The 490880-nt window shown below is 36.8% G+C and overlaps 1 protein-coding gene across 1 annotated transcript; it reads left to right on the top strand.

Moving 5' to 3' along the window:
* The first annotated feature begins 25940 nt into the window (after positions 1–25940).
* Positions 25941–483123, top strand: KCND2 (potassium voltage-gated channel subfamily D member 2). The gene is made up of 6 exons (XM_006202227.4): positions 25941–28540; positions 469616–469778; positions 476071–476166; positions 477056–477148; positions 480062–480309; positions 482514–483123. Exons 1-6 carry the CDS (start codon positions 27426–27428, stop codon positions 482689–482691), a joined length of 1893 nt encoding a protein of 630 aa, XP_006202289.1. The 5' UTR covers positions 25941–27425; the 3' UTR covers positions 482692–483123.
* Positions 483124–490880: the final 7757 nt, after the last annotated feature.

Below are 490880 nucleotides of genomic sequence, written 5' to 3'. Positions count from 1 at the left end.
CTAGCAGTCATGCATGGAAGGAGAAAAAAAGGTAAAAACAAAACAAAACAAAAAAAAAACTATACATAATCTCATCAAATGGTTGCATTATTTTAAGAAAGATTAAATAAATTCTCAGTGTTGAGACAGCTAGAGGGAGAATTTCAACCTTGAGCTCTTTGACTTACCATTTGTCTCTCCACTGTGCATCGCCGCCTTTCCATATTTACACCAAAATCAAAGGACTGAACAAAGAGGCAGGACAGCAGAGAAACAGCGTAAAACATCGACCAGCTTAAACTGGTTTTGTTTCCTTAAAACGGGCTGTTGATTAATCAAACCTGGAGTTAGTTTACACCCACAGCACTGCGCATGTGCAAGGCGGGGACCCAGGCCTCCAGGGTGACCCGGGGAACAAGAATCTTCAGAATGTGAAACTCAGGGGTGTTGCCACCTGAGCCCTTTATAAAGCGGGAAGTCCCTCAGTAAGGAAAATCCAGTTCCCAGCAGCTTGATACCCACACAGGGGCTGATTTCAGACTACCCAGTCAGCTTCTGCTAAGTTTGAAACTCCCTTAGCCCCTTAAATTTTACCTCAACCCTGGATGGAGGAGACAGATTTGAATCCTGCCTCCCGACTAGCTGACCTCACAGTAAAGCTCTTTTTTTTTCTCAAAAGCCTGTGCCATAGAATTGGGCTTCCGGCAGAGAGTCCTTTCTCGATATCAGCAGAAGTAGCCTCTCAGGGATAGATGACCCAGGTTGCACGTTAGGGCCTCATTTATATACAACAATGTTCACATTTGTTTTAATATTGATAAACTGGAATCAACATAAACATCCATCGATAGGGACATTCGTTATATAAAATATGGTCTATACATATGATGGATGAGCATGCAACCATTTAAAATCGTATTTTTTTATTGATTGATTTACCCAGATTGTAATTAGTGGTCGCACCTTGCCTAGAATACAGGATGTTTTGGGTCTAATCCAGTGAGCTATTGACTGCATATTATTGGATTGGTCTTGATTTCCTTAGACATAACACACAAGCACCATCTCTCTGCCATCCCCAATCCACTACCCATCCTTCCAAATTATATGTTTTAGGTTGACGAATGTAATCAAGTCCTGATTCGTAATTATTATGTGTGTCTATAACTCACAAATAAATTTCACATCTGCTATTATTAAAAACTAATATATTTTATCTTGTTTTTAAAGTACATAATGGTATAAGATAATTATCACTATGTAACATTTTAAAAATAAGAATAAATGTAAAATGTATAGCATGATCTCATAAACATTGGTTATTAACCATAATATAAAATTTGGTGCAAATGTATTTCCTTCTTGTACTTTTCCATATTTTTCAAATAAATGTACAATTTTGTAATCTGAAAATAAGAGCTATATTAAGGCAAAAATATGGAGAAGTAAGCAAGAAAAAAAGCAAAAAGAACATGTTAAATGATATAAATCTCTACCCAAGATCTCTTGTGTACCTGATTTGAAACAGTTCAAAAATATTTTTGGAAGCAGTGTTTCTTTGTTGAGCATATTTTCATAATCTCTAACTACATTGAAGTAAATAACATTTCTCTTAAATGAATGCTGGCAAAGTTGCTCTCCAGAGAACAAAGTTTGCTTGAAGAAAAACAGGGTCCATTAGGATTTAGGAAGAACACAGAAGTTAGTACACAAGGTCAAATATAAGCAGGAATGGCTTCTAAGGTCTGGTATTGCCTCCTTCAATCTCACACCTCCTAATTCTTCAATATTAGTTTACCAATGAAGTGGCGGTGAATATTTTCACATTCTTTCTCAGTTAACAAGAATTAAAGCTCCACCCTGATGTATGTAAAAAAGAAATAAGGATAAATCAGGCAATTTATTACTTAGAAAGCCACTTTCCACCTTTTTGTCTGTGTTCTCTCCAAGTGATACAGTTACATTGAAGACAGCTATTCTCTCCAGTTTTATAACAATTGGCATAAATAAATAAATAAAGCCTTGGACATGATGCATGGTATTAAATGCCTCCTCTTTTCATGCAATGCTACTTTGTAGTGGCTGTATCAGAGTCCTATCATTTCTTTTCTTTTTTATTTTAATTGAAGTATAGTCAGTTATACTTCAATGTGTCAGCTTCTGGTGTACAGCATAATGTCCCAGTCAATCATTTCCTATTTTACCTCACCACTTACAGGTGGTAAACTATTGTGGTTTCTTTGTTCATTTATATGGTTGACAAATTAATAGATACTGTTTGTTACCTGAATAGCCACATTAAAGTTCAAAATCGCTTTGAAATTACTACCCATACTAAAGTAAGCTGTACAATCAGAAGGCAAGGAAGGGGTTATTTAATGTCTAGCATATTTAACCATATTTGAAGTGATTAAATTCCCAACAGGAATCCATTTGCGCACTCAAAATAGGATCTACTTCAAGGACTGTTTGTTTATAGAGGGGTTATTTACAAAGAGTGGGAGTAGGGGAGAAAAGGATAGTGCAGCAAGCTGGAGTGACCTGAAGATCAAAGGGAAAAGGACAGACTAGTTCCTAGAATCTGAGAGGGAAGTGTCCTAAAGAATCAGTAGTCTTGGGAGAAGCAGGAATCTTCAGTTGGGAGGCACAGCCAACCCAAGGCATCCTAGCAGGGGCAAAGCTGGGTTAATCCCCCAGTCTCACTTTCCCCCTTCCCTCTGACTTCCTGCTTTGCTTGCCCATTTTCAAAATCCAATCTGAAACAGAAGGCAGGGACACTCCAAAATACAACCTATAAATTTCAGCTTCTCAGGAGGGCAGAGAGCAGGGGAACAGCATAAAATGTGTAACTGGAGGGACAAAAAGAAAATATCCCACGCCATCAGTGAATTTTTTCTCTTTCAACTTGAACATTAAAAAAAATAACAATAATGATAATAGTTTATATTTGGGTAGATCTTTAGTTAATATTTTTGTAATTTTAGAGAGTCAGACTACCTTGGTATGATTTCTTCATCTAATACAATCTGAGATGATATCCAGAGGAGAATTTTGCTATCTGAGGGCTCCTAGATATCCAATAATAGAAGTCTGAAAAAAAAAAAATTGACTGGTTAACATTGGTTAACCAGTGAAGAAAAGTCTCTATTTTTAAGGTGTAGTTTGAATTGCTGTCAAAATTATTCATGTTCCTATTGAACAAGTCAGTTCTATAAAGTTTGCTGTGAGAAATAATAGTTCCCACCTCCACTGTGCTCAATTATCCCTCTCTTTTAGAATTTTATTTATCTCCCTTGCTCTACATAACATTCTTGTGACTTCTTGATTGTCCAATTTCAGGTATTTATTAGTTTGCTAGGGCTGCCATAACAAAATATCACTGACCTGGTAGTGTCAACAAAGAAATTTATTTTCTCACAGTCCAGAGGGCAGAAGCCTGACTGTCGGGATTATAGGAGACAGATTATAGGAGTTGGGGGAAGAACGGGATGAGGACTGGTTTGTTATGTAGGTATTTGCTTAGCTCTCTTGTTCTCATTTATCCCCATGTGCTCCATCCCAAAGGCCCTGCTATTATATCTGCTCTCCTGCTCTTCTGGGGGGCTGGGAAGTCGCCCCAGCTGTGATGAGAGGGGAGGAGGTCTATGGATCCGACTGCTTGTGAAACAGACTTTAAGTCATCCTCCTTTCAAACTCCTCCCACCTTCAGAGACACCTGATCTGACAACTCCCAGGAGTTTGGGGGGGATTATGTGATATAAATGGGATTACTTTTTGGTATTTACCCATTGCTGGATTAATTCTCACTTTTGACAGTATGCTGAGTAATTTACCATTTGTCTTTCGGCATTTCAGCTTTGAAAATTGTGTTGCTCAAGTTTATTTTCCTTTTCTCCTGACTTTATGAATCTGCATCTTAACAAATATTTCCTTTTATTGTTTTAATGGGTTCTCTGGAGAAGGCAAAAGTGTATGAGATTAATCTGCCAACTTTAACTGAGTGTCCAATTTTTTTGCTGTTTTTTTAAGAACTAAATAAATTCATAGTTGGCAAAAATTCTAAAACAGTACTGCAGTCCACTCAGCAACTACCATCAATGTTTTATTTTATTACTAATGTAACAAAGACCTTTTTTAAAAGGGGGGTTAAAATACTCTCAAGCTCATCCTGCCTTTTTTTCTTACTTCATTCTTAATATGGGGCAACTCTTATATTTCCTAATAAAGTAATGAAACCATTCAGAATTATTGACCTAAAGCTTAGTAAACTGTGACTCAGTTCTTTTTTGCTAGTACCCCTTCGTCCTTCCCTCTGCAAAAATAAACTTCCACCCTGACCTCTGCCTTATAGGATCTCAGATTTTTAGTCTCATTATAGTTATTTCTTTGAAAACTTGCCACTTCCTTGTGTTTGATTTTCACTTAAGTACTGATGATGTCATCACATATATACGCTTGCCCACTCATTGGTCATTCAACTTTATATTCACAAGGCTTACGTGGTATGGTGTTGCCATATTCAAAATAAGCTATTGAACATGCTATTTCAGAATAAGCATGTCTATACGTTAACTCTTCTTCTTCCTAGGATATGTATCTTTTCCCTAGTCCTCAATTTTCTTTTAAGAAAGTATCATTCTTCTGATGACTGAGGTTAGACAGTAGACATTTTCCTGTCTCCATCATCTTGCTACATCTAATATGCCAATCAATCCTACCGTATCTTTCTTTAAATAATCTCTCAAAATTTCCACTTCCTCTGCTTTCCTGGTGTCTCTATTGTGGCTCATCTTCATGTCGCTGAAATCCCCACTCAGTAAGTACGAGACTATTCAACAAATTTGTGTTATATTATCGAAATGATAGATTTTGCACACATCTTAATCTGAAATGAATGTTGGAAATGTTTCAACCCCAAATTAAGGTAAAACTTGCTTCTATTAATTTAATCCACATGAGTATCACAATTTATTGATATCTGAAAGTGGAAGGAGAATAAACAAGAACAAAGTGAATAAGTAGTCAGTGTTTTATTATTATTACATCATCGATTTAATTCATGTGGACTTTGGAAAACACTTTCCCCCATATCTATTAAGGTAAAAGCATATTAATATTTATTAAACATTGACTAGTTTATTCACTACCTACTATGTGTCAGTTATTGTGCTGGGGTTTAGTTATACTTGGTTAAGGATACACATTTAAATAATGAAATTGGAATGTGACCTCCCATGTTCCAAGACTAGCAGGAATGACAAGCTTTTATACAACAGGATGTGATATGATGTGCTAAGTGCTAAAATAGAGGTAGGGAAAAGGCAGATGGGGACAGAAAGAGTGTCATTTTAAACTCCAACCAACAAATTCCTGGTGTTAAGGAAGGCTTCTCAGAGGAGGAAGCACTTGGAATGAGCATGGATTATTGTGGGGGATGGCATTCCAAAGTGAAGGCATCAAAGAGACAGGATGATGTGTTCAAGCAACAGTGTATTAATTATTTTTTCACAATTCATCTTTGTATTTCTATCACCTGGGATATATCACACCTCATACTATGTACTGATTAAAATGGTTTTGAAAATTCATTACATTTTATTAACTTAAATGGATGCACCATACATATTAATTAAAAAAAAAAACATACACCACAGGGTAATGCCCTTGGTTTTTTAATAGGTATAATTTTTCTGTGCTCCTGGAACTATGTTCTATATGCCTTGGTTCCTTCCTTCTGAGTGATGAATAGCTGTGTTGAAAATGGCTGAGACTCATGCAAACAGCACAAAATGAACAATCTGTACAGTATGTATGCAAAGTAGGAGGTTTTGTAGAAAGGGCGCTGAACCAGAAATCAAGAAACCAAGGTTCTATTCCCAGACTTGTCTCTAATTAGCTGTGTGACCTTTTTAGAATCAATTATCATTCCTGTGTCCTATGTTCTTAATTTAAAGAGTGACTGCACTAGATAGCGACCGTGTTTCTTTTCAGTTCCTAAGTTATATGTGTCAGTAAAATGACAAATGAACAATTTCCCTTGCCTCTATTCCTTCATACTTGTGTCTGGCAAGATTTGACCTTTGTTTCTAAGGTCAGCACAGAAGCTGGAGTGTCTCTTTTCTGAACTCCCAGAGAATTGGATTTCTAGCTCTCTTAGGCTTTAGTGTAGAATGAGATTTAGAGAATGAGCTCTGGTGCCAGACTACCTGGTTTTACAATCCAGCTTTGCCACTTACTTGCTGTATGATCTTGAAAAGTTTTCTTAATCTCTCTATTTATCTTCTCAACTATTTATGGGGATTCTGATAATACCTAGCTCATAAAGATGTGACTGAAATGGGTTAATGCTCTCAAAGGGTTTAGAAGAGGAATTGGCACAGAGTTCAACAGGTAATAAATTATTATTACTTAAGATATTTACATTCCCAATGACACCCAGAACATGCCCTGCAGAAAGAATTGGGAAGATACAGGATGGATAAATAGCTGACCTCTTTTGCAGGTGTATATTTTTGAATGCTATTTTTAAGTGTTTTTAAAAAGTTTTTCAATCTTACAATTTTTATAATTGTTCCTTGTCAGTTATAGGAACACAATCTGACTAGCATTGACTTTGTGTCATGCAACCTTGCTAAGCTAATTAGTCTAGTGGCTTTTTTGTACCTTGCTTACTGGACTGATTGGATGATTGTTTCAGGTTTTCAATGCACGTGTAGCTGTGGTCTGCATAGAAAGGTGACTTGAATTCTCTTCCAATTGGCAAGGCTGTTTTTCTTACCTTACTGCAGTGGCGTGGGTCTCTAACACGATGTTCAGTTGAAGTGGTAAAAATGGACACTCTTGCCTTGATGCTGATCTTAGAGAAAAAGCAGTCAATCTTTTACCTTGATGGATATGTTAGCAGTGTATTTTTCCTAGATTACTATTACCATGAAATACTTGCAACACCCCAAAATGTTTTCCAAATATAAAGTAATTAGGCATGAATTCACAAAATACAAGTTATAAAACACTGCTGAGAGAAATTAAAGGAGGCCTAAATCAATGGAGAGCTATACTATATTCATGCATTATAAATTGACAATTATTCTCAATTGACCTATAAATTCATTGCAAATTCAATAAAACTTCCACAGGCTTTTTAATGTAGAAATTGACAAGATGATTCTAAAATTTATGCCAGTATACAACAGATCTGGTAGAGGCAAAGCAATTTTGAAATTTATGAACACAGTAGGAGGACTGTGACCACCTACTTTTGAGACTTATAAACTACCTATTATAAAGCTACTACCACAGTCAAAGAAGTATAGTGCTGATGTAAGGAGGCAGTTATAGGTAAGTGGAACAGAACACAGACTCCAGAGACAGACTCACACAGTTATGACCAATTAATTTTCAAAAGTTACCAAGGTGCTTCAATGGGAAAAAAACAAGTCTTCAAAAATAGTCCTGAACAAAGTACATATTCTTAAAGTAAATAATAAACTTTGACCATTATTTTATGTAACACACACAAATTGACTGAAAATGAGTCACATACCTAAATATAAAAGCTAAAACTAAACTGAACTAAAATCTTTAGAACAAAATATAGGAGAAAAGTACAAGGGTTCTTGATAGGCAAAAATTTTTAGGGCACAAAAAGCAGTAATATGAAAAATAATTGATAAATTGAATTGCAACAAAATGACAAACTCTTCAAAACAGTCTACAAAGAAAATGAAAAGGCAAGTCACAGAGAAGGAGAAAATATGTACAATACATGTGTCAAACTTTGAATCTGCGTAATTTATTTTTTATTAAACTCAAAAATGAGGAAATAATCCGATTAAAATAGGCAAAAGATTTAAACAGATGCCTTGCAAAAATAAGTGAGATAAGTGGATAAAATGTACATGAACATGCTCTACATCATTTGTTGTTAGAGAAATGCAAATTAAACCCAAAATTAGATAACGGCTGGTTAAAATGTCCAAAATTCAAAAGATTTACCATGCCTCCTGTTGGTGAGGTTATGGAGCAACTAGAACTCTCATTCCTCACTGAAGGGAATCTAAATTCTATCACCCCTTTGCAAAATAATTTTGGCAGTTTATTAAGTAACTAAACATATGTATAATAAAACCTAGCAATTCCTATCCTAGGTATTTATGCAAGAGAAATGAAAATACATATCCCCAAAATACTTATAAACAAATCTTCCTTGAACATTTATTCAGACGTCAGGGGCATACCCTATGACTGCTTTTACATGAAACTTTAGAAAAGAGAAATTTAATTTATAGTGAAAAAAAAGGAGATTAGTGATTTCCTGGCATTGATTGTAGGGGTTTGAATTGACTAAGAAGGGACATGGAAAACATTTTTGGGTAATGCAAGTGTTCATAGTTTAATTGTGGTTACTCATTAAAATATACACTTAAATGGGAAATTTTATTGTATGTAAATCAAACTGAGTTCATTTTATTGCAAAAAGGCTTCCGGGTGTGTTTTTTGCATAGGATCTTAAATGAAGGGAACTATTCATCTGCAGATTTATCACATCCTTTCATATCCTGTGGTGCGAATTACCTAGGCAAGCCCCGAAGCTGAGCTAGTCTACTTAACCTCATTCTCAAGTAATCCTTCTCTTTACTGAGATTCTAAGATGCCTAGTTGTGGGAGCCTCAAACTTGTGGAGGAAAATAAACCCATGTCCTCACACGTAGCAGCATTTCTGCTGTCATATCTCCTCTGGAAATAAATTTGCTGATGTTAAAGTTTGTATTTAGAAGATACACTCTGTTTAAGCCCTTCATGCACTCCACTGTATTTCAAATGAGAATTATCTGATTGAACATTAAAAAAATTTAAAGTGCCTACAACTCTAGAAATAACCTGTGATTATATTCTATACAACCTGACATATATTTTCAAGGGGATTTAGAGAGATTTAGAAAGAAATTCTATCAAAAATATAAATTTAAATTAGAATTATTTCCAAATGTTTGCCCTTCCTTCTTTCTGTTCCCAGAAATTACCCCCTTTGCTGGGTCCATAAGCATAGAATTAATCACAAGGCAGTGAGTATGACAGTATAGTTTAGACTAGACAAGTCACATAATCATTCATCAACTTCCTATATAAAACATTAACTTTTACTTTATTTCCATCAAGTTAAAATTATCATAGTACTTTTTAAAATGATCACATTTGCCCTTATTACAAGTGTTTGCACTTTACTGTAAAAGTCAAAACTCAGGCAAAGTTTACTGATACTCCATCAGAAAATGATGTAGGGATTAAAGTAGAATATATCCAGTTTTCCATCCCATAAAAGTGAGAACCACGTGATACAGGATGCCGGCTGACTTGACTTTTCAACGTGTTATCTAGACAATTTATTTGGTGCCCAGCTGAATGATACACATATTAAAGTGACCTTGTTGGACTGGATGGCTTACAATCTACTGTATCTGTTTATATATCCACTTAAAAACCTTTGGTAAATTAAGAATTGATTATGATTTTCTTGCCACATATTCTTAAAATCTACATTTATGACTTAGTATAATATCCATTTGTTCAATTATTCAAACTCTAACATTGCTATTTTGGGTGTTGTAAATTGTCTGCAGATTTTTATTTTATTCAAATAAGTATAAAATCGCATGTAGCTGGAGATATCCCTATTGACTATACATATGAACAAGCTCAAAAGCTTGATGTAATCCCTCTGAAGATTATAAGACTCTGCCTAGACATAAGAATTCAATAATGAGCATGTTTTATAAACTGAAATTGATGAGAGAATAGTTCTATGTAGAATTTAGATACTTTGCAGTTTGTGACTTGAAGTCAAATTGTTTTTCCTTTCATAACATATATTTCCTGACTACAAGTGTCGATTAGATATTCTATGCATGGATAAGAATAATGCCACCAAAGTTTTGAGGGAAGAGAAGTATGTAACAGTCTAATGAATTTGGGAGCATACACCATCACTATTTACCATCCCTAATTCCATGTCCAAGTAATACAGCTCATTATATAGCAGAAATCCATATACAAACAATGTTTTAAATTTATACTGGTAAACTATTTTTATAGTGCCATTTGGGTCTCTCAATCAATTCTGAAATCTTTCATTAATATCTATGCCTATAAACATGCCTCTACAATGATGGATAAAGTCAAAGTTCTTTTAAGATGATGTTTTATTACCTTTCTGTAACTTAGCTTGTTTTAAATTATGTTTAGTCACTTGATAAATGTTTCTTGTGTATTCCTTTTCTCAAGGAGTAATGCAGGACGGAGCAGTAAAAGGCATTGTATTTAGGGGCAGAAGATGGTGCCTACTATGGGTCTATGAAGTGAGACGCAAAGGGAAATTGAATACTATTCCATCTTTGCAGAATTTGAAACACGGTGAATACTATTATACAGGTATCAGGTTCTGTGGGAGTAAAGAGGAGAAAGCATGGAGCTTACGGTTCTGAAGAAAACTATTCAAGAGTAGGGTGCGTTTGAGCAAGGAGTTGCCAGGTAGAGAAGGGGAGGAATGGCATTTAGATCAGAGGATAAGGACACAACAAGAGAGAAATACAAAGAAAATTAGGAAATATTCTGACAACACAGATGTATGTTGGTGGTTGTTTTATGGTTATGGGGAGGGAAGAGATGTGCAAAGATTGGAGGAAATGAAATGGAACCATTGCAGGGAGCATTGTAATTTTATGTTCCAGATAATGATGAACTCTTTAAGAAACCAGCAGAGGAGTGAAGTAAATCTGTATTTTGAAAATCTTTTCATTTCCAATATATCCCCATGTACTGTAGACTTTATCTTGGTGGAAAGAGAACTTGTTGCAGGGAGGCCAGTTAGGAGACCACGGCCTTGGGCCACATGGAAAAAGAGAGTATTTAGAAAGAAGACGAAGGAAAAGGAATGCATAGATTTGAGAGTCACTTTATACCTTGTTACAAGCACTTTACCTTTGCTTACAAAAGGAGTTAGTAAACTTTTCATTGACACAACACAGAGATGCTACAAGTATTTCACTTCAAATTCTTACTTTACCCTATTCAATTAAACGTTCTCCTGCAGCCAAGGGCCGTACTGTTACTTCAGGAAGAACTGCCGTAGTTTTTCTTCATCCAGGCTTTCCACCTCATTATCTAAAAAATGACTCATCTTGTTAGGAACACTCACATCCTAGTATATCATTATGCTTCTCTGCATTTTCCTGCCTATGTCAGACTTCATTTCTCCTTTTTCTTTGCTCCCATGTTACATTACTTAAACCTTCTGTTCTATCTTTTTTTTCTCTCTCTCTCTCTTCTACCTTTACTATCTTATAGGATCCTTGAGGGTGGGGATCCTCGAGGGTGGGGATCCTCCTGTGTTTGATAGTCTCTGACACATTTCTTTGATCATAAACACTCGATAAATGTATGCTGAAAAGAAAGATAATTGACTCAAACTCAACACTAATTAATTTCACAATATTATCTTCAAGTGATAAGAAACTGCCAGCTGATATCTGTCACAACACAGAATCTCTACTCTATGATTTTTATGGGTATATTTATCTTTATTCATGCTTACATGCAAAAGATAAGCATACCTTTAAATTCCATCTGTAAATGTGAGAGTTAACTCATGTTCTCAAAGATATTGTGCAATCTTTCATATTTACTACAATTTTGATTATGAAGAGGTTTATCATAATATCTAAGCTTTGGATTGACTTATTCAGTATACCATTGTTCCTAATAGCAACCTATTGGTCATATCGAGTTTTACTAGATTTAAACAACATCATTTCAATGATTAAAACAGAACACTAGATGGAAGTTTATACTTAATTGCACCATAGTTTATTAATAAGACTTTGAGTAATGAGTCTTGACACGTTACTCTAACTGTACCTTCATTATAAAGGCTATTTTGATATAAGAACTTGATTGTAAAAAAAAAACCAAAAATTAAGTCTTTAACACGTGGTTACCCATTACTTCATGAACACTACACCACTTTATACCTCAAAAATATGGTAATATTTTCCCATACATTACAGTTGTGATAGATTGTACTTTTCAAAAATGGCTACAACAGTATTTTTAACTCCATATGATCTTCTAAAATCTTGCCCTCCTCCATCAAAGGTTGGAGGCTATGTCTCCTCCCCTTGACCTTGGAAGAGCCTGCTGAGGCAATGATAAAGTGGAAGTGGCACTATGTGACAGCCAAGGTTAGACACAAAAACAATAAAGCTTCTGTCTGGGTTTTGTTCTGGATGTCTGCCCGGCGAATCCAGCCATCATGCTGTGAGGAAGACCTGGCCACATGGGGAGGCCTGCATGCCTGAGCCCCACCCAACAACTGGCACCGACTGTCAGCTACACGAGTGTATGTCACACGGCTCAGAGGCAAGCCTTCCTCGCCAAGCCCTAACCACGTTACAGATTAATGAGCAAAATAAAATGACTGTTGTTGTTTGAAGCCACGTGGGATTGATAAAAAGCAATAGTAACATGAACAAAAGTAAACAAAATGTTCATAAGAGGTCCAGCTTGCATTTTAGAGCATCTCCTTGTAATGTGAATGTGACCTCCAGAACAGCAGGGCTCGCTCTGTTTGGTTGGCTTCTATATTCTTGGTGCTTAGAACAGGACTTGGCTCAGCATACCCGGTACATAAAGTAATAATAAATTTATGATGAGATTGATATAAATCAAGGATGATAAAGGCTTTTGAAAAAACATGCAATCAAAAATATTTGCAAAGTGACATTTGTCAGAATGTTCCTCAAATTTATGGAAGTGGTAGTATACTTAAGTATTAGCAAAAAAAAAAATTTGTACATTTAGAGCTATCAGAATCTCAAACTATAGCACATACCCCCTTTTTCACATTCAATTCATATTTTGTTTCAAATATACATTACTTATGTTGACCCTCAACAGTACTTCTAAGTTTGCACACCAATTTTTGATTTAGTTGTCTGTATTTAATCATTTAATATTTTACTAGTACCTGAGATACAGGAATTTACTTAAATATCTCAAAAGTGTATATTCATGCATTCTTTCAAATATTGCATAATACTTGTAATTTTGATTCAAAATGTGTTATTTTCCCCAAAGCAACTATATTTCTGAGTTCTTGATTTTTAATGTAGGTTGCAAAGTAGGTATGTCTTTCTTAATGTTTTCTCCTAGATGAAAAAGTCCCTACAGACATTATCCAGACAAAGATTCAGATTCAGTCATGTGTTTTTCGCTTTACTGCCCCTTTTTTGATGCAAAGCATATCTTCTCTAAGCAACACATAAGGCTTTAGGGAAAAATTCCATAACTATGAAAAATGTTTTATTATTTACTCTGCATTGTGATGCAGAACTCATTCCAAGTGTGACTGACAAGGAGGAGCATTAACTAAATAGGCAGAGGCACATAAAAATCAGTGTGAGAAAAATGGAGTAAAAAGTCACCGAGTATGATATTATTAGCCAATTCATATTTCTGTAATATAAATTTATCTATGATGAATCTTAAAAACCTCCCACAAAGATAATCAACATGTTCTCAAAAATAGCAAAACTAGTCATTTATAAGCATTGGGCTCAGTAAATTCAGAGGAAATTTTGAAATTTAAACGTTTTTAAACTGAAATTTATTAAAATCTCAGAAACACCATCCAACTTATGGAAATTCTATGCTGGACAAAAAATTATGAAATAAAATAAAATGTCTTATTAAAATATTTTTGTTATTTATTTTACTCAAATAATTATCTAGCTATAGTAAGTACCTTAACATTTGTCAAATGACAAGATTCGTGTTTTAAAAACGAGAAATACTCTATGGTTAATGTTAAATTGCAGAATTCACACTGTTTCACTGTGAAATTATCTCCTTTGGGAAGCTTTTGGAATTAAAAAAAAACAAAAACAAAATAAAATAACAACATCAGAAATCTACCAAGAATGGATTTTGTTCTAACCTGCTGCTCTTTGTATTTTTTCCCAAGGTGGTCTAGCAAAGAATGAAGATGAACAGCTCTGTTTTTCAAAGGCAAATGTTTAAGAGCCTTACCCATGCAGACACTCTATTTTACAGACACTATATTTTAAGTTGTTGACACAGTATTTCACACTGCATACAACACATAAGTGATGAACTTCATTTTGTAGGTGCATTACATTCTGAAACTTATAGGGTGGTTCTTAAACTGACAAACACCCCAAAACATACAGAACAAAATGCTAATATCACTGAATAAAAAATGCCAAATTCATTGTCTCTTCTAATATTTATCAGAATTTATGAACAGGATAAAAATGTACCACAGTCTATTTCAAGGAGCTATTAAGTTGAAGAGAATTTCAATATGATTCTCTTCTAGAAAATGAAGAATGCCAAATAGCTAATTTTTCTACTTTCCAGACTAACTTTCCAGACTAACAATTTACAAATAATGTAAATAATGTTACTCCAAAGGGTGAATAATGAGGATAAAAATCTATCTTATTTTTTCACGGTCCCAAACATCTATTGAATCCTTCAATTTTATTTAATCTTCTTCTTGAACACTTCCTAAAGTATTAAGAAGTGATACATAATAGAAGGGCTTCTGAGGTCTGCCCTCTACTTCTGTGTTCTGACTCTGCCTAGGAAACAATGAATGAGCTGTAGATCCCCATTTGATTCCCATTTCCATACTTTTTTTTTTTTTTTTTTTGCTGCTGTACCTTCTGTCCAGAAATGATCTGAATGCCATCTTCATTTGACAGAATCTGGCTTGAAGAACTTAAAATTCAGTTCAGGAGTCTGCTGGGTGACCCCAAAACTGCCCTCACTTTCAGGGCTTCGCTCGAGAGACTCACGGGATACACCGCAAAGATTTACTACAGCAATAGAGTGAGACTACGTACGTGGCTGGATCACATGAGGAAAAGGCATAGTGCTTGGAGGAATCCACGTGGTGGTTTTCTTATGTCTCTCCATCCCATCCAGTGTCACACAGAGTCCACTTCCTCCAGGCACAAAATACAGCAACATGTGTCGATGCTTCTGCCCAGAGAAGCCCATGAGAGACCTAACTGGGAGCTGGTCAGGCAGGCACACTCTGCCCAGCACCTACTAACATTCCAGACGCCCAGAAGGAAAAGAAGTGTTCAGCATAAACCATACTGGTTGTGCCGTCTGGGCTGAGGGAACCTTCATCTGCTAATTATTGACTGGGGGCCAGGTTTCCAGGTGCCAATCAAGGGCCAGTCTTCCAAGCAGGCCTTCCTAAAGAGAGCAATGTCAGGCCGGCTATAGTAACTCTTTTCTGCATAGGAAGTAATCCCCTAAGGATTTAACTCTGATTCCTGGAGAGGGAGATGCTGCTCTTCAGTGCTCCCAGGCCTGGATATCTCCTCGTATTTCCTACTTTGGCACCAACACTAGTACCTTGAGCCTTTTCTCCCACGTTGCCCCTGAAATATATAGGAGTTTAGCAAATAGTAATTTAGCAGATAGTAAGCACTTAGAAAAAGCTTGTTGAAATTGTAAATAATAGATTATCAAGTCTCCTTACTTTAAGGTTAAAAATCTATAGAGTTCATCCCCTTTCTGTCCTGAACAATTCGTTCCTCATATCACTGAAGTGGCTGAACAAATACATGTCCATGTGAGACCTATTTTGGAAAGGTGGGAAGGAGGCTGGTTGAGCTGTGATGACCCCATGCAGGGTGTTGGAGCTGCATGAGGTAATGAGGGATTCCATAGGGTAGGGGAACCTGCATAGGATGTTGGAGCCCAAATATGATGAGGAAGGTGTCCCGATGAGGAGATAAACCAGAATGTTCTGTCAGAGCCTAAGGGGTGAGGAGGGCAGCCAAGCAGGAGGAGGTCGAAGGGAGGATTTGGGATCTTGGGGCAGGGAGGGGAGGGGGACCACACAGTGGTGGGCAGTGTCTGGTGGAGAGTCCTGGAAGCGAAGTATGGGGAAGAGTGGCAGCAATGAGTGACTGGCTCCACAAAGGCGGATCAATGAAACAAATAAACATATATAGGGTAATGAGAGATAGGACTCTCATTGTCAGAGAAAGGCACTCCAACCATGAGAAGGTTGGGCTGGGAGTACTGAGGTGAACTAGTGGTTTTTTAAGCTGGAGAGAGGCAGAGACAGAGAACAATTTACATGTATATATTTAAATTATTTATAATTAACAGGCTACATATTTGTTGCTATTCTCTGTGATCCTACTGTATGAATATGAGAGAATTTTAAATACTCTTTAATGTTCTTTAACCAAATAGCCCACTGGTTATTTTCATGAAAATATATTCCATTGTTAGGGAGAGAGAAGTTATTAAGGAAACAGAATATGAGCACCAGTGAAATGTATTATGCCTCTTGATCGCTAATAGGTTCTTAAAGTGTTTTATTTTTTCCATTTCAATATTTACTCACTGCATCTGAGAGAACTAGAAGTGGAACTGGAGATCTTGAACAGGATACTAATGTCCAAGTGTTTAACATCAAAAAATAAATCTGGAGAACAGGAACCATAAACTCAGGTCTTCCATTAAGCCATACTGGCCTCTGCATATAAAGTGCACTGCAACCTCTGTCTTAACTTGCCGTATGGAAGACAGTTCTTATTTTCCTAAAGAATTTTTCCTTCTGTTTTCCCATTTCTCATACTTACTCTCCAGTCGCTGGGCTCACCATCAGTGTCCTGTATCTTTTTCTACTTAGTCTTCCATGCCCAACATTCAACAATCGTACACGCTACATTTTTTTCTCATAACTTGTCTGACGTCCATCCTTCATGTACTTTTTTATTGTACCCTTTATTTGGAGTAGCTGGGTTGGTTGGTTGGTTTTTTCTCAGTCTCCTCTCTTTTAGCTTTCTCCTGTATGTGGCTATAATCAAATAAACATAGTTATTTTGTCTTTAAATCAGTTACAGAAATAGACACAACTGAGAAGTGTCGAGATATCTTTTTGAATTCTTTTCTCCTCTAACTTCGCAGCTTCTTTTCCTTGGAAGTCACACCTGCCTCCCCTACAGTACACTCACCTCACATCATGCATCACCCACCTTCCTGTTTCTATACTGCATGTTTGGAATGTGTTTATACATTGTAAAGTATGGTTTAAATATTTATTAAGTGCTTTATGTTTCCTTCTCACTGTGAAATCTGTTGCTAGGTTAGAAAAGCTGAGCTTTCCAAATTTTGCTATTCAGGATACAATTCACGCTTCCGAAAAATGGTGTTGAAAAGTAGACACCTATAGACCAAAACATCAAAGACAATTACTTAATGCGTATTCCACACTTGCTGCCTTCCCCAAATCTATGTGCACAGAACTCTTTTTAAAGTCAGTAGGAGTTCTGCCCCAACAAAGGCTTCACACAAGGGGAAAAGAAAAAGAATTCAAACATACATAAGTAGAACAAAGCTTAATAAGCTCTCTCAATAAGTATTTACCTGAGGGACTAGAACAGCTGCAATATGTAAACCTGTTTAATAACCCTCTATTAAGCAATTTTCTCTATTTAAATTAAAATCCAACGCAGGCTAGGCTGTAAACAAACAACATTTACATAATATCAATTTCTAAAAGTACAGCAAGGCAGGGATTTTTCTATGAACTAAATATTTTTAAGCATTGCATTGTTCTGCTTTTATTTACACACTACTATTTCGAGTGATTTATTAAAGCCAACTATTGTAATTGTGTATAGAAATAATGAAGCAAATATACTTTTGTGTAGCAAAGTGGCTTGCTAGAGCATGTCAAGTAGTTTTAAAGAAAGTAAACCAATTAATTGTCAGTTTTCTCACAGAATGTGGCTTCGTAAATGATGAAAACCTTATAAAACTTCTTTAAGGTTTTCCACAGCCATAAACTACTGAGGAGTAATTTATCTGCTTTGCCAACGTTAGTAACATATGCAAGAATTCACTTTTCTCTGGTTTCAGAAAAATAAGGCTTTTGTTTCTTCAGAACTCTCGCTGCTTCTTTCTCATTTGTAGTCAGAATTCTCAGTTTATGGCACTGGAATTATTCCACAGCAATTAATCCCAAAGTTATAGATATGATAATGAGTCCAAGAAGCAAATTTATATGTTCCCTCTTATCTTTCCTCTTTCCCCATCTTTAACAAATAAACAGTTTCTCAGAATAAAACACTTAGGGAAAATATTCTGAAGTGAAACGCACAAGCAAGGTTACCTTTCAGTTAAAAGAGATTTCCATGCTTTTTTTTTTGTTTTTTCCATCTCAGACGTCAAGCTCCCTTAGGACAGGTTGACCTTGAACACCTTGGGCCATGCTAATGTCCAACTTGGTGCCACATCATAAGTGATCAATAATAACAATACGTTAAAGACTGATTTTTCCCTCGAATTTGCCCCTGCTTTCTTAGACCGTAGCACCAACATGTGCATCACCATTCATGAGGTCATGAATATTTTAACAACTAAAGTGCATTCTTTATATTAAAACAACCACTGTGATTTCTCCTAATGACAGCCAGTCATGGGGCAGAATTGAAGCTGTAACACGAGGGTAAGACTGTACATCTATTTACAAAACTTGCTCGCCTTTCCAGAGCTCCAATCACACACAGAATGTGACAGGGTCTCCGAGTAGCACTGTGGGAACTTTCAAAGTCTAGTCCGTTTCATTATATAAAATATATTTAAGATTTTCTGTATATGAGAAATAAAGCTCCTGGAAATGGGTTATTTTTAACAGGAGATGTTCAAAGTCTAAAACCTAAAAAGGGGACGATCCTTTGAAAAGGACTCTGAAAAGAACTTTGACAGCACTAATAAAGGGAAAAAGAAGTTAAGCTCAGGTTGCCAACTTATCTTTTTATGAGTGGCCCAAAAAAAGACACAGGGTCACTGCCCTTTTCCTTGATGACCGTATTCTAGGGACACTGTGAGGTATTTGAAATCTCAAGTATATTTTAGGCATTTAACTAGCCTTACCTGTGACTTTCTCATGTCCCCTGTATCTTACTAGTATGTCAGATTTTATTTCTCTCGGGAACAAAGGCCAAAAAAAAAAAAAAAAAAAAGAAAAGAAAAGAAAAGAAGAAAGATAGCTTCTGTATATCTTCCAATGAATGAAGAATCTAAACCAAAATTAACATTGTATAAAGTCCATTTGCTAAACACAAAATAATATGGGACCTAAAATGTTAAAGAAAATAAGATATATATTTTCCTATAGAATCACAGCTTTTGTGAAATGTTTGCAATTTATGATCAAATATTTGAGGGTAAAAATGTTGATTTCTTTTCTTGAAACTTAACACTAAACAAATGTGTTATTTTAAGAAAATGTCAATGTATAAAATTTGAAGTTGCTGGACCTTAAGATTTAACTCACGGAATTTCAATTGCTGACTAAAGCTTTTGCTTATTTTACCTGTTGATTGAATTTCTTTATTTAATTCAAGATTTGTCTTTCTAATGAGATAATACTATGTTAAAATAACCTAATACAGGGTTATTAGGAAATGGGTGAAGATAGTCAAAAGGTACAAACTTCCAATTATAAATAAGTCCTGGGGATATAATATATGCATAATGACTATAATTAACAACCCTGTATTGTATATTTGAAAGCTGCAAAACTACAAATATTGTCTATTGCAGAGTAGATCTTAAATGTTCTCATCACAAAAAAAAATTATAACTACGTGTGGTGATAGATGTTAACTAAACTTACAAATTTATCATGGAGATCATTTCATAATATATACAGATATCATATTACATATCAATCATGTTGTACACTTAAAACTAATGCAATGTTATGTCAATTATATCTCAATTAAAAAAATTAAATAAAGTAAAATAACCTAGTATAGACTATTAAAAATTGTAGTCTAAGAAGAGGTTCTAAGAATGTGGTCAGAAATACTAAATGTATATATTTATAATCTATATATATATATAAAATTATATATATATAAAATCTAGGCATTAAAATTTGCTCATCCTTCTGGAAAGTTAGCAACCCTGGATAAAATATGGGATGGAAAGTTGTAGTGCTCCCCTTCTACATGGTCACAGACTGATCTCCTGTCCTGCCCAGAGATCTCACAGAGATGAGCAATGGAGGATGGATAAGACAGTATGTGCCTGTCTGTGCAAATTCATCATCAGTACTAAAAACAATAACAAATCGGCAAAGAGAATTAATTCTTGCATATATCGGTGTGTTTATAGACCTAAAGGGATATGTGATTTAGGGTCAGAAGTCCTTGGGATGAGTCAGCTTCTGTGACTTAGATGTACCATATAATCTTGGAAAATCATTTAACCTCCTTGAGCTTTGTTCTCTTTTGGCTAAAATAAACATACAAAAAAACACCCACCTCCCAAGGCCTTTTTGAGAATCAACTGTAGTAAGCACATTGAGAAAGCACTTTTTGCATAGCTGTACACATGTTCATTTGTCTCACTGCTAATGTGTTTTCCTTTGTACATCTTGGTATTAGATCGGCTTGATTCTTTATGAATCGTTTGGAGAGTTATTATAATAATCTAAAATGAAAAAAGTACATATTAATTATCCAATTATTCATTCACTCACTCAACAAACATCCAGTGTATTTCTACTGTGTGGTAAATACGATGGCAAATACAGAGGACACAAAGATAAAAGACAATTGTCTTCCTTCGAGAGGTTAGAGTCTAGTGGCTGAGAAAAAGAAGGAAGGACACAAGTCTCATCTAAGCTCTTACAGTCGCTGATGGAGCACTTGAGGTGGGCATCATTTTGAAGAGATTAGGAAATGGTTCCTGGAGGATGTGACTCTTGAGCTGAGTCCTTGAGATCTGTGTGAAAGAGATGCATGAATCAAGATGCAGAATCAAGATAAAATACACCCAGTTCTGGAAACGAAAAATAGCTGAGCAAGACTATGACTAAGCTAATATTAAGATAGCATGAGATGAGGCTTAAAGGGTAGAGGAGGTTGACATCCTGAAGGGTTCTATGTTCTCTGCTAAGGACTGGTTTCTAAACAAGATGGAAGACTATTGAAAAGGGTACTGACATGATCACAAGTGCATTGAGAAAACACTCTAAATAAAAGTCATAGAAGACTGCAAAGGAAGAAATTAAATTGATCCTATCTTCAGGTGGCATGATTGTCCAAATAGAAAACCCAAGAACTAATAAGGAAGTGCAACAAAATTACAGCTACAAGATCAATACACGAAGACCAACTGCATTTCTATATACTAACAATGAACATATAGAAACCAAAATTTTAAAAAATGTACAATACTATTTACAGTTGCTACAAAGAAAGTGAAATACTTAGTTATAAATATAATAAAAAATGTATAGGCTCTGAATATGCTGATGAAATAAATTTTAAAGAGACCTAAATAGAGAGACATTCTGTGCTTATGGATTGAAAGATTCAACATAGTGAACACGTCCATTCTCCCAAATTGATTTATAGTTGTAATGCAACACCTATTCAAATCCCAGAAAGGTTTTTTGTAAACTTAGACAAGTTAATTCTAAAATTTATATAGAAAAGCAGGGACTGAGAATAGTTGAATCAATTTTGAAAAAGTATAATTACATGGAGGGAATAACTTTACTTGATGTTAAGAGTTATGATACAGCTGCAGTAATCAAGAAAGTGTGGTATTAGTGAGGGGATAGATACATATCAATGGAAGAAAATAAAGAACCTAAAAATAGACTACTCACAAAAATATATCCAACAGATTTTTGACCAAGTTGCAAAAGCCATTTGATAAAGGAAGGACAGACTTTTCAAGAAATGGTGCTGAGTCAACCTGATATACATAGGCAAAAAAACCAAAAAAACAAAACTGTCCTAAACTTTATATTGTATACAAAAATTAACTCAAAACAGATCATGGACTTAAATTTAAAATGTAAAATTATAAAGACATTTAGGGAAAAAACAGAGAAAATCTTTTGAACATAGTACTGGGCAGAATTGTTACACTTGATACCAACAGCATGATCCACAAAAGAAAAACTCATTTTACCATTCTCTCTGTTTTTTATGTATGTTCCCAATTTTCCATAATTTTTGCTGTTTTTTGTTTGTTTTAGAAAAGGAAAATTTGATAAATTGGACTTCAACAGAGTTTAAAAAAGTTTTGCTTTGCAAAACATCATGTGAGGAAGATGAAAAGGCAAGCTATGGACTAGGAGATAATATTTGCAAACAACACATGTGATGAAGAACAATTATTTAGAATACATAAGGAGCTCTCAAAAATAAACAGTAAAAACAAACAAACAACCAACCAAAACAAATCAAAATGAGCAATCCAATTAAAAAATGGGCAAAACCCAGGAATAGTTTGCTGATGAATATACAGATGGTAAATATGCATATAAAAATATGTTCAGCAAAATCAGCCATTAGAGAAATGCAAATTAAAACCACAATAAGATGTTCCTACACACTATCAGAATGGCTAAAACAAAAAATAGTGATATACCAAATGTTGGTGAAAATGCTGAGAAACCCTACTGGTGGGATATAAAATGGTACAGCCACTCTGGAAAAGATTACAGCAGCTTCTTACAAACTAAACAAATACTTATCATACCACCCAGCAATTGCACTCTTGTGCATATATCCCAAAGAAATGAAAACTTATGTTCACACAATAACTTGCACATGAATGTTCACAGCAGCTTTATTCATAATAGCCCAAAACTGGAACCAACCCAAGTGTCCTCCAGTGGGTAAATGTTTCATGGAAGTGTGGTACCAGTCAGCAATAAAAAAACAATGAGCTATTGATACATGCAACAACTTGGATAGATCTCAACATACCTCTACTGAGTACAAGACAATCTCAAAAGATTACATATTACATGATTTCTTGCATATAACATTCTTGAACTGATACATAACAGAGGAGAACAGATTGACAAGCAGGAAGAGGGAGTGAGGGAGAGAGTTGTGGCTATAAAAGGGATTCTTGTAATGGAAGTCTTCTATATGTTTACTGTGATGGGGGTCACACAAATCTACACGGATGACACTTAGACAGAACTAAGTATAAACACACAAAAATTAGTGTATGCAAACCTGGCAAAATCTTAGTAAGTTCAGTGGATTCTATCAATGTCAATTTCCTGGTTGTGAAATTGTACTATAATAAGCAAGAGGTCACCTCTGGGGGAAACTAGGTGATAGATATAAGGGATCCTTGTTATTTCTCACAACTGCATGTGCATCTATATCAAAGTAGTTTTTAAAAATCACTCTAGGTGCAGTATAAGGATAGAATGGTAATGAGGGTGGAATACATGAGGGCCATTGGACTAGTGTGTGCATTTATTGGGGGGAAGCAGTGAAGAACAGGACATGGTCTATATGACCACCGATTTTCTTCCTTGGGATTTATTCATCCTAAGGAGAGAAAACAGAATGGATAGATAATTGGAGAAGAGACGGGATGAATTCAACCTTGATTCTGCTGAGTTTGTTTTCTGTCAGCCAAGCAGAGTATATAAAATGATAATACAAGAAGGAAAAACAGGAATTTCTGGATGAGGGAAGGATATAGTGTTCTGCTGGATTTTGTATGCATACTCTTCATGGAGCATTTTAACACAGGAAAGAATATTAAAATATCAGGTACCTGCATATCACCACAGGAGAATTTTTGAACTGAGAGGCAAGAGTAAATGTATAAAAATATCTATGGCAATTTCAAATACAACTGGATCAGTGAATTGCATTTCCGTTTTGCATTAAAATAAAAAGAAATTGCGTTACCTTCCCTGTGTGCCAAGCTCTGCATTACTGTTCAGAAGTATTATTCTGCTTAAGGCTCACAATAGGCCTAAAAATTTAAGTTTTATTATCTCTAATTTCTAAACAGAGAAGTTAAGTAATTTGCCAAATGAAACAAAGCCAATGAGTAAATAAGTTAGTGGGCTAGAATCTCTATCTAAATGTTTAATTTCTAAGCCCATATCTTCCCACTATCTCAAGAAGTTTGTGGAGAGTGGGGGAGAGCAGACCATAAAGACTTCTTAAAAATTGCGGACTCTATATTCTTGCTTATTTAGGGGTTTGTGGGCTTAAACATCTATGCTTATATTTGTAAGTGTTCAGTCTCCTACTGGGAAATTTTAAAGGTTCTGTTTAGGTCACTTGCCTCATCTCTACAAGATGTCATATTAGTTTGGCATCAACTTGATTACTCATGGCTTTCCATTCTCTGGATGCACCTGTCATGTCTGGGTTAGGAAGGAGTTAATTTTTTTACACTGATTTGTAAGTAGTCCCCTTCTTTTTATTTTCCAGCTAACAGGTTGTTGTTGTTTTCAGGTATGCAGGCTACATAGATTCGTTAACAAGCATGTTTCAGTTCAACTAACACAAACATATAAACAGCAGGTGTCTTCAGTTCTGTGTTCCTAAACTTACATGGTGCATTAGCTCTGACTTCATTAACTATTAACTTGGGATTCCCTAAGCCTCTACATCAGGAAACAAGAAAACAAACAAAAAATATCTTTATCTCTACAGAAATTCTGTGCTTAATAAGGTTTGTTTTCCTCCTTCTTTGGTGATTTTCTGTATACTCTGTTTTTTAGTTCACATCTCTTCTTTGAGGTATTCTCTTTCAAAATTTTAAGGTTGACACATCATGCCTAACATCCCTAGGGCTTGAAAGTTGGTTCATTTTAAGACTATACATCACAGTCCGTTTATTTTACAAACCAAGAACAGTTAAACCTTGAAAAGGTTTCAAGCCTTGAACAGGTAACTTTCAGGTAGAAATTGGGCTTCTCTCCTTAATTAACATAGGTGAAGCACGACTGTTTCCAAACACTTTATTATTATTATTATTAATTATTACTCCTCCTCCTCAGTAATCTAGATTTAATTTTGAAAGGCATTTCAACAGGAAACTTTCCACATCTCATATCGATCAAAATACTGACTCAGGTGTGAGTAGTAAACCTCCTATAAACACTAAAAAGGTGGGTGGGGATTGGATTTGAAGATATTTATTTGACCTGATGCTCCGTTGGGTCAGTTCATTTTGATCCTTCACCTTTGCAAAGCATCCAAACCTGAGGTGACGATTTAACTTCTCGCCACTCACGCCATCTAGTGGTTATGAACGTTCTATGTTTGGTTTTAAGGAAGATTCCTAATGACTCGGGGGCGGGGTACACGAAAAACAAAACGGTTGGCCGCGACAATTTCCTAGTCTCTCACATCATTTAGCCCTCACAGGGACACCTTTATCCACTTTAACCATTTAAGATGCGCGCAGAGATGCGCGGAGAGAATGAAGGGGACGCACACTTAGAGAGACGCACGCCCCTCGACGCTGACATTTAGAAAACGGTTTTAAATCCTTCCTGTCATTTGCAAAGGACGGGAAAAGGAGTTGTGGCAAGACCCAGACTGAGGAGACTGACTTTTCGGCAAGTTGGACAGATGACATATTAACTCCTGCAACGTTAGCATCTGGGTTGAACAAATAAAAAGAAAGAGAAAGAGGAAAAAACACTTAAAAATTCCGCCGCGGGGCTTTGCAGGTCTTGCCACCCGGTGGCCCCCAGAAGACAGCCAATTCCTGCGCGTTCCGCTCCGCTCACCCTCTTCCCAGCTTCTCTCTTTCTCTCCCCCTCCCCCCTTTTTTCCCACGCTCGCCTTGAACCGGGACCCAGGGAGGCAGAAGCAAGACATCGGTCCCCTTCCTCCTCTCCTCCACCAAAACCACCGCAGCCGAGCGCGTGAAGCTTCCCTTTGTTCAACGAGGCTCGCTCTCCTCCCCGGCAGATCCACCTGGATGCTCTCCCTCGGTGACATTTTGCGCCGGGGCTGGTGGGTGGCTGGGGTGGAGCGAGAGGAGCCCGAGGGGGCGGGGGCGGAGAAAGGTCAAGCCGAGGGAAAGGCAGGAGACGCCTTTCATAACCTGCGTGGCGGGGCGTGCGCGCGGTTATTTATTTATTTTCTCCTTGTTTATTGATCGCACGGGCAGAGCGGCGCGGGGAGCCCGGGGAGATGCAGGACCACCCACTGGCGGGGAAGCAGCCAGAAGCCCTCCCGCGCCCCCGCCCTGCCGAGCGCCTCTTGCCTCAGCGCTCCGGCGACTGCCCGCGTCGGCCCCAGCCCCAGCCCCGGCCCCGCCGCGCCGCCACCGCCGCCCGCCCGGCCGCCCCGCAGCCCCGCCGCCCCGCAGCCCCGCACCGCGCCGCTCCGGCCACGGCGACAGCCGCGGCGCAGTAAGTTGGCAGGAGCGAGTCCCCCGGGTGCTCGCCTCCCCCGCACCTTTTGAACTTGTTGCTGCTGCTCGGCTCGCCTGCGCCTGGCTTTTGGAAGGTGAAAAGGAGGAGGGAGGCACGGAGGGATGGGGGAAGGGGAAGAAGAGCTCGCTTGAGCTTTATTTATGCTCCCTCGGCGCATCGGATTCGGCTGCTCGCGAGCTGCTGTCTCGGCTTTTCCCTTTCCGGGTGCACGGCGAGGAGAAAGTCTCTATGCAACTCAGCCCCGGCGCGCACTCTGCCAGGTATGTACCGCGGGCGAGGCGCGTTCTGCGCGGAAGCAGATGCCGCGGCGGCGGCGGCGGCGGCTGCCAGCTCCCGGGCTCTGTAACTGTCATACTGTACCTGAGCTGAACTTGAAAAGAGAGTGACGGGGCGATTGGGCGAACGCTTTTGGCAGACACAGGGGGTGCTGGTAGACGTGGGGGAGGAGGGTCTCTATTAACGCCCCCCACCCCCGCCCCCAGCCGTTCCTGTCGCTCAGCACCTCAGTCTCCGCAAATACGGCGGGAGGAGTGGAGGCGGCGACCGGACTCCCCAAGAGACGCGGGGCAGCGGCTGTGACCGCATTTCGGAAGCTACAACAACAGGTCGCCTTTCTGAGACTCCTTTGGCGGGAAGGGCCACTTGGAAGGGGAAGGCTTGAAAGAGCTAAAAGGGAAGGTGGAAGGATTCCCTAATTCATCAAAAGAATACCACTGAGTGACTGTCCTTCCTCTCCTCTACCCTACACGTCACATACTGACCCCACAGTATCCAGACTATGTCAGGGGAGAACTCAAAGACACCTGTTTGAAGAAACTGCAGCATCTAAAGTCACCTGTATACTTCTTTGTGCCAGGGGTGGCCTGGTCCCACTGCTGGAAGAGGTTTGGTTCAGTTCTGTTCGGTGTGATTGTTAAGACATTGTATTTTTTTCCCTTCATACTCCAAATACCTGCCTGGGAGGGAAACCTGCCCTCCTGAGAACTGTGACTTAACCAGGAGTCCTACCTTGGAATAAGGGCGATACCTCTGGACCACGTTTCCCAGTTGTCTTTTGTTGGCGGAGCGAAGTGGGTGATTGTGGCTATTCTGACTGACCCACTGTAGAGTTACTGACTTGCCCTTCTCGCCCTCACTTCAAGGAACCATGGCGGCGGGTGTAGCAGCGTGGCTGCCCTTTGCAAGGGCAGCGGCCATTGGGTGGATGCCTGTGGCCTCGGGGCCCATGCCAGCCCCCCCGAGGCAGGAGAGAAAAAGGACTCAAGATGCCCTAATTGTGCTGAATGTGAGTGGCACCCGTTTCCAGACGTGGCAGGACACCTTGGAACGTTACCCAGACACTCTGCTGGGCAGTTCGGAGAGGGACTTTTTCTACCATCCAGAGACTCAGCAGTATTTCTTTGACCGTGACCCGGACATCTTCCGCCACATCCTGAATTTCTACCGCACTGGGAAGCTCCACTATCCTCGCCATGAGTGCATCTCCGCTTATGATGAAGAATTGGCCTTCTTTGGCCTCATCCCAGAAATTATTGGCGACTGCTGTTATGAGGAGTACAAGGATCGCCGGCGAGAGAACGCGGAGCGCCTTCAGGACGATGCCGACACCGACAACACCGGCGAGAGCGCGCTGCCCACCATGACCGCTCGGCAGCGGGTCTGGCGGGCCTTTGAGAACCCCCACACCAGCACCATGGCCCTTGTGTTCTACTATGTTACGGGGTTCTTCATTGCCGTCTCAGTCATCGCTAATGTGGTGGAAACAGTGCCATGTGGGTCTAGCCCGGGTCACATTAAAGAACTGCCCTGTGGCGAGCGGTACGCCGTGGCCTTCTTTTGCTTGGACACAGCCTGCGTCATGATCTTCACAGTTGAGTATTTGCTTCGCCTGGCGGCGGCACCCAGTCGCTACCGTTTTGTGCGTAGTGTCATGAGTATCATCGACGTGGTGGCCATCCTGCCTTATTACATTGGGCTGGTGATGACAGACAATGAGGATGTCAGCGGAGCCTTTGTCACGCTCCGAGTCTTCCGGGTCTTCCGGATCTTTAAGTTTTCCCGCCACTCTCAAGGCCTGCGCATCCTGGGCTACACGCTGAAGAGCTGTGCCTCGGAATTGGGCTTCTTGCTCTTCTCGCTCACCATGGCTATCATCATTTTCGCTACAGTTATGTTCTACGCAGAGAAGGGGTCTTCGGCCAGCAAGTTCACCAGCATCCCTGCTGCCTTCTGGTACACCATCGTCACCATGACAACACTAGGGTAGGTGCCAACAAGGGAAAGGGGATGGAGGTTGAATATGTATGAAGTGGTTGTGGATCCATTAAAGTTACATAATTAATCAGAAGAAATAATGTTTCTCTTTCCTAAATGAGTTTAGGAGAGTATTATCTAAATGGTTTTGAACAACTCTTTTGATCTATGAAATGGGTATGATATAGTGAGTGAAGTATTTAGGGAGTTGCCAGCAGATGTTGAGTATTGGTGCCTGAAAGTAATAAATACACAAAGAAATTTTAGAATTCTTGAATATTGGGAAAGGTCATCGGTATTATATATCTGAATACATGCAGTTATAACGACAATGAAAACCACAAAATTTGTGTCCAAGGAAAGGTATGAAAATGCATACTCTATTCTGAAATGCCTAGAAAGTGCTTCAGTGTGTTGAAATGAAAAGTTTCCATGTGTCTTTGAAGTATTATTTTCAGATGAATACTTTTGGCATGCGTTTTCCCTCTAAGAACCATAATTCTCATTTTACAACATTATAAAACATATATTATAGATATTACCAAAGGATTTTGTAATATATATGCACATATTCATATATGCATTTTTATTATGGCTGGTAAGTTATGCAGTGTTTTAGATTATCAGGGCTGAAACTGATCAACCCTACAAAATGCAGTGGAATGATAATTAAGATTCTAGGTTCATAGTTTCAAATAAAGAAGCAAATGACTGTCATCCACACTTTTTTTTTTTAAAAGAAACTACAGATCCCATCAGGCAATGGGCCCATGACCATTAATTAAATAGAAGATAGAGCAGTATCTGGTGAAATTGATGGTCATCAAGGGCTGATTGCATTATAGAATTTGGGGTCTTGATTTCCTCGTAGAATTCTTTTCTTCCTGATTTTGTTTGATGGTAATGGTGTTTTGCAAGCACAGGGACATATTCTGAATTAATAGGTTTTTAAAATAAAATCTAAGCTAGAGTTAAGACTTTTTGGATGACTGAAGAAAGGTATGAATTTATTAATACTGTTAATTAAACTGCAGGAAAGTAGAAGCATTTATATATTAGAGGATCTAATAAAATGAAATGGGAAGAACCTTTTAGTTTTATGAGTTCTTAGATAAGCCAAGTGGTGATGTTAGTGTCCTTTCTTCAGCTTTATGCTGCTTTTCTTGCATAGTTAATCAGTTCAATAAGGATTTGTTAATGGCTGTAAGAAAAAAGTTATTCCCAAGGCTGCTTTTTAAATTCTGTGTTTCTGGCTAATTTAATTGCCTTCTTTAAATGACAGTGTGGTTAAAGTCAACTTAAGTTTATTAGACATATTGTGTTGAACAGAATTTCTCATGTTGTCATATGGCCAACTAATGGAGTATTTTATATATGAAGAATTTCAGGCTAATTAAGAAATGATGGTTAAGTAAAATATAATGATTTGTTATTTTGATTTAGTCTCACATACTTTTGAAGATGTACTGGTGGGTTTTCCAAAATGAATTAGTGAAAATCTTGTATCCTACTGGTTATATTTTCCTTTATATCCTGTTGGTAATTTTGTGACTCGTTTTGAAGAAGATGCAGACTACCTTAGCAACGTAGGTGCTTAGTTCTAACCGAGAGGTTTGTGTATATATATTTGGTCTTGTTGCCTTTACGTCATTTGAAGTCTTTATTGAGGACTATTAGATAGTACAAGTCACTAGACTTCAGATTAGCAGTACACACGAATAAAAAGAGGACTCTGTGTTAAGAGTAAATAAAGGAAGCAATATTAAAAGGAAATGTATTTCAACAAATGTGGTGTCCGTGACAGTGTCTTTCACAAAGTATCAGTAAGTCATTTCAAAACTCTATACCGTCTATAATGATCTGAATATAGGCATTATAATGAATGTTGATGAGGTGCTGGTTCCATCTGAGTAGAAAGTTCTATTCTAGACACGAGAAGTTAATGTTATTTTAAAACTTGTTTTCTGAAATGACTTCCAATTTTTTATTTTATTTTGAAATTTATTTTTGTTTTCGGGAAAAAGATGAGGAAATGTTAATCATTGAGGACAATTTTTATTACATAAATAAAATGCTTAGAAGCACCTACTTTTTGAAATGAGTTAAGAAATGGAATCATAATGCTTGAGTAAAATCTATGAAATAGTTTTAGTTTACATGTTCTGTATATAAGCATGTAAGAAAAATTAAATACTCATACTTTCTCAGAACTTGGAAGCAAAATAGAAGTTACTCTTAAGACTTAAGTTCCACTAAGGTGGAAAATGTTAATTTTCAGTAAATTGAGCTAATTAATAATGTTGATGAAAAATAGCAGTCATACTTTTAAGATGTAGAAATGTTAATGCAATCAAGATACAATCCATTTATTGGGGAATATATATGAACATTTAACAAAGCACAAGTTGTATGATACAGTAAGATTTCTCTGGAAAATGTCTTCTGTTTCTCATCCAAATATAAAGTATTTTACTTTTCTGAAGAATTAAGAGTTTTTAAAAATCCTGCCTTTTTGTGCCTTAACTTTGGTTATATTGTTACTCAAGAGCTTTATTTAAGAATAGGAAATTTTCAACAAAAGCCATGGCTTGAATTTATGTTTTACACTGTAGTCTTATATGTTGAAGTATATAAGATAGAAACTTTCTGGAAATTATGCCATAGTTGAAGCTAAAACCAAGCTGTGTCTGATAGATGACCAGGAATTTCCCATTACACCCTCTGAGCTCTTTTTATGTGGCTGTTATTTTTAATGGAGCCGATGTTCATCAATTAATGATAATAGAAGTGAAAATGGAATCCTAGACAGTGGTTATCACAGAAGTTCCAGCTCATACAAACATTATCTACATGAGAAGAAAGAGTCAACAATTTTGTAATTTAAGACTGGCAGAATTATCTGCTACCTCGCAGGTCATTTTAGACAGTATTCATTGGCTTTCTAGTCTGAAGAAATGAGTGAGTTTGTCTCTGCCTTACTGTTGCCTATTCATCTAATCATTTTTGTGCTCCCTGAAATAGCAAATGTATCATTATTCTATATCTTAACCATGCTTGTTATGTAAGTCATTATTTAATTTGCCAGTAAAATGAAGGCTTTAAAATATACCTTTCAGGCTACCCTTTCCTATTAATTAAAGTAGGAAATGTCAAAAGCACAACTTAAAAAATCAGTGAAAGAATGTCAGAAAGATTTTTTAAAACAATGTTTACAGTGAGTGGGACATATCCGTCCCTCCATTCCATCCTTTCTTTCTGGGCAGATTTATTGACCTGCACAGGTCCCTGATTATCCTTTCTACACCCCTGCCTCCCTCCTTACCATGATACATACTTTGATTACCACCTTAAACTGCCTTGGGAGAACAAGAACCTGGAACTTCTCTTTTGGTTAATGACCTTCGGACGATAACATCATGTCATTATTTTTCATTCAGATGGTAGTACTTAAATGTTGTCAAATTTAGGAAATTTCTAAATTTTCACCAATCAAAAACGATTTTACAAACATATTTAATAAGGTGTCACTTCTGTTTACCATCGTACCTTAGGCTCACGACTTGTGAGTTAGAAGTGGTACCAGGTGGCACATTAAATATTTGAGGAGCTATTATTTTAGGCAATACCTGCATTCTTGGTTGTGATCACTAACCATTTCGACCCTTTTAAAAATAGAGATTGTGTTGTTACTCATGACATAAAACTTGAGAACTTGAGATGTATTATTTCTGTGGTCCACACCACTTCTTTAATTTTAAAATGAAGTTGCTTTCATCAAGGTTTTCCAAATGGGAAAGAAAGCTACTACATGGCATTCTGTAAAGTTTCATGTTCAGAATGAAACTTTATGATTTAGACTATGTGACTCATATTCTGATTTCTGAACAAATCTAGGAAAACAAAAAATTTGTAGTGTACATTCATCAGAAACAAATATGGTAGAATTACATCTATGTTCTTAGAAAAGTTAGTGTGGTTGTCTAGTTGTAAGACTTCTCAGACTAAATCAATATTTTAATTTTAACATGTTTGGTAAATTGCTATTTTAAGAAATAGAAAAGCAAGTTAGTTTATCATTGTAATTTTCCTAACAAAGTCTCAGGGAAATGCCTCTTTTTAGAATGGCATAATTGGAGGGAGATTATATATTTATATAAAATATTTCATATATATTCTATTTTATATAACAATTATGTTATATATCATACATCGTAGGCATATGTTAACCATGTTATATATGTTATCTATTTTATATAGCATATGTTGCAAAGTATGTATTATTATAAGAAGAACAAACTTGTAAATATCTTCCTGCTATTCATCACTGTTCTGACTACATAGCTTCAGGGAATGCTGGGAGTACAATCTTGCAGAATCATTTTGTACAGACTTCTGGTTTGCCTAGCAATACCTATAATAGATGGAATTATACTTTGGTCTGTGCCAGCACCTGTGCATAAATGTGGCTTAGGTGTCAATCCAATATGCCTTTACAAGGTGGGAAGTACCAAAATTTATCTTTTTGGTGAACAGCCATGCTACGAGTAACATCCGTTTTTATTTTGGCGTACTACAATGTATTTTTACGAAGTTCTTTATAGAGCATGTCAATTGATGGGAGTTGAAAATGAATTTGAAAGAGGTGTAGAAAATGTGATGTGTATTCCTCTTTTAGTATTACAGGTGACCAAATCTTCATTTTGTTGTCGTTACCATTTAAATTAGAGAGAATATTCGGCGCGACGATTTTTTGGAAATGTGTATTTTTTTCTACAAGTGTTTGCTTGGTTGCCCAGCAGGTATGTCAGGAAGGGATAGTATGTGTTCTCTTGGCACAGAACCCTAGAAGAGGGGCCATTTTCCAATATTCAGTGGGTCTGCTATGATTTTTTTTTCTTTCCAGGGTTTCCCTTTAGACTACAGATTGACGTGGCCTTATACATGTTTATTTCATTTAATTCTCAGGTCATGTATTTTGTATTTGTGTAGCATTCTGTCCCCATTAACTCATCTTTAAAAATGAATTAATGAAGTTCAAATTTTGTATTACCTAATCTCTTAATTTCCTGGTGAAAGGAAACTTACCTGTTATTTATTCAAAATCCATCAGTTTACACATACAAGATGTTTTTGTGGCTTGCTCATAGTCACACAATTAAATATCAGCAGTACTTTTTTTGTGAAATTTTATTTATTTTTTACTAATTTTTTTTGAAAACCTTTAAACATCTAGGAATGTTCAATAATAATTATGTGAGGATTACTGCTGATGCTGTAGGGATAAGAAAAGGAATACATTTGTTCTTTATTCTATTATTATAATGCATTTCCCTCCCAGTTCTACTCTCTGTGACTCACTCTTCCCACATTCCTCAGTATCACTGCTGGCTCTGCACTTGTTCACACAGTACTGGGGTTTATTATGAGGTGCCCAGTTGATATAACACAGTCATGTGTTCTCGTACAGCGAACTGTTTGGTTCCGCAAACTACTTGATGGTGATGGTGAATATTGTACCTGGCCTGATGGAGAAGAAAGTAAATCAATTATTTTGTCAGAATTACCTCAAAAAGGGATCTTTAGAACTGTACAATTTAACCTCTCTTTCATGGAAAGAATGGGAATGGTGAAAAGAACTTTCACTGAAAAGGAGGTTTTATTCTTCCTTCAGAGCTGTAGCAATGAGTTCAGTCTTTTCTTCCCCTCGACTCTCCATATGGCTTATATTGTTTTCTGAGCAAGACTGTATATATAGAAGCAGGCATTGTTCTCCCACAAGCTTCAGCAGCAAGATTTGACGGTGTGGGATATGATCTGGTATTGAAAAGAAACCCAGGAATGAAACGCTGTCTCTGTATTTCTGTGCACATTTGCATTTCTCCTTTTGCGTTAGTAGACGCCGTGGAATTTTTTGCTCTTTAGTTTTCTCCTCTGAGAGCCAGTCTTTACACTAACCTTCTCCATGAAGCCCTCCCAACTCCCAAGCCTTCATCATCTGTATTTGGAATTACCTTGACATTAGTTAAGTGCTATTTTTCATATAATGTATGGTTTTACTTCTTGTCTGCCTAACTAGACTGAAAGGCTTTTGAGTTTTGAGTCTATACTTTTGGGGGACTTATTACCTAGTTAATGTGTTGCTGCTCATGGTGTGAGAAGATAGTGCATACCATGGAGAGCTTCCTTAGCCACGGGCCAAGTGCCATCTCAACATTAGCAAGAATTGAATAATCTAATCTTATGCTTTGTTCAATGTTTAAAAAAAATTGAAATTTATTATTTGAACACTTTATCTTTGAATGTATTCCAATCCATCCTTTTTAATTTTTCTCTTTTAATTAAGGAGGGCTGTAACTAATTCTTCTCTGCAAAGGTTAGAATTAATGGCTGTCGATGGCTACTTCCTTAATCAGTTTGCTTTTCGGTGAAGGCTGGGTAAATTGCAGATGCTTCTGGGAAGCATGTGGAGATATCTTATGATGTAAGTGAATCTGCACAGGAATGTACTGCCTTCTCTTTCAAGCTCCTTCCCCCATCTAAATATGAGTAGCTCAAGGGGCCCGTGGGTCAAAAAGATACTAGAATGACACTTAGTCACTGGAAAGGTGTTCTATCTCTTACTCAGTAAACACAAATTGGCACTTTTCCCTTTTATTCAGGTCCACTCATTAATGCATAACATAGAACTGTTTAAAAATAGAGAACTATTATATGTTAATGACATGAGGTAAGTGTATTCTCTGTTCAGGAAGAAGTGCTCATTCTGAGCAATTAAAAGACAGGTATAGAAAATGTAACTATACATGTAGATCCATCTCCTGGCATGGTGCAGTCCATTTTGCATTGGAAATTTTGGCAAGTCTGTTCTGTGAAGAAGATCTGAATCATTAAAAGTGTGGGGAGGATAGGGAGTGAGTAATCAGAAGTTAATAATGAGAAGAAAAATGCCATGAAAGAGTAGGATGACAGTTGAACTGATGTCGATTAGGAAAGGAAGGTTTTGTTCTAAAAGCAAAAGGCCTTGTCCTTTTTGCTCTCACGTGGGCCTGATTCTTCCACCTTCCTCATTTTCTTCACTTTGAAGAATGCCAGTAGTAGTGCTTTTGGAAACCCGAAGTCTTACCAGTAGCTTGAACGGACTCACAGAGTTCAGTTCAGTTTAGCAGACGCTTGTCGATCCCTTGCTGGCTGTCATTGACCGCAGCAGCAAACGTTAACTCTCGACGTCTAGGCCTTAAGCACTGTGTATTCTGGTAAGAGAGGCCGCAAATGAACATGAGTATGTAGTATAATTCCAGGTAGCAGTGCATGCTGTGAACAAAATGAATCAGGGTAAGAAGTGTGCCATTTTGGATAGGGAACAGACAAAGCCTTTCCAAGGGGAATATTCGAGCTGGTGGCCAACTGAAGGAGTGAAGGGAGTCCTGTAAATATCTGAGTAAAGCGTTTAGAAGAGAGAAAAGAAGTACCAAGACTGTAAGGTGAGCCGGGGCTTGGTGTAGCCCCCCTAAGACAACTGCAATTGAAGCAAAGTGAGGGAGGGGCTTAGGAGCACCTGTTACCTGAAAGGTGATTGGGATGAAGTGATGCAGGACATTGCAGACCAAAGTAAAGTCCTTTGGTTTCATTTGAGACAGAATGGGGAGACATGAGAGAGTTGTGAGCATGGTAGGGACAGGATATTGCTTCTGTGTTAAAATGAGCACAAGCCCTGAAACATTTAAATTTTTAAACACTCATTTTAACATTAATTTCTTTACCATGTATAAATTCTCATTCTTTGCTAGATTTATTATACTTCCCTTAACTTAAAATTTGTATCCAATTATTCATGAGATTTTCCAGAAAAATAGAGTATTTTGTAAGAGTACAAGATTAAATTCTTCCCAGCTGACAAAAATAAATCTAGTTCAAATGAAAAAGTTGAATTCCACATCTTAGCTGAAAAGGCAAAACTGGTTCTCAGTAGAAATGGAGCTATCTGGGAAATGACTGAGGATAATTCTTTATTTTGAATATGGATTTGCAGACTTACAATTGTCAATTCTAATGTCGGTGTTCAAGGATATCAGTGTTCAAAGCATATCAAGGATATGCTTTGGATTCTATTTAAAGAAATTTGATTCCTTTTTTCCCCCTCATTTTGCAGTAGGCACATATATATCTTCTTCAGGTGTGTTGTTATTTCAGTGAGTTTGAAAGTAAAATGGATTTACGTGTCTTGAAATCTGTGAAAATTGCTAGAGGATCTATATTTTTAAACCCAAATTAAATAGAGACCATGCATGTAACAAATGTATAATGAAAAGTAACAGAGGCGTTACTTTGGTAATGATCACTGTGCTAGAGAGTAAAACATATTCATGATAATTGGAGAAAACTTGAGTTTGGAAGAACAAGATTGGATAAACAGCATTAAAGTTAAAAAAAAATGTTATATAAGTTTCCCAGATGAGCAACTTGTGAAAATAATTCCTATTTCTAAGGGAAATCAGTGTGGCATCTCACGTAGTCATGCTGTTGTCATGAAAGCGTCTGCCCTCAGATAATTCTGCATCCTGCCTGAAAGTTCAGTTCAGAGGCTTGATTCCTGATGGAATCAGCTAGGATTCATGGGGGCCATCCGAAAGGAAAAAGCCCCTGTATTCCCTGTCCTTTGCATGTGATGAATTTGATAATGACAGTCAGACTCTCATAATTACTATCTTTTGTATATTTTGGATGGGGAAGTGGTTTCATTTCATTGTGCTACAGAAATTAAGCTATTTAACCCTATCCTAATATTAATGCATTTGGGGCAAAAATCCTTATGCATATTGTTTAGTTAACATTTTGGAACTTACAAAAATGTTTCCAGTTATTACCAAAGGTGGCGTTTTTGGAATGAAATAAGAGCACATCTGTTTGTATTCTTCTTAAATTAGATGAACCCAGTAATGCACGTTAGACACTTTATGGGGATCAGAAAAGAATTATTGTGGACTATCCCTAATGGCTGATTTTTCTTAGTCTAATGGTACTAAAATCATGGAATTTTGATGTGCAGAGCTATTTAGGAATTATCTTATAGAAACTTCTTAATTTATACTTGGAGAAATAGGAAACATAAAATCACACAGCTAGTTAGTGGAAGGACATAAGCTAGATTTCTGGGGGATCTTTTGAGGTCTAATGCTCTGTCGAGCTCAATACACCAGAAGTCTGTGTTCCTCCATATTTCTTTCTGTACTTTGCATCTATTTTTAACATTAAACAAAATATTACAAACAAAACCAAGCAGTGTATATGCAGGCCTAAAAACGTCTGTAGATGATTATGGAGTTTCCTTATAATATAAATAAAACTCTATAATGACTTCATATTTTATATGTGTATATACATATATTAATATTTATAGATATTTCATAGTCCCCCATTAGATTATACATTATATATATATGTATATTATGAGTGAAGGAATAGTGAACTAGTAACATAGGTAAACAAATTTGTGTATAAATAATTCTTCCTTTTTTACTCTGGTAATTGTTATATCTTGTTGAAACTAAAGAGATTTCATTATTGAAGTTTCAACTCTGTATTTTAGACCATTATCTAAAGTTATGATTTTATTATTTTTAATATCAACAATTTTGAAAGCGGGCTGTGAAATCAGTGTCAAATAATTTGACTTGTTTTGGCCTGAAAAGCAGAAATTCAAAACCTGGGCTATCAGATACATTCATATTTTCCTCCCAAAATATTATGTTGTGTTTTATTCATTAAATGAAAAAATACATATTAAGGTTCAAATAAAGTATATTTTAAAATATTTTTCAATTAAACATTATAACATGGAGTATATTGTGAGGTGATATTCTGAAGCATGTTTAAATAGTACATTTCTATTCTGAAAAACATACACAATTTTGTTTTAATCCTAGAAATATTAAGGAGAAAACAACTCCTTTAATTCCCTCAAAGTTTTTGAAAGTTAATATTCTGGAAAGTTAGATGGTGGGCAGATACTTCTGACTCTTTACAAGAAATCTTCACGATGAAGCTAAATTTGATAAGTTATAAGGGAAGATCTTACATTTCAATAGAATATATTTAAAAGAGCTAAGCCTTTGATACTAACAGTTTAAAAAGCTAAGCCAAGATACATTGCTTTTATTTTACTGCAGGTACACAGAATTTAGCTAATTATTATCCGTTTTCATGACACACTTCTATCATTCATCCATTCATGGTCCTCTTTATCATTTTATTTATTTAGTTACTTTTAATAGTGCACAGGTGAACCCACCACCAAACTAAGGCTATGGCACTGATATTTACCTATAGCTAACTGTCAGCACCTCCTCTCCCCATTTTGTCCCACTGTCTTTCTGTGCTATATAGATAGCCATCATCCTGGATCCTGTATTTATCATTCTGAAAGCTGTAGCTTTAGTTGGGGGATTTTGTTAGCTTTATAAAAAGACATGCTGCATGCAATCTTTTTTGCCCTTACATGTAATATTATATTACCAAGGTTCAGCTATATAATTGCCATGCATTGTGATTCAGTTTTTTTGGCTGCTATATAATATTTCATTCCACTATGTGAATATACCACAATTTTTTCAACCACTCTCTTGATGACATTCAGTTTGATTCTAGTTGTCTCAGAAGAGGGCTGGTATGCAAATTGTTGACATGTGCAGAGGCTTCCTCTTGTGTATGTAACTTGGAGTGAAATTGGTAGGTCACAGATCTGAATGTTCAACTTTGGGGGGTAAAGCCAGATTTTTCCAAAGTTGCTGCATCAATTGATATTTGAACTAGCTAAGGATAAACAAACAAACCAATAAAATTTTAAAAAAGATGATTTCTATGAGGCAGTGGGATGCATTGAGAAGAGGAAGGGCATATGGTTAGATGTAGGTTAAAAGGATGACATTAAGCCTCTTTTTTCCATTGGTATTGCTTTTACCTTGATCTTCTTGAGATGAGAAATTAATATAATTGTAGCAATCGTCTCTTGCATTTTATTTAACTCCATGACTTGTATTTGGAGTCTTCGTATTTTTCCAGCCCCAAATGATTTACTCTGATATATATTGCATTCATATTTTCAAGTGTGAAAATATTTTGTTAAGTTCAACTATATATCTGAACTCAAGGCCAATCCTATCCAAGTCAGTGATATGAAAAACATCAAACCTGAATATATCTCACTTGACTTTGTTTTACTAATTCTTGTGAAATTAAAAAATGAGGATTGAACTTGATATTCAGTTGATGTTTCTGATATTTCATAGTATTTTGTAAAGTGTTACATGTGACTTTGCAAGCATGTACAACCAAGAAAGTATTCACATCTTCTCCATTCATATTGTTTAATTTATCAGAACATTACTGTAATAAGAAAAAATGTGCTAATTTCAAGGCATCTCATGGGCATTCAGAGGGGATACATCACTGTGAAATAGGATATAAGGATAAATGTCAAGAGGAAATTACTTCCACTCCAGGAAATTCTTAATTATGGAAATCAAAATGAACATTATTTCCAATCCTTCATAGGTAACCTTGCAATTTTTTTCATGTTTGCAATAAAAGGCAATTGTTTTGAAAAGTATAATGAATTTACAGTGTATACATGTTGATCTGTTATCGTTTTTAAATATAGCATTGTGCTTTTGTCTTTAAAAATTACATGAATTTGATATAAAATGTCAGAAGACATTATAGTAAATATTCTAATTAAAGAAGAATGTAATTTAGAAAACGAGTATAAACTCTTCTTCATGGAAATAGGGTACTTTATTCAGGATGGGCATGGTCCAAGAGTAGTAAAAAGCACCTATTAATTTTGCAAAGAACTTTATTATTTTTGTACAGAGTACAAATAACTTTATAATCACCTAAACGAAAAGTAAGATAAGTTTATTTAAAAAAATTGAAAGGAGGTTTTACATCTTTTAGTCAAGTAGCAAATTTTGGCACTGTGTTCTGAAATATACTATATTAAGCCAAACTTTGAATAAATTAAGAAATCATTTTACAGACCACTCATCTCTTTTACTTTATCTCTTCATTATTACCCACATTATTCAGTGCCCAGTTTATGGATCTATACCTGTTGTTCTAAATATTGGTAAAATATATGTGAACACATAATACTCTTGTATACATGTAAGAAAACAAACATATACATCAATACAAAATGTATAAGATATGTAAGTAAGTATTATACACACATGCATATGTTGATATACATGTACCTTCTCCTTTTATTTTTCTGGGAGGACACAGAATGAACTATTGATAATACTTTTAAGAAGTCTGGACATGTAGGATATGGCAAGAATTATTTTATATTTCAGTTTGTACCTTTTTGTGTTAAATATATTTTTCCATTAGGCTATAGAATTTCTTTTAGAAGAAGGCTCTCTGGTGATGTTTGGAGCCTTTTATTTTCATATTTTTCTATATAAAAACATTATCATTGTTATTTAAAGTTAAGTCCCTTCTCTTACAATGACCCTTTGATAATTCACTCAAAAATGATCTTAAATATATAGAGTGATAGATTAGAGATAGCCTGGATTTAAGTACCAGCTCAGAGTGGGAGGGGATAGCTCAAATAGTAAAGCACATGCTTAGCATGCATGAGGTCCTGGGTTCAATCCCCAGTACTTCTAAAAAATAAATAAGCCTGACTACCTTCTCCCCAGGAGAAAAAAAAAATTAAAAAAAAACCCAAACAAATAAATACCAGCTCAGTGACATTGGTCAATTTACTTAAACTCTACCTGAGATTCCCCATCTATAAAAATAGGTTAGTAATGCCTACCTCATAGGACTTTTGCAGAAATTAAATGTAAGTACGTACAGTTCTTAAAGCATTACATTCTACATAGGTGCTATACAGGAGTTGCAATTATATTATTATTAATGATATGATATTAAATATAAGATTAAATATAGTACATATTTTTCTTGCATAAGAAAAAGTAGTAAAGGAGCAGGAGGAAACTGTGGGAGGTTTTGCATGTGTCTGTGGCCTTGATGTTGGTGATGGTTTCACGGGTGTGGGCTTATCCCCCAGACCCATCAGATTGTATACATGAAATATGTACAGCTGTAAAGAGAGAGAGAGAGAGAGAGAAGAGAGAGAGAGAGGAAGAAAGGAAGGAAGACAGAAACAAGGAAAGAAAGAAAAAGTCAATGAAAGTAAAGGAAAAGTCTCTAGTGGGTTACCCAATACACAATTAGGCAGGAAATGATTGTTGAAGATGAGGAGTCATTGACTGAGGACTTACATTGAATCCTATTCAGAAACTGGAATTTTGAGTCACCATAGAAAACTTTTTGTTGTTGAAAATTCAACAGCCAATAAATTTGAGTTATCAAAGTATAAAAATGCTATGTTTCCAGCAAACTGGTTTTGAAATTATATACTGAGTCAATCATACCTGTGTAATTTTTTTACACTGCCAATTTTTGAAGATGATTTGAAACAATTTACTGTCAAATGAACAAAAAAGATTAGATAAATAAGTGCGAAGGATTAAAGATGAAGGGGAAGTGACGGAGAACAAAAAACTATGTTAAATAAAACTTTACTAAGCATAAATTCAGTGCTGAATTTCCTGGCAGCCAAAGAGAAGAAGGAAACTATAGCATGTTTCATAGCTCTATTTAGCCAAAAAAGGAAAGTATTTCACTGCATGAAGAGCTTTTTTTTTTTTTTTTATGACCAGAGTCTAAGAGGGATTTATCATGTGAATCTTTATAAACAGAGTATATAACAACATAATGGACAGTCTCTGCACCAGTAGTTTCACAAAATATTTAGAACTGTCTTTTAGGACTATTTTTGATTTGATCATATAGTATACACATTTTATAATGCAAAATATAAAATAATATTGTAAGAATAGAAAGGTTTTTCATAGGAAAAATAAATTATTTGATCAAAATATATAACTTCCAGATAACTACAGGAGTCACATGTACAATTTAGAAAATTCTGAGTGATGTTACTTAGTGTGGATGGGAGACCATCAGAATTAGGACCACATGGGACACATACTAAAAATGTGGATTCTTAGCATTCACCTAAAACAATTTACATAGTGTCTGGAGGTGGGAACCATGACAACTACATTTTCCCTTCTCACATAAAGTTTTAAGAACCACTGATCTGGAAGAATATATGCTGAGGATATCTCTAACATTCTCCTCCTGGAATATTACTGACCTTGAGCTGGTATTTGGAAAGGAGGTAAAAAACACACCATTTAAAACAATGATCTAGACAAAATAGCAAAAGTGCTAGTTTTCAATACTACCTAATGAATATATATAGAAATATAGATAGAAATTCAGTAATCTTGAATATAGGTGATAAACTGATTCTTGATTGCAAAAGCCCTATCCTGTCTTGTGCTAAGAAACAAGGTTTCATGGATAATGGCCATTGGTCCTAGTGTTCTGCAGAGCAGCTGGAATACTGTTTTCCTAAACGGTCAGTCAGGAGAGGGCTGAGCTTTCCTTAGCAGGGGCACAAGTTAACTGATGAGTTGACTGCGATGAAAAATAAAGAACATGAAGTCTTCGATCGGAGTCTCGGAGGAAGAGTTTATGAGAAGCAGAGCAGCACCAAGTAGGAAGTCAGTCTAAATCTCGTGAGACCAGAATCTTTTTAGGTACATTTTTTTCTCCTTTTCCTCTTTGTTTCTTTCTTTTATACAAGCAGAAAATTGATTGGAAAGGATTTACTTTCCAAAGAGGGTAGTTTTTAATCACATGTTAGGGATTTCAACTGTGGAAGACCTAAAGATAGAAAACAAATTACTAGTGCATTCTTAGATTATACCGGAGCATAAGGGAAGTTTTATGTAGACATCTACAGAATGGCTGATTTGATGTTGAGCTTTTTAATTGGCTTTCCGTGGTTGTTAGCCTGTCCAAAATGCCTTCATATTCTTTCCTGGTAAATATAGAGAAGCGTGTAGTAAACCTTTTCCCATGAGGTCTAGGTGCAAAGAGAACGGTCTTGTGCAAAGTTGATTGAAGATTCATAGGGCCAGAAATTGAAATTCGCCTCCTGCCTTAGAGGATGCTGCCTGATCAGCTGTGGTTACAGGGTTTCTGGCTATTAACTTTGGTAAAAGGAGGAAACCTATGGTCAAAAGTTATGTTATTCAATCATAAAAGTCCTGATAAATGTAATCTCATGGAAACTTAACTGTTCTTTAGTGTCCAGGTCAAGAGACCTGGCATGACATTTTGAAATCTTGGTTTGAAGTGAGATTAGTTAGATGATGCAGGTTTATTCCAAGTCAGATAAACAGGAAAGACAATCTTATAAACCCTCTGTAATGCCTCCTTTCCTGAATAGAATATATAAGGAGAGAGAGAGGAAGAGCGAGGGAGAGGGAGAGAAAGAGATGGGGAAGGAGGGAATATGAATGAATGAATGAATGAATGTGTGTGTAAGGAGATAATCTGACTTTTATAATGGGGCAGAAGAGTCTAAGTTTACGGGTCTCCTAGTCCCTGGCAGGCACCACCTCCATAGACACAAGCGATGATATTTTTCATACCCGGCATCAGCTGTCTTCCTTGTTTTGTGACATTAACAATAATTATTCATAAAGCTAAATATTCGAAAAGCTAAATAATTATTCAGTAAAGTGGAAGAGATGAAACCAAAATAAGGCCACTCTTTTAAAAACATGTTGAAGTTCAAACAGCTAGAACTAATACTAAAAAAAAGAAAATCAGACATATTCTTTTAGTTAAAACAGGAAGCTGGAAGCCACAACAGCAGAATGTGTTCTGGGAAGCAAGTCTGAGTTTGGATATGAACTTCTTCTAGGAAAATGTCAGAGAATATTCAACAAAAGAGTTCATGTTCCTGATCGGGTGTCCCAGTAGAAGAACCGTATGCTTCTCACAAAGGTTTGAGGCTGGAGCCACAAAATGAACAAGGCCTCTTCTCTTCCTGCAGAAAAGATCGGTGGGTTGGCTGAAGGCAGCAGCTGTCCTTTCTCTGCACCTTCGGCCAGGTGTAAACTATCAACCACACACCATGCACACCACGCTTCAAATTTCTGACCTGCTATGGCAATCTGAAACACATACGTGTGTGTGTGTGTGTGTGTGTAACGGAATTGCTTTGCTGTACACCTGAAACCAGCATTGTAAATCAATGCCACCGCAATAAAAAAACCAAAACAGAATAACGGGTTTTTAAACTTTTGATCGAGAATATATTTTAATTGGGTCTATAACTTTTGCTCACCTTTATTTCAGGTAATTCAGAAGAATCTGTTTTATGGAAGAGCCACACGCCAAATTTATTTTCAGTATTTTTTTCCTAAGCTCACATTGTATTTCTGTTTATTTGCAGTATCCCTAGGAACCAATTAAGAAAAAAAGAGTCCGTGAATTTATAATGGTCTCCCTGTAGCCTTGTGGTGTTTAAGATGCCTTAATATGCCTGCTGACAAAAGCTCTCTCTTCAAAGAACCTCAAACGTTAGTTGAAATCTCCCCTGCAGGGTTTATAGCAATGCCTAGAACATTGCTGTGCAGGCCATAGATGCTGAATGCAGACTCTTTTTCTTTTTCCCTTCTTACTGTGGAATTAAATGTTCAACCCACTTTAGATACTTACATCACTCACAGTACTTTCTAGCTACTTCTCTCTCAGCTACGCTTTCTCTGACACACACGTCTACGTACAGAAATAAAATTCCCACAGATGCGAAGTCTTCGGCTCAATGTATGTTTAAAAATTATACATGAAATAAATGTCTAGAGTTTTAACACTTTTTATCATGCTCATTTATTCCTCTGTAAAATTGTTTTCAAAATCCTTATTCATTTTCCTTAACCTTTTAAGGAAACCCTCTACATTTCTGTTCTACGTCTTTCCTCTCTGTGTTGTTGGTTCATTGCTGTATGTATCTATGCTGGGCCATTCTTCTGCGCTTCAGACAATGATTTTCAGATTCATGCCATCAGGAGACAGTATAGCCTTGGCTTTTGTAGACAGTAAGCATAAGAAATGGCCATATAGAGATTATTTCCAAATCTAATGGAAACCATTAGACATAGAGTATTGTCTAGCTAGCATATTACCCACTATCCCATATACTAAGAGCTAAGGAAAAAAGATATTTTTCTTGTATGCTAACTCCATTAGAATTTGGGTGTTTCCTGTGTGACCGATGAGAGGAATTCTCACGCATATCCAGGGTCCAGTAATGGCGCCATGGCCAGTCAGTTATATCAGCCGTAGATGGGGAACAGGGGAGAGTTTCCTTACTTGGCGTAAGCAAAGTCTCAGTGGCAGAAAAATGCAGAGTGTATTCTGGGCACTGTGCATAGATTCATTTGGCAGTCAGATATCTGTTGAATGTTGACTGAACGAAAATCTGGAATCACTTGTCACTTTTTGAATCTTAATAAATTCTGCTGTGAATGTATTTAAAAGTAATTATTGTAACACGAATAACAATCCCCTCACTTATCTGTTATACTTGTTCTCACATTTGTATTTTGATTTTTCGTATGTGCTTTGACCCTTGTAAGTGATCAGTAAATATCCATGGAATAAATGAATGAATAAATTAAAAATGTCTTTCTGAATGCATAAAAATTCGGCTCATATTTATGAAATCAGAGAAATAGTTCTAGCAGGAGGATGGAATACAGATTGAATTAAGTGACATTTGAATTTTATGGTCTTAACACTTGAGCCCCCCAAATAATCTGTGATACATGAAGTATTACTTTACCTCTCTGTAATATTGTTCTCTATAACTATCTCTCAGCATCACCTTAAGATTGGTATTTGATAATAATCTGTGAAGTTGATGTTCATCAGGTGTTGCATGTACATCATAGTGCGTGTACAGTTGAACGTGCTGGAACATTACTGTCTAACAGAAACAAATATGATGCCCAGAAACACAGAAAAACAAATGCACAGTCATATACAAAACCTAGCAAACAAAGGCAGAATTCAGATTTCATTTAACTCAGCTTATTGACTATTCCTATGTGCCAGACAATATACTTGGCACTGTGAAGAAAAGATAAAGGTACGAGAAAATAATTTCTGTGCAGAACTAGGATTTTAATTCCTGGCTCTTCTCACTGGCTGGCTCATCTACAGAGCCTGGATTCGGTTTAAAGATATATTTGTGTTTGCACGATGTAAAATGTGTAAGGAACTTTTAATGCTCTGAAATGAGCGACTGTTTGCCTGGGTCGGAAAGAACAAGAGTCAGCCATCAATTCTTGTAGTCAAGTTAGTCTGGGGCATATGACATCTTGCTAGGACATTTGAACGTGGTCATTCTCCTATCAGTGCCTCCCTCCTTGGAGGGCTGTCCTAGTAAGTAGGAAAGGATGACGAGGATGCATATAACATAACTTTTGAGCTGATTTCTATAGCTGTTGTTTTTCTCCTAAATTTTTGGTGGTAAAACGTAATTGATATTTGCCTCTTCTCAAATAGTTTAAGATTGCCTACATCCATTGTAGTTTTAAATGATGCAAAACGTGAATTGATAAATAATGCAGCATTACCGTTAAGAGTATTACTCTTACTACATTTGCTCTCTTCTATAAATATGTTGTTTCAGAGATCAGAATGCTGAAATATATTAAATGTCTTTACTGTAATTGTTCCAGTTATATTTTGAAAGACACATTTCTATGATAAGAAAGCAATTCGTTTAAATGTTAAATATTCTCAGTTTTCTTAGTGCTTCTGCTCCCTTTGTCCTGATTAACTTTCACTCATTTGCAGTGGTATCCAAATCCCGTTTGACTTCATACTGGTTGTTTAAGCCGTCATATTCCCTGATACTTACATAAATTCAGTGACATATTCATAGATATAGACATTTACGTCAGATTTTTTCAAATAGTAGTTCTTTGTAATTCTTAGAGTCATAGAAAGTTGAAACAAAATCTCCTTGTAGGTCACCTGGCTCAAACTTCTGCCAATTGAAAGCCTTTCTATCTAATATATTTTGTATATCTATATAGTCTTCTAAGAATTTTTTGGAATATTCTGGGTAATTGGAAGTTAAAGGCAGCCCATTTCTTTGGAGCACAACTCAATTTTTTACCAGGTTTTTGGGAATTGAGCTGACTTGCAGCATCTTCCTCTATCACTCATTTGTCCAAGTTAGGTTTTAGAGATGGAGCAGGTGATGCTTTCTTTTTCACATTCCTTCCAGGCCTGTATTTGAAGAAATATACCATAACCCTACTTCGGCTTTTCTCTGCTGGGGTGAACTTCCTTAAACCAATCAAACTTTGTCATGTAATGTAGTTTCCAGACCCCCTCATTGCCTTGATCTCAGATCCTCTGAAGTTGGTCTGACTGGAAGGAAGTACACCGAGATCGTGACCCACAGTGACACTAACACTGAGTCTCTCTGAATAGGTCCCACATGTGATGACTTGTACTGATCTTGCGGTAAAATGACAGATCTTTTAGTTTTCCTTGAAATACTATGAACCTTTCTTTCTTCTCTTTCCTTCTACTGTTTACTACTTGAGGATAAATTCTACCAGATTCCTTTTTTAATCCTTGCTAAATTTCATTCTGTGAGCTAATAAAAAAAGCGTTGTTTGAGCGTTACCTAGCTACATGGCTCAAACTTCTCTGTGAGTCTGTTTAATTGTATTATAAAAGTGAAACAGAACACACAATAGACAGTGTTCTTCTGGAAAAGCTATAAAGGAGCCCTTCTCGTCAATGGGAAGTGCTTATCCATATCATGGTATCCGAAAGCATCTGTCCAGTGCAAACAGACATTTAAAATCTGGTAGGGAGGGAGAAGAGAAGGAGACAGTGTATTAAAACCGCTAATTGAATTGTTCCTGCACCCACAGGCTATTCTGGTTTTGTTTGACCAGAGGCTCAGGTTCATTCAGGTTTCTGATGATTTTTCCTTTCACTCCCTAAGAGGATCATTAATAATGAGCCTAGTAAGACAATTGGGATGGAGAGAGGAAAAGGGTCAGACATGTGCAGCTTTCCTGTTCCTCCTTATTTGATCAAATTCATTCCAGGGGATTAAAAAAATGGCGATCATCATCATCATCATCATCTTCATCATCATCTTCATCATCATCATGACAGAAGCTCTCATTTAATGAGTAGTCACCCTGGGTCAGGTCCTACATTCAGCTCTGCTTTACACACATTGTTTCTTATCACACGTGATGCTGCAACATAGACTTTACTTTTATTTCACAGGTAAACAAAATGTGACTTGATATTAGTCCTGTCTCCAAAATGTGTACACTATCCACAGAAACACGTAGGTCTAGGAATTATTTATACTTGTCAAATAAATAGTAGTAGGAATGTAAATTCTTTTTCTAGAGGTGGAAATGCTGTAGAAAAGGCTTGGTTCAAGGTGTGTCATGACCAGCAGTGACAAAACGAAATTTCCTGCTCCAGAAGTGTATTTACAAAGACTCTTGTAATGGAATGTTCTAGGCATTTGTGACTTGCAGTTTTCCTAATTGAAGTCACTCAAGATGAAACACCATGCTTAAAAGAGCCATTCTAAAATACTGAAGTGAGAAGATGGATTGGCTCTGGGTGTCTTGTTTATTTTGTCTCAATTGCAGAAGGAAAAAAACTTCTGGGACGTTTTCGCACATCTTCCGTTTGAAGTTATCATCCAGGCAGCTTTGAAATAATACATGACTAGATAAAATATACGTTCAGGATAGCAGAGGATTGATCGTGTCACTGCTTTAGAAATAGACTTTATACTGACTACAAGGAGAATTTAGTTGTACAGTCTTACCTGACTTGCTTATTAGTCTGTCATATCAACAATAGTGAATGTATATTAAGTCAGAAAATGATGTCAGCTCACCCTTGATAAATGGGCAAACAATATTTTTAATAATCTGAATCTTTTGGAAGTAATTTTATTTATTACATTATCTCATTTATAAAATCAGTAGATAATTTGCCATATAAAATAAAGATATTATTACAAAGTATATATTTATGAAGACATTTTCATGTAACTCAAAATTTAAGAGACAACATACATTTAGGTTATAATAGGTATCTTAAGATGGTTTCAAAGTTTACTAAAAATTAATTAGGACTTGATTAAAAGCCATTCCTATGATAAAGAATTTTTAAAAATAATTAATGTGGTTAAGATTTGCAAGTAATGTATGCTTGTTAGGGAAACACTTTGGCCTGTACATTTAACTTCTTTACATTTCTATTCTATACGTTGTAGCTATATACATAGATATGCACATACGTATAAAATATATTTGAAAGTATCTATGTTTATTTATCTTCTACTCTCTCTGTCTTGTATTAAAACTCTTAGAGGTTGGGACCTGTATCTAACCTAATTTGATCTAATATTCCAGGCATGGAATACATTCTTTTCCTGATTTTTATGTTGGTTTTGATTAAAATATGCAGTATACTATTTATAAAGGGAAATTATCTCAGCTTGGAGATAAAGATTTTCAATATGTAACACTAAGAATTCCTATTGATGCCAAGGAAGCATACTTGATAAAACATCAGTTTAGTTCGGCTTTGGCTGCAAGAATAGTAAAATGTTCTGTTTCAGTAGTTATTAGAAAATATCAAGATTCTATCCTTTCCTTTATTCAGCAAATATTTGAGTGCCTGCTCTGGGCATGCTCATACCGTGTTAAAGATACAAAGATTAATAAGGCATAGTTTCTACCTTGAAGCCATATGCCATAGTGTAGTCTCTCTCTCTCTCACAGACGCACGCACACACACACACACACACACACACACACACACACGTGCGTGTGCGCACACAACCCTCCCCCTCAGAAGATAATTGTACATTACAGTGTGAAGAGTACAGTAATAAAATTATGCCCGGGAACTGTAGGAGCCTTGGAGAGGGACACCTAATCTAGCTGGGAGTCTCATAGAAGGCTTGCTGCTAGTGAGTCTTGAATTAAATATTTAAGGATGAATACGGGCTATTAAATGAGGATGGAGAACGGGAAGATCATTGTAGATGGAGGGAATAACAGAAGCAAAGGCATAGGTAGGGTATTTTAGAAATAATACGAACATTGGAGGTAATGTGTTTAATATTTACCATATACTAGTAACTGTGGTGACGGTTTTACATGGATCCTCTAGTTTTTGTCTTACTGTAGCTTTATAGAAATTTGTAGTTTTTAATCACTGTTTTACAGATGAGGTCATGCAAACTCAAAAGAGTCCAAATGTAGGAAAGCTAGGATTCAAGTGCAGGCATTCTTGTTCCAAAATCCCTGCTAGCAAGCACCTTCATACAATCTGGACTTTTGTGTTGGGACACTCCCAAAGATGTAGAGTGGCTATAAACTGTTTCCCAAGGAAGGATTTACAAAATAGGTGGGCCAGACCACCCCCCCAACCCCCATAGCAAGTGTTCATGGACATTTTCGAGATAAACACTGAATTCTTAAGTAGAACATAAAACAATTTGACTTTTTTCTAAAGTATAGTACTAAAGATTTAATTTAATTCTGTTTTTCACACACTGAAAAAGTTGGCATAACTCTTTCTAGTGCTGGAGTATTTATATATAGTCATTCGGTCTCCTTTTGGCAGGTCAGGATTGCATTCATGTACAGGATTTAAGAAGTTTAAGTGTTGCGTTTGAGGCTGACATTTCTTCCAGTCGTGGTAAGCCACGTTCAGCAAACCATGTTCTCCCAACTGAAGGGTTTGAGGTCGTACATCTAATTGTGACTGTTGTCCCACAAATTTTCTTACAGATTCAAAGTGCTTGATCTCATTAAGTTTAATTCCTAGGACCATGGGGACAGGCAATCTCTCTCTCATTTTAATCTCTTACAAGTGAATATCTGCTTTCAAACAATTCTCCTGAGAAACACTTTGTCCTAATAACTAGCTCAATATTATCCTTCAATTTTACAAAAGCAGAACTCAAGATGTGCCTACAGTGTGATCGTACGGGAATATTAATTGTTTATTTGAAAAAGCCTCTTTGGGTCCATCGCAGTCCAAGGATGAATTCTGTGTAGCCATCCTAATTATCTGAGTGGTGCTCATCACATAAATTTAGAAGAATACTTTAAACGCAACGCTTTAAATACACAGTTACTGAGAGAAGCAGTTTTCTAATACTTAAAAAAATGGAGACTGAAACATTTGAAGGAGTCTAGATCGGTTGGCTAAGGTAGAAGAAACCAGAGCCAGAAGCGGAAAGGAGACTTCAAACAAGGAGCCAAGAAAGGACGATTAGAATTCCCAAACACTAAACCTTTCATCCAGTTAGCAGTTTTTTCTAAGAATTTTTTTAAGCTGTTGGTTTTTAAGAATTATAATTTTGATATGATAAGGAGACACGATGCCATTGTTCTTTGTATTAGTTGAAAGCTCTTACTTGACATTTATATTTCCACGATGCCTCTTTTAAATCAGGTTAATAGCTTCTCAGTATCAATGTTATTTTTTAGAAACTCTATTTTTTAAACATTTCTACTCACAGCTGTTTTTATGAATAGCTATCATTTCTCATGGAATTTCAAGCCTCCTGTTCTCTAACTGAAACATTTTGGAGACTTAATTTTTTTTGTATTTTCTGTTTGCTCTGTTGAGCAAAAGCCACTGTAAGCATGCTAACTTTCGGTTTTTCAATTAATACTCCTATCTAGTTCAGCACTGTCCAGTAGAACTTTCTGTGATGATGGAAATGTTCTATATCTTTTTTGTTTAATACAGTGGCCACTAACCACATGAGGCTGTTAGACACGTGCAGTGTGGCTAGAGTGACCAAGGAATTCAATTTTTAATATTATTTAATATTAATTATTTAAAATTTAAATAGTCACATGTGGCTAGTAGTGACCTTGTTGTGCAGAGCAGTTCTAGTTATTATATTTTTAACTGTGTGGCTAGTGAAATTTTGTATTTCCAATGATGTGTAGTTGAGATATTAATTTAGACTGGCAAGCACATCATAAAAGATCTCTACACATAGGTGATACAGGCTTCTACAAGGGCTGTCCTCTCCTTAGGTAATTTCATTGTAAGATTGGAACAATCACCACAAAGGGAAACTCATTTAACTAGAACACGCCAATCAAGCCACTGTACTACGTTGTTAATGAAAACAAAAATAAGTCTTCACATTGAGGACAACCAGAAGTGTAAAATAGACCCGTCCACTGACTAAAATTTTCTGGCCATTTAGACTTTGCAGTCTAGCTATTTAGTGATTGATGAGTTCGTGATTTTAAATTGAATATTCAGTGTGATTCAGATGATGGATGAGAGCACTTTCTCATTCAGCCATACATCCCTAGTGCTCCTGCTAATAAACTCTAAAAATAAGTGTTCAAAACCTGTCACAAGAAAGTTTTCTGAGATGAAGACATTGATTTAAGCATTTCTTTTAATGTCTACTTTAATGAATTCAAAACAACATATGTTAGAGCTAAGTAAGAAATGTTTCTCTCAAAGCCTTGGAGATACCACACAGAACATTAAGATCCATTTTTATTCTGCTCATGCACATCAATAATAATTGAACACTGCTATTAGAAAGTGTAGCTCTTAAGCTATGTCCGATATGACTGTTGGCTCTTGATCCAAGTAAAAGGGTTGAGGACAGCTTTGCCCCTTACTGCAGTATGTTTTGTTTAGCCTTCCTTGTTACTATGGTTTGGTTCTCTTTCATCTTGTTTTCTTAGTAATAATTTGTGAAGATGGTAAAAGACACAGTCAGGCAAATGTGATTCATAAACATAAATAAATAAATGAGTCACAGTCAGTGAGTTAAGAGCTTGGTAAGGAGTGAGACTGTCATCGCTATTACACTTTCACTCTTCTCTGTATATGTGTGTGTGTGTGTGAGAGAGAGAGAGAGACAGAGAGAGGGCGAGAGAGAGAAACTGGTGTGTGATAATTCTCCTGGATACCTGAGGATTTCAGTATCTTGTTATTTTATTAATATTCACTCATTTTCAAGCACCACATTTATGTAGTTGAGACTTAGATTTAACTATGAGTAACAGAAATCCTGAAATAAAAATGGCTTAAACAAGAATGACATTTCCTTATTTCCCAAATAAATGAAGTCAATATTCCAGAGCTGTTTTGGTTATTTCTTCATCAGAGACACAAGCTTCTTATATCAAGTTCTCTACCAAATTCAACACATGGCTTCTACCTTATGGTCAAGATGGTTAATTGAACTCAAGATATCACGTCTGCATTCCAGAGAGTAAGAAGACAAGGGAAAAAAAGAAGGAGGCAAAGTCCTTACATTAGATGTCTTTGAAGAGATTTCCTGGCAGTTTCCACAGGTAATTTTTGTTTCCAGGGCTGAATATGGCCATGCCTGCCTGGGAGGTAACAGATCCCAGGGGTTTTTGACAGAACAGATGAAACATTTAGGTCTGATAATAAGATTCTCTTCTGAAGATTAATGTTGAGCTAGAATGATTTTGCTGCCTTATTGTGGCAATAGATGATTATTCTGGCACATACTAGAACTACTTACAATACATACAAAGCTGTGCAGGTGAAAAAACAGAACTGGCCCTCTGTCGTAGCAAAGTTGACGTTAAGAAAGAACCACATAAAAGAGGTTGGTCCCACTGAAGAAAACAATAAGCCCAGGCCCTGATGAAAATATAATGATAAGGGACCAACTTTTTTTCAGAACAATTGGAAAAGATTCACTACTCTAGATTTAATTAACTTAGAATGGGCTGATTCATGTTAGTAGGATATTTGTAATTTTATAATTCCATTGTGATTTGTCCAGAAAATAAGAGGCAGGTGATGGACGTTAGTAATGAACTCCTCGTAACAAATAAATAAAATAACTAAATTGTGTTTGCACAACAAGGAATCATATATTCATGTAATATCCTTGAGTACATAAGGCAGAAAATCTTAGAGCATAAACTAAGAGCATTTGGCTTGCTATTTAAGAATCCTAGTATATGTTATTTTCCTGTCAAAATTATCTGAAGCATATTGTTTATCTTTAAAATATATAATGAACGTGGATATTACTCAGTGGAAAAAAAAACAATGAGTGGTAAACATATGCTAAAATTCTGTTTTCTTTTTGATTATTTGTATAGGGACTAATGTATTGTAAAATATTCTAATAAGTTTAACGGAACAATTATGGTTAAGGAAAGTCCGCACTATCATCCAGAAACTTAACAGTTAAAAACTATTCTCCCCCATAAACTCCAAGTTCACTAGGATTCCGGTATCCACAGGCCACCTTCACATTAAGCACGGTAGACGGTTTCTATGGCCCACATTATTTTTAGAGGGTCCATGAGAATGGTTTACTTTTAAAATGAGAAGGAAAAATAAATGTTAGGTCAAAAATTTAGTATTTAATATTATTATATTCATATTTATAACAACACAGTGGTAAAATAGAAAAAAATTTCTGGGGCCCAGGGAAGTTACAATGTCCCCTTGGATGGCCAAATAGGAATTTGAAGAAATACTTCCATTGGACATGATGAATTGCATGTAACGATCACATAGTAACACATAACAGACAATAACTAAGGCTTCTATAATATTAACCATGGAGCAATTGCTGTTGTGTTTTCTATTAATTAAGTCATTCAATCCTTAGAACAAGCTTCTGAAGCAAGTATTGTTATTATAATCATTCCCATTTCATGTGGTCCACGCCACTTGCCACTCTTTTACGTCTAGCTGAGATCTGGAAATATCTGCTTCCGAGCAGTAAGCATAAAAATGCTGCAACCACTGCGTTGTTATCTGCTCAGTAAAGCAATGAAGCAGAGTTAGTCATCGGCTGAACGTTGAATTTCTCCTGCCACATTTACCAAAGATCTCCTCATTTTGGGGGGACATCGCCGTCCCAAAGCTTGAACAGGCTTTAAAGTTTTTTTTCTGCTGTTGTTGTTTCTAAGCTTAATGAAATGTTAGAATTATCTCTGCCAATTTGTTAAATCCTGGAATCCCTTACTTTCTTTATAAATAAGTACTATGAAAGGGTTCAGATAAGTACTATGTTGGGTTCAGATCCATGGCAGCCCAGTTTCTTCAGAGGAATAAAATATGGCAACCTCTGAAAATTTATCATTCTGCTCTTATCTTTACTGGCTACCTTATATGACGTTTTTCAAGTTAGAAATTTTGCTTGAGTTATGCACTTAAAGGTAGCATTTGTATAAGCTAAGATTCAAACTGAGATTACAAATTGAATGTATTTTAATTAATTAACAAAAGTGACAAAAATTGTGCTGCCATCGTATTCTGCAGAACTCCCATAATGCTTACTTGAATAAGAAAACACAGTGAATTGAAACAGGTAACCAGATTTTTTACTAAATTTTTGCCTAAAATGCATACTTGCTAGAATCATACGTATAATTTCAGTGTACCTGCATTACTTGTTTCATCTCCATATACAGCTTTCATTTACTTGTTGGGAGAACAAGCTCCATGGGTTAGTATTTTGGCAGGTTGCTGTAAGAGTCCACCCATGTCTTACATATTTATATATATGATATTTATGATACAGAGAACTAGTTAATTCATCTGCAGTAAACCTGGATCACTAGTGAAGACTCCCTAAAAGTTCAAACCAATTCTCTAACAACTTATCTAGCTGCATTATTACTATAATAGAATGAATGAATTATTGCATATGCTATGCACTTTAAATAATATTGATACACTAAACACACTATTGAAAAGGATCTTAAAATGTTTTATGTATGGTCAAAATGTTTGAATCTGAAAGAGTGATACAAAACCAGCTAATTAATTTTATTCTACCAGAGACGATAATGTCTTCTTGTTAGAACTCATGTACAAACTGTATTTAGAAGCAGTTTTCTGAACTAAGAACTTTACCTATGATCTTATCTGGAATGCCTTTTAACCGGAAACCATTCCAGGACCATGGCCAGTTTATCAGAATAAATCTTATATTTGGAGAGCTTGAGTAGATTTTAGAGGTTATCAAGACTAACACTCTCATTTTACAAGGGAGAAAAATGAGATGCATAAAGATGAAGTGATCTTTACAAGGTTGCACAGCTGTTTGGAGGCAGAGAATGGAAGAAGTGAAAACAAGACATTAGAATTTGTCTCTTCAGGCCCATCCTTTACCATACACTTTGTTACCTCTGCTGCATGTGACACAATTCAAAGTTCTGTTGCTAATATATTTTACATTGTTTGGCAAAAACGTGTTATAAAGAAAAGAGGTGGGTATTACAAGTCAAAATGACATAAGCGCTGTCTTGTAGCAGTAAGATTTCCATAGATTATAGCAAGGAGAAATGGGGCAGTTACTTCATAAAAGGAGACACTGTAGTTTTCGAGAAAGAGTAGATAATGAGGTTTATTCCCATGATCTGTGATCAAACTCACCTGTAATTGTTAAAAACACAGCCAGTCTTATCTCTATGGAGTATCAAACAACAAAACTGGTGATCTTTTCCTCTATGAATAGAGAACTGCATTTCCAAACAGAGCTATTATTTACTCTTTTGGAAGAACAGATTTTAGAGTTTAAAGAAAAGATCATTAAATACTTGTCCTTGAAAACTCAGAAAAGACATTGCAGTCAGGCTTTCATATCCATGGGTTCCCTTTCATATCCATGGGTTCCCCATCTGACTGTACTACGCCTTTTTATATAAGGGACTTAGCATCCTGGGATTTCAGTATCCGCCAGGGTCCTGGAACAAGTTCCCCAGGGATACTTAATATAAGTTTGCTTATTGCTTCTCAATATTCTGCCAAGGACAAAGTTTTGATTTTGGCAGGATTAGAGGAAATGCCTTTTATGACTTCAGCCTTTCTTTGGACATTCCAAGATTTAGAACTGTTTTCATGAAGATTCCCCTGGAGCAAGAGAAAATTAGTCCCTGTCCTCCTAACCATCTGGAGATGGGTGAAATCATAGAGTATGCACCTTTCTCCTCTCATTCCGAATAATTATACACATACATCTTTCTTCTGTGTGTCAATGTGTCTTTTAAAATAATGCCTGCACAAGTGAATATAACCATGAAAAATTGATCTGACCAAGAAAAAGCACAGTGGGATCCTTTTTTTTTTTTTCCTCTTACAGCTGTTGGGAGGATTAAATACCATAATGTATGTAAAGCACTTAGTCAAATGCCTGGCACAGAATAAGTGCTCGATTACTGTTATTAATTGTGGTTGCAATGGTACCTTTAGCTGTTGAGTTAATAAGGCTTTTTTCATATGGCACCAAAAGATATTCTGAAACAAGTGGGTCAAATTATACTTGCACCAGCAATGAATGAGAATGCTCGTTTTCCCCATTGGCATAATTGTGCACTGCTTTCTTGGGCTTTTTTTTTTTTTCACATCGGATATATAGTGAAATATAAATTAAATTCATTTAATCATAGCACAACATAAGCAATAATGATTCTATCATATGCATAGGTAGGAGAAGTTCAATGTCTTGAAACAAAAATAATACAACACATAGAAAGAATAATGACTTTGAGAAAGATGGCTATGGAGACAAATTTTCATAATAATGTGAAGTGCAAACTGAATTCCTCCTGTTTTTTTCGTGGTAAGACTCCTCATAGATGGAGACCTAAAATAGTGTTCTCCAGTGTGGTCCCCAGACCACACTGGCATCACCTGGGAACGTTTTAGAAATGCAAAGTCAGTGCCCCTCCCCAGGCAGCATGCTTTAAAAACTCTGAGGGTGGGGCCCATCAATCTGTGTTTTAAAAAGCCCTCCAGCTTATTCTGATGCCCGTTAAAGTCAAGAACCACTAATACATAAACTGGCCTCTCTCTCTTCTTCTTTCCCTGTCTCCCTTTCAGTCTTTCTTCCCTTTACTGCCATCTCTTCTCTCTCTACCCATCTCCCTCTTTCTCTCTCCATTTTTCCCTTTCTTTTCTTCCTGTCCTTCCTCCACTGTGAACTGGTGGTTGAAACGAGGCAGTGTATTATTGTTAAACTAGAGAAGTTGACTAATTTGACCTAAATACTCAGCTGATAATTAAAAACGCCTGGGGTGGAGTGCCTGCCTCTTTGCCTTCAGCCTGACATTCTTTTCTCTTCACCACAATTTGCTAATAGGGTGAAATGTTCTTGAAGAAACCTCCTTCTATTGTCAATATTACTGTCCTTGGAGACATTGTCTCTCAGAATGTAATAGGATTTCAAAGCTTACTGATTTAATCTTTCAGGCTTCAGATCCAGACACTGTGCTATACTCTAGGTGAAAGATGGCTATTTCTTTATTATTAAAGGAGGAATTGTGTCTTCCTAGCTATAATTAGTTACATCAGCATTCACATCAAAAGGGTAGTAATTTTCTGAACCAGAGCTTTGAAAAGTAGCAAGAAAATAATTTTACAAGTGTCTTTTTCAAGAGCATGAAAATTATGAGGCTGTAGGTTCAAACTGTTCAGTTGAAAATGTGTCCAAGTTAAGCCAGACATATATTTGTATTCTTTCTATCTTTTCTTTTCTTGTGGTCCTTACTATGTTGCTATGACATTTTATCTTACCCTGAAGGCATCATGAGGAGTTGGCTGGATAATCAAAAAGGTAGACAACCTGTAATAAAGGAAGTTAAGTAGGTGACATCCTCAACCCAGAGACAAAAGGAATATTTTTTCTCAAATCTTAATGAAGCAATAATGAAGCGTTACCAGATTTTTTGCTTCCTACTTTAGTCTTCTTTATACTCAACCATGAGCTCGTTTTTCTCAAAACAGTTCCACTTACATTTTCCTGCTCAAAATCCTCAGTGGCTTTTCGGGTTCAAGACTACGGGTTCATCACTCTGTCCTCAACTCTCCAAAATATTTCCTCCCTAGATTTCTATCTTTAAATTCTGTTCCTCTAAATGAAGCCAAACTCGTCCATATCAAGTTTAGCCCAGGTTTTCCTGGAGGCGTCTCAAAGAATTAAACTCATTAAAAGCTCTTAGTAATAAATGTTGTTCCTGATAACGTTGATTTCGTGAGCAGGGTCTTCAATTCTGAATGTGAATGCTGTTTAAGGACCTGACCGCTGGCGGCAGACCAGTTTCTCAGACTATTCAGACTTACCTGGCTTCCACCTTTAGCAAGTTTCTTAACATCTGTAAAAATGGTACCAATCTTAATAAGGCAACAAACATGCTTTTAGGTAGAGAAATTTGAGGATTTGTTGACATGACGTAGGAAAAGTGACTGGCAGGTAGTGGACCCAGACTTGTTTCTCCACCAAGAATCTTGTAACCCTTCCCTTAGCGTTAGAAATCCTGTGTTGCTTTATGGTCCATCTCAAATGCCTCTCCATAAAATATCCCTTAGACATTGCCTCACAAAAATTACGGATCTTTTATAACCATACTACACTCTATTTATTAGCAGTCAACTATGTTCTGTTCTCAAACCCAACCATGATTTTTTGTTAGAAATTAATATTTTTGAACAGTTGTTTAGTCATTGTTTTGAGCTCTTTGTGGTACCCTGTTTATAGAAAATGTTCATTAAGATTTGATGAATTGAGTTCTAAATTTTAAAAAAGTAAAAATATAGCAAAGTTTAGAAGACGGTGAAACAAAACAAATTGGAACATGACTTGTTGCACTGTATATAAATAATATGAAGCTTAAGTCCATTACTTATGTTTCTTACTGCTATTATAACAAACAAATGTTTTTGCAAAAAAGCATCCCTAACTTTATGAGGCCATGTTCTTCATCCACTAATAATTGCCAGATTCCTCAAAAACCTCTATAAAACTCCAGGTTTCTGTATGTGAGTGTAGGGGAGGGGGTTGCATGTACAGAACTTCTCCAAATACTGACTTCTGTGTCTTCTGCATATTTCCTCTCTCCTTCAACCCAAATATTTTATATTTCCTATAACTAAAAAAAATATGATAAGACATGCAAACTCATCAGGGCTAGCTAGAGACTGGGGAAGGAAGAGATACGTGTAGGAGTAGGATAAAGCAGAGAAATAGAGAATATTTACACCACTTTTTAGATTAGTAGCTTGACACTTTACCTTCCAGGATACTGTATTATCATAGAGTAATCTTTGGTTTAATAAAAGTGACTAGAAAGTGAAAATTGCAAAGACTGATAAAAATAGTAAATCGCAAATCATACATGAGTAACAACTATTAAAATTAGGGATGTGTATATATATACACATACACACATTTTTAAATAATCTTATTTTATGAACTTAATTTTTTGTATAAAATTGGCAATAACTCCAGGAAATGGGGAAGACTAAATATTCACAGTAGAAAGCGCCTATTTTCCTCCCAGGCAAGTGCACGCTGGAGTAGCTGCAGGTGATTCCCGGGCTTGGAACACCTCTCAGGTGTTTCTGCCCCAAACTAAGACCTTAAGGCCCCTGGTATTTCTGGGTATCAGAAATAGAGTACACAGAAGAGAATTTTGTAAAACAGCGACTTCAGCAATAATTTTTAAATGTATTAAGGGAATTTAATTGTGCTTAGCTATCAATGATTTAAATTGGGGACACTCTGAAGAGCATATTGTAATGTAACATGTTGTAATATATAAGCCATTCTATATTAAATTGTGAGGCAGTTTAGCTGATTTTTGAAATGAGTTAGGTAAAATGTTACTAGCCAGTTTCATGGTAGAAATTGTACAATAATATTAATTAGCACCCTGATGGAAGTCTTAGTCAAAACAACCTTTTATGTTAAGGGCTATTATATCCATTGGTAAGAAGTACCTATTTTTAACAATTGCCTAAATGTGTGTCTACTACTATTTAAATAAAGGTGGTAAATAGACATTTCTTACATAATTGACTAAAGTTTTTTTTAGAGGTTTGAACATTACCTAACTATAATACAATTGAATATTTAGAAAAATCCAAGGTAATGTTATTAGTTTACAAATAATATTTAGTATCAAAATTATTGAAACATGGATGTACTGAGTATCTGCCACAGTTTTGCACTGTGGTCTTTCCTACGAATTGTGAATCTGGGCCAATACCCTATCCTAACCCTTGAAAAAATAAGATATTTATTCTTAGGGGAAATTAAATTGCAATTTAAATGGTAAAAAATACTCAGATCTAAACAGCATTTGGTCACTCTAAGGTTTTGATTAAAGTCAAAGTTTATTCAGAGGTTCACTTTATAAGTTCATGGTGTGTTTAAGATTAGAAATTTTCATTTCTTACATGTTTCTTTCCTCCACTAGACCGCCCCCCCCAATCTGATGTCATCAGATAAACAAACAGGCATCTATCCTTTTTGGGCAGCTTCATTTTTACAGGGAAAGTAAAACTTCCACAGCAAATAAGGGGTTTGTACATTACATAACTAGTCTTTTCCTTGTCTTTATTTCTCCATTCAACATGGGGAATTGTCATTTTTAGAAGATAGCGTATGAGAACTTCTGCTGTCGCTCTTTTACAAGGTTGTAAAGAAATGCATATGGGAGTCGAGATGTAGCTCTGTACTCCGTGCCTCTCTCTCAGGTTCCCTGTAACTTGTACCAAAATAGTATTATGTCTTGAACATAATACATTCATAACGTCATGGTATTTGGATAAAACTACAATAAGCATGATTTCTTTCTCTCCTTTTCTTGAAAATTGTTCCAAGAACCAGGAATTCTACATCTATCTCATTTCTGAAGTGAGACAGTCTTCCCAGTAATGGAAGAAGGTTGAACAGGGAGAGAGAAATGCTTAAACATGCCTGTGTGGTCAGATATCTGTTGTATCACAGCACGCACGACTCGTGTTGCATAATTGACTCAGGAAGCATGCCTCAGCCGTCTGAGTGCAGCATATCAATGTGTAAAAATTGGAGTTACTCTGTAGAATAGAAGCAAGCTTTAATAGACGCTGCACAAGCTTCTGAGACTAGACACCGTGAAGATTCTCTGGGCTATTTCATTAACAAATTGTATCTCAGCAGCCTGCATTTCTCTACTTATTTATTGAAGAGATAATAGGAAATAACTACTTTCTTTGTGAAGTCGTAAATAATATGGCAGAAGGATATTAAGTGCACTGAGATGTGACAGAAGAGCTAAAACTTGTGGGTTTTAGAATTTTATGATGCAAGCCTTTTTTTTTTTTTCCGTGAGTACATGTAAAGTAAACAGATATATTTGAGTTGTTTATGTGGGCAATTACCAACCTAACATTGCAGCTGCTGAAATGCAACTATCTCAAACCCAGAACTTCTTCTTAGACTTTTTTCCTGGAATCTCACTTGCTGAAGGATTTTACTAAAGAGTAAAAAAAGAAGTTATCTCTTAGACTTATTCATAGTCCAGCTTCAAATGATGGCAAACCTTTTATGATTATAAAGGTGATTTTATGTCCATGCTTCTCATAATCACTGTATGGCTCCTACAAAGGTGATAGGAGGGCACGAGCTCTTCTGGTCTAACATGGCTTTATCCTGTTTACTGAAATAGTTCCAAGCAGTACCACGCCGAGATGATACATTACCATTCTTACTGCTATCAGCACGAGAGCGCTTTTGGTTTGTCTTTTGAGGGCTTGGTAGGATTTTACAATTATTTTTTTAACAGTAAGTGAACAAAACCCCAAATAAAGATAAATTATAGAATTCAGGTTTCACGGGGCATAGACAGTGTATATTTTTATCATCAGGATTATCTCAGATTATATTGATCCATGTAGTTTGTGGACCCAAGCATTGGTTTCAATTGTTTCTGATTACTGAAGTGTGTGTTTTAAATATGATCATTTAGGTTTCCTTATCAAGAAGTCATATTTGTTCTGTTCAAAGAAGTGGGAGGTAGGAGAAAGTGACCTTGGAGGCAGGTACATCTAGAATTAATTTTGGGCCAGGTATCAGCTGTGTAAATGACTTCCCCGAGCCTCAGTTTCCCTACCTGAATGCAGCAAATAAAGGTTTCTAGTTCACAAGTTAACCTGAACATGTTTATCTCTATTCCTTTCTGAGACCTTGTTAAACTGCAAGTAAAGGCTAGAAGAGGAGGTGACGACAAATGAATGTTTATGGTAAATTTTTAAGGGATGGGAGAAGTGTGGACCTTGGTAAATGACTCAGTAGATCAGATAAGCTAAGACCTAAGTGTTTTCTCCAGGGAGCACCAGCAGGAAACAAGCCTGTGTGTGCTTTAGGAAACTGTGCAGCTCAGGAGGTGGAAGAAATGGGGAGTGAGTTAAAGGTCTTTATTGGAAAGAGTTGTGAAGTACTTAGAACAGAGTTTGAGACATAATGAGCTGTGTAATAAACAAACAAACAAATATTTAGTGTTATAGTTTAACTTTTCACTAGAGACACTCTCTTATTCATGTGCATGTTACTTTCTTTTTTCCCTGGGGCTCTATCCAGGTGCGTATAGCAGAGTATGTCGACCTTCCGTAAATTCTCTCATTAATGTGGTGCATCGCCTCTATTCTCTGTTGCACCATACTTCTCTTTCTAAGAGTTTTCTGTTAGAATTTCCATGAAGAATAATTATCTTACCTTTTACCAGGGTCAGGGAAGAGTAGCAGCTTGGATGCACAGAGTGAAACACTGGGATCCAGGTCTAACTACTCCTGTAATCCCCATTTCAGCCCTATGGGGTGATGTGACTGATTGATCCCCAGCATTCAGATCAACCTAGCCCCTCTAACCCAGTCTCTGAGCTTGTCACTGTCGAACTTCAAATTGGTGAATAACAACTCTCCGGAGATAAAAATCCAGATTTTTAGTTTGGCCTCCAAGAAAGGCTCTTCATTGTCTGCACACCAGTCAGGGGGAATTACATGCAAAATTCTCTTGTACTTTTTTTACCTTTACACATGCTATCCTTTCTGCCTTTCACTCTTTAAACCCTTGTGTCTTTGAAGGATTTCTACAATATCTTCAAATTTTATTTCAGTTGTTACTTCTTCTGTGACTCCTTTCCCGACTTTTCTAAGAGGAACTTCTGGATACTCCCCCTCCAGCATGTTTGCAGAACACATAGAACATGTCAGGGCAAGGGAGAGAGAGAAAATGAGAAAAGGAATAACACTAACAATGCACAGTGTTGACTTTAGGATTAAGAAGACCTTTAAAATATGTAAATAAAGAATAAATGATCCATCAGAAGCTAGGTCACCTGCATTAACCTAAAATTTTAAAAATTACTTATCTTTTATCATAACAAATAAATAAATTCATAGAACTTGTAATTATCTTTAGTTAGTAGCACATCGTATACTATTTACAGTTTCTAAGGACAATGAAGAACAATTTAACTTGATGTATCCGCCATTATATTTTTCTTTAAAAGGTTCTCTTATATATGGATAATTGACAGCTGTCAACTATTATTTGCAAAACGTTCACGTTGATCTCTGGCTTAAAACATGCAGAATGACACAATCAGAGGATTGAGTCTGTTTCTGTGTCTTTATTTCCCACTATAGAATTACTAGTAAATATAATTGTGTTTAAATACTGTGAGTGAAGAAATACTAAAGTATATTATATGAAGTGAAAGTACATATACTGCAGTTGATATTTTGCTTGGTTGGTGGGTATCTTAGATTCATTGCATTCTTACTTTCATAGCATGTACAGTTTTTTCTTTTTTCTCTTCTTTATTTAGGTTTCTGAGATACAGAGCATAGAGGCATGCCACATCCTCTTGCTAGAATAACTGTGCTCTTTGGGAATTTTTGCCAACATATCCATAATTTTTAGTAGAAGTTTCAAGAAACTGAGATCAGAATGCACATTTTAAAGATCTTTTCAGGGTTTTGTAGATAATTATTCAAGTGGCCTTTCTTACAAGAAAAAAAATCAGAGAGAATAATATAAATGTTTTAAATATGTCAGAATTTCCCATTACAATGATAGTAGGGATTTTAATTAATTATAGAGACAATTGGGATAGAATGGGACATTTTAATGTAAGGAAGACTTGGGAATGAGCCCAACATTTCTAAACTGCCTTTTTTTAGTAATAGCAACACTAATGTTAGTGGAGCACCTACAGTATTACGGTAACTATCCTGAATGGATTCTCTCCCTATATTCTTAGAACTCTTAAGTGGCAGGGAATTCTTTTACCCACATTTTTTTAGATGAGTAAACTGATACAGAATTGTAAAAAAATTCTAAGTTCATGCAGATGGAACATGACTGTGTAGAAGATATTTAATTGTGGACATTTAAAAAGTGACATTCCCACGTATGGCAACAAACATCTTTACATTCAACTTCAAAGAATTACAGAAAAGCTTAGCTAATTTCCCCAGGTATCGTCGTATATTACCTAATTATTAAATGATAGTTCTAGCTTAGTCTTGAATGGATGAGCATGAAGAAGCATTATCATTATTGGAATTACAGAAAATACACTCAAATAAATGGATGTTAATAGCAGTAAGAATAATAATCACAGACCAAAGTTGGATAAGTGGATATGTAAATGGGTAGGCGGATGGATCTCCATCAACTGTTTCAAGAAGATCCAAAAGGAGATCTTTTGGTATTTTTTTGAAGTCTGATGGGATCCTTCCCAACATTTTTTCTCAAATGTTGGGCTTCCACCTCGGACAGCATTACCTGGTCTAGAAGGATCTAACATGACACAAGGCATTTGAAGACATTCTGAGGGCTTTACCATTGCAGGAATTTGAAAAAGGGAATTTACTGATGGTAGTTGGTTGATCTATATGGAACTTAAAACCGACTTTGCACCCATGAAGCCAGGAATGATCTGCTTACCCACACATTTCTATTTTTCTTTGTGATCGCATGAGAAATATTCAGTATCTGATTCAGAAGAAGGTTGGATTGAAGCATACATAGATAGAGATACTTGTAGAATAGAAATTTAACCTCTGTTACAGCTGACTAGGAGAATTATCTTAAACGAATCAATAAAGATAATTGTTCATCTTATGATTCTAATGGGTACAGTATTTCTATTGTATGTATATGTAAATATGTGCATGAAAATTAGATAGTGGATAGCTTATTTCATTATTAAGGTAAGGGCTTTTGGGGACTGAATGCATTGTTGTTAAATGTTTTCTTGTGAAAAGAAATGATGTTACTAAAATTTTAAAAAGTACATTGTAATAATATTAAATCTAAAAAGCATAGCCATAGTTGACTGAACTCAAACCACATTTTCTGTCCCTTCTGTTTTTTTCTTTCAGTAGTAATTACAAGATGTGGATGGCAAAGATAGCAAGACTTCTTGAAGTGGTAGCAGCTGGGGCTTTGTTGAATGTCTTGTTGGCTTCCAAATTGCTTCTAGATCTGTCCCTGCTGGTGGATTGCCTAAGCTTTGTTGTTTTTTAGAAAACTCTGCTCAAGATGTCTCCAGGGAATTTTTTTTTTTTTGTAAATTTAAAGAACAGTGTCCTTCTTTGGAAACATGCAATATTTTTAGAATCCTGTGATATTATACTGTAAGACATAAGCCAACAGTTTACACATCCCTGTCCAGGAAGCTGAATAATAAGTAATCCTGGGAATTTAAATCTCTATTTTAAGCCTCTGTAAGGACACCCTCATTTCTTTTGTATAAATACAAAAAAAGCATAGTCTGATCTTTGACTCACTTCTAAAAGAGCCCTATACTAAGGGCAGAAAAAATGAACAATTGTAGGTCAAAAGAGCACTGTCTAGATAGAGTGAATTTACTTCCTATTTTTTTAATTGAAGTATTGTCAGTTTACAATGTGTCAGTTTCTGGTGTACAGCATATTTGTTCTCATATTTTTTTCATTACAGGTTACTACAATATAGTGAATATAGTTCCCTGTGCTGTTCAGAAGAAACTTGTTTATTTATCCATTTTATATATAGTAGTCAATATTTGCAAACCTTGAACTCCTAGTGATCTCTTCCCAATACCCTTGCTGCATCCCCAGTAACCATAAACTTGTTTACTATGTCTGTGAGTCTGTTTCTATTTTGTAAATAAGTTCATTAGTGTCTTCTTTTTTCTTTTTTTTTAGATTTCATGTATGAGTGATATCATATGGTATTTTTCTTTCTCTTTCTGGCTTACTTCATTTAGAATGATGATCTCCAGATCCATCCATGTTGCTGCAAAGGGCATTATTTTGTTATTATTTTTAATGGCTAAGTAGTATTCCATTGTATAAATATACCACAGTTTCCTTATCCTCTGTCCTCTGTCAATGAACATTTAGGTTGTTTCCATGTCTTGGCTATTGTATATAGTGCTGCTATGAATATGAGGTTCATGCATCTTTTGGAATTAGAGTTCCCTCCAGATATATGCCCAGGAGTGGGATTGCTGGATCATATGGTAAGTCTATTTTTAGTTTTTTGAGGCATCTCCATGCTGTTTTCCATAATGGCTGCACCAAATTATATTTCCAGCAACAGTGTAGGAGGGTTCATTTTTCTCCACACCCTCTCCAGCATTTATCACTTAGGGACTTTTTAATGATGGTCATTATGACTGGTGTGAGGTGATACCTCATTGTAGTTTTGATTTGCATTTCTCCAAATAATTAGTGATATTGAGCACTTTTTCATGTGTGTATTGGCCATTTGTATGTCTTAATTGGAAAATTGCTTGTTTAGGTCTTCTGCCCATTTTTGGATTAGGTTGTTTTCTTTTTTATGATTAAGTTGTATGAGTATTTATATAGTCTAGAAATTAAACCTTTGTCTGTTGCATCATTTGCAAAGATTTTCTCCCATTCTGTAGGTTGTCATTTTGTTCTGCTTATGGTTTCCTTTGCTGTGCAAAAGCTTGTAAGTTTAATTAGGTCCCATTTGTTTATTTTGGAAACGTTATGAAGGAGAACATTGCTAAGATTTATGTAAGAAAATCTTCTGCCTATGCTTTCTTCCAGGAGGATTATAGTGTCTTGTCCTATATTTAAGTCTTTAAGCCATTTTGAGTTTATTTTTGTGTGTGGTGTGAGGGAGCATTCTGACTTCATTGGTTTACATGCTGCTGCCAGTATCCCCATCACTACTTGCTGAAGAGACTGTCTTTTTTCCACTGTATATTCTTGCCTCCTTTGTCAAAGATTAATTGACTGTAAGTCTGTGGGTTTATTTCCAGGCCCTCTATTCTGTTCCATTGATCCATATGTCTGTTTTTGTATTTCCTATTTTTTTAAATTACTTTTGTGAAAGCAGATTATGGATAATGTGGGAGATAGATTTATTTATATATTTATTTATTTATTTTGCAAATGCATTTTTTGCGTTATTTGATTATTTAAGGTCAGACAAATAAGAACAACAACCATCTGGACCTCTTTTTTTCCCTAACTCTTGGTTTAACATGCTAATTAGTAAGATGGGTAATTTATAGACAGTATGAGGGAATAAATGCATAATCAAATTAGTACTTAGTAATTCTTTGGCATTTCATATATTTTATTCTGATTATCCCACAGTACCATAAAGAAGAAATTATAAATCCCATTTTATGCATAAGGAAACAGACTTTAGAGACTTGACTGGTCATTCATTCAGCCAATATGTGTCAGAGCTGGGATAAGCAATAGATCTATAAATAACATAAAGAAAGCCAGAATAATTACAAATTTGTTGCCTGTATACATTACAATGCAAACCAGTACATAATTATAGCCCATCACTAAGATATATGTTTTATGGCTTGAAATTCATAATAGTTTCTACATAGAACACAAGCAGAGAAATCTACACTAAATATGGAAAAAAATGAAATGTTATTATAAAAAGTTGAGTGTATTAAAATTGCACCTGCCCATTAGCTACAGTGGAAGCTTAAGTCATAGAGTTCTTTCCTAAAATACCTACAGTATCATCACTGAAAATCTCCACCTGAAGGGAAACACACACATACACACACACACACACAATGTGCAGAAAATATGAAAAGTATGATTATTGAAAAATACATTTAAATTATCAACCCACTAATTGATTAAATCTTAGTTCAATGTGAATTGCTTTGTAAAGGGGGGATAAAGCATCAATAAGATTTATTTCGGATCCATGCAAGCTTGAAAGACTTGAACCTTGCTCAGCATTTCATTAGGGCTTCTGCCACTACCTCCCTTCCTGTCCCCCACAATCCATACATACTTGATTTCCACTCACAAAAGTGAAGTTGAGCAGATCCAGAATTTTCAGTGGAAATTGGTGCATTCACAGGAAACAGTGTTTGAGTTAATAATTATCATGCTTTAATCTGAAAAATCCTGGTTATGTGTGGCATGGGATGCTTCTCAGGGTCTCTCGGTTATTTTAGGGTGACACAGCAAAACCAGAAACAGTGGAAACCTATGATACTTGAATTTTCCACAACAGAATGGAAGACTCAGAACCCAAATGGTACCTAAAATTGTCTACTCCTGCAGTGAAGCTTGGTATCAATTACTTAGCTAGACATAGAAAATAGCCCACTTATTGACAATGGAATATTTGACACAGTCTGCTGACACTCTTCTGGCACATTCTATTCTGCAATAGTCCCAAAGCCCCAGAGTGTGGGAGTCACTCTGAGTCTGATAATGTCCTCTAGATCACCTTGTTGTAAACGTCATGGTCCTCAACCACTTTCGTAAATTTAGGGAAAGTCAAGCGGTGAGACATCGAGTACCTTGTGGTTTTTCCTTGAACTGTTTTTTTTTTGTTGTTGTTCTTTTCTAATACTTAATATTTTTAGAATTAGTGCCTGGCTTCAACTCTGGAGTAAGCAGATTACTAAGATCCAGTGATGGTATACAGTTTAGAGTGCACAGATCTTTAAATCAAAGGTAAATGCGTGCAATAAACAATGGGTCTTTAGCATCTCTTGACTGTTTAGTTTATACTGAACCAACAGCTTTTGTATATTTGTTATATACATGTTTACACATACGGTGTTTAACTCTGGAAGGAGTATTTCTAGACATGAAGGTCCAATTATAAGATGTAATTTTGATGATATTTTAAATGACAGTGACTATATTTTACATGATATTTATAATTCCCTTTTCCCTTACATATTCACATAAACTACCTTGTTAGGTAAATTATTAGGTAAAATTTAAAATTACATTATACTCACCTTAAAATTAGATAATTATCGTTTTATTATGTGTTTTAGGTGAATAAACAAGTTTAAACTAAGACCTTTGGGGTAAATTTCCAAGACTAAAGGATCTTATCAATGACTGCTTAAAAATTATGTTTCAATAGTGATTAAAAGTATAAATGAATGGAACTTCAGTTTTCTTCCAAAATAATAGTTGTTGGGCTTATTATCATCAGTAACATGTGGGTTCTAGCACTGCCCAATTTAAAAGGTATAGCAGTAAGTTCTGATTATGTGATGTAGTACCTAAATGGAAAACAAATGGATTTGTCAGTCAAAACTAACTTTTTAAAAAATCTTCCAGACTCTGAGAATTCTGACACTTTACCTTCTTTGAGTTTTTCACCACTAAGTGGCATTTATAACCAATAAGAGCCTATTCTAATTTGTAACTAAATGAGAAATGGCAAATTTTGGTGAAGAGCTCAGAAGTAAATATGTTATTGAGATCCCTGTGACCAATGAATTTCATGATGCTGTCTCCCCAATTAATTAGGAGAAAAAGGTTCTCCAGATGGTAACTTAGATATTGTTATCTGGGCTTTCGTATCTAAGAAGAATGAATATGGAGATAGGTGATGCTGGGACATACTCTTAGATAAGACTTTTCCCTCAAAGTACACATCAAATCAATAGGAGAAAGAGAAGGTGTCAGGACAAATGTAGTTTTAAAAATAAAACACAGGTAAGTTACTTTCTCTGGATGTTACATCATTGTACTTCTTTATAATGGCAACAATTTTGATCTATTTTTGACTTTTGATGTTATAAAAAGTGGTTTCAATGGGACTGCAAAAAGTGTGTCAGAGCTCAAGACATTGTTACTAAAACTTCCTAGGTTGAAGACTAGCAATTTATTACTGAGAAATGACCATAGCATAGATGAAATTTTGACCTCTCATTGTTGGAGAAAGTGAATTTTGTGAATTAGTGTCACACTTAAAAATTTTATATGGCAATTTTTTTTTTACCTTTAGGGGAACTTCAACAGTAGTGTTTGCTAGGCTCTACCTGTTAATGTAGAATTCAGGAGGGATGATAGATTAGCAAATATTGGGATTTTATTATCGTGGATTTCTGAAGCTTTCCTCAACATATTGGGAATTAGATGGTTCAACAAGACCTGGAAAATTAGTAAGATTTAGGGCTGCAAAATCATTAGTAGGTGAGATGAAGAAAGCCAACTAGAGAAGTCAGCAGACTGCTTGATAATTAAAGACGAAGAAAGTGCATTAGGGTGTGAACAGATTTCAGCAGCCATAAGACTTCCTTGCAAACTATTAATCAGAAGAGAATGTATGAATTCGCCTAATTCTGGGCAGGTTCATTATAGGAAGAGGAGGAGCCCAAGTACATAGCACAGAATCTGTTAAAAAGATCTTCTAGGATAGTTTGGAAGAAATAATAGCAGCATAGATTTTTTTTCCAGAACTGTCCAGAGTTCTGGCCGCTACTCGAGCCCTTTAGACTTTCAGTCTTTCACGTCATCATGCATAATGCATGTGTGCTTGATGACATGAGCATAGCCAATTTTTCTAGTCAATTACTCTCTGTGTCTCTTTTTCTTAAGTACTTTTCACTTAAGCTCTGATGACAACACTAAATGCTTATATTAGCTTTCTTAAACCCAAGGAAACCTAGCAGGTATCACACAGCCTTGCTGTTATTTCGTGTCACTTTATACACAGTAACTGTGTCCACTGCTGCTACAGTTATTATAGTTGGTGTCCCATCAGTTGTTCAGTAGCAGATTAAGAAATGCATCCTTTGCAAACGGATGAAAATTGAAGATGATTAAATTGTTAGATAAAAAAGCAGAGTTTTCATAGATGTATCAAAATCCCAGACATCGAAATCGATACATTGTAACTGACTGTACTTCACTTTAAAAAATAATATTTTATGGAATCAATAAAGGAATTATCAAAAAATAAATAAACTATATGTAAGTACAAAAAAAATCCCAGACATCTGGAAGGAGTAGGCACACCTTGAAACACAAAGAAGAAAAATATAAAGAAATAAATGCATAAATACATAAGTAATTGATTTATGCAGCTCTGAGGGGGAGAAGTTGGAAATATTATTTGTTTACTCCAAAAACTTAAATATATCCATGGTTGATAAAGTCCTAGTACATTATAAAAGACAACTAAAAGTATCTCCAGTTTTAGAAATTTACAGGATAAAATCATATTCTTTTTCTTCCACCTTAATGTGTCTCACAAGAGATGGAAATTCTGATGCTCCTGGTTTCTATACCACTTTTCTTTGCACCTATTAAAATTCCAATTTTGCTTTGAGAGAAAGAAAAATGATTCCACTTCTAGGATTATTTAGCTCTCTATGTGATGCAAAGGCAATTTTCAGATTTACATTCTTATCACTGCTTCTGTAAGCTCAATTATTTTAACAAGGTCTTTCCAATTTCCCCTAATGTTTTCCATAACTACCTCAAGCTTACATTTAAATCAAAACTCATTTTTGAAATATAACTTATTTCTCCTAGACTTCTGAAGCTTTCAGAGTTGTATTGGTATGAAGTTTCTGCTTCTGCATGTGAAGTCTGGTATAAAGATTCTTTCTCTTCCAATGGGTTTATTGAGCTATAGTCAAAGTTATTAATGTAAATTTTAGCTTTACATTTAACAGGATATTTTTAAATCATGTTGCCTGTGGGTAAAGCTTTTTATTTGGCAAAGAAATGGTATAGCTTTTTATTGTACTGAATTATTGTGCTTTATGTCCAAGATTTAAAAAATCAAATTATGACATACAAATTGCAGATCATTTTTGTAAATCATTTGTATATCCGATGCTTTATTGAGCAGAAATAGTATAGATCTCAAACTTCTGAAAGAAACTTAGGAATATTTTTACATCAATCTGTTCTATGATGAATGGTAAATGTTCTGAGAAAAATAAAACCATCAAAACAAGGCATCACATCCTCTAAAAAATGCATTAATTGTAAATTAGATTACTTTTACACTATTTCACTAACCTTTAAGATACTTCACCCACAGTGTGTATATGTCATGCCTACCTAGCACAGAGCAAGTTTGTGTCCGTACTTGTAATTACATTCTTCTCCAAAAAAAGGGATGTGTTATGTTTTCTGCATTCAGCTGTGCACAGTGTGAACTAGGTGTCTTTTATTGAGAAAATCTCACCCTAATTAAAAATACTCATTTATATTTGGTCTTAATATGACTTGCAAGTTATAAGTTACCAGAGATTTCAAGACAGGTTTCAAGTACTGCAAAGTGAGACAGATTGGTTTCCATCCTTAAACTTCATCCCAATTGGATCTGTGAGAATGTATGATTTGGCTGAGATTACAGTACATGGCTTAGAAATAAAATTGCCTTTGCAGATTCTTGCCACTGTGCATGTGTAATTAAGTGTTCTCATTATTGTCTATAAAGCTGTACAAACCTGCAGTTTTATGGGGAGAATGTAAAGCCAACGACTTCAAATCAATCAGCTGGAGAGAGTTCTGAGATGTTCCAACCATTAGTTTTGTGAAAAACTTTAAGAAACACAATCTTGCTGCAGTCGGCCTAGATGGATAAAGTAATAAAAGCTATGCTATATTAATTAAACAAGAATTCATTAAGGACCTGCTATGTGTTTGCCACTGTTTACTCTAAGGTGCAAGGGCTGTGGTGAGAGATGTAAGACAGGGAATGTTAGATCTGGGAAGAACTTTAGAGAAAATCTTGGCCCAGTTTTCCTATTTTATTGTTGAGACCTGGAAAATGTGAGTGACTTAAGTTCTCATAGCTAAAATTAGTGCCAGTACTAGAATTAGATAGGACATGCAAGAGAGAACACCTAAAACAAGTGAACCTAAGAACTCAGTGGGTGTTGACTAAGGATGGTGAAGTGTAACTGTACAAATTACATAGTGATGCCACAGGAAAGTTAAGGAATGATTCAATATAAAATTTGATTTTATTGTTATATCTAGATCATAATCCTCATCTTTTTCAGAAATAATGTCATTCATGACCACTGATTCCAGATGAATCTCTGTTGATTATGGTCATTCATAATGACCGAGATGTGCTGAATTCATTAAAACTTTTATGATGCTTTAAATTTCATCATAGCATCAACACAGTTCTTACTTGTTTCTGCAGCATATCTATTTGTTCTAACGACTGTGCTCACTGCCCAGTTGGTTTGAAAATACCATGAAATCACTCCCTTGTGGTGTAAATCCAGAGATTTACAATAAAAGCTGATGAGGAAGTTCTTCCTTCAGGGATGTGTGCAATATCAGGGCTCTCTTCTAAGCCTCACATCGTGAAGAGCAAGGAAACACTTTTTATCAGTCTAAACAAATAAAATTCATAGCCCATACTAAACTGCCAGATTCAAAAGATGGCTTTCAAAAATTTGTATTGCTCTTTGAGAAAATGCTTTAGATGTTTATAAACAGATCACCATTAATATAGCTCAGAGCAATTTGGAAATTAACAAACTAGCATTATGTCAACAAATGGTAGACTTCGAATTTTGTAAAGATTATTTGTATTTTAAATTATTCACTTATAATTTAGAGGCAGTTTAATGCTATTATCATCTCTGTTAGATAGCTTAACTCAGTTTTCCTTTCACCTACTATTTTTTACCCTTTGTGTTCCCCATGGCGTTACCACATGGAAGCAGCAGAACATTTAGTTTTATATTTTCTGAGCCATGATTCCCTTCCATTAACCTAGTTAATAGAGATGATTCGAATTCCTTCCTTCCTGAATGGACCCTAAGTTTGCTGTTTTGTCTTTTTCTTCTTTTTTTATGGGGCTCTAATGATAATCTTTGGCATTCCTCCACAATCACCATAGAGTAACAAGGGACTGGCTTTAGAGCTATTCTTATTTTTAAAGAATACATTGGAGAATAGTAATACACTGTAACCAAATTACACTTCTCTCAAACAAAAATGTAAGCCAAAAATAGGACACGGAACTTACATTCCCTATTCTATAAACTTCATATATTACAATAGACTTTTTTTTTTATTAACGTCAGGCACAGGTTCTGGGCATTTAAATTTCTTCATAAGGTAGAAAGCTTTTCAAAATATTGGTTATGAAATTGAAGGAGAATGGAATATAGAAGCAAATTCCTTCTTTGCTTCTAAAAGTAGGTCACAATACGTAACACTATAGTTAATTCACCTAAGTGTGCCATGTTTTTGTACCTTCTCACTTTAAGCCATTGAAACAGCAAAATCGTGTCAAAATCACTTTGTAATCATTTAAAAAATATCCATTAGATAACTGTATTGCTAAGTCAATACTTTAAATATTTCAAGGAACTAGAGGTAAGATTTAGGATAATTATATTCTTTATTCCGTGAAGTCTTGCTGTATAAGCATTCTTGCCCTCCATTTAATGTAGAAGTCATATAGTCAATATTATACTTCGTGTTTCTATCTGTATATTCTAATTAGTATCATGTTATGTTTTAAGCAATGAAATATTTCCCTAACATTCCGATTTTAGTTGGTCGGCATTTAAATGGTCCTGACACCGATTCGAATGTGTGGGGAGGGGCCTTTCCCCACCTGTGCATCAAACAATGCTCCAGACACCAGCCGGGTGTCCTACAGTCAAATTCCACAGGTTCAGGGAGAAATCGTTCAGGACCTGCCCCGCCCCCTACTTCTTTTGATGCCAGGCGCAAGCATAGATTGCTTCCTGTATTTCTGTTCAGCTAGCTTTAAATCAGAGGTTTCCACAACCTGTTCTTTTGGTTTGATTAATTTCCTGGAATGGGTCACAGAACTTCGAGAACTTAGGGAAACATTTTACTTACTAGATCACCAGTTTATTATAAAAGAATATAATTCAGGAACAGGCAGAGGGAAGAGATGCATAGGGCAAGGTGTGGGGAGAGGACGCTGAGCTTCCAAGCCCTCCAGGTGCACCACTCTCCCTACATCTCCTCTGCTTACCACCTGGGAAGCTCTTCAACCCTAGTCCTTTTGGGGTTTTGTGGAAGCCTCATTACAGAGGTATAATTGATTAAAAAGGACTATCAGATACAAAACCTAGAAGTCTGAGAATTTGGTATGTCTGTGTGGTTCGGTGCGTGTGTGAAGCTTACAGTGCAGCCAGGGTGAGGTCATGCAGACTGCAAATTAAGGAAATGCCTCTCCACTCTACGAAAGGACGTGCACATTATCCTGTGTAAGACGGGCTCACTAAGGAATTTCAAGTCAAGAAGTAACAATGCGGCTGCACTTTGGAAAATTGATTGAATTGGGTGGAAGCTGAAAGCAGAAAAGCCAATTAAGAGTTTATCGTAATAGCTGAAAAGGAAGAAAATGAGAGTGAGAACTGTAGTAAAGGAGAGAGACACATTCAGAACGTAGAAGCAAAGGGATAAAGTGACGACCTGAAAACCAGAGTTGGAAGGAGGGAGATGCTTGCTCTGCCTCTAACGTGGGGGAGAACTAGACAAAGAATGCAAGGGCAGCAGGTTTGTTGAGGAAGAGAAGTTCAGTTTGGGATATATTAAGGCCAGGGGTTGTGGAGATGTTTGGTACCTATGACAAAATACTTAATGAATAAATGAAGGAGTGTTCAGTGAGCTTGTGTTGCTGTGCTTAGAAACTATGTCCAAAGTGTAGTGTTTGGGAGTGTCCAATCCACACTACCTTATAGTGTTAATTACTGTCATTTCCACCCATATATTCATACGTTCATTATTTAGCTCATTCAAGAGATATCAGTAGATTTCACTAGGTTGGCATGTGAATGCGTCATTAAAGACCACCATCCAGCCTTCCACTACTTTAATTAATCAGGGAATACCAATAGGTAAACTAACAATTACAGGACTGTGTGACGTACTACATTGGAAAATGATAGTTTGTTGTTTAATTTGCCTTTAAGTGATTGTTAGAACAGACATTCAAATAATTATTATGTAGCTCTATTTCTATCTATGGCTTTTCTGTGTACATTTTTGGACCATCTATTTGTTAAAAAGTAATGAGTTTTAACATAATATGTCTAAGGCCTTTATTTTCTGTAATGTTAATAAGCTTTGCTTATTAAAAATTTTATTGTCCACATTTTAATATTTGATTATTATTTGTTCATATTATTCTATTTATTAAAACTAAGAGAATGTGTTTAAACTTTAGATTAAAAAATATTTCAGATAGAGATGGAGATTACATACGTGAAAGCGTGTTGCGTTGTGCTTCGCAGAGAATATGCATACCAACATTTTTTCTTCCATTCTCTGACTTTTCTTTTTAATCCCTTCCTTCACATATACTGTCTAATGTTCCAGTTATGTCCAACACTCTCGCTTTTCCATACTTCATTATTATGTCTTTGAAAGAAGACACCAAATTTTGGATGTCTTTCTGTGCTCACCAATCCCTGACACAACTAATCACTCACACAGTAAGCATTTATTGAGTCCCCAGAGTATAACATTCTGGAGATGTTAAGATACGTGAAGGATGCCTGAAGTGTATGACAGAATCTCCAAAGAGGTGACGGTTATAGTAATGAGAAAATGTAAGTAGGAAATAGCCCCCAAAATACCCAGAAAAAATAGATCAGGCTATTACAAGTAGACAGAATACGTTCAAAGATTCATAGGCATTAAATGATAAGTATATTGAAGGCAATAGATGGTTCTGTTTGGCCAGAGAACTGTACACATAGAATAAAGTCACGTAGGGTGGGGAAGGTAACCTGTTTTTTATGCCTAAGAAACTTAAGGTTCTTTGAGATTTTTGTTTGTTTGTTAGACATTGAGAGATGCCAGTCATTTAAATCAGGAGAGTGATATGGATGCACATTAAATGTTAAAAAAGGTGCCTCTTTTCATATTAGAGAGGATGACTGAAGAGGAGAGATGCTGAACATAGTAATACATAGTGATTTTACTGCTCAATGGAGTTTTTAACTATTTGTGCAAGTATTTTGTGTGTGTGTGTCATGCTCATGTGCTGGTGTGTGATTTTTTTTGAAAAATGCATGTTGACTATGTGTGTTTTGTAGGGAGGGATAAAGGGTGTATGGTAAAAATACAGAGCTTTTTATAGAAAGTATATTGAATTTAGACAGTTTAGTGTCCATCCATGTTGATGAAAAATGATTATTGAGTATTGAGCCTGGAACATCTGCTGGAGGAAAGGGAAGATTAGAGTCATTTTTCTCCTCCAAATTTCTATCCTTGATTCTAACAACCATGTTTTGTTCTGTTTTGTTCTGTTTTTCAGTATTATCAGTACTGTCAAAAGATAATTACTAGTAACAGGGAGAAGTTTGTGTAAAGTAGATCATTGAAGTGTAGGTTTCAAAAATTGAAACATACTAAAGTTAATAAAATGCACACTGGCTAGAAATCTAAAAATTAACAATGATTGAAATTAAAAAAAAACCCAGTATTTGTCAAGCAACGCAGCTGTAGGATTTTATATTTTTATTTTGGGCATGCCAAATATGCATTTTTTGGTGTGATTTTATAGTTTCAGAACTACAAAAGACAAGTTGAGTTTGAACAAATGAGTACAAGAGACATTTTAAGAATATCTTTTGAGCTGAAGAAAGATACAGATATGGGGCAAGAGAGTAAAAAATAGAAAAAGGCAATTTGGACAATAAAACGGGAAGAAAAAAGGAAGGCTGATGGAATAATTTAATCCACACTATAAAGATTTGGGGACCTAATTTATTATATGACATTTCTAAAAGGTCCTAAAGAGAAGCTATCATAAAACATCTTGAGTATCTGCGAGGTAATCATTTACTGGAAAGGAACTGGAAGCGGAAGGAGGTGGTTCATGGTTAAGGTTGATGCTCTGATTAATTGTTCTTATTTTATTTATTTGGTCATTCTTAAATTTTGTGATGTAATAACTTGGCAAAGAATCTTTACTTCTTTGAGAAACAACTCCAGTTTTTATTGTAAACCTAGGTGAAAATCTAAAATCTCCATTTTACCATTAATTGGTTTTTGTTACTAAGTAAAACCTCAATTTTCAGTGAAATGAATCAGTATTGCAGGAAAAAAATTGTTTTAAAAAAGCTTAATTGAAATCAATGAGGTATATAAATGGGTCTAGTTTGTAACACTTTTTATGTCAAATATAAGCTACCTTTATAGGCTTATATAAGTTTTGGAAGTATAAGAAAATTCAACACTTAATTGTTCTAGATACCTTACTTTGTAGTCAAGGAAACTAAGACCCAGGGGTATTTTAACAGCACCTCCAGTGACAGGATTAGGAGAAAGTCCAAGTCCCTTCCCTTGTCCATGGCTCTTCTGCTGAACATCATGGATATGTATATCATACATTAAAGTTTAGAGTATTTTATTTATTAAGAATTTTTTAAATTGTAGTATAGTCATTTTATAATGTTGTGTCAATTTCTGGTATGCAGCATAATGTTTCCATCATACATGTAAATACATATATTCCTTTTCATTTTCTTTTTCACCGTGGGTTACTACAAGATACTGAGTGTGGTTCCCTGTGCTATACAGAAGAAACTTCTTGTTTGTCTACTTTATATATTGTAGTATGTGCAAATCTTGGACTCCCAGTTTGTACCGTCCCACCCTCTTCCCCCACTAGTAACCATACATTTGCTTTCTATGTCTGTGAGTCTATTTCTGTTTTGTAAATAAGTTCATTTGTGTCTTGTTTTTTTTTTTTTTAAGATTCCACATATGAGTGATATCGTATGGTATTTTTCTTTCTCTCTCTGGTTTCACTTTGAATGACCATCTCCAGGTTGCTGCAAAGGGCATTATTTTATTATTTTTATGGCTGAGTAGTATTCCATTGTATGAATATACCACAACTTCTTTATCCAGTCATCTGTCTGTGAACATTTAGGCTGTTTCCACACAGAGTATTTTAAAGGAGACAGTTCATAAGGCAAACAAAATTATTTCTAGTTATTATAATGTAACTTATTGGTCTTGAGATTGTTGGTCTAGTCTTACACAGCTTAAATAAGATGTGTATACTTCAATTTCCCATTTGAGGAAAATACTTATTTTTAATTTTGCCACTGACTTCATCTAACATTTAGAAAGTAACACAACATTGTAAACTGACTATACTTCAATTAAAAAAAGAGAAAATTTCCATATCCTGTTCTCTGGATGTTAGGTCTCTGTAAGAATGAAAAATGGCATTTTTTTCACTTGGAGTATAAATGCTTTATTGTCACCTTAGGGTTCTCAGGCAGTTGAGGCTGTTGCATGTCATGGGTGGGCAGGTACATTGAGTTGATTGGCCAGCCTTCAATGTGCCCTCTGTCCTCCCAACCATCCCCGCCTTCTGTGGCTGGATAGGGTGCAAGTAGTCATTCATAGGCTGTCCTCTCTTTGTTGGTTAGTTAGTTATTATTATTTTCTATGACTCAAGTGGAACTCAGTATTATCGGCAAGATGTATAATGGCTTTCTCTTTTGATGGCAGATAATTTGTTCCAATAAATGACTCTTAGGTGTTGGATCAATAAATACTTGGCTTTTTATCTTGTGCCATTAAACTGAAAGTTTTAAGCTAAAACTAGATATTACTAAAAGTAATTTTTACTATAAATGCAATTGTCTGATTTATAATTAAAAAACAGTTCTGAAACAAAGTCATTGATCAGCACAATGGCTTTAATTAGTAGCTTCAAATAACAACCTGGAAGGAAAATTGTTAGTATTTAAAAGTAGAGTCAGTCCTTTGAGAATAACAATGTCAGCTGGGAGGGAGGTCATTGGAGGTTAGTATCAACGCGATGGGGTTGACTTGACATGTGCCGCGATGTGGTCAACCCTTGATCATAAAGGAGCCCAGTACTCACAGCAGAAAAAGAAAGCTGACCTCAAAGGGAAAACAGGAGAATAATAGTTCAATTATCAGTGAAATTAGGAAGTTGGTTTTCAAAGTTTTTCTTAGTTGCACAAACTGATTTCTCTAAAAACACAAGTTTGATGAATGACACGTGGTTGGGCCCATATAAAAACTTATTAATGAAAGCCTGTCGGGGCACATTCTATTCTCTTAATATACTACTAAAATATTATTTTTGTATAATTGAAATAGTTTCATAGAGTAAATATATGATGGTTTATTCATATGTTACATATGTACTTCCTTGATTGGGAGAGGCTGACACAGCACATTTGTGCACAGCTGCTACCTTCTCTCTGAGCTGTCTGAGAGGAGCACTCTGATACACTGAATGTAGCCTTTTTAGGATAGTTCATTAGTAAATGTTTCATTACTTTATGACAGGGGGGAATAGAAAAATGACACTTGTTTTATACTTCGATCATGGCCATCTGATCAAAAAAAAAAAAGAGTGGAAATTTCTGATGGAAACTAAAAGGTTCAAAAGGAAAGTGGTTACATGGAATGTTCCCATAATTTGTTTCTTTAACTAACTTGTTCAGTAACAATAAATAAAGATGTGCATAAACATCCATGCCTTTATTTATAGATATGGAAGCAAAATCAAGAATCATTGGTTGCCTACTCTTGTCAGAAAAATGTGTTTTATTCTGTGAATTAAATGGTGAATTAGAAGAATTCTTAAAGAATGTTTTACAGATAATTATAATCAGATTCCACCAGAATAGGATTGTGAAATCATAAATCAAAATAAATATTTATTCATTTTGTTCTTTTCACATGTTCTACAAATATGTACTCAGAGCCTGTTTGCTCATCGTCTGTCTTGCCCACAGGATGTAATCTGCAGGAGAGCAGTGACATGGTCTGGATTATGCCGCTCCCCTATCTACCTAGACGGGAATAGGCATTCAGGAAACATAGATGAGTGGATGAGTGCTGGATACTGAGCTGCATGACAGACGTATACTGGTGACCAAAACAGGCAGAGTCAGGTCAGCTGCCCCAATGTCTAGCTGAGGGAGTGAGGTCAGATAAAAATATCAAATACTTACATCAATAAATGTTTAGTGACAGTTGTGCTAAACACTATGAAGAAACAAATGACATTTTTTTCAGGTTTGAAAATGTTGATAATAAATGTCTCTTTGTTGTCATAAAATACTCAATCTACAAGGATTGCTAAATTAAGTTCAGGCTCAAAAGAAGAAGAGAGAGAAAACGGAATCCATGACTTTTCCTGCAACAGTTTACATTCTAGAATTAAGGGTGTGAATCTGAATGTTGTTACCATGGTGACCTATTAGCATAAAAGGTCTTCAGAGGTTGCAGGTGGTATTACACGGGAGCTACATCAAACCTTTAAGATGTAGACGTCCCAGTGTGAGTTTTCACACTCTGGGAGGAAACGTTAATGATCACTAAATTCAGAATGTGTTGGTAAACGTTTTTTCTCCACATTTATCTAAAATGTTTCTTATCTAGACTAGTTAATGTTTAGAACTCTATCTCCGTCTCTTTCTATATAAAGAGTTACTCCCCTAAAACTTCCGATAAGAGGATTTACTATTTCAAGACTATAGACAAAACTTTGCTAGAATGAATCCCAAATACAGCATCTAAATAAATGCATGAATTAGTTAGAATATAGGAATAATCAATTTTAAGATGAGGCACATAATACACTATTTGACACCTTTATAGCCTTCCTTGATGTTGACTGAAAAAAATGCACAGCCTGAAAATTGAGGATTCTGTTTTTCAGTAGACTTGTTGAGGACTTAAGCCTGGGGGACAGCCTCTCAGATAGCTCAGAGGGATTGTTCCCTAGGGGTAAAGGAAGAGCTAGAATATATAGGAGTTTAACAACAACAAAAAAACCCAGGTAATCAGAACATCAAAAGATTACTGTTAATTAAAGGAAAATTAGACATCTCAAGTTAATGAATTTAGCACTTTTCCACTTATGGGAAGATACAAGGGTCTGGGCGCCTTGAAATTATCCCTTTGATATGCACCTTAACGATCTAGCACCGGTATCCTGTTTTTTTCTGAATCCTGAATCCCCTCAGGGTGCACAGTGGGAGGTGTCTGCAGTGGCTGATGGCTTGATGGCTGCAACATCCTTTGTTTCCAGGTATGGCAGGTGACTTTCTCCCTCCACATTGCAATTATTCAACTCTGTTTCATCATAAAGAAATGGAAAATAAGCAAGATCAGATTTTTGAAAAAAATAAAATTGCAGAAATGTCCCCTCTCGTTGTAGAAGATGTCCTTGTTTAGGAAGTTTTAATCATAACCTTTTAGGTTTTTTTTTAAATCGAATCTTCTATTTAAGAATGTGGTATAACTCTTCACTTATTGAAGTCTTTATTATTCTGAGTGAAGTTTATAGATTCCATAAAAAAAAAAACAACTAAGAGCTAGACATGTGTTGCTATTTCCTAATTATATTTGTTATTATTAATGTAGGATTTTTAATTATCTTGTACATAATCCCTTCAAAAGCAAACTGTCCCAGGTCATTTTAAAGTTTCTGGCATTTATTTTTAATTAAGTTATATATAAAACTTTGTGAAAATATCTATAACATGATCAAATTCCCACTGAGTCCCTTCTTTGATGGTTCAGTTTGACAGAATGCCACAGGAACCACGTCCCTAAATCTTCAGATTCAGTGTTGTTCCCGATCTCACTGAGCACCAACTAAGATCTATCACACATTAATCACCTGCTAAGATATACATCTTAATTTTGCCTAACTACTTCCTATAATTATTCTGCCTGCTACAGTCCTTGTATTATATTTGTATTTCATGATGTAATATTATGGCATTCCCAGCTGGACCTGGTGGTACCATCTTGTGATAGCTCAGTCTCTGTTGATAGAGTTTTCATTGTTTAGTTCCATGGAATACTACACAGCTCTTATGAGGTGTTGTTACAAAAAGATTTCCTAAGTTCTTTGGCAGTCAAATTCATTATCAACTTTTTACTCAATATTTGATTTTTTTTTAATATTAACTTTGTGCTAGGCTCTGTACATTATCTCTTTTAATTTTGATAACCACCCTATTGAGTAGATACTATCATTATTCTCATTTTCTAGGTGAGAAAGCTGGTGCTTGAAGAGAGAAAGTGATTTGCAGGAATCTTTAGGATTGTCTGTTTCCTAAGTTAAGTGTGTGAAGGACTGTGCTAGGAATAGACGGATCTGTTCAATTACAATATTAAGAGGAGACATTTTATCTTAAATAGTGAATGAATGAATGAATGAGTCAGTAAGAATTAGTGCTTAAAATGTATCTCAACACTAAAGAAAGGCAGGAAAATATTATCAAGAAATGTGGTAAAATTTTAATCCATAGATAGCTTACCCTCATTTTCAGATTTCGGTTCTTAACTTCAAAATAGGAAAATAATTTTCTGAGCTTTTATGTAAGATGCACAGGCATACTGTAGCCTTAATTTTCCCTCAAGTACTGAGTCTAATACATTCAAATGTGTTTCAGTTATATATTATCATTTAAATTACGTGGGTTAGCAGATATTTCAATAAGCATGTACTTAATGTTTGTGAAACTCAGCTTTCAGTACATTTAAACGCATCATGTTTTTATCTCACTAAAGTCATCTAGGAAATACCATAAAAATATCTCACTATAAATTGTTCAATTGGTTACTTATTTGTCCTGTCTTAATTCAGTTATGAATCCCCTTAATCTTGCTAACGGGCAGCTACTGCAATCTGCTGTCATGGAAATAAAATAATATCACGTGCTAAGATGAAAATACAAGATAATGAAAATATAACCAGCTTAGTATGTCTTTATACCCACGCATACTTTCTGATTCAGAACCTTAATATGAATTTTCCTTGCCATTTCAAAATTAAGTTAAATCTCCCAAGAGTTCATTTCTGATGCTATTTTCATGAAAATTTCAAAAAATCAATGAATTTTAAAGGAAAGATTCTTGCTTTTCCCAGTAGAAAATGGAGGATTTTTGTCTAATAAAATGAGGACATGTATCTCTTAATTGTCATTTTGTCTGTTCTGAACTAACCTCCTACTTTCTCAAGTCCCTTTTAACAATGACAATTATTCTGAGCTCCAGAATTTGCAGTGATTTGATAGAATCTTTCAGATTATCCTTAAACTGGCCACTCTGGGTGCCAAATAACTGATTCTGGGTAGGGAGTGAAGAAGTTCCGTCTGCCATTATCCACACAATTAAGAATTTTTTTTTAAAGAGTCCAGAGAATTGCAGAATTTAGAAAAATGTGGAAAATGCTTGCTGATTGTGTTGCAAGTTTGTCCTGGACTCATGCTGTTTAATTATTCATAACTTTTAAAGTAGTATATATTACAATTTACTTTACATCCTAAATTACTAAATAAAGCGCTCTGTTAATATTCACCACTGAGAAGTGCTTTTCATTTGTTAGTTTCTTTTGTTTTACTGTAACTAAAACAAGAGCTGCCGAGGGAGTATATTGAACCAGTCTCTAGAAACCCCGGCTCCCCACTCACCAGATGTATAAATCTCCGTCAAGCTGCTTAAAGTTTGTACGTATTACTTTCTTCTTTAAAGTGAGCATCACAAAATACCTACTCTGGATGGATGTTGAAAGGACAAAATGAGTCCATTTCAAATATGCCCAAGGGTGCCTGGCATATTGAAAAAAAATCTGTAAGCATTCGCTAATATGACTATCCTCCATATAGACTTTTTCATTAAACTCAAACACAAAAGATGCTGAAATAAGCAAAAAGGCATGAGAAGCTGTGGTCGTACACTCGTATCAAAAATGATGGATGAGTCCCATTTTAGAACGTGAAAAATGATAGAACAATCATGCAGGTGCAGAGAAATTAATGTATGTAGATGTTTGGCTATTGCATTATTTCTATGCTGCTATTTCTAAATAAAGCATGAGACTTTCAGCACCTCAGAAAGGATCTTAAAAATAGATTATAAAGCATCAGTGTTGTTAGCTATGTAAAGTAAAATCCACATATGAACCTAACTGAAATTGAAGGGAGGAATGAAACAGGTTCCAAACTGATCTGAATATTTAAAAAAAAAGAATATTAAATTGAAAATAACTTTTTAATGAAAACTACATTGTGTGACTGTTTTTCTTCTTTCTTAATCAGTTTTTTAACATTTCAAAACAATATTTTTTTGTGTGTTTTAGCTTTTTACACTATTAAACAGCCATATAGCATGAAACATTTAAGGAAATAACATTTTTCCTGATTTAAATTTTAATCACGTCTTACTGAACTTTCTCCTTTAGTATTAGAGATAGATGGTAATATTCAAGTAAATTAATGTTTTAATTATAATTTATTTTTTACGATTCAAATTTTTAATGAAAGAGGATCAAGGTAAAGCTCCTTTGCTTTTCCTTTTTTTATGTTATCCTTTTTTTTTAAATCTATTTTAATGGTTGAATACTTTTATCTTTATAGTTTTCAAAATTGTTTTGTCCTTGTCCTCAGACCTCGGGAGTGCTTTTTCATTGTGAAAAAGAAAAAAATAGAGAGAGAAGGAGAAAAATCTGTGTGTAGTCGAGGGAGGGATTAAAAAGGTAGATTTTGCTGGTGTTTACCATAATCGCAGAAATAACAAAAAAGTGTTTTTGCTTTGTTTTAGCTTTTATAACACTGCAAGTAATTGAACAAATTAACAATGATTATAAAGTAGAAACTATGCTTATAATTTATCTTCTGGGACAACGTATACGAATTTGTCCTATTAAAAGAAAAATAAAAAACCACCATAATAGATTATCTTGTGGTTCTTCTCAAGTAAGTAAAAGAATCCATAGAACTCAACGGTCATCCTGAGGCTTTGGCTGCACGATCACGCACTGTATTCTAAGATTTTAAAATACCTTGCTTTTATCCCACTCTCTCCATCTGTAGCCCCCTCTTCTGTCGTGTCCCTGTTTTTCAATTTTGTTTGTGTCCCAGTCTCCTCCTCTGCTTGCAGTCTTCCCCCGCTATCGCCCCCTCTTTGGGGCGGGGACGTTGTGAAGGTTTTCTTCTGTTTCTTCCTCCTACCTGATCCTTCTGTTGCTTTTTAACATTTTAGGTACCAACACCCCCTCCACCTGCAGTCCTATTCAATTAAAATTGATAGCATTGTCTCCAAAACCTACTGCAGTAGTATCAGTAAAATGTAAAACAGTAAGCAAGTTATATTTGATATAGCTGATATTTCAGAAGTAGCTCTTTATCTTCCACCAAATTAAAACAATAATAATATAATTACCCTTTAAAATACCAGAGGAAGGCAAATATCCACTGTGGAATCATCTTTGAAACGTTCCTATGGCTACCAGGGGGCAAAAGTGGTGGGAGGAATAAACTGGGAGTTTGGGATTTGTAGATACTAACAACTATATATAAACAGATAAACCACAAGGCACAGGGAACTATATTCAATACCTTGTAATGGCCCATAGTGAAAAAGAATATGAAATATATATATAACTGAATCACTATGCTGTACACCAGAAATTAACACAACATTGTAAATGGACTATACTTCAATAAAAAAAAGAAGAAAAAACCCCACAAATTCCCCACAGGCTATTAAAAAAAAGATTCCTGACTTTCAGCCAATTATCAACTCCTATTGCAGTGTGTCAAAACTGAGTTTTCAGCACTGCCTAATGTGAGACATAAGGCGATTTGCACATATATTTTATTCATGCTTAGAAATCAGTGATACATTTATGAAAAAAGTTTGAGGGGACTAATTATGTCAAGGAAAGAAAGTAGGTAGATGTGGCTGACATTTCTTAGAAGGTTCTTTATTAAATGTAAGGAACCCAAATGCAGTTAGCTTTTCATTTAATCAAGTGGCATTTCCAGTGTAAATGAATGGCTATTGAAACCTTTACATCCCGTACTTTTTCTTAAATGCTTCACTAAATGTTTAATACCCTGGCATCCCAGTTTGGAGCTTCTTTTAAAGGAGTCTTTCATAAAACTTGGGACAGAAACCTGCTCTAGCCGCCCACATGGAGAGTTGTACAAAAGAGAGACAAATTATAAAAGCTCAGTGTTACTTGGTTACTTAAAATTTCACTCTACCCTCTTTCGTTTTACCAAAAAAAAAAAAAAAAAGATACTAATCACTGACCCACTTTAGTTTATAGAGCCTAAATAGTTCACAACTTTATATAAAGGTTCACAGAAAATCATTTTATAAGTAAGAAGAGAACTAGACAAGTCTTTTGAAGTTAAGCAAAGGAATTTAGCCAAGATAATAAAGACAACTTATTTAGCAGATTTAAAATCATTTCACTTCACATAGTATTTTTAAATGATGTAAACCAGTACACCCATCCAGGTTTGTGATGAATAGTCTTTGGTGTTTTTGGTGTCTTCTAGACTTTATCTTCATAACAAGCATTCCATACACTATTGTCTTGACAATTGAGAAGAGCGTGGGACTGGAGAACAGATACCTGGGTCTGATTCTGTTCCAGGCACTTACTTATGTTATTCTGACGTGTTCAGAAAATTGAGGTTCAGCAGGATTAAATTATCTGTAAAAGAGGGTTATTAATAATTCATTCCTTGAATTCTTCATAGGCTTATTGCAAGAATTAATTGAAATATTATTTATTTTCAAATTATAAAGCATTTACAGTAATCAGAGGTTTATAAGCTACCAAGTAATTGATGTAATTATGTTCAACTGTATTCTCACTGTTTGGCTGGGTCACATGATGGCTGAGTTTCTTTCTATACTCAGACCAGCCACCCTGCAGATGGTTGCTGTCAATCACCAGAAGAAAAAGATAATAAAACATGGACAGATTCTTAGAAATTCAAACCCACTTGTTGAAAAGCAGCCCAAACTTTACTGAAACCAACAAATGAAGTTTCTAATAAAGCACTTTGGGACCTTTGCCATAATGACATGGTTTGCAGGCTAAGAAAAATACAATTTAAAAGTTGTGGAAAGAATTTAAATATACATTCTTTCCAGGATACAATCCACTCATTGCATAAATTTTGACTATGAAATTTAACTGATTATATTATAATTATTCTTTTATTTTGATCAATATAGCTATTTTAACTAGTCAGTTCCATCCATAATGACCTTTGGTACTGGATTCAATAGAATAGCCATTAGCATTAATAGAAATAAATTCTTGTTGCCAAAATTCTATGTCATTTCATGTATTTGTGGACAACTTTGAGGATCATTTTCCAAAATACTTTTCAGAACATCTCTTGGAATCTTAGATCTTAACAACTTGTTAGTAATTTTAAAAATTTTCAGTTTAAAATGTCATCTAAATATACTTATTTTTATTTTATGTAAATTAATTATAATCAGACTTTTTGTCTGCTGCAGTACAAGAGTGGAAAGAAGGTAGATTCTTGAGATAATATATCTGTTTAACATTTTAAGCTACTTTTACTTTGGTTTTCTGTTGCGATGGACAGTTCTTTAAGAGGAGCGGAGGAAAACTTAAGTTTAGAAGGAGAAACAGGAGGTCTTAAATCCATATCACACTAGCATTGGAAGAGGTAAAATAGCCATGGCAGATTAGCCTGAAGAGTAGAATATTTAAGCATCAAAATGGAAGTTTTGGCGTAGTTGAATGGACGCCATTTTGAAGACATTGTATCTATTCAACCTATTTACAAAGGCTGGAACCAACAGTACTTCGTGGTGGCTCCACGGTCCCTTATTTTATGTTGTCTCTTTGACAAAATGATGGATTTTTCTAATCATTTTAATCACATATCTGTAGAATTGGTTGCTTTATTCTTCTGCCTGTTCTTACTTGTTTGAACTGGGTCCAGTAAGTTTCTGCCGTAACTTATGTGTCCTCATCAGAGTAGAAGTTAACCTTCTGAGAGCCTGCAAACAAACCAATCAGCGACACGCAGTAAAACTGTACTTTCCGCATTTTAGGGTTTGTCCTAAGAGTCCAGGCAGCGTAACTCAGGTGTAAAAGGTGGGCAGAGGTTCCACTGTGAAAACTGTCCTTCCAGTAGTGAAAACAGAACATGCATCTCACTTCATTTTCAAATTTTGACAGGTCCTAGGGTCAGCGAGGGTCCGCGAGGGTCAGCGGTAGAAGCAGTTTGTTTGTGTCACCCCCAGAGTCCACTGTGCTAAAATATCAGGAGTCTTTCTAGTAAGTAAGTTTTTTAGGAATGAGATCTTAATCTGCACTGCAGTAAGTAAACAAAGACTGGCTTTTCCCCTTTCCCCAACTCTTTTCCCCAGAGTAGGATGCAGTCGTGGTTCAGGAACCTATTCTCCCGGATGGATGTGTTGAGCACCAGACCTGGCGATGACTCCTTGAAGACTACAGCTTGACTGGGCTACCTCCCTCTCAAGTCACAGCCTTCCTTCCCCTGAGGAGGCGCAGGCTGGGAGAGTAGGGCTGGGTTTCAAGAAATCGTACAGATAGGACACATAAATGACACTGACAGCAAGCCAGGATGTGTCTGTGCCTTTTTTTGCCCCTTTAATTTACTTCTTTCTTCCTATCCCTGTGGCAGCAATAGTATGGGGATTGCCATTTAATAGTAAAACTTCTCTAAAGTTACTGCATTAGAAGCGCAATTTAATTACTACATTCATTTTAATCATGGGTATTTCCTATTTGGCTCAAATACTTAGTCAAACTTAGGGAAGCCCAGAAAACCTATATTGCTTAGAAGTAAAAACTTACCCAAATGTAAAAATTCAAAACCATATATTCTAATTATTTTTTTGCTAACCTTATTGTTTAAGATGGAATAAACATAGTTACTTTAAAAAAAAAACTCCATCTTATGTGTTTATCACAGGAAATATTCAATAGGAAACCATCAAAAACTTTGTCAAGAATTTATATGATTTATTTAAGGACAGGTTGGACAACTGTACTGGTTAGTGCCTATAGATAGTTCAAAACCAGGTTCGATGTGTGGTAAAGGTTTATATATCTATTTCCTACAGTTTAGTTGCATAGGGGTATACTTAGTGGCAATAATATTCATGTTAGAATGGACACATAGTTACACAGGTCACTTGGTTTCTGAGTTTTGATCAAGTCAATAAAACCCTCTCTCTATATAAAATGCCCCTATATAGAGGCATTTAGCATTATTCCAGTTCTGAGATTAAATACTTTCCTGAAACACTCAGTGTGCTAACAGTAGAACACAGGCAGGATGAGAAGAATGTTTCTCCTAAATGTACAGATACAGCCAGGGCATTAGTATCAGACAGGGTGCTTGTTAAAATAAGTAAGTGGAGGTAGAGGTAGGATTGACAAGACAGCCCAGATAAATATATTTTTTAAAAGGATTACTGGACGATTCCCTTGGACACTAAAGTAGAAAAAAATAAAACAAACACTGATCTAAAAAATTATTTTTTCTCCAGCAAGGATTTGCTTACAATCTCAAATTCTGTGTTCCCACATGAACAGGCATGATTGACTATGCATCTCAAGTAATTTTGTCAGCTCTAGTTTGGTCTGCTTTTTTGTTGTTGTTTTCTCTGTGAAACTCAGATGATAAGGGAAAGAAAGAAAAATAATAGATGTCCTCACAAATGTACATACTTACCACACTGCAGGGTGTGACCCATATCTTTAAAATAGTATCTTTAGAAAGGGAAGGGCAAGTATATAATATGATTTTTCTTCACCTGGCAAATCAACTACAGTTCTTTTATTTATTTAACCTTTGCAGGTGGGTAATTTAAAACATGAAGGATATTGTGAATAAATTTCCATGCAGGTAGTAATTTTTGCAATTGAAGTTCTTTTTTTTTTCTTTTTGCAGGGCAGGGCTAGATGGTTTGGCTTTTATATTTATTTAATTTTTTTATAATGGAGGTACTGGGGATTGAACCCAGGATCTCCTGCATGCTAAGCATGTGCTCTACCACTGAGCTATACCCTCCCTCTGATGTTAGTTTTTAATCTATTCAAGCAAAGATCTTCAAGCCTAATATGCATAGGACATAAAGCACAAGGGTCTATCAGTGATTCTCTTTAGTGTGGCTCTGTCAGCTTCACGTATATAGTGAAGCAGGTAGAGTACTAGAAAGAACACTGCAGTGAGAGTCAGGAGACTTGGGTTCTGTCGATGAGTTGGTTTTGGAATTTCCTTCACTTCTTTTTCTCCATCAGTAAAATCAGCAGGTTGGAATAGCTTCCCAGTAAATTCCCTTCCCTTTCTAAAGTTGGATTTCCATAACTTTAACCTTCTAGACCCAAGAAACTAACATGTATATGTGTATAAAGTATGTATAAGCAAATACATGTATATTAAGTATGAATAGAATGACCAGAACTAGAGCACAGGTAGGTGTAGAGAGTCTTCGAAGGAAAAATACTCGAGAGAATCAGTTTACAAAAATTTTATGAGGTGTGTTTTTCATTTTGAAAGCAGTGTTTCTGTTTTCTAACATGGTATCAAGAACTTGCTCCTTCTGAGAAGTGATTCTGAGACACTGTGTCCTTCTGAAGTTTTTGTTGAGCTGCACAGAATAAAGTCTATTTGAACATGATACGCTATGACATGGTACATCAAAAACGTCAAGCTGTTTTACATTTCAGAGTCTCACAGTCATAAAAATTGTCCTTTATCCATTAAATATAACATCTTTACAGAAGATCTTCAGAAATTTGAACAGTTTAACGATACCACTGAGCACTTTGAGTTTGTTTTTCATGACGGCGGTGTTGTCTTTAGGCACCCTAGTGAGGACTATTTCATTTTCTCTTGTAAGTTTATCACTTTTTCGGTCGTTTGTATCATAGTGTGCTAGAGTGAGCAGAAGTCCAAAACATAACTAAAACATGAAGAACTTTCACAATCCAGACATATTGTGTGTGGGTTTTGTTTCTTTTTAGTACCTCTTTCTACTCACCTACTAGTAGAAAGTACAGGACTTTTCTAAACAGTCAGCCTTTGCTTGAATTATTTTGGGAGGGAAACTTTCACAGGCTTTATTTTATCTACATTATGTCTGTTCTTGTTTTCGTTCTTGCCTTCATCTTTCCACTGTGAAGGTGGATTTCTTAGAGTGTGATATAACAGTGTTTTCCAGTTACCAGTGGAATTCTCTACCTCAGATTTTTTTGTGAATTCTTTTTCTCTAGGCTTAGTATCTCTTGATGGTACTATGTTATCAACCTCATTGCCTTATTATGAAAAAACTGACAAAATTCAGTTTTAAAGTAATGAGTGTTTTTCAATCTTTTGAGGGTTGTCTGCATACACAGACTCTTGATAATGTTTTTAAATTGACTTAGTTATATAAATATGTCATAACTGTCAGTTTTAAAGAAGTCATTTGGTTTATTCAGCAAACATATATTTAAATGCACTAAAGGTTTTCTATACAAAGTCGAGTGTGGTGAAGGGCACTGCTCTATTAGGCAAGAGACCTGGTTTCTGATTCTGGCATTCCTACTTTCTTTAATTGTTGTAAAATATTAGGCAACATTAACTAACCTTGACTTTCAATTTTCTCATTGCAAACTATGTAAAAGGTCCTTCATAACTGTGGTATTCAGGACTAGACTAGAAAACTACGTGGGAAAACATACAGAAGAAACATAAACGTCCCATGCATGTTGGATTATATGACTTTTAAGGTTCTTCACAATTCTGAGTCTATAATTCTATATACAGAATTATTAATTATCCTTTAGCTATAGATTATCATCATATTTCTATTATCAGATATAAGTTTCCAATTCTCTTTAGAGCTGTGTGTGTGTGTGTGTGTGTGTGTGTGTGTGTGTAGGTTTGACCAAGCTTATACTTCATTATTTGATACATTTATTATTATATATATTTATTGAGCATATACCATGTGTCTGCACTGTTCTAGGCACTAGGGTTACATCATTAGGGGAACACACATACACACACCAAATATTTAGGTAACAGAAAGTGGTAAGTGCTATGGAAAATATGAAGCAGAGGTATGGAGAACGGGGTCAGGTTGCATTTTTCACTTAAATGGTCAAAGTTGGTGTCAGTGAGAAGGTGTTATCTGAGCAAAGACCTGAAGTAGTTCAGGGGACTAGGCAAGCAGAGATCTGGAGGACAGCATCCCAAGAAAGGGCTATATACTAGTGCAAGCCTTTAAAGCATTAAGTATGTCCAGTGTGTTCATTGAATAGTAAGGAGGTCAGGTAGCTGGAGGTGAGTGAGTAAGGGAACAATTAGATCAGAAAGGAAGTGAAGCCTGATCTTGTAGTCACTGTAGTGCCTTGTTGGTGCTTGTACTGACTTGAGTTTCGCTCTAAGCAGAGGAACTAGTAGAGGGTTTGGAGGAGCGAAAGGATTTGATCTGATTTAGATTTTACACGGGTCACTCTGGCTGTTGCATTGAAATCATGTGCACATAGGTAGAAGCTGTAAAACCATTTAAGAGATGATTACAGTAATTATTGGAGTAATAATGATGGCTTGGTATCAAGGTGGTAAGCAATGAAAAATTTGAGAAGTGATTGGGTTCTGGGTATATTTTAAGATATTACAACAGCATTTCCAAAAATATTGGCTATGGATGTGAGAAGGGAAAAATCTGGAATGAAGCCAAGATTTTTGTCTGAGCAACTGGAAGGATGAGCTGTCCATTTAAACAACAAATAATAAAACTGAGTGGAATAGGTTTGCGAGGGCAAGGGAGTGAGAACTTTAGTTTTGGACATGTCAGTTTGGAGATATCTCTTTGACAACTCAGTGGATCTGTCAGGTAGGCAGTTGCACATATGAGTTTGAAGTTTAGAAGACATATTTGAGCAATAAGTATAAAGTTGGGTGACATGAACATCTTGCTGTTATTCAAAGTTATATGCTGATTGAGGTCACAGTGTGTAATGGATACAGACAGAACAGGATGAAGAACTGAGATTTAGGGAACTCCAACATGAAGAGGTCTGGGGGAGGAGAAACCAACAAAGAAGTCTGAGATGTAAAAATGATATTGTCAGAAGAGAGCCACGAGTGTGGTATCATGGAAGCCAAGTGAAGAAAATGTGTCAAGGGCAATATACTTGATAAGTATGATAAGAACTGAGAAGTGACCACTGAATTTAGCAACTTGGAGGTAACTGGTGATCTTGACAAGAACAGTTTTGATGTAATGATCGGGGGAATATCTGACTGGAGAGAATTAAGGAGGATTAGGTGAAATGGAATTGGTATTACTGAGTATTAACAAATATCTCAAGATATTTTGCTGTAAAAGGGAGAAGATAATCTGTTATAACTGGTAGGTGAAATGAGGTTTAAAGGAGGATTCTTTTAAAATGGGAGAAAAATACCATTTTTGCTGGTGGTGATTTTTCTCTACTACATAAGAAAAAATTAATAATGCAGACAACAAGGAATCAATTTCATTGTACAGTTCTTGAATAGATGATGGGAATTGCATTTAGTGCACAAGGGACAGCTTTAGAGAGGAGTAAATATCATTTATCCCCAGAAACTTGAGAGGGTGCAAAGTATTTGAGTTCAGTTCTGGATGGATCTCCACAATTGGCTGTGAGAGTTTCTTGAGGTTCTTCCTAGTTGCTACAATTTCCTCAGTGGAGAAAGAAGCAAAGCCATCAGCTGGAGTGAGTATTAGGATGGAGGTGTTGGAAATTTAAGAACAGAAGGGGAGGTATGATATAGTTGTCTAGGAGAGTAGAAAGTACATGTACTGGTTAAATATAATACAATTATGGGTAGCCTTCAGGGCCTACGACCCTTTTTCAAACTGAATTTGAAGTGAGATCACTCAGAGTTGTGTGTTTCTGCATGCGTATTTAGCTGCACAGGTGTAGGTTCTGAAGAGGCAGAGAGTTAAATTCAGGCAGGATTGTTAGTTTGCCTAGTGGAGGGAATTGAGGGACATTGAGAGATACGTGTAGTTCAACTGATTGAAGGTCCCAGGGGCATCAGATGACAGAGTTGAGATACTAGAGTAAATGAGCTGGAAAGATAGGAGATGATGGTCAGAGAACTGGATGCGTGAAACAGAGTGAGAGTATGGACATTACTTGTAATGACTAGGTCTAGAAATGGCCAGGGAGTGAAATGGCTGAGATAACAGGGAGGACAGGATATTTAGAGGAAAGAAGATTAAGCAATCAAGAGGCCAGATTTCAGGAAGGATCATATATGTTTATGTTCAAGTTGTCCGTAAATCAAGAGTCATGTTGGAGAGAGTGATGGGCAGGCAGGAGCTAAAATGGTTGGGAGACAGGGAGGAGTTAACGGCTAGGTCATTAAGTGACTACAACCGTGAAGGGAATGAGCAACATAATCTGACGACAGGAGATTGAAAGCTAGAATTTACTGGGAGGAGGGGAAAAAATGGTATAGAAATTGTCATCACAATGGAAGTGACCATCTTTTAATGTGACCTCTCATAAAAGGCAATTGCTGGTGTGATGTTTAAAACTTTATTCTGTCTAGCATTTTGTTTATGTGCATTAAATAATTATAATTATCTGACATGTGCATTGATATTTATGATAGAGAAGTAGAGTACTTCAAACAAAAAGTGTCATGAAAAAATATGTAGATGAGAGGCGCTAGAGGGAATTCTGTGTTAGAGGGAAAAAGTATGAGAGAATAAGGTGGATGTGGGTTCCAGTCATGGCTCTGCCATTTGTGAACCAAGTTCTTCATTAAGGTGTTTCATCTCTGCAAGGGGGATAAAGATAACTACCTCACAGTGATGTTGTGAGGGGTAAGTTCAATGATTTGTGTAAAGCACCTGGCCAGGATAAGTATTCAATTAATGTTAGTTTCCTCCCTCAAAGTAGAGATTCAAATATTGAACATATTTACAGGGTACTGTAACAAAGATAGACTTCTGAGGGAAATAATTTCTGTTTCTGTCATGACTGATAAATGATTCATGAACTCATTCATGCACCAACTGTGCATTATTTCAGTGACTTGAGAATGTGTTCATGGACTCTGAGATTTTCTTTTTTCAATTTCTAGCTTTCTATTACTTATTATAGCACCTACAGAAAACAACAATCAGAGGAAAATCTGGCCACTATCATTCTTTTTTATTGTGAATGCTAAAGAAAATGTTAATCTTTCTTTTACTTTGTAAAATTATGTGGATATACAATTAGCATAATCATTGGACAGCATATGAATATATAAAATGATTAAATTTTATAATATTTTATGAATAATGGCTTGCATGTAATTGAATGAAGATAATGTAAGTTTAAAGACAATTGTATTTTCTATTAAAAATATGCTCATGTTGAATGAATGTTATTAAATAATTGTAGTTGTTTATATACAGGATTGTAAAAAGCATTGAGACAGATTCCCAGTCTTTTATGATCAACGAGGGAAGTAAAAAAATGACTCAAGAAAAGCAAGGATACCATATGAAGCTGTATATTGGGGCGGGGAGGAGCTTCATTTGGAGCCTTCATTCATGAAGTACATAGGACCTTTGTCATCGCCTAGAAGCTTATCGTCCTTGTTAAATCCTCTACATGAAGCCAGTAGAAAAGTACAAAGAAGGAGAGCGAATGAAAGATTTTAAGAGCTTTATAGGTCAGACTTCAAAGTCGTTGAACATCATTTTTGTCCACATGGCGTTGGCCACCACTAGTCTACGGTCCACCCAGATTCAAAGAGGTTGGGCAATGTGGTCTACATGTGTGCGGAGAAGAATAGGTGCTTATGGAGGGACTAGCAAGTCTATTCCAGAGTTGATGTATTGCTAGATGTTAAATTAGAAGTTAGGTATGACCTCTGTGGTACTACTAAAATGTAGAAAATGGACAGATCATTGTAAGCTATCTGGGCACTAGATAGCCAGGTAATGCTTTGCAGAAGATATGGACGACAGGTAGGCTTTGCAAAACACAGGAAATTTGGTTTGTCAGGAAAGAGTCTGGTATGTTTTTCAAGGAGCAAATAAGTGAGAGTAGGAATGAACTTGCAGTGTATTTCAGCAGTGAATTTAGTCTGAGAGTGAAATTGACTTTAATGACTAATGCATAAAAAATTGTCAGATATGGATAGGATAGGTAAGTTGGACCAGACTATTGTCTATATTGGACACCAGGTTGAGAAATTGTGTGATCCTTGAGAAGCTATATTTGCAGCGATGTTATTTAAAACCGTAAGTAATATAATGTTGACAATACATTTAATTAAGAAGTCTATAGTAAATGCAAGTATAATCCTGAGTTCTACAGTTTGAATTTTTTATTTTGTATTAATCTGAATGGAGAACTACTTTAACATCATATTCAGGGCAGCTTTAATTATATAGAAACAATGTATAAACATGTGCATGTGCACATGCAAAGGAGTATTTGTGCTTATTGCCAGGTGAGGGTTTAGCACCTCAGCTATCATTCTAGATGTTACTGATAGATTCATAATTTTAGACTTGGGAAGAACTTTGGAGGTAATCTAGTCCTAAGGACTCAAATGACTTTTCTAAAGAATCAGTTTATCCTAGATCTAAATCTATATATAGGTCTCCTAAATTCTGCAGTTTTAGGTTGTTATAATGGAAAACATATTCTCTATTGTCTTAATTATACCAGTGAAAGTGTGCATGTCTTACGTAGAAAGGGTCTTGACTAGATTGTCTTATTACTTTGAAAAATAGCTTAATTTAGCTGCAGTTTCAGGAAAAATAGAATAACTAATAGGACACACAAGTGGATATCTATTAGAAAACAAATTATGGAGAACAGACTACACCGCCTACTCGGAACTGAACCAGACAAGATAAAGCGTAGAAGAACAGATACTGCAGTAATGAGAGCACAGCTGTTTAGGATTCTGCGGAAATGTAGGAGACATTATTCGTGGAACAAAGGAAAGAAACTAGAGAACAGCTTTAAAGCAGTATCTTCATATTTTGCCTCGTATTGCATATTTTACATATTTTAATCATATCTCACTTCCTTCCAAAATAGACTTGAGATTGTTTATAACAAGATAATGTTGCGATGGCATGGATGCAAGGGTAAGACAGGATGGGGTGTTGGTGTAATAATACCAGATTACTCATACTAGACTACTAACACTAGAGATGAGCTTGTATTTAGGACAAACTTTTGTCATTCAGCTTTTTGACATTCAAATCAAAAAGAAATTTTTGTATTTTTTGGTAAAATAATATATTATTTAGCAAAAGAAAGAGCAAGTGAGCTTTTATCCACCCATAGTTTTGATCTCTAAGAGGAACTTATTTTGCAGTTACTTAATAAGACAGCTTTACAAGAGATAGCTTGAACATCATCTCATAAATAAGTACTAAACGTCTATTTCTCACCTAGTTCTCTGCTGGGTTCATGGGACACAGATGAGCATGAAGCTTTCTTAGGCTTAAGGACCTCACAGCTACTATAAAGGTAATTGAGCTGTAAACACAATAAATGAGTTACCAGTAAGACATAATGGTGGCACAGAGGAAGGAGTGGTCAGCACAGTCAAAGAGAGGAGACCTCCTGGGGAAGAGATGTTGAATCAGTCTTAAAGTGTGAATAGGTCAAAGATTAAGGGAGAAATGAGCAGAACTTTCTCTTACCTTAAAAAATGAATAATTTTAGGCAAATATTTGTGAGAGAATCTTTGGAGAACCAAAACAATATAGCTTAAAATTTAGGAGAATTTAGGAGATGCCTTGGATAAAAAGTACTAAAATTTGAAGAATGAGTGTTTGATTGGTCCCTTCAGCCCTATTTGGACATAATTGGTTATATATTTTTCACTGTGCAGTATGCTTTTCCACCGCATAAGTAGTAAGACTGATTCATTTCAAAAATTTTTATTTACTAAAAGCTGTATTATTTTTAATTGCAGTAAAATAATGTTAATTAAATTTCTTCTTAACCATTTTAAGTATATAATTCAGTGTTGTTAAATATATTTATATTGTTGTGTAGCCAATATCCAGAGTCTTTTCATCTTGCAAAACAAACTCTATACCCAATTTAAACAACTCCCCATTCCCCCCCCCACCCCTGGCAACCACCTTTCTACTTTCTGTTTCTGTGAGATTGACTACTGTAGATCTCTCATATGAGTGGAACCATACAATACTTTTTGATTGGCTTATTTCACTTGGTGTAATGTCCTCAACGTTCAGCCATATGGTCAGAATGTCCTTCCTTTTAAGGGATGAATAATATTCTATTGTATGTGTATACCACAATTTATTTAACCATTCATCCATTGATGGATATTTCCACCTTTTAACTATTGTGAATAGTGTTGCTGTGAGCATAGGTGTACAAATATCCCTTTCGGACTCTACTTTCAGTTCATTTGGATTTATACCCAGAAGTGGAATTGCTAAATATATGGTACATCTATTTTTAATTTTTGGAAGAATCACTTCACAGTTTTCCATAGCAGCTGCACCATTTTGCATTTCAGAGGAGTTTCAATTTCTCCACATTCTCCCTAGCACTGGTTATTTTATGTTTTTCTGTTAGTAGCTGGTTATTTTATGTTTTTCTGTTAGTAGCTGGTTATTTTATGTTTTTCTGTTAATAGGGTATAAGTGACATCTCATTGTGGTGTTGATGTGAACTTACCTAATAATTAGAGATGTTGAGCATCTTTTCATATGCTTCTTGGCTGTTTGTAATCTTCTATGAAAAAAAATCTATTCAAGTTCTTTGCCCATTTTTAATTAAGTTATTTGAGTTGTTTGGTTGTTGAGTTTTAGTCTAGATATTAACAGCTTATTAGATATGTGATTTGTAAATATTTCCCCTCATTCTTTAGATCAGCATTTTACTCTGTTGATTGTGTCACTCAAAATGCTCTTTGAATAACCTCAAAGGAAATCCAGCAGTCGAGATTCATGAAATAGGGAAAATAAATCTTTGTCCTGGAAGGACAATTAGAGCATGAGTTACTAATTATTTTTATTTAAAATATTAGTTGTTAATGCTCAGCTTAACAAGGATGAGGTTCTGACATTTGAGTCCCTACACCCAGAACAGATTACGTTGCCCCAAGCCATATTTAATAAAAATAAAAAGACAATTTAAACTGTAAAATTTAACTTTTCCGAAGATGAGAAAAATGTATTTATTATGAAAGGAAGTAGTTTCTTAAAGATTTCTGCTTTTATCTCCCTTTTTCTCTTCTCTCTCTCCTGCTTTGTTTTTGTCTCTCTCTAGATTGCCTTGTATTGCGCCTGCCTTAGTGGTACCTTGGTCTCTGTATTATGTAATCTAGCACCCTGTCTTAAAAATGTGAAAGAACCTTCTTTTAGATATTTCACTGACTGATATGAGCAGTATTATTAACGAGAGCTGTCATTTCTGCAGTACATACTAAGTGCTATTTTGTGCTCTGCTCGGAGAAGGAAGAGGATATGAGAGGTTATTTCCCACATAGTTCTTTCCGTTTTAAGGCTTATTAGTTCAATGGGGAAATGTGAGGCCATCAAACTGGATGAAATGTGTTTGTGGCCTTCAATGTCCCACAGCTGTTTTAGCATAAAGCTATAGTATGAGCGATATTCACCCTAATCGTTAAGTCCAGATCTTTACACTGTTTTGAGTAAGTTGTTTCTAACAGGGTTTTAGTTAAAAAATGTTAACTTGCACCTGCATGGTATGGTGCTTGGATGATTTTCCAAGTCTTTTTTTTTTTTTTTGTTTTCCGGTGAATAGTTATTAAACTTATAATAGGGGTCTCTAGCTCTTAAAGACTCAAGTAGTCGTAACAGGTTTTGGGCTGTTGTGTATACAGTTATGAGAACGAGGAGGCCTTATTCTCACCCAGCTTTTTAACTTCTGCATCTGGGCCCTTTACTTATATGGATTTGCAAACTCAGTGGCAACTGCCTTAAGGAGCTGAGTAACCTCAAAAAGGAGCACTCATATTTGACGCTGAAAGGTCACTTTCTAGATGAAGATAAATAGGCAGTTATTGAACACTGTAACGTTGCCTCTTTGATTTCAAATATGGTGAAGATTTCTCTTAAGTGTCCCACAAACCAGCATTTAACAGAGTGAAGTGATTGTTGTAGGTGAGTCTGGCCACAGTTCTCCTGTCATAACAGGAGGAGGACTGAATGTTTGTGTCCCCACAGAATTCCTACCTTGAATTCCTAACTCGTGACGGGATGATATGAGTAGTGATTAGCGTTTGGGAGGTGATTAGGTCATGACAGCAGGACCCTCATGATTGATATTAGTGCCCTTATAAAAAGCTACTCCGAAAAGCTAGTTCAGCCCTTACACCTTGTGAGGTCACATCCACAATGTGCCATCTATGAACCAGGAAGCAGGCTCTCACCCGACTAGTGTGCCTAGACCTTGATCTTGGGCTTTCCAGCCTTCAGAACAGTGAGAAATAAATTTTTGTTATTATAAGCCATCCAGTCTGCGGTATTTTGCTGTAGCAGCCCGAACAGACTAAGACGCTTCCCCAAGAAGGCCAGTGGGGACCTGGCTTCCGGGGACGCTGGCTTCCTTTGGAGGTCTTTCTCGATCGTACTTTAGGAAGCCGTTTCTGCTCCTGTTACTAAAGCCTCTCATGATTATTTTGTTGTTCAAAAGATAGTAAAAGACTGAAAAGGCTGTCACTTTAAAACCCAACAAGGTGGCTCCTGTGCCTTGGCAAAGATAATACATGCTTTGCGAGGTCAAGGTCAGGTCTTCTTACTGGAGTCAGGAGGTTAGCGCTAACCATTTTTGTACCTGCAAGGGAACTGAGAAATAGGGCTTCTGATACAAACAGAGATCAGGGCAGCCAGCCTGCTCTCTCCTCCTTAAAACCTGATCAGAACATACCTTATAACCTCACTGTGAGTAAATGCACTCTCCTAGATCCAGCATTCTTTCTAACAGAGAGTATGAAAGACCAAAGTGAAAGGGGGTCCTATCTTGCTATACCTTAAGCGACGCTGCTTCAGCCGTTGTCAAAGACGTGTTTAGGGATTAATCATATCTCTACTTCTAGAAATATAAAATTATGTATTTATAATTTTATATGTATTTATTTAACTTCTGCTACTTAATTCCCACAGTTTAATATGATGTCCTTCGTAGGCAGATGCCATGCCTACCTCATCAGCATATCACTGGAACAGAGCAGGATTTGAACATGAATAGCCTACCTACACAGCCCATAATTATATACCAGATACTCGATAAATATTTGTTGAATATGTGAATAAACATGTTGACACGTGTATTTGTGCTATAGGTTCCAAAGAATAATTTTAACTGACCCTGTCTAGAATGGGTGTCATTTCACTCTGTTGACACCTCACCATATCTCCCATTTATGAGAGACTTACACTATTCACCCAGGCCTCTTTCTCAATCCTCTTAAGAAATTTAATTTTGTTCCTTGACCTCCACCATGCTTTCCTGATGCCTCTCATGTGTTACTTAGATGAACATCTCAAGTAATGTGAGAAATATGAGATCATTGCCATCACCACCCCCAGTACCGCCATCAGCACCACGTGGCATCATCACTGTATCTGAGCTACCACACGTGCGTGTGGGCAAACATACATAATGGTTTCCTAGGGAAGGTGGACATTTCAAAAATGTCCTTCTATAATTAATACATCCATCTTTTGATGTTTAGCCCAGTGAGGTAACTATGACTAAAGTAGCCTAAAGAGCAACCAGTAGCCTCAGATAATATCCTTGGATAGATTTTCTTTGCAGAAATACTTAATTTTTTTTTTTCTGGACTGTGTAGTTACTATGCTGGTTACTTAAATTTGCCCTGTGCTAATCCTTTCTCAGAAAATCTCAGTATCCATAAAGAGAAGCTTTTGAACATCTATATTATTGAAAATAACCATGCAAGTTCATTTATTCAACTGATGTTTTTGAGTAGCTGCTATAGCTCAGATACTGTTTTATGTACTTTTAATGGACCACTAAACAAAACGTACAAAGACTCTGGCCCCCTTGCGGCTTCAATTTTACTTATATTTATCATTTATGTTGTTGTTTTGCTGTCTTTTACTTCTTTTAGTGTGTTGTTCATTGCATATGTTGTAAGAACAATGGAATCTTAATATTATTTATTATTTCTACCATACAGTGCTTTTTCAGTTCCTTTACAAATGCAGTAGACACTAATTGAATTAATTGTATATTTGACATGTAGATACACTATATAGTATATGAATTTGTCTCCATTATTTAATGGATAAGAATTTTGATAACATTATATGACATTATATGAATGTTGTACAGATTTTGCAGGCATATATAATAAAATCATTTTATGAAATAGCTTTATCAGTGTTTATAAAAACTACTAAATTATTAATGTTTTCATCTGTTGCCTTTACTGCACAGGTACTCTAAGTATTCCATTCAAGAAAACAGGCATCATTTTTACTGAGTGTAGTTCATTTTCTCAACCAGTTTATCTTATTAAATTGCAGAATCCCATGCTAATATAATGTTAGAATTGGGGATTTCAACAGTCATAACTCAGGAAAGTGAAAAGTTAGTTTTCATAACAGCATTAATTTCCTTACATTTCTTATGCCTTACAATAAAATGTACATTTAGAACACTAACCAGCAATTCAGAAATTATATATAATCAGTGTTGGACAAGTTAATGTTACTAAGAGGATCTTAAGTTTCATATTCTGTGATTTGTTTTTAAATTTACAGCTTTCACAGTGCACTAATGGAAAGATTTCGCATTTAATTTTCTAATTTTTATGAAGTAGACAAGAACAGATAATAAAGGTAGAAAAGTTGATAATGACTATTGCAGCATGATGACTATTTTATTAGATAATTTAGAGGCAACCCTGTGAATTTTTAATCAGTGTGTTTGATTTCAGAACGTTTATGCTTATAACATATCCATGTTTTTTTCTACCTCATCTCCTTAGAAATTCTCAGCTGAGGAACAGATTTCTATTCACATGATAGCCTGTAACTGAACGCCTTTTAATATGTACTGCAGGTAAAATTAATTGCCAAGTCTTAAATTATGGTTCCAGTCACGCTTCTGTTTTGACAAAGATTGATTTAACTGATATATACCCAGGTCCACTATATATATTTAAATGTTAAACCACTGATAAGCTACAACAACAGAAATATGAATCCAAAGAAATATCCACCTTAAACTATTAAATGTTGTTGTTAAGATATTCAAATGTAGTTATTAAAATACAAAGAGCCTTTAATTATTGATAGAGTAGTGGCTTCAATTAAATTAATATTTTTTATAAAAATTTTGTAGAACTACCTACATTAAATATGTAAATTATTCTACTACAGTGGAAAAGCCATAATTTTATGAGAACATTTTTATGTATTATAAGTTGTATATAGCCTATAAACTTTATTTTATATCACATATTATAGTTTACATTTTATATTACATATGTTGTTTATGCTGTATATTTATAGTATATATCATATCATATGTTATGTATCATATGTATCATATGTATGCTTTTTAAAGTTTACCCTTTCTTTTAAATTGGATCCCCTAAAAATATCTGGGAGAATTCACACACCGACACCCACACACACATGCGCATGCGCGCGCGCACACACACACACACACACACACACACACACACACACAGACAAACAAAATCCAAGATTAAAATCATCCCAGACTCTCTCTAAGCCCCGAGCAGTGTTGGCAACAAACACAAGGTACATGGTGAAAAAGCATACAGCAAAACTGACACTGTGATTTAATGAGTTTGTTCATTGGCTTTTGTTCAGAAGTCAGATGCTTGGATTCAGGGTTGTGGTTTTGATATGGTTTTTATTTTTAAATGAAGTTCAGATAAATGTGAGCCTGGTAGACAGTTGCCTTCATTATGTGATTTGACATATTCCAAAAAGTTTCATGCTGAAAAATTTATCTACACCTGTCCGCTGTGGACCCTGCCAATTCCTGGTACCAAATTCTTGGCCTTCTTCTGTAACACAGGTTATTAACCTTGTCTGGGTCACAGACTTCTTTTGAGAACATGAAGAAAACAATAGACATTGTTCTATCCAAAACATACATGACATTCACTAAAAATTACATGTAGTTTAATGAGTTTTACAGACCCACCTAACCTTCCTCAGGCCAACCCATGGACATGTTAAGACTTTGGCTCTTACGAGTCTTCAGAAGAAATGTGTTTTAAAAATGGCTTAGAATTTTGCCAATTGGGGAGAATATGTTAGCAGGTTAATCCTAGCATATGGTTTAGCGTATAGGTGTTTGTATATTACAGTATACTTTCTAGTAATTAGGTAGAATCTTCAAGCATTGAGGCATATGACAAAAAAATCAAAGTCTACCTTTGTAGATAATCCAGAGAATCATTAACTGATAATTATTAACCATCAGCTGTGTTTCAAATGCTGTGCTGTGCCTTGGGATAAAGTGAAGATAAATAAAAATCTCTAACTTCAAGGAAATCATAGTCTAGGAGTCAGAAAGATCTGTCAGATAGTGTTTACAATAAACTAGGGAGAATTCTAAGGAGAGAATTGACAAAATAATAATCCTTAACATTTATTAACAGCTTGCTGGATGTCAGACTATGTGATAACATTCTTATGAATTCATCTGGGTAACACTCTGTGTGAATTTTCTCATTCTGTCTTTGCAACCATATGTGATAAATACTTCTACTCATTTTTTTCTTTTCCAAAGGCGAAAGTATAACACAGAGAGCCTGAGTAATTCGCCAGGATCACTCAGCTGAGAAGCAGCAGAAGAGGGAATTGAGGCCAGTGTGTGTCACTCAGAGCCTCTTTTTTCTAAATTTGCTTTTTCAAAAGCTAGCTTTAGTAGGGGAGTAGAGGGTGAATGGGAAGAGAAGGATATTAGGGGAAGAAAACTAGTTATGGGGCAGTTTTTTTGAGATGTTGAAGGCTTGACCTAACCCAATCTTAATAGTGTTGGACAGAAATCAGTAAATGTAAGACACTGGACTTAGTGACTAATTAGATATAAGAAGTCAAGGAGGAAAAAAAAAAAAAAGAATGACTCCTAGGTTTCTGTCCTGAGTGACTTGTGTAATGATGGTGTCAAAGATAAGAAGTGAAAGAGGAACAGCTTGGGGGAAAGGGAAGAAATATGACCAATAATCAATTAAGATTCTTGAAATAGCAGAGCTCATAGATATCCAGTAGACCCTTGAATGTACATGTTTACAGCTCAAGAAAGGGTTTTGAGCTTGTGCTGGAGGCTCAAATTGTGCTCCACATCCCCCTGGGGCTCTCTGAGACCATGGGGTCAAACCTTCTAAATAATGTTCTAAGACTTCGCTTTTTTCATTGATTTCACATTTGCACTGATGCTGCAAAAGCAGTAATGAGTAGAGATGCCTTAACACAAATGAAGGCAGGGTCACCACATTTTCATATTCTTCTTCATCACCACCTTTTCATGGTTAAAAATAAAAAGCCAATTTCACTTAAGAATTTGGAAGTGACAAAAGTTATTAATTTTTATTAAATTTCAACCTTTGATATTTGTAATATTTAAATATTTTGTGTGATGAAATGGTAGGTATTCATAGAGCTCTTCTGCTTCAAACAAAATGTTCTGCTTGTCTCAGCAAGAATCACTTGTGCACTTGTTCAAGTGGCAAACTGAAGTAACCACTTTTTTCATGGAGTATTATTATTTTTTTCAAAAGAGCAATGGACATGCCTCCCATGGGTACTCAGATGTGGGTATTTGGGAGACATTTTCTCCACAGTAAGTGAGGTGAGCCTGTCGTAACCACTGCCATGAGTTTTGCAGCTTCCTGGTACTTAAAGACTTTTCTGATAAGATTGGTGGTGATATTGAAAATGTGGTTTTGAAAATAGATATTACATAATAAAATGTGGCAACATTTGAAAAATGAGTGCAACTCAGGAAACTAATGTTTTACAAATGTCCAGTGCAAGAGGTTACAAAATTATGCATGGGCAGATTATTCAGAGTGCAAGGTAGAAGAATGGATTTTAATGTAAGAGAACATGGAAAGTTCATTGACGGGCTTTCAGATTCCATCTTGCAGCTGCTCTTTTAGAAACTGCTGCTTGTCAAGATTGGTATGGTATCAAAGAAGAATAGCCAGAGTTATCTGAGAATGCTGGTAACATGCACCGCCCTTTCCCAAATATGTATCTTTGTGAGGCAGAATTGTCTTCATATATTTCAATCAAAAGAACATATCTGAACAGATTGAATACAGAGACAGATATGAGAATCCAGCTGTCTTCTTTCTTTCTTTTTCCAGCTGTCTTCTATTAACCTGTTCACTAAAGAGATTTGCAAAAATGCAAAAAAAAGCCACTATTTTAATTCATTTAGAAAGTATAGTTATTTTTAATGATAGAGATGTTATTTATGTGAACAAATGAGTTTATTATTGCTTTTTTAAAGTAATAAAATGTTTAAATTAATAAGTCAGATTGTATTGGTTGATTTGAAAGTGGCTTCACTCTCAATTCTAAGGGAAAAAGGTAAAGCTTAGCCACTCACCCTTCACTAACATTTATTTCAGATAATCTTGTGGTCCTTCACATACGATGTCCAGTGGATAAATGTGTGCACACACACATATACACATAAAGAATCAGGTGACTGAGGAGATGCTTACTTGATAGAGGCTAATAAGGTTTAGGAGACTTTTTATTTTGCTTTAGTAACTTTAATTTAGAAATGCTCTAGAGGGAACTCAAACATTTCATATGGGAGTCATACTTACGTAAACTATAATATACTTCAGTTTTTTTAAATATCCAAAAATATGTTCAAACAAATAATATCAAGACAGATTTTTAGAAGGAATGGAGAAATCATCAAGTCAATATCCTGGTAAACAGTCATTCTTTTTAAACTTTATCCATCAGAACAACCAAGAAGGGACCCTCTCTGCCTTGCTTGCTTGTCTTTTGAAGCTCCCTAGCACACATGCGTCTTCTAGGAGGAAATTCATGCCGTAGGAATCACATCTACATCAATTTTTATCGTTACTCATAATTTCTGAGGAATTTCTACTTGATAGTATTTCTAAATTCTCCATGAAAATTCCTTAGAGTAAATTAAAATATCTCCATCACTTGAGCAGATTTACATGATTTGTACTTAGATACGCAAAGAGCATTGCGTTTTTGTTTTTCCTGAATTCTCATAATAAGGAGCATTTAAAGTGCTATATTTTAGAGGTAAGAGCTTCTAGGATATCAAATAACTCATTTAGATGAGGAAGATTCTAAGGAAGGGCAAACCAGTCTCTGGGGAGATATGAATTCTGTAATTCCTATGTGTTAACCTTGAACTGAGAGAGGGCACCTAATTCTTTGTCAGTAATGCTCTAATGGAAAACTACTGCGATGTTATACACTCCCTGAGCAGACGGAATGTCATCCCTGGTGATCATATAATTACAACATTTTTTACAAAGTCATGAAATAATATGTGCTCCCGGAGGTATGCTGTTAGCATCATATAAACTATAATTACACGGCTGAGAGTGTAGCTTCTTTAAGGGGTAACAGCTTCTTTAGGGGTGATTCTGTGTTTATAAACAAAATCGTAGGATATTATAATGGGCATTCTAAATCACAGATAAGTGTTTTGAAGGACCACCGGTCCTACGGCAGTGAATCGTAACAATAGGTAAGAAATGAAATGATCACAGAATTAACACCAGGTTGCATGACATAATTGAAAACGTAGGTGATCAGCATAAAGGATCCCAGTTTGGTTCCCCATTTGTGTGTAACCAAGTGTGGAATTTTGAAAAGCCGTAGTATAGATGAAGTCAAGAAATAACTGAAATGGGAGCAGGAAAAAAATCCCGTCTTCCATTTCATGGCCCTCCCTTGCTGTCAGCTCCTTCTTGACGTGCCGTATTTTCTTATCCAGCGTGGACTAAGACTAATATTGCACAGTGCTCCCATTCTCTCTGTGGACTCTCTTATTTTGGCCACACTCTCCAGACTGATCTCAAGCCCCAGGTGAATCCAGTCTGTCTCTTTTATGTTATTTCCAGGCTTGTTAGCATTTCTGGAAAGAACTGTGTGGACCTGTGGATGGATATCTTTAAAAAGTTAGGGTAACAGACTGAGCTGTACTTTGCAGTCCTGCTTTGCCCCTCATTAGCTCTTTATTTATTGATTTTTATTTTGTTCTCTCTGTTTCAGCAGCATCTATCAGACATCTCATAATACTTTTACCCCTTTTTGGCAGGTTTATTGTTTCCCTAAGTTATTCTTTTTCCAGTTGTACTATGTGAAATTGTCAAAATAGCCAATATTTATTAAGCAAGTGTCACCAGAAATTAGTCAGTCTTAACAATTTCTTTTAATTCTGTTATTGCTGAAAGTTAAGTATTATTATTATCCAAATTTTTAAATGATGAAATCTACACAGTTACTAATCAGAGGAGCCAGGATTCAAAGTTAGGGTTTTAATGACTCCCAAGTCACAGTCATTTCCATTACAATGTGCTCTTCCTGTTTGATACTGGGATTCTTAAGTGATTTTCACTCTCCTATCCTAGCAGTAGTTTAAATCTTCCTTCAAGAGTATTTTCCTCTGTAAGATTCTGAAATTCACTCATTCGTGTGTGCAAACATTTAATCATCTAACATTATTGCGACAAATCAAATACCCCAAGTAGTATGAGATTTTTTGAAAAATTGAATCATTTTATTTCCTGCCCTGCAGAGGATCAAAGTCAAATAAGGGAGATATGAGAAGTATTCAGTAAATACAAGCAGTATATTAGGTTTCCAGGGCTGCCATAACAAAATACTGCAAATTGGGTGCCTTGAACAACAGAGATTTCTCGCTCACAGTTCTGCGGGTTATTGTCCAAGATCAAGGCATATGTGGGTTTGGTTTCACCTGAGGCCTCTCTCCTTGGCTTGCAGACAGTCAGTTGCCTTCATGCCGGGTCCTCACAGGGACTTGCTTCTATGCCTGTGCACTCCTGGTGTCTCTTACTCTTATCAGGACACAAGTTCTAGTACTCGGGCCCCACCCTTTGGACCTCATTTAACTTTAATTACCTTTTTAAAGGCCCTATGTCTAAATTACAGTCACACTGTTGGGAAGGGACTTCAACATAGGGATTTGGGGAGGATGTAATTCAGAGTATAACAGGCAACAAATAGAGTCATTGTCTCCAGTGAGTTTTAGGAAACATCCTATGGATGTTTAGAAGATTGAGAGTTAAGTATAGTAGAGGTGGAGGTGATTCTGAAACACATCCTGGAGAAAAGGAGACAAAAACTAGACTTTAATGGATAATTATAATCTGAATAAAATTTGGCACAGGAGAAACAAAACTTCTTATGATGGAAACTGACTCTAAGAGCAAAGGTACTTCTATAGGAGTTAGCAAGGGATGTATACCTGGTGTGTGCAACAGGCTTTAGAAGACGTGCTAGCTCAGATGGTGATGGCTTTGAAAAATCCTCTCCAAGTTGGCGTTAGGATCGTCCTTCATCCATAGCAAAATCTAGCTGAGATTTAAGCTGCTTTGTTTCAAATATGAATGCATAATCTAAATTGGATTGATTCAAAGCTAAAATGATCTGTTGGTGGTAGACGAGGTAAATGATTACCATTCTTGCACTGAGTTCAAGCTTTGCATTTTAGTGTTGGAATGCCAGCAATGTAGGGTTTCATCTTGTCTTTCCTACATTATCTTTTTCCCATCACGAGCCGTGTGTTTCCACTAGCTCGATATCGGCAGTATCCATAGTGTATCTAAGTCTACCCTGATGCATTTGCTCATGAATTTATCTTGCCTAAAGTGCTCCACCCAACTCCTCTTCATTGTTTGGATTGTTTCGTAAAGGCTGCCTTTAAGTTCAGCTTCATATGGGTAAGCCTTGCCTGAGGTTTGTAATTGGTGAATTCCTAAACTATATGCAGCGAAGTATTTGATAATATGCTATTTTGCATATGTCTTTGGATATTCCATGCAGGTAAATGTTGTCTCCCAATTAGAAGCAAGGATCTCATTTGCTCCCTCTATGTTCTGTTGTATCTACAATAGATATACTGTAAACTTTTTTGATTGCAATAGCAGGGGCTATTCTGTGGCAAAGGTCAGATACTTAAAAAGAGAGAAAAAGAGACCCTCGCAAGCCACAGATGGCATTCAGTCTTGTTCCATAGTGTTTTATCTTTCCCATGGTGCTTCGTGAGGGATTAGTAGTTGTGGAATAAATTGTACAAACTGGAATAGATCAGGTTATGATATTTGGTGCTTTCTTATAATGGAATAGACTGAGCTCTGTCTGAAGCCTGCCTTATAAATGACAACTTTGAGAAAGATTTTATACCCTGTGCTTAAGTAATTTCTTGGACTTTCTGCCAATAAAGGTGCTCCTCCTCTCTTCATAATCACATACATTCCGTATATTACAAGGAAAGGTATGCAGACCATATGTGGTAGGAAGGGAAACTGTTTTACATTTGCCTCTCTGGTGACCTTGTGAACACACCATGTAAGCCACAAAATGCGTGACATCTCCAAACATTTCAGATATTCTAAGACCTCATGATATTTTAAGATCTTATGTATCTTCACCTTGTTGAGTACCCATACAACAAAAACAAAAACAAGAACAAGAACAAAAACAAAACCAATGAGTTACATCTATTTTGTATAAATGGTAAGGTAAATTTTAATTCTCATTGTTCCCGTCTCTTTTCCATAAAAATAATTGCTAGTGTAAATAAGAGAGGTAGACTTTAAGAACGTCTTCTTTGCTGATGAAAAGTGTTTAATTTGGGAAAAGTTCAGCATCATAAAAGCTTTAACCAGAGGATCTGAGAGCAGAAATTATGTCAGTATGGCCTTTCCCTTTGCGGGCAGTTCTGCTCCCCAAGCAAAACGCTGGTTAGGTTACTGAGGGAGAGGGTACCGATTCTTACCACAAACTCATTTTCCCTATGTCAGTTTGATACCATGTATTTTTACTGACCTTTATTGTATATCAAATCTCTGATAGGTTTTGCAGGGAGAGGGCAAAGAGGTACCTGTCTTGATTTCAAAGAGCTATGTAAGGTTATTGTTTGACCTAATAATTTTTCTGACCAAAGATTTCCAGGGATCTTTTAATAGTGATAAGGTCTTATCAAAGCCACCTCCATCTGCCCTTCATCTTACTGCACCTGCCATACTCTTTTCACATCTTATCATACTTTAACCTCTGATCCGGAAGCCTTGGAAAGTTATCAGGTTTAAAAGCTACAAGCATTTAACAGAATATCCTCAAACTCTGTACAGAGATGATGCTTTGTGCCAATATCATTTGGCTCTATATGACATTCACTTTGAAAGTAGACTGAGTGGCTCTAAATAAATTTTTAATTAAACATCTGATTTAGATGATTTGGGACAGAGTGAAGCTTAATTTCTTTTCCCTGTCTCATTAACCTTTTCCCCCATATCCTTTCTTCATTAAAGGAAATGTGATTTGGTCTTTACCACTAAATACTGATGCTTTTATTGCATATATATTAATTTAAACAAAATTTAAGTTTTAGATCCAAGAAGACAATGAATGGAAGTTTTAAATAAATTCACAGCTTTCAAAAAAATGGAAATGGCTTTTTGTCCATTTTACTTCATCAGACTTAAAATGATGTGTTCATTTTTGTTTTCTTTCTCTTTTTCTACTTTGCATTATTTATGAGCCTGTTGCCTGTAAACAACAGGTAAGATTCTTCTAAAACATTTGTGCAGGCAATATCATATATCTTTATTTAAATAAAATTAAGTTCAGCTCAAATATTCACCTTTCCCTATAGACGGACATATCTATGGTAGGACTTTCAATACTGGTCATTCACTGTGGCAAGAAAATCCATGCTTGTTTGTGTGACTGCATACAGGCTTGGCAGTGCTTACACTATCCCCAAAGTGGTCCTTCTGTGTTGACTGTCACAGCAGCCTTTATTCCAATACAGTAACCCACATCTACAGTGAATACCTGACCTAAACCTTGAAAGCAAGGGCTGCTTAATGAGTTGCCTTTAGCCCATTCTATCCTAAAAATTTTCCTTTCAAGCTCTGGAAAAACAAAATAAAAATCAATTCCTCACCCCTTGGTATATGCAGAGCTTAGTCCCTGGATAATTTCTTACTGCATTCTTGAAGATGAGACAGTTTCCCTTCTTCTTTCCCTAATGAATATAGCTTAGGAATAAAACATAAGTTAATTTCTCAGTAGATTATCTGCCTACATTAAATTTTCAATAAATCACCTTCCTGTGCTTAAAAGGACAATTTGTAAAAGCCATTGATTCAGGGCTGGAGACTTGGGATTTGCGGCGTTCAGGACAGATGAGAAGAATGAGAAACACCACTGCATGGTGAGTGAGTTGCATGTTAAGCATGTGTGTGAAAAGGAGACAGTCATGATCGAAGACTGAAAAGCAGAAAGGCAAAAGTAAAAGTGCTTGAAAACACAACTTCGACAATTGCACATGCTGATTTGCTCTAATCACATTAATCCCTATTTGGCTCATTAATGTAATGAGAGGACCCGGTTGAAAGGAAGTTCCAAAGTAAGTTCTAATTCTATTGTAAACATTATTGGGCAGCTGACTATTCAATTACCTTAAAGAAGTCTAATCCACTTCTATACTGTCAGAAGTAAGTAGAAGGTATACAGTTCCCAAAAAATCTAGTACCTTCTTTGTGAATCCAGTAAATGTTGCGGCTGTGTGAGGATTTCCTGAAAAAGATATAGCAAGTACAGCTAAAAAATGATAACCAAACCAATAACCTTCCATTGTATGTAACTATAGAAGGTTGTAATTAAAGCCTACCTGGGTAGGTATTGAATCTATCATTTATTTTCATTTGATCTCAAATTCTTCAGTATGAAATTACAACTCAACCTGTAGTAGAAGAAGGTGCTGCTGTAAAATCTTAAGAAAAAATTTTTTTTTGAAATTATGATAGTCCAGCACTCTTTCCATAAATAATTTTTGGAACTATTGTAATGTCATGGTTTTTATACAGCCCAACTCTACTCATTTCAATGTCTTAAACGTTAAAAGTTGCATTTTCTCTGGTTTAAATCCCAGACCATCTTATTGGTGCAAATCATGTATCTGCTTGACATTTTACAGTCCATAGCCCTATTCATCCTGAGGTTAACTGAAGGTCTCAAAAGGCATTTAATTAGAAAAGGAAGGAAAAGAAAAAGTTTTGTTTTCAAGGCCAGGAAAGTGGTGACCCTATGGTAATAGCCTGGTATTTAATTATATTTCCAAATAAAAATATGTAAATAGAATGTGAATGCTGCAGCATGTGAATAATGGCAAAAGCAGGAAGTGAGCTGAGAGGCTGTGTGCTCTAATAGCTTGCAGGATCTCTGGGCGCTCGCTCTAGCTCTGTAATAACTAGATGACTGACCTTTTGAAAGTCATTTATCCTCCCTGGGCTTCAGTTTCCTCAAGTATAAAATAAGAGGTTGCTGTAGATTCTGTGTAAGTTTCCTAAAAGTCTTTAATTCTCTGACATAGGCTGTATATTGTGGCTTCCTGTTAGAATCAGTTCAACAATGAAATATATTTTATCTTTGGAAATTATACAGTACATTTTCAGCTTTTCTGTTGAACACTACTATATACTGGACCAATGGTGACCAGAAGCAGGAAAGGTCCAGGCAGAATGTTTCTCAATAAATGATTAATTCAGAGATAAGGAGGGGAGGAGTGAAAGGGGAGAAGAGAGAGAGTTGTCTTTCAGGGTGACTCTGGTATCAATCCTTGGGTGCCTAGTAAATCTCTCAAACTACATACGCCCAAACTTAAACTTCTTATTTTCTGCGCAAAATCTCCTCTGACTATATCTTAGCTATCTCAGGTGATGGAAAGCATGTCCTTCCAATTTCCAGGTGAAACACCTTGGAGTTCTTCTTGATTCCAAGCTCTTTCTCACAAGCCACATGTACATCCAGAAAACAACCACTTCAAATTGCTACCACACTGGTCAGAACCATTCCCCTCGCTTACCTGCATCATTGCACCATCCACTTCACCAGAATCTCTGCTCAATCCTTGCCCCATTTCAGCGGCCAGAGTTATCTGGTCAAAACCTGAGTCTGATCATATTATTTCTCTACTCAAAGATGTGCAATAGCTTCCCATCTGACATCTCAGCCATCCCTGCCGTAGTCTTCTCTGACATCCCCTTCCTTTTCTGCTGTTTTTATGTCTCCTCCAGCTGTTCCTCTTGCTCGCTATGCCCCAGCCTCACTGGCCTTCTTACTGCTTTTCTTAACTCTGAAGCACGTGAGCGGCCTTTGTACTCACTGTTCCTTTGTCTGGAACACCTTTTCCCAGGTATCCACTTGGCTAACTGCATCCCCGCCTTCAAGATTCTACAGTATCGTGTGATTGAATCCTGCACTTCTGTCTGGTTTGTTCACTGAGCATCCCAAGCATCTAGAACAGTGCCCAGCACAGAGTAGATACTCAGTGAATATTTGTTGAATATGTTAATCTTAGGTGCTATGTTTCTGCCACTGGGACTTGTCTTCCTTTCTCAGTTGCTAATCTCATCCAGTGTCTGGTTTATAAACTCAGCCCTGACATCAGCTTTGTGCTTTGTGCTGCCAAGTTCTCTTGGGGAGACTTTACCATTGCCCAGTGTGCCTTCTGCCACTAAACGCGCTGAACGTTCTCCAGAAGGAAGCTTCGTTTAGTAAATGTGCGTTTATGATACCCAGATTTCTCTGGAGAAAAACAGTGAGGAGAGTAGATCAACTTGCAGCACGGAACCATCCACAGACTAGGAGACACACCTGAAGGGTGAGATCAGCTGAGATGATGACAGGAGGTGAACAAAGACTGTAAGAAGCAAAATAGAAAAGTTAGAAACTACTCAAAGACTGTCTTGGAATACACAATTGATATTGTGGACAAAGGTATAAAAAGAGGCATTTAAAGATATAGCAAGATAGTGATGTTATGACTAAGCTAAGGAAAAATTCACAACTGTTAACTTCCCTCTTCTGTATTTTACTTTGAGATAGGGAGGAGGGAGGAAGGGAGGGATGGAAGGAAGGAAGAAAGGAAGGAAAGAAGGAGGGTGTTAATTCAAGAGTACTAATTGACAATGCCTGCTTTTGAGAGGTATCCTGAGTCAAGGAGTCACTTTTAGACGTGGGTAGTAAGAGCTCAAGGCCAGGTCGATGAGTCAAGACCAGGTGTCATGTCAGACAGTCGCAATCCAGCGTCTTTCATATTTGATCAACTCAAGGGACCAAGAAGTCTGAAAGGCCGGTACAACACAGGCAGAAGTTCAGTGTGTCTGCTGGAGAGCCTGCTCCTCTTTTCAATCTCTGCTCAGAGAGCACAGAAGATACAGATATGTTTTTGCCTTTATTGCCGCCATGGGTTCAGTCAGTGCCCTAAACAATCCTACCTTCTCCTGAAGAAGGTAAGGGCAGTGGTACTGGGAGCATGGTGGATGAATGCAGAGATGAGAAAAATACTGTCAGTTGTGCGATTACATAATACCTTTCGATGTGCATGGTTAAGGCCATAGAAAAAGAGGGAAATGGAAAATGCACCTGCAAGAAAAGATAAATGAGTTTTTTTTCAAACTGAATGCATATATTCTAAATAGAAGCTCTGTGTATTAATGTAAATTTCTGTAGGTATGAAGAACAGATATTTAGGTAAAGCATCATACATGTGTTAAAAATAACTTGTAACTAAGACAGTCATGTGATCATCACTGTGCTAGTTAACATCTCCTTCTAAAGTGCCTCTGGGACACCCGGCCTGGGAGAATTTGCAGGCTGCAGGCAGATCCTCACATGGCTGCATGGTGAGTGACGCATCAGGAACCTAGGCAGGCAGGGGCAGAAAGGACTGAACTAACCACTGTTACCAAGCCGCAGACAGGGTAAACTGCGAAAAGCTGCCTTTGGCCCTATAACCAGGGCTGAAAAAAAATCAGGCAGCAGACATGGGAGAATTCAATAGTGGACCTGTTGTCAAAAGGGTTATCACCTGGGCTGCTTCTCTCAGTCTGTTTTGGTTGGCTTTCCTGGCAGATAACTGTGCGAAGAGGATGAGTTGTGAAGGTGGCCTCACCTGCTTCTCCCTACAGCCAGCCCCTCAGCACCTTGCACAGGTTCTGGACTCTGTCTCCATCCTAATGGAACACGGTCCTTAAAGCACGCACTGGCATCCATGCAGATTCTAGACACCTCCCAGGGGAGGCAGGCCGGCTCTGCTTGCTTCTATGTGACCTTGTGTCTACATGAAAGAGGAAGTGTCAGAGAGTCCAGAAACCCGTCCTGGCTCCTCACATCTTTTAGATGGTAAACTAAGTCAGTGGAGGCCAGCTAGTGGAGGGGGTAACCCTTAGAAATATTGGTAGCTTTTGGGCTCATACTATAGCCTGGGCAGAACTTCATTGATTTAATTTCCATGCAAACTGGTCCTCAGACTCTGCCTATTGAGATGGACTGATGGATCCTCATGGAACATTTCTCCTAGGACTCTCTACCATCATCTATCTGCTGAATTCTTCCGTCCTTGAAAGCCCAGCTCAGTTCTCACCTATCTAGTTAAGCCTCCTCCAAAACCCATTTCATTCTAGAGACCATAGCTGTCCCATTCCCTTGGCAATAGTCACATAACGCTTTCAGAAGAAGTATTATGACCTTTGTTCTTTCTCCCAGTACAATGCACTGCACATAGTAGGGGCTCAAGAAGTATCTGTTAAACTATTTATTTTTGTTTTGGGGATATTTTTGGGTTTTGGCATTAATATTCAATAATACCACATTGATTTAGCCCCTAAAATGTCAGAAAAATCAGATGTGGTTTGTGGTATAAAGTGATTGCTATTTGATACAAATTAGTTTTGTTCTAATTCCAGTAAATAGGGCTTGTGTGTTTAAAAAATATTTTTAGTCTGCAATGTGTGATTACATAATGGGGGCCTAGTAATTTTTCTTTCCATTAACATCCATTTTACTTAGCAGTTCCTTTTTGTGCCTTGGTTTTTGGTTCAGGCTGTGGATCAGTGTGTTAAAATGACATTTCTTAAAAAGAAGATCTATAGCAGACTTTTAAACTGATATTCCCCACCCCTGTATTTCTGACTGGCCTGTGCCTGGGGCAGCTCACCTGGTGTGGAGTCAGTGGGTTGGTCTCTCGTTTTATAGGTGTGTTAACAAAGCTCTGTTATCAAGCAGATGCCACAGCCCAAGGCGTCAGCCCTTTGTAGGGAGCCAGTCAGCTGCAGAAGGCTCAACAGCATGAGTGAGGTGTCTGTGATGAAGGTGTCTGTGCCAGAACTAGAGATGTGAACTCAGACAATTTAACCTCCTCTGAGCCTCAGTTCCCCCATCTGTAAAATGGGAATGCTAAGCCCTAGATTAGAAACAGCACCTGGCAACGTGGCAGCCGCTCAGTAACTCATCTTACCACGCATGGGGGCCCATGTGAAAATCTGTTGAATGCTTTGCTGCTTCTTCAGCTGACTTCATTCCGAGCGCTAAGCCATATCTAGCAAAGCCAGAACCCCGAGCTCTGAGCAAAGACAAGCCCCCAATATATAAGTCCAGGGAGACACAGCAGGAGCTAATGCAGTCCACAGAGAAGGTAATGACAAACAATAGGAAATGCACCAGAGGGACGCATTGCGAAAGGTGAAAATGCTAGAAAGAATGCCTGCTGGGGAAACGGTGAATACGCTCAGCCATATTTGTGGCCAGAACAACCGCACCCTAGAAATAAATGACCCAGTCCTTAGTAAATGCGGAGTCAAGCTACAGCAAGACACCAAGAGGGAACAGAAAAGCCCAATCGATCATGATCAAGAACAAGAAATCACATGGTGACCAAGCCCCCGCCAGCCAGAGAAGATTTGCCGTCTCTGTCCCTGGGGAGGGACCCGTGGTCAAAGGTAAACTTGCATTTTTACAGTATATGTGCAATTAGTTGAAAAGCTTAATTTAGCAGATTGGTAAATTCCATTAGCAGCTTATTGATGGTATGCAATTAAGCTATTTTCAAGCAAACCCTTTTTGGCTAGAGGCTCTAGTTGAGAATCCTGATGGAAGATGGTTCATATAATACATACCCCAATCCATGCAGATTCTAGAAACTTGCTAGAGCAGGCACTAGTGTAAGCGTCAGGGCTGGCTGTACTTGATTCTGTAGGACGTTCCTATCTAGATGAAGGAGGAAAGATCAGAGGGCCCAGAATCAAATCCTGGCTCTGAAATTACTATGACCTTGGGTATGTTACATCTCTAGTGCTGCTTCCTCCTCTGGGAAGGGTGGACGATAATCACTGCCTTATAGGACCTTTGGGAGAAACAGACGAGGTGCTGTATAAATGGCTTAGCATGGAGTCCTGTCCAGAGGAGTGTGGTCTCACAGTAGCTTGTTGGCTGAAATAGAGAATTAAACCAGAAAAGAGTAAGAAACAGCAGCAGAAATGCTGCCCAGGTGGAGAGGGCATCTGATGGCAAGGCCACTGCAAAACACGGACAGAGCAAGACCGTGGGACTCTCTGGAGCCAGGGTTAATACCAAACCCTGTCAGTTGGGCAGATGAAAAAAGTCCGGGTGGTGGGCGTGGTTGCACAGCACTGTGGCTGTTCTTAACTGCCACCGAACTCTACTCTTAAACATGGTTAAAACTGTAAATTTTGTATCGTGTCTTTTTTACTCCAATCAAAAAAATAAAATGTAGAACTTTATACTAATTTAAGTTGAAGTTAAATAAGAATGTTTAATGGAAGTTTAAAATTATTTTTCCAATACATATTTAAAATGTCCAAGTGGAGAAAGAATGATGATCTTGAAAAAGGCTGGTAGGGCTTGACAACTGTGCCCTTGCTCGTAAGTGATTTTAGACAACTGTTAATTAAAGCAGAGATGATTCCAATTAGCAAACAGCGTCACAGTGAATCACACAGTCCCATGGAAAAGCAAGCTGTGTCTTGACAGATGGGAAAACCTTGAGTTGTGATGACTAAACAGAAGCAGGGAGATGTGTACGAGGAACAGTAGGTTAGGCGACAAGGAGATTTCCATTTGGTGTCCACAATTTTTGAGGGAGGAAGGCCAGGGATGATGATCTATTGAATGTATCTCCATCTAACTGACTTTTATATTCTTTTCTAGTGGCATTTTCTGCACTGCATCCAAACTTCCAAAACCAAGAGTTCACTTGGTGTCCTGAAGTTCATCTTTGCTACTGAGGATTTACACTATAATAACTCCAGTAACTCAGACATAATATTTCGATGCGCTATAGATAACTTCATGCCTTTGATATTTTTATCTTTAGAAATCCTCTTTCCATGAGGCAGCAAGTTCATCAAGCTGGATATAGGCCTGGGACTGGAAGGGTGAGGAGTCTTTATCTCCGTGGAATCAGAGGCAGAAAGTGTAAATGGAACAAATAGTGGGGCTAAAGAAAGCAAAGGTAGAAGAGAAGGGACTTAGCTCTAGTCCGCACTGCATGGCCAGGGTGCTCAGGGTGTTCAGGAGGACAAATGTGTGGGCAGTGCTGGATTGTCCAGATGGCCAACTGGGTGTGTGATTAGGGCACCAGTAAGGCAGAGATTATTAGAAAAAACTAAATTAATTTTGTATTTAAAATTTCTAAATAAGTGTTAAAAGGGTCCCATGGGTAGAGTTCTAACTGTGTTGGGCTTCTTGGCTTAATTTTAGGGCTTAGTACCGTTTTGTCACGTTGAATTATGTAACATAATTACGTGTGTTGGGGGATTATTCACGTAATCGTTTTTTCAGTTCTTAGGGCTGGGTAATACAGCTCTGGGTGTGGACATGGAAAGTAAAGAGGCCTTGGGATTTGGGGAGAATCTCCTGACTACTCCAGAATAATGTACCTACTTTTTTGTGCCAAGCTCATGCTTCCTCCTTCCCTGCTCCTTGGCCGGAACCCAGCACATAAGCAAACGGTGGGTTGTAGGTAGAAGACAGCTGTCCTAGGAAACAGCACACCATTTGGGTTCTGAGCTTCTCATTTGAAGTTCTCTAAACTTTAATCTATACATTTGTTGAAAGCACAGATTGAGCCAAATTATTTCCAGAATCTGAATCGTTGTCATACCTGTGTGACCTTGGGTAGATTACCAAGTTTTTGGTCATGTTTGCTCTTCATAAAACTAAGCAGGATACTAGTTGTTAGCCTCATCCATCTCTTCCTCCCTCGACCTTCCTTCTTTCTTTCTTCTAAGAAGTGAATGAGACAATACATGGGAAAGCACTGTAAGAATTCAAAATGTGGTATATAACCTCAAGGCATTGTTTCAGTTTGTAAGGGAGTCTAGGTTAACAACTATTGAATGCATGTTCTGTGCCTGACACGTAACATGTGCTTATAGAATACATGTGCTTATGGCATTATATGCTATAATAAATAATTTGTAATATATTATCTCACCCAAGCTTACTACATTGACAAGGTGGTTTTGCTACCTGGGGTTCATGGAAGTAAAGGGATGTATTTAAGGTCAAAACATAAACAGCAGAATAAATAGCAAACCCAGGTCTGCCTGACGCCGCTCTACCAAGCTTGTGGCCTGTGGCTTTCAGAGAAGGAGATTCATGAGGTGAACCAAAGGCATCAAGGCAGCTGGGGTTTTCCTGTTCTGTTCTGACGGAATATAATGGCTACTCTTCTGTTTCTTTTGAAAATAGACAAAGGGGGACTGAATAGCTTCTTCTGTGGGGTAGAGCTGGGAGATGGTTTTGAAAATTGGTTCTTTCCCCTTCTGATATTGGCATCGCTGCAACACCTCACCACTAGAATCCTGAAGTTTTAATAATTGTCCTAAAGTAGGTACTAAAGAGGATGTGCCTCTATGGGGAATTTCAGGACATGCATAACTTTTAAAAGCCCCAAAGATGATTCAAACAGACCTTCTTTCCAATGAGAACTTCTATTCAATGGTTTAAAGCACTTAGATAAAGCAGGAGGGACAGCAAGTCCTTGCAAAATTTTAGGAGTGTTATTATAGTTACGAAATAGCTAGAGGTTTGCTTCTCAGAAGAAAGCCAGAGACTCAGCTTGTGGGGTCAATGAGTTTCAGAAAATAGCGACCGATTAATTTTATAATCCTTTTGAAAAGGAACACGTAGCAGTAAGGACACAGCTGTTACCAGCTAAATCTTTCTCATTCACTGTCCTATCAAGGTGACCAGGAAAGGTCTGCATCAATCCTGACAAATATCTGCTTTAACAGTTTAAGTTCCTTTGGGATCTTTGTTGCCAGAGTATAAAAAGGCCTGGGATAGTTGTTTTATTTGATACTAATTCAGCCCGGCAAGCCATAACCAGGAATGTCACATCTAAACATCTGAACACACTGAGCATCTTCCACCGTGATTGGTCCCAGATTATAGTACTATGTCAAGGTTCATTTGATCCAAAGCATTTCAGCTTTGGCTTTTACCTCTCACTGGCTTCAAAGAAAGAAATTTCCCAGAATGTAAAGGTCAAGGGTTTCTTAACCTTTAGTAATTTTATTATATTACTCTTCAGATTTTTCTTGTAGATCCAGAGAGAATTTTTTCTCGTTAGTGGTGAAGCTGCTAATTGCTAGTTGAGAATAGGGTAAAGAATTTTTATTTTTAGTGTAAATTTCTTGGGTTTCTAGGTATTTCCTGACAGTTTAAGTGTGTGTGTGTATTTCTTTTTTTTTTGGTATGGACACCAAACTACTATATTGAAAGAAACCAATTCATGTACCCTTGATGTAAATTTTAAAAGTCTACTTAAAGTGCTTCTTAGTAAACATGGAAATGACCAATTATCTTTGTCATTCTAAAAGTTAACTTTGTCTGCTAGAGGAAATCTGATTGTAACGTAAGAGTATTTGACAGCATTTTTATTTCTAATAAAATTTACAAATTTTGTTTATCCCACAGTGCATAAGCTCTCTATCCATTCCATTTACATTTTCAGGAGCAATCATTTTGGCTGATTCTCCTTTATCATTTTTATTTTGGTTAATAATATGAAGGTGGTTATAGGAAATCTGACCCTAAGTCAAATCTCTTGGAAGTAATTATTGGTTTTCATTGAAAATTGAAAAGGGAAAGAAGACGATAATGAAGACATAGAATGCTTTCCTGGAAGATAGGGGACAGGACTGAATTAAAGAAGGCATTGAGGAGAAACTGAACCACTAAATTTCTCCTCAAATATTTTTACTTCATCAGATTTCAGTTATTCATTGTCCTCATGTTGCCGGAGAATAGGTTCTTGTCTTGTGCAGGAAAGAATTCAAGAGCAAGGCATAGTTAAGGAAAAGTAAGTTTATTCAGGGAGATACATACCCCACAGACAGAGTGTGGTCCATCTCACTTAGAAAGGAGAGTGGCTTAGGAGATACACATTCCATAGACAGAGTGCAGGCCATCTCAGAAGGCAAGAGAGAGAGCAACTGTGAGGTGTGGAGTTGTTCATTTTTATGGGCTCAGTAATCTCATATGCTAATGAGTAAGTGGACTATTCCAACTATTTGGGGGAAGGGGTGGGATTTCCAGGAATTGGGCCTTTCTGATCTTTTATGGTCAGTCTAGGAACTGTCATGGTGCCTGTGGGTGTGCCATGAGGCTCAAGGTCCACTGGAAGTTGCTCTTCCACCATCTTGGTTCTAACCAGTTTGTCTTGTCCTGAATTGCTGTGCCATTCCTTCAGTGGTTGTGCCCTGCCCCCTTCCCTTCTGTCTACCTTAAAAGATTATACTTTCTATGAATAACCCGCAGCTGCTTATTGCCCAGACAAAACTGGAGTTCCTGATTGGACACACCTACCTATGTTGATGGGCTGCTGCAGTAGAGATGGTATTTGTTGATGGTTTTATTGTTTTTGTTCCTTATTCTTTAATGAATGTACCTGAGCTCGAGTTTCAGAGTTGACAGTATTTTGGGGTTGAGGTAAACTGATTAAAATAGAAAGGAATTTTGAAAAGCATAATAATTTCCAATTAATATTTCATTAAGGTCAACTCAGACTCTCCAAATGTGCTGCAATCCACTTCGTGGTTTTCTCGAGAAAAAAGAAAGAAAGAAAAAAACCCATAAACAACCTGCAAAGCATGTGGTTAATTAGTTATCTCATATTTTGCTTCAGTTTATTTTCAGCTCTGTGAAGTTAGAAAGATGTCACACCAGTGACTTGCTTTATAAGAAAAAAGGCCCTATTTTGATCTTCAAAACACAGCAGCTTGCGGGGGTCAATCTTTTAAAGTATATGCTTCCCTGGTTGCAATTATTAATCAGTTTCCTTCAGGAAGTATATGAAATTAAATATCAAAGTACGGATCTAAACAGGGCTGCCGTCTCAGGGCTTCTGAGAGCATGGTTTTCTTATTAGCCTGAAATAACTGGCCTCCCTCAATCTAAATGTAGAATCTGCATGAATATGAAATCCCTCATTCTGCCTCGATACCTCGTCATTTGGACTTTGTTTACCTGGTAGCGCTTCCTCTCTTTGAACAGGCACAGTTTTCTTAGAAGTTAACTTTCCATGACGGCATAGTTAACTGCTAAATAAAGGTTTTGTTTACAGAAAGGAAACTTTCACATGATGCCCACCTCGTTGTTGGTTCACTCAGCTACCAGGATTTATTTACCACCTGTCCTGTGCCAGGCCCTGCTCTGACTGCTTAGAATTGGTGGACAGAACAAGGAGCCTACCCTCATGAAGCTTCCATTTTTATGGAAGATAAAATATGTGAATAATAAACACACATCATCAGCAAATCACATGATGTGGTAGAAGGTGGTAAGTGCTGTGGCAAAACTGAAAAAGAAAATGTAGGTAGGCATAAGCGGAGTCATGTGTGCCAAGTGCATGTGGGGGTGGGGAGGAGAGTTGCAGTTTTAAAGAAGGGTGATCTGTTTGCCTTATTAGGAAGGTGGCATTTGGGCACAGACTTGAAGGAAGTGGGGCACTTGAGGAAGTGGGATAACTTGAGGAAGAACTTCCAAGCAGAAGGAGGAGCTAGAGCAAAGACTCAAGAGCAGGAAGTGTTTCCTAGAGTGTTTAAGGACGTGCAGAAGACTGTTTGCCCGGAGTAGAGTGACTGGGGGGCAGGCAGTAGTAGGAGACGAGATTGGGGAGGGCTGGAGGGCTGTGACCCTATGCAGATCTTGGAGGGCATCACTAGCTTTGTGAGGACCCAGTGTTTACTCTGAGAAAAATGGGTAGCTCCTGCCAAGTTTTGAGCATAAAGTAATATCATCTGATTTATTTGGATTCTGGATACATTTTGAACCTTGAGTCAACAGGAATTTCTGTGGATTAGAACTGAGTTCAGAAAGATGCACAATTACATGCATTACCTATGGAAACTGTAGATTTCTTGGTAACTAATAGTAATGGCAAATAATAACAGTCATTGTCACAGTAAATATTAATAGCCAAAGCATTGCTGGATGTCAGATACTTCCTCTGTTCTCCATGTGCAAACTCCATCAATCCTCATGACATCCCACTGGGGATAGAGCATTATTCCCATTTTACAGAAGAAGACTGTGAGGGACAGAAAACCTTGCCCAAAAACACACAGCCAAAAAGGGACAGAGTTGGAGTACATAGGGCATTACACAGGGCCCTGCTCATAACCTGAACTACTTTTAGGTTAAAGCAAAGATTATTTATAAGAAACGCCCCAAATAGGAAAAGGTAATGAATGCCTCTTATTTTAGGATGAATATTCTTCTGCTTCTTTACAAGGAAAAGATTACAAAGCTGGGAAGAATTGACAGCGCTGAAGAGGACTGATTACATGACTTCAGATAGTAATATCTTGTTTATGTTGTGGGAACAACCACAGTCTCTCAACAAAGGCTTTTTCTCCCGGTTGTTATAAGTCTCTCAAGAGCCTGCTCCAGCTTCACTTCTTAGTATCTTCACTCTGGGAGTCAGGCTGAAGGAGCAGCCCTTAATCCGGGACGTGTCTGTATCACAAATGATGGCAAGTAGAATGTACCAGGTCATAGGCTGCCTCTTAAATCTGTCGGGTAGAGACACACATGGCCTCGCCCACTTTTCATTGGCTGCAGCAAGTCACATGACCAGTCCTAAGCACAACAGAGCAGTGCTATACACACATCCTATGGGGACAGGCCCCCACAGAGAGGGACAAGGAATTATGAGTAGATTGCAATCTACAACAGTGGCACTGCCTTCATTTAATCACACTTACAAACTTTGTAGCTGCTTATCTGCTGGTGTTTTCCAAGGCTGGACTAGCCTATAAATAAGGCAACACGCTGCACAGCTAATGGATTCCTTGAGTTGGGCGATCTCTTAGACTAAATCAGTGCCTAGGCAGAGAACCCTTGTGAAGAACTTTGACAGATTTCCTGATTGAAGCTCAGTGCGGGAAAGGAGGGACGAGGTGTTCTGGACTTTTCTCAGCAAATGGATTATAAGATTCCATTCTTCAGAAGAGACTCATTTCTTCTGAAGAAAAATAAAAATATCATTTTCTAAAATGTTGGTGGTTAATGTGAACTTCAGCCAGCTGTATATATCTCATGAAGGGAGAGAATTAGTAGGACTTAGATAAACTATTATTTCACTATTATATCTTTTTGCTTTTATTTAGAAGACACGTAATATCATAATGTTTCACTATGTGCATTTCTCCCATGAAATGTGAACTCCTTGAAAACAAGTCCTGTGTTATGATCAGCTTTCTCTCTTAAGAGAAAAAGCTGTGTGTACTGTCTGTCATAGCACTTGGAAAAGAGAAAATTGTCAGAATTCATGGAATGGATGAGTGAATGAATGAATGAAAGGTCTAACTTGAAGCCAGATGACTTTTTTTGATCAAAATTTTCCTGAAAGCAAGTGATCTGCCAGTGGTTTTAACAGTTTAACTTTTGCTCTTTGTGTTTCACTCCATGAAATCTTTTTCTTTAAATTTTTTTTCCATTGAACAAAAGATTCTTTAAATTCTATAGTATTTTAAAATTTTTAAAAGTTTCACACTCATGACTTCATATAATCCCAAATAACCCTCTTTTCTCCCCACCGCTATATTGCCTCTCCCCACTTCCCTCCAGCCACTAGTTCTCTGTATCTGTGAGTTGGCTTCTTTTTTTGTTTTATTCACTGGTTTGTTGTATTTTTAAAATTCTACATATAAATAATATCATACAGTATTTGTCTTTCTCTATCTGACATACTTCACTTAGCATAATGCCCTTGTCCAAGTCCATCCATATTGCTGCAGATGGTAAAATTGTATTTTTTATGGCTGAGTAGTATTCCATTGTATATATGTATGTATATGTGTGTAGACACACACACACACACACACACACACACACACACATATAACATATCTTTATCCAGTCATCTGTTGATGGACACTAAAGTTCCTTCCATACTTGGCTATTGTAAATAGTGCTGCTGTGAATATGAGGGTACATGTATCTTTTCAAATTAGTGTTTTTGTTCTTTTTTTGGAGGGGGGGTATACACCCAGGAGTAGAATTGCTGGGTCATATGGTAGTTCTGCTTTTAGTTTTTTGAGAAACATCCATAATGTTTTCCACAGTGGCTGCACCAATTTACATTTCTAACAACAGGGTAGGAGGGTTCCTTTTTCTTCAATTCCTCACCAGCATTTGTTATTTGTGTTCTTTTTGATGATAGCCATCTCACAAATGTGAGGTGATATCTCATTGTGGTTTTGATTTGCATTTCCTTAATGATTTGTAGTGTTAAGCATACAACTAAACAACAAATAAACAAGCCGATTAAAAAATGGGCGGAAGAACTGAATAGACATTTTTCCAAAGAGGAAATACAGACAGCCACTCCATGAAATCTTTATGAATGGCTCTACAGGATTGATTTTTTCTCCACTGAGTTGGACTGTGTGCTAGGCCTTCCATAGCAATGGGCTGCTCAAGGGGGAAGTGGCCACTCTTGAATGTCATTAAAAAAAGGTCTTTTTTATGTCAGAGAACATGTGTTTTTTTTTGTTTGTTTGTTTTGCTTTGTCTTCTCTTCAATCTCTGGTGTTGTTTTAGATAGGAATTACAAGCTGTTTCATAGCAATTTTCTTGAGATTGAGGATAATTTTATGATCCTTTTAGGGACTAACTTACCCTGTTTATTTCTTGAAGTACTTGTTTTGCTAAAGATTCTTCAGTGTCCAAGATATTCATTCTAATTTCTCTTTAAACTTCATACTTCCCCACCCTTTCATTTCTTATACATCTAGAATTGCTCTAAATCACATTGATCTGAAAAGGGAAAATTGTGGAATTCTCTCAGGAACGGTTACTTTCAAAATCTAATATCACTATTATTATTCCACTATGCAATGAATAAAGGCTAATATTTAAAATTTTGAATTTATTTTAATTCTGTAAAATAAATTACTTCATGTATATGAATTAAATTGATTTGCTTTGTTTTATTTCATTTTTTAAGATGAAAACATCCTCTTAATTTGTAGCCCTAGGGGAAGAAACTGGAAAATTTGCAATGGTTTTCAATTTTTTGCAAAGCAAAACTACCTTATTGAATTGTAGACCCATTATATAACAACCCTCATTTCTTTTCCTTTTTTGAAATTATAATTCTAGAACTTTTGCCCAAATAGTCAAAACTATGAATAGAAATTTATCTCCTTGTTTTACTGGTAAACTTCTTTCCTGATAACGTAACTTTTTCTGTAGAGGAACAGGACTGCTAAGTTTGGTGCTGTCAAATACTCCAGGATCAAAGCTCTCTGCTCAGTCTCCAAAATGGAAAAGCTGCCACCAGCCTTTCAACTAGAAGTCTTTATGAACTTGGACTTTTTGGACCCAAGTTAGAAGTCTGTCAATTGAATTTCCTTTATAAAGTTTTACTTCAGTTAGGTGTCCTTAGCTTCATTTGCCCTCAGGGATCCTGTAACTTCACAAAAATATTCTCTGAAAAAAAAAAAAAAACAACAAAACACCTTTCAGTGACTTGTGCCTGAGTCCTCTTGGAATTCTCATATTAGTTGCCAGTGCTTGAGTATTTTCTTCCTTCCGCATCCAATTAGTTATTAAATTCAAGGTGTAATTTACTTGATTTTTATAGAGATGATTTCTATCCTGGCAATTTTTCATCATATTTTTGCTTTCCTCTGCTCTAGTCTGATGCTTTTTAAGTATCACATTGATTTACTTCCTCTTTTTTCCTATAAAGAAGGTAGGAAAAAATACAATAAGCCCATCTTTCTGCTAGGTCGAGAGCAGAACTTGCATCTAGATCCTGCTCTCATTTCTGAACTGGTGTTATCCAGCACACTTCAATCCAGAATAACCAGCATACATTTATCATCTCAAATTAGAAAGCAGGAAACTCTTTTGTAAGTAATGATTTATGTGCAAATCTAAAAAGCTCGTTACCTCCTCCTTCGACTAGCTTTGAGTTGCTTCTTCATTTTTTTAAAGTGATAATGAACTTTATTGTTCTTCCGGCATATCTGTGCTACTCAGAAGGGACCTTCCATAGGTTTTAGGTTTAGTCAAGAGCTGTCTCCACACAGGGAAGAAGTGATCATGAATACGAACACTTAACAGCTTTAAATATCGAATACCTTCATAATTTGAACATTTAGATCCATGGATAGATTAGGTAGTAGACAAAATTAAAATGTCTGTATGTTAACAAACCTGTTTGGCTTTTTCTTTAAACATTTATTTTATTCGTGTGGGTATTGGAGGGAAGAAAAAAAAAATTTTCTTTCTATATTCTAGGTTCTTGGCTGGGAACTCCCCCTGCCTCCCATAATAAAAGACAGATTAACAGGACAAAAACCAACAGAATTTTAATAATATGTATACCTCCTATGTATACATGGGAGATATCCAGGAAAACCAAGTAGCTCTCCAAATGGTCTAAGCCAACACCTAAAAGGCTAAGGACAAAAGAAGATGGTTGGAGGATGGAGAGCCATTTATAGAAGGTTTTCAGACCTTAGCACAGTAAACAAGGGTGTGGTTGTTATGTAGATTTAAGTCTATGCCTTCTTCATTGATAAATTTCTAGACATGTAGTCATCTGCCTCTTCCAGTATAGAAAGGAAGACACCCTTATACACTGAGATTTCCCTTATAAACTTGCATGTCTTTTACAAAAGTGTTACTTCTACTTGGTGTTCAGAGTGTCTTCCATCTACTGTTTCTTAAGAAATAACCAGCTCAAAGAGGCGTATTTTGAGGTGACAGATTGTGCTCCCCTTCAATAGCAAGTTTGAGCTTGGAAAAATACCAGGAGAAATTTGCTGACGAATTTTCCTACCCACTATTGAAAAATTAAGGGCATCTCATTCAACTTAAACAACTCTGAAGTTTTTCTCCCTCAAATATGAATTTTTCAGAAAGATTTGAAATCATATGAAAATTAAATATAGACAGCAATTTTGTATTCTATAGCTCTATTTTCTGGTTAGTTAGTAAACCCAGAAGGATAAATAATTGAAATCATTGATCCTACTACTAGTTTTTTTGTGCTTAAAAAAGTTTGTTTCATAATTAGCATAATTTTGTTGAAAATGCAGATTGAAAGTATTTTAAAAGGTTGCCCAAAATTGCCTTTTTAAGTAGGTTTTTACCTTATTTCATCTATTCTGAGGAGAAACTTGTCTGTTTTAGCCTGGGATTACATTGTTTATACTTTGATAAAGTATAATTTTTGCAGTTATCTTCATGATTATCATATACTTGTTTGAACTTTATATTTGTTTATTCAAACTGCAATGGTTTACTCCTTAGTAGATATTCAAGTAGCAAATATTTCAACAAAATTTTAAAGGAAAACTTGAAGTTATGCATTGGTGACCAAAAAAATTTTTTTTTAATTGAAGTATAGTCAGTTACAATGTGTCAATTTCTGGTGTACAGCATAATGTCCCAGTCATGCATATATAGACATATATTTGTTTTCATATTTTTTATTAAAGATTGCTATAAGATACTGAATACAGTTCCTTGTGCTCTACAGAAGAAATCTGTTTTTTTTTAATCTATTTTTATATATATAGTGGCTAACATTTGCAAATCTCAAACTCCGAAATTTATCCCTTCTCACCCCCTTTCCCCTGGTAACCTTAAGATTGTTTACTATGTCTGCGAGTCTGTTTCTGTTGTGTAGATGAGTTCACTAGTGTCCTCTTTTTTTCTTTTTCTTTTTCTTTTTTAGATTCCACATCCGAGTGCTATTATATGGTCTTTTTCTTTCTCTTTCTGTCTTACTTCAGTTAGAATGATGATATCTAGGTCCATCCATGTTGCTGCAAATGGCATTATTTTATTCTTTTTTATGGCTGATTAGTGTTCTATTGTATAAATATACCACAACTTCTTTATCCAGTCATCTGTAGAATATGCAATGAAGAAAAGACAGTCTCTTTAGCAAATGGTGTTGGAAAAACTGGACAGCAGTGTGTAAGCCAATGAAGTTGGAACACTCCCTCACACCATACACAAAAATAAACTCAAAATGGCTTAAACACTTAAATATAAGACATGATAAACCTCCTAGGAGAAAACATAGACAAAACATTCTCTGACATAAATCTTAGCAGTGTTCTCCTAGGGCAGTCTACCCAAGCAATAGAAATAAAAGCAAAAATAAACAAATGGACCTAATTGAACTTATAAACTTTTGCACAGCAAAGGAAACCATAAGCAAAACAAAATGACAACCTACAGAATGGGAGAACATTTTTGCAAATGATGCAACAGACAAAGGTTTAATTTCTACAATATATAAACAGCTCATACAAGTTAACAACAAAAAACAAACAGCCCAATCCAAAAATGGGCAGAAGACCCAAAGAAGCAATTCCTCAGTGAAGACATACAAATGGCCAATAGGCACATGAAAAATGCTCAGTATCACTAATTATCAGAGAAATGCGAATCAAAACTACAATGAAGTATCACCTCACACCAGTCAGAATGGCCGTCATTCAAAAATCCACAAATGACAAATGCTGGAGAGGCTGTGGAGAAAAGAGAACCCTCCTACACTCTTGGTGGGAATGTAGTTTGGTAAAGCCGTTATGGAAAACAGTATGGAGATTCCTCAAAGGACTGAAAATAGACTTACCATATGATCCAGCAATCCGACTCCTGGGCATATATCCAGAGGGAACTCTAATTTGAAAAGATATGTGCACCCTGGTGTTCATAGCAGCACTGTATACAATACCCAAGACATGGAAAGATATTGTTTTAAATGAGCATTTTATAATTCTTCTTAGCTACTTTATTTCCTTCTACAATACAGTTTGGTGTGGGTGGTGAAAAGAAGGTAGCTTTAGACTAAAGGTTAGTATAATTAATTATATTTTCTATTACTATTTTGAGATACTTCTTCGTTGAATTACTGCAAGTTCCTCCATATAGTTCTGTCTCTGCTTTGCCGTGTGTCAGTTTCATTTTCCAAATTGCCAACAAGTTAAGCTTCTTAATATAAACTCTGATCTTAATTAAGAAACTTTCTTTAAAGATCACACACTGCTTTTCAGATAAAATTTAGAATGTTTAATGAGCAACCTCAGTCCTTTCTCACATGGCCCTACCTTATCTTTCAGCCTCAAAACCTGTAGGGCATGTTCTAAATTACTGAAGCACTTTTCCCAAAAGCACTTTACCCTTTGACATTTTAGTTCTTTTACATGTTGTGTTTCTTTTGCCTGAGTGAACACCTTTCCTTTCACCGGCCTTAGTATATTTTAGTAGTCCTTTAAGATATAAGTCCGATAGTTGAGTCTGCACTCCATATCCCCAGATGGGAAACCTGTGGATAAGGAGAGTCAACTGTACTGTGCCATTTAAACCAGGGATTTGAGCATCCTTGAATTTTGGTATCCACAGGGATCCTGGAATGCTCTTTGTGGTCCAGGAGCCAATTACATACCTCCAGTGTCTTTGTTCTGATGAGCTTCAACAATCCGTATCTATTCAGGCCAGAATAGTAGCCCTTTTCAGTCTTTATGGGGCCTTGGCCTTCCTGGAAAAGGAACTTACATCTCTGCCTTGTAATCACCTCTCACTGTGATAAAGAACCTGAGCTTCTTTAGAAGAGAGGTCACTTCTGTAACAGTTGGCATAGTGCTGGGAACCTATGAGATGTATAATACATGGCTTTGTTTTGGTTTTCATTTTTTATTTTGTTGTTTTTTGAATATTCCACAACCTCTAAATTAGAATCTCAGAAGTCTCTTGGACTGTGGTGTTTATGATTTGTGTAGATATTGTTCCAGTGGAACGTACATTTTTGAAGGAATACGTAAAACAGCTATCTTTTTCTTCACAAACACTATTAATAATAATAGCTTATTAAGAATTATTAACTGAGGACTCTGTCCATGCCATTTCTAATCAGAATATTCTTGGAAATTCAGATTCCTTTCAGTCTCCTATATGTAGGTGCTGTGTGGTGCAATGCTTATCACATATCATAGGAAGTCTTTTCAGATTGAAGAATCATTGTTCAGTTCCATTCCTTGTCAGGTTAAATGTACCGTAACAGTGGAAATACGCATTTTCAATATGCTACGTGAATTTATATCAAGGCTTGATAGCTGAACTGTCAGAAATCCTAAATTCATCAGAGACTACATTATTTTTACACAGATAAAAAGATACGGTTCTCCATTCTATTACATGAGTTGTCATCGTAATATTACAGTTAAAGCTAATGAACCATTCTCTGGCATTTGAAAAGCCAGTTAACGTGAAGTTTTCCTGACGAAGCTCAAGTTTATAAATGAATTAAGTCTGTTCGTGTGGGTGTTGTAATGATCATGGAATTATTTCTGAACATTATAAAATAACCCCTTTCTGCCCTCAGTTAAGGCTGGCATGACCTACAAAAAGTAACAAGTCATATTTATTTAATCAAAAAAAGACATGTAGGGCTTTAAGGGAAAAATAATTCTGTAAGAAAAGTTATTGTCATAGCAAATGTTTCGTATTGAAATCTGAGTATTTGGCTTAAAACAAAGTTTTGTTTTGTATTGTTTTGTTTCTAATTATTCAGTTCCAACCAATTACTACCACACCCTTGTGTATTTCTACTTTAAGTAGAAATACATTCACATTTGATATGCCTTTCTTTCTCTCAAACAAGAAACTATTTTTTAAAGTATCAAATAAAAATTCCCAGTGAGTTTTTATCTGTATTCTGCTCCCTCTTGAAATTCCATTGAGTTTTACATGAATTTTAATTATCACAAGAAGGGTGCTATTGACTAGGGGAGAGGTCACACTTACGTTCTGAGCCAAGAACCCACTTACAAATAGACAATCCTTTGCAAAAATCTTTTAACAACTTTTGAGGAAATAATTTCAGATTTTCTTTGCCTTATGAAAGAGAAAGCTATAAAAACTCTCACCAAAGTGGGTATAGAGGGAACATATCTCAACATCATAATAGCTATATATGACAAACCTACAGCCAGCATAGTAGTCAATGGTGAAAAACTCAAAAGCTTCTCACTAAAATCTGGGACAAGACAAGGATGCCCACTATCACCACTCTTATTCAACATAGTCTTAGAAGTCCTAGCCACAGCAATCAGACAAAAGAGAGAAATAAAAGGGATCCAAATTGGAAAAGAAGAGGTAAAAGGGTCACTATATACCAATGACATGTTACTATATATAGAAAACCCCAAAAGGTCCACACAAAAACTACTAGAGCTGATCGAAGAATTCAGCAAGGTAGCAGGTTACAAAATTAACATTCAAAAATCAGTGGCATTTCTGTACACTAATGATGAATCAACAGAAAAAGAAAGTAAAGAAACAATCCCCTTTAAAATAGCACCCAAAGTAATAAAATACCTAGGAATAAATCTAACAAGGAGGTGAAAGAATTATACACAGAGAACTATAAACCATTGATGAAGGAAATTAAAGAAGACTTCAAAAAATGGAAAGATATCCCATGCTCTTGGATTGGAAGAATCAATATTGTTAACATGGTCACACTGCCCAAGGCAATCTACAGATTTAATGCAATCCCTATCCAATTACCCAGGACATATTTCACAGAACTAGAACAAATCATAATAAAATTTATATGGAACCATCAAAGACCTAGAATTGCCAAAGCATTACTGAAGAGAAAGAAAGAGGCTGGAGGAATAACTCTCCCAGACTTCAGACAATACTATAGAGCTACAGTCATCAAGACAGCATGTTATTGGTACATAAACAGATATATAGACCAATGGAACAGAATAGAGAGCCCAGAAATGAACCCACAAACTTTTGGTCAACTCATCTTCGACAAAGGAGGCAAGAATATACAATGGAATCAAGGTAGTCTCTTCAGCAAATGGTGTTGGGAAAACTGGACAGCAGCATGTAAAACAATGAAGTTAGTACACTCCCTTACACCATACACAAAAATCAACTCAAGATGGATCAAAGACTTAAACATAAGACAAGATACAATAAACCTCCTAGAGGAAAATATAGGCAAAACATTATCTGACATACATTTCAAAAATTTTCTCCTAGTAGAAATAAAAGCAAGAATAAACAAATGAGACCTAATGAAACTTACAAGCTTCTGCACAGCAAAGGAAACCAGAAGTAAAACAAAAAGACAACCTATGGAATGGGAGAAAATTTTTGCAAATGAAACTGACAAAGGCTTGATCTCCAGAATATATAAGCAGCTCATATGACTCAATAAGAAAAAAATAAACAACCCAATCCAAAAATGAGCAGAAGACCCAAACAAGCAATTTTTTAAGGAAGACATACAAATGATCAATAGGCACATGAAAAAATGCTCAATATCACTAATTATCAGAGAAATGCAAATCAAAACTACAATGAGGTATCACCTCACACCAATCAGAATGGCCATCATTCAAAAATCCACAAATGACAAATGCTGGAGAGGCTGTGGAGAAAGGGGAACCCTCCTACACTGCTGGTGGGAATGCAGTTTGGTGCAGCCACTGTGGAAAACAGTATGGAGATTCCTCAAAAGACTAGGAATAGACTTACCATATGACCCAGGAATCCCACTCCTGGGCATATATCCAGAAGGAACCCTATTTCAGGATGACACCTGCACCCCAATGTTCATAGCAACACTATTTACAATAGCCAAAACATGGAAACAGCCTAGATGTCCATCAACAGATGACTGGATAAAGAAGAAGTGTATATTTATACCATGGAATACTACTCAGCCATAAAAACCGACAACATAACGCCATTTGCGGCAACATGGATGCCCTTGGAGAATGTCATTCTAAGTGAAGTAAGCTAGAAAGGAAGAGAAAAATACCATATGAGATTGCTTATATGTGGAATCTAAAACAAACAAACAAACAAACAAAGCATAGATACAAAACAGAAATAGACTCACAAATATAGAATATAAACTTGTGATTGCCAAGGGGGCAGGGGGTGGGAAGAGACAGATTGGAATTTCAAAATTGCAGAATAGATAAACAAGATTATACTATATAGCACAGGGAAATATACACAATATCTTATGGTAGCTCACAGAGAAAAAAATGTGATAATGAATATATATAGGTTCATGTATAACTGAAAAATTGTGCTCTACACTGGAATTTGACACAACATTGTAAAATGATTATAAATCAGTTAAAAAAAAAAGGTTAAAAAAAAGAAAGAGAAAGTTATTTGAAAACCTCACATATGTTCACTTAATGGTAATTGACATCTCTTACTGTTATTTTTTAAAGACTTTCTCTCATTTTCTTTTTATATAAAAATTAAAAAATAAATATATTTAAATATAAATAGAAAATAATTTATAACATGAATATGAATATATGATATTACATATACACATACATGCATTCAATTAAAATCCCCAGATCTGAACTCACCCTGTTTGAAATACTGAGTTTTAGTTACTACCTGTTAACAGCATTTATTTGAGTTCATTGGCTAATTCTACCTGTCAAGAATCATGAAAAATTGTAGGTAGGCTCTACCAGTTCTATATCAAATGGATACTAAAAAAGCAGCATGAAAAAATTCATATATCCTGAGTTTTATTCAAATTTCTACATGCTTTTGTCACTTTTAGAACATTTAGATAATTTGCTAGTTTTTAAAAAATTTCTGCTCTAGTAGATTTGGCAGAACCTACAGCTCAGGTGTTTTTCTCTCACATAGGACACGTCTACATGTAGGTCTTCTGTTCAGACAGTGTCTCTCGATGTTTTGGCTCAAGTTGAAGTAAGGATGCTTTCAAATTAGAAAATTTTTTGAGTAACATTAGAATCGGTAATGAGGAAAGTGCTGAAATGAAAACCTGAAAAATTAAGTTCAAATTCTGGCTCAGCCATGTATCAGCTGTGCGATGTTAGGCTGCTTAACTTCTGTAAGTTAACTTTGTCCTCCTAAGCCTGAAAGTAATCATATTGACTTAATTCCCTCTGAGAATTTTAGAAGGCTCAGGGAAATGTGAGATCTAGATTTAATTTTGAAAGCAAAATTATGACAGGTAAGTGAAGCATTTATCACAAAATATTATAGTTTATTCCTTAATTTGATGCATGGAAAATACATCCAGAGGAGGCAAATAATTACAAGTGTGGTGGGCTCAAAGTTTCAAAGGAGTTTATGCTAGGATTTTTAAAATTTCATTTTCTCACCCCTTGACTAGTTTTCTAAAATATATCCTGTTTAATTTCCAAAATCAGTGAGTAGTATGTTAGCAGTTTTCCTAAACATGAGAGATTTTTCAGAGATAACAATTTTGTATACATATCATTCCCTATTCTCTGACCCTAGTAAAGAAAAGAATAAATAGAGTCAAGGTGGTGTTTTAAGGAGTCTGACAAACATAAATTTATATTCAGTCTTGCCACTTAGACTCTTAAACTCTGTCTTATTTTTATTTATAAGAATGGAAGCCAGTATATTTATTATGTACTATTTTTAAAAATTTATCTTTAGCTTTTTTTTTGTAGACGTGTACTCTTTTTTGTTTACCATTTTTTTTTCTGTTTGTTTGTTTTAATGGCAGTACTAGGGATTGAACCCAGGACCTCGTGCATGCTAAGCATGCGGTCTACCACTGAGCTATATATGCCCACCCTCCCTATTCTCTTAAATGGCAAATATTGTAGGAACTTACAGGGTTCTATCATATTTCCGTGGGTTTGCATATACTATCCTGCCTGGAATGCTCTTACCGTTCTATTCTCTAGAAGACCTCTGTATATCTTTTCAGTTTTATCTCAAAAGTTATGATATCCTCAGTAATGCCTTCTGTGATGCTGGGGATTGAACCTGTCGGCCAGCTTAGGTGGCACTCTTCATATGCTCACACTGCATATAAAATATGACCCCTCAATAATCTGTTAAATTATTGGTTCATTGCTTTTTTTCTCCTTTTTCTTTTCTTCTTTTGCCTACCCTTTCCCAGCTAGACCCTATACTTTTAGAGGAAAGACAATGATGCATGGGAAGTACTAGATAACTATTTAGTGAAGGAATGAAAATAGGAAACACATAAGCCTAACATTTAAGGCAAACAAAAAAATGTTAGTTTATCTTTTCCCTCCCCTTTATTTAAAAAAAGTTATCTTATTGTTAAGTAACAGCCCCAAAATGCCAACATTTCAAAAATGTAGCAAGCAATATAAAAAGTTTCCTTGAATAATTTGCTTTTTGTTTGACTCTTACTTTTTAAAAAATATAGACTATCATATACTGAAACTAATCGAGGGACCAGGAGAGTGATAAAATCTCAGTTGTAATGTTACTTTTCTCAGTAGCAAATGGCTCATGCCTTCTTTAATCTATGTGGGAAATCTATATGCATGTTTAGGAGGAGAACTCATTTGTTACTGAAAATACAATAAAACTGAAATAAGTGGCCAGGAAATTTTAATAGTTATTTAAAAGCAGGTAGATCTAAACCCATGCGAATTTTTGATGTAAGAAATGTTTAATGTGCTTTTTCTTTATGGTTAACTCTTTCTTAAGAATGGAAAAAGTTGATACTGACACATAGCATATTCCAGGAAAGCAACACAGTATATGAACCATGGAATTTCTGATCTTGGTAATACAGTTGAGTTTGAAGATGCCACTGATAGTATTTCAGTTATTGGCATGCAGCCATGGAAGAAGCCCCTCATCCATATGTAATAATATATGTCAGGGAAATAGAAATGATCACTGAATTAGTATTATTACTATTATTTGGTTGATAGGATGGTGACACAGAAAAATTAGATAAGGTGTTAGGCTTTAAGGTCACAACGGGTTGATTTCAGCTTAATATTCATGACCCTTGCTTCCTTGCCAGTGACTGTACCGCTTTGAAAAATGATATGTTAATATTGTTTATTTCAATAAACTAGAATACACACAAATGTCTTTGGGTGACTGCCAGAGGAATTTCAAATTGGCCTTTCTAGAAGTCATCCTTAAAATTTGCACACACATTCATTTCTAAAAGTTTTGTTTCTCATTTCTCCTTGTGGAGAACACTTGAAAGTGGACTTTCCAGAAGTCTTGAGTTAGTCAGACTACATAATGTTCTGGCCAATAAAATATAATTGGAGGAAGTATGTGTGACATCTGGGCAGGGGTAGGGAGACACCACTACCCTGACATCCAGTCTCTCTCTGCCCTGAGGCTGCAAACTGCAAGCCTCCTGTCCAGATGGTAGAGGCACAAAGTCAAGTTGGCTTGGATCACCAGGTGCATCCCATGTAAAACAGCCCTCGAATGCTGCGGATGGTAACTTTATATCAACGAAGTATAAATTTCTCGTTGACACTAATTATGATGTTATGATATGATACTCTACTTTGGGGTTTGTTTGTTACCACAACAAAACCTACACTATCCTGACATATATCTTCTTTTATTCTGAAGGAAATATAACAGATGATAACTGCAATAGATACATTTATCTACTATGTGAAAATATGAATTTATGAGAAAAATATGGAAACATCATAATGCCAATTCAAAGTGTAGATTGCTTTTAGAAGTACCTACTGCACAGAGAAAAGTCATTGATGGTCATAAATATTTTATACAGGAATATTATAAAACCTTACCAGAATCGCTTTACCAACGTCATCATTAACAGCACTAGACAGAGAACCAATGAGGACTGCATTTACGTGACTATTTGTGTATTGGACGGTGGCATTGTCTTTGTCGATTCATGTATGTCTTTCCTCTTGCTGTTTATAAAGTACTGTATTTGTTCTGAAGTGAGCAGGGTCTCTAAGTCGGGGGAATGTGCGGGTGATGAATTGGTGCCTGACAGCTCAAGACCCGCAGTGGCTTCTGAGGCACTACAAACCCCTAAGTAGTATGACTTCGGGAAATGACAATAATAAAAGCACAAGACAATATGTAGGAATTGAAAGAGTTAATTAGTAGGTTTTCAAATCTAACTCATCCTTCCTTAGACGGAAAATATTTAATAAATTTTACTCCTTTTGTGGTTTCTCTATGAGCAAATTTTAGAGCTACAGACTTACTAATGATATCACATTAAATATTTTTGTAAGGAAGATATCCAGTTTTATATTGGCATTGACTACTTTATGGACAAATCATGGCTACAATGTATAGAAAAGGCTGACAAAAATAGGTCTAAGTCCCTTCAAACCCAAACAGAAACAGCATTCTGCCTTACGGTATATAAACAGGTTTGCAGAGTTTAGCTATGCACATTTAAATATAATTAAAAATTGTTTTAAATGTAATTACCTCAAGAGCACTGAGAATTTACCAATAAAACTGGGTTAATTAAATAGATTATTTGAAAGTCACAAAATGGTTTCTTAAAGAGTTGTCAAAAACACCAAAGATTTAAAGGTGTTAACTCACAGAAAGTTTGAAGATATGAAAAATTCTTAGAATACATTGCTAAAGAAATCAGGTAACAAAATATTACACATAATACAATTCTTATTTCATGAAGGTAATTATATACTGTAATTGGTTTTTGCTTGAGGGAAGTGATTTCTAGTTTTATTGTTAATAATATGATACACAATGAAAATAAGACATGGCAGATTTATTGGTGGCTACATTCTGCCAAATTCTTTATTATCTTTTTAATTTGACATAATGGGAGGGATGAAAGAAAGCCTTTAATAGTGCTAGTTGGAAAAATAAATAGTAAATTAATGGGATAGAATAATACATGGAAATGTTGTTTATAATTTCAGATACAACTGAGGAAGTTTCCATTATCCTCAGAGATAATATCTGCCCGAATATTAGCCAAAAATATAGGTAAAATTATGAATAAACAAAGTATGTCAAAAATTTGAGTAAATGGTTTCTAATGATGTGTAATTGTAAGGTTTTATTAGATTGAAATTTTATTTCTGGTAGAAAGTATTTTAGGTATGTAAAAACAATTTAAATGGAATTACAATCTGCCATTAAATTTCACAGAAGAGAAAGGAGGGGACCAGTACTTTCTCATTCAGTTTAACAGAACTATCTAAACAATGATCAGACTCAAATGTCAAGTGCATAATTTTTGTATTTATAGGGAACAAAGTATAGTCAGTGGTTTTATGTGATTTATTTACTTGACTTTATAGTTCGTCTAGAATCCAATCAACTTTGTCATGCTGAACACATTTTTATTTTTCCTCAAGGAGTTCGAAGATTATGTAGCTGATGATGAAGCATATTCCAACTAAGAGAAAGTGTTTTTTCTTTCTTTTTTAATTTAAGAAAATAAGGAACTGTTTTAGAACCTGAAAATACCCTTTCTTTTACTCTCTCTATATAAGCTTCTCATTGAATGAAGACTGAATATGAGACCAAGATCCTAATCAGTCAGATATTGATTAGGTCATTTAAGAGCACAAATGACAATTTCATGTAGCATAAATTTCCATGCTGGGAACAAGAACAAGGTAAATTTTGTTAAGCGACTGGAAGAGTGCAAGCATGGAAAAGCATTCTATTCGTCTTGGAGTATTTATAATACATTTTTTTGTCCCAAATGAAATGATCATGTTTATCACGATCAGAATTCAGACACAAATGTAATGATGGCGATTTTTTTTTTCAAAGTTCTACTGCCCCATGTTGCTAAAATTTCACTTTGGAACAGAAATATCTGCTATGTTATTCCTGTTAACTTCTTACCTTTTGCTACTCTGAGTTAATGATCAACATTAACATGTAAAGGTAAAGTATTAAGTATCTTTCTATGAATATAATTTTCTCATCTTTTTTTTCTTTTCCCACTTTTATTGAGATACAATTGACTTATACAGCACTGTATAAGTTTAAGGTGTATAGCATTATGATTTGACTTACAAATATCATGAAATGATTATTACAATTTTAATGAACATTCATCCTCTCATACATTTTACATTTTAAAAAATATTTCCTTGTGATGAGAACTTCTGGGATTTACTCTCTTAACAACTTTGACATTCAACTTAAGCAGAATTAATTATATTTATCATCTTATACATTACATCCTGAATACCTATTTATCTTATAGCTGGAAGTTTGTACCTTTCAACTACCTTCATTCAGCCCCCTCCACCCCACCTCCTGACACACACACTCACCTCTGGTAATCACAAATCTTTTTTTCTATGAGATTGTGTGTTTGTTTGTTTGTTTTTGAATTATAATTAACCTACAACACGATGTTAGTTCCTGGTACATGACAAATGATTTGATATTTCTGCGCATTTCAGAATGATCACCATGATAAGTCTAGTTATCATTCATCTTGACTTTCATGTAACTAAGAAATAGCTACAGCTAAGTAATAGTAAAATTGAATTATATCATAGTATTGTGAAAGCGTTGGTGGAATTTACAAAAAAAATCCTACAAAGATTATCTTTCTGTGTTACTAAATAATATTTTTGGTTTTAATGACAGCGTGTTGTCCATAATCTTCCCTCCTTTCTCAGATTTGGAGTTTGAAAATTAGCAGTCAGTGTCACTTAGTGAATGTGTTTGCCAGTCACACCATGACCATCATCTTAAATGACATTACCCCTCTGACCACTAGTCACACCTAAGGTTACAACTTTGACTGCATGATCTAAGTCATACATGGGACTTCATTGTTTCTCTTGAAGAAAATATTTTAAAGTGAGTTCGAAGGTTTAGATATTGCAGAATTGTTCTGGAATCAATTTTGAATGATAACCTGCCACTTCTTTTAATAAAATCATCTTCCTTTGGGTTCTTAATGCATTATTTAAACTTCTACTTCTCTTTCTTTTCCTTTCTCCCTTGTTTTCTCTGGCCAGATTTTTTTTTCTGTCTTGTCCAATTCTGTATCAGCCCAGAATCCAGACAGCAAAGATTGCTTTTATTTTTACATTTATTCTTTATTGTCTCACTAGACTTCCAGCACATTATGTTTATTTATTTCTTTGAACAGTTTACTTAATGCACACATGTGGAAAATATTAAAATTAAGTTTGTCTTCTTTTTGGTTAGCTAATAGTAATTATATAAAGTATTGGAGGGCATTAAAAGTATACGCAGCCCCACAGTGTACTCATCAAGTTAATAAGCACTAATATATTCTCAAATTTAGTCAAAAATCATCCACCTATTGACATGATGGCTAAATAAGTACCGGGACTTGAATGAGTGAAGCATTATTGAATATACAAAAATAGACAAGCGGGGGAGGGTACAGCTCAGTGGTAGAGTGTGTGCTTAGCATGCATGAGGTCCTGGGTTCAATCCCCAGTATTTTCATTAAAATAAATAAAATCCTAATTACCTCCCCCCTGAAAATAAAAATGACTAAAATTTAAAAAGTAAATAAATAAAAATAGACTAGGAACATTTGACCTCGCATTTGATGTGTTTGTATAAAATATATATATGTAAATATATGTGCGGGTATACATATGCACGTACACACAGAGATGTGTGTACCATATTATCCCTGAATATGTCAACTCAGAAGAAAAAAATCACAATGCAAAGCTTAATTAAAGGGATATTCTCTGGCAGCATTAAATAACATTTTGTTGCTAAGAAGACAGAGTGCATTTCACCTTTAATCTTATACTCCAAGTCATCTTAATTATATGATGGCTTATATGTAAATAAGGCCATATTAGTAAGGCAAGCCCTATCTACCTTTCCAGTATGATTAAACTATATGTGGCAAAATGTAACAAAGTTCTTCTAACAGATCTTCTTGACTTATGATGGGGTTACTTCCCAGTAAATCCATTGTAAGTTGAAAATACTGGAAGTGGAAAATACTCTTAATACAAATAACCTACAGAATGTCATAGCTTAGCCTAGCCTGTCTTAAAAGTGCTCAGAACACTTACATTAGCCTAGAGTTGGGCAAAACCATCTAACACAGAGCCTACTTGTAATAAAGTGTTGAATACCTCGTGTAATTTATTGAGTACTGTAATGAAAGTGAAGAACAGAATGGTTATATGGTGAGGAATGGTTGTGAGTGTATGAGTTGTTGGGAGCTGCGGCTCACTGCTGCTTCCCAGAGTCATACCACACATTGCTAGCCTAGGAAAAGATCAAAATTCAGAAATCGAAGTATGGTTTCTACCTAATTGCTTTCGCACCATCATAAAGTTGAAAAATCATAAGTTAAACCATCATGAGTTGGAGACCATCTGTAATGCAGTCTGTCTTCTCAGTTATATATCCATTGGTAACTTTTATGAATATATATATATATATATATATATATATATATATATATATAAAAACAGGAAGCAAAAGACTGTCAACAAAGTTAATATTTAAATGAGGTACATTATTAGTTACTAGTAGGCCCATCAGCACAAATTACTCCCCTTCCTTCCATCCGTGACACCTATTTTCAGTGTACATCTGCCTGCGTAATATGTTCTATAGTTTTACAATGAATTTTTGTGAGACTACTTTTTTGAAGTTGAATGTGTGTGTCACTTGTCTATTGCTGCATAACAAACCACCCCCAAAACTTCATAGCTCAAAACAACAGTCACTCTTCTTGCTTGTGAATCTTCTCTTTGGGCAGCATTCAGCAGGTACAGCTGGTCTACTCCATGCTGCACCAGCAGGGCATCTTCTCTGGGGGCTGAAGGGGCCACGTCTAAGACGGTGCACTCACATGCTTGGTGGGCTGGTTCAGGTATGCAGGATACTAAATACCACTTGAAACTATTCTCTATATGACTTGGTCTAAATCTCTTTTATATGGACATACAAAATCTTTTTAGAACTTTGATATCCTGCCTGGAAGGTATTAGACACGGTATAGGAAACGGGCTAAGTGAATCTTTGCTTTAAAATAACAATCCCAGCCATTTTGAGAGAAAAATTCAGAACTAGCTCAGATCACTGCCATTCACATTCAAAAGGTCAGAATTTAATCACCTTGCCATATCCAGTTGCAGAGAAAGCTAGTAATTCAGTCTTAAGTCTCTATTCTTACAGAAGGAAGTCTTAGCCTTCAGTCTCTATTCTTACAGAAAGAAGAAAGAATATTTAGCAAAATATAACAGCCTTTCATAACTTCCCAGACTGTTTAGTTATTCTTTCCTTTGTGGGAACAAAGACATTTGTACACAACTTCACTTAAAGCTTGGATCCTGCCATTTTGTGAGGATGAGTCTTTTGAATGCAGGCATTCCTTATGTGTCTCTGAACATCCCATGCCTAGATCCATGCCTGCCCCCCCCCCAGAATAGGTGTCTAGTAATTATTAGAGTGGAATTGATGAATTTTCCAACTTTAAAACATCCAGGTTATCACCAATCGTATTTACCTACCCCCAACTTAAGGAGAATTAGCAAATAGATGAATACTGAAAAGGGACAAATTTAACTTCTGATTTGGCTAGGAAAAAAAAACGACTCAATTCTTCCAAATTCTTAGTCAGTAAAAAACAGCCATCAAAGCCAATAACTTATGCAGCAAAAATTACACTGTTCCAAGGGAATATGATGTTTTCATTTGTAGACTCATTACTGTTCTAGAAATAGCTGAACTGTGAGCCATGCCTAGCCAAAGACAACATTAAAGGTTTTGAGGAAAGAAAAATGTTCTTCATATTACACAGTCACATACCAGTATTTTCATATGTTTCTCCTTTTCTTTACAATTATAGCTCAGTTGGCTTATGCACTGGTTTCCACTCACATTGAGCTATTTCCATTCCAGCACATAGTTATTTTCAGACTCAACTGGAAGTAAGTGCAGTGACCACCTGATGATACTGATTCCATCCAGCCTTCTTTGTATTCCAGGACTGGGAACACATTATTTTTGGTTTGACAGTCCTCTGTATTGAGAGTTCCTCAGAGTTCAGTGCAAGCCTCACCTTTTTTGTCTAGCCTCAGGAGTCTGTCAGAATGACACAGCCATTAAGATGTAGGTTTGACGGTTGGACAGACACAGTCAGAGCGTTTGTACACTGTTTATGTCAGGAGTCGTTGCACTCTGATCTCACCTTGGAAGACGATCCTGGAATAGTTCAGGATGTGGAACTATTTCACAAGGATTAAATCATGTTCATTTTTGTGTTTCTTCCACATCCATTCGTCAGATGTGTTTTATATGATCATGTGTAACTGATGTATCTCTGGCCAGTACCCGTCTCCTCTGGCTCTTTGCTACCTCCTTACCTCTCCCTCCTCAGTGGCTCTTTGGAGCACAGAGTCACCTAGGATGTCACCAAGTATTTCAGGGCTGACTGAAAGTCACAGGAGGTGGCCCTGAGGAGTACAAATGGCCCAGATAGTAAGAGTAAATACAGTTACAAATATTGCTTGGAGATCAATTAGCAATATTTCTTAAAAAGCCAATAGAGTTAGAATGAAGGCATCCCTTACTTGAATATTTAGGTAATCATTTATGGGAATCCCATCTTCTTTTTTAGGTTTTTTTTTTTTAACCTAAGAAATACAAACTGTTTATTTATATTCCTTTGACAAATGCTGACATTTCCGAAATTTCACTATTGAATGATCATTCTTACTTCTTCATCAAGAGATGTATCTTAGCATTCTTACCATTGTCTTAATGTTGCTCATATTAAACTACTTTCCTGAAATCCCTTGAAGGAAATGGAGGGGAAAATATTGAGGAACTGTATTCCACTTAACATTTTCATAAGTCTCTACAATCAAAGTATGACATCAGTTAAAAGATGTCTCTGTCCTTACCAACTTCAGTTCTTTATTCAATGTAATTTTTCCAGTGAGGCCATTCTGACTAAACTAAATCACCATGCCCAGCACCACTTCTGGACACATTATTGTCTAACATACTGTCTACTTTATTTGTTGTCCTGTTTACCATCTCCCTTCCCCCACTGGAATGTAATCTCCTTGAAAATAAGGAATTTTATTCTGTTTTGATTACTGCTAAATTCCCAGCTGCTAAAACAGTGTCTGCCACATAGCACACTCTCAATAAATATTTGTTATATGAATAATTGAGTGACACTTTGAATAAGTACACATGTGATATTTATTTAAAATGTCATGTTATTTGTGAGATGTTCCCAATTATTGTCAAAAATTTTGGTATTAATTGAAGCCTATGTTGATGACTTGGATAAATTGCCAAAATGGCAAAAATTGTCATTGTTTTCTTTTCTGATGAACAATTTAATGAAGAATATTTATTTTTTAACCAATTTTATACTTAAGTGGCTATATTTTTGCCTCTATGTCCTCACAAAAGCCAAATGGGAACTTCTGCACTAAATTTCTAAGCACATGGTATTCCTTCTAACTATATCCTTATCCCCTGGGTCTTCTCATTATGTAAGCTATTAAGAAAGCAGCATGAAACCCAAATCGTATTTTATAAATTGATTAGTAAAATAATTCTTCAAGATGTCCTTTTGTGAATGACAAATAGGGAAACCTTGATCACCAGAAGGTTGGAGTAAATGAATATTCTCTGTTAAGTGTTTTTCTTTACAGTTGAGGATTTATTTTTCCAGTAAGCAATGAAACTTCTATTTGTTTTAATTTTATAGTGCAAAAGTAACCTCTTATGAATGATTGTCTGTCCTTTCTTAATAGGATGCTGGTGATAATAGATTATTATTTTTACCAGTAGTATTATTGATATCCCTAATGAGAAATTTCCAATGTCTCTTGGTCATCATGACAGATGAGTAACAGTCATCAACATATATTTATACAATCAAAGAAAGTATTTGAGATTCTTAGGCTAAAATTCTGATGTATTTGTGTTAACTGGCTAGTTTTCAGAGAACTAGATTATTATAAATGTGCTTATATTTTTAAAGTTTTGGTATGTTTAAATTTTTTATTGAGTGGCTATTGTTTAAGTGTTTACTAATTACTTCTGGAGAAAATGAAAGTTTAAAGCATCTGGTGTCTATTTCAAATTATTGGTAAAGGAGAAAACTTTACAGAGATGTAGAAGTTTACCCCTGCCCCCAGGAAAAGTATTTTTATATAATTAAAAACCAGCTTCTAAATTCAACTATGTAGAGTTCTCTATAATCAGTGAAATATACCTGCTGATGCTAATGAGAGTTTAGTAAGAGACATTTTGACCTAACAGCATCGGCATAATCCATCCCCTTCTCTCCAGGGCCGACATGAGGTGGTGTACAAAGTAGATGCCCAATAAGCGTATACTGAATGGGTGAATTAGTTTGTGCATAAATTTCCATTTCTCAGCAAGCCAGAGGCCTGGTCTCTGTCTCAGGTTGGGATAAGAGAGCAGTGTGATAGGGTTGTGGGTAAAACCTCTTTGTAGTTTTAGGGAGGGGCAAAAGGAAACCAGAGTTAAAATCTCAAGTCAGGAAGTTTAGAAATAAAAGAGTTGGAAAGCTTTAAATCTGTGGGAGCTCACTAAGAGCAAAACCCACCCCAGTGAAGGTTCTGCCTTAGTAAGCAGTCCAGATGAACTAGAACAAATCTGTTCATAGGGGCTTCCATGGGCCTGTTCTCAGAGATGCGTGGATTCTCTGCAATAATTCTGTTTTAGAATGAGTGACATCTCTTTGCTGGTCATCTAAAATAAATTAATATAAGCTTCTTTTGTGTTAAATACATGTATTTTGCTGCTAGATTTTACTCCTTGCTTTAGAATTTTTAGGTACAAACATTTTGCTGCCATGTTGTCCCATTTAATTGTCTAGGGCTACTTGGAAGAGAAGTAGACAATACATAAATAAATAACGTATCTTCATTAAAGAGAGGTCAAATCCACACAGTAGAAACAAGAACTTTCATTGTCCAGTAGGGAAAGTGATGGGAAAATGATCTCCCACATAGCCTGTTCAATGGAATAGGATTGCTGAGTTCAAAAGACCTGTACTATACTAGTTACTTATATTGCTATGTGTTGAAAATAATTTTATTTAAAATTATCCTTTACATTAACCTAACTTGTTAATTTAATTTAGAATATTAACCTGATTTGTATTGGTTTTTAGTTTTTTTGTATTTAAATTGTAACATTTAGTTACTTTAGGTTCATGACAGTTATAAGGTTAAGGAATGTTTAACAGATTATTTTAAAGTATAGTTATGCAGTATAGAAACAACTCAGACCTATCCTGGGTTGTTAAAACCTTCATATGAAGCCCTGGGCATTTCTCAGGTTTCAGCTCAAGAAGTGGAATCATGAGAAACTCCTTTGGTCAGCGATTAAGGAGAGAGAGAGCTGCTTTGGACTTTTTATCTCATTATGAATTCATGTTCATGGTCCTTATTGGATAAATGGATGGAAATGATTATTTCCTATTAGAATCTTTAAGATTACATTAACTAATGAGGGGAAAATGAGCCCATTAATAATTTCTCAAAGCAAATACTTTCTGTATCATTTTCCTTTGATTTGGTTTCATAAGTATAAGATGTTGCATTAACTACTATTGAAAATATTGAGAAATACATGACACAGAGTTTCAAAAAGTGACATATTCCTTGTTTATAGGGATAAATTTTATGGTGATGATTCTGATCACAATGATGATGATAAATTCCGTCAGTTAAGAGGAACTTAACCACCTGCCAGTGGTATGGCACATGGTACATGGTCAGCGCTTACATATTTTATCTAACTTAAGCCTCACAGTAGCCTTATGAGAAAGATGCAGTCATTATTGCTGTTTTACAGATAAGAAAGACTGAGTCACACAGTTACTGCAAAGTGGAACTTGATGGGATTCAGTTTATTCCCTATGTTACATACTTCCCCTTCAAAGTTAAAAATATTAAACTTTTGATTAAATATTAAAGTATTTCTATGTTTAAGATAAAGTATTAAATAATGTAATCAAAATTAATTTAAGATAAGTAATCAAAGGATAATTATTTTTAGTTTTCATTTTATCAATAAATGTCTTTGTTTATAATTTTTCACTTGTTCAATAATAGATACCTATGAAACCTATATATCATTCACCATTCCCTGGATAATTAACATTTAAAATTTGTATGGGTTAGAGATGAAAGATGTTGTCCTTTTTTCTCCATGCATCCAAATGCATCCAAATACTCAAATATCAAAAACTTGGTTAAGGCAAACAGATGTTTTAAAAGAGAATTATCTCTTCAAAGTGAGACTTATAAATGGTTTCCAGACTCATTATATGAATGTTGTGAGTAATTTTGTCCTTCTATTTGCTAACTTGTTCTCCAGGCTATTTTATGTAAAAAGATATTTATCACAACAAAGCCTATTTTAATGACTTTCAAAATGATTTCCTTACTGGAGAGATCCTTTTGCTGCTCCATAATCACTTTGCCAGAAGTGTCATTAGCACCATCCTTGCTTTTGCAATGATTATGTTACAAGCAGTTAGTTCACAGGCACAGAGTTGATTGTTTTCATCAAATGTATAATACTGTGTATGACACAAAAATTGACAAACACAAATATCATAGGATTTAGAGATATCTTGTTAACTCCAAACTATTTACCAATCAAACCTCCCTGTCTAATACACAATCCAGTGGTAAGAACGTATATTTAAAACAAATATTATTTATCATATAAAATTCCACATTTACTGTCATGCTATGTTGCTTTCACTTTTTGCCTCCGAACACTGTAGAGGAGGTGTTTGACACTCACTATGAAGGATGAAAGTTAACAGGGTGAAATTTGATAGCCTCAGTTTCTCTTCTTTTGCTTTCTGAACTGTCCAAAATACCTAGACCTTTTGAATTAATGGACTTGAGTACATTTCCCATCTAATGGAACTTACTGTGTGACCTTGAAAAAATAATTTCTTTGAGGCTAAGTATACATATAGAGAAAATAGGGATAATAGTACAAAACTATCAGACTTGGAAGAAGAGAAATCGGATACCGATATGTTAATTGCCTAGAATAGTACACGGCTCAGAGACCGACCATGAATATTAGTTCCTTTTATCTAATAAAGGCCTGAAAAATAATTTAAAAGTTCTCTACCTTTAACTCTTAATCTTAGATACTCTCAGAAAGAGAAATTTCTTAGTATCATCTAGAAGTAAATTGACTTCTCTCATCTCTTTAAGCAGGTGAAATGCACTTTATGTACTGTTCAGAAAGTTTTCCATGATGTTTGCAGTGTTCTGTGTACTTTCTTTTCTCTTTATCATACATCAATATGTCTTTGGTAAACTCTAGTTTACTTAAACCATATCCTATGATATTTGATTATGGAAATTTTTGGAGATTTAAGACTTAGAAATTTCAGGCTGATGACTTTGTTTTGGGGCTTACATTACTTAAATTTTTTTCACGTGATGATTGTTTTTAGCACCTCACTGAACCATCTCCAGATAAAGCCATCAAGCAACATGGCAAATAAGGTGCATCCCTTTCTATTTTTAATGTTTGAAATTCATTCTTAGAAATTTCTTGTCATTCTATTGTGTCTAGTTACCCAAAGATATAAAATTATCTAATCACCATAAATTTCAAATGGTGAAATTTTTGGAAGGAAAGCAACTTTTTAAACTACTTTAAAAAACATAGTTCTTCATGAGAGAGAGAAATGTGATAAATTAATATAGGCAGATAGTATGTTTTAGGGTATAAATAATTGTTCTAAGTATATGCTGTAATGAATTTCTATGAGGAAAAATAATCAGGAATGGAAAGGACTTGTAGTGACTATCTGTTTGATCTTCCTGCTGTCATCACTTAAACCATCTAAGTCAAATGAAATGTTCATGTATGTCTTAAGATTAATGTTGCTTTTACCTGCCTTTGGCTGAATAAGAAAAGGAGTTTCTTTTAACTTTGCTGGAAGCAGATTCTTCTTTGGTTACTTGATTGTCAGGAACATGCTATTTTATGCCATTCAGATGAACAATGCTGAGTTTAGATACTATGTTATTGAAACTTTCTTACTTATAACTCTTCAGACTTTTATATACTAGATGTTTAGCTATGCAGGAGTTTATTCCCAAAGATTTCTATTTTCCCATACCAATGGAGGTGACCTTATTTCTGCAAGAATTTGGCTTAATCTGTATTTTTAAAAAATCCCCACTGTATGGTAAACACTAAAAGATTATTCTATACTCTTTAGTTACAATTTTACATTGTATATAGTAAACATATTTGAGATAATTTTCAGTAACTATTTTAATATTTAATTTCAAACTCAGTGTCACTCAATATAAGTCAATGTTAACCAGCAAAATAGCCCCAGTTGTTTGACTTCTTATTTAATTTTCAAGGTAGGAACATTAACATTGGCTTTGAGAATTGAGTAAGTAATTTTTCCAATGACATAGAATTGTATTTTTTTCCTCCCTCATCATAATCACTCAAAATTTTGTACTCTCCGTGTAAGTAAACTCCCTATTTTACTTGAGACTACCTTTTCTACTCACGTAGGACTTCCAACAGAGCAAATTCCAGAAGTTCAGGCATACATTGAGGTAAATAGATCGCCCAAATTTAATAGCTGAACGTCCAAACATAGATTAATAGGTACAAGTCCACAGTCTGATCTGGCCCCATGCTGGCAATTACTTGTTTAATTTGACCTATGTAGATAGTTAGGTTGGTCAATGTCAAACCCAATATTCACTCTTTGACCTAAATGTACATTGTGTTGGTCAAATTAATTGTAAGATCAATCGGTTTTTCTCCTGATTGTTGAGGACATTATGTGAGGCTCTGTGTAGAGCTTCACACAATCAACTAGTGTGCGTCAGCTAATAGTTTCCTGATTTATATCCTCAGGGTTAAGAAGTGTGTTTTAAGTAAAAAGTCCATGACACACTGCTGACTTAGCCTGGAGCAACCCCAAATGATTTACTCTTTTGGACTGTGTATAATAGTTACATTTTAACATTAATAATAAGACTTTATTACATGATTTCTTTTTCAATAGTCAATTAACATTGGTCAACTAACTTGAATTTATATTTTTCCTTGGGTTTGTATTTTTTAACTAGCTGGTTTGATTCTTATTTGTGAGTTCTTATTAGCATTAGGAAACAATGTGACTTACAGCCAACTCAGTTAGAGGATATGTGTTCAGGATTCCTGAGTTTAATTTTTGTGTGTGCATATGTGTATGTGTGTCCTACTATAATGCTCTAAGTAATTTCTGTATATTTAAAGAATTTTAGCCATTGGTCATAGGGAGATTCAATGGCAAAAGCAAGAAACTGCAAATTTATCTCTGACATACCATGGAATGCCATGAGCATATTACAAAACAGACCAGACACTAGAGGGTTTTTTTGTTATTGTTGTTAGTTTATAGAATTACTTGTCTTACTAAATGACTTTATTGTTCTGTTTTATCAGGATTTAGCATATCCCCCTAGGCTTTAGAAAGCCCAGCTATCCATAGTTAATTTTTTCCAATTTTCTTTGAGTTAATCTTCCTAAGTTATTCCTGCATTGCTTATCTGATTTTCTCTTATTTTATCTACATGTTCTAAGGAATGAAGGCTCTGTATCTAGGTACACATTTCATTCTCCATAGAATGAATAATGAAGTATTATCTTAATTCTTTGCTTTGATGAGAGAGATTATGTACCAGCCAGTGTAAAAGTGCCCAGTTTGACAGCTAAAATTAGCAAAATTCAAGTTCAATTTGGAGTCTTCTCAATAAACTCACTCACCAAAGTAGAAAATATCATTTTAATAAGATTCAAAATGTATCCAGAAATATTACTACAGCCCCTAGTAGGTATGACTGCGTGTTTTGAGCGGATTCTCTACTTATGCAGTGAGTAGCTGGTGCTTCCTTTGCTTATTCCACTGTTAGATACAAGGTCTCTTGGCTACGACTACAACATAGAGTACAAAGTTAGAAATCCTAAGGGATGCTTCTTCTCTTGCACAATGGTTCTGCCAAGTCATGGACTTTAAAGCTCTCAGTTATAAATAGTTTCTACATTTGCTGATTTTAACAGTGGTCCTTATTTTCTTTAAAATGTGCTAACTAACAACTAAGCCATAACTTTGGTCAGTCTATTCACTTGGTGACTGAGGCCAAAAGTCCAATGAAAAGCAATGGAATGAACATATTCAGGTTGTAGTTTTAGTATTTCTGTCAGATGGTTTTACTTAAATCATAATTTCCTGGTAATTTGTATCTTTACTTGTTTCAAATACGTATAAAGTGCTTTATAGCTATTGCTTCTTTATTATTTGTTGTTGTTTAACTTGATATTGACAAACTTTGAATAGAAGTTGGTTTATAGAAGAATGGAAATAGAGATTAGAAATAGAAAAAGACATAGATTCAATCATTTAAACAATACGTTTACACTGGAAAAATATCATTAAGGATAAATTAATAACCAATTTAAGTATTAGAGGCAACTGTATTACTAAACTGAGTTTGAAAACCTTTGCTTGCAAAAGGGGAATTTGTTAGCAGAAAAAGACATCACACAGAGAATATCTTAATGGCCTATTCAAATTGTCATGGCAATTTATATAACATCCAGAGTCCTCACTATATTCTAAAGAGGCAAAGAAAAATAAACATCATTAATTAAGTGTTTAATTGATGTTCATAGCGATGACCATGGTAGCTCTGGTCAGTTCATCTTTGTTTCTGTTGGTCATCCTTCGAAAACTTCTGATTGTTTTACTTCCCTGCTAAAATTACCAAGCAAGCAGCCAACCAGTCAGCAGCCAGCCTACCTACCTTCGTACCTACTTGCCTATCTCATAAGCAAACAACAAATGAAAACATTCTGTGGCAAACAGACTAACTAATGAAAACATCTCTGGCTCTTCGTTATACCAGACGAAATGAAAATTCATTAGTGTGTGTTTGTTCACTTTTGCACTTCTTGCTTTTCCCAGAGTTACCTTCTGTAGTTCTTGGGTCAACACAAAAACAGACACAAAGGACCTTTCACTTTTCCCATCCAGTACCTCCTTTGCACCCCCAGTGCCTCTGCCCTTGCTGCTCCTTTCAGGACACCAGTCTTCTTCTCTGTCAGCTCAGCCTAATTCAAACTTTAAAGTCCAGTGCATCTCAGTTCTCTAACTCTTTCCCCTCCTATCTCCATAAATTTCCATAATACTCTATAAATACATAGGGCTATTTTCTTAGGCACTGCTTAGTAGCTAGAATTTGAGATCCATGAAAGCAGTAAAACATCTTGGTCACTATGAATTTACCATAGTATTGACATGTATTAGAGCCTTATCCATAGGTTATTGAATGAATAAATGGAGGAATAAATGGTATAAGTGTATTTTTATTAATATTTTTAAGTCACCTGGAGGCTCTCATAAAAATCAGCATTTATCATACATCTATAATTATTTCATGGCATGTGGGGCATATTTTCATCAAAGTTTTATACACACACAGACACATACAAACACATGAGTCTACCGCCATTTCTTTTTTTTTTTTTAACATTTTTTATTGATTTATAATCATTTTACAATGTTGTGTCAAATTCCAGTGTTCAGCACAATTTTTCGGTCATACATGGACATATACACACTCATTGTCACATTTTTTTCTCTGTTAGTTACCATAACATTTTGTGTAAATTTCCCTGTGTGATACAGTATAATCTTGTTTATCTATTCTACAATTTTGAAATCCCATTCTATCCCTTCCCACCCTCCACCCCCGCTGGCAACCACTAGTCTGTATTCTCTGTCTATGAGTCTATTTCTGTCCTGTATTTATGCTTTGTTTTTGTTTGTTTGTTTGTTTGTTTTTTAGATTCCACATATGAGCGATCTCATATGGTATTTTTCTTTCTCTTTCTGGCTTACTTCACTTAGAATGACATTCTCCAGGAGCATCCATGTTGCTGCAAATGGCGTTATGTTGTCGGGTTTTATGGCTGAGTAATATTCCATTGTATAAATATACCACATCTTCTTTATCCAGTCACCTGTTGATGGACATTTAGGCTGTTTCCATGTTTTGGCTATTGTAAATAGTGTTGCTATGAACATTGGGGTGCAGGTGTCATCCTGAAATAGGGCTCCTTCTGGATATATGCCCAGGAGTGGGATTCCTGGGTCATATGGTAAGTCTATTCCTAGTCTTTTGAGGAATCTCCACACTGTTTTCCATAGTGGCTGCACCAAACTGCATTCCCACCAGCAGTGTAGGAGGGTTCCCCTTTCTCCACAGCCTCTCCAGCATTTGTCATTTGTGGATTTTTGAATGATGGCCATTCTGATTGGTGTGAGGTGATACCTCATTGTAGTTTTGATTTGCATTTCTCTGATAATTAGTGATATTGAGCATTTTTTCATGTGCCTTTTGATCATTTGTATGTCTTCCTTGGAGAACTGCTTGTTTAGGTCTTCTGCTCATTTTTGGATTGGGTTGTTTATTTTTTTCTTACTGAGTTGTATGAGCTGCTTATATATTCTGGAGATCAAGCCTTTGTCAGTTTCATTTGCATAAATTTTCTCCCATTCCGTAGGTTGTCTGTTTGTTTTATTTCTGGTTTCCTTTGCTGTGCAGAAGCTTGTAAGTTTCATTAGGTCTCATTTGTTTATTCTTGCTTTTATTTCTTCTAGGAGAAAATTTTTGAAATGTATGTCAGATAATGTTTTGCCTATATTTTCCTCTAGGAGGTTTATTGTATCTTGTCTTATGTTTAAGTCTTTGATCCATCTTGAGTTGATTTTTGTGTATGGTGTAAGGGAGTGTACTAACTTCATTGTTTTACATGCTGCTGTCCAGTTTTCCCAACACCATTTGCTGAAGAGACTGCCTTGATTCCATTGTATATTCTTGCCTCCTTTGTCGAAGATGAGTTGACCAAAAGTTTGTGGGTTCATTTCTGGGCTCTCTATTCTGTTCCATTGGTCTTCATGTCTGTTTTTGTACCAACACCATGCTGTCTTGATGACTGCAGCTCTATAGTATTGTCTGAAGTCTGGGAGAGTTATTCCTCCAGCCTCTTTCTTTCTCTTCAGTAATGCTTTGGCAATTCTAGGTCTTTGATGGTTCCATATAAACTTTATTATGATTTGTTCTAGTTCTGTGAAATATGTCCTGGGTAATTTGATAGGGATTGCATTAAATTTGTAGAGTGCCTTGGGTAGTGTGACCATGTTAACAATATTGAATCTTCTAATCCAAGAGCATGGGATATCTTTCCATTTTTTAAAGTCTTCTTTAATTTCCTTCATCAATGGTTTATAGTTCTCTGTGTATAATTCTTTCACCTCCTTGGTTAGATTTATTCCTAGGTATTTTATTACTTTGGGTGCTATTTTTAAGGGGGATTGTTTCTTTACTTTCTTTTTCTGTTGATTCATCACTAGTGTAAAGAAATGCAACTGATTTTTGAACGTTAATTTTGTAACCTGCTACCTTGCTGAATTCTTCAATCAGCTCTAGTAGTTTTTGTGTGGACCTTTTGTGGTTTTCTATATATAGTAACATGTCATTGGTATATAGTGACCCTTTTACCTCTTCTTTTCCAATTTGGATCCCTTTTATTTCTCTCTTTTGTCTGATTGCTGTGGCTAGGACTTCCAGGACTATGTTGAATAGGAATGGTGATAGTGGGCATCCTTGTCTTGCCCCAGATTTTAGTGAGAAGCTTTTGAGTTTTTCACCATTGAGTACTATGCTCTACCACCATTTCTTGAGAAAATAAATCTCTTACATTAAAAGATATGATTTGCTTTGCAGCATAAAAAGAAACATATTTTGGCAAGCATGGGGCCACTTTTACATCTTCCCAGTGCTGAAGACTCCTTGTAATGATTCCTAAATATTTGTCCATAGTGCCTCCATTTATAAAGTGTTAGGTGTATTTTGACCTTAAAATAGGATGCCTGGGAAGGAAGATAATCATTCTTTTACCCTTCATTTTTTTCCTTTTATTAAATTATTCACTTGAGATTATGGAAAATGTGACGCGTGACCTGATTTCTAAGAGCATTTATGTGGTAGAAGTTGTGTAGGCGATCTTGCACTTCTATAGATCCTTGCAACGTAACATCTACTTTAAGTGATAGCAGATTGATTTTAGTATCAAACATATGAGTGCTGTCTAACACCATTTTAATTATTTGATATATTTTAACTTTAAAAGATTTCTTTCCTTTTCCTTTTATTTTTAAAATTTATCTTCCAGTGTTTTCTTTTAAATGTCTTCCTAGACTCCCGCAATGTATATTTTAGTCAAGTGTCTAGTACAAGTAATTGTCTACTTAACAATATGTAATTACTATTTCCCTGGATGATTTAAATATTCTTATATATTATCATGCTGATTAGAAATTTCAAATATCTCAAGTTTTTAACCTATTGAAAATATTGCTGTACTGAACAAGATTAGAGTTAAATAATTAAATAGCATTACTTTTGGTGAACAGATTTCTAAAAACTCAATTGCTGCTTCCAAGAGCTTGAACAGTTTTGAAATATATATATACATGTGTGAGTGTATGCACACACAGACACATATATGTATATTGCTCTTTTGTCTGCCAGATATATTTCAAGTAATTATATCTCACCCAGCTGGTTGTAAACTTGGCCAATTTCTGAATGCATAGCAATACTGGGATAAATGTGTGTGTGTGTTTGTACAATTTCCTTTAACAATAAAATAATGAGAATGACCTGGTAGAAGTAATAATTGAAAGTGAACACCAATAAATTTTGTAAAAACAAACTAGAAAAAAATATACATTGAGAACTGTCTTGGAAATAATATGAAACTTCTATTCAATGACCATTCATTCACTTTTGTAAAAAATTATTTACTGAACACACACTGTATTCCAGGCACTGCACTGGATGACTGAGATACAAGGATTAATGACCTTGACCTTAGCTTTGTACTTCTGCACAGTATATACTTGCATAAAACAGGTCCATTTCTGTAAAACATGGCTGCAAGGAATGCCTGAACAAAGTGTTCTGGGAGTGAGTGGGGAAGTGGGGGAGGCTTCACAGAGAAGCTATTAGAGCTAGCTCTAGTAGTATGAGAAGGAGTTTATGAAAAGGTAAAAGAAAAATAAACACATGCAAATGTATATAGTACAGATATTTGTTTGTTTTTCAAATGAATGAGAAATGTGATTTGAGCCCACATTGTGGAACACAGAGTGGCCCATACCTTGCTAAGAAGTCCCATAATTAGTGTATAAAGCAAGCAAAACATTTTTTTTTAAATTTTGATACATTTATATATTGTGGTATGATTGTCATTGAAGTGGTATTTATCACATTATATTATTATGGTACAGTGTTATTGGCTGTATGTATTATACTGTGCATTAGATCTCTGTGGCTTATTTACTAGTTGTTAGAAGTTTGTACCCTTAAACATCATCAACCTATCCCTCCACCCCTATCCCCTGGAAACCACCTTTTCACTCCATGTTTTTTTCAGGTTTGACTTTTTTTAGATCTACATATAAGTGATATTGTACAATACTTGTCTTTCTCTGACTTATCTGGCTTAATACTAAGTGCTAAAGATCTATTCATGTTGTAGCAAATGGCAGCGTATCTTCCTTTCTCATGCCTGAATAATATTCAATTGTGTATATATACCACATTTAAAAAATCCATTTATCCATTGAAAGGCATTTGGGTTGTTTACATACCTTGGCTATTGTGAATAATTCTGCAGTAAACGTGGATGTGCATATATCTTGTCAAAATCCTGTTTTCATTTCCTTTGGGTATTTACTCAGAAGTGGAATTCTGGATCATATGGGAGATCTCTTTTTAATTTTCTGAGGAACCTCCATATTGTTTTCCATAGTGGTTGGACTGATTTACATTCCCACCAATAGTGTGTGTGTGTGTTCCCTTTTCACCACATCCTTACCAGCATCTCTTGTCTCTTGCCTTTTTGATAATAGCCGTCCTAACAGGTGTGAGGTGATATCTCATTGTAGTTTGATTTGTGTTTCCCTGATGATTAGTGATGTTGAACATCTTTTCATGCACTTGTAGGCCATTTTGATGTCCTCTTTGGACAAATGTCTAATTAGTTCGCTCATTTTAAAATCAGATTTTTTTAATCATTATGATATGTTAATTCTTTATATAATTTGGATATTAACTCCTTATTCAACATATGGTGTGCAGAAATTTCCCCCATTCTATAGGTTGCCGTTTCATTTTGTTGTGTTTCTTTTGCTTTTGAATTTGATATAGTCCCATTTGTTGATTTTTACTTTTGCTGTTTGTGCTAGCAAAAGAAGTTTTTTAAATAAGAGAATGACAAACTGTTTATATGAGAAAAATACTCTAAGACAATTTAGAGAAGAGACCAGAGTGGAGGAGAAACTGGTGGCAAGAAAATAAGGAGAAAACTGCCAGAACAGGCCACATGACAGAGGCTGTGTCCTGATGGTCATGGGAGCGGAGAGAAGCTGAATTATGGTATCAACTGGATGTGTTAGTTGAAGAGGAGGGAAGAAGTAAAGACATGAGGTTGCAAAGAAATCTTATTACAGAATAGGCTCCTTTACCTTTTTACTAACTGTGCTCTAGTGTACCATCTTCTACTGGGATCCCTATCCTGCGGTAAAAGGATCCCAGAGACATGAGAGGGCCAGTGCCCGCCCTGAATTTATGGACAACAATTTGGAGATATGAGTATCCATAGCTTTATTAGATTCTCATCTCAGATTCTTGGGTAAACTTCTAAAACTAGTTAGTTGATTTGTTTAATAGGTACTTTTCTAGGGAGAAATTTCATGCTTTTTATCAGATCCTTTTATAAGATTATAACACCAAATAGCTGAAAACCACTGATCTATCTGAATACCCTTTTATTTTCACAGATTTTTTTTTTTGTATTTAGATCCAGTGGTTAGGGCAGGGGTACAGAGCAATATGGCAGAAAATGCATGTGGTTAAGTCAGAGAGAGTCATCCAGGCTCTTCAGTGATGCTGTGTGACCTTGGCAAAACTGCTTAAACTCAAATAACTGCGTTTTCTTCATTTGTAAACTGGGGAGAATAACATCTAACTCAAATATGAGGATTCAATAAGAACTTATTATCCCAGCTATTAGATGAGTGGCTGGTCAATAGAAAGCATGCAGTAAGTGATAGCAATAATGAACACTGTTGTTATTATCATTATGTCTAATAATGTCAGTGCTAAAGCTCATCTCAGTTCTCTCCCTTCCATGAACGCTTTATTTCTCACTACGTCTAAAGTCAGTCTCACCCTTTTCTAAGCTCTTTGTTTGTACTTCCTCTTGACATTTATCTTACTTTTACTGAGATTATGATGTACATGTCCTTGTCACATCCAGTTTACTGGATACTAGGGCTTTATTCATCTTGTATTCCTTTTCATGTTGGCTATCGTACATTCTACATAGTAGAGGCACAAACTTTAAACACTTTATATATGACACAATATTTAATACTCTCACAGTGTATCTGGTTCAGTGGTAACTGTTACAGCATTTGTCACACTGTGTTATCTTTTTGATAACACTGGATTCTGTGGGCAGAGTCTGCGTATATTCATGGTGCTTACACTGCATTAGCGAAAAGAAAAAGTTTGACCATGGGCTTCTTGCACTTGAAAAAACTTGGGTTTTAGTTTTGCTCTATAAAATAAATATTAGATGTCCTGTCACTTATGTGATATGATATAAAACCTTAAATCTTTATATAGTGTTGAAAGTATTGTATTAAAATATCTCCTGTTTGCTAAAACCTCACATATAACACAAATATCTGGAAAAATCTAGCAACAAATAATGTATAGATAGTTCAAAGATTTGGTTTTCATACTGTCGTCCTTCATAATAATTTTCATATTTATTTTTCCAATAGGTAATTATCCCAAACTAATTACGTAAATTAAACTTTCAGTAAGTCTGTGCCTGTGAAACACTAACAATTCAATTCTATTATCTCAAAACATTATATAGCAGCTCACTGAGTAGCAGCAAAAACAGAAGTCAAAGCACTTTGATTGTCTTATCGTGGCTCTTCTGTTTTGATTTTTTTTTTAAAGTTACATCTGAAAACAATAATTTTCTATGTCAACAATTATGCCATTTTAAAATATCTAAATGCCAAAGGGCTATACAATAAGGAAGACATTAAAAAAGTTTTATGATTTTTTTAAGTGTATCAACAGCAAGCAGCTGACACTCCAATAGAGCAAACTCATGTTATCATAGTGCACAGCTGTCACACAACAAGTTTGCAGAATCATCTAACCCTCCTGTGTGCTTAGAGGGCTCTGCATTCATTTATCATAGCACCTGTCGTGAACCATTTCAATCATCCGTTGACTTGTCTGTCTTCCCCACTGGAATGCAGTTCATTCTTTCCAAACCATCTTTATGCTCCCAGAGCCTATCCAGTACTTTACACATGGAAGACAGAAAAAAAAAAAAAAGAAGTTTTTTTTATGGAATCAATGGATGGAGTAAATAATTATTTAATTAATTAAATGGCCGCTGTGTTTTCCAATGAGTTTCAAACTTTAATGTGCAGAAAACTTACCTGGAAACTTAGTTGTAAAATGCAAATTGCTAACTCCTGCACGCATGGATTCTAATTCAGTAGGTTACGCAGCCGGAGAGCATGCATCTTAACTAGGCCACCGATGTTTCTGATTTAGGAGCAGAGATCACTCTTTTAAAACATTGACGGAATATCATTCATGTGATTAAGAACACTTCCTGATTCAGGTAAACTTCAGCAAAATCATTGGGCCTTTGTCCGCTATTCTGAACTGAGAGATCCAAAGTGAGTGAGGACTGACAGGGTGTCAGAAGAGGCCTGAGGGTCTCCTGGGGTGCACTGGTGACAGCCTTTGCTCAGACTTCCCCGGATCCCGTGTCTGTTAGATTTGTGACGTTAGAATGAATAAAAGGTAAAACTAAAGACAAATGAGATAATATGAGCCAACGACAGGATGACCCTAAGGGTCCAGGTAAAGTCTAGTCTTCCAGCTGGGCTGCACTGGGGGGGTCACTATCCAATGTTCAAATAAAAAGATAAGCTGGGAGCAAAATCTAGACTGGATAACAGAAGAACATCTCAAGACAGAGACCACGTAAGCACACTGACACCAGAAACTAGTCTGACTTCTGATACCCGGACAGACCCGACCTTCTTCTGTTCGTATTTAAAGTTGACTTTCCCTGTGTTAGTGGATGGGAGCTGACGAAGCATGCGCTGCTCCGAGTTGGATGTGCTTTCTTAGGTACTGACCATGGTGGAAGGTTACATCTTCTAAAGCATGTATATTTTCTGGTTCACCAGAATCTTTGAAAAATATTGGTCAAATTCTTGGACTCTAAGCCAGATCTAATAAATCAGCATCTCCAGGGAGCACACAGTGGGAATTGACGTATGAACATTCTTTAAGTGGTTCTGATGATTGCCCTGTTGTGGGAGCCATGACTTTGAAAAGCCTTCATAGATAGTTCATTGATGAAAAAATTGTATTATATTTATAAGGAGTCATATCCCCCTACCCCCATGTTTAGCCACAGGTTTCTGCCTCTTGCACACAATTCCTCTCCTAATCTGTCTTTTAGTTGCCTCCTGTCCAAAATTACTTTGTGATAGACTCGGTTTTTCAGATACTCTAATCTTCTAACCATAAAAGTAATTTCCTCTATTAGCTTTCCATCAATTTTCAGTCTAAAGGCTTGTTTTTCTCTTCTTTTTTTTCCTCTGCACAATTGATATCCTGAAGCACATTCAAATTGCGTGTCATAATGCCATACACCCTTCCCCACCCACTTTTTCATGCATGCCCACATAGGTAGTAAATTAGCTGGCTTACATTTCTAAAAAAAATCAGGGGCCGATGACTCTGTATGAACAAGTGAGCAAGGTCATTATTAATCTACAAATGTAAGAGAAAAGTTACAAAATAAAGCTGCTTAAAAAAATGGAAGATGAGTTCAGAATTGAGCAGGACACCTAAGACATTTTACATTCTGACTTGTTTAACAAGATTCTGCTGCTTTGTAATTCGCTTATAGAATGGTTATAGCCTCCCATTGGCTCAGTGCTCCCATTTATTCAGCAATTGTAAATGATAGCCATCAGCAAAGCTTTTGAAATCTTCAGGTGACAGAAACTAAATTAAGGAAGCTTCCCGTGTGCATCCGTTTCCCACAAAATGGTTGTAGACCAGAACACAGAAAGCAAGGAACCGCGAGCCCAGTGTTGTGATCTTAGCAACCTAATGCAGTCCAGCTTTTGAGAACCATGAATGCTTATTTTCTATGTACTGAAGTTTTTTTAATAAATTTTTTTCTCAATTGAAACATGGTATAGTGGGTTTTATCTTATGATGTGAGAGATACTGGAGAAGGCAATATCAAGTCAGTTACATTATGTGGATTAATGCTGCGGTAGTTTCTTTCTTTGGTCATTGCAAGCTGATTGCTATTTTAAGATTATTAGTTACATACTAGTGTACCTGAGAGTGAAATTTTTTCATTACTGTCCAAAGATGCTTCATTTTGTTGCTTAACAGGGGAAACTTTGATAAATGTATTCCAGCATTTTTTTTATGTTCCCAGGGACTTGAATTGCACCCATGACTTAAATTTTTGTACAGAGTATCTTTTTAGTTTGGTTTACTTATATAATCTACATATTTTGAATTATCAGACTGTTGAACTTGCAGTGGATGAGGTTATGATTTTAATGAAGTGCCTTGTAAAACCTTCTCATGATATTGAGGTTGAGTTTTGGAACCAACACCCACTACTCTGGGCCAATGGTGTTTAATTAGATCAGTGTGATAAAATTGAGAAGCATTACTTGAAATATAGAATATGCATAGAATATACCTAATTTAGATAACAATGGGCTAGCAGTTAAAAATTTTGTATTAGAGCTCTTTATCATGTAATCACTTTATTATATCTGATGTCAATATTCAGTACTGCAGATTGCAGTTAACAAAAAATGCTACCTACTAAGATCAACTTATTGCTGGGCATTGTATGGGATATGCGGAATGTAGACATGTTCTCAGCCTTCCAGGACCTCAAAATGCTTTTGGTCAGATCAGGGATGGATGGATAGATAGATAGATAGATAGATAGATAGATAGATAAAAGGATAGATAAGATACATGGTATTTATTTTCAGGAGCACACATCTCACACGCCTTATTTTTCTTGCAATTCAGCTGACAATTATTTATACCATATTTCATCTCCTATTCTAGAGCTTTAAATAGTTATTTAAATTCATGAACTTTTTGTACCTCAGAGTAGATTCATTTACTTGATTTTTTATGTTTGCTTTCTAGAATAACTTGGGTATTGTAGATAAAGGAAAACCCTTTTAAGTGCTAAAGTGTTCATTTTATTCCTCATCATCATTTTGTTATTATAGGATGTAAGCATTTAAAATCCATTGTTTATTTCCTTGATGTCTTAAAAAGAACACATCGAATATGTATATATATATTTCTATTTCGGGGCATCATTATGTGTGTCAGGGTTTGTGATAATATCAAAGTGAAATCATCAATATATAATGGATATGATGGAAATCTCTTCGTTTCCTGGAAAAAAATACATTATTGATCTACTGTTATGTCATTTTTATTTTTTCTCCTAAAAATGTCTGAGGCCTTTAGGTGATTTCCTGCGCCCTTTGTACTCAATTGCTACTAAATTAATGAGTGAATCAAAGGCTAAAGCATACTTCTTCCAAAGGGTAATTTCATTCTGTAGAAAACTATCAACTTCCTTATTGATATCAGTGGTCCTGAGGCTGTCACTATCTTTGAAATGTCATCACAGAGGTCCTCACCGCCCATGTGAAGGGTCATCTACAACACTGCAGTATTCACCCTGTCCTCTACAGCACTTGCTTTGATTTGGTTTCCAATGTAGGAAGGAGGAGTATTTTTAACTTTTGTAGTTTTTGATAGAGAATTCCACTTTTAGGGGTGAAGAGCCAGAGTGTGGGCAGGGTTTTTGTGACATATCAGAAGATTAATAAAATGAAAAATCCCATGCTTAATTTTATGGCAGTAATAAAATTAATAACTATTTGATAATGTCATGCTAGCCTGAGATTCCTTCACTCCTAAATTACAATTTCATTTGTTTTGAGAACATTCCAGGAATTAGGCTGTATTAAGAAATGAATCTTCTAATAGAATCGTGAAATTCTTCTAAAGCCTCAAGGTTTTACTTAACTATCTTTGTTTAAATGTCTGATGCAATTACTCCCTTTCAAAAGCCAAAGCTTGATTCTGTGATTTACTTATTTGTAAAGCGCATTTTTAATGAATGTGGTAGCAATGAAAATGGTCCCCCCAAAGATGCCTACATCCTTATCCCCAGAATCTGTGAACATGTTGTGTTACATGGCAAAGCCCTAACCTTGGATAAGTAGATTATCTGTATTATCTTGTTGGATCAAGGGTCCTTGCTTACAGCGGGAAGAGTCAAAACTAGAGAGATGGCATTAGAAAGACTCAAATCATTGCTGGTTTTGATGCTAGAAAGGGGGTCATGGCCCAAAGGAATAGGGGAAACCTCTAGAACCTGAGAAGTGAAAGAAGATGGTTTCTCTCCTAGAGCCCCAGAAAGGAGTGTAGCTCAGTGGGACCCGTTTCAGAGTTCTGCCCTCCAGAAGTGTAAGATGATAAATTTGTGTTTCTGTCAGCCACTGGGGTTTGGTAATTTGTTGCAGCAGCAATAGGAAACTAAAACAGCGCGAATTGGAGTCAAAGACAGAAGCATTCCTATGATGTGTCATGGAGAGTCGGTCAAACAAAATTGCTGAATTCCCACATTTGGGAGATTGTGTGGAAGGGCGCTTCTCTGAAACTCCTCAGCATTCAGTACCTTTGTACAGCAAAGTAGCTACAGATCCTGAGGCTTCATGCAGAGGCAGGATAGATTAAACACTTCCGCACTGACGCATCCACATTTTCCTGTATTTGTTTTTAAAAGTAGAGTTATACAATGCTGTCTTTTTTGTTTACCATGTTAACCCTTCATGTTATTAGACATCAAATTCAAAGTCATAAACCTTTTCTCTTTCTATAATATTCTTGTTATAAAATAGTATGATGCTCCTAGCTTAGTATTTCTGCGCTGGCATAACAAACAGGTCATGGTGCCAATTGGCTTTGTCTTGATGGACCTGCTCTAAGCCTTTGAGAACCGCAGTACTGACGAGCCTCTGGGGCGACTGAGATGCAGTTAGGTTGGGTGCTACATATGCAGGCTAGACATATGCTGAGAAAAATAATATGTAAAAAATAGCTACAGTGACTAAATGAGCCAGTTGGGAAATGGACCTCGACTCGATTAAGGATAAGCTCCTCTCACCACAACCCTTATTCAGTATCTGAAACTAATTTAACTCCACAGATGAGAACCATGAGGACTCTGAACTTGGAGGTTGGAGATTCTCTGTGAAGTAGCTAAAGATTCCACTCAGAGTTTATTTATTGGTTAAGCAGGGTTTCTCAAACTCAGCACCATTGACATCTGGGTCAGTTAACTCGTTACTATGGGAAGGGTGCTGTCCTGTGATGTGCAGGATGTTTGGAAGTATCCATGGCCTCTGCCCACTAGATGTCACTAACAAACCCCTACTCTAGTTGGAACAGCCAACAAGGTGTCCAGATGTCCCCCAGGGGGCAAAATCACATTTAATGGGGAATCTCTGGATTGCAGTACTTGAACACTTGTTTAACCTTCTTTTCTGCAGCCAGCCTCCATCTTATAACCCACTTTTAGTAGCTGTGCTCTGTACTTAACCTTCCAAGGTACCTCTACTTATAGCCACAAACGGGACAGCCCCAAACGTAAAGACTGCATTCTCCTTAGATTTCAGTCACCACAAGCAGTCAGATTCTCAGCTATGAGATTACGCACCATCCTTCCTCCCTCCTCTTTTCCCATGAACCATGTGTCTGTAAAACCTCAGTGATTAAATAAATATTCTACCCTGCTAGACTTTATCCATTGACTTCTGAAGGCATCTTCCCTGATGGACCCCGTCTGATGGATATCCATAGTTTTTTTCATCTGTAATCTGTACTTTGTCCCATTCTTCTACTGGAGCCTTATTTCTGGCTGTCTAATTTATTACAAAACAAAGCAAAACAGAACTAATCTATCCTCATCACATTTTCACACATACACCGCCACCACCAACAACAGTTGAGGCCGGGGTACAATATAAGACTCTATTTACAGGTAGCAGAAACCAAACTGAGAAAGTTTAAGTAGAAAAGCAATGCAAAGGAAAACAAAACAAAAACGGGGGACTGATGAAATATGAATTGCCTCAGAATATCAAAGCGTGCAGAATGGCCTCAGGGTTGCATGTGAGAACTGGGAAGTGGTCAGGACCTCAGGGGATGGTGTGCATCTTTTTCTGTCTCTGTCTATTTCACATTTCCATAATTTCCTTTTTTCTGCAGACTGGCTTTCTCTCTTGCACTGTCCACATGACAAGATGGCTGAGCCAAAGTCCCCAAGAGTTTATAAGCTTTCCTTTCCAGAGATTGACCCAAACTGGGCTATAAGATCTAAATCCCAACTCCCTGGGAGAGAGTATTGGTGACCATGGTGTGTGAAGGACACTTCTACTGCCCGGTAAGAAGATGCCCCCAGAGAGGACAGCTACAGAGAGATGCAGAAATTTAGCCACATTACCTGCTCACCAACACAATTCTCCCTTTCTTAAATGTAAAGTTTATGATTAAAAACAATTACACATGCAGAATTTCAACTGTGTGAAAGCAGTTAAAATAAGAACGTGTCATCTTTGTGAAAATCACACTAGGATAATTATGTATCAACACTCATATTTCACATTTTATTTATCAATGAGACATTTTAGAAGCGGTTTTGCCCAGATACAAAAAATGACTGTTTTCTGTGTAGGGAAATAGAAATTTAGGTTTTCTTCTGCATATAGACAAATAAATAAAAGACATCAAGATATTTAAAGGAATTTCTGAAAGGTTTTGCACATTATTGAAACTAACATAAAAATAAAATCTATTTTCAAGTTAAAAAAAGGATAATACAACCTTTGTGCAAAACTACAAAGATTATTTTTTTTTGTAAAGAGTGCTTGTTCAGACTATGCTTGAAAATTAATATTTCAGCAGAGCATGCAGGAAATTTCAATATATTAAGACAAAAAACTGGGAAATTTAGACCTTTGTGTTCTCCTAGTAAGGAGGCTCTGTTTTATCTTCTGACAAGTTCACTGCCAGAGCTTTGGGGGTAACATAACAGTATCTGCACTAACCCGTCAGCCAGGAATGAGTCACTCCTGAACTTACTAAAAGTGACATGACCAACACGGCATAGCAGTGAACCCTGGGGAGGGTTTTAAGATGCTGTGTGACACCAGCCCCTCTCGTTAGTGCCATGGTCTTATTAGTGCATGCCATTTTTCTCACCTCCACAGCATCCCTGGTAGAACACAACACACACTGAGTAGTTCTACATTTGTGACATCTCTTAATGTCACATCTTTTTAGAAAAAAAAAACCTGTTTATAGCTTGTTAAATTTTTTAAACATGTTCTAAAGATGAGGAAATAGTGTAAAGCAAGGAAAATGAGAAAAAATCCATAGACTCAGTAAAACAAAAAAGTATGCCAATACACTGAGTGGGAAGAATGCTTCTTCCCTGTTCCCTTATATCCTAGGGACACAACACCCCATAGGGGCAGAGCCTGTGATTCAGGCTAGGGTTCTAGACCCGGCTCTGCCGGTAAGAACTTGTGTTTCTCTTAACCTCTGACATGCGTGATACAGGAGAAGAGTCCTAGGGTTCTTTATTCTTAGCATTGATTTTTCTCAGGGCTCTTTGTGAATGTTTCCTCTTATACCCCACTTTCTCCTTTCCTTCGTCCATTCCTCCCTTCTTTCTTTTCTTTCATGAATGTTGAGGGATCAAATAACAAATGCCTACAGCTCATAGGCACTGCAGATAAAATCGGGGACTTTATTCCTTATATGTAATATTGGAATATTGGAATATGCAAGTGGATTCATTCACCCCAAGTTCATACTTGTATTAAAAAAAATCTTGGGGAATGAATTTAGCAAAGTTTGAATGCTGTTTATTTGCAGTTAACAAGTTGATGGAGAGAAGTAGCAGAATATGAGATTTAAATGCCTCCTTCTGAATTTCATAAATTACCTTGAGAAAGCGAAGGATCCACATTTTTTAAAAAGACCAGTATAGCTTTCGTATTTTAAAGGCCAAAGCACGTAATAAAGATTGTGTTAAAGTAAGTCCAGTACGTCATTTGTTATTTTCAGTTTTAAAGTTAACATATACCATGTGCTACTTCAAGCCAACTTTGCACAGCCTGTCACTTCTGGTCTTTAGCGTGGTGAGTCCTGGGGGAGCCAGAATGTCTTCTCCTGACGTTTCCTCAAGGGTGACTGATGGTTGGGTGGGTTCAGGTGTACTGAGTGGTGCTTATCAATATGGGTACAACTAAGGTTTAGAAGCAAGAAAGGGAGATGAAAAGTACATCTTGCTAAAAGATGGCATCTTATTCTGATGACTTGTCAAAAATACAGAATAAATTTTATGTAAGTTTAAAGAAAAACCACACGTCTATGTAGATTTACATAAATATTTCAAGTAAAAATGCACAAATAAGCACTAAAAGATATCATTTACGTTCACACCATTATAAGGTTATAGCTGCCAAATTCATAACAATACATGTCACCTCAAAATCAAAATTAAGAAAATAGATTTAAAAAAACACATCTGATTTGTCAGATAATTATTGAACCGCCTGTCATCATATGACTAATTTGTCTTTCTGAAGGCAGAATCATGACAGATACTAATGCAGAAGGGAATGGGGGAAGGAATATTCAGTACTTTACAAGGTAGTGGTTTAGACATTAGGAGAGCTCCTGGGGAAACACCATATGCTAGTGAGACTATAAATTGCATTGAGTGTTTATTGGTTTCTGTCATGGTGGTAGGTATTGGTTAGTGATAAAAGTGAGGGAAAATTCATTTGTTTGTCGCTTTCATTTTTCACTTAGGTGCTTTCTGGTAGGTGTATTTGTCTTGTGCATGAAGCAGAAAGGTGCTACTTTAGAATTCAATTCTAATCACAGACAAACTATTTTAATGTAATTTATTTTTCTCCAGTGGAACAGGAGAGGTATAATACATCTGGTGAAGTAACTATGATGCATCAATAGTTAATCATAATGGATGAAATTTGCTTTACTTCTTGAATACAGCAATATCTTTAAGACATGCATTATTTCCAGGAATCTCAGAGTCAACTTAGTTGATGCAACACAAAATATGTAAATTCCCCATCATTTTAAATTCTCTTTCACTGCATTAATATAAAAGCTTATGACTTTAACAAAGCCCTTCTGCTGTTTTTAAAGCAGCAACAAAAGATCAGCCTTTTATGGTGTGCCTGCTATATGTACTGGACTGGCTGAATGGGGAGAGAATTCAGGTAGAGGTCAAGGAGTTTAAGGAGCTTTTTTGAAAAGCAAAACATATGCACCCTAAAAATTTAAATACCTTTCTAAGCAAGAATAGAAATAGGCGATGAAGTAGTTCATGATTAATTGGAAAAGTAATGGCTATGCAATGATTGTTAAAGGAGTTCAAAGAAGAAGGTTGCTTCATTGAAGAGGTGAGCTACACGTTAATCCAAAGGTAGGAACTGAGCAGAGCCATGAAGGATGGGTCAGGGCCAGAGAGGCATTCTAGCCTGAAGAAGTACCCAGAGCTCAGACAGAGATGTAAGAATTTAAAATGATTTTTTTTAGGTAAGAGTGAGTATCGATAGATGAAGCATATTTGTGTGGAGTATGAAGACTAGAAAATTAGCTTAGAGTCACAGTATAATGTCTTTTGAATGTCTGGCTAAGTGATTTTGACTTTTATCCTTTAAATAAGTATTTCCCAGATCATGGTCTTCAAAACCTCAAAAAGTTCTAGGTCATATGATAACTACTCCTGGGGATGGCGTAAAGGTTGGAGTAAAATTTAGTAGTTAAATATATTTGGGAAATTCTCAATTAAAAAAAAGATTAAACAAGTTCCCCTATAACAGTTCTGTATAGAACCCTTAATACATTAATGTGCATCGTGATACTGCAAGAGAATGATACAGGCTAAATGATCCCCAAACATGTTTGACTGTGAGAGTCTTTTCCAGTGGAGCATCTCACAGCATAGGTGTGCATGGAACAACATTTAGGAAATACCAGTGTCGGTCATTGTTGAACAGGATGACTGAAAATGTTTCATTAATTCCAAGTTCATTCAACTCTACTGTGTGCCAACCCTATATTAGGGAGTAAGAAGGTAGACGTAAGTTATACATAGATTATCTTCAAAGAGCTCAGAGTGTGGTCATGAACCAAAAAAGTAGTGTGACTCAATGAATGCAACGTGAAAAGGGAGAGACAAGATAAAGTAGTGTTTATGCACAGGGACTTCGGATCAAAATCACTAGATTTTGAATTTTGGTTTCACTTCTAACCAGTTTGTGTGTTTGGATATAATACTGGCCTTTCCTGTGGTTCAGTTTTTTTCATCTGTAGAATGGAGAAAGTAATACCAACTTCAGATAGTTACTGTGAGGACTAAATGGTAATGCACATAAAGCATTTTGATAGTACTTGTTATGTAAAACAGTGCTTGTTATGAATATGTAAATATTCATATAATTATCATATAATATCAAAGCATAAAGGAGCAATGACATCTAAGCTACCTACCTTTGGGCGGTGGGATAAAAGGTCATGAAATGAGAGGTAGAGAAGGAAGTGTCAGGGCTAAGGTATTCCAGAAAGAAGGACTACATCTATAGAGGCACAGGCATGTGAAACATTTTCATGTATTCTAGAAATTTTAAATAATTTGATATTCTTGATGGGTACCATATGAAGAAGCAAGAAGTGAAAGATGAGGCTGCAGAGTTACACTGAAGAGTCTTCACTTGATGATGCAGATTCTTGCTTATCTAGGTGATGAGGATCCAAGGAAAAGTTACAGGAAGATTGTCATATCCAGATTTATAGTTTTGAAAAGTCATCCTGGTGACAAGTCAGGGGGCTCCTGTAATCACTCATTAAAGTAATGAGGGCCTAAACCAAGGCAGTGGCAGCAGAAATGGATTAAAAAAAAGGTCTAGTTCAGAAATATTTAAAGACTGTAATCCTAAACTCTTGATGATTAAGGGTTGTGAAGGACAGGAAGGGGTTGAGAATGAATGTTGAGCATGGAGCTCAGGACACTGAAAAGCAGTATCACTAATCAATTTAGGGAACAAAAGAAGAGCTGAAAGGGTAGGAATAGTGCAGGAAGACAAATAATGAGATGAATCTGTGGTGGGTGGGGGGTTTGAGGTCCCAGTTGTACATACAGAGGAGTCTACCTAAGAGATGTTCCGACTTACATATCTGTAATCCAGGAGAGTGATCTGATTTAGAGATAAAGGTTTGCAAGTCACTACATGCCACAATACAACATATAAGACATAGGAGAGGATGAGAACACTTGCACTGACCATATAGTGAAGACAGAAGGATCACCAAGGACATCACCTGAGAAAAATGCAGAATATACAGCAAAAAGAGATCAAGACTAGTATTATCCAAATTCAGTATTAGAAATTGTTTTATATGCTATTACTGTTCAACCCTAAACGGGACTTCCTCATTCTTTCATGAGTTACTTGTGACCAATGCCTTCTCTGCACACGTGCGCACACACACACACACACACACACACGAACTTTGGTATTCTTACTCACTGAGGAACAGAATCAGATACAGATTGCTCTCTTTTTCCTTTCCTGACGTTGTTATATGGGTTTGTTTTCCCAATAAATTCCATAGTATGTATTTGAAAACTTGTCCACCAGACACACTTGTCTTTGTTGTACATGTGAATTCTTTAAATTCCATGATCTGAGCATAAAAACAATAGAGCAAAAAGGCATTAGAAGGAAAAAAAAGAGACAATGACGTGCCAGAACTACTTGACACATTTTCCTAAGAGGGAGAGAGACTGGGAGGCCATGCTGAGAGCAAATGCATATACTCCTTTTTTTATGTATGTCTTTTAATCAAGACCAAAGCAATAACATGATTTATTCCAATTTAGAAGGCAGTGAGCTGCTGGGAGACAGTGCGAGATAGTGGAATGAGATGTTGGAGTTAGACAGGTCTGAGTTGGATTTATAGCATGGCCCCATTCTTGGTAAGGAAGTTTAGACAAGATATTTAAACTCTATGAGTCTCTGTTTCCTCATTTGAAATATCTTATGAAATAATTGCTCCCTTATGGGGTAATTAGGATGATTAAATGAGACAGATAAGGCACCTAAAACAGAAAAACCCATGATGTTAAACAATTCTTGACCTGCCAGTGTGTGGTAGTCCTGGGTACAGATGTGCTGAGGAAGAAACTCCTAAGCCTTTGAGCTAATCCATGTGGAGATTGGAGTGTCTGGAACCCACAAACCCATTACCACCAAATTGAGCAGCTTTATCCCATGGGAACATAAAAATATTGTTATTTCCTATCAGTGCTATGACATAAAAAGGCTAAAAGAATTAGATTAATCAAAAGACACAATTTTTTAAAGTTATGATAACTTAAACGGTGCACTACCAGAATTGAGTAGGTATTTGATAAATGTATTTTCTATCCATGTTCAATTTTGCTATTTTTAAAGAAACTACTGCCATGAGTTCTTCTGGTGGTTAAGACTACAGACCTTATTAGAATTAATTTTCTTGCTCTAGATCCTGCCCTGTAGATCTGAGGGAAAAAAAAACACCTTTATTGAGGTATAATTTACATACAATAAAATTTATTAATTTTAAGAATAACTTCGTTGAGGTTTGACAAAAGGATACAATCCTTTAACCACTACTCCTGTCATGCATGATAGAGAGCATTTCTGTCACCTCCCGAAGTTCCCTTGTACTCCTTCCACCACACAAAGCCAGGTGACCACTGATTGGCTTTCTATCATTATAGAATTATTGTAGAATTTTCTGGAATTTCACAGAAATGGAATCATATAGTATGTAGTCATCTATGCTTGGCTTCTTCAACTTAGAATAACATTTTTAAGGTTCAAACCACATTGTTGTGTCAGTAGTTTGTTCCCATTGTAAGGATGTACCACAATTTGTTTATCCATTCATCAGCTGATGGTCAGTTGGCTATCATTAATAACATACTGTGCTGCTTTGAACATTTGTAAACACACTCTTTGTGAATATGTTTTCACTTCCTTTCAAAAGATATCTAAGTTTAACTATATAAGAAGCTGCCAAACTGCTTTCCCAATAGTTTGCCCCATTTTGCATTTCTATCAACAGTGTACTAGAGTTCCATTTGTCGTAACATCATTACCTTTACCCAAACTTGACATTGTCAACCTTTGTAATTTGAGCCTTTCTGGTAGATGTGTAGCAGTATTTTATTGTGGTTTTAATTTTTATCTCCCTAACGATTATTAATTTTAAACATCTTTTCATGTATTTTTTTGTATGTATAGTTTGTTTTGTTGAAATAGTTTTCATATTTTTGCCCATTAATTTGATTGCTTTGTTTGTCTTCTAGTTATTTAATTGAAAGATTAATGCATATATATACTAGATACAAGTTTTTTTTAACCAAATACATATTCTGAAAATTCTCCCCCAGTCTACAGCTTGTCTTCTTTCTAAGGGCAAAGTTTTTCAATTTTATTCAATTCAGTTTATCATTTTTTCTCTGAATTTTTTTTTCTTTATATGCTATTTTAGAAATATTTACCTAACACAAAGTTACATAGATCTCATATATGTTTCTAGAAATACTATGCTTTGGGCTCTTATGTTTAATTTTATAATCCATTTCTCATTATTTTTATATTGTATGAGATTGAGAGTCAAAGTTTATTTCTTTATTTTTTTGAACATGGCTGTCTAGGTCTAGTTTTTACAGTGCCATTTGTTGTAAATACTACTCTTTTTCATTCAATTACATTTGCTTTTTGTTGAAAATCATCTGACCACATGTGCAAATCAACTTTATTTTTATAGGACTATACTATAGCATTATAGTAAGTATTCAAATGAAATAGTGTATTTCTTCCAATTACGGTTACTAAAATTCTTTTGACTATGATAGACACTTTGTAACTCTATGTAAATTTAGGTCAAGTTTGTCACTTTCTACAAAAATCCCTCCTGAATTTTGATTGATATTACATTAAATATGTAGATTAATTTGGCAAATATTGGCATCTTATTATCATGTTTTCTATTCCATAAACATGGTATATCCCAACACTTACTTATGTCTTTTATACTTTCTCTCAGCAATGTTCTGTAGTTTTCAATGTAAATATCTTGAGCATATTTTTATAAATTTATTCCTATGCTTTTCAAGTTTTTAGATGCTATCATAAATGGCACTTTTTAATTTAAATGTTTTCTTGTCCATTATCCTTGAAAACTGAGATGGAAGCTACGGGGGAAAACATACATCTTTTTGCTCTTAACTTTACTTGATACCTGGTTATGTACTGTCTCGCTTAACTTCTTTTCTTGCCATCATAATTTTGAACAGCTTTGCCTTAGATGCAGATATTGGTGACCATAATACATTCATTACAATTCAAATTTAACAATGCTAAAAGAAGTAAAAAAGAAGAAAGATTTTTGTTCTAACTACAAATATTTATCAAGTTAGCCTGGTCAGGTCCACTCTGGGTGTGACAATGTGTATGTGTTTAAAAAAAAAAATAAGAGGTGGGGAGGTTTACACAGAAAGAAAAGACCCTGTAAGAAGAGGAAGAAATAGCACCAAGACCCTGAGTATTGGAAAATATAGTAGCAAGAAAATTACATCTAATATTTGTTTTTTACTTCAATATTTTCATAGTACATGCTCAAGTATCACATAATGTATAGGTTATATTACTCATTATTTTACGGAAGAAGAAATTGACGATTGGAAATTTAGTGTCTTTTGCAGTATTATAGAAATAGTAGTAGCAAATGATGTATCAGTGCTTGGGTCTTGCAAATCCTGTATCTTTTGATCGTGCTGTTTTCCTCTCAGGTTACCTAGTTAGGGCTTTTGCAACTCATGTAACCAATTGCATCTTTCAAGAGAAATACATAAAAATAGTTATCCCTGCCTGAGTACCATCTACTCATATCATACTACATTTTATTTTTTATTTATGTTCTGCCTGGTCCAAGAGAATCTTAAAAAGAATGCTTCATTGGGATTGCTCAGTCAAAAGATAAGCAAAAAAGGATTGATTTATAATAATTTAATATCACTGTGGATGAACTTTAAAGTTCAGTCACTGAGAAGTTATACATTTAAATCAAATAAATACATAAATAAATATTAAATTCAGAATGACTGAATTGGCATGAGCATAGTTTTAACACCATCTCTGTTTCTAGTAAATCGATAATGGTTGTCTTATGATTGGGCTATTCTCAGTTCTGTTCTCTTTCAAAGTCTTGGTTCCTTATGATCTGTGTTGCAGAGAAAGCTTAAAAATCCCACTCTGCTAAGTTTGCAGCTAATCTGTTACCAAGGCTTTATTTTTTTTCTTTTGGATTCCCCTTGGTTCTTTATCTTTTCTTACTCCTTTTCAAAAAATTTACATATAGTACATGCACTACGCCACTCACTCCTCCTGGTCTTCTGTGTAGTTTCCTTTTCTGTAGTTTCTGTTTTTCTCCTCTGAGCCTGAAAATAACTGTGTGGCTGATGTCACTCTATTCTGAGCTCCCCACCTTGTGTGGTCATCAAGGATCCTTGTATTGCTAGCCTTTTCTAAGACAATGCATTCAGTGAAGCTGTAGTATCTGAAATATATTCTAAATGCTCTCTGAGCTATTAATTTCCTCAGGAAACTCTGTCAGCCTTGCTTTCTGGTAGAATGTCATCCTGGAATATCAGCCCAACCTCCTAATGCTTTCATTTAAGATTCTTCAGGCCACACGAAAACAGCAGCCCTTTGAAACCTGTTACTTCCGCAGAAGCTCTGTCCGTGCTCCTTTACAAAACCAGATCACGTGCTCTGCATTCACATGTTAAACATAAATTCCCTGCTTCCATTTAGTTCTGTTGAAATCCTAGTCAGTGAAAAAGCACGAAAATTCCCTGCAGTCGAACTTTGATATGATGTGTGTAGAGTAGGAATTGTGACTACTAGCACTTTTCTCCCAAGACTGTAATCAAGAATGTTTATTTAAGAAGTAGGAATATTTAAAGGAAGATTCATCTTTCACAACATCAGTGTTGATAATGTTGATAGTGGCTAATTGATGGAAATCTGCTAATAATCCAATGAAATGGTAAAGTACTATTTGAGTACGATGAAAATTTCAAGAATCATTGAAGACTACTATTGAGCTATCTACAGTATCAAATAATAATATTTCATCAAGATAAATTAGTTTTCAACTAGAAAATAACTAACAGTATAGGAATCATCAGGTACTAAATAAACCATAATTTCTTCTGGGTTATTTTGATCAGCTATGCCTGTATTCACATATTATCAGAGAAGAATGTGTGGTTAATTTTGAACCTTTCCTTGATGTATAATGTTCAATTTTCCCAAATATGTACACACACATCTACCTATACACACATGTATCTAGAAATATTTCAAACTATTCAGTACTACATACTGAAATATTATTTTAGTTGCAATTTGATCATTTTCATGTAAGTTATCCTTGAAATTCTGAAGAAGCGTTACACTACGCTTAATAATAAAACACCAGGAAAAGTCCTTTAAGTTGATAAGAAAAGAGAAATTCATGTTACTGCCTGTCAGTTGACATTTCCTATCTGAATATTTTAAATAAATGCTTCATGTTAGGTGATTAACATTGGCGAGCAAGGGTCTTTTTTTCCTGGGGAAGACTTAGATAAATCAGTGCTTCCAGGATGACTTTTTGGCATTACAATATATATTACTGTTTTATTCCTTAAACTGATTTATTATGTTTCAGATATAAGGCAATTTCCTTTTTTTCAGAACATGTAGAGTAAGTTAATCTATTAGACTGAAGTTCAATTTTTCCCTCTTGTACTAAATCTGATGATGAGGTTATAATTCTCTCCTGCTGGAGAAAAAAATAGACAATACAGAATAAAATTCTCTCTTTGGAAAACTTCTTCATCCTTTATCATTATTGACATTTTTTATTTCAAATTGAGAATAGTCCAGTTGTGCCATGCTTTAAAAATAATCACAGAGACTCACTCTAATAGTTAATTTGTATAGAAAATATGGTTCCAGAGGCAGAAACAAGACATTATACTTTAAAACAGTTCAAACAGATTATTCTACTTCACCTAGATCAAAAGCCACTTGGGATTATTCCAGAAAGTTTCCAGCCAGCAGTCACAAAATAATTACCAATTTTCCAGTTACCATTACCCCCATTGGACTGTTTTGCCATTGTGGATCTTTTAATTAATATTTATTTCACACACATTTTGTTTTTTTCTGCAGCCTACTTCCTGTGGTGGTGGTTGGCGCATGTTGTTGTGAATGACCTTCAAGATACCCTAGTTACTAGAGTCTAGTGCCTCATTTTGACCTTCTCATCTCCCATAAACTTTTGTGCTGTAATTCAGGCAGTTGGTCTCACAGCTGTGCCATATGTTTGTCCCTCAAAACCATATCACCACTGCTAATTTAAGCCTTACTTTGGGAATACACCTTTAATGATTGACCTATCTCCCATGTGATGATTTTCCACTTCATCGTCGCCTCAGTTTCCTTGATGCTACTGTACTTGACCTGTCTTCATCATCAGCTTGATTGTTGAATGACCATTCTTCTGCTCCATCAGGACGCCCGGCTCCTTCTTATCACCAACAGAGACTTCTCTTTACGCATTAGCTGCTCCCACTCTTTCCTGATGTTTTGATTTTTCTTCTTAACCAGTTTAAATTGCATGGATCATCATGTCAATGCACAGAATTCCCTTGCTCCGCTGGCTTTGACCTTCTGATCATGAAAACCACCAACCCCTGGATGAAGTCAGCATTCTCTTTTATCTGGCCTGTATCTGTGCAGCTGGGCTCAGCGAGAGACAATAGCAATGCACGTCAAATTCGTGCCACTGTAATTAGTGCATATTTATTAACCTCAACTGCACTGTCATTGCCATGCTCCGACCTTCTGAAAAGATTAGTTCAAGCCTGCTCTATTCTCTACAAAACTCCAACATCCTTTTTACTCTGTTCATTCCCTGTATATAACCTAGCCTAAACAAGAAAAAACAAAGTGAAACAAAACCTGCTTGATAGCAACTTTTACAAAGCCTCACTCTCCTGCCCCACCTGGATTTACACCATCCACTTCTTTATCTGAGCGCGTTTGTGAATCCAGTCAAAGCTTTTGGGTCTTCTTAGCTGGTCACACCTTCCTTCTTGCAACACTGTTGTTGTGGCTGTTGCCTTCCTCCTACCTCTCTGTACCCACCTTCCAATAAACTTTGTCCATTTTCCTCTACTTTTCTGTTAAATCCTGGGATCTTGTAGGCTCAGTCTGAGGCCTGCCCTTCCTCTTCCATTCTATATTTCACCCCAGGCCAGTTAACCCCGTGAATGGCTTCAGCTCAAAACCAGTCACTCATTCCAAAGACTGATTGTTTTGCAGCCCAGTCCTCTCCTGACCTCCAGGGGAGTGTGTCAGCTGTGTCAGATGGTAATGACACCATCCCATGAGAAACAATCAGTTTCTTCTAGATGTCACTACTTAGATGTTCAGAAGCACATCAAATTCAGTGTGTTCAGAGTTATACAGTATTGCCCCCCTGCCTTCTTGCTGTGTTCTGTTCCTTAACGGAACAGAGAGCCGTCTACCTGTTACAAAACCAGAAACTTGAGATTCATTCTGAACATCTTTCTTTCTTTTACCTCTTACTCAGTTTGTTAGCAAGCCTTGTTGATTTAGCCTCCAAATATGTTTGAGTCACTCGATGTCTCAACATCACCATCATTATCACACGCAAGTCCAAGTCACTCTTTTCTGTTGCCTGGTCTGCTTCAGTAGTGTCCTGTCTGACCTGCCCACATCTTCTCTTAGAGCTCTCTCTTTTTTATATAACAGCCAGAAATAGTTTGAATTATCATTCATCTTTCTTTGCTTAAAACTAGTCCACCCAAACTTGTGCTCCAGTGACACTGGCTTTTATCAGTTTATTTAATGTGTCAACCCTCTATCTACCTCAGGGCCTTTGCACATACCCTTGCAAAGTTACCTCCTCCCTGCTCCCACCTTTCTCCCCCACCACCAACCTTGCCTACTTGTTTTTATGGTCTTGGCTCAAATATTACTTCTTCATAGAAATCTCCTTTCACACTCCAGATAATATTCGTCTCCTGCAATTAACTTTCACAGTATCTCATAAGTATTTTCCCTGAAAGCTTATCAGTAAGTATGCATTGAAATAATGATACCATCTCATGAGAAATAATCAGTTCCACTCAGCAACCATTTACTCAGCGCCTCCTTTAGCACCAGACCCAGTCTTTGCTCTCGAAAATTGCATAATCTATCAGAGAAGTCACCCACATTTTCAAAAAAGTAAGCAAAATTATACTTTCAAGAATAATGCAGCCCTCATTTCAAATGAATGAATGTTTTCCAAGCACCTACCATATGCCAGGCACAAAGGAAAGACATAAACCTTGCATTAAAGAGATTCAGGCTAGCAGGGAAGACATTTTAAAAAATTATAATATAATGAGCTATATATAGTGCAGGTATTAAGAAAGCTTTCTTATGAGGGAAACGTTGGGCAAGCCTGATAAGTAATTTAAAGTAAATACCCTCCTAATAGGACATCTAGTTCCTAAATCCATGTTATCACAGGAAACGCTTGTGCCCCTCAGGCGGAAAAAAGGTTAGTCTGGAGAAATGAAATTTTAGAGGGACTTACACGAAATCATACATTTGCTTTTCTTGGTTGTTAGAATAAATCTGAGCTAATCAGGCCCCATCCCCCTCATCCTTCCAAGCTTTTCATTTTTTCAGATGACTGAAAAGATTTATTGAGACCTTACGGCTGTTCACTCCCTAATAAAGTTCTCCCTCAGTCATCCTGCTAATTTGGTTGACTGGTCTATTTTTAAAAATTAGCAGTTTTCAGAAACAGCCTCCAGTATTGTGGCTGTGAAAAATCTGTTGAGAAGAAATAAAAGGCTGAAACAAAATCTAATACTGTAAGCAAGTATAAATTTTTTGGAATGATGCACGATCCTGTGTTGTGCCAGTTTGGTCTCTGAGGCAGGAAAAAAAGCAATCTGGTTTTCTTAAACATTCAAATTTCTCACCTAAGCTCAGCTAAGAATACATCATTATGGGGAGCAGCGTGGAAAGTCACCATTTTATCCTTCAATTTACAGTGTCAGTGGGAACAGCACAACACAGAATCTGAAGTTCAAAGAAAGAAAAAGATCTGGCTTATGGTGGATATAAACTTAATTTCTTTGAACCAGGTATTTAGACCCTGCTGTGTAGATTTAACACTGGGCATTCTTGACATCTTTTAATGGCCTTTTATAAATTTCAGAAATATAATAAAATATTCTCTTAAAAGAAACCACTAAATAACCACTTGGTAAAAGCTGATCCAAGAAAATAGTTCGGTTGGATTATGAAGTATTTTACTTGTTTTAAGATAGAACAACTTTTTTTTAGGTTGTCCTTCATTTAATACAAAAGGTCAGTTCTACTTTCTACCTCAGTTGTGATATTAATTTCTCCTTTTCTCTCTAAATCCTATTAAGAGAGAGCAGAAGCTTAACTTTATCATCTTAATGCCAAGATCTCAGCAAGCATTTATCTAGATATAAACAAGGATGCCTTTCAGAAGGTTATATTCTCATTGTGATAATGAAGAAAGGGGCTCAGACATTAATTACCATTTCACAAAATGGAGTGTTTGGCAAGATTTATAAGCACCTTTTCCATTATTTTCCCAACCTGGTAAGCAAGAAAAGTTAAGGAGAATTTATCTTGTGATGGAAAAAGTATAGCTCAAGACAGACTACTTTTAGCAACCAGGTTCAACCTTGAACTGGACTTAATATGTATCCAGATCTCAGCGCAGGCAGCTTGTTAGAATCACCCCAGACAGGAAGGGGGTGGCTTTTAGGCATACCCATTCCTCAGATGCCTGACACAGAGATTCTAATGAAATTGGTCTTGAGTGGGGCCCCAACATAGGATCTCTCTGATTAGTTTCCACCTGATGATCGTATTCAGCCAGGCTTGAGACTTCGCTGGTGAGATGCTTGACCTCAACCCACCACTCCCTGAATCAACAGAGGAGCAGCATTCGTGTGAAAGAAACAGCTTTGAGTCACTGAAACTCCGCTCCAGCAATGCCATATAACCAACCCCTAACCCACATCCCCTTCAAGAAGCTGGACTCTTTTTTTCACTAAATTGTTCCACCAAAGGATCCATTTGATATTCTAACCATTGCTAAAATGAGGCATTAATTTATTCAGACAGGCAGGCAGGACATTTGATTAAACAAAAAAAATCATGGGTTAAATTGCTTGCTTAGCTAAATTGCCGCAGGTTCTCTACTGAATATTCAGTCAGATAGCCCTTCCCCAAATCCTGTGTTGGTAAAATAATTTGTCGCTGTACCACTGGAGTCCTCTGCCTTTTTAAAAATGTGTAATTGAATATGAGTGACTCCCTGCATTATATTTTCTTCTAAAAAACTACTGTTCCTGTTGTCAGATCGGAACATATTGTACTTCATATATATATATCTCACCCACAAGTCATTTTTAAACCTGGATCACTGTCTATCCTGAAATAAAAGGTCTACTACTAGGGAGGGGCAGCTTTACCCTCCTGCTTCTCTTAAAGCTCTGAATTCCCATCTGCTAAGCATGGCTGAAAGGGCTGCTAATGAATTTCTCATGGGTTCTGCATTTTTTTAGGAAGCACAATTAAAGTGATTGGTCAAAGAAAAGAAAACCCTTTATTTATAAGTGATTTCTGTTAAACTTAAGCATATTTAGAATACAGCTGAATCCCATTTGTCCTGGCAACGTGTTACAGGCATTTGTATGTACAAAGGGATCTCCTTTGCATGCAGTTGCCTAAGCAGTAGGACCCAGTGTGAAGCCTCTCTTGAAGCTGATCCCACATGGGTCCTTGACTATTGGAGCATCTCACTTGACAATATGGAAAATGGCAGTGGGTGGGAGTCTGTGTATACAGTTGACCTTTGAACAACATGGGTGTGAACTGGGTGGGTCCATTTATATGTGGATTTTTAAAAATAGCAAATACTGCAGCACTACACAGCGGCAGTTGCTTGACTCCAAGGTGCTGAAATTTGGTTACAGAGGAACCACATTATGTGGATTTTTGACTGTGCGTGGGACAGCTTCCCATAACCCCTTCATTGTTCAAGGTTCAAGTGTGTGTGTGTGTGTGTGTATGTATGTATACACACATATATGTACAAACATTGCATATGTATATACGTGTGTGTGTGTGTGTATTCCTGTAAGGACACAGGAAAAGTTAAAACCAAAAACACTATCAAAAGCTGATGTCCATAACCTATAATCAGGATCTAAGAGTTAATTCCACTAATTGTCAGGTTTTTGGAACTGGATTAGAAACAATAAACATGGCTGGCCTAAATAAACTTCACTCCCAGTGACTCTCACTGCCTGAAAAACAGATTGTAGAAAGATACTTTTATTTTCCTCCATGACTCCTCCTGTCTAGACCCTGGGCAGAGAATCAAGAACTGAAGGTCATCAGTTTTGTGTAAAAGTGCAGTTCTCTGAATCTGAGTCCTGGCTTTGCCAAGTTCTTGCAGTTTGACCTTAAGGAATTTTCTAATCTCTCTAAACATCAGTTTCTTTTTTTTTTTTAATTTGTGACACAAGATAAAATTTGTAACAGAAGAGATCTACACTAGTGCTGTTATGAGAACTATGCAGACTTAATCCATGCAAAGCCTTTAGTTAGTGCCTAGCATAGAATAATTACTCTATAATTAGTAAAGATTGATACTGCACAGCAAGAAGGGTATTTTTATAAGCAGATATTATGCCTGTTTTAGTTTTACATCTATTCAGAGATGATAAATGACAGAAAACAGAGAGAAACAAAGCATTTATAAACAGGAACCCACCATCTCCTGCAGTCAGTGGGCCAATAGAAGAGACTCAATATAAGACTGCTTTGTAGGTTGGAGGTGCCCAACAATTATTTGCAGAATTAATGAAAATAGGTCTTGATGGGAGACGAAGGGGAAAGGAAGAGTTCGGCAATGGTGATTCTTGAAAGAGCAGTTTCCCGGGTACTTAATGAGATCAGCTTCAGAAAACCAGCTGGGAGACAGTCATACCTCAGAACAGCTGCGTGCTCAATAGTCGAGGGCAACTTCAGCGGAAAAGGTACATATCCATCTGGAGTGGAGAGAGAAGTGTCTGAACAAGGTGTCCGATCAGCCTGTGAGTAGACAGTGAAACAAAATCCGTAATCTTGTCATCGTGTCTCTTGATGACTGAGGAGGCTGGATACATTTCATTATCTAAGTATAGGTAAGAGGGAAAAAATTCAAATATGAAAAAAAAACCACACATATATAAAGACCAAAGGAAGAAAACAACATCTTCAAATGATTGCTGGCAGATATATGTCTCTGAAAACTATTAACATAGGAGTCAAGCATTTACTATGTAATTTGGCATACATAAAACCATGAGCTACGTGAGACAGAAATTTATGAGAGCAAATTGGAGTGCTGAGTGATACTGTTATAACAATAACCCATATATTCTACTTTTACAATAACAACTATGATTATTATTAATGTGACAGGTATTCGATCCTATCAAAAATAAAATATGTCTGTAACAAGAATGAGTTATCACTGAAATACATTTTAAGTTACATGTTTATACTTGACATTGTTAGATTTCCTAATCATTGCATATGCAATTTGAGTGTCTGCCACTTTACTTAGTGACAAGTGTGGCTAACTGAGAGGTGATGCTCAACCACCAAGAACAACAGTAATGTCAGTGTCCTTTATGTAAGAATTGAGCACTGTTCTCACTATTGTCATGGTAATTCTAGATGTAGGTAATTACCTCTATTCTAGAGATGATGAAACTGTGACTGAGAGGTTAGACAGTTTACTTTGAGGTGGAAGTACAGGACAGTATCCTTGGCCAAGATACTTCAATCTTTTCAGTCAGGTGACCTGCACACAAGACATCTGCTCTGAAACTCAGATTTCTACCTTAACAGTGGAGAACTGATAAGAAAAGCAATGTGAAAGTGTTTTAAACATTTTACCATGTTATTGGGTCAAACTGTCTGTGAAGACAATAGGAATCTTTTTTTCCAAAGACCCATTGGTGATCGCTCATTTTCAGCCAGGTTTGGAGCTCACCATTTGGAAATGCTATTTTGATGAGAATCTGGTATGAGCCACTCAATCTCACGCACTCCTTGATCTCAGTTTATCCAGCCTTCCCATTTTTAGTTACGGCTGTATGAATTCCAGTCATCATTTCAGGCTGCTTGTTGAGGTACCACACTTCGAATTGCTAGGCTCTTCCACTTACACCCTCGATACCAAGACAGCACTTCTCCATCCACAATCCCAGTACCAACCAGCCCAGTACGGCAGCTCCTCACAAGAAAATTGGTGGGGAGTGGAGGACTCATGAGCATGTTTTAAGGAGTTGTAAAAGGGTGCAAGGATCACCTGTCAGAAGCGTGGCTGCTGGGAGATTTAGTGTCGCGATTCAGCAGGGTCGCAGAATGGTGGAGGGCTGTTCAGTACATCCTCCTCATGCAATCTTTAGGAAAATTACTAAGTTCATGAAATGCTAAATGTGGAAAAAGAGTGAAGGGGTGGATCCTCTCATCTGGGCGTGACATATGTACCATGGTTGAAATTTTGCATACTCTAATGCAGATATGCCAAAATCTGTACCCTCTTTATGTTCTGTAAGTGATCTGAATCAGAAGCCTTACCATTCTGGCTGGTAGAAAATAAATATACGGTTCTCAAGCTTTCCTTGTTTAAAACCTTTTGTTGTTCTTCAAAACCTTTGGAAATGGTCTCGAGAGAATATGCAATCAATTCAAGTCCCACTCAGTGCTGTTTTTCCCCTTTCCCCCTCCTTCGTCAATGCAGTGATCCTGATGAGACTGGAAAAGGACCCATTTCCCTTGGGCTAACTTCTAGGCTTGGACTGGTCCCCCCCTCATGTGGTACGGTGGGTCAGGTGGTATGGGGTGCCCTTTTCTGAGGGTATCTCGCTTTGCTGACGGTTGAGGCATTTTCGACCCCTCTTTGGTTCTCATGTGCTCCCTGTTAGTCGCCCCTATGGCTGAAACTGTCCACTGGGGAGATGTCCCCATGGTGTTCCTATGCTTCCCACCTGGTTCTCTGGACTCTCTGTCTTCTTTCACAGATGCTGTGAAACCTGAGGCTCAGACCCTTCCTCCATCCAATCCTTGCTTTGGGTTCCCCAGTCGGTAGCCTCAGCTCCTTGTTCCTCCACTTGCTGTGAAGGTAGCTTCATGGCAGCCCTCTGGCCCTCAACCTAGGTTTTTCCCCTCTGTCCTCATTGGGACCCTGTGAGAGTTGGGGATTCTTTTTTTCTACTCCAGGGGTCAAGATAGAATATCAGAGTCAATCTACCTCATTGCCATTTTGTATCTGCTCATCGTGCCTCATGTCTACAAGGGAGCGTGCTGCTTGGCAGTCTGTCCCAGCCCTCCCTCTGCACCGACACAGCCCTCAGACATTTCTGAACTGCTGCCATGTAGCTTCAGTGCCCTCCAGCATCTGAGTCCAGGACTCCTCTCAGAAGCTGGCAGTTCCTTGAGAAGGAAGAAGCAAATTCCTGCAAAAGGACTTTCCCAAACTCTCTGGTCAGTTTTCACCACTTTACTATTTCGGCCCTAAATGGAGACCTTGGGGTCAGACCTCTAACTTAACTTCTTCTCTACCCTCAACTACCTCCCTTAGACGAGAGGGCATTCATTCACTTAACTTCCTGTTTGACAAAATTCTCCCCATTAGTCTCATTGTCTCCTCTCGAAGAAGCATTATTACTGAGTCCAAACTCGTTCTGCTCACCACACAATAGGCTGATAAATCATGAGATGAGGTGTTGGGGCAAGGAATAACTACTTTATTCGGAAAGCCGGCAGACGGAGAAGAGGCAGACTAATGTCCTAGAGAACCATCTTCCCCAAGTCAGAATTCAGGCTCCTTTTATACTAAAAAGGGGAGGGAGGCGTGGTTGTTGCAAACTTCTTGGTGTGGAATCCTTTGTTCTTGCAGCTGTCCATGTAGGTCAGACAAGCTGTAACAAGACAAAGGTTATTTTCTATTCTGCAACTTTTTATCTTTATATGAATGGAAAAGTGTTAACACCCTTAAAGATCAGAGCCTTGAGAATAGGCTATCCTGTATATTCAGGCTGTAGGCAACATTCTTTTTTACAAAAGGCACAGAACCAGCAGGATGAAGCACAAGAGCACAGGGTTAGAGCCAAAGGAACAGACCTAATATGGAGTCAGATTTGTTCTCTTCTATCACAGCATGTGCCCTTCTCTCTAACCTGGGGCCATGCAGTTGGAAGGGTTGCCGTTGAAGATGATTTATTCATCAGCTCAAAACTATTTAAAAAGATTTTCCTTTTACATTAGATTCAATACAAGAATCTGCGGGGAGCAGTTCTTCGGATATATCAGAAGTAAATTGTCAGATTAAACCTTAAGCTTAACCCTAAACGGAAGAGCACACCGCCCTCTTAGACATCAGTCTTACATACCACAACTAAACTGATGCCTGTGTTGGTTTGTGCATCTGTTTGTTTTTCTCCCATAAAGCTGCTTACAGAGTCTCCGTATGGTCTGAGCAAAATAATGTCCCCTCATTTAAGACGGGACACAGTTGAAACTGGACTAACTTGTCTTCCTTTACCCTCCATCACAGACAGAAAATATTTCTCTCTCTGGAAGAACCCATTACACTCATGCTGCATTACAGGCTTTTATAACAAAATGATACATTTTATTGCCTTGTTTACTAACCCTTCCTGCTCTGGTACACACTGCTGGCATTTAAAATTTTGGCTTTCTATCAAAACCAAACTGCTTCTTTTAGTGACTTTACTCTTTATTTTCTATCAGAGTATTCTAACTCAACTTGAACAAAATAAGGTGTAATAATTTAGGGATATATAAATCCCCACAGCCTTTTAAGACAAACTTGGCTAGTTTCACATTAGGTTTAACTATAAGGCACTTTTCTTAATTCTCATTTGATAGAAACGTTAAAAAGGTATGTTATCCTACAGGCTACTCAGCAAATGGTTAATTGCTCTGTATGTCCTTTAAGTCCTGGCTGTAGCTGTGCTATTGACAAACTGTTAGAGATTGTGTTAATATGGATGATAAAGTTGATATTGTTTCACCATGAACTTGACTCTCAAGCCGGTGGAGCCTAGTGGCTAAGAAGAGGAACTTGGGGATCAGAACCTTGGGAATTCAGGTACTAACACAGCCACCGTTGGGTTCGTGACCCTGTGTGCATTAATAATGTCTCTAAGGTTGTCATCTCCAAATTGCAGGTGATATTTGCTACTTGATAGAACTGGATGAAGCCTACCTGAAACAAAGTATGTAAAGAATCTGGTTCAGCACAAGACGGCTATAGAAAGAGTGAAAATGTTATCTAATGGTGTGTCAGATACAGTTTGCAGTAACTAATTAAGATGGTGATTTCAGTATTACCATGTAAATCAATCACAACAAATTAAAGTGGTGGGATATTTTGGCCACGTTCACTTCTATTTATGGCATGAGCCTGACTTTGCAAACTAAGAACAGATTCCATAGAAAGAAAGATGTATTTGATCTGGAGCTATGCAGTTTCTTGCAGCATCTCCTGAAATAGATCCCCTGTTTAGTAAACATTGTGTTCTTGCAGATCAACTTGACCTCACCTTCCGCGTCATAAGCAGGGATCACAAATCAGCCCTGTGTAAACAATCTGAACCTACCTACTAAAGAAAATAATAGGAGGTAGAAAAGTGAATGAAGTTACAAATAAACTGCCAGCTTACTTGACAATAGATGTGAAGTCAAGTATTTCTCCCCATTAATCTAAAGGCAAATTAGTGAAGGACTTTTTTTTCTACACAGCTTTTAAGACAGAGCTAAATATATTTGCACTTTAGTGTGACATGCATTTTGCTAGTTTATTTCCACAGTTAATATCTCCTGCTATCATAGTTTTGACCTGGAAAAAAAAAAAAAAGGAAACATTTCAAGGCAGATTTTGCTAAAAGGGGAAACAAATCGATTCCATTTTTTTCTAGTAAACCTTCAGAATCATTTCTCTCTCCCTGTTCTTTTTCAAAAGTGTATATAATTAGTTTTCCTTGTATTGCATATTTGCATATTCTTTTTCCTCTTCCTTATGCTCTTCTCTGCTATGTTTATATTTATATAACAGGTGCAAACTGAGCATATAATGGAGTGAAAAATGCAGTAATAAACAGTCATTGCTTGGCTCACCCCCTCCATCTAGATTACTAGAAATGCACATTGCCCTACCCACTCCCATTATGTAGAACATTCTGCCACTGCCCAAGGTGATATTGGAATGAAAGCACGGGATATAGCTCACACACCTAAACACACAAACACACATAACCCCCAAACAAATAGCACTGCCAAGGCCACAGATAAGTGATGCTGGCCTGGGACAGTGCTCCTCAACATTTATTCAATCAACAACTATTTTTTGAGGAGTTAATCTGCTAAGGAATATGACATACAGTGATGAAATCATTGAAATGAATACATGAATTCTGCCTTCATGGTGACCCCATGGTGGTCAACATCCCCTGTGTGATTTACAGCCACCACTGCTGTACAGTCTACCTACTTTTACACTGCAGACATTTTCCATTCTCTGTCACAGGGTTTTCTCTGTAACTCAGCTCCTCTCGAATTCTCCCTTTGTTATTTAGCAGAGCAGCGTCTTGCTGTGAGCGTGCTGCAGAGTCCCATTCTCTGATTCTAGGCGACACCATTTACGGACATCACGTGATTCTTTTCCTCGATGCACTGGAAGCACATTAATCCTGGCCCTGGCCGTGCTAGATCATGTTTCCACCTGCCTCGTGCAGAACAGGCAAATCAGCCTTCTTGATCACTTTGACTGCAGCACTGTTCTTTTTGTATTTCTGAAAAATTCCTTCCTAAATTTCAGCGACTTTCTTTTATTTCCCTTTCTTTCTCCCTTATGTTCTTTTCCCATTCCTGTGCTCTTTTTATTTTTTATAACTTGCCAATTTTATTTTGGGAGTAAGAGAATGGCCTGGAAATAGTCCTTAACTTCTCTGCTTATATAGAAATTTTCTTAGGTGTATCAATAATTGATCATATTTTTAAAAAATGAATAAGAAAATATCTCTCAGATCTAAATTGAAAAGGGCACATAATTCAGTTTATATGCAACTATAATGCTTCACTAATTGAAGGGAAAAAATAAAATAAAAATTAAACTATATTGCTTATACATATAACATTTCCTTAAACTGAAATATATTCTTTACATGTTACCCTCTCGAAACTATCAAATCCTATGCAAATGTTACTTCCATGACACTTTCATGTTTCAAAGACAGGGATGTTCATGTAATAGAAATCAAATGGAAGAAAGAATTTAGGATATCTCCATGTTCTAAGAGACATATAACATTGGAAAGTGGTTTACACTTTTGTGTTTTAAAGATGTGGATAATCAATTTAATTTGTGGTTTGGCTCTTAAAAGTTAAATTTAAATATAAGGAGCAAAGCTAAATTTAAATGTAGTAATTGTATTGACTGCTACTTTGGAATATACAGTACTGTCTTTGGAGAATATTGTGGAAGGCTATGTACTCTTTATTTGAAGGTCTCCCTTGCATTTATAATATTACTTCTGGAAAGTAGAAGCATCTCCATGGGAAATGTCTTCATTGTCAAATGTACGTGACAAATACAGAAAAAACCTAGATTGGCATTTTAAGCTAGTCATGTTTTCTCGTTTGCTTTGATGTAGAGTGTGGTCTCAGAGCAAATCCCCCAGTGTTTCCCAGTGCCTTTGCCGCAATTTGCTTCATGTTTGCTTTCCCTAAGTCAGTGTCATTTTTACTGTTTTGATCATAAACCAGCATCTGCCAATATTTCACACAAATTTAAATTACATGAAGACTCCAAATTCCTAGGGCATAGCACACAGTGCTTTCCCCCAGCCCTTTTCCCACATTCCTTGCCACCGCTCAGGAATGTCCCTTGTAAGCAGAGTCTTGTCACTCTGCCCCTGTGGACTGCACTGCACTCTCGAACATGATTCAGGGGACCCGTCATCTAGTTGACTTTTAGCCTCAGCCTTGGACTGATCATTTTTGGTCTCCACATGAGAATGCTCTCAGACCATTAACATCCACAAATGGGAAGGACTTAGCTGGCATATCAACATTCCACCCACTACTCTAGCCATGCCAAAGCTCTGTTATCAAGTACAGTGAATTGTGAATGGACTATTAAAAGCTGGCAACTGTGGTTACCAAAGGGGAAAGGAAGGGGAGGGATAAATTAAGAGTTGAGATTAACAGATATACACTACTATATATAAAAATAGATGAACAACAAGGACCTACTGTATAGCACAGGGAACTGTATTCAATTTCTTGTAATAAGCTATAATGAAAAAGAATTTGAAAATATATATGTGTGTTTCTGTATACATACATACACACACACACACACACATATACACATGTAACTGAATCACTTTGCTGTACACCTGAAACTAATGTTGTAAATCTACTACACTGCAATTAAAAAATAAAATTAAAAAGGGGAAAAAAATTTGGCAGCCAATGTCTATTTTTAACATGTGAAACAAATATACAAATCTAAGAATATGAAAATATGTGAGAAAATGTTTATCCAATTTTATAAGAAACTTTGTATCAAGGAATTCTTTAACTCTAGTAAAAAGATAATATTGATATATTTTAATTAAAAAGTTGAGATTCTTGTTTGGTGTGCTCCTAGAGTAATTTTTCACTCCAGTGCTGCTATGTCTCTTTTCACAATAGAGATAACACAGTTATCTAATAATTGAAAAGGACGCCTATATCTCTCTCTCCCTCCTTTTACTTTTAGTCTTTGGCATGTCTGAAAATCTTTCAGGATTATACATTTTTGTGGTAAGAGTGGCCTTCCATATGGTCATAAAATTGTCCCTGTTTCCATTTTGTGTAACAGTGAATCGCTGCATTATAAGGTACATCTGACAAGTTCTAGGTAATTCAGTTGGTTTACGTCTTATTAATGGAAACAGTGTATAAATATAAAGCAATTCCTATTAAATTCTCAGAGCTATACTTTTCAATTTGATTATTATAAAGAGTTGAACATAGGGCATTAAAATGAAGCACACTTATCATATTCAACTTGATATTTTGTATTAACTATATCAGCCCAACCTCTAAACATCTGCTCTACAGTTAAAATTCTGTAAAACCAAGTCAGCAGGTAACTGTCTTAGCTGATTGTGTGAGTACTTGCCCTCATATTGCTTAGTATCTAAAAGGGGCTGCATGCAATGGAGCAATTAATTCCAACATATGTAATAAATGTTATGATGAAAGAGGTGCAGATGCTGGAAGCAGGACTGGACAATGAGGAAGTGTTGAAACCACAGCGTAGAAAAGGCAGAAGTAGGAACTGAGTATCAGGAGAAAACAAAGAATAGTCCACTCAAAGTGGATAACATATGTGATTACTAGGAATCTGGAGAGAAAGAATGTCATATTTAAGAAACCGAAGATGTGTTTGACTTTACCATGAGGTTTGATGTAGGCGTGGTAAATGACAAAAGAAGAAGCAGTTAAGCAGGGTCAAATTAGAAAGCATTAAACTATGGGAAAGCATTTGGGACTTTATACTGAGGAAAATGGAGAACTACTAAAGAATTGTAAGTGAATCAGTGAGTTCTGGCTCTAGGAGGAGGAATAAATCAGAGGGAGGCAAGGCTGGTACAGTACATAACATCTAGACACATCTTGAGATAATTTGACTGAGGGATGTTTTCTGAATCAAGTAAGCTCAGTGGTGATAGATTTTCAATGAAAAGAAAAGATTAAAATTAATTTCTAACTTAACTCAGTTTCTTGCCTTTAATTCTGGACTGTGAAAAGAACACATAAAACCCTGTAATATTTTTTTTAGAAGTCCTCTGTTTTGCCTCTAAAATTGTTAACCTCCATTTCTCCTGATTCTCCATCATAAAATCCAAGAACAGGGGATTGAGAGGACTCTAGATTGCAGTCTTAAGAAAATATGTACCTGGCGGTACCTGCCCATGAGAGAGGAAGAAGGGAGAGGCTCAGTCCTAGAGGGAAGGAAATTAGGCCAGTGTTGGGTCTTTTGAATGTTAGGTTTCTGGGGAAGAGCCAAACTCCAGGTGAGGTTCAGTAACTTCTTGGGTTCCCCAGGATGTTTCTGGGAATTCACAAGATCAAATCTAATTTCATAACATTACTAAGACACTTCTTTTTTTCCCACCATGTTGGGTTTTTTTAACTAATGGTACAAAAGCAGTGGTGGGTAAAACTCTTGATAGTTTTGCAGTGTCACTTGTAGTCATTATATTCTTCACAGGCAAAAGAAATTTTAAAAGCCATTAAGTTACTGATTTTAATAAATGTCAACTCTTGGATACTCATCTTTTTAATAACCTTCTGACCAAATGGCAGATATGCGAAAAGAACTTGTACTACATACAGATTATCTGCAGGGACGAGTAGAAAAAAAAAAACAAAATTAGTGGGATTGTTTCAGTTGTGAGCTGAACTAGCCAGTTTTTTCATGGAGTACCATTTTTATCTGAAAGAACAAATGATAGGCCATCTCTGTTCAGATTTGGGCATCTGGCTGACATGTGAAAATTGAATAAAATCAGCCCTTCACTTCAAGGAAAACTACTGACAGTATTTGTCAATAATAAAATTCAGATTTTCTGGTGAAATTCAGAAAGTTGGAAAGCCTAGTGCCTGCCACTGTAAGCTTGGTATCTAATAAAGACATTCTAGATGGCACTGGAATAATAGTTTTTTAAAATATGACTTATTTTATTTGATATAATGAAATATGTCAACATTTGGAAAATCTGTGTATCTCAATGAATGAATATTTTTCAAATGAGCTATACATGATTTTACAAAATTATGCATAGATAACAGAGCCATTCAAAGTGTAAGCTATCCCAATGAATTTTATTGTGTTTAATTAATTAATTTTTATTGAAGTATAGTTAGGTTACAATATTGTGTCAATTTCTGGTGTTCAGTCATACATATACATGGATATTTTCATTTTCATAAGAGGTTATTGCAAGATATTGAATATAGTTCCTTGTAGAAACTTCTTGTGTATCTATTTTATAGATAGTAGTTAGTATCTGCAAATCTGGGACTCCCAATTTATTCCTTCCCATTCCCTTCCCCCCGTGGTAACTATAAGTTTGTTTTCTATGTCTTTGAGTCTGTTTTGTAAATAAGTTCACTTGTCTTTTTTTTTTTATTAGATTCCATATATAAGTGGTATCATATGATATTTTTCTTTCTCTTTCTGGCTTACTTCACTTAGAGTGACATTCTCCAGGAACATCTATGTTGCTGCAAATGGCATTATTTCATTCTTTTTTCTGGCTGAGTAGCATTCCATTATATAAATACACCACAGCTTCTTTGTTCAGTCATCTTGATGGACATCTAGGTTGTTTCCATGTCTTGGCTATTGTAAATAGTGCTGCAGTGAACACTGGGGTGCATGTATCTTTTCGAATTAAAGTTCCCTCTAGATACATACCCAGAAGTGGGATTGCTGGATCACTTAGTAAGTCTATTTTTAGTCTTTTGAGGAATCTGCATACTGTTTTCCACAATGGCTGCACCAAACTACATTCCCATCAACAGTGTAGGAGGGTTCCCTTTTCTTCACACCCTCTCCAGCATTTATCACTTGTAGAGAAATGAATTTTAATGTTACAAGATTCTAAATTTTCATTGATCTGTGTATTAGTTTGTAGGTTTGCCATAACAAAATAGCACAGGCAGGATCTCTCAAACAACAGAAATTTGTTTTCTCACAGTTCTGAAGGATGTTCAAGATCAAGGTGCCAGCAGATTTGGTTTCTCCTGAGGCCTCTTTCCTTGACTAGCAGATAGCTGTCCTCTTGCTGTGTCCTCACATGGCCTTCCCTCTGTACGCATGCATTCCTGGTGTCTCTCCCCTTCTTACAAGGATAGCAGTCATTTCTGATTAGGACCTCACACTTATAATCTCATTTAGCCTTAACTGCTTCTTTGAAAGCCCTATCTTCAAAAATAGTCACATTGAGGGTTAGGGCTTCAACACATAAATTTTGGGGGACATAATTCAGTCCGTAAGAGTCTGTTTTCAGTTTCCACATTGAAATCGACTTGTAAACATCTACCACTCGCCAAGTTTTGGTGTAGTAGGTGTAGTAACAAAGAATATCCATAATTACCTGATAGTGCTATTGAAGTACTACTCCCTTATTTTTTCTGAAGTCAGATTTTTTTTCACATACATCAACCAAAACTGCATATCATAAAAGATTGAATGCAGATATCCAGCTGCCTTCTATTAAATCACATTTTTGCAAAAATGTACAAAAATGGCACTATTCCACTGAAGTTTTACTTTCAAAGATATTTATCTTGGAAACATGCTTTAAAAACATGCATTGGAATTTTTACTATCATTTTTAGTGAATCAATAAATTTGTATCTTAATATCTGACATGGTAAATACCAATAAACACAACACATATGAACAAAAGCTCTTTGGGGGTCTTCATTAATTTCTAAGTGTCCAAGAGGTTCCTGAGCCCCAAAAGTTTAGCATCTGCAGCTTTAGAATATCAGTATGGATGTGGGCTAGGAGGGTTTAGAACTTGTGGTTATCCTGAAAATGATTCATCAAAGTCAAAGAACAAGTAAGAAGCAATCAGTAAGTGATTTAAAAAACAAATGCCTGAGAAATACCCATATTTAAAGGCCAGATAGAGGAGAATGAACTGGCAAAGAAGTATGACGAGGAAGATTTACTTTTTGATAGGCACTGCGCTGAGATCTGGGTACACAGAAATAAGCAAAACAAAGATGGCTCATGCTTTCACTGAGCTTATAGTCCCATAGAAAAAGAGAGAACATCTTTTCTTTGAAGGGCTGGGAAAACTAGCTTCAAGGGGGGAGTGGTGAGTTGTGGAGAATTCAATTAGGTCAGGACAGAGAAGTACTCCCTGTGGCATCAAGAAGGTTGGTTATGATGAGCTTGTTGAAAGCAGAATCAGTGGGTGAGGAATGGGTGCAGGATGCTGAAGGTTCTGCCTCATCAGCATTCAAGGATGGGTCATCTTCTGGTCCTGTCTCAGATGAGAAAGAAAAGTGTCCAGAGTCTTTGGTGCCCATAATCTTAATTTTCTGTCACTTTAACCATCTTTCTCCTCTCTCTCTCTCCCTCTCTCTCTCTCTCTCTCTCTCTCTCTCACACACACACACACACACACACACAGAGTCTTCCATTCCCAGCTGTTCCTGAGAGCTTAGATTAGTATGCAGTGGTAGGAGGGTTATTACTCCATTCATTGGCGTAAATCCCTGTTGATCAGTTCTAATTCCTAAAATATATGGCCTCAAGATGAATCTACAGTTAACTCCACTAAATGTATGCTCGTTCATCCTGGATGAATCCTAGAAGACATCTAAATCAATCAAAACATTAATATTTTCACTATGACAGACCTTCAAATATTTAAAGACAATCATTACTTATTCCTTTAATATTTTGCTCCCCAATGTAAATATCCAATTCTTTCAAGCAATTCTCAGATGACAAGATTTTTATTACTTCATCCATCCTGATAGCTTCCTTCAAGGCATATCTTGGAATATTAATACCTCTATAAAGATTGCCCAGAATTGCATTTTGTGTCTTCAGGTGTGTTTACAAATACACATGTACATTGGAACTATTGTCCCTTTTGACATAGACACTACATTTTCTCTTAATAAGTTAAGAAAACATCATATCAATGTACATTTATTTATCTAGCATGGTGAGAATAATAGTTTTGTAGAGACATGTTGAAATGGAATCCTATCCTACTTCTTATTTATGTGTGTGTACATATTGTATATATATACATGCATGTGCATACATTCACCATTTTTAGAAAGCAACTTGAAAATATCTTCTAAGAGAAATGAAAAATAGTTATCACGTTTTACCAAGTAATACCATTCCAGATAATTAATTTTATGGTGATAATTTTTAAAAAGGAAAACCTCTCTGCAGTTGTCTTAGCTTGAATATTATTGTCTTTCCACCAGAGAATTATTTGTCTCAACTGTACTCCCTTCCTCAGTCTGTCCACTAGATCATTCTCAGACTTGGTAATGTAAGTTCAGATTTAATCCACTGTGCTACTTCCCCCAAACCCTAAATATTACCTCTTCTCTGAAGCCCTGTCTGTCTTCTATCATCTGGGGTTTTATACACATTATATTCAGTTGGATGATATCAAATGGCTATTATTTGGTCGTTCTTAGCCCTCAGGAAACTCACTGTAATATAATTCAGTCTACTAGCAGACCTCTGAACACACATCTCACTGCATTTAAACCTTTGTTTATAAATAAATCTGTCTCCCACATGGACTGTTACCTCTGGAGCATAGAAACCACATCGTGTCCCTGATAACCAGCACTATTATCTGACATGTAGTAACTGCTCAGTAAATGAGTATTGAATCAAATGATGATTAGTAAGAAATAATTTAACGTAATATTCAACAATAGAAGAAATATGACATTTTATAGTCATCAAAATTAGTTCAGTATTGAGAATATGAGCAAACATGAAGTAATACTTATAGTATATTAACAAGATTAAATATAAGAGGATGTTTTATGCAAGTAGACAAAACTTGTAAAGAAACATCAAGTGTTAGGGTAAGTGATGAGATTATGATTATTTCCTAATTTTATAAAAAATTTTTTGCTTAATATTTTTAAAAGAAATACATTTTTTGTTGAGATAGTTGACTTACAATGTTGTGTTAGTTTCTTGTGTACAGCAAAGTGATTCATGTATTATTTATTTTCCTTTTCATATTCTTTTCCATTATGGTTTACTACAGGATATTGAATGTAGTTTCCTGTGCTCTACAGTAGGACCTTGTTGTTTATCTCTTTTATATATAGTAGTTTGTATCTGCTAATCTCAAACTCCTAATGTATTCCTCCCCCACCCCTCTACCCTTTGGTAACCGAAAGTTTGTTTTCTGTGTGTCTGTGAGTCTGTTTCTGTTTTGTAAATATGTTAATTTGTATCATATTTTAGATTCCACATATACGTAATATCATATGATATTTGTCTTTCTCTGTCTGGCTTACGTAACTTAGTATGATAATCTCCAGGTCCATCCATGTTGCTGTAAATGGCATTATTTCATTCTTTTTTATGGCAGAGTAGTATTTCATTGTGTGTGTTTATATGTATACCCACACACATGCACAACATCATCTATATCCAGTCATCTATAGATGGACATTTAGGTTGCTTTTATGTTTTGGCTATTGTAAATAGTGCTGCTATGAACATTGAGTTGCAAATATCTTTTCAAATTAGTTTCCTCCAGATATATGACCAGGAGTGGGATTGTTGGATCATATAGTAAGTCTATTTTTAGTCTTTTAAGGAACTTCCATACTATTTTCCGTAGTGGCTGCACCAATTTACATTCCCATCAACAGTGTAGGAGGGTTCCCTTTTCTCCATACCTTCTCCAGGAAATATGTTTTTATGCTTGCTTTAAATACAGGTTATGCATGTGTCATACTGTTTATTCACTGTTGAGGGCCTAGAATGTTTTAAATCTTTGCATCACCTTACATTTTGCATAATGCAGGTAGTTATAGATGACCAATAACCATCTGTTAAGTGAATGGAAAATTTAAGTGCCTGAAAGATATGTAAGGGGAGCGATAGCTAGAAAATCTTTTGTTAAGGGATTTCACTGAGTCAGAGCTAAACTTGCTTCATTGCATTTTGAAGCATTGATGAAACAGGTAAAGATAAGTCTCATACTGTTGGATGTCTTGCTCTTTCAGAGCCCCCACATGTACGCTAAGGGTGGTTGTGAGGTTAAGGTTCCTGGAAGAGTTTGACTAAACCACAGGAGAGATCTACCAGAGGAAAGATGGCAAGATTGTGCTGGCTTTGGTTTTTGACTCTTTTTTCCTTTTGTACAGTGGGTAAAATTATTAAAGGAAGAGAAGCAGGTATGTCCATGCCTGGAATTTCCGTCTTCTTGAGTGCTGCCAGTGTAGAACTTTCACAGAATCCCGGCGCAGCTGAGGAATAACATTCCTGACCCCTGGTTTGAACACTGTTTCTCACAGGCCTGTAGTGCTTGGGTCGGAGCAGAGGTTATGGTTCTAGAAAACACCATTTCTTCCTTGTTTCACTTTCCTTTCTTGCATCTTCTTCATCCATTTTTTTACCAGTTTTCTCCTCTGTGAACAATGCCGAAATTCATATGCGATGAAACACAATGGCAGCTACACTAAAAGGAGAAATGGGTAAGCCAAGAGCGCCTGTTCTGGCTGGAGTTTATTACTTACTTGCCTTTGGACAGTGGTCTCTTGTGGGGACACAAACTAGAGAGACTGTCGAAGCTCATGGGTCCCAATGTGATGCTTTGACCTAATTAGTTTATTTTCACTGCTGTGTAAAAAGATCTTGGAGGAAAAAATAGACCTTTCCAGGTGTGAGCTATTACCCTGAAAAAGCATTTCCCACCTGCGCTAGTCTGTGATCATTGTCCATTAGTAGATGTCAGAGGACACATTGTCTTCTATTTAAGACTCATAGACTTTTTCACTGCCAGATTTTGTTTTTAAAGGAATGTGATATATTTGCATGGTAGAAAACTATTCATATCTAATCTGTATGGGGAAAACATGAATAATTTATCTTGCAAATATTAACATTCATATGTAGAATATAAAAAAATATATTTTAGACTAGCTACCCTCCCATTCCTTCTAGTTTACATTATGTTTTAGAAAGCCAGTGTTTCTTGAACTTTAAGAATAACTGGTTACACGGGAAGGAAATTATCTCATTTTTATAAGAAATGGTATAGAGCACAGTGTGATGATGGTTATAACAAATGAAGAACCTTATTAAAAATTAATTGTACATTCATACACTTTAGAACCAATCAACCTAGATTGGACATAAATAATAATAATAATAACTAACAACAACAGCAGAACTGAAAGGGGGTCTAAATCATGAAGCTGAACTACCATTCCTTCTGGAATATATAACCGTTGTATGCGTGTTATCGCTGCCCTCAGTGGAGCCCAGCGTTTGTCTTTTCGCTTTTTCCCTTTCTCCATAGAGTATGTCTATTTGAGGATTTGATCAATGCAAGTGTTTTCTCAGCTCCACTAGCAGAGTTTGCTGCACCATTAAGGCACTGTGTACTATATTAAGGAAAATTAAGATTCAGAATTTAGATCTACAGCCACCTGGTCTAACCAGATGAAAATGTTAGGAAATTGGTCTTAAAGTATGGAGGATGAAATGTTGACCATAATGAATTATAATATGACTGCAGATATGAGAATACAGTGCTTGAAACCAAAATAAAGAGACACAAACAATAAGAGAAGGGAAAACCATGGAACTTTATTATACTTCTGAGATTGATAAACTACTACTGTTGTTATATATAAAAAGATTACATTATTTATGGTAAAAATTGGCCATAATTACTGTTGACAAGTTTAAGGGGAATATAAAAAAAAATAGGGGGGAAACACAGGGTAGAGTAGACACATATTCTCATGGTAGATTTTAATATGTACCATGATTAAGGAATGAAGGGTAATCTTTACATAAAATAATGATACGTAGTTCAGTTAGGAAATAGAGAGTAGTAGGTAAATAAAATAATGAGGTATATTATGTAAATACAATAATTAGAATGCAATGTCTGATTAATAAGAATTGTCCTGTGTGTTATTCAAACTTGTAGCAGAGAGAAATCTCAGTGTATAAGCTCAGGTGTTCAAGTAGGCAAGAAATACAGTTTTGTATATTTTTCTCTAGCTGAACTTAATTTGTATTCTGGGCCCCTGTTCCACCAAGTGGCAGAAGCTCAATCTCAATCAGTCTTAACTGACTTTCCTCCAGGACTGTGTCTACAAAATGCCAGGTGGGGGGCCATCTGGCCCTCGGTGTCATCAGCTATCCCTGCTGGCACCCACTGAGACGGCCTTCTTTCAGTCTGGTCTGTGGTCACTGGTCCTTGCAGGTTGCCACTGCAGCCTCCTTGTCCTCATTCCAAGGACACATGAAGCCTGCTGGCTTTCTGTGCATTTTCCACTGGAGAAATTTTGCTTCTCCTGTACTGCTCTAGGCTAAGGAAAACTCTTAGTCCACATGCCTACTCAGATCTTGCTGTTAGAGAGCCCCAATTCATCTGAAGTTTTTGTCATTATTCTCCCAACCTTGGGCTTGTTCTGTGAGCGTTGGGAAAGCAAACACGCTTTCTCAGTGATGTCACCAACACCTTGACTCTTCTTTTTTGCCTCTGACGTTCTTTTTCTTCCTAGCCTGTGGAATTTTGTCCTAGAGAGGGAGCTCATATTGGAAGAACAGTTTTTCTTTACTCACTCTGCATCCTTCCAAATCTTTTGGATTTTGACACTCAAAAATCTAGTAGCTAAGTGTGATTTCCTTTTCTTTCTAATATGTTGATCAATAATTGACACAATGAGAAAGGAATATTTTAACTGAGTTAGGGGAAAGGGCATAAGATAAAAAACCAATACCAAGAACAGAAGTCACATCAGTAATATAATAATATTCTAACCATCAAGAGATAATTTTCAAATAATCAGATACAATTAATTAAACCTAGATTATGTATTTGCATATATGCTACTGAACAATTTTAGTGATATATTTATTTCACCTATTTCAATTTCAGATACTGAATAATACAGCAAATATGTTTCTAGATTTGAAACTTTTTTCTTGTAATCACTGGAAACAAACTGAAGGCATCACATTAGAATGCAGCTCTGTGTAGTCAAATTCCAAATGGCTAAACAAATGTGATCCATCTTTATCCAATAATAAATTTTGGATGCCTCTGGGGAACGCATGCCTCTTAGATAATTCTCCCTAAAAAAATCACTTTTCTGACTGTCTGAATCAGAAGTAGAAGAGCAGGAATTCGGGATTATGCTACATACAAAGCCTGGAAGATTCGGCTTTCATTGCTCATAGAAAGTAAGGTATATGCTTTGGAAACTAGATGAGCAACTGTTTTTACGCTTGGTGAGTTAATATGGAACTGAAGAGACTTTACAGAGGACCAGCTCACATCCAATCAGAAGTGTCCATAGGCAGCCTCATTTTCTCTAGTAACAATCCGGGATGTGTGGCAGCATGGGATCAGTGCCTGATTTAGTAGCCAGACTCTCACAACATAGATAACAGCAGTAAGTGGGGAAAATTCAATCTAGGTGTTACCAGGAGTTGGCCATAGTGATGGAACAATTCCCTGAAGCTCTCCTGGAACATCTTAGACTCATTGGTAAGATTCTTGGTGTATCCATTTGATAATAAGTGTTCAGTTTTAAATGGAACCATTTCATGTAAGTCAATTTGAATGGTTTTTACTAAAGATAAAGACAATAACTGTGTAGAATATTTATGCAAGATAAATGATAGATAGATAGATAGATAGATAAGCTAGCTAGCTAGAGACTAAAGGAAGGAAGGAAGGAAAGAAAAAGAAGAAAGAAAAAGAAAAGAAAGGAAGGAGGAAAGGAGGAAGAAAGAAAGATGGATGGATGCATGGAAGTAGATAAATATTTAGACCTTCAGGAAAGAACTTGATAGGCACTAAGAGTAGTGTGTTTGTTTTCATTGTGACCACTTTATGATCAAAATAGTAATAAAACCATATAACATGCATTGCAAAAATTACTACAGCCCAGTTAAATCTAAAATGATTTGAAATCATAAAGTCATACATTACAAAATATATTGTGAGACTGGGAAGTAGTCTGCCAGGGCATCTCTCTGTCTGCCTTGATTCTGGTGGCGTTAGAAATCAGATTTTATTATGTACATTCAGTCTGACTCATAGCTTGTTTTTGTTCATTTTTCAATTCATTTATATACAGCTATGGAAATTATAAACCAGATGATATTGTTTTGAACAGATTTTTTTCCCACAGCATCCATGCAATTGTCAATTCACAGGTATTTATTAACTTTCTTGTTCATGTCAGAACCCTTGTTGTAGTAACTTAAACCTTGTTCAGGGTGGCTGGGTCTTAGTTCAAAAAGGCCAGGAGTGCATAGCCATGTCTGACGCCTCTTTGATCCATATATGAAATATTGGGAGAGAATCAAACCTCCACTTAATTAAGAAAGCAGACATATTTTGAAAGAGATTGAACTTTGAATTGCCTTTTAAAGGAAATTAGGGTGTACTGTGCTTCAAATATACGTTATAGGTAGCACGTTTAAGGAAATAATTGAAATAGATTTTTTCTCAGGATCTAGAGCCTACCAATTAGAATAGGATTTAAGTTAGTTTTGAGTCAAAGGATCTTTACCTTGTGTTTTGTTTTGAAATATTTAGTCAAAATAGTAGTTTTAGGAGGAATGATTGAGTTCCAAACTCAGATGCTTCTTGACTCTATAAAAGTAGACACATTAAAATAGAACTCTGAGAAATACTTGGATTTCCATTCTCCACCATCAGTTTCATCATTTATTCATCGTTACCAAATAAAAACTGAATATTAACTGAATCCCTGTTCTGTGTCAGTCAGGGTGGTAGACCAGCAGTACTGACAAGGCTTCCTTTTTAGAGTTATTCATCTTATTTTATGTATGCATCTGTGTTTCCCACAGCCTCTTTCCTGAAATTATAATATAAAAACTTACCTTCATCATTAGTTCATCAGCTATTTCCTATACTACAAATTTTTAAGGAAAATAGAAGCCTAATCATGAGATCTGAATGTACACAGCTCCCGCGTGCCCTTTCCCGGGTTATCTTCTCGCGTGCTACCTTGCCAAAAAGGAAGGTGTGTGCATATATCAGGGTGCTTTTATTTACCTCTTAGACTCTCTACTCAAACCAGAAATTAGAAGGGCATAAGTAACTTTCATAATTCAAGCTATTTTAAATATAATCCTATGTTTGAAGATTCAGAAGGCACAGAGGATTTTAAGTGATGCTTTCATTGTTATGAAACATTATTTTTCAATCTCCTGTAGATGTACTGAATGTTAGATAGTAAGGAGTTCCATTTGCTCTGTCATCGAATACACCAAGCCAAATTGGAATGGAATTCTAGGATTCCTTGAATTGTGTTTCCTTTCAGTATAGAATTTTATTCACTGGGACCCAGTATAGAAAAAGGAATTCTGAAGCTAACTCTGCAGTCTTTGTTAGCCCTCTTTAAAGGACTGTTGAAAACAAATATTTTCTTTTATGCTCATGTTCTAGGGAGGGACGAGTAACAGGAAAAAGATATAATTTAATCTTTGACTTTTAGATGAGGCCGTTTACAAAATTAAAACAGATGGCTAGTGATTTCACATGAGGGATGATGAACAGTTTTCAAAAACACAAGAATTTATTTCATTTCATTCATTCAGATAGGAAGCAAGATTTTCTTTAGTTACTTGTTAAGCTTCTGAATGCACTTTGCTTTACGGAAATTGAGGGAATAAAGGCAGGTAATGAAATACTAACAAACTATTTTAAAAGCAGAGTAGTTAACCCAAAATGTGTACTTAGAACTTCTATTTCTCATTTATTTTCTTTCATAGCCCTCCCAGAGAGGCATGCCAGAGCTCCTTTGTATAACCAGCTTCCTACCTGAACCTCTGACACACTGAAGTGTGCACACATATGTCTCCTCTTGAAATGGATGCATAAATATTTTCTGAATCTCAGGGTTCCTATGATCCTGGTGAGCTTTTTTATATTCCTGAGTTATATCTTTCCAGGATTGCTCTTCTCTGAAGATATCTCTAATTATTCCATCTTTATAAAAAAAATCTCTTTAGTATCAAGGGCAGTTTTTCAATAAGCAAGTAACCAAAATGTTCAGATTTTGAGGGTATCCTTTTCCTGTGTCTGTAGTAACCCTTCAGTTGAGTGAGAAGCAGTCAGAACCTCTGTGCCATTGGTTCAGTTTCCGGTACCCACATTGATGATTACATGAAAATAAAGTAATACAAGAGCACCTCACCTTACGTCACAACTAGCGATTTCCTGGAGGACAAGATAAATCAAACCAATTGCCTGGCTTTGGGAAGACAAAACTAGTTAATGAGGGAGTGGATAAGTTTACAGGTATTTTGAAACTGAACAATGTTCTATAGTACCAGAGGGGCCTGAATTTGAATCCTGAGTCTTGTCTTCGTAGTTGTGTGAGATTGTCCAAGTTACATAACTTTTCTATTACAAGTTTGATTCCCTATTTTAATAAAATATGTCTAAAAGTTTGTAGGAGAATTAAGTTAGCATGAAATTTAACACTATGATTAACATGAGAGGTATGTGGGTACATGGCACACCGTAGGACCTTCATATATATTTCTTTAATTTGTTGCACAACAGGTGGGCACAACCCTATTCATTTTATTCTTTAGGAGACAGCTCTTCGACTTTGAGGCTCGTTTATCCAAGTCAGGGTTTATTTTAATACTGGGAACAAATGGCGGGGTGGGCTTTGTTTACTTTTTCTTTATGGAAAGAATGAGTATGAGCTGTGTAATAGTCTGTAAAATAATAAATCGACTTGTGAAACTATATGGATACCTAACAGGCAACCCAGAGAATGAGACATAGAAAATTCTCCTTTATTCAACATGCAATTAATCTATAGAAGATTTTCCTACAGCTAGCTAGACAACAGCTGATTGCTGAGTGAGTTTAACAAATGGCTAAGTATGGAACTGAAGTTAATTAGGGGAAATATCATTGTGGGTTAAGGAAGAAGCTTATCTGAAGATAATGTGTATGCTCAAGATGTTTGGTTACCACACTCTGTCCGTGGCTGCGCCTTTCTTTCTGGCACCGTGGCTACTGTGGGCTTTGTGTAAACTACTAGCAAATTGGCAGCTAGATGATATCCAAGAAAGTCCTTCCTAGTTTCCACTTCTTATCTTTTCTCTTTGGTTAACTGACAGCCAGGGAAGCCCATTCAGAATTGGGGACAAGACCCAGTTCCTCGTAAAAAGCACCACAGACACTGGCATATGCTTCCTTCTGATTGAAACAGAGACGGCATTACCACAGCTCCTTTCCAGATTCCACAGAAGTTCAGAAGTTCATGCATCAGGGGACACTGCCTATTACCAACAAAGAATCTTCTACCAACTGTACTGTGTGGAGCCCCCATGAACAATTAAAAAATTGAAGGAAGGAAGCTTTATGGTTCCATGGGTCTAATGCAGCCAGCACATCCATTGTGTTCATCCAACATGGTGATTGCTACGAACACTGAATGTGAATGCCTTTACTCAGGTGCGCTCTGCCTAGTCTACTACAGCCCCCTCTGCAACCTATTTATTACCTTAAGGTTGTAGATTTGAGTTTGCAACTCAATAGAGAACCAAGAGTTGCAAACCCAACTCCTTTTATTGAGTTAAAGAATTAAACCTTTCTTTACCTGAGAAGGAAAATAATAAGTAGAAACTACAGAATTTTACAAAATACAAAATGCTATGCAAAAAATAAGTGGGAATCTAAAAGTCAGCAGAGTGAAAAAAGAAAATAGCAAATCCTTTTTGAAGCCACATGTAATTAACCTATTGAACATCATGATTTACATAGTTGGAGAGGAATTAATTGCTGGGTGGGTTTAACATAACACACATCAAATAATCTTTTAAAGACACTCATCTAAGAAGTCACAGAAGAACATTTTCAAGAACATGAAATGGCTTTGTGACTGGTTCCAACAGCATACTGTACAGAGCCATCCACGTCCTCTGTACGGAGCTGGCCAATGTGGTTTGCTGTGTGTGTCCATCATTTCCAGCTTTTGCTTTAAATAAGCAGACTCAGGAAGAAATAGTCTTAAGCTATTTGAATTTTTAGTTAAAGATAAATTAAATTAAAGGAAGAAATTTTAGGTCCATAAATGTTTTCGGGATTATTCATTGTCATTTTAGTTTTGTTCTGGGAGAGAAAGAGTGTGTATGCTTGTGTGTGTGTGTGTGTGTGTGTGTGTGTGTGACTCACTCTGTCACTTCCAAGTATTTCTGGGCTCGTAGCTCTGAGTCAGGAAGAACTGAGCTGTGTGAGGTTTGACAGACAACCTCAGGTGTGTAGTCCCAGAGCAGCAGCCCCTGTGCTTGCTTTTTACAGCTAATCAGGGAGAGGTGTGCCGCTGAAATTGCATTTCTGACGCTTGCTTTCCCACTATCTCCCTCAAGGCAACGTTACTGTGACAGACTAAAGAGTAAGATAGAAGAAATTCTGGCTTTGAAAGACTAGATAGGATTTTCCTCTCCTTCTCAGGTCCTAAGCCCTCAGAAAAACCTGAATGTTTCGCTGGTGGGAAAAGTGAGTCTCAGTCTCTTTTTCATGGAAAAGTTGACATTGCCATCAGTTCTCTCCTATTCCTCCTCATTGCCTGTAAACTCCACCTGACTCACCTCCCCATTGCCAGTTTTCTCCCCAACTCAGTCACCTGGCCAATGAATGCCAGATTCATCTTGTTAAATCATAATATTCCTTATTCTCAACACTTTCAAAGACTCATCATATCATTCCTCAATTAACAAAACTTTCAAAGCCTCCCTGTTGTCTACCAGTTAAGACCCACTGATTTGCATGGCATTTGATCTCCAGTGCGTGATATTGGAGCCCACTTTCCGACTTTGTTTCTCATTACTTCCTTTCATAAACCTTAGCCCTTAGTTTTTCTCAACTGGAATGCTTTTGGCATTCTTGCAGGGACATTTTGTTGTGTGGCTGAATCTTTAGCCTCCTTGGCTTCAGCACAGTCAATGTCAACAGCACGTCTCAATCATAGTGACAAGCAGCGAAAAGTGTCCCACCCATTTCTGAAACATCAGTGGGAGTGCTTTACTTTGAGATCTGTCCTTGAACTTCACTTGGCTTCCTGCCTTCATTCCTTACTCATGCTGCTGCTTTGGCTTGAAATGTCCCTCCCTCATGTCTTCATGTCCTAACTAATGATGCCTTAATGAAATTACCTCAAACTCTAGTTCAAAGAGTTTTTGAAAGCCTTCCCTCTGAATTCCCAAGGCAATTCATATTCATTGAGTGTCTACACATGCCAGGCAGTCTTGCTACTTGCTTTATATTTATTATTTCCACTTATCATTGTCCTTCCTTCCTCATAGTGAGTGGTATTGAAATGAACTGACTTTGCAAAAGCCACCCCTTCCTACCTCTTCATCTCCTTCCCATCAGGGGGCAAGTTAGAGGTTAAATCTAAGTTCTCTCATCTTACTGGACCTTGAACATTCAGCTCTTTCTATCCTAGGGACAAGGCACCTTTTACTAATTTCCACAAAGGCAACATATTGACTTAGTTATCGCCTAGAATTCCTATTTGCATATCTTACCTTCTGTACCAGATAGTAGCTCCTTAAAGTCAAAGCATGTGATTTTTCTTACTTCCTAAGGAGCCCAACGGAGTACACTGGAATCTCAAATAGGTCTCAAAAAATGTTTGCTTTAAAAAAAACTGGCTACTGAGAAAATGACTAATGTATTCCAATTTTAAGTGCTTATTTTAAAACCCAGGGCAGTTCAAAAGAGTCAAGATTTAGAATATCAGATTATTGGTTAGAGGGTTGAGGAGGTGTGGGCAGTTGGGTGAGAACAGCCTCAAGAATTAAAATTGAAGAAACTAAATGAAGTTGGCTTCAGTTTCTCAAACAAATACATAATAACAATGTCATCCTATGAAACCAACATAAAATGCCAGGAAAAATTTGATATTTTGAGGACGTTAGGGGTAACGCTTCGGAACACATTAAGAAGGGCAATTGCACAATCACCATTACCATCGATGAAACTCGTATGGTAAAATTCACACATACTTCAGTGGAAGCATGACCTCAACTGTCACTGAACACGTTGCTTTTCGTGGTGTGTGATTTTCTCTTCTAATTTGAGGCAATTTAATTTTCTGCCCACTTCACAAAGAGATGTCAGGCTGGATGACTGGAGCATTGATGTTGAACATCTTTCTTCACACATTGTATTTACCATAAAATTGATTCTGTTATCCTTGATAACACCAAATAAAAAGCAAAAACTGCAATATTATTTAATATGTACTCACTTTTGAAAATCAGAATCTGGACACAAATTACCGTCTTACTTAGAGAACACTTTTGTAAAAAGTTGAAATTGTAAAAACAAATTTGAGTAAACAGATAAGAAAAGCCATTATTGAAGAGCAATAATATTATATTACTTGCCATACTCTAAAATTTCAGGATGAACTACACATGTTGGAAAAGATTTAATGCTTAGATTCTGTGTTCATTTTAGAGGTCATAAATTAAATATGGAATAGTGGTTTAAAAGGACATTCTCTGCAACCAGACTGTTCACAGATTGGCTCTGGTGGTTACCAGTTCTGTCCTTAGATGAGTTATTTAACATTGCTGGTCCTCAGTCTCCTCATTGATTAACTGAAAGTGCTAGAATTCCTATCTCATAAGGGTGTGAGGTTGAAACAAATTAATACATTTAAAACACTTTTAAGAGTTCTTAGCTCATGGTGCTGTCATTATTAATATTGTTATTTTATCATAAATGTGATAATATTCTGTTGGAAGAAACATAAGGTAAACCAAATCACACATTTGTTTCATTATGCTCTTAAAATTATTTATGATTATTCTATTTCATTATATATTAGGGAAAAGGATATTAATGTAAGATATGTTATATAATTATTTTAGAGGACTCTTAATTCATTAATATCAATGAATAATCAAGAATAAGACTTACTGACTAATCCATATCAATTTTTGTATGTATCTCCCACTCTCTTAATTCAACACAGCTGTTCAATCTAATTGCTTGAGTATAGGGAACATTTCTTACTGGATTCTTCATTTTTATCACTTAGCTCTGGTTTGGCATATAGTAGGCACTCAGTAAATATTAATTTAATCCAATATTTCTCCCCGCCAAATTCTACTGTATTTCTGTACTTCTCCAGGTAGCCTGTACACCCAGCCAACCTTAACAACACCCTGTGGCTTTTGATCTTTTGTCTTTCCCATCTGAGGAACAGTTTAAGCGCTATGACCTCCTGATTCCTGTAGGCTGCTTCTAATCCACCCCTACCTCTGCCTTCTCGACTCTCTTACAACTAGGTTCAGTGCAATAGAATTTAGCACTACGTTTATTTAGTTTCATGTTGAATTTGAGTCTTCATCTAGATCGTGTGCACCTTAAGGGCAGAGAGGAATTTGATACTTTCTGGTAACATCTCACAGTTGGCCCTCAACAAGTAATTATTAACTGTAGGGTTTCTTTTTACCTGCCAAATTAATCTCTCTACTTGAATTGTTCACTTTTAGTTCCAGTGTTGGAGTGTAATTGTCCAATGTTAAAGGAAGGAAGAGTTGCAATATTGCATTTTGTATATTATATATGCAGAAATACAACCGCATATATTATCATATGAAGTTGGGGAGTTATGGCAGGATTCCAGTTTCTAACTCAGAGACACTAAGTGGGTACATATTTCCCTTATACTAGCAGGCCAACTACGAGTTGATCCCATACTCAGTTTCTGCTGTTGTGGGAGATGGGGGATGGCAAAGCAAATACAATGGAGTTTGCTATGAGTGTGATACAGCTATTAATCAGTTACAGAGGCCATTACAATTGAATTAATGTAATTCACTTGCCATTCTATTGTGTTCAGCATCTCTCAAAAACTGGCCTAGCTGGTTCTAATTCTGTAAAGAATCACTTAAAAAGATTCATAGCTTTAGCACAGTTAATCAAATAATACAGTTTTACTATATAAATTATAAGCAAATATTTTACAAGTAATAACTCTCCTTAACTGAGGAAGACACTATTTTATCCCCATTTTATATCGATGAGGAAACTGAAATTCCAAGAGGTTAAATAATGACTCAAGGTCACACAGGCTGGAAACGGATGAGGATGGATTCAAAGTTAGGAAGTCTGGCCCCACAGCTCACGTACCATACTGCTGGCAGGCCTCATAGGTTGCCTACACAGAGCCTCCGCCACCCACTTCCTTTCTGAGAAGGCCTTCTGTGTGATTGTCTCTTTCCTGGTCTCCCTGAAGGCAAGGGTGGATTCAATAACCTAGTTCTGCCCAACAAGATTAGAAGAAATGCTTTCTGGATCTTTAATTTTCTACACTGGTGCAAAAAAAAAAAAAAAAGAATAGAAAGATGTGTTAAAAGAGGCCCAGTTTTTCCCCTAATTTTAGATATTGATGTGTGAGGAGGCAATGCTTGGAGCTTCTATACCCATCTTGCAACTGAAAAGAAGGTCAAGAGAATCACAGAATCACTCAGCGGCTGCACATATTTGAGCTTGTGAGCCAACCCTGTACCTCCTTTCTTATGAATGTCTTATACTGTGAGAATAATATTTTTTTTGCTTAAGTTCCTTTCTGTTGAATATTGTTACCTGCGGCTCAAAACTTCCTAATAGATGAAACTATAAATCTCTGTCATTTCTTCTACTCTTAGATCTTGTCATAAAATATGACATTTACTTCTAATCAGCAAGCCTAGTATTCCCATCTGAATATTTATGAGCATCTTAATTTCGTTCAGGTTTTCATATGGGTATGATTGTATTTGTAAGGCTGTTTTTTTCCTATATATATCTATTTTTTCTTCTTAGCCAGACATGAAATAAATATAATAGTTTTACTTTTTCAAGCTTAGTTTTTACTAATTATTAGATTAGATCACCACCTTGATTCCTGAATGTTTAGTTATAACAAATGTTATAAATTATACTGGCAAATTTTACAAAGGAAACCTTAATTTTTAAAATGTGGATTCATTTGAAATATTTGTTCTTTTCATATCATATAATAATCACTGTTAGGAAAATGAAAGTATATTGCAGTTTCTCCCTTCTTTATATTTAAATTGAACTTAAATTAAACATATAAATACATTAGCGTCTGTCCTATGGGTTTCACCAGCCCCCTCTCACGTAAAACAAACAATCATACGTAAAGGAATAGGAATCTTTCCTTCAAATTTCAAAACATTGTACCTGTCCACATTGCCCTACAGGCCTTTCCCTGATCAGATTGAAGATAAGAATTAATCACCATTTAAGGCGACTTTAGATTCTCTGTAAGAAAAACTAATAAATACCCAGTTTGTTTTAGTTTTTGCTTGTTTTTATAAAACATTGATTCATTAGCAGCTAAACATTTTTAACATTTGAAAGATACATCTTCATTTAGAGCTAAAAGTTTAATTTCATTGTGATAAGCTAGGCTGTGAACACTTAGATTTATTAACATTAATAGAAGTAAATGCATAATTTTTAAACAATTAAGATAAGAAAATCATCCTTAGGAAGCAAAAAAAAAAAAAAAAAAAAGAAAGAAAAAGAAAACAGAAAATGGTCCTTAGGTAAGTCTGCCGTTATTCTGTGATTTACCTGCAATGCCTGACAACTGTGACGTCAAAGTACATTACACTACAGCTTACTGAGCCCATTTCAAATCTGAATCTGTAGTGACAAAGTGCCTTTTGTGGGAAAAAAAAATTGAGTGAAACTCAGAGGTTTAGAGATACCACTGCAATCACTATCTATAATATGAAATTTTGAAAAAACAAATCCAAATCGGTAAGAATTCCTACAGTAAGACATCATAATAATGTCTTTTGAAGATTTCATTACATGTATTACTTAAATACATGTGTTTGACTCAAGTGAAGAAAGTACCCATTCTCCACCTAAGTACATAATGGGGACTCAATTCAAGTTTGCTGATTGGAATGCGAGATCCACTTTCCAGGTACTAGGAAGAGAGACAAAGGAAATACAATTTGGATCAGAGTAAGTATAAAAGCATCTAAAGCCGTAGGGATAGTAATGTTTCAGATAGAGCACATTTCCTTCACCTCATATTTTCATAAAGATATTGAGACTTAAGATCCACTGCCAACGAGAGAAGATAGTAAAGTGAATGTTTCTCAGACTCCCAATTTATCCCTTCCCATTTCGAGATTTGCAGATACTAACTACTATATATAAAATAGATAAACAAGTTTCAACTGTATAGTATAGGAAGGTATATTCAGTATCTTATAGTAACCTATAATGAAAAAGAATATGAAAAGGAATGTATGTATGTATATGTATGACTGAAACATTATGCTGTACACCAGAAATTGATCCAGCATTGTAAACAGACTATACTTCAATTAAAAAAAAATAAATAATAGAGTGAATGTTTCTGATACCTCTCCCTACTCAGCCTTCCCTGAAGAGGAGATGGAGGGATTTACCTGCTTGAGATTGAGGAACCTAACCCCCACTAGGCCATGCTCCAAGAAAGGGTGGCATTTCCTTTAACTAAAAGTAGAAAGCAGTTCTCTGTAACACTCACCTCATTCTCACTCTTCTCCCTTCTTTTCTCACTCCCTCTTTCTGTCTTTCTCTTGCTTCTTTCTCAAGCAAAGCATTTCTCCTCACTTTTGCTTCCTGTCTGCCTGTGGCTCAAGGCAGAACTTTCCCATTGCAATGGTCCACTTGGTTTAAAATAGGAAGCCTGGGTTTTCTGTTGTTGCATGTAACAATAACAAAGCCAGTACTGTATCGGACTGTCACGTGGCTCTCTGTGTTTGCTCGCAGTTGGTTGAAATCTATAGGAAGAAACAGGGCAACTGCTTGGCTTAGGTCAGCAACCAATAAATTACTAAATTCTAGGGAGCATCTGCTTTCAAGAAAAATACATATTTAGAAGAACTCTGTGGACAGAGTGGGAAATTTAAATGGCAGATATTTTTGTTACATAATTCTGTGCTGAAGTAAGAAATTATCTTATTTAGATGTTTCTTAAAAAAATGAAGTAATAAGGATAATACTGGGTGTCATTGATTGAATTTATTATTATAAGCCAAGTGCTGTACTATGTGTTACATATTTTTATATTCCCAACACCTTCAAACTACAGATTGACAAACTCCTAATACTAGGTAGTAATGATTACAGTGTTTCTGTAGACTGGTAAATCTCAAATGAATGACATAAACAAGTTTATACAAGAAAACCAAACACAGGACTCTGGTGATACTGCCTCCCCTCCGTGACCATTTCAGACTTTGCCAATGGATCACAATGTAACCACTACTAATCCATCTGCACTGACGCAGAAAGGTGAAATTTTTTTGCCCTCTTGGTGTTATCATAACCCCGATGGTTCTAAACTCTTGATTTGCTCTGCTTAGTTATCACGTAGGATTCTAGACGTCTCGATAGCTTAGAAGAATTTTCCAAATACCAAGTCACAGGCTAAGCCCACAAGTACTGACGAATCAAGAGAATCATCTTTCGTACCCTTCCAATTTTGTGAACTGTCTGGATGGTATCCGCATCTATGATTATCCAAACTATAGCAGAAATCGCTGAGATTTTTTTTTTTTACTAATAACATACTTTTAAATTTGATTGTTTAACTCCTACTTAAGAGCTCATTTTGTAGACTATGAAAGGCAAGAAAAATGTGAATATAGAACAGACTCATAAAGTCTATGAAAATGCATAACATTTTAAATTGAAGGGCTTTTGAGCATAGTGACTTAGAGCGCAGACTTTGGTGTCAAGTAGCTGTGAGTTCAGGTTCTGGCTCTGTCACTCTGTCTCCTTGTGCAGTGACTTCATAGCTCTGCTCCTTGATTTCTTCTTTTGTAAGATGGAGTTAAGAAATTGTACTCACTGCATCGGCTTGAGGGAAAGATGAGTGCGACAAGATCTCCGACAGCACTTAGCATGGGGCCTGCCCACACATAGGCTGTTATTTTTTATCTGTTACTGCATATTAATGCCAAAGGACAGAGGTGGTACTGTACAGAGCCTTCAAACCATGCTCCTCACGGAGAAGACTGGCAGGCCCCTCAGTGTCTCCCTCTTCAACTCTGCTTCCATCTAATTCATGTGCATGCGCTTGGCTACAAAACTTCCTTTGAACAAAGAATGGTATGATGCTTTTTGTTTAAAATGATGGTCTAATGAAAGGACATTTCTTTGTAAGTAGTGACTAGGTGGGTAACGTTGGGCAATTTGCCTAACTTCCCTGAAACCCATTACTGTAAAATAATGACACTGGTTTAGATGATCTTTAATAATCTGTGTGACTCTCAAAATCTATTCTTTGATTGGTAGTAATGTTTTAGTATTGATTTAGCATTTCAAACTTTAATTCATTAACCCTTAACTTTAGTTTTCACAATATTGACATCTTTATATCAATATGGTACTTGCAGAAATTCAACTATTTATATCGGCTTTCCTGGCTTACTTTCTCTTGGGGAATATCACAGTAAGTAAATGCAATTTCATTACTATGAAACTGATTATCTTATTAACTACAAACTTGAAATTATCATCATGTTAATAATGTGTGTAAATCAGCATAGTAAGGATAGAGTTATTCTGGTATCTCATCTTTCAGAATGCATTATTGAAAACTGTGTAAAATTTTATCAGAGACAGAAGATGGCAAAGCATTAGATCTCATTAAAATTTTATGAAAAAACTCTGCGCTTTAGCTCAGGCGAAATACTGTATGGAAAGAATCCATGCTATCTATCAGGTTCCTGAATTATCAGTGACCCAAAAATGAGAAACTATTTCCGTTACTTCTGACCTGCTTCCTGTCAAATCCCACCTGAGCTGTGTTCTTTCCCTTCAACATGCTCCTCCATATTTGGCAAGCAGCAAATAGGAAGAGTAAAGTGGGGGCTGCAAACCACTGTCTTCTATTACATCTCAAGGTAATGCATATACATTAATGCATTTAAAAAGTAGGATGTGATGTTCATTCTTTCATTAAATGATTGTTTATTAAGCACTACATTGGTGAAGATTCTTTATTCCAAGTAACAAAGCCAAGGATGGCTATTTAAGCAGAAGTAGGTTATAAAAGGATATTGGGTAATTCACAGTATAGTTGAGGAGTTAAGAGAACCAAGCATAGACCTAAGGAGTCCAAAATTACATCCAAAATCATACCTCAGAACCAATCTGATAAGGAAAGGGCAGTTGAGAAAAGGACATGCTAACTGTCCCCTGCATCCTGTGTGCTAACTCTCCGGGCTGTGTTCTCCATGGCTGTCTCTGCCAGGAGAACCCCGTATCACAAGTCTGGGCCCAGGAGAAGGGAGGCCAGGGAAGCAAATATTTAACAGGTTTACCTTCTGCAACTCACACAGTTTTCATTATCATCCGAGACTCATTAGACAAAGGAGTTCCCATAGCCTAGAAATGGATTCAGATGCTAGGAGGCCAAAATGAATAGAAGTGTGCATTCTTCTATGCCCACCATAACTACACAGAGTGTGTCAGGTCCTGTACCAGCCCTGAGAAAGTGAAAATGAGTAATTCGTGTTCTTTGTTTTCAAGAGGAACAGAGTCTAGTTAGGGTGATGGCAAATGGAAAATTTGAATCTTAAGTGATAGGAGCAAGGGGACCATAAAAATGAGAACTGCAGACTGACAAGATGAAACTGTATGCGAGAATTATTTGTGAATTGTCCTGTTATTAACTTTAAATCAAGAAAATGAATGCAGCATTCTTTCTACATAGAAAACCCTTGGATTTTCATCGATTCTTCTCTTTCTCTCACACCTTGTACCTGCTCCATCAGCAAATCCTGTTGACTTTTCCTTCAGTTAGTACCCAGAAAAGTATTATTATTATTATTATTATTATCATTATTATTATTATTATTAATCTCCTAACTCATACTGTCTTTGCAAAACAAAGCAGCCAAATATGAACCAATGAAAATGGAAGTCAGATCATGTCCCTCAGAACCTCCCAGTGGCTCTCAATCTCTCCCAGAAGAAAATCCCTGATACTTAGAGTGGCCTACACAGTGGCCTATAAGACGTGGCCTGTCCACTTTACCACTACTGCTCTGGCTACTTTCTCCCTCATTCCTGTACTCTAACCCTACTTCCTCCTGGCTGTTCTCCCAGTAAAGGAGGTATGTTCCTGCCTTGGGTGCTTGATCTCACATTCTTCTTGTTTGTTCCCTCTTAGAGTGCTCTCCTCTATATTGTCTGCTTAGCATGTTCTTTCATTTCCTTTCGTCTTCCCTCACATACCTCTTGTTAGTGAATGGTTCTCTGAACACCCTGTTTAAAAATTCAGTGACTGTGCCCACCCTTAACGTGTCACTCCCCACCTCATTTCCTTGCTTTACAGTTTTTCTATAGCAGTTATCACTGTCTAATGTTTTATATAGTTTGTTTCTTTATTTTGTGTACAATTTGTATGCCTCCTAACCAAGAATGTAAACTCCATGAGAGCAAGTTTTTTTGTCTATCTGGTTAGTACTCCATCTGTAGTGCCTAAAAAACAGTAAGTTCTTAGCAAAAAGTAAATACTCAAAAGTATTTGTCAAATAGATGATTGAGTAAAGCCCCAGTTGAAGGGTAGAAACACATACACATTGCCCTTTCTGCCATAACTTTTTCTTTTTGTGCCTTAGAATTCATATACCTAGTAATTTAATTTTAGATTTATTTGAACATCAACTCACGGTCCAGGAATCCTCCTGCTCTCCCAGATAAATACCAGCTTTTCTTGTCCTCCAAATATCAAAGATAAAAGAGCAAGGAAATAGTGCAATTAATAAACTGAGACTGTGTTTTCTACTTGTTTCTCTTTCAATGCCTCCTTCCTTTTGCTTCTCTCTGATAATGCTTCTTATCCTAGAAGTTAATCTAGGCAGAAACATAAATGCTCCTCATTAGAAGAGAATGTTTCCCTTGTTCAAACTCAGGAAGAGGGAAATCCTTTTCCTAAGTTTGTCCGAGGCCACCAACTTCCTCCATAACTAAGCATAAAATTGTTATCTCTGCGTAGATTTAGTTGAGCTCTCCTTAGAGAATTTTATTAAATGAGGACTATAGACCAGGCACCCTTTAGGAGCTTTCAAAGCTGTAATGTAATTTAATTCGAACAACAATATTAGAGCTCTACATTATTATCCCCATACTACAGTCTAGAAAACTGAAGTTGGACAAAAATAGGCAGTGTGCCCACAGTCAGCTATCTAGTGATGGAGCTTACATCCAAACTCATATCAGCCTGACTCCAGAAATGATTCTTTTTCCACTTTCCTGCATCTGATTGCAAATGTCTCTTCACGCACCCTGTCTCCTCTTTCATCATTCCAGTTTTATTCTCAGCCCCCAAAGGCATCCTTAACTTACTAAAAAACTTAAGAGAATTTGCTTCATCACCAAGACCTTTTGTTTTTTATTTTAACATTTGTAATTAGAATCTAGAATATAAACCACAGAAGCAATTATCCATTTTGAGCACACGAAGGGAGGTAAGTTACAAAAAATAAAAGCTAAAAACAGCCTGTGGAAGTATCAGGGGCATTTATATACTGATGCTGATTGTATTTTACAGGCTAAGGAGACACTCGAGGCAATCACCCTAATTTGAGGGCTCAGCCTTCCCCTGACCACTTTCTTTCAGTCTAAACGAAAAGAAGCACATAGAATACTAAAAGATTTAAGAGGCTTGACACTCTTCTTTACAAATTCAACCAAGACAAGTAATTCTTTTTCTTATAGGCTATTAGAAAAAATTAATACCTTCCCAGATAGTTAAGGGACATGTTTTTCTTTTAAACTGCTTTGATATATTGCTTGGACAAAAGTTCTGCTTCATGCTTTATTGTTAAACCGAACGTCTGACTTTCGTTCAGCTGTCACCCAGCACCTTCCTTGTTTCTGGACGCCAAAGTCCACAGGAGTCAGTGCGCTGCCGCAAGCCTCCCTGGTTGTGGTTATGGCATCGTTAGCACCTTCTGCCCCTCCAGCCCCTACGATGACTTGTACCTGTTGACAGGATAGCAGCTAATTAGCCTCCGTGGTTTGTCAGCTGCCACTGAGGTCACTCACTTCTGTCCTCTTCGTGGAAAACATTCACAAAAGCGGGTACGTTTTCACTAGGGCTCCTAGAGTAAATTATAATTACTTTTTTTTTCTCAGATTAAAAAACAAAACAAAACATTTCTTCCATTACTGCTGTTATCTTCAAGCAGCTGGGTGTTTCAGATATTTTGCTACCGTGCCCTGCCTGCCAACACCTGCTACTCCTGTTTCACTTTTAAGATGTACAGATTCTTTCATCAATGCCCTGTTCAAACCCACTTGGCTCTGTTTCTTTGTTCCCTTTCCATTCATGTTACTCTTTTTGCCACCTGTATGGTTTTAGATATTTGGGGAGAATGCTAAATACTTGTGTTGCCATTTGAAGTGAGATAATTGACGGAGACTTCTACTAACTGTCAAGAGTTTTCTAAGAGGTTCAGGATGCTTTTTCAACGAAGACTATAAATATATATGTAGATTAATGGAAATTGTGTTATTTCTGCAATATAGAGTGCTATTTTTGTTTTTTTTTAAAAAAACAGATTTCTGCCCTCATTTAATTCTGCTTTTGTCACCTTTCTAAAATCATAATCTTCCCACTCCTGTACTTGTAGCTTTCCACTGCAGATCTAATAAATCAGTGGATATGCTTAGTAAATTCAAGACGTGTTAAAATGTACTCAAGAAATGTACTTGGATCCTTACTTGCATTCCTCTTCAAAAACAACCAAAAAAGGCAATTATTTTCATCAATCCAAATGGAAATTAAGGCATTTAGGATATTTCAAACATCAGAAATAAAATATAAGGTTAGGTTCTTCTCATAATGGCATAGGATGTGTAAGAAGATGCTAATAGATTTTTAGTATTAATTACTCTCTTTACAAGTAATTTCATTAATATCATTTCCTTAGCACACTCAAAAATGTAATGGGCCAAAAATAATCAAGGAAAAAAAAGTGGGGTTTTTTTGTTTGTTTTTTTGTGTTTGTATGCAGTGGTCTAGAGAGTTAAGATCTTTAGCAGATACTTAAAATTTGCTATCTGGAGTGAAATCCTATAAACAAAGTTACTAAATCTGATAAAATTAGTACAAATAGAGTATCATCCTCGTAAAAGAGGAAAGTCTGATACGAATACTTACTACTCTTCTCTTGAATGAATTCTAGATTTTGAGATTCATTCTGCTTTGCCTGGTTGAGAATAAATTTGCAGGTAACTGAGCGTTTTAAAGAACACAGACAGTAAAGACACTAACTGTAATGGGTGTCTGGCCAGGAAGAAATATTTCTATTTCTAATAATGCTGTTTTGGTAGAATAATGCTTATGACTATATTAAACCCCTAAAATGCTTTTGAAAATATACCGTTATAGAAAAATAGGAGAGTATGTACTCTCTGCCTTGAGCCCTTTCTCTTGTTGGCTTAAATAACCATCTACCTTGTTACTTTATTCTGTATTAATAAGTGGTAATAATTCCTATTTTATCATACAATGTATTGCCCTTTTCCGTGAAAAAAAATAAAACAAGAATATAGTTAGAATAAACTGTAATATAGTATAGAATATAGCAGAAAGGCACAAGAGAGGAAAAAGTGAACTTTTCAAATAAAAATCATAATACGAGACCATACCACTATAATTGATTTTCAGTTCTTCAGTGGGGTGGACAAATATTGAAACTAAAAATAAATAACTGGGTACACTTGTTTGTAGCTCTGCTTTAATCCTGTTTTCTATTTATCTATTCTTCACCCATACTTACTTTCTTACCGTCTGTATGTCAACCAAGATAGGTCATGTTGCTACAAGCTACAAATCACAAAATCTCAAAGCTTAGCCCACAAGCTTATTTGTTCTCCTGTGAAGTCCTGTGACCAGTGAAAGGAGCGTATAACTTACTACTTTGTTCTGGTATCCACTTTTTTAATGTAATCTTCCCCCAGACAGGTCAAGATAATTAAATCATGACTTAATTTTAACCTTTGGCAATATATTGTATGCTTCAAGACAGAGGATTCATTATGTCCTTCTTTCTCAATTGTAATGGTATAATCTGGAAGAATATATTAAATAAATCTCTCAAAGTAAATGCAACTGATATTTCTTAACTTAAAGTGCTCTCCTTTAAGTTTATTTTAGGGTTTGATTTTTCACATTTGTAATCTATAAAGTCAGATACATAGGTGTGTAAATGAGTATTAATTGTTTATTTTTATTCTTCAAGTTACTTTGTATTGCGAAGTGTTACAGGTAGTAAGTATGCTGTGTTAAGCAGAATTCCTCTACATTTTTGTGTCACTCTATCTACTTCTTTCCCTAGTCTCATTTCAACTAGTCTGAAATGAGAGACACATTCCTTAAAGTGGCTATTCTATATCGTTCAAACAAAATCACTCAGCTGTCAGTCTTCTCTCTTTACTCCTGGGTTGTAAATTATAGGTTGAATTTACCAGGAGCCACAGTATTTGATTTGCAGAAAGAAACAAAGGAGTCATCTTTGATTGCAACCTCTGTTACCATTTGTATCTTGGTTTATCAAAAATTGAAGGTGACCCTGCTGATTATATTACTCCAAGAAAAGGACTGCTGGTCATGGGCAGGACTTTTTACCACACGAGTGGAATCTTTGCATGTAGAAAATAATGCCAGTCTATTCTTGAAGTGTAGGAATTGAAGCATGTATATTGTAGTGGTGTATCCTGACTTAATGCCTTAGGTAATGCAAAGTTTATCATTTCTTTCCCTTGCAGTTGAGCCTTTTCCTTTCAAAAAGAGTATGTACTGAGCCACCCTCATAGCATGTCACAGAACTGCCTGGTTTTCCCCAGGCTGTCAATTAGACCACACTGCTGTATCAAATTGGGTTGTCAGGGGTCCTGGCACTGACTGAGTCCATTCCTGCAAGGTAGTTGGATGGTTTGATTTGCCTAGTTAAGGTTATAAAACACTCACTTCCACAGAGCCAAACCAATAGTGTGACTAATTATTTGTCACATAAAATTTTTTCTCTCATTTGTTTATTTATTCCTTAGATAGTATGTGAATCATATACAATGCCCACCTTTAGGAGACTTAAAAGCTAGTGGTTGAGGAAGCAGATACGTGTAGGAATCGTAAGAGTTGTTTGAACTGTAGTATAGAAGGAGTGATTCATTCACTGAGATCAAGGGAGAGCTGGGGCTTGCTTAGGGCATTAGTTTTTTATTGCTGTCTAGAAAATTGCCATGAAAGTAGCAGCTTAAAACAATCACCGTTTATTATCTCACAGTTCTGTATGTTTGAAGTTCAAATGGGTTTACCTGGGTTTTCTGCTCTGGATCTCACAAGGCTGAAATCAAGATGTCAGCTAAGTTCAGCTCTTACCTAGGGGCTCTGGGAAGGAATCTGCCTCCAAGCTCACTCAGGTTGTTGGCTGCACCCAGTTTGCTGTGGGCCAGGGGGACACTGTCTGCTCCTGGAGGCCACCTGCCTACTTCCTCATGGAGTTTCATCCATCTTCAAACCCAGAGATGGCATTTGAAGCTCTCATGCTTCAGGTGTTTCTGATTTTCCCTTCTGCTCCCAGCACGAGAAAACTTACTGCTTTTGCACAACGCACATAATTAGATTAAACCTATCTACATAATCTCTTTATTTTAAAATTAACTGGTTAGTAATCTTAATTAGAAGGGCAAAATCCCTTTTGCCATGTAAGGTAAATATAATCACTAGAGTAACATCAGGGAGCAAAGGTCACAGGGGCCATTCTGGAATTCTGCATACTGACTTAGAGTCTTTTTTTTACAGATCTAAGGTTGAACCCGAGCATTTGGGAGAGAAAGGGCAGAGACACAGGACATTAAAGTTTAGGTCATATTGTGAAGGAAGCTGAGAAAGTCCAGTGTAGTTGTATCAAAACAGTCAAGTAATACCCATTTTGGATTCTTATGGGGAAATATTAAGCAGTTTCACAGACTTTAATTCCTTTGTAGCTAAAGGCTAATGCTGTATGGAAAACTGTGTAATTGATGTATCAAAAGGAAGATATTATGAGATGTAGAGAATTAGTGCAGAGGAAGGGCCTCTGACTCAGCTCTCAGCAGCTGGAGGTATCAAGAAAGATTTCCATGAAGAAACTTGAACAGATTATAGGCATATTTGCCAGGTAAGTGGATGGGGCTCATGAGAGGACCAGGAAGAGAAAAACAAAATATCAAAGAGGGGAAGAAAGAGGTATATGCAAGAGGAAGAGTAGGTGTCTGTGCTGAACTGATGAGATCAGTTTGTATGTGTTCAGTTTGATATGTTTGCAAGGAAGAAGTGGAGATGCCTAGCAGTTAGTTGGACCTATTTGTCTGAGGTTTGGAGCTAGAACTGACTAAATATAAGGATGTGAGCATCAGTTGTGAGTTGGTGGTATTTCCAGTCAGCGATTTGAAGGAGGCATCCCAAAAGAGAGCTGAGGGTGCAGGAGCTGAACACAATGTGCTGTGTAGTAAAGGAGTAATGGGAAGTAAACAGCAGAGAAAATATGAGTGGAGACGCCGCTTCCAAGAAGCTTGGCTCAGAGGAGAGTGAGTGTTATAACATGAGTTAAAGATGTATCTTCTCAAACAGGGTTTCTCTACAGCCAGTAGACATTTGGGGATGTGTAACTTTGCTATGGGGAGCTGTTCTGTGCATTATAAGATATTTAGTAGCCATCCCTGAGCTTACTCACTGGTTGCCAGCAAGTTGTGACAAGCTGACTATCTCCAGGCCTTGCCAAACGCCTTCCAGGGCCAAATCCATCCCCAGTTGAGAACCATTGCTCTAGAAGGCATTCATTCTAATTAAGCAATCAATAAGCATATCTGCAGTTAGAAGAGGAGGAGACTGCATACTGAGAGATCCAATGGGGAAAGAGAAGCCGTCAGTTGATGGGATCACTGGGAATAAGACCATTCAATGATGGAGGAAAATAAACTAAGGAAACAATGAAGAGTAATACTCACTGTGCACAGAGTTTGGAGAAAAACTGCAATGTTCTTAGCATTAGATATTTTAAAAATGAAGCCAGTTATCTTTGTTTCTAGCTGAAGACAAGCCCCCCACTTGTGTCCTGGATTTCAGCTATTCTCACCTTCTCAAGACCATTGTTATAGCAAAGCTTCCTTACTCTTCCTCAGTCACAAATTGTCCCTCTCTGCAGATTATTTTGGTAGTGAAATAATTCAAGATTCTGTGAAAACAGTTCTTGAGCCCACAGACACAAAGGTTATGTTCATTGCTTTCTTATCGCTGCTGTAAGGAATTGCTCCATACTCTGTGCTTAAAACAACACAAATTTACCTCCTTACAGTTTTCAAGGCCAGGAGTCTCGAATGAGCAATGAGCAATATGGGGCTAAAATCAAGGTGCCTGTAGGTGCTGTGTTCTTCTGGAGGCTCCAGGGCAGAATCCGTTCCCTTGTCTTTTCTTGCTTCTAGAGTCTGCTTCCATCCATTGGCTCGTGATCCCTTGTCTGTCTTTAAAGTGCATCATTTCAGCCTCTGCTTCCGTCATCCCATCCCCTTCTTTTGACTTTGACTTTTTTGCCTCCATCTTAGAAGGATCTTTGTGATGACACTGCGCCCACATGGATAATCCAGGATAATCTTCCCATCTAAGCATCTTACCCTTGATCACATCCCCAAGTTCCCTTTTGCCATGTAATGTAACATATTAAGAAGTACCAAGGATTAGGACGTGGACATATTTGGGGGGCCTGCTACTGTACGGTGGGAAGAAGATGATGACAATGTGATGCGAATAACGTAGATTAGCTCCATGGGACTGAGGAGGAAGAATTACATCTGGAAGACATTTCAACCAAAAATAAGTCAAACCTTGGTCGTGATATGTGGAAGAAAAGAGATTGGCGTACCCGTCTGTTGCTTGATCCTCAAGACTGAACTAGAATAGGCCCAGTGTCCCTAAGGAAAGGGTTACACACTATGGTAGTTAATGTTCACTCCATTTCATTCTCATTTTTATCAATCTACTAGAAAATTCAGCAGTTTAATTTCTGGTGCATTTGGAGGCCACCAGGTGTTCTTTAAATGCATCCTCTCAAGAAAATAAAGTTTCATCAGAGCCATCTGGCAAGTCTACATTCACCAGGGAACAAGGTGGCAGACCCAGGCTGCTTAGGATACGCACTTCAGGCAAATAAGTCAGGGCACAAATGCTGCTGATGTCACGTCTGAAACGGTCAATGGAGGTCGCCTTCTTTCTGTGCGTTCTATTATTAGCAGTATGAAATTCGCAATCTGTTTCCTTCATTTTGTCACCTGAGATCAGTTTCATAATAAGCTGTGCACAACACAGGGTACTAAGCTCTGACTCAGGAAAGAGAATGATTGTAACCAGAAGTGGATGTTGATGCGTAATACATGTAAATGTAGCAAAAAAAAATTAGACAATGAAAGTTAGCTCCCAGATGGTACTACCATCTGGGGCATAAATCCATAAAGGTACTTCTGTAGTATTTTTGTAATGAAAAATCAGGCCTTACTGAGAATTTTTAATAGCCACTTAACGAAGCTCACTGTTAACATTAGTGTTGATAAATGACAATTATGCATATATACACAAACTGGCATTCATCAAGGTAGGACCTGGAAGCTTCGGGCCTCTGTTAAAGAAAAAGTGTGTTGTAAACTAATTGGTCTCTGGGAGAATGGAGCAGGTTTAGTAACTGGGATGTGAAAAATGTTAATTCTGCATGAGTGCAGAAAGACAGCATCCTCTGTTAGGACTTTTCCCTTTGTTTTCCCACTTAAATCCCTTGCAAATAGTAACTAAGTACTTTCCTTAATTCTCTCTTACATTCTCATTTCACAGATAGAGAATAAGAGAAAGACAGTAATTTATTTGCAGCTTTAAGGAAAATAACAAATGGAGTCTCCCTGCTGTAATATGATTTTCTCTGAAGCTGATAGGGAAACGAGCATGGCTTTATCTGAACACTGTTTAAGGAGTGTTCTTCCTAATAACATTACCTTATCCGTGATATACGTCTGTCACATCCGCCAGACAGTAGTGCACTAATGGTTCTTCCTACTGATTATCTGCATGAAAACTCCCTGATTTATACTTGTAACATTCCTTTTTGGGGGAAAAAAAATTTCAGCTGACTTCTACTTAGAAACTTAATTTTCTACAGGATATTTTTAGGAAATTGTATGCTTTTATGGATATTTAAAAGGCCGTCGCAACCACAAGCCTATCTCTATGCTACAGTTTTATTTACATATTTATGTAGTTTTGAACATTGAATTGGTTCCACTGTTGCTGTTTTCTACGGGATGAGAGTTGAGGAACTTTAGGGCTGAATTTCAATGTGATCTATCTGAGAAATGTGCAATAAACAGCCGCCAGATTGATTTCCTCGAAACCTGTCATAATGAGATTGCATAGGGTACAGGCCCAGCTTCAGGCTTATTCTTCATTGATTCCCTGGCTGGAAGCGGGGATGCTGCTGACCATGAGATCCCACTTGTTTCCATATTAGAACCTACTTAGGAAACGTGGCCCCTCGATGATAATGGCAGATTCTGGGAAGATCTGTATGTATATAGTGTTCAGACACACACACACACACACACACACACACACACACACACAAAGCGCCTCTCAACCTCAAAGGCCCCCTCCCCACCTGAAGCCCCTATATTTGAAAATTAAATTGAAAACTTAGTAACTTTTGATCCATGATGCGTTTTATTGGTCTAAATTCCTCAAATGTCAAGCATGAGTAATTCACAAAACATAGAGGAATTGGATCCTCTCGTTGGTGTGGCTCCGCACTTCATCTTTGTCATCCCTCTGTAATGGAATCGGCTTAGTTATTAGCTGACTATAATCTTACAAAGATGTGTATTTGAAAGTAAAATGGAATTCATGTTTTCATCCATGAGTGGCATATTTAAATTCGGTTCACAGTAAAGTGCTACGTATAATTTCATTCTGGAATTTGAAATGTCTTTAGTGGATGCACAGCTTTTTAGCATTAAATACGTCCTGCGTATTCATTCTAGGCTCCCTGGTGCCAGAAAACTTCAACAAAAGGATATGGGAGAGTCTAACAACACTAATATTGTTAGGGAAATCATCATTAGTCAGCGCTCTGTTTCAGCAGTAGAGGATTGAGAGCTCAAGTCCCATTTCTGTTTCTGTCTGTTTTTAACAGCCAGTTGCATAGGATATTTCCCCAGAAAGGTTCAGTGGAAAATGACAAGAGTCAAAAACCAAATTAGCAGTCCTGGACTGTGGCCATCAGCCGGGGTGAAATATAGATCAGAACACATTTCTCCGATCCTCTCTGTTAGACCAATTGTGAGTGTATTTCTGACTGAAATGATTAGATATCTGATAGGAGTCTGCTAAATTGAAATGTAACTAACTGCGTGATGCTAGCTAGCTTCGGTATTACTTACATCAAAGGCTGCAAATCTATCTACTCATTCGTGAAGAAAGAAAAAGTAAGAACACTGAATATTTAGGTCCTTTTAGTAGTGTAAAAATCTCACACTTGGCATTTGGGTTCGTTATACAGATTAAGAATATTGATTAAGCAGTACTCTGAGATCCAAGATTGTGGCTAGTAATTTATCTGTGAGTAGGGAGTTGTATTCAAATTGCATTTCATTTACTTTCTTAGTATTGAGCATAGATTCCTAGAATAGCATGGTATCTGAAATCGTTTTCCTTTTAACAATAGCAAAATTAATATTCCTTGCATACTTGTGCATAATTGTAATACATAACGCCTCTCTTCCTAAGAAACATTCATGCTGTCACAAATTAATAAAGCTCAAACCTTACATAACACCATTTCATCACTACCACTGCCAGCTCAAAAGAAAGGGATAAAATTTGTTTACTTTGTTAGGTGAGTTGTGCACTGCTGAATTTTTGCCAACTAGGAATATCCCTAAGTCTGGGACATTTATCCCTGAAAGCTCCCACTTCATTTTCCACTCAACTATCAAGCACTTTACCATAAGTGCGTTGCACGTGCTGGCCTACTTGTCTCTTCTCTAAGTGAGCTAATGTCAACCTTTTCTTAATGCAGATTAAAAGGTTTTATATCCTAAATCTAAACATTTTTTTCATACTTAACCATGCAAAGGCTATTCTTTCCTTCATAGACACTTCCTCCCGCAGTTCTCATGCAATTCCTATGAACTTTTAAAGGATGTGGTTGTTTTTGTTGGTGGTGGTGGTAGTTTGTTTTTGCTTTCAGAGAAAATAGTGACTAGAAACAAGAAGGAACTGGGTGACTTTTAACTTCACTTCCAAAACTTAGAGAGTTTAGGAGTTTATGATTCAGTAAGAATGAATAACTTGTCTAGAAAAGGCATAGAATGGGAACTGTTATAGCAGACAAGGAGGAGTGGAAAGGGATGGATGTTATGGTAATGCAATACATTTGTAATAATATCATACATGTACTATCATATGATATTATTTATGTAATATAAAATATAGTTCAAATGCAGCCAGTCTTTATTTATGGAATGAATAAATGTTCTTGCTAATGCCTCACAGTTAAGCCAATGTGGGAGTTGGTCACAGAGCTTAATAACTTCCTGTATGCGTTCCATTAACTTAAATAAGAAAACAGAAAAATGTGTATGTGTAATATTAAAACCATTAGAAATGATAAGTGAGCCATCAATTAATAGACATGGAAGACACTGGAGTTGGTTAATATGCTGATCAAAATTCCATATAATTAGTGTCACACCAAATTATAGGCAAACCATACTTAACTCTCTCTCTCTCTCTCTACACACACACACACACACACACACACACACATGTATCATGTAAATAAGGAAATTTTTGAGTGAGCTACTATGTTTTAATATGATAGGAAAGACTACATTTCTTCATTTAATGGTAGTACTTCTTGAGAATCTGCTGGAAAGTTACTAACTTTTTTGCCTACCTGTCCTCAAATTGAAGATACCATTATTTTTTTCATATTATAAACCTTCAAAATAAAGATAAATCATTGTGGCAGATATACAAATAGAGCAACTTATGTTGTCTTGACTGAAATTATACATTCCTCCAAATGTTTAATTGGAGGAAAAGACTCTTTTAAAAATATCTCCAAATTATCCCTAAATAAAAAAATACATGCATGAAATATTAACACCATGGATATGGAATCACTTACATTTGACATTGTGAGGTATACCTTTTTTGACTCGGGTACGATTCTAATAATGAGTGTCCAGAAATTTGAGCTCTTTACTGCCTCTGTCTGTCCACTTCACTCATAGTCAAGCTATTTAATCTGTCTGAGACTTTAATTCACTATCATCTCACAATCACCGTCCTCAGGGATTGTCATGAGGAGACTAATGATGACATGATAACATTATTCTTTGAAAATTCACCCTATTGGATAGGATACTGAACCCTATTCTCAGTTATAGAATATCAGAGTGTACGTCAATTATTCTTTGCAGTACTTTTTAATACTGAGTAATGCCAAGTGTTGGAGAGAGCTGTAATAGCATGGTAATATTCAGTAAAGTAAAATGTAGGGAAAGAGATCGCATACCTTCTTCGGGGTTGGGGGAATCGTGAATGGTAAAAGGCTCAAAGAACATGTGCCAATAGCAAAACAACAATTAGACTAGAATAAACATTCGTCGTGTGTCATGTATTACCTCAGTTAACCTTCACTATATAAGTATTATCCCCATTTTAGAAATAAGGAAAGCAGGGTTTAGGAAAGTGATGTAATTTACCTGAGGTCATGTTGCTACCGATTGGCAAGTGGGTGGGGGTCTTGCTAAAAGGAATATGCGAGGATAGTGTGACCTCAGGAATGCATGAACAGCAGGCCAGGGAAAATGACGGAAGAGAGAGTACCTGGGGTCCAGTCCATTGTGTCACAGTGGAAAGTGCGTGGGCTTAGAATAACATTGTGCAAACAGCAAATCCCTGTCATCGTGGGGTCATGGGATCATGGGCCATTTGCTTTATCAAGCCTCAAGTTCTTGTAAAATAGCAGTAATAATATATTTTCTCATTAGATCGCTGTGAGGCTTGAAATACATATACACCCAGACAGACACACGCATAGTTTGTTTTTTGTCTGTTTATTGGTTGGTTGGTAGGTTAGTTGATTGGTTGATTAGTTTTTTTATTTTTTAACTTTATGGGGGAGGCTTGGAGTCTTGTGAAAAGTTCAAGCTTAAAACAGCTGTAACTAGATTCTGTGAACTACTCTCTGAAAGCTTAGGAGCCTCAGGGATGCAGAAATGCTATGAACAATGGGAAATCCAACCCTGGCAATAACTGTCAGTTTGTGAAGACAGCTGGTGACTCTAGGAAAGCTCCCGCCCTGGACCTGGGAATCGGCATGAGGCTGAAATCCGCAAAGGAAGAGTTGACAAAGAATCATTCACAGTCAGTAAAACTCAGAAGCCAAGCCAAAAAGAAACTCATCTGTGAAAATGTAGACAGTGCCGGTTACAAGTGCCCTAAAGGCAGGGGTGGCTAGAGCCTCACGATTCCCCCAACTCCCAAAATGTGGAGCTTTCTGGTCCCAGCCAGCCCTCGAGCCTGCACGGGCCAGCACGTAGCCCCTGTGCTGCAGGGAGGCCGTACTGAGGCTCAGATGCAGAGCTCAGGGGGTGGAGGAAACCATGACTCTGAGGTACATTTGAGAGCTGGGTAGGGAGCTTGTGACTGAGCTGGTGGTTGATGGAATGTGATCTGACGCAGCAATGGGTTGTGCTTAATTTAGGACTGAACCTTGCATGGCCACTCTCATAGGGAGTAATGTGTCTGGCGAAAACAACAAAACACATCATTATCGGAAGTTATCAAGGTCAGGTTTCATGACTCAGAGGCTCTGCATGTTCTCTGACAGAAAGACTCTCCACCACGAAGATTTGGCTATCTTTCTAACCATTCAGTGTGCTGCTTAAGTGCTCTCTCCTCCAGAGGGCCTCCTTTGATCCCCACACCTGAGTTCCTCTTCCTCCGCCCTCACTTAATTTTGTATCAGGATAGCAAATGGCACTGAACACCAGCTCACGCTTAGAGGTCGTGTAATTTCTTTTCATCTCTGTAATTACCCTCACCTCCTTTATGTTTGCCCTTGCCCTGGTTAACAAGAAGAGAGAGAGAGAGAAAAATCTTTTTAATCCAATCAGAGGTTTTTGTTTTTTTTTAAAAAATTCAGTAAGTTTAACAGTGTGGAGGAATATTCACTTTAATGGATAAAAATGCTCAGTCTTTTGGCTATTCTCCCCTAGCCCTGCTCCCTCCCCTAAGCTAGTCACTAGGTATACAGGGAGAAGGAGGAGGCTTTGTGACCATATGGTGAAAAGGGAGCTTCAGAATCCCTGAGAGGAGTCCTCAGGTCCTTGGGACTTCAAGGTAACAACCTTTATTCAACTACTTGATACTTGTCCTGTGGTCATTCTTGACTGAAATCTGTGGTCATCTCACTTGGGACGTGGCTTGATGAGGCCGCTTTCCCATGTCCCACTCGTCTCAGTTGTCCCTTCACTCTGGCACTCTGTGATCTTGCTGTGCTTTCTTGTCAGCCCCAGCTTGGGCGATGCCCAGTCCTTTCTACATAAGTGCCCGGCCCCACTCTTTTCCATGCTGTTCTCCACCCACAAATCCCTTGGCCACACCTTCCGAGTGGGTGCTATGGATTCCACACGGGGACACTGGTCTCCCGGTGCCTGAGCATTGTGCTCTGCCAAGTTCATGCATCGGTGGTGCATGGGGGCGGGGGTAGGGTCATCTGAGTGAAGGCTGCTTCTCAGAGTTCTTAATGAGGAGTAGAACCAGATGTGTTCTCTGCCCTCACTGCTTTCCTCGGCTCTCTGACTTCCCCTAACCACCACCTCCCCACCTCTGGCTTTTCTAGGGAAGGAGGGCAGGGGATGCCAAGGTCATTTCCTTCTCTACAGATTCTCATCCTAGTCTTTGCCAAGCAGGACCTCCACCATTTGCTCACCTCAGGGCCTTCACGTTTGACTGTAAAGGACCTGGTTTTAGATACCCCAAACAGAGCATAGTACATTTCACTCTATGAGAATTATTGCTATAAGAAATGCTAATTCATTCCAGACATTTTTACTCAGAAAATTCTAATGTTCAGAAAGACAAAAGAGAAAAAAAAAGGGATTAAGAGTTTCTAAACAATATGCCCTTAAGAAACAAGAGATAATTAAATTTTTATTTTCTTTAATCTGGTTCTTAAAGTTGTACATAAATACATAGAAATATATTCCAGTGTTTATCAGGGGAAAAGATAAAGAAAGTAAACTGACCATTTTTCAAGGGCCTGCCATGTACAGGGTGCAGCTCTGTCATTTCATTTCCTCCTCCCTGAAGTAGGCTCTTTATAACGATCTCACATACTACTTGCTACAGAGTAGGCTAAATGCTTTGTCCCTTTCTTTAAAATTCATAACTGAAAATTTGAATACTTTTAAAAAAATGTCACAGCCTTTTAAATTTTATTTTCCAAGTGAGATCCTTGCAGCAGTCCATTTGGTGTGGAAGAAGGTTGTTAGTAGCTCTGTTTTAGGGGTGGGAGCTGAATGTATTTATTGTTTGTTTGTTTTCCTTAATGGAGATACTGGGAATTGAACCCAGGACCTTGTGAATGCTAAGCATGCATTATACCACCAAGCTATACCCACTGCCCACCCCTTGCCCAGAGTTTAAATGACTAGTTCCAATGCCAAATTACAGAGCGCGGTGGGCGATTATAGTAAGCGACAGAATATTTAATGTGCTGTTACATAAATTGTGTAATTCTGTTGCAATATAACACTGCTGAATGCTAAGCTTAACACAGATCTGGACAATTTACTTACATTTGGTTAAAATTAAAGACAGAAGAAACAAAATATAATAAAGTCCCCACTAAATCAAATCCCTGTACTTCACATCATATGCTGACAACTGCCAGAAAATGGTTATGGGACGATGGCAAATGCCACAAGTTTCAAAGGTGAACGTTCATTATCATAACCAGACTAAGAACTGCTTCTTAATCTCATTATAAAAGAATGTAGGAGTTTTCAGAAAACAGCTGCTTTATGAATATTGATCTTTATTTCTATGAAGTCCTCGGGTTAAGTGCATACAACCCGAGGAGAAATTAATCCTGGTACCTCACTCAGATTTCGCATCGGTGTTAGTAGTTCCTGTCTGATGAGGTTGCTGTGAAGTTTAAAACACATTAACTCACTTAAACGGTTCCTGGCACAGAGCAAGAAATATTTAGCTATCACTAGAGTGTAAGCTCCTGAAAGCAGACATTCTTTTTAATTGATTATTATAATTCCAGTGTCTGTAACAGTCCTTAACTTAGAAAGATACTTTCAAATGTATGTCAGTTAATTGAACAATTACCATTTAGTCAAGTAAGCAAACTAGATAGTGTGGAGCTAACCAGCCCATCCCATTCTGTTCATAGCATGAACCCTCTAACTCAATACATTAGACCTGACTTGCCCTTCTTCATATGAACTTGCTCTTCTGGTGTGTGGTTGTGTATATGTGTGGAAGGGCGAGTGGGGGTAGGTGGGAAATAGTGCTTTTATATATGACCTTGCTAATTGCATTCTTACTCCTTTCAAAATATTACACTCTTTCTCTTTTCAGAGTTTTGCACTGACTTATGTTAGAGGACAACACACAATAAAATAGAAATAGGAAAATTTCCATCAATAAAAGGAAAAGCAAGAAATACCTAAATCGTAAGAGTAGTTGCTGTGTTTGAGCATCACAGGGGACTCTAAACATTTGCACAGCCTTTACAAATGCCAACCCGCAGAGCTGGCCTCATCGCATGACCGAAGTGGTAAATTAGGCAGCCATCACCACAGGACGTTTTGGAGTAGTTAGATTGTTCCGTAACATCAGCATATTTCTCCTTTTAACCTAACATCAGCGTATGAATGTTAAGAAACAGATACATAAGAGAATGCTTACTTGATAGTTTGAATTTGTTTAGAAGTACCTCACGCTGTACTACTACTTTGCTATAAGCTATCCAGCTTACTCTTTGCTATCTTACTGTGTATTAAGTAACTTAGAGAAGCATTCTGAACATTAAAATTTAATTTTAAGAGAAGAGAGAGAGAATTACACAGAACTATTTACTAAGGCTGACTAAGGCACTGCAGGCAAGCATGCTGCACAAATCGGGGTGGCATTTACCTAGAGTTGAGTAAATTAGAATAATACAGGGCCAACTGAATATTTCAACAACATTTGCTGGATAATCCTCGTTTGGACGCCCTCACTTGTAAGGTGAGATCAGCGTGAGCATCCATAATAATTAAAGACACATAAATTGGAGCCAGAACTAGTAGTGACTTGCTTTTCTTCAAAATTCTGGTCACAAACCTCTCCATTTATCTCTCATCACTAACTTTTCCCTTCAGAATGCACAGGGTGGATTCCGTACCTTTTGTATGCTAAGAATATAATAATAATAATAATAATAATAATAATAATAATAATAATAATAATAATGATTATTTTAATCATTTACTTATCATACATTACACATTAATTTATCAACAAGTTGTAATAAAAATAAACAAGAAATTGACCTTATAAAGTCAATTACATTTATAATACCTATACTTTTAGGATCGCCCCTAAATGTAGCCCAAATGGGAAATATGTCCTACAACATTTGCACTAGTTAAAATGCACTACAAACATAAAAGATATTGTAGTGTCATAGTATATATGACACTTTTAAATTGTGCTTTTATCATTCATAAATTTTCACTGTGTCATAAATTCAAATTTACCTTACATCACCCATAAATTATCACTTAGTCATACTAGCTACCCCATTGATACCAACAATAAGTTCTGCTGATTTTCAGGTGAAAAAACAACTTGTTAATGAAGTAACATTTTCGCTTTACTGTTAGGATGTTACTGGAAGCAAGTTCTGCTACTGTCTTCATTTTTTTCTTTAAGCCAGAATCCCATGGAAAGAGTGGAAATTAATTTATCTTGCAACTTAGACAATGAATCACGAAAACAAAGTCTTCTCCTGATGTAATATGAAAAATAAAGAACTTAACAATGTTTAAATCTCTGATGATCTGGGTAAAGATTTGCACAAATATTTTTGAATAATGTAATTGTAGCTATAAGAAAAAAACTGAGTTGGAAAAAAAGCCCTACTAACGATTCATATTTCTGACTCTATAACAATTTCTTGTACTGGCCTCTGGCTATAATGTTTTCTATCAGACTCCAGAGATAGGATCTTTTATCTCTTTCTTAGACAAGCCAGGAAAATAACCATACAGGAGATTTTATAATTATATCCAAGTAAAATAGAAGGAAACCTGATCCTCTGTAAGTTAATAATGTATTAAACCATTAATATTTTTCTCTCTCATTATGCATTTTTATAAGAAAGATAGTACCTTTGAGTCTTCTCCTTGGTTCAAATGATAAAATTCATTTGAGTTTGATACTAACCAGGGAAATAAGTATTTTCTGCATCTTTGCTGTAGGGAACAATTGAAACAAATTATTGAAATTCATGACTCACACTTGACTACAGGCAATATCAACTTAAAATTCAAGGTTGTAGTACTGAGATGTGTTATGAGGCTTTGTGCATACAATTTCATCAGTGAGAAACAACGAAAAGCAAAACCTCATAATTTTTTCCCTAAGAAGCTTAAAAGGCAGCGTTTTAATGCACAAGTGCATTGGTATTTATTTATCAGAAAAATTCTAAATACGTGTTACAGATTTCTGTTTGTTATCATTTCAAATACAGAACACAGAGTTAAAGTAATGTTTAATTTCAGATTTAGTAGATCATTGTTGTCCACTCAGATTTCACCTTTATATGCATTTTAATAGAATGTTGATCCTGTATATCTGTATAACATTAGGTTAAGATGATAATTATACTGGTGTTTGTAAGATTTCAGCTTTCTATATAATAAAATTAACCTAATATTTTAAAAAGAGATATACTATCGAACATCCAAATCTATTTTTATCAACCCATGGAGATGAAATGGTATTTCTTTAGCTTGATTTTGAAATACTGTTTAATTTAGTGAGTTTGTGAACCTCAAAGACGAGAAAGAAGTATAAGTATATAGAGTTACGACAGAACCAGGAAAATGCATTTAACTACAAAGGACTTTATACTTCTTAAAGCTAACCTGTAATGAACCTCAAAACATGCGTCATTATTTTCAACAGTAGTTACATTTTATGGAAGAGGAATTTCAAGAAATATTTAAAAAATACATTCTGATGTTTTTCCAGGGATTTCAAAAGTATTTATTCTGGAAATTCTTAGCATGAATTTTCTATCTGATTTGTATAAATACCCCACTGAAAGGAGAAAGAATCAGAATACTCAAATACAGAAAAGATATACAGACCTTTATTACATGGTAGTGATGGGATGGTGATGAAGGCTGATACCTGACCAAAACAGAAACTTCTGTGCTCAATTTAGAATTTTAGTCATAAAAAAGGCTTAAATTTAAACTGATAAAATTACAATAGACTATTTTTGACCATATAGATCAGCTTTCATGTGGTGATTAAATGAGTAAATTTAATATTGTCTGTAATTAAGTCTGTGCATATGCTAAATTTTCTTTTACCATTCAGAAGGTATTTTCACACTAAGATCTGTGGACGATTGCAATACAGGAAAAAAAATACCTAATAGAAATCACAGAGCATTTGCAAAGTGTTATTCTTTTTTGATAGAGGCATCATTTGAGAGATTTTAACATATATTGTTGCCAAACCTCTAGAAAGACAGATGGTAGAGACACATTGTCAATTAATGATTGAATATTATTTTTAAAGATATCATTTTGGTAAAATGATACTATGTAGGAATTTGTTTTAAAATACTTAAGGAAAATTGAAGAGAGAGTAGTTAAAGCAAAGGGGGCAAATTCATGAAAATTATTGAATCTGTTTTATGATTTTATAAGGATTTTATTTGTTTTTCTCTCTACATTTCTGTTTTAAATTTTTCTTAATAAAATTTTTAAAAAACACCTTCTAAGTTGACCATTAAAAATTATTAATTGATCATATACAGGCATCCATCACATTTGAAATCAGACTTAATTCTATTATCTGTGTTAATTTTAATATTACAAATTTTAGAAATATGTGGGGAAAATATGTCTTGAGTTCCTTTTGGTCATTAAAATAAATGTTTTGTGACATTTTTTAGATACCTAAAAATCTATGGCTGGAAAGCTTTTGGAAATCTATAAGCCAAAATCTTTTCTTCTTACTTTTAAAGGCCAAGTTGATTTTTTTCCACATTCACATACGTTTGCCATTTCACATAGCATCTTAACTTGCAGTCCGTACCCAACTCAGATTAGTTCTAAGTGTGACTCTAAGGAGCCTTGAAGTAAGACCCTCATGATATTTCTTGAGTTTATCTATAAACTTATTTATAAATGCTTTTTTTTTTACAAGTAATCACTGGATAACTTAATTGCATTAATTAAGCTATACAGCTGTTATAATCAATTCTAATTGGCTAATCTTGCTGAACTTGAAACTACCATAGTCCTTGGGTCAGTGAAGCTTAGTTGCCTACCTGAAATCCATTCTTCTTTCTCCTTACTTTATTCACAATAGCTCTGCACCCAACTAAAGGAGGTATTTCACAGATTCCCTTGCAGCTATATTTTGAGATACAAAAGTTAGGCAACTTCCAGGAAATATTTTTAGAAAGAAACAGAGTGCCCTTCTCTTTAATTTACTGCTAAAGATAGGCAAGATGCCTCCAGCTCAGACTGCCATTTGGGAATATACCTTATACTCTAATAATTATATTTTATTTTTAATAATAATAATAACCATTACTATCATTTATTGAGTATTTATGTTCTGAGGACAGTGATAAATTGCTTATGATTACTCATAACCTTCTAAATTAGGTTCTGTTATTATCTTCATTTAATGTGTGAGTAAACCAAGGCTTGGCAAGATCAAATGGTTTGAGAAAGTTCACAGCATTACTAAGAGGTATAGCTGAGAATAAACCCGGGACTGTTTGACTTGAAAGCTTAGATTCTCAACCACTGTGCTGTAGGGCTTTTTGAAATAAAGGCCTTATATTTTATTTAAGGATTGACCTAAAAAGAATACTTCAATTAGCCTTTTTCACTGACACTTCTCAGAGACTTTAATAAGAATGTAGTATTTGCACCAGATCTTGAAAAGTCTGTGGCTTTCAACAAGGGGTATGTTGAGGCGAGAAACACAAGAAGAGGAACCGTGATGGTTTCAGAATTTGTGCAGGTTGAGTTTGAGGCGTCAGAGTGACAAGCAGGAGGAAATATTCAACAGGCAACTGGAATGTGAATCTGGAGCCTTCTGTGGTTTCAAAGGTCAGAGCTAGACACATGGATCTGAGACTTACTTGCGTGGAAGTGGTATTTCTCAATAGAAATATCTGAGATTATCTGAAACAAGTAGCAGAAAGCTTAAAAAAAAGTAGAAGAAGAAGACTGCTGAAGAATTCTTGAAAATATTGCATTTGGAGAAAGGGGAATAAAGAATGTAGCAGTGGTAACTGAGAGGATTCATAGAAGTGGGAGAAACACAGTCAGGAACTGTGCAGTGTCAAAGCAACCAAGGAGAGAAACAGCGCAAGAAAGAACCAGGAGCAGAAAATGTTACAGGCATTCAGAAGCTGAAAATGAGAAAGGTGCCAGTGACCTTGAAGAGAGCAATTTCACCCAGCTCGTAAAATGAAAGGCTGATTGCGTTACTGATCAGCAAATATCAGGTGAAGAATTAGACCCACCAAGTACAGAATATTGTTCCTAGCAGTGTGACAAGAGAGGGAAGCACGGGTCTGAGCAGGTATCTGAGTAAGAAGAGGAATCCAGAGGTGACTATTTTATTATTGTTTTATTTTGCTTTTTAAAATTTGTTTTACCATGGAGAAATTTGAATATGTGATAGCTGAAAAAAAAAAAGTCCAAACATGTTTTAATGTGAAGATAAAAAAAAAGACAAGGGAAAAATTCACGAAGAACAAGACAATTCATTAACGAGGAAGTGAGGGCAAGGCAGGTGTGGATAAAGGACACTCCAGTGTGACTATTGTGAATCTGTTTTTTTTTAAGTAGTTATTGCCATCTGATCCTTTGTTTCTGCCTCTAGATTTGGAAAGGGGTTATAACTATCCCAAGATTTCAGGCAGATGGACAGGTGTCTTTTGTCCTCTTGAGGCCACCAATTGTGGAGTAATTTTCTGTTGTTCTATAAAAGGTTTACACCTATTTTTATGCAGATATGGAATATAGTTTATTACATAGGAGGAGGAATATGTATCTCCAAAAATTCTAATGTGGAATGCACTTCTGTTGAAATACATCCCAACAAATACGTCTTTACCCTAAAATTAAAACATATCAAATATATAACATATCAAATATATAATATAAAACTACTTCAGAATCTCCAATAAGAGATGGACTCTACCATTTATGTGACCCCTGATTATATTTTGCAAACTTGTGAAGGTTTTAGTGTTTAAAAAAAAGCTATGAATATGAGAGTTTTATACCTTTGGGGAGTTTTTTCTTCATAATAAAATAAATTAAACACACATACCCTGTTTCTAAGATCCAGCTTATATGTCATACACACACACAATTTATGTACATATATAATAAACATACATATGTAAAGAAAAATTAAAACAAATTTAAAATGTTTTAGAGTCATTTCAACCAACATTGTGTAAACTTTTAATGTTTATGTTTTTGTTTTTAATTTTGGATGACCTAGAAAATAATGTTTAATTTAATGTAATTCTTGCACCCATTAACATTTCCTTACACTAACTGGTGTGTTTAGTGTTACATTAATGATGAAATTACTGAGGTTGTATTCTGGATGTTATTTCTGCAACTTATAAAACTCTCATCTAAATCTCAAGTCTTAAAAGGCCCAGGCTTAATTACCCTGGAATGAGAAAAATCTCCATTATCCCTTCAGATAATGCCCAGAAAGAGTTGACTCTACGGCAACATGAAATATCAAAGTGTAGGAATGGAAATACAGTGCCTGCCTAGGAACCTGGACCATGGCCTGTGACCACAGCTTTTCACAAAGCACAAAAGAGAACAGTAGTGCTTGGTTTGCTCAGACAGAAGAGTGACCTCCAGGTGTTTCCCAGAAGACTTGCCTCCACTGGATTCCCTGTGACAAAAGACAAGTACCCTATGTGTGGGAGACACTAGATAATTTTTTTAAAAATCAAATAGGGAATATGAAAAAGAAAATTGATAACAATTGCTACCTCATCAGAGATGCCATCATTTCCATTCTTTCTAAAGTAGTAACTTGCAGCTCCTTCACAATGTTTTATTATTCTTCCTAGCATATGTTACTACCACACACTGTGTTGCTTTGTTTTTGTGTTTTCCATGTCCCTTCTCTAGAAAGTAAGCTACATAAGAGAAGGGACCTCGCTGGTGTTATTCACTGCTGTATTAGCAGCACCTGATATATATAATGTTTTCAGTAAATATTGTAAGTGCATGAATGAGTGAATGAACAGATCTGAACTGCTAGAATTCATTCACCCATGAGTTGATATAGTTTTATGTGTATTTATCTTAATGTAATAATTTGTGACATGACTTTAATTACAAGCCATATGATAATGAAAATTATGTGACTCAGTTATCATAATTGAGACAATGCAAAGGGAATTTGTAAAATACTGCTACCTATCAGTGCTGTCCTTTTGAACATATATATAATAAGCCCCTAATATATGGGACTAGAATTTGAGGAATGCTAGACATTAAAAAGCAAAATCAATGTTAACTTTCAGCCACAATTTAAATGAATTGAACTGTTAAAAAAATCAGAGCTACCAAGGAAACATGCTACCACAGAAGAATTTCAGTGTTCTTGACTGCCGTAAGCAAATTGGAGCTCTATGAAGGATCAGGGTTGCAAATGGCTTTGAAAGCCATAAATTGTGAGATCAATATGGTTAGCTCCTGGAAGCCAGCATGGAAAGCACAGGACTGGAGTACTCTAGTGATCAGCCTGGCTCCCCCAATGCCTGGCATTCGCAGTCTGTAAATTATGTTTCAACAGGTTTGGCTTTCTTGCCAAGTAGGCGTACGGCTCTTACTAGAAATAAGGAATCAGAAACTGAGCTAAATCACTCTTCTATGTACAACTAAGCATCAAGGTCCAAACAGGAGAAAATGGACAACTATTGAAAAAATAGAATATCAAGAAAAAGAAAAGAACTGGAAGAGATGAGATAGAATGAGAAAAAGAGAGAGAGAGAGAAATCTGTCTCCATTGTCACTAAATTTCACAGAACCTAAACAGTGGGTCCAACTGCACGGGTCATGCGTGGTCTCCCCCGGCATTCCCCTTCTAGGGGTCGTGTGGAAGAACTCTGTGTTGGGACAGCCTCACCATCGTTATGCTGAGTGCTCTTGGAAGGTGAACGTAATGAGATACTGAAGCTGCATCTCACCTCAACCGCCTAAACTTCACCTCTGCAAAGACTTTTTTTCACTTAATGTAGAAACGATCTGAAAATTTTACATATCAAGTACAATAGCAGATTCAAAACTAGTTATCTTCTCTAGAGACACCCATTCAAGTGAAAAAGGGGGCCTTGAAAGTAGTACCAGTGGCTTTATTTTCATAGAAGGATTAAGAGTATATTTTATAGTTTAAAATATTTGTAAATATTACAATTATATATTTAAATTATAATGTATTTAAATATTTTAAAAATATTGTTTGTAAAATATTATGTTATTTAAACATTAAAATAACATTTGTTAATGTAAAATAAAGTTGATTATTTGGAAAAATATATTACCCTCATTCTTTTTATTTAACTTACTTCATATTTATTTACTAATTCTGTGTTCTCTTTTACAAATTGTCTTTTTTGGTCCATTCTGCGTTTGCAAAAAATAAACAAATTATAAAAATGTTATTGTCCTTTAAATAGAAGTGATATTCATAAGAAAGCCAACATAATCACCTTTGGCTTATTTTAGGGATCTAGCATGCTAATTAAAGCCAAAGTATATTTTGCAGACTTTTAAAAAAATAAGCACATATTCCATAAGTTACTCTAAATAGTCTGTCCAATTTTCCCCAACCATTTAAAAGTATAGAATGTTAGGTCATTAGGGTAAATCAATAATTACAGCTAAATTTTAACAAGTATCCTGATTAAAATTACCACTCTGCTAGAAATAAATTCAACCTTTCTGCATATATACATTAATATTCTGTATATTAAACACAAGCCAAAATAATCTTATATTCCCATCTAGAATACTTTATGTTTGTGTAATTAATACGTTATATCTAAAACACTTAGCATAAATAGGAATTAATTTATATAATCATACAAATGACCTATATATCTGTAGATCATTATAACTATGTTGTAAGTTCTCTTTAATTGACATATGAATGAGTCAGATATGGGGATAAGTTATAAATGTAAGCATCACTTATATAGTATACATATACATTACAGAAATTAAAGATTAATAACTTTAGTAGAATAGTAGTTCTATTATTTGATTAGTGAATTTCTTTTTGTTTTTCTTTTGAAAGATAGGCATTTATAAAATTGATAGTTATACAAGTTAAGCTGCAAACCTCCAACTGAAATAAAAGTCCTCATAACGTGCTCTGAATAAGCAGAATTTTTTTCACAGAAATTCCACATCCGTTATGAAGATCTCCTCCCCCTCCCCCTGCTAGATCACCCAACTTGCTGACAGAGGCATATTCTATAAAGTTATTTTTCCATGTTGCATTAACAGCGATTTCAACGGAGATGAAAATACTTTTATTTCCATTGCTACTACTCGCTCAGTCACACCCTTATCAGAAACAGTGTTAATCTGAGGAGTGGTGGTATTTCATGTAGTTAAAGAAGGCACTAGGCTTCATGTCATTCTGTAAACAAAGAAGCGTCCTTATTAAACTCCACTTAAAACCTACGCTTTGTCAGGGTGACCTGGAAGCCTGAACCCTAGGAGAGATACCAGAATTCTCTGTCAGCACAGCTCCCCTGGGCAGAGGACCATCTGGCTTGGAGCACATTACTCCCCCAAATCAGAGATTTCAGTAATACGCTAGTGTTCATAAACTTGGGTGGAAACAAAATTATAATTTCACTTTTCCCCAAATCCATTGATATTTAGCATTTCCCTCAAATATGAGTATATGCCACAAACACAGTGGTATCCCTCTACTACCCCGTCATCACGCCGTATTGCATTATGGTAGTAGCACTCAGAGTTAAAAACTCATCACCACCATGTGATCTAGGTAGTTGTTAGAACCCAATCCTAGATATCATCTTATATGATTCGTTGGGAACAAAGCATATCATGATTTTAGTGTTTAATAGATTTATAACTGAACTTTAGTATCAGTGGTTTTTGCTGTCATCCTATGTATTTATTTTATACATTTTAGAACTCGGTTCAGAAAATGTACCCATATACTTCATCAAAATTCCAAAGGAGTGCATGGCAATAAACAGTGAAGATGCTCAAAATGCAGACCATCAGATCACATCAAGTCTAAGCTGTAGAGTGATTTTTATGCCATACCTATGTGGCTCTAATCTGTACCTTAAGCACTCCCTAGGAGATTGCAGAAGTGCTAAATAGCCACAAAGGGATTTGGAGTGATTGGATGAAAGAGTTATTTACAAAAAATAAATATGGATAGCTCAGGAAATAATATTTCTCTCTGTAGTCAGCATTAGTCATCACCATCTGGCATAAAACTGCTAAAGCAAGTAAATCTGTCATCTCATTGCTCAAATTATACTGAGGTTCAGAGAACGATTGGACAAAGTACGTATTCAAATAGGTCATATCTACAAACCAAAATGAGGGACTTAGTGATTGCTTAGGAAATGCTAAGGACCAAATGACCGAAGGACTTCTGTTGTGCTTTCACACTGACAAGACATAGGAGAGAAAGCCTGCCACTCATGCTTTCAACATAGGAGTAATGAAACACCTCTACATCCTCGAAAATAAGCAGAGACTTTCCCATGTGTTCATCACAATAAGATTCTGCATCATGTTTAAGACACATCAACGCATATCACATTCCTAGTGCTGAGTTCACTGAGTTGACGAGATCAAGGAGAAGCAAAAAAACTTTCTTATTGGGTAAGACTAGGTTCTCTGAAATGTAAATGTATCAATTAATTATGGGACAAGTAGCAATTGGGTGCTTATTATGGGCAAGGCACTAATGTGTAATTCCTACAGAAACAATACAGATGCATGATTACAGACATCCTAGAATCATAAAAAGAGGTTTTTTAGTATTATAGAAAAGTTTTTCTTTATTTTGAGGAGATAGCATACTATGGTTGGTAGCTCATCATTCATAATTAAAGGTAACTTCTTTTTATTTTTCATGCAACTGCAGTAAAAAGTCTCACCTCAGGTGTATAAGAATAATAGTCTAGATTCTTAGTATAGAATATATAGAATATATATAGTATAGAACTTGCTCTCAAGTTCCATGCAGATTTACAGGAAATAATCATATCTTTAAGTGCTAAAGGCATAAGAATAATATCAAATCTTAGCAAAATATTTGTGGGTTTATTTTAAGTACTATAAAGACATTAACTCATTTTAAAAATGAGTTCTCAGAATTCTGTGATTAACCACTTTAATTTTAGTTTTAATTTTCATTTTATATATTTGAAGTTTTGGAAGCAGTTAGGAAATGTTTAACAGTGCTACTGGCTATTTTTGCAATTAGTGCAATTATGTAATTAATGTAAATAATTACAACCTAGCACTTAGCAGTTTGCTGTGTTTTAGTGAAATACCTGTAACGCTAAGGGATTTCATGTAACAGCAGGAATTTTAATTTAACTCTTTGTCGTTTAAATCATGTCTAATCAAACTTTTCATTAATAGTGCCATGCAAAATGGCAGTTACAATTTCATGTTTTCGGATGGGAAAAAAATTTCTTTATGTCTTGCCTAAGTCAATTCCAGACATCCCTATTTTCCTGACCACACTATTTCATGGTCATCAATCAAATAAGAAGTAATTTATTTCTCTAGATCTTGGAACAGTTCTCTACTTGTTCTTGTGGAATAAGAATCTACTGAAAAGTAAGACAAACATGTACAAAGATTATATATTCTCTGTAGTAGCAAAATCATAACATAATGTGTGATTTAGAAAGAAGGTCTTAAGGTAGGTAGATTTCTTGAAGTCACTTTATAGACAAACTGGTATGTTCCATACCAAAATTTGATAGCATCTTTCTACTCAAACAGTGTTTCACATATATATGTGTGTATGTGTGTATGTATATGTAAGTATATATATATATATTTAGAAGGAAGCTGCTGTTTCCTTCCCATCCCCTTCCTAGACCATCATCCCATAAGAATCCTATAGAACAATGATTAATATTTTCCCTCTTTTCTTAATTATTTAAGAAGAAATTTTAGCAAAAGAATCATGCTATCTGCAAAAGAGAGAACTATATAATTGAATTACAGTGATGATCATTGAGGATATAACATTAAGAAGGTACAGTCTTTCCTTCCAAGGAATTTAAAATTTAATAGGATTGAGACAGACATCTGAAGAAATAATATATGATTTCATAAAGAATTCATGCAGATACCAAAGGAAAAAGGCAGATAAGCAAATAGAAAAGTTGACAATAGACATAAATAGGCATTTCCTTTTCACAGAAAAGCAAACCCAGAAACACTATAAACCTATAAAAGGATTCTCGATACCATCAAAAATAAGAGAATACAAATTAAGACCATAAAAGAATAGTATTTGACACCCTCTGCTATTTACAAAATTAAGGTCTCTAACAAGGCTAAGAGTTGGTGAAGATATGAAACAATGCAAACTCATATGTTGTGCATGAGAGTAGAAATTGATACCACCACTTTTGAAACTCTTGAATATTTGTATCAGGAGTTATGATTTAGAGTGCTCATAGGTGTATAGCCAAAATAGTGTTGAAAAGAAACATCTCAAATATCCAAGTGGTAAATAAATCACCATGTACTTATACAATGGTATCTTAAGTAAGCCATAAAAATGACTAACCTACAGATAATTACATTCAAAATGAATGGATCATAAAATAGTAAAAATATGAATAAGTAAAAGGTGCCATTTGATTGTGTATGGGACAGTATCATTTTTAGAAAATTTAAAAATCAGCAAACAAAACAATATACTGTTTAGGGGAAGATATGTGGAGTAAAAGCTAAATTTTAAAGCAGTAAAATCGTATGATAAAGCTTAGCATAGCTCTTTCTTTTGGTGGGGAAGATGGATGATGGTATCCAGAAGGGGCAATCAGGTAGCGTCAAGTAGCAATACTGTCTAGACATTAATTGATGAGTTTTCAAGTGTACATTATCATTATGCTGTTTAGTTCAGTATACATTACAAATTTTTTTATATATTATGAGATCATGTTTAAAAGGAATGAGTTTAAATGGAAACATGTCTCTAAAAAAGAGCAATATTTAGAAAGCATCATAGAGGAATTGCAATTGTAGTGGAAAGAGAAATCACCTGGAAAAACTATATTTAGGTCAGACTAACATAAAAAGTAAAAATTAGATAAGGCATGGATCTGTACAGGAAAGACATCTTATGGTTTATGGACAATTTTTGTTAACCTTAAAAATACATTAATGCTACAAGGAAAAGCCCATTTAAACAATTCTAAAAATATCCGAATTTCCTATGAAATAGCCATGCCGTGAAAGCCAAATGATATTTTAATCTTCTAAAATATGGTTGGGGATGTATTCTAGTGCAATTTAAACTCTGCAGAACTTTGTGTGCATGGCATGCTGTTTTATTTTTCAGTGCTTCAGACTAATGCATCCTAATAGGAAATGATTATATCACTGCGTGTTAACGTGGATAACATGTCTGAAAATAGTCAAAATATATGTAAATCAGTATTTCAAGGAGGACCTAATGGAACCATTTAAACAGGCTTGTTGGAGTTTGACCCATAATTGTGATTGTACCAGTGTGTTGTCAATTTCACTTCCTACTGCTAGTTGATCACCAGAGGACATAAATAGCCATGGAGCGTATAATTGGTGCTGCTGTTGCCACAAGTGGTTATTTAAATTCAGCTTCTCTCTACGCCCCTGAAATCATGTGCATTAGTAATAATAAAGCTGCTAAAATAAGTAGATGCTTGGAAATATAATCAAACCTTTAAAACATGTTAGTTCTATTTATTTTTTCTCCTTTAGTATACTAACCTGGAAACCCTTCATGTTTACACTTTATAAAAGCTAATATTAAAGTGCATTCTACAAGCAGTAAAAAATGCGGGTTGTTTTTAAGCACAGTGTTGTTTTGAAAATTAATGAGATCAAACATTCCATTTCAAAAACAAAAATATTAGCCACCCACTCTTCGATATTTTAAAGCAGGATAGAATGACAGGTGTCCTTTTTTAACCAATTCAATATGATCTAGCTCATCAGTGAGACCCACTTTATCATTGGGAGATAAGAAAGAAGCCTGTCAAACCAATTTGCCCAGGTCACTGTGTCCCTTTCAATTAGGAAAGTTTGGGCTATAATGTTGCTGACCCAGAACCTTGCAGATTGTTCATTAGCATAATGGCTGATCAGCCTAATGCATTTTAATGTCATTAACTTTTCCCTATCCCCAGAAAGGAAAAGAAAATTTAGAGTTACAATTTTAGATTTGTCATGGGTAGACCTTTGGTTGAGATTCTCTGTTTCCCTGAATTTCATAGACAAAAAGTTATTCATAGAAACTACTTCACTTCTTCTGGTTGAGGTCAAGACCGAGAGGTGGATTACTAGAAAGAAAGGTGAAGGTAATAGTCCAACATACCCCACCCATGTCCTGCTCCACCCACCTTAGGAGTGATGTCTACCTTAGTTTAGGCAAAAGCAAAGTTTCCAATCAGTAACTGTCTGTAAGGCAGCAAGAAGGCTAAGCACTTTGAAGACTCTGAGGAAGTGAAATATTCATTTACCTTGTTGTTTAACAGGCAGCCTACCAGGGACACGCAGCGGGCATATGACATAGCCGAAGAAATACTAGAAGGGGGTGAATTAACACAAGAGACAGCCAAAATCAAATAAAGAAAAGATCCATGCAGACAGGTAGCTTCAGAACTAATTGCAAGAGGAGTCATTTTCAAAGGTTGTAGAAATCAAGAAGGCAAGACCAGTGACTGCTGGAAGAGGTAGTTTAATAATAAGAAGAAAACAGCCTTCTCTGGCATAGAGATCTCTTTGGGCAAAAGCTGTTCTGTAATCCATATCACTCTCCCTGAGATACTTCCTTGATAGACGTTGGAAGACTTGGATCTCTGTTCTCAGATTCAGTTGGTAGTGTCACTCTTGGTCAGAGCTGAGACCACAGTTAGTGTCAGCTGAGAAGGCCATGTATTCTAAACTGACTCACAGTGGGAAAATGTGTTACTGCCAATTCTTGAAGCTTTTCCTTTGTAGAAGAGCTTTGACCTTTCTTTTCTCCAGCTCTCTGTTGTACTTTGTAGCAGGTTTTGTACTTGGGCATTATTTTTGTCAACCTCCCTAACAATTGGAATTAAGGGTAATTTGTATACACACCCTGTACTGCTTAGTACAGTCAGTTGCTGAGCTGAATAAAATTCAGTACCCAACCGTATGAAAAGCTATTAATCTGGCTTTAATGATGATGATGATAGCATTTGAATTTGTCCAAGTTCTTTCTAAGATAAAGATAATTTACAGGAACTGTCATATATCTGAAGTTATAATAATATCCCTTCTCTGCTAAGTGTTATGTGTGGCATGTAAAAATACTGATTAATTATTCTCTTTGTTACCTAGACTGAAATGTGAAGTGAAAATAAAGGATACTGCTAACATTTAGAGGTAAAAATAGTAAGCACATAAGAGCATCCAATTCTATCAAGATCTCTTTAGTTGTATTATTATTAATTGCCAGCAAGCTCCCATGGTTCCTTTCATGTGATACATGTTTTAAGAGATCATCTTGCCCTGAAGGTCCCTTTGGAAGAGCAACATAGCCATGACTGGAAAATGAAAGGGCACGATACTGGTCAATCTTGAAGGACATTCTGAAAGAGATGAGTCCTCAGCATGTTTAAATGATAAGAGTTAACAAGTTGTATTTCATAAGATTAGAGTCACATGTTTATTTCAGTTAGGATTGTGTTGGTAGGTTTTAAAAATTTGAGATTTATCTTTCTTTTGTGCTCCACAAAGTCCTCAGGGACCCAGGCACCTTCCAGCCATCCCAGGGTGTAACCATCCTTCTTATGTTCCAGGATGGCAGGTGTAGCTCCATCCATTACACTCAACATCCATGGACAATGTGAAAAGTGGCAAAGGTTGTAATGCTACCGTGTTTTAAGGAATGGTCCCAGGAGCACAGGATACTTCCAACTAGATTTTATTGACCTGAATTTATTATGTAGTTCAGTATTAACACAAAAGAGCTTGGGAGGGTAGTTTTATTTCAAATAATTACAGGCACTCAGGTAAAACTCAGAGGTTTGACTTTGGTGGAAGAGGAAGAGTGTGGGTATTGGAGGACATCTGACAGCCTCTGCCGCAAAACAGTAGCCATTAAAAAGGAGGTTTCTAGAGAAATATAAATTAATAAAGGAGTAGGGGAAGCAACAAGGTCTTAAGAATTTTTTGCAGTTTGCCATAGTTTCTTATTTAATAATCATTTCAAAGAGCTATCCATTTACCAACATTTTGTAAGTATCAGATACCACTGTCGTTGAGACAGGCACATTATAAGGCACAGCTCCCAGTGGGGTGACTGAAAGAGCATTTAATAAACCAAATGAGAACAATATATTAAAAGGCGCTGTGGAAACCAGAGCATGTTAGTGTCTGCTCACGGGAAATAAATTTTGTCCATAAGGCTTATGCTGACCAGTGTATAAAGCTTTTGTGTTTTTAATTGCTTTTAAACAGGCCAAATGGATTGCACTAGATAACATTTTCCAGCATGGTCACTTGAAGATATGAGTAAAACTATTAATATATTATAGTATTCGCTTCTTAGGAAGGATTTTCTTTGGGACTAGCATAAGAAATCTGTGATTTGAGTGCATTCAGAATTATGGGCAGGAAGCAGTTCGTCCACATGAGCCATGTATCATAAATTATATTCTAATTGCCTAACCTGTCAAGTTCCTATACTGCTAAATATTCAGCTGAAGCAAAGGGAAGAAAACCTCATTATATACTGAGCTGTATTTAAATGGATTCTCTGATAAGGGGAATTTTACACAGTAGCTCCGACGGACTTATAGAAACTAATGAATGTTCAAATAGATTCATGTATTTTATTGCAAGTAAATTATAACTCAATTAAAAACAAATAATAATCTGTATTACTCTGTTAATTTTATTTTATATTTAAAGTTCCAAAATAAAGGAGAAAACTGTATTTCCTTATTTTTATCATCAGTAGCAAAAAGACATTTTTTCTGATTTTGTATGCTGTCTTTGGGATCCATACAAAGTACATTTTAAAAAGTGCAGCCTTATTTTTCAAGAATGTAAAGCCCCTTTCAGGTAATCATTTTCATCACAGAAATTCTCATAAATAGTGTGCAGCTTTTAATCACATTGTTCTCTTTATCTGGAATGTCCTTCAGTTTGCTCCAGTCCCCTCTGCCCGTGTCCCATCCCACACCCTTCTGTTGGAGCAGATCCTCCGTAATTTCTAGGACCCAGCTTACATGCTCTCGTGAAGCTGTTTTATGCTGTCCCCCCGGAAAGCCATGCCAGCCTCTTTTGCCTTCCGCAGGAACTTGTCTGATCTATCATACAGCACGTGCTCTTTTAGTATAGAATCCTGACTTCATCTTATCTGTTCTATTAGAGCACTTATTTCTGGAGCACCAAATCCCTAGCTGATTAATACTGGTACCACACTGCCTCCATGTAACACAGAGTCCTGGGCACATGGTGAATGCTCAAAAAATGCAATAGTCGTGGATGCAAAAGCTAGCAACACTTAAATAAATCCTGGATTATATTGGCATTTTCATTACATTAATGTTTTGCATGTGGGCTTTTTAAGTTCCAAAGAGTTGATTCCCTCTGAGTGTTTTCTTCTAATTGTTTTACTAAATTAGATACTGTCTTCAGAGATCAGAGAAGGTCTCTAACCAGCATTTTTGGCAGTCTTTGGTGTGCGTTAAGAAGGTTTTATTTGGATTAACAATGAAGTGCAGAGATGGAAATGACTGATTACTCTGTGGTTCAGAGTAATCCCCTGGCGAGGAAGGGCCCTATTTAACACATCATCTTCACCAATCTTCTTAAACGTAAATCAGTGCTCTTGTACCTTAAGCGCTTTGCTTTTCCATAACTATTTTAACAGTGCTAATTATCTTCTTCTCCTATCAAGTAATAACGTACAGTGTGTCTTCGGGGGTATCTAACTTGATGTTAAGCCTTTAACCTGGGAATGTTCTTACCAAATTTGTGACGAATGTCACAATTCCCAGTGTTGAAAGTTCTCAGGTGCTTGTATTTCTTTGAAGTTCTTCCAAATAAATATTTCCTGGATCAGAGGTTTAAAAAAATTTTTTAATGTCCTAGGGTAATTCAATCAAAAAACAAAAGAAAACAAAACTGAATAAACCAAAACCTCTAACAAACAGCAGTACCCATAGCAAAATAAAACCAAAACTCTCTAGGCTATGCTGCTTCACAAAGGAAAACAGAACTTCACGGTTACATAACTTAAAATTTTACCTCATTTCACAGATAAACTTTGCTTTTTTAGAACATGTGTGTCTACGAGTTATGATGAATATTGGTTTAAGTATCATTACTGAGAATATTCCTCCTATAATACCAAAGCCTGTGAATAAATAATGTGACTTTTGAGTCACTTTTCATTCTGTTGTACCACAAATAATGGTTAAATTTGTATTTGACTTCTGGCTAGAATTTGTTCTTTCTGTGTTAAAAAAAAATGCAAGGCTAAATTCTCTAGGCTTTGTAAGAACTCATCAAATGTTAGCTTAATACCTTAAGCCATATTTTCAGTATTTTTTTTTCAAGCAAGATTAGTTACTCCCGAATCTGTTAGTCCAAGTTCTTTGCTTCTCAGTTGCACCCGTCTTTCTACTTTGACATATCTCATCTAGGGGAACAGACTCACAGCACAGTAATGACCTTGCCAAGGACCAAGAGGTGCATCTTAAAGAATTATAATCTCTTGTAACTCGATTTATGTGATTACTGTGAGAAACAGAACTTGTTCAGCAATGATGGATGGCAGGGCTGCAGGTATTGACTGATCTTTAGAAATATTTATATGACAGGTCCCTTAAGGTTTTGTACATTATAGGCGAGAATAACCGCATACAGAAAAGGAATGAGTTGTGATTCAGGTTCTGGAGCAATGCACTTAATTATCATATTTCTTCCATGCACAGTCTAAAAACTGAACATTTGCCGGTGCAGTAGAAACAAGTGGCACGTAAATAAGTGCCCTCTGCCCCTTCAGAGCATCACCTTTGTAGAAAAAAATAATTTATGAGTTTGAAAAAAAAAAACCAGAATTATTTGCATAGGTGAAGAATTTATTTAAATTCAAAATCTACTTGAATTATTTAGCTTCTCAACCCAACATGTTCTCTGACACATTTCCGGGCTGGGAATTGCAGCCAGACATACATACACGAACATGAGAATTTCAGCCTATGCTGACAGTGCTGCTTTGTTTAGGGAATTCCAACTCTGTCCATGAGATCATGTATTTCCTCCTGTGGCTTTCTAGATTTCCTTGGGTGTTTCAGATCTTTAAACATCTTCATTTTTAAAATTTAATTTTCCATTAAATACTCACTTTGGGTAACTGGGAGAAACATGTCCTGACAAAGTTAAAGTTTTTCAGAACATATACTTTAAAAATGCTCCACTGAATCCATTAAACAAAGGACATTCACAGAAAAACAATCTGTAAAAATTATAAAATATTTGTTAGCAGTGCTTTGAATAAACAAGGTGAATGTGATGTAATCGAAAAGCATCTTTATTTTAGTACCTACTGTCCTATTAAAATTTACTCAGCTGGGAGAGGTATCTAGCCAATGGTTGAAATGTTAGAAGCCTGTGACTGGTACCTTGTTTAATAGCAAACTCATAACATTCAGTTCCATATGATAATCAAAACACCGATTTAAGGGTACATTTTTTCACCTCTCCCTCTCCAAAGTTGAGGCCTGGTAAAGGCTGGCTACTAGCCTGGAGAATTTCAGATATTGCCTTTCTTACCTCCTTCCCCTCTCCCAAGCTTTCACTCCTTCTACCGTCTTGTGAACTGAAATTTCTGACCTCACCAGAGTCGTAGAAGAATGGAGAGAGACAAGACAGGAGAGCTCCTGACCGGCTTTGCCTGCCCTGGGCCTAGGGGATGTTTAGGCTCTGATGGGCCACTTATCCTGAGGTCTGTGATCTAAATGAAATTCAGTCTGGGTAAAAGTTTCTCTGTTCTAGCTGCTTGCTTCCTGCTTCAGCAGCAACTGGAATCCACCAATCCACTTCCAGCTTTGGCTGGCTGAGTGTTCGCTGCCCCTTCAGATGGTTCTTTCAACCAGGACTCTACATTCCTTTTCTTGAACAAACCACAGGAATCCAAGCTCATTCCAACACAGCAGCCATTGCAGCACCAAAGCAGTCAGTGAGCTTCTTTCTTGTTAGGTCTGTTGGGTAGAATTTGGACTCTGGTTCTTTGTATCTCCCAACTGCAGGGAAATATGCAACGATTTTCCAAGTGGTCCCATGAAATGCTGTCTCTCCTGACATGCACCTTCTCTTCCCCCGTGTTGGAAACAGGCTCACAGCACAGCTCTCTCCAGGAAATCTGTTATATAAACACCCCCACTTCATATCTACTTTCTAACCATGTTCTATGCTTGAAATAGGTAAGGTAAAACTGTTTTTTCAGTTTTTATTTATCTATTTTGAATTTCTTGCAGGGCACGTCCTTACTTATCTGCCACCTATTGCCTTAGAGTCTAGGCTATAATCTATTTTAACATCTTGTTAAAGTAAATGTAATCTGCTGCCCTTCGGCCATTTAGCAGTTCCTTTGCAAGCATCCTAAAAGGGATCTGATTCAAAGAGGGAAAGAGGGAGGAATAAGAGGAGGTTCCTGTGTTGAACAGGTATCATGTGATTTTTCTCCAACTCGTGTTTTATGCATGAAATGAAAAGTAAATGGCATAGCCAAGATAAAAGTAACAATAATCTCTACTAATATTGCCAAGTTGGTGTTTTCAAACTTGAGGTTACAAATTCATTTTGAAAAGTGAGAATTGAAAGCCGTGGCCAAGAAAGCACGTGAGACTTGTGTGTACTCTTTCCGTCTGTAAGACACAACTGATTTCCCACGTGAGTTTTTCAAACTTTCCACTCTTTCTTGTACCTTCCTCCCTCAGCGTCCTCCATTCCTCCACCTTTCCTCCCTCTCTTGTCTTCCCTTTTCTGCGTGCCGTCCCTTGCTCCTCTTCTTTATTTGCTTCTGAAGATGATGAAAACTTGACCACAGTTCTGCTCACAAGTCTTCAGTCTCCTCTACTTTTAGCCACTTACCAATCTTGAGGTCCCCTGCTATTTAAAACTGAAGAGACGTCCAGATGTTCATGCTTACACACAGGTGGGTTTGCTTTGTATGAAGGCTGCAGCCTTATACAATTTGGGGTTTGGGAGGAAACCATAGTAAGCAATAGAAATAAAATACAAAATAAGGAATAGGAAATTAAGTTCAGGACCTTGGAAAGGACCCTTGCGAGAGAGGGGCCCTGAAGCTTTGTGAGCTTCGCAGCAAATCCGCCTCTGCATCCATATATAAAAAGCCTTGAAAAACTTTTGCTCCCTTCTTATGTCTTTCTAAAACAGTCATAATTAGATAGCTGCTTCCCTGTGTCTTTCCCTTAGGTTATATAAGAATAAATAATGAAAGAAACTTCTTAGTTCAGATCTTCAAGATCTGATTCTTAAGTGGATGTTAAATATAAAAGCTACATCACAGTAATTAAGTAATGTTTCGGTACGCACAGATATATCATAGTGTACAAAAATATAATTTTGGCTCATTTCAACACCCTCACACTTACGTAACTCATCGTGATGCCAAAGTAATATTACTATGTCTCTCTTAAAATAATTCTTTAGTTCAAAACATGCAATCAATAGAATAATTTTTGAGTTCTTAGACAGTTCCTTATTATGCTAACAAAGTCACCTCAGCGCAATGACATATGGAGCAGGTTAGCTTTCTGTCGCTTCATTATTATTTCACGTAAACCTTAAAATATAACCCCAAGGCTATGACTCTATTTTTATCATTCATTGAAAAAAAAAAGCCTTTTATGTTGCTTCTTATTGTAAATAACTAAATTTACAATGCTTGTCCCTCATGTTATATTTGATGGCAGTTAATTGTTAGTTGGTTTTAATTATACATCATAGTCTTTGTTCTGGAGACAATCCAAAGAGTAGATCATCTTGGTGTGTAATTTACTGAAACAGTTTCTAGGCAGCCTGCCATACTAAAGACCATGTGGTACAATTGTCATTAAAATTAGAAAAATATTGGTATACATGTTTGAATTAAGGATGAGGAGGTGGTTCTCTAAATTATGGAAAGCTCTGCAAAGTATTATGAAGATTTGAGTTCAGCCAAAGGCCTGATTTCTAAGTATCAGTACCATCCACAGATGTACTTCTTGTACTTGTGGTGAGTTTCTGATGATCGCTGCTTCTGCTAGTAGAATTTTGTATCACTCATGAATATTGATAGACTCTTTTTTTTAGCAGGTGAGTAGGTGGGTAAATATTGTTAGCATCTGGATATTGAAGAAGACACTTAAGAAATATTGTCCCATTACAAAATATAGAGCACTTTAGCTTTTTAAAATAAGGGGTCCCAATTCTGGTTAATATTGTCTCCTGTTAAAGATACTATTTTACCCAATTTAAACAATTGTAAAAATGCTCAGGCAGTATTTAATGTTATAAATTTATTCTCATGAAGTATAAAACAACGGCTCTGCCAGCTACCATTGAAGAACATCGTTAAGCCTTATTTTATTTTTACTATTTTATTTTTGCAACTCAGTAAAAATATGTCAGGCAGAGACTAGCACAAGCTGGCTGAAGATGAAAACACTACGTACTCTCTGGAAATAAAAGACGTGTCTTCCCTCTCCTTTTTCCTCTTGACATCTATCTTAGGAATCTTCAAAAACAAATCTCGGGGCAGAGAGCAAAAGAAACAAAACAAGATACAGAAACAGAACTCATGTTTGCTGAAGGAAAGCACTGAGCTGCAAGTACAACTCTGAAAAATCTCAGTCGTCTTTATTTTAGTGTTCTGACAAAACATTATTCTTTTGTAGTAAAACTTAGGAAAATACAGAGAGACTGCAGGTTTGTAATACAATAACAGAAAACATATATATATATATGTTTTTTTTTAATGAAATTTATCATGTCAATCAACAATCTAAGTTTCTGTAAGTTCTCTGGCCCCTGGACCTGTATCATCTTACACATTCTCCAGCTTTGACAGTCCCCTCACCGGGCCGACCTAAAGCCAGGGCGATATATAAATGATATATGTGTTCATATAGCATATACCACTAGCGTAGTGGTAAGAATTCTGGACTCAGAGTCGATATAATAGTTAAATGAGAAAAACATAGTGATGGAGAAGGATCATTAAGACTGACCTGCTTCCTCGCATCTAATTTTACCCACCATTCAGTGTCTAGGTGCTGCCTGCCCTTTTAACATCTAATTCCTAGTTTGACCTTGTATGAATAAAAGCACATTTGACGTTAAAATCTGTTTTCTTATCAAGGAAGGTAAATTATTTCCTTTTCATGGTTTTTCTTCTTTGAATTCAATAAAAGAATTTTTAAAGTCATTTCTACATTACATGTACCTCCAATACTGTAAACTAACTATTGATTTGAATCCCTCAAGAGGAAAAATGACAATCTTGCCTTCTCTTTCAAAATTCTGGGGTTTTAAAAAAATGTTTTTTTCCCCTGCAAAATTTGGAAGAAAGAAGAAATATATAAGGCAAGCAGGTATTTTTAAAAGTGAATAGTATGGGATTATAGTTTTATTTCATAAATATTGAACTCAATTCATGTACCACGAAAAGTGCTAGATGCTGGGTACACAAAAATACCTATGATTCCTGCCCTTGAGCAGCATATAGAAGAGGGCAGTGGCTGGTTAATTGGATTAGAGAAGCATACTAAATGATGCCAAGATCATAGATCCCACTTATGGACCAATTAGCTCGTCTTTGTTCTATGGCCACAGATTGCATACAGATTAGATACTTTCATGGGTCTGTGCGTTTGTACTCTCTCTCTTGCCAAAGGGAACTTGAAAGAGCACACAGCGAAGATACACAGAGTACAGTGAAAGATAATACAAAAGGTTTTTTGAGACCGTATTTCATAAGGCTATTCAAACGTACACACAATTTATTTCTGTTTTAGCCTATGAAACACACTGAAACCAAAACGTACTGAATAATTGAGTAATCTGGAAAAATGTTTAAAACTATAAAATGGTCTTAATAAAGAAATTTAACAATTCCCTAGTTGATTTATTAGAAGCCAAGCCTTCAATTTAGACTCTCGATTTAGGATAACAGATACAATCCAAAGATGATAATTTGCACAATGAGAGATTTCTCAGTTGGAAATAAACTATCTGAAGACAAATTTTCCACGGTAGAATCATCAGTTAAGTCCTTTTTAATTTCTTATTTAATTGCTATCCACATTATTTGTCTTTCATTGTTGTCAGAATCACAATCATCATCATTTTATTTATTCATTTTTTGAGGAAGCCCACAAACAAGAAGAAACTGAGGATGGAATTTCTGACTAAATATCAGAGGTTCTATTTCTATGCATTATTCTATTATTATATGCTGTTTTATAATAATAAAATAACCAGTTGACCTAATAGGTTCAGTTAGACATTATTCAAACTGGTTACTTGGCATTATTTGGTAAGACCGTACATGATCGTGGACCTTATTCTTCATCTTGTAATAAAGTGCATTAAGGATCTTAGGGAATTAGTTTTTCTTAGTCTTCCAGAGCAGGGACCTAGGAGAAAAGGAGAGCAGGATTTAGATGCTGGATCTATAACAGGTCCTTTTGTGAATAGGATTTCTGCTTATTTACCAAATTTGTGTTGAATGGGGACATCTCTTGATTTTTCTGTACCCGCATACATGACAGAGTATTCTGGGTATCTTCAATATTTTCCTTATTTTATCCTTTACTAATACTGCCCTGATTTTTAGCTGGGCGTGTGACCACATGGAATAAAGACTACATCTTTCAGCCTTCCTGCAGTTGGGTGGGACCAAGAGATGAAGTTCTGCAAGCCAATGGGACGTCTTAAGTATGCAATTTATAAGAAATATCCCATGTGTCCATTCCCCTTCCTCCTCTCTGTTAGTTGGAATGTACGTCTGGTGACTAACATCTAAACAGTTACCTTGAAATAGGAGGTGACCTTGAGAAGGGGAGCCTGTGTGTCATGGAATTTCATGACAGAATGTGTCTGCATCCCTCTTATCTTGGGGTTCCTGTTAGCCCTACACCTCTTAACTGTGGACTTTCAGGTGGAAAAAAATACATTGTTATCTTACCTAAGGCACTGTTCTTGTTTGTTGGGGTTTTTTAGATTTTTTTTTTAAACCTGCATTTCAAACTAATTATGCTTAACATAAAAAAGCATTTTTGACATAACATGAGTGTTTTTGTATAATGTGTTTAAGTTGATTTTCATAGCAGCATTTCATAAACATAAGCTCACTGGAGGGAAATGTTAAAAATTTAAAAGTTTATTTTGAAGCTACATTGTCCTTAATTTAGTGATAAGCTTGTTCTCCATAGAATTGTTAAGAGGTATTGATTCTATTTTGGTACTTCGATTATTTTAATGAATTCAGAGTTTTATTTCCTTATTAGCCACAATGCAAAACAAGGTACATTTATAAGATTTTAATTAGTCTTTTAGAAAAAAATATAAAAATCATCAACAGAAAGAAGCAGTCTTTTCCTATTTTTAAAACATTTTATTAATAGTTTTTAGAACAAATCAAACTTGTTTCTTATAATTAAAAAGATCACTTTTTCTATTATTAATATTGCGTCTTTTGCTGATATCCACCATTTTACATTCTATTAAAAAGCTAGTTTAAAAAAATCAATTGTAATATATTTCTGTTCTCTGGGGAGCTGAGGTTTCCAATCAGAAATGAGTATTTAACATTATCTGAAACTCTAAACAAGAATTCCATTATTTTTTATAACATCTAAAATGAACTGATAGATTTTGAAGATTTCATACTCAGAGCGGTTGCTAGAAAGATGGTTTCAAGGAAGGTAGCAGTGATGTAATTCTCCCATTCATTCTGCCCTCTGGTTGTGATACACTACTTAGTCTCACAGTAAGATGGAAAGAAAGAAAGTAGTGTTTCAAAAATTAAATTGTATCTTCCAAACTGATTGCTCTAGCAATCTTATTCTAATGGTCTCTCACTAATGGTCTCAAAGGAAGCCAAGGTGATAGACGTTAACTAGACTTATCCTGGTGATCATTTCACAGTGTGTACAAATATTGAATCATTGTGCTGTACATCTGAAATGAATATAAGGTTGCATGTTTATACCTCAATAAAAATCAATTTAGAAAAATAAATCAAAGGAAACCAAAGTCCAAATCAGTGTGTTGAAACACAAATGCCTCAAGTTCCAAAAATGCCAATTTTGACTGTTCCCTAGATTCTGTAAATTACTGTAAAAATTGTCCCGAGTAGTATCTAAAATCCTTGATCCAAACTATAAGCCTGTTGTGCCGCAGGGATTATATATCTTTTCTGCCAGCTTTGTGGCATCCACCAGTGCTATCACCGTGGCAAAACAGATGAATCCACTTTTACCCTCTTCCAAATACACATTCTCAGATTGCAAGTTAGTTTCCATGATTTACTTTTTCTTTCAATAGTCCCTTTTAAAGATAGGAGTGAACATGTTGTGGTCTACTCGCAGCTCCACTGTTTCCAGAGACTGGCACTAATATTAGATAAAATCTTGGAAACTGATAAAATACTAGACATTGATAAAATATTAGAAACAAAACATATTTGTGAATATGCATGTGTCATAAACTGGCAAAACATGAAAGATGTTTCTGCCAAGAAGTTTTCAAATCAGTATAAGGAATGCATCAATTAATTTTTTAGTTTTACTTGTAGTTATATTTATAATGTAAAAATATTGGGATCACTGTCACAGCTAAGAGGAGTCTAAGGGAAAATTACTATTAAATATCATGTGGCTTCTGAAATGGAATCCTGAAACAGGAAAAGAAATTAGGTAAAAACTAAGGAAATCTGAAGAAATTATAGGCTTTAGTTAATATTAATGTATCAATATTGCTTCATTAATTAAAACAAATGTGCCACACTAAGGTAAGATGTTAATAATAGGGGAAATTGAGTGTGGGGTATATATGGGAACTCTATACTCTAAAATGAAAGGTGCATTTAAAAATACATTAAAATATTATGTTGTCTAGAGATAGGCATTCAAAAAGAATCTCTTACTTAAGGTTGGAATTCTCACTTCAGTTTACAGACTTGACAAACACCAAACATTTTGACCTCTGTTGGCAACACACTGGAGGGGCCGTAGGACTTGTTAACAGTCAAATGGCATCTTAATTTTTTGGGTGTTGTTTATTGACATTTAATAGATTTGTGCATAGAATGGCAGGTGTACGCAATGTATTAATAAGTGACTCAATGGCATGTTTTATGTTACTTTGATCCAATGTAAAAGTGATTCTCAGTTGCTAAATTATTTGCCAACTTTTGTTCATGTACTTAAAATAGATTTTGCCTCTCATTCAGGAAATAATTCCCACAGTTCCTTCAATAAGGTTTACCATACCTGCCCGGGACTCGATACGTTGACGTCTAAGATAACCTTTGGTCAGTAGCGGGAGCTGGGGGATAGCTATTGCGGGAGAATTCTCTGCTGCATCGCCGACATCTCTTACATGGTATATGACCATCTCGTCATAAAACCCCACAGACAGCCAGTCCCTTTCTCCCCTATCATTTCTTGTGCTTCGATGTTGACGTTTAATGTTTATGCTTTCCTGCATGACAAAAATTCCCTAGTATGCATGTCACTAGCACTGACATTCAGGCTGAGAGGCCTTGAATCTTTCCTGGCCTCAAAGACCCCCTTATTAGCAAAATAGGTTGATGTCAACATATGAAGTACAGCACGTCCCAGCCATCAGAGGCAGCCAGCAACAGTGTAAGCCCCCCTGACGTTCCCGCTTAACAAACTCTTTGAGATTGACTGAAATTATTAGTTTACTATTAAAATTTACTATCCTTGACTAATTTTAGGGAAAGAGAAAGCTGAGCCCAGACATTTTAATTCACTTGTCCCAGATCACCAACTATTAAATATTGGAACCAGGTTTCTAACCTGGGTAGCCTGGAACCAAACTCTCATTATACACTGCCTTCCAGAATCTTGTCAGTTCATGAAACAATTGCAGAAAGCATTGTTTGGGGGAACTTAAGGACATAAATCCAAGTCCAACCTTAGCTGAAAGTCCTGAAGGCACTTTATCTCAATTTATTCATTGATAAACATATGCAATTTGAGATGCCAGTTTCCCAAAGATTGGTTGAGGGACACTATTTCACATCGTATCTTTTAACAATCGTCTCCATGAGTTTTGAAAATTCTCTACCTAATGAGCACCAAATTATTTCCCACATTCAAGGTTAGTTGAAAGCTGTAGCTTTAAATATATTAATTTTTAGAATATTTTAAGAAGTTGGGCAGACCCTTCACAAATGACAGATTTAGCCATCCAAGCCAGTTTTCTCTACTTCGCCCTCTGTCCCTCTTTATCATTTCTCCAGACAGCAGGCAGTAAGTCTTTGCAAACTTAGATCACTCCTCTATGTACCCCTTCCAATGGCTTCCCATTTTCAGAAAGCAAACAAAAACAAATCCTAAAATGCTCTGTAAGGCCTCACAGAATTCAGCACCTGCTCCCATCTCTCTCTCTCTCTCTCTCTCACACACACACACACACACACACACAACTTTTCAGAGCTTCTAGCTACTGACTCCCTTACACACTCCTTACCGACCACTCTCATCTCCTCACTATTTCTTGTCACCACATCAAGGACCCTCCAGGGCAGGGCATCATAGTTCCTCTGTCTGGAGCATTTTTTTTTTTAACCCAGGGAGCTTTATAGCTCGTTCTCACTTTTCACATCTCATCTCAAGGAGTCTTTCGCAAATCTTTCCTTACACTATGCATGTCAATCTTTGTTACCATGCGGTGCCTTTTCCCAAAAGTCTTATCACCATCCAACATCATTACTCACTTAATATCTTATTTGCTTTTATTTGTCCTGACCCCAAGTGTGCAATTTTCTTGAGGGCAGAGATGAGTTTCGTTTACTGGATTATCTCCAGCACTTGGTCTATCATAGGCATTCAGCTGATATTTGTTGAGTGAATAAATGAATGAATGGATCTAAAAAGTGTTATGTATACCTTATGTAGTATGTCAGGAGATACACTTTCCAATAATATTTCTTTTCTTCCTTAGTGATTTATACAACCCAAGAATGATTTCTGCATTGCTTGAACACAGTAAATTGTTACTGTCTCAATTTCTGCATGGCAGAGACATACAGCTTTAAATCTGATAGTGTCATTTTTATCAGTGGGGTGGTGTGTGAATTTTTTGAACTTTTTGAGATTGTGTTCTCAACTGTAATATGGGGATAATAACACCCGTCCTGTAGATTTCAATGAGGAGACAATACCTAGAAGATGTTAAGTGAGAGTTACGTGGAAATGCCAGGCTAATATACAACTGTTCACCACTGAAAGCATTTACTTCCCTAACAGAAGAGGATCCCAGACCAACCCATTTGTATTATATGATAGCAGCCCCTCCTCCCCACCACTTCCCAAACCTGGCACGAACTGAATCTCTTAGTTATGCTTCCTTTTCGTTCAGATGATTGGAGCAGCCTGAGATAAATTGCCTTTGCCCTAACCCAGATGTTTGAATTACCAGCTAATACTATTTATTCATACCAATGCCTCCCTTCATTGACATTGAATAATTGAGAATTGATTGTGTTTAGGAAGATCAACAATCCCACAGTACATTTCGCTTTTCAAAGCAGAGAATTTGCCAACCTTCAGAAGAGTAAAGCAGAATTAATGCATTTCGAGAGCAATGTAAGTGCAAAATATCTACTCTGAAAATTGGTAATGACATTAACGAAAAATATAGATTAAGGTTAAGGACTGATAGAACAGTAAGAAATATTTGTGAATGTATGTAGTTATTTTGCTATTAATATTAGACACTAAAGGTTAAGTAAATAGAAATTTTAAATAATTTAAAATATGGTCAGTTTTTTAAATTTGTTGTAAGTTTGCTAGTAAATAGAAAAAATTTATTGAATCAGTTGGGCTACATTAGCATCACATTAACTTCTTCTAACCTTCAGAAATTAGGATAAGGTAGCAATTATACTCTTAACAATTCACTTTAGAATCAACCAATTAATCAGTCATTGCACTAATAAGTCATTAGGCTTGTGGGGTCTAATTATAAGGAACAATATGTAGATAGGTTCATTTAGGTAATCCTTTCTGAATGTTGATGAGCTTATTTGCAGATGATACATGCATGTTAGGATCGATTATAACAGATTAGTGAGGGGTTTCTATCTCCCTTTTTATAAAGTCAGGAAGGACAGAGACTGTCTATACCAACATGAATTATAGCTTTGAGACATCGTTGAATTTTCTGTAAAGTGGATGAATGGAGCAATTTTCTAGGGAAACCCAGTTTTTATATCTTAATCTGTTAACTTGAACAGCTCGCAAAATTCTAAAGATTGTACACACACATACTGAAGTATGTTTTGAGAAATGCACATTTGGAAGGTTTGAACTGTAGAAGGCTTTGAAGTCAACCAGTACAGGCAGTCAACAGTGACATTGCATCACTATTTCTCTTACACACAGACACACATATACGTTTTCCATTAATTCATTTAACTTTTAAATTTTCTTTGCTACTTATGATTCAGATTTAGGTTATATCTATATGAGATTAAATAATTTAACATTTTATAGACTCAGACCCTCCATTTTTAAAAACAAGTTATCAGACTAATTTATGTCACTGAAGTGACCCTCCAGTTTCATTAAGTTAATGGAATTAACCAGTTGCTTTGGTTGATGGGTACAAGGTAAGCAGCTGGGAAACCTTTTCCTATTTTAAATAGTTACAACACTTAGGTGTTACTTTTCCTTGTTGTCAGTTCTTTGTTATTCTTTTTGTATATGTAAATATAGAAAAATGCATCCTTAAGATAAAAATTACATTTAATGTGAACAGTTTTATTTTAAGAAACCAATAAAGTGACTTAAAATATCTATCCAAAGGTCTTAATGAAAACTACTGTAAAATTCGGGAATTGTTTTGAAGACAAATTGATTTAAACCATGCCGTTATTCTAGGAAAACACTGAGACTACCATTTAATGTGTTGTTACCAACAATTTAAACTCGCTAATGAGCATTTAAATGTGAATTCATGAATAATACTGGCCCAAACTCTGCCCTTGGATGCTCAAAATGTTGCTTCCTTTGAGGTCAATGGGGTGTCTGTTGGAAGGAGTAGGCAACTGATGAAAGGATTTTTTTTTTGTCTGTAGCATACTCATCCTAGTGGGATATAGTTTCTTTGAAAAGATGTTGCAAATATAAACAACGTAAGTTAAATCCGATTTTCACATTCAAAAACTGGTGTGATTGATGGTTTTGCTCACGACCGATGACCTGCTCATATTCTTACCTGTCCACACCAAAAACCCAGAAGGCAAAATATGCTTTGTAACTGTCAGAAATATGAAAAAACTGTCAAAAGAACATGAAATCAGTTGTGAGGCAGAAGTCTTGGTTCAGTTTTCTCAAAGACAATATATAAATTGCAAATGTCCAAATTATAAGCTCCCCACTAATACATGTCACACGATGCCCAGGGGACGGACACCTAGTTCCTATGGATTATATCAAACATTATATTGAGTCAGTTATAATTTATAGTCCTAATGTAAATATTTATAAAGTATGTTTAAATAGCACATTTCAGTACCCAATTGTTTAAATTTTTAACTTATTTACAATTTATTTTTATGGCAACAAATTAGACAGTGAGTGTGTATTTCCACATTAATTATTGAAGTCAGGAAGTTCACTCCTCCTTAAAATGTTTTCTTATTTTGTTCCATTTTTGAACCCTATTGTTCCATCTCATTGTATTGTTTTATGAGATCAGAAGGCCTCCAAGCTGTCGTTTGTGGATTTTTGCATGGAAAAGGGACAGGTATTTCTGAGTTGGTCTCATTCTTCCTGTTCACTTACCCTCCCCCTCAGCGGGGATGACCTATTCATCTGCCCTGTATAAGTTCCTGCTTTCCTGCCTCTGCCTCTTCCTTCCACTTTCCTGACCATCAGTCTCAACTCACGTCAGAGTTCTCATTCATGGCCCAGCGGACATATATGTGTTTTGTGAAGCCTCCCCTCAACACTGCATCTGGAAGTGCTTACTTCTTTGTCTGAGTTTTTTTGCTGTATCAGTTGGTATCCAGTCAGCAAAAGAAAAAAAATTAAAAAAGCATATCAGTTGTTTTACCAGAGAGAATTTAATTAAGAATTTGTTTAAACAGGTGTGGGAGGGCAAAAGGAGAGGGGGACCCTGAGGTTATGAAAAGTCAGTGATTACAGGAAGAAGGTATCACCCTTAGGGCTGGGAGAACTGAGCCCTGGACACTGGGATTATGAGAACCTAGAATTTTGGAGGAAGTTCTCATGGGGCTGGGACCCACGCCTTCCAGAGGGGACATGTTCTGCCACAGCTGGTGTCTCGGGAACTCAGAGGAGGTCCCTGCACAGAATTGGGACTTGGAATTCTGAGAACGAGGCATCCCAGCAAGCTTCACGGGTTGTGAGGGAGATGGAATAGGGAATAAACTGATGCTGTGAAGATGAAGAGTCAGCAGGTGAGGTGATGGTGACAGGAGCAGGAAGCAGCGAAGGTAAGCGGTGTATCTCTTCTCCCTCCTTCGACCATCTTCTCCTTTGATTGAAAGCTGACTCCAGCATCCCAAAACAGCATAGAGTGGTGAATTTGACACAGAGATAATAACTTAATAACCAGCACCGTAGCATTTTAATTATGCCTCTTTCAGACACTTAGCATTTTCTTCCTTCTGATGCAGTGTTCTATAGTATCGTATCTCCTATCAATCCCTAAGATCCTTGAGAATAGTATCTGGAAATGATTCATATTTTGATTTTCCAAATTTCAATTAATATTGTTAAATAAATGAATATGTGAATTTCCCTAAATCAAAGGCCTTTCTTTTCTTTTTAGTTATAAGTACTGAATGTTTCTTTATAAAAGATTATAAAAAATAAGTTTTTCTTTTCCTTGATACTTCAAATAATTTTTCTAGGATTTTATGGAGTATGCTTACGATAATCCATGTAACCAAACAAATGCAGACAAGAGAGTGTTCTTTTTAAAATGAATATTTTAGTACTCTATCTAATTATGTAAATATTGCTTCCATTTTTCAAAAGATATATTGTTTCTCAGTCCAGCCTTTCTCCTTTCTCTACTAAGAGAAAGAGAGAGCAGAACCCAAGAAAGAGACCCTGATGATGTTGCAAAGATTAGCCAACTGAAAGAGGAGGCTGTGTAAGATCGGGCATAAAAAAGCTGGAGAAGAATCTGAGGTTTAGGATGAAGATCTTTGCACTACTCACATCTGGAAATGATTTACTGACAGAAGTCTATGTCTATACTGCCTGACTCCCCAAGTACTATAAATAGAGCTCATGAGGGTGAATTGGCTGAACTCTCCTTTTTTAAAATTGATGTATAGTCAGTTACAGTGTGTCAGTTTCTAGTGTACAGCATAATGTTTCAGTCATACATATACATACATATAATTGTTTTCATATTATTTTTCAAAAAAAAAGAAAAGAAAAAGAAGACACTAATGAACTTATTGGATGAACCCTTATAAATAGTCTGTATTTAACTCGAGGGAAAATGGGATCCCTGCTGTTGACCACGAATACATATACACATATACAGAATACACTTCTGTAGACTCAGATATGGGGGCTGTTACATGTTACACTTCAGAGCTTTGGGAAGACTTTTTAAGGATAGAAAGGTTTTACAATGCGGTCTTTTTTCAACAACTAATTTGGACAGACCCTAAAGAAGTGTTGCATAAAATTCCACATAAAACTCTAGGAGTTCTGAGGTTATTCTGTGAGGTATGAAATCAGCATTGTAACTTGTTATCAGCATTTTATTGTCTCCAAAGGAACCCATTTGTTCCAGTGAAATAATTTTATGTATAGTTTGTCAGATTCTGACCTACAAAACAATAGTAAACAAGGAATTGATTATTCGTTTTACAAATTATTGACTGCACAATTACTTTCGTTAAGGTAAGCCCATTGCATATTAAAAAGCAATTCCATTTATCAAAATTGGATTTGCACACAATTCTAAAGATAATGATTTTCTGTGAATTGGTCTGTATTGCAGGAAGCAAAATCATAGTTAAATCTGATGAGAGTTAGACCTCATTAATGATATACTCAATATCCTTTTTGAAGAAAATAAGGAAAATGTTATTCTCAGTTGAGTTGATGAGTCAGAATTGTATCTTCTATAACTATTTCTGTAACTGCTGTTCATAAATACTATCCATAGCTGAAGTTCAAGTTGTAATTAATATCACTAAGCTGTGAAGTGTCAGCAGGATCGTTATCCAGTATCTGATTTCTAAAAGAAACAGCACAGCATAACATAAAAAAGTACAGGATTTGGGTTAAAATACAGTCTCCTTCACTTACTAGCTCTGTGACCTTAGACAAATTACTTAACTTATCTGAACTCTTTAGTGTACAAAATAAGGAGACTAATATTCATCAGTTTAAATTTGTTATGCAGATTAAAAAAAAATTTAGGAGCCCAAGTGTTTAGCACACAGCTTCAATAAAGGGTGCCTTTTATGAGCACACTACTATTGCCAAGTTTAACCATTTTTTCATCTATCTTCATTGCATATTTATACATGAATAACTCATAAGATTTCATTTCAGGCGTGCATTTAAATTTAAATTCTCTTGTATTTCATAATCAGTTTTTTAATAGGATACAGCTCTCCTTACCTGAAATCTCAGTATGTTAGTTAAATAGCTCATCTTAAAAAAAAAATTTACACGAGTATGAGCGATAGGGCTTTTAGAAGAGCCAAGCATGCGTTTTGCTCCCTGCATCTCTTCCACGGTGCTCCTTGGGCACTATTTTCAGCCACTTATTAGCTGCGTGGCTGAAGAGTATGAAGTCAGCTCCCCTTAAGGAAAGAGCTTGATGAATAGGAATCTGTGGTCCTGTCTCTGCAAAAGAGCATCAGGTCCAGGGGTTAGAAAATGGACAGGAAATTGTCCTCATGTAGCATTATATGAGACCCTTTATGTGTGTTATCTCATGATCAGAATTTTATTATTCTGCTGTAACATTTTTCCAAGGCAAATCTATACTGTCACTTCCATCCAAGGATTCTTTCCTAGCAGAAGAAAATTAACTGACTACATAGTGATAAGTGACAACAAATTTCATTATAAAAACATTTTTTAAAAAATTCAGTTGAGACAGTGAGGTAAATGTTTACCACTTAAAAATATAGTAACCTAAAGGAAAAATAAAAAATGAAGCCAATAGCTTAGGCTTCATTTAAGGAATAAAGTATTAAATCAACAATTTCTTACAGTTTTTCCCTCATCATCTGGAAAATTATCACAGTTCTTAACTTTATCTCAATTCAGTAGATTTTCCCTAAAACTCATCAATACAATAAACCATCTGCTAGAATAAAGTTCAGGAATGAAGTTATATGTACAGATTATATTCATTTACTCTACATACATGTTGGATATGAAGTGGAAAAATACTGTTAGAGGGGATCTAAATTTCATTATATCTGTTATATATATGTGAGAAATGTGGAAACTAGGCTAAGTAAATAATCGAAAAGTTGGAACAACAATTTGTTCCAATATGATAGCACTTTGCTATAGGATGGATCATGGCTTCCAAGATGTCCACGCTCTAACTTTTGGACCTGATATGGACCTGATTTTGGATATGACACTTTATGTGGCAAAAAAGACTTTGTACATGTCGTTAAAATTAAGGATATTATTGTGAATTGTCCGGGTAGGCCCAGTTTAATCACACAAGCTTTTAAAAGCAAAGTACTTTCTTTGGCTGAAAGAGGAAAGAATGCCACAGGAGAGAAAGTCTGAGACATTAGAAGTATGAGATGCACTGGACAGGCTGCTGCCAGTTTGAAAATGGAGGGGCCAACATGGCAAGGAACACAGGTGGCCTTTAGGAGCTGAGAGTGGTCTTGGCTGACAGCCAGTGAGGAAAGAAGGACCACAGTTCCTACAACAATGAACTGAATTCTACCCACACCCTGGGTGAGCTTGGAAATGCTCTTCTCCAGAATTATACCTCATGGTTCCATATAAGAGCCTAGGCCAACTAGCACCTTGATTTCAGTTTTGTGAGATCAGGAGCAGAGAAACCAGCTGATCCCACCTGGACTTCTGACCTAAGAGAATTGAGATAATAAGTTTATGTCCTGAGATAATGAATTTATGTGGTTTTCCTGGCCTTCTGACCTAAGAGAACTGAGATAATAAATTTATGTCCTGAGATAATAAATTTATGTGGTTTTAAGTCACTAACTTCATGATAATTTGTTATAGCAGATATAGAAAACTAGTATATATTTTTCCCCAATTCTCTTTCATATGAAAGTGTTATTTTTTTAACAGAGACATCAGACAAAATTAAAAATTTTTAAATAATAAAATCTATTCTTATATAGCTGGGGTTTTTACACTCAAACCTAATTCATTACCTTCATATTTATTTAAAAGTTTCTAAAATTCTTATGTGATTGAAGTTAATGTAATATTTATGCAATCAGAGTTAGTGTTAAGACATATAATGATTTTATCAGGTAAGCCATGAATATAAATTACAAATTATCATAATTATTTAAGATCATAATATTTTCCTGGTGAAAATATTTTTTCAAAAGTAATGTTTGTTCTTACTAATTTTGCAAGTACACTTTCACAATGAATATATTAATAATAGTTCTCTGTAATGAATAAGTAATAACATCCATTTAAGAATAAAAATAACAACATGAGTGGAAAGTCCTTGTTTAAATGATTTTGTCTGCCATTTATTCATAATATGAATTAGCAGAGGATTGGTATTTAACTAATGGTGTCATTTCAATAATCTCAGTTCTAATAGTTTAATGAAATACTTCTGAACGTGGGAAAGTTATGCATATGGGTATTCGTTATAGTATCATTTATAATAACAAAAATATTGAAGTGAACTAGGTGATAGGGAACTAGTTTTCCAAATTCTGGGATACAAACTCAATAAAAAATGATGCACCTAGTTAAGAGCATATAGCAACTCATAAGATTATGATTTGAAGTGAAAATATACAAAACCCATGTTAAGAATATAATTACTTAAAACTTTCAATATTTGAAAAGGAAGAGAATACATACAAATGTTAATAGTTTTTGGAATAATGGAATTATGGTAATAGCTCTTTTGTTTGTATTTTCAGACAATTTGTGGTTGTATAATTTATGTGATTTTATTTAAACGCATTAAAATAGATACCATGCCTATTTTTTAAACACTATAAGTCTGATGGTAATCTTTCTTCTCACACAATTCCATAGCTTGATGGAGTCTGAACTTAGACAGGAATGAGTGTTTGCCTTATGCTTAAAAAAGTATCAGGAAAAAAAAAAACTTGAAACTGAAGGAGAAAAAAACACCCGTGACATTTTGCTCATGGAAATCAACACGTGAGCTGTTCTCTCAGCTCCTCTTCACCAGTCCTGGTCCAGGCGACAGCAAGTCACCCTGTCTTCCTTTAATCTCTCACATCCCGCTGCAGCCAGAGTGATGTATTTCAGGAGGAGATCTGCTTATGTCAACTTGCTTAAACTTTCTAATAGCTCCCTTAGCTCTGAGGTTAAAGGACAAAATTCTTACTTTGTCTAACAAGGCTGAGCATGGCCTACCCCCACCAGACCTTCCGGCTGCTGTTCAAGTTCCTCACATTCTCACTCTCTTCTCTTCAGCTGCATTGTCCTTCAGACAATGTCCCAAACACGGCAGGCCCCTGCTCAGGCTGCTCCCTTTGCACCGCTTCCCAATCAACTTGTGATATTAATACCCAGTTATTCTTCAGCTATCAGCTCCCATATCTTCTTTATAATTCAGGACCTGTCCGTGTTGTATATGCACTTATCTAATGCCCATTCCTTTGGAGTTCTTATTTGTATAAGTTTATAATTATGTTTCATTTTGGTGATTATTTGATTACCTGTCTGCATGAACATAATGGGAACACTAGGAGGATTAGGTCTGTATTTGTTACCTGGCTTAAAACAGTGACACTTAATAAGTGCTCAGTAAATATTTTTGAATGAATAAATGAATGGGTGAGTGAGTGAGTGATGGAATGTGTTGCTATAAATTAGCTCACACATAAAATCAAAAGCACCTTTAAGTAAAAATCAAATTGCTAGTACAATATGGCAAATGAAGGTGCCAGTGGACTTCAAGTGTTACAGTTTCATTGGAAAGGTTAGCATTATTGCATAAATGGGTCCCTCAGTCTACCTTAGGCTAATCCAGTAAATGTTTGAATCAACAAGTTGTTAAGTCTTTATGCTCTTTTTCCAATAAACCTTTTGATTCCAAGTTGGTTTTCGAAGTGATTAGGTCTACAGGAAGAAATGGGATGGCAATGAAAGCATGAAGGTGCTGGCTCAGTTGTAAATTTTGCTCGTCTAAGTTAAAATAGTATTCTGATTTTATATAAACTCTTATATATTGGTTAATATGACTATGACCCTAAGAAGTGGGGCTCTTTTAACATGGTGACAAAATTAAGTTTTGGTTTTTGCTGTATTTAGCTCTAACCCTGAACTGTGAAAAATTTACTAAACGAATTATAATTTCTCATTGAGGGTGGTCAACTGGCCTTTTCCAGACAATGTACAGTCATTTTTAAAGTACCTTTTAATTTGATATTCCAATACTCATTGGCTTCTGTAACAAGATGAAAAAAAACAACTCCATGTGTCTATATGTATGAAAATAGCAGTATGCATTTAACAAATGTTTCCTAAATGGCATAGAAAGGTAAAGAGAGTTCTTGACCTTGAGAAGGTTAGAGAGAATAAACATGAATCAGTGAAATAAAAGAAAATGCAATGAAAAAAAAAAGCAACAACAGAGTATGTGCTCAACTAAGTTTCTAAAAAAGAATAGAGAATATATAATTTCTGAACAAACACATGATAGTGTGATAGTAACAAGATGATTATGTGACAGACATGAAGCTAAAATTATTTGATTAAATTAGTCAAATGATCAGCTAAGCCAACTATAAATTTTTATTGGCAATTAAGATGCTAGTAAATAAAGGAAGGATGAAAATGTAGAATTCAGAACAGTTTTTTTTAAGCAGATGAGAGTTTGTGTACGTATATTAGATAAGGTAACTGTAGATGCTATTACAAATAATCTCCAAATTCGTAATGGATGAACATTATGCAAGTTTATTTGGCCCTCACATGTCAAGCTGTGTGGCTTTAATATATGTATATGCCTCACCTACCTTATAGGATTGTTACAAGATTCAAATGAAAAGTGTGTGAAAGTTGTTAAGACATTAAAAGCAGTTTATAAATACAATATCTATCTATCTATCTATCTATCAATCTATGTGTGTTTGTGTGTGTGTAGTTTGTATAAACATATACACACATACACACACAAGCAGATCTAAAGCGTACCTGTGTGGTAGTGGAACAGCAGGATCATCTATTAGGTAAATGGAAGAAAGATCTATTTTCTTAGGTGAGTCTTGCCATCCTTCTGTCCTTCTTTATCATCAGCTAATTAGTTGCCTGAACGCAAGTATCGCACCTAATGACCTTTCAAGGTGCCATCCATTTCTATTATTCTATGAAAAAGTGAAATCCTAATGATACGGAATTGCATTTCACACACAAAGTTACAGCTCCCCCTTTCTAGTCAGAGCTTCCACTTTGATGTTTTTTTTCAGCTTTCTTTCTGGACCTCCACTTCCAGTGTTCCTGTCACTCTTCCCAATTGCTCTCTTCTGTAGCTCCATCCACCCTTCTTATCCCCAGCCTGTTGTTGGGACGTGAAATTATTTTCTGCTGTAGTCCTCCATGTTAGCTTTCAGTTGGACTTCTCAGAATAGGTTTTGTGTACGCACTATTCAAAAATCCAAGTTCATCTGGCCAGTTGGACACAGGGTACAGTATTAGAACAGAATTTACACAAAAACTGACTCCTCAACCAAGGACTTATGGTGTGACAGGAGTGAATCTCTTCATCTCGGCAGGCTTTAGCTAAGGACATTACTTTAGTTACTCACTCCAGGATGGAGATATTAAAAGATCAGTGGGATAATATATGTAAAGTGGTCTTTGGAAAGAAGTAGAGGGGTAAACAAGACTTCTTTGCATCCTCTTCTTGATTTTAGAAATGAGTTGCTCTAATGTGCTTGGTTACGATTGCCATGTAAGATGTTCACTTTCAAATATGCTACAAATCCTAGGAAAAGTGATTGTTCAGCATAAGACATAATAACAGTTCTAAGAATCGCTCCTGATGGACCAGAGAAGGTAAATAAAAGTCATGAATATTCAAGTTCTTTATGTTCTAAATCTCAGTTTGACAGAGCTGCTTTACGACATTAGGCAAATCACATTGTGTTAAGTCTCAGGTTCTGTGTCTCTAAAATCTGGTAAATTTAGTGCTGGTTTCATGAATAATAAAGCAAATCTCTATAAAGTACTCATTTTATAGAAATACTAAATAATAAAGGAATTCTGTGTATTCTGTTATTTTCAGTAATGCTTCTTGCCTATGTTACTTGTCTGTCTTTTTTATTTTTATTCTGAATTTATATTTTGCACTAGATTCTGCCTAAATTGAAGCAATCAGAGATAGAAAACACCCAGAGCCTGCGTAGGTGAACCATACAGATAAGGAATATAAAAGAGTCTTCAATCCACCAGGTTCTGCAGTACCAGGAAAAGCCTTTTAAATGCAGGTTGTGTGCGTAAATGGTTTTAAAACACAAACCCGCATACAAAGCTGAGGGAAGCCAAATGCCTCTGCCCTAAACTGGAAAGCCTTCGAGTCATGATGCTACAAACTATCAGATAGACCTGGAAGATTTTCCTAAATTACTATGTTAGCCTGGACCATGAAAAGATAATTTATTGTCAGGGACAATTCAAAGGGTGGAGAACAACCCTGATTGCCAAGAGCACTTGTAAATCTCGCAATAGATGCACAGTTCAAAAGGTTTACTACCATTTCTTTCTCCCCTCTTCATCAGCTCAGTTGGTAGGATCATAGACCTAATCATTTATGCTAATTTATTTTCCTGCTTGCACAGCTGCACTTTTCTGTCTTGACACAGAAAGTGATTTGAGGATGTATGGATTTCACCAACCTGACTGTCTAATCAGGAATACTATGGCGTAAACTGTAGCTTTAAATGTCTCCTTGAATCTCCATTTTCAACACTTACATCTCTAAAGATACCAATTTATTGTGTGCTTTCTAATATAATACTGGCTTTTAAATTCTTACGATAGTTATGTATAACCCTTATAGTGAACCAGATTAGTAAATTATTCCTATATGTAAATTTGAGCTATCTGGACCACTGGATGCAAAGAAAATGTAGGTCCAAACCCCTTATTCTCTTTCAAGGTCATGTCAAATGCCACATCTTGCATAGAGTCTTCCTGATTCATGTAGGGGGAAGCTTGGAACTGCCATGGTTCTCCTATGATGCAAACTACTTCCCATCTCATTTTACAGTTGAATGTACATATTTGATCTTTTTCACTGGTCTATAAAGTTCTAAAAGTTCGAGGCTATGAGTTATGCATCCCTGATGCTTTAGAGAAAACAGAATTTTGCTTCCTCCTGCATATAAGATAGCAACCTAACCTTCACTATTGCCTCTTAAGTAGAGTGGACACAGCACTTATCTCATGGTTTTGAGTGAAAGGAGGCATTGCTCCTAACTATTTTTGTGGCAGTAAACATAAACTGCTATAGTCCAGGGAAAACTGGGATGTACAGTTGTTGTACTTACATGAGTTCTTCGTGATTTGGATGTTGCCTCGATTTCCAGACTCATTCTCCGTCTCACTCTTGTACCCACTCGGAACGAGGGCCACGTTGAATTATGTGCAGTTCCCCACAGGTGTGATGATCCTTCTCGTGTCTAGACCTCTGCAGAAGACTCGGCTGAATTGGCAGTTCTCTGTAATCCTTTCTTCACCTCTCAGCAGGAGCATCAGCTCAGTAGGACCATGTGCAGATTCTGATCATCTTCCTTTTTCTTCTCCCAAAAGAGTTTTTGACTTATTGTAAGTCATCATTAATGATGATGTTCAGAGAAAGAATTATTTTAAAAAATTAACTATAATCCACACTGGACCCAAATATTGCAATCTGGTCTGACTCTTAAACTGGAACATAAAATTATGTGGCATCATACCTGGCTTCAAATTTTATATCTCTTAAGTGACCAATGCATGACCTTTACACCCTGACTCACCAATAATGTTTAATAAATTGTTAAAAGATAAGCAGTGAAATACTTGTAGAAGGTCATTATCTGTCCTTTAAGTTGAGCCCATAACATTTCAGCTGTGGTTAACCATATTGTGATTGTACCGTTTCCACTATCCACGTTACATACTAACTTCAGTTACTGGAAGCTATGTTCTTTAACGTTTCAGCTTTATTTTAACTGTGCTTGGTTTTCTGCCATTAAAGTGTTGTGCACAAATCCAGGGAGACAAAATTGTATGTGTGCTTTGAATAATCAAACAGAGTTCCTGACATTTCAGAGCAAATGAGTCTTATTTTGTCAAGTAAATAAGTATTTTAAATGCTAATGATTTTATTTAAGTAGGTAGCAGTTCTGTGCATGTATGTTTGCATATCTTTCCATGGACAGACCATTCAAGGTTTATACAGATTCTTTTAAGCTGACATAATTTTTACATAAAAATAATCATAAGCAAGAATGTAACAATTTAACATTTCTAAATGTCTCAATGAGAAATGGAAATACCGTTATTCTTGGTAAGACAAAAAAAATGTTGCATCAAGAGGAGTGACGTACAAAAAGCATAGACATTTCATCAGAAAATTTTTGAAAATCAATACTTTTTTAAAAAATTACAGAAATTAGAGTCTGCTAATGTCCTGAAAGACCACAGTCAGAACTAAGAAAATGTTCCAAGAACAATGAGCCGGTGGGAGCCTGGTAGTCAACCAAGACATGCAACAATTACATTGCTTTTAAAAGTCGTTGCCTCAGTTCCATGCTAGCTTTTAAGCTATATCCTATTTTAAGCTTTTTCTTTGACACGAAGTCTTCACGCTGGACTCAATAAGAGCATAACTGTCATTTGTTTAGAAATGTAACTTCATTTTCCATGCTTACCATCCTAACTGCTATTACAGTAGGGCTTTGTTAATTCACACGAATGACAAGGGAGACAGTTCATGAATTTTTGCAAATTACTAAGTATGTGAACACATGTAATAAAAGTCATGGATATTTCATCTCAGGATGTATGTTATTCATTTATTTTGACGATTCTAGTATGGCTCTTAATTATTCTAATAATACTAGGCCTAGTCAACACCCTGATGCATAGTCTATGTAACTTAAAATATAAAAGATGCTTTCTTGCCAACAAATTGCTTGGGATGGCTGGCTTAGGATGCCAAATTATGCTAAGAGATAATTAATAAGGTTAATTTCTCTGGAGTGTATTCACAGCTGTTACATACTTTACCTGTCTTTGAGGACTTCAGACTCTCATGTGACTTGGAACTTGTATTTCTTTTTAAATACTTAATAATCTTCATTAATTTCTGGTATCCTTCTTTAGTCATTCTAAAATAATGAGATATAATTATAATTTATCTTGAATTATGTTTTAGGCTAAATGGCATATATTTTATATTAGTTACTCTTGGTGTTACTGTTGGTTTTAAGTAAGATAAATTCCCAGAGTCTGAGATACCTCCTAAAACTTTCTCTAAATGTTTATTTGCTGTTCTGTACAAATTCAAGTTATCACTTGAAAAAAACTTTAAAATTATATCTGTAAGCTATGACTTGGAGAATAAGTTAAAGTTTCGAGCTTCAGAATGGAAATTGAGATTTTTTAGATTCTAAGCCTGAGTCATATAATGTACCAAGGCCTGAGACTTTCCCCCTTTGAGTCTCCAGAATTTTAATTAGTTTCTGAGTTCTTACCTTACTTTCTGCAAATGTTTTTATTTTATTTCAGGGCACACTGACTTGTATTCGGAATGCTAGAATGTATAGTCCTAAATCAGCATAATAGAAGCCAGTATAAGTGAAATAAATTCAAAATTCCTGCTTACAATTCTGACGGCACAATTAAGTATCTGGCAGGAAATCCCAGTCTTTTCCCTAGGGGCCACACACTTGGAGAATTCATGCTTTTGCAAGATTTGAACTGAGTCACAAATCTCTCTACACCCTTCATTGCTGTTTTTCAACATGAACATTATGCCATCTTGACTCACTAATGCAAGCAAATACCTTGTGCTTTGTGTTCATTTGTTCATTTGTTCATTCAGTAATTATTTTCTAAATTAATGAGAGAAAAAAAGGAAACCTATCAGAAATGCCTGTTGACCGCTACTACCCTAGCAAAGCCAAACTGAGACTTCTTATCCGTGTTTCCATGCGCGCAGTCCTGTCTGATGTGTCCTTTGGAAATATTTTCAGTTCTCCTGTGTTAATGACTTCATTATAACCTAATTGCATTTACTGTGTTATTCTAATACTCATCGTCTAGACAAGCCTGTTTGCTTCCTCATCTCTGTCTTTTCTTCTCCCTTAATAAATGACGATGTCCCCTAATAATCTTGGGATTTCCCAAGGTCTCTAACGCCTTCCCCACAGGAGAACAGAAGCCGCCCACCGCCTTTCTCTTGACTCGACACGTTATCACCGGGTCGTGTTCTTTCCCATGCTGACATGAGTAAGTTCTATACATACTGTCTTCTATGAATTTTTATGTACAGTTCACCAGACATGGCTTTCTGATTCTGGTTCAGTTCAGAATTAAACACATCAATGTCGATCGCACATTTTAAAAACATGGTAGAGTGTAGAAGAAGAAATGGAATTTAAATCAAAAGGTTTGGGATGAATCCCAGCCGTGAAATTTATGTGGCTTTGGGGGAAAATAATTCCGTTAAGCTCTCCTGAGTTTGTCTCCTCATGTACGGAAGGAAGATTATACTTGAAGGTAAAAATGCAAGGATGTAAATGTTACCTTAGAAGAAACTTTTAAAAGAAGTTTCCTATCTTTTGTTCTGATCATACCTAACAGAGGACTCCAAATACGGTATTCAGTTAACACCCCCCCAGATTCCCCCAAAGAAAACAGATTTAGTTTGAAAAATTGGACAAAAACAGCCTTATATTTTGTTGATTTTTTTTCAGTTTTTCAAATTATCATGTGCCCGATAAGCCAGTAAAATAAATGGCTCAGAAATTAAAACTATAGTAAGAGGAAACATTTGATTTAATCCTTAAATACCAAGCTTTGATAGTTACTATTTTTTATTGAAGTATAGTTAATTTACAATGTTGTGTTAGTTTCTGGTGTATTTATTGTAGAAAAATGTTTATCTAAATTTATAATTGTTAAGTCTTGGTTTTTAAATGCCACGATGTTCCTGCTGGACAAGCTTTTTTTTTTCAAAACAGGGATCTGATTTTTTTTCAGTTTTTCAATTTCTATTGACATGTTATTCGTTATCAGGACAGTTGGCGGAATCCCCAGATGGCCCTCAGAATCAGTTCTGAGAAGGTGATGTCTCTTTCCTATACCTAAAAGCATACAAAATATTTGACTTTAATTCAATAACAAGAGGGGTTCATTTTAACTTTCGTAACCTAGGGAACTTGTGATACTGTAATGAAGCACATCATATTCACTGAGTGATTATCGTGGCCCTGCATCAGGTCTGCACAATGTGCTGGCTGAGGCGTCACACCGATATATTTACCCTAATATACATTGTTACACGGTATGAAATAAATTCTCTATTTTATGGCCTTCTGGGAACTGAGGGAAATGATTCAATTAGCAAGAACACGTGAGCTGGGGGAAATTAAATCAACTTTAATAAAAACATCTATAAAACATTTTGCAAGCAAAGTATAGTGGTCATTAGGGGCCTCATTCCTGGAAATCAATAAAACATTTCAAGGGTCATATTTTTATAACTTCTTCTTGCGTGTTAGCTGGACTCGGCTCAAGGGCATCCCGGGAACTGCCAAAAACCTGAAGGTGCCTGACTTCAGGGACCCCACATCTCTAAGGAGGTCGCACGGTCCGCATTAGCTCTCTGTATGGACCTGGGCCTGAGAAACCCTCACAGCAAGTGTGAATGTGACACAACGTTTGCAGGAAACACATGTAAGAAAGGTGGAACTCATGAGTTTTTGTTTTCCCTAAAAACTCAAGGTTTCCTTGACCAGAAATGAGTTTTACTCATTTTTATCTATTCAGATCCTGCTCCTCATTCATGATTGTGGGCGCGGGGATGGTTTCTATTCCTTCTGTATACATTTATGTAGTCTTTCAACTTTCCTAAAATACTTATATATTTTTAATCGCCATTACAAAATAAGTAAATTAATGCAAGCATATTTTAAACAAAGCAAAAATACAAGTATATGCATGTCTTCCTGCTTTCTCCCTTCCCCCACCTCCATCCCAGTTCTACCACTATCCTCAAATAATTGCTGTTTACAGTCTAGTATATGTTCTAGAAATATGACTAATAGAATATATGCATATTCTTTGCCACCACATATATAGTCTCCATATATTGTCCATAAGTGGGATCACATTCTACATAGTTATCTGACTTTTTCACTTAATAATGTGTATACACATTCTTATAACAGCTCCATTTTCTTTGCCCAGAATAAATTTACTATAATTTATTCAACCACTGTTTTGGGTGCATGATTTGATTATTTTTTGAACCTAAGATTATACCTAATTTCCCTGTAATTCCCTACTATATTTATAGGTTATTCTTTTAAGATGACATTTTTTAATGAGCAGACTTTTTTTTTTTTTTTGGTATGCAATGAGATTGCCTCCCTATGAACCCAGTTCAGTATTCTAACACATTCTGATTTGTAATTCAGAAAAAAAAGCCCACAGACCTTTCCCTTTTTCTCTGCCAACTGCCCCCACTCCTTCCTCCAGGTTACTGAGGTTTGTGCAAGGGAACCCAGTAACACTGGGAGTCATGCCTTTCTTCTGTGTCAAGTTGCGGATTTCTCAGCGCTGAAGGGCTTTGTAGTCAGTATGTTCTCAGCTGAGTGATGTCTTCTAGGAACGCTTCACAGTCTCCTCTATTGAGAGAGCATCCTTTCCACCCAACCAGAAAGCAGGAAGAAATTGGCTAACCCGATAGAGATAAACTGTAACAGTCCTTTTGTACACTTATTCTTATATTTCTTCTGCTACTTCTGAGATTTTGAGAGGAAAGGTAGTCAATCCATTTTAAACCAGTCGTTGTATTACCTTTATGAGCAATACGAGTTGTAAAAAAATTTTAAAGCTCTATGCATCTTTCAGGGCCCAGTTCAGGGAGCCACCTGCCCCTAAAGAATTTTTTGATCTTCCTTCTGCTCAAATTGACTTCTTTTTTTATGTTTCTATAGTTCTTTGCTCAAACTGCTGCTTATTTGCATTATTAGCGTTATTTGCATTATTTGCAGTCTGCATTGTCTTATTATAGTTTGTATATGTGTCTTTCTTCCACATGGGACCCTTGGTTAATTAAAGATCAGGGCAAAGACTAATACATCTTTACATTAAGAGCCACAGTCACAGTAAATATAAAGACATATTTATTAAATGAATAAATGGATGAATGTGTGACATATCTGTGAAATAGGGTAAGTAGTGGATGCGAAGGAACAGACAGGCTTGTGGAACAAGGATATTTATCCATGTGTTTTGATCACAGAGAGTTGCTGTGACCTAATTGTGGAAAGTGATCAAATAAATACATTTTAAAAATGTAGCTGCAGCTTTTATTATCGTGCTACACAATAACATATTACAGTGATTCAGGTGTACTTACGTTTTCTCTGTGATTTTATTACTTTTCTGCTACAAAGACAAACATTGTTCCAATACTCTCAGACCCTCAGGGAAGGAAGAATGATTTTCACAGTAGTTTATACAAACACGGCTCTTTAAATTGGATCAGGAAAGCTTCCTTATAAATGACAGCAGTCATAGAATTTAGACTTTCAATTGTAATATAAAATTAAATTTTCGAGTCTTTTTTTTCTTCACTAGCTGTGGAAAATGATTTAGAGGTTAGATTGGAAGAGAGAACTTGTTACATATGTAGAAGAGATTTTAAAAGTGATTCATTATAAAAAACAAATTGATGACATTTTAGAACGTCACTTAGCAATGAGCTTTTCTAATGTGGGGTCCTTGAATCAATCTAAATATACAATTTGGACGAAATATTAATTCAGTGTCATGAAAGGTATTACACATCATTTAAAAATAAATGAACTTGTGATAGGAGTCAATATCTTCTGAGGTTTTTTTTTTTTTTTTTTTTGGCCTCTTAATATACTCAGACTAGCCAGAGCACCTTCCAGAATATGGGACAGAAATTGGCTCACCTTGTTGAGATAATCTGCAAGTCAATGAGACAAAGATGATGCAAACTTCCCTGAAATGACAGCACTCTTCTCCACAGTGGCTACAGGATTACAAAATGGCTACAGCCTAACAAAAATTTTCAACTCTATACTGGAGTCAGTTCTTCCATCGTAATACATGGTGATAACCCCTGTTCCAATTTGGTCACTATTCTCAGCATCGCTGTTCCATGACATTGACCTATGTCTCACACAAGAGAGTAAAGCTATAGGATTTGGGGGGTCTTCCAATTAACAAAAATGTTTATAAACATCTGTAACTAATTACTTCCTATGATTTCCCCCACCCCGCCTACTAGCATCTAATACAGAATTCAATGCAGGAAATGTAGACGGTATGAGTCGATGTCTCCTAAAAGCAATACTTGGACCATCCCTCTGCTTAATATCTTTCCTTCTTGGCTATTGGTAGCTTTCAAAAACAAGGGACTTCAGGAAGGGTGATGTCCAGCAAATGTGTTCAGTGAGTACACGGACCCACTTTGAAACACAGTCTGGGGTAGGCTTTCGGTCTCATTTCTTACCTGCCTCCCTTAGGTTCCGACAAGTGCCAGTTGTATTCAAATTTTAGATTAGACAGTGTCTGCATATGAGCTTAAGTGAGGAAGATGTTCTTCTAGTGGCTTGTTCAGCAGTGAAACTGAGTACCTGAATTATTGGGATGTAAAAGATGCCGGGCCATTTCACCTTCACCCTGTTCTTCTCTTCTAGAAAGCTTTTCATGGCAGCCCTCCAGCTGCTTTTCTTCCAGTTGAATTTGAAATGCTCTGTTACCTTGGCTAAATTTCAACTATGTCAGTAAAATCCCCAGAGAGCAAATCGAGCTAGCAGCAAAAGTGCCTTTCCTAAATAAATAGACTGCTGACCCCCAAATATGAGAAGAGACACCATCACCCTACTATCAGGATTATTATATAGTCAGTGTTAATAAAGCCTGTCATTTGCTGGGACAGGGCTTTCCATTGTTTAACTCAAGTTGGAACTCAGTTTAAAGGGGCCGCCTCTCTCCTTGGACTGAACACTTGGGGAGGGTACCCCTTGTCCTGCCAGTATGGCCAACACAACCCCATTCACCAATGTAAAATGCCGGAGACTGGCCTCAAAAGGGAGGCTACCCATGTTCCCTAAAAAGCAGTTAGGACTAAGTCCCTCATGCCCTACATCCTCCATTACCTCAGCTTCTATAAAAAACTCATTTCTTTCTCTTCTGAAACAGGTTAATCAAAGCATGTGGTTTCTGATGATCACATCCACCGCCTCTCTCCATAGTAGCTAGGTAACATTGTCTTCGCTCCCAAAGACATCACTCTCTGAAAACACCGACTCCACACTTTCATCACTCTTGGTGAGTCCACGAAGGTCTCTTACCTAACGGTCATCTCCTCGAACGAGGTGGTCTTCTCTCTCACCTTAGGCACCCATTTCCAGGGTCTCCCTAGACCTGGTCCATACCAGTCATTATAGGCAACGTCTCTAAAATCTCAGTTTCAAATATTTCACTGTCTGACCGCTACTTATCACCTCTCCACCTCACTTATTCAGTTAGCCCCAATTTAGCCATTATTCAATCCCACCTTACCTGCAATTCCTTGACACTACTAATTTTTTCTACCTCTCACCCCCACTTAACCTTACTCATTGCCTTTGTACCTAGCCTAGGTTACGTGACTCATCATTATAATTGTGCCTCCCTTGCATACTCCCTCATGTTCTTTGCCTGTTTTTTCTCCCCTTATCAAACTCACCTGTCAAACCTGCACTTTCGTTAAAAATCCTTCTCTCCTACTACCAGCCTACACCTGAGCAGCTGAATATGATTGAAGAAAACTAACAGTTGTACTGACTGGTGTTGAATTTATGGCCACAGATTTATGACTCAGCACTTCCCAGAAATTCTGCTGCATTTCTATAGTCAATCCCTGCTCCCACACTCTGAAATGACTGTTTGATGCCTTCTCTTCTCTCCTCGAACCTCGTGTCTCCTCCCCCATTCTAACTCTTTCAGCTGATTAGATTTTTATATCCTTTAAAGAAATGCAGTCAGGTGCTAGCTTTCTGATTCTTACACCACAAATCTACCAACCTGCCTTTACGTTACCCGTATACTTCTGCTTACTCCTGTTTCAGAGGATGACCTGTCCCTGATAATATTGAAATCCAGCGGTTTGAACTGTATCCTACCCCTTCTCGTACATCAAAGTACTTGCTCTTGTAATCAATTCCATTTCCTCCTGGACCAATGGACTGACTATTCTCGTCAGTATATAAACTTTCAGTAATATCCCCAGTTTAGAGAAAAAACTCCCTTGATCAATCATCCCTCTCCAGTTGCCACCCTTTATAGAAAACTCAAAAGGTTTGTTTCTATTACTCTCCCTCTTGATATTTTTACAACTAGGCTTTCAAACCCACTTTCCTCTAGAAAGTTGTCTTTTCGGGTCAGGAGTAAAACCAACCCTGCTTACTTCTGTGGTCAATTCTCAAACTCCATTTGATTTGAGGGTTGCCTTTGACACAGTTAATTACTGCCTCCTTTACAAAAGACTTTACGTACTCAGCTTCTATGCTGCAACGTTTTCCTGGTGTTTATCCTCTTTGACTAGCTACTGTTTTAATCTCGTGTCTTGATTCTTCTTTCCCTTGCTAAGAAATGCGGGGTTCTGCAGCTGTTTGACCTTCGGCATCATCTCTCTTTAAGCCGCATTTACTCCCCAGGTGATCTTATCCAGTCTTGGCTTTAAATATCACACAAACTCTCAGGCCTCAAGCTTCAGATTTTCCTCTGAGTTCTGCATGGCCAATGGGCATGTCCGACAGAACCCCTTGATGTTTGTGATGTGGGAATTAAGTCATATTTTTAAAGTTTATTTTTAAAAACCAGGGGGAAGATGAGGAAAATGGTGATTCTTGCTAAATCTATGTAGTGACTGTCCAATATCAATTATTTTCTGAAATTTCCTCTATGATATCAATGCATCATTCTTTCTTTTAAATTAAAAAATAAAAACTATGTCATCACTCCTTAAAAAAAATCAAATATCAATACTTGTGAACATGTAACATGGCTACAGAGAAATAAATGAATGGGCTCACTTCTAAGCAAGTTATAAAATACAGACAATAAAACTTTAAATCACTGAATCCTAAGCTAAGTAGCTATTTTTAATATCCTAGTACAATCGATGACATAGTATTAAAATTGCTATAATATTCTGGTTCTAAAATCCTTTATTCTTTTAATAAAAATCCATAAGTCACAAAGTCAGTTGTGACATCAATTTGAGAAAAATCAGGATTAATACCAACAAAAAATGAAAGTTTCCTCTAGCTGAAATAAAAAGATCATGTATTCCTTTCAGATTACTACAAAAACAGAAGATGCATAAAAGTACTGAAATTTAGTGGGAGGATAATGCAGAAAAGCATAAAATAATAAGACAAACATTAAAAACTAAGGTGAAATGTATCATTTATGAAAATAAACAAAAGGAACAAAATGCCCATTTAAATATATGTGTATTTTTACATGTTATATCTAAGACATTATTTGAATAAATTATCACCCATCTTTAAAATGTTTAGTCTACACCCATTTACACATTATTTCACCTTGAATCCAAGGACTTCCAAAGTCTATTCCACTTGCCAACTTTCCAATCATTTTTCTGATCTATTGTGCAAAAACTGCTCCAGCTAAAGAGGTCTGCCTTTTGATCTTCAGGCATCGTGCAGGTTTTCACTTTTCGCCAAACTTGGGATGCCTTCAAGGTCCAGCTTACATTTTATTTCCTCCGTGAGCCGTTTGAGACCATCATAACCTTTGGAGATTGTTCTCTGCAAAGATTCTCAGAGCATTTTCTCTACTGTTCACCTGATACTTGACAAAGGATTTTTGGCATAGTTTTTTTTTTTTTAATTCCAGTAGTTATATTCCCTAAGTGTTAGATGTGACTAAAGAACACAGAGTAAATAACCTGCAGAGCTTTACCTACAAAGTTCCTTAAGAGAATTTGGTATTGTTCCAAATGATGACATGTATGTGAGCTAACATAAATCCATGACTAATATTGGAAAAATAATTTCTGCTAAACCAAGACGGGTATTTGTTTAACCTCCAATAAGTGTAAAATATGTCAGTTTTATGAAAAACTAGGATAGGTCATATTAATTGGACAACTGGATCTATTCTTACTTCTTCTTGTCCAGAGCTGTCCATGGTCCCTTCTATCTTGACATAGACATGTTTCCACAGACCTCTCTTTGCAGTCCTTTAGCCAACATTAAGTATGGGGAGTGAAGAGCTTGAATATCAATCACATAATAAGCTGATGCAGAATAATTAACGGTCTCTTTTTGCAAGTCCTTTTATAAAAGGACTGAAAAATTCCAGTCATAAAAATGGAGTGGTAGGGCCCAGAAAAATTCTCCAACTCCCTAGTGCACTATGTCATTCATAGCACAAAGATTTTGAAAAAAAAATGGTTGTTTGACAACATTCCATGGTAGTCTAGAAAATGAATATTCAAATATCTCTTGAATGAATCTCCTATATAGAAGATGTCCAAATAATTTACATAGATACTCCTCACCCAAGGAGGTGAAGTGTAACAACTTCCCCTTGAGTTTAGGCTGGGTTTGGTGACTTGCTTCATAACAGTAGATTATAGAAGGAGCAGGGAATTACTTCACGTTAGAGAAACATGAAAAGCACTACCTCGGCCATGTGATCAAGGTTAACATCATCACTATAAGCCCTACTGACAGCTCGCACGTAGCATTATACGATGCGATAAGAATGGCATTATATCTCTGTGGCCATCCTCCCAGAAGCCCTTCAGTCTAACCCCAAAAAGAGTAAGAGACAAACCCAAATTGAAAAACACTCTACCAAATACCAATTAATATTCCTCAAAACTGTCGAGGTCATCTAGACAAGGAAAATCTGAGAAACAACCCCCGTCTAGAGGACCCTAGGATGGATATGGGATAACTAAATGGAAGGTGGTATCCTGGACGGGATCCTGGAACAGGGAATAGACATTAGGGGAAAAACTAATTAATCTGAGCAAAGTGTGGATTTTAGTTAATAGCATATAACCAGTGTTGATTTCTTAATTGTAACAATGTGCTTTAGTAAGGTTAAGATGTTAGCAGTAGTCAAAACTGAGGGACTCTCTATTTTTGCAACTTTCCTCTAAGTCTAACCTAAAATAAAAAGGGTATTTAAATTTTAAAAAGACTCTTGTACCGCCTCCTCTTAAATCACATATAATGTTTGCAGGAAATACCCCACATACCACATCAAGGGGAGTGATAAAAGAAATAACTTTGGATCTTTGGTATGTAATATTCTTTAACTGAAAAGTGTGCAGGTTAAAGAAGGATGTATTCTAGAAAGTCATTCTATCACTCCAGCAAGATTGTGGTTTATGTATAGTCTTTGGTTTTAAAGATTTGTAGCTGCTACAAATACAGTTGAAATACATGTCTCAATAAATAACAGGGCAAGTGGATGGATCCCAGTAAAACCTTGCTAGTATGGGAATCATCTGGGGAATTACGGGCTGTTCTGTATCCTTTGGATGTCTCCATCCTGCGGGAGCTAAGGCATGACTTACTTCCATCATTCTTCCCTTTCACAAACAGTGATAGATACACACATTCTCTGTGCTTGTCTCATCTGGCATACGTAGTTCAACAGTGCAAGTTTATTCTGCTGATTTGTATAATCTGACTCATAAATGGTTTAATAGCATTTTCCTCTCTGCTGTTTCATTATAGTTTCTGGTTTCTTTGAAAAAAAATATTATTAGTAGGTTATCTTAAAAACCCTTCTTTAATAGGTGTTTTGTGCAACATTTAGATGAGGACATGTCATTTCTAGTAGGGTTTATTTTGGAGGTGGAAGGTACACAGAGTTCACTTGCTACAAAGCCTTTATTCTTTAAAAGAAGAAACTGAGGCACAAGGGTAAATCATTTCCCTAAGGGTACAAAGTTTATTGCAAAGCATGTACTGGAAACCCGACAAACTGACACACTTCTCACAAAGTAATATTCACAACAATCACTTTCCCAATGTTTTGGATTTCAACAAAGTTATTTAAACTTCTAGTTATCGCAAGCTCCGACTGAATATGTTGTTATCAGTGTTTGTGACAAATGGAACAACCACTCTAAAATTGTACTGTGCCATTTGTGGATGATAGTAGCGTATAAATGAATGTGCTATGAAGGCTCCGGCTGGAGAAGGTCCGTCATCCCCAGAAAACCCGTCAGCATGGTCCGTAATGCTGAACTACTTGTGTGTGCGTGTAAATATGACTCAGCTGAAAGATCATTGAAAAGAAAATACAGTCCACGAGTTTTTGTTATTTATTTTTGTGCTAGAAATCCCAGGTAATGTGGCCACTAGTTAAGCTAGTTATCCATTGAAATCATTTTGTGAAACAGACAATAATTATATATAATATATTAATTATAAGTAATATATAATAATTAAAAGCAATATATATCAATTGCATATATACATATGATAGGTAGGTAAATCCATACATATAGCCAAGAACAAAAGGGAGGAGTATTACCGAAAGTCAAATAAATAGATTATCAGTTGATAGCTAGATATTACAGAATGCGCATTCACATATCTTTAACTTCATTCTTTCTCTTAAGCGGTTAATTTGCATATTTGCTTTGGGAGTTCAGGGACATCCATGGCAACTATCCGGATTTGGTTGCCAAAAGCCTCTAAACTTATGAAACCGAAGTCACCTCTGAAGAGAGCTTTGGGGCTTATGATCAACTTACTGATTCCTTACAGGGGTATCAATGTCTGCAATGCATTTGGTAGAAAATCCTACCATTTGGTAGGAAACAGGGAACAGTGAGCACAGGGCAGCTGAACCACGGAAGGAAGATGGGAAAACGGGGCTCTCGGAGGCACTGACCGGCATCCCCTGTGTAATTTCCTGAGGATATGAGTCAAAAGCATCGCCCAAAATGGAGCCCACTGATGAGGATGCAGAAACAGGCTTTGGCTGTTTAGCCTTAACTTGAGCTGGCATACAGCACAGCTAGGCATCCCTGTTAACTCCAAAGTCTTAATATAACCACTCAATGATGTGTGACACATCCAGAGATGAAAATAAGAAAATTTCTTCAACAAGAGCAAGCCCCCATCACAGTGAACCCAGTAGAATGAGAGTTAGAAAACAAAATATCTAAGGCACCAAGTGAAGTAAGATATACTTGTAAAATGTTTCAACAGCAAGTGTTATGTAACAAGTAAAATGCTATGTAAGCTTACCTTGTGATACAAAATTGTCAATCTTTTAAAGCTGTTTTTATAAATTTGTGCTATTTTAATACGAGTATATAGGCATTGATAGATCCACACATTAATGATGTACTTTTTAGATAGGCTTTAGTTTTATGTCCTAATATAGTTACTTCAGTATTCTCCAGCTGGTTTGAGAAGACCCATATATAGCAGCTTTTTGTCACACCTTGTTGATATATTAGTTTTGACTGTGTTTTTAAAACATGTCAAAATCAAGGAGTGATATTACAATTTTTCTTAATTAGAGCCTCAGACATTTGGATGATGCCAAAGGCTTAGATAAATATTCATATATAAAGTAATACTCGAATTTTACACAGTTCTTAAGGAGGCCAACTGCAAGAGAACTTGTGCCCAGTAAAGCTAGCTCCTAGGAGGATGTCTGTGTCTACGCAGACAACTTTCAACCACCACAGTAGATAAGTCAATCAAAATCATTATCAGATTATTCAAAATAATATGTTGACTTTCTTGACTGATTTCCTTGAACGAGATTGACTCTGCTTCACTAAAAAAAGAACAGCTTTCATTGATCAATGACCAAATGGGTTCGTGTCTGCCTACATAGTTAATGTTTTGTAAGAGCAAAATAATTAGCTTACTGAATTGATCATTTCTAATTCATTTGAAGTCATTTTATTCTTTTATTAAAAATAACTGGAAGTGATAAAACTCAGAACAATATTGTTCATTTATTCTCTCTCCATGCCAGCTTATATTTCACTTCCCCAAATTTTTTTTAAATGGGATTAATAGGAAAATAAAGATGCATAAAGTGCTACCTATTAATAGATTCAAGTGCTGTAAAAGTAGTCATCACATTGCTGTTAAATTTCTAAAAGCTGGTACTCTCAATTTCTGTCCTTATCTCAACTTAAATCCTGGGGAAGGGAGAACCCTAGCTCCTTTGAGAACTGCTGCTTCTAGAGTAGATCTGTTGTTCCCAAACCTGGCTGACCATTAGAACCACCACTGGGAAGGCTTTACAAAAGGTAGGTGTCCCGATTGAAATCATTCGTTCAGACGATGTAAGAGGTAAGAATAGTTTCCCATTTAGACAAGTGCGGAATGCATCATCACCCACACAAAAACTAGCTGCCACAGGACCTCATGAAATATAGAAGCACCGGAGAGCTTACAAGCCCACATTCCAGCATCCTTAATCTGGAGGAGGATTTTCTGAGCCCATGCATGAAGCTTGTGCGCTCAAAGCACATATGGCCCTTTGGGTTGGCAGCCACCAGGACAGGCCATAGTTGGCTTACTTTCCAGCTGCCTCTGGCCACAAGCCTGGAAGCACAAGATGATCTGAGAGCAGGAGGAGGATCTTGGCCTCTGTGGTTTGTATAAACATGGTATGATAACTCTTCTGGTCAGGAGGAAAGAGAAATGGACCATCTATGTCATTAATCATCAGAATTGTATGTACATGTGTAGACTTGATAATAAATTCACAGGCATCCAGTGCAATTCATTTGAAAGTATTTTATAACCAATGTCATTTGGGTCTTCTATTTAGCATTCTTCTTTATGATGAGGGAATAGATCATTATAATATTCTGAATGTTTACCTTGAAACACATGTACCATCTTACAATCATTTATTGGTTTAATGAGATGTTTCTGTGCCCTTTTTAATTAAATATTTTAAATGCTTTGATATCAGGAACACAGGTCAATTATTTGCTTACTATAACCTGATAAATTAATGGAGCTAGAAATAGAAACTGAAATTTCAGAGTCTCAGAACTCGGCACTCCAATTTGAAAGGCCGTAAATAAATCAGACGGTGTCGGTGTCAGTGTCAGCCATCAAACAATACTATCAATATATTAGATTAGATTCCAATTCACTGCAGTAAGCACTTATCGTATGTTGGGTAATTTTATTTCATTTTCAAGTGTCAACACCTTTTAAGTGTTTTAAAATCAGTTTTATAGCTGGCTTTGGGAGAAACAGTCACAACACTTGACACCATTCACTTGGCTAATTATCATGTTGTATTATTAGAGTGAAGCAGTTTTAAAAGAAATTGACTCATTTTATTCCTCTCCAAACAGCACAGGATTTCTAATGTATTGATCCCCCATAACTGTGAGAAAAATAATAAAATTACCCTGAGAAGTGTCCCAACTTCTAACACATCAACTGCATTAAGTGATTACGACCCGATGCTAACGTTATTCTAAGGGAAGTGCCCTAACCAACCCTCCATGTTCTTTTCAGTTCACTTGAGCTTATTTCCAGATTTTTTTAATGAAATGTGTCCTGTCAGTGTCTGACCCCTCAGGAGCCAGTGGAACACTTTTATTCCTAAATAACAGTACAGATATCTTTTCCAGTAATCTATTGATAGCATCTGATACAATTTGGAAGCCTGAGCACATGGCTTGGGCAGCATGACTAATGTTGAAATGTTATCTGTTGTAACAACTCTTTGCATTAGGATGCAGCAAACGGCTTCCATTTATGGTTCACTTGCTATGTGTCAGGCAGTGCAATAAATAATTCCAGCTGTTATAGCTGTCCAGCAGGACTATCCCTGTTAATCTGGCCATTTGACCCTACTTGCTCTTTACCAAAGTCAATTTTGATAAATTTGCATCTGGAAAAAGATAACACACACACACACACACACACACACACACACACACACACACACACACAGATACACCCTGAACTCATACTGGCTTTTAAAGTTATTGATAAATATCATAGCTATTCACCAAAGATTTCCTGCAAAGTATAGGTGGTCTCCATTGGATTCATTAATGGAAATTCTTCTTTAAAAAATCTAAGCAACGATATCTCCAAAACTTCTCTTTCTTTATTCTTCCAACATCAGTTCCTCTGGCCTTGCCCTGCTCTGTCCACTCCCGTCTCTGGCCACTTCTCCTGTCTCCTGTTCAGTTCAGCTTGATGTCCTCTGGGAGTTCTTCATTCTCCTCTAGTAGAACCAGACTTTATTTGTCTTCTTCAGTTGTCCTCTTATAGCACTTCATTTTCCAGTTCAACAAACACAAGCAACTGTCTGCTTTGGGAGACAGGGGAAGAAGAGGGCGTGTAAACTCATATTCTAGAATTCTGTGTCACATTCCCATTTCACAGATGGGGAAAAACACGATTCTGATAGGTAAAGTCGCTTGCTCAGCTGCTTTAGCAGTTAAAATAATGCTAAGTATTTTCATAAGAATTTGAATAAAGTAGTTAGATTTTTTTTAAATTTATGTTTTTTTCCACTATGTAACACTGTCCTGTTGAGATAGAAATTATATCTAAATGTATGAATTTTAAAAAATAAAGACACTTGTCTGGAATATAGCATGTGTCTTTTATATGAAACTCCTATTGGTTCTCAAAGATCTGTCAGTCCATTTTATTTTATCTTTCTCTATAAGCCAAGGTTGCATAGCCCATTTTAAGAGTCTAATTTGCAAAGAAGGCTGGGAAGTTTTTCTCAACCAGTCTGCCTTCTGAATGATAGATATCACTGAACACAATTGACTCTCATGCATTTCTGACAAGAACCTGCGTTTTAGATAATTATTATCTCCTTAAAAGGGGTCACCTTGAATGAGCATTTCGGTGCCATGTGTAGTTAGCATAGACCATTATTCTAACCTACTAATCTGAAAAATGACAGGCAATAGGCAATGCAGTGATGATCACATTACTTCTCAGAAAGCAAATATTAGTGATTACTGTCTACTTCCATGACCTATTTGAATTGTAGATTTTGATAGGTAAATACATTAGGATTCCTATAGAAAGGTTTATTCCTCCCTGAACTGGCTACCTCCAAAAACTAAGTTTTGAATGAGACAGGAGAATATTGTGAAAGATAAATTTCTTAAAAAGGATGCTATTCTATGTTAAGGCAAATTAGTATTACCCTTATAATAGGTTAAGAGCTGTAGGAAACAGGAAACCAAGCACCTATAGCCGGGATGATTGGCAGAAATTGTAAGGAATGGTTGGTGCTTGGATTCTGTCATGTAATAGACACAACCTTATCTTACAATGTGAGCAAAGGTGTCATTTAATTTGGATGTGTTCTTTAATATTTCTTCCCCAAAACTGAATTATAAAAAGGAAGTCTCATTAAAATAGTTTGTTTCATTCTATTTTGAAATTTATCTAAGGAAAGATTTTAAAATTAGTAAACATTCATAAATTAATAATCTCTATACAACCACAAGATTTTATACATATATTCATAAAGGATTAGAATCAATCTAAAATTAGCAGTTGTCCTTTGACCTTGGCTCTGCAACTGGTTGCTCCTTAAAAAAAGAAAAAAATCTATGAATCATGGCTCCACCTGCAGCATCAGTTTCACAATGTCAGGCACAAATTCTCAGGACAAATTTTGCTCTCTTCATTCCCGTCCTTGATAATAATTACACGGGTTCCCACAAACTCATTCTCAATGACTTTTGTGCATTTCTTTAATTCCTCAGTGACTGAAAAAGTTGGAGTTCAAAATCACCTGATTTTCTTGGGAAGTCAAGTGATAAGAGATGTTAAGAGCTGTAATGTGTAAGTCTGCTGAGAATTCCCCAAGTTACCTTGGAAATAAGAACACATTTGAATATCAAAAAACGGAGATAACTCCTACTTACAGAAAACCTCTGAGAATATTCAATACTAGTAGTTCCTTCATGGTTCTGAAAACTACTTCAGAGATCTTTTCATATTTCTATAAACTATTTCCCGCTTTCCTATCCAATCAAACATTGCCATGGGTGTAAATATTTAGATTCTAATCCAAGACATGTCTTTGAAAGGAAGAATGTCTTACAAAAGTAACTTGATTCATGCTGTCATTGTGTACAGAAATTACTTCTACTTTCCACCCATCCATCTCTGCATTTCTATGCGCCTCCTTCTGCAGGAGTCAGGCACTGAGAATGAGATAGCAGAATCAAACAACAAGGTGGATATCCATCTTCCTAGCCAACCCTCATTGAAGTTAAACTGGATCTCATAGAAAAGATTGAGAAACCTCGACTGATACAGAATTAGTTGAACATTTGAGTATTAAACTATGTCTTCCAGGTGTTATATAAATAACAAAATAGGGATTAAATATCTGGAGAAGGATTTTAATTGTGTAATTTACATGCCAAACAAAGCTTCCTTTCCTGATTCTGTAAAGCTTTGCTCTTTAAGACAAACTATTTACCAAGTCAAAGATAAGGGAAAGAATCAGAACAATTTTTATGATAAATTAGCTTTATAAACAGAAATAACTTTCTCTGGTTTTAATTTTTTCTCATTGATCTGATTTAAATTTCAGGTAAATTCTGTGCAATCTCTTTGCACCTCTAGTTAGCAGATGACAGGTCAGCCAGCATAGGACTGATACCCTAGCAAATGAAATGTAGGGTTTAGCAAGCATGATTTTGAAAGCAAGATAGAAGTTAGTGGTATTGAGGCCATTTAAAGAAAATACTCAGAGTTACAGAAAGAAAAGTTTCTGAAAATAAATGAATGTGTTCTAACCTCTTATTTAGCAATTGTTACCAAAAAATAAATATATAAAATTTGAAATAAACCTTTCTTTGACTAGCAAGATATTAGAGCTCAAAAGTCATTAATTTCAGAATCCAGGATTATTAGCTTCTTGACTCTGAGCTGACCATATACCAAGAAATACACTTAAGGGAAAAAAAATTATAATCTACAAGAAGGTATTCTCAGGAAATTAAGATAAAAACATGCAAAATGAAAATATGCAATAGCTTTCATAATGCATAAAAATGTTTAATTTTTTCCCCCAAATTTGACAAGTGAAGTATCAAATGGCAATTTTCTGGCCTCTGTCTCTGCCTCCCAGTGGGACCAAACAATTCAGGAAAGTTATAATGTCTATTTTGAAAATAAATGTATCAGTGGGTCTCAATATGTGTTTCTTGAGCACAGTTCTAACCCTGTAATGCAGCAGTGTCATGGGGTGGGAAGGAGGAGACATGTAAAATGGACACATCAGCAGGCATACTCTTCTTCCCTTGAATTTCAGAGACAGATCTACTCAGCGGTCTGAGAGAGAAACCATTTTACGTGCAATTTTCAAAGTGGTTCACATCCATTCTCTCACGTCCTCTTAATAACCCTGTGAATTAAGAGAAGGACGATTTACCTATTTCTGGTTTTGAACCTAGAAATCCAAGACTCAAACCATCAAAGTTATTTTTCCTAAATCACATGACTACTAATTCATAGATGCGAAAGCAGAAGCCACTAGGTCCTTCTGACTGTAAGTTCAGGTCATTTTCTTTTAAATTCTTCTGACCCCTGGAAAACATCTCCTCCTACAAATTCACCCTGACGATATCCAAATCGTGAGTTGGGCAGCTGGGTTGATAAACTCTTGGACAATAAATGGTTCACTGAGTACTCAAAAAATAACTGTCCACATGGATAGGAATGCAATACACAACACAGACTTAAGTTACATTTAACACAATAAGAGAAATTATCTATTCTATATTAGTGTCTAGTATAACATGTATTTCATGCTACCTACAATGTGATCTTAAATGTAAATCTCATGACGTTAAACAATGTTTATGCTCTTATGTGGTGGATTCTCAATCATTATAAAATAATATTCGTATTTTTTCCATTTTATCCTCTAGCTCATTCTTCTCATGCAGTCTAGATTGGTTATCAAAATCAGAACGGATAGCAGTCATCTTACAACCAGTGTTCTTCAGTGATTATAAACTGCAAGCACTGGCACTAGAATCAAAACAATTAATTGGAAACAAAATACATAAAATACATGGAGTTATAAGAAATCCATCTTGAGTGCTCAGTAGTGATTTATATTTAAGTCTTCATTCTGTTAAATTAAAATGAGACTTAAAAGATCAAAGAGAGAGGGGCAAGTTGAGAATGAATCCCATTTAGCCAGCCTTGAAGTTGGCCCAAATCCCTTGGTCTTTCATCGTGAATTTCAGCAAGATGGCAGTGACTGAAATCATGGTCCATTTTACTCTAATGGTATCTGGAGACATTCTGCCTCCGATTTCACTTTCTAGGAAAGTGTTTTTTTGTGGGTCATGTTGTCCCTGAGCCTCCATTTTCTTTTCAGTTTTTACTGCGAAAGAATCTTCCCTTTCTGTATTGCTCTGGCAAGATGACAAGCAGAGATTCGGGGACAGGCCTGTTGCAGCCCCGTGGAAGCTATTAGAACTCTTGGTTGCCTCTGCTTTTTCCTTCTGTTGCTGCTGTTAAAGCGTCCTGTACATCCAGGGGTGACATGGATTTCAAAGTCAGCCTGAGGATGTGGATAAATTATTCACTCACCTTAAAAAAGTACTTTACTTAAAATAACTCTAGGCAACTAAGAACTATGCTGTTCTTCTACGTTTAATTTTTGAGTGCAACAAAAGACTAACAGGTACTTCCTGAACGTTCTTTGTATTGTCAGTAGTATAGAATGTCATCACATGATGGACGCCACATTAATACTGACCTGAGATTTGAGAAGTATGTTAAGAGTGTGAGGCAGTCAGCTTTGTTCACCTCTACGTGTCCTACAGATTTTCAGATACAGCCTTTTCAAGGATGGAGAGAAGCAGCAGTATTTCAGACAGAAATAGTTCAGGTCACAGAATCTGTCACAAACAAGTTGCATGATAGTGACCAAGAGGCCTCAGTTTCCATGTTTCTCTATTGAAGCAGCCGTTCCAACTTTATGACCTTGAAAGCGTTGTCCAGTTTCCTCAGTTCTGTCAAGAAAACATGTTTCTCCAGCCAGCAGCTGGGCGGTCCAGAGTGTTGGCTGAAAGGAGTGGCTGGTGGGATTTCCAGCAGAGCTTGCGTTTACCTGGGTAATCACGACCCAGTTCAGGAACCACAGGAGGAGGAGTCTGGAGAGCCTTCAAAAGAACCAAGCTCTCGCTTTTGTGGCAGCCTGCTTTACCTGTGACATTTTCGTAGTGTGAACTTTCGTGTCAGAGTGAAAGTGTGCCAAGTCACCGTGTCAGGTGGAGGGGGAGGCCTGGAAGGAGGAGGCAAAAACTTACTTCTGACTAGATGAACCAATCAATCAAAAGCACTAACTGCGAGGGAGGTGGTGTTACCGGTGTCTGTGCGGAGTGAGTTAGGAGAAGCGGGAAGCCCCGCCTCCTGCAGGACGCTTCCCTTCCCACCTGCCTTCCTCCTCCCGGCCAGCACCTATCCCCCAAAGAGACTCATTTCTCTGAGATCAAAGAAGGGAGCTCTTGCCTCTACAAAGCTCTTAGTGGGAAAGGAAGGTTCCACATCAGTACCTTCGCAGTTCGTGCTCATTAAATATTTGTTGAATGAATGAATTAAAAAGAAATGAAGGAATGGGGCTCTTGTAGTTTTTCCCTTGGGAAGGATACTGTCAGACTGTGTCATTTCACCAGAGCCTGCGGAAGGGGAACTGATAGAGTTACATTTCAGCGAGAAAGGACGAGGGGAGTGCTAGCAGTGGCAAGTTCCAGGGCTCCACGTTGCAGATGAAGACTAAACACGGGAGGCAGAGCGAGGGGCACACCCTGGAGGGCTGACCGCAGAGGGACGTCTAGCTCACTGACATCGCGACAGTGTTTCCTTTCAGTGACCGTTTCTGTTTGGTTAGATGACATCTTTTCACCAGGCTCGGGATTCGACAGAAGCACTGGGTGGCGGGGATTGCATTTTAACAAGGCTGGTTTCTCAGGGAAAACTGACCCCACATCCATTAAGATGCCAAAAGCCAGGGAGACAAGGGCTGACCCTTTTGCAGTGACAGCAGAAGCGGCACATCAGCTTCAGACTAAATGGACCTTCTGAAGGGAAGGCGCGTTCGAGCTCTATTGTAATCGAGCCGTGCTGGAAATGAGGAAACATGCCATTTAAAAAGGGGCCTCTGATGTAATAAAACACCCCTTTCTGTTCTAGAGATCAGTCATGGTGCATAGAAATTAGCCATTTTCTGCTGAGGACGCAGGGGGAATGTATAGGAAAGTTACATGGGAAGGGGACCAAGAGAAAGCAGAGAAGTCGTTTTCTCCAGGCATCACAGCACAGTCCCACCGAGGCTGCCGTCTTTGCGCACTCGAGGTTTGTGTGTTGATTAACACCGCTATCGTGTGTCTGTTATCACTTAACTGACATGTTGTTCCAAATTATAGCCGGAGCACGGTAGTAGGTTACAGATACAAGTAACATTTAAAATAATTTCCTTCCTTTATACCTGGAGGAATTGTGCACTCAGCAGCAGGTTTTCCCTTTACTCTAAAAGCATCCATCCTGCTAACTGAGTAAAATAGCTGTTTTCTGGCTCATGCTGAGTTTTAAATGTAATGTGTTGTAAGGTGTTTATTCTCTCACCCATTATCATTAATGGGCGATGCCTGAACAAGTGCTCCACAAAGGAGTGAAAATACCATCTTCTTAGGATTCTTTTGTGGGGAGTGCTTTCTTTGAATGAATTCTTTTCTTCCCCTTAGCTCTCGTAAGTGTGACATCCTCTGTTGTCCTATCAAGTTGTGTTTTGTTTGTTTTTCTATAGTATTGGCAAATAAAGTAGAGCCATATCAAAACTGATTATAATAAAGGACATAAAGATAATAAAGAGTAGTTGGGATAATAGATTGAATCATGGATAATTTAGCAATCTCCCCTGAGTGCACAGCTAATCGCACACATAGCTGAAGTTAGCAGCTGCCTCTGCAGAGGGGTTTTAGGCTAGCAAAGCACTGTCTTCTCACCCTCCATAACCAGCTCTCACTAGTTCTGCCTGTTCTATTGCCCTTCAAGTGTGGGGGTTGGGGGAGGCGGGAGGGGGTGGTATTAAAATTAGCGTTAGTTTTCTTTTCTTTTTTAAAGTTTAGATGTCCTAAAAAGCAAGCTATATTAACAAGATGGTTTAGTGAGGCATGCAGTAAATAGAGTTATTATTTCCATTTTCCAAATGGAGAACAATGAGACAACATAGGATTCAATGATATGTCCCAAACTGGCCAAGAGTGGTTATCTCTTAGCCCAGGTGCTCAGAATAATATAAAATTGTCCCCTCACTTCATTTCATATTTTGTTTGAAGCAGAGAGACCCGCAAGATGTGGCTGGACTAAAGAGACAGAATTAACAATATCCAGTTGGTCAGATCTCATTGTGGGCTGATGGATCTGCAGATTTGCCAAATGGTATTGGACTGCACTTGATTCCATTTTATGTTAAGAAACAGGAAATGGTTTTGCAACCAAGCACTTTGTAGTCAACCACAGGAAGCCAGCGCTGTTTGTATTCACACATGCTCTTCAAGGTCTCCAGGGAGCCGTTTCAGGATAAAACATGCCTTCATAACTCGCTGCCTCTAGAGTGAGAAGAATTTGCCTTTATGTTTGTGGAATCTTCCTTTCAGTTTGAGAGAAAGCAAATTCTGGGGAAGAAAGCAAAGTAATAAGTCCCTTGCCTATGTACTTTTCCAGTCAAATAAACAGATGAATGGAGTTGGAAAAAAACAACCTTGAAATAGCACTTCTCAAATGGAAATTTTAAAAAATTAAATTGGGGTGTTATGATCAGCAGCGGACCAGCCCTGAGGAAAAAAGTTGGGTTTTGTTGGAAGCCCTCAAGAAAAAAGGAGTAAAGAATAAAGAGAATTTGCAATTATTATTGTAGAGAACTGAAGATTGAAAAATGCTAATCAATATCCAAGTACAATAAAAGCTCATAAGTTTCTTTTCTATTCATTCAGAATTTTTAATACACTTGCAGGACTCTTAATAGAGGTCCTCTTGATGCTGTGTTCAAGAGAGAGACTTTAGGAAAGAATGGGAACAGAATAGTTACTTGGAAATATGTGAACAATTTAAGAAAGAATGATTTCCACTATCAGTAGGTGTATAAAAGTTCCAATGAAATAAGTTATGACACAGTTATGAACCATTCCTATCCAAAGCAGTTCCCCCAGAACCCCTAGAAGTGAGAGGCTCAACACAGGACTCCATATCTCCTAAATTCCCTTCACTTGTTCATCTTTATGTACTCCTTCATTGATCAGTCATGTCGGGCCCAGCTCAAGGTATTGCAGATAGAAAGTTGAATCATTCAAGGTATGTGGAGAAAATTTGAAATTGCATTTCTATCTAGTGATAACATTTTACCTGTGAGTCAGTTTTTCTTTTTAAATGCTAGAACTTATCAAATTTTCTCAATACACAGGAAGACATGCCATCACGCTTGTTTCACTGTAAGTTAGCTTTCACACTTAAAAAAAAAATTGTGCAGAATACTATTGTAAAGGCCAAATGATTTCTCAGTAGCTAAACCAGGAGAGGTCTAGATTTGTTAAGGCACTCTGACTTTTCCTCCTATCAAACTGCTTCTGCCCTAAAAAAGACAGCAATGTCTGATCTCCGCAGCCTGTAATCTGGGTAGCCAGTCTTTCATCATCTAATATTCACTGGATGTTTGTTATGTGCCGGGCACTCGCTGTGCTCAGCTACTGAAGAAATGAAGATGAATGAAACAAAATCCTTGCCCTCAGGTAGCCTCTGGACTTAATCGCACTTTCAGGAGGACATCAGATAACCAGGAGGCAGGATGCTGGCACTGGTTACAATGCACTTCTCTTCAACCGTTTTCAGGGATCGTAACAGCCCAGTCTGACACAGGATACGAGAAACCAAATGAGAAATAGACTCCAAGAGAGTAGAGAGTAGACTGCAATCACTCTCCGCCCTCAAGGGAAATAAAAGTTTTATATAAGTAGATGCAAATCCTAGAATGGAATGTTTCTTATAATCCTAAATATGTGAATTATAGTGAGAGCCGAGTGTATTAAAATTTCAGTTGTACTGCACTAGAAGAATTCACAAAAGTTCCTTTAGATTGGATTAAGGGACCCGGCAGTGTGTTTATTTGCTGAATATGAAGGAGTAACTAATTGTGAGATATTTTTTAAATCGACATTTTTTACTATACATACTACCTAATCTTGCCATGAGCCACCCCTTTGGACACCTTACCCTTTTGTCTATTTTGTTTTTTAAAGCTCTAGTTTGTTTTCACAACTGGGTTGTAGGTTCCTTGGTTTTGTGGCTCCTACACCTCCTGCAGTCACTCGGTACCCTGCATACGCGGGACGCCGCGTCTGCTGCCACAGCTGCTGCTGGGGCTGATAAATCACCATCTCAATCCACCGCTAAATAGAGAGACGGCCCGCATCTGTTGGGGATGATTTTAGACCATCCTGTGAACACAGAGATTAGATCACTCAGCAAAGGAAAATGACTCTCATCGTATTTACTGGCTGAAGTGAGATGCTTAAAGAGATGGTCTGGAATTAAGTACAGGAGAAAAAGATTCTAGCAGCTTTTGACACCATGTGATATGGCTCAGAGAATGGTGTCATTGGGGGCTCTCTAATTTTTGTTCTCTCCCTCAGTAAAAGTTTATTGTGCAGATTGTTCAGGCAAACACCGAAGGTCTTCTGGGTCATCTCATTCTGTGACTCATTGGCCTTGATAAGTAGCTCACACCCTCATGGGTCTTCACATTTAATGTGTTTCATGTGAGAATTACAAGTGTTTTGTTATTACTCCCGACGGGGTTAACCTACTTTCCGGCTGCGCTGGAAAAAGATTCAGAAATCAGCCTTGGCCACAAGTACACACCACATAGTAAAGGGTAGCTTAGGGTCCAAGAAGCAGTAACGCACAAAGCAGTTCAGAGGATTAACTCAATTTGATCTTTTAGAGTAAATACAGTCTGTCCATCTGCTACTGTTACTGACCCAAACTTGGGCCCCCTGGCCAATCTACTGACCCCGAGTTGTGGTGAAGGGAAGTGCAGTGTTTATTGTAGGTGGCAGACGAGCAGTACGGGGCAGCTAAGCTCAAAAAGTCCGAACTCCCCCGATGGGTTTCAGGGAAGAGTTTTTCAGGGCAAGGTGAGGGAGGGGCGTCACAGGCGAAGTGTGTGCACGACTCTCGGACTGGTTGATGGTGAGGTGACAGCGGTGCGTGTCACAGGGGTTAACCATTCTTAGGCTCCTGCTGGTCTGAGGGCTCACTTGCTCATGGTCATCAAGTAGCTGACTTCTTCCACTGGGCGGGGATTTTAGTATCTGTAAAACAACTCAGGAATGGAGATCAGATACTCTTATCTGTGTACTTCAGGGAGGGACTGAAGACTCTGTGACTGCTCTATGGCTGGTTTACTTTTTAAATCGTTACCTGTTCTCAGGGCCCAGCTGCTGCTTTTGTCACTACCTTGTCACAGCCTTTCAATCATTAATTCTTGAGCCAGGCTTGTTGACTCAGGGAGGCCTGGGAAATGCAGCTTTTCTACATACAAGAGGGAGGCAGAGACCACTGGAGTGGGGTGGGGGCTCTGTCGTGGAAAGGACCCTCAGGGTCCTGCTCGGTTAGACCACTTCCGGCTGGTTTCACGTCATCTCCACTATCAGCCAGGGCCATGGTTCTCGAACATTAACTGGTATCAGAATCTCTTGGAGGGCTTCTAAAACAGTCTCTGCTGGCATCTACCCCAGAGTTTCTGGTTTACTAGTTCCAGGGTGATGCCAAGAGCTTACATTTCTAGCATTCCCAGGAGATGCTGATGCTTCCAGTCTTGGGACCACACATTGAGAACCCCTGCATTACAGACAGAAGTCTCACAGATCTTTAGAGTTAGACACAGAATGAAAGCTGAAAGCTGCTAGCTGCTGCTTCTTACATGACAGGTTCCATCCTCTCTCCTGGCAGCTGCCTGCCTCTCTTGACTTCTAACCTCCCCCCTCCATGCATTCATTTACATACTCAAAGGCAGCAGTGGATCTCGGAATGAAGCACCAGGAATCTATGAAGTCCTGATTGCTCCCACACTTAGATGTATGGTGCTCTTCTCTTACTATAATCTGAATTAAAATTTAAAGTGTGTGCCAGGGGACAACGTTGCTGTACATCCACCCAGAGATCTGCACCTCCTTTATCTTCTGATTCCCTCATGGGGACAGTGATGCCACTCAGTCCCGGTGTCTGCTGACCCCTAGTGGCTTGAGATGCCATCCCCTACTCCTATATTTTTTTTTTAACAACTGTAAACTAGGGGAGGATTACGGTTTGGGGTGATGATAATAATAATGTTGACCAATCGTTTTCAATTTGGGGAAAAATACAGGCATGTTAATTATTTTTTACCTGCTTTGTATTTTCTTAGAAGAAAGTAACAGTGATTGGCAAAGTCTTCTACTGCACAAAAACCCAATCGATCAGGTCAACTTCTTACAAATTCAAGGCAGTGAGCTTTCTACAAAACGCAGCTGTTTGCTCAGGATTTAGCTTCTTATAACTGTAGAGATTAAAATCTCAGTGTGAAGGAGGCTTTGTGTGGTTCCAAAGAAATGTAGTTTAAAGACATATTTTAATAAGTATACAATGTAAATCAAATACGAAGAAAATGACACTTATTTCAGGGAACATTTAAGTCAGATTAAGTTTCCAGTGAATTGCTCAATATTCCTGAATATGACCATATGCATCAGAATATTTGCTGCTTTTAGTATAGTACATGTTTTTTCAATGATTATGCCCATAAACAAACTTCAGAGATATTTGTCCTTATGTTTACAGAAAATAACTTAAAATGCACTAAACATATTATACTGTTTGTCTTAAAGAATTATCACTTCTATTGTTTAAACAAGGGGGAGTTTAAGACTGAAAAGAACAGTATTAGAATTTACTGGCACTTCAGCAATTCTTGAATCAAAGGCAAAATTGATTGACACCTGTGAGGTACAAATAGAGCGATGACTTACACAAAGCCTTGTACACCATCATCTTGTAGATGACTTCACAGGGATGGATCTTAAGTGAAAGATGGTAACCCCCCAAATCTTCCAACACTGTTTGTTGTCCTCCTATCCCTCAGAGCCTCCAAAGTGAAGGGTACAGTGAACCCTAAACTGAATAAATTCTCCAGGCGAACCCCGGAGAAGGAATCTTCTTTACAATGAATGATCTTGAAAGCAAATGCTGGCTTGACTCTGCCAGAGCACATGCACAGAGAGCCTTCGATTCCGACTCAGTTAAGGTGACCCATTGTTCTCTAAGTGTCATTAAAAAGAAGAGAACAGAAATCAGTGAGGAGGCTCTCCTCAAAGAGCTCTGGAGAAGCCTGCTCGGGGAGCAGGGGGATCTGGTTATCTGGACACTGTTGCCACCTTGAAGGCTCTCGCCTTAGAACAGCCAGATCACTAGCCAGGAATTTGCTTCCGTTGTATCGCTATTTCAACGTCTTTTTCTGGCAGGTTCTTTTAGGATCTCATCAGATATGTGGCTGTGGTGCTTTATTCACTATGACATTTTACTTCATTGGGATGCAGAATGAGGACTTGCTACTAAAGCGTAGATTTGGAAGAGAGAGGATTTATTGCACATGTGCACAGAGAAACCATGTTACCTAAAAAAATATGTGCTGGCAGACGACCTAGACTTACAATATTAATAAAACAGATTTACCTGGATAATAGACATGAAATATAAATCACTCTAAGGAATTGGTGACATATTAATATTGCATCAAACAGAGTTATGTTGGGTAGAGGTCTGTCTCTCCATTATCTTCGTCCCAGTTGGAGATTGTTGCAGTGCTGTTCACTAACGTTTTACAAGTACTACTGTGCATATTGGTAAATCCACAAATATCTTCATCTATAAGAGTTCCCAGCTCTTGAAGTTTGTAACTCAGGATTTTATTTCTGAATCTTGCAGGCTGGCCGCTCGTGTTTCGTTTCTCCTGTGTATGATAATATATTGCTTTTTCCTACCAATGAGAAATACTTTCCAGAATGTTTTGTGTTATTTTTTTAATTGCATATAGATATCTTTAAAAGCATATATAAAATGATGGTAGAAAACAATGTGTATAAGTAATGCCTTTAATCCTGCTGCTGGTTTTACTTGAAATGTCCTTTCATTTCCTTCTTCCAAGGACAAAGTCCATCTTCTCCAAGAAATATTGCTAAACCTCTCAACACTTATATTTTTCTTGCTCTTATTACTAATAACGTGCTTACTGTACGGATAACACACTTACAACCTTTTTACTAAAGTACATCCATATTTTTAATTGATTTGCACATCTCTCTACCTATAGCCTGTGCTCCTTCAGAGGTTCAGAACTCAGTTTTCTGTTGTTCCTGAATTCCAACTAACAGAACATTAACATTTAGTAAGTGCTCAGGGGAGGGTATAGCTCAGTGGTAGAGTGAGTGGTTAGCATGTGTGAGGTCCTAGGTTCAATCCCCAGTCCCTCCATTAAAATAAATAAATAAACCAAGGTACCTCCCACCCCTCAAAAAAGAAATTCAAAAAAAAGTACTCAGTAAAAATCCTTTGCACTAAATTTCATGCTAGCACCCAGCCTTATCCTAGTTTATGTGGCAGTTGTAGAGGCAACTAAGAAATAATGAGCAATTAAAAAAGAGTAATTCTTGTTCTGTGGTTTTTTTAAGTCCCAAACTCCTGAAGAAATATAAGATTTGAATATCTGCAATTGCCCTAATTGGCCAACTTCCTGCGACCTGGCTGAGATAATTAACAATATCAGCCTCTTAAATTATTACTAATGTTTCCCCCTGATGCTTTTACTATTAATATTTTTTTCATAGCTCTACAAAATATTCAGAGGCCTTTAGAAAATTATCATATAGATTTTCATGGCATGTTTCATTATAGTTTCATATAGTTTGGAACTCAACTAAAGGGGACATCTCTAAAACAAAATGATCTGACTCTTATTAGGAGAGATTTTATTCCAGGCTTAAATAATAAAAATAACTAGAAAACTGTGCGAGGGAGAGAATATAAATGGCCCTGATGAATCACAGAAGGAGAGGCGTTGCAATCATAGGTAGTGGGATAAGGCAGGCAGAGATGGGCAACCATCACACCCTTAAATTACAGCGTGCTTGGTGCCTGACGTTCATGCCTCTGAAAACCTTTTCCTCCTACACACAGACACATCCTCACCCTAACTGCTCACGCCCAGAAACGGAGGGGGATATTAACACCTTATTTTCAGCTTGGAATTCAATTAATTTTATCTGTACATAACTTGGAAGTCTAGGAAGAACTAAATGGGATCTGTGGGATATATGTGAACAACTAATTAGCCACTCTGTTTCTTATAATATCTTCACTTGACTGACTTTCATTGAAAATAATGGTCTGTATCCTATGGTGAAACAGATTGAGTCAGCTGTTCCCTGAGCTTTCCAAGTGATGAGCTGATGAATTTGTCCTTTATTTGCAGGATAATTTGGGCCTTAACTTTCTATTTCTTTTTTTTTATAATTGTCTGTTCCCCCAAAATATCTACTCCCTACGTCTATGTAGAGTCAGCCTAGTCTGGTGTGAAGCAAATGCAAATATTTAGGAAATCATTATATCCAACAGGGCACAATAATATAACAGGAGGGAAGTAGTCCAAAACATTGTGCCAAGTCCCTTTGGCTGATGAATGATCTGAATAGATAGATGATTGGTAAGTGAGAGAATCAGAGGTCACAGAGTCAACACTCCTTTTTTTCTTTTGAATTACTGACACGTAGAACTAAATACTGGTTAAAAACATTGAAACTATTACAGCATCCCTCAGAGGTTGTCACCTTTTATGAGAATACGATTGGCTTTCAACATGTAACTTTATTCCTTGATGAAATGATAATCCTTGTGCTATAGTAAGCACAATTATGTAAAAGGAACTTCTTGAATTCCATTTGATGATAATAACCATACAAATACTACTTCTACTACTGCTACCACCACCACCACCACCACCACGACTACTACTGGTGATTGTTAGAATTAGCTGAGTATTGTCTATGTGCCTGGTATCGTGTACACACCATCTCACTCCGATCTGACAATTTCAGGTGGTCAGCACTACTCCTGATGAGTACTCGTCCCATTCTACAGATGAGAACCCAGAGGCTTAGGCAGATTAGAAAATCTCCTTGAGCTCATGCAGGTAGAAAGGAGAAGACCAGGAACTCCAGGCTAAACACCACCACCATCCTTAAAGGAAAGATTGACCCTGGGGGCTGTCATTTTATTATTTTATATCTAATCATGGCGATATTTTCTAAATGAAAAAAAAAATAGGCAAATGGTCCGATAGGAACCAAAAAGTATACTCGTGAGAAAGTGGGACAATATGTTTGAACTTGAGACTCCACTGGGCAGTTATTGCTGTAAGATAGCTGTGCTTCAGAGCATGTGGCGGTACCGTGAGCTGCTGTACGCTGGCGATTGGCTTTAGTTCACTGTGATCTTTGAAACTCGGTATGTCAAGCTTCCACATCCAAATTTGAGTTCATGAGTTAATTTCCTAATAATATTAATCAAGGCCTAATAAATTATAACTCTGGTCTCCTAAGGAGGTATTGTGAAATAGCCACAGTTCTTTGGAGCAGGAGGTTCTCAGACAAAGGACAGTGCCAGCGAAAGTAGACAATTTAATGTTGTCTTCAGAACACCTTTCTGTGGACTCTGATAGGGCTGGAACGACTTTCCTACTTCTCTACTGCAACCATAACGTTACTGTCTTTCATAAAATAAATAATTTTAAACAAACAGTGTGTGTGGGCCAAAATTGTTGGCTTGTTCTCAGTTAAAATTTAGCATTAACATGGCTGACTCATAAATAATTCAGCACTGATAGAAACACTCCTGATTTCCACAGGAAAATCTTTTCCCCAGGTCCCAGAAATCATTTTTGCAGTCCATTTTTATTACACAAAAGCTTGCCATAGATTAATCAGAAGAAGAAATTCTAGGTATTGAGTAGTTTTAAAAGGCTACATTTTAAAGACTTGCTACTTGAAGTGGAATGATGAATTGAATTTGATTTAAAATATTTTGCCTTTTAAAAAACCTCCAATCAGATAACCGGTGGGAAACGTGACAATAAAATACTGAAACTCGTCATTTTTAAAAGCCGATATCATCTTAAATAATAGGGATTCAGTTTCTATAGAGTACTTCCTGGGCTCAAGGTCAAAACTTTCATGTGGCAACCAGCTTAAGCTAAAATCTTTTGCATTTTTTGGAGAGAAGGGTTTGGTGTTTGAAACAGATGCAAATGAAAGCGAAGACAGGGGAAATCTTGCAGAATTAAAGTTAAAAAGCTGTCTCTTAGAAAGTTCTGTCTACCAGTCTATCTCACTGAACTAAGCAACATGGTGGGAGAAATCAAGATCATTCGGTTAATATCCCCCTGCCTGAAATTTCCTACATGATGTGTCTCTCTCGGTGTCTCATATGTGAACTGTCGAATAATTGCTCAACTCTACTGAAACCATGAAAGTTAGAGGATCATTGGGATAATTCTTGTCCAACTTACTAATTTCAGTGGAGAAGGAAATGGAACTTGGAGAAGCTGTATATGACGTGCCCAATGCTCCAAAAATAGTAGGGGGCAACACGGCCAATTACTAAACTAAATGTTGACTAGCCTGTAAGCTAGTCCCTGGTGTTGTCATGCCACAGCGGCTTTACAAAGTTGCAAGACTGATTCACAAATACATCAATATGTTTGTACCCAAATGATCAATCTTTCAAAACGATTACCTTAAGAGGATATACAAACATTCTGGTGATTGTTTTGAAGTTTTGGAGACTTCTTTTCAGAGCCAGATTTTACATTTATGCACATATTTAGTTATTACTTAACAGTATCTGAGAGCCTACTATGTATTGGGCACTACAAATCAAGAGGTAAAAGTCCACTGTGTCCTTCGTCTTGAGGACAGCAGTAAAAGTGAAGAGGGGCAAAAAGAGACATGAGGAGGAAGCATAATTCATAAAATAAAAAAATTGATTGGATTTAAGGCAAGAAGAGAAGGCAGAGAGGGTGAAGGTTCAAATAACTTACATATACTGTATCAGGCACTGTTCTAATGATTTATGAAAACTAACCCTCAAACCAACATCCAAGCTATTACTAATCTCATCTTCATTTTACAGATGAGGAAACTGAGACTCAGAAAGGACTTTCCCAGAGTCACAGAGCTGGGATATGAACCCAGGCAGCTCAGCTATGGATAGAGCCACATTCTTAATCACTCTGGCTTTTACAGAATGGTTTTGATGGCTTGAGTGTCTAAGCAGATGGAAGTGTCTCTATAGTAAATTGGGTATGAAGAAGTACAAATAGGCTTGTGATGTAGGAAGAAAGATGGTCCGTTTTTTTATTTGGACGGACTCAGGGAACTCTTATGGAGTCAAGCATTTTTACACAGTCCACAGTCGTCAGGGCTGCAAATTTCTCTTTGGGAGTTATCAGCACACAGGTAGCAGTTGATAATGGGTGTGGCCAAGTTTGCTCAGAGATGGTATCTTGAGTGATAAGTAAGGTTCTCTGAAGTACAAACACCCACATTTAAGGAAATAGAGCAGAAAATAAACCAGCAAAATTGATTGAGATGGAAAAGTCAGAAAGAAAAAGAATAAAACATGAGAATGTTATATTAAAAATTCAAAGATCAGAACATGTTCCACAGTATCGGCTTCAAAGGCAAATCAAGAAATTGAAGGACTAAAATATATTGACTGAAACTGATAAGAAGGAGGTATCGAGGGAAAGAGTAAAAACCCGTTGTGCGGTATGCTGAACCATGAATCTGAGGTGGTCAGGAATTAGTGATAAGAAGGACTCCTTGTTGAAAAAAAAAATTATTGTGAAGTGGAGAAATAGTTGTGGTTGAGAGAAGCAAAAAAAGGATTTTTCCCCTGGATAAAACATCTTGATTTTCATAAAAGAGAGACTTAAGTTGTTCTCTCACTTATAAAAGACAGGCTCTTAATTACATTCGGAAATAAAATAGTCTCTTAAAGGATAATTGTTTGCCATCATTTGAGACATTAAGAAAATGAATTGCAAACTCAAAGATTAATGCCATAAAATAAAACTCAGATGTATTTTAGTAAATATACATAACAACGAGTACTGCCTGCGCTTGACTCTAAAATCAGTAATGAGCAAAAATGAGCACAATCAGAAATGATTCGGTGAACAAAAGTAAATATGTCATAAATTACTACAAGGTAATGAAAGATACTACATGTCATTAATAGAGGCAATGAAATGAAGTATCTTTGTGAAAAAGTATTTGGAAGCTATCCTAATATTCAGGAAAAAAACTTCAGCCTGTCTGCACAACGAACAAATCTGAATTTGAAATGTCAGGCAATATGAAATGTGTATCTTCTTGGTTTATCTTAGACCCCCATCCAGTTGTTTTTATCTACCACAGTATAGAGGTTCTAATGTTACAGATGTTTCTTCTAAAATAGGACCCTGGCATGTCTGTTAGAGGAACACTCAATCTAATTACTTTCCTTGGTGATCAAAGAATTCTCCTTCATGAGAAAATGCTGTCTCTTAGAAGTGGAAAGTTCTGTAAGGACACACGTGCTGTGAAAAAGAAAGAAAGAAAAGGAGTTCCTGTCTAGATGCATGAGCTCAATCAAGAGCTGGATGGAAAATACTACGACATGTTACAGCCAGATTACCTTCAGAAATACAATGAAACATTCTTCCCTTTCCACTATTAGGAAGAATATGTGTTTAGTAAGTTCAAGGTTAATATAAAAGAAAATTATTGAAGTCGTGAAGGGCTTTTCTCATACCATAAAAGCCTTTCCTCCTGAATCTCCTTTCTCAGATTGCAGCACTGTTCCCTGAATTGCCCAGCATGTGAGATACTCTTCTACACTCATTATTTCCCCATCACCCACATCAATCACTCAGTCCTGTCAATTCCACTCCCCTTCCATAGGCTGAGCCAATCTATCAGCTGTTGCTCCAGTGTCCCAACCTAGACTTGAATGATCTTTTTTTTTTTTTAAAGCCTTCAAACTGGTCACACTGCCTTCAATCCTGCTCCTTCCTAATCCATTCTCCAGATGGGTAGGGAACATTTGGAAATGTAAATGTAATTTCTTCAGTGTCTTGCCATCACCAAAAGATTGAAGTCCTCAGCGAGATGTACAAAATCCTTAATGATCTGACTCATGTTTTCTTTTCCACTACATTCTGGCTAGACTTAATTAACCACATGCTTTCACATAGTCCAGGCACACTCTTGAGTCCAAGCCTTTGCAGAAATTGTTCTCTCTGCCTGGAATACCCTAACTTCAGCTTTCCCAGATCCTTACCGGGCTAACTCTTACTCTTTTATTTGTCCACATAGGTATCTTCTCTTTCAGAAATCCCCTAATAATGTCCCAAAGCTGAGTTAGGGATCTCTTATATGCCCCTCATGCAGTATGTACTAACCTTTTTGGAACATTTATAAAACTACATTAAATCATCTGTTTACATATTTATGTTTCCACTTGAAGCTCCTCAAGGATAAAGTCTATCTTCTTTACTTTTAGATGTATCTAACAGGGAAAAAAAGTGAATAAATGAATGAATATACCCTCATTTCTATATATAATATACTAAAACATTTGGACAAATATCTTTCTGTCTGCAAGCCTCTGTTTTCTCATCCATAAAAACATAGGATTACTGAAAAAGATCAAAAGAGATAATTAAGCTGGAACTCATTAATAATAACAAGACAAATATATAATCTATATTATATTGTAATTTTTCTGCTTGTTAATGCTTCCTTGTGAAATAGATGCTATGGTTACAGCTGTTTTGATGATCAGCTTGAGACAGCACTCTTGATTGTTCTTGTTCAAAACTCCATCTTGCAGATCTGAGCTCTCTCGCCCACATTTTGACAGCCCATCAGTCAAAGGATTCCCTGGAGAAACCTGCAATGGTAGCCCATAGATTATTGACTGGTTACTAAGAGTTTGCGCCAATAAATTAGAGCTGATTGATGAATAAAGATGTTACTCGACAAGGATATAGATAGATACATATCCTTCTTCAGTGCAGTGCTTAATAGATAGAATGTAATGGAATTAGACCTAACCTCAAACACATCAGAACTAGTTTAACTCTTTGGGGTTTTCTCCATAAAATCATTTGTGGGTTGGAAGTTTTAACTCACGAGGTTTTACATGCATTCCAGGAAAACATACATAAAAACCAAGGGAATAAATGTATATTTTATAAAGCATGAGAAATGTCAAAATCGGCTCTAACAATCCTTATGTAGTTGCGTAAGGCCTTAACATCTGCTTCTCAAATTTTCCATGCCTAATTATTCCCTAAGATTTATAATAAAATATGTAATTAGTGTTCCCACTGCTAGAAATTCTGATTCAGTATTCTGGTTCTGGGCTGGGGAATTTGCATTTTCATGAGATGTAGGTTTTCATCAGTTCGTCCTTTAGAATCCTCTCTGCAAAATGTGCCTGTCTTCATTCTTATTTTTATTTTCACAAAAGCATTTTTAATCATCTTAATTCGTTGCCGAACAGGCCTGTTCACATAGAGTGATATTTGTAGATGCTTGCAAGGACGGTGATATTCCCATTTTCAAAAATTGTATTTACTCAGACTCCATTTGAATTCCAGTAATACAAATAATATATTTCTCTTACATTTTAAGTAGGACTCTATATATTATGAATAGATACCCACAGAATAGATAAAGATAAAATCATTTCCACATGACTGTTATCCTCTTACTGACGTTATATTAGAAAAGAGAATGGAGAGACCTGAACTGGACATGAGAAGGTCCTTTTTGCCACTGCTTCTGTGACCTTGGGCGAGGCAGCTTGTGACTGTAGACCTCGAGTCCATATCTGGGCAAAAAGATTGTCCTAAATACTCTTTCAAATGCTTTTCAGATTGAAGGTTATGACATTCTTATTTTAATTTGTAAGAAAAAAATATTTACATCTGACAATGGTTGCTAATCTGAATTTAAGGAGGAACTAGGAGATATTTTCAAAAGCATCATTACATTATGTATCTTATGTGTTACTTATACTCTATCCATCATGGAAAAGAGAGAGAATAAGACAGTAAAAATAGTCTAGGACTGCAGCCAGAGAGATGCCCCTCTGGTTTTGTCTCCAGGAAAGGGAACGATGGCAAAGCCATATTCAGTATCCCTCCAATGGAATACAATTATCAGTTCACAATATAGTTGTGTTGACAGCTTTTTGGTGAAAAGCCTGTTTAGGATCCAGCAAGTTCTAACATAGTTGGTTTAGAGAATTCTGTTTGAAGAATCACTCCGCATAGGTGTGAAGTCATAGATCGTTTTCTAGACAAGAATGAGGGTTCCTGTGACTCCAAGAGTTTTAAAAAGAAATGCGTGTCTGCTAAGTCAGGAAAAAAGGTGCTTGAGTGTCTCTTCCTACAATTTTCCCTCTTTGAATGATAAAAATTATGACTATACATCCTTGTAGGATACCTGAGAAGGAATTTACAAGACTCTGTTTCTGCTCTACTTAGGAAATCCAAGTCTGCATTTTTAACAAATACTTTAACTTTCAGAAATTCTGTCAAGGTGAGAATGATTAGTTAACTTTCCAGTGATCTAACAGAAGGATTACAGATATATTCTCTAATTCCTGAGTGTACAAGCCATCCTATTCATCAAAGGAAACATAAGGGACTTACTATGGAGGACTCTTCAAAATAACATAACACCTGTCCATGGAGGGTAGCTGATGGTTGTCATGGATAGAAAGAGCCCCTGGAAATTTTTAATACTAAAGAAAAAAAATGCTCTTGCTCAGGGACTTGTGATCTTTTTTTTTTCTTACTGACGTGTATGTTGGGGATGCCACTTTGGCATTTGTGTTCTTCCACTCTGAAACAGCAGAGCATTGCATAGATTAGGGGAAAGGGAAATAATTATTTGGGAAAAGAGAGAGAGTTTTCCTCATTGCTCTAAATTACTTGATGTAATATAGTCTAGATATCAATACATCTTTTAAAGTACTTGTGTCACCTCTTAGCAAGAATTTCCATTACTATTTATGACTCACTGAGGCTCAGGAAAGTTTAACAAATCAACGGAACAGAATATCTATATATTATACATATATATTATATATGTACACATGTATATAGAAAATTACGGTTTCCAAGTCTCATTTCCATAATCTTTTTGTTTTTAAGACATTGCTTCTTTTTTTAGTGAAGTATAGTTGGTTTACAATGTTGTGTTAATTTCTGGTGTACAGCACAGTGATTCAGTTCTGTATTCCTTTTCATACTCTTTTTCATTATAAGCTATGACAAGGTATTGAATGTAGTCCCCTGTGCTATGCAGTAGGACTTTGCTGTTTATCTGTTTTGTATACAGTCATTGCTTCTTCCGAACGTTTAAGTTGATCATTTTTCTTCATGCATGATTTTCATAGAGAACTTTATACAAATGCATTTCAATACCTTTACATCTATACCTAAAACCCTGGCAGTGGGCTAAGATGCTGGCTCATTTACAAAGTTTACGATCACGCTTTACCGATGAGTTCATTGAATGACACTAAACATTTTGTTTGTATATAAGCCCATTTTGCGTTTTTTTAGAAATAGAAAATTATTTTTCTTCCGAGCATCTATTATCAGATATTTCTCTGAAGGAAAAAATACTATCCTATAAGCCAGCCCTCACGTTCTTGCTCCTGTTGGGCTCTATCTACGTTCAAAGACCGTTGGAACCAATCCTTTTGCTGGCACTTCAGCAATCACAGTGATTGCTATGCTATCGCATAGACTTTCAAGGTTCTTCTCTATAATAACTTTGTAATAAATATAACCATATTCTGCTACCTGATCTGTGGACAGCCATATATAATTGTATGTACTTAATGTAATTCCTTAGTAATCCAAAATTTCAGTTTCTATTTGTTCTATCACTCCCTTCACTTGATACAAATGACTGCCTCAGGTATGCTCATTGCTTTGAAATCCAAGTGTCTGTCACCTGAAAAATAGCCCAGGATCTGAGAAGAAAATAGATTTGTCACAATTTTGACCCCAGAAGTTGATTTTCTTTCAGCTATACCTTTGAAGCTTGAGCTACAGTTTTCGGTTTCAGGGAGCCAATATGGTAGAGCACGTTCAGAATTTCAGCTACCAAGCTGAGGACATCCCATAAATTTCTGCAACCACTTGTCTTTATAAGCAAATATTTTCAAAGAAACACAAATATCTGAAATGATTAAATGCTTTTCTCCTCCCAGTATAAAGCATTGCTTATAATTGCTTCCTGACACGATAATTATGCAGTATAACATTTTCACTAAGGTTTATAAATCTGCATAGCTGGTTGCAGATTTTAAATCTTGCACACCAACATCATGCGTGCCATCATGCTGATAAGGAAAACCAATGCTTAGGGAGTAATTTTAGAGGTTTATAGATACGATCACAATCTGTATCATCAAACCAAGTAAGCACTCATCTCTTTCATCTTCCAGTTACATAAAGGTTGCCTCGATGATGCATGTAGTGTCCTTGAATTTAACCAATATATGCATGAAGGATTAATTTAGCACTTCCCTGTGTATGTTCCTGGTAATAGACCTACATGAAAAATAGTTGATACAAATCAGTTTCCAATTTAAAACACTGCAAAAATATCCAGGAACATTTACATAAGCCTTTTCTCAACATAAGTGGAGGAACTAAGTTTAATGACTTTGAGGCAGGCAGCAAATAAACCCTTTTCTAACCCTGAAGATTAATATTGTAGAAAATTCAGTGGGGTTACATGAAGACTGTTCTATATTAAACTAAAAATCTCAGGCTTAGCGCTCCGTTAAGTATTTTGTGATGAATTAAAAATTTGACTCTAGAAGTACTGAGTTTCTAATAAGACTGATCAGATTCCTATTTATCCTTGGCAAAATGTGCATTCCCATTATTAGGATAAAAGACTAATCAAGAAAAAAAGTTTTACTGAACATCAAATAATTCAAATGGCTATAAATAAATGGGAAGTTCAGGGACTGCAATTCCTTTCAGAATGCATTTGTACCTTACTTTAGGGCAAAAGTTTTATTAAATCCAAGCCCCAGGACTTCCAAAAGAGTTACTTAAGAAATGTGGCAAATGTCCCAATCACAGGAATATTGCTTTAAAGTACAGTTAACAATCAGTATTAGAACACGTAGAATTAGTGTTGAGGGGTGGATTGGAGCATGGATTGCGGGCCAGGCTGTCTGGTCTCTAACATTCTTTGATTTGTTATCTTCGGCAAGTTACTAAGCCTCTCCATGTCTTCAATTTCCTTACCAGTAAAATGGAAGTAACGAGAGAATTTACCCCTTTGGGTTGTTATGAGGATAAAATGAGTTAATTCAGTAAGTGTTACAGAAGTGTTGTGATGGTCAAGATGACAAGAATTTTTATGAACTTTTTGGCATTTTGGAATTGATTATTCATCAGCTCCATAAAGGCAGGGTGTGTCTGGTTTTTAAAATCTTTGTTTCCCCTGGCACCTCCTAGTTAAATGCTAAATAACTTTGGCTGGATGAGTGAGTGAATCTTGCACTTCCATTCACTCTGTTTCTCACCAGCACCACCAGCCATTAGGAAGGGTAATCAAAGAAAAGACTAGAGTGGAAAATAAAAATGTTAACTTTTTTATTGGGGCATTGTTCTGACTTCAAGTTGATCCAAGGGGAAGTTTGCATTAATAAATATATTTATTTTTCAATGTATTCATGCTACGCTCATTTATTTCATAGAAAGGTATTTCTGAGGTGCCCATATTGTGTGTTCCAGTTAGCATCTTTCTTAATATAGTATTACTTAAGAATCTTTACAAATAGGTGGATGCTCTAATTCCAGACTTGATTCCTTGATTAATCTAGTTCCTGGATTAATGGAAAGCGAAGGAAAATACCCTCCAGTGCTGTGTTCCTAACAATACAATTTCTAATTGTTAATTGTGGCCTCTGAAAAGTATTTATCTAATTATTTCCTGATTGCATACCCTCATTTATTAATAAAACCTAATATCCCAAATCATTTCCTTCATCCCCCTTTGGAGGATGTTATTATTAGTACAAATCAAAATTAAGAACTCAGACTGGAGTAAAGAAGTCTTTCGTCTTCTGCTTGTTTCCAAGCCTGTGTGCCACCACCGCCCCCCTGACACACAATGCTCCTGCATCACCAAAGAGAAACACAGTCAATATTTAAAAAAAAAAAAAACTGACTTTGCATCAATAAATACAAAATACTATCATAATGGAAAATTTTCTTATGTTGGCCAATTATATACCTCACAGGTCTAGTTTGGAGAATAGAAAAAATGTGTATTTTTAGTTTAAATGATCTTTCTAGAAAAACATAGTATAATATCTCTCTAAGATGATTTCGTAAACTTGTTTATGAACTGTGACTCTAAGCTAGAGGACAGGGGAGGTTGGTGTGTAATTGGAGGGCAGCCTGCACTGGGCCACAAGATTGACAGGTTGATTGAGCTGTAATGGAGACAAGGGACCTTTCAGATGGGAGATTGATTTTTATTTGACAAATGCTAATGATAGTTGAAAAAAGATAACTGAAACACTGCAAGCATTGTCTCTGTTAGGAAATACATTGAGGATATTTAGAGACGTGTCCGTCTCCCTCTTTGTGTAAATACTTGTTTTAATTGATGTTCCTCCTACCTCTTAATCTTTTTGCTAATCATTTGTGAACATCATTTCAGAATATCTGCATAATATGAGGAAATTAGATGTTTGGAAATTGGCAGTTGAATTCTAGAATGTGATGTATTTGAGTTTCCTCCTTTTCCTGATTGTTCTATATTTCAGATAATCTTGGTGTTATCTTTGCATTTTTCTCTTGTGCTCTCTCAAAAACAATTTAGGATGAACTCTCATAATGCCCTCTTCTATGTCTATGTATAAATAACCTATTATCCTTCTCACTGAAGATGCTTCTCGATGAAGGATTTCACTATTCCTATATTCACCGTAGTTTTTTTCTCAGTTATAGTTTCCTCACATTGTTCATCTTCCGATTTCTTTCAATTCCCATCACCAAGCAATATTTCTTTCACAAATATAACACCAGTCCTATTCTTAACACTCATTGTAACTTTTCCTTTCCTGCCTAATAGCCAAAGTGGTATAAACAGTTGGTATCTCTTAAATATGTCTGGTGTTAGTAATGTTTAATAAGGTTTGAGAGATGGAAGTGCCATTGTGATACAAACTCTGCTGCACCTTGGCCGATTCAAAGAACTTCCGTGCCACTGCGCCTGCCCCTGCTTCCGGAGTGTTTCTAGAACCAGACCCACTCCCATTCCTCCGCCACCGACACCTCACCCCACCTCACAGCTTCACCAGAGCAGAGCTCATGAGTTCCTTTGTGTTGCCACTCGCATTCGGATGTTTATGGTCTGGTTAATACATGGGCTGTGTGTCCCCAAGCATCTTTGCCCACCTCAGCGCTTACTGTGTTCAGCCTTTATCTGAGACTAATAAATCTACCTAGCTTTACAGCTTTGAATTGAAGAGAGAAGCTGAAATCTGAATAAAATGGGGGAAAAAAAGATTTAGAAAGAAAACATTATTAGGCTTAATAAATGGATTAAAACTGAAATCAGATGAAGAATATGGCATCTTGGCTCAACTTGGGCACAGTTCTTTAAGCTTTTTGCAAGGCAGAGCCCTGATTCAGTATGGGTTTGTGGGAGGGAGGGAGGGAGGGAGGGAGAGAAAGGAAAACAGCAAAAAGGTAAGGCAGCCTGGCTTTTCGTGGAATCAGTTCCTGGACTGAAGACGCACTAGCTGCCCATGCCTCTCTCAGTCTATCCTAGAAAAATGGACAGAAAGTAAGTCTGGTTTAGGTTTTTATTTTACATAAAGCATCTTGGCAAGAAACGACTCCTTAGGAGTCCTTGGCATGTTCAGCATCTGTCTTTTCTTTAAAAGCTACGTAGCTCTTTCTCAATGAACCGTCCTCCACAGTATGCATCACCTGAACATCTGGCTAAATGAAACCAATTATCCTATTAAAAATAAACCTGGGTTTGCCAGCAGCGTGATGCACTAGCCTAGTGCTCCTCAGAGGCACACATCTGTGCTCCGAATCCGGTTGTTTGGATTTGCTGCTTATGGTTTCCACCTAGAATATTTTTCCTCTTTCTTTTCCCTGATGTCATTTGACTCTGAATCTTTACTCTCAGCAACTGGCTTAGAATGGTAAAACTAGGGAATCGTGACCGAAAGGGGAACAAGAGTGAACGGAAACGCTTAGCTTCCTCCCCGGGATCTTCCCCGCTTTGTCTTGCAGACCCGTTCCTTATTGCTGGTGTTTATCTGCTTTACCTTCATCTGGGTGTCGGGTGTCGCTTGGGGTAAATGAAAAGAATGATTTCCCTAATTCTTACCATAGGGGCTTAGGAGGGTGGAGCTGTTGCTTGATTTTTCCCGTAACAACGTCTGCTTTTTTTTAAAAGGAAATTAAAATACAGTTCATTGATTGCTTAAACAATGTACGAAGGCCATCTGTTCAAAAAATGTTTTTTACGTTAGTGTAAGAGTAGGTGCATAGTTCGTGGTATTGGACTGGAGAGTGGATTTCAAACACAATTCATTCGACACTATTACTGTTTGTTGAGGTGTATGGTCTCTACGTACAGATCCTCTTCAACTTACAGTGGGCTTAATGTCTGGATAAACCCATCATACGTAGAAAATATCAGTAAGTCAAAAATGCATTTAATGCACCTAACCTACTGAACATCATACCCCAGCCTCGCCGACCTTAGACGTGCTCGGAGCACTTAACATTAGCCTACAGTTGGGCAAAATCATCTAACACAAATCCTATTTTTTAATAAAGTGTTTAATATCTCATGCAGTCCATGGAGTACTGTAATGAAAGTGAAAAGCAGAATGGTTGTCAAGTGTACTGGTTGTTTATCCCTGTGATCACGTGGCTGGCTGGACCTGCTGGGAGCTGCCAGTGCCCAGCGTCACGGGAGAGGATTTTGCCACACATCACTAGCCTGGGAAAAGATAAAAACTGAAAATTTGGAGTACCTTCTGAATTAGTATTGCTTTTGCGGTGCCATCACAAAGTTAAAAAATCATAAGTGAAAACTTTGTAAGTCTGGGAGCGCCTTTGCATATGGTTTGCATATGGTTAATTACTTGTACAAATGGTTAAGTATGCATCAGACAACACGTCGCCTTACGCAATATGACCAATTGTCATGATCTGTTACAGTTTGGCAGTTTGCGAAAAAGTATGAATGTAATCTATACAGCCAATCAAATAAAATAGTTTGAAATGAGAACTAAAGAGACATTAATAATTATGTACGCACACATCGACAAAAAAATACAAGAGCTCCTTTTTCAAAATGCTATTATCCTTTTGGTTTATAGAGCATTTACATGTTTAACATGAAATCCTTCTTGGTTTGGATGAGAAATGATTTGTTAGTTAGTCTGTAAGAATTCTTTTTAGATTATGAGCCCCTCAAAATAAAGAATTTTACATGAAATACTCTCCATTATAATTCTTTAAATTCTATCTATAAAAACTCTGATAAAGCAGCAAAACTTGATGACTTTAATCTCCCCCAACAGGTAAATTTACACAAACAAGAAAAATAATGGTATCGTTCATGTTGTAATGCTTTTTTCTCTCCATTTTTTGTTTTATGTTACACATAAGCATTCAGACTTGGCAATGGTAAAATGCTCATTGTTTAAATGAGCTCATTTTTTAAATTGTAAAAATCTCAAGGTTGGACTGAAATTTTGAAAGTCTACCAGAAGTGCAAGAAAAAACAAACTTCCAAGATTAGCGCATCTGAAGTTCCCACAGCACCGCAAACCGAAGTGAGGACTTCTCCCCGAACAATTGTTCTGCCAGTCAAGCTTTTCCCCCTTCAGTTTATTTGACAGTTGCTGCCCTCTGCTCATCTACTATGGGCTGCTTCTCCCAGGAGTCCAGGGGACCTAAAGACATTTTCATAACAAATGAAGGGAAAGGGTTCAGAAAATATATCTTCAGTTGGCATTTGGAGAGAGTCTTTATTTAAAAAAAAAGCTTTTTGGTGCTGTCAGTTTGAGAGTTATGTAAATACAAGAAGCCTGCAAGTGCAAATAATTATCTGTCAGAATAAGCGCCCTTTGCATACCAGATACAGTCACACGTCCCAAAGCTTAATATGTAGTCTAGTGGGATACCAGACGTTGAGCAAGATACCAGTTTTTTAATGGTCCACTTTGATAGAGGTGAAAAGTTATTCTGAAATTAAATCAAGAAAAGAAAATTTACAATCCTGTGAGAAGTCCTACCTTCACCTCTCTATATACCATTATTATCTTAAAGAACTTAAAGTCAGTCATTAAAAATAAGTGTATGTTCCTTTGCCACTTAAATCTCTGCACTTTTGTCTCTGTGCTAGTATCAGGCATTTCAAGAAGGGCCAAGGTAAAGATGCTCTTAGAATGGAAGAAATAAAAATGGTACTGATCTCAGTGAAACCTAGGAAATACTAAGGTTTAAGATTCCCTGACTTTTTCTTGTTTTTTCACTAGACAGAAAATAATGTTTATATTTTTTCCATCACGAAATTTAATCTAGAATGTGAATTTAAATGACCCTGTTGAGAATGGTATGCAGTTAAGTGTATTCAGTTTTAAATCTGAAGGACTCCCTTTTAACTGCCTCCAAAAGCAATCGATTTTAGGTGCACATTGACCAAGGTAGCTTGAACTCAGTCACGGTCAAGTGTCTTGTGACCGTGTGAATGAAGAGAAATAGTTGGCAACAGCCAAATTCCACATATCATATGTGAAAATAAAAATGAAGAATGATTAAAAATAGCAATGACAATACTTGAGAAGGAGCAAATGAAAGCAAAAATGGCACTTAATGTGCTTAATAAGGCCTTTGGCTACAATATCTGATAAATGAGTCAAACACTTAAAAGAAAGAGAGAACCTGGACGTTGGGTAAAAGGCTATTGCAGCAAATGACAAAGTATCAAAGAAGTAAAATAAATTATCAAAACCTTCTAGACTGGTGGTTCCCAAACTCAGCTACTTTTTAAAATCACCTGGGGAGCGTTAAAAAATACCAAGTCCCAATGCCCGAGTCCCGCCCTCGGAGGCTGTTTTTCGTGGGCTGGGGTGCAGCCTGTGTGTTGGGATTTTTATAGCTTCTAGGTGATTCTAATGTGGTGCCAGGGTTAGAAACCACTTCTCTAGACTGTTTCTCTCAGGCGTGCTCGCTCACTCCCTCTCTCTCATATTCTCACTCTCTCTGTTCAGATCAGCTTTTGAAACGTCAGCAAAACAAAGAGTAATAGTTTGATCTTTGCGGGGACTATGCATGTAGTTTTCTGGAGCTGTTGTTCTTTGAGTTATCCAAAATTTCCTGCTTATAGATAGATCTGACCCTAACTCCAAAGTGGTTTCCATTCTTCACTTTTACAGAGAGATATATTAAATATGTAACTCCTTATAAACTATAGCATCTCCTTACAAAATGATTCTGATGATGACTTAAAATCTGTGCACCCGACCCGGCCATATGGTACTCAGAGCTTTGGGAAGCTACCGTCAGGAGAGTATACTCTTATTCAGCCTTGAATCCCAGGTTGTGTTTGGATCAGAAGCAAGCTGGTGACTCTGGCGTCACAATATGGGCAAGCATGCTCCTAACTCACATGTCCTCGGAAGGATCTTTTTCCATCTCTTACAAGATAAATGAGTTCGACCAAGTCATGTGTATCATTCTTAACAGTTTTCAGATGTCCACTTCATTTTTTCACGTCTTAGTGAATTTCTTTTCCTTCGGCTATGCACATGGACACTGCTCTACTACACAACCGGGTTCACGATGTACACAGATTTACACCCTGCTTCTGTCACAGCTTTATGTCATGGCTGATTGTGAACACATCATGCTTATCACGGAAAATAGAAAAGGTTAGAACAAAAATATTTTCAAATATCATGCAGTTTTGAAGTACAATATTTTAATCACTGCACAATGTTGCATCTTACCAATGTATTCACTCTTATCCTACTGTTAAACAGTTAGGTTACTTCCATTGTTTTTGTATTCATAAATAATGTAATGAGGAAGAACTTTGTGCTTTTGATTACCTCTAATTGTTTCCTTGGGCTGGATTGTGTGGGCTGGCAAGTTCAAAGGGTAGGAATATTTTTGGAGTTCTTTATTCGTATTGCCAAACCAGATGTCAAAAATTGTGTTTGCAGATGTAAGTTTCCTCTAGCAGCATGTGAAAAAGCCTCAGACACCACACTGTCACTAAAATGAAGTATTTTTTGGTTGTTATGCAATTGTATAAATGAAGGAAGGATTTACCTGTAACCTGTTTTCTTCATTCTCCCGAGAGAGAGACTACTCCATCATTAGGCCAGTAGCAGAAGGTGAGAAGAATGCAGATGATTCCAGCCTCATAAAGACTGACAGGCTTATTGCATAATATCTTACTGTTTAAGAAATAAAAAGGACCTTGATCCCAGTATCCTTAAGAAGAATATATTAAAATGCAGTCATGATTTATTTTATCTTAACAATGGGAGATTTTAAATGATCACTTTCATATTTTAAGAAAAACTAAATGATGAATCAGGGAAGATGGAAAAGAACAGTAATAGTGTAGCTGGGAGGTCATTTTGATTTTTCCCTTTTAATTTTTTGTTCATAACTTATTATGAATGTGCCAACTGTGGTGTATGTCCTTCCTGGAACATACATCATTCATACAATTCTGTAAAGTGACTTTCTCCTGGCTGCAGGGATAAGAATGTAGACCTACTTGCCTTCCATTTCAGTGTGTGCAGAGTAATACTTAGTTAACTGTGCCTTCCTGGATTCTTAAAAAAAAAAAAAATTAGTATTTTTAAGGAAGAAACCTTTCAGATTTTATTCATTCAAAAAATATCCTCTTGTGAAGCAATGAAACACTAACTTAAAATTCAACTTATTTTATATTGCCATAAAAAATGCTAATCTATTGCATTAAATCTTATCACTTATGGTTACCCCACGAGCCTACAGTTAGCCAATAATTGCTTTGTAATTATTTTCTATCCTCAGCAAGGTGAGTCATAAGATATTCCATTCAAGAAATGAAGTTTATAAAATCTACATTTGGTCTTACAGAATAAAAACCATCCCTGGAGACCCACTCCGAAATGAGTACTTTAATAAAGGTGCTCTACCAAAGATGCACAGAGTCCACACAGCTGTAATTTTGCATCAAGTTAAATAAAGAACATTTGTTTTAACCCTAATAAGACAGAAATAAACTATAGAAAGAGTATCGTATAAAATTAGGGAATTTCCCACTGTGTTGAGGGTGCTAGTGTGGAAGAAAAGTTCAGCATTGAGAGAATGGTGAAGGGGACCGAGATCTGGGAAATGCCAGCTAATCTGGGCATGTGTTCAGTGTCCCAAGCCTGGACATCCTGGCTCCATCTTTGGTCCTGAGAAGCATGTGGTTGAGGACTGAGTCTTAGAAACCCGAAGAGCCCCCTTGATGATACCTATACCCATGGATAACATTTCACAGGAAAACCCCACTGTCTCAACCCCTTTTCTCACAGATGTTACTCAGTCCTACTTTTTCCATCAGGGTTTGCATATCAGTAGACCATAACCCTTCTCAACAAGGCAAGGTAAACCTAGAGAAAAAGAATAAGAGAAGGTGAGATGGTACAGAAAACAGGTGAACTGTCCCTCCTCCTCTTCCCAGTTCTCCCCTTTCCTCCTCCCTGGGCCCGTCTCCCCTTCTCCTCCCCAGGCAGTAAGCAAAGCAGACCTGAAACTTGAGAACCAGTGGAATCCACAAATCAGAATTAGGATGCCACATCCCCTAAGTGATAATTATTCAGACAGTCTCTCATGGTTTACCAACACCTGCCCCTGTTCCAAATGTCTAATGTTTTCCTTTGATTCTTGAACACATTCACAATTCACCTTTTCTTAGAACTTGTGTTCTATTAATAACAAAGACGTGGTTTTCTTTTACTTTATACGAAGCCATTTTTTATGTTTGACAAACTGCTTTAATATCTTATGCACTGTGCTTTGTAATTTGCAACCAGACTCGGAAAATAACTTTCATAACTTTAGTGCATGGGCTTGCTTTTATTCTAACACAATGATTAACCTGAAAAGGTACAGAGCTCCTCATCTCTAAAAGCACTCAAGGAAAGGCCCAGTGACCTTCAGGTAAGGTTAGCTGAGCATGGAGTCCTAAATTCAGTAGAAAACTGGACTAAATAATTTCTACAATTTACGTCAACTCCAATAACGCATAGATGACACCTATTTTCAAGACTGTTTGAGACGACATACAGTAAAATATGTACTGAAAGTCTGCTAAACTGGAATCTGAAACTAAAACTTCTGAGAACTCAAGATAGATGATCCCTAATGTCATGCCTTATTAGAAGACGTAATAATGCCCGTCACTGGGAAGAGTTTTCTAAGCTTATTCGCACTGTTCTGGACAAATTTGCTAAGTGTGATAGTGTCAACAGATTGTAGTTTTTAGAGTCAATTTAAGTTCCTCTTCCTAAAGCACGTTTATAGTTTGTTTCTCACTTGCCTGTAGAAGTCCTGTCGAAAATGCTTTCTGAGTCTGGTGAAGCTTATAGCGTAGGCAGCCCTTGCACACACTAGGCACTACATAAACGTGTGTGGATTGGATTGAAGAGCCCAGGACAGAAAGTCCTTCTCCAGTCCTACATAACATCATCTGATCTCTAGATAAAGAGTGAAATATATATCCTGATGGAGGTCTAACTGGATTATAAAAGAGGAATAAAATACAACAGTAAGGAGCAGAAATAGTAACAATTCAGTTCCTCTCTGTGTGGAGCGAAGCAGCCCTCCATCTACATTTTCTCCTCGCAGAAGGAGAATGTGGCTTACGGCTTTAGCATTCGGCTCAAATAGCAAGTAGGCAGGATGAACCAACAGCAAGCTATTTGCCTGGAATCCAAAATGGGTAGATCTTAGCAATTTATCAAAGTGTAAGAGAAAAAAAGAAAAGAAAGTCCTCAATCCCCTAAATAGTTAAGGATAACACAGATCACTCTTCACCGAGAAGGAGCAGTGTAATTGCTCCCCACCTTTCCTCGCCGGATGTTTCAGAACCTGGTCCACAGCCTCTGCTCACCCCAGTCCTGTAGCAAAGTTAATCCCTCCCTTCTCGCTGCCCCTCAGACATCGGACGCCTCTCCACCATGAGAAAAAAAGTCACGTGACCCTCTCCTGCTAGCTCCTCTGCAGTTTTTAGAAGTCATTTCTAGCGAATATAAACATTTCAATTAACTTTTTTTTTTTTGCCGTCCTACTTACCCTCCTCGTTCTCATGTTCTACAGTTAAGCTTCTACATCATCTGTACTGACATTGTTGCAAGGACCCAAATGATCATCTGCTCATTAACTTGGTCTGTGTTTTCCTTCAACTCTCTGTTGCCTTTTCTCTTACTGGCCATGCCCTGCTTCTCCCACATGTTAGATTCTGTCACACTGCAAGGTCTTGTGTCTCTTCCAAGCCCTCTGACTCCTCCTCCTCCACCTCTTCTGCTGGTATTTTCTCTATCCATCTGTTCTATAAAGTGCACTTTTCCTTCAAGATATTTACCTTTATCGTCATTTTTTTCTTTACCTCTTCATCCTCAGAAAACTTATCCACTCCTAAATTTCCAAGGATTAAGTCAATGTCCCAGCAAATCTTTGAAAATAATAAAAACATAGAAAGAAAGAAAGAAAGAAAGAAAGAAAGAAAGAAAGAAAGAAAGAAAGAAAGAAAGAAAAGAAAGAAAGAAAGAAAAGAAAGAAAGAAAGAAAGAAAGAAAGAAAGAAAGAAAGAAAGAAAGAAAGAAAGAAAGAAAGAAAAGAAAAGAAAGAAAGGAGAGAAATTTCCCCTGAAAACATCTCTGCATCGCTCGTCAATTTCGGTCTTACCCCGGCCCCAATCCTAGCCCACCAAGAGTTTTATTTTTCTTATCGTTCATTTTCTTTCCTTTCTTTCTAGGCTCACTGACAGTTCTTCTATAACCCACAGAACTTTCAAAATGGCTTCCTACCATTTTCTTGGACTTTACATCTAGTCTCTTATCCTCTCTGGTTTTCAGTGCTCTCTTGGCACGTGAGTGTGTGTTGTATGTGTACATATCTTCTTTCCCAACCTCACTGTAAGCTCCTGGAGGGCAAAAAGCATATTATGTATTCACAGTATAACCTACACAGCTAGCAGAGTGTCTTACTCATAGTTCATGCTGAATACGTACTTGTCACCATGATGATAATTGGTAAGAACTCAGTCACTGTTAGGAGCGTGGATACGGAATACAGTGTACCCACTCCTCCCTTACTTCAGATTTCTCCTCTCATCAATATGCAGGACCACTCCACCTTCATCAGCATTTCCCCTAATTCTTCTTGATGTCAATTTTTACTTCATAAATTTTTGTTTAAAATATGATTTTTTTCCAATGTGTTTTATATTATTGATATAATGTTATTCAGGTTTTGAAATTGAATTACAAACTGTTGAACTGGAGCAAATTTGTACATATATATATACACACACACACACAGCTGTGCTTATGCACACAAGCCCACAAAGATAGATGGATACGTGTAAGTGTGTGTGTATTATATAGTGTATTATTTTGCTAGCACTGCTGTAATAAAGACTGAGTGGCTTAAACACCAGAAATTTAACTTTTCATAGTTTGGGAGGCTGGACGTCCAAGATCAAGGTGTCGGAAGCGTTGGTTTCTTAAGTCCACTCCTTGGTTTGTAGATGACAGTCTTCTCCCTGCGCTTCCGCACGGTCTTCCCTCTGTACCTCACCATGTCCAAATTTCCTCTTCTTATAGGACAACAGTCTATTGGATTACAACATCCAAAATGACCTCCTTTTAACTTATTAACCTCTTTAAGGATCGTGTCTCCAAATAGTCACATTCTGAGATATTGGGGATTAGGACTTCAACCTATGAATTTCAAGAGAATAAAATTCAGCCATAACCACTGTATGTGTGTGTGTGTGTGGGCGCATGCGTGCATGTAGTGAAAGAAATTCAAGTTAAAAAAAAAAAAGAAATCGTGACAACAAGAATGTATAGAAAGACATTAAGCTTTGAAGAAAAAAAAGAACCACACAAGAATTTAATCAACCCTCCAGGCTAATGTCTGAAGAATTCATCTGGGGAAGGCGTAACCACAAAACATCAGGGAGGTTATCAGATTCAACATCGTCCTCTTAGTAAGAAAAGGAAGTGGCTAATATATTCAGTGGAATTTCAGAGGGTGTTAATCATAGCAATTTTTAGTCCCTTGAGAAATTCTCGTGAAACTGGAGTAAATATCTGGAATGCAGAGTTGACAGAGACATATGGAGCGCATGCTTTAGTAATATAAATAAGCTTTCTATCCTCTTCCGGGGCATAAGTTACAGTTTAAATTACCTCAGAGCACATATGCTGCCCTTGTGTATCAACAGTTTAGCGTTCCATGCTGTTCCTTTCCCCAAAACCATCCCTAGACCTGGGTCATGTACTGACTGTGTTCGGTCGTGGCTTTTACGGACCACTCTTAGCCTCATGTTCAGGGGGCTCTTTACAGCACATTTTAAAGTTTCCTTGCCGACATCCCCACTGGTATTTCTCAGGTGACTCCTGTCGCGATTTTCCAAACTGAGTCTTTTAACAGTAAGAAGAAAAGCATTCCCTCAGCTGAGATGGATTTTATGTTCAACGCCATCCTAAACTATCAGTGAAAAAATAATGAACATGTTAGTATTTGAAACAAGTGCATTGGGAGCAATATAAAGGGGCCCGCTAAGGACTTAGCTCCCTGCAGAACACCATCATGTCCGAAAGACCCACCCAAACTCCCACCAAACGCTTGGAGAAACAAAATGACTCTCAGCAGTACTGATCCTCACTGCTCATCCTGCAAACATGAGCCCAGCTTCTCCCACATCTCCGTGCACGACATTGTGCTCACGCACAGGCACACTTTGGGTGAAAGATAAAATCTGTGCTAAAACAGGATAAAAGGTGAAAATGTGCGATTGTATTGGGCTTGCTAAAAAATACTTTATTAGTTCTCATAAACAGTATTGAAATAAAAAAAAATCTATGGTAGAAAAAGAAGGGAACCATAGGAACTTATGGTTACCAAAGAGAAAAGGGGGGCAGGCGGGTAGGGATAAATTAGGGGTTTGGGATTAACACATACACACTACTATGTATTGGCTAGATAAACAACAAGGTCCTACTGTATAGCACAGGGAAGTACATTCAGTATTTTGTAATAACCTACAATGAAAAAGAATATGAAAAAGAACATATATGTATGTATAACTGAATCACTTGGCTGTACACCAGGAACTAACACAACATTGTAAATCTACTATACCTCAATTTAAAAAAATAAAATTAAAAAAAAAAGAAGAGAACAGTAGGAAGATAGAAATTTCTCGGTGTATTTGTATGACTTAGAGCTGACTTTTTCACCTGGGTGAGCAGACCCCTTTTAGGATAGCAGGATATGAGAACATTTGGGTTCGGCTAGCTGTTTCAAGCTGTGTATCTACCTCAGGGTTCCTTCTCCTTCTTGGGAATGACCAAGTATAGCAGTGACATGACTAATGCTTGCTTTTTGTGCCCACGAAGTGCTGAGAAATATTAGAGTAATAAAAATTCATCTCAGTGAGGACATGTCTAGCCCTTGGATGACTTACAAGGAAACTCGGAGGGAAGAACATAGGCAGAGACAGGGGGAAGACAGGGGAAAGTAAGAAACCAGAGCTGACCAAGGTTTAACATGGTCCAGTTTGAAACTCTTTAAATATATGAGAAGGGGGAGGCTTGTGAGTGTGCTCGCTCTGTAAGCAGGACATGAGCAGACAGAATAAATAGAGGGAAGAATGTGGATAAACATTGTGCCAGGGCTTTGTAGAGGACACCGGGGTCTGAAGTTCAGGGAGACTGAACGAGGGGTAGTTTGTAACATAGATTTACAGAGGTAAGAGATCACAGGGTAGGCAAGAGGGAGGGAAAGGGTGGGAGGACATAAGCAGCGGGCAGGTGCCTGTATAAGCAGGTAAAGACTGAACTCCAGGAAGCAGGGCAGGGAATCCAGAGAGAAAGTCAGCAATAGAGATCAATGCTTAGCTGCTTGAACCAGGGACCTCTACCGAAAGTGATGCTTGATGGCACTGGGAATGAATCTTAATCCCTTAAATGTTCAGCTCTAGTAAATTAGATGATCTTTCCTGATGTCTCTGAGCCATCACTGCCTATTCATTTAGTTCACATTAATGAGAAGACCCTCAAGTTTGACCGCGTTGAATTGTCAGCTTTTAAAGCTTGATCCTTTATCAGTCATGGCTCCGTCCAGCTGAATCTATAAATTCAGAGCTCATTCTTACAGTCCTCTCTCAAGAAAAATACAACAAGCTACTCTCCTTGATGTCTGTGTGAGCTTTTTTTCCCCAGTGTAAGGATTATACGATCAGATTCCTAAATATCTTAGATAGCAAACAATATAAAACATGCAGTGGCTATAAACACACACAAATGTGTGTGCACATAAAAACCAGGTAGTTACAAGATAATGACATTGTAACTTCTTCCTATGAAAATCCCACCTCTGTATTCTGAAGTTAAGCTAGAGATGTTGGCTCTTATTTATTTTTTGCTGAAGGTTTTTCCCTCCTCATTTTCTCTATTTAAATACTGGTATTCTTATCATTATGTTTTTTTTTTGTCTTTGTTCTTGTCAAAGGACAAAAGGAATCTTTGATTACACTTAGCGTTCCCCAAAATCTTTATTTGGAATTAAACTTGTAAGAAATGGTGGTGTGATTAAAATTACTATAAATTGAACCTGTATCAGAAATTGCCAAGTACAAATAAAGGATGTCCTGTCACTTTTAAGCAATTAAGTCTCCCTTTTCTCCATCGTATACGTCCGTACAATTGTGCATTTTGTAGACTGTCAAAGAGCTGAAGATATATTGCTAGTGATTTGCAGTATTTTATTGTTTAAGATTTTCACTGCTTTTTCAATGGTTTCCTGACTTTTAGAGGATTTTTTTTTCTCCTTCTTCTTCCCCTTTCCTACCAGGGTAGCATTTTAAGTAGATGTTGTAAATCTCTGCCAAAGGCACATTCATAGCCTTGCTTGAATGGTTTCATTTAGACGAAGACTACCCTTACTTTTCAAGTCTCTTCAAGATCTTTATAATGATGAAATAACACTTTGTTTTCATTAAAGAATAGAGCACATCTTCCCAAAAGGCCTCCAAAGTAACTAAATATAGATGACTTCTTCAGTTTTGGAATAGATTCAATATTAAATATACTACATTATTAAATTAATTTCAAGTTTCTACTTGAAATCCAAACATGGCTTTTTAGTTAGTTTTCTTTTTTTAAGGAGAGAGGGGGACCCTCTCTGAATATATACATTTTAATACACCCACTATTTTAGCTCTATAAATCAAACATTTGATGCCTAAATGCTATAAATGTTTTCTATAAAGGCAAACAGAATTCTGGTATCTTGTTTATCAATTTTAGTGAAACAATTTCTAAAACACTAGAGATGAGTATGATAAGTTTTTTCTTAAAGCTTCTAAGACCTCTAGGCCACAATTATTATTATTATTTTTAATGTACCAAATCTAGCAGAGAAATGTATTAAGTCACAGATTCAAAAGGGGAAGCGGGAAAGAGAGATCTTTCCCAAATTCCATTTCTAACCTAGCCAAGTAGACACCAAGAATACTATTTTTTTGAAAGGTGTCATAATTTTTCAAAATTTTATCCTCAAGGCAGTGATATACTATTCTTCTTGATCTGTTTCACAGTGAATAAGCATGGTTTATTCATGTGGTCATAAGTGACAGGGGAATGCATCTCATAATGACTGATACAGATTTTTTTTTTTTCCAGGAGAATAGATCTTCTAACAGATATATCTATCTTTTGGGAAAGAAAAAGAAATCAAGTGAATCACAGATGAGATAACCTTTCTCTTCAACATTTCCTTTGTAATATCAGTCACTCTGTTCTCTCTCTATAATGATGAAAAACAACCACGTTCAGCGTTATGAAAGCTCCTTTTTTTCATGAAGTATCCCAGTGTCCCATTTTCATGAAGTATTACGCTGCCTTTATAACTATGCGTGCGATCCCTATGACAGCTCCTACTGTGTGCGTTTCCATTTATTCTTGTCCTTTTACTTTTTTTGTGTTTCAAATAATAGGAAAAAATAATTAGCAGCATTCACAAATGCTAATCTCCAGACAGTGCCTATAGATTTTAGCGCAGACTCAAAGACCCCCTCAAGTCTGAGACCTGTAGTTAGAATCCAAGTGTATGTTACACATATTTAAAAATACGTCGCATTCATGTTCGTTCCTGAGAACTGAAATGCCAGTCAGAGAAAGGGTACCCTCTCCACCTAGTAAACAATAAAATTATCTGTTTTTATTTTAACACATGTTCTCTTCTCCTTAGCTGAATGTTTAAACAGTTGTAGGACATGATTCTATGGTTCTTACGTAATAAAAACTCACATTACATTTAATGAGACTTTTACCAATTGGAGTGAAGTGAGGAGTTAGTGATGTCTCTGATTTTAAGTGCTATATTTATTATTTCATTATATTCAAACAGATGTATGGATGGTAATTTAAAAGTCGGTCTCCCACTGTAACTTGCATTTTGTAGTCCTAAATTCCAGAATGAAAACGGTAGAAATGATAGTGTGTCCCTTTGAAGGGCATATACAGTAATCATTGATTTTTATTGTAGTTAGGGATAATAGGGGGAGGTAACTATGTAAAAATTATGTATACATAATATACATATATAAATTTATATAAACTTTATATATATACATATATGTATATATATAAGATAAATACTTACAAACACAGACACGATTCCTTATCGCCATTAAATATGTTAAAAGTGATGTGTTCAGATGAAGTCCAATAGACAGGAGACTGAATTCTACTGCTAGGAACAAACGCCCTCAGGGGCCGGTTTAGTTCTCGGATGTCTCAGGATTTGCACCCAGGGCTCTTATGGCAATAATGTTGAACGTGTTTCTCCTGAGCGGGCCCCTCAGACTAGAATCTAGGATCAGAACCTCCGAGCCCACCTAGTTTGGGCCCATCATCTTAAAACTGAGTCTAAAATGAAGCCGCCTATCGAAAGCAGAGCAGAGCACTCTTTACCCCACTGTTTATCTGGGCGGATGCAACTTGATTCTGTTTCACAGCTGCAGTCACCACCCCCCTCCTCTTGACATCTGTGGGCTTCAGAAACACAAGCTGGTGAAGAAAACGACATTCACTCACCAGTTACGATGGAAACTTTAAAAGGGGGTAGAGGACGGAATGGCAAAATAGACAGGAACCGGAAGAGGACTGAATTCATTTTATACCATCATCGAATGTATATTTTTAAATTATCCTTATCTGATTTCTTTAGGTTTGAGACATAATTACTCGTCGGCCTGTCTTGGCAGTATTTTATTTAACAATGCTTCCACAGAGCAATGTTGTGGGGTTTCGGAGTATTACCTCTCGGCCTAAGTTTGAAAAACCCAGATCAAAATGTCATAAAGCAAAACAAAATACATCTTGTCATAAAGCAAGACAGTAGCACATTCATTAAAAACACATTTCTTATAAGCCAGACCAGAAGCATTCTTCTGAGGACACAGGCTAAAGCTGCCAACTGATTAACCCTAAAATTAGGAGCCAGCTCACAGACGTAGGCAATGTTTATTTGCACAAACGGAACTCACCCATGCCATAGCTCAGGAGTCCTTCCTTTCTCAGATGAAAATTTAAGTTAACATAAATAATGGATAAAAGATTTTCAATGCACACTAGGCTAAATGTGTAATAGGATATGATAAATTCATAGTGTGAAATAAATATCTGAGGTGAATAATTAGTATGCATAACACAAGAATAAATAGAAATTTAGACTTTAAAACTTTGTTACCACTCTTACCAAAATATACATTTACTATGTAATATAATATACATAAATATATTGAAGAATCTAGTAGGCTATTTTGGGAGGTGAGGTTGCAGATTTTTTAAGCCATTGGACCAAGAACATTTGACAACCATTTACAAGTGAAAGCATTTGCAAGAGGACAGACAGTAACTATTGAAGTGCTTTCCAGCTCACTGAGCCTAGCATCCTCAAATGCTAGGACAAGCAGGCAGTAAAATAAAGTTTATGATTGTTACTTTTTTATTTTAATGTCTGTTTTAATACACAAAGTTTGCCCTTTATGAGTTCAACTTATCTTACAAAAATTTATTCTCTGGGAAAAATCAATGCCACGATTTTTTTTTTTTCCAGTGGAGAACTGAAAACTTTACAAGTGAATTCTATTTATTCAGGGGTCTTGTCTGGAGTCAGAACTTGGGGCAAGTTACTGAATCTCACTGTGCCTCAGTTTATTCCTATGTAGAATGCATCATCAGTCACCAGAAGCATCAGATTCTTATCAGAGATTTCAGCCTTGCAGTCCTTGCTGTTAATCCTGATCAAAAGCCTGATCGTGGAAAATATTAACAGAACATTGAAACTACCCATTCCTTTCTGGGAGGGATTCTGAATGTGAGGAATGAGCTTCTGGGAATATAGGATGTGTAAATAGAATGGAGGAAGAGTATTTCCAATCACAGCTTTCATCTAATTCTCAAAAGGCCAGATAGCCCCAAAGCCATATTTTTTGTGAGATTTTCTGAATATTCTAATTTTACCCTTGGATCAATTCAGGACCCCATAGAATTATATATGTGGACTGTAGTGGTTTGCTCTTTTGTAGAATTTTTTACTGAATTAAATTTTGGTGTTTTGCCATTGTCATCTAGTTTCAATGGTATTTTTATGTAGATCATTTTTGGGGACTATCTTTACAATACCCTTCAGAATACTCTTGTTATGCGAACTTTGATAAGAGAAATATTACTTATGTCTCAGTGTCAGGGAAAGTTTTGAAAAACTGTCTCTGTCTATCTCATAAGAAAAGTAAATATTTTTTTTCTTGGACTGTTAGAACATCTCCACTGCGATTTGTGTACAGGTTTCCATGTAAATTAATAATGGATTGATTATTTTCCTACCATGATACTTCTCCATCTGAATGTCCCACACATTTTTCTTTGAAAAAGTTAAAAATGAATAGCCCTTTCCCCAGTATATACTACCGACCTTGCTTTTCAGTAAAATTATGTCTCAGATTTCCATATAGTTATGATTGCAAATGAAATACTTCTTTACAAATTTGGTGAATGCTTATGAGATATTTGTAGATTTTAGGTTAAAAACATTAAATCGGACTTTTTAATAGCAATAGTAAAGCACACTGTTTTGTAACTTGCTTTATTCTGAATTATTGCTCACTGACTATAATAGTTAGCAAAAGGATGGGTTGGCCTAGAGTGGGAGACAGTATGGTTCCCTGGGAAGGGCCCCACTCTTGGAGTTGGAAAGCTGATTCTAGTCCAGGTTCTGTAGCTTCATGCAGAAGTTTACCTCTCCATGAGAAGAAGATGGTACCACTACATCTGTACACCTCATAAGACTATGTTAGGATAAAGAAAATAAGACCACGGAAAGCGTTGTGAAAAACTCTAAAGAAATACAAAGTATTGATACAGACCATAATCTGAAGAAGTAGATTAACCCAACTTTCTTGATTCTAATAAAGAATCATCACCACACTCAACCTTACACTGTTAGTGGTTAAAGAGCTCTCAAGCAATGTAAGTCTAGTCAGTCTTTCATTTTGCCTTCACCATCTAAGTCATGTGATTTAGGGCAAGGTTCTGAGCCCACCTGTCCCTCAGTCTTCTCACAGCTGATAGAGAGGAATAAATGAGATAATGCCCGGAAAACCCTCTGTGTAATGTTTTCTTTTGTGGTGAAGTTCAATAAATCTTAGCTATTGTTATTAAAATATAATTCCATTGCCTAAAGTTAATAGGCATTGCAAAATGAAAGTTCATTTGGTTAAGCTGAAATACATTCACTAATGGTAAATACATACACTAATGGTTTCATACACTAGCAACTGGTAGCTGACAAAATTTTATAAATGGTAATTAATGAGATTCTAGGCACTGGTTAAAATTTAATGGAAAAAGTTTTAATTTAAATATAACTATTCATAGTGGTAGAGTACATGCCTAGCATGCATGAGGTCCTGGGTTCAATCCCCAGTACCTCCACCAGAAGTAATAAATAGATAAACCTAATTACCTCCCCTCTCAAAAGAAACAAAAAAAATTAAAAAATAAAAATTTTAAAAAACAAAAAAAAATACTTAAAAAAATAGCTATTCAAAATATCCTCATCACCTAATTTTAGTTTAAGGGCAGTGGGTGTAGCTGAAGGGCTTTGATGAGGCAGCTGCTACCATGGTTGCACTGGCAGGTGTGTTCAGTCACCAAGCACACAGTCCAGCTGCATCCACGACTCCGACAAACACAGTCCTGCACCAGCAGAGCCATGGTCCCCTTCCTCCATAGAGAAGCAAATGGAGTGGAAGGCTTTATTGTAGTTTTAATTCCATACACAATTTTAGAGAAAGTGGACAAAATTTCATATAAAATCACAAATTAACATCTTCAGTATGCCTGCCACAGCCTTTATTCACCGTCTCTTTATTGCAGCTTTCATGTAGTTGGAAACAGTTATGTAAATTGTAAAGACTAGAAAATATTAGTGTGTCTAGGTCTAATAAAAGTAAGTTCATTTTGATCTGAAGAAAATTAAGATGCACGGTCATCAGAGTGCTTGTAGTGTTACTCAGGATTTCTTCAGCAAAATTCATTTCTTAAGAAAGTATTTTATGGAGATATTTACGTATTTTTAAAGGAGACAAAAGTGTCTAGTGGGATTGCCATGTGATCCTGATAAATACTCTTGATATTAATATTTTCAGGGGGAATAGACAGCTATCTGTGGTCAATATGTATTGAGAAACAGCAAATACTACAAGCAAACGTTCTTTGTTAAAGTGTCTGTAGGAAATAGCCGTGTCAAATACCAGCAAAAGCAGTTAGACTGTATAGGAACAAATATAAAATTCTTTCAGAAAGATTCTGTGCAAACTTTGTTAGGTTTAGCTGAACACTAAGATGAAATGGAAGAAAAGCTCCTTGCCTATCAAATATTCCTTCCCAGACCAGGCACTGGAACCCAAATAAGATGCAATATGTGACAACTGATCCAATCACATACTCATTTATCTCCTTATTGTTCCTAAAGAAAATACCTGATTTGGCGTAGAAAGCCTCCTGATTGATTCTCCAAACAGAATTAACTTCAAAAAGCACAAGCCAGGAGCTAAGTAAATTTCCCTACCAGACGAGGCGCATCGGCGTTGCCCTTTTACGTATTGGAGTAGAATGTCACAGAATCCTTTCAAATATAAACTTCCTGTCACTTGCCACTGTTATTAAGACCAGGTCAAATGGTTGATTGTGATAGGAAAACCACATCCTAGCCGCAAGTATCCTTGCCAGTAGCTGGGGAAGAAAAATTCATCCAGGTTTGGCAACAAAAGACCTTCCTACCCCAGGCCCTATTACTGACAGCAATGGATTTATTGAATCACAAAATGAAAGGACTCTAATATGTATGTCAAATATATGTATAGGTATATTATCATGTCTCTCTATATCTATGGTTATCTATCTGTCTCTCTGTCTATCAATGACCAGACATAAATAAGCAAAAGATGTAACTGGACCATTCTCTACACCCAAAGTACAAACGTGACACCACAGAAACCAAACGTTAGTTCTCTGACCTCTTCCCCATTGCATTAGAAGGAAATCAAGACTTTTGTCTAAAGTCTTGCCCCTCCACCCAATTGTTCAATAAGGAGTGTAAGGGAGGGTTCCCTCACATGTCACTAGAGCAGTCCCTCTACTTGAATGCTCCACTGAGCACTGTCGCCTGCTGTCTCTGGACAGCTGCTGGTACAGGCCTCCAGCAAACAGCCAGCCTTGTCACTCCTCTCTGTGACTCATGGGGATCCTCCAATTCTCATAACCAGATAATTCAAAGGGCAGGGGCTGGAGAACTCCAGTACATCGGGCGTGCTCCCAGGGGGCACCAAACTTCATTGAGCATCAGGATCAACTTACAAACCCTTTACAAGTAGATTTGGAGATCTCACCTCCAACCAACCTAGCCTGAAACTCTAGCAGTAGATCTCATGACATCTGTGTTTGCAACAGTTTCCCCATGATAAAGGCATTTGGTAAGGGAGCAAAAAATAGCTGTTGAATTATTTCCTAAGCAGGTAATACAACCCCAGTACACAGACTGGCATTTGGAAATCACAGTTTACACCACAGCCCTTCTCTTCCTGCGGTGGAACACCTACTTCATTGCCCCAAACTCACAGAGTTAAGGAAGCCCTCAAACATCCAATCACAAGCTGAGGGTCTGAGTGTTGGAAGTGCACAGTGTACCTCCAGGGAGAGGTGAGGCCCAGACCCCTGCGTACCAAGCGTAGCAATCTCGCTTCAGTTCCCTCCAAACCCATAATCAGTACTTTAAAATCAGTGCTTTGAAAACCTCCCTTAGAGAAGCTGTTCTGTCCTTGCTGGTATCTCAAAGAATACATTTGGGCTTAGAGCTGGCTAAGTCAAAACAATCTCAGTGATATTTTTAACCTCGTTTCTGAGAGGCCATAGAGTAAAAACAACTGAACTTTAAAATGATCCATTGAGTTTCCATTAAAACTGCGCTTCCTCAAAAGTTAGAACTTTGCACCCATAGCACCCAACACATAGAAGGCACTCAAATAATATGATCTGGAAGGAAGGAATTAAGGAATGAAGGAGTTGGAAGGAAGGAAGAAAGGAAGGAAGGAAGGAGGAAAGGGAGGAAGAGAGGAGGAGGAGAGGAAGGCAGAGGGACTAAGGGACAGAGGGAGTAATTGCTGAGTGAATGAATGAATGAATGAATGACTCTTGTTAACATAAGCCTTATGTTTGCCTTTTTAATAATCTTTATGAAAAAGAAGGCAAAGAGAATCTCACCTTCTTCTTTATAATGATATTCAATGAATTTTTCCAGATAGTCTTTTCTTGATAAGTGCAACCTTGTCTGTCTTTTATTTACTTAGGTTCACTGTATTTGTCAACAACGTAAGGTAGGATAAATCCAGTTTTCCCTGAAGGACTCTTTCATAATTATGTTAACTTTGGGGCTTTTTAATGAATTAAACATCAGCCAAACTATTGCCAGATTGTTATCCATGTATGAAAGTATGATACCAGCCAATATGTGCTTCTAAAGTAATAAAGCAGAGATATATTTGTTCCAAATTTATGATAGATCCGTATGCATGTTTGTAGTAGAGAGTTATATATTCAGGGAGAAGCTAACATTTTATGTTATTAAAAAACTGGCAGACACTGTTATGCCAGTTTTTCAGGTAAAGAAAGAAGGCACAGAAAGTGTCTGAATCCCCATCAGGTGCCACCAATCATGTGTCAAAGCCAAATTTTGAACTCTGTGTGTTTAACTTCAAAGCTTAGAGTTTTGTTTTTTTTTCAGGTAAATATTATTAGAATCTGGATCAGGATTGAAAAGAGTATTCACATATGGCTGATAAATAAAACCCAGTAAATACTGATCGCATCAGACTATGTTTAATATGTGTGAGTTCCTATGCAGTTACTACATAATCAAAAATCAGTAAGATCCAGTGTCCACCCTAAAGAAGCCCATGGTCTTCATGAAGGTTAAATCAATGTTCATGTGATTAGACTGCAGTTTGTTAAGACCTGAGGGGAGAGTAAATAACCAAAGTTAGCCTGTGTCCAGCAATTCTACATGCCAGGCACTGTACCAAGGACTGTATGTCAACTTCACAGGAAACTCAGAAAACTGAGACTTAGAGACACAAAGTAATTTCTCCAAGACTGAAGTTCAAATGCAGATGGTCTGTTGCTGGCACTTTTGCACTTAACTACTGTATTTCTTCCCAGGATAGAAAGCAAAGGAGAGTCTGGCATAGGGGAGATCAGTCAGGTTACTGCCATAATCCACGTGAAAGATGATGAGAACTTGAACTAGCATGGTAGCAGTGGGCTTGGAAAAGAATTAGACAAGAAACCCTTGAGAGAGAGAAGTGAGGGCTCTTGATGCCTGATTGGATGTGGAGGAGGTATTTATAAGAGAGAGGGAGGAGTTAAAGATCAAGATCTTCAGCCCAGATGACGAGAAGAACGATATATCCTTAAGAAAAATAGAAAATAAAAGATTAAGAGAGATTTGTGGGGAGGAGAAATGGGTTTAGCTTTTGACATTTAGTTTAAATTAAAAATTTCATACATGCAATAAGGTTTCTAATCATTTGACTCAAGAATAAAAATAACCCCCAAAACAGATTGAGCAGAAAAGTCTGCTGTTAAAGATGCTATCATGTCTGGAAGGACACACATTTTGTTTAGCTTCCTTTAATGAAACTCTGTATCACCAGATAAAGTGTATTCCTCATCGGGGTCTTAGACCCTTGGGGTGGCCCTTAAAGGGCTTTGCAAGTCTCATTATACAATGACTGACCAAGACCTGACAACCATCTTTTAGGAAAGTGAGACAACCTAAATAATTTCCATCCTAAAGATCCTCAGAGAGGATCCCCGCACCTAGCCATTCTTTCTATTTAAAAGTTTCATGCTGAGGAAGGTTACTTGGGAACTATAAACACTTTTAAATTTCATGAGAGTCAAAGTTTGGTCAGTCTAGTTTCATAAGTTGCCATGTTCTTCTTAGAAGACAGCCAGTACTAAGTTGCCAGAGCTATGATTTAGGCACAGGAACGTCAGCCTCTGTCCCTGGGAGACTCTTCTTAAAGTCTGTCCCTGGGAGACTCTTCTTAAAGTCAGCGGGACCGTCTGGGCTTGGTGTGGGAGATTTATATGCAGATGCTAAAAACTGCCTCCCCAAAAGCATTGGCCTCCTGTGAACAGCAGGTAAATTTTCCTCCAGAGAGAGCACTTCAACCCCAAACCACTGGCATGTCCAGTTCTGCAGTAAGAGGCTTTATTCATTTATGTTTCATTTTTCTTCGTAACTATCTAAATTCAGTTGTTCCACTGGGGGAGAAGGTTGATCTTTCCTTTATGACTGAAAGTTTAATATGACTGAACTTCGGGTAGAAACTCAGAACATTGGTAGGAATATTTATTAACTCTAACCCTAAAAGGCAGTTCCTTTCACTATTGAATCATTATCTTAGTGCTCAATAAGTTTAATGCATGTCTGTGGTAGCTCCGTATTCTTACTGTTAAAGTATCATTTCATACAGGGAAGAAGCATGGTTTGTGTAGTTTTTTTTTATATGAGATTGCTGAGTCATTTGATATTGGTATATTTAAGTTAAGAAACTGATACTGTGGTTTCTCTTCAGATTGTATAAATCTTTCCCTTAGGTTAAGAAAATGACAAGCTTTTCCAAAGAGGTTCTGTTTTTTACAGGCTAACAAGCCATGGATGAGTGTTCCTGTTGATTCACTCCCTTGTCGGTACCTGGTATTGTCAGGTCTCTTTTGTTCATTTTAAAAAATTGGGTTGTGTGTTTTATGATTATTGAGAATTGAGAGCTCTCCATATATTCTGGATAAAATTCCTTTATAATGTTATTTTCCTGCAAATATTTTCTCCAAGGCTGTTGCTTGCCTTTTAATTTTCTTAAATGTCTTTTAAAGAGCGGGAGTTTTTAATTTTTATGAACACCAATTTATGTAAGTTTTTATCCCCTTAACGATCATGCTTTTAGTGTCATGTTAATGAAATCTTTCACTTACTCAAAGTTACGAAGTTTTTCCTATGTTTTGTTCTACAAATTTTGTCATTTCTTGTTGCAAATTTTGGAATTGTTTACACGTAGGTCTCTGATCCATTTGAGTTATTTTTTGTATATGGTGTGAGGTATAGATCAAAGATAGTTTTTTTTGAAATGTGGATATCCAGTTGCTCTAGAACCATTTGTTCAAAAGATTATCATTTTTCCATTAAATTGCTTTTGCCCCTTCATAGAAAACAGATTGACCATGTATGTGTGGGTCTATTTCTAAACTCACTATTTGGTTCCATTGATATATTTGTCTGTCCTTTTGCCAATACCACACAGTCTTGTTTACTGTAGCTTCACGATAGGTCTTGAAATCAGACAATGAGTCCTCTAAAGTTGCTTTCCTTCTTCAAAATAACTTTGGCTGTTCTGGGTTCTTTGCATATCCACATACATTTTGGAATACACTTACTTATTTCTATAAAAACATTCTGCAGAAATGTTTCCCAGGATTACACTGAATCTCTAGACAAGTTCTGGGGAGAATTGACATTTTAACAATACTGAGTCCTCCTCAGTATATTTCTCCACTTATTTAGGTCTTTCATTTCTTTCATCAACGTTTTGTGGTTTTCAGCATACAAATATTGCACATTTTGCTTGATACACACTTATGTATCCTATAGTTTTGGTATTATCTTAAATGGTTCTTTTAAAATTTTTTAATTGCTAGTGTATAAAAATTAATTTTTGTTTGTTGACTTTGCCCATCCTGCCACCTTTCTGGACTCACGTATTAGTTCTAGTAGCTTTTATGAAGATGCGTTGACATTGTCTTTGCAGATAATCATAACTCTATGAATAGAAATTTTACTTCTGTGTTTCTGATCTGTATGCCTTTTTTTTTTTTTCTTTCTTGCTTCATACATTGGCTGCCTGCAAAATGATGAACTGAGTGACTGGAGTGGGCTTTTTTACCTTGTTTCTGGTCATAGGGGAAAAGCACATAGTCCTTCACAATTAAGTGTAATGCTGCCTCTAGGTTTTCAATAGACACCCTTCCAAATGCTGAGAAAAGTATCTTCTATTTCTGCATTCTGAGGGCTTTTATCATGGAATGATGTGAACCGTGTCAACCTTTTTTCCTGCATCTGTTGCAGATTATCATATGGTTTTTATTTTTCTATCGATACTGCATTTCATTACTTAAAGAGCTTTGTAAGAGTCCATATTGGATAATCACAGGATGAAAGCTTTGTGTCAGAGGATGGAACCTCTTTCCGGAAGTTTACACACCGCATATTTATGAGATTAAATTAGACTTCAAACATTCAGTGCCACTACCCTTTTGTGTGCACTGAGCAGTTACTGAAAAGCCTTCTTAGCCTCAGTAAATCCTAAAGAAATCTTCCAAATGTTAATTTTTTAAATAATTTAGTTCTACTCTTTCAAGTTCAAAATCTAGAATAACTAAAATTAAATGTAACTCCATTGACTCAGAGTTTTATGGGATGTATAAAATATTCAAATGTATCTCATTGGAATGGGTTCTACTGAAACCTTCTGTGGACAGAATATAGATATTTAAGAATGCCAACATTTCCAAATGGAGCTCAAACTTCATTAGCTTTTAATTTCAGATAATCTACTAAGGGTTCATTCAAAAGAAAACCAGCAGACTGTGAAAGTAAATTGTAAATTGATTTTTTTTTAAATAGAGGGGACTAACAGTGATGTGTCTAATTACCAGATGAGCATCATTGCTTATATTAAGACATCATTTGCCATCACTTATTAGAGATTTGGGGAAAGTGATTGTAGATATTCTTTGTTCCTAATTCTAAATAACTTCATATGTGATTTCAAAATTTAATATAATATTCAGAAATGGGAAAACATCTTAATGTGGTTTCTGCATTATCTCAATGAATGTTCTTTAACTGAATAATTGAGTCAATGAATCCTCTATCAGTTTTCCCAAAAAAATGTCAATAGTCCATTGTGAATAATTCCCTAATCTCTGTCCATTTTTATTTTTAAGTTTTTATGTTTGTATATTTTTATTGGGTCACCTTTTATCTGATAAATCATATATATAGTTTTTAGAACTATATAGTTAATCAATAAGTACTTAAACAGTTATTATTTTTCCTGTGCAAATCTTTGTGCTAGGTGCTGTAAATGCAAAGATAAATGAAACACTGTGTCTACTTTCTTGGAATGAATTTATATGCTAGTCTTCTGAGTGAATCAGACGCATAAATAGTAGTTGCAATATTGTAAATCCCTTCAGAGTAGAGACTGCATTATATTTACTCCTATTTGTGGCCACTGTGTTAAAACAATGCATGCTGCATAGCATGCACTTAAATGCCTGATGCTGCAGTAGCAGAAGCCTAAAAAAAATTTGGAGGGGACACAGAGGACCCACTAATCAGTTCTTCCTAGAGAAGTCCGTTTAGAGGAGATGACATTTGAACTGAATCCCATAGATGGGGGAAAGAGAGAGTGGCTGAACAGGAGAACAGTGCAAGCAAAGATCCTTTAGTGCTTGTAAAGTGGTTTCCAAGACTCAGCTGACTCGACCATGTAAGGCAGTGGTTGCAGAAACTGGCTGCTAACGAGAGCTAGTCTGTGGACAGGGAATGGAGATACAGGCTTCCTGCTTAGGATCCACTTCTCTGCAGGAAATGCAGATGGCAGCTAAAGACATCTAACTATATGTTTGGTTATATATTATAAAGCATGTTAAGCTAGTAACATATGATTCAAGAGTTGTACATTACAACAGCCTTTTAGTACCGCAGACCCACCCTGATCAACGTTTCTGCCTCTTCTCTCAGAAGGTCCCTGTTGGTAGTTCCTACTACAAGCCCTGAAACGTCTCACTACACTGAACCATAGTACCCCTTGGAATACATAACCCCTTCTCACTTCGCTAATTTGCAGGTCCACCTGTTCACGTGTGAGGCCAATATAGAAATCCATTCAGTGATTTTTGCAATTTGATCACCTTGAAGAGGTAGATAAGAAAAATTTTCCAATATAAAACTGTCCAGTGAAGATAAGAGCATGTAATTTAGGACACTGAGCAGCAGACAACATTAGTTATTGCCATTCCCTATGCACTGAACAAAAGCTGCGGCGCACCATTCCTACTGACAGAATTATGACCTCCACTTCACGCCTTTTGTGGTACAGATGTAAATAATACAGCTGTATAAACAGCAATAAGGGAAAATTTCAACATCCTCTATATTTATCAGATTCTCTCATTTTAGAGAATTCATGGGTGTTAAATGTGTTATCATGGACAAATGTTGGATCTTAATGATCATCTAAATGTGTCAAAATTCCTGGTGCTGGGATTCATCTATGTTACGTCTTTTTTCCTACAAGGACACCACCAAGATTTCATGTACATTTTTCTTGTTTGTTTTCTTCTTTTTCTTTTTCTTTTTCAATGGAAGTACCGGGGATTGAACCCAGGACCTCGCACACGCTAAGCACATGCTGTACCACTGAGCTCTACCCCACCCCCCTTGTTTGTTTTCTTCTTGGTCATCCACCTCCAACCACATGTGCTTCCTGCAGTCCTCTATCCACTATGCCCAGACTGAGCTGTGTGGTTTCCAGGATCCTATGACCCAGCCCCAGCCGTAGGAAGCTGTGGAGATGCTGAACAGAAACAGGGACTGATGTAGGTAACATAGATGAGAGTGCCCCCCTTAAGCTACCAAAATGAAATTTGAATATTTTCCAGTTTTTGGAATAGTTCCTTAAAATTATGGAGTATGAGTTTATAACCTAAAATTCAGAGGATACGTGAAGAGAATCCGCTTTAGAAATTTATCCTGCCCCCAAAAACAACCATCTCAAATCTTTTGAGGAATGAATGTCCAAAAGCAGAAAGACGGCCACTGAGAATGTTACATAGCTCATCATTTTCTTCTCTAGTTGTTTCTATGGAAACGTTTTACAAGAGTTCTTGAAATAAAGTAGAGAAGATAGAAATGAAGACTCAGATTCAGAAACAGATTGTTTGAGTAAATATTGCTCTTAGAAATCTGTTGAAATGTTCCCCTCTACTCCTGAGAGAAAGATGAAAAGGAACTCAACACAATTTGTGTGAAGGAGTCAATTATTAATAACATACCAAGAAATATTTTAACAGAGCAAAACATTTCCTAAAAAAAATTACGTTTACATATGAGCCTGGTATAGTAGAGAGAACACTACATACACAGGAATTAAAGGACCTTCGTTTTCCCACTCACTGACATGTGACCTACTTGAATTCACTTAAGTTCTCTGAATCTCCATCTCTTTGTTTATGAAATTAAAGCATAAAAGAATCTGGATTACTATTTAATGGGTTCCTATGAGTTCAAATATAATAACAAATGTGGAAGCCCCTTTTACAGCTCCTCGACCCAGAAGGAATCTATGACGGGTGTTCCTTCTAAGAATGACTTCTCTTGTAGCCCAGGTGGCCTGTGCATGTGTCAAAGCCCCAGAGCAGATCATTTCCAGCAGCCAGGCTTCATGCGTTTCTACACTGCACTCTGTGGACACGGGGTCTGGGGCTGGTGCCAAGTCCTGTATTTGGTGTGCATTATCCGTTCGGCAGGAGTGGGAGAAGCTATAGAGGTGCTTTAGAGAGAGCAGGAGGTCAGCAGTGAGATAGGCGTAGGTCGGTCTTGGCGCCATACCTATTAAGCGTCTTTTTTACCTCCTGCACTGACTTTTTGGATAGATCCAGACATTATATCCCTGCCTTCCGTAGACCCACCATAAAGTCCCATGTCGAAAGTTTCTCTGGTCCCAGTCGTGTGAAAACCTCTTTGCAAAATGTGCATCATAGAGATTTTTATCCCTACTCGCAAAGATGGCATTGAAAATTCAGCTCTATGTGATAGGAGTCATACCCTTTGTCCTACACGGATTCTTAAGATTTAAGAACTTTTTAAAAAATTTAGTGGAAGGTTGGTAGAGTAGATAGGCTTTGTAAATTAAATAAGCCTGAATTCAGGACCCAGTCTTATCCCTCAGTGCCTGCTTGCCTTATTAAACCTCAGTTTCCATAGCTATCAAATGGGAGTGTTGCCTAAAGCCATACCTAATAAGATCGTGTAATTAAACACAATTTAAAGCGGGCAGTGCAAGGCCTGACACGTTTAATGAATTCTAACATGTCAGTGGTTACTATTATTCTGTAAGTATTATGTTCTATTATTCTGTTAGTGATTGCTGTTATTCTCCACTATTACTCTTATTAAGTGAGCCTTGATAAGGATGCTTTGTCTTTTTCGTCCTTTTACCTTGGTATTTTTAAACTAAGGCAGTGTCTCTACTTTTGGAGGATCCAATTTAGATTCAGTGTTCTCTCTGGCAATTAAAGCAGAAACAGGTGCTCCTTGCAGTCTCTTGTCTCAAATATGCAAGAATTTGATTTATTTTTATTTATATAATTATGCTTTAATCATTGTGGGAAACAAACTGAATACTTTTCAGTACTGTGTTAAGTACAGAATGTAACAGGAAAAATCTCTTTTTTTTATGGTGCATCATCTTTCGTCTAACAATTATAAAAAGAAAAACGTTCACAAATGTGACCTCGTCATCACTCTAGCACACCTTTGACGTGGGTAGACTATTACTCCTTATTATTCATGTGAGAAAATTATTTTGCAGATTCTTCCTACTCTGTCCGTCTGAAATTTGCTCCTTTCCTGAGTGGCAAGCGTTTTTTTTTTTTGAAATGACATTAATGCAATTTTTGCTCTACATTTTTATTATCATAATCATTTAATAATACATCCTTAAGATCTGTCCACATCAATACATACAGTTGTATATCAGTGGTTCTCAGCAGGACAGTTTTGGCCCCAGTGGAACACTTGTCAATGGCTGGAGCAGTTGCATGCCCATTACCTTGTTCTAGAACATCTTTATCACCCCCAAAAGAAACCCCACACCCATTAGCAGTCACCCCCCGCTCTCCCCTCCCTCAAGGCCCTGGCAAGTAGAGCTCTACTTTCTGTCTCTATGGATTTGCCTATTCTAGACATTTCATGTAAATGAAGTCATATCATTTGTGGCCTTTTCTATCTAGCATCTTTCACCTAGCACAGGGTTTTCAAGGTTTATCCACATTATAGTATATATTAGTACATCATTAAGTTTTATGGCTGAATGATACAACATTAAATGGGTATACCACATTTGTCCATTCATCAACTGATAGACATTTGGCTTGTTTCCACCTTTTGGCTTTTATAATTAATTCCAGTATTAACATTCATATACAAGATTTTGCGTGGACATATCTTTTCTGTTCTCCTGAGTATATAATCAAGAGTGGATTTGATTTGTCATAGAGTAACTCAATGTCAGGTTTTTGAGGGACTGCCAAATTGTTTTCCAAACTGGCTGCAACATTTTACATTTCAACTAGCAGTGTGTAAGGAGGGTGCCGTTTCCACAAAACCACATCAAAACTCATTGCTTATCTTGTTTATTAGAACCATCCTACTAGTTGTGAAGTGGTATTGATCTTCGTTTTCCTTATGGTGATTGATGTTGAGTATCTTTTCATGTGCTCATTGGCCGTTTGTATATCTTCTTTGGAGAAATGATTATTCTAATCCTTTGCCCATTTTTAATTGAGTTTTTTGTCTTTACATGATTGCATTGTAAGTGTTGTTTCCATTTTCTGGATATAAGTTCCTTATCAGGTAAATGATTTACAAACGTGTTCTCCCATTCTATGGGCTGTCTTTTCACTTTCTCAGTAGGGCCTTTAAAGCACAAAATTTTAAATTTTGATGAATCCAATTTATCTATTTTTCTGTTTTGTTGTCTGTGCTTTTGGTGATGTATCTATGAAACCATTGCCTAATCTTAAGATCGTGAAGGTTTATTTACACCGGTATTTTCTTCTGTGAATTTTACTGTTTTAACGCTTTGTTGGTTGGTTGGTTGGTTGGTTGGTTGGTTGGTTGGTTTTGAGGGGAGGCAATTATGTTTGTTTATTTTCATGGAGGTTCTGGGGCTTGTACCAGGACCTCATGCATATTAGGCATGTACTCTATCACTGAACTACACCCTCCCACCACTTAACTCTTAAGTTGAGATATTTGATCCACAATGAGTTAAATTTTGTGTATAATGTGCAGAGGGGCCCGTCTGCATTTTTCATCTACATGTGGATATCCAGCTGTCCCACTCCTCAGGAAAAGACCCTCCCTTCCCAGTTGAATTGTCATGACATTCTTGCGGAAAATCAATTGGCTGTAAGTGTGAGGGTTTATTTCTGGACTCTTAATTCTGTTCCATTGATCTACATAGATTTATCTCTATGCCAGCACCTCACTGAATTGATTATTGCAGATCTGTAATGAGCTTTGAAATGAGAGCGTGTGAGACCTACGTCTTGTTCTTCATTTTCAAGACTGTTTTCACTATCTTAGGTCTGTTGAATTTCCATATGACTTTCAGGACAGCTCATCAACTTCTGCAAAGCTGCCGGCTGGGATTCTGATAAGTCTGGTGCTGCATCTGTAGGTCGATTTGGAGAATTTCGCCATTTTAACAATCCAGGAAAGACAGGCGGCCTTTCCATTCACTTAGGTGCTTCACGTCTTGCTATGACATTTTGGAGTTTTCGGGGTACAAGTCTCATGCTTCTTTTGTTAAATCTGTTCCTAAGTATTTTATTCTTTTTGAAGCTGTTATAAGTGGAATTGTTTTCCTATTGTTTTGGACTGTTTATTGCTAGTGTATAGATACACAGTTGATTTTTACATATTAATCTTGTTTCCTTCAATCATCAGAACTCATTTATTGGTTCTAATAGATGTGTGTGAGGGTGTGTGTGTGTGTATATTTCTTAGGGTTTTCTATATACAGAATCATGTCATCTAAAAATAGAGATGGATTTGCAATCTGGATGCCTTTTAATGCTTCTCCTTGTCTAATTGCCCTGACTAGAAGCTCCAGTAAAATGTCTTTTTCCTGATCTTGGGGGAAGCATTTAATATCTCGCCATTAAGGATGATGTTGGCTGTAGGTTTTCATAGATTCCCTTTGTTAGGTTGAGTAAGTTCCCTTCTATTCCTAGTTTGAGGGGTGTGTTGATCATGAAAGGGTGTTAGATCTTTGCCAAATATTTTTCTGCTTCTGTTGAAATGACCATGTGTTCTGCTCCCTTATTTATTGATATTGTGTATTAAAGGGATTAATTTTCAAATGGTAAACTAACCGTGCATTCCTGTCAGGCTGCTAGCTTTTGCTGTGATTGCAGAGCTGTTGGGTTTGAAGACTCCTATGGAGCTGGGAAGAACAGAATGGGAATAGATGAGTTAAAAACATGATCATGCTCACTTTTCTTATGGAGATTCAGCCATGTTTTTTTCTTGAATAAATGCTCTCCAGATTGTTGTAAGCCTGTGGTTAATTTCCAGACTTCTCTGAAAGTGTATTTTGACAATTCTTGTCAGGGATGTCCTTGCTTTTATGAAGGTGAAGTTTTCAAAGGTTCTCCCTTGACACCTCAATTGTCATCACTCCATTAATGCAATCTTTTAAAAAAATTTTGTTCTTCCAGTTTTATTGGGAAATTAATGCAATCTTCAGGATAACATTAAATACTCCTGAATATTCAATTTAAAATATCTGTAGGGTAAGAAATCTACAGACTCTCAATTTTATTTTCTAATTCTGTCCACTCTCTCAGAAACCATGTTACTATTTATCTCTTTATCCTTTTACCCCAGGTAAATATTCATTCATTATATTCATTCATTCAAATGTTTATTCAGTGAATTCTGTGCTTAAGGCACTGTGATAGACTTTTTAGTGTATACAAGATTATTCTCAATGTGATAAATAATATGTGTGTAACTAAAATGTAAGTCAAACATGTTAAATTTTTAAAAATGAATACAGATAATGGGATTTCAAAATAAGGGTGAAGGAGCCGTGCCGTTTGTTTTGGACAAAGCATGAATCAGGGAGAAATATGCAAGATGGACCAAGAGGATGTCAGACAAAGGAAACAGGAGAAACAATGGTGTGGACGTTAAAAAAAACACTAGTTCTAACCAGGAAAGGGGAAGTCAGTTTGTTTGCTGCTTAGAGTATCTGAAAGAAAGCCGTGACAAATAAGTTTAAAGAAAGATTAAGCCTAGATGGAGGACTGCATTTAATAGGGTATTTTTTTTTTTCAGTAGGAGGCATAGAGCTGTTGAAGATTACATGATTAAATCTACATTCAGAAAACTTAACATTTGTATGTTTATAATACTTGAGAAATCTAAGTGAAAAATACACTGTGATCAAATATTAATTCAGCATCAAGATAAAAGATAGCAGTATAGAAAGATGGAAAATTGAAAGTAAAATCTAAAACCACATAGAATGCTGGGTAAAGAGGAGATGGAGGCACTAGCCTCCCGATTATTTCACAAGTTAGTTGTTTTAGGTTTATTTGCTTTTCAGAGGTTCTGAGAACCGGTGACCTTTCCTTACATGCCTAAGCACGACTGGAAGTCCCAGGCAACAGGATACCAGGCAGAGATAAAATCATCCAGGCATTTCTTCCACTTGCAAGTATATAGAAAGGTTTTTAATGACGTTGCCACATTTTCTATTCACAGGGCTCTTGGTTATTGCACTTTTTCTAGGTTTTCCAGCCTAATTTATAGCACTTCTGATCCCAGCACAGCAGATTAATCTGTCTCTCACCTTTTGTTTGCAGTAGTCCAAAACCGAGCTCCAGTGTCATCTTTTAATCCCTTTTAGTGTGTTTGTTTTCTTCTGCTGTTTCACTTCAGCTGTTTGGGCTTCCTTCGATTTCCCATTCTTTACTCCCATACCTCCAGACACATGACTTGCAACACTTACTTCACTCAGTCACATCATCCCGGAGACTAGTGACTGCAACAGTTAACGCTAAATATGGCCGCCAACTCCTCAAAACACCTAAAGCTGAAAAATGCCTTTACAGTTTGAACTAGTGGTGGATACTGTCCATCTGCTTGGCTTTCATGATTAAATTGCCTTCTTTAAAACAAAACAAAACAATAACAACAATAAACAAGTCACTGACCAGTTGGACGGTTGGATGCACCCCTAAGGAGCTGCATGCCCACAGGTCAGCTGTCTGTTACACTGAGGCAGTCCGGCTCTAGGTGGGAATCTTTACTTAGGCTCAGAGATGACCTTGGTTTTCAGTTCACCCCCTCAAAACACTACGTTGCTGGTGCAAAGCAATTCATAATATTCTGAATGTTTTCCTTGCACAGTTAAGAATGCAGTAGGACAACAGCTACTGAATCCCTGTCCGGAGGACATTGACAATGGCCATGGCAATTTAAGCTGAGGGAGACTAAGATGCTGTCATAAAAAGTCTCCATATCCCCTGTGATATCTCGGGGCGTAGACTGACTGACTGTTAGCCAACATTTTTCACTCTCATTGATGAGAAGAAGAGGGATGCACAGCACTCTGTCAACCCTGACGTATCTGTTCACGCTATTTTGAAGGAGCCTTGGGAACTTACTAAGCATTTCTTGGACGTCAGATTTACTGAGACTTTGCCAGAGTCTGATCCACTGCTGTGGTCGGACCAACGCTGGGGAAGACTGATGCATGCAGTATGGATATCCTGACGTTGCCCACTATTTTTCTGTAATTGCTGTGCCACAGAAACTTCCGTGCTTGAGTTTTGTGAACTTTTCACACTTTAAGACACTGCGGATTTTGTAATACAAGCCATTCTGAAGGCTGCTCCCATCTGCTGTGTTTGCCAGGGAAGAACTTAAGGCCAGGATTTCTAGTTAAGATTGAAGGGATTTGCTGACCACTAGATCTCATCCACATGGGGCCAGCTACATAATTTTCAAAATGAAAATGTGAGGCCCTCTTTTACAAAAATTATTTCTAAATTTCAAGGCAGCCATTGCTGAGCTTCAAACCAAGTGTAAGGCTATTCTAAGCACAGGGCCCTGTAGGATGGTACTGGTCCCGGGCCCATGAAGCTACCCTTCCTCCACCGACTATAAATGAAGGACAGTATGAAAATCATCCACTTAGGACTTATGAAGTCCACATCCTGCTCATAGAAATGCTGAGTGTTTAAATATGCAATGTGGTTTTGCAATAATTTGGAAAGAGTATAGTAATTATCCCAAAAATAATACATATGTATTTGAGTGCCTATTGTATGCTGAATGCTTCCAGGTATGTTATTGCATTTACTTTTTACAAAACCCCAAATACTCGATGGCATGTGTAACTAAACTATAGAACATGTCTGACTATTGTGCCCTTAACTCAAAGCCATAGAAAGGATGATGAAGGTATGAAGCCAGCTCTATAGCACCACTTAGATGAACGAGCTGGACTTCTCAGTCAGCCTGAGGATTACGGAATCATCCTTGAAACATCTTCAGAATGAGAAGCCAGCGCCTTTCTCAATGACTGAAAAGCTCACAGTGCTAGAACCCAGTGTTGCATGCAAGGCAGCCGGGTTTAACCACCTCCATCCCCAAATGAAAGGGAGATAAAGGATTCCCTGGACTAGAGTTTGTCCCACTCTGATGTGCACCTGAGTCATCGGGGATATCAGTGAAAACACGGAATCTGTTTCCACTGTGGAGTGGGGCCCACGGTTCGGAATTTTCAACAAGGTTTCCAGAGATGTCTGTGCTGCTGGTCTTTGGACTGTGCTTGAGAAGCAAAGCCTTGGAGGAAAGAAATCAATCGCCCATCTTGAAATAAACACAGGACAGATGTACTACTATGTCATCACTATTTGTGAGGAAACTAATTACTTTCTGAGAGTCATTCCACGGTTTCATCATTTTAAAGAAAGCTGCTTTCTCTCTTTTTAAAAAATGCCTGTCTTCATACTGCAGGGAGACGCAGTAGCGTGCTGTCCATCTGCTCACCTTGTTTGTCTCGCTGGGTTATGTAGATAAATGTGTATTTTCAGGATTATAAACCAGCTTGTCCTTTTATTCTCTCACCTACTCAGTTGTTGTTCTTAGAACAACTCCAGCCTCCCATCTCTCGAAAGCCATTTCTCACATCAGTTCTGAAAACGCCCATCTTGCCATCCCAAAGAAGTCACAAATGATCTAAGTTTTACTTCTATCATTAAGGGAGGATAATCACTGCCTAAGTACCACGTCCGCCAGCCCACAGCAGCCCTCTGGAAGTGCGGAACCATACCATTAAACGAAATTCAGGAGTAGACAAGACAGCCCTGATGATAAGTATCTGGGCTCCTCTGTGCTTTATTGCTTAATAGATCCCAGAGAGTTTTCAGAGAGTGTTTAATTATTGCACACCTGATTTGTCACTGTATCTTTAAGGGGGCTCTTCTAAAATGGGAAGCTGCAAACAGTTTTGTTATAAATTCGAAACTTCATATTAAGAGAAGAGAATCTTAAAGAAAACCAAGGTAGTCGGTGATGGCCTTTCAAGGGAACCAGCAGAAGTTTGTAGACTGCCTCTGGCCCAGCGATGGGAGATTTGTGACTTGGTGCCCTGTATTTGCAGGGGGTGTAAGTTAGCATTGAAGTGAATTTTTGCTGAAGGGCTGTGAGTGGGTTTGTGATATTTATTTGGTTCGAGTTGGGGTGAAAGGGCAGTGGAGAGAATTGTTCTTAAAATTCTGGCCTGTGTCCAGAAAACCCTGATTGAAGTTTTCAGATTAGAAAGGAACAGATGAATAAAGATGCAGAGATTAAAATCCAAGAGGCAGCATAGAGAGAGATTAACTTTTCTGTTCTCCACAGTAAAGTGAAATGCGGACTTTGTTCCAAGATGAGTCTCCAGATAAGATGACCTTTTAAGACTTCCTCGTGACGATATTTAAAACATCATCAAAGGCGACAGAACCCTGGAATCACCACAGGGCTCTTCCTGTGCTTCCTTGAGAAAGCCACCAACCACGAGTAGAAAAGAAAAGGATGTTTCCTGGGAAGAGGTCTCCAGCCCGTGGCGTTGAGACTGCGTGGCTGGGGCTCAACAGTAGCAGCTCTTACCAAAAAGATGGTTTACGCACAACCGATCCGGGTTCTCCAGACCCTGAAATGCGCCTGCCGACATGAGTGTGGGAACTTGGTCCTCCAGCTCTCCCAGTCCACCCTCCAGACCATTTCGTCAGTAGCTCTCTCCACCCAAGATGTGTCTTTTGTGACTTGCCAGCTACCAATGAGCAGACCGAGAGCTTTGCTCCGTTGCTAACTTGTCCCTGAATTAGTATCTACAGAGTTGATAAAAAGCTCAGGCTGAATTTGAACAAGCAACTATATCAGAAAAAAGCACCACAATTCGTCTTTCAAATCCCTTCTGCCCAAACAGACTTCTAATTCAAGAAATAAAGAGCTAATGTTACACTTTAGTTCCATCGCCCCGTCTCCTCAGGACACTCATTTCGTGTTCAGTGGTCTTTCCCACTAAATAAAGTAATTAAGAGTCATTCACTAGTGATGGAAATCACACATAAGGTGTGCTGCTAAGGTTCTCAATAAATTTTGAAGGAATATGTTGAAAGATAAAATAGTCATGTCTGTTTTATTGTACTTCATATGAGACACGTGTATTTGTTCTATAAACTTTTTCATATTATTCTTCAAATGATTAACTTTTGCCCCTTTCGTTAATGTTGTGTGGAATACTCAGACCCATCACAACATGCACACATTAAGACCCCAGGCCTTGATAATTTACTGGCAAAATGTAAGTCCTAAGAAACATGCATTTCAATCATGGAGGTTAATTCCTAAAAGAATGAGGCCCTTCTTATTGTGTGTGTAACGATTTTTGGTTACTAGCCTTCATAACTTTTCAGTCTATAAGAAACTTGATTAAACTCATGAGAACTATGATCACAGGTGTCTCATTCAGTTACCTCTTTAGATGTTTGAAGAAAGATGTTAAAATAATTAAATTTCCACCGATAAATTAGAATAGGGTTGCATGTTATTCCCAGACCTTGTTTCACAAATTGCTTTGTAAATTCAAATTGTAAAATAAGTGAGATTTCAAGCAAACTGCTCGTTACAGAAGAGAGTACATATGAATCTAGGAAAAGCACAAAGATAGCCACTGAAATTGAGAGGAATTCAGCACGTTGTAGAGTAGAAAACTGGAATATTTACCTTAATTTTCAGTTCCTTTTCTGGAGCCACGATCTGGGCTTCAGGGACATCTACCAGCTATTACACAGTGATTCAGAAAAACAGCACACCCCAGAAACTTCAAAGGTCAACTGCAGATAGCTGGATAACTAAGACCTCAAGAAAGAGAATTGCAACCACTTACACAATTAAAGACAGTTACGATTCAGCATTGGTTTCTTTTTTTTTTCCCTCCAGAATGAGCAAGTTCCCATTCCTTGAATTGCTCCTTGTGTTGTACCATGATGTCATTCATCCCTGAGGTCGGGGTCAGGGAGGTATTCTGGCTCGGGAGGCAGGGGTTTCATTTTCTTATGAGATCTTTTGTTATTTTCAGGCATAGAATTACAGTCCTCTCTTGATTTTTTGGTGGTCAGAATTCCTCAAAGGCAGCTCCTACTTCCCTATAAAGGTCCTAACCAAAGTCGATGGGAAATTATTTGGATATAAAGTACATTTTAGATAAACGAATCTCTAATAACCTTTGTTGGAATCATTTTAACAGACTATACTCAAAGCTCAGTGCCTCAGACAGTTGGTACAAAGGGCTCCAGTGGAGAGTCATTCTGGGGTCTGCTTGATTCGAACCTCAGGGCCCTTTCATCAGTGATGACGTCTCCAGAACTAAACCTGCACCTCGGCTAGTTTTATCTGCAGCTGCAGGCTCTGCTGCTTCGCTCAATTCCTTAGCCAAAAATCTTCCAGATTTCACCTCCCAACACCCTCTCCCCGTACGCACGTATTCTCTCCCACTTACGTTTCTATGTTCCCCAGCTAAACTCTATTAAAATGCAATGAACACTGGATTAAAGCTTCATTTACTAACCTGATGCGTGCCAGGAGATACTCAGCATCACAGGATGAGTACGGTAAAATGTTTTTTGTATTGATTTTTTTTTCTAATGTTAATTATGTTCAGCACTTCGTACTAAAATGAACAATACCTTATGGAATAAAATACAATGTTGGCATAATTTTTAAAATAAAACCAGAGACTACAAAGAAACTTGCAGGGGGAGATAGTTACCATTCTCTGCCTAGGAGAAAATGTAGTGGGAAAGTTTAATAAGTACTAAGCTTACTGTGTTATCCTGGACCTTTCTTTTTCAAGCAACAGGCACTAACAATTTAAATAAATGCATTTATCGTAGACTCATAGAGTTCAGAGTAAGAGGAGACATATAAGATTATCTAAACAAATCCTCATGTACAGACGAAGAAACGGAGGCCGTGAAAATTTGAAGGATCTTTCTGAAATCAAACTCACACAACTAGATACTTCCAGTAACCACGGGAGGATTTATGGCCCGGACTCTGATTCCTGTTCTCCCAGCTACTCAGTAATGCTTCGTGGGCACGTTTGTTATTCTTGGCTTTTGCTTCAGAAATCTGCAAACAGCAGGCTGCCTTAGTCAAATCACCAGGGACAGAAAGTGGCCTTGTCATTGATAGTCCTTCACTGAAATCTGGCTTCAAGCTCATTTACAAACAGAATTTGGGTCGGCAGATAATTCGTAAACCCCACTGAGAGTGGCTCCGTTTCGGAAGGCCAGTGGTCTAATCGTAAGATATTCTTATGTAGAAATTGTTTGGAGAAATAACAGTAGTGACGAAGTCCAACGTATTACTGTCTTAAAGGGGGAACAGGTAATCAAGACGCACTCTCCCTTTCGAGGCGCTATGCCCGTTGTCTTCCTGGGGGCTGACGCTCGTCACTTTCCTGGGTGATAAGGGGGCAGCCCCGACTCAGTGCGACAGGACGCCACTCTGCGGCGAAGTGCTGCCTTTTCTCTCCAACAGCCACGATCTTCTCCATGTTGTTTGTTGTTCCTTTAGCATTTCTTCTGTAAATCCTCCCTGTGATTATCAGAATTTAGCTCTATAAGTCACCCTTTTGACTGCCCTGCTATTGTACTAGAAAATAGGAGAGAATACGGTGCAACAAGTAATTGCTTCTCCGGGGCTAGGCGGTTTCCTAGTATTATAGTTTCATGGCACAGTCTGCAACTGTGTCAGACTGGATGGCTCCTCTTCTAAAGAAGTCATTTCCTTCTCTCAAGACTGAATCTTTTGCCTTGAAACTACTTGCTGTTCAGGGGTGACATGTTAAAATGACTGGAACTGCACTGACTTGAAAAGTTCAGGGAGTTCTTACTTCTTGGAATTTGATTCTAAATCAATCACGCAGGTTGAGTTTTTCAGTGCATTGACGTAAACACATTTTCAGGGCTAATGGCGAGAAATACCTGGGGTGTTATTATCCCGATAACAAGTTGGTTCAATGGATCAGTATGGCTGGAACATGAGGCCCAACAGAACACTGTTGAAGAGGTGTAATTGAACAGAGATAATCCTGGGTAATTCTGGAGGGCCTTGAATGTCACTCTTATCTGAGTAGGCTATTCTATAGGTTAGGGAAACATAAATAGTTCGGAGACAATAAAATGATAATATGCTCTAGTCAGTTTTGTGAAGACAAACCTGGTGACAGGAAAAGGGTGGGAGGTAGCAACGGCACAGACTAGGAGAGCATTTACCCTTCAGTATAATATAGATAAGAAACAGTGATACTCATTCAACAAAACGTTTTAGTATCAAATGTGTGCCATATTCTGTGCTTTGGTTCTATGTTGATAAAAAGACTAACATGACTCTCATCCTTAGGGAGTTGACTTTGTAGTCTCCAGAGATAGACAAGAAAGAAAATCTAATAAATGCTGGGAAGAAAATAAACAACTAAACAAAATAGAAAGTAACTTAAGAGAATATACTTTAAACATGATGATGAAGAATGGGCTTTTCAAGGAGTCGGCAAATCAGCTAATGTGAAGAGTGGGACTCTCAACACAACCAATGAGAAAAACACATTCAGAGGAAGGAGAAAAAGCTTTGCTTGTTCAAAGTACTCATAGAGGATCAGTGCAGTTGGAGCGCAAATGTTTCTGAAGAGAACAACAAGGAGGGGAGGGGATTAATCATTCAGAGCGCGAGGACACAGCAAAGACTTGGGATTTCGTTCTAAGTGAAATGAACTGCAATGAAAGGATCGTTGCAAGAGGAGCTTAGGCTTAGAGGGCGAGTTTGCCTGGTGAGAGGATCCCTCTGCGGCTATGTAAACACTGCTTTTTGGAAAGGAGGTGGAAAAGGAGAAATAAGTTAGGTAGTAACTGTTGCAGTGATCTGAAGTAGACTCATAAAAACAGACATGAAAAGAAGGTGTTGGATTTGAGATTTGTATTGTGTCGATAAACTGCTGATGATTCAGAGTTGTATGTTTAGAAAAAGGGAATAACCCCACATATCTGGCTTCAGCCACTGGGTATATTTATTCAGAAGAAAAAAAAATGGGAAGGAAAAGTTGAAGATTATGTTTTGCCCGTATTAAGCTTGAGAGTTCGTAGAGCCTCGTCCAACCCTACATCCAAACAGTTCTCTCTGTTCCTCTGTGTGTGTGTCAGAAGTATTCACCTGGAGACCCCTCAAGATATTTAGATACTATTTTTAAAGTCAGATCAACTTACTAAAGTGAACATTACAGGAGCATTAGGGATACATCCCAATTGAATATCCTTTGTTTATTGTTAAGTGTTTTACAATGTGATGTTGCTATAGCAGAAATTTTATCAACATTATCAGAACTTACATATCCAAACAAGTGCTTTCCCTTCAAAGCAATCTCTTTAGGAGGCTGCATATTTAAGAGGCTGCATATTTTCTCCAGGAATGCTGGCTTTATTGACATTACTTTCTGGAAACTTCCTTTGAAATTGCCTTTAGAGTTTTTAGAAAGAATATTTTTAAATGATAATTTTTCTTCTCCAAAGATTACTTAATTCTCAGAAACAACCACATTTTCAATAAGCGAAGTATGGTATATAAATTGAGGATCAAAATTAGGCAAAGGTTATAAAGGGACTATAAAAGAAGTAGACCCATTTTTCCATATGGCTCATAACCGGCTAAAAAGACAATTACAAAAGAATTACAGAATCATTGAACGTAGTTATAGCTTCCCATATTGACTCTTGGTTGCTACATAATAGTTTGACATTTTCTTAAAACTTCCTAAAATCACAACAAACATTTTAACTAGATTCAGAGGTTCTTTACCTTCTTTCCATGTCTTCCTAATAATTACAACCAGTGTTAGCCACCATCAATTGCAAAGATGTTTCTATTTAAATTTACGTAAAATGGAAAAAAAAAAGTAAGCCCTTAGCTAATAGGCTAATAGTTCTGTTAGCCACTGTAAAAAGCAGTTTAGCTTTGAATGAGTCTGTAAAGATTTCTCTGCTCTGTTGTAATTCTGAATCTTTATTATGCATATTGTTAGGGAAGGTGACAGGCGCATTGTCAGTTTCATGAGTTACACCCAGACCTGGAGATTTTGACCTTTGCTAAAATTAGTTTTGCCGTAGAGGATTGCAGCTCTGCACCATCTGAGCCCTTTTCCCAAAGCCAGTACACTGCCAGGGACTGTGCAGATTTGTCAATGGGTTGCAACAACCAGAATTTAATCTCATTACTGCAAACAGTAACCCTAGTGTTAACATGTGAACATTCAAGGGAATGCACCTTAGCCCCAGTCAAGAACCTTTCAGGGTGACCCAACGTGCGGCTTACCAGTCTACACCAAGAATTTCTAAATTTGCTAAATGAGGTAGATTCCTAGATCACAGATTTTGAACCTGTCAAATCTGGCATTGTTCCTTGCTCTATCATAAAACTTATAAAGGACATTATCTAAAGAAGAATTTGCCTGAGTTTCATGGTGAATTTGTGTCTATTTCTGCTTTTCTGACTCTTATGGTGGCTTTGAAATGTCCCTCAACCTTGACTACTTGTTACGAGACTATATAGGGTTTCAGGGAATTATTAGTTAATTTTATTTTCTCAGTGTATGGTGCAAAGCAGGTCATGGATAAACCTTTTTGTAGGAAGGAAGGAAGGAAGGCAAGAAGGAAGGAAGGGAAGAAAGAAAGAAGGAAGGGAGTGAGCAGATTTCACAGGCTTGAGGAAGTTATGGCCTGGAGTCACACTGCCTATATTAAAATCTGATTTACCCATTTACTAACTAAGTAATCTAAGGAACAATTATTGTCTCCCTTTGAGCACTAATTTCTGCAACTAAAAATTTTGGATACAATTTGAACCAATCTAAAAAGGCTGTTGTAAGGATTAAATAAGATGATGCATATAAAGTTGTTAGTATAATACATGTGTACTATGCACTGTTCTAACTGTAAATAGCTCTATATATTTTAGTTTTTCTGTTGAGTGGATGTCATGAATCTATTTCAGAATGTGATGGATAAGGACCATCTCCTCAGATAATTTCATGGCTTTAATAAGCTCTTCAGGCCTGTCCATGTACTTTATATTAAGAACCATTTATTAAAATTAGTCACTTTTTTTCAGCTACACATCATGACTCATTAGTGAAGTGAAATCTACCTATTTTGTAGGGACTGGTAATATTTTTTTAACAGAAGGGAATAGAATAAAAAATAAAAAAGAATATCTCTTGTATCTCATTTAAATAGGGTAAACAAAAGTACAAGTGAAGCTTTGTTTCAGGTGCGTGTGTGTCAGATTATACTCTAGCTTACATTTCTCAAGATGAGTCACACTTGAGCGTCCTTCGGACCCCAGTGCCTCATCATCTTCTTAGCCCTTCTTGTTCTTAGTTCCACCCAATGTCCTTGATTCTCAGCCCTTTCTGTTTTTAATTCTACCTTGTCTCTTGCTTCCCAAACATTGGCGTACAGCATGCACATGCAACTGCCCATAGAGTTAATCATTAAAACAATGAATCAACTAACCTCAATGGTCATATTAATTACGGTGTATTAAACCCATCAACAACACACATTTTATGTTCAGAAGACAAGACGTATGCATCTAAATTCCAGATGTGCCACATGGATGACTTATATTCCAGAGTCTCGCTGTTGTATTACCCTTAGGTTATGCCCTGGGAGCGTGCTAGACACGAAACAGATATAGCAAAATGCTTCTAGCAATTACATTCTTCTGGATAGCATCCAAATACCACCTGTATACCACACTTTGTGTTACAGCTTGATGCCTCACGGTGAAATTGTAATGAATGTGTGTTCCAGATTTTTGCCATGTAATTGCTTTAAGCTAGTTTATCCCCTTTCTCAGCTTGGAACCAGAATCAAAATCTGAGCCAAATATGAGTCAAGTGACTCTTCTATAAAACATAATTCCATACCAACATTTAAAATATTTTCTGTGTAAATTTTAGATTTAAATAGATAATATTGTGTTCACAAAAGCGTAAAAAGCTTTTAGATAATGTAGGCATCATGCAAATTCTCTGTCTCAGTGATCAGTAATCTAATTGTCTTCTTCCTAAAATGTTGTCTCATTCCAAAGGGTAATTTCTCACTGAGTCTAAACTGAATTATAGCTACATTAACTTTATGGTCTCTAGTTATAAATATGTCTTATTTATTAAAGAAGTTTATCAATTATTAACACAATTAACATTTAGTATTTTAAGACTCATTGCTTCACAAGGAAAATATTAATTAGTTGATTATTTTGTGAAAAATGCAAGCTTTTATTACCTTCCTCCTGGTGTATATTTTATGTAATTATCACATTAGTGATTGATTTACGCTGAACTAGGATAGGCCTTTCCAGTTACAGTTTAATTTAGCGTAGACAAACTTAGATCAGCAACATTTTGCTGAATTTCAGGCTAGGGACATCAGTTAAAAGACACATAAACAAAGTATTTCTGTCTGATGTCCTCTGTTCTCACATTAGAGATTTTAGAATGATTTGCCAGAGGGATCTCAGAAGTTGAAAGTTATTATTTATTTACTTTCTCATATCTTAGATGTTTGTTGTATGAAGAATGAGTTATCACATTAGGAAATGAAAACATGATTAAACTTTTACTCTGTCCTCATCTGGCCTGTGGACTGAGGCCATGGATGTGTCATGAAGTTAAACATCTTCAATAAGCTTCAAAACATAAGGGTTCAAGGTGTGTGACTTCATATGTATTATATAAATAGTTGAAACAAAGCAGCTACCTGTTCGTGCATGAATTTAAGAAATCAGAAAACCAAACAGTGGTGTAATAAATAATATTTGGTGCATGCAAACTTAGAAAATATAATTTACAGGCATGAAATAGAATTTGTAACAATGGCAACGGAAACTAAATAACCAGAATATAGTAGATGATATGGTTCCTTAAAGAACATTAGCCCAACAGTCAGGAAGCCTTAATTTTATTTCACTTATTGTCATGACTATTCTTGGCTTGTTGTAATCTTTTGAAAACTGAACATCAAATTATGAATTTGTGAAACAGAGATGCAAAAGCAAGATTTATATCTACCCTATTCAAGATGGTATGTAGGAAAGAGGAGGCTGAAAAGGATTTGTTTTGTAAATAAATATACTCAAACTCTGGCTTTATTCATAAAGCTAATATTTAGGCAATATTCTTCTAAAGTCTTAAAAATGAACATTTTCCATCTAATTACATTGAAAAAGTTTATGTTACCTCAAATGATGATATTCTTGAGAATAAATTTTAAGTACAGTAATAGGTCTATTAATTATGAAAAGAAATGATAATTAAGTAGCATTTAAAAATTGTTATCTTGAGTTTTTCATTTAAATACTGTCATTCATTCCCTTATGTGAAACACTGGCAGAATTTGAACTGCAAAAAACTCTCTTACTCCTGAGAGGCATCTGGGCAGTTTCATTCGTTTACAGTCCACAAGTTCTTGTCCATGAAGGAATATAACCTGGGGTCAGAGGAAACGTTGAGGGCAGGGATGTTTATCTTGCTCACTGCTGTTTCTCTAGCACAGTTCCTACTAGTCAGAATTCAGCCAATATGTCTTGTTCATACATTTGGAATAAATGAAGGAACAAAACTGAAGCTAAGAAATCTGAACATGATGAAATTTTTTATTGTTCTAATACAGAAGGGAGTTTCCAAACTAGGTATTTTTCCTTGAAACGTTCTATTAAGTTTAAAAGACTTTTAATTTCTTGAAAAATACTAAGTGAATTTGTATCAATGTGTTGCTCAGGAATTTGTAAAAACTCATAATTTTAAGAGTTATGTTACTTCTCTCCACTGATAGAAAGGTGCAAAATTGATATTCTAAGTCATAAGGTCTTGATCCAAATAAGTTGAATGATTCTGGCAGGTAAAAACCCTCTTTGTAAAGGTCTAGATCCTTGGAAAACCCAGACTCATCCTTGGTAAAATAAAAAAAAAAAGTTTTTTTTTTAACTATATCGTATGGTATCTTGTCACCTTGGGCCTCTCTCTCATTCTGCCAAGGCAACCCTTGACCTTTCATTTGTGCTTCTGTTAAACACATTGAAGGATGAGGTGCCAATTTTTGCAGTGATTCTGGGGACAATGCACCAGCCTGTATTGCTTACCCCAGAGACTCCCAAATACAGGTTAATACACTCTGAAGTCTGTGATAAATATTTTAGTTATCATGGAAGCAAAATTAAACAATATGGACAGCGAAGTGAGCTTTTTATTAAAGTACTCTTTTTTTCAATTTTAAGACCTGCTTTTCATTACAAGATGTAATTTCTTTTACAAAATAATGGTGGTATTAAATGTTATTTCTTTTCTAAAAAGATAATAAAGTTGGTAAAATTTGTTGTCACCAAATACAAATAATTCAAAACATGCAGACAGTAATAGAAAAACACTTTCTGATATAGAATAAAAAGAAGAAAAGAGAAAATGTCTCATAGCTCAATGCAGGAAGGAAACAAGATTAAAGGGATAAATTTCAGCATCTCCATCTACAACTACCAGTGACTGATGAAGGCAGAGGGGTGAGGAGTGCTGTGAATGGAGTTCCTTCCTTTTTGTTCATCTTTTCTAAGTGAATCCTCCTAACTCTGATACTTCTGTGAAGAATGGCATTCAACTGTGTGAAAAATGAAGGAATGTCCTTTTTTGTAGAATGAAACTAGCCTTCTTTCTCAAAGACTTCTTCCTTTCATTAACTCATTATGACCTGACCAAGTTATAAAGGAAACTCTTATAATACACTCTATATGATGTACTAGACTATAAGAAAAAGAAAAATAGCACTTATTCCTAAATAAATAATCCACTACTTAAGCAAATGGCTTGTTGCCATGTTATACTGGATTTTAAACAGTCCAGAACTGATGTGCCTGAGTTTGTTTAAACATATGTCAAGCCTGCTTAGAAGAATGGTTTAATTATTAAGACATCAACTTTAAAATTAAGAGATCATGAGAACCAATAGATGTGCATTTACAGAATTCTGTTTTAAGAAAAGGAGCCTAATGCTACTTCAAAACAGATAGGACAGGATTTTTATGGGACCAGTAAATTGGAGTTTTTACCCAAAGGTTATTTACCAGGGATTATTAGGTAATTGATTGATTGATTGATTGATAAAATAATTTATGCCAAATTGCTATATGTAAAGTCTCATCATTTCTGTTAATAAGTAAACAAATAAATACATTAACAAAACATATCCCAAGTTCCCACTGTATTCAGCAGATTATAGCAAAATCACGGAATGAATACTCAAACTAATGTCCTTATTCGATTCTCTCAGGCTTTAAAAATAACCCTTCCTTTTACACACACACACACACACACACACACACACACACACACACACACACACATTTTAGACCCTCTTCCTTTATATCTAGACATTTTTGGCTAAAGCCTACTGGGACATGCCCTATATTGTCAAAATTGAAAAAATTCTTTTTTGGAGAATTGTTCATTTTCAGGTATCAGTGAAATATTTACTTAGAACCTTCAATTAGTTCTAAGGCAGAATTAAAGAAGCATAAAGACTTAAAAAATCTTTGAAATCAAGTTCAAGAAAACATGTATTCAACAGAAAAGTAATATATGTGTAATGATATAAGTGATAAGTTTAGGCAAGGGAATGTCAAAAAGAAAGAGCAGAGAAGATAGACGTGGATTTAAATCCTGACCTGGGCAGTAGCTGGCTAAGATGTAATCTTTTTGAACCCTCTTTTTTCATGTGTGAGTTGAGGATACTAATAACCACAGAGCCTGATCATTGTGGAGATTGGAAACAAGGCATCTTAATGCCTAGTGTTGGCCCACGTGTATGCACCAGCATCAGCAAGTAAGTCTTTATTGTTATTCACGGTACTTCACGGCAGAAATAGTTATCATTGTATTTGGTTGTGATCGCCTCTTCCTTCAACATGTCCCCACCCTGGAAACTTGGTTAATATTTCTCTCCAGACCCTTACTTTCATTCTGCCTTGATTATTTAATGCTCTGTGATTAGGTAGTGAACTCTCTGAGGGCAAGTGTGATTTGTTCATGTTGATATCCTCCTCCTCCAACTTTAATCACCGAGAGCTCTTATTATCATGAAGACTCAGCCCTGGCTTAGTAGGTCCTGGTGGGGTTCTGAGATTCTGCGTTTTCAGCAATGCTTCTGGTTCCTCTGATCACACTTTGACTGCCAAGGCCCTCTAGCCCTCGTATCATGGCCTTGAATATGGGAGACATTTAATAGTGTTTCTTGAATTAAAAAGATAACAGAAAACACATGATTTAAATCATCACAGTAATTACAGAAACAATCATTTTTAAGATGTTCAGAGGAAGGCACTGAACAAAGCTTTATGAGTATTACCCCAGGCCCTGAAGAATTACAAGAGTAGGAATAGGTCAGTGTGGAGGGCAGGCAATTCTGGGCTTGGAGAAGAATGTGAGCCAAACTGTGGAGGGAGCGAGGCACAGTGGGTGCTCAGGGGTAACATAGCCGGGTGCACAAAGCAACAGGTTTAGGATAGGGTGAAAATAACTTGGAACATGTTGGTTAATGCAGATGTTTGACTACCATTTGATGAACAAATGTAGAGTTTTTGAACAGCCCGTAGAGTGATCATTATGTTTTTAGGAAACTAATTTCTTGGTAGTGGTGTGTAAAATGGTTGATGAAAGGAACATGGAAGATGGGAGGTTCAAGAAGCCCTTAACTGTAGCTTCTAATTGTATATTCAGTGAAGTTCCAGGATTTCAGTTTGACATCAAAGACAGCCTTACGTATCATTCTCTTTGCTATATTAAATCACATTTTAACTAAGCCTGAACAAAACTAGACAGAAATTTTCGATGTTTCAAGTCTTGAGATATATCTGTTTCATGGATCTTTCTACCAATAGAAGACATTAATTATGGTGCAGTTTTCCTGAATGTGAGCATCTCTAGACTTTTGAGATCTCTGGCAACTTTACCACCAGAAAGAAAAACAACAAAAATAACATATTGCATTCTATCGGGAGAGTCATGTTTGGCACATACTGTCCTTATTCTCTCATATTTAATAATATTGATATTAAATAATTAATGCATGGGATTATTAATAATCCAAGGGGTAAGCCAATCAGATATCTTCTGTAAAAAAATTAAAATGTAGAAAGAAAACAGGGTATTGTCTAATAATAGAGTTCATGATAGGAGTAGTCATGTATTTGGAAAGCAGTTTTATTATAATGTAAAAGAATCAGCACAAGTTTTGATCAAATCTCTTATCAAGTTCACAGCTGATAAAATCATTCACTAACGTATATCTCAAAGCATCTAATTGCGATTTTGCATATTACACGATTCATTATTGGAGTGGGGGGGAGTAGAATGATACTTGGCCATATTAAATGGTCTTAACATCTAACTTTGTTATATAGCTGCTATAAAATTAACTGCAAAGTAGCTCTCAAAGGTGATGTCTAAGATCAAGTGATTTAGTGCATTGCATCACTTAGAACCAATGAAGCATAGTAAGTAATTGGCAGGAAAAAAATATTGAAAAAACATAGTAACATAGCAAAGCAAGGCAACTGTCATTAACAGAAAAATGTAATGATCTCATTAAAGACATTGCATGCGGTCTCCATTCCAATTTTCACATCTCGGGATTTTTCTCTAAGCTTTGCAAAAGTATTGTCTCCTATCACGTCATGTTAACTTTAATTCGAATGTAGAATAATAATGTACTTATTAAGAACTTTTATAGGTTTCACACTGACCTTGCAGTGTTCCATTTACAGTATCGGTATTTCCATTGATTTCTTGCCTCCCCACTTTTCTAATCGGAGATAGAATCATTCATTTAATTTAAATTGAGAAGTCTCAGTGTAAGGGTTCATTATTCCGTGCTACATATGAGGGAGAAAAATTTACCTTACCCGTGGGAAACTCAATAGAAGTCATGGAGAAAGTCAAAGATGTTTGGAATCAGGCACGTCCAGAAGCATATCTGAGCTTTTCGAACTGTGAAGTCTGCCTGAAAAATTCATGAGAATAACGTTCTTATGAGGAAGTTGAGGGAATCATGAATGTGTCAGACAAAAACAAGAAGAAACATAAGAAACTTGAAAACTGTGGATTCGTTGGTGATTTCAGTTTCACAATTCACCATCAGTGATTATGATAAATCCTCAATAGTTTGTCCTAACTGCAAACTGAAAAGAGAGAAGTTTTAAACTACCTTTGTAAAATTTCTTTGGGAGAATGTAATTTTAAATATGTAAGGAAGGACATATGAAAGGACAACATTTGCAATCTAAAATGAGAACCTATTTTCAATTGTTGTGAAAATGTTTATACCTTCTGCAGCTTTTGTTTTCAGTTTAATATCACTATTAAGACTGTGTGGCCTACATTAATATTTAATCATTTACTTTTCTTGTGTTTTCTGTTTTACTGCTTCATAAATAGTTTGTAAATTTGCCTGATCCATTTTTGTTTCTACAGAAAAAACACTGGACTTAAGAAGAGTAAGTTTATGTTCTAGACATATAGTAAAAATTTTATCGAAAGCCCACATGGACATTAAGTATTACAGTGGAGAATCTATAAAATAAAGGGCATAGCTTCTTTTTTGAAGTATCATCTAATCCTTTTGAGATGTCATAAGCATTCATAAAAGTAACTGCCAGTTATCATTCTGTGTATTAGTGTGTGGATTCCTAATGAAGTGTGGGTTAGGAGAGTCATCCTAGCTAGGTGGTACTAACCAGCGTGATGCTGAGGTGAATGAGTGTTGCAGAGAGTGTGTGGATGGGGGAATGGATGGGGGGGGAGGGCCGATAGGATGAGTGCTGCCGTCATCAATGAATCAATGCCGTTTGATTCCACCAACAGTAGCCAAAAGTGGCATAGCTCTAAATCAGTCCATAATTAATGGCACTAGTCTCCAATGGAAAACTGGAATTTATTTTAAAATATATATTACAGGAGTCTCCCATTAAGATGCCATCATGTTCAAGATTTGAAGGCTGATTCACTGTGGGACCTCGGGCAAATCATTGCCTTTCAATTTGCAGTATTTTCTTCCTATTTTTCCTAAAAGGGGATTATAGTTTCTGCCCTGTGCAATCCATGGTGTTGGTTGGAAGTTCAAATGAAGCTCACAGTCAATAAGCTTTGAAAAGTGGGGCACACAAAAGAAACCTATCACTGTAAGAATCTCCTGAAGAAAACCTCATGCTTATTTTCTCGTCATCCCCAAGTTCCCGTCCAGTGCTGTGATACACACTACACAGAGTCTCATGGTGTTTGAGTTTGTCTGAAACTGTATCTAGAGCTGGTCAACACTGACTCCCACTTGTGCACAGTGCGATTCTCATCATACACCACAAGGCTGTTATATTCCAGTACAACTTCATGTGAGCACTTAGCACAGCAGGAGTCTAAACGGAACGGGAAATTGAATCCACTGTTCCCACAAACCCTCGTGAAACATCTGCAGCATGTCCAGCTTCGTGCTTATCAGGAGACACAGAGAAGACAGACAGCGCCTGCCTTTCTGGGGCCTTTCAACCTGTTGAAGAGGAAGGCAAATGAGCATAGAATGACATCCTACTTTCAATATGATTATTTAAAAAAATGGATAAATGAGAAATGTTTATTCATTTTAGCAAAGAAGCATTTGATTTAAAAATTTACAATATGATTCTTAACGTTGATTTATGTCAGCTTTCTCAAATAAATGCCTATTTGAAAAGTTCCTGTTAAATGTTAACCATTATAGTTTATTCCATCTCTAGAAGAATTGTTCTTTAGTTGGATTCACTTGTGAGTGTCTCTCTAGCAGTCACATTTATAAGCTTCTCAGTGAGCTTACCCCTTCTATTAAACTAAAGTAATGATATGTTTTGGTCTACGCTACAGTGTAAAGTGGGAAGTTTATGGCAATGTCCCTAGTTTAATCAAAGATTTTCATGCATAGATAATTCTGTATACCACTATGTAGGAGCATTTATACTAGACTACAGGTACTATTAAAACTATCCATTTATTGTAAATAAAGAAACCATCCATTTATTTGCAGAAGCCTAATAATTGCAGTTTCCATCACCTTTGCTAGGGAGGCCTTAAGGAATCCAGAGTTAAAACTTTAATTAACCTATACTATTAGTAATTTGAGAAATTAGAGAAAAAAATTGTTAGGCTGGAAAGTTTGCTATAAAAAAATGCAGTGCACACTCTGGTTCCAGGTATCTTTGACACTGAGTAGATACACACACACACACACACATATATATATATGCTCCAAGAAGCACTGATAACAGCAAATGTACAAATATATGGAAAGAAGAAAAACCAGCTTATAAGACACTCATGCATTATAATTAAGTAAAGACCCCAAATAGTTAAGACAGAGGTTTTGATCATCTCCTTTTATGAGTTGAGAACAGTGTAAGGAAGCTAACCAGAAATTCACGCTATTTTCTGAACAGCAGGGTCACCTTAGAGGTGGAGCTCAGGTACTCCTAGAGTCACTGCATCAAACACAGAGCACATCAGTACAGACATTCCACAGTCCAAGGATCAAGGGACTACGTACTTCATCAGACACTGAGGCAATGTAGGCTATGGTGCTGCCAACCAAGTGGGACTGTCCTTACAGAAAATCTCCTCTGTGGCAATTTTTAATGAATGTTTCTCCAGCTGAATAAGTCAGATTTTGAAGCAAGGTACACATGCATACCGGTCATTGAGGGGACTAAGAATGTCATTTCCCTCGGCATCTCTAGGTCATAAATAAGACTACACTAATGAAATCAGAACTAACCATGTCCCCGGGGGGAAAATTCCTTCTGTGCGTAGGAATTCTAGAGGCTATGGAAGAAGCATATTTCTTATACCCAAGTGCCCAGATCCGGCCACTACATAAATGGGGAGCACCTCAGGAAACCTCTGTAATTAAATCCATATTTACCACAGTCTCCACATCGTCACTTCATGCAGCTTTTCTGAATTAATTCGATAAATTTTTGTTGTGTTTCTTCGTTGTGCCGGGCATTGTTCTTACGTGCTGATGAAACTATAGTGAAAAACCAAAGTCCCAGAACCCAAAGACTTACATTTGAGTCAGAAGATTAATATTACCCATATGTGATGAATAGGATGAAGCTTTTAAGAAGCACAGTCAGGGTAAGGGAGCGAGGGATCCGGGAACTCATGGAAGAGTGTCTGGCAAAGTGTCATTTCAGGAATAATTCAAGCAAAAGAAAGAGGCGTGCACATATCTGTGAGAAGAATTTTCAAGGCAGGAGAAATTAGTTCAAGGGTCCTGACTCCAGAAACTGCTCAGCTGTATGAGTATGAGAAAGAAGGCTCAGGTGGTTGGTCTAGGGTGAGCAAAGAGAACAGGATGAATTGGGATTGGAGGAGATGGTGCAGAACAAATGATGTAGACCTTGTGAGCCATGAATGAAACTTTTGATTGTACTTGGAGTGAGGTGGAAATTAACTAATCAGACTTACATTGTAAAGAAATAGCTCTGCCTGTTGAAGGATGAACAGAGTGTAAGGGATCAAGTTGGAAGCTAGTTAGAAGATTGTTACGATAGTCCAGGTGAGCACCATGTGGCTTACATTGGGAAGGCCGTTCACATAGTTGGACTAGACAAGATTCTAGATATACTTGGAGGCTGGTTGGATGGACAGTGGTATATGTGAGAAAGGAGGAGTAAGAGATGATTCTAAAGTTTTTTTAGTCTGAAAAACTGAAATAATGGAGCTGTGTTGGAAGAGATGTGTGGAAATTAAGGTTGGTTTTGAACATATGAAGTTTACAGTGTCAATGGAATGTCTAAATGGAAATGTTAATTAGGCTGTTGGAAATGTGAGTCTGGAGTTCAAGGGGAGAAGTTGGGGCTGAAGTTATAAATGTGGGAGTCATCGATCTAGATCGCATCATTAACACAGGAGTGAGTGCACCAAAGGAGAGAGGTCCTAGCACTGACATTTAAGGGAGACCAAGTAGATGAGCACATGATCTTGGCATGTCTCTCATGACGGAGGACATTCTCCAAAGACAGTAAACCAGTGGTTTTGCCATGCTCAGCATTGACCCTTGTGCAGATAGGCTATCAGCAAGTCACGTTCACAGTGACGTGGCAGACTCCTGCGTTATTGACCCCAGCACACTGAGACGGTTACTCTTTGGCCAATACAGATTCATTAACATTTTGGAAATGATCAAGGCACTGTAGTGTCTTAAAAAAATGAGACAGAATCTCAGTGCACAGACAACGACGTGAAGAGTCAACGTTGCTGCTGCATTTCTTTCTTGTACAAAAATGTTTTCTTTTTATCTAAACTATCCGAACTTTTAGGTGTCAGTTTCCATTGCACTAGTTACAGAAATACCCAGCTATGATTCAACCAAGTTCGTTCCTTCAGATATGAGTGGTAGAGAAACTCTCATACCAAAAGCTCAGATATTTTTATTTCATAAAAACTTGCTTTAAATATTTTTTATGTTATTTTCAGAGTCTAACGTGAATCCAGATTGAACAAACAAGCAGAAAAGTGAGAAAGCTAACTGTCCCAGCAGATACAAATGTACCAAATGTAAAACAGTGGGTTATTAACAGAACTATTTACGTGCATGCTAACAAGCAATCCTTCTGTACATTGTTCTACTTAAAGTTAGTTGGAAAAAGATTTGACATTAGGTAAAAATATTACTTAGATAGAGCTGAGGTGGTAGCACATTATTGTACAAGATGTACAGGTATAAATGTTTTTATAAAGGAACTATTAGGAAAACATAGTAAAGAAAAATATCCATATAATAACTAATAAAATTGCTTCTTATTGCTTATATCTCTAGGGAAATCCCCAAATACTAGAAGAATGAGAATTGTGAAATCTCTCTTAAAGGCTATTGAGTCATGTGCTCTTCACAGTTTGGTTTTCTAGGATAAACGGCATGAATTTTAAAATATTTAAGTGAAAACTTTGCATTTTCACATCTTGTTGTGTTAATATGAAACTTATTCTTGCCAGAAGCAGACTACAACAATATTTTTAGGAAGAAATTGAAATTAGGTGTACGCGCCTGCTAATGTTATGAGAATCGTGCTAACTACATCTGCTAACTAAATCTGTAAATTAGAAAAATCCTTGGTTTATGATCACAGCAGCCTTAAGGATCTGCAGTTTAAAAGAGATTAGATCTATTTCTAACAACTGCTTCAGAAACTGTTGATAGAAAAGGAGATGAACGCCTATTATCTTGAGAAATGTCTAAAAATTTTATCAGGGTAATATTTTGATCCTTTTTTTCATTCAGATGACATTAAATCAAACATAGGGCATCATAAAATACTGCTTTTTGCAAGTTTGAATAATATATTCTTGCAATCTTTATCTACAGAATCACTATCCAGCTCTTTTTTTCTGAGATGTCTAGAACTAAAAACACGAATATACTATGCGAAGTAGCCCAGTGTTCAGATAGCCTCATCATTGCCACTTGACGCCTAGTGATTTTTAAAATCAAAACTAGTGTCTAAAGTTACTGAAACTCATTACTTTGCAAAGGCTTAAAATAATGTAAATGTGAAAGACCACATTAAAAATGCAAGCTTTTATATGAGTTTTTTTTTTCACTTTTTAGGAGGATACACAGTGAAATCAACATTAGAGTTTTCCTCTGGCAAGAAATAAAATTGCATAGTCTACTTGATGCAATGCTTTCTAAAACAGCATACTTAACTAGTTTATGGAGTTAGAATTCTGGATGATATTGGAAAGAGATGACTGTTGTTTGGACTACATATTACTGTGCACAGACTGGCTTTTATATCTATAAATAGAAAATATGGAAAAAATAACTATGCATAATTCATTTTATCGGTTCATAATAAAAGCATCAAGTATGAATAGTTCATCATTTTCAATTTAACCTAGAAATGGGGATGGTAAACTCTTCATTATACAAATGTATAAATTCTCTTCTGAAAAATTCTTACTAAGGAGTAACAGAGAAAAATGAAAGTGATAAATACCCTATGTGATAAGTATTGTCCTTGTTTTATTCATCTAGTCAGTAGGTTGTGGATTCACAAAATGAAATCATTAGGACCCTGTCTCAGTTCATGATGCCAGGGCTCCCAACTCAATTTCAGGGTCTTGTCATTACCCTAAGACCTCGATTTTCTTGGAGGATAAATGGATTTCTATATATTTTTATAACCTCCCTGGGACATAACATGGTTTCTATACCATTTGAGAAGAGCAATGCCAGTAAACTGAATTCATAATGCAGCATATGCCATTTAAGTCTCCCAATTTTCTATTAAAAAAAAGGGGGATAATACAGAATATCTCATAATTCTGCAATTTGCTATCATTAGTATATAATTTCAGTAATATACATGCACAGTGGAAACAAGGGCATGCTTCCAGGAAACAAATAACTTGCCTTTGTATACACCTTGCATCTAAGAAATTTGATAGTAGCTCAAGAACATGAAATTTGAAAGCCAGAGACATCAACCGGTAACTTACAGTTGCCGCTTTCTTTGGAGAGGTGAAGCACGTCGTGCACAGACCAGACACTGGCTCTTTCTGGAATTCCTTGAAGAATAAGAGGGACCTTCTGGATACATGTATCTTTTTACTACCAACATATGGAGGTCTTTCCTTTTCATTACATGATGAGAAAAAAAATTATACTTGACCAAAACTTCCCGCATTTTATTTTATTTTATTCATTTGATTAAACAATATTAACCATGATTGATTGATTGCCTTCTGTATAATATGCGTGCTACATAAATTAACCGACTAAATCCTTACAACATCACAAGATGTTATTTGCCATCTCACGAATGAGGAGATGGCCATGGAAATTTAGACAATTTGCCACAGATCGCACTGAAGAGCTGGGGTTAATATTCTGCTTTGCTACCTTTAGAGGTGGCCTTTGAACTTAGAAAGACTCTCTGTTAGGCTGGCATCTATCTGATTGGCCGTCTGGAGGGTTTTTGCAAAGAGACACCAGTATTCTCCCATGACTGACCTGGTCTCACTTTCTTTTGCTGAATTGGGGTGAACCTCCAATCTTGGTATAAGGAGAGACTTTAAAACCTGCGATGACTCTTACACTGTTAGTCAAGCTACAAGAAAAAGAATTCTGTTGGTAACAGCAATAGTTACAGGCTCGATTGTCCAATCGTAAATCACACAAATAAAACCTTGATTTATTGCCATTTCAAGTATTGAGAGAAATGTCTTTTTTCCTTCTCAGAGAAAAGAGAAATTGAGAAAAGGTAGGGCTAAGGATATCTGTCTTTCATTTTTAATTAATTGTCGGTTTGTTCACTGTTGCTCTTGTAAGCGGCTGCTCTTCCACTAGAGCTGTTGAAAGAACAGTGCTACTGGTTCTGAAGTTTCTGTTTTTTGCAAACTTGGCAGGTTAAGTTCAAAGAGATTAGGCTATTTGGGGGAGCTATTTATCAATGCAGAAAAAAATCGCTTTTGCAGCATATTGACACACGACCTGAACCTACAAGGCATTTATATAAAGAGAAACCAACTCTAATGCTGGCTTTTAATGGATAGTCAAAAAAGGGCAGTAAACGTTTGGAGGAGAAAAGACCTGTTATTTCTTATGACAGTGCTGGCTGTCCAGATAGACATGAGAGCCAAACTTAAGTAAGCACAGGTTTATCAGGATTATCTCATTTAATTCACCAAACATTAATGAGTATTATTACCTGTCTTTTTACATATGAGTAAACTGGAGTTAAGAAAGGTCAGGTGCTTTATCAAAATTGCTTGAAGACTGTGGGCCTAAGTTTGGAACTCAGAGCATTTAATTCTATAGCCCATGTTCTTAACCATTTTGCCGCTCTGAATCCATCACCAAGAAAGCTTAGTGGTCTCTTACATAATGGCAATGTTTGCATTATGGTAAGTAAATTTATAAGCCTGGCCTATGTTGACCATATGTTGCTTAGAGAATACATCAAGTTTTAAATTGTGTAAGACAGCAAGGATTTCAAATCTGAGCATTGGGCAAGTATTTTGAAGGTACTTGAGTATAAGGAAAATGAATTCTATTAAATGCATGAAAAGAAATGATTATGAAGATAAGGTCAACTTTCTAAATACTAGCTAATATCACCATGCTCCTTGACTAGAATCTTTTCATTTTAGACAATGTAATATTGATCTCACAGAGGGACCGTAAAATTTGAAGCTACAAATTCTAGGTTTATAATCCAACCTTGGGCAAGAGACACTTTTCACCTCTTTGAGCCTTCGTTGCTTTATTCATAAAATGGAAGTATTCAACAAGCAACAAATATTAATTAAATATTAATTACATCAGAATTGTGTTTATAGGTTTAAATGAGAAACCATGCTGTGAACGGTGCTAAAATTCTATCCAAGGATTGGATGATATTAGTTGACAATTCCAGAGTCTGCGTCCTTGTCAAATATCTCAAATGTCTCTACTCAAATGTCTCAAACACGTTTCATACTTAATAAGACCAGCACTGAACTGCTCCACTCAGCATGTTCTCTGGCACGGAAATTGGTGCTACATGCACTGGATACTCACTCCAGAACCCTGGGTGTTAAGCTTGTGATCTCACTCAATTCATTTGCCACACCTGTTTGTCACCTCGTCTGTTAAATGAACCCCCGTGAGCTCCCAAAGCCACCCATTTCTCAGCATAACTACTGCCACTATCATTTCTCATCTGACACATGCACTAACTCCTAAGAGACCTGTCATGTTTTTTCCTGCTCACTTCCTTTCTACTTTTCTCTTTGCAGCCAAAATGAGATTTCAGAATTACAGAAGTGACCATGTTCCCGCCCTACCTAAAGCCCTGTAATCGCTTCCCACTGGCCTCAGGGTAAAGTCCAGTCATGATGAGATGCCCATGACTATCTGCATCCCCTCCCCGCTATCCATCCTCAATTCAGGCTGCTCCCCCACCTCCAGGTCTACATGTCAGTGGTATGGGGATTGCCGCAGAACTACCTCATAGCACCTCCTCCTCGCATCTCAGCCACATCATGCTGCTCCCTTTTCTTGAAATATTCTTACCTCTTCTCTACCTGGATGATTCTTATTGATCCTCAAAATCTACTTACTGACATTATTTCCTTAGCAAGAACTTTCCCAATCCCTCCTGCTAGTAAAGATCTAACACCTTCTATTTCCCTTCTGAAAATAGTCATGATATTTAAGTTTCTTGTTTTATAAGCTTGTCTGTCTTGTTCACAACTATAATCCTAGAGTCTAGAGAAGGTCATCCATAAATATATTGATATTCAAAAATTGACTGTCTGATAAAACAGACAAATGAATAAATGAAATAACAATACTAAGTATTAATGCCATCATTAAAAAGTCCACAAATAATAAATGCTGGAGAGGGTGTGGAGAAAGTGGGACCCTCCTATGTTGTTGGTGGGAATGTAGTTTGGTGCAGTCAGTATGGGAAACAGTATGGAGATTCCTTAAAAAACTAAGAATAGACTTACTGTATGACCCAGCAATACCACTCCTGGGTATACAGCCAGAGGAAACTCTAATTTAAAAAGACACATGCATCCCAATGTTCAGAGAAGCACTCTTTACAATAGCCAAGACAAAGAAGCAACTTAAATGTCCATCAATAGATGAATGGATAGAGAAGTTGTGGTGTACATATACAAAGGAGTACTATTCAGCCATAAAAAAATAAAATAATGCTATTTGCTGCAACATGGATGGACCTGGAGATCGTCATACTAAGTGAAGTAAGCCTGAAAGAGAAAGAAATGTGCCATATTATATCACTTATATGTGGAATAGAAAAAAGTGACACAAATGAACTCATTTACAAAATAGAAACAGATTCACAGATATAGAAAACAAACTTATGGCTACCAGAGGGGAAAGGGGGAGAATGGAGTGGTAAATTGGGATTTGTAGATACTAACTACTACATATAAAATAGGTAAACAAGATCTTACTATATAGCACAGGGAACTATATTCAATATCTTATAACAGCCTATACTGAAAAAGAATATGAAAAGGGATACACATATACATGTATAACTGAATCACTATGCTGTATACCAGAAACTAACACAACATTGTAAATGGACTACACTTCAGTTAAAAAAAAGAAAAATAAGGAATTGAATTAAAAAAATGTCAAAATAACAAGAAGTTAATAACCAGTGTTTATATTTCTCAAAAGGTCTGTCTGGCTTCCCAGTCCCTAAAATAGAAAATATAAGACATGTGCAAGGAAAACAGCAAAAGCTGAAGACCAGATTAAACTCAGACTTAAAAAAAGTATTAAATGGCGGAGAGTATAGCTGAAGTGATAGTGCACATGCTTAGCATGGACGAGGTCCTGGGTTCAATCCCCAGCATCTCCTCTAAAAATAAACCTAATTACCGCCTCCCCCCAAAATAAAAAAAATGTATATTAAAATAATACAGTAAACCTAGAATATTTTTTTGAAAAGTACTAAACTTTCAGATGGCTAGGATAGGAATCAACATATTACATCTTGAGACCCACTGGGAGGACTAAGCATTGGTTGCGGGAGCTACTCTGACTTGTCAAGATGAGTATTTCGTATATAGTTTGAGGGCAGGATAGTCCTCTTTATCCTAAGACCCAGAAAAATGTTGAGAATGTTATAACAACTACACAAATATTGGTGGATGTAAAGGAAGGGTTGAGGTTGTTTGCTAAAACATGAAGGATTGGAAATACAACAGAGATCCTATAGTCAGATGAGTGTTTGTTACCTCCTTCTGAATAGACACCTTGGAGCACATTTGTTTAATCCAAGGATGCTTCCACTTTTTATGATACTTGAGGCTTGTTTTAAAAAATTATATTCAGGGTGATAAAAACTTTATTCATAATGTCTTCAACAATTGCAAGTATTTCACCTTCACGTGTATCTTTGAATTTTTAAACCACCCAAATTTAAGAGCAACAAACGACAGTGACTATAATTGCAGAGGCAAAATATTGTTTATGAGTTTGAGGGGGAAGAAAGGAGAGAAATAATGAAACTGAATTTCTTGGATGAGTCTTAAACTCTCCAAGAACCATTCTTTAAAAAGTTTCAAAAGCATTTAAAGCAATTAAAGAGGAAGATTTCAAATGACACTATTCATTTGTTTGCACGGGGATAGGTATGTTTACTGAAAAATCAGTCTCTGAACCAAAGACACATTTGTAAGCTCTAAAAAAATTCCAGAAGCTACTATCTTTTGTCTGAGTAAAGTGGTCCCTAAGCCTCAGCTCTAATTCCACAGCTATTCTCTTGATGGCTGGCTTTAGTTATTCGCTGGTTAATTCACTTGCTTATTTATTTATTATTTTATTTAACAAACACATAATGATCAGAAATTACCTGTCAGAAAAGTACATATAAGAATACTCTAAAAAAAAAAATCTTACTTTGTTGGATGGCAGGTCAGGGCAAGATCCAAGGTTATAACCACAGACAGCAGAAGTCAAGACACACAATAGCATATGGAGGTTTAGTGAGAGGAAGAACTCAAGCTAGCTGCAAAATCTTCATTACTATTATATAATAAACACTCTTCCTCATTATGAAATATTTATGCTTGCACTAAAGAGTCTTGAGCATGTTTCTTTGTATTTTAATAATGCTTCATGGGCTATGTTTGCTGTGAATGCTATTATTTTTTGCATAATTAAGTAATGAAGCAATTAGCACAGCAGGCACATGTCAACTAGATAGTGGTTAAAATTTGTGATTAACTAGATTTTTTTTCTTTTTTCTTTTTTTTGCTGTGTTTGCCAATATTCTCCTTTTTACCAAATGAAGCTGCACTTTTCTCACTGAGATCAAGTTCCCACATATTTGAAGCTTTGCCTGTATAATCATATAACTAGAGGAGTTTTAGCAGAATGTCGTGATGACATGATAGAACGTACTAAAATGCTGTCAGTGAAGATATGTGAAGCAAACTATTGAGAACATCATTTGGGTTAAAAAAAAAGTCGAGGAATAAGCATTTTGCAAGATACCTAAATTGACAGAGTACTTCTCTATAATCCACCGCATAATAGCATGGCCCTTCAACTCTTACACAATCTCTGTACACCCTCTGGCAAATTGACAACCAAATTCTCTACATGTGAAGGTCCTGCAGAACTATGAGCAGGAAAACTGCGCTTGTAAATTCCATTTTTGTGGCTCCGTTATGTAAACTAACTGGAGGGTGAAGGCGATTCATCCAGAATCAAGGTCAGATGTGCAATTTCATTCAACAGGCATCTTTTGTGAGCCATTTCATGCCAGCACTTCACTCTCTGAGCCAAAGATGAATAAGAAGTAGTGTCTGCCCTTGAAGAACATCCAGTCTAGACCAAGTGAGTAAGTAGACTTGATTCATAGTTAAGTCACGTGTCAAAACACGTAATAAGTGCCAAAAATGTTTGCTGAATTTTAATGAGTCTTAAGAGTCTCCCTAACCTGCAATCTAGCTTCTTTTTTTCTTTCCATAGAGTTTCAAAAAATAGTAGAATTAAATAAGAAATTGATGAGGATAACAAAAAGAGTCCAGGCCTGAAGTCTGAAAAATCAAGTTTCTCCTCTACTTCTGTTGGATAAATCCAAAACATTTTTGAGTCCAAAATACATACATGATAATACTACCTGTCCTGCCAAACTTCAGGGAGTTGTAACCAGACTCAAAATAGATAAAGGGTTTGAAATGGATTCTTTTTTCCTTCCAGTTTTATTGAGATGTAATTGGCATACAGCTCTGTATAAGCTTAAGGTGTACAACATAACGATTTGATTTATATACATCATGAAATGATTACCACAGGAGATTTAGTGAACATTCATCACCTCATATAGATACGACATTAAAGAATAAATTATTTCCCTTGTGATGAGAACTCTTAGGATTTACTCTCTTAACAACTTTCATTTATAACGTACAGCAGTGTTAATTATCTTTATCATGTTGTACATTACACCCCTGGTATTTATTTATCTTATAACTGGAAGTTCGTACTTTTTGACTGTCTTCATCTAATTCCCCTTCTCCCCAGCCCTGCCTATTGTAACTTTTTCCATGAGTTTGTCTCTTTGATTTTGAAGTGTAATTTAACAACACTCTGTTAGTTCCTGGTACACAACATAGTGATTTGATATTTCTATACATTGCAAAATGATCACTACGGTAAGTCTAGTTGTCATGTGTCACCATACAAAGATGTTACATAATCATTGACTATATTCCCCATACTGTACATTTCATAGCTGTGACTCATTTATTTTGTAACTAAAAGTTTGTACCTCTTAATCTCTCTCATCTGTCTCTCTCTGAAAAGTACTATTCGTATTCAAATTTTTTCTTTAAAATGTTTGCAGTGCTTGACTATTTGAGGGCAACCATCTACTTAAGGAGTAAGAAACAACTCTGGTGTGATTCCTTCATTAGGCATCAGCAATATTATACAAACAAAGAAAAGATTTTGTTTCTCTCCATTTCTGATACAAGCATTAACCTAAAACCACACTTGAGCCATTTCAATGCCTATTTTGTATGTGGATAAGCAGATTAACTTGATGCAATCACTGATTAGGTGAAAAAATCTATGTCTGGTGACTTTTTACTAAGTCAGAATTGGAAACTATGTTCTCTAAATTTCTTGAGATAATTGAAGTGCTTGAAGTATCTTTATCCCTGTCAGTAGTCTGGAGAGTGTGACAGTCATCACAGAGTTCTGGGATCAGGTTGGATGAGATTAGCTTCTGGGTGGCTTTGCTGAGAGTGTGAAAATGAAGACCCGGTGGAAGACCTTCTTCAAAGCTGAAGTATAAAGGAGCAGACACTGGAAGATAACCATTCCTTAAAACTACAAACAACTGATACAGGAAACAGTAAAATGGGATATTAGATTATATTGGCTTAAGAGGTAGAGGAGAAATAGAGTGGCTGCTGTAAACTTAAGGTCAGAGCAGAAAGTCTGGCAGGTAAATTTAGGATTAGGGTCTTCTCTCAATTTCTTAGACATGTACTGGTAAAGAGAATCTTTCCTTCAAGCTCATGAGCTGATTTTATCTTTCCCATTTTATCATTTAAGTCCAAAGCAAAGCAATGGAGGGTTGTAAAACATCTCCAGTGTGGATTCCCTGTGACTAGCGCTCTATCTGACCTTCCAGAGATTTGGGGTCTCTAAGACCCACTGACCTGCAAGCCGACTGAGGGACAGACATAGTTGGGATTGTAAGTTTAAGATAACTCCTAAGTGCACCTCTAGGGGTATGTCAGTTCCATAGTAGGTACAGTAGAAAACTTATTTGCAAAAAAAAAAAAAAAGAGAATTTTCTCTGACTCTAAGAGAGGGATTTAGATTTTCTACCTAATAACTAGGTATTTCCTTTAAACATTCAAGTTTATTCTCTCGAGCGTTAAGTTTCACATAGATCCTAAGACAGTCCTTTGACAGAACAGGACATTACCCCTTAGGACAGGGGTAGTGATGGTATATGTATAGTTCTCAGTGTGATGACAAATCATTTCCTCCCTAAGATTTTGAGAATAATAGGTCTCATTTGTAAACAGAGCTTTAACATTGAAGAAGCTTGCCTGCTTCCCTTGACTTCAAAATGGCAAGTTCTCTCTGGAAATCAAAAGAGTACTTGCACCCAGCAGGTGCTTCATACATGCTTTAGGCTTGTATAGAAATGAAAGGAACCATGAAAAGTACCAAAGATGTATAGATTATTTACAGTCATGGTCCTCGTTGAGAGAGGGCTTGTAGTGTTCTTGTGTGTGTGTATGTGTAGAGAAGGGGGAAGGGGGAGAGAGAGAGAGAGAGATTTATGAACATGAGGAACAGAAATACATAGGTTATCACCTCTCCAGATTCCTCTGTAGAGATATTCTGCTGTGAGTGTTTTTAAGGTCATCTTCCCAGAATGAATTTTATAGAATAATTTTCCTTTGGTGCCTCATTTATACTAAAAAGAACTTCAAATGCTAGCCTGCACACACACCTTGGTATTACTGACTAAAGCCTGGAGAAAGAGCTACTTCAACAGCTTTGATGGCATTGATTTGGGTGAGAGATCTTCTCGGCAGTAGAGGATAGAAAATTCTATCAATTTTCCTGACTTTATTCGCAGAGCAAATGCAAGTGAAAAAGAACTCTGGAAGATGGCAGAATCAGGAGGTCTGGTTCTACTGTGGGATTTTAGGAGACTTCTCCTTTCAGTATAATACATTTCTAAGTACCAGAGAACAAAGCTTAGAAAAACAGTAATGCTGGTCTTTTTATAGTGCGTAAAAGGATTCCTCTCAATGGAAGAAGAGGCACAGCTATGGGTCTCTGTCCCTTTGCTTTAAATACGCTACTCTCAGCTCTAGCAGGCAGCAATGCAACTCCACCCCCTGGGAAAAAAAAAAAAAAAGCTGTGTTTCACCCATTCTTCCCATCGTGCTGATCCTTTACAACAGCACGCTTGTAGTGGGTCTTTTAAGGATTCATGTCAATACTTGTTTATTGTGCTGAAATACCAGACACATAATGTCAGTCCAAACTCAGAACTGGGGAGATAAAAGCCAACTTCACTCCAGTCTTGAGTAGCAGATAAAAGTAATGGACGTATCTAATCCAACCCACCCCTCCTTAAAACTGCAAATTGTGTCTGCCCGTTTGGTTATGTGTTTGAGACATGGGGGGAGTTCTTCTGTGCCAGTTAGCAAGTGTGGTTTCTGGAAACTAACAAATGCTTCGCACAAAGTGATTTTTCTACCTCCAGGGGTGGGGTTTGTATCAGAAGCTTAGCATCACTAATGTCCCATTGTATTTTTAATATACTTTTGCTTACCTAATAATCTTAATACTAAAAAAATAGAAAGAAATAATTCTAAAACATAGAAAAAAATAGAAAGAAAGCTTCCATGTAATTCTCATACCCACGCATTAGCGTCACACCCCTTCCGCCACATTCATTTTTCAGACCTATGGATATTTTAAATGTAGCTTTTTTAATAACATTGAATGCTTTCAAAGATTGATTATTCAGCAGTATTTCTTCCTTCCCTCTGTGGTTTTAGCCTACCCTGTGGAGTATGTTGATGAAAAGTGTTGTAATATATTGAGCCTTCACTGAAATTTATTGTCCTTTTTAGATGACACATATAAATATCTTAAATGAAATGTTGGCACCACCATCAAAGTACTAAAATATGTCATCATTCCTCTCCAGCAATTTCATATTTTACGTGTGTTTGATGTTAATGTGAATGTTATATTCAGGCTTAATAAATATACAGTAAGAAGAAAAGTAAATGTCAATAGGATTCTTGAACCCTTTCATTAAATGGTTGTGTTGCATAAAAATACATCATAAACATAAGAGGCACTGTAAATCTTATTTATCAATGGTATATAGTTCCATATATTTAAAGGATTTATATTTGTATAAATGTGTATTTCCATAGAGAACAGGCTGAAGTTATAATGCAATTTCATAAGAACATGGCTCACAAGAAGGAAAGTCTTACGTTAGTTGTTTCGTGAATTCGGTCATTACTAATAGCTCATGGTGTAAATCCTTCCTCTGGCAATTGCTCTGCAAGGTATAGCCCAGTCTTTGGAGGGATCTAGCTGAGAACCAGGTTGCTGATATAATCTGCCTTTTTGTTTGTTTGTTTGTTTTTGTTGTTGTTGCTGCATCGGATACATTTCTCATCGGAGGATTGTAGAGTGAAGGCAAGGGACAGAGAGATAGCTGAGAGATGCTACTTCTCCCACCAATGTGGGATATCTAATTATCCAGAGAATTAAAATGGAATCTGATTGAAGTTCTCAGGGCTTCGTTTAAGCCAATTGTTTAGTTAACCTAGCGAATCCAATTACCTAGACTCTGTGTAGGCCTGGCCACAGCTCATTCCGTGGCAGTCATTTGGCAGCCCCCAGCTAATGCTATCATGTTGAACCCAACAAGAGCACATGGGGAAAATGAAAGGAGATAGTCTCTCTGGAATGGGGATTCCAAAAGGCCCTGTGCCGTCCAGAGTCCCTGGAGTCAAGGAGGCAAGACTTCCAGCTGCGTTCTCCCTCCACTGGCATGCTTTTAGAGACCAAACTAATCTGAGACCTTGCGTAGATCACGTTGATAATGGACATTTTCTCCTAGTAACTGCCCCTCCTTTCCGCTGGGTACCTGACTCCCACTGACTTTAATTGAGCTTCTGCATGGGCATCCCAGGAGAAGTGCCCCTCAGATGCAATGGGCTGATGGATAAAACTTCAGAGTGCTAATATCCATGCGATGACATGAAATGAATTAAGACGTTATTAATGTCATCATTACATCACTGAATTAGATATTCCTTTTAAAGTGAGAATCTTACTAAAACTTTTCCAAGCATTTTTCTTTTTTTTTTTTTCATTTGATGCTTCAAAGTCCAATTATAAAAATTTCCTGGAAAGACTAACCAGCGTTCTGTGTTAGGATAAAATATAATGGGGAAAAAAGTGAGGAAAAAAAGCACAGCACTCTCAGGTTACCTACTAACATGTAACCTGAAAAGTCAGCCATAGTCATTCTCTAACGAGATAAGAGCTCAAAGAGCTTCCTCGTCCTTGTGGTTGCTGGGATTCTGGTGCCTAGTTTAAGTCTATATAACAAAAATTATTGAATCAGAATTTAATTAAAATATTTCTGAATATTTGCTGTTGAGAACATCTGCCCGAAGGGCTTCATTTTCTCTTTATATTTATGAGAGATGACTATTGCCAGGTTTTTTTGTTTGTTTCTCAATTTGCATCCCCAAAATATCCCAGTATCAGAGATCTTCATCTTGCCCTCAAAGAGAAGCTGCAACCAGATCTGTCTATGCATATAATAAAAAATGCAATGTTTATTGCATAAAACTTTAGTATCCATACAATATATAATAAATATAATTCATATGTGATATTTTGTACATTAAATGTTTATTTTTATAAAATGTATTTTTATGTAAATTTGTATTATCTAAAAATACTATATGGCTTTCATTAAATACTTTAAGGAGAAATAAAGATGTTCCAGTGCCTTTTAACAGGCTTTTTTTTTCCCTCTTCTGTTAGATATTCCACCTCTTTACGTCAGGAATCATGTTTTATTATAATGATGAATAATTACAACCTCAGAATTTATGAAACATTTTCAAATGCATTATCTATTTAAATCTAAGTATCGCTCTATGAAGCAGTCATAGATAGAAAAAAAACTGGATCTCAAAGAGATTAATAAAATGTTAAGACTTAGTCATGTTTTGTGATATTGAAATTATGTTTTTCCATAATATGTATCAGAATTTCTGTAGTAAAATGTTCCACTCTGTGATAATGGGAACTTTCATTCTATGACCCTCTCCAGCTTCCAAAGTATGTGCTTCCACAACATCTGCTGTAAACATCCTTCCAAATGCAACTGCATCAAGCTTTGCACATAGTGAGTGTGAAAAAACATTTACTCATTAAAAGATTGACAAATTAAGAACAGTATATATTGGGATTTTTTACTGAATAAGGCATCATCTTTTAAAGCCATTCTGTATTCCATATATAAATAATATCTTATGTCTAAGGAAGGAACTAAGATTATTAGCCATGGGAAATGCAATTTTAATCTCATGGGTGACATTAGCATAAGAATAAAATGTAAAAGTAGGCGTCATATGACAGGCTGATTTCTGAATGTTAACGTAGAATGAGAAATATTCTGATTTGTAAAGTTAACTTTATCATACAGTATTGAAATTTCCATATTTTTCTCAAAACTATTAACTTAGGAATGTATCATACTCAATTGTAAAAGCAAGATCTGTTGCCACAAGTGTGTATGATTTGATCAAAGTAATAGATATTAATATATTTAACTATGTAGTGTTTTATTTTAAATGTCTACAAGGGGTTTTAGGAAACTAAATGACTCACGCTGTTTCAGGGTTTGGGGAAATCATTTCAACACATTAGAAGCCAAAGCCCTTTTAAAGACCAAACATGCTTGCAAGACTGGACAATAATGATCACGGGAACTTTTTTTTTCAAAAATGGATTTTAGTGGGGAGGATATAGCTCACTGGTAGAGTGCATGCTTAGTTTGCATAAATTCCTGAGTTCAATCCTCGGTACCTCCATTAGTAATAAATAAATGAATAAACCTAATTACTCCCCAAAATAGCAAAAAAAGGATTTTAAATACAGTTCTTATTATATATTATATACACACAGCGCACTACAAAATAATTGTGTAAGAATGCCTTAGACAGAAAAATTTTAAATGTTTTAATCATGAAAGTAACAGAAAAATAATTACTATTTACTCTCAAAAATAGAGAAGGTTTACATGGCGTATTCCCTTTGAATGACATAATTCAAGCAATATTTAAAGTAAAATAATTATTTTATCATGTATTACTACTGTAATATTTGTTTTATATGTGACTATTTTTATTAGCTATTCTCAGGGCATATTATTAGGAAAACATAAGCAATTGAGGCTTATTTCCTCATGTTATCTCACTAAAAACCATCTCAAAATGAACTTTAGTGAAAGTATATATTTTTAATTGAATTATAGTCAATTTACAGTATTACATGAATTTCTGGTTTACAGTGTAATGTTTCAGTCATATATATATATATATATATATATATATATATATATATATATTCCTTTTCATATTCTTTTTCATTATGGGTTACGACAAGATATTGAATATAGTTCCCTGTGCCATACAGTACAAACTTATTGTCAATCTCTTTTATAAACAGTAGTTAGTTTCTGTAAGTCTCAAACTCCCATTTTATCCCTTCCCACTCCTTTCCCCTCTGGTAACCATGAGTTTGTTTTCTATGTCTGTGAGTTTGTTTCTGTTTTGTAAATAAGTTCATTTGTGTCTTTTACTTTTAGATTCCACATATAAGTATGTATGTCTTTAAAGTGAGATATATTTAAATATTCACTAGCTTATATCCTAGCTAATAAGAAACTGAATGAAGTCTCTGTAGGTACACAACCTATCACATTTGAGAGTTCAGAATAGTATTAAAGGACTAGGACAAGAATTTCAGAATATTATACAGAGAGAAGGAGAATATGATAAGAGTATCAGAAGACCATTATGTATGGGAAGACCATCCATGTCAAGGACATTCTTGTTTTCGGCTCTACTGGAAAATGTATTAGTCACGTACTAGAAATTAGTTCCATTTCTGAGGCTCAGAGATTCCAGCCAAGCTCTATTACCAAATAAAATTTGATGATTCTTGAAAGGTAGATGTCATAAATGATAGAACTGTTCGACTTACCAAGGAAGCTGCTAGGATAAATGATTTAAAAATCAATTTCTAAACCCCTGAAAAAGAACAAAGTGCCAGGAAGTGGCCCTATTGAATTTCTATAATACTAAATAATGTTAGCATAAAATATATCAAAGCAAAGAAATCATTAGGAAAGATTTTATTTCTCGTCAAGATGACAGCATCCAGTTTTGTCTCAACTAGATTAAGTGTTCCTTGTGGGCAGAAATGTTTGTCTTTCTCACAAAGATAGGGATGTGTACGTCATAGACGTTCATCATAATTTCATGATGGCTTTGGGCTCTGTTTACTGGTAAATGCTCATTACTACCAGAAGCCGGGTCCTATCTTGGGAGTTAATTAAGAACACTTTTACTTAAGAGTAAGACCTACAGAAATTATTTGTGTGTCTGATACCTACCCCCTCACCTGGTACATCCTAGACTGGAAGTAACTGTTGCTGGTAATTCTTCTAAACCCTCACAATGTTTGTGTTTGCTCACTGGCATTAGGTCCTCTATGTATAGGCTAAACTCTGAATCTATTTTGGCCACATTTGTATTGCTAGAACAATATCTGGACCTGATAGACAATGAATATTTGTTGAATGGATTCATCACCATTATTCTGTTTTATGTGTTGCTAGTTTGCTTTTTCTCCGTGAAGTTGTTCTGCCTCTCTGTAAACTCTGTGTATGTCCTCTATCTGCCTTTAATCTCTCTTTGTGCCTACTACAGTGATCTGCGTTCAGGAAGGCATTTGTTGTATGTTGTTAAATGACTCAGGAAATTGGCTTAGTAAAGCAGATACAAGTCCAGAAGTAGTTCTAATCCTCCCAACTAAATGGAGAGATTGAACAGAACTGCAGCCCTGGGTCCCACTCCTGTAAAACTCTGCCTATCAGCTGGGGACACGATGAATGTCACACTAATACAGGGTTTTGTGTCCAGTGACCAGATATCTTACATTCATTTGTAAAAAGGCATAAACTCAAGGGATCTTAGGTCCATTTTCTGTCTCTTATAGGAATAATTGGAAGCCCTCACATTCAGTGGGGTGAGAAAATAGATACTGTCTTGCAAGTATCCACCACCAGGAGGTAGCTTTGTGATCTTGTGTGCGGATCTGAACCATGAAATCACTTCCCTTTAGAAAAAATGAAAATGGGGCAGTGGGAAATTCAACTGAGATCTGCTGGAATTATTTTGCAATCCAGACATTTCCTCATGACCATCTGACCCAAGATTTTCTTCCTGAAACCACATGTGACACACTTAACACAGCCCAGTGAGTGACTCTCTTTTTCTGTAAGAGCAATGAAAAGAAACTTGAAACTCATTCCCCTCAACGACAACAGTGCTGTGGCCTTGGTGTCCTTGAGCTACAGGACCTGACTCCTGCCTCATTCCTGTCCTTCTAAAACGATAGCTTCTTCTTTTCCCTTTTCCCAACAGCTCAAACTTGTTTCATTGTTAGATTCAGCCATGGCCAAAGACATCTTTTAAAAAAACTATTTCTCTATTAGTAATTTTATTGATTGTGATTTACTTAAAATTATATACCTGTTTTTTGGATTTGTTTATTGTGATTTCTTTTCTGTCTCAACTCTCATATTCACATTTGTTTTGTATGTAGTCGGATCTTTCATCAACCTGCTTTCTGATTTCTGTCCGTAACAACTGCAGCAGAAGAACATCTAGAACATTTCCCACTCCAAGACTATTTGAATAGCTTCCATTTTAGGGGGAGAAAAAAGGAAGGGAAAAAGAAAAAAACAACTAGTGCTCAGTTTCTAAATGAGGAAGCTATTTAAAACAAAATGCAAGGGAACATACAGATATTCTACCAGCAGGAAAAAGAATTAAATGATTTTGTTTTTGTCTCAGCAAAAGGATTCAAAACTGAATTAGTGCAAATCGTATTCCTATAGACAACAGTAAGAAAAGTGCATTTTCTGCTAACCAAAATACAAACCTTTCATTGTTTTTTTTTTAAATTTCCCCCATGATTTTATTTCTCTCATGATTTCATTAGTTTTTTAACTTTCCCCCATGATTTATTTGATACTATGGAAAGTAACTCAAAGAGCCATTTTTTTCCTTAGCCTTTCATGTTTATTCTCAGATACACAGAGTTTTAAGAAACAGTCTAAATGACAAAGTATTCACTGACAATGATTTTAGGTTGAGAGTATTTCTTTTATCTGAAGCATTGTGAAGTAAGAATGTCTATACTACCAGGTCGTGAACTTGACTTCCTGCGTGATTTAATTGTTTTTCTGTTTTCAACCCTACCCTTGTACGGTGACGCTCCCCATTGATTGAATAATCTGAAATCAAAGGCTTGTGAGCTTAATTTGCCTTCAGTTAAACATCATATCAACCTTCAGGGTACAGAGTTTGCTTTCACTGTATCAGCCCCAGGCTGCCTGACTGCCAGTGAACCCAGCTCTCTGTGACTGGCTAGAGGTGTGAGGACAGTACCTTCAAAGAGTTAAATCGCAGCTGTCATGGCTTTTAGGGAGAGAGGAGGATGTATCGCCATAGACAGTTCCTGTGTATACTACCATTCCAACAACCCATGAACCACACGCCGTCATTTTTAGTTCTGCTGATAGAACTGTCTTCTGTGTATCCCACACACCAAGATTCCTTTTACCTTTCCCCGTCGTTTTACAAACACATTAATATTTGGTTAGGAAAGCTATCTAGTTAAATTAACTTGTTAGCATTTTACAAACAAAGCTCTTTTTATTTCTAGTTGTTAAGAAGGCAAAAGTTTGTTGAAAGAAAGGCTAATTATTTTCATTTACATGGATGGCTTGCCATTCATGCCTAATTGCTGTTTATTACAATTCTACGAATATACATCACCAGATATTTGTCAGATTAACTTTGTTGCATGTTTCCATTAGCTTTAGTATTCAGTTCTGTCTACATGTGTGTATACTACCTGCTGTTTATACTTTTATGTTCACTTAATATGGAAATCTACTCACAACTTTCAATGAATTCAGTGGAAATGTTGACAAGAATATACAGATTTTATTCCCATATACAAGCTGAATATAGACTTAGGTCTGCTCATAGATACAGTTCTGGTTCTTTTGTGTGTATATAGAGTGATGTATGCAAGACTCTTACCTTGCTTCTGCTATCGTGTCTGGGTACCGTCATATTAACAGTGGTAGTTGTGTCTTATTTTTTATTGTATGAATAAGTGATGAATGATTTTATACTTCCAACAAGGGATATGATTAAAATCTCTTTCTTTTCTCCTAGATCACCTATTTTGTTGTCTAATATTTCATCCCCATGGAGATAGACAGAAAACCTGATGGTTCACATAATAGACACCCGATAAATATTTATGATTAAAAGAATGAATAATTAAGGTAATAATAATCACACATTGGGATGAATGCGTTTGTCTGGTGCAGATTTAAAAAAAAATAGACTGAAGAGGGATTTTAAAGCCAATAAAGAGAAATGGGGGCTCAACTATGAAGTACCATGGAAATGGAAGTGAAAACTAAATGCAAATTAGCAAGTAGAAGGTGGAAAGAGAAAAAATTAAGGAATATATTTTAATACGATACGAACCCAGAGAAGAGTGGGGAGAGAGACAAGAAGGTAAAAAGCAAGAACACAGTCACTGCAAGACGGAAAGAGAAAGAAGAGGGATCTGGAAAGTTTCAAATTTAATATTTTCTTTGACCTTTTAAAAACAACAAAAATCCATGGTCATTAGAAAGCCTAAAAGCCCTAAATAATCAGACTTTTATGTTCACTATGTATACAGTCCACTGTGACAACCCTAAGGCAGAAGTTACCTATGTGTTCCAACAGGAATAGCATCTCCTAAAAATGGCTACTGTGCTTCTTATAACTTAACTTAGATCTCTTGCTAATACCACAAAGACCCTGTAAGCTGTATTTTAATTTCTTAAAAGTCAATTTTTATTAGGAGGTTATATTAATGTAATTAAAAATTAATGTTATCTAATCACGTTAGTGAAGCTTTTGCTTAGCAAATTGAAATGCAGCTCTTGTAAAGACAAGTAGTTTCACAGACTCATTGGCTCATTTCAAAAACATCTTAAAGGCAGACTAATCTTAACCCCTCATTTAAATGTTGAGGAAAGTAAGCCTACAATTGTTAAGCAATACTCCCAAGGACGTATGACTAATTAGTGGCAGAATAATTGAAGAACTCAAAATAAGACTTTTTTTCTCAGTTACAATCAAGATATGTAGTCTTGTGATTTTTTTTAAAGGCAGATCTATGTTACTATCTAAGAACTGCATCATTACTCTCACATTAGCACTGATAGGATTTTTTTTTTTACTCCTATGACACTTTTTGTAATATGGAGATAGTCAAAAATTCAAATTCGTTACAGAGAAGAAAAAGAAATATTCTAAGATAAGTAAGTCAGTGATGTTCAATGGATTAAACAATAGGATATTCCAAGAATGCCTACTTTAAGTAAATAGAGAGGGTCAGGGATGGTGGGGGGTGGCAGAGAGCAAGATAAACCCCTAATAAACTCTCTTTTCTTCAAAATTTCTCAATGTTTCATTGAGAAATAAAGGCAATTCATCACCATTGGACTTAGACTGAATTGTTTCATATTTATAAATTCATAAGAGTTAAATAAAGAAAAATGGATCACCAGAATTCCACTTGACTAAGGTTTCATATATTGAGTGTGAACTTTTAAAAGAGTAAGGAAAACCATTAGAACCTGGGGGGGATCATAAATATTTTTAAAAGTTTCTTAGTCTATAGAAATTATTCAAGATTTTTTTTTCTAACTGTGCTATTCTGATCTAGCTCACCTAGCCATGTCATACTCCTATGGGGGCAAAGGGGAATGCCAATATATTTCATAGTCGATCTGGCCTCTTGGCTATTTTGATGGGCACTCAACTAGATTTTTTAATCTAATTGTATTAACATGGTTTTCCAATGTGGGTAAGAATTCAGGATCAACAGTTGATTCAGAAATCTCATAGGGCTGTGACGTACTGATCTATAATGAAAAATACAAAATAAATATCATTCTGTTACTTTGGTATAGTTTGATAGGCTTTGTATAATGATTTCACATTCACTATATTTTATTGAAGTATATTCGATTTACAATGTTGTGTTAGTTTCTGATGTACAGCATAGTGATTCATTTACATATATATACATATATACATATATATAGACATATATATATATATATATATATATATATATATATATGCCATTACAAGGTATTGAGTATAGTTCCCTGTGCTATACAGTAGGACCTTGTTGTTTAACTATTTTATATATAATAGTTAGTGTCTGTAAATCCCAAACTCCCAATTTATCCCTCCTCATCCCCTTTCCCCCTGTAACCATAAGTTTGTTTTCTATGTCTGTGAGTCTGTTTCCATTTTGTAAATAAGTTCATTTGTACCTTTTTTTTTAAGATTCCATGTATACGTGATATCATATGGTATTTTTCTTTCTCCTTCTGGCTCACTTCATTTAGCATGACAGTCTTTTATAATCACACTTTATAAGATAAGTAGGTAAATTCTCCGTTTGAAAATGAGGTTAGACCTAGATGAAGTGATTTGCCTAGATTAGTATAGCGAGTCTGTTTTGAAGTTATGATTAGAATCCAGTTTACCTAATTCCTAGCTTAGAGCCTCTTCCATCCAGTAGAAGATAAGCCCCAAGAAGGCAAGAAATTTTATCTGATTTGTTTTCTGCTGTATCTCTACCAAACTGCTGGGCCATTTTAAATTAATGACTAATAAATCTATATCATTCTGCTTCTTATTGGTATCCTGTTTCCTTTTTCTAAATTTTAAATTTGAGATCATGAATCATTTTAAGACAATTATTCAAAGCACCTCTTCCTCCAGTATCCTTTTTTTGAGTATTCCCCAAAGGAAAACATTTAGTCCCCATGAACACCCTGCCCATTTCTGATTTTATCAATATTGTAATGACTCTGCCTATTTTTGGTGTATAATATGTTTCAATCCAACTTATCAAAGCTGTCAGAAATCTGTTACTTTTAATGTAAGAGAAACTGCCTTTTTAAATCACCCCCCAAATTATCCAAAAGCCCTTCTGTCACAGATAATGCAATCTAACGAGACATGGATCAAAGTAGGAAAAAGAAGAACCAAAAGGGTAGAAAGACAATGTGCTTCTGCTTTAGATGCCCTCATGCCTCTTGACTTCAGCGGTCCATATTTCTCAGGGATTTTAAAAACGAAACCAAAAAAACATTGGAGAAACCCATTGTCAGCTCATAAATTAGAGACTATTGTAGTAGAAATAACTGATCAGAAGCCCGGATTTCATAATGTAGCCCAGGAGAATGGACCTTGAGAACTAAGAAGACATTTCTGAAAATGATCTTAATTAAATTACTTCTGGGGTAAATGGAGATGTGTTATCTCTGTGTGCTTCCATGAGCTACCTCTTAAGGTTGGTGTTTGGAAGGCTCACCACTTCAAAACCATTGTCCAGCTCAACTTTAATTTTGGTTCCTTCTGCTAGAGAGAGGAAACAAGGCATAGCTTAAGTTTGGAGAGAAGAAGAGACTAAGATATTGACCACAGAACAACTTTTTAAGTTTTCCAGAACCTTTGTAATTTCCTCATCTTGTAATTTTTACTCTATCTTCTTTCTCCCAGTGATTAGCAGGAAAATTTTTAGTATTTAGGGGATGTATTTTTGGTGACAGCAAGAACAGAGATGACTGGAGAAACTCGCCCTCTGTACAAACATTCTTCATGGAGAAGCAGCTCCAAGGACAGCCAAATAGTCAAAGCTCAATAAAGAAAAGATTTGAGACCAAATCTCAGTCTCTCTGCAGGACTTGGATGAAGGGCCACTAGGTGATCTAAATTGGACCTGAAAGATGCCTTCGTTAGTTCAGTTGTTCCCTAGCAGGGATTATCTCGTCTTTCATCCAACGCTTGAATTTGGCATCTGAAAGTCTTAAGACATGAATTCTGCCTTGGCAACTAACTGGCCACGTGACCTACAATGAGCTGTCTCTTATAGACGCCAATTAGCTCATCTAAAACAATAATATTATTTACATCCTAGATTTATTGTTAAAATTAAAAAAGATGTTGCTCTGCATCTATTTATTCATAAAACAAGCAATAGGTAACACACCTGCTATGTAGCAAGCGTTATGCTCAATATTGAGGATAAGCAAAAACTTAAGGTCCTGATCTGAAGGTCTCGCAGTCCAGAAACGTTTCTGAGAGGTTAATAGATACACAGTGAAAAGGGGCACAACAGAAATGGAGCACTATGGGAATCATCTGTGGGAAGAGGGAGCCATTAACTTTGCTGTGGGAAGAAGGAGCCATTAACTTTGTTTGGGGAAGGTTAACAAGCCATAGACTTAAAAATGGCATGTATTTGTCTACCCAGCTTTAAACTGTGGCTCAAATGTACTCAGACCATGTCCAATTCTGAGTTATCTGGACAGTGCTTCTTATATTGTTAGTGCTCAAAAATGTTTACTACTAGCAATTACTTTAATGCCCTTTTCCATTAAGTTGTATTGTTTTATTACAAAGAAGACAGTGGTAGTTGAAATCTCTCATGTGGTTTTCCAGCCGTTTTAATAGAAAGTTGTACTTGACTCTTTCTTCAAATCATAGGATAACTCCAAGAATGCAGATTATTTGATACTTTCAATGAGAAAAAAATGTTTCTTAACAGAATGCAAAATATGATATTCATATTTAATTAATCACATATTGACTGGAGATACAGTAATTTCAGCATAAAACACTGTGACCGGGAGGAGTAAAAGACATTTGTATCCATTGCAGGTTGGGATGTTAAATGGTATAATTTATATGGAGAGTGATTTGGAAATATCCATCATAATTTATAGTTCACAAAATTTTTGACTAATACTGATTCTAAAAATGTATCTTGCAGACATATTGGCCATTTATGAAGTAACATACTTATAAGGATATTTATTGTTGTGGCTATAATAGCAAAAGATTTGAAACCACATGACTATGCAACACAGTTAAGGGACTGGGTTATTGAATTATTAGATAAATTTCAGATATTATATGTAATGTACATTCAAGCAGTTACATACAATAGAATATTATGCAATGGTTAAAAAAGAATTAGACAGCACAATATGTACTAACATAATGTCAAGCAAATTGGCAGAGTACACAGTTGTGTGTGTGCTATAAAATAATTAGTACAGAAAGAAATAGCTGTATGAATATACAGATATAGCTTTAAATATCAATATGGATACACTCACATACATTCACATTTTTACATATTAATAACTATCCCTGAAAAGATACATAAAAAATAGTCACATTAGTACAGGGGAAGAAGAGAAAATTGAAATATTCACTTATCATTATATACATTTTTGTTCTTTTTGAACATGACATTATGTATTTGTGTTACCTATTCAAAAAGCATTAAATGAGTTAACAAAAGAAATAATCTAAAACACAAGAATTTCTCTCTAACTATCCTTATAAAAAATATCATGGTGAAAAGTTTTTCTATAAATTCATAAGAGTTATACATATTTATCCATTTTTATATTTACGTAGAAGAAAGTTTGAATTTTTTCTAGAGGGAGACTATTTTAAAAAATCTTTAAATTACTTTTTCCCCCAGGAAGTCAATAAACTTCAATTACTTTACTCAAAACAAGCAGCATCAGCTATAAAAAAGGGATGAATCCTATATTTGATAGCATAAATGAAGCATAATAATCAAAGAAAAAATGTTTGAAAAGAAGAATGTGTGAGCTACTGGATCCTTGGGACACCAGCAGTAATTTACACACCATTACTTATTCAGGGTTGCATTCCTAATTACTCCTTGGGAAAAAAAAAGATAATTATTATACTGTAGTGATTACTCCTTTCATCATACAAGAGAAATAATGCTGATATAGGCACATCTTGAAGAAATATAACTCTAGTTGGTTGATAAAATTATTTATATACAATATTTTAAGGTGAATATATTTATAGCAAAAACACATTTCTTAAAGGAACATTGAGCTTCCAGTAAACTCTTGTGCTCAAGTTTTTCTAGAAAAAGTACATAAAGTCAGTTTAATACTAGATTCTTTTTCATTCTTTTTTTGTTTTTTTATTTTATTTTTTTACTGAAGTATAGTCAGTGTACAATATTGTGTCAATTTCTGGTGTACAAGCACATTGCTTCAGTCATACATGAATATATATGTATTCATTTTCATATTCTTTTTCACCATAAGCTAGTACAAGGTATCAAATATAGTTCCCTGTGCTATACAGTATAAACTTGTTTATCTATTTTATATATACCAGTCAGTATCTGCAAATCTCGAACTCCCAACATATCCCTTCCCACCCCTTTCCCCTCCGGTGACCATAAGTTTGTTTTCTATGTCTGTAGATTCTAATTGTTCATGAGCTACTAGCTTTCTCACAGACATCTGTTAAAGCAATGTTACTGAACCACGCACTTAAAAATGATTAAGATGGTCAATTTTATCCTGTTTTTTTAACCACAATATAAAGGAAAACTAATGGAGGGTTGGAAGAATAAAAAGGAGAGGAAAAATGTGCCTCTTTATTGTGAATAATGATCTATATCTTAGTTACAAAAAGCCTGTAACACAAGATTAATATTTGCCTGCAATTACAAGTGCAATTATCAGTCTATATATCTATGTCTATATATTTAATCTAATTGATTTAATTATATAGAGCAAAATCAAAGAAAGACTATGCTTTGATTGCACACAAACCAAAAACTTTGCAGCTGGTTTTCTAGCTATTGAGAATTATATTTAGTTCACAATTTTGCAGAAGTATTTTAACAAAGAGGGGAAACTTTTCATGTTCCATTAAGTCTTCTTGATCCACTTACAGATTATCTATATTATGTATTTAGTACTAAATGGTGTTCTTTACTAGGATGTATCTCTTTACATGGCTGATCTGGCTTTCCTGGCCATCAGTTGGGGTGTATTTATAAATACAAATTTTATTAATATCCTAAGCCAAACAAACTTCAGAAGGTGAGCATACGGAAAATACTTAAGTTAATATTCTAGAGGGCAAAATGCATTCATGCTTTTTAGATTATGCACATCACTGCTTCTTTACATTACTAGACTTGTGGGCTAGACTTGACTTATAGATATTTAACCAAATGAACCATAGAAAACTATTTCCTTTCATAAATTGTCACTGGAAAGCAAATGTCTAAATCTGGAATGGTAGAAATGGAGCTTTCATTATATTTTTAAATACACAGAGCCTGCTGAGATTAAGTATTTAGAATTCATATCCAAGTGTATCTATAACGTATTTAATAAGGTCATGAATAATGAAGTAATTTTATACATTATGGAAAAGCTGTGAAGTGTAGCCTTCAAGTGATATTTATCTATGAGGTGGATCCATTTTATGGCCCCTTTTTCATAAATTTCATTTCCACTTGTGGAGTCGTGTCATACCCCAACTAATTAATATGACTTATCCTGTGGCTAAGCAGGGATGTTTTTCACTTTTCCTTTATCCTTTCACCTTCTGCAAAATTATTATTCCCCTCAGCCCCTCATTTATCGCTCCCGTTCACCCTAGGGAGTCCCTCATGCAGAACAACTGGGAGGTGTGTGTAGGGGAACAATAATCTGGCAGCCTCATCATGAAATGTGATACGTTAGCTATTTACCTTTCTAAGGGACCTATCCAGCTGAGACTGCCTGAGGCCTCTGGGCCACACATGCAAACGCAGCAAACTCACATCCCAAGAAAACATTTTGCCAAAAAGGCGGAGGGAAATACCCCTTTAACAGAGCTTGCATAGAGGGGCAATCAGTATTCTGTTTTCTGGAAGTTTGTCATGTCAGAGAAATAAACATTTATAGCCATGTGGCAAGAGGAGATATTTTTACTGGACCAGATAGGCATAGAAGTGCAACTCAGTTCCATGCATTCTTACTGCGAATTCTGGGAAGATTGTTCGTCTCTCATATACAAGGCCATTTGGAAAAATTGAGTAGAAAAGTTCCAGTCTTCCAATTGGAAAAATTGTTTTACTTGTCACAAACAGTAAAATAATTTGAGCATATGGCATTAGAAGCAGGTTGTTTTTGCCCCTAACAGATGTGAAAAGAAGCATTGATAGACAACATATATCAAATTTTCTCTGATTTTATGATACTGGCCCTCCTTTGAGCCTATAGCTGGCTCTCGGTAGGTAAGACGATTTGGCTCTCAATTTATATTCATTAGGCATGTGCTTTGCCTTGTGACTGATTTTCAATATTTGATAGATTTATATAGGCTTCTGTAACCTGCTTTTAGTCTTGATCAGTAAAACACATTCTGAAGGGTCTTGCTAATATTCATGCTTAAGCTTATTATGGAAATAAGAGATGCGAACTGGCCTGGACACCATTTAACCTAATACCTAATCCATTTTCCACCAGAATTTGATCAATACCCCTGATCAAACTTGTATGATATTTTAGACAAGAGGCTACTTTTTTTTCCAAGAGGAAGAGCTATCAGTACAGTTGTAAGCCCCAGACAAGCAAGAGATTGGATCTGCTTTGTTCCCGCTCTGTCTCCAACATTGAGAACGGTTTGCACATTTGTACCCGTTTGTGATTTCTGCAGACCTCTATGCAGAATGATCCCCAAAACATGGGATCAGATGAGTGATTTCATTGTTTTAATCAAACAGAGCTATTCTGGCAAGTACTTACGACACGCATGCCTACGGGGTGACGTGGCATCAATGAAAAGCGGTTCAGCACATTATGTGACTGAAATTGGCATTATTTTAAACAACCAAATCAGTTTTTTAAAATGTTATTCTCTCTTCATGTGACCAGTTTTCAGAGATTTATTTTTCAACCGTGGCTATTTTCGCTGATATTATGTGAAAATTAAGTCATTAGCGGTATCAGCAGCACCATCATGTACTCTTAAGAAAATAAGGGGCCCTGATACTTTTCCTCCAAACAGCAAGTGATTATTTAGCAGAGTGCAAGCCCCAGCACACCAAGATGTTGCCTTTGCTCCAGTATCCACTCTTAATCATTCCCATAATCCTCCCACTGCCTTACATTAAAATACTATGTGACACGTCATTAACATTCTTTAATGAGTGTGCTCCTTACACATTCAGTCAACAGTTGTCCAGTACAGTACGCTATAGGCAGTGGGGGGATGGGTCAATAGCAGCAGGAATGTACTGAATACTGAAAAAATTTAAAGATGAACAAAAACTGAATCCTTCCTTCAGACTTAAACACCAGTAAGAGAGGTGAAAAAATATACAGGGATTGGAACCTTCCTGACTTTGTATGAAATAATCCTCAATATATGGCTGCTGGAATGAGTAATGGCTTAGTCCATTGGGCTGCAATAATAAAAATAGAATAAAATGAGTGGCTCATAAAAAACAGAAATTTATCTCTCAGTTTTGGAGGCTGAAAAGTTCAAGATCAAGGTACCAGCAGATGCGATGTTTGGTGAGAGCTCCTTCCTGGTCATAGGTGACCATCTTTTCCCTGTGTCTTCATGTGGCAGAAGGGATAAGGGAGCTCTCTGGGGCATCTTTTATAAGGGTACTAACCCCATCCGTGAAGGTTCTGCTCACCTGATCTAATCACCTCCCCAAAGCCACACTTCAAAATACCATCACGTTGGAGATTAAGTTTCAACATATGAATTTGGAGGGGGTGGGGCATGAACAGTCAGTCAATAGCAGTAAATTTTTGCTAGTATTGCGGACTTATAAAACAGAGAAGCACTGGGTGCCTAAAAGTAAATGGTGGAAAAGAAAAGCTGGTATGCCACCAATGGAGAGAAGAGAGCAAAGAAAGCTATCCACACTCGAGAGACTTCCCGGTTTCTCTCTGACCCTGCTATGTCTTTATCTGTGTGAAGGCATTTCTGTACCTCTAGGGTGAGTGGATCTGAGCTTCCGCATATCCTATAATGGAGCACATAGGAGACAGCTCCCTCTTTCAAACTATTTACTAACCCTGACTCTTGAGTTATAACTACAACTGTAGGTGACACAACCACATGGACTCCGTGATCAGAGACCTTAATTCAACAAACATGGCCATAATCTCAAAGTCACCACCTGCAAAGAAGTATTTGTGTGTCAAATTATGTGACGCATTTAAATTCTGTATATACGAGGGTGGAAAATGACTGGCAAATGCATGGCTGCCTCAGACATTTAAATGGTGATTGTGAAACTTCTCTTTGATTAAGATGTTGCAGTGCTGATTGCATACCATGAGGAGAAAATAGTAAGTAAATTGGCAACTGTCCTTGTACGTCAATCCGATGAGTCATTTATATTTAAACAGAAAACTCATTTGCACAAGGCAAATGTAGTGGAAAAGATTACTTTTGGGTTTTCTAGTTGCCTCAGAGATCAGTGGGAAAGATTATCACCCCCTAGAGGTTCTGTGGGTTCCTTGTGGGTAAAATATTATAAGTGGTCATGGTTGACATAGTATGTTACAAGGAAGTCAACTTGTTGTTGTAGACATTTCCCCCTACTGCAACATATGGACATAGCATATCTTTAATTATATTATTCATGTTCTACTATTTTTTTAAGTTGATAACTAGCATCCAAGACAAAAGCAAGTTTTGACTTTCAGAGGCCCTGAAGTCTTTCTTCCAATTAAAAGCAGTGAGAAATTATACATCCAGTCTTCTGATTAAAATGCATACATTCTATATTTTTTAATTTTCAAAAGAGAAATGATGACTGTTCATGTGAAGAAAGCTTCCTAATCAAAAAGAATATCTCTTCTCTAACTAAAACAAAAATAGATATAAAAAGGAATCTTCAATTAAGTACGGATCGTTTCTTTTCCCTATATATCATGACCTCTTATTTCTTTCCAGTTGGTTGGATTTCAATAGAAATAACTTTTATGTTAGGTTTGTTTAGCCTTAATTTGCTATAAAAACTCGAGCCATGCCATTATTATTGATTAGGATAATAAGGCCAGCATGGCCTTGAAAAACCATTATATGCAAATATGCAAGCACAGATTATTATAATATGAACTGAGACTTGCTTGCATACAAAAATATCAACGGTATTAGTACAGCATTCAAGTTCTTAGGAAGAATGTGTTCTAACAGCTCTGATTTTGATCAAGAATACAATACTCTTCTGTATACCACAGGGAACTATATTCAATGTCTTGTGATAACCTTTAATGGAAAAGAATATGAAAACAAATGTATGTATGTATATGCATGACTGGGACACTGTGCTGTACACCAGAAATTGACACACTGTAACTGACTGTACTTCAATTTAAAAAAAGAGACAAACATTAAAAGAAAAGAATACAATATTCTTGGATTTGGTTGAATGATGTATTTGTAGAAATGCATTCTTATCATATAGCTTTTTTCCTACCCACCACTTAAAAAGGAACCATCCAATAGGCCTTTTTTTAATAGAAACTGAGAGGGTAAGAGAAGGAGCGTTAAGTATCACTTCCTCTTAATCCTATTCTATATGGGAAACTTCCTCAAACGACATTTAGGTGAAGCTCTTTAATGTCAGTTCAGTTTACAAGCCAAGTGGGTTCAAAATATCTGAAGCTAAATGATAATGTTGGGGAGTGGCGAGCAGAGAGAACTGACCCTCCTAAATCTCTAAATGGGTGATCTGCATGGCTCCTTGAAGCAGAGACAAACACCTCAATTTGTCTAAAGATTGGCTCTCAAGATGCAATTTATTATTATTTTTGAACACAGAATATCCTAAAGTGGGTTGGGAACGATACTCCTGGACACAGGCTCCTGGGGCTTACAGCGAGGGACACCACGTCAGAGAAGAAAGGAGAGCAGCTGGTCTACAAGACCCACACAAGCTGGTGGTGGGTGGTGCTTCAGATGATTACACGGATGATACCTGAGTAAATGAAATGACATGATGCAGGGTTTCTTAAGGATGACCTGCTCTGTGATGGGACTTTAATAAGCTTTTACCTATGGTTCCAGCAGTATCTGCAGAGTGTTCATCCTGTGTTACTACACAGTGTTCGCCATAAAGAAAATTGGTAGACGCTCTATACATTTTTTGTAAGATTCAATAAGCATTAAAATCTTCTTCTAAATCCTTCAAGCATTTAGAATAGTGTTGCTTTTCTTCAGGTAAAAGTTTGGGTGTGACAATGACTATTTCGGTTATGAGGAAATTCTGTGTAACCTAGCTGTATCTACATCCCAGCATATTTCCCAGATAAACGGTGTTTCAGTGACCTGATTATATTTCTTTCTTTATCACACAGTTCTGTACGATGGCTTTTTCTATTGCTTGTGCCTGTAATGGCCATACTTTACCAAAAGAAATAAAATAAATTTTGTGTGCTGTTTATAACATGTGAGGGGAGGCAAACTGAGCTTCCATATCAAGTAGAAAATACCTATTCTTCATTTTCATCTTTCCTTAATGAGATGAAGTTATACTTCAAATTCTCTTAACCTTTCTTACTCCAAATCACTCAACCACCTAAATAAAATTGACCTATGTAACAAATCCACTAAAACGAAAGAAATGCAAAAGAAATTTATAAAGTTAGAAGGTAAGGGTACAATAAAGATCTGGACCTAATCCTGTTTTCTGACATCTATTCATTGCCTTTAATGGATTCCAAAGACTTTTAACTTACTAAATGACTGCCAACACATTGACTGATTTATCTGACTCCTTTCAGACTAGAGAGAAGTCTTAAACCATGCCCCAGCTTTGTTTATTAGGGTGACTAACCAGGTGTACAACTAAAACTATTTTACTGATAATCAGGAGTCCTTTGAAGCTCTCCAAACCATCTGGGTCTGACCTCTCTGATATATAATGTGACTTGGAAGGACACATTTGTAACATATGCTGGTGTATGATGGGTGGGAAGGAATTTCATTTTTTTCTCTTCTAATTTCTTGGGGCATTTTCTAAGTACTTGTCTTAAAGAAATAATCACTTAATACTTTTACCTCTGGGATCCACTTTCACTCCGTCTCAATTAACCACATTAACAAAAAGGAAAGGTTACAAATGAGATCAGTTTATGATCAAATTTTATGAATAAATCATAGAGCAAAATGACAATGTTTTGATTTTTCATAAAGTGATTTATACCCTACAACTTGTGTTAACTTTAATTTTTATTTTATCAAATGGGACAACTAAAAAGATGACAACCCCATGATAATCTTCTAATTTTATGATGATTTTGCTAACCTATGATAAAGAAAAACTTACAGAACAACAGCAAACATCTTTAAACAATTAATTTTTAAATTTACTAAATTGTTCAACTATAAGAGCAAAATAGCAAGATATGACAAGAAAAATACAGTGTATAAAGAAAAAATTAGTCATTTATCCTCACCTTTCTCCAGTCTCATCTTTCTAAGTTAACTAATACTAACCGATCTATATTTATATTTTCTCTTTCCTTTATACTCATAAAAATGTGTTTACATATGTATATATGATTACAAGTACATGCTTACTTCTCTGTAATGTGACACATGTTTCTCACTTAATACTACTACATCATGAATTAAATTTAAATTCCAGTCGCAGTTCTGAGAGATGGTCATGAGAACACACACTTTGTAACATCTCTTAACCTTCAGGTGCAGCTTCATCCCTGTCTTTCAAGATTCAGCAATTTGTGGTATATGTATACAAAAGAATACTACTCAGCCATAAAAAGAATGAAATAATGCCGTTTGCAGCAACATGGATGGATGTAGAGATTATTATACTAAGAGAAGTAAGTCAAACAGAGAAAGAAAAATTTCATATGATATCACTTAAATGTGGAATCTTAAAAAAAAATGCCACAAATGAACTTATTTACAAAACAGAAACAGACTCACAGAGGAAAAAAAACATATGGTTACCAAAGGGGGAAGGAGGAGGAGGGATAAATTAGGAGTTTGGAATTAGCAGATATAAGCTGCTATATACAGAATAGATAAACAACAAAGGTCCTACTGTACAGCACAGGGAACTTATATTCAATAGCTTGTTATAACCTATAATGAAAAAGAATATTTATGTATAACTGAAACTATATGTGAAACTAATAAAACATTGTAAAGCAACTGTACATCAATTTTTAAAAAAAGATTCAGCAATTAGTTTCCTTTTCATTATGTACCACAATTTAAACTTTCAGAGCACTTTACAGCATTTGGGCTCAGTGACCCAGTTACAGTTCTAGAGTACTTGTGTAGGAGGACAAAAGTCTAGGCACGTGACTGAATGTCTCTGTGACCTTTGATGACATAGTATAATGACCTTCCTTTCAATACTAAACCCCTTTCCACTTACAGGCACCTACATGCAGGCATATACACGCACACTTGCACACATACTACCATGTTCACCACTACCCTGCTCCAACACACACATTCTGAGTCCTGGATACATAATTTTAGGCTTTTTTTTTTTTTTGGTATTAGTGTTTTAGTTTTTTTGTTGGTTGGTTGGTTGATTCTTCAGCCTTCTTATCATCATAAACCATTTTGCTTTCAAAACAACTGCTTTTACTTTTTACACATACCAACCTATTTATTCTCCTGCCTTGATCAAAATAGTTTATTAATCATCAAAGCTTTGTATATAATCATCATACAGATGCCTTAAGTCTTCATCAGACTGATCCAAATGTGTATCTTTGTATTTTGAATTTAATACACTGCTGTATTAGTGGTAAGATTTCCATGATAACTTACTGAAGGAAGGAAAAGAGGGAGGAAAAGAAGGAGGGAGGGAGGGATGGATGGAAGGGAAATGAGAGAGGAAGGATATGTCATAAGAAATGCATATTCAGCATCAGCTTTTAGAAGCTGTCACTGTAGGTTTTCAAGTAAAAATATAACCACCATGTGACAAGGACAATTATGCTGATAAGAAAATAGAATTCATGAACCTTTGTTTGTAGCCCTAAAGGTTAGTTTCCATTTCATCTGTGATTTTCCAGGTGCCTTGGCTAGCACTTCAGTGATTCAGTGATTATTTTCAGCCAGAGAGCCTTGAAAGATATTTGGAGGCAGGTCAACTGCAATGACTGTCAAACCAAACAGTAGCAGAATATTTACCAACTTAGCATTTTAAAGTCCCACCCCTCATACCCTGAAAAAAAATGTTTGTCTTCAGAGATACTGAATATCATATTTAATTTATCATTTGTTCTGGATTGCTTTTTATTTGCCAAGATTCTTGAAGCCATGTTTTAAGTAGCCAGAATTTAAAGCCCAGAGACCCCAAATGCTAATGTTTCCAGAAAAGTTGAGTTTCATGTGGATGGCAGTGGCACTCCAGTTCATAAACTTAATTACTTTTTGCCACTCAGGACAGTGCAAATAAGTGGCTATTTAAGGAAAAGATGGACTGGAGGGAAATAAGGTTTGTGTATCACTCGAACAGAACAGTCTTTTGAGTAATTACTGAAATAACCTGATTTTGTTTATGAGTTGGCTGGTTGATCAGTTGATCATTGTCTTTTTGTAGTTCTACATTTGAAAAAGACACCGGATACTTAGGTTGAGTGTGACACACCCACCTCTCTCCTAGGCATAGCCTAGCTCAATCTGTTTTACATGTACAACTTTACATGATATGTCAATGCACTTTTCATTATCTTAAATTGAGTTAATTCCTCATTAACCAGTTTATTGAGTTGCATGCCTCTATAGCACAAAAACTGATTCAAAGTCCCTTATTTTCTTCTAAGTATTGTCAACAGCTTTTATTCCTTCAGGGTATAGAGGAAAGGTGTTGTGTTTGCCTGCGGACTTGCTGGCAATAAAGCCAACGTAAAATTAGTTAAGGAGGAAGAAGGGGAATTGGGAGGTTTTTCTGTGCTGCTTTTACTAATCTAAAAGAAATCACTGGAGTCATTTGCTTTCCATTCTCTTTACGATAATTGAGTCCTACAGCCCATCTCTTTTTCTTCAAATAGTTCTGCAATGATCAAACTAGATTGGATCTTTCTGTGGTTGTGTCTTATTTTACAAGCACAATTATTCAGATAACAAATGGGAAAATCATCCACAAGCATGCATACCCAATCAAGTATAAAGCTGCAATTGCTCTATTAGTAATTACAGATAGTATTTCAAATACGGTCCATATTTCTCCAAATAACTGAATATGCTAAATATTAAGTTCTTGATTAGACAAATAAAATTTCAAATCAACCAGAAAATAATACTGGAGAGGAGGACAGATTTATTCAGAAAACTATTACTGGGTACAAGTCTCTCAGAAATTTGAAAGGAGTTTATTTTAAAACGTCAAGCAGGTTTGACAGTTATTCACATGCGACGGCATGATGCCAGCCTAGCATTGCATCACGAAACATTTTTAATACTGGATTAATCTGGTCAATTGTTAATCATACATCTAAATATGCCACGGTGGGGAGAGGGAGGGAGGGAACATTAAAGAACACTGTATTGTGGCATTAAAAAGCAGGAATGATTAAAAAAAAAAAAAAAGACCACAGTCAGCAAGGAGAAAAAGTGAATCCCTGCCAGTTAGGATTGAGAACCGTAGTTGGTCAATTTTGAATCCCTACTATGTTCCAGGTACCCAACTAGATGTCTAAAAACACTAAGGTAAAAGATGCAGTTAATTTACTTGAAGAATGTACAATCCGGTACTTACTAGAAGAATGCAATTCTGATAAAACAGAATGTAAAAAAAACTCAAAATGTAAAAGATACCTTAGGTCATCCTTGGGAATTTCAGATACGAGTTTTACCTCCCTCTTCACTCAAGGTCGAGTTCGTCTGTGTGCAGGTGAGGATGTCTTCATGGTCCTGCTTGTTGTCCGACGTGAGATGTGTGAGGCTTTGCAGGAGCATCTCCAATGCCTGCCACCTGGACCCAACCCGAAGTTGCCAGGCTACGTCAGGACGATTACCTAGCTCTTAACCTCTAGGTCCCTCCACTCCATCCAAGAACAAACTCCATCAAAGGACGATGCTTCAACCTGTCTCTTTTTATTTACCACTTATACGTAGTTCTCTGAGGAATATTTCAAAGGAGGCAAAAATCACCAATACTTAGGAAATTAACAGTAAAGAAATTTTAGGCTCAAATTTACTCAAGAGGTCTCCCATTTGTTCTTTTTAGCTATACAGAGACAGAGTGACAAAGACAAACTAAGGAAGGAGTAGGAGGAGAAAGAACAAGAGACAGAAGGAAATAGAGAAAAACTACGTAAGTCCTGCAGAAGACTTCGTAAGAAGGAAATACATCACAAGGTGAATTCCAATCACCTGTCTACTACTTAGGCATAAAGTGGCAGACTCATTTTAAGCTTAGCCTCTTTCCCTTAGAAGAACAAGACTCTTACTGTAGTGAAGACCATAGGCTTTGATTTCTTATTTTTAATTTGATAAGGTAAACCTGTATGCTAGCTAGTTAGAGCAATGTGGTCCATTTACAAAAATTCCTAACTTTGAGGGACAAGCAAGATTCTCCTAAAAGCTGTGACTCCCCAGAAAAGTGTGGATGCACATATGTATAAAGTCATCTGCATATAGTTTCAAAGTGGTCTCCGAATCCACGCAGTCATCCGCAGACCTAGGTCTGGGTTAACATGTTATCTATCTTAGTTGCTTTCCAGCTAATTCAGTACAGTAATGAGAAAAAAGTGAATTCTATCCTGTATGTGTATAAAAATCTAAGAAGTAGCATACTGGGTAGGATGAATGCGTGTACGTAATAAGAGTCTGAGAAACACCACACTGGATGAGATGAATGGGCCTCCAGCCCCATACTCATTTTCTAAGAATGGTCTTAAGAAAAAAAATTGGAAAGCATGAGAAATACCTCCTGATTCCCATTTTATCTAAAATATTAGAGTTCTTCAACCAAATATATCCCACCTTCTCATAGTTATTCAATTTCTGTCTCAACTCCGCAGACATGAACATGCCCAAACTTGTCTCTTCATTGAACTTCAGAAAAAGGAGAAAGAAATAAACAGGGAACAAGGGCCAGACACGTCACTTCACTTTGACCTCAGCTTCTTTCCCTCACAAAAAACACAAATCCTCTTCTCAGGTGTGAGAGGATGACACAGAATACCAAAGATGACATATAATACCAGAGTAAACTTATCCTACACTGATATCCCTGAATAGAGGCAGAAAGAAAGTGCCCTTAAACATCTCAGTAACTAACAAGTTTATTACTATGTCCAAGTGAACCAGAGGAAGAAAATACTCATTAAAATATGTGTGTCTAATATCCTCCAAATAAAATCAAAATTCACTGAAGCACTCTTAAATAATGACTTACTAGGGGAAAAAGTGTGTTAAGAATAAATTTTTCATGGGACAAAGTTGCACATTTAACCAGTGTGTCTATATTATCAAAATGAATGGATTTTCTTCCTTGAAAAATTTCACACATCGATGGTAACATAAAGTTCAGTAATTATCTTCTATCTTCCATCTTTCTAACGCTGTACGGTGCAGTAATTCTTCTATGTCAAGATGTAAAGCAGCTGGGAATTGAACAAAAATTAACACACATTTCACGTAGATCATGATCTGAGAATATCTTTTTTGCCCAAGTGAAAAGAACCTGGGAGAAAAAAGAAGAGAAATTTCCTGAGAAAGGAAAGTTATTATTTCAGTAGGCCTTTAAAAGAATTATCTCTGCATTGAAGATGCAAAAAAATAAAATTCTAATGAATTCTAGTAGTTCTTTTAGAAAGTGTTTCTGATTTTTAAAATGTTTCTTAACATAAAGCAATCAAGGTGTCCGGTCGAATAGTAACATCACATTGTATCAGTTTCAGGATATTAGTTCAAGTCCAATAAAATTTTAATAGAAATATGCTCGATGACTTTAACTTACTGCTGAATGAATGGTACTCTGCAGGATTTGATAGTGTATGACTCGAGAAAAGATTATTAAGAAGACACATAATGTACTTTTATAGAAGATATTTGCAGGAAACCATTAGATGATACAGAAGATCAATAATGCCCTAGTGCCAATTTCAGCAACATTAAAATTACAGTGCTCTTTGATATTTATGATGATAGAACTACCAAATCATTTCATTTTTGCTTTTCGCTACATTGGCATTTTTCTTTGTTATTTAGGACCGGTTGCAAAAGTTGATCAGTTCCTTTTAAAAGTGTTTTATAGACGATCCTGTTTCTAAACAGCTCTTCTCAGGGAACTTTCACAGTCCATTCTTCCTAGTTTGGCATATAAATAGATTGGTAAAGCTCTTTCCTTTTAGGGAAGCCATAATAATTGTAAAATATTAAGACGTTCCAAATGGATCTTAGCAGAACCAACTAAATAGGATTTAATAAACAGAGTTACTCGGCTTTCTTTACATCCCAGAGGAAAAAAATAATGATAGCCTAGCCTCCTTATCTCCCATGTGTAAAACAGAGGTGATAGTAACAGTAATGAATTTTCCAAGAGGAGAATTCTTTGTAGGCTACAAATGAATCTCTTGAGTTTCATCCATGTCCTTCTCCAGGGTCACTCAAATAGTCATCCAAACAGAAATAGAGAGCTAACATCTATTTGGCTTCTGAAGTAACCCTATGAGTTTCTCTCTCTTGCTAGAATATTATCACCAATGGAATTTAGATACATTTATGGAACTAAAAGAGAAAAAAGTGAATATGGAGAAACATTGTTTTCACCATTTGCTAATTGTTGCTCTGGCTATAGGAAAACAGAAGCTATTCGACCACATACCTTAGTTACTAGGCTTTTCCTCGGGTAAGGAGGTACAGAGATAACCCACTGGAAGGCTATCTGGAATTCCTCTCTCTTATTTGAAAAGGACAGGAAAAACTTTAATGATTCTCTAAACTCTGAGCCGTTCTGGTTGTGGAATATAGATGTAACAACTGCTGTAGGCAGCCTTCCCACTGGTACTTCCATGAACTTTGAAGCCTTTGGGACTCATAAGAAGCTGGGAGAAACCTTTCAGATCTCATCCTGTAAAAAAATTTTGTGAATCATCCCTTTTTCATAGTAACCAGTAACTAGTAACTAATCAAACTGATACAGGATCCTTCTCTTCAGCTCCAGATCCATAAATGCACAGCATTCTTGTTGTTTCTAGCTGGATATTTCATAAGTTTCCCAAAACTAACTTATTCAAAATTAAATTCACTTTATTTCCCACAAAATCTGTGTCCCTTGTTTTATTCCTGTACTGATGGGAGGCATCTACCTCTAACCAGTTGCCCAGATAGAAATCTGGGAGTCATCACTGATATCTTCATTTTCTGCAGCCAACCTTCCCATTCGGGTTAAGTTTACAAATCTTAGAGTCATCCTTCTTCCACACCATTATGTCTCACTCAAGTGCTTCACCAACCTCCTTACTGGTCTCCTGTCTTGTCTTGCCCTGCTCTAATCAGTTCTTTGCTCTGCAGCCAAAAGGAGCTTACCAAGATGCAAATCTTATTATGTTATTCCCTTGCTATAAAGCCTTCAATGGTTCCTCATAGCCTACAAAATACAATCCAGGTCCTCATTATGGCATCAAATGCCCTCCATGACATCCAACATCATCTGCTTTCCCCAGTCTATATGCCAAGAGTCTTGAATTGCATGCGTTTTTGAATGTTTCTCACTCATTCCTTCTGCCTTTATACAGCCTTCCCTTCTTTACCTGCCTAACTCTTAATTTTGCCTTCAAAGGCAATACAGATAACAGGTGTAAAAGCCTTGCTTAAATGACTAGATTAGGCCAGCCTAGTCTAGGTGCCCCTCTAATGAGAGCCAAAAGCATTTTATTTATATCAGTCCCATAATAGACTCTACCTGTGAATACAAAGCACTAGATTTAAAGTCTTTGAGAAACTTTGAATTTGTATCCTAGAGTCTCATATGAGTTTGGTCCATGTAAATTGATAGAATAATAAATTAGGGAATGAATGTATGAGTGCAGGTTTGGGCATGTTCAGTTTTATCTAGAATTTTCTGAGGGAAAGCCATTAGTAGGCCTGGTTATATTCAAGAGAATTAACCAGGTCTGAGAATTTTTTAGACAAATGTTTTCAGATAAACAAGCTAATCCCTCCAGTTATTAAATCTTCCCTTTTCCTATTAAAAAAAATATAGCCACATCCTAAAGGTATTTATTGGCATATCTTCTTGGTTCTACAATTCCACAAACTTCTAGCTTCCTGGTCAACCACATGAGCCCGCGAGGCCCAGGGCCCTCAAATTTAATATTACAGCTGTTTACTTATATTGTACCAGGGGTTTGTTTGGGGAGGGGGCCTCTTCTCTCCTCAAAAAAATAAACTAGTCAAGCGTGGCTTTATACTAAAATTGATTTCAAACTAAATATGACTTCGACATACATCATTTTAAAAAGCAATGTCTAGATTTTTACAGAATTTTTAGGACTATTTACTAACTTGATCTTATCCCAGGCTTGATTAGAAGTTAAAAAAAAAGTTTTCCAACCTTCAGCTTTTTTTTTGAAATATGACTTTATTTTCTTCTTTTCTTACAAATCTTTCATCAAATCGCAACTTTTTCATCTATCTAGTTAATTAGAATTAATACGAATTTTCAACTCTGCTCATGCTACAGAAGCTTGCTATCTCCTAGGGTTTTTAACGTGATGATTCTTTATTGAGTTGGTACTGTTTTTCTATAGTGAACACAGACTTCTGTGCAGCATATGTCTGAGTCTCTGGAATATGTATAAGAATGAATTGTAGAGAGACTTCCCATCTGCCATATACCTATTTCCGTCCCAGACCTGTCTGGGTGCACCTAGAACTGTAGATGTCAGGAGTGGGAACGACCTCAAAGGTCATCGTGCTCTCATAACGCTTTGTCTATTCCTCTGTGATCTCATTTATTATGGTATTACAGTGAGTTATATAGCTGTCGCCCCCTGAGTGTAGCATCCACTAATTTTCTGTTCTCAGCACCAAAAACAACCTAACATTTAGAGATGCTCAATAAACGGTGGTTGTATTCAATTATTTTGACCAGTGGCTTTTCAATTGTCAATGCTGAAAGGATTGCCTTTGATTTTTTTCTGGAGTCTTATCTTTCGTTTTTGCGATTAAATGGAATCTTATCATTAACTGAACATGAGTTCGGATGTATTTTACTTTGTTTAATTGCAGCTTGGGCATCACTTAGTCCCAGTGTGCTCAGCTCTGCATCACTGAATTTAACACATTGACTCGGTTTCTAGATGTCTTTAAATTGTACAGGCTGTTAGTCTTTCTTGGTTGTAGAGTTACCTGTAGCATTTTCTGTCTTTGGCTTAACACTAGATTCATTCTTTTTAGATTAGAAGAATTCTCCATTGGCCACAAACTCATATTTCTTTAATAATGTCTTGAATATTATAATCTGAATCACTTGAAGGTAAATATAGTTCAAGATATAAAGATGAATTAAGAAGTGAGCAAAATTCCTGATCAGTTATTTGCATTTCTCTCGGGAAATACAGTGCATATATTTGCCATGGTAAGCAGGCTTATTTTTCTAGTTTTCTTCCAACATTTCCTTCCCTTGTGTCTCTAGCTATTTCAAAATACAATGACTAAAATGGTTACCAATCCAACCGCTTTATGATGCCGGATAGAAAGCAGAGAAGAGGAATCTGGGTGACCTCAATCTACATAAGAACTAAGCATGACCTTCTTTTAATGGACTTATCTGTAGTAATCAAGTTTGCTCAGTTGTTGGACAGAAACCTGAAGTCACAAAATCGTAACTAGTTAAGTTGGGTCCTGATTACATAAGCATTCTGTTAGTCCAGTGGGTAATCAGTATGGAAAAAAATCGAGCAATGTGTGATCGCAGCAAGTCGAAAACTACTATTCTTATCTTGGAGACCCCAACAGTGATCAGGCTGCCAGAATTTAAGAGCAGGAGAGGGTGACTGTATTACAGCCTTTGGAGATGAATAAAGGCAAAAATCACAGCTGCAGGGCCTGATAAAAAAACATTTTTGAAGACTTGATATTTAGTGGCAATAGAGACAGTGCAAAAAGGAGACTTCTATGGGTAAATAGAAATATACAGCATTTACACGATTGACCTCAGAGGGTCTATGAATAGCCAGTCACCTTGGAAAATATCAGTTCCAGGGAAGAATAAGCCAATAAGCCAAGAACTGATAAGATCCAAGAAAGGTGATGAAACAGACCAGGTGTGAGTCCCAGAGACTCCTTGTCCAGCTCATTTTTGTGAAATAGTTAAGGACAGAGGTGAGTGCGCTACCGAGTTGAGTTTCCTTGACCATCTGTAATTGATGGTGAGACCTCAAGTGTATATAAAAGATCCAATACTGATCTAAATACTACTTTAAAGTATAGAAATTTGAATATCCAGAAGATGGATCATAAGAACCCCTAATTCCAGAAACACCAAGACCATAAATTAAATGAGGTCTGTCAGTCTTTGGGAAATCATGTCTAGTCATTTTCAAATGCTAAGCTATTCCAAGCTTGTGTAGGAAAAGATGGCAACATGAGTGCATTCTTTAATTCCTAATGTAGGCTTATGTTTCAAAAGGAGATTCAAGCTCATTTCTAGGTCAGCAAGAATACGTACAGCAAGTGTTATTTTAGGGTTCATGAAACGAATCAGTAGTCCATATAGTTTAATCAGTGTTCCATCTATATATTTTATTAGAATCATAATCATTAATTTGTGAACCATTTCGTTGAATTGTTAGTGTAATAGATGGCTTTAATGAATTGAGACCAAGGCTGATTCTTCACTCCATTTATTGAAAATAAGCCTTATCTGAACAGAACACATGCACTGTGTTAGCATGGGTTATGTTTAAACTTCATTGTGATTCTTCAATATTAGCTCTAAGATGGTTAAGGGAATCTGACCTTAGCAAGAACATCACTTAGGTTTATAACAACAGCTAAATAAATATTGTGCATTTCCAGTGCCCTGTTACATTTGATTAACATAGGACCTAGTTTTATAAATATATATTTTTAATATGGTTTTTATTCCCTTGAATGCTCATACCATATATTCATATAATACATGCATATATATGTCTGTACATACATATGCATAAATATACAGATGTTAAAATATTTTATATGTATTTTTTAATATGTACATATATTCCCTCTCAATAAGGGTATATCGTGAATGTAAAAGTTCAGTTTTTGGTATTTGTGTGTGTGTGTGTGTTAATTCACAACATAAAACCTTTTGAGACTTGATGCAGTTGTTCTTGACTTTAGAGTTACACTTGTGAGACAACAACACTTTCTAAAAAAAACTGATACCGCTGTTAAAACGTAAGCCCTTCAAAAGCACTGCATTTGGTAGAGGATGTGCACGGACGCCGTGACTAGGCAGTTACACAGCTTACATAAACAGCGAAGTTTCCGAACTGAAGTATTTACTTCCATCCTGTAGGTATTATTCCATCTGGCAGCCTACCCCGAGGCTTCATTTTATCACCCTACTTGTCCTGTAAAGTTTCTTGAGACTTTTATAGAAAGACACAATGAAAATGCTAATTAGTTAGATTTTTCATCGGAATCTTTCTCGTATACCAAAGGAGCCCTCTCCTTTTCCGTTCCCGCTCCTGCCCTCCACTTCCACTGAGTTTCATGGCCCCATAGCTATCGTTTTTAGGCTTCTAATACTGTTTCCTGTTCATAGGGCTTAATAACTACTTTTTAATGGATTTTGTTTACCTTAGAGGCAGGCATCTTGGAGAATTCAGCTTATATCAGGGCAGGATTAAAACCTTCTATGTGGCTTTGGGGGCTTCTTCCCTCAGAAAATTAAACTGGTTTAATCTTTTGACTGAAAGAGGAACTGAAATGATTCCGTTTAAAATGAGACACTTGGGGTTTGAAAGGGATCACAAAAGAAGACAACCCTGCACATAGTTAAATGCATTAGACAGCAGATTTTATGCACTTAATTAATTTAGTTCTTTTATTTTTATTTTTTTTTACCTGCTTAAAGAAATTGCTGCCTCACCAAGCACTAGACGTGGGGGTTCTCTTGCTTCACTAGGAATAACCATGGAGTCCAAGCTGTACATTCCTTTTAAAAGCTTTTATTTTTAAACTTAAAATTTTCTTCATTTCTCTGCTCCCTTTAATCATGAAAAAGTCCATTTTGTAAGTGATTTAAATAAAGCCAAATTCAATACCCAGAAGGGGTCCTATCATTTATTCATTTGCTCACTTAAACATACATTGCTCACGTGCCCCTAATACCCACATAAGTGGATGCAAAGAAAGACCCTTTATAATGTGGCTACTGATAGATTAAGACAGAGGAGGAAGTCAGAGATGGCTTAAATTGGGGTAGGTAGATGCAGGAATTAAAAGAGAAAACTGAATTTGGTTTTAGACTTGGTTCATTTACATGTAAATAGTGGTCTCCTACAGGACAATTTAAAGGACAGCAGTCACTAACTGACAGAAAAAATATTCAGAGAACAAGTCATCATCTACAACAAATGTCCATAGTCCAAGCAAAGCCCAAACAGGAAGACGCTGTGCTAGGAAGCTGAAAGACGAAGAAGACGTATGTCTCGTCCCCACCTCCTTAATATGTGTTTGGGAAGACAAGATTAATAGAAATGACTATTTCCTTCATTGTTTTTCATCTTCTGAACTCTTGAGCACATTGCCAATATTTCTCTTCCGCATGTACCTCTATCTGCCTTGTTTTAGCTGTTACTATGTCTACATGTTCTGTCTCTGACCCTAGACTGTGAGCCCCATGAGGGCAACAACTTGGGGTGGTTTCATCCACATGCAGTACCAGGCAGCATGCCTGACGGCAGAAGGCACATAGCAAGTACTTAATGAATCAACAGAGCTAATTATAAGGCAAAATAACACATGCTAAGTGCCACATACATGGGATCTGTGACTAAACACATTACAAAGGACTTCTCTGGCCACCACTCCAACCATATCTTTCCTCAATCCACCTCCTCTCTAACCACTCACTCTGCAAAGTTCGTGTTGCTGCCTTTCGTTATAGGAAATATTCATTTATTTTCAGTCTAATCCTATCCTATGTAAGCTCCTTGAGAGAAGTGCATTTGTTTTCTCCACAGCTGTGAAAATCCCTTCATTTTAGAGCATTGCCTGGCACAAAGAACCATTCAGTAAATATTTGTTGAGTAAAGAAACGAAGGAATCAGGTTGTAGGGAATCATGACAAGCTTAATTTGAGATGAAATGGATTTAAGGCACTGACAAGCCATCCGGATATAGTTAATCAACACTGCAACTCTAGATCGAAAAAAGCAAGTCCCCTATGATCTTGAGGCCCCTGCGTGATACGCCAGCGTGCTCCTCTGTGTTGGCATAGCTGTTGGACTGTCGGTATATACCATGCCGGTTACAGCTTTAAGGTGACATCCCATAGTTCACATTCAAGGACTGAGATTAGTTTCACACTGTGAGCAATGTATTCATGGATAGGGCATCTCAGTTGCATAAACAAGCAGTTCTCCAAGGGAGACTTACTTCAAAGTGGCATTTGGATGGCACGCATGGCCCCAAATCCATTCACTGCCCAGGACCCATTTCCAAGTACTGGACTGAAGGCACTTCCGGGACCGCTGCGGCTACGCAGTAAGGGAGGAGCCTTGGAGTTCTGTGTGTCAGGCTCCTCCTCCCCGGATGGAGGCGTGGAGGGCGCAGAGGTGGCACACTGGATTATAGAATCCCTTCCAGCTGCAGTGCTCCCAGATTCTTTTATCATCAGTGAGGAAGATTTTCATAGAGAAATGGGGAAGGTGAGGGAAAGAGGCTGTCTGATCATGTTCTAACGAAACACATTCACTCCCTGAGCACAATTCTTCACCTGTCTCGACATCTGGTAACATTTCTGTTAGAAATATTTAAAATGCATCAGTAAGACATGAATTTCTATATCCACCTCTATAAAATGTAGGAGTAAGCATTATGATTTTAGTTGAAAGTTACCAAACTTCTTGCTACTCAGTTTTTATCAAACTGTCCTGTGCACATAAATGAGTTTGGGGCTACATAATTCCTATCTCTTGGTTATCACTATTTACATTTTTATTGTTGAATATCAAAAAGCCTATTTGTCAGCAGTATTGCTAAGAAAAAAAAAAGGTAGAATATGAGAATGCTGGTTTTGTATCAGAGATTGGGGATTATTTTTAATACTATATGTGGAAATATCCTTTACTGAATGTCCATATGAAAGGGTTTTATTTATCTCATAATAACATAATTAGGCTAACTAAGCAGATAATACTAGCTTAGGGATAATTAAACGAAACTCCCAAAAAGCCACAGGTAAACTTTAAGCAGATAATAGTGCAATGGAAAAGATACTGTTTTCTTAAGTGATAAAATTCTACCTAATGTAATGAATATAAATTAGCTTTAATTGTAGTTTATGGTCTAATTTTCAAAAATATAATCTCAGCCCTGCTAGAACGTAAGTTATGATAACTTGAAGCATCCATTTCATCAATGCAATAGTAACCGTCCCTTGCTTTCCTTTTTCCAAGTCAAGGAGCATAAACATAATTCCACACGATGTCTTTATGTTTTCTCTAAGTGTAGGTTGTTTTCATTACATCAATCATTTCCCTCAGAGATATGTGGAGGAATAAAAGATAATAGTCACAAATATGAGAGCCATAATACATCTGTTGCTGCACACAATAAATTGTATTATCAAGACGTTAAACAATTAAAAGCCAGCAATCTTTCCTTTTCAGTCATGGTCACTTTTCCTAATTGATAGAATACAGAGTCAATTAAAATCCAGGACAGTGAATTGAAATAGAAAGTAAAATGGGGTAGGGTTCCTATGATGTGCTGCTCCTTCTGTAAGACACTGATCTCCACAAAAAGCACAAACCCTCCATGGAGCCAACCAAAAACGACCCCAGTCCTCCACTAATGGTATGAAAACTGGTCCTACTGATTAGCCATTTTAATGATTATTAGAAAACAAAGCACTCTCCTTGCTACCAACGTTATACGGTTAAAGCCAAGGGAAGACTTCATAAATGAAGCAGTGTCTCAGGATGATGTGAGCGGGGAACACGGTTGTAACATATGTCAGTTAAGACTTTTTCACTGTATGTAACAGAGTGGACGGCTAAAGGTGCTTTAGGAAATAGTCATTTATTGTCTCTCTCTTAGCAAGAACTCTGGGGTTAGGCAGCCCCGTGTTTGATTTAGTAGCTTAATAATGTTCGTTCCACCTTTCTGCCCTGTCTTCATTTGGTGTTGGTGATTTCCCTACTTAGGGTTTTAAGATAACTGTAGCAGCTGTAAATACCATGTCTTCATAGAATAACTTCCAAATGAATAAAGATGGGCCGGTGTCCCCATGTGTCAGGGATGGGACTGCCATGGCTGACTCAGACAGCCTATCGCCTTATCTCATGAAGCCCTGGTAGGATGCTGCTTTTTTGGAGAAAAACATTATCCCATACCTGAGCAAAATCTGACATCTTTAAAAAAGAAGAAAGAGGCATGGCTGTGGAAGAAAAAAAAAACACTGATATCTGCCATGAAAACCGATGACGAATGCAGTTTTTCACCTGAAAAATATAATTAAATTCTGACTTTTAGTCAATCCTGAAAGTAGAGAAGCTAACGGAGAAAATTACTTCCTCCCCCTGGCCATCTGAGCCAGGTGTTATATCAAACACCAAGCATAGTGCCTGTCATTCAGTGCATGTTTGATAAATAAGTGAGAAAGTCGTATGGTGGTTGGTTTGCTTCCTCTGATGATGACACTGCAAATGGAGATGGAAGAGGAACTGTGGTCCACTATCGACCTACTAGCCGGCATTTCTTAAACAAGTCAGCAAAACGACACTAATGATGATGAGTGCCCGAGACACTGCAGGGTATTATGGTGTTGAAAGATGCCGGGGAGCTTGGAAGTGCTTTATTGTCAGTGAAAAGGGACAAAAACTGAGAGAACTCATTGGCAAGATGCTGGTAGCATCCTTAGAGTCGGCGCAAGAAGCCAACTCTCAACACAAATGGGAAACGTTCTGTTTTCTAAGATAATTAGCAAGAGGGACATATATATTTAAATAGTGTTATAACTGGCATTTCATATACGTACAGTTGAAACCTGTTTGACACAATTAGGACCTTCTATGCTTAGAGTAAAAAGATGAGTAAGGAGCGTGAAAACGTGTGGAGAACGGTGGCACCGGTGACCAGATCGGATTAGCGTAGCTATGACAAAAGCAAGTTCCAGGACAGAAACTTAAGTAAAATAGAGGGCGAGACTCTGAATGATCAAAACGTTAAATCCCTTTGATTTTTTCTTTAAGAAGAAAAAGAAATTAGAAGTGGAAATAGCAATTCAGAGATTCAGCAAAATAGCAATTCAGAGATTCAGCAGACTTGAGCGTTGAGGCCTTAAATGCAGATGGAGTAATGGGAGGAATGGTGAAGTAAATAGAGATGATTCCATTGCAACTTGTATAAAATAACCTTGTGCCTTTTTTTTTAAACTGTTTCTCTGGCTTCTTACTTGGGAATCCACTGAGATAAAAAGGGCCATTTCCAAACAGAGCCTTTATTTAGTAAAATAGTTGGAATAAGAAAATGGAGTATTCATCAGCACCTAAAAGCAACAAGGATATTGTTATTAACTAGAAAGCCTCTGTCAAAACAAGGCCGGTTTTTGTATGAAGGATTGAACTCTTTGTGCACGTGTGTGAGCATGGAGGAGCTCATCCCTGGGATCTTCAACTATAGCAAGTTCATCTTTGCTAAAATACATTTCATGAAGTTCAAGTTAGCACGCTACACTTCAGTGCCTCGGGTCTCGTGGTTTATACAACTACATGTAAGTAGAAGTTATTATTTTAAGGAGTTAAGAGGTTAATCCCCCAAATTCCAAGAATTTACTTCTGGAATATTATAACAGGGTATGTGAATTTCCCTCCTAGGTGATGAGGGTTGTAGCAGATTGGTTAACAGTTTTCATCTGATTCCCATGAAGAGGTCAGAGGTTTTGCAATTCAAGCCAAATTTCAGCCACACAGAAAGTTAGTTACATACTCTGGGTAGAACTTAAGTCTCTGAGTAGTTACTCTGGGCAGTTAACTCGGGTAGAACTTAAGGCTCAGAAGCAATGTTCAGTGAGGCTCAGAGGTCGCAACATAGATGAGTGCTGAGGAAGGTGGAGTCTCTGTGTGTGTCTGAACCAAAACCAGGAGAAAGGTGGGACTCGCTCCCTCCCCTGTAGGGAACATCACCCTTACTGATTTGCTTGTTAAAAATTGGGCCGTTAACTAAGCACTAAGAGCATGCAGGCTCTGAGGATTCTTCATTACACACATCCTGGTCCAAAACAGACACTGATGGAGGAGTCTGTCCAAGTTCTCACAAACCCTTCTTTCCCATCGTATTACGTACGGGGAAATTATCTGACAATATTCATGGAGCACTAGGAAATTGATGTGATGGTATCAGATGCCACAGTGTCAGCTGACAGAATTTGAAGCTCTGAGATAAATGCATGGTCACACAGCTGAACACAGAAATGTCCAAATTCAAGCGTAACCAACTCCTGCTCTAGGAGCTATTCGTCACTGCAGTATCTGGTCTCATTCAGCACTGCAGGATCGACTGTGTATCTGCTGTCACAAGAGCAGTTAAATGTCTACTCCACAGCTTTGTTTGAATCCTGATAAAATATGTTTGGCTCTCTATAAGGAAGAGAGCTCTTTGAAAAAGGCAGCACTTCTAAGGTGCATTCTGACCGTGCGAGTTTCTTTAGATTTCTCTCCTACTAAGAAAAAGTAAAAAGTGATACTACTCTGATGGGAAGAGAACCTTTCTTCTCCACTCCCCTGGTCATCAAGTGTTGTCCTGTTAGAGTCTGTTTCTGCCGTTCCTTTGAGTCTTTTATAGGCAAAAGAAGCCAGAATTCCTGGATCTCAGAAAGCATTCTCAAGAGATTGAAGAGGTTAGCCATCCCCTTTCTCCCTGCAGAAACTCCTGTACATTCAACAAAAAGCATTAAAAACTTTCTCTCTACTAACTACTATATATAATATAGATAAACAACAAGTTTATACTGTATAGTACAAGGAGCTATTTTCAATATCTTGCAGTAACCTACAATGAAAAATAATAAGGTAACGAATATACGTATTTATATGTATGACTCAAACATTATGCTGTACACGAGGAACTGACACAACATTGTAAACTGACTATACTTCAATTAAAAAAAAAAGTACTTTCTCTCTAGCAAAGGTCAAGACCTTAGTCCCTGGCGGACATAGCCTGGAGGGCCTTTACATTAACCATGTTTGCATTTCTAGAGCCCCACGTGAGAATTTCTGGATTCTAAATAAGATGAAATGGTAAATCATTATAAGCAATTATTCTAATCAACTGTTCTCATAAGGTAAAGGGCACATAGACACATAATCCTTGCAGTTAGTGAAATAGGAATTGAAGTTTATCTTTTAAAATGCTTCACCTTTTTAGAACAGCTTATTTCTTTCAAAAGTATCTTTTGTTATTGAGGTTCGGCTACTCAGCTGCACTTTTAATATAAAATAAGGCTAGACAAATCAATGTTGTAGGTATGGAAAGTATTCAGGATCTAGTCTGGACGATGAGGCTGAACCCCTACTGCAAGCTGGGAAAAGCATTCCTGAATCTCAGGTTCAGACAAGTACACGGAGGAATGTGGCTTTCTCAGAACGTAGGGTTGCAAAAACCAGAGATGTATTCTATGGCAGATATATTTATCCCTGAGTTTATATCTAACTTAAGACATTGCCAATGGCCTATGTGTCAATTTAGGAAAGAGTTGTTTAAATTATACCAGGAGCCCACAGACTTTTTCGTAAAGCACCAGAGAGTATTTCCAGCTTTAAGACCATACACACTCTGTCAGATCTACTCAACTCTGCTGCTGTAGCATGAAACAATCAGAGAAAATAGACAGAATAACATGTGTGAGTTCCAAAAGAATGTTATAAGCCCTGAAATTTGAATTTCATACCATTTTCTTGTGTCATGAAATTTTTTTTATTTTTTTCCCCAGCCATTTAACATTTTAAGAACCATCCTTAGGTTGCAAGCTGTGCAAGAACATGGTGGAGACGGAATTCTCCATGGGTTGTAACTTTCCAAACCTTGCTCCATAGATGGAGGTCTTCCCAGGCCCTGGAGAGCCAACATAGAGCAATAAGTAGTAGTTCCTTGTTCTCATCTTTGAACTTCTGAAAACCATGTCTGTCATTCTCAGTCTTTGTTTCATTCTGAGACTCCATGTTGATTCTACGCATCATCCTTAAAGAAAAAAAAATTAAAGAATAGTATTCAAGCCTGGTTATGATTTTTAAAATAGAACTACCTACTCCACTCTCAAAATATTTTTGTCTGTATTTCCTGGTTTAATACTCTTAAAATAGATCTCTTTTTATAAGATAAGACAGAGCACGGTGAAGGGAAGTCTTATCTCCTGTATGCGAATAGCTTGATCCTGAATATGAAAAACAAAAAGGTTTTTTGCAGATGGGACAACTCAGTGATAGATTCAAAAACATAGTCAGTCTCACAGTCAGTCTTCTTTTCCAGCTGGGGCCCCTCTGCTTTACCATTCTTCCAGATGCTAGAGGAACCTTACCATGGTTATAATCCACACATAGTGTCATTATATTACAGTCTCATTTTATGAGAAGTGGACCTATGAGCTGAAAAATGCACAATATTGGGCTTAACTCAGATATTTACACTGCATTTTCACTTTCTGTGTGAGAAAAATGCAAAACAGGACACAAAATTTAAGAAAATTCAACAACGCATACAGAACACCGTGAAATGTTGGTATCGTTTTCTGTTTATCACCAATTTTGAGTTGTAGTAAATAATAACGCAAAAAATTCAGTTCTCCTCTTTAAAATGTTTTTACCTTAAATACATACCCTGAAATCGGTACTTGATTTTGTCTTTGAACTAAAATATTTCCAGTGCAATAATCTGATTTCATAGTTTACTGTATTTTTTGTTTATAACAAGTGTGAGTCTAAACTCACCATCTGTATGACTTGGACCTAATATTTACTTGAAATACATATAATAAATCCCAAATCATAAAATTTATGGTGTAGGTTGCCCCTCATTTTATTTTTGGATCAATATTTGGGTTTAGTAATTATGATTTATATGAAAACTTGGTCATAAATCATCACTATCCCTCTCTCTAAAACTACTTGGATAATGTACTTGAAGGTTGCAATAATGTGCTGCTTTGTAGCATGGAATTTGTGCAAGTCAGCTTCATTTTACAGTCCTTTTCTGTTTTTCTCCTTAGAGGCAAATAAATGAATGAGAGTAGGAGACTAAGCAAGTGTTTATCTTGGGAATATTCTCCATTAAGTAATTCCCCAGAGCATCCTTCAGCTTAGCAGCAGGATTCCTGGTCCTCTGTGCCAGTGTAGGGGAGTGGAAGAGCTTGAAGGTTACTTACTAGTGACCATCTCTTAAACCCTTTTACCGTCAGCCAAGGGGTGGTCAGAAGTCCCACTCAAATCAGCAATACTGCTAGATACTTCCTGATCTTCTCCTTGGCACCTTGTAAATCACAGTACAAATTTTTCTGTGTAACTCCAGCATTAGAAAAGATGTGTTTCTTTAACAGTAATTTTTCTAACAACAAAAAAGAAAATATTATTTATTTTCAGTGATAAACATTTAATAGACAAGTGTGTACCCTGGTACTTGTCCATGAAGAACTAATATATTACACAAGCGTGAGGCATGCAGAAAAATACTTTCTTTAGAATGGCTTTTAAATTGCCTTTATTCTTTTTTAAAATAAAAACACCATGGATACACAGAAAGATGGTTGTATTACCTTTTCATGTGATACTTCTTATGAAGGAAGGAAATTCACAAATAACTTCCAGAGAGCTCTTGAGGACATTTAAATAAAGACCTAAAGGCTTTGGCTATCTAGGGAGAGAGAATTCCAGGCAAGCTCAGAAGCGCAGAGGCAAGAGCATGTCTGGGCTCCGTGAAGGACAGCAAGGAGGCCAGTGGGTAGCACTAGCTTGGAGTGTGGTCAGGGAGTTAGCTGGGTATCACATAGGTTATGGCCATGTAGACCCTCTCAGTGACTTTGGTTTCATCCACAGAGAAGTCAGAAGGCAATGCAGGGCTTCAGGGGGGAGACGTAGGAGCCAAAAGACATTTCTAACATCTGCTTTATCAGGTTCTCTCTGGCTTCTAGGCTAAACTGGACTATAAGGGACAAAGCACAAGCAGGGAGACCAGTGGAGAGACTCTTACAAAAATCGAGGAGAGAAAAGATGGTGGATTCAACCAGGGTGTTGGCAGAGAAAATGTAGAGAAAAGAATGGACAGTAAGTGTCTTTCAGATGTTGAGCTGACATGGTTTTCTAGAAGATTGGACAGTGAGTGTGAGAGAAAGAAGTCCAGGATGTCTCTGAGGTTTTTGGTCTGAGCAACTCGAGGAACGATGGATGCTACCTTTCACTGCACTGGGAGAGACAGGGAGCAACAGCAGAACCGAAGAGGAGGATTAGGAGTGCAGTTTGGGACGTGTTAATGTTGAGATACTTATTGGACATCAAGGACTTGACACAGAGGCAGTTGCATGTGTGACTCTGGGATTCAAGGACAAGTTCTAGTTTGGCTGTCATCTGAGTGTAAATGTTAGAAAGCTGGTCACTGGATTTGATCCCCAAGGGAGTGTGTGTGAATATAAAAGAGAGGTGGTGCTGGTGCTTAGAGCTGGGTGACTCCAGGGCAAAGGGGTCGATGCAACATGGAGGCTGAGAAGTAGACATCAGGTAGGGGAAAACCCAACAGAATGCAGGGACCTAAAGCTGAGCAAAGAGTGTTCTGAGGAGGCGCATATGCTCATCTGTGTCAAATGCTGTGAATGGCTCAAGTGAATTCAACATCGTGACCTGACCTTCAGATTTAGCAACTTATATGGCATTCAAAGGAGCAATTTGGGTGCAGCGGTGGGGAAGAAAGTCTAATTGGAAGGCGATCGAGAGACAATGCAAGGATATGCACTAAGGATGGCAATGCTTTTAAGGAATGAAGGAGAGAAAAGAGGGAAGGAGAAGAAAGAGTGAAAGAAGGGGAAGGAGAGAAAAGAGGAGGCAGCCAGAGGGGGAAGTGAGGTCAAGAGAGGTTTTTCTTTTGTTTGATGATGGAGGAGATATAACAGTTCTGTGTGTGTGTGTGTGTGTGTGTGTGTGTAGTATATTAGATGAAGCCAACTCCTGGTACAACAAAGATGCCACAGCTCAATAATCTGCATCAAGGGTGACTCCTGAAATGATGTTCCTTGACTCTTGTGCTTTGTAAATCACTTAACTCCAAATTTTCTATTCAAGATCTTTGGACACCATCTTTTATTTTTCTCTTCCAGTTTTGTCCATCAAATAGCCACTTGTTATAATGAGAGTGAACGTTACACTAGATTATGTTCATATGACTGACAGAACCCAACTTCCCCAGCCTTGGCAGACAGGATAAGTGAGGAAAAGAGATAACGCAGGCACAGTCCTTTCATGAAAAGTTAATTTTACCCCAGACTCTGAGACTGCCTGCACGGAGCCCATCCCTTCTAGGATTAACAAGAAGAGAATTATTATCCAATAAGAGAGTGTCTTGCTGCTTCGGACTGCTGACTTTTGTCACATCGTGGCAGGAGTTTTTATGTAGATGGGAGACTTTGAGTTCTCTATTCTGTCCACGCCACAGGGCCTGGGAGAGGCTTCAGAACCCACAGGGCGTTCCGTACTGTGAAGCTGCCTCAACTCTATTCATTATGATGAAGCTCCAAGGAGGGAGGAAGCTTTATTTTCTGTTGAGTGGTTGTGATGTGATTGAACAGAGGGTTTCTAGGCAACCCACTGTTTTGAACTCCAAAGTACATTTTTTCCTCCAGAGGAACAAAGGACTTCCTCTTCATTTAATCAAAGGAAGAGTAAACCTATGAAAGTCTATCAAAACAACTACTGTCAAAAAAAAAAAAAACCACAGAAACATAAGATACAAACATGAAACAGAAATACGCTTGGCTGTGATGTGTCTTATTCAGGTTCCTGATACGGGAATCAGGAAGTAGCCACATTAATACGTTTTCAAGATGAGTTCCCCAAAACAGAAATATTTACAATTTCTATCAACTATTAGGGTTCTATTCTAGGACAGTTCGTTTTTCTGTTTCTACTTATAGAAAGGGGAAAAGGAAAAGGGATTAGCAGTCCTCTCATTGCCTCTCATCACACATCTACTGCCTTAGACTTAATAGTCATCATTTTCACATTCACTGTGTCCCACTTTGATTAATGGTTTCTTTATTAGATGGCAAACTGATGAGGGCAGAGGTCATTTTCCCACTTTGAGGCACCAACTTCTCCTCAGTGACAAACATAGTACTTAGCAAACGGGAAGTGGTTTTAAAATGTTTTTCAATAGATAATGAAAAAAGAATGAGAGGAAGGAGGCAAAGAAAGGAGGGAGAAGGAAGCGATATTAAAGGGTGGGGAGAGGGAAGGAAGTAAAGAAGTAGGGAAGTAAAATAGCTTCCAGTGTGAGTTACTGCATGTCTAGTTCTGTGTTCGCTATTTTGTGTGTGCTACCTCAAAAAGGAATCCCCATAAAGAAGTAAGTATTATTATTATTCCCATTTTAAAGCAGAGAAAACTGAGACTCAGAGAAATTAAAGTCCCACAACGGGCAGCCAGAACGTCATCCTGTCTAAATTTCCAATGTATCTGTCTCTTTCCTTCCTCCTGTCCTGGGACAACAGGGATAGCAATAAGACAGAGAAAAGCCAGAAAGGAGATCAAACATCAAAACATTTGAAAATGGGTAAGAGTGATCTTCTCTGTCTACTTTCTAGGAATTAGACTCAGAACCAGCTCTGGCAACCCGTGTTGATGCCTCCTTTCCCAAACCCATTTGTGTCAGTGCCTGCAGCTTGATGCAATTAATTTCGACATTTCCCCAGAATTTAGCACCTGGCCTCTGTTTCCTAGCTGCATTTTGGAGGGGCAGACCCATCCCTGCTTGATATTTCAGAGGCTTGTCCTTCGTGTTGGACACCTATACCTGGATATGACCCTCACAGGTGGTCTTTAGAAGGTATTTTATGTTCATGTGAACTGTACAGCCTGGTGCGAGGGGTTAATTAAGACAGATACAATCTATAAATAAATATGACTTTGAAATCCTTTCTTCTGTTGGAAATGGCCAAATACAGACTCAAGCTGGAGGGCAACACTTTCTTTCTACGTGAACCAGACCATGGATTATGTCCAGTCCAAATTCAGCTGCCCTCTGTTTCAGTAGAAGTGTTACCTCAAAAGGGGAAGGGAAAAGACCCAAGTTCTTGTCTTACCTGAAAGATAAGAATTCAGATGGGAGATGGAAGCGTACTGAAAGATTTTAGAAGATTTATTAGCAAAGGGAAAGTACACCTCCAAGAATGGGAGGTGGGCTGATCCAAGGGCAGATTGCAGTGGTCTTTGCCCCCTTCTCTCATACCTTTGCTTAGACACAGTCTTTTGACTGATTGACAGCTCTTGGCCCTGGAGTGCTTAGTCATGCTTGCCCCCTTTTCTGCACGTCCTTACCCATGATGCACACAGAAAAACCTGTGGTGGGGGGCGCCTAAACCACAATGCTAATTTTATTACAATGAGCCTTGGGTCATTTCCAGTTAGGTCCTTGTGGCTACCACGCAGCACAGCTGATGGGTTCTAACCAGCTTCTTGCTGGCGCTCATTTAGGGGAGGTAAAACCTCTTTATGCTGAAGGCGGGCATCCTGCCATCTTCCAATCCATCCTCCCTCTCCTCCACTTTATCTGCCTGGTGCCCCCACTTATCTAACTACCTAACAGAACTATAGGTAATTTTTTTCAAAATAATGCTGTGCAGCCTTCAATTATGAAAAAGACTAAGACTAAAATGAGTCAGAAGGACGCATTTCTATTTCTTGTTGATATTACTACCCATCGTGATGCCTAGAGTGCTCTGAGATGTTTGCCCTTACCCTGTGCTGGTTAGCTGATGACTGTAAATTAAACCTCAACATCAGGCAAGTGTGCAGACGCCGCATGACTTACTGTTCTAAGAAAATCTCTGTAACATACAGATTTAATATATGACCTAGATTACCAATGCTCCCCAAACCACCTGCTTTTACAATTATACCAAACAGCCCATGTTCTAGCACATTTCTCTACCTTTGCTCAAGAGTTTCCTCCAGCCTGGAATGCCACTTAGGGTCCCTGTCATCCTTCTCAAACCCACCTAACCTTCCAGGTCTACTTTAGATCTCATCTCTTTCCACTGAATTTCTACAGCACTTTTGGTCTCCCCATCACTTTTTAGCACTTATTGTAAACCGGATTGATGGCTGGATGCTATTTTCCCCAACAAAGTTTTCAAATTCTACAGGGATTTATTTCTTAATTTATCATCGAATACCGTGATGCTAAACACATGATAAAGCATAATTTTGTTCTATAACAATAAAAACAGAAGAAAAGAGCAGCTCAGAAGTTTTCTGCTTTATTGATTCACTTTCATTTTAAGAAACAACAACCAGACACAGAAAATGTATGTTTCACTCTGATTATAAAGACACAAATATTTGACAATAGAAATAAACTTAATGTTTGAATGCAATGTTCTCTGTTGATGAAACAGTAAGATTTCCCAGTTTAAATCAGACAGATTTTGTGAGAGAATGCCAGTGTAGTACACCACACTATCTTTTCAAGGATTGCTTTTTAAGAAGAATAGGCTAGATTTAAATTAGCACATTTTTTTCCCAGTGAGATTATTAAATTAAAATTTGTTGCTTAGAAATTCAAATCTCAAAAATTTACACGTAGATGATATCAGAGTGATAACAGCAAAAACTAGCGAAGAAGGGACATACTCATTTATAGATGGAAATAACTAGAAAGGGGTGAAATGCAACACTCTTGAGAACTTACATTTAAAAATATTATTTGTAAAAAAAAGAGAATATTTCTCTTTTTCCAGTTTTATTGAGATATAATTGACCTGTAACCTTGTCTGCATTTTAAGATATAAGTAGAATGATTGGATGTATGTATGTATTGTGAAATGATTACTACAGTTGTTCAGTTAATATCCATCATCTCATATAGTTACAAATTTCTTTCCTTGTGATGAGAAATTTTAAGATTTACTCTTAACAACTTTCAAATCTATAATACAGCATTGTTAACTTTAACCATCATGCTGTACATTATAACCCCAGAACTTATTTATATTATAACTGGAAGTTTGTACCTTTTGATCACCTTCCTTCAAATCTCATACCCCTTACACCCTGCCACTGGCAACCAACAATCCAATCTCTGTTTCTGAGAGTTTTATTTTTTTAGATTCCATGTATAAGTGAGATTATACAATATTTATCTTTCTCTATCTGACTTGGCATAATGCCTTCAAAGCTCTTCTATGTTGTCACATATGGCAGGATTTCCTCCTTTTGGCCACTGAATTTTATACAGACACACATACACACACACACACACACACACATTTTCTTTATCCATTCATCTGTCAGTGGACACATGGACACAGATTATTTCTCTGTCCTGCCTTGTAAATAATGCTGCAATGAACACAAACAGCTCTCTGACATAGGAACTTCATTTCCTTTGGTTATATACCTGAAAGTGGAATTGCTTGATCATATGGTAGTTCTATTTTAATTTTTGGAGGAACCTCCATCCTCTTTTCCACAGTGGCTGTACCAATTTACATTCCCACCAACAATGCACAAGAATTTCCTTTTATCCACGGTCTTGCCAACACTTATCTCTTTTCCCTTTGATGATAGCCATTCTAATAGTTGTGAAGTGATATATTTTGGTTTAAATTTGTATTTCCCTAATGGTTAGTGATGTTGCGTACTTTTTCATGTACCTGTTGGCCATTTGAAAATCTTCTCTGGTAAAGATACCTATTTGGGTCCTTTGTCCATTTTTAATTGGATATTTTGCTATTGTTATTGTTTTGCTATTGAGTTATATGAGTTCCTTATATATTTTGGATCTGAACCCCTTATCAGAGGTGTGGTTTGCAAATATTTTTCTCCCATTCCATACATTGCTTTTTTGCTTTGTTGATTGTTTCTTTTGCTGTGCAGAAGCTTTTTAGTTTGATGTGGTCCCGCTCATTTATTTTTTATTATGTTGTTTGTGCATCATATCCAAAAAGTCATCGTTTAGACCCATGTCAAGGAGGTTTTCCCCTATGTTTTCTTCTAGGAGTTTTGTGGTTTCCAGTCTTACATTTAAGCCCTTAATTTATTTTGTATTAATTTTTGTGAGTGGTGTAAGATAAGGGTCTCATTTCATTCTTTCACATGTGAATATTCAATTTCCCAGTACCATCTGTTGATGAAACTGCCTGAATTGGTATGTTTTTAATAATTCTCAAATGTGTATGCCTTCAAGTGAAACTATAATTAAAAAAAGCAGAAAATGGCAAGTGCATGTGTGAACCTAATGACTGCATTTATTGATGATGTTGATACTGATGACAGTGACAAGTGAAAATTTTATTATTTGAAAGTGGAAATTTTATTATTTTCTTCTGCTTATCCACAAAGCCCTCCACTTTCTCCCCTCTGCATTTAAAGGCCTTGATTTATTTATTTTAGTAAAGTTTGAGATAATACACCACTAATCAGATGCATATAAAGTATTTCAAAGTAAAATTTCACTCAGTAGTTTATAGATGGAAGTTGACTGACCACATTGCCATGAGTTGATTTCAAAAAAGAGGTATAAAATGAAATGCCAGAATAAATCAAAAAGTCAACTAATGCTCACACAAGGAGGACCACTGACTGGAGTTCATATCATATCAGTTCTTTTACTTAATAGTCTCAATGGAAGCCACTTCTGGGAGCATCAAACAAGGCAACCAGCCAGAAATGTCATTATCCCAGGCAACATTTCTATTGTGCAAAGCTACCTAACTCCAACTGTAATTTACTTTCAGAAAGATCTGCTTGTATTTTTCCTAGACAACCCAATACGATGCTATTTTCCATATGGGTTGCAGACATTCTTGGTTAGTGCTGAATGAGGAAAAGGAAATCATTTCACTATGTATATCTTTTTCCCTCAGCAGAAAAAAAAAATATTGGCTGAGCTAAAGGCTAAATTAGCATTTTGTTAAGAGTGCCAGGGCCAAGTCTAATTTAGCCATTCCCACTGCTAATTAGGAGTGGCCTGCAAAGACCCCACCCAACATGGAACACTCTAATTGGAAGTATATTGTGAACTCTAGGGTCATTTTTCCATATTAAACTTGACCGTGCTACCAAACTGTGCGGACTGAACCTAAACCCTAAATTGTTTTGCTTGATCAGTAAGTGAAATGCTTGTAGATTATCAAGCAGAGAGAATTACTTAAATTTTTGAAAAATACATCTATGTACGTTTGCAAACAATGGCGTTATCCCTTTTTAAATCTTGCAGATATTCTGTTTTATAGAGCCTTTAAATGCTGAATCAGGGAAGGTGTTATCATGTTCACTTAAAGAGAGAGTGTACTGAGGGGATCAGTCTTCCCGAAGAGCTGATAAATGAGTGAGTTTGCATTCTAATTACAGATATGCTTTATGTGTTTTCTCCTTTCAAATGAGATTACCGCGTGGTGAAGTAATCAGAGGAAAACTTTTTACACGGCACCTGATAATTTCTACAGTACTTCACCAAGCATCTATCCAGTGTTAACTTTTAGAATGCCAACCTCAAAAAAGTTAATAATTTTTCTGTCTAGATGGGAAAAATCATTCCCTTTTAGATTTATCTTCGGGTGAGAGGAATTTTTTATGATAATTATTTGTTTTAGAGTCTAAAGAAGAGCTCCAGGATATTTTAAAAGAGCACTGAGATACCTCAGAAAAAACAATCCTTAGTCTGATATGCTAAACAGGTTTTAACAGCTTTTACAGAGTATAAATTTTTCCTGTGCACTCTACAAGGTAAGTCATGCACACGGTGATATACAGATTATCCTTTAGAGAGGTTTCATAAAAACGTGAGAGCATGTAAAATGCAAAAGAGTAAGGAAGCAATAGATTTACCCCCGTGGACCAACTGCGAGAGAATGAAACGCAGGAGCTGAGAGGCTAATGACAGGATAATAGTAGGACCAACAATCAACAAAGTTGTGAAATGCAGTTAAAATGGAAGTAGCCTGACACCAAAAAGTAAAATATAGTCAGCACGGCCTGAGACCAAAGAAATATTTTTAACATTGTGAATTAATTGCTCCTAAATAAAATTACTGGACATACTAGAAAATAACAAAGAGCTTTTATTTATAGTTCACCCAATTGTGGTTGTGGGTTTTTAAATATCATTGTATTTGTACCCTGAAAAACTGTCGAGAAATAATTATTTAGATTACCCATAACACTAATATTTTAGGGAAGCACATTTGTTCCTATAAATTCACTTTAAATATATATTTGGAGTCCCTTTGTCTATCACAGAGTGATTATTGCAGGTTACTTAAGAGCATGCAGACTGGAGCCAGGCTGCTGGACTTATGCTTCAGGTCTACTGCCTGCTAGTGGTGCTATGCGAGACAGTTTCCTAAACCTCTCTGTCATTCAGTTGTCCAATTTGTTAAATGATAATCATCATCATTATCTACCTTATGAGGTTGTTGTGAAGCTTAAATGAGATCACACGTATAAACCTGTAAGAAACAGTGCCTGGCACATATTATGCCCTCAGTAAATGTTAGCTATTCATGTCCACTGTATCATGAACACATACTATCATATACTGTCTTGACTTGAAATAATGGATGAAGTCATTCATGCATAAAATCATTCAACAAATATTTAATGAGTACCCACTGGTACCAAGCTATAGATTAATTGACCAAACTTTAGAATAAATGCTAATGTCAGACCCAATAAGTAGGCTAGGTTTCCAATCACAATCACCCTTATAAAAGGAATTTGATATTGGAATCTGACATGTATTTTGCCCTCACCACCAAGAAAACCGTTGTGTTTGGGGTTGAAAAGATGGGGAAATAAAAAAAATTCTTAAAATATTCTTCTGCAGTTGTTTCCTATACACTTAGGTATTTCTTCATGTAAAAAAAATGTCTCTTAAATGAATAGGAATTTTACTCATGAAGAAAAAAGACTGATTGAGATAGGAGATGATTAAAGTCTAGCAAATGAAAAATGAGATGAAATCAGTGACTCATGTCTCCAAACTCTGGCTTTGTTTGCAAAGGTTAAGGATACATTCGCTCATTTATTCCAAAGGATTTCTTGAATTCATTTGTATGAATCCCTGTAGCAGATGCTAAAGACACAGAGATAAAGAACCCAAAGCCCAGCTCAAAAGGAGCTAACAGTGGAGTGAAGATGATTTATAAGTAATTTAATAATGACAACACACGGTGAAAATGTGAAACAGAAGTAAGACCTTGATGATGGGGACAAAGAACAGGAATCCAGGAGAGGGGCAATCCCCCAATAAGGTCAAGAACATTTCCAAGCAGAGATGAAACTTGAAATTAATCTTAAAGGATGAATGAGTCTCCCAAGGCAAAGAGAGAGAGACAAAGAAAACGAGGATGCCATAAAGAGAGAACGCTGCTGGAGGAGAAGGTAGGGGCAACAAATTGGCATGTAGGTGGATGAGTTGAGTCTTAGATTTGTGGATTTTTTTTAACGATTACAGAAATACAACTCTAAATGTCAGGAAATAGAATGTATAGTTACGAGTCATCAGAAAATAGGTGGTATGTGAAATGAGAGAGACAGAAACTCAAGACAGAATCCCAAGAAAAACAGTATTTCAAGCATCGTGGGAGAGAAGACACAGCCAGTGGGAATGAAGGGTGGCTCCCAAGTTGGGGGGTCCAGGACAAGAACTCTCACGGAAGCTGAGAGTTAAGAAAGCTTTGGGGATGGTGTTTAAAAACAGTGGCAAATGCCAAAGTTTGGTCAAGAAAAATCACATTAGTAAAGCTTCATCAAAGTGAGGATATTAGTGAGTTTACATGAATCTTTCACGAAGTTTCTCTCCAAAGAAAAGGACAGTAAAGCTGATGGACACTGATTGGTGAGAAGTGCTGTTTTTTATGTTGATCACATGTATTTACTGCAAGCCAGCAGAAAGGGAGATGCTTCATATGGCTAATTCACATAAGGCAAATTACATGTCAGAAAAGAACCGTTTTCTTTAAAAGGGTTTTTTTTTTTTTTAAAGAACACTTACAACATTATCTATATCCAGACTAACTCATTCCCTCCAGGTAGCATTGTGCCTTATTGAAGCTATGTAGGACATTGTCTCAGAGGGGTAGCCTGTTCAATTTACAAAGCCACATTTTTATTTGTGGCCATCATATGAAATAATGACGTGATAAATAAGCTATCTCTTACTTTTCTTCTTTGTTTGAAGTCAATATTCTGTTTTGATATGATCTTATAACCATGACATAAATCATAATTAAGACATTATGTAATGTATATCTTATACATGCAAACTCTCAAACACTGAAAAAATACAAAAATTAATTTTTCAAAAGTTGACAACAATTATAATCAGACTGGCAAGGTTCCTAATGAAGCAAACAAATTTTGAAATCAATTTTTTTAGTTCTGTAGATGTAGCACAGAACTGTCCTAGGATGGTTAAGATTCATTTGCTCATTAAATATTTATTGAATGCAAAAAGTACACAGCCAAAAAATTAGGATTCTAGTCTATTACTAAGGAAAATATATATTAGCTATATTGGCTTTATAGCAATTTCTGCCATATGATTACACTCGCACTGAAGATTTAAATCTTCCAAATCTCCCTGCCTGCAGAGCAAGGAGTGGGACAAGTGAAGGAGGCACTAGGTGAATTTAGGGTAGAAATTAGGATGGCTGACTGGTCATGTTCTAAAGAAGAGAGCCCATCTTCCTAAATCTTATATTAGTTCACTTTGTGATTGTTCTTTGTCTTAGCTCTGTTTACACAATTCTGATATATCCATGAAAAGAATAGAAAACTTAGCCTCAAATGTAGGATGTGTAATCTAGATGTCCTAATTGGTCCAGTGATGGAGGCTAAATTGGCATTATTGAGAAACTCTTGAATGGCTGCTGTTAAAGAGAAAAAGCATCTGAACATGAGTCAAATGTTCACACATGCCAATTTGCACTGGAACATGCACTGGATACAGCCATCACCACCACCACCTGCCTGTTAAATTAACAACATGATAACCGCCTCTACCCGTCATCAGCAACTTCCTTCAGGAATTATCCGAGGTCAGTGATCTTCCATCCTTGCTACTCCGTGACAGGAGTCAGCATTGAGTCGTCACGCTCCAGATGGTGATATTCGGGACCTTGGCCAGCTGCCTTGCAAAGGTTGTGAACCCTAGTGGAGAATAATTACCTGGATATTGAATGACTTTTTTTCACCCTTTACAGTTTAAATAATTGGGAGCAATGTGGCTATGTTGACAGAAAGCTTGGCTGCCTATTTCTCCTTTCAGATAACACATGGAAAATGATGTGAGCCCCCTCATCTACTGTGACATTCAGAAGAACAGTTATCACACAGCACTTGAGCCTAAATTGGGGCCCTAAGTTCAAGAAGGAGAAAACAAAGTGCATTCCTAGAGTGAGAAGTTGGGTAATTGCTAGGGGCGTGTGAGACTTGTCCCCGGAAAAGTGCTGATACGTGGTAGGAGGCCCTGGCAGCACTGTGGTGTCAGCGATGTCACATCAGCAGGTCAGATCAAACTTTCGTGGTAATCGACAAGGGCTCTGACATGGCTGGCAAAAAGCCAGGAGCAAACAGAATCCCATCTTGTAGCTACCAAAAACCGCTTTATTTCACCACTAGTCTAGCACACTTGAATGGCTCCTGAAACATTTAACAAAATGCTGTGTTCATTTTAGGGAGTCATCCACATCTCTGATGGTTTCCCTGGCACCTTTCTATACCCAATAATAAAAATTGCAATAGCTAACACTTACTGAGATTTTACTGTATGCCAGGCACTGGGCTAAATTTATATTCATTTCATCTCACATAATTATGGCTATTGGCCAAATACTATCCAGGCCTGCCTGCTTTCCTTCTATTAGAATCCCAAGTGAAAAAGTCTAGGTAAAGAATATTGCCTTTCTAACCTCTACCTGTTTATTCAAGAAGAACAAAAACCAATATCTGTGTAATCAACCATAACATAGCCAAAGAACAATTTTTAGGAAAAAGAATTTCTAAAAGATCAGAATTTCATAATAAATTCTGGTTTATTTTTGGATGATGCATTATTCAGGATGGTAAATTCCCAAGGCGTCTTTTCCCCCCAGGCGCTTAAGGAAATCTTCTAAATCCTTGAACTTCAGTTTGAAATACAGAAATGATTCTTAAATCTTAAAGCTCTGGTCAAGTGTGTTGGTTTTCTTATAATTCATCTTTTCTTCAAAGACTATTCCTGCTCAGTGAGGAAATTCACAGCCTTGAGTGTTTATGTACCAAGGTTTCTGTTCGAGGAATATTTAAACGCTGTTGACCAGATCATTGATTTCCATGGCAAGCCATAATCATTTCACAGACAGTAAGAAAAGAAACACACAAAAAACTAAGGGCATAACATGCCATGTCTAAATGCCCACATTTTGAATCTTCTGTATATTAACTTCAATAAAATAAAATAAAATAAAATATTTGCTATTTGTAGTCAACCAAGACTTGGGTTAAATCCCATTTTGCCCATTATCATTGGGATGACCATGTGTAGGTAACTTAATTTATATAAGTTTTATTATCCATGTATGTACCATATTATATTATGTATGGATTGGAAATAATGTGTGTAAAACCCAGAAGGTGGTATTGGTAGCAAATTATCATTTTTCTAGTTTTTAAATAAACTAAATGACATAAAGAATAAATCCTTTAAAATGAAAAACATCTGGAATAAAATTTAAACTCCTTTTTAAAGGAATTAATGCTTCAGTATTGCCTGTTAATGTATTCTTTTGGAATAAACAGGTGAATTTATTAGATGTGAATTTAGCAGAGGTAAATATTTTTCATTCAAGCAGAAACAGTATTAAGCAGAGAGTCTCATACACTATCAGAATAAGTAAAATTTATTGGAAGGAAGCCAGGAGACCCAAGTTCTTGGTTCTGCTTGAACATTTATTCTGAAACTTTGAGCCACATCACTTGTAAGACATCAGTGAACTTAATGTAAAAATGAGGGACTGAATTAGATCATCTGTATGACGTCTAACATCCAACAGTCATGTGCTCAAAGTCATGTACAAAACTCCATCCACAGAAATCAATTCCTTTGCTTTTAGAAGACCTTGGCTGGCAGTGTAATATAACAGAAAGAATGCACAGTTTGGAGTCAGACAAAGCTGAGTTCCAGTCCAGCTTTGCTTTCTGGTTACATGATCTTTAGCAAGTTACTCGTATTCTCTGAGGTCATTTTCTCACTTTTAAAAGGACGATAGCCACCTGGTGGGGATGTTGTGAAGATTAGCGACTGTGTAGGTATTCAAGTTTGGTGGCATTCAGTTAATCATAGCTATTATTTCCCAGAATCCGCCAATAGAATGCAAATTCATTGAGAAGGATGATTTTTCAGGGCTTTTTTGCTGCCAGGGACAAGGAACCACTCAAATCCCAACAACCGAGACATGAAGCAGGAGAGAGTTCCATGGATCCCAAGACGGAGTATCCAGGAACTGGGAATTGAAAAAGGAATAAAGGTCTTGCCCACCACCTTTCTCTCTCTCTCTGCCCTTCTGCTCAGTTTCTCTCTCCTCTCTTTATTCATTCCAGCCCTAGTACCCACAGCTTCCAAGTACCTGCTTCTGTCTCTCTTATCCCCATAAGATATAGAATAAATACAGAATTCTAGCCTTGTACCTTTGGGTCGAGTACAGGGAGACTGGCACTGAGGGCAGTAGGTATATTTCTGGAAATAATTCCCACAGCAGGACAGCTATAACAGTAGTATCTATTCATGGACGTGACTGTGAATCACGTAAGTGTAGCCCACTAAATTCAACTAAATTAGCCAGATCCCAAAATGCTCCAACACTCTCGGACCACAGGGGAAATATGAAGTCGGGAAAGTTAAAGTGGGAAGAGACAGCAGGGCTAGTTGATAGTAGATGTGATAATTTACTTTGGAAAATTCAACAGATATATACCCGACACTGTGAACCCACTGGTGGGCCCACCTCTCAGAGCCCTGGAGTTCATGTTTTGTTATCTGCCCCTGGTTCGGGTGAACAAGGGATCATCAGCTTGCTGCTGAGGGACAAGGCAGACCAAAGTAGGAGGAAGACACTACTCCATCAGCTTCAGGGCTCTGGGTGACCCAGGAAAGAAGGCTGTAAGAGAGCTAGTGATGTGGCGGGCAAGTGACAGCAGAGACCACCATCACCTGTGACAGCATTTTCCTCAGGGATAGATCGACATTTGCTAGCCTTTCCCAGATGTTTCTGCTTTGGCAAGAAACTAGCTAACGTGACCTCCGACCTGAGATGCCATCAGGGAAGATGACAGGCTGTTCTCAGGTAAGAGGCATACCGGAGACACTAATTCCATGATTGGCAGAAAGGGAGAGACAAAAGTGACAACTTGAAGAGAAGAAAGACACCCTTTTTTTTCGTTTTCATAACAGCTGCTAAAATCAATGACAAGTAAAAGAAAACTAAAGACAGGAAGCAAAGACCTTCTCGAGCTGTCTTTAATTGAAACGCTCTTGCGCCCAAAGGGGAGCGTGCTATCACAGTACAATGATGGACGACGTAGCGATTCAGACCATGAACTACAGGCCTCCCAGGTAAATTCATTAGAAGCTGGTATGTGTGTATCGGAAAGGAGAGAGAATTAACAGAATGGAACTCTATTCCATACTTAAAGGTCAGCTAAAAGCATTAAATAAGTGACTCTGTTGATGATGAACCTTCTAGAAAAATATTTGCACACACATTGCCTAATGTGAATGGATAGTGAGGATGAGCCCAGCAGTCTTGTAGCCTGACTGGAACCAGCCTTCTCATGACAGCAAAGCTATCACATGTTCACCGGTTACTAATTCCAGGACTGGCCTAGTGTTTTTCACGTGTATCAGGCCATCTTCATAGATGCCTCATGAGTCAGGATTTTCTGTTCTCTCCTTACCCAACTCTTTTCCCAGTTATCTCCTTCTCATCTTCTGTGTCTCACTTAAATATTTCACTACCCCCCAAAATTAGGTCTGAATACCCTCCTTAATTTTCCATTTCAAAATATCTCGGTGATAGACCACATGTTTAGCATGCGGGAGATCCTGGGTTCAATCCCCAGTACCTCCATTAAAAAAAAATTATTTAGAACAATTTTTAAAGCTTTAAAAATAAAATTTAAAAAAAATCCTAGTCATTCCTCATAGCCCTTATCATAATGTGTAACTATGAATTTACTTTTTGTTTATCAGGTTAATTTCTGTCTTTCTGTCTTTCATGTAAGTTCCATGAGGGTAAAGAGAGTCACTTGTATGCCTCACAGGACACCCACTAAGGTCAACAAAGATAGGTTGATAAAATAATTAAGTGATGAGAAAACTGAGGCTTTGAAAAGCGAGGCCATGACTAAGTGGCAGAGCTTGGCTTTAAATTAAGCTCTGGTGACTTCAAAGCCTTTGGAATTAACCACTATGTCACCCTGTTCATGCCAGCTAGGTTACATAATTCACAGAACTGAGTACAGGATAAAAATTATGAGCCTCCATTCAAAAAGCAGGAAAAAGTGCCATTAAAAGTGTTAAAATATAAAGCTTTATCCCTGCTTCCAGTTTCCCTTCACTTGTCATAATTTTTCTTTGCTATTTAATGTGGTTCTAAGTAAGGAAAACTTACAACTTTAAATTATTACTTTGAATTTTATTGTTCATCTGGATATTGTGCAATACCAAAATTAAGTGCAAATATGAATATTGACCTCACATGCCTTCCCTTTCATATATTCACCTTTCGTAACTCAAACATGCATGTGTATTTTGGTTTTGTAAGAACAGTGGAAACGTGTCACAAAAGTAACTCAGTTGTTTTATGTCACTTTGTGATTATGCTCACATTAGACCAACACTGTCTACCTTCAGCATATTGATGACTAAGGGCTGAAGGGAAAATCCTTGGGCTGGACATCTGCCCTACCTCTCCCCTTTCCTCCTAGGTCATCATTTTCAGCACAAGTGGTCGGCTAATGGAGGGAAAAAACAGCAATAAAAAGGGATGTGGTAGAGGTTCTTTGCTTGCTTACATTTCTTGGAGTGCCATTTCTTCTTTCTGTGTTCCGACCAAATTCTGGTTCAACAGGAAAGCGTGACTCTGCAGGGCGTCAGCACCCCCACCTCCTCAGGCGTGGATGTAACACTCATCTTGTACTTGCTTTGACTCTTGCTGGACTCCCACGTGCTGTGGATCCAGCAGGATTCTGTGCTCAGGGGACTAGCGCTATATCCAGATGGAGCAGCAAGGAGCGGCTGACGCTCATGCTGCCTGCATCTCCCGTGCTTTTGCACGTGCTCCGTCGTCCCGCAGGACTGCACCTACAGAACACAACATCAAAGATAGAATTATTAAGAATTCAAGAGGGCAGCTGCAGAGCATTAAACCAAGCAGGGGGCCTTTGTGAGCACGTATGTGAATGTAAGTTCACACACCCATGAAGCTGGCTCTGTATACTCTCTGTATCTACTCTGTGTTGCAGCTTTGTACCTAATGGCGCTTTAATCTCACTCCAAATTCACAGTAATGAATCACATTATAATAAGGTACAGATCCCTAATTTCAGTACGCTGTGAGGACAGAGAAGGATGACAGATAGTCCCCAAGTCTCTTTTGAAACTTCCATTGTAACTGATAAGAAAGGCGGACACATGTTTGCACACTAGGAATAAGGAATTATTTGTATTTGCAGACATTTATAATTGCTTTGCCATTGACTGGGCTATTAAATATTCAAATCTGAGCAGGGAGCAGGAAATTTAGTGCAGCAATATTTTCTCCTCTGCCTCGTTATTAAAACTGAATAAAAGTTAAATTATATAATTACACAATTGCAAATATTTAAGCCAGGAGGACACTATTCTCTTCAGCCCCTTTGAAAAGAGAGACAATCATCAACAAGGCCAACTAGCCTCACAGCTCCTTGAGCCGGGGTTGATTTTGCAACCCCGCCCCCTGCCCCAAGTTTCTCCTGACACGAACTCCAGTTCTGAGGGCAAACACTCTAGTAACCATATCAAAAGCTCTGTTTGACAGATGAGAACTTTTCGTCTTGTAACGGCTAATTAAGTCACTCACACAGAGGCTACGTGGCAGCGGTCGGATTTACACTCAGGGCTGGCGGAACAGGCATTCGTACCTGATTCAGTCTCAATACGCTCACTAAAGCAGACTTACAGTAATGATGATGTCTGTATGCTTTTACCAAACTAGAGCTCTGGACATTTTCCCCACCTTGGTCTGATTTTTTTAATTTACATCGGTCAGTTAGCTGTGTTACGTTTCTATGCACGTTTTCAATCTGCACTGTTTCTCACATAGTCTCTGCTTTTCTGCCACTGTTTATCTGAAGATATAAATACATAGTATCACATTACTGTACATAAAATAGGGAAACAATGAGGCCCTCCTGTGTAGCACAGGGAACTATATTCAGTTTCTTGTAATAACAAATAATGGAAAAGATGAATTGTATTAATTACATGTAAAAATTAAATAAGTAAATAAATAAATAAATACACAGTATATTTCCTTAAACTACACTATGATTGGAAAATTTTGTACTAAACCTTTTCCTTAGTCTCTCATATACATGATACACAAATATAAAATGCAGATTATATATTACATTTACACGCATTGTGATATAGTGTATATAACATACAAATGATTGCATGAAAATGACAAAGTAGTTATCAGTTCTCTGAGAGATGTCATATTCTTTCGTCAAAAATACTGATTTTAACATTTGGTTAAACATTCAAAAATACTGATTTTATCAATGTAGTGCCTATGTATATTTAGATCTCTAACTTCGTATTTATTCCACATGCTATATAACATTTATTATTTATTCAGTAAAACTGAGGGTCCATGTATGTTAAGCAGTGAACTTAACATTGTATTTGAATGACTTACATTTACTTTACCATGTGCCTAAAACAGTTCAGTGGCTGTTAGCTATGAAGACGTTCTTTTCCAAACTTAATTTAAGAACTACCAAAGGCCTGTATGGAAAGTAAGTATGTTTTCTTACGAAAACAGCTGGTACCAGAAAGGCTGTGGAGAGGGTCATGCCAGAAAAAGAGACCCAACAGGGTTCCCTAAATTAAATCACATAAGTAAATAGCCTTTCTTGTCACTGAGGATTTGACACCACTTCTTCGTATTTCCAAAGGAAGAAGTAAGAGGTTTTAAATGGTTTTCGTGTTTTATACACGTTCTGTTCAGATTTAGCTCAGAGAATATGATTATTCTGATTCTATTCCTTGAGGCTTTGGTTTCTGGGCAAAAGGAGTTCATAACAGATTTTTAAGAGTGAGTTCATTTTTTTAAATTGTGGTTCATCAAATATGAGGGTTCACCAAGACCCGTATTTATAGTTAGGACTACAATTAATTTTATTTCATCTCAGGCTCTAATCAGGCAACACAATAAATGAAAAAAATAAAAATACTCACGCTAAAGTAGAAGACAGTAAAAGAGCTGGTAACAAAGACTGGGTAACAAAGACTCTAACTAGGGGTAAGGAAAATTAAAAAGACTAAGTGTCTGTGCTCTGTGTGATTACTGATGTCTCAGGGGCTTCCTCCACATCTGGATATTAAAAGTGGACGTGATCAGGCTCAGCTGACGCTTCTTGTGCCACTTTTTGTCAACGTGGACCTTGGAAGACAGCCTCCTCTCGGTGGTCTGGTGGGTCTAATTTGTACTTGCGTCTGTGGGGCCTATGTAATTTTTTAAAACCTGACTTTTGTGGTTTTCCTTTGAATTTTAGATTTCTGAAATGTATTTTTTAACTTAGCTTTATAGTCTAGGAAGAATAGAAATGAACAAAAGAATACTAGATAAGGAGCGCCAACAGAAGTCCATAATGAAAAGTGCAGAATATTCCCACCTAAGAAAATTAATTTTATTTGATTTTAAAAATAGAAAAAAACTAAAAGAAATAGTCATCTTAAATTGGAAGTTCAGAAACCAGCTACGGGTCCCTGAAGTGATGGCTGAGCCGAAAGTTCCCAAGCAGATTCTCATCCACCCCCGTTTGCTTCTTGAAACATTTATTTCACCTGCAAGGCCCGGAACGCCTGGGTTCAGATTCCAGCTCTGCCGTTGGTGAGCACACATGGCATCTGTGTGCAAGGCGTTATTTGTAAAAAGAGTCCAAGAACTGCATGGGAGCCCCTTGAAGAATGTGAGGTCAGGCCCACCTCGCCCTTCTCACCTCTCCTGGATTGTCTGCAGGTACTTAGCCCCTGTAAGCCTTCTTTCCTTTGACTATAAGAGTAATAATAGTACCTACCCCATGATGGGGTTATGAAGATTTTTTAAGTATGTTTTTCCATTGGGCACCTAGCATAGTGTCCAATAGATGTTATTTACTCTTTCGTCAAGGTAGGGGGAAACCGTCCACGCTCGTGAAAACTCAGCCGTTTACGAGAGAGTATTTGAGGTCTCCGTACATCAACTCACCTTCACAGCAGAGTCCACCTGGAGGAGACAGTGTGGAGTAATAACCTCTGTCACAAATTGGGAAGTAGGAAGAGTGGATACGCTCCTCCCACACTTTACAGCTAAGCAGCCTCAGAGAGGTTAGGTTATTCACTCCATGTCCGTTAGGTCTGGAAGGAGACAGAGCCGAACTTGACCACAGGTGTTCTGACTCCCTGTCTTGCCAAGATTAAAATGAAATAGCTCACAACCTTGTTGCTTCAAATAAAATGCCATCAACTGGCAAAAAGTAATAAGGGACATAACATGCTAGTATTTGATAATCAGTAACAGTAGGCTTTTTTTTTTTTGCAAAATCCGTTCAGGTTACAAATCTGGGCAAATGTGCCATCAGAGATGGTCATGAACAGTGACAAGTGTCTCCACATAAAATCCTCATTCAAACGGTCCTGTCATCTCTTGCTAATCTGAAATTTAATTGCATCTAATTTTTCCTGAAGCAAACTAAAGTGCCAGCTGGATCTCGTGGACCTTGTCATTCGGAGGTTTTTTTGTGATGTTGTTAGTTATGTGAGCCTCACAGCTAAAATACGAGGGTAAGGACTGCAGAAGGTCTGGATTGTGATGGTACACTCTTCTTGTTTTGTTTTGGTTCAGCTTTTCTGGAATCTTAGAAGCACAGTCAGGCATAGCACGTTTGTAAAAGCCCAGGAGCAGTACTGGCTTTTCAGCAAGCACTTTGCTCTGCACAGTAGCTTATTCCAGGAAAGCTATAGACCCAACAGAGGGTTTTGCTCACGTCTGGATAGTAGCATATCTTTTACAGTGCTTTCTTGAGCACATTGATTATTATTTAATCTCTAATGCTAATAGATAATTAAGAAAATCAAACATTTGGTATATAATTCTGAGCCCCATAGTCATTCAGTTTCCCTAAATAAGCTCACTTGTTTTCTTCCTAAAAACAATTTCCTTCCTACATGTTTCCAATGGAGAATGGTACTAATATGTTCAATCATCAAGAATTTTAATTTACCATCTAAAGATAATCAGATAAAGCTTCCTTTTCGACGATAAGGAAATTCTGACAAAGAAAATAAATTACAGTTTTCATCTGATTATGTAAGCAAAAACGTGTGTTGGTTAGAAACACAATAGAATTAACATATAAAAGGTGTTCAGCTATAATTCATAGATTTGTTTGTATTACAGCCCAGGATGAGCCAACTTTGTGCTTGCAAACAGCTATCCATGGAAACAACTAACCACATTGATGTAGCTTACCAGTTGTTATTTCTGATCTTTGAACTCTTGTTTCCAGACTTGTATATTAATTGAGAATCATAGGAATTTAGCAATATTCAGATACATTTTGTATGTCCTTTCTGTATCATCCAGTTTCTTACATTTAATATTTATGGCATTTACCTTCCCCTGGGTGGGAGAGGGGGTATATTCTATAATGAAATAGAAGATAAAAGTGGAAAATCTCATCACAACGGCCATTCCTAACCTTTGGGAACTGAGCTCGCTTTCTCTTCTTGTTTTGATTTCATAACATGCGTCCATTCTGAATTAGAGAGCAGAATGCCATATATACACTTTGCAAGTGAATTAAATAGAAATTAAAGCACATGAAAACTTTTTGGAGATATTAAATTTAGCTCTTGAGATAATGAAGGACTTCATTGGTTGCAGGGAGAGGGGATAGCTCAAGTGGTAAAGCGCATGCTTAGCATACATGAGGTCCTGGGCTCAGTCCCCAGTACCTGCTCTAAAAATAAATAAATGAGTAAACCCAATTGCCTACCCTCCCCCCCCAAAAAAAACTTAAAAAAAAGACTTATTGGGATACCAGAAATCAATGATTGTGAATCAAGAATTTAGGGCCTGAAGATGGTGCAGACCAAAAATACTAAATAGAGCTCTCACTTGTTTCTCTGGCTTTCCTTGGCATTCACCTTCTGGGGCAGTAGAGACAGAGCCCTGCCAGTACTGAGTGAAGAGGATCCCGGCTGGTGGAGGTGGTTACTGTGGACGACTCATGCCTACACACGGCAGGGATGGGGCAGGCTGTTCAAAGTCAGGTTGTCTCTGTTGTCCCAGGGTTCATTATTTTTTGTCTCTTGCTTTTGTTTTGTTTTACTTTTTTTTTTCAAGAGTTGTTTGGTTGTGAAGGAAAAAATAAAAGAAAAATGATAGTTGTGTAACCAGGTAAAGTCAGAAAATTTTCAAGAGTGGTTCTGCCCCTCTGAAACGACTTGGACTTCACATACCCAACTAAGGGGAGAGTAGAAACTATTGCTGCACTTACCTCTTTGCTTCCAGTTAATCCACTCCTCCATGACAGTGAGATGCTTCTGCTCTCAGAAGAAGGCATGACCCTGGGAAGAGGGGATGTTCTGTATCCAAAGGCACGAAAACGGCTAAAACAAACTCATTAAAACTACCCTCCGAATCACTATGTTAAGACCATGGACATGCAATGACTGCAAGGTTACTTCTGTTTCTGAGTAGAAAGTTGAGAGGAGGTGAAAACAGCACATCACAGATGTCCTGAGAAAGATCACTGAGCTTAAAATGAACACACACCACCACAGCCCCACATCCTCTTCATAACAGCACCATGTTCCAGTCGGGGCACAGTGTTGATTCTTCACAGGCGCCAAAATATTCTCCAACTAGACGTTAAAGTCAACGTGTAGCTTTCCATGTGAGTTCTCTACTTGCTGTCTGTTCTGAAAACCACATGTACACTTGTTTGACTTTTGTCATTAATTAATAATTAGGGACTTAAACTTATATCCATACTTCTTCAGTTTGGTTTTTTAAAAAAAAAACTGCTTCATTTGATTTTAAATGTGAAATTAGTTTGACTTCACTCAGATAAATAATTTGCTAAGAGAATTCTCTTACTTTCCCCCTCACTCGGTGGGAGATTAAAAGCCTAACCAAAATTCCAGTCAAAATTGCATTTCTAGGCTAGCAGAAGTGCGTAATTAGCTAATTCACTCTTCTTTCAAACCTTCTATAATCTTTTGAGATGTTTCAGCAAGAAAGCCTCACTGAGGTGAAAATAACTTCTTTTCACATCTTATGTCTTCTAAAATATAAAATAATTAGCATCAAACTGTGCATAAACAGTAAATGAAAAACCATGAATAAAGTTACGAAGCTATATTAAACATTTATTTTTTTCCTGATTTCATTTACTCGAGTTTCATTTTAGAAAAAATGAGACATGTTGGCCACATTCCCTTTTTGACTTCCCTACATTAATTTGTTTATTGGATTCTCTGCTCTCTTTGCACAGAGCGAGGTTTCAAAATGCATATTGACATGCCCACTGTAGGCTTATGCGGAAGGGAGAATTAATCCTCCATTGTGTAGCAGTCAAGTCCTATTTAGTGGTTTGTCTGCAAAGATCAATACAGGGTCTCTAAGGCATAATGGCTGGCTCCGTTCACTCTTGCTAGACAAACAAATGCCCTTTTAAAAGTCAGTCCACAAAAAAAGCGTTTTCTAGGCACAACCAGCCCTGGGTAAAACTTTTGAATAGTCCAAGTTTGGATTTCAGTGCTTCGGGCTTCATTGCTGGACCCGTTTCCCTTCTTTGAATGTGACTTCCTTACAACCTTTCCCCATTAAAACCTGCCTTCAAGAAACAATTTGATATATATTTAATCCTAGAGATACAAATGAGTTCAAAGGCTTAATGTGTTAACCACTCTCAAAAATCATTGTATTTTAGTTAAGATAAGAATTCCTAGGCAGAATAAGCATCTCATTGTGGAGCTGAAGTAATTAAAAGAGCATGAGAGACATGAAGTTGTCAGGAAGGTATCTTGGTATCATCATAGATGGGGACTTTCCACCTGCTCATAAAAACATCTCTGTTGCTAGGAGTTGCCTGGAAGTCTCTTAACAACACATCCTGTCTTTTTCTTGTTTGCCTAACTTCTTTTTATTCTTCAAGATTCAGTTCAGAATTGCCTCCTTTCCAAATACGGGTGGAAGTATTTCCCAAGGACACTCAACTGTCTGAGAATCCCACAATCATTTCTATTACGGTGGTAGCCACTGAATTGTTACTTCCTGCATAGCCGCTCTGCCTCCTACATGTCAGTAAGGCCAAGGGCTGCTGCTTTTAATCTCTGCCTTCCCAGACTTAGCACAGCATTTGGAGTATAATACATGATCCTTCCACCCCCATACCACAATGACACAAATAGTAGACAGCACCCAGGACAGTCAACCCCCCTTCCCTTTCAGCTGCTGTGCACTCACCGACACCAGGCATCCCGTCTTGGTGGAGAGGGCCATGATGGGAAAGGGACAGATAATCTGGGGTACAGATTCTCTTCTAATCTCTTCCCCCCAGAAGGTACATTTCCTGAAGTCAAGAATTATAAAATGTTTGAAGGCATAGGTTTCACAGTATTGTGGTAATGTTTAATTGAATGGTTTCAAACTCGTCAACAGGAAAACAACGCTTAACCTTTCCAAAGTAAGTTGATTACATGAAGAATGGCCCCTCTAAGTCAGAGGCTGGTAAACTAGGACCCACAAGTCCAATACAGCCCATCTCCTGTTTTTGTACTGCTTGTGATTTCAGAAGAGTATATACATATTTAAATGGTTAGGGAAAAAAAATCAAGACCAGAAGAATATTTCTTGACACGTGAAAGTTTTTATTTACGGACAGTGAAATTTTTATTGGATTATAGTCACCTTCATTCATTTACGGATTATCTAGGGCTGTTTTTCAACTACAACAACAAAGCTGAGTAGTTGTGACAGAAGCCATTTGTCCTGCAAAGCCTAAAATCTCACCATCTCGACCTTTACAAAAAATGAGTAAATTAGGAACAATATAGGCAACCTAATGATGTTGTTTATATCTCTTTAAAAAAATTACTTTAGAAACAGTTGAGAATGAGGAGAGGAGATTCACTGAGGGTGGAAGAGAGTAAACCATGTAAACAAGACAATTAACATGCTTCCAGTAGAAGTTAGATCAGTTGGGGAACAACACATACAATAACCTTAGGCATCTTGGAGGTAGGAGAAAAAAATACGTAAACATTGAGAAACGTGAGACAGTGGGAGTTGGATGATGTGTTTATTGCTCTAGCTTTCTTAACTGTGAGATCTTTGGGGAGGAAGTGAGGTGGGTGGGGTGGGAGCCAAGTACTGAATTATTATCAGTGTCAAAGTACCCCACTCATAGGAACTAGATACATTTTTGAGTAAGAAAAGAAGAGAAGGAGAAATGAAAGAAAATATATTGAAGAGGAATGCTTGTTTTAGCTTTTCTCATTTACTTTAACTTATCTTTCTTTGTTACATGTGGATGCTTACTACTCTAAGTGCTTTTATCCAAGCAGACAGTTTTATTTGTATGTATGAAACCACTAGCAACTGTTTCGAGATGTATTTCAAGGAATGTTACTTCTGCTGTTTCAACTGCAAGCCTCATAGTGAAAACCAGGCACCATTGATGACATGGTGAATCCTCTCAGAGGCTAAGGCCCTGTGTCATAAAGGCTTGATTCGACAACTGTAAATAAACCGTTATCATAAACTCTCGTTAGTGGTAGAAACATCAAGTTGTCAAACAAATGTTAAAAGACTGCTCCAGCTACCCACGTTAATGACATCTATAATGGAACCACTGCATTCTTTCTTGTTTTTAATTTAAAGCACACATCATCTGTTACAATTTTATTGCCAAAACAAAGCCCTCATCCACCCTCTTAGAGTCTCCTTTAAAAACAAGAATTTTTTTTTTGTTCACTCTAATTTATAACTAACAGCCAGTCTCTGACATGTTTAGCTGTGGACTTTCATTACGATAATAAAAACCAACAACAAAAATAACAACAACCAAAGCAGATGCTTCTGCAACAAACAGGCTCATGAGCAACTAAACTAACTGTGGGACTCTCTTCATTTTTGAAGACAACTTGGTTTTACGTGTATTCGCCGCCCCCCTTAAAATTTGCTTTAATGTATTACTAATGGCATTCTCAATGATATGTTGAGGGATACCACTCTGAAATGACTTATTTTAATTAAGAGCCTCTTGTCAACACTTAGTCACCAGGAAGCTTGGAAGCCCCAAGGGACCAGCTTTTATTACACATTGTACCCAACTTCATACAAGTAGAACATTTTATAATTATCAGATCTAATTGAACGTCTTTATAATGTTGCCTCACGCTTGGCATTTTTTTCCCCTCACTCTATCAAAACAGATATTTTGGTTCTTTAGCTTGTTCTTAATTTATGGTGGATTGAAATGCACATCTTTGAACGAAACTGAAATGCCTCAAACCTGCCCTAGAAGGATTTCCCAGCTATTCCTTTGTCCTTAAGGTGGGAAGTCTAATGCACTTGTGATGTTTCCAAAAACAGGATGGCGTGACACATGGCACTGCTACCTGGGGAGGTCCTATCTGTCCGTCTCACTGCCAGGGTTCTAATTCTGGTGAAATGTAATTTGCTGCTTTTAGGGGGAGGGCTGGGTCAATCAACCAAATAACAGCTCTGCATCTGGGTCATAACATCTTGGAATCAGAATGGAACTTAGTGAGCTGTGGTGAGGTGAGCAGAGTCCTGCTTGGGGGAAAAAAGCCATGTGTTCCAGTTGGATTATGCCTTTTACTAACTAAACGCCAGGGGGCTGCATTTCTCAGGCTGCTTCTGATCTGATTTCCTACCAGTTTGGCCAATGGGAGCATTGGCGGGAGATTGGGAGGGGCTAGGGGGAGGAGCCAGGTTTCCTTCTTTGCATCCTCTGAGGCAGCAGCTAACCCTCCTCAGTGGCTGTCCCTTCTTCTCAAAGGTCTGGTAAGGATCCGCCTCTCATCAGAGGCTCTGCTCTTGGGCTCAGCCAGCTTTCTTCCCTTTGTTCCCACAACCTCGTGGCGATGTGGCTTCCAGCGGCTGCCACGCACTGGGTTATCCTCCAGTCTTGTGTTAGAGTCTCAGCAATCCCATCCCTGCCTAAAGAATTTCCTTCATTAAGTCCATTCTGTTGTAAATACTTGAGGTGATTTCTGTTTTCTTGCCTAGAACTTGAATACAGGCAATCCTAAAGTATTGTGCCCATAGTCTAATCTCTTCTCCAGAAAAATGAAGTAGATATGAATGTGCAAAGAGATGTAAGAAAGTATGCATTTAATATGCTTGGAAAGTGGGACATAGTCTGGAATTTTTTTTTTTAATTTTAATTTCTAATTTCAACTTATTTTTACATAATTTGTTTCCTTGTTTTCCTTAAGATGAAATTTCAGGTAAATAAAATTTTATAGACATTTCTTTTTAGTCAGTTTATGTTTGAGCTGGTGTAATTTTTTTGTTTCATTTTAATTTTTTTAAGCTAGATCCTATCAGAATGCAAACACAGGAGCATGTTCATATAGAAATCTGACGGGTTAGAACTGGAGAGGTAGAGACATGTATTTGTTTAAGACCCTCTTTATTTATGTTTATTCAAGGTATGCCTTAACTTACATAGTTAACAGGAAAAAAAAAAAGGCCATTCAATCGATGCTTGTCTCCTAAGAAGCAAAAGAATCTAGACACAAAATGCAAACAGTATCTTCATTTAATTTAAAAAAATAACTTTGTCTCACATTGAACAGAATAGAGTTCTCCAAAAGCATCCCTAATGTCAACATAAGCCCTTGGATTCTCATCAGAATCAAAGTTTGTTTAAGGATATAGAAACTTTCTAGGTTAAATCGAAGACCAGAATTTTAGTGGAAACGCCTGGCTGTCTTGGGGAGGTTAAATCACAGCTTCTCCGATCTCACTTCCTTCTGTATTTAAACAGCTGTGACTATATCCACGAAGCACAATCCTATTAAATTCTTTATGCTTAAAGACTTTTGGAAACTTTGGAATGAAAGCAGTGACTTTCCTGGTCAGGGAGTGGGCAGAGCAATGCGTAGATTAGGAAGTTGCAAGGCAGGCCCCCGACCTGGCTGTGTGACTTGTGAGAAACTGCTCTGTGTTGATGAGCTTCCGTCTGGATTCTTGCCTTCACTTCAAGACGGGAGGAGCCCAGCCCCTGCCAGGATGGTGAGCTGAGTGAGGGGCACCAGGCTCCTCAGGGACTGCCATTAGATCATGCTGTTGACAGGTTTGTGCCCCCCTACCCCAAAACTCATGTTAAACCCTAACACTCAGTGTGAAGATATTTGGAGGCGGGGCCTTTGGGAGGTGATTAGGTCGTGAGGGTGGAGCCCTCATGAACGGGATTAGTGCCTCCAAAGAGCTCCCCCGCTCTGTCACCGTGTGAGCACGTGGCAGAAGGGCAGCCATGGACTTGACCTTGGACCTCCCAGCCCCGAGATCTGCAGAAGTGACACAACTTGTGTCGACAGCACCACCGTTTCATCCAGACACTGCTGCTGCCAAAGCAGAGCCGAAGTCCCTGCCCCGACAGGAAGTCAGGTCTTACCTCCGGTACAGCTAGAACTGTGTGCATTCTTCGTTTGGTCAAATTTAAGGAGTAGATAATAGGTGGCAAAATTATCAGGCCTTCCTGAGCGGAATTAGAAACAAGAGACGTGTTGGGTCATTACTGAATAAACCGTCAGTAATTTTAAGTAGTAACACTACAAAATAAAATAGGTAAATACTCGAAGACATCTAAAAGGTGCCACGAGGCCTATAACAGCTAACAGGTTTCAGACTGTGTAAACTCAGGTGGAAAAAATAAAAATAAAACTTTCACAGTAAATATTTCCACTTCATGCTTTTATTTTGCCCAACTGAATTATCCTCTAATCTAAGCCTGGCGCTGCAGGCATAATCCTGGGGACCAGCTCATCCTTCTTCCCATGGCAAAGGCACTAAGGAGTCTTTAAGTGGATTGTAAACAGTGAATAATTTTGGTGGTGTTAGCCAATGAGATAGGTGGCTGCTTGTAAGACTTATAAACAGCGCTGTTGAAATGGCACTGGGATTCGGCTCCTGGGGGACAGCCTGCAGTGCAGCAGCAGTGGCTCGGAACCGTGCACAGTGGGGCGCTTCCTCCAGCAGAGTTACCTTTCAAAGGACAGGAAGGGTCGGAAGCAGCAGCAGCAGGTAACTGAAGAAAGCTCCCAGCGTGAGAGCAGCTCTGACAGTGTGGAAGATGGAAACTCCTCGGGATGCAAAACCAAACCATGTATCCTCCAGAAAGAAGCCGGTGCCATCAGCCCAAAGCCAAAATGACCAGGTGTTATTCTCTGGGACCTTGAGCTTCTTGATGGAAGCTTGATGGAGCTTCTTCTGGTGGAAAACAAGCATGCCTCCTTCACTATACCCCCAGGGCATAACCAGAGAGGGCCTTGTCAAGAAAAACGGGTACCAAACAATGCAACTTTCAGAGAATTATTGATGCTCACAATCTAAGATTAGCAGCATCTGCGAGAAGACTGGAGAGGTGTGGAAAGACTCAGCCATTTCCCAAGATGATATGTGAGATTCAGAGAACCATGGGTCATACTCGTTCAAATTGTTGGGCACCTGAGGATGGCAAAACCTGTCAAATTTGAGGGGATTTGTATTTTGACATTATGGCCGGATACATGTTGGTTAAGCATGTGACAATGGAAAACAGGTAGGAAGTGAAAAGTGTCAGGTCTCTTGGCTTCTCTGTTCATTTAAAATCGTGTGGGCTAAAAATGGTTTCTCATTTTTTAACCTAGAGATTTAGCATATTTAATCTAGAGGTTATCCCATATTAAGTGAAGTCAGCCAGCCAGAGGAAGACAAATATATGATATCACTTAGATGTCGAGTCTAAAAAAAAATGATACAAATGAACTTATTTATAAACCAGAAATAGACTCACAGACGGAAAACAAAGTATGGTTACCGAAGGAGAAGGGGTGGGGGGAGGGATAAATTAGGAGTTTCGGATTAACAGATACACACTACTATATATAAAATAGATAAACAACAAAGACCTACTGTATAACACAGGGAACTATATTCAATATCTTGTAATAGCCTATAATGGAAAAGAACCTGAAAAAGAATATCTACCTGTGTATGTATAACTGAATCACTTTGCTGTACACCTGAAACTAACATAACATTATACATCACTTATACTTCAATTAAAAAAAAATTACTCTAGGGTCTAAAAAGTAAGATTAACTGACCATGTGGAACTAGGTTAGTCTGGACATGTCATCTAAGTATCCAAAGAGGAATTTAGACAAATTGAGGCGATGAGATGAGATGGTGCTGGGTCTGGAGAAGAAAAGGAAATCTGGTTAAGAGAAAAAGAACAATTGATGTGTACTCTCCTTCACTCCCTCCCATATTTATTGTTCACCATCAGACCTCTCCCTGGAGGATTTATGTAAGCAATAAACATTTATTGAGTTTCAACTATTTGCTCAGCACTTGGACAAGGTCTGTACTAGACTTGGGTTTATAATGATGACATGATCCTTGACCTCCTGGATCTCCTAGTTTAGTGGGAGAAAACAGACCTGCAAGAAACTAATTGTGCTCCATTAGTTGCAGGCAGCACTGGAGGCATGGACGGGGGAGGATATTACTTTTATTGGACAGAGATAAAAGTTGTCAAGAAGTTCTCCAAATAAGAACTGATGGCTGCCCTTTACCACTGTAAATTAGGAGTTTACCCCAAGGATTTATGTGAAGGGGAGTATTCTAGAAAGAATAGTATATCCAAAGGCATGGAGGAATAGAAGGACATAGTACATTTCAGTAATGGAAAGTTATTTGCGCCAATTAGAACATATGGTGTGTGTGGGTGAGCAGTGGAGGATGGGATGGCCAAGTCATGAAGAGCTGTGTATATCATGCAAAGAAGCCGGAGTGTTTTCCTGCAGATGATGGAGAGACAATGATGGCTTTCATGCCGGAGAATAAGATCAGACTCTAAGATATGTGAGGGGGAAAGGAGCACTCCAGTCAACAAAGAATAGGATCCAGCAGCCCAGGAAAGTATTTCCGGTGGTCCCACAGCTGGGAAAGCCAGTTCCATGGGTTTTGTTTTTTCTTCTTTATTTTAATGCATGCCTCACAATAATCTATTGTACATAGATCTTTATAACTTTTTCAAAACTGAAGAATAAAGTAAATGTGAGAATATGGGCTCTGACAAGAATACTTTGAAAATAGCAAAACGTTCTTTTAAGAAGACTATAAAGGCATTTACTGATGAGATTCATTTAGGTAAAAAAAAAAAAAAACTCTTCTTAGGATCTGAGGTTATAATCCTATGTTTCAGTTGTAGCCTTTAAAGCCCCATTGGATCATACGGTAGGCTAAAAAGCAAGAGAAAAGAGGAGGCAGAAAAAAAATTTGTTTTTGGAAAAGGCACAAGCTAGAGAAACAGCAAGTAAACACTACTGAAATCCCATGTTGAGAGCTTCGTGTGTAACTGGGAGTTAATGTGCTAAAAGCATCTCAGTTTTTTCCTCGACTTTTCCGTCTCCTGTACACAAACTCAATCCTTTAATTTGCCCTAATTTTCACACCAAGGGTCTTAGTTAAAGGGATTCTTATCTAGAATAACGCCTTAGTGATATCTCACATTACAGAAATTTACTTATCTTTCTACAAGAAATAGAAAATGCTGTCAGAATTCTGTTGCCTTTTTTGGGAAACACCTTGAAAATAGATAATCTATGAACTTGGTGAGGTTTTGTCCTGTTCAACTATTTCCAGAGGAATAAGATGCCCAAAATATATCCTAAATATTGAATGTGTGTAGGCAAAGATAAGGAATCGGTACAGGCAATTTACTGCAAATATTTCTCTCTCTCTCTCAGCTTGTGAAAACCAAAAAATGATCCTGGTTTGTTTCCAAACTTTCATTTAGGTTTTTATGCCCCCTAGTGGGCACTTGGTATTTCTGCAGTTGTTTAAAAAAAAAAGCTGATATTTTTACAGCATTTCCTTTGTGCAGTGTGTGTTCAAACTCTTTATATTGATGATATATGGCATTGATAGGCACCTGTTTGAACTATAAATTTCAAGCATTATTTGGACCATTCCACTTTTGATAATTCAATACAAGCTCTGAAAACTTTCAGGAAAATGCCTATGAAGACATAGACTATCATGGAATTCTCTGACCCACCTGAATTTTATCCATGAATTCCTTCAGAATCCATGGCCTCCTGGCTAGAAACCCCTAATTAAGGGTTGGGGTTCCCCTAGCTGCCCCTTCTATTTAAGATTATTAATGCTGTATACAGTGGGAAAAAGAAAAAAGAAAAATACACTTTATAAAATTAGCTCAAAATTTGTCTTAGACATAAATAAACAGGAGAGGACACAGAACAATTTAAATAACTATATATGTGAGATAATTCCCCCCAAAATGTCAAGCTTTCACCATAGCTAGGCTAGTATAGTGACAGATCCTGCAGGCAAGAGAGATGGAAACAAAGTCAAGGCAGCTTTTTGAGCCAGCATTGATTTTATCATGTCAAAGAGAAATCTGTCTATTGTCAAGGTAGTACCAGGGCCCCTCTGGCAAACAAGTTCTATACCGTAAGCAGGTGTTATATAGCAACACTTTAAAAAAAAGTCATTTGCTATTTGCAAACATTGCAGCTACTAGAAAAATTATCCATCCAACTGTGATCCTTCTAGAATACTAAGTTTATGGCAGAAAAATTCATGAATGACATAGCTACTGAGACCCTAAGGGGTCGAATTATTAGTTTGAGAAGTGATTCAGCTTCTAGGTCAGAAGAAATTATTTCTCAGACATTCTAACTAGCAGTCAGGTCTAGGAGGAAAATTCAAACACAAAATCAGTAATTAAAACACATACACACACACACACACCACACATACACACACACACACTCACACACAATCACCTAACTGCTTTCACCAGGGTGTTATTATACACATCCCTTACTTTCATCCAATTATTTCAGGATACTGCCATCGTCCATGTGGGCTGCACTAACACAATATCACAGACTAGGGAGTTTATGAACAACAAAAATATATTTCTCAGAGTTCTGGAAGCTGAGAAGTCCAAGGCGAAGACACCAGCTAACAGATTCCATGTGGTGGCAGGTGAGGACCCATTTCCTGTGTCCTCACGTGTTGAAAAGGGCTCAGAAGCTTACTGGGTCTCTTTGTATAAGAGCACGAATCCCATTCAGGAGGGCTCTACCCTCGTGACCTAATCACCTCCCAAAGGCTCTCCCTCCTAACGTCATCACGGGGGCATTAGGATTTCAACTTATGAATTATGTGGGGGCCTGGCGGGGTCACTCAAACATATCATAATCATAGCTTATACCTATTTTCCAAACACTTCTATCCCCCAAAAATGATTTCTGCCCCATGTGAAGTTGTTGGGGTTCTTCTACACTAACACAATAGTTGAAGTACAGCGTTTATCCAACTAGCATCTCCCCTAAACCACTTCCAGGAAGTCCTGGACTTCAGCGCAGCTGCACAGAATCCATTCACTCTGCCCCTTTGCTACCGAGCAGTGTAAGACTTTTTCATTGTGAAAAAGAAAAAGGGAGAGCAGGAGATTCAATTACAGTGAACATCAAGGTTCATTTTCAAATCAGCATTTCCTTCCTGTTACACGAAGGTCTTTTCTACCTTCATAATTATTTATAAAATTCCTGGGTTTTGTTTTCTTTCTTAGTATCCATGGGAAATGGCTTCACAGATGGAAAGTCATGCCTTAGCTGGGGAGGTTTGCCTTATGTAACATTTCTCCTTTATCCAATGAGCCTACATTTATCCTCTTCAAATAAAAAGAGAAGAAAAAAATAGAAATGATATGAATAGGACTAGGAAGCTAGCAGTGTTGTGTTCACACTGTGTAAAAGAATTCAAAGAAACAGTTTTCTATTTGAGATCTAAATGTAGTTAGCCAGATGATTTCTGGAGAAATGCCAAAAAAGGAAAAAATTGAGAAGATATTAGTAAAATTTGGTATGCAGTGTATTATGTTTAAAAATGATGCACACTTTCCAACATATTTCAATATTTGATAAATTGGGAAGATGGGCAGGTAGATGCATGGATGGATAGATAGATAGATAAACGATATATTCATTTTATTTGATTGTCTGAATTAACCAGACTTACCACTTTTTTGGCATTGAGTGCATGCCAGAATCCCAGTCCTTAACATGAAACTTTTGAATAATATTTAAGATTAAAATCTTCAAGAACCAACAATTGAATCTCTTGTGAGGAAATGGTCCTCCACTCAATATGACCTTTACCATATGGCAAAATACATATTTAACCAAGTATTTTGAGGCAGTAAATGCAAATTTAGAATGAACAAGTTTATGTGAATGACACCTCCAGATTGTACCTTTTTAACTGATGTAAGGAGGAAAGGGAACAATAAAGGCAAGGTTTGGTAAAAGTTCAGGGTGAAGAGGGAGTAGGAAGAAACTGCAGTGACTCTATGCGGTGAATGTAGGAGAAAGAGGGAAAGTTAGAAGAAGCAGAGGAACGTGGAAGTATGGGGAAAACCTCCCTTCAATTAACAAAGTTCAAGTTTGCTCATTTGTTACTATGTAGAATTTATTGGTAGTTATTCTCTTATGCTATCCATTCTACTGTTTCCTTGTCTTTTAAGAATTCAGTATTTATCTTATTTGCCCTTAGAGGCCCCTTACAGTCTTTGAATCAGTTTTATTTAAATATAGGGGGAAAAATGTCTGTAAGGAAATAAAACCGCAACTATGTAATGTTTTAGTGTAAATCCTTTTGGAAAATGGATTTTTGAAGACTTGAGACAATAATATTCAATTCTGAAGAAAAGCAGAAAGAATAGAATATATAATACTGCTGGGCTCAGCATACATTTAAGAATAAGGAGTCGGGAAAAATGAGGTGATATAAAAAGTAAGATACCAACCGGTAAACAAGTTGCCCAGGATAAAGATAATCATTGAAAGATGGCAGTACTGTGGGCAGTGCGTACACTGTACGTGCTCACGTAGCCACGGTAAGTGTTACTTCTCATTATGAAGCTTTCTATCCCAAGCCTTTCTTCGACTGAATTTCAGAGATACGATTTCTTGCTTCTTACTGAGTTGGAGTTGCAATACTAGTTCAAAGACCCTTTGTTAAACAAAGGAAAGCAGCTGGTTTTGCCAGAGAGCAGTTCCCCATCCCAGGCAGATTTTGTGCCCAATTTCAAATTTGCAGATAAATATTACCCATTTCGATTTTCAAGGTCATTTCTAAAGTGAGAAGAGAGACCGAATGGACAATGTAAGAACAGATACAAACCACAGTGCGTTTTTCATGATTCTCCAGCTTCGTCAAACTAGTGAAATGTGCTTAAAATATTACAAATATCGACAGCAATTTAATCTTAAAAAAGAGACGGGGAGAGAGGGAAGAGCAGACAGGGCAGTACATGCAGTATTGAGGGGTGGGTGGAAGGCGGTAGCAGGTGCTCCTCTGGATCAGCCAAGCCTTGGGCTGTCCTTACGTGAATAATCACAGGGCAGCCTGGGCTCTCTTAGCATCCTGCCGTTCTGCTCCTTTGTACTCTCACCATCTCCCTCTGCCTCAGGGACCATCCTAATTTTCTATAATGTGGGAAAGATCTGTCTTTCTACCCAAGTGTAGAAAGATCAGAGATGTCCCCACCAATGAGCGTTTTGCTCTGCCTGCCTCTTCACTGTCATGCTGGCCAATCTCAAGTGTTCACTGACGCTCTCTCTTCACTGTGAAGGAAATTTGGATTCCAAAACAAATACGACTGAGGTAAATAATAAATATAACTGTATTGGATGCAGATTTGCATAGCTTTATGACATTAAAACGCTCCTTTTATATCTGTGATCTCTCTTCCCTCACGGGTCCTTCTATGCTGGGAAGTTACTGCCTCTCAGCAAGCTGGTTCATGTCTTCACTTTCTATTATTTTGTTACCAAACGAACAAGATATTTCATTTTACCCACTTTTTTTTTTCCCGTTGAGTAACAAGTTCACTTGCTGCTTTATTTATTTAAATCATAATCTCTGTTGACGTTCAAAAAGGATTTGCAATGGTTATTTTTCTAGCTTAATCCCAGGCACCTCATCAAAAATTGCTTTCCCTGGGAAACCTGCTTTATCAATTGGCCCAGAGTCCCTTTGACTGAATCCCTCGGAAGCTACTTTCTCCCTTCTCATTGTGACTTTCCGAGGGCGTGACTACCCCCATTCCTATCACCACCGCCACCTGCCCTCTGAACTTGCCGATCTCCTGTCTCCTTAAAGTCTTACTGAGCTTTGGGTTCAGTTTAGCCCTTAATTTTCCCCAATAATTACAAGCATGCTTGCCTTGCCGACACGAGGACATAGTGAGCCTAAAATACGATAAGTGCTTAATAAGTAGTCATTAAAAAAAAGAAATCTCTTAGAGAGAGGCAGGAAAAACTATAGGATGGATTCACTTAGCTATTTCATTTTATGTTTTCATATGTAAAGGTTTTATTTTAATTGCATTGACTCAGTGCTTGTCTTCTCTGGATGCAACAAATCGTTGAGTTTTATTTTCTTTCCTTTTTGAGAAGCACTTTTTGGATCCTAATCATTAGACTTGAAAAATCAAATCTCTCTTAAAAAAATCAAACCTCTTTTTTGAAAAGCTGCTTGTAAGTATGCATGTAAGGCAGGATGTGTGTGTCATAGACTTCTCCAGGGCCTGCCGCATAGTCAGTGCAAAGGGAAAGAAGGTGTTTATAAAAGATGGCCGGGCGCTCACTGCCAACTGTCACGAAGGTGGGAATTATATTGTCTAAAAAGTTGATCTTCCAATTCCACTGACATATCCTTACGGTGAGAAAGTCCTCAAGCCTTCTGTGCTCACCTTGTAAATTCCTTCAACTGTTTCCTCACTAACATAATCTTCAGATTATGATTTAGCTCCCCTGATGGACTATGGAGAGAGACCCTGTTCCACGGGGACCCAGCAGCCCAGTTCTTGGGTTGTTTTGTTTTGTTTTTACTACAAATTAATACCGTCATTCTGATGCCCAAACTGTGTGGGAGTTTCAGTTACAGTGAATTAGCTCAGCTTCTGATCGCCCACAAACACCGACAAGAATGAGTAACTGGGCCTTCAAAGCAGAGGACCAGAGCCTGGAAGGGGGTCCCCGAGTGTGGTGCTGGTCAGCGCAGCCTGCTGTCACTCTCAGCAGCCGCTCCTGGGCCAGTTCTTCTGCAACTTCCACCTCCATATTGACACACAAGTGTTTCCCCACAAAAACAGAGTTAATTAGCATGACCGTGTCCTAGACCACACCTCAAGATACGGGGTAGCCCCAAGTAAGCCTAAACTCCCCGAGTGTGGACTCCAGCGTCTGAGTGCCTCTGGACCCTGTTTCTTTCTTTTTTTTTTTTTTTTTAGAAAGACAAATACTTTAATATAAGCATTTAAAGCTATACATTTTCTTCTAAGTACTGTGTTGGTCACATCCCATCCATTTTGTTACAGTTTTATCATCTAGTTACAAATATTTGCTAATTACATTAAGATTTCTTCTTTGGTTTATGATTCCTTTAAATATTTATTGCTAAGTTTCCAAATAATTGGAAGATTTTTCTAGATATCTGTATTAGCTGTCTATTCTGGACCCTGTTTCTAAGGACTAAACTCTCAGCACGCTGAGCTCCCCACCACCCTGAAGTGAGCAGGGGGTGGTCAGAGCCCCGCAGGTGCAGCTGAGTAACTTCTGCGATAATATGACTGGAAGATCTCCTTGAAATGAATGTAATGTTATATGTCACTTACATCTCAAGGAAAATACACGTATCAAAATCAGTATGTCGTACACCTGAAACCGATATAATGTTTTATGTCACTTCTACTTCAATTAAAAAAAAAAAAAAAGACCTCCTCCTTGTCCTGCTCCCCAGGAATGAACTCTTAGAAGAACTCTGTCTCAGTAAGGTAGTGAAAAGATATTCACTTAACCAATATTTATTAAGAGCCTGCTTTGTGCTAGTGAGAAACAACAGGGAGCAGCTCCTGCTTCACCAAGGTCATGTTCTAATGTCGGCAGGGCATGTGGGAGACAAAGAATAGACCCACTGACAAATTAGGAAATATCATGTGTTAATACATAGTGTGAAGGTAACCAGGTAAGAAGTTGTTATAGAGAAAGACCGGAGGAAAAGAATAACACCAATGTGGGTAAGACGGCCAGAGAATAACCTCTGGAATGGAGACGTTTCAGTCTTGACCTGAATAATGATGGTCTGGGGCTGCACAGTGAAAGGAAGCCAGATGGCCAGTGTGGCCAGAGGACAGGGGGTTTGGGGGAAGAGGGTGTGGAATAGAGCCAGAAACTAAATGCTGTAGGCTGTTGGAGGCAAAAGTGAGGAGTTTGGATTTATTTTCATTTCAAGTTTATTAGAAGGTTTAAGCAAAGTGGCAACAGCCCAATCTCCATTTTTAAAGCCATAACTCTGGCTGCTATGTTGGCATGAATTGTAAAATGGTAAATGCAGAAAAGAAAGTTCAAGTAAGAAGTGTTACCTGGGGAAGGGTATAGCTCAAGTGGTAGGGTGCATGCTTGGCATGCACGAGGCCCTGGGTTCAATCCCCAGTACCTCCTCTAAAAATAAATAAACCTAATTACCTCCCTGCTTCTGCCAAAATAAAATAATTAAATAATACAATAATAAGTAAGATTTTTTTTTTTTTAAAAAAAGAATCATTGTCTGTGGCTCTGGTAAGCAATGATGATGACTTACACTATTGTGGGGAAATGGGGGTTGAGGAAGGAAACCCAGATGGGATATGATTTGTTTTGGGCTGAGACAACAAGACTAGCTGAGAAATGAGATGCATGGATTGAAGACTGAGTGGCTCTTTCAGTTTTGATATGAGCAACTGAGTGGTTTGTGGTTCCGTTAAACTCGAGGTGGCAGACTGTGAGAGGAACACATCTGAGGGGGATAGAGGAAGCAAGGGAAGTAAGAGTTCCTTTTGGCTAATTTAAGTTTTAATTGGCTCTTAAACCTCTAGTGGTTGGAGTAATCAGAGCAGAAGTCACCGAAGAGATGAGTCTGATTTTCAAGATAGACATCAGTGCTGTCAGTGTAAATGAGTGTGCCAGCAGCTTATGGATAGTTTTAAGCTAGGGGATTGGATAAATAACATATGGAAAAGAGAAAATCCTGAGACCTAAATCACTCCAAGATTTAGAAGCCAGATAAGGGAGAAGGAGCCAGAAAAGAAGATGGAGAAGAAGCAGCCAATGAGGTGGAGGGCCACTAAGGGAATGTGCTAACACTGAAACCAGCAGAAAGTGTTTGAAGGAGAGAGAGAACAACTCCAACACAAATAAGAGATTCAGTAGGATCATCATGGAGAAACGGCCATTGGGTTTCACAAACAAGATTAATGGGACCTCAAGAAGTTCATTTTTTTCAAGAGATTATATCTGATGGAAGGAATGTGATGTACCTTTTTCTATTTAAATTTCATAACCAGTCCAATGTTGAAAAACATTAAGTGGAAAAGAGTGTTATCTGAACTATACAATTTGGCATGGAAATATTGACTATAAATAAATGTAAAAAACCATGCCATGTCATATTTTTAAAAAATTGAAGAGCTATCAGTATATCATCTGGCTTAAAATATTTTCTAATGAAAGCAATCTCTAAATGTTAGAATCAATTTCTGCAAGGTTGAAAGGTAATTTTTATACTCAGATATTCACAATGTTTGGTTTATTAAAGTCTTAAGCCTTGTATATTTTAGCCATGAAGTAGAGATAGATTGGGTCCAAAAAAAAAATCACTTGATTTAAAGATAGAAACTGTTTATGGCAGATGGAAATAACTTTCTGTGACTTAAAACAACCTATTTTTCTTTTCTCTAACCCAAGGTATGGTGACATGGTACCGAAAACCATAGCAGGGAAGATTTTTGGTTCCATCTGCTCGCTGAGCGGGGTCTTGGTCATTGCTCTGCCTGTCCCAGTGATTGTTTCCAACTTCAGTCGAATCTACCACCAAAATCAACGAGCAGACAAACGGAGAGCACAAAAGGTGTGTATTCAGTTCTGTGCAACCATGATTTAGCATCTCCCACTTTTTATAGTGAGCTTTAAAATCCCCTACTGGCTATTCAGTGCTCTCGGTTTGGTCGATAGCTGCACCAGTCAGCACAAGCTAAATTAATATCTTAGTGCCTTAATGAAAAAAAAGAGCCTTAATATCTTAGTGGCTTAAAACAACAAGGAATATTTCTTAATCATGCTACAGGTCCTTACTGGTCTAGTGACAGAAACTCTGACTTGACGGTGTACTTTTGCCATCATTCAGGCAGGGGTAGAAGGACATGATGAATCACACACTGACTCCTAAAACCTCCTCCTGGAAGTGGGCCAAGTCACTTCCCTCTCTGCTGCATTTGCAGATCTCATAGCCAGGTGTAACTTCAAAATGGGCAGGGAGGGGGGAAGGTATAGCTCCAGTGGTAGAGCGCATGCTCAGCACCCAAGAGGTGCCGGGTTCAATCCCCAGTACCTCCTCCAAGCGGAAACCAATGAAGAAACCTAATTACCTCCCCCACCAGAAAACAAACAATACAAGCAAAATGGCCAGGGAAATACAATCCTCTGATGCAACCAGAGGCAGGGAGAAAGAAATATTTGGTGAATAGCACTAATGAGAGTACTGAAATCAAAGATAAATTCTTGGCAAATTTTATTAGAATCAGATTTCTAGATCTGATTCATTTAGTCTCTGTCCATCAGGGATCAAGCTGGTTCTAGTCAACCAGGGCGATCAAAGGGCACCAAAATATATCTCAGCTATTCAGTGTAGTTGACACAGGAAGTAGGAGAAATCTGATCATTAGTAGCTGAGTTTTATTTTTGGCCCAGCAGTTTACTGTTTCTCTGAATGTCACATCAATTAACTTGTCCCTGTCGGAGTAAACAGGCTGCATACTCATCTGTGAAATGGGGAAGACAATACCTACCTCACAATAAGATTAAGATTATTTGTAAATGTATATAAATCTATATAAGCATGTCATAATATTAACAATATTTAATATTTAGTGGTGTCTATTTAACCAGCCAAATTTTCAAGTGAATTTAACATTTACTACTATGTGCCACGTATCGGTTTGATGTTTTTTAAAAAAATTGTAATTCATACAATCTTCTTAACAAGTCTAGCAGTTAGTTACCATTATTATTCCTATTTCATAGATGAGAATTCTAAAAGTACCCAGAAATTGAGAAATTCTAAGATCATAGACTTAACAAACTGCAGAGCCATCGCTCAATCCAAGGGATCTGGCCCCCAGGTTTAGACACTTAAACACAATGCCAGACTGCATCTCAGAAAAGCTGGCTAAACGTTAGCACACTTCCCCTCCCCATTCTTTGTTAAAATAGTCACCTTGCGAGTCAGGGCCCTTGTGGCTTAGAAGTAATTACGGAAATCTCTTATATAGTTTCCTCGGGGTTATGGTGCTAGATTTCTAAGACTCTTCACAGATATTATATCATGTCCTTTAAGAATAGACTCATTTTTAAATATCCAAAAACCATTCATAACCATGATTTAAGTGGATGCACAATCTGCATAATGTGGTATAACTATAAAATATCATGATGGGTCTTGGTGCAATTCATAATTGGCTTTGTAGCTGGTCCTAGAACAAGATTTTAAACATGCTTTTGCACAATGTTGATTGATCTCTTTAGTAAAATTAAAAGTATACTTTATACTTTGTACAGTATACAGTGTAAAATCTCATAAAGTAACTCATTGGAAAGTTCATATTAATCAGTATGGTCACATAGCATATTTGTCCAGAGAACTTGTTTATATCCATTGTCAGAGAATTGCTTTTTTTTTTTTTTTAAGCAAAGAATCACTCTTTCAGACTTGTAGTTTCTTGCTTTGCCGAATCCCCCATTTTTGGACAAGCACCTAGCCTTGAATTATTACAAAGAATGGTAATGAATAGTCTAGTTAACATGAATACAATAAAACTGGTAATCCAATAAGAAGGAGGGGTAGAAAAAGGCACCCTCTGGACAGTTACAGTCTCATGTGGGGCACACCTTTCACAAGCAGAGATGGAGGAATCTGGGGCACAGTTGGCCCCCATCAGAGACTGCCATGCACTACCGCTGCGGCTCTGCCCACACACAGCAGTCCCTCTACTGGGCACACATGTGCATTGTTTAAAGAACAGAAATCCTACAAAAAGCTTAGCTCCCCAGCATCCGTCCAACTCCATTCTAGAAATTTCATCTTTCATACGAGCTACCTATAACTCATTTTCTCCATGCCAAAAAACGAGTGACCTGCATGAAAACTGTAGGAAGTACAAATCTGATTTTCAAATAATCCAACCTTCAAAATATCTGTATTTTTTTCAAACTTTGTCATCTGCAACAAGCAAATCAATACAGGAAATCTTAGAATGTTTTTAGAAGCTTTTTTTTTGTCTAAGTAAATTTAGAAATCAAAAATACATAAATATGACATTTAAAAGTACACTAAATTGAAAAGCATGTTTTATGAATTTTTTGTATTTTTAAAGTATCTCCTATATTCTAAGTTTCTGCCTTAATGCAATGAATTTTACATATCGTGATTACTAGAAAATTGGCTTAATAAAGCCAAGTACAATAATCTAATGTGATATGTCCAGTGAATAGTCTATGATCAATAAACAGAATATAGACATTTACGAAAGAATAGTGGGTATGGAACTAAATAAATTACCAAGGGATATTTTCTATTTTCCTTCCCAGGAAATATTTTTAAAAAAATAAACATTCGTTAGGCTAAGATAGTTTAGATTTATCTGGAACTGGGTGATTTGATAAATATCAAAGTTTTACCAAAAAAGCCCAATGAATTCCATCAAGCAAGATAGCCATTCAATAATAATACCAGTCAAACTGAATAATGAATAACATTACAAAATATTTTTACAGCAGAATTTTCGGTATTTAGTCTCATTGCCAGCACCAAGCTTAAGCAAAAACTTATACACAATTAGAAATATACACAATGCTATACTCAGAGGAAAGATTTAACCACTTTGTGGAGGGTTTAAGTGAAAAAAAAAAAGACAATCTTGCATATTGGCACTTGCTCTTTTCAATTAAAATAGCACATGTTCAGTATCTTAAGAAAATCCATTCCTATGCACACATATACACACACACACCACACACACACACACCACAGAATATAATGGCAGAATATGAAGAAACATTTAGTCTCTTTTCTTAACTCGCTTCAGATTTCTGAATCTTACTGTCCTCAGTCCTTCTTCCTCAATAAAACCTTCTCTTTACAGACCAACTAACAATCATTTCTTCCTTTCCCCCAAATCTTATGTTACTTGCTGTCTGAAGCCCCTGTTTGGCAATTCTGGTTGACTTATCTTTCATCTTCGCCAAATTTTAATATATCTTGAGAGCAGGGGCCATGCCTCATATTTTTCAGGTCTTCTACTTATTTTTATTTATTAATCTAATATTGCTGGGATTCTGGTTGAAGGCTAGCCTTCAACAGACATTTGGCACAGTGCTCCACAAGACCAAGTAAACCCATTAACTTGTACAATTATTGTAGTAAAATGAAAGATAAGTCGTGAATGGAACTGAGAAGGGAGGTTCTTTTTCCAACACAGTATATGACTTAGAAAAAAATGGCTATTCTGCCTCTAAAACAACTGTTTCTTTTTCCGTAAACTTAAAACTACTTCTGTGGTGGTGGTTGCCACAATATAGAGGTTTTCTATTCTGGGAAATATGTAATTTTCCTTTGTTGGACAGTACTTTCGGTTAATGTAAATGTCTCATTTATGAAAGAAAATAATATTTCCTAATACTTGAGGCTAAATACTTGGAGAATGACATAGGTGAGACTGATAACTATGATATAGGCAATATAATGACATGCAGTGGTTGCAAAAAAAAAAAAAGAAAGAAAGAAAGACGGGGGGGTGTGGAGAGGGGAGGACGGGGGGAGGACGGGAACCAAAGAAAGCACTGAATGTTCCAGGAGACTGATGAGACTTTAGGACTGAAGTTTCAACAATAACCCTTTTCTGGAAACCCAATGTATATTGACGTTACTTATTTCTGAATTATTATGTCAATTCTAAGTCATTTCCAAATGCGCTTGTCACTTCTCATTGTTGTGTTGAGTCTGTCCTGAATTCCTGACTGCACAGCGCAGCTTTTGAAGTTAAAACATTTTCTAACTTTCGACTTCATTCTCTAGTGTTGTCTCAATATGTTGAGTGATCTAAACACTACCCTGACAACAAAGAGTGAAATGTGTCTCTTTGTCCCATCACTTACAAATATGATCTCTGTACCGAGTATTATTTTAAGCTGGAATCAGCACACAGGAAAAAGAAATTCACGGAGGAAGAGAGAAGGCGTGCGGTTGAAGCCATATGATATCTTAATGCTATTTTGAGAGCTTCCAATGTCTCAGTGCTACTCTCAAACGCTGTGGGCAAAAGGGCACTTTGGTACAACTTTGGAGGGAAGTCTGGTAAAACCTATCAAACAAAACACACACACACACACACACACACACACACACACCCTTTGATCTAGGAATAATTCTGCTTCTAGAAATGTGTCTTGCAGACCAGCTCATCATGGTGTTTAAAACAGGCTGCATTGCTTATGGTAGCAAAAAAAAATGCCTTAAAAATTAATTGTGATTGGCTTGCTAAATATATGAGGCTGCATTCCTACAGTGGCATATTACACATCCATAAATAAATGAAGTGGTTCTATATATGCAGCTATGGGAAGAGTCCCACCTGTATTAAATGAAAAAGGCCGAGTGCACAAGTGTGTGCACCTTAGTCTCCCAACTGAGTAAAACTATATGTGATATATACATAAGAATTTATATATTTGATTTTATATGCCTGGAATATTTTTGATAAGATTCTCTAGAAATATTGCCAGTGGTTGGCTCTGAAGGATAGTTAGGAGTGGGTAAGTCCAGAGAGACTTTTGTAGTATCAAAATTTTTATCATATGTATATATTCATTTTCCATTTTAAAATATAGATTATTAAAAATGTTTTATTAAAAAGAAGATTGCAGGGCTAGTGACGAAAGACAGTCTCTCGGGGTTGTTTATAATGGGGAAAGAAGGCGTCACCGTAGCAGAATTTTACAAGGAAGTTCTTCCCCAAGCCATTCCAGCTGCTTCCTCACATATGCTTGCTAGACATGTGCCATACAAGCAGCATGGCCACCGAAATCGTGCTCTCCAGGAACTGGAAAACAGGCTCATACCATGATAGTCTGGGGCAGATACACAGCAGCAGTTTGAAAGTGGAATGGAATACCCAAAGTCCAGCCAGACACTCAGTTCACTCGGTAACACCACTTTGGTGATCCTGCTGTAACTGTGAACGGTTGCAGTGACCACCCTCAACCCTCTACACTGAAGAACATTCTCTGTGTATAAATGCTTTAAAATTTTTAAATAATGTTAGACGTCTTTCGGAGTGGCTCCCTATGTTCTTCATCTCAACAAATGCAAGAGAGAAGTAGGAATGAGGAAGGCGTGCTGCGGCATGGATCTGTGCAGTAGACAAAGTGGATACATTTATGGATTTTTTTCCTAGAAAGCCCATAATGATCAGTACAGGATCCACATTGGCCAATCCAACAAAATAACTGCAAAAACAAAATATGATATTTAATGATACAGATACAATTTAATAGTATTTTTTTTGAAGGAAGGAAGGAAGTGGGAGGAGGGGAGGAAGGAAGGAAGGAAGGAAGGAAGGAAGGAAGGAAGGAAGGAAGGAAGAAAGAAAGAAAGAAAGAAAGAAAGAAAGAAAGAAAGAAAGAAAGAAAGAGAGAAAAGAAAGGCCATAGGTTTCTGGAACTTAATTACTAAATTTTAAAAAGTCATTAGTTTAAATGAAAAGAAGTTGGCAGCTGATGTGCTGAGTCTCCATTTCATTAAGTTACTCAGATTGGGATCAGTGAAAAATTTAAGTAATACGACGATTTTTCTCTTGACACAATGGACCGAAACACTGCTGAAATAACTTGATCTTACTGTAAGGACTTAATTACAATTCTTAAACCTATAACCCAACTCCAAAGCCATTCACTGAGCTCACTGATGAGTATTAACTAAAACCAAGCACTCAAATGGTGAAAGTTGACTTTTCAACTGTTACATGTGAAAAGTAGCATGCTTTGAAAGATATGTATGCTGACATGAGGACAATATAAGAGTGCTCTCACTGTTTTAAGAAAACCAGTCATAAATCTTCAGAGGACATTTCTTTTTTTCCCTCCTGTAGAAAGCCAGACTGGCCAGGATCCGGGCAGCCAAAACCGGAAGTGCCAACGCTTACATGCAGAGCAAACGGAACGGCTTACTCAGTAACCAACTTCAGGTATGGTCACAACGTTCCCCTCTTTTCATGTTCAATTTATTGGGGCAATATTGATTTAGTTCTACTTAACCATATAACTTTATTGTTGGTAATTACGAACATAGCTACGACACAACAAAATTGTCATTTTTTTTTAATAACTTCGCCCTGCACTGTCTTACTGACTATAGTCAGCTAGAAACTGGGCTCTGAAATATTGCAGGTGAATGGTGATTCTCAGTCATGATCGGGCGATATTTCTGCACGAGCTCATGTAAACATGGGGAAGATCAAAAATTCTCAACAACTCAAATACCTAGGCTTTCTTCCCCCAAAATTATGTATGAAAAGTTCATTTGGGTGGCAATAAGTGGGTGCCATGATGTCTTGTTTTATTTTTACCAGAGGGGGAACACCATTCAGTGTGACACAGGTCGCACCGAGTGAAATGCAATTGGAGAAACTTTACTTTCACCTGAAAACTTTTCCTTTAATATTTAAGATTTCAATCATCTTTACTTACATAATAGCTTTTGTGTCGGTGAGCATTATGGTGGTTTCAGGATTCTTATTATTATAAGTACTAGATTAAGTATTATTATCCAAAAATAATGGCTCATAGGCTTTCAGAGGTAGTTGGTAGATGAATGGGTAAAAGGGAATTAAATTTTCAATTCGGGGAGACAAGTCTAAAAGGCCAGACTGCTAATTTGACGAAAATGTAAATGCTGATTATCAAACTCAAAAGCAACTCTACATTTGATCCTTTTCAGTTAAAAATAGATACATACATAAAATGCTGCCATTTAATCTCAGGAATGAGGCCAGATCTCTCTGCAGAAATATGTGACTGAGGTTCTCATTGTTTGCCAATAAATAGAAAGCCCTCCTGTCTTCTCCTTGTTAACAGTCCTCCGAGGACGAGCAAGCCTTTGTTAGCAAATCCGGCTCCAGCTTTGAAACCCAGCACCACCACCTGCTTCACTGCCTGGAGAAAACCACGGTAAGGCAAAGGCAGGGCTGCCTGCCCCCATAACTCAGACAGTAATCCCACTGGCTTTTGTTGAGTACTTAATGCTTCCAAGCATGAGTTCACTGTCTGCATTACTGGAAAGTATACTAAAAACAAAACAAAAAAAAATCGACAAGAATTGAAATTACTTTGAAAGACTTAAGTGATGTGTCAACCTAAGAAGTATTTTAGAGACTTATTTACAATGTTTTCATCCTTAGTGATTGTCTTAACACTATCCGTTTAATGCAGATGGAGAGTTGTCTTCCAAGAGCTGACTGCAAGTCCTATAGAATATTTTTTTCTCTTGATTCTTAAAATGCCAATTAAATAAGAGGAAAAAAATGAATTTCAAGTGTTCCTCATATCTGGATAAAGGCAATAGCAATAGCAATAACATAAAAAATAGAGAATAACTAGATATAAGAGTTTCTTTCATTCATGGGTATAATGAGCAGGGGTAGATAATAAAAACTATCTGTTCTCATAAGAAAAATGGCACATGTCACTAATGGCGTGCCCCATGGGGCTGAGGATTGAGTCTGCATTTCTCCACTTTGTAAGCTCCCTGTTGGACCTCCTCTTTAACAAAGGCATCTCTTCTCTAGATAACTTGTCAGAAGGGATCACAATCTATGACCACAGAGCAGAATAAAACTTTCACCATATTTGAATTAAGATTGCTTGTTCACTCGCTTGAGACACATATCTGTATTCTCAATTCCAACATACCGTCCATCCATTTATTCATGTACCTGTCTGTAGAGTCATTCAACAGAAATGTCTTACTTGCCTATATGTGCAGGACAGAGAGCCAAACCCAAGACACACCATGAATGAAGTCAGGTGTGGCCTCTGCCCCACTTGAGCCTCCAGGTATGGGACAAAACACTGGAAGTTACTGGAGAAGGGTGAGGAGCAGGGGACGCAACAATGGGGCCAAAGTAGACTACGGGCTAAGATGGCAGAGCCAAAGGGTACAGGGTGAGGCCAGGCTTCCCGGAGAAGCGCGAGTTGAGACCCACCGGACGACTATGAATTAGGCAAAGAAGTGAAGGGGCTAACAGGTGGTATAAGCACCTGAAGAAGGCTGGAACTTGGCTTAAGAGGAAGTAAAAGAAGTTGAGGGTGGTCAGAAGGAGAGAGTGCCGCGTGGCACCAGTGGAGGCACAGAGGAAGGCGGGGACCCGATAAAAGGGTTTGGGAGGCACCTGAAGAGTGTTGGTTCTTATCTTATTATATATGGCAGATTATTTCAGAGCTTTAAACAGGGTGGTTAACTGACTATATTTATATTTTAAATAATGAACTATACCTTATTAGGACAACTCTTTGAAAGTTAATTGATGACAATAATCAAATGTATTTATCCCTATTTTTTTCTTTCTCTTTATTTTCATTTTTTGACTATTTTACCTTTCAGGGATTTTTAAATCAAAAATTATTTAGCTCCAATTAATATAGTTTAAATTGAGCTACATACAAAAATATATGGTTACCAGCAGCAGAATGACTTCTTCCCTTCCAATCCCTGATGAGATAAATCAGACTCTCATGCGTTCTGACTTGTATTATGTGTGTGAAAGGTGCACTGTAAGAGAAGAAAACAGATTGTGAATCCTTTGTGAGCTCTACTTTTTTCTATAGAATTTAATATTTAACATGAAATTCTGTCGGGTCTGATCATATTGTCCTCTGGACTTAAAATAGAACATTAAATTCCATTTACTTCAAAATGCTTGTCTCAGCAAAGAAATGGCAAAATGAGTACCTAAAGCAATCTATTTCCTATTAGCCAGTAAATTCCTTCAATTGTTTTCCTAATATTTTAGGATGAGAGATGGTTAAGTGGAATTTGGCATGGGTGAAGCCTTCCACTCTAAGATTGTTCCCACACACCCACCCACCCACACACACAAAGTAGTAATTGAAGTCATCCTTAGCAGTTCAGACCAAAAATGTTTTCCCTGATGTTTCTCTGGTAAAATCTTGCACAGGCAGCTTAGGGGGCAATTTATATTAAACATTTTAAAAGCAAAATTTGCACTGTGTTTCTCTAAGATGTGATATATGAAATGACATCCATCGCTGTTGGCTTCTCGGTTAGAAGAACACAGGCAGACATCACGGGTCCAGTCGGTGATGTAAAACAGACATAAGAATGGAGACCACGAAAGTTCAGTGCTAACTCATTCAGGGTCAAATATAAAGTGATATATTTTGATAAATATATTTTACTTATTTCACTAACAAGTCAAAGCTGTCTATACACTGGGAATTTTAGAGGAGCATCTAGAGGAATGGGAAGTGTCTTTTAAGTATCTGATTTTCTAATTAAAAGTATTTTCAATCCCATGTGAAAATATTTGCTAATTCAAAACAGATAATCTAACTTGGAACATTCTATTAAAATCGTCTCTTTTTCATAACTTCAGTCTGCCAATTTGTTTAAAAAATTAAGTACATACGAATTTCCACATTCCCCGTGGGCATTATTTGTATTCATTTTTGAGGGTTTTTTATCTTTAGTTCCAGATTTTATTTTTAAATTAATAAATGATATTTCAAGATCAAGTTATTCTGTAAACGGATACTAAATTAGCCTGTGCAAATCAGCCTCAAGACCTAACTAGAGAGATTTTATTTTCACACAAATGCCAAAGAAAAGTGGCTTGGATATTCTAGTTATTATGAAAATGATTTTTTTACCCATTAGATAATCTAAATGTACGTGGGCATGTTTGAATTCTAAAAAGAAAACTATTCAAATCTTTTTTTTAGAGATAAAATGTAACAATATTGTCCATCAACTATAATATAAAATATAAAAAATAATAAACACATTTTTAAAAAGTGAAGGTGTGTTTCTGTGCTTTCTTCACATTTCTCGCCACTGTGGAACAGAATCACGAGTTTGTGGATGAGCAGGTCTTTGAAGAAAGCTGCATGGAAGTCGCAACCGTGAATCGTCCTTCGAGTCACAGTCCCTCTCTCTCTTCACAACAAGGAGTCACCAGCACTTGCTGTTCAAGACGACACAAAAAAACTTTCCGCATCCCTAATGCCAACGTATCAGGAAGCCACCGAGGCAGCGTGCAAGAGCTCAGTACGATTCAGATTAGATGCGTGGAGAGAACCCCGCTGTCGAACAGGTACCTGGGGTTGATCTGTGTGCGTTCGCACACCTGTGCTGCTTCTCAGAGCACATCTCCTCCTGCTGTCATGTTGCTTCCTGGGTGGCATCTACCTCCTAGCTCCTAGGGATTGAAATGAGGCAAAATTGCTCTGTAACTAGTGGGAAAATGGGTCGACGGTAGTTTTCACTGAGTCAAAGGCATTAGTCGTAACAGTACTAAGAAGAGAGAAGGTAAGGGGTCAGGCACACAAATGTGTTTCTATCTCTTCAAACTCGCAACTGGTTCTCATCTGTACTCCCTATACTCAAGAGCCCCTTCAGTAAACACAAATGGCCTGAAATGATCGTCAATATGACCAAAAGGCACAAATTAAATTGACTTTGATGTGATTGAAAAGTATTCAGTAGCCCCCCAAAATACATCAATGTAGGCAATGTAACTGTGAAAAACCAAATGATGCCCACACGAACCTTTTGAATCGGTATTTTTCACCCCAACAAACACAAAAATCAATCCAATACCAATAAAGGTAAGTGAAATGTTGAAACCGTTTACCCCCAGTTCGTTTATAGGCAGTGTAAGTGAAGTGTTTCTATTGGCAGTCTCCTCTTGTTCCTCTTTATGGACTACCTGTTTTTACCAAAACCATACATGGGTAATAATAAGTAGTACATTTAAACTAGACAAGTCACTGAAAAGATTAATTTCTGCCCAGGTAATTTTACTCTGTTCTTCAAATTAAATAGCTTGTATTTTTACATTGATAGCCATTAATTCAGTGCTACTATTACCCCAAAAGGGGAAGGTAAAAGACCCCACTTACCTCTCTCACCTGAAGATGAGAATTCAGACAGGAGATGGAAGCGTTGTGTAGCAAAAGATTTTAGAGGGTTTATTAGCAAAGAGAAAGTCCACCTCCTAGAGCTGGAGGTCGGCTGATCCAAGGGCAGAGAGCGGCGCCGGTCTTTGGTCCCGGATCTTACACCCTCGCTGAGAGGCGGTCTCTTGATTGATTGGCGGCTCTTGACCCTGGAGCGCTTAGTCATGCTCCTCCCCTTTTGCGCATGTCCTTACCCATGATGCACACAGAGAAGCCCATGGTGGGGGCCTAGTCTGCGATGCTAATTATATTGCAATGAGCATCGGGTCATGTCCGGTTAGGTCTTCCTCGCTACCGTGCAGTTGCGGGTGTCGGTTTCTAACTAGTTTCCTGCTGGCACTCATTTAGAGGGAGTAAAGCCCCTTTATGCTGAAAGTGGGCATACCACCGTCTTCCAGCCATCCCCCTTCTCCTCCACCTTATCTACCTGGTGCCCCCGCTTATCTAACTGCCTAACACTACTTCTTTGTTGGCATCCAGCCATCTTTGTGGAAAACTTGGATGAGATTCTGCATTCAGGCTCTGTTGATTTACACAAACCAGATGTCTCTGGGACCAGAATATTAAATATTGGAGCAATGACAGATTTCTGTCTGTAAGATAGTCTCCCTCTATGTTGTTTTACATATATTCCAAAACACAATAAAAAAAAAAAAAACGGAGAAGAGCTTAGAAAGAAAATCTTAGAACATAAATATTTAAATTAAGTTTTCATGAGAAAATAGTTTTAAGTTCCTATGTCTAGCCTCTTTGCTCCTTTCCCTTGCCCACTTCGCACACAGAGTATAAAACTCTTGCAAGAATACCACGTAGGGAAAACCTTCAAATATTTGTAATGATTCACTTTTTTGAGTTCATTTGGTTGTCACTAGGTTGAGAGCTCTAAGGGCACCATAGGTCCCAAAGAGATAAGATAGAAAAATGATTCTGTGACCAAAAGCCTAACTGTGGTCTAACCATAGTTATGTCCTTTTCATGATGATATGCCAACCTCTCAGAGGTCCTGTCTTAAATAAAACTTATTTTATTTTGCTCAACCTAGGCTTTCCAAAACTCATCCAATCCTCTTCCTTGTCTGTTTGTAGCAAACACTCTGAGGCATGCTGACTGAACCACATTGAGCAGGCTTTTAACATTTGTTATCATGTTAATGAGCTGCCTAATGTTCACTTTAATCTATCTTAAGATTTAGTGTTTCATTTTTAAAATCTTGGTAATCATTCGCAGACATTTAAAATCTTACCTATACACATGAAAGCGTGTATTCCTCACTTGGAGGAAAAAACAATTTTTAAGCTCGAAACAACTTACTTTCTTAAATCTATTTTTTCCTCATCAGCCGATCCAGTTTAAATGCCAAAATGGAAGAGTGCGTTAAACTAAACTGTGAGCAACCTTACGTGACTACAGCAATAATTAGCATCCCAACACCTCCAGTCACCACCCCCGAGGGAGACGACAGGCCAGAGTCCCCTGAGTACTCAGGGGGGAGTGTTGTCAGAGTGTCTGCTTTGTAAGACAATTGGGATCAAGTCTAAGAGAATTTGAGCGCTGGCTGGGGAAAGAACCCCCAAGTGGAAGTAAGAAGACACAATACACTTTGTGCAGACAAAAAACGACAAAGCAAGAAGGTTGGTAGGGAAACAAAAACAAGGCTTCCAAACTTGAGGATGGAAGTAAAACCACCAAATGGCATTTCTAGACAGAGTCTGATCTGTTGTTATGCAGAGGAATGGTCTGTGGCCCTTCGACTTTGTGAATGAGCACAATGAAATGCCGCCTACTGATGCTTCTTATGACCAGAACTCTTTTTTAATAAAATAAATCTTTGAACATAATGTTCCAGTGGAATGCAAAACAAAACAAAACAAAAAAATATGGAAAACATTTTGATAAAAATTTTTCCTGTTAAACCCATGAACATTGGCTCTGATGAAGATGATTACGTATTAAAGAAGAAACTCCTATGACATATTTGTATTGACTGAAGGAAGCCATCCTAATGCATGCTAGAATTCTTTGGGACAGTGCTCTCAGTTTCCTTATGTTGTCTTCAGAATAGGCATGATAAACTATAACTGTAGAAAGAGGGAATTTCTGTGCACTTACAACAAACTGATCATTCATGTTCCATGGTGGGCTGTGCAAATAAACTCCTTTTAGAACTGCAGTGTTGCTCATGGGGATGCTCACTAGTAACTCTCAAGTGTTCAGATAATTCCGTATTAAGTATTATTTTACCTTGCACCTAGATACTGTTACAACTGCAATAATTCATTGTACACACCTGTTGTACCAGGAATCGGGATTTTTTTTTGTTGTTGTATTTATTTCCAGATCTTCATAGATAACAGTCAGAGCCGCATTCCATAGAAACACTTCTGGTGTGGCCAGGTTTTAGATAACTTTTTAATCCGAAACCCTTGTGCCATAAATGTTTTCCTGTAATATTCTTTGGTCCACTGTAGCCCTGTGACAGTGCATTATCTGTTCCTGTATTTCTATAGCGCCTTCTTTTGGATTTATCATCATCAACTGGACGAACGTTTTCTAGTTCAAATGACTTTCCTACTTTTGTATTCCCCAACAAATTATCTTATAAGTAGATTATCATCATCAATCCCCTTGTCAAAAATTAGAAAAGAAGGAGTTGACATCTGTGAATTATCTCTCGCCTTTTTGCTGTAATGGAAAAGCCCAGATACTGGATATATCACTGTAAGTTTCATGTAAAGAACTGGCTGGGACTAATATCACAGGACCAGTGATCCCAGAATCTCCCTTGATGTATTATTTATTTTGCTTTAGATCTTGAATACACTATGAGAATAACTAATGTGAATTGAAATGCAGAGACAGACTGGAGCGCTTTATGTAGCGATATTTGATGAAAGCACGCTTTTCTGTGCCACTGGGGAAGGCAGCACAAATTTATCTCAGAAAAGTTCCTGTATCTTGCAAGGAGCAATTTCCTCCTCTAAATCAGGAGGACAGGAGTTTGATGATGCAAAATTGATCTCTATGTACATTTAAGTGAAAAGGCTTGATATCTTTTCACCTTTAAAATACTATCAGCAGACATGTCTGCACGTAGACAGTGTAAAAAAGTTTTATGTCAAATGAAAAGTTTTGTTCATTCCAAACCACCACTGTAAGGAGTAAAGTTTAGCTTCACTACATGGAAAGAGTTAATAATTATCCCTCTACTATAGAGATTTGAAAATGCTTATTGTAAAATTATCATACGAGGAATTAATCCAACCATTTTCAAGTAACGCCAGAAATTCTTGCTTCCCATTTCTGGCATAGGTTCTAGAACAAGGCTGTGCACACAGTAGATTTACAAACACGTGCTGAGTGGAAGTCAGATAAACTCTACTATCTCTCGGGAAGAACTGGCTTTATTCCTAGTGTGTCTTTTTAAAAGTTACTAATCTTCCTGAAGCGTGAATATTAACAATTATATTAACACCTGCCTCATGTCACTTTATGCTTCTAGAGCAAATATATAGTGAAACTTCTTCGATGGCACTTGTTGAAAAACTTTTTAAAAAATAGAATAAAGGAAACACAATCAGGAACACTTAGGTCTCTTGATTCCCAATGAAAAGTTCTATTTTCATGTTCTTAATACTACATTTTAAAAAACGCAGTTAGATTCTTCAGTTGACAGTTCTTTTCAACTTATCATTTATCCAAAACTATTAATTTCTTTAGGCTTTTGGAAAAGAAAAAAAAACCTTTTTGGTGTTTTAGGTGATTTAAAAATATACTGTGTTGGTGGTGAATGACTATTGATGACTGTGTTAAGTGCATCTGTATTGTAAGTGAAATGTAATTATTTCTGTGTACCATATGGAGTAACCAAGGTCATTTGTTTTTGACAATTTTGTTTGAAATTCATATATCTTATTTCAGAGGATAGCATAATATCTGCATTATGCTGGAAAAAATAGACCTTTGGAGAATACTTAAATAAAACATGTGCATGCTTGAACAGGACAACATGGTTGACTGGTGCTCTTTTTTCTTAGACTCCTTTCTAGAATACACCCTGTGTATTTGGGAGAACACTGTAACACGTTTAAACTCAAAAAACCCATTGATTGTGAGTGACATTTAAATCTAATCTCAATGGTGCAAATGGTAGCTTTCTGTCGACAATGGAAAATTAGGCAGAGGCTTTAACAGAAAAGTTAATATCATTTAAATATAAAAGAGTGTCCCTGCTTTAAATGGTCGTTTTTGGAACTATCTTGGCAATAACACCTCCATAGCTACTAACTGTGATAATATGAGTGTATTGCAAGGTTTTGATGTTTATTTTAAAAAGATAGTATAGTTAAAATCAGATTTTAATATATGATTTTTTCAAGTAGAATGCTTTCTTCTGTGTGTGACCCCAGTTTACTAGCCTGTACCCTAAATTCCATTTGCTTCTTGCACGGTGTGGACCAGAGAGAAGTAAGGCTGATGCCTGAAACTTGCATACTTCTTGATCAGCACTGCATGAGTTAAGCAAAAAGAAGCTCCAAGGTAATAACTTTGATCAGAACTCAGATTCTTCTTCCAACACTCCTTTCTGTCTATGGAAACAGATGATTTACTTGCCTAGTTCTATGTCCCTCACTCTCTCCCTCCATATATATATGTGTGTTTATTTATATATTTATACACATACACACAGATTTTTATTCTTTTTTAAAAAATATACACACGCTGGTGGTCTCTTTTCAGTAGGGCACCAAAAGCAAGAAACTGTTACGAGATCATTAGAAGAAGGAAAACATGTGCATCATTCAGTATAGAGAGTGGTTTTCACTAGTGATAACTGGTGACCCTCTGGGTGGATAGTCTCCATTTTTTTCTTTATTAATTATTTTCCTTTACAGTCCTTGATTTCCTGAGACCAATCTTATATTAAGATGCAAACTCCCTACTCCTTCAACTTAGGTGCAAAGTTGGCCTGGAAATAGCCCCCAGGGAGGTATATCAATGTCTGTGGACAACGTCGCTCAAAAGAGTAAAGAGTCCTTGATCGATGGCTCCTCAGAGTTTCATAAAAAAGCCGTCCCCTCTCCCCTAGGGTTTTATTAAGGTGTCTGTTTTATTAACTCACAGGTACAAGAATGGTTGTTGGTAGGCACTGTATAAACTTCATCAGAATTGTTGGTGCAATGACGTAGGCACACTGTAATTTTTTGAAAAACTAAAGAGTTTAAACTAGCCACCTGAGCTAGTCCTGTTTAGTGTGGTAAAATATTCTCAAAAGAGTAAAAAGAGTAAGATTTTTTTTTTTACCTGTCGGGAACTATTACTTTTGAAAACCACATTTGCTTAAAACGATTATAAGATATACTTATTGCAAAAAAAGCTTTTAGTGAAAATAATATTAGATCCAGGCTGTGCCATCTAATCCTTCGCTCTTTACTGCTTGCCTTATCTTTTCCCTCCTTTCTCTTCAAGCACTCATCTTTCTTTCCTTAATCATTTTCCTTCTGGAAGTTTCCTATGGAGATCCACCAGGTAACTACGGTTCATTCTACAAATAGCTCAAATTGTGGAGCACAGAGGATGGGCTGGACATTGTGATGGGAGCTGGAGAAACAGAGATTCAGAATTCATACCAAATCCTCCTCGAGGAGTTGGATGGTGGGAAATGGCCTGAAGTCCTCTCTGCTTCACATTATTCTTCATAACCCTGAGCCACAAGTGTCCTCCCTTCTCCCATATTGATGGTCATTTTTCTGCTTAATCTCCTGAAGAAATCTCTTCAACAGAGTTCACATCAAGATGGTGTTCTTTGAAGTACTTTCTCAAATCTTCCCGTTATGTCATCGATAGCCTCTTTCTGTAGGCTATGGTCCTCTTTCTATAGGGAGAGGGCGAGCAGGAAGGGACACAGGAATATTTCTAAAGAAGAGAAAGCAAGACAAGACAAAGCAAACAGAAAAGGAGGCAGAACTTCATGCTTATGATTTGAGCATCATTTAAAAAAAAAAAACAGCCTTTTCCAAGTATCCACTCAGCTCTTCCTACCGTATTTTGAGAGGATATGAAGAAAGCTATTAAAATCGTTTTGGAGGAGGAGTACCACACAATGCTGCTGTGAATCCTAACACCGCACCTCAGGTTAGTTCCTCTGACTAATCCATCGAGATGTGTGCGAGAATGGGACAACAGAGCAGGAAGTCTAGAAAGAACGGGGAGTTTATAATTAGCAACAAGCACCAAAAGGTGGGCCTAGGTGGCCTATGTTAGTTCTGAAGCACGGGGCTTGCTGCAGAAGGGTATGAAGGGTGGGTACCAAAGATGTGAAGGGAGATGTGGAGGAAACCTGGAAGACAAGGGTAAGGGCATTGACAAGGGCTACAAGGTGACAGAGAAGCATCCTTGGGCTTTGATCCTAATTGACAATCCAACGCTTTTTGACTTGATCAAATTAATTCATTTGTTAGAACTACACATTATAGCACCAAAAGGTATTTATTTTAACCTATTATCAGAGGCACTGAATATAAACATTTTTAAAGTAAAAATGTCACACACATCACAATTTTATATGCGGCTTAATCTGGATTTAATGTGCTTTATCTTTATTCCACAGCCAACATGAGAAGAAATCAATGCACAAAACCACAGAAGTAAAATCCTAATGCATTCTTTTCAATATACAGATTCTTTCTTCTGTAGATTCATAATGAGCAATAAGTCACGATGATTATAACCACCTTGAAAAGATAAGGGCAATAATGAAGACTGCTAACTTTGATCTAGTCCTAAATATATGCCAGTGACTGTGCAGATCACCTCACATGGATCAGTCTAGGAGGTAACTGGCCACATTTCTGGTGAGAAAAGTTTAACACTGAAAAGTGATGGGTCTTGATTTTCCTAATTCAGATAATAGAAAATTCTAAATTAAATCCTGTGTATCTGCGATAGAGTTCTGTTTTGTTGAACTATTGATGCTATTTCTTCTTTAAGAGTAAAATAGAAACTAAAAGAAACAGGAGATAGGAGGAAGCCTGCATGTATCCATGCTCTGTTGGCCGCAATGTCATTGTCAAAGATGATCAATTTTTCTTCCCGTTGTCTTTGATCTAAATTTTTTTTCTTACTTCGGAAAATGTGATGCTTAGAACTATTCCTGACTGATTATTGGTAAATTAAAATAAAAATGGAACCTAGCCAGGAAATATATTGCCATCCTAATTGACAAAGATTTTCTAACAAATCTGCATCAGCACACACACTGAGTTAAGTTTCCAGTAACAGAGAAGTATGTGTTAGGGCATCCACCATCTCTCACTTGCTTTCCTTTTTGAACCAGGTCTACCTAAATGCTCAAGGTTGTTGACCAGGCCTGTATTTGGAGAATGCAGCATCTAACTGGCCCATGGTCCAAATCCTAGAGGTTTATAATAACAGAACAGCAACCTTTTGGAATTAAGGTCAAAAACCACAGTTCCTGCCTTTCATTATCTTTTGTATCTTCCTCAAATTCTTGCAGGCAGAAATTCTGGAGAATGACAGTTAAGCACCTATTGGCATTTAATAGCACATGCTAAATAAGATGCAGAAAGATTCAGATAGATAAAGTGATAATTCAGTATCCCAAATTAATGTGATACAATGAAAGATATTCTTGGATTTTTCCATCCTCACAAAGAATTCCAAAGGTCTTCTGCAGGTAGTTAATGGTTTTTATTTTCTTCTAATAAAATAGGAAGCTTCAATAAAGGTGTAAACACAGACATTTGATTTATATGGAACCGTAGAAAATTTAATGTACCTTTTAAAATGGTACTTGGGATGTAACTGCTTGTCATAAAATTTCTTTGGGTTTCATCGTTTGCGTGTTTTATGTTCCAAAATAACACTGGCCTATTAATAATATCTCTTTACCTTCCACTTCAATCTTTCCTGTCCTACTTCTCAAAAGGTAAATGTGCTATTCATTGCAAGTGTTACTGTTGTGCCCAAAACTTCCTTTACATGAAAAGTTAAGGTGCAGTTATGATTAAAATGTATAGAAAAGTCAATACTATATGGTTATCATTTTCACTCTTACTAAATATAATAAATTATAAAAATTTGCATCAATGAAAAAAGTAAAACTTCTCCAAATTGTCTTACAGAAGGGTTAAAAATAATCTTTTCTGTTTTTTCCAAAGTAGGAATATACAGCAGGTAAACTCTAATATAAAAATCACGCTATATTTTGTACAGGAGGCACATATACAATATCAGACAGCTCCACTAGTGCCTAAAACGAAATGCACATATTCATCCAAGTGTGCACAAGCCCACTGATAAGAGACTGAGAAAGAAGTGGGCCCATCAGTGACTGGAGGAACCTGAAATTGTGTATCGTTTGGAAGACACAGTGTTTGAAAGACCAGAAGAATTCAGTATCATGTCAGTTTCTTTCTCTGCCTTATCCAGAATTCAATTCATTGGCAAAGATTCTGAGAATTTAGTTCAATTATGCTGCAATGATTCACTATTAGATATAGATTATAAATTTTGTAGGATTATCTGAAATTAATTCAAGACATTTCCCCATCCCCTATAGCCTCAAACTATAATAAGTACCTCAACCTAAACTTAGAATGAATGCTAAAATGATTTTAATAAACTCAATTTAGGAGAACATAGTTGAGGCCATAAGTCAAAAAGTGAGGTTATACATGCCTCAGATTGTGGTGTCTGAGTATCCCTGATTCGGATTAAATATATTTTGATAATAACCCTGACCATAGTCAAAAATGAAGTACAAATGAACTTTAGGGTGACTACTGTTCAATTTAATTAGTTGTACTTCCCTTCTCCATTTCTTCTCAAAGCAGAGAAAAAAATGTTCAACAAGCAAATGTATTATTAGAGCACAACCTCACACGGCTCTTCACAATATAAGAGAAAGTCAGATACGTTAACTTAGGCACCCAGTGCATTTCTTGTAACAGAAACGCAGAAAAATGTGAAGTAATATAAAATATTACTGTGAAAATATAAGTTCTTCAGAAATTCCTTGTATATATATTTCTACTTTTAATCATAGGTCACCATACAATTTATGTAGTAGTTTTCTTAGGAAGTCTTTTGTGTCTCAGGTAAAACTCAGGAGAAAAAAAAAAATACTCGAGGCAGAGAGTGGACACACACTCACACACACACTGACACAAACACAGAGGCACAATGCGGAGTTCCGTTTATATTTTACTACCTGATGTATTTTAATGAAATGTGGAAGGAAATGTTTTTCTTGCCAGTAATCGTACCTTCTGGCATTTTTTCTTTGTTGATTGTAGAAAATTATAATGTGGGAATGTCTAGACTTTTTAAATGAATCTCCCTGAAAAGGACTATCAAAGGTAACATTCTAAGATTACCAAACAACACTGTCTTTTTTCTAAAGCATCAATGCATAGAATGCCTAAAATTGCAGGTTAGCTAGAACAGGGAAGAAATAAGATAGCAGTGATTTTGAGCGTACACATGGAAAAGAGACACTCATTGCTTATTAACTTGTTTATTAATATTGGGAATATTAATATTGCTTATTAATATTGAGAATCTGTGCCTCTTTAGGTTACTTTTAATTTAAGCAACACTTAGTTTAAAAAATTAATTCATCTCTTAGCTAAATCTGTTTTAAACTTTAAGGTAATTATATCCGATACTGGGGTTGTGAAAAGCAAGC

The sequence above is a fragment of the Vicugna pacos genome, chromosome 7, assembly GCF_048564905.1.
Source record: "Vicugna pacos chromosome 7, VicPac4, whole genome shotgun sequence".
In the NCBI taxonomy this organism is placed as follows: domain Eukaryota; kingdom Metazoa; phylum Chordata; class Mammalia; order Artiodactyla; family Camelidae; genus Vicugna; species Vicugna pacos.
Note: the sequence above shows the minus strand (reverse complement) of the source record. Positions and strands in the feature narration are given on the sequence as shown.

Coding starts and splice junctions, on each gene's coding strand:
- KCND2 (XM_006202227.4), top strand. CDS start 27,426: ATGGCGGCGGGTGTAGCAGCGTGGCTGCCCTTTGCAAGGGCAGCGGCC. Junction 477,149..480,061: donor ACTGCCTGGAGAAAACCACG/GTAAGGCAAAGG, acceptor ACTGTGGAACAG/AATCACGAGTTTGTGGATGA. Junction 480,310..482,513: donor AGAACCCCGCTGTCGAACAG/GTACCTGGGGTT, acceptor TTTCCTCATCAG/CCGATCCAGTTTAAATGCCA.